Source organism: Salarias fasciatus, chromosome 18 (assembly GCF_902148845.1).
Source record: "Salarias fasciatus chromosome 18, fSalaFa1.1, whole genome shotgun sequence".
NCBI classification, from domain to species: domain Eukaryota; kingdom Metazoa; phylum Chordata; class Actinopteri; order Blenniiformes; family Blenniidae; genus Salarias; species Salarias fasciatus.
Genome location: NC_043762.1, coordinates 16,060,603 through 16,595,697, shown reverse-complemented (window position 1 = coordinate 16,595,697; position 535,095 = coordinate 16,060,603). Strand labels below are relative to the sequence as shown.

At 42.2% G+C, this 535,095-nt stretch overlaps 19 protein-coding genes and 2 long non-coding RNA genes across 34 annotated transcripts; 15 read left to right on the top strand and 6 right to left on the bottom strand.

Moving 5' to 3' along the window:
* Positions 1-6,465: 6,465 nt before the first annotated feature.
* On the top strand, positions 6,466-11,277 carry LOC115406166 (uncharacterized). The gene is made up of 3 exons (XR_003933496.1): positions 6,466-6,541; positions 10,004-10,007; positions 11,265-11,277. It is a non-coding gene; the product is annotated as an uncharacterized LOC115406166 (long non-coding RNA).
* Positions 11,278-29,545: 18,268 nt separating this feature from the next.
* Positions 29,546-75,261, top strand: LOC115405470 (SPRY domain-containing SOCS box protein 4-like). Of its 2 annotated transcripts, none has more exons than XM_030115058.1 (3): positions 29,546-29,812; positions 38,283-39,280; positions 72,512-75,261. In XM_030115058.1, the coding sequence occupies exons 2-3, from the start codon at positions 38,548-38,550 to the stop codon at positions 72,637-72,639; spliced, it is 861 nt and encodes a 286-aa protein (XP_029970918.1). In that variant the 5' UTR covers positions 29,546-29,812; positions 38,283-38,547; the 3' UTR covers positions 72,640-75,261. The 2 variants fall into 2 exon arrangements, with proteins under 2 accessions (XP_029970918.1, XP_029970917.1); XM_030115057.1 differs by lacking the exon at positions 29,546-29,812 and adding an exon at positions 30,001-30,153.
* Positions 75,262-82,557: 7,296 nt separating this feature from the next.
* Positions 82,558-84,454, top strand: LOC115405539 (tubulin beta chain). The gene is made up of 4 exons (XM_030115144.1): positions 82,558-82,685; positions 82,769-82,879; positions 83,227-83,471; positions 83,633-84,454. Exons 2-4 carry the CDS (start codon positions 82,819-82,821, stop codon positions 84,452-84,454), a joined length of 1,128 nt encoding a protein of 375 aa, XP_029971004.1. The 5' UTR covers positions 82,558-82,685; positions 82,769-82,818.
* An 8,398-nt stretch (positions 84,455-92,852) lies between these two features.
* On the bottom strand, positions 92,853-247,905 carry LOC115405538 (calsyntenin-2-like). The gene is made up of 18 exons (XM_030115143.1): positions 247,779-247,905; positions 171,262-171,384; positions 137,454-137,649; positions 135,190-135,301; positions 134,653-134,749; positions 129,484-129,633; positions 125,937-126,122; positions 124,845-125,102; positions 123,399-123,520; positions 109,126-109,288; positions 102,762-102,928; positions 102,298-102,446; positions 98,138-98,343; positions 97,823-97,990; positions 97,383-97,528; positions 96,821-96,941; positions 95,848-96,038; positions 92,853-95,211 (listed from the first exon to the last, which is right to left on the bottom strand). Exons 1-18 carry the CDS (start codon positions 247,849-247,851, stop codon positions 94,993-94,995), a joined length of 2,847 nt encoding a protein of 948 aa, XP_029971003.1. The 5' UTR covers positions 247,852-247,905; the 3' UTR covers positions 92,853-94,992.
* LOC115405541 (uncharacterized) lies at positions 226,797-237,787 on the top strand. Its single transcript, XR_003933436.1, has 3 exons — positions 226,797-226,816; positions 230,508-230,516; positions 237,538-237,787. It is a non-coding gene; the product is annotated as an uncharacterized LOC115405541 (long non-coding RNA).
* A 5,078-nt stretch (positions 247,906-252,983) lies between the features above and the next one.
* Positions 252,984-269,332, top strand: LOC115405484 (uncharacterized). Its single transcript, XM_030115071.1, has 12 exons — positions 252,984-253,077; positions 255,124-255,270; positions 256,283-256,466; positions 257,996-258,081; positions 261,053-261,466; positions 263,417-263,494; positions 264,070-264,248; positions 264,907-265,008; positions 267,942-268,086; positions 268,257-268,435; positions 269,069-269,170; positions 269,264-269,332. Exons 2-12 carry the CDS (start codon positions 255,159-255,161, stop codon positions 269,315-269,317), a joined length of 1,635 nt encoding a protein of 544 aa, XP_029970931.1. The 5' UTR covers positions 252,984-253,077; positions 255,124-255,158; the 3' UTR covers positions 269,318-269,332.
* Positions 263,358-266,319, top strand: rbp1.1 (retinol binding protein 1, cellular, tandem duplicate 1). Its single transcript, XM_030115145.1, has 4 exons — positions 263,358-263,494; positions 264,070-264,248; positions 264,907-265,008; positions 266,086-266,319. The coding sequence occupies exons 1-4, from the start codon at positions 263,422-263,424 to the stop codon at positions 266,134-266,136; spliced, it is 405 nt and encodes a 134-aa protein (XP_029971005.1). The 5' UTR covers positions 263,358-263,421; the 3' UTR covers positions 266,137-266,319.
* A 5,880-nt stretch (positions 269,333-275,212) lies between the features above and the next one.
* copb2 (COPI coat complex subunit beta 2) lies at positions 275,213-281,607 on the top strand. Its single transcript, XM_030115162.1, has 22 exons — positions 275,213-275,341; positions 275,753-275,890; positions 275,999-276,085; positions 276,285-276,411; positions 276,492-276,640; positions 276,792-276,938; positions 277,082-277,181; positions 277,295-277,437; positions 277,548-277,747; positions 277,842-277,952; positions 278,058-278,146; positions 278,239-278,345; positions 278,542-278,685; positions 278,881-279,011; positions 279,218-279,425; positions 279,511-279,621; positions 279,706-279,920; positions 280,009-280,147; positions 280,343-280,480; positions 280,574-280,651; positions 280,814-280,975; positions 281,165-281,607. The coding sequence occupies exons 1-22, from the start codon at positions 275,339-275,341 to the stop codon at positions 281,258-281,260; spliced, it is 2,823 nt and encodes a 940-aa protein (XP_029971022.1). The 5' UTR covers positions 275,213-275,338; the 3' UTR covers positions 281,261-281,607.
* A 1,541-nt stretch (positions 281,608-283,148) lies between these two features.
* On the top strand, positions 283,149-295,198 carry LOC115405458 (segment polarity protein dishevelled homolog DVL-3). The gene is made up of 15 exons (XM_030115042.1): positions 283,149-283,309; positions 284,665-284,734; positions 287,206-287,321; positions 287,965-288,077; positions 288,223-288,358; positions 288,942-289,032; positions 289,155-289,224; positions 289,367-289,506; positions 289,879-289,955; positions 290,058-290,125; positions 290,267-290,416; positions 291,610-291,741; positions 292,488-292,655; positions 292,850-293,053; positions 294,320-295,198. The coding sequence occupies exons 1-15, from the start codon at positions 283,149-283,151 to the stop codon at positions 294,676-294,678; spliced, it is 2,055 nt and encodes a 684-aa protein (XP_029970902.1). The 3' UTR covers positions 294,679-295,198.
* Positions 295,199-296,200: 1,002 nt separating this feature from the next.
* Positions 296,201-307,718, top strand: LOC115405287 (AP-2 complex subunit mu-A). Of its 2 annotated transcripts, XM_030114820.1 has the most exons (13): positions 296,201-296,365; positions 297,743-297,864; positions 301,657-301,922; positions 302,155-302,237; positions 302,451-302,456; positions 302,641-302,776; positions 304,274-304,418; positions 304,666-304,683; positions 305,174-305,293; positions 305,960-306,095; positions 306,215-306,312; positions 306,496-306,607; positions 306,848-307,718. In XM_030114820.1, the coding sequence occupies exons 2-13, from the start codon at positions 297,791-297,793 to the stop codon at positions 306,980-306,982; spliced, it is 1,329 nt and encodes a 442-aa protein (XP_029970680.1). In that variant the 5' UTR covers positions 296,201-296,365; positions 297,743-297,790; the 3' UTR covers positions 306,983-307,718. The 2 variants fall into 2 exon arrangements, with proteins under 2 accessions (XP_029970680.1, XP_029970681.1); XM_030114821.1 differs by lacking the exon at positions 304,666-304,683 and having other exon boundaries at positions 296,202-296,365.
* Positions 307,719-310,110: 2,392 nt separating this feature from the next.
* On the bottom strand, positions 310,111-317,168 carry pcyt1aa (phosphate cytidylyltransferase 1A, choline a). 2 transcript variants are annotated; one of them, XM_030114822.1, is made up of 9 exons: positions 316,858-317,168; positions 314,630-314,743; positions 314,251-314,350; positions 313,540-313,656; positions 313,085-313,236; positions 312,887-312,965; positions 312,617-312,759; positions 311,958-312,146; positions 310,111-310,940 (listed from the first exon to the last, which is right to left on the bottom strand). In XM_030114822.1, exons 2-9 carry the CDS (start codon positions 314,741-314,743, stop codon positions 310,701-310,703), a joined length of 1,134 nt encoding a protein of 377 aa, XP_029970682.1. In that variant the 5' UTR covers positions 316,858-317,168; the 3' UTR covers positions 310,111-310,700. The 2 variants fall into 2 exon arrangements, with proteins under 2 accessions (XP_029970682.1, XP_029970683.1); XM_030114823.1 differs by having other exon boundaries at positions 317,071-317,159.
* A 1,679-nt stretch (positions 317,169-318,847) lies between these two features.
* LOC115405286 (tubulin beta chain-like) lies at positions 318,848-326,736 on the bottom strand. 2 transcript variants are annotated; one of them, XM_030114819.1, is made up of 6 exons: positions 326,576-326,736; positions 325,118-325,226; positions 324,924-325,034; positions 324,332-324,576; positions 323,345-324,170; positions 318,848-318,859 (listed from the first exon to the last, which is right to left on the bottom strand). In XM_030114819.1, exons 1-5 carry the CDS (start codon positions 326,630-326,632, stop codon positions 323,355-323,357), a joined length of 1,338 nt encoding a protein of 445 aa, XP_029970679.1. In that variant the 5' UTR covers positions 326,633-326,736; the 3' UTR covers positions 318,848-318,859; positions 323,345-323,354. The 2 variants fall into 2 exon arrangements, with proteins under 2 accessions (XP_029970679.1, XP_029970677.1); XM_030114817.1 differs by lacking the exon at positions 318,848-318,859 and having other exon boundaries at positions 323,272-324,170.
* Positions 319,564-321,657, top strand: LOC115405290 (leucine-rich repeat extensin-like protein 3). Its single transcript, XM_030114824.1, has 5 exons — positions 319,564-319,704; positions 320,075-320,135; positions 320,305-320,349; positions 320,441-320,589; positions 320,763-321,657. Exons 1-5 carry the CDS (start codon positions 319,693-319,695, stop codon positions 321,453-321,455), a joined length of 960 nt encoding a protein of 319 aa, XP_029970684.1. The 5' UTR covers positions 319,564-319,692; the 3' UTR covers positions 321,456-321,657.
* A 318-nt stretch (positions 326,737-327,054) lies between the features above and the next one.
* Positions 327,055-334,054, top strand: LOC115405284 (cytoplasmic dynein 1 intermediate chain 2-like). Of its 4 annotated transcripts, none has more exons than XM_030114814.1 (17): positions 327,055-327,186; positions 328,572-328,680; positions 328,801-328,927; positions 329,412-329,496; positions 329,863-329,925; positions 330,130-330,257; positions 330,350-330,439; positions 330,599-330,761; positions 330,847-330,946; positions 331,024-331,149; positions 331,233-331,379; positions 331,505-331,618; positions 331,927-332,060; positions 332,214-332,358; positions 332,446-332,586; positions 332,833-332,958; positions 333,054-334,054. In XM_030114814.1, exons 2-17 carry the CDS (start codon positions 328,573-328,575, stop codon positions 333,153-333,155), a joined length of 1,899 nt encoding a protein of 632 aa, XP_029970674.1. In that variant the 5' UTR covers positions 327,055-327,186; position 328,572; the 3' UTR covers positions 333,156-334,054. The 4 variants fall into 4 exon arrangements, with proteins under 4 accessions (XP_029970674.1, XP_029970673.1, XP_029970676.1 ...); XM_030114813.1 differs by having other exon boundaries at positions 329,361-329,496; XM_030114816.1 differs by lacking the exon at positions 329,863-329,925.
* Positions 334,055-334,277: 223 nt separating this feature from the next.
* Positions 334,278-345,825, bottom strand: LOC115405283 (calcium-binding mitochondrial carrier protein Aralar1-like). 2 transcript variants are annotated; one of them, XM_030114811.1, is made up of 18 exons: positions 345,777-345,825; positions 345,019-345,072; positions 342,978-343,123; positions 342,149-342,264; positions 341,684-341,823; positions 341,413-341,559; positions 339,548-339,686; positions 339,358-339,451; positions 339,189-339,273; positions 338,964-339,045; positions 338,702-338,860; positions 337,620-337,672; positions 337,423-337,503; positions 336,806-336,946; positions 336,469-336,607; positions 336,174-336,332; positions 335,999-336,089; positions 334,278-335,319 (listed from the first exon to the last, which is right to left on the bottom strand). In XM_030114811.1, the coding sequence occupies exons 1-18, from the start codon at positions 345,786-345,788 to the stop codon at positions 335,100-335,102; spliced, it is 2,058 nt and encodes a 685-aa protein (XP_029970671.1). In that variant the 5' UTR covers positions 345,789-345,825; the 3' UTR covers positions 334,278-335,099. The 2 variants fall into 2 exon arrangements, with proteins under 2 accessions (XP_029970671.1, XP_029970672.1); XM_030114812.1 differs by lacking the exon at positions 345,777-345,825 and adding an exon at positions 345,344-345,457.
* A 3,353-nt stretch (positions 345,826-349,178) lies between these two features.
* metap1d (methionyl aminopeptidase type 1D (mitochondrial)) lies at positions 349,179-354,646 on the top strand. 2 transcript variants are annotated; one of them, XM_030114976.1, is made up of 10 exons: positions 349,179-349,227; positions 350,083-350,243; positions 350,498-350,622; positions 350,712-350,860; positions 351,760-351,802; positions 351,910-352,073; positions 352,189-352,286; positions 352,941-352,988; positions 353,057-353,135; positions 353,379-354,646. In XM_030114976.1, exons 2-10 carry the CDS (start codon positions 350,180-350,182, stop codon positions 353,461-353,463), a joined length of 855 nt encoding a protein of 284 aa, XP_029970836.1. In that variant the 5' UTR covers positions 349,179-349,227; positions 350,083-350,179; the 3' UTR covers positions 353,464-354,646. The 2 variants fall into 2 exon arrangements, with proteins under 2 accessions (XP_029970836.1, XP_029970835.1); XM_030114975.1 differs by having other exon boundaries at positions 350,473-350,622.
* A 6,497-nt stretch (positions 354,647-361,143) lies between these two features.
* Positions 361,144-373,857, top strand: LOC115405394 (integrin alpha-6-like). 2 transcript variants are annotated; one of them, XM_030114960.1, is made up of 26 exons: positions 361,144-361,392; positions 365,581-365,708; positions 365,816-365,895; positions 366,022-366,283; positions 366,426-366,557; positions 366,648-366,861; positions 366,951-367,144; positions 367,233-367,330; positions 367,946-368,073; positions 368,162-368,251; positions 368,392-368,453; positions 368,554-368,723; positions 368,817-368,957; positions 369,076-369,191; positions 369,292-369,448; positions 369,642-369,725; positions 369,893-369,972; positions 370,314-370,391; positions 370,481-370,583; positions 370,692-370,862; positions 371,002-371,103; positions 371,210-371,320; positions 371,828-371,926; positions 372,063-372,188; positions 372,369-372,446; positions 373,004-373,144. In XM_030114960.1, exons 1-25 carry the CDS (start codon positions 361,217-361,219, stop codon positions 372,435-372,437), a joined length of 3,171 nt encoding a protein of 1,056 aa, XP_029970820.1. In that variant the 5' UTR covers positions 361,144-361,216; the 3' UTR covers positions 372,438-372,446; positions 373,004-373,144. The 2 variants fall into 2 exon arrangements, with proteins under 2 accessions (XP_029970820.1, XP_029970819.1); XM_030114959.1 differs by lacking the exon at positions 372,369-372,446 and having other exon boundaries at positions 373,004-373,857.
* Positions 373,858-373,915: 58 nt separating this feature from the next.
* LOC115405393 (neurabin-1-like) lies at positions 373,916-383,365 on the bottom strand. The gene is made up of 18 exons (XM_030114957.1): positions 381,426-383,365; positions 380,665-380,797; positions 380,038-380,158; positions 379,797-379,901; positions 379,153-379,246; positions 378,894-379,058; positions 378,665-378,718; positions 378,188-378,288; positions 377,882-378,010; positions 377,663-377,759; positions 377,515-377,578; positions 375,971-376,101; positions 375,656-375,882; positions 375,483-375,548; positions 375,153-375,360; positions 374,899-374,997; positions 374,595-374,783; positions 373,916-374,447 (listed from the first exon to the last, which is right to left on the bottom strand). Exons 1-18 carry the CDS (start codon positions 383,250-383,252, stop codon positions 374,226-374,228), a joined length of 4,032 nt encoding a protein of 1,343 aa, XP_029970817.1. The 5' UTR covers positions 383,253-383,365; the 3' UTR covers positions 373,916-374,225.
* A 6,187-nt stretch (positions 383,366-389,552) lies between these two features.
* LOC115404945 (rap guanine nucleotide exchange factor 4-like) lies at positions 389,553-411,327 on the top strand. Of its 2 annotated transcripts, none has more exons than XM_030114299.1 (30): positions 389,553-389,676; positions 393,223-393,365; positions 393,458-393,546; positions 394,464-394,610; positions 400,554-400,626; positions 400,757-400,807; positions 402,392-402,500; positions 402,750-402,871; positions 403,731-403,914; positions 404,090-404,174; positions 404,635-404,695; positions 405,354-405,430; positions 405,886-406,032; positions 406,944-407,038; positions 407,148-407,233; positions 407,576-407,654; positions 407,948-408,098; positions 408,170-408,258; positions 408,349-408,376; positions 408,471-408,546; positions 408,891-409,037; positions 409,146-409,243; positions 409,334-409,459; positions 409,591-409,769; positions 409,879-409,969; positions 410,067-410,117; positions 410,201-410,288; positions 410,500-410,564; positions 410,682-410,736; positions 410,813-411,327. In XM_030114299.1, the coding sequence occupies exons 1-30, from the start codon at positions 389,609-389,611 to the stop codon at positions 410,938-410,940; spliced, it is 2,988 nt and encodes a 995-aa protein (XP_029970159.1). In that variant the 5' UTR covers positions 389,553-389,608; the 3' UTR covers positions 410,941-411,327. The 2 variants fall into 2 exon arrangements, with proteins under 2 accessions (XP_029970159.1, XP_029970158.1); XM_030114298.1 differs by having other exon boundaries at positions 389,554-389,676; positions 400,757-400,812; positions 402,394-402,500.
* LOC115404946 (mitogen-activated protein kinase kinase kinase 20-like) lies at positions 409,525-423,201 on the top strand. Of its 3 annotated transcripts, none has more exons than XM_030114301.1 (12): positions 409,525-409,538; positions 413,056-413,496; positions 414,453-414,540; positions 415,792-415,893; positions 416,365-416,430; positions 416,572-416,600; positions 416,685-416,822; positions 417,464-417,550; positions 420,090-420,164; positions 420,284-420,390; positions 421,474-421,654; positions 421,749-423,201. In XM_030114301.1, the coding sequence occupies exons 2-12, from the start codon at positions 413,338-413,340 to the stop codon at positions 422,697-422,699; spliced, it is 1,983 nt and encodes a 660-aa protein (XP_029970161.1). In that variant the 5' UTR covers positions 409,525-409,538; positions 413,056-413,337; the 3' UTR covers positions 422,700-423,201. The 3 variants fall into 3 exon arrangements, with proteins under 3 accessions (XP_029970161.1, XP_029970162.1, XP_029970160.1); XM_030114302.1 differs by lacking the exon at positions 409,525-409,538 and adding an exon at positions 412,725-413,000 and having other exon boundaries at positions 413,087-413,496; XM_030114300.1 differs by lacking the exon at positions 409,525-409,538 and having other exon boundaries at positions 412,931-413,496.
* A 184-nt stretch (positions 423,202-423,385) lies between these two features.
* On the bottom strand, positions 423,386-461,183 carry dnah9l (dynein, axonemal, heavy polypeptide 9 like). The gene is made up of 92 exons (XM_030115066.1): positions 460,884-461,183; positions 460,233-460,376; positions 454,885-455,075; positions 453,573-453,768; positions 452,621-452,720; positions 452,049-452,260; positions 451,738-451,971; positions 451,436-451,603; positions 450,817-450,933; positions 450,557-450,694; positions 450,357-450,475; positions 449,893-450,088; positions 449,613-449,717; positions 449,322-449,513; positions 448,748-448,948; positions 448,064-448,396; positions 447,871-447,948; positions 447,802-447,808; positions 447,718-447,766; positions 447,495-447,615; positions 447,218-447,387; positions 446,895-447,117; positions 446,693-446,809; positions 446,411-446,497; positions 446,105-446,263; positions 445,781-445,864; positions 445,550-445,708; positions 445,222-445,344; positions 444,830-444,952; positions 444,398-444,622; positions 444,099-444,317; positions 443,824-443,991; positions 443,511-443,636; positions 443,317-443,424; positions 443,098-443,229; positions 442,844-443,004; positions 442,323-442,479; positions 442,060-442,205; positions 441,862-441,978; positions 441,644-441,782; positions 441,294-441,386; positions 440,959-441,153; positions 440,785-440,871; positions 440,448-440,571; positions 439,956-440,083; positions 439,660-439,808; positions 439,430-439,580; positions 439,213-439,344; positions 438,952-439,125; positions 438,656-438,860; positions 438,118-438,283; positions 437,878-437,980; positions 436,986-437,123; positions 436,727-436,828; positions 436,212-436,373; positions 435,858-435,941; positions 435,320-435,429; positions 435,028-435,190; positions 434,714-434,837; positions 434,419-434,561; positions 434,134-434,295; positions 433,731-433,790; positions 433,460-433,633; positions 433,237-433,383; positions 432,929-433,042; positions 432,553-432,696; positions 431,668-431,850; positions 431,368-431,469; positions 430,813-430,947; positions 430,538-430,711; positions 430,272-430,404; positions 430,014-430,116; positions 429,692-429,814; positions 429,373-429,577; positions 429,105-429,269; positions 428,846-428,986; positions 428,487-428,657; positions 428,293-428,415; positions 428,000-428,193; positions 427,673-427,821; positions 427,250-427,377; positions 426,897-427,034; positions 426,657-426,746; positions 426,371-426,562; positions 426,137-426,256; positions 425,753-425,812; positions 425,473-425,655; positions 425,040-425,222; positions 424,717-424,832; positions 423,987-424,099; positions 423,756-423,896; positions 423,386-423,633 (listed from the first exon to the last, which is right to left on the bottom strand). The coding sequence occupies exons 1-92, from the start codon at positions 461,181-461,183 to the stop codon at positions 423,386-423,388; spliced, it is 13,491 nt and encodes a 4,496-aa protein (XP_029970926.1).
* Between the last annotated feature and the right edge of the window lie 73,912 nt (positions 461,184-535,095).

Genomic DNA, 535,095 nt, shown 5'->3' with positions numbered 1-535,095 from the left:
AGGTGATGTTACATACTAGAATAATCCGTAATTATATTTTTGGAATTAATTTTTTAGACACTGCATAGTGTTGGCCTGCAGATATTCCTTTTTTTTTTTTTTTTGGTCAAACAGATCATATTGTCTTGAAAGTGGATTTTAGAAACGTCTGGCTGGCTCTCCTCCGGCAGTCATTCTGAAAATAACGCACAGCTCTGTGAGTACAGTGTTATCCTAGGAAGTGTTATTTTCTGCCACTTCATGAGTCTCCAATGCATGACGTTCTTGAACAATAGGATTTCTTCCTGTTGCAAAAACATTTTAGTAGCAAGCCCAATCATATCTTTAATAGTTTTTTCTCTTTCCAACATGTTACAGACTAGTTCCACGAAAAATTGTTCACTTTTTAATAGAAATTTCTAAACACTAATTCCCTTCAGCAGGGCAATCTACCACCCTCTGAGCACTGTTGCAGTTTTTACTGAGGTCAAATCACCAAAATTTGATGAGAGCAGACAATTGGGCAAACCCTGCACACATTTCACTTCTTTTATTTCTTTAAGACTTCTCATTTCAGTGTCTGTATGCAATTCAGTGTATTTGCCCTGTATGCAGCCTCAAGCAGGGTGCAGTGAAACTCGGAAAAGCTCAGATGTTTTGTTTTTTTTGATACAAAAGTCAATAAAAACATTTGAAACAACGGGTGCGTCATGTGTTTGTAGTGACATTTGAATAATGCAGAAATATTTGCTGTTTTCAGCAGCTTGATGAGAAAAAAGGTTGTTAGAATATTACAATAAGATGAGCCATTAAAAATCAGCAACACCTCAAACTGAACTGACATATGTACACCACTGGGTGGCGCCAATTCACTTCTGAAATCATTAAAGTTTAACGCTCCAATTTTGTATTCATTTATTGTCATCTATTTAGAAAATAAGGTTCAAATGTAGCTCTCTGACAGCGTAAACACACTCAGGAGAAATGATCTATGTCTGTGTGCGGAATAATCCATGAAACTGTGAAAATGACCACGCCACAAGAGTTTGTATTGATCCGTCGTGCAGTAGAAAAAATAAAAAAGCGCACACAGCGCACATTGGTCCCCAAAACCCGATGCTGATCAATGACACAAACACCGAGAGACGCACGTAGCACGGCCGCCGATCCATCGACCTGCCCAGTGTGTTTGTTTTCTGGTCTCCTCCGTCAGAGATGTTCGCTACAGAGCAGCAGCTACACAACATCACACGGATGGCGGCGCATTCACGTGCTTCCGGAAATCTGGGAACTATTGGTTTCAGACGCAAACATCAGAAATGACCTCAGATGTGTCTTTTCAATCAATTTCTTAAAAAAATAATGTACAATTCAAAAGTTTCCGAAGTTGTATGCATGGCTTTTTCCTACTCGTACAATACTACATTTTTAAGTTGCATTGAAGTTTCATTATTACAGTAAATGATATATGATTTTATATTTATTTCATCCTATTTGAGCAGAATGAAACCAAAGCAGAAGACAGCCTGTAGGTGACATGGTTGGATGTCACACAGATTTTAGTTATGCAACTGATCTTTCAGTATAAAGTTGAGTATATGAGTTCAGTATAAGCTAAGCTACTCGACTGATGTCAGTTTGAAAGAAATATTGGTGTGTAAAATTGAGTCAAATGTTTGGAAGCTGCAAGGAGCCACTACAGAGGGGTTGTGTGGCTGCAGTGGTATATTATTTAAACTTAAAAGTTTTGTGACGCAGAATTTACATACATGATGAAGAGGTCTTTTGGCAAAAGCCAACATATAATTATGTATAAGCAAGCATATGATTATCTCAACATAAAAAAGATTTTTAAAGATATATCTTTTGGTGGGGGCAAAATACAGTGAACGTCAAGAAAACGTCTTGTAAAGCTGTTGAACTATGCATGTTTTTACAAAATCACCCTGACAGCATGGCTTTGAAGCTAATACTCATTTTCACTATCTGCTACTTGTTAAAATGTGTGAAAAAAGAAAATACATATCAATGTTTCATTGGAATTTTTACAATCTGTGTGGTGTGGTGGTTTGGTGTCACACATTTGTGAGATGGTTTTGGCCCATGTGCCTTGTGATTGATACCCCTGTCATGAATAAATAATTAAACTAGGGCTGTCAGTTTTAATTGCATTAATCATGATAATTAATGGGGGGGGGGGGGGGGGGGGGGGGGGTGTCAATGATGAACTTTTTTTTAATCAAAATTAATCTCAGAATTAGGGTTCAAAGAAAAAAAGAAATCGGAGAGAAAACTAATTTCACTGTCATTGAGACATCGTTTCTTTTTTTTTTCTTTTTTTTTATCCCTGTGCAGTACAGGTGAATTGTGAGGATTACATTCTTCATTTGAATATTGAAAATGTTACACATATCCTACTGTGTTTTGGACTGTTCAACAACAAAAAAAAATGAACTCCTTCCAAAAAACAATTGATTAACGCCACTAATTTAATCAGAAAGGTTCTGTCAATTTGATATTTACGAGCAGCCCTTGAATGCAGCGTTAGAGCAAGAGCCAATCAGGTGAGAGCACATCATTGCGTCACCGGGTGAGCAGCCAATCACCGCCGGCTCTGCGGACTAAACGGACAGCCGCCTGAATGTGTCGATCCGCTGTTTGCTGCAACAAAGAAAGCCCCGCTGCGCCGAGGACACATCTGCATGTAACATCTGCACGAAACAACTGCAACAGCGTCGGAATTAACCTCGTAGTTGTCTTCAGCAGAAGGGGACAAGGCGTCGCAGAGAAATCTGAGGACAGGCGCGCGGTTTGCAGCCGAGTTGTGTCTCTTGTTGGGTGAGTGTCTCTGTGTTTACTACCTGCTGGGTTTCTGGAGTTTAGTTGCAGAGAGGCGAGCAGCGTGTTGTATCCTCTCTCTCTGAAAACAAAGGAATAATATTCATCCCACTTTTTCAAGGGTAGGTTGAATGTTTGGGTGTTGAAATGTGTGTTGACTTTTCTTGACTTTTTCTTCACTTGATTAGGTTTTATTTGCAGTTTGCTCTTTGTTGTGAACTGTATGTACAAGAGTTACTTATATTAATGTCATTATTAAATGAGTTTTCTATTGCAGTGTATTTACATCATTGTTTGGATGTCTAAAAATGAGTGTATGCTGTTTCAAAACAGTGCAGTTGTAAATATAAAATAAGAGCATCTTCTATGTGGATGTATTGATGGATGACACAGGGGTGTTGGGTGCGAGAGGGAATCCTGGCTAGAGGTCAGGACAGGCCACCAGTCCATCAAGACAAACAGAGAGGCAGACAACCACACACACCCATATTCACACGTATAGGGTCAGTTTGGGGTCACAAGTTAACCTGCATGTTTTTTCCTGGGAGGAAACCAGAGTGCTTCAGAGAAACCCACATACACACAGAGGGAGAACATGCAAACTGTACACAGAAAGGCCCAGCCGGTATTTGAACCCACGACCTCTTCACTGTGAGGAGAGTGTTTCTACACTTTTGACATTTCCTGAGCCAAGATGGGAAATATGGCAAGGACACGGATAATTTGGGGCAGTTGATGTGTCCAGGTAGGGAAGGGGAGGAGAAAAAAGGAGTGGATAGGGATGGACAGAGGCGACGGATCTATAAACAAGAGACAAAGGTCACACATGTGCTTTGAAATGACTCATTTACCAAGAACTTGTCGGCAAAATCGACACGTGCGTGTTTGTAGAAGTCCAATCTGTTGATGAATGGCTTGTCAGCTGTAGGAATGAGGGTGAGGTGTGAGGGGAGACATGAGGAATAGAGATGGAGGAGGAGGGCACAGAGTATTGTAGTAGCTGACAGGGGGTCATTTATCTGTCTGCTGGACCTGACCAGCCGGTCACTACGGGAGATCGGGCCGTTCACCAGCCTCTCCTCACACTGTCCTGTTTCTCCTCTCTCTCTCCCTCCTCTCATCCTTCTTCTGAACTCTTCTTTTAGTTTCACTTTCTCGGATCTGAAGCTCCAACTTTCCTGTTAGGCTCTCTCCAGGTTTTGTTCCTCAGCTCTGAAACTTGAACCCACAGAGTTTCATTTTGGATCAAACATTAACTGTTATTAAAGAAGAATATGAATGTGGCATCTTTTAATAACATATTGATTATTATGGGGCTGACATTTAGAAAGAGAAGTGGACGAGAGCACTTTTTGAAGAAGATGACTAAACTTCAATTACATTTGAAAAATAATGAAGTTAATGTTTAGACTAAATAAAATGCAAAGCGATCAATCTTGTAAGAAAAAAAGGTAAACTGAAAGTAAGATCATAATATAAAATGAACTAAAAGATGGGAATGGTTTGTTGTGTTGGGGATATGTGTGAGCTGAGTGGTGTCGAAGGGTGAGTAATGGCGTGAAATACGTTTGCAGTGTTCACAGGCTCAAAACCCAGTAAACGTCAGCATTATTCAGTTTCTCTGCTTCTCACCAGGAGAACCAATTTACAGAATATCCGAGGTCAGCTAATTTACTGCAAATTACCTTGAAGCTAATATCTTCTACTAGAATCATCTTGATACTGCATCTAAATAATTGTTGCCTTGGCTCTGTGTGGCAGTTTGATTGAAATTTCTCTAAATAGTTCAAAATATTGAACTATTTTTATTAATTCCATTCATTTCATGTTCACACCTTATGTGTGAATATGCTGCTATATAAAGAAACATGCCTCATCTGATGAAGGACCATATGCAATCCAATAACTGGTTACTCCTCTCTTCTAATGCGTAATATGTTTCAACGCTCAATTATCGTTTCATTATCCAAGAGCAAGCAATATTGGAATTTCTGCAGATAGCTGACATTTGCAGGTAATTAAGGCTGATTTCAGACGCCGATACTGTTATGTGCACTCATGTGTTCCCACCGATGACAAAATAAGTGCAGTGGGAGGAACATATTATCAATACATGCATTGTTACAGCCCGACTTCGAGTTTAGTTTAATAAAGTACTTGGAAATTGAGCATTTTTTTCTTAGTGCAGAGGATTTTAATTTGGTCTAAATAACTTTTTATATATTATTTAGAGCTGATTAAATGTAATTCCTCCCTGCTACATAAATAAGGTGTGTTTTTAAAGCTTATTCTTATCATCCTCACACAACATTATTAGCATTATCATTAATAAGTCGCATTTTTATATTGATGCTGTAAGCCGTCTGATATTTGTTTGTTTTCAGATCTTGCATCCTCGTTCCACACTTTGCACTGCTATGAACTCTGGGTTTTTCCCCTCAGGCAAAGTCTGTAGCGATGCAGATGTATGGAAAGTGTGCATAATGGGCACAAAACGGTCTGCAAGAGGCCGCTGAGCGCTTGGTAATCCGACAGTGGCACAGCCCTGAGCGTCTGCAGGCTGGAGCAGAGAGTGCGGACATTGGGGCTTGGCCTCTGTCTCACTTCATTTCTTGCCACAATTTCCTCTTTTCCTGCCTTGACCCTCACTCTACATGTTTTGTCCTTGTTTTTCTACTCAGAGACTCAGTTTTCATCCTCGACACGCCGACTGGCGCTGGATCCGTGAGCTGTTGTTCAAACACTCGTATAGATAAATGGTGACGGAGAGGCGGCTGTAACCAGGTGTGTCACCATATGCCTCAGTGCACTATACTTTGAACGATTTACATTTTCAGATTTTTTTTTTTTTATTTACGGGAGTATCTTCAAAGTGAAAACAGGGCCTTAAAAAGTCTCCTCCTTTACTTTCAGTTAAAATCACTGTCAGTTTTGTGTTATATGCTGTGTTGGGAAAGTCCTACTTAATATTAATGCAGCTATAGCAGATAAGCAGCATGGCCGCCTCCTGCAGTGCTGCTTTATTGTAGCCTCCAGAGTTCAGAAAAGAGGCAAACAAGCACTTAGCATCACTTACATCAACCTAAAGGAGGTGTAATTTATGATCACACTACATTAATGCGCATTCGCTGTTCAGCTGTTACTCATATTTCTGCCGTTAACATTTCTAGCGGTCTCGATAACGTTGCTGGAAGGCTTTGTCGTTATATAGGTCGCACAATGTGAAAGTGTGAAAACTCATGCATATGAGCACAATAAAGAAATGCTGGAGCTGATCCCAGCAGACTTTGGGTGAAGGCGCTGTGCATTCTCAGCGGGCTGCCAGCAACGAGTGAGAATATATTTTTCAAGTTTCAGACAAACCTTTGCCGTGCGGAGTGACACCAGACCTGTTTCTTGGAGAGTTTGAAAGCCACCCACTTTCCCAGCTTGCTCTCAGGTTGACTGTGTTCAGATGCATTTCACCCATCGGAAAGTGACACCTTTGCATCTATATTTGCATTTTGCTTTAATAAACCATATCATCTGCACACGCTCCTTGTGTGAGTGTGGATTTTTATTCTCCAACAGTCCGAAACTTCATGAAAAAATAGTTTTAATGTTTCACTCTCAATTCCAGTTACTTAAACATGAAATACCGACGTGAATCCAAGTCCCAGGAGGATATAGACTGGGGGTCATGTCACTCTGGAGGCTGCCATTGTTGTTATTGTCCATCTACTCTGTACCATGGTCTTGGTACACGGTAATCGATTGACTCATCCATGGCAACGGAACTCCTACGTTTTCAAAACATTCCACCTTGGAGGCTGTTTTCAAAATTCCGAGCAGTTCTGATCACACCATGTTTGTTTAAAAATAGTACCTGGAATGTAAATGTCCATATTTTAGCACGAGATCTGATCTAAAAACAGACACGTGTCGTTGGAAGTATGGATCTTTTGCATCGGTCTGTACATCAGTCGCTCCAGCTGACGTTTCATCATCTATTCCAACAAACATGTGCTGCACTGGCTGCGGCTGAAATCTTCAACGCGTTTGCGAGATGCGCTTCAACTCGCGTTTCAGCCGTGTGTATTTCTTACTTTCCCACAGACGCCGTGCTTCTAATGTTTGTTCAGCGTCTTGCAGCGCTTGTGTGAAAACTGACACGTAAAGTGCCTGTGGGGCTCAGACTTGCATCTTGAATTCTGAAAGCTTTGAGCGGGTGTGCTTCCCGGCTCTGCGCGCATCAAACGGCCTTTCAAAGATTGAAGAATATTTTTACCTGTTTACACCCACAGTTCTCTGCATACACCAGGACACCTGCATTTTCCCAGAAACCGTCGGCTTGTTGTGCATCCTGTGTATATATATTTCTTCCTCCACTCCCCCATGCTAATCTGTTTTATTTTGTGTCTTAACTTTCTGCTTTCCCTTCCATTTCTAAAAAATCTCCCCTTAATAAGCTGCGTGATGAGTCAGTGTGAGGGAAGAGGCAGATGGGATTCGGCTTTGGAGGCAAGATAAAGATTTTTTTGACTCTGCTGTGTCTTATCACGCCGTGTCACGGCTCTTTAAAATGAACGGATACTGGCATTGTGTGCGTGTGTGTGTGAGGACTGGTAAAAAAAAAACAAAAAAAACCCCAGATTGAGATAGAGGAAATTCTGTCTGCATAACCCTTCTGGGCGCTGATGACGTTGCTGCAGCAATGTAAATGCCAAATCATCATAAAAGCTGAACCTGAGTTGACTCGGCATGATTTTCACTTCAGTTCTTCAAGATTTTGGTTTCTGAATTGACTTTTCAGTCAAATTTTAGGCCGTTTTTTTGTGACTGTCGCTTAATATTTCCCTCAGACAAGACGGGCAGCTGTTACTGGTCACGGTCGGTACAAGTTGCTTTCCACTGGCCGCCCTTATTTTTAATTATTTCCCCTCCTACTACGCCTCCCGCCATGTTCGCTGTGCAGCGCAGCAGAGTACCACAGGAAACCGGCTCCAACAGGAAGCAGACTCTTAAGATGTGAACCCGTGAAGATCACAGCATAAAACCAAAGTGTTGTGTTTCTCAGAGTCATACTGAGAGTCATGTTTTAACAAGTATGAGCAAAGTGTGAAAAGGAGGCTTTGAAATTACTCTGACCTGGCTGTCTATGCATCGCAGGGTGCAAAATTTGGAAACTTTAGGAACAAATGATCCGTTCAGCGGTTTATTTTTCACATGATGAAAAGACGTAAATACAAGTGCGGCGTCAAATAGAATGTTTTTTTTTTTTTTTAACCCTAACATTACACACATACATAGAAAAATATGACATACCGATCACATACATAGAATCTGTTCCTCACGGTTTCACCTGATGGTGGCTGTTTGGCCTGTAGGGGGTCAGAGAGGCCGAATCTGTGACAGGACGGTTCAAGTAATGATCTAACGGTCGTCTCCAAGCAGCTGCTGGCGGCTCTCCTCTGAATGCTTAACTGGCAAAGATGAATTCAGAAGCTCCTGAGAAACAGCCGCAGCGCGCAGCTTTTCCGGCGCGCCTCGTCACGTTCTCGCTTGCTCATCAGTTCATCCGGGCTGAGGTTGATGCGCGCTGTCTCGGTGTTGTTTCCCGGCATGTTCCGCGTCAGTCTGTCGAGGAGGCATTGCGGCGGTGACTCGTTAATCAAAGTCCTCCTCACGGGGAATCTGGCCTGACAGGCCCGCAGTAAGAGCCCTTGGGGAGACGACGGGGAACATGAAATCATTACTGTTGTGACAAACAGACCTTGGTTCCAGCTAAAGCCCGCCGCCCGTAAACGCGTCATCTTTAGCTCATTTCACCTCGCCGCGTCCCGTCGTGTCGCGCGTCGTTTGGCTTCCCGTCGCTCACAATCATCTCGCCTGCCATCTTGTCTGCCCTGATCGGAAGTTTGCTCTATCTTTGGGTTTCTGGAGAGTGAGGAGGGCCGAGCAGAGGACAGTCGCTCCGCGCTCATTTACATATAGATGACGGGGGGCGTCCGAGATCCCACGCCCGCGCTCGTTTGTCATTCTGTTGTTGTGTCTGTGTCCGTTCGGCCCAGTTGTGTGTCAGCGCCGGGGACAATCGGCTCTGAATCAGCAGCCCCGTGCCGCAGTCTGCCTGCGATTCCGTGGCTTCCGTGACGCTATCTGATGGCTTTTCCTGCAGGATAAAATCGATTGACTCATCCTGGAATGTAAAACAGGCGTGTGATCGTTTTGTCTCCAGCAGGAAACTTCAGAGAGCGGGCGCAGTGGAAGAATACGGTGGAAGTTGTACTTACTCAGGTCTGCTGGGATGTCAGGCGATACTCCTGTTTGACTAAAAGGAGAAACAAAGAGTTTCCTGTCAGACGTTCTTTAAAAGCCTGGAAGTGCTCTCGCCGATCATGTCTGAGAATGTTTTGTAACAGGAATCCGTGCCGGCTTCTCCTACTGTTTACTTAATAAGCCAAATATAGACGAGACTTCCCTGTGAAGGCCTGCTTATCACACATCATATTTGCACTAATTTTAGATGTGCTATTGGATTTCTCCTCAGGCTTTAAAGGGGATAGGGTGAACCCAGTGGAGGGACTCTTGGGGGAAACGGGCAGAGGAACAAAAAGAAACTATCTGCAGCAAAGTGAACACTTTCTAAATGTTAATGAGTCTGGGTAATAAAACTGACATTAGCCTGTTTTTGGAAGTGATATTTACATCACTGCGAAGTTTTACTGTTCGTTTAGCCTGGAAAATGTGCCAGCAAAACAAGAAGTTGTTGAAATAAATCAATAATAAATTCAGCACCGAATTTTACATGTTTATCAGGAAAGTGAGGCACATCACTCCTTTCTTTTCTTACTCTGTTCAGAGTCGTACACGGGAGTAGCGGGTATATCACTATTTATCTACGCATCCATTTCTTTCACCAGATTGATGTAACACAGATAGATTATAATCCATCGTGGGAAATTGCATTGTTATAGCATGTTATCCAACACATGAAGATTGCAAGAGTAGTGGAAACAAATCATAGAGCTAAATACTAAAAGACCAGCAATTAAAAAAAAAAAAAACTTGGAAAATTGCAATTGTGGATGATACTGTGGAGAATGCAGCTAATTTCAACTGACAAAGACATTTTACACTTTAGAAGTCACTCAGAGTTGATGTGAATTAGGACACAGAGAAAGAGCAAAAAGACATAAGTTCACAGTTTAGTGCTTTTATTTATCGCAAATAATTATTGGAAATTTATACAACTTTTACTCACATGCTGGATGTTCACCTGACATCCTGCAGCCATTCTGGATCTCTAATTAGTTTTTTTTTCCCCACTGTGATAAAGAATATTATTAATATTTATTTTGTTTTAGTCTTTTTTTAAAATTTCTTTTCATGCCACATATGTGCATTTCCTTGTTTAACAGAACTGAACCTATGCTGCAGTTAAAAACACAGTGGCTGTATTTTAAAGCAAGTAGGACAATATTATTTAGCTTTTTGGATCAATACTGGCAGAATTAAACATCCATATTCATATCACTACTATCTTTATCAAATCCAAAGTGTGCGCTGTTATCTCAGTTTCATCGACTGAATCTCCATGATATGTTAAACTGCCATACAGACATTTATTGTTAGGAGTACTGAGCTGCAATGCTGCACAACACTGTGTGCTTGTAGAATAATAAGCCTCAGGCCTACGATCATGCATGTTACATTCTTTTGGTTAAATATGTGAAATGAAAACAGCAACAGAGTCTTGTGTTCAATCAGCAGACTCTTCACTGATTACAAACACAGACGGAAAAACTTGTACCAAACGCATTTGCTTCAAATTAATTGTATGAAACTCTTCTCTGATGTCAGCCTCAACACATTTTTTTTTATTTTGGTTATTTATGTATTTTTAGATATGCTTTAGTGATTTTGTAATCCAAGTAGGAATGTATTTAGAATCTTGTCTTTCACTAAAATAAGTACAGCCATAACTGATTATTGATTTTGACTCCTGGGAAGCTTGAGACAGAAAAAAAATTTCCCACTTCAGCGAGAAGAGGAAACAGCTGCTGCTGCCGCATCGTAACCTCCCATCAGCTGTAATTTACCAGCTTATCATTTAGATAATAACTAGATACATCAGATACAACAGAACCGAGTCCCTAAGATCAAATGGAGAAACTGTTACTGCAGTAGATGTCCACAAATGGGAGATATGGAAATGATCACCTAGTAAAACAATAATAATAAAAAAACAGAGTCTCTCATTTCTACGGCAGAACTACTGTGCTGATGTTACCTGTTCACAGTGCGGGACTGTTTCTGAAAAGTGTGAAGGCATTTCTTGATTTTTTTTAAAAATTTTTTTTAACTTTCTTTTCCTATCTGTTTTTGTCTCTCTCCATCTATTTTCTGTCCATAATTACGGAGCTCATGAAAGCATTTAGAGTTTCATGAATATTTAGATCTTCGAGGGGAAGTGTCAGGGGAGACCCGTGTGTGGCTGGCCTGCCCTAATTATGGAGATACGCACGCACGCACGCACGCACGCACGCACGCACGCACCCACGCTCGCGCGCACGCACTTTTATAAGTATTAAATATGAAGAAGGATGAGCAGAGAAAAATGATCAAAGGCTCTAAAAGTTGATACAGGCTTAAGCAAAGCCTGTTTTATATGTTAAACAAAGAAATAAGCGTTAAAAAAAGGGGCACGTGATAAAGACACACACACACACACACACACACGCGCACACACACACACGTGCAGACACAGCAGGGTGATAATAACTGCACAGCTGGTTGTGGCGTGCAGCTGGCTCTTTTCTGCTCTCTGTATTGTTTAATGGCGAGCTAATGACGGGCCGGAGTCTGGCAGAGCGGCCGGTGGGACAGGCTGCGGGTTCGGGTCAGCCACGAACAGAAGTGTGACTCATTTGCTGTGTGATGGAGTGATGGACACACTGGATCGGGGGTGGGGGGAGTCATTTTTTTATTTGTTTTTACCATGTTGATGGAGGAAGCTTCAGAGATGCACAAACAAAAGAGCTTAATTGGAGCAATATAGAAAGAACAAGCAGTTGGACGTTGGGGAAGGTCAAAACTTAAAGAGAGGCACTTAGATAGGGAACAAGGCCAATATGTTGTAGTGATAAACAAAAGGATTAAAGAAGGGAGTGGTTTAAGTGGACCTAGAGAGAATGGAGGAAATGGGAAAACGGTGTGTGAGGAAAAAGGTGGGATGGAAGCAAAGCAGAGGAGCTGCATGTGGAGCTGAGGAGGAAAGAGACTGGTATTGTGAGTTATTCTAGAATAGGAGGCTATTGAGCAACTGGTGAGAATGGAGGTGTAAAGAAATGAGTCTGAGAGAGGAGGGAGCTCGCCGCAGTTTATCACTGCAGATGTTTCTTTAAAGGTGAGAAGCGAGGGAGGCGGGTTGAAACCCAAGTGCCGGTTTCAGTCCCCGAATAGGAAACGGCAGGATGATAGAAATGAGTCACTGCTCCAGTCAGATATTCATACACTGCGGCCCGCATTCAGAAAGCTCAGATATTGTAGCGGAGCTGAGATCAAGAGTTCAAAGCGGTCCCTCAGGCCGCTCTTCACATTAGCGTCATGGCTTCACAGCGAACCCCGCTGCGAGATAACCTCAGACACAAGACCAGTGAATTACTCGAATTTACTGATGGGTGACAAATCAAAGGACACGTCGGCATTAAGTGTGACAGTGAAGTGTTGTCCTTCCACCAGCCTCTGGTTCAGCTCCAGTGCCCTCTGACATGTACGACCCTGGAGCAGTGCTTTTCAAAGACTGGCGACGTCTTTTCCCAGCACGAGTTTCCCTTTTATTTTCTGAGATTACGCCACGATGAAAGGAAAGAGGAGGGCGAAACTGTATTTCATTTTTTTTTTTTTTTTTCAGTAGGACTGTAACCGGAGCGGCAGGCGGCGTGGCGCTCTTTAATCTGAATAGGCTGCATGGTGGTAAAGTGGTTAGTGCTCCTGCCGTACGCTGAGTAAATCTCTGGTCCGAGTGCAGAGGAGGCTGCATATTTCTTCCCATACATCTCTCTGGATAATCCGGTTTCCTTGGTGGCTCTGAATTGCCCGTATGGTCCTTGTGGTTTCTAACTCTGGAGGGCTCGTTCTCCCTCTCCTCCACACTTGTTTCAGGAATTCCTTCTGTATTTCAGCTATGTGCAGCTCCTCTTCCACTAAATTAATCTCAAGGTGAAAATCAACACTTATCAAAATATGCAGAAATGTCATTTGTAAAAAAAAAAAAAAAAAATCAGGCTACAGTGTTTCTAATAGACAATTATGTGTTTTTAAGATTGCTTTGCCACATAGCTACGTTTGGAATTTGTTTCCATTATAGTTGGTGTGTTCGTAGCAGAAAGGCGAGTTCATTTTTCATATCTTATCTTGAGACGGGAAGGGCTTGATGATCAAAAATGTTCCTCTGCCCAGTAAGTGGATAAAATATAAAAGGCAGAAAAACAACCTTGGGTTTTTCACAGAGTGAAATCGTTTGCAGCTTTTGCCTCAAGTTCAAGTGATGTCCCTCAAACATCCATTCCTTTGAAGTGCTAAAAAATTATGCGGCGGGTAATGTGGCCTCTCCCCATCTTGACACGAGCATTTTTAGAGGAGTGGTTGGTGGGAAGAGAGAAGTGGATTGGATCTGCGCCTTGTAGGACTCAGCAGACGAAACCCGCGGATGCTGCGTCTGATGAAACTGCAGGTAAATGGAGTGTGAAGCATCGATCTGACTAAAACAGCAGCTGACAGCAGGGATTCAACAATTGACAGACGCATGATCATTGACTCACAAGCCCGAGCAAAAAAAAAAAAAAAAAAAAAAAAATCTGATTTGATGAAGTGAGAAGGTCTTTAGTCAGCAGGTCGAACTGACACGGTCTTGTGTTTTTAAAGGAGAAACCTTCCTCTCTGCGAAGGCATCCTGACCAGTTCGCCTCACCGCTAGATGTCTGCCGTTCAGCCCTGTTTTGTGGCGTGCGGCGGGGGACCGGGCTGGCCTCCCCGTCACCATGTGTGAGCTTTCATCAGGCCACTTCACAGCCCTGTGAGCGGAAACCAGACGACCGCCCGCACGCTGTGAGGGCGCACCGCCGCCGCCGCGCAGACGGTGACGCACACGCGGGCCTGATTATGAACACACGTGCCAGCGCCTCTTACCATGGTTTGATGAGGTGTGTCACTCGTCTGAGAGGAGTCGGGCCCACTCGGCATATTTCCGCGCGAGCGAGACAGAAGAGGTTAGCCGCTGTAATCACTTTATCACATAATACCGATCGCTGATCTTCAGCCAAAATCCAGATATTCACTGCAAGTGGAGGGATCTCTAATGTCATTCAGCAGCTCTGTCTTTCTGGATATTTATGCGTTTATATGTGCAGCTCCCAGTGGAAGGCAGGAAAAGGTGAAAGAAAAAATAATGTATTTATTTTTTCTTTAACTTATGTTTGCGGTATATTAGCTGAGCCGTTCCACTGTGGCCTGAAGTCTGCCGGAGTCCTCAGTGCTCATCCTGAGCGAGTGTCATGTTTTGATTTGCTGTTTCGGAACGTGACAGAGAAGGTTTTTTTTTTTTTTTTTTCTCCCCCCCTACTTGTTTCCATTTTTGAATCTGAGCAGGTGAACGTACGTGAACCCAGAGAGACGAGAAATGGTTGTTATAGTGAAACTGTCAAGTAGTACATGTCAAGTATTCACCTCCCATTTTCCCTCACATCAATTTCTGTGCTAAGTACAGTGTGTGCAGGACTGAAGTCAACACTTTGGTGTGTGATGTGTGTGAATGAATGTGATTTCCCAGATCAAGCTGTTTTCAAAGTGCAAATTGCGCTGAACTTGTTTATGAATACTTTTAAATTACATCAATTAGACTAAATTAAGCCTGAATAATGTGTGTTTTATTTTATTGATAGAAGCATTAAGCTCCACTTATTTCTTCTCAATATTATTTGTTCTTAAATAAAATGAAAGCATCACACTGTGAGATCTATGGAATGTGTTTTTTTTTTCTGCTGAACCACCCGGGAAACTTTCTGCCGCTCCTCGAAGTTCATCCCATCACCGAACTTTGACAGTATGATGAATGCACCTTTATATTCACGTCAAGCCAATTGATTTTAAGTCCAGATCGTTTTGAGACTTGGTGACTTTGGTTTATTATCCCACCCAACATCAATAGATGACTGATGGAAAGACTTAAACTCTTTTCTCTTGTGAATTATAATACGGACTCCGAGAACTGATCATTGTCTGAGAACCGCCAACGTGACCATGAAACTATCCAGATAATCACTTTTTTATGCACCTTCCATCACAGAGAGCTCATCACAGGACAAGAATGGACGAACCTGATTATGCTTTGCGTGTCGCTGACGGCTCCTCTCCACCCTTGGTGTTAAGCGAGTCGTTGAGCTGCGCTCTGTGTTTGGACGCCAGTTTGATCAGGCGTTTGGCGAGCGGTTCCTGGCCTTCCATCACTGTGACTCATGTTGAGATTAATGTAAATTGAATTAGTTTTTCACTTTTCTTATGGGATATTTTCACACTCTGGATCAAAATGGGTTTTTTTCCCCCAAATGTTTTACAGAGTTTGAACCAAAACAGAATCCAAACAATCGCCGCTCCACATATTGTTGCTCAGACGCCAATTTGTCATTTTTTGGCTGAAAGATGTTTTTCAAATTGGGAGATATTTTTAACAGCTGCTGGGATCCATATGCCATAACAAGCACGCCTATAAATACCCTGCGAATGTCATGATTGAACTACGGCTGTGAACAACAGCTAGAATTCTATTGGGCATCTGTTTCATACGCAACGGATTCAGTGTTGATTCACAGCCGCTTCACACAGTTTCTCCACAGTTTCTTCTAATGGGAATAACCTGGCAGGAGAGAACGCACCTGGAGTCCAGCCTCCAACAGTGCCATGATATAAAAGATACATTTTTAATATAAATTTTGAAATTAATGATTATTCAGCTGTGTATTCTTTATATATTTATATTTTTGACTACATCTTGTGAATACACCAATTCCAACACACTTGAGACAGCAAATCTCCAGCTGGTGTATCAATCTGGCTCTTCTGAATCATCTCGTCTACTGTAGATTTTTTTTTTTTTTTTTTTTCTATGACAGTCCATGAGCAGCAGGTATCACATTTAGGCTGAGTCATGAATACCGGAAACGTGTTCCTACATCACAAAATTGGTTGAAACGCTGTCGAAAGATGGAAATGTTTTAATGAAAGTCATCACTTGTGTGTAATGAGATCAGCTCGCTCACATTTACATCCTCGTCCTTCATCCTTATCTAATGCCGAAGACGAGCGGCCTCACTCCAGGATGCCTTTTAGTTCCATTACAGGGATGAAAACACAATTTCCTTGTCTGGTGTTTTCATTGTTACAAAAATTACATTAGATTTGGGTCTCAATTATTTTTTTTTTCCTGGAATGTTATTAGATTATTAGGTGCGACTGTCATGCAGCTCATTTTCTTTTATTTCTGGTTTCAGCTTCCTTTTTGCACAGAGACAAAACAGGTTTGCAGTCTGGTGTCTTCAGCTATTTTTTTTTTTTTCCTTTTACCCCCACCAACATCTCTGGAGCACGCACCAATCTCAATTTCAAAATGAGTGTACTGGAGCTTTTAGAGAACGCTCAGAGCTGAAGCACTATGTCATCCTGTCAGCGCTTTGTGCCGTGCCGCTGAGATTATTCTGCGTGGAACAAAGTTGTTTGGGGGGAAAAAAAAAAAGAAAAAAGCAGCAGAGAGAATAGTGAAGTGAAAGGAGAGGGAGGAAAAAAAAGGTCATAAAATATAAAAAGAGATAACGGAGGGTTGATGAGAAGGTGTTTGAAGGAGGGCTGAAGTGGTGAGCAGACGTACAGTGAAGCAGGTACGGAGATATAAAGACACGCCAGCGTTCAAGGAAACGGATACTTGTGAACTCAGTATCTGCCGTCGATGTTTTCATGGTACCCAACAGGTGCTGGCATTTATTTGTGTGGCGTGAATGGGTAATTTAGAGCGACTGTTTATCGGCATCTGTTTTTTTTTTTTTTTTTTTTTTTTTTTAAAGCTTTTATTATTTTTGACTGGAAGTTGTCATTTACCTAACGTCATCTGAGATATTACACCTGATGAATTCACTGTGTGGAGACAGAAATAACTGTAACACACCGCAAAACAGTTCGCAAATATTTCGCACATAACATAGGAGAAAATAAAACGTTCTTCAATCTGCGCGACATTGAAGTCAAAAGCTGCAGATTTCTGCTCTGAACAGCCAATTTTCCACCACAAAGCAGCAGATAATTGTCTCGTTGCTTCAGCTCCAACACTTAAACAAGGACAAGCGCCTTTCACCAAAGCTGTGTTTTATTGCGTTTACATTTGTCGTGGCTCTCGCAGTTTTTGTTTTTGTCGACACGCTGAGAAAAGAGAGAGTTACTGAAGCACCAAGGGCATTACAGGATGTTTGGATGACAACTCGATAAAACCAAACAGGATAACACATTTATAGTTATTTTTATTGGTCCTGTTAGTGCTGCGGTTAAAAGATCAGAACAAAGAGTCATATTTATGACGCACCACACTAAGAATAACAATTAAATATCGGCTAAATTCCAGTAATAAGGCCTTTTTTTTTTTTTTTTAGTAAAAGTGAGTTTTTGCTAGTTGCTATACCAGTTCAGGTGGTTGCAATCCTATTCTGTTTTACTGCCACATGTTTAAGTTGATACAATCTAGTTCAGTTATGCATTCGACAATGCTGATTATCCTAAAACCATAACGAAACAAATTCACAGTGAAATGCTCGGTGCAAGGTGGTGCAAACTGAATGCAAGGTCAGAAAAGTCTACCAGGGGGGACGAGGAAATTTAATTGTGGCCTCAGTGTCATTTTGTTTTCCCCTTGACAGTCAGTTTAACATGATATTGATTGTAGGAATCGGTCAATCAAATGCTTGCCTGCTCTGGACACTGTCCTGTCTCTGACTGGAGGAAGTTTACTCTTCAGCAAACTTTTTTTCTTTTCGCGTCGGGTCCAATATGCTGGTTTGTTGTGCACGTGTGTGGTAACTGGTTCAGTCGGGAGCTTACCTGCCAGCCGACCCTCTGACCGGTCGCCAATCGTCACGCTGGGAAATTCAGTCCTTGAGGTGAGGAAATTGTTGGATATTTGGGGAAAAAACACCTTTTCTCTGCTACATAATCGAAAATTCCTGGTGAGATATATATTTTTTTTTTATACGGAAGAGTTGCCCCGGGGAAATATTTGGTCCTGTCAAGGCTGAAGGAGACTGGGAAAAAAAAATGACAGGGAGATGGAGCGATGAGGAGAGCAGGGGAGATATGGAAACGATGGTGCAAATGATAAGAAGCTCATTATTCTGTTCCTATATTTGGCTCTCCATATCATGCTCTCTCATTGTAACGCTCGCCGTGGAGGCTTCCTCTGTGTAAGCCTACGTCCTACTGAAATCTGTCGCCTGCATGCTTGTCTATGTATGTGCACCTCCTTGGTACTTGTGTAGTTGTCATGGCAACATTAGATCGGCTGGCATATAAGGGCGTTTTCAGTAGGGTTGATGTATAATGAGCCAAAGTCCTTTTGTTGTCAGAGGGAGATATTCATCAGTTTGACCTTTCCCCTCAGCAGATCAACAGTTTCAATGAACGAGTCTCCTTTTTTTTTTTTTTTTTAACCCCTCCACGTTAAGTTTACCTAATTTCATCGTCTGTAACGGATCTCATCTCATTACGGTGGGGTTCGGGTGCGTCTCACTTGCCAGCACGACACAGTCGCTTGGCGCTGGTGTAGCTTGAAACGTTCGCTGACACTGTCATCCACCACTGCCAGTCTTTTTTTTTGTTTGTGTTTCACTTTGCCTGCGGCGGAGAGAATCTATTACATGGACTCAATCATCTGATTAAGGGTCATCACTCAGGTTCTAATAGCATCCTCACATTCTCTCGTTTATACGGTCAAGACCTCTGAGTGATTTTCATCACAACATCTTCCAAACCACTAAAACGTGATCTGTAAACACATACACGATGTCAAGGCGACCTGCTTGTTTTTGTCTTTTTTAGACAGAAATCAGTTCACAAGATACTTTTCATGTGAAGAAAAAAAAAAGAGAATGAGTAAAAGTGGCTGACTGTGTAAAGGATAAAGTAAATGTCTTATGAAGTTCACATTCAGACTCGCAGTACAAGCGAGAGTCTCAAGGTTGTTTGAGTGGAAGGTTTTATATTTGCAGTCAACTGTTTATGCAACCATGCAAGAATATATAATAACTAACTCACTAACTTTGTGTTTTTTCAGTTGTCATGCTGCGCAGAGCAATTTCTAAAAATAGAACTTAACTCTGTCACGTCAATATGTTTGCAAGAGTGTGAATTTTACTGATCTTTCTGAGTCATTAACTACAACAGATGCATCGTTGCCACCTTGTAGCTTGCACTAGATTGCCAAACAGAAACTAAGCACAGTTCCGGTTTTCATTAAGGAAGTAATTTCATGCTGTGAGTTTCAAGGGTGGTTTTAAAGGAACTTTCCTTCTTATAAATACTGTGTCTATATATAAAGAATGAAGGCCGAAACATAGAACTGCATCTAGGTCAAATGAAACCTGTTTTTTTCTTCTTTTTTTGTGCTTCTAAATGTGAAATTTTGTCAACCAGCTGTGACTTTTCAGGATTTGAGCAGTCTAAAGGTTCTACATGCAGTTTTGCTAAACCTTAAAAGATACATCAAGATTTAAGAACAGCCAGGTGTGTCCCTGTCTGCTTTCCCTATTTAATCTATTTTATAAAGACTCTTCAAAATCACATCTCTTTGAAATTGTGCATATATCAGCAATTATTAGTTTCCTTGTATAAAGTTCCTTTGTACTGTACTATAAGGAAAAATAAAGAGCAAATGTATTATTCATAACTTAGAAATGAAAATTAATACATCGAAACAAAATTAAAAGATGTAGTAGTAGTGAATAATGGCTTCTCCACAAAGCCACAGCAAACGGAAGAGTTTTCGGTGCATTCAAACTAAATTCAGATTCAGAGGATTGAAACAACAGGATTTTGAACCAGCTTCTGTTGTCAGATTATTAAAGTACCAGTATCGACAGTATTACAGTAATCCATTGAAGATTACTGTATGAATTAACTTCAGCTAATCCTGCTGAGACATCAGCTTCTATTATCCATCCAAAGGTTGACCTCTTTAAGACATCCAATTATAGTATCACCACGGAACTCTGTTGTTAAACTTAGCATCTGCATAGTTATAATACATTTTTGATTTACCCAGTGTCTTAATAGGCGAAACAGATGAAAGTAGATGTTAAACAGAGGTGGCCCTTGGATACAGCCCTGGAGAACTCGACATGCAATTTTGCTCACGTCAGACCTGAAAATACTGACTGACACAAATAAGAGCCTTTCAATATTAATATATACTGCTGGACAGTGAAAAGCATGTGAATGAACACTGTTTCTTGAGGGATTCAGTCAGAAATGTGAAAAAATGAGTATTTCTGAATTATCACCCAGTGTGCCTCAACTTGAAGAAAACCAAGCTGTGGTTTTCCTAAAGTTGAGTTTGTGATTTTAGTTGGTTTTTCCTAAATTCACCGCATCCACTGGGTGAATTGAATGGTCAGTACAATCCCCCTCCAAAATTGTGAAGAGTTCATCGGAGATGTCAAGACGGAGATTGAGAGACAGACAGACAGACGAGCAGAGAGTGAGGCCTGAAGAGAACTGCTAATCCCACGGTAAAGTAGATTACTGTAGCAGCCTGGCACTTCCTCCCAGTCTGTCTGGAGGAAATGGAGCCGCTATAAGCTGCTAAGTTGCTGAGACACTGCTGGCTGTGCTGCTGTGTTGACCGGAACGCCGCTCAGTATCACTCAGCTCCTCAATTCCTCTTTATCCAGTCTGTCGTCACTTATGTGTCACTCCAGCCGCCCGGCTGACGGCGCTCCGCTCCGTACTGAGCATGTGTGGCGTCGAGTGCCTCGGCGGAGAGCCCTCCAGTTATTGAAGAGCTTGTTATTTATGTAAGCTAATGATATACTCACATTACTGTTGTTTTTGTTCAAATACATGTGCTATTATTCAGAAGGAGTCTAAATTGATAGCTTTGATAAGAAGGTGTGTGTATCTACTGTGTGCCCAGGGTGTATCAGCCCTTAGCGAGGATACCTGGGATAGGATACACCCCTCAGGATCTTAATCTGGATAAAGCAGGTACGTAGTTGTAATTTCTGCTTAAACATCACTTCAAAAAAGTGACTGAATCCTCTCCTAGATTCTGTCTCGGTGAACCATCAGGCAGAGCTTTGATGAGTAGCTCGTCGTTGCGTGCATGCCCACACAGCAGTGACTGACAGTTGGCGTTGATGTTGCACCAAGAAACAGAGCAACAAAGCAACATGAACAAAGCATGGAAGAAGAACAAGAAAAAGATAATGAAGGCTGCCCAGCTGGAAAACCCTAATGCGAGCTGTGCAGGTTTTTCTTTGTCTTTAAAAAAATAATAATTAAAAAAAAACATAAGTGGAGCTGTTTTGCAGGAGTAAAATGATAATCAACCTCTGAAAACGAGTTGAAGTGGCTCACAGAGAAATAGCAGTAGTATCCTTGAAAATGATCAAATGAACGATAATACATATGCCGCAGCTGAACAAGGTTCACTAAAAAAGTTAATTAAAGACTTGAGGAAAATAATAAATAGAAAAAAATGAAAATTATAACAGTGCAAAGATAGACTTAAACCGAGTGGAAGTCTGCCAGCTGTGTGAGTAGTTATTTGTTTACTTAAGAAGCAAAAGAATCGTGCAAATTTTCTTTAAATGAGTTTTACTCCTCAAAGCTGAGACTGAATTTTGTAGCATTACCAGCTTTCATTGACAAATACCTTTTTAATTATGCTGTTTTTGTTTAGTTCCCTGCTTGGCAAATTCGTTTTCTTGTCGATGGATAAATCCAGGAATTTTGTTTTTGGTCAGACCTTTGATTCAATCAATAACGGACAAACATGCAGAGAAAAAAAGCTGCAATACACCTTTGCTGTTCTTTTAGTATGATGATGTTGTGTCCTTCTTATCACGCTCTGTGATAATAGAATAAAAAACCTTGCAGCAAGACTGAAATCATATTTTATAACTGAGAAGAAAAAGGCTAAAGGTTTGCTGAAATGCACAAAACGAGGAGAGGTGTGGCGTAATACACCGCAGTGTGTGCATGTAGATGAATGTCACATTTTGCTGAGTGCAACCCTGATAATTTAGTATCTGTGTGGTTTATTGATACTGTCAATACTGCTGTCCACATGCTGTATTTCATCAGCCGTTCACCTTTGCTCTGGACTGAAGCAGGATGGATAAAGACATATCGACGTCAACTCAAGATTAAATGAGGAGCACTGTTGAGTTGATCTCTGCAGCATTTCCCCGATATCTGAAAACCTCTGAACATTATCTAATAAACCAATGTTATCTGATTAAGCCAAGAGTGAAGTAATTAAATCTTGTGGTGAACTTAAGCATAATAACTCTGAGCGGGAACATTTTTTTTCCAATAACTTTGTGGTTGTAGTTTGAAATATATTAACCTAATATGTGTAATTATTCCAGTTCTAAACTAAGTTTTATTGCTGGCTTTTAATTCTGCTTGTTCTCTGCTTATTCACGATTCCTGGATGAACAAAACAGTTGCTCCAAACAGACGTTGGGCTTCCGGCACACTCCTACAGGTACTTTCCTACACCTGACAAGTTTCGACCTGTAAACCTTTTTTTTTTTTTATTTTGTAAGACCCCATTGTAGTATCTTTAAACTTGCCAGACCTTGATGTTAAGAGAAAGATTATCCAATTTCACTCAGAATGACATGACTATCTGATGTAGGTGTATCATCTTGATGATAACAAGTAAGCCAGAGTGTAATCAAGCATGAAAACACAACAAGTTTGGGCTTATCTTCGAGGAAACAACAGTGAGCTCAGCAGTTTGGGATTGTGGACGCAGCGCTGTTGTTTTTCTCTTGCCTGCTGTGTGCTGCAATAGAGCACCAGTGTTCTTACTGTTGCTGCTTTAGAACAGGCTAAATATACAATATAGCTTAAAAAAAAAAAAAAAAAAAAAACATCAGTGGCCTCCCAGTTTGGCAATTTGAAGTGATTGTAGTCAGTCTTTAACTCTTGGCCCATTTGTCATTGTACTTGATCCTAACGTTTGACTGAATGGCGCACACTGAGATGTTTTTTGGCACGGCGTTATCCCCAAGCCCAGTCGCCGTGGTCAGTGCCGACTTGTCTGCAGCTGTAATGTAATCACTGCTTTAGAGTGATTGCCTTAAATCCGTTGAGACGCTGCACATGTTGTCTCGGGCCATTTAATTGAAGGATGCGGCCTTTATAAGACATTTAATTGACAAATGATACGGCAGTGTAATAAGAGTCTGTAATCAGGGGTTGAGTTTGTGTGCTTTTCTTGCTCTTTGTGGGCGGCAGACAGCCACCTATCACCAATCCATCTGTGTGTGTGCGTATGTTAATGATTTAGGGTCTCTGTGGGACTCTAAAGGGAGGCCTTGGCACGTGGCGACGAGGGGTCAGCGGCGACAGACGCCGGCCAGCAGCTGTTACAGAAAATGAAGGAGGGCGTGAACATAAGGGAGGAATATAGAGAGAATATAAAAAGAAGGGTGGCGAGGGAGGTGCAGGATTGATGAGTGGCTGGTCGGAGATAGAGGAGCACAGAGGGAGGAGGGGGTGAAGGTTAAAAGTTTGAAGGGGGGGGGGAATTGAGAGCAAAGAAGAGAAAGAGAAGAAGGTTGAAAGGAGGTGACTGAGTTGGCATAGAGAGAGTTAAGTGAGATTTAAAACTTCTCTGAAAGACATCTTTAAATGCACTGGATACACCTGAGAAATGCTGACGGGAATGGCTGCATGGACTGACGCTTGATTTCAAGCCCCTAATGGTAAAGTGAAGAATTTTTCAGACTGTTTTGCCGCTGATGCAAGCCACACTGTCGGCTTTGAAACAGCAGGAGCAATTCTTATAAATGCATGAAATGCGACCCGCGAACACGCTGGAGTGTGAGCTGCAGACATGATCACAACAGTCAGGGACGGCCTCAGAAACGGAGCTAAACACTGGACAGAAGTGTGAATTACAGACGCGGTACCTGGCACCGGCTGCGTGGGGAGAGAGAAAACTGCAGGAGCGTCGTACAAAGTGAGATTGTGACTCATAAAGTGAGTTTTCCTACGGTGAAACGAGACGCGGAAAGGTTGTGTTTTAATGGAGAGAGGGAGAGAGACAAGGGAGGGAATGAAAGCAGCGGATTGCTTGTCTGTCCCTCCCGCTGCCTCCATTTACCATCATTGATTGTGCAGCCAGGCTGAATTAAAGCCTACCTGCTGTACTCAGACGGTCCGTATCTGTATTGATGTGTGTAAGAGGGAAAGCAGCCGAGTGCCTGCATGTTCCACCGGGCCCTTCTTTTGTGTTCACACAGTGCGACAGTTGAATGTTGGCATTCTCACATTTCTCTTGTTTGGAAAAAATGTCCCTGAAGGCAGAGAAAAATGGGCGTGACCTTCCGACATTAGGGCATTTTACTATTTATTACACCTTTTAAGGAACTTGTAAGGTGAAGCACGGGTTAAAATCAGATGTTTTTCCTCTCTCTCTCCTGCAGTTAAGAAAGTGTATTTGTGCAGACTTTAAGACCAGAGCAGTATATTCAAGAGTTTTTCATGTTTATTTGCAAATAGATACAGTTGAAAGATTTTAAGAGGTTCACGTGCATGACTGGTGATGACTCAGAACCTGGTCTTGACGATGTTCAGCCATTGTCTCGGTATAAGGTGAAGCTAAAATATGACGCTATTTGAACTAGATGCTGTGGTGAAGTAACTGAGAAGTCAAGCCCCCGTGTCAAGTTACTGTCAATTCGCCTGACCCGATCATAACTTATTAAAACTAAACCCTGAGGAAGAAACACACAGGTTCATAGTATGAAATGTGTAGAATAGTAGGATCCACTTCTAGCACAAATTAAGATTTCTTTTCATATTTGTTTTCCCCAAGTTCTATTTGTTGCCTTGGCCGTTCACGGCACATGAGCCAAGCAGAGAATGAGCAGGGTTTCTTAACTTTACAGCAAAGATCAGGCAGTTTAAATCAAGAAAATTAGTGTCTCATCATAGATAGTCTATGAATAAAACATGAAACTAGGGTTACTGGGTTGTCAATTTGGGCTTTTGTTAAAAAAAGAAGAAGAAAAAAGAGTTACTTGCAAAGACTGGTTAAGTTTTAAGATTACGGGAAGGCTTTGGCATTAACTGGTGTTATTGTGGTATCATTAAAGATTGTAGAACTTTGTGTAAATAAGCAGGGCCACTTAAAACAACACGTTCCATTTGAAAAACTACAGATTGTGCAGATTGTTTCCCATTATTTTGGCATAAAGCCACGACTCAATGGCCCAAAACCCATTAATCAACATGCATTTTGTGAAAACCAAACAAAAAACAGAACAACGGTGCTTCAGGCTCTCCTGAGGGGTGTGTTTTTGGGCAACGCCTTTCTTTCTTAACCATCTGCAGTCATCTACCGGCTACGCCTTTTTTTTTTTTTTTTTTTTTAACTGTACCTCCCTGTCCCTTTAACCTCACCCTTCGCCCTGAGGCTGCACGCTTCAGAACCTTGTCACTCTGATTGCCTTTTTTTCTTATTTCCCCACTTTTCATCCATACATTCAGCCCGCCGCCCCGCCCTGTCGCTCCCCTGGGCAATGACTACTGTTGGATGGCTTTGTGTTTGACGTGTGTGCTTGCAAGGCACACACACAAATGCATATGCACACTGGCTTCCAGTTCCTATTGTCAGTAAAATGCTCAGCTGTGAGGCCCGTAGCTCTAATTCCCCGTGTGTGGGGCGAGGACAGGACCCCCATTGTTCTGCAGATTAACTCCCACACACACACACAAACTCACATTCAGAGGCGCACATGTGTCCCCGGGCCCCATGGGGTCCCTTAAGTGTGGATGTGCCTTGAGGCAGAAAATCAGGGGGCAATTTACGGCGGGGTCCAGTTGAGAAGGTGGGGGATGCTCTGCGATGCTCAGTTAGAAGCTTTCATGTCCAACTGTGTCTTTCACGGCTTATTCTGCATGATAAAAGTGAACCTGAAGGCCTCGTAATATTCCTGAAAAACTGAAACCATGCAGGAACTTTAAATGACAATTTACACTGAGACAAAAGCAGTGAAAAGGTTAAAGTTCAAATAGAGAGTACAGAAATTTCTTTCATGATTACTTCTGGTACAAAACCTATGAGTAAAATAAGGCAATATTTAAACTAAAGTTTATATATTATCATTACTCCAGCTTAGTTAATGTAACAAATTAATATATACTGTAATAGATTGCTGATTTAATCTTTCCCTTCGATGTTGCTTTATCAGCTAACATGCACACTCATACAGCTTACTGCTGCTTGAAAACTGGACAGCCTAATCAATTTTGGTGATCACTGGTTTGAAGCAAATCCCCCTGAAACTAAAACCCGGAAAAGCCTCTAAATCCAGCAGAATTAGGGGGCCGAGTTTGTGGGTTTGGGGTTTATATGCAAATTAAACTGCAAAGTAGTGGCGGTAAAATAATGAAGTAAACATTTAGTTATCCGTGAACATTTACTCTGCCCTGCGGCACCCCAGACTGTAAACACACCATCGTTTGTGTACAGCATCTTGCGTTGTGTTTCTTGGTCCATTTACAAATTTAGAATTAGATTTTTCTCTTCCTGGACTTAAATGGCATAAACTACATTGTTGTTTGAAGTGCTGGATTTTTATACCAATCACGCTGATCAAATAAAAGTCACTGGATGATATTAAATAAGAAACCCAGTTATAGACTCTTTTGGGGCTGCACGCCGGTGTAGTGCAGTTTCCACTTTTTTTGTGTGTGTGTGTGTGTGGATGGATTTTCTCTGGTTTCCTCCCACCACGGTTGATTGATGAATCTGAAATTGTGAGTAGGTTTTAAACGTGAGTGTGTCTGCCTGTCCCTCTCTGCGTTTGCCCTGTGATGGACTGGTGACCTTTGCAGGGTGTGCTCCGCCGTCCTTCACCCAGTGTCAACAAGGATCTGCTCCAGCGCCCCATGACCCCGTGTTGGATAAGGTGGCAAGAAGATGGAAAATGATCTATTTTACAAGGAGTATTACCCGACCCTGGTAGCATCATCGTGTTTAATCCTATTTTATTAGAAATTTGGCCTTTTTTTTTTTTTCAGACTTTCAAAAACTTGCCTCCTCCTTCCCTGTGTGAGTTACCTTCAGCCTACAGTGACTGCTTACATTCAAAACCACTGACCTACGTTGACTGGTGTCTGGAATAACAGCGGCTGTTAGTCTGCTGAGGTGTGTGTGTGTATGTGTATGAGTTCAACGGTGTGTCAGTGCCCACATGTGTGAACTCCATGTGTGTGTGGGCCAAAGGTAATGCACGTAACCTATAATTCTCCTTCAGGTGACCTGCAGCCATGAGCGTGTGTTTGCTCAGATCTGTACATTTCCTCTTTACCAGTTCTCTGTGTGAATGGGGCCACTTGACCGACTTTAGTGTGTGTGTGTGTGTGTGTGTGCGTGCGCCCATTTGTGCTATTTGGTCTTTAAAATTTGAGGTTTATGACTGTTAAACGTACACATTTCTGGAATCACCCACTTTGTTTCCCTGAATTAATTGTAAAGAAACACAGATTATTTCCATGATTGTATGAACAATAGACACATTGTTTTATTGTTAAAATAAACCCTATCTGGGAATGAGTCCTTTTTAAAAACTCAGTTATGTTGTTAAATGAATCCCCAGACTGGTTTCTTTGTTTGGCTTTTTTGGCCACCAGAAGTTCTGTTCTGTCCTGGGTCTGCTCCGGTAGAACGTCCTCACCACTAGATGCCACTCAATCCCATACACTGCACCTTTAAAGACAGGACTTCAACCAATTACTGCAGCTTAATACAAGACCGGAGACGGCTAACCTGCTGACTCTGGCAAATGACATAATCTACCTACCAGCCTCTGTAGAGCTCCGTCATCCTGTCGTGTTTAATCTGACTGTTTCAAGACACATTTTGTGGTTTCACTGGGGATTCTTTGGTTATTTGTTGCTTCAGAATTTTTGTAGACTCAATATTTACTAGTCCTGAGGTGAAATAGTTGAAATCATTTTTTTGGGGCTTCTTTATCACTGGTAACGAACTTCTCCTTTGAACTTCTGCTTTGAATGCCCACAAAATGAAACATGCATTTACCCAGTTTTTATGCCGTCGTGAAGTGGTTGTTATTCGTTTATCTGTTGATCGGTGCAAAAATGTCACCCAAAAAAAAATGTCCTTTCAGTATTTTCTGTTTTCACATCAAAATGTGTGACTCATGCTGCACTCAGAGACTGAGCTGTGAATACGGTAGAAATGCTGATTCAGTTGCGAGGTGCCTCCTCTTGGCCAGTGTCTCCTCAGGATATCAACTTCAATTCGTTGGGGTGTGTAACACAATTGGACGTGATTGTCCACAATAAGGCTGCTCAGTGATGCAGTGGTGGACGCTCTTTCCTCCTATACCCCACGTTTGAATCACGGTTGAGCCGTGTGTGTACACTGTAGATCGGCAAAGACGGATCTTTTGTCTGTTCCAGCCACTAACTAAATCTGTCCACACAGTTGTGGACTGAAAATAAAAGTTTGGACAAAGTACAGTTTCCCGTCCCCTGAGCTCTCCTTGCTGCGTGTCGTATTGGAAGCCTGTGCCGTAGCGCGATGGAACGACTCGGTGCTGCTGTAGTGGGAGATGTGGGTTTGTTTGGAAATCGGTTCCCTGGTGGTCACGGCAGTCCTGGGAAAAGGAAGTCCATACAGGAAAACAGCTGCCTGGGCCTCAGTGCTGCATGACTGCGGAGACTTCAGCAAATTTCCATTTCTAACTGTGAGCGTGCGTGTGACATGTTTTTAAAGGCCACATGGGGATAAAAGTGCTCAAAGACAGGCAAGGACAGTTTCTTGTGTGTGTGTATGTGTGTGTGTGTGTGTGTGTGTGTGGCTGACTTCTTTTAGAGCATTGCCCGTGCTTTTCCGAATGCTGTCTTCACTTCCCCTGCTTTGTGAATGACTGATGTAGCTGCAGGAAAAGGCTGATAAATGAACTTAGTCATCGCTTCACCTCAGAGCCAAGTTATGCAGTAATGTGCAGTTGCGGGCAGACGTTCGACATGACAACAGGGAAGAAGAGACGGCAAAGGGAGCTCGTCATCGCCCGGCATTATGTGCTTTTTTTTTTTTTTTTTTTGTAACGTTTGGTCGTGAGTACTGGTCATTTTCAGCCTCCATGGAATGCTTTTATCGTGTTTGGTTTTTGGTAACCTTGTTTACTCGGATTGCGCACGTGACGTGACACAGGGTGGCCTCTTTCACCTTGATGCCAAAAAGGTGCACATGCTCCACTCGTGCAGTGTGTGTGTGTGTGTGTGTGTGTGTGTGGCACGTGTAGCGGTGTGTGTGTCGGTGAACATGTGTGTCGGTGTGTGGCTCCAGCCAGCAGGGGGGTGGGGTGGGGGGGTGGGGTGGGTTGGCTCTGTGTGAGCTCTTTGTAAGAAGGGGGGAGTCGGGGAGGGGAGGGAGGGAGGCGAAGCGGGTGTTTCTCTCAGCTGCCTGCTGGTCTGGTTGCTGTTGGTAACTTTGCTTGATGAGATCAGAGGGGATCGGCTTTCAGGCCTCTGTGTCTCTCTCTCTCTCTCGCTCTCCCTCCTGCTCTCTCGTCCTCCCTCTGGAAGAGCGAAGTGGAACTGAAACTGGAGTCGGGCTGAAAGTCTGTTCTCCGTGCTGCTGGTTGTCAGCGGAGAACGTCGTGATGGTGCTGCCTTGGAAACACTCGCCGTCGCTGGAGTTGGAGTGCAAGTGAGTCGGGGGAAGGGGAGGGGGTTGGGGGGGGGGGGTGAGTAAGAAGTGATAGCCTCAGGACAGATAAGCTCAAGGGAGGGAACGAGGGAGGGAAGAGGCGGAGGGAGAGGTGGGCAGCTGAGTGAGGAAAGAGGGAGTCTCTCTCTCTTTCTGTTTCAGACTTGCCGACTGCTGCCGGTCTCTTCCTCCTCTGCCCGTCGCCTCGGATTTTCTGACTGCCGGCAGCTGGGTTTGAGGAGTTGAGCTGTGTGTTTCGGCCGGCGTCGGTGTTGAACATGGACCTGGGCTGAGGGGGGACACATGCAGCCAGACTTCAGCGGTGCCGCCGGAGACGCGTTGTAAGCAGCTTGATCTGTTGTCTTGTCCACAAGGTGTAGTGTGTGAGTGCTGAAATATCTCACTGAAAGAGAGAGTTGCTATTTCAGGAGCTCGTGTACTTGTGTGGAAGAAACAGAGTAACCGCGCATCTGTGTGTGAATGACGGCGCATACCTGGGAGTTAAAAGTAGCTTGATGATTTGTTTTCCATTATTTCATTGTGTTGATATGAGCCCACGTGTTCCTGCTGTCGCTGACGCTTTCAGGCTGTGCGCTTCTCTTCTAGAGGACACCTTATACCCCTCTCCGCTCGTTTCTCCCCTTTCTTAATTCTCTTAATGGTTGTAAGGCCTCAGCTGGCCAGCTGGGATACTGTGTGCGTGCGCGTGTGTGTGTGTGCTTTTGTTTAGGGAGTTTTGGGATAAGCTACCCCTGGATTTCCCCTGCGCTCACACAATGATAGGATAGGTCCTGCTTTCTATTTTTAAACACTGTTTGTCTATATGTTACACACACCTCTAATCTGGCTTCTTTCTCCTCACTGTCTGCAGGAGCTTTTCTCACAGCGTCGTGTTTAGTCTAAGGATTGGGGTGTGAGGGAGTATTTGTGTGGTCCATCCTGGGATAGAGAGATAGCCGCTCTCCTTTCTGACTTTATCCTATTGTTTTGTCAGCTGCTGACCTCTGTTTCTCTCCCTCTCTCTCCATCACTTCCATTGTTAGTGTTCCCTTTCGCGCTCTCTATTTTCTTCCGATCCATACAACCTTCCTCCATTTGACTCTCGGCTGCTTGCTTCATACTTGCCCTCTCCTGTTTATCACCTTTTCAGCTTTCTTTCTAAATTAGTTTTCCTTTCATTTTCTTTCCCCGGTTGCAGTTTGAGAACAGTGGGCAGGATTCTCAGCGTCGTGCTGTTTGTTTGTTTGTTTGTGTCCGGGTGCGTGCAGGCGTGTGCGGATGAGCGTTTTTGTGTCAGATGTCCCGACACAGCGCTGCATGTTTTTCTTTGGACAGAGCAACGCTGTTTAACGCCACGAGATGAGAGAGAAAGAAAAGTGCCTCAGTCCCAAAACTTGTGCGGTTGTGCCTCAGCTGGTTGTGAAGCTCATTTTCTCTCCGCAGGATTTCGTTTGATCCTCTTGTCTCCTTCAGCTAAAGAATCCGTGGGCAACACAGTGAACCTTAAGGAGAGCATCGTGTTTGGCAGCTTTGTTTCCATAGGTTTATCTGAACCAGAGGCAAATACTGCAAGTCTCCTTCTCACTACTGAACCATGCAATCTATGCTAAATCCAGGTTTTCTTTAAAATCAATACACACATTTGTGTATCTCATTGAATTTTTCTTCTATTTATTTTCAATATTACCTTATTCAGGCTTCATTTAAACAATGGAGCATTTTTGTGTTTCCATTTCAGAAAAACTTTTACATTTTCACGATAATGTTTTGAAAACAGTCTGAGTTTTCTCTGAAACGGCAGAAATGCTGAAAGTGATGCATTCAGCATGCCAGGCCACGAGTTGGTGTTGTTGGTTGTTTTAGTAATGAAACCACACACTCATGCACTCAGAGGACAATCCACCATAGACATTAACAATGGCAAGTAGACAGGCAGACAACGAAGTTGGATTGCTGTTATGGGTGACTCTCGACTATAAAACTACCAAGTTCCAGGAGAATATGGACTTGGAGTCATGTCCCTCTGGAGGGATCTTCTCACATGTGCAGAAGAACTTGGTCATGGTGCAGCATTTCATGCAACAGTTCAGTTTTTCCATCTTGGGATCCATTTCCAAAAAGTTTTCAGTGGCTCTAAACACTGTTGTTGTTTAAATAGACTCCTAAAATTCAACAAAAGTTTTCTTTTTTCAGTTGAAACAGCTGTCGTGTAAACGGGGCCCACATTCAGGGGTCGTTGTTGTTGTTGTTGATATGAAATCTAACTGCACTGTTTAAGCACATGATTTTCCAGTACAAAATGAAGCAACATTGCCTCATAGTGTTGAGAATATTGCCACACTTTTAATTGTGATTTCTGTAGAACAGAATAATGGAAGTATTGTTCTCCCAAGTGACTCAATTGAGCAAGACTAATCCTTGACTTTTACAGAAATCTCTTCATCAACTGTTTTAGGGATTTGAAACTATCCTTTTGAGACAATCTGCGACATTACTGCAGTTGCAGACGTCACTCTTCGAAGGGAGGAAAAAAGAAAAGAAATCCTGGTTTCTGCTTGACTCATGTAGGTGTGACGCGTTTCATCACACTCGTGCGGATGGTTGAGATGGTAGATGAGCGAGGCACCGGCCGTGCGTCATACTCGGCCAGACTTTGATTCAGTTTCATTACTGCTGGGGTTGTGAATCTGCCACCTGAATATACTGCTACCCCCCCCGAGAGCATTATGGATGGCATCGCCAAGGCCTTCCTTGTGTGTGTGTGTGTGTGTGTGTGTATATGTGTGTGTATATGTGGGTGTGTGTATCCATATACGTGCGAGGGGGAAGATGAATAGGTTTTGCGTGGCTGTCCGTAAAGGAGTGCTCAATCACTGGAGCACTAATGGTCTCCCCTTAGGGCACCATGGATTTTAAGGTGTCACGACCGGGAAGTGTAGGAACTTTGGAGCAGACATTGTGTGTGTGTGTGTGTGTGTGTGTGTGTGTGTGTGTGTGTGTGTGTGTGTGTGTGTGTGTGTGTGTGTGTGTGTGTGTGTGTGTGTGTGTGTGTGTGTGTGTGTGTGTGCACAGATATTCTCTGTTCATCCAAATTGATCCACCTTGTTTTAGTTTTTAGACAATGTTTCGGTTTCAAGATTGACATTGTTTCGGTTCAGCTTATGAGTGGAAGTGTGAGGGAGTTTCAGGACTGAAGGGGTGATTTCCAGAAAGGAGCAGATTGTTGGGAATACAGAAAGGAGATGTGAGAGAGGGAACATGATTCATTAGAAACACAAGTTGCGAACTGTTTTGTAAAAAGTTCCGGCTGAGATTCTGCTTCATTTATTTATTTATTGTGTGAATGTATTAAAAGTAATACATCAGGGAAATTTCACCAGAAAACAATCTCTAACCTCCACAGCACATGCATAATTTCATCCCTGCGGGGGGGCCGACTGTCAGGGAGCATGTGGGTTAGTGTGTGAATCTGCTTGTGTCCAGTGTTTTGCAGGCCGTGCTTGCTGAGCTTGCACCAATTGCGGCGCGGCCGGTCGACGCCTGGGCATTCTGGTGGCAGGACCGAGATAAGTTGAGCCAATTCGTGGAGTGTCAGCCCCGCGGAAGTCTCTACAGATTTACTGGTAGAGAGGCAGAGACTAATGGGTGATGGAAGAGGAAATAAAATTGAGGGGGAATTTGTCTAAAGTAATTTGAAGGCAGAGTTGTGTTGTTGCTGGAAATGGTTCTGTTAGGAGTTTTTCAAAACTATTTGATAAAAGTGGTGATATCTCCTTCCACAACTGCCTATAATAAGTCTTGAGATGTCTTTATGAGTGCACTGCTGGTACTCATCAGCTGTAGAATAAGTTTAAAGTACCAGTCCAGAATCTCTATCTCGCAGTTTGACATCCTGTTAGGAGCCAGACGGTACCGTTTATGTCTGGCTCTGGCATCTTCTGCTACCCAGGGATTCCCTCAGTAGGAATGAATGTCAGCAATGCAGAGAGGATGGTAGTTTGTTTAATCTGCTGGGTACAGCTGTTGCTGTGAAGAAATGCTGGATGATACGAAGGCGTACTTGGTGTTTTGGATTCCACGTGAGCTCTGTTTTTGTGCACTGTTGTGCCCAGCTGCTCAACGAGCGGAAAATGGAAGAAGTGACCGCTCTGTGATTCATTTTTTACACTTTGCGTTTCATAGGAAAACTTAGGGTGAGTCAGAATTACACTTAAGGGTCGGAGGATGCTTGAGTGCTTTAAAAAGGAGTCTTTCAATGGCGGCCTGAAGTGATATAACCTCATTTTAATAAAGGTCTGAAAGTTAAAAGTATGAGGTTGAGCAAAACTGAGTTGTCTGGTATAATGAGGCTCATGAAATTAGTTTGACCTTTGCCATCAAGCAAACTGTGATGTTTCCCAATAAATAGAGCTGTGCTGCTTTCTTTTCATCATGAATTTCAGACTCCAGCAAGATATCACGAAGCAAGCGGTTTCTTAAAATTACACAAGACTAATTCTGCTCTTAAAACATATTTTAACAACTGCAAGAATTTGAGGTCACCTGCCCTTAACAGATGGGTCAAGAAGTTAATTTTGCACACTGATGGCTTCTTTGAATGCAATTTTATTGCCTTTCCTTTGGGGGAAAAACAGCAACAACTGAAGCTCTGTTCGAACAAAAGTGATCATCTGGAAATGGTAATGCTTCAGGACCCTTTCAGATAAAGACGGCATGTTTTTGGTTATGATCGCTGCACACGCAACGTGAGAATCATTGAAAACCGTTTAGAATACACGCCGAGCTGCTTGTTTGTGGTGTGCATGAGTGGAGAGAACACTACGATGTAAACACTCAGCCGTCTTTTGTCATACAGGCCGAGCCAGGTTCTGTCACACGTAAGAAACATGTCTCGCTGAACTGAGCACAAACAGCCACTTTCCAGTGAAAGTCTTCTGTTTTCACTTTAAAGCTTTTTCTAGGACACAGATTCAGCGTCTCAAACAGAATCTGTCAAATCCCTTTGTGCGATGACTGTATTAGAGAGGCATGAACCTACTGGTTGCTGCTCATTTTGTTCCTAAATTGAATCTGCTTGGTGTTTCAATGCTAAGTCTTTCTAAGTAAGTCATTTCTCTTGACTGGAATGGAGTTTGGTTTTGTTGAGTTACAGTCCTTTTTCCCCCCTCTATGAATGATAATTTTTCTGCACTGTGCTCACGATTCCTGCGACCCTTGGTTGGATACAGCGGGATAGGAGATGGATGGATTTGCTGACGGTTGCTGACAGAAAGACACTTGAGACACAGCGCCAGCGTCTGAACTTCAACTACATGCAGAAACAGTGTGAGCTTCATGTCATTTCAAAGCACTAAATTACTCTCCGTAATGAATTTCATCACCACCAAGAAATTACTATCAAATTTGAAATGTAATTTCACTGAGGATGCTCAGCCAGATAGTGACAGATTGGAAAAGATAACTGATATCATTGTGACTTTGAATCATTTTTTTGTAAATAGTTCTACTTCCCAATCATCAAGTGCCCGTTGACATGAAAATAACTGAACAAAGTTTAGGTCCTTCATGCCCGTTATCAGCACAACAGCTGTTTCTTCTGCCGTCACCGTCTGTCTGCAGGTAGCGGGGATATAAGAGTAGGCGAGATGATCTGGGATGAAAGGCATGTGCGCTTACACGTGCGCACTCTCAAGCCAGACGTTCATGAATGAACCAGGAAACGGGAAGCTTGAATGGCCGTCATGCTATTAGTCCTCATCCTCTGTGGTCTTACAGGTCGCAGGTCGTCCTTGACTGACCCCTTTTGCACACAAACACCAGACGACACTACGCGAAAGGGAACACCACTGTATTCGGTATAAGTGTGGGAAATCCTGCAATTTGCACTTTTCCAAGAAACGGCTTCTTCTTAGAGATTGGTGAAATGGCCAATCCCTACTCTATTAATAATTACTGTCATGTTAATAAATGAATGGAGTTTTCCATTTTTGTGTTTTATGGGTGTGGCGCCACGTCGGCTGCTGTTTACCTCAGACGTGTTTAACCCATCTGAACGCACAGATAAGGAAAGAGGGGGAAGGAGTGCAAAATCTGACGGAGCGATTCACAGAAGAGCAAGATGGAGGAAGGGAGGGAAAGTAAACAACAGATGGCAGAAACATGTTGCCGCTATCCGCAGCAGCAGACGCTGCGCCAGCCCACCACCAGCCTCTTGTGAGGTTACTACGCAACGGTGACCGTGACGACACGGGGTCAGGGGTCAAGTGTCTCCTTGATGACAGCCCGTAATGCCAGATTGTCGTCCACATGCTGTGCCAGACCGAGCTCACGGGGACTCCCGTGCACACACAGGGAGAGTTTTGTGAAGTGGTAAACAGTGTTGTGTTTGGCTGCAGTTTGGCAGCGACGGCTGAGGCTTCTTCCACCATGCAGTGTCCACCCCTTACCCCCCCGACGAGCTGTGATGACACACACTGAGGCAGTTGTCTGCACGGCGTGTGTGTGTGTGTGTGTGTGTGTTTCATGTCTCACAAGGAGGAGTGAACTGACGTGATAGAACACATTGGCCAACATATCTCCGAGCTGCAATACTCAGAGACAGTTCAAAAGGGATATTTGCGTTTGCACTATGACTGACTTTCCTGTTGTAGCGATTGCAATGAACTTCAGACTGAACTACATTCATTCTCACGCACACACCTCACAGATACTGTAGAAGCAGAGATTACCAGCCATGTTGGTAGTTTTTTTTTTTTTTTATTTTGTCAAATCCTTGACAGCAGGAGATACAGCGAGTGTCTAGTTAGAAAAAGGGAGTAAGAAGATTTCTCAAAGCAGAGCTCGGGGGATTGAGGAGGTTCATACTTTTCCCTTGTTTCAACATGTACTATTAAAGCCTCTAGCCTAAAGTTCAAGAACAAAAAAGCATCCGTCCATAACTACCTATTGTGCTGCATGAAATACGTTTGGTTTATCAGAACAGGCTGTTTGCGATATTTTGGCTGCGTGGTTAAGAAATGTTGTGTGTGTGTGTGTAACATAGATATTTATAAAAATTACACCATGACCTCAGCCGGTGGTGTGATGTCTGTCTGGCTGAGAGGGAATATTTGTGCTTGTGTCATTGTTCAGCTAAAACAGAACAGAACATATTTTTAACCTTAACAGGCCTCCATAGACCATTCAGCGTGCTATATTAAGGCAAAAAAACTGAATAGAAACAGCAACCTGCCAATTGTATAATGTCTTTTTTTATGCTTTAGTTGTCTATATATTGTTTAAGTTCACTGTGTCAAACAGATTTTTACAACTCATCCAATTCAGCAGCATTTTGTTTTACAAATACGAAACGAGTGTATTGTGACTAATGAAGGGTGAGGTCAACACGAGTTGTGTCGTCCACGTCTCCGTCTGTCTGAGGTATGACTGACTCTTTTCCTGTGACCGGGAAGCAACAGCTGCTGTTCCCTGGAAGAGATTACTACGTCAGTGTAACTTCACAAAGCTGTCCTGTGCCTGTGTGTCAGATTGTGTTTCTCGTCGCTTCATAAGCCAAAAAAGGCTCTCATGGATTATTGATGATAAAAATCATATTGGTAATTGCAAAGGGAGTATGTAACTGTGTGCTGGGACTTTGAGCAAACCCAAGCGCTCTCAGTTTGGATTAAAAAAAAAAAAAAAAAAAAAAAAAAGAGTTTAACTCTGTGGGATTTCAGATTTGTTAAAAGTCAGCTTCATTTAAAGAAACATTGAAGTCCATTTTTTATATTAACTTGAAGATCAATACAAGTGTAACATGATTTTGTTCATGATTTCCCTCCAGTGCAAAGCAGAATATTATACAGCAGACGGCTAAATTTCTTTCTAAAAATGAAACCACAGTATATCCTCTGTCTACTACAGAGTAAGATTACACCCACAGTCTCACCACACATCCTTCATGCTCAGTATAACAATCATCGCATATCCAGCAGACATTTTCAACTCTGTTACACAAAGGATTCTAGACAGATTATTACCTGGTGTTTTTTTGTTTTCCCTCTGCACATAGATTTTTTTTGCAGACTCAGGCAAGACTCATTAAATTTACATTACCTAAATGAGAGTGTGCCGGCCTCAGATCGGGGCTGCGCTGCACAGCTGGGGAACGTTTGGAGGGTTGCATGCATATTGGTGCTGGAAGGGTGCAGGATGAGTCAGGGCGCATGTATGTGTATTTTCACTACTTCTGGTTCTTTGTTCATTGTTTATTCCACTGAAAACAAAGTCACACACAATGTCTGAAACACGTCGATTTACCAACACTTGCTATCAGTGTTCTTCCTTCAGTAAGTTGTTTTTTCTTGGTGTAATTTCTATCAGTGTCTCTTTGCTTCAGTTGGCAGTGGTTTACCTGAAATTTGTCAATTCAGATTTATTTGATAACCTGCTGAAGTTTTTAATTGATTGTGTCTGTTTCCTCTCTCCTCAGGAATGGCAGCTGCTGCGTCTTACTGAAGACATTTGTGGCATGAAACCAGATCGCATACATCTTTCACTCACCATCTCCTCCTCCTCCTCCTCCTCCTCCTTCATCTCCCTCCATCACTCTCCAGTTAGGAACGCTCCCTTCAGCTTTACCGCATTGATGAGGTAACGCCAAGCATCCGCGCAGCGCAGCACCCACCTGCATTAATACCACCCCTCCCACCCCCTCCCCCCCCTCTACCATCCCTCCCATCCCTCCCATCGCCGCCATGGGCCAGAAGATCTCTGGCGGCATCAAGTCCGTAGATGGCCGCGGGGAAAGTGGGGGCTCCCCGTCCTACCGGCCCACTGCTCACCGTAGGCAGCACCCGGAGCTCAGGGGTCCAGATTTTGCCAAACCCCCGAGGCTGGATCTACTGCTGGACATGCCGTGCGCGGGACTGGAAACCCAGCTCCGTCACGCGTGGAACCCAGACGACCGTTCCCTCAACATCTTCATCAAAGACGACGATAAGTTGACTTTTCACCGCCACCCGGTCGCTCAGAGCACGGATTGCATCCGGGGGCGGGTCGGCTACACGCGGGGTCTCCACGTGTGGAGAATCCACTGGCCCGCCCGGCAGCGAGGCACCCACGCCGTGGTGGGCGTGGCGACCGCCGAGGCTCCTCTACATTCTGTTGGGTACACGGCGCTCGTCGGGGCGGACTGTGAGTCCTGGGGCTGGGATCTGGGACGGAACAGACTCTACCACAACAGTAAGAACCGGGCCCACAGCTTGCTGCCCTTTTACCCCTGTTTCCTGGAGCCCGAGGAGTCGTTCAGTCTACCGGACTCTCTGCTAGTCATTCTGGACATGGACGAAGGGACGCTAAGCTTCATGGTGGACGGACAGTATCTAGGAGTGGCATTTCGAGGGTTAAAAGGAAAGAAGCTGTACCCCATCGTCAGCGCTGTGTGGGGACATTGTGAGATATCTATGAAGTACATCAATGGCTTGGATCGTAAGTAATCCTTTTTTCATATCTGATTACACCTGATTAGCCGCTGAGATAATTTTCACAATGCAACTTCTTCTTTAAGTAGAACTTTCAAAGAAAAACCCAAATGTGGTCTTTCTGTAACTTTTTAGCAGGAAACAAAGCTTCTCTGATTGTGACAAGTTGCCACACTTGCGAGCTTGTGACATTTTCACATTGTTGCACAACTCTGTACAGTCAGAGTTTTTCCATCGACACACTTTCTTTTGCCGTAAGTCTGAAAATCAGAAAATTTATGTCAAGCTCAACACCCCATAATGCTTTTAGCATGGAAAGCACCATTGTTATGAGAGGAAATTTAGGCGGTGCCGGGCAGTTTACCAGCTTGCTCTGATTTTATTGTGCTTTTCGTGTAAAATTTTATATGATCATTTATTTTTCAGCTTTCAAGTAAAGCTGAGTGCATGTTCCTTCATAAGCATTAAAATCTCGAACATGGGCTGTTTCAAACAAAGAGACGATAGTTTCCTATGGTGAACTCTGTTTTAGGTAAAGCGCCTTTCTCTCTGGTATTAATGCTGTAAGAATTATAATTTTTTTGTTTTTTCCTGTACACGGTGATAGTTTGGACTTTTCCCGAGTGCCGAAAGCCAACATCCCACCCTGCTGACAGACTCTATCGCTAGACTGTCGTCTCTGTAAATTATCCGTGCGCTGCTGCTGCTGCACCGAGGCTCGAGAGGAGTTGAGAGATCAGTTGCTGTTCTGCATATTTGTGGGCTTCGCTATGTAAATAAGGCCATGTTTTTGTTCTCCCCGGACTCCCAGCATAACTCGACATGCTCGTGTTATGAGAAAGGTTCCTTCTCCACTCATAGTCTAAACACTGTCGCTTTGAACAGCTTGTTAAACACAGGCTTAGACACACATATCACCATCACTTACACAGATGAGCATACACCTGCCAGGGAGGGAAAGTGTGTGTTATGAAAACATGTGTATGATCGGGCTCTGGCTTCCTTCGTCCCTTCGAGTTTGCTCAACCTCAGGGGTCTTATTTGATATCACAACAGGGTGTGTTTTTGCCTGTGTCCCCGATAGAAAGTTGAAAGGAATCCCATCTCCCTCTCTGAAGATGGCCACGTCTCATTTCTCTTTGCCCAATTATCTCAAATTTCTATTTCAACATTTTCTTAGAAGTACTCGGCTCTCAAGGGCCGCTGTGACATCAAGAGCCTGTTTTCTAGCCTTAAAAACAGGTCACGAGCCTCATCTCGGCTTTAAATTGGATCTGTTTGCTTGAGAATTGCAACTGGGCAGCTAGAGTGGGAATCCAGATGAAAACAAAAAAAAAAAAAAAATACACTTGGCTGAATTTAAAGAATTTCTTATCCTCCTATTCAAGTCTTGCCTGAATGCATGTTTGATGTATGTTAATCTTCCACTCTCAGGATTAGTTCAAAGTACGTAGTTTGGCTGGTGAAAACACGTCACCTCATTCAGTTTCCATTTATAGAGCCACCTGCTCGATTTCACGGAGACTCTGCGTGATCGGCCGTCCCGGGGAATATGGAGAATATTGAGTCTGCTCAAAGCCCTCGCCTCGACACCCATACAGGCTTCACGCTGTGAAATGAGGTTTGACTGTTGAAAATGTGCAAAGCTTCACGCGGGGAGGACAGTGAAGGTTGAAACGCCCATCCTGATGGGCAAGTGGGGATGGCAAGATGACAGCGGCGATGCATGGAAGGAAATTTTGGAAATGCACATTTAAGAGCCAGAAACAGAATGAAAAAGATTGAACTCCCAAAAGTGTAGCGTTCGTTCACACAAACACATGATTAGTGTTAACATGCTAACACACTCGTTGGCTATTTATATGCAAGCTCAAGCCAGTTGTAATGGCTCTATTGCCACGCTCATTTCCTTTTTTTCGCTAATCTCCTGTATAGTATGGCAGGAAAAAACTCACAGATTGTTTTTCGTTGCTTTTTAGCTGGACGGCCGTGTTCGAAATAGAACTTTTTGACCCACACAGTTTATATATCAATATCTAACAATTTATTTTCTTTGTATTAACTGGGAAAGTAATTTCATTGCTTTTCAAAAAAGCTACCTGTAAGTGGAATCAGTTTCAGTTGTTTATTATTCCACAAACTCAGAAATTCATGAACAAAGTAAATGAAACCAGTTTTTTCTGCCAAAAAAAAAAAAAAAAAAAAGGCAGCAAAGACCGTATTGAGAGCAGCCTCGGTGAGGGAAAGTCCACTTCATCCACCAAATCTCAAACACTGCTTTCGCTTTCTTATTCCATTCAAACATTCGTGGCAGGGGGGATATTAGTTGTTCATCTATGGAACAAAGCCTGTGAAAAGAGTTGCATTCTGGGATTTTAGTCAGTGGTGGAGTAAGTAGTGTGTTGTTGCAGAGTGGGCAGACAGGGTGTGATCACTATCTGCATCAGGGCTCTGTTTGCTATCAGTTTTGGATTGAATCAGCCCGTCTGTCCGGCAGATGACTCGCATCGGGGGAATGAAGTCATAATTGCAGTCTGCCTGTGAAACTATGAGTGTGCGTTTCAGCGGCAAACTGTGATCATGTGGTCAGCCGTAGAGAAGACACTCTGTCATAGTTTTTTTCTTATTTTTATGTTGCTAATTCTGTGCGAGTTTAGATTTCAACAAGTGTAACATAAATCAGCTCAGTGCGTTTATGAGTGTCTGGTCTCGAAAGTAAAAAAATCCACTGGGTACTTTGGTAATGATTATTGGATTGTTTGTAAATTATCGTTGTAAAGGGAAACAACATGACTGCAGGGTATTAAAAAGAGATTTACAGAGGTGCCGTCTCCTCGTCATAGTGTTTGTTTCTCTCATCACTCCAGCGCAGGCTACCGTAGCACCGCTATCATCATTTGGCTGCAGCTTAGATCAGTACTCCCATTCCTGCAGTAGCAAAATGCACAAGAGTGAGACATAAAGCCAACGGCACTTCAGCCTTTTCATAAGAACGCACAAAGCAATCAGGGACAGATAAGGATATACAATCAGCACTAATGCAAAATAATATTCAAAAAAATGCTGAGAGAGCTTTGAACTGCATTATCTTTTAAATGTGCTTTAAATTATTCATCCTAACAGTGCACGTACTTCAAAGGATTTCTCCACCTTCATCTGCTGCTGAACTGGTCTCTATTTGCCCGATGGAGTATTTTTCGCTTAATTGATGCTACATTACAGAAATATTATGTCTGTAGCTGTTACAGTTTGTTCCCTTGAAGCTTGACGGATGCTTAAAGTCTTTCTCCTTTTCACACTTAGTTCTGTATTTTCTCATGTCCTGTCTATAATTGTGCCAATTAACATCACTCTGATACCCTACAATTCTTCCTTTTTTTTTTTTGTCCGTCCTTTCACATCCGTACACATCATTACCAAGCACCGCAAAACCTGACAGTTTAACTTTGCCGTTCTTATCAGCTAATATGCGAGCCCCCCCCAGAATATAATTACTTTTTCCAAATAATTAGACAGCACTGCTGGCACATATCATTCTTATCAGGTGAAAAACCTTGCGAGCCCAATTTCTGGGATTGGTTTTAACTTCAGTTACATAATCAGTTTCTTTCCTTTTTTTTGCGAGGCCGTCGTCTGCGTGCTTTTTCCTCTGCCGTTGGGAACTTCCTCGCCCAACAGCTGCAATATGATTCACCGGTACAAAACCGAGCCTCAGACACTTTAACTGACCAGACGACAGGACCAGTCATTACTGCCTCAGAGGCTGTGAAGGAAGCGAAGAAAGGAGAAAACGGAGTGGAACAGCGAAGTGAGGCTGAAAATAAGAAAAGGCAAGCAAGAAAGATGAGGTTGGGGGGGAAGTGACAGACTGGAAGAAAAATCGGCTGCTGAGAGAATTGGGAAAAGAAGGATAAGATCTGCAAGTAGCGCGGAACACGCTCAGGTTTTATCAGGAGAGGCATGAGAGCTAAATGTAAAGAAAAAGTGAGGATTTGAACAAGAATAAGTTGAGAGCTGAAGGAGACGTGCTGTTGTGTGGGATGATGAAAGAAGCAATGTTTCTAACAGTCAGCTGATCGGCTTCCTGAGCTGGCATATGGAGGGGGGAAAAAATGTCATAATCTTCAAAGAAGTTTCAGAACTGCGCTGGAGCTCAGAGCGCTCTGCTCTGTCTCTCGGTGATGATTTGGAAAAGTGGCGTGAAACCGCTGGACTTTCAGCTGCTGGACCGTCCAGACAAATGCCAGCGCCTTGTTTTCTCTGGCCGGGATTAAATCGTACTTCATAGCTAAAATCACAAATGCGGGTTTATTCGGGCGTCACATTCCAACAGACCTGTCAACGAGAAGTGACCCAATTCTTTTTCCCTCTTGTAAGCGGCCTGAGTCCTGAACACCCCCCCCCCCTCCGTCTCCCCTACTGTTTAGTCTGCATCATATGAGCTGACACACTCCAGGTCGAACTTAACCAGCTGCTGCTGCCGCCGCCACATGGAGACACCTATTTACTGAAACTACAGAGCAGAGATCCAGTCGAGGCTCGCTTGTTTACACGAAGGCCACGGCACCCGTGAGAAATGCTCTTTCCGAGCAGACGATGGTCTTTTCATTGATGCCTTTATCACTATACCAACAAAAAACTCAGGTGATGAGAATCATCGCTGTTACTTAGGAGCATTTGAGAACCTGTAGTTTTTAACATTGAGACACAGCATATTTCCAGATTCACAGCTGAGTTTGTATCATATCTGTGAGTCAAAATTGAAATTATGATCTAAACAGAAAAGACAAACAGTAGTCTGCATGTTGTCTGTATAAATCATAGATATGATTTCAAGCATTCATTTTGAGATGTTTTGTTTATTTCGCTACTATATTTTATAAAATTCTAAATGTTATGAGTACAAGTTAAACTCTAAAGCACAGAATATGAGGTAAACTGTCAGTGTTAAAAGGTTTGAGAGTACCTTGCATGACCCCCAAAACTGAAACCTCAAAATTTTAAGAGCAGTTTAGATCAACACCTTTTAGTGTGAAGCATGGAAAGTTATTTCGTCCACTTCTGTGCAAATTTGACCTTCCTCTGTCTTGTTACTACGTAGGTCATAGTATCATCTGTAGAGTTTAAATCCAGCAGAAATGACAGATATTTGTGTTTGAATGTCTGCCGAATGAGGCCACATATATAAGCACTGTGAGAAAAAAAGCATTGCTTTGTTGCTTCCCACCTCTGAGATGCATCCAATAAATGTGTTAACGCGAGCCTATAATAAAAAACTTATGAAGTCTTGCACTCATGTGTTATTCAGGCGTTTGCAGCAGTTTTGTCTGTGCAGCCCGAGTGTTTAAAAACCCCCTGGTTTTCTAAATGATTTGTTTGCCCACTCCACTGTCTTTACGTTTTGGTTCCAGGTGTGTTTTGTTTCGGTGCTTCTGTTCGACGCAGTGAGTCAGCGTCCTTGTGGCAGACCGGCACTGAGCTGAAGCGCCGTGTTTTACTCGAACTGCTGGCTGCCTGCTATCTGGGTCAGTGGGTTAGCTCTTTAGCTCAACTTAGCTTCAAGCGTCAGGCGCGGAGACGGCTTTCCGATTTATCTCTCTTCTTTTTGCTGTCACGTGTGCGTGATTTCTTTTTCTTCGTCGCTCGCTCTTAGTAGTATTGATTTCGCTTGCTCGTTTAGAAAAGCCTCAAGGAGCTTTACGTTTTAATGTTTCGTACAGCAATATAATAAAATTTTTTTTTACTTTGTCTTCGTGTTCCAAACACTAGTTTTCAATTTATCAAGCGTACACGTTCCAAATTTAATAAGCCGATCTTTCTTCACCCGCACTTTGAATTATGAAAAACACATTGCAAATTCTCACTGAGTTACTTTTTATGGCCCCCAATTTACAGCTCACTTAATAACGCCTGCATCACATCTTCATTAAAATTTCCTTAAGCGCTTCACTGAAAAAAATATAATATCCCTGTCGGCCAGAAGAAACTGTCTCCATGATCCCTCGTGTCTGAGATGGGAAGTGTGACGTTACACAACAAAAGGTCAAATTTTGGCTTGAAATGGTCTTCTTCATCCTCCGCTTTGAGATCTAAACATCGGCTGCAGCGGGTAACAGTGGTGTCGTGTCAGTGAGCAAACAATCAAATATTTAACAGGAGAGATGAGGAGGGGAGCGAGGAGAAAAGAGGCAAAGGAAAACATAAAAAATACAACAGGACAAAAAAAAAGAAAAGAAAAGAATAGAGTGGGGGAAAATGGTGACATGCTGGATCAGAGAACAAAGGCAAAGGAAGATGTATTGAACACCTTCTGATAAGTTAAGGTGGGGATTTTTTTCACATGATCTTGAGGATCAGAGTCAAAGAATCTGAAAAAAACCTAAATATACAGTGAGATGTGAGGAAAATCAACAGTCGTGGCTAAAGCGAAGTAAGGCGGAGGCTGATAGAAGAGAAACGGGGAGAGGAGAAGATGAGAAATACATATGTGGAAGAGTGAAGGGTCAATTTAAAGTCTTGTCAAGCCACTGGTGTCAGCTGTGTGCAGGTCACATCGTGTGAGTAATGATGAAGGAACGAAGAAGAAGAAGTGCTAATGAAGGGCCTCGGGACAAAAGTTAGGCTGATAAGTGAAGGAGCTGGAATATGGATCAGTGTTTTAGGCTCATACTCAAACACTTGGCGTCACAAAGAGACACACACACACGCACACACATCTAATGTAAACGCAGACTCACCAAACCACCTCAAACATGTTTTTGGACTTTGAGAGAAAACAGAAATACCACAAAAACACCCACGCACACAAACACGGTGTATATATCTCTACAGTCAGAGGAACAGCTCTTTGAGGCTATATTTCATCATTTTCAGCAGAGCGGTGACGTCGGGGAGAGTTTAACACCTCTGTCTCAACAGTTTCAGAGAAAGAGCAGAGTAACCTTTTCCCGGCTTTAAGGAAGTCGATTTAAAACAGCCAGTGACCTTAGAAGAGCGGCTGGCTCTGGTTCTTTCAGAGCCGCTGTGAGTCAGTGCATTTGCTGAAGTCGCTCATACAACTTTAATGAAAGGTTTGAGGTCCTGGGTCGGCGTTTCAGGTACTAAGCTCGTGTAGTCTCTCTCTTGAACTTTACGCCAGATTCTTGAACCGCTGCTAAACAAAGCTGCAGGTGACATGGACACAGAGTTTTCAAACTAGATTAATGTGCTCAATACATTTTATGTAGTTTATGTAACATCAGCGACTTCACTCTTTAACAGTTTACAGTTCAAGATCCATCACATCAAGCATTTTACATAAACACTGTTCACTGAGTTCACTCAACAGAAAAGCTCCTGAAACTGACTTTATATGTGTCACACACGTTTGTTTCCTTGTCTAAGCCTGTTAAAATCCTCTGAGGAGTCCATGTGCAACACAAAATCTACTATTACTGCCAACCTCTAACAACCAGATATTGCCAAGGATGCGGGCTCTTTTCACCAGCTGTCAAGTGAAAAATATTTCCACCTTTAATTTGTTGAATTAAAAAGATGAGGATTTGAAAAACGCACCCACAGGGTTAAAAATTGGGGGAAAAAAAAAAAAAAAGTTTGTAGGTTGCATCATTTGTTGTTGACATTGTAATTTCCATTTTGCATCTGAATGTGACACCATAGAATTCTCATTAACATAATTGTGGAAAAAGCCCGAGTTACTGAGAGGCTTAGCATGAGGAATGCATGGCAGGAGACGGTGCAGAGCTGGCTAAAAGGGAGGAAATGACTGAGGAGGAAATAATAGGTTGCTCAGGTGAAGACAATGAAGGGATAAAATGGACTACAAGTCCGCAGAGGGAGAAGCGTGAACCTGTTAGTGGTGGTGCTTTCCTGGGAGCAGTCATATGCAATGAAGCTGACATGTGAACATTCCCCAACTGCTCAGCTGGGTGTGGGCGTTAAAAACCCTGCCATTAGTTGCTTTAGGTTTTTAGAAAAGAGGAACGGCAAAGAAAAAAAAAAATTATAGACATACTGAATTACTGTAGAAAGAAAACCACAGTGATTTCACACCTGATTATCCTCCCATTCATCCTGCTTCCCTGTGTGAGGGCTGATCCATTTCCCCTCATCCGTTCAGTCCAATGTGTGTGTGTGTGTGTGTGTATGTGTGTGTCTTATACAGAGCTATTTACTGTATTAGAGCTGCACCTCTCTGTCTTTTCCTCTGCAAGCAGATCGATCCTTGAGAGACTCAATTAGTCCCTGTCAAATTACAAAAAAAAAAATCACTCTTAACAGCAACCTTTTCGATGGACCAGTTTTCCTTTTTGCAGTCGGTTAAACTGCACGAGCCGTGGGATATTTAAAGAAATATATGCAGGCGAGAAAAGCTCAGGAGCTGAATTCAGTCTCGAAAGCTCAGCGGCTGCTTTTACAAACTCATAAATCCCACATTTAACGCTACAAGACTTGAACTGAAAGCAACGTTTTTCCCAGACTCGTGTGCCTTTTTTTTTTGGAGGAGGGTTTTATCTTTCTGGCATGCGTGGGGGGGTTTACTCTGCAATCACTTATATTTAATAATAGAGGAGTTTTATTGTTTTCCAGGTATTAAATCTGCCACCAACACACCCACAGGTCCGGTCTTATTAACAGGCCGATTCAGTCGCTCTCTGACTTTGTAATGAATGAAACCAAGATAATCCTTCCGAATCTTCATCTCCTGCACCCTTTGTTCACGAGGATGTCGACTCGGCCTCTAATCAACGCTTCAATTTGGCCTCCTGATATTACCAATTTGCTGAAAGACTGGATCTTTTGTGAGTACTTCTGGATTTAGTTCTATTTAAAGGTCTCTGTCCCCCTCGCCTCCTCTCTCAAGGCATCTCCTTCCCCTGTAAATGAATCTCCGGCTGTTTATTCAGCTGTTTATCAGTTTATTCGCTCCACTTATTTCTGCGGCGCAGACAAATTAGCTGTATATTTTCAGTCCGGAGTTGAGTTTAAAGCAACCTGAAGGTGCTGAGATCTTTTTTTTTTTCTTTACTTGATTTTTTTCTTGCAACATTTACAAATGACCCAAGAACAGCAAAGCACCGTTTCTATGACAAACTGTTGACGTGTTTCCTGCCTGCACATCGGATATGGTGAATACAGACATGATGTAATGGATTGAATTTCCTGAAAAGCCTTATTTTCTGCGCAACTTTTAATCATGGAAAGTTGACAGAGCTTCTCGTTCGCGGTCATGCAGTTTTCCCACCTTCACGGATGGGTAGTCCCCTTTTCTTTGCCACAGAGCAGCTTCGCCGGAGCTGTTTGGGGTGGAGCACAGCCCTTAAATCTGCTCTCCTTTTCCTGCCATTACTCACTTTTTCATATTTTCCTCCCTGTCTGTGATTCACTGAGACTGCCGGCACTCGAGAAACGACTGCACTTATAAAATTATAAATACATTTTGCAGACAATGTAGCTGTCACAGTGGCTTAAGACACTTTACGTTTCATCCGGTTACATTGCTGTCACAGCATTTTTTTGTTTTCTTGCACAGATGCATTGCAGGTGCAAGCAGCTCATTAGAAACAGGTTTTGGTTTAGTTTGGCATCACAGTCAAAATCAATTTTCTCTATTGCATTCCTGGAATTTAAAAAAAAAATAAAAAGGTGCTTCATGAAAGCAGGTTACTGCTGTGAGTGCATTTAGAAAGTATCATGTAAACTGCTAATTATACTCGGACTCATGTTTTCTCTTTCATTCTCACGAACGAACATATGTCACGTTCCTATTTCAGCTCTTATCAGGTTGATAAATCAACCTGATCAGCATCAGCATGTCGCCTTGCTGTGTTAATGTCGCAGCTCTCAAGGAGCCAAGCCGCCGCACGCACAGTCACTCGCAATACTATTTATGCAAATGGAGGAATGTAATTAGAAGCACCTGTGCCTCAGTGTGCAGCTGGCACGCAGTCTTCATTTGTTAAAGACTGAGTGCACAAACACCTCGCCAATGTCTACAATTATTGTTGATATCGCAAGAAATTTTACATCGGTTGGACTTGAATGTCACAAATGAGACACGCAACGCATGAATTTATCTTTGTGGCACAGGTTTTTTTTAATGAAAAGTCTGCACTGGTCTTTTGCTGCAATGCAACTGACAGAAGAAGGCAAATTAAAAAAATTACTCAAAGTTCATGTTCAGAGTTTTTTTTTTTTTTTTTTAATAAATAGATTTTCAGCATTGCAACATGTTCTGTATACAGATATAATCTCAGTGACCCAGTTTGGAACTAGATCCACGTTTTCAGACTGATGGTAAACTCTGATTTTGTGCAATTTCGCAATTATTTGAAACAGCCTGGTTCATTCTCCTGAAAATCAAGAGTTCAACTGGTTCATTTTTCAATTCCCCTCACTGTGGATCAGTTGAGATGTGTTTAATTAAAATCGATTCCCCTTCTCAACCAGTAAAGCAGACCATCAGGTATGTTACTTTAGGCTCCACTTATACAGTATTTCAGGTGAAAAAGCATTGTTTTGTATTTTCATTTCAGAAAACCTTTGCATTTACATGACAACATTTTGAAAAACAGTGTCTATTTTGCTAAAGCAATTAGTGATTAGCATGTCAGGTCACAAGTTGGTACAATTGGGTGTTTTTTTTGCAATGAAACCATCATGTAGGTGGACATTCATATGGCGACGTCGAAGTTAGATTGATATTCTGGGCGACTCTCACCAATAAAATTACCAAATTCCCAGTGGATAATGCCAACCTAGAACCTGCCATTTTTGTTACTGTACATCTACTCACGGATATGCAGAAGAAGTATTTGCTAAAGTGCTGCACATGCGCAGCAACATTGATTCAAATAGGTGCAGTTTCAGATTTGAGGCCAGAGTGTTTTTGAAAAGTTGTGTTTTCCCCGTTTACATGCAGACAGCGTCTGAGCATTTTTGTCAAGTAGTGTTTTAAATTATTCCAGGCACCAACCGTTGTTGTGTAAACACCCAAAATGTTTTTTTTTTTTTTTTGAAAATGTTTAATCTTTGTTGCGTCTTCAGTTTTGTGTTTTCACTTGAAAATGTCACATAAACAGGGCTTTGGTTTGCTTGCTCAAACCCAGTGGTTTAAAAATATTAGAATCCCTACTCAATCCCGACTCCTTTTGTAAACAACTATTAATTTGCTGCCAGTAGTTCACATCTGAGCAAAGCATATCAAAACATATGATAATATGATTAAAGACTTAATGTTCTGGGAGCGATTTGAATAGAAGATTACTTTGAATTTTTAAACTGTGTAAAGTGAGTGCTGAGCAGCAGAGGGCGTTGCTAATATTTTTCTGGACTGACAGGAGATGTCTTATGACTATTTCACTCTTTGTAGCAGTGCTGAATTCGGTGATTCTGGTGCTGTTGGTGCCATACTTTGCGTTTTCTGACAATGAGTGAAGCCACTGCTGACAATGAAAATAACACACCGCCTGATGTTGTTAAAAATTGTATTATTTTATTATTTTTTTATTATTACTTGAAGATGATGACTTGATGACTGGAAAGTTAATAGAAATTGTAAAATGGGACTCTTTTTTCAGCTGAATTGTAGCACAGTGCTGTCTGGTTGTCTGGAAATGTTATTACATTTGAAGTTACAACCTGAAACCTTTTGAATTCTTCGCTTGAGTGAGTCGTGAAAGTGTTCGTTTGTCCTCGTTACATAAATCGGAGGGCATCGTTGGCAGAACTCATTGATGTCTTTCCACATGGATTATTTTAGGTCAGACGGTACACATGAGAAACGGTTTGTGATTTAGGTCGTAGCCTTAATCTGAGTTTTTCTAGTAAAGTAAATATAGCCAGTAGAGTGAATCTAATACAATACAGAAATGGCTCACTTACAGGAAACGTGAACTGTTTCAATCATCTTCGCACGGGATATCTGGGTCTGTTTTACTTATATGAAGACTGTTGTTTACAATCTTTCCAGCTTTGTATGAATATGTTATTTCAATTGGAGGAAATTAATGAAGAGATGCTGTTTGCACGTTTAATCTGGTTTAAATAGTTTACCTCCGCCAGAGGTGAATAACATTGCAGAGACGGCTACAGTGGAGCAAATTTGAGATGAAGATGAAAATGTTTTTGGCTTGGTCCTTAGTAGAGGCAGTGTGCTGTATATGGATGTTGGAGACGGAGCTGTCAGCCAGGGAGAGCAGAGGAAGGCTTCTGAGGTGGCTCATGGATCTGGTGAAGGAGGAGCTGGAGATGCTGGCGTGACAGTGGAGGAGGCAGCGGCTGGGGGAGATGGACGGAGACGGACAGTTTTGACGATCTCTGAAGGGAGCGACCTCGGAAAGAAGAAGACTTACATAATACAGTAGCCGAGAGGAGCTCGGGGTAATTCAAAAACATGAACTCCCTCATTGAGGATATATATATATATTTTTTTTACAATCCTTATTGATGCCCTGTCTTTCCCTGCAGATGTGATCTGTATCGTTTCATTTCCTTTTCCCGTGTGTTTCTTTTCTCTCCAGTTCCTTCTTTTCTCATGTCGTTCTCTTCATGCTTTCTTTCTGACGCGTGTCCTTTATCGCACTTCTGGTATCCAGCGCTATCTATCTTTTTTTCGTTGCATTTTGGTTCCCTCACCCTCAGCTGGGCTCAGTGCCCGGTCAGCTGTACAGCCTGTCTTCTCCTGGCCTGTGTGGCTGTGGTCCAGTTCCACACCACGCTGCTGCCCTTCAGTCTATTATAGTTCCAACTGTCACAGCTACTTCATCAAAAAGATCGCCAAGGTCAGATTGTTAAAAAGTTACATTACATTATACTTTAGAAGTGGCTATTACAGATGTTTTGATCAACTTTAAGGCGATGCTGTACAAACTAGTTTTTCATCTCCGTCAGTATCTGTTTGCTTTCATTTTTATCATCTTCAGTTTTCACAGTGACTCTCTTCCAGCTTCTGGAAGAAGTGACCGAGACAAAAACTTTATCTGTATCCGGCGCAGGTGTGTGGGTGTGTGATGGATGTCTGTGATGTGGTAGGAATAACTATTGTGTCATGCACCGGAACAAAGTAAAGAAACTGACCTTGCGTTGAATCATCGTGGACAGAGGACCAAGGATGTTGCACTTCATGGGTTTTAAAGTCGCGCTTGACTTGTTTATGAGCCTGACCGTTAAGGAATTGTAGCGAGGAAAAAAAAAAACAAAAAAAAACACCCGAGTTGTCTGTCTTGTCTCATGTAAGCTGTTTCCATACCTGCGTCGGAATTAAAAATGGGAAAGGAGCAATTTATTTTCCTCTTCTCCTTCCTGGTCACCTCACATGTCGACGAAATGACTCTGTTTATCATATACGGAGAGAGAGAAAAAAGTGGATGAGTTTCCCCTTTCATTGGCCCTGTGGATGTGCACAAGGCCACCCGTGCACGTGGTTGATGTGATATACTGTTTGTCCAGTTGCACTAGGAAATGCATGTGTCTGAAAAAGGCAGAAAGGCTGCAGAAGCCTCAAATTCAACGCTAAATGCAAATACTTTTCTTTCCTTTCCTGCTGCCACCCGGTGACCGTTTCATCTAAAGATACTCATTTAAACTCACTCGGAAAAATAAAGATGTCAGTGATTCTTAGACAAAAGGTTTTGCTGAAGACCTGGGATGTGGTTTATTACAGATTCTAGGGTTTACTGCAGTTTCAGGTCATGTCTTGCAAAAAAGTGTTTTCTCAGAAGCATCTTGAGATTGCTCCATGTTTTCAACATGAAAACAAGTAGAAATTAGATTTCACAGTTAATTGTGAGGTTTTTGCTGCTTTGCCCTGTGAGCGCCCGTAGCCACGCTACAGGAAATACGCCGGCTTCACGCTGAGTGTGACATTATACACTGATGCACTAGACAACAGCGAGCAGTGCCAACATTTGACAATGATTGAAGGGTTCGGTCAGAGTTCCAGCTGTTATGAGTGTTCGGACTCCTCCCGTTGGTTTGTGTTGATCATTTTATGACCGCCAAGAGAATGCGATAAGCCAAACTAGCGGCACTGCACGTTGTGATTCAGAGGTTATGGACCGGTTTGAAATGAAAGACAGAAATTACAGTTGTTTGTCAGCTACGAGCCTTTTTTTTTTTTGCCATATTGTCAAATAGAGAGAGAGAGAGAGAGAGAGCTGTGTGTTCTGTTACCACTCAGAGCACAGAGCGCTTTTTGCTCTCAGAAACCGTTTAGCTGTTGAAGTTAAAAATATTCCAGCTTTTAGCTCAAGAAAGCCGCACATCAAACGGGTTGTCAGTTGTTTCGTAGCAACGGCAGCAGCTGTGACGAGTGTTTTCCTCCAAGCAGCTGTTTCAATACCAAACAAATAAGAGGAGCCTCTTTATCCAGAAGCCAAAGTTTGTTTTTAGCCCTTTGTGGAGAACACTTTGTTACTATAAGCCTGTTTGAGCAGCGGATACAATTAAACTGATGGATGGAAAATCAGTTGAATACTATTACACATCGATGAATATGTGTTCTTCAGTGTTACACAAGGCATTTTTTTCATTCTCTGGCTGTCATATGAGCTCAGATGAAAGCCATAAATATTGTGTAATGGACACGTATAGAACAGCTTGACCCCAGACGTTTAAAGCAGGTGTTTTAAAGAGGATATAAAAATGATAATGTGGCCTGAATGCGTGACCTGCCCATGCTCTCATATAACATCTTGTGCAATGAAACGCAGCAAAATTGTTAATGTCGTATCAAATTCCATCTGATGTCGGCACAAGGACCTTGGGGGGAGAAACTCTACAGCTCTGTAGTTCTCTATAAAGAGGCATTTACACGAGTTATTTGCTCATAAATGTTTGTCAGCTTTACTAAAAGCTCGATCAGCAGAGGCAAGTTTGCAGATGGATTGGAAAAGGCTGAGGTCAACTCTTTGCAGAGTGGTCAAGGCAATAAAAAATACTTTCCGTACTCTTTTAAAACCAATAAAAGAAGCATGACGGAGTAATTTACTCTGTGAACTTAGCCAGATTTTTTTTTTTTTTTTTTAACCTTCGGTAGATGATTTGGTGTCATAAACCTCTTCAAGCATTAACTGGGCACTGACTTTAAACGGCTTCAAAATATTACCGTGCCCGTAGATGCTAATCCCCACCAAACACACTGACAAATAAATTCACTGGCAACGAACCGCAGTCTGCCCGGGAGGAAGCGACTGCCGAAAGCATCTGGCGTCGCGTTTGGTTCCAATAAAACCCTGTAAACACAACCCTCGGCGGCACATGTCCGGAGACAGAGGAGCGCTTGAACCAAATTAGTGTCACATCCGCGGTGCACATCTAATTGAGAGAAGCTGCTATGAAAACAAAACAAATGCCTGCGCGCTGTGTTCACTGACGGCTCGCTGAATTAGAAATATGAGCGTGGCTTGAAAAATGAGGATTCGCCTGACCTGCACGTCTGAACGAGCTGGAGGAATTCCAGCGTGAGGCTCGGAGAAATTTTTCTGATTACGTGCAACTTGAAATGGGCTTTTCTCAGCCTGTCCGGACGTCCCCGGCCCAGAGCGATGGGGCTGCTAACAACGTCAGCGACCTTGTGTGGCGTCATGACTGAGAGCCTGAGTAGAGGATTAACAGTTAGTGTCAGTTGAGGGGAGACAGATTTCCTGAAACCAATTGACAATTTGCTCAAATGTCATAGAAGCAGTAAAAACAGCTAAGGGTGAAAGAAAGAATTCCTCCTTATTTACACCCTGAACACAAAATGCATTAAAAAATGTTAATAAGTGACAACCTCAGAGAGAGCTTCTTGAACACCACATTATTCTTTACATGGAAAAGGTTTTATTCGGTACCCAGGGTAAAAACTGTACTCCTGTACTTTGTACCTTACATAATCACAATTTGACACGATTTTAGGGGTCAGAAATACACTATACAAAACACAATAGCAGCAAATGTACATAGGCACCAAATATAAACAACAATCAAAGCAAATAGTTTTACATTTATTGACATTTCCGTTCACTTGGTCCATTCGAGTATAATAATACTTTTTGGAAAAAGAGATGCCTGTTTCTTCTGTGACTGAGAGTTGCATGAGAGGGTCGATATTGCTGTTTGACCCACTCAACAACTCTCATCAATATAAAGAGTTGGCAGTCCTGTTTGTGCAGCATCTCCAATAAATACAATAAATTCCTGAAGCTCTGGATTACAAGACAAACGATTAAAGGTTCAGTGGCACAACATTAATGATGAAATGTGGGACTTTATGACAGAATCGGGGTCAGGTGTGATTATGCAACAAGCAAAGCTGCACTGAAATGATGTTTGTGATTAAGTCAACTCCAGGAAAGTCCCCTTGATTAGGCTGAACGCCGACCTTTGGCCCCCATTAGGACGACCCACCATCAATAAACTGCTTCCTGCTTGTCTTGAATCCCCCCCCCCCTCCCCAGCTGCTCCCTCTCCTGGTCTCCTGAGCTCCACCCTGACTTAACACCTCTTCAAGCCTTCCCATGATTTATCTTCCTCTCCTCACGGTCCTCCTTTCACCCTTTCTGCAGGTTTTGTTTCTGTTGTGCTTTCTGTAACTTCTGCTCTGGCTCTGCTTGTACCTTTGCCTCCTCTCTCTTTTGCTTCCCCCTCTCATTCCCCACGTCTGCTTTCAGCCAGGCTCTCAGCTCCTGCTCTCTGCGAATCCACTCCTCCTCCATCCGTTGGTACATATGAAGGGAGAAAGGCCACCCGCCATTTTCATCCAGCATGTCCTCGATTTTACTCAGCATCTCTCCCACCTGCTTGTTTTCCAGCTCTGTTTTTTCTCTGTTCTCACCTTTTCTGCTCGCCTTTCCTAACTCCATCACGTTTTTTTTGCGCCAAATCCCTCCGAGTTTCCTCCCGCTCCTGTTCGCCTCCTGCTTCAGTCCTCGCTTGTCAGTGACAGCCGTCTTGTTATCCAAGACGTGGTATCGATAGCGACACTTCTCCATCAGCCACTGCAGGGCGGGGCCTCCCGATGCGATATGCTCCTGCACGCTGCACGCCCTTCGTTTCAGGCAGTCCCCGAACGTGAACGCCACCATCGTGTGTCTCCAGACGGCGGAGCCGTAGACCTCCATTCTCCTCTCCACTGCCTTCCTCTCCTGCTCGGTGAAATCCAGGAGAGGGATGACTAGCAGAACGATGTGGGGTCCCTCAATCCCACAGAGAGACAGCGCTCTCAGCTGCTCAATCTTTTCCAATTTAGGGACGAACTCCTCCGACGAGCCCCAGCCTTGCGAGTCCACAACAGTCACATGTCGCCCCGCCGTGAAGGCGCTCGCAGCGGTGCTCGCTCCGCCGCCTCTGGTGTCAAAAACCTGCGGTTTGCCAAGCAGGGTGTTACCGGTGGAGCTCTTGCCTGTTCGTTTGGGCCCAACCAGCAAAATCTTAAGTGACCTTGTAGCTGTAGAAACAAGGAAAAAAAAAACAAGTTGTCCTTGAATTAGAAAGCTTTCTCTGGCTTGATGATTTGCTTACTTGTTATCTAATATTTCCTTGTACATTAAAAGATCCAACAGATTATTCAGCCATAAACTGTGGAGGATTTATGAGTGCATTGATTAGATGGCGTGAATCATACCCACCCACATCAATCATATCTGTAGCTCTCATAAGTGGTGTTCATCTGTTTCTCCTGTTACGCTTGTAAATGCAAATTTTAGACTCGCTTTTATTTTTCTTTCCGCCTTTGCACAAAAGTTGAGTCAGTGTTGTGTTAATGAGTCTCACTTTAGTAAGAATCGGTTTATTTATAGCATACTTCTGCTAGTATCTCTAACTACAGGTTAGTCGTCGGCGATCCACTGCATATTGCTTGTCAGATTTTTTTTTAAAAACTCAGTCGCTTGTACCACATGCTGAAGTATTCATGAATTTGAAGTCCATTTACCTGAATTGCCATGTAGTACGTTGCTTTCCATTTTGACTCTCTTCTGGTAGACCTCTTCACACTGCAAGTATCCGTCGAGCAAGCAGCCTCCAACACGAAGCCTCAGTCCGAGCGTCGTCTCTTTTGCTATATCGCAATGAATGCTGGGACCATGTACTTTATCCAGATTTAATAAAGCCACCTCCCAGTTTTTATTGCTGCCTTGATGTTGTGAAGCTATAAAGCTATCACACACTTTGATTCCTGCAACCAGATTGTTTTGTGGTCTTCAACCACTGTTAATTTTTAACTAGTGTGCCAGGAAGTTGATTTGAAGCAGGCTGGTCCGAGGTGGTAGCTCGGCTGAGCGGTAAACTCTCCGACACAGACGCATCGTCCGTCTCCACCTGCTGTCCACCTTACACTGGCTTCTCATTTCACTGGATTAACTTTCTTGCTTTGATGCATCATGTTATATTAGGATGTTTTACTCTGTAATCCACATTATTGAACCACATCTCAGGCCAATTGTTTAATGATTAAATGTCATGTTTTGTGTTTGTATATTTTAGTCTAATCTTGAGCATATGTTTTATATGAATATGTTTTAACCTGGATTATGTAAAGCGTGTGAAAGTTGCTACATTTTGTGTCCCTGTTACACCTGTAACTTCAGCAAATTGCACAACAGCAGCGGTCATCTGACCTGATGCTTCAGCCCTTGACTTAGTGAATTTTTTCTCATCTCTTTCGTGCTTCCGTCCAATAATTATTGTTTCACAGCCTCATTACATATGAAAAGCTACCTATCAAAGCATATCTCAAACTCATTTGCGTCACGGTTCACGTTTGCTTTCTCTTAAACTGGGTCTCCACACCTGACACATTATAGTGTACTCGGGTCAGGTGTTTGCCTTTTGACGTTGTGTGGGGTTAGCATTTGGGTTAATGACCCCGTGTGTTATTTTTGTAGGTCATTTAAGAACATTGCATCCTTTGGGGATGTTTGCATGCATCCCTTTATGGAGAGTTTCTAAAACTCTAAACTTGGCAGCTGTTTTTGCAGCAGTACTTGAATTGGTTTATTTTTAAAATGATGGCTACCATAGCAGATTGTTGCACAGTAGCAGGTCATCCAAAGGCAATTTGGAAAGTTCTTCAGACTTGAGATTTAGTTTTAGATTTTAAATCTATGAAGAAAAGCTTGGATGGTCATAATGAAGAATTTAAACATTTTCAAAAAATGAATGTATAAACCAGGTATATAATAATGAGACCTAATGTAATTCTGCATTATTTTCTATTAATCTGTAGGTTTCTAATTCATAACCACTTTGCAGAGGTTTCACACATCAGTGTAAAGTTACACCGATCTCTTGCCCCTGTCTGTTGTCACCCTCTCTTCCTCTGGCTCCAGCGTGAGTGAGTGGGCAGACATGCACGCCGACAGACTGCTGCTCTGACCTGACAGGTAAAGCCGTGGAGGGATCAGCCGTGTTTTTAAGTCCGTCTCAATCAGATCGGTGACAGAGGCCCGCCCTCCGCATGTGTGCACGTGCGGCAGCTCGTGCCTGCATACGTGTTAATGCACGTGCGTGAGCCCTAAAGACTTCTTCTACTCTTAATCCGTGAAGCTCTGTTTCTCTGTTTCTGTTTGGAACTTTCGCCGCCCCCCCCCCCCATGCAGAGTTAATGCACAATGACCTTTTGTGGTTGCTCAGATAATTAGTTTGCTTTGTCTAATGAGACTGGCCATCCCTCAAATTATGGGATAGTGTTTACGCAGCGTTTGTGTGGACATTGCATTCATTAGAATGCCAAAAGTAAGCTCTCTCCAGTGTCTCTGTTTAGGAATTCAGCCATAAACAATCATCTGCTGTATGCAAAAACCCTTTACTCCATGTATCTTTGCAATTTCTTAAGTCTTCGCCTGACTCTGTTTGGTAACATATTCATTTTTTTTACAATGTCAGTTTTGACTCATTATGTAGATTAGCATGACTTTTATGTGATTTATTAAAAATTCATGAGACAACATAATTCCATAGTCAATGCAGCGGATACAGAGAGAAGCTGCATAGTGTGTAAGTTTAATAACTTTTACACTAAGTGCCATGTTAAATGATAATAATGGCGTGACTGGGGTCAGGCCAGGCTTACCTAACGTCATTTATGTTTTTCCGTTAACCTTTATTTGAAAGGTCGGTCTCACCGAGATTTAATTTGCAAGGAAAACTGGGTTAGTGGAACATCAAGTTCAAAATTACAGTCAAAAGAGAAAGTGCAGCCCACGAAATGTGTGTAAAAGTTACCATAATGGTGAACTGTACAATAAAACTGCACACTAATAAAAGCGGAAGTGCTCCCGCTTCAGTTCATAACCTTTTGCTTTGTCCATCCATCCCTTAATCTGGTGCTGCTGGAGCCAATCCCAGCTGACTGTGGGCGAGGGCAGGGCAAACCCTGGGCAGGTCGGCAGTTCATCAGAGGACAGACAACCACAGAAGTTCACATTCACGGCTCGGGGCAATTCAGGGTCACAGATTAACCTCACATGCATGTTTTTGGATCTTGAGAGTATCTGCAGGAAACTCCCGACACAGAGAGAGAGAGAGAGAGAGAGAGAGCATGTAAATTCCACAGAAAGGCCCAGTCGGCATTTAAACCCATTATCCTCTCAATGTCAATGGAGAGCACTAACAGAAGCTATTGGAGTGCATGTTGTACATGTTGGAGAGAGTACTGCTAATACTGATTTTCACTTCTCCTCTGAGAGGCCAAAAACACACAACCTCCTAAATGCACCAAAAATGCGCGGCAGTGCTTTGAAGGACGTCTCTGCTGCATGTTTTCTTTTAAGCCCACGACTTCAAACATTCCTCTTAAAAAGAGCTGAAGGGAATTTGTTTCTTCTCTAAATGTGCTACATCTCCAGCGTTATCTGATCCACCTTCAGCCGAATCGCTGCTAAATTTCTCTCTGTCAAAGACAAATGAATAAATATGTAGCTTTTCTCTGCAGTGAAGGCAGACTAGAACCTTTTCACTCCTGCTGATTATTCTTCATGATTACTTTGTGGCGAAACTGTTGAACTGCTTTTTGCATACTTCAGTTTTAAGGATCAGCTGATCTGTGCAAGCGATCCAGTGTCATGAGGTTTGTCAGCATCATCCCAGGTTTTTATCTCAAATATTTCGGATTCATTTGAAGGCGTGTTGACAGCCAGTGGTGATTGGTTAAACATTGGCTCGCCTTTATGAAGCGTATAAAGTGGCTCTTTAACTGCTACTCTCCTCTTAAGTGCACCTCCCCACCTGCTGACTGTGAATGAGTCCAGCGAGAGTGACGAGAATAAATGAAGATTATAAACATGCAAGTCATAAAACTGAAAGAACGAGCTAAAAGTTTCTAAAACGTAGTGCTGAGTCAGATTAAGCTTCGATTAATTTCTGTATGATTCTTTTTCTGTGTGTCCACCATTTGACTCTGTCAATAAGACTTATCGTCTCTTGAGACGGGGTCTTTTCTTTTAAAGACACTGATAAAATGTCACTCTTGAGGCATTTGTTGAAAAGCCTACGCACGGGGAAGAAGGACAATTAATTTATGGCGTGTTTAATAAATTATGCCGACAGATTTCCTCCAATATTGACACTCTAATGAAAAATCCACACATTGCTGCGGTTTGTAACTGTCAAGGATATCTGAGGGTCAGGCAGACCAGCTGGGCGCTCTCCTGTCTTATTTATCACCCTCTCTTCTTCACGTCCGTCTTCCTTTCTCGTCCCGCGACCTCGTCACATCTTTCCGTGCTTGATCTCTGTTGCTCTTTTCTCCTCTTCCTCACCCCCCGTTCTCCTCCTCTTTCTCTTTATCTCCTCGCCTCTCATCCCAGAGGAGACTGTGGACTGTGGATTTACAGTAAAGCAGGACGGTAAAGAGAGAACCGGGCTTTAAAAAGAAACACTGCCATGGCTTTTATTACCAGCTCCCCTCGACCAGCCAGCTCTGCCCACAATGCCTCTGCGTTTCTGTGTGACACTAATGTGCCTGATAAGATATGAGTCATACCATGGCATCTGCACAGATAAATTTAATCACCGAATTTAGCTTCAGCCCAAAAATCTGAAGGTGGAGTTTGCTTAAAAAACAACAAGTGATATTTACATCCTCTTTCCCCAAATCTGTGTGGGACGAGCTTAGTACAACTTTCTTTGCAGCCATTAGTCCTCCCACCCCATGGCTGCTTCTTTTTTTAGTTCAAAAGGGTTTTCTAACAATGCCGCCGTGGATTGTGGCAAAATGACTGCGTAAGTTGTGCACAATGGCTTCCTGAGCGTGTCTTAAAGTGCGATTGTGTGAAGAAACTGGCGGCGTTAGACAATGAACCGCAGAGGAGCAGAGAGGACGCCGCCGGAGGTACATTTGTTGTGGATAATGCCGGCTCTCCTCGGCGGTTGTTGAAGGACGCCGGTGTGTGTCGGGAGTTTGGCTACTTGTGTGTTTTGAAAAAGGAAAGACACTGTGCTCAAAGATTAAAGATGCACCTCGGTTCCCAATCCTGCCTTTGTTGTGTTGTTTTCTGTTGCCAGTGAGGTTTGAATGTTGTTTTTATTTTTATTTTTTGGGAGCCTCTCATTTTGTTGTGGCTTGGAGGAATACCTCAAGCGGCCTATTCCATTACCATTTATGCTGTTCATTAAAAACATTATAATGCAATTTGTACTGCACTCCTGGCCTCTCGGTGGCCCCGTAATCCAGCCCTCGTATTTATTACTCAGCGCTGGCTTGTTCAGGATCGTGAATGCCGGATTCAAGCGTTGAGGATGCAGTGAGAGCTCTGGATGGTGCTTCAGGAGGGTCAACATTCAGCGCAGCAGGCCTCATATTGTACACTGAAGTGCAATCTGATATTTAAAATGCCTCATTTTATTAAGGATTTAACGCCTTCGCTATCAGCTCCTTTTGTTTTTTAGTTTGAAGCGACTGCACATCCAATGAGATTTGAAGCCTCTGCTCGTTTCTTCCCCTGAGCTCCTCATGTTTCCATTTGATATCGCCAGAGAGCGAGCAGACTCTGTTTTTAAGTCGGTGTGACAATTAAAGCACAACAGAAACTTTTAAAGCAGCTTCCCAATTAGCTCACGTCTTTGTCTTTGTTGCGCAGAGGAGTTTTTACTTTCTTCAAGTCGAGCCGACCTGCCAGAGACGAGCTTCACATGGACGATAATACAAGTTAAAAGCAATCTTTTCTCCAAAAAAAAAAAAAAAAACTTTAAATTGGCAAAGGGAGTGATTTAAACCAGACAGCTTCTTGTGCTTTGACAGATTTGAATATTTGATGCGACAGAAACACTGGTTTCTAATATTCAGCCTCACATGCGACTGTTTGCTACAGATACCCTTGCCCAAGATCAATCTGGACAGTAGGATGGTCTGGGTACTTTGCGTGTTTGTTTACTTGATGCATTCTGAGTTTCTCTGATCATTCCTGATTCGGAGAGGTGTTAGCCGCTTTGATTTACCATACGCGTGACTCTACATTTGTCCCTTCTGCTTTCTGCGTTCGACCCGTCGACCTGTTTATTGTAGATTTCCTGTGAGTAAATGTTTGTTCTTTCGTGTGTGTCATGTTGACAGAAAAACACACTGCTGTGGGCTCGATAATTTACCATTAGATTAGGAAAAACGGAAGAGGGCCTTCAAAATCTGTGGTGACATTATTGAGCTGTGTGAATGGATACATGGTTTTTAGGGTTGTGGATTTGTCCGGACATCCTCCCTGTTGTCGTGTGAAAGCCTCACAACTGCAGTTTTGATCGTTTTCACATTGTATTGACTTTAATTAAAGGATTAACGGATTACACGCTCCTTCAAATTCTTCAACCTCTTGGGCTTCGAAACCACTTTTGAAACTAACTGGATAATGACAGAAAATGCCTTGTCATCATCAAGCAAAGGCAGTTTTTTTTATTGACGTGTTGAGAAAATGCGGCTTTCAGTCGACAGTGATGGTTTCTTGTGAGGCAGGATGTTTGAAACACTGTGACCTTGGACGGAATAAAGGCAGAAAGAGGGCTGAAAATGTAGAGAGGAGGAGGAGGAGGAGGAAGGAGGCAGAGTGGGGTTCCTCTTTGCTGATGGACGAGCTTTGCTGGACGAAAGCTGAGAGAGAGGGATACAGTTACACAGGAGATAAAGCTATGGTAATAAGAGGGGGGGAGGCTTGAGAAGGAAAAGGATCGTGTTTTTCTCAGAAGTCACTCCTGTCTGCTCTGCATCTTTGATTCATGCGGTTTCAGACATTAAACAGCTCATTTGAATTCATTCACTTCTGCGTGTTTATTGTCTGCTTTTTAATTAGTGAATCCAGTTAATCCAAACTGATCTACATTGATAGCGATCCCTGTGGTTCCATTATTCACAAAGTGGGGCTTTTTTTTTAAGTCCTTTATTTTTAAAGGTATAACTGTGTGACTAAGCGTTCACTTAGATTAACTCTGCTTTTAATTGCCTCCAGTAGTGTACTGTAATAGATGAATACTGAATTAATTAACACGGTATGTAACAAACACAGCTAACTGGGATGGAAAATTGACAAAAGATAAGTGATTGTCAGTAATTTAAAAGGCAACAAAACAAGTAGCCAATAAAGAACTCCGTCTTTTTACCTATAAAGTCACATGACATATACTCCAGCCCTCAGGACCCGAACTGGGATAGAGCAGTAGAGGAGACAGATGGATGACTGAAGTTGGACTAACCTCTTCATTTTACAGCCTTTTTTAAGAGGAAACATTTCTTTCGTCTAACGAGGGGTGTGTAAATATCAAGGGCTCATTCTCAGGTAATGAAAAACCCGCTGCTCCTTAGTCTCAGCTGGATAAATAATTAGGGACCGAGCCCGGAGGGCATGGTGGCCGCAGGCCACCATGCCCGGAGGGCAAGGTCTCTATTATTATTCGTTCGTTTATTATTATTATTATACTAACGCCCAAATAAACGCGAATTTGACCCCCTAAACATGCACGAAAACTCACCAAATTTGGCACGCACATCATGACCGGCGAAAAATTTTATAAAATACAAAAACGAACACCATCGGCTCTCTAGCGCCACCTATATCCCAAAAAACGTCTAAAACAGTCGCCACGGCCCACAGGAATGTCGTACAGAGATCAAACCAACACTCACGCGTTCATCTCATCATGATCTACATTTCACGCGCTGACACCCCTGACCTAAATCCAACAGGAAGTCCACTATTTCCCTTTCAAAGTAAAATTTTGATCAAAATCACACCTCACGAAAAAATTATCTCCTCCGAGACCGTTTGTCGTACAGACATAAGGGTCACGCGACGTGAAAGAGGACAAATTTCTCTACAAAAGTTGTGAACAACTTTGTAAAAAGTCCCACGGTGTGAATTTTATTAGCGTTCAAAGTTGGAAGTCTGAAATCCTGCCTTTCTCCGGCCCTCATCCGTTATAATGGGGAAAAAAGGAAAAAAGTCGCCTTTTTTCAGCACCTCGAACAAGTGGCGACTGCGGCTAAACCGTAACTCCTATCAACAAACCGAGCACACGCAAAGTTCCAGCAGGTTCTCCCGAACAAGATGATGTAACATAAGTGGGGAAAATATCATGTATCTGTAAGTTTTCACAGGTATAAGTGGGTGTGCGCTCTGCATTTTTTTGCCTCTCAGTTATAATGGAGCCGGATGGGGAAAAATCTCGCACTTCTCACAAGCTGAGGCCTCTACGGTCCAAACTAAAAGTCTGACTGCTCTGAAAGCCTCACCAACTGAAAGAGAACACATTTTCCTGTCAAACGTGATATTTTTTGTTCAGTTATGCCAAACAGCAAAGGAACAAGGAGCAGTTGTTTCCCCAAAAAAGACTTTTATTTTCTCCTCTCTCCACTCTAACTCACATTACCATATATGGGCATGCAGAGCAGTTACACAGCTGACAGCAGCTGTCAATCAAACTCTGTCACTCAGTGCCTTCATTCAGTGACTCTCAAAAGCAGATGGGAGAAGCTAACAACTCCATGTTTGTGGATGACTGATGCCACCAGCTCCATGTTAATGGATGGAACATGCTAAGAACTCCATGTTAGTGGATGGGAGACGCTAACTACTCCATGTTAGTGGATGGGAGATGCTAACTACTCCATGTTAGTGGATGGGAGATGCTAACTACTCCATGTTAGTGGATGGGAGATGCTAGCTACTCCATGTTAGTGGATGGGAGATGCTACCTACTCCATGTTAGTGGATGGGAGATGCTAACTACTCCATGTTAGTGGATGGGAGATGCTAACTACTCCATGTTAGTGGATGGGAGATGCTAACAGCTCCATGTTAGTGGATGGGAGATGCTAACAGCTCCATGTTAGTGGATGGGAGATGCTAACTACTCCATGTTAGTGGATGGGAGATGCTAACTACTCCATGTTAGCGGATGGGAGATGCTAACTACTCCATGTTAGTGGATGGGAGATGCTAACTACTCCATGTTAGTGGATGGGAGATGCTAACTACTCCATGTTAGTGGATGGGAGATGCTAACAACTCTGTGTTAATGGAAGACAGATTCTAAAAGCTTCATGTTAGTGGGTGGACGTCTCAGTCGCTGGCCGGCGGGGAGGCTCGGTCCCGACCAATGCCGCTTGCGGCTTTTTATTATACTGACCTACCAAGTAAACGCAAATTTGACCCCCTAAACATCCACGAAAACTCACCAAATTTGGCACGCACATCATGACCGGCGAAAAATTTTATAAAATGGAAAAAAAACCAACATCTGCTCTCTAGCGCCACCTAGATCCCAAAAAACGTCTAAAACAGTCGCTACGGCCCGCAGGAATGTCGTAGCGAGATCAAACCAACACTCACGCGTTCGTCTCATCGAGATCTACATTTCACGCGCTGACACCCCGGACCTAAATCCAACAGGAAGTCCGCTATTTCCCTTTCAAAGTAAAATTTTGCTCAAAATCACTCCTCACGAAAAAATTATCTCCTCCGAGACCGTTTGTCGTACAGACATAAGAGTCACGCGACGTGAAAGAGGACAATTTTCTCTACAAAAGTTGTGAACAACTTTGTCAAAAGTCTAACGGTGTGGATTTTATTAGCGTTCAAAGTTGGAAGTCTGAAATCCTGCCTTGCTCCGGCCCTAATCCGTTATAATGGGGAAAAAAGGAAAAAAGTCGCCTTTTTTCAGCACCTCGAACAAGTGGCGACTGCGGCTAAACCGTGACTCCTATCAACAAACCCAGCACACGTAAAGTCTCACCAGATTCTCCCAAACAAGATGATGTAACATAAGTGGGGAAAATATCATGATTTATGTACATTTTCACAGGTATAAGTTGGTGTGCGCTCTGCATTTTTTTCCCTCTCAGTTATAATGGCGCCGGATGGGGAAAAATCTCGCGCTTCTCACAAACTGAGGCCTCTACAGTCCAAACTAAACGTCTGACTTCTCTGAAAGCCTCACCAACTGAAAGACAACAAATTTTCCTTTCAAACGTGATATTTTTTGTTCAGTTTCGCCAAACAGCAAAGGAACAAGGAGCAGTTGTTTCCCCAAAAAACACTTTAATTTTCTCCTCTCTCCACTCTAACTGAAATGACCATATATGGGCATACAGTGCAGTTACACAGCTGACTGCAGCTGTCAATCAAACTCTGACACTCAGTGCCTTCATTCAGTGACTGTCAAAAGCAGATGGCAAAAGCTAACTACTCCTTGTTAATGGATGGGAGATGCTAACTACTCCATGTTAGTGGATGGGACATGCTAACTACTCCATGTTAATGGATGGGAGATGCTAACTACTCCATGTTAGTGGATGGGAGATGCTAACTACTCCATGTTAATGGATGGGAGATGCTAACAACTCCATGTTAGTGGATGGGAGATGCTAACTACTCCATGTTAGTGGATGGGAGATGCTAACAGCTCCATGTTAGTGGATGGGAGATGCTAACTACTCCATGTTAGTGGATAGGAGATGCTAACTACTCCATGTTAGTGGATAGGAGATGCTAACTACTCCATGTTAGTGGATGACAGATGCTAACAACTCCATGTTAGTGGATGGGACATGCTAACTACTCCATGTTAGTGGATGGGACATGCTAACTACTCCATGTTAGTGGATGGGAGATGCTAACTACTCCATGTTAGTGGATGGAAGATGCTAACTACTCCTTGTTATGAATGCGATGTTGAATATTTTTGCAAATAGGTCCCCTTCAATCCGACAGACCAGCTCTTTGAGCTAATTCATCTGTCTGTCAGGCTTTATTTAGCTTCAGCGCGTCCCCTCAGGTCAGTTTTTACATCCATCATGAAAGTGATGCTGCTGTTGCCATTTTCACCCTCTCTCCCATTATCATTTTCTACAGACAATAAATTCCGCTCTGTACTGCTGTTTGCTGCATCTCATTACAGGCGGCATGTCACACTGCGTGCCCCTATTACTTCTTGTTCCCATCACAGCAAACCTGGGGTCTCGATTCATATCCATATAAAATGTCTAATCAGGGAAGAAGTTCCTCTCCGGCTGGGATCACTTCACACGTCGTATCAATCAGGCACTGCATCAGTTGCCTTCAACAGTGTGCTATCTTTGAGAATTTATAGACATCGGCCACTTTAGTATAAATAAATCAATCACTGCAGATTGTAGAGGAATAAGAATTGCAGTGACGAGTTTGATTTCCAGTGCTGCCAACATGCTTGAACAAGTGGGAAAGATCTTTACATTCATCCTCTGGATTAATTAATTTTGCCAAATGCCTCTTTCAGGATATTTTATGTATGAAATATGAAGGATGGATAGTTCCCCAGTGTAAACATGATAATGAAAATCCTGATTAAAACCTCTTAAACCTGAAAAAATAAATCACTATTACCTAAAATTATGACAGCAGAGGTCTTGGTACCATATAAAAAAATTGAAATCTCTACACTAAATAACATTAAATGTTAAAGATTCCACACCGATTAAACTGCAACTGATGTAGGAGACATGTAGATATTTGGAGATGTTCCTAACTCTTGCTGCATTTTAAAGCCTGATTCTCCCTCCTGCTCCAAATGTGTAATGATGCAGAGGCAAATGACCTACTGCTGATTATCCACAGCAAATCTCTTCATTAGCTTCTCTCAGCACTGGAGGAGATACTTATAGGATAAAACATGATGGAAAATGTGTCGCGAAGAATTAAATCCGAGCGTTAATACAGTGAGGATTCCTATGGAGGATATTAAGCCCAGCTGATTACTGCTGTAAAGCCTTAATGTAAATCTGGGGAGAAGCCGATGGATGCAAACTTCGCAAACTTATAGTAAACAACAGCAATTGTGTCACATAAAACAAGAATAATATCAATATATACTTGAATAATATCTCTTTTTGGACCCTGAACATTGATGAATCCCAATGTGTATACCGGCTTTTTATAGATTTGGTTTTAAGACATCTTAGTGCATTGCATTGAAGCTATTGCGTTCACTGGGAAATCATTAGGCTCCATCATCAAGGCATTAATGCAGTGTAAACATGAGATCAGCAATGTTATGGGGCAGACTAAGCACTTCTGTTTTAGTACTGCAAGTCTTGTAAAACTGACTCCTCCTTGAGGCAATTTCATTCCTGCGCATTATTTCCAAAACAGAGGCTAATTAAGAATCTATTTTGGCCATAAAGGAATAATATTACAGCTCGTGAATGTTTACTTCTTCCGTCTACTTTTTGTTGTTGTGGAACTTCAAAGTTTTGGGGGGTTTTAGGGAAGAGAGAGGAGAAAGAGCTTCGACAGTGACTCATTGCTTTCTCCATCCACAGTGATGTCTGCGGAAATCGTCTTTGCATAACTGCTACTGCACTTAAGAGCCTACAAGCGTGCTGAAATGAATTAGATTTGGTCTGAAATTGCTCCTCTTGATAGATGCACAGCACACACACACACACACACACACACCAGCAGCTTTGCCCTGCTGCGATTCAAGAATGTTTGTAGCCACAGTAACCTTCAACTGACATTTTCAGATCCAGTCTGATGGCGTTTCAGATGACTCGAATGGCTTTTCCCTGTAAATCAACTGAGCAAACAATCTTCTGTTCTGCAGAAGAAGCAATGAGTCAATTGCTTATGACCATAAACCAGGGCTCTGTGTGTTTGTGTGTTTCTACACAGCACAGATCGCCATGTCGAGCAGTCGATGTCAGGTTTTTTTTCCGTTCTCCACCTTGTGTTTTGCTTGACATTTTCTCAACTTTTGTGCGAGATAACTTTTGGTTTCATGGAGATTTGCTGCGAAATGAGCTCATTATCGTATCCCTGCAACAAAGAAGGGCATTAACCAATCACACAGAGGTGTCTGCAAACACTCCGTGTCTCTGGTCATCAGCCAGCGAGGCGGCAAAGCCAGCTTAGCGTCAATGTTTATTTCTGTTGGCTCTATATTTAGAGCTATTAATGAGAGCCTGCTATGTTGTTTATAAGCTTTCAAACTAAATAATTTACAGTCCAACAGTTATATAGCACAACAACTACAAGTTGCTGTTTACTAGTCATTTTGTGATCATTAATGATGTGCAATGTTTTATAAGTCAGTTAATCTATTAAGCAAATAGTGATCTTATCAATTTGTTGTGTTAACTTCTTAAGCAGCAATAGAGTGTAACTCTGTGGAGGATTTCAGATGTGTCACTGTTGGGTTGCATAGACAAATCCGTCTGTTTTGGCCTTAGATTTTATAGGTGAATCTGCTTTTATGTGTGGTAATATTTTCACCTTTAAATATCAGAGGTGATGGGAATTGTAGTATTAAGATGAAGTGAATTTAAAAAAAAAAAACAAGCTCTTTTTATGACATTGATGTTTTTGAATGTCTTCTTGTGATTTTGAAGAGTCGTGTTATTCGGTCCTTTAGGCTGGCTCAGTTATTGGAGGCCTTGTGAGACTCGTGAGCGATTTAGATTTTTTTCAGACTTGAATGAAAAAAGATCTTGAAAATAACAAGATGAAAAACCTAACTTCAAACTGTCGACCCGCGCTGAGCCATTCTGAAGCACTCATAGCGTTGCATAAACATACCTCGGAATTTGCTTTGCTTTATGCTTTTACACATATTAAAAGAAAAGTCCGTGCAACTTTTCCTTTGCATCCATTTAGAATTGAATGAATTATTAATGGAAATATCAATATGGCTGTGTCCTAGCCAGACAAAAGAGTTTTAGAGAACCAGTCACGGCTCACTGTATCAGATGTTGATGCCTCTCAGCCTCCATTCATCGACGCTGGAGTCTATAAATGTGATGAGAACAGCCCCTTTAATGGCTGCGTAATTGAGAGTCAAACAGAGGTGAAAGCAGAGACCAGCGCTGCTGTCATGTCGTTGTGAGTGTGCGCGAGTGGCGAAAAAAAAGAAAAAAGTGTCTGTCGGTATGGATGGGCATTAATGTGACAGTTACACTGCAAGGGCACACACACGGGGAGGGAATGGAGGTGTTTCGAGTGTTGAGATAACCTTGAAAACACACACACACACACTCTATTCCAACAGAAACAGCAGGGACAGAGTGACTGGATGTGCTTTAATGTCACTCTGGATTCACACGAAGCACTTCACACCTTTAAACCATTGTTTGTTTTTCCAATACAGTGATAATATCTCAGAAGGTATCTGCATTTAAGAAAATAATATAAAAATAAAAACCACCTACAGATTAGAATCTTTCTTTGGTATTTTTTTTCCTTCCTCATAATAAGCTAATTCTCCAGCGTTCATCCTCTCCCCCTTTTCTCTATCCGGATGACTTCCACTGTTGTTGTTCTGCCCCATTTCACAGCGTTCTCCTTCCGTCGGAGTGCCAGCGGTTTGGTGCCGTTGTGCTTTTGAGGGGCCACTAGGTTCAGATTCTGCTGCTGCATGTATGATGTGATGCAATAAACCATGTGTGTGCACAGCGTGAGCCAGACTGTGCGAGTGCCTCCTCAGGTGGAAGAGTATGAGGAAGGGTTATAGCTTTGTCAGATTGGGGAGTTCATTTCGATAATGGGTCCCTGCACATCCCTGTTCCCTCCCTCGTGCTCTGCTGCGGTCTGTAATTAAACCAATGAATCGGCTGTTGTTAGAGGAAACTGAAACTGGCGATACTATAAAATCCAAGTGGTGGAAGGTAAAACGTAAAGCTGTTAACGCGCAATAAAGGAAGATAAACAAAAAAATCTGAGAAGAACAGCTGTTTATTTGTTGTTGTTGTTTTTTTACTTGCATTTATAGTCACAGCAATTACCGACTAATTACAATTAATATCTGGTTAAAATGCCGTTAAAACGGTCTTCCTCCTCCACTCACCTGGGAAACTACTCAGTTATTGGTTTTTATAATTTGATGCAAAACTATGGGAACGGCCACAGCTTACCTGTTTGTCTTTTATCTCAAAAAGTAATCAAATAGTAGCTTTTGGAAAAACAAACTTCCAGAACTGACAGAATTATGAGAAACTGGGATCTAGAGTGACCCACTACAGCTGCCTAATGCACAAAACTAGTAATGGATAATAAGTCCACTAACTGACAAACAGTTAGAAATACAGAAAAAGTTGAACCATTAACTTCTCAGCCATAGAAGATCAATGGAACAAGAATTTACAAAACTTGATTCCAATAAATCATGATGATTTTATGCCTAAATATGATTTCTTATTAATCAACTAATAAGTAATTCACATGTCAATAAAACAGCCTGATCCACAAAGGTTTCCACTCAGGAAGCCTCCTCTTTTCAGCACCCTGTGCGTCTTGCAGCTCAGGCAGCAGCAGTCTTCAGTATCTGTTACCTTCGTAATCCTGAGCTGAAGATCAAGGTTAGAAAATAGGTAGATCCTCAGTGACAGGAGAGAAGTAACAATGCTACATAAATAACAGCAATCTGCACCGACCTTCCACTCTCGCTGCGAGGCACATGATGTAAATTCAAGAACTTTGCATAAATCGGCTCTGACTGTGGAAGTTAGTGGCCATATGTGTGACTGCTGGTTGGTGTGTGCAAAGACGTGTTAATATTTAAAGATGGGCATTGTCGCTCTACTTATTGCTTTCATTCATTCATGCATATCGAATATGAAGATTAATTATGCATGCACAGAAAGGATAGGTGTTAGTGTAAACATACATGCACAAAAATCATGCATAATCGATCACAGGCCACAGTGGTCACATTTATAAACAGCGTATGGTTGTTTCCTGGACTGTTCCAGGCATCTGCTGTTCTCCTGTAGCTTTCTAAAAACACGGTCTTTCTCCTCTCTTTGCAGCTGAGCCTCTTCCTCTGATGGACCTGTGTCGGCGTGCGGCCCGCCTGGCGCTGGGTCGGGACCGGCTGCAGGAGATCGAGACCCTCCCGCTGCCCCAGTCCCTCAAAAATTACCTCCAGTACCAGTGACAGTGACCAGCAGGGCAAACTGGACACAAAGCAAACCACCAAGAGGACGTCTGCTGATGGTTGACAGGACGGGATAACAGATGACTGATGGAGACAGTGCGCCCATACGGGGAGCACTGCGGCTCGGAGTGATTTACAAAAGGATGCATACGAGGATGGTGGATGAACCGACATGAGTTCTGTAGTTTTTTTTTTTTCTTTTTCTTTTTTCGTTTTAGACTTGAAATAAATTATTGATGGTGGAATCCCATCAGAGTCTCACTCATCCAGAATGAAAGTCCAGGCTGTGATGGCACAGTGTGGTTCAGTGGTGAATAAAGACAGAGGTAACCACCGCCACCTAGTGTCCGGGATGAAAACTGGCGCGTAGAAAGCACACTATTCCCATCCATGGAGGCCTTTCTGACATGCCGTCAGTGACCATATCATTGCTTTTGGAAACCGTCGTATGTATTCATGATCTCCACTGGCACAGGTGACAGGATGCGGAGTCTTGATGTCCAAGAGGATTTTAGCTCTAATGTGGTTTTTATCTGATTGACTCGGGGCCCAGCTGAAAGCTCACGCCGCATACAGAGTAGATTAAACACGGCTCGGAGGTGAATGTAAAGTTCAGCACAGGAAATCAGTATGCCAAACTTATCTCAAGGCTTTATGCAAACATTTGCAGAAAGCCGAGCCCTTTTCAGACATGTAACATTACCAATCTGGCTACTCGAATATTGGCTTTTTGACATTTGTACTGGGGATCTTCAGGATGGATACAGATGCTCACAGTCCTGTCATGGTGTTCTGGTACCTGGTGCAGCACTGAATAATGCAGTCGCATAGGCAAAATAAAAATCACAACAGCAGTGATTGAAGTTTGCTGCAATTTAAGTCTTAATTAATTAGCATTGTCAGAATGACAATTTTAAAGTGTCTTAGAGCATCATACCTTTCAATTACTCTTGTATAATATCTGAAGAATGCGCAGGCACATGCATCAGGAGCAGCAGGATTGTATAGCAGGACCCTGGTTTATGTGCAATATGAAAAACATTTTATATGCATGTTGCCGGGCCGCACAGTGGAGCGGCGGGTTCAAATCCCAGCTCTCTGTGTGGAGTCTGCATGTTCTCCCCATGTGTGATTGAGTTTTGGTTTGCGTTTGTGTGTGTTTGCCCTGTGACTACCCAGGATGTATCCTGGGATACATATCTCAGGGGCCCTCTGGCCCCGAACAGAACGAGCGTTTAGGAGCTGAATAAATCTGCAAAAATTAAGAACATTCCAATAACTAGGGTTGATTTTTAGAACAGATTTAAACTTCAAATTTCTCTTTAATTGTGTCTTTAAAAAAAATGTCACATTTCCTTTGCTCTTACACCTCCTAAAGATCAATCACATCAATCTGAAGATCATCAGGAACAGGAAGAGGATGTTAGAACCAGAGAGATTTGCTCATCTGCTCCAGCAGAACGGTGTGGGCGCAGCTTCGTCAGACGTCACTGACAATAACTGAACGACCCACGGACTGTCGCCTCATTTTAACGCCAGTCAGGACCAAAGCATCACCAAATGTTACACATTTCACAGCGAGAGTAAATCCTCAGAAGAGGAAATACAAAGTAATTCAGACTGTTTTATTTTTTCAGAATAGTAGTGTGAGAGAAATGAGGTGCGAAGGCAAGCATGCTGTGGTTAATGTGTTTCTGATGTGCGGGCATTAAAATAAGTTTTCAGCTAAATGAGTTTCATGTCAGAGGGGGGCTTCGTTGAAGAACTGCACCGGAAGAATCTGCTTGTCGTGTTTCATTAGATCTCAGAGTATTTTTCACAGTAAACCGGAGTATTTCAAACCGAGCCATGGAGTGTGTGTGAGAGCTGTAGGTTGAGGCCCGGCGCTTAAATAGTGCTAACATGCTGTTACAAGTTCGAGACCCCTGCTGTTGTTTGTAGCGCCCCGCTGTAGCTCACTGATAGCAAGCAGCATCTGTCTGCTCTCTGCACATCTGTCTTAATGACCACACGCCACAAACCCAGCGGGACCAGAGCAGATCGAAACACTGGATCCAGGACGAAGACTAGCGCTGCAGGGTGACATTACAGCCGCTGAGCAGCGTGGCGGAGATGACCAGGACACACACACACAAGACCAATCACGCTTTTTTTACCTAAACAAAAGCTTGACTCACTTTTTTCCTTTTTTTTTTTCTTTTTTTTTCTTTTTTTACTTCTGAGTTTGTATCATTCATTACTAATATTGTCATGATTGTGAGCGTGGGCTCTGACTCTGATGGCGGTCAGATGATGACAGCGACCGTGTTTATTTATCACATCAAGTTTTGTTTGTTCTGTTAAACTGATCATTGACGGTTACATTCAGGTAAAGTTAAGACAAAGATGCTGGTGATGAAGGGAGAGGAAAAAACAAAACTTGTTTCTTCAATGCTGCTTTTATTTTTGTTATTACTATTGTTGTACTTATTATTATTATTATTATTAATATTATTTGGCGGCGGTCTTACCTGCTGTTTAGGTTGGTGAGAAAAGGACCATTTGAAGTGAGTGTGGGAATGTATGGACAGGCGGTGCAGTTGATATGTCAACAGTTATGAAATGTGAATAAAAGCCAAGTGAATTTGAGAGGGATTCCTTGTATTTTTTTGTGTTTGATAAAATGCATTTCAAACAAACAAACAAACAAACCTACAAACAGCACAACGTGATTTTCAAGGAAGACTCCAGTGAGATGCTGTGAAGAGCTTGATGCTTCTTTTGGGGCTCCGACAGTTTCAGCATCTTTAATTGCGTCTCAGGGAGCTTTTAATCTACCTCGGGAGGCTTTGGCAGGCAGAACCGGGCTGTAAACTATTTGGCCGTAAGTTCTTACAATTGTCAGGAGTGCAGTTTCCACTTCAGAAAGTAAACAGCCGATACTACACTCATCAGCTTGTGCAGCTGTAAATACGGATCAGGAGCGTCCAGGGACGAGCTGAGGCCTCGAATGCTGCAAAGTTCAGGTCAGATTGAAAACACAGACATCATCAGGTCCACTTCAGCGAATGTCAGCTGCAGGGACTGCTGTTGGGTGGATCAGTAGCAGGCAGACAGCGTAATGATGCTTTTGCATTATAATACACACACAAACACACACACACACACGCTCTTTATGTCTAAGTGCAGTAAGTTCAACCGATCAATATAAGTATATACATATTTATGAGGGTTGGAAGGCATTCTGGTTTCATTTACATTTCACACGGGACAGATGACATTCAACCCCCTTTCCTCATGATCACTGATATACTGGGATATAGTGTAATAGGTTCCACAGATTCCTGGACAAAATCAAAGTAGATGCTGCTTCTGTGCAAACGTGACCAAAAGTCTTTGAAAAAGGTTAACTACAGTTTCAACACTAGAGCGTTATAAGTATATATAACCTTGCTCGTTGATCTGATCGAGGTCTGACTTCACCCATAATCAGCTGGGTTGGATGGACTGATTAACATTCATAGTCACTGTGTAGACCTTAGAAAGGCACTTCTTCAATTTTTCTCTAACTGAAGGAGCACGGGGGTCTGTTTTGCTCTACTACACAGCCTTTTACCCCAAACGCTTCACCTTTTTTTCCTCCATGTTAATGATGTTTAGAGTGCAGGGACACGCAGATCCTTCAGTACATTAAAGTGCTCGTCAAAACAGACGACTACTGAAGTGAAGACCAAAGTGTTGGACTGGAAAACTGTGTTCTGATCAAAAAACAAACTTTAATACTTGCCGTGATGTGTTTTTACCAGGTAATACTTTTTATTCAATCATCTTTTTAACACTATACTTATAAAATTAAAACTTTAATTAATTTAATTAAAATTAAAATTATTTCTGCTTTTTCGGATTGTTTTACTTGAAAACCAATATTATCATTGATGTGGTTTGAAGACATTTCCTTTGTTTTATTTGCATTTTTATCTGAATATTATTCTTTTTTAATTGAAAAGGATTCCGTTCCTCAACCAAAAATAAAAATACTACAACAGAGCCATGTTTGATCAAACTGTTTGGTTTTCATATGTTGTCTCACGATGTTTGTGCTGCATGTGACAGTTAACATCCCCGAGGCGATCCAATCTGAAATGATCAGTAAAACAATATAGAGATGATCATTTGTGGAAAAGGTTTTGATACTGATCATGCTGTCAAACGTGATGGTCGGGTAAATTACCGACTGGAGGTGTAGATCTAAGTATGTTTTTTTCCATGTGAACCTGTATTGGACAGGTGAGGTGTGTAAAGTGTAAAGATACATGAACTGTCACTAAGGTAGAAATATGACTGCAAAGCTGCTACTATTTTCTGTTCTTTTTTTCTGTTTTTGCAGTGGTATACACTACACATTTCTTCCCTGATGAGAGGTAGTTTGCCCTCACAGTGGGCGTAAAGGTCATGAAATGAAAGTACTTTTTTTAAAATCAGAATGTTTTTGAGGAACATCAGAATAAACAGCAGTAACATCCTTCAATATTTTGCTTTTCTGACATCAGTTTCATCGCGAAACGTGACTCAGTGAACTAATGTGCTGAGAAGAACAAACACGGTCTGTTGCCAATGCAGCTGAGTGGGCCAACACACTCGTCAGATAAAACTGTTATGACTGTGACCATCTGGGACTGCATGGGCTGTTTTGGTTGGAGCGTTTCAGTACGAACACAAACTCTGAGTAAATAACATGGAGGGGAAAAGAGAGCTCAGATCTAAGAAATGAGGACAATGCTTGTTTTTTGGCACACACACACACACACACACACACACACACACACACACACACACACACACACAAATGAAGAAAATTAAAAAGCGACATTAATATTGTAGTTACATTGAGATTTGGAACTGATGTGTTAGATAAAGCAGAGCTGTGAGCTTTTGCATTCTGAATATAAAGATGCATGATTGTGTGCAGAATCTGGTTAGCAGAATAATCATAACACACAAATTATCATTATTACTTCTGATCTGTGGTCAAACTGTCATGAGTGTTCAGATTAATACAGTGAGGAGCATAAATATTAGCACCCCCTGCGATTTTGCAAGTTCTCCCACTTAGAAAATAGGGAGAGGTCTGAAATATTTATCATAGACTCATTTACACTGTTAGAGACATATTAATCTAAAAAAATAAATAAATCCAGAAATCACATTGCATGATTTTTGAATTATTCATTTGTATGTTACTGGGGTTCATAAGTACTGTATTTGCACCCATGAGACTCAGCAATAATTATGACTGTCAAAGAGCTGTCATACTACCTTAAAAAAAAGTCCACCTTTACCCCACAAATAACCACCCATCCACCACCCCTTTGAGCTCATTAATGTCACCCGTGCACCCCACAATCACTCATAATCCAACTGCTACCATGAGCATGACCAGAGAGCTTTCTGAAGACACCCGAGACAAAATAGTAGAACTCCACAAAGCTGGAAAAGGCTATGGGGCATTTGGGAAGCAGCTTTGTGAGAATAAATCAACTGTTGCAGCAACTGTTCGAAAATGGAAAAGGCTAAACATGACTGCTAATCTACCTGGGACTGGGGCTCCATGTAAGATCTCTCCTGGTGGGGCATCACTCATGATGAGAAAAGTGAGGAATCAGCCCAGAACTACACAGCGGGCTGGTCGATGACCTGAAGAGAGCTGGAAACACAGTTTCAAAGGCTATAACACGACAGTGTAATGGTTTAAAATCATGCATTGCACAGAAGGTTCCCCTGCTGAAGTCAGCACATGTGCAGGCTCGTCTAACATTTTCCAGGGACCATCTGAATGATCCAGACGGGTCATGGGAAAAAGTCACGAGGTCAGATGAGACCAAAATTGAACTTTTTGGTGTAAACTCCACTCGTCGTGTGTGGAGGAAAAAGAAGGATGAGTACAATCCCAAGAACACCATCCCTACTGTGAAGTATGGGGGTGGAAACATCATGCTTTGGGAGTGCTTTTCGGCAAAGGGGACAGGACGACTGTACTGTGTTAAGCAGAGGATGGATGGGGCCACGGATCGTCAGACTATGAGCAACAACCTCCCTCCCTCAGTCAGAGCATTGAAGATGAGTCGTGGCTGGGTGACAATGACAATGATCCGAAGCACACAGCCAGGATGATCAAGTAGTGGCTGTGTAAGAAGCATATCAAGGTTCTGGAGTGGCCGAGCCAGTCTCCAGACCTAAATCCAATAGAAAATCTTTGGAGGAAGCTGAAACTTGGTGTTGCTCAGCGACAGCCCCCGAAACCTGGCAGATCTAGAGAAGATTTGTGTGGAGGAGTGGGCCAAAATCCCTGTTGCCATACAATATGTGCAAACCTGGTGAAGAACGACAGGAAACGTTTTTTTTTTTTTGTATATTTTATTTTCATTTTTCACTTTTCAAACAACAAAAACAAGGCTCAGATGCATTGAGTGCAACCTGTTAGGTACAATTCAGTGTAAAATACAGAAAAAGAGGCAGAAAAATAAAACAAGAAGTCAACAGTTACTGTATCTTGGTGTTCTCAAAATGAGCAAGAAACTGATTCCACATGTTGGTAAAAGTGTTCATTGAACCATGACGAAGTCTTTCTGTATTATATATAGCATATCACTGATCCTCAGCTGGAAAGGAGGAGGAATGGAAGACTTCCATTCCTTCAAAATTAGTTTCTTTGCAACAATCAGACCCAGTTCCAGTGGTTGCTGCATTGCTGCGGGGATAGTCTTTTTTGATTGAGAGCAGCCGAAGATGGCAAGTCCAGGGTCAGGCTGGAGAGGTGTTTTATATGCTTTGGAGTAAAAGTAGAACATTTTTGACCAGAAACCTCTTAATGTATCACAGGCCCAGAAAGCATGAGACAAGGTACCTTCAGACACATTGCACCTGCCACAAAAATTCAGGTAGGCCTCTCTGAGGTTGATGAACATGCTTTATCATGCTTCAATGATGTGAAATTAACTTCTTTAACAAAATAAAATGAAATGTCAAAATTTGTAACAATGTAATAGCTCTCTTAGAGTCTTTACAAATATTAAATAATGTACAAAATATGAACTCTTCTGTCAGAAAATCCAGCTTCAACCAGACGAGTCTCACCAAAATACTAACTTAACAAACAAAAATGATATATACTTTTAATCTTTAATTGTTTTCTTCATCCTGCTTTTCTTCTACATTCCATTTTTCATCTCGGTATGTTGGAAATTTTTTTGCAGTTCATCTGAGAAGGTGCTCTTAAGCTTAGGCATTTTCCGTGCTCCGCTGTCGAATTAAGTAGAGAAGGAATTCATCAGTTCTCCAAAAATAGTGTTGTAAACAGTTGGAATGCATTTATCTCGTACCTTCTATTAACGGGGTTAATAAATAGAATTTAGATGGTTCTCTGATCCCACTCTATAGCGATAGGAGGCGGTAATGCGCCTGTTGAAATGGTGCCATCCGCCGGTAAACAACACAGAAGAAGAAGAAGCGCCCCGCTGTCTGAGCAGCACCGTCGACTCCGCTCCGTCTGTGTGCACGCGCGCGGCGCAGATCGGCTCACAAGACCGCCTCTCGGTTATTACGTCGCGCAACAAAGTATCATAGTATTGTGTGCAAAGCGCTGGTCAATTTACGTTCACGTGCTATGAGAAAGGAGAAAGAGTAAACCTCGGACATTTCCTTGAATTTAAAAAAACCGCCCGGACGCCCCTGCCTCGTAAACCAGACCCGCCCACTCCTCATCCGTTTGGATTTTGGAGATGAGCTCAAATCCAAATCCAAATGTGGTTGAGGAGTGAGTGGGTCTGGTTTACGAGGCTCCGGACGCCCCGGACAGGACGTAAAAAGAGGACATGTCCGGGTAAAAGAGGACGTATGGTCACCCTAAATCTTTAGCCACAAAGGGGTTGAAGGTGTCTGTCCAGAGTACCTTGCTGCCAAAACATCAGAGCCCTGACATTGGCGGCCCAGTAATAATGTTTAAATACCGGCAGACCGAACCCTCCCTATGCTTCAGATTTCTGTAAGTGCATCTTTGAATGTTTGGCATTCTTGCCATTCCAAACGTAGGAAAGAATAATTGAATCCAAGTCTTTAAAAAACGCTGATGTGAGATAAATTGGGAGGTTTTGACACAAATACAGAAATCTGGGAAGGGAGATCATTTTAATGGAATTTATGCGTCCAACCATTGATAAAGGCAATAATTACCAACATTCTGTTTCAATCCTGACATGAATTCTGCGAAATTTAATTTGAAAATCAATTTTGAACTACAGGAAACGTTTGATCCCTGCGATTGCAAACAATAGCTTCAGGTCTCTGGACAATGTTGATTCTTTTAAAAAGCAGCTAAAGACCTTTTTCTTTGAACAAGCCTTTTAGCCTGTATGGTACTGTTTTTATCTTGTATATCTATTTGTTTTCTGGCCTGCATGGTACTGTTTTACCTTGCATATTTGTTATTTTAGTGATTGTATTTTGTATTTTCTATTTTGTACAGATTATTTTTATGTGAAGCACTTTGTGACCCTGGTCTGGGAAAAGTGCTATACAAATAAAGCTTACTTACTTACTTACTTCTGCAATAAATATTAGCGCTGATTTCCTAACGAGTACAAATACTTTTCAATACTTCAGGAAACAACCAAAGTGCGGTGTGACCGGTGGCTCACACAGGCGGAAGGAAAAGTAGTCCCCGGTGGTTTCCACAACTGTCGTGCTCCTTTTGCTAATATTTTTCACTTTTACTCCAGTTTGTGTCCCTCCTTGAATGAATTTGAAGTACTGACTCTATCATGGATCAGATATGCGGGATTGTGTAGCATCGTTATTTCAGTATCCATGCGCGCAGCTGTGAAACCGTTGTCAGCAGCTCGTCATCATTAGTCAGAAGCTCCGAGGACCTCCTGGTGACAGGTCGCATCTCCACACCCAAAGTCGTCGACAGGCTCCATTGACAAACCCCTCAGCTCTCCGGGACTCGGCTAAAACATTCACAAAATGCGTGAAATCGTGCACCTGCAGGCCGGACAATGTGGAAACCAGATTGGCGCTAAGGTATGGAGACCCTGTGATTTTTAATGAAACCTGTAACGGTTGTTTGGTTAAAGACTTGAACCAAACAACCGTTACAGGTACTTTACCTTAAAGTCAACACAAGTGACCGCCTGTGGCGTGTGAAGACAGTCCTTCTAGAAAATGCAGAGTTTTGTGACTGTTGCGGGAAAAAAAATCCTTTGTTTCCAAAAAAAAAAAAAAAAATGCAACGGATTATGCCAGATATTCAAGCAATGGAACTGCGGGAACTTGCAAAACACCCTTGTTCTCACTAGGCTACTATGATAATGTAAAGAATCATGACTTATAGTGCAGCAGATAAATGATTTTTTTTCAGGTGAATCGTTCAAATTGTGATACAAGCGCCAAACTTGACAAAAAAAAATACTCCATAACGGTTACTTTTTTGGAAAAAATATACTGGCCACCTGAAAATCAAGATGGCTGCCATTTTTCAAGATGCCCGCCATTCTGGCTCACTTTACCACAGAATCTCATGGCAGTAACAGAAGGCGGGAAGCAGGTCAGTAGTGGCGGGGCACAAAATCATCCTTCAGCTGGGCGTGGCAGGCGGAGACGTCCCGCCGGGTCACACTGGACGCTGCTCCACCCGAAAGAGTCCCATAACATAGTTCATCTCATAGTCTCTCAACGGCTTGTTCGGCTGCCTTCATGTGATAATATTGAATTATTATATATTTTCACTATGAAGCCAAAATGTACACAAGGATGTGCTGATATTGTCTATTTAGAGTGACACATGAGAAATCATGAAGATTCTAATGGATTGACAGCTTTTCTCTTATTCAGAAGAAGAAATTTCAAGCCACAAACAGTTTAACATGTACTTCAGTGTTGAAGATGAGTTTCTTTCTTGTAGTTCTGGGAGGTGATCAGTGATGAGCACGGCATCGACCCAACAGGATCGTACCACGGAGACAGCGACCTGCAGCTGGACCGCATCAGCGTCTACTACAATGAGGCTTCTGGTGGGCTTTCTTCACCTTAGATGAGTTTCTGCTTTTTCTTGAAGACTTGGTAAATGCTCATATCAGCATGTCTCATGTTTCAGGTGGAAAGTACGTGCCACGGGCCATCTTGGTGGATCTGGAGCCCGGCACCATGGACTCTGTCCGCTCTGGCCCCTTCGGACAAATCTTCAGACCAGACAACTTTGTCTTCGGTAGGTAACAAAGACACACATTATTAAACAGGAATAAAGCCATGACATGCAAAGATTTTATTATTTCAGTTCAACTATCATCTCTTTTATAGAGGATAGCAACAGAACATGAAGGGAATGAATAAATAACAGACTGTAACAGACCTCAGTGCTCCGTCTTTAACTCAGTGTGCAAATACATCCCTCAGATCATTTTAGAGGAAACATTCATAAAGTCACACTTAAGTGTTTGAAAACACTTTTTCATTGAGAAAATGGAAATGGAACCACTACAGAACCGGCCAAATCTAGTTCTATTATTAGACCAACTGCTCAAGATCCAGCTGGAATTAACCCTTTCCTCCCAGGTCAGAGCGGAGCTGGAAACAACTGGGCCAAGGGTCACTACACGGAGGGAGCTGAGCTGGTGGACTCGGTCCTGGATGTAGCGAGGAAGGAGACCGAGAGCTGCGACTGCCTGCAGGGCTTCCAGCTCACACACTCCCTGGGAGGTGGCACCGGCTCCGGCATGGGCACGCTGCTCATCAGCAAGATCCGCGAGGAGTACCCCGACCGCATCATGAACACCTTCAGCGTGGTGCCGTCTCCCAAGGTGAAACTTCTGAAAACACTCAGGCTCTCTGTAGACAAGAGAAATGCTGCCAAAATAGTTGTTTTACCCAGGAAGTTTTCTGGGGCAAAAATGCAAAAAACAGTGTGTTTTCACTGGAAGCGCTGTGTAAACGGCGTCTGGTCTGTCCCTCGTTTGTCCAGGTGTCGGACACCGTGGTGGAGCCCTACAACGCCACCCTGTCCGTCCACCAGCTGGTGGAGAACACGGACGAGACGTACTGCATCGACAACGAGGCTCTGTACGACATCTGCTTCCGAACCCTGAAGCTGACCACGCCCACTTACGGAGACCTCAACCACCTGGTCTCCGCCACCATGAGCGGCGTCACCACCTGCCTGCGCTTCCCCGGCCAGCTCAACGCCGACCTCCGCAAGCTGGCCGTCAACATGGTGCCCTTCCCCCGCCTCCACTTCTTCATGCCCGGGTTCGCCCCCCTCACCAGCCGCGGCAGCCAGCAGTACCGCGCCCTCACCGTCCCCGAACTCACGCAGCAGATGTTCGACGCCAAGAACATGATGGCGGCCTGCGACCCTCGCCACGGCCGCTACCTGACCGTGGCGGCCGTGTTCCGCGGGCGGATGTCCATGAAGGAGGTGGACGAGCAGATGCTCAACGTGCAGAACAAGAACAGCAGCTACTTCGTGGAGTGGATCCCCAACAACGTGAAGACGGCCGTGTGCGACATCCCGCCGCGCGGCCTCAAGATGTCCGCCACCTTCATCGGAAACAGCACGGCCATCCAGGAGCTGTTCAAGCGCATCTCGGAGCAGTTCACCGCCATGTTCCGCCGCAAGGCCTTCCTGCACTGGTACACCGGCGAGGGGATGGATGAGATGGAGTTCACCGAGGCCGAGAGCAACATGAACGACCTGGTGTCCGAGTACCAGCAGTACCAGGACGCCACCGCCGAGGAGGACGAGTTCGAGGAGGAGGAGGGGGAGGAGGAGGAGGAGGTGGCCTGAGGCGGCTGAAGTCTCATTCATCGTTCACAGCTTTATCAGTCCCGTTCTCATTTTTTGCTGTTCTCCCACTGTTCTGGTTCCAGAGAGGGATTCATGTGTAACACAGAGAGCTAACCTGGTGCGTCATGTTTTTTTTTTTTTTATGTTCATTAAACATGACGGTTTCATAAGTCTGCCACTTCACATAAAAAGGAGGAAGAGGTGGCCTGAGGCGGCTGAAGTCTCATTCATTGTTCACAACTTTATCAGTCCGCATATTTTCCTGTTCTCCGACTGTTCTGATCTGCGTAAGATGATGATTTCAGAGCTCTGGCACTTCATATGAAAAGGAGGAGGTGGCCTGAGGCGACTGAAGTCTCATTCATCGTCTCATTCATTGTTCACAGCTTTATCAGTCCTGTTCTCATTTTTTCCTTTTCTCCGACTGTTCTGATCTGCGTATCCAGAGTTGGATTCATCTGTAACACAGAGAGCTAATGCATTGCGTCATGTTTTATGCTCAAGTTCATTAAAGATGACAGTTTGATAACTCTGGTACTGCATATGAAAATGTTACGACTGGTTTCGTTTGGCATCAATTCCAATAAATTTTGTTTGTGAAAAATACCATCTTGTGTGACGTTTGTTGAAAAAGGAGAACACTGAATCTGGGAAGGAAGCGTTACAGACATAGCTGTAGAGCTGTATAGACACAGCTTACAGTGGGCGAGGGCAGGACACACCTGGACACACATTCACACCAAGGAGCACATTATGGACACGTGGGAGGAAGCCAGAGAACTCCAAGGAAACGTGTGCATGGACAGAGAGAACTCCCGGCAAACTCCTGTGTTTGACAGGTGAAAACAGAGAAGAAGCTTTTTTGGTGTTGTCTTTCTTTCAGTTCTGCATCATCGTGCTTACTTCTGAGAGTTTAAATTTCGTGAATTAATTAGGTGTTGTCTAGCCAATGCAATGTTCACATTTATGAGGATTTTATGTGAGAAAGACAAGCAGGGAAGTGAGAATTTGAAGAACTGGTCTCATCACATGTAAGTCACACATGTTGATGCAGATTAGGAAGGGACTTATCTGCTGACTGCAGGCGGAAAAGTTTGAGCTTCACCTTATATTGGATCGTACCAACAAAATACTTGGAGATGCAAATGTTCGTCAAAATTTCCTTATGTGCAATTCAAATATATTAAAGTCATTTCAAAATTGTGAAACTCTCCAAAATCATTCAGGTTTCTCTGTATTTCCATAGAAAATTCTCTAAATTTGACAAACCTCTCTCTGACTTGTAAAAGATCATTTGAAGTTTAAATGTACAAAATCTATTTATCTGCCCAAAATAATGTATCAGAAGCATTAGATGTACTGTGCTGATTAAACTTGGCAATTTGTGGTTCTGGGAGGACCAGGAGCAAATGCGGTAATTTTCTAATGTAATGACTTTTCCAATACCACCTTATAGCACATCCTGTAGTACACCCGATCACTGAGACTGACAGCCAGCAAAAAGGCTTATACGTAGCAAGAGATATTCTTAAATACATCACTTTGCTGTTTTGGCTGATGTTCATTGAAGTGACTGCAAATCCAACAAACTGTGTGTAACTTTATAAAACTGAGTTTATTTCAATCATTATTCTGCTGCAAATGCTTGCATGTGTTCGACCATCACTAAGAGTCAAGAGTGGCATGATGACAAGTGAACATTTCCAGAGTTTAACAAGAAGAAAGTATAAAAGGATTAGTAAGACACAGAAAATATATTCTCCTGAATCTTTTGTTAGATGTTGCTCTGCCTAAAATTAAAAACTTATGTCTATGTCAAATTGTTTCGGAGAGCCAGAGGACACTTGTGTGCATTAAGCTTGTTTTCACTTTGCTCTAAAAGTTGCACTTATGATCCACTTCATTAATATGCAAGCTGCAACATGAAAAGTGACGCTTCAGTGAAATTACAGCATCTGTGAAGTTCTCAAGCAAAACTGAACATAATTGTAGTTGTCACCTCAGATTGTCTGTAATGAACCGTGGAGGTGATCTTGATCATTTTCTGAACACAGCGGTACATAGTACTGTCCCTGGATGCATCTTATATGCAAAGTGATAATCACTGAAACTTATCAGCAAGAAGGAGCTACTTTGAAAAGAAACTTTGCCTTCAGATACTAAACTTCTCCTTCCTTATTGTGCACATTTTGCTGTTTATACTGATATTTTAACAGAATAAGATGATGGTTGACAGTTCAAAAGGTTCTGTGCGGCATTGACTGATCAACATTAACTTTTAGTTCAGTCTGTATTTGATAAGCAGCAGAAAAAGCAACTTCAGCCAACTTCTGTCAAATAATTTTTCTTTTATTTAGGATTAAACAGACGAAAGAAAAAAGACAACACAATCCAAATGAGAGGGAAAAAAAGAAAAACAGAAAGTAAAAAAAATCTACAACTTGAATTTAACACATGTTGTCATCTGAGAAGCTGAAAAGCTGAAGAAAAGTCAATAGGAATTAATCGCTCTCCTGCTCCTCAGAGTTCCATTACAGGATTATTGAACATGTGGTGCCCATCAGTTAAAACGCACATTAAGCTACTAATTAGCTGATTGTATTTCTTCATCCTCGGGGGAGCCTGAGAGTCCACAAATGAACACTCAGCACTATTGTGAGCAAGAAGCAAAAGCAGAGCCGCAGCTCTTCATCTCAGCTTTGAATAGATTAACTTAATGAAGGCCGGTCGTTTAAAAGCTCTTCGAGATCGACCCAGGAGCTCCACAGTGAAGTGTGAAATACCTCTGGACTTCTTTTCTTTTCCAGCCTTAAACTACAGCATCATTAGGATGCCTCAGACTTCAAGATGGGAAAGAAATTATCCCTCATCAGTAGTGAAATGTGCAATTATTACTTCACCATTGTACTTAAGAGAGGCTGTGTGGCGTAGTGGAGAAAATTATTGACACTCATTTGCCTCTGCAGTGTGTGTGTGTGTATGTCTGTCCTATCTATTTAGTTAATTAGACTTTTTTCATGTTTCTACACTCATTTTTCTCACAACTTTTTGCTTTTACTCCCTTGAATGGGTGATCACGCTGTTGAAGGATAATTTAAAGTCTTAGCAAATCTGTGTTTGCTTATACTTGTCCTAGCTATATTGTTGATTTTATAGCTTTAACGTGTCTTTCCTACATATCACATTGCACTTTTGATTAAAGCAAAATGACTTGAAATGATAGCGTTGAATGATATCATTGAACAGAATGCGTGCCTTTACATGTCTACTGTGAGTCCAGATTTACACTACATGTACATTCTGAACACGTCGCTGTTTGATTGGTTGGTTTTTGATACAGTTACTTTAATCTACAGACATGGAAAACTTTCAACTGGATAAATACATGAATTTAATTGCTGAAAGCATTAAAGTTTACACTTGACCATTACAGGTTCCAGGTGTGAACCCTCTCTGCATGTGGGATTGGAGTTGTGTGTTTCCTCTCGGTACACCAGCATTATCCCGTCACCCAATTTATTTTATCTCGTCACTCTAATTTAAACTCGTATGGTTGATGGATTTGCAGCATCTCCAGGGTTCGGCTTTGTGCTCACTCTGATACTCTGGAGCCGCTACAAAGCTGGGAAAACAAGTAAAGAAGAATATTCAATTTGGATTATTTCAATTGCACTTAATAACAAATTATTTTATATTCTTAATAAAATTACATGCAAATTTTGCCAGTAATGCCACAACTATGACTCCGTCGCTCTTCTATACTATTTTAATCAATCCAAACTTGAGCTTTACCTGAATGCTTTGAGGGTCGCCTCGTTTCATCAATGAACAGACAGTGTGGCTCAACTCTGCACGAGCAGATATGTTGACATTACAACAACTTCCTGAAGACAGATAAATGCCTACAAGATGCTCAGGAGTGCTGCAAGAGCATGGGCAAAGTAACTTATGTCCTCGGCCTCCGAGCTGGAATCTGGCTGAGGAGAGGGCTGAAATAAATGAGATCAGTGAAAATTTGATGGAACCACATCGCTTAGATAATGTCAGCCACAATAACAACACATCACCTCTTTCTTTGTAGTTTCGGTGTACTGGCTGGACCGAGTTGTGAGTCTGTGTTTCCTCTTGTACATGAGGTCAAACATGAGGCAGAAGAGTCTCAGAGGACTGACACTGACTTCTCCAGATTCTGAGGATTCCTCTAAATTTGCTGTTGCTTCCACCAGCAGGGGGCAGTGATGCTCTATACCTGTCAGGTGAATTGGCTCTTTCAAGACTTTCTTCAGGTACAGCCAGGGCATTTCACCTAGTGACAGGGTTTTTTTTGGGATTCCTGTGAGAACAAACTGGAGTGACACTGAAAAACCAGGCAGACAGGGAGAACATGCAGACTACAGGCTGGAAAGTGTCAAACAAGGATGCCAACTAAAACACCACCAAATGACTCAAAACCAAACATATTCCCTGATTTAAAAAACAAACAAACACGTCTTTGAAATACTCCTTCCTGTGTTCAAATGATCAAATGCTTTTCTGCGTAGGAGAAAAGCAGCAATGATGAAGCTTGATCGATCCGTCTGTGCCCAAACTACATGCATAGAAGACATTTCTTCAATGACATTCACTGCTTTTTATAAGCTCAAAACCGCCCTGCTTCTGCCTAAACACACATTTCCCTACAATTTAATCCAATTTGCTAAATAGCAGCATCCTAAGAAAACACAATTACTTTGAGTTCTTCTTGTTACAATGTGCAGCAGCTCAACACAGCGGCATCGAAACACTACGGCAAATATTTTAATGGTGAAATGGAAAAATTCTCGCATTTGCAGTATTGCACATTTTAATGAACAACGTGCTGTGCACTTTTGTTAGTTCTTCCTGTTTTATTTCATCCACTTATTCAAGTTTAACAGCATGTCCCAGCTTTGTGCGGCATGAGCGTCTTCTGTCTTTATTGAATCACAGCAAAACAAAACGCGGTGAGTGTACAAAGAGTACAGCGTGAAAGCACACCAACACATTCTGCTGCAGCTACACTAATACATATTGAGAAGCTCTACATGGCAAACTGAAAAGAAAAGAATGGGGGAAAAAGACACTGCTATTATGTGTGTGTGTCATACATAAAAATGACATAACGAGTGAATCATGGTCACGGCGTTGTCAGTTGTCCGGAGTATAAAAATATAAGGAGATAAAAATAGTTGATGTATGGTATCATATACATCAGCATATGTCCATATTGAACATACTGTTTGTGCTTAAGCTCAATAAAAGAAAGAATATACATCATATAGCATACATATTAACGTAGAGAAGATACATATTGCTTCGAGCAGCACAGTGTTGTTCATATACCGAAGCTGTTGTTTGTTTCTTGTGCTCAAGAACCTCATGGATGTGTTCATGGTTTAATGGGTCTCCCTTTTGTTTGTGAGTTATAGAAGTTTTTTCTTTTCTTTCTGATGATAAAAGAAAATCTCATTTATCCCTGAGCTGTTGTGCGCCTCCACTCTTTGTTGCATAATCCTGTCTGTCTAACAGATTGCGTCCTTCTCCCAACACGTTTTGCTTTGTTTGGCAGAGTCATCCTGTCTTTCAGATTATTTTTTGTATCTTGACAAGTATGGTAGCTTTATCACAACAAACGCTTTGGACACACACGATGCTTTAAATTTGCTTGTTTTTAGGGGCCTGCTCACCATATTGTTGCAAATCGTTGCATCACTGAATGCATTAAGTCGTTGCATCAGAGTGCAGCTGCATCACAACATGCAGTGCTTTGTAATCCTATGAAGAAAAATAGATATTAAATATTGTTCTTCCTGTTTTTGTGTGGATTTTTTTCCCCCAGAGACACTCTGTTTTCAACCAACAGTCCAAAAACATGCTTTTGAGGTCACTTAGTGATTGTGAAATTTTCCAATGTGAGTGTATATGACTGACTTCCTCGCTGTTTATCTTTAGTCCAGGGTGTACGCTGCCCCTGACCTTCATCTGTTGGGATGAGCACCTGCTCCTCGACACCTTGAGTTGGATAAAGCAAGTGTAGAAGTTGAATTATTTTCAGTAGTTTTCAACGTGCGTTTGTTTTGTTTTTTCCTGCAAATGTATTGATGCGGTCAGTCTCCTGTTAAAACAGGGCTTCTCACATTACATGTGCTTTAACACTGTATTCGTTTTACCCTTCACTTGTTTCTTTGAACCATGATTTCTTATTAAAAATCAGAAGCTCAAAGAACCATTGTATTTGATACAGTTGATCCACTCACTTATGAATTGCAGGTCCTGTAATCAATTCACTGATCGAAGGTCATTTCATTGGATAATAGGATTTTAAGCGCTTGCATGTTTACCAAAACAGTTTTTTATACATGCAAGTGCATGTCCAAAAGTTTATGTACATTAAAAAAAGTTGATTTTACCCAAAATTTCTTCCAAACATTCATACCTGCAAGGTAATGCTCCCCCTGGTTAGGTCACCGGTCCAAATTAACCCCAAATGCATTGAATAGTCAGAGGAATTTAGACTCTGGAGACTCATGCAGACTCAGGGAAAACATGCAAACTCCATAAGCAACAAGGGGGATCGTGCTGATCAGTGCCACACACTCAAACATCCATCCGTTCAGATACGTACAGCTATGAGTGACACAATAATACACTTTTTTAATAATCTTATTTTTTGAGATGTAACCAAGAATTGCATGTTGTTTGTGTTAAATCACAATAAGAGATGCACATCACCAACACACTCATTTTTTTCTCTGAATGTTATCAATAAACTTTCTTTACAAAACGGTTGATGTGAAGCATTTTTATGTCCAGTAATACTATAAAACTATTAACAATGGACTCTCTCTTGAAATACAAAAGAGAAAAGTCATTTAATTAAATGTCACTGGGGATTGAACAACTGCTACTTCAGAGATTTGTTTATTTCTCCAGAAAGAAAAAACAATGAAGCTCTCTTGTCGAGCTACAATTAAGTTTTCCAAAGAACGGAGGACAATGTGAATTTTTTTCATAAGAAGCTGAGTGGACTGACAATGACGGAGGATGTGTGACGTTACCAGACTGTTGATGTGAGAAGAACCTATGAATGTGTTTATTTGTGACCCATGAGAGAACAGAGACACGATTCTGTCCTACCAGTAGGTGATACTCTGACTACAGTGTGTGGATAAATAAGATACATAAGATAAGACATACAGTGAGTGCATGATACCCATCCATCATCAAACTACTGTATACAGGCTGAAATAACCAATACCTGGCTTAATGATAATGGAATAACTGTGTGGTTGACCAGCAAACTCACCAGCAGTTCAACATTGTTATGATGCAGTATTCTATATTCCTGAGATACTGGATTTTGGAAACAGTAAATAATCATTAAGATTTAGAAGAAATAACTGAAATGCATTGCCCCTTGTGGAATGAATCTATATATCAAGTTTCCTCTTTTGATTTGAATCATTGAAATAAATGAACTTTTAACTGATATTCTAAGAAAGTCATTGAGATCCACCTGCAGAGCTTATTAAAATAATTTGTCTCAGTGTTTTGGTGAGAATCTATTAAGATGTAAATAAACAGATAAGTGTATTACAGATTTTTTTAAAATATAAATATTATTTAATTTCAGGTTCTTTTATTAATAAACTCCCAGTTTACACTACACATTTTCTCCCTGTGCGTGGGTTTTCTTTGGATACGTTCTCCTTCCACCTTCCAAAAACATGTCCAGAAGTTTAATTAGTTGCTTTCAACTATCTGTCGTCCAGCACCCTGCAGCGCTGGTTTGCAATATAGGAAATGAATGTGTACTGACTGGCAGCACTGACTGATGGTTATTATATAACACCTTGCATGTTGAAGCATTTTTCTCTTCAGAGGCTTTTTTTTTTCTTCTTCTAATTTATGCCATAAGTCATGCTAAGCTCTGAAAGATAAACACTTAAGCATATGCTTGGAATGAAATCTTGCTTTGGATATGCTCTCCTCCTACATCGTAACAGAAAAACATACATACGTCGGCACCCTCTTGGCCCAGAAATACTTTGAAAAAAATGTTGCGGTGCTGCTTGAACGATACAGTGTCTGCGTAAGCTTATTAAGTGAACAAATGAAGCACCCGGGCATGCAGCTCCAACCTGTGATGAATTCAGGCGGCTCACCAAAATCTACGACAGCTTATTAATTATGCAATTTGCAAGCCTCCCGACTCACGCAAGTGCACAAAAAACAGGAAGGAGAGCGCCACAGAGTCTAAAACAAGTCTTTATTGGTCAATATACAGAAGTGGGGATGACCACTAAAGAGAGAGAAATCCCAACCATTTTGTTTACAAAAAAAAAAAAGAAACTGATATATAAAATAACTGTCTTGAACATTTTTACAGGGTTTGTTTTTTTTTTTCTTTATATATGTAAAAGAATCTGTTGTTTTCTCTTTAATCCATCAGAAGCATTAATATGACAAAGGGAGACGAAGGAAACAAGGCAGTTGCTTCACAAGGATGACATCACAATCACGGGTGCCTAAAGGCCGAGAGGTCAGGCAGGTGAACAGAGACAGCAGACGTGAAGAGGTGAGAGGCGCCGTCTCCGAGTACTAACGGGAATGCAGGGTTCTCTTTTAGCTCATTCCAACGTAAACGTTACCCTGAAGATCAGTTTCGACTTAGCCGATATTATTATTTTTTTTTTTTTCAAATATTAGAAACAATCATAGTACGGATGTACATAAACATCAGGAAGAGTTCCACTGCTTGTCATGTGAACTCTGCTTCTTTGCCTCGACATTTAGGTTTCACTGGGTAACATTACTGGACTTTAGAGGGGTACTCCACCATTTTCACATGAGAAGACTTTCGTTTGCACGTTGGACAGTCAATCGTCTTTCTTTACCATCTTTTTTTTTTTTTCATAAATTCTGTAAAATTTTGTGCAACAACATTTAGTGCAGCTTTCACTGTTGACTAAAAGAAAATAAAAGTAAAATCCTGACTCATGACACAGCGACGGAGGACACTCCCCCAACACTGATGTTCGATTACAGTTATTATACCAGTGGAGATGCTATACTTCTAACCAGCGGATGAATCCTGCATCCTGCAGCTGAACAGGTGCTTGGGAAATCTTAGACGAAAATCCGACAGATCTCATTTTTCGGTGACTGAACTATAAGAGACCTCAGTGACAATATAACTCAGCTTCTGCAGCATCAACCTCTTCAAACCTCTCTTTTTTAATTCCTCGGTCTCTCTCTGTAAATATATTCCAAATCGCTGGAGTACCCCTATTTTCTGTGCACCGCTCTTTTATACTGAGCCCATAATTGCATAGCAGGGCTCCCTTTTTTATAGATATGAAAAGGAAAAAAGAAACACACTTCCAGTGGCACACAGCAACATCTCTGTATCTTTTCATCTGCTGCTAAACGGAAACAGAAGTGGTCTACCTCTAAACAGCAAAGGTTACGTCAGTCCACAGTATGGATAGATATGGTTCACAGACAGATGCAAACAATCAGGCTTTTAAATAAATTGATCAGCTCCTTCGCTTCAAACCGTATTTCAACTTCAATCTTTTTCAGTCACAAGACAGAAAAGCATTCATGTCAGATTCCAAATACTTTCGAGTCACCGAAGCTGGAAGATATTCAACGGGTCACACTTCTGCTGTGTTTTGTGTGCGAATCGGGAGAAATGTGGAACGTTTGTGGTGAGAGATAACCTGCTTCTCTTTATTGTCAAAGCCAAAGAACCACAGCACTGCAACTGAATAGGAGGAACCCAGCACTGATCACACAGACTTCAAACATGTTGGATTCGAGTTGATCATGAGAACAAATAATATAATAACGATGAGTGACAGTACAGCTATCATACCTACAAGTCAAGCTATGGGATTAACACCAAAAAGGGTTCTGGATAAATGGACTAGTGGTTATGTCTATGGATATATCTTGCTTTTAAACTTCTTAATAAATCAACATTTGTAGACAATCTCTCTAAAAAATAAACCATACAAAAGTAATCTGAGGACACATGTATAAAATATTGGGGGAAAAGTACATTTTATCCTTGTATTTGTAATAATTTCACTGCTTTTAAGATTGGGGTCATGGTTGTTTTAAAGTTCTTTATTTGATTTTATCTGGAGACAAATCTATTTAGATAATGAGATGAGTGTGCTCATTTGATATATTCTGGCCTTCTTTACAGGTTGTGATATGAATAATAATGTGCATCCAGACTGTGTTCTCCAGCACTGTGATGGTGCTTTTTTGACTTTGTCCAGCAGAGGGAGATGTTTCATTAAAAATGACAACACGGGACGATTAAAAGTGTATTTTCCAGCCATGGATTGTAAATTCTTTTTTTTATTATTATTGGAGATTTTATTTGTGTGTGTCTCTGTATGTGTACGGTTGTGAAATGATGCATGCGTGTATGTGTGTGTGTGGTTGAGCTAGACATGTGGAGAGTGTGTGTTTGTGGATTTGTTGATCCCTGTGTGTGTCTGTGGTTAATATGCCATCGAGGAACTGTCCCACTCAAGTTTTCCCTTCTGCTTTCTCTCCTCCACATCTTTTCTCCCTCCGCTGTCATCCTCTCTTTCCTCTTCATCACTGTTATCTGACTCAGCACTCGTCCCGCCTCCCACCAGCTCTTCATCCTCCTCCTCCTCCTCGTGCTCTTCCGCTCTGACTTCTTCACCCGCCGCCGCCTGGGGTCCTCTTACGTTCTGAGGAGAACAAAACCAGAATCAGCTTGCAGTGGCATGAGAGCTACCAGCAAATCAGGAGCAAACAACAGCAGGTTCGTAAACAACCAGAGTAATTATCATTAGATGAAGCCCTACTTAAAGTCGCTCAAAAGGTTACCAGCATTGCAAAAAGTCACAGTACAAATGGGAAAAAAAAAAAAAAACCCACAAAAAAAGCTACGAACAAATGCAGGAGACACCGTCACATAAATCCATAAATGGTGTCCATACACAAACCCAAAAGCCACAACGAAAAAAAAAAAAACTTCCACATCCAAATGCAAACACCACAACATGAATGTTTAAGCCCAAACCATTTATCGCAAAACCAACAACACGAATCCAAAAGCCACAGCAGAAGAGAGGGAGCGCTTCCAGAAGACCGTGTTGCTGTGGGATTTGTGAGGACTTATCTTACTTATGAAGTAATGCCTGTAAGGATGTTTACTTCTCAAACTTGTCTTCATGATTTTGTTTTCATGCTGTGGCTTTTATTTTTATGCTGCTCCTTTGTGATGAACCATCTGGGCCACCGTACCTTTGAGTAATCACGTTTTGAAATCTCAACTACTGCAGACAATAAACGGATTATAAAGGGATTATTGCCAGAGTTACCTCCATGGGGTTGACGGTGATGGTGAGCGCCGAGTTGTCCCATTCCGCCTCAGGCTCTTTGACCTCATCTTCATCCTCTCTGGAGCCTTCCTGGTGTGTGGCGTGGATCCTGTAGACGCCGATCACCACGATCACCACCAGGGCGGCGATACAAACCACGATAACTACCGTGGCTGCAGGCGGCGCCCCCGCTGGAGGGGAAAAAAATAAATCAATGGCTTTGTGTACATTTTTATGGGCGTACAGATGTGAAACTGTACATTTAGTCAGTCATGGTGACCATTGTTTTGTCTGAGCTAAAATGAATAAATATTGCTCAGTTTGTACGTTTTGTAAACACACAACCACAAGGTCATGGTGACCTTGACTGTTGACCATCAAATCCAGATCAGTGTGGAAAATAGAAAATACCATGAATTTACCAAATAAAGAACATCTGAAGTGAAACTCTGACTTTTACCCACTGGCCAACAAAATGCAATCACTTCAGCTTTCAGTGATCAACAGTGGTAAATTCGAAGCAATACTGCACATTCCCATGTTTTGAATAGCTTTTCCAATAAGTCCATTTATGGAAACATTATATTTGAATGTTGGAGTTGAGTAACCCAGAAGTGCTCCACAAAAGACAAATCTGCTTAATTTATGTTTAAGCGATTTTAGTACATTCATACATTTTATCGTGAAAGTTCCACCAATGATGAGTACAAAGAAAAGATGTACATTTTACAAAAAACTTTTAAAAGGTCTTGACTGTTAGGAAAACAGTTAAAGTTCTGATTTTTATTTTGTAAATGATGTAATGATTGAAAAAAATAATCAAATAAAATCCACTTATTTCTAAACTAGTGAATTTGCCTTGAGCAGAAAAAGTCTCATTTAGGTTTCAGAGAAGTTTCCCGTGAACTCTCAAATTGTCATTATAAAGCGATTAAATGATAGTTTGCCCATTTCCCTTCAAGTTGCGACTTACCCGACATGTGCGAGTTGATAGTGTGAATCATGAGTGGGTGGTGGACCGGTCTCATGTACTGCGGCTGTGCGGCCATGTGGTTGACGTGCTCCACGGGCGCCGAGTGGTGAAGAACGCTGACCTACAGAGGAGGAGCGGTGCAGAGAAAAGAGGCTGTAGAAACTGTGTGATCGAACAGATTGTTACATTTTGAGCTGAGGTGAAAAAAAGAAGACATATAATTTCACTGTGATGGTGTCGCTACGACATTTCTCCAAGACCTGCTATCATTTCCCTCTGAAAGCGGACCGACTGACTTCATACTTAACCTAGCATTGCTCAATTTATGAAAGGAAAAAAAGCTGTCTGTATTTTAGGGGCGGCAGTGGCTCAGATGGCGAGAGTGGGCTGCCTTTTGATTACAGGGCGGCTCTCGCTCTGTCCATGTACCCACATGCACCCTAAATCTCTCTCGGTATTGTGCAGCACCTTACCGAGCAGCTGTGTGAGCGCCTGTGTGTTTAAACTTCTGATCATGTTATGCACTGCAAATCACCGGTGATACTTTAAATGTAAAGCTTACCTCCAAATTAAATTCATTGCTCGTGTAACGTCCGTTGAGTTCGGAGCAGGTGAGTCTGAACCTTCTCTCGCTCAGAGCGGCGGGCCGCCAGTTCCTGTAGCGCACCTGTCTCAGCGCCTGCTCATAGTGGGCCATGGAGTCCACGCCTTGCAACACACAAACACTTGTGTTAGTCTCCGGTTTGAGCGCATGTTGTGAGGTGGAAACACATGTTCGTGTCAAAAATAAACCTGTAAAGATTTCAGGTTTCGGTTTCGCCATCAGCTACGCCTTCCTAACCGTGCAGACAGAGCATGCGCCTGCTACTCCAGATCAAAAGCAACCCTATTTCCACAGATCTCACTTGACATTCGCAGTGGTAAATAATGCGTTTCCCGATGTACAGAGCACCAGTGGTACTTCCTGATCATTCCTTTCACCAGAGAGTTAGCCTTGCCTACCATATATTGATATTCCAGAAGTGGAGTTGGTGGCATCAAGGTGTTTTCCCAGCAGAGCGCTGTGATGAATCTCCAGACTCTCCCTCTCAGGATTGAGTTCGTCCCCAATTACAAGCACGTCGCAGTAGTCCAGGTTGTGCATTAGCTCCATCACACCTGGCCTCCGGGCTGAAGTGCAGAATTACATGAGTGTAAAAAAATCTTTGAAATGCTAATATGCACCAACCAGAAATGTACTTAAAAATGCCTTTGATCAGATGAAACAATATCAACAAACAGGCATGGTGTGAAATGATCAGAGATTCTGCTACTCACGTCCACCGAAGCCATCTCCCTTCATGACTGTGCTGGTAATGTAAAGCTCTTTGAAGGGTGCCACGCCCAGCGGGCCCCGCAGGTCTCCAGCCGGCCTGACCAGTCGATTCGATCCTGTAATCGTGATTTGTGGTTCACTCGGCTGCAGGACCATAACTACGGCCTTGATATCTGGGATGGAAAGACACGTGTCCTCTCCGAAACACCTGAGACACACACACACACACACACACACACACACACACACACACACACACACACACACACACAGAACAGGAGACAGAGGTTACAGGATCGGACAGAACCAGTGTTTCACTACTTTCTTGAAGACTTTTAAATCACTCGTTTAACGTTAAAAGAAAATTTATATTAATAAAAAGGCAACAGCTTATGTAAAAAAATCTTCCCACCCAACAGTGTGAGCGCATACTTCAGTAAAAAAGACAGCAAGCCTTCGAAGAAAACACCGCACCTCAGTAACAGCATGAAAGTGTGTTGTCGGTGTAATAGAGGCTTTCAGAATGGAGTGAAATTATGTCAAACTTCAGCTTTATTCCCAATGATTGACTTAACAGATGAAGTCTGGATACAGGAGTTACGTTGTTTGTTGATGGCAAAGTGATCTGTAATGAGAGTGAGGAGAACCCCAAGAAGTGAAGGTCGAATTTGTTGGAATAGATGAATTACAGTGAGTAAGAGTAAAGGATACAGAGGTCTGACGGAGCAGAGAGACACAAGTTTGACCAGTGGAAAGCGTGAAAGAAGAAAATGAGTTCAGAGTAGACTGACAGAAGAGTCTGAGACAGGTTGGAGGTGAAAGTCTACAGAATGATCGTGAGTTTAGGTGAGAGATGACCTAACGTCAGGCTAAATCTGAGGTGACAAAGCTGAGGAGGTTGAAACTTTCACTGAGGTGAAATGAGTATATTAGAGGAAGAGTTCAGGTTGGAAAGTTTGTTGAAACGGTGATGGGATGCTGAGGATGGAGTTCGGATATGCAGATGACTGGTGTGAGGAAGAAAACAGAGACGGTATTCAAAGAAGAACATTTTCTAGGGCAAACCTCAACGGGAACGACTGAACGAAGTGACACTAAAGCAGTGGAAATTAAATCCGGGTGGCAAAAAAAACTGTTAAAACTTTGCAGAAATGTAGTAAATTAATGATCCATCATTTTTTACTAAGAGGCTCATAGAGAAAATCCATTTCGAGGCTGTTTAAGTTTCAGAGAGGGTGCTTTGTTTGTCAATCAGTTTCTCATAAGTGATAATAATTAATTAATGGTAATAATTAATTACCACTCCTGAGGTTTGTTAGAATTCCAGAACAAGTCGGTGATAAACACTGAAAACTGGCAAAGCTGATGTTCCCCATCAAAACAAACCCGATGATTTTAAAACACTTAGAAAAGGTTTTGTGGAATGTTTTCTTCCAGTTGGGGATCATTATTTAGATCCTGGAGAATTTAGTACATGCATGTATTTCAGACAAAAAAAAAAAAAGCAACAATCGTCATCAACAGAATATGTGATTAAATCTCCCTCCTAAACCTAAAAATTATCCTAAATTCTACACAAGAATTTGTTAGCGTAATAAAATTTAGGATTGAATGTCTTGATGGACTTTTTCAAACCAGCTCATAGTTACAAGAATCTCCTTTTTGCAGTCTGAAAAAAAAAAAAAAAAGTTGGGACCTCTTTGGATTTGTTTAATTCATACAATTTAGGATCAACAACTGCAGTCGTAACAGTAACAACTGGATCCGAAGTTATTCTGTTGATAAAATGACGCTGTGCTGGAACGAGCAAGTCTGAGCCTCCGTGCAATTAACCGTGACCTCTTCCACCCACACAAACACATTTCTTCAAGGATAAAAAAAAAAAACCTGTCTGCAAATGAACAAAGTACACAAAAAGAGCTGTTTGCTTTTAAGATTCACGATTACCTTAAGCTTATTTTATAAATGCCAAAACCAGCGAACCAGTAATCAGTGAACCAGCGGTTATCGCTCAGCTACTCCTGCTACAAGTCAGAGAAAGCCAGAAACAGCTGCACAACAAAACAACACTTTTAATAGGACGGCATATCTTTTATACTTCAGTCACTGCCGACAAATTCAACACATCTGCCGTGCGCACGGAGGCAGATCTATCTGCCTTTATCTCGAGGGAAGCTGGGAAGTGCTGCTCAGAGTCAGACAGCCTTTATTGTTGCTCCTCCAGCTTGCCTCTCTTTATCGACCGGTGCTCCGCTAAGCTGATTTGACCTGCCCGCTTCTGCTGCTCAACAAATGAACAGGTGCTGGATGGGTGAAGAGACAAGAGAAGAACATGTGAACAAGTGCCACCAACTCACACTGCGCACACACATACACACACACTCGGTGTACAATCAAGTGTGTTACGTTCTGTGAGTGCTCAGTAAATTTAGAAGGACCAGGTCAGACTCGTGTCCAAGATGGAATGGAATAACTGCTACTGAGCAATTTAGCCATACGTAAGACTTTAAGTAGGTATTTACACCGTCAGTATCACTCAAAGTCACTTCACCAGACGCCCATCAAGGTACTGCACATAATATTTTGAATTTTGAAGAGAAAAAGGTTTCAGTTCAGTGATGATAACTGTAAAATATCAGATAAAATTGTGGAAGTTAGTTCGAAAGGGACAGGAAGCTCAACAAGTGACTGCACTAAAAACTGTGCCAGTCCAACTGTTATCAGTCCTGGGAAAAAAAACAAAAGCCATCAAACATATTCGATTACAGTGGCAAGCACTGTCAGAGCTGTTTAGCTGTGTTCGGGCGCTGGGAGGAAAAGCAGGCTGAATGACTGACTTCGCCATCCAGAGGATGTGCTGTTAGGAGAGCACAGCCAATTCAATCAAGTCAAATCAAATCAAATCAAATCAAATCCAAAACCAGACACACAACAGAAAAACAGAGAGCAAAAAAGGAAAGAAAAACAAAAAGACAAACGCAATGAAAATGCAGACTGTAATGCAGTGTGGCTCTCGTATCAATAACAGACCGAAGTTTAAAATGAACAGCTGGTCCATTTAGAGAGCTTAATTGTTTTTACACTAATGATCTTTTGCCATCCCTGCGAGTGTTCTGTGGTTTAAAGGAAAATTCAATATGTCTTTCCCTTTCCAGATCTGTTTGCAGCCTCTAGATTTAACTGCAGGGATTTTTCTTGACCACTCTGTCTTCAGATTACCAGCACATATGTCCCTCTTCATATCCGTTGTTCAAGCATAGTGAGATCAAACAGATCGCCTGCATGCTGAGATGTCTGCAATAAAGACTTAAAATGCTAATGTCTGAATATATAATGTCTGATGTCACTGCAGTGCTCTGTTTCTTCAACCCTCCACAAAAAAAAGGAAGAATTCAAACAACAATGAACTCAGTGACACATTAAATTTGCAGGAGCTCTGCACATCAAACAATTTCCTATATGAACCCATGACTCAATAGATCCATGAACCTACTGAGAAGCTTTCCTCTATAATATCAGCTAATCCACGTGTCACATAGCTTTACAGCCTGTGTGATGGTAAATGTGCATTCACTCAGGATAAATATGCAGATCAAGCCTCGTGTTCAGCAACCGCAAACATGCAGTCACGAATAATACCTGCTTTTAATGTATGTTCGAAATCTACAAGCTTACCACTGAAAACAAAAAGAATATTCTCAAATGAAATGCTGCAGTCTTCCTGATAAGGTGGTCCATCGGTTAAAGCAATATGCATAATAATCAGCAAAAGTAAAGTCCGACAGAAATGTAGGTTGCTCCTCAGATCAAAGTCTTACATTGACCATAATCTCGAGTGCCATGGCAACAAAGTGTCTGCCTGGGTGAGGTTACTCTTGAGTGGCCGGCTCATTTGGTGGGTGAAATGTAATGTCTCCATCTGATATAAATAAGAAACATAACAGAAGAGTGTACCAAAGAAACATAAAAACAAAAACAAAGGAGAAAAGTTGACTCAAAGGTTTCAAATGACCCAAATGAGTCCAATTCTGAATTGAAAGCTCCCACAATAGTACTGGTTTATAACCATAAACTGGCAGATGGGAATAGTTCCAACTACAGTAAACTTAATGCTAAAAAGAAAAAGTGTTTTCCATCGTATACATCCAAAATGTGCACTTACTGCACTGTGGTGGTGATGTGCAGCCGGCGGAGCCCCGGCGTGGGGAACTGTCGGGAGTTGATGTAGGAGACCTTGGTCATGGCTGTGTTGATGCTGTCCACATCCTCCCCTTCCACCACCAGCACAGACTGGGCTGGGTTAAAGTGGAACTGGAAGGACACACAAATACAGTTCATCATAGAAAATGAAAAGAAAAAAAAAAAAAAAAGTCACGGTCACTGTTTATTTTGGAAAAAAAAAAAATTGAGACATATAACAACTAAATGCATGTCTGTGCATGCTTCGCTGGGCTCCAATTAATTTCACGGAAGGAGAATAAAAGAATGGCATTTAAAGAAGTGTTCAGACAGCGTTTTGCTTTCCTTTTTACAGTAGAGCAAAGGTGGCTAGCGGGTTTTTATCCGACCAACCAAAGACTGAAACGTGTTGCAAAATGTTAATTGTGTCTCCATTATTCCACACACCTTTATGTCCTTAGCGAGGCTTTCAAGGGAGTTTATATCAAGGCCTTCTTTGCAGGCCTGCAAACAGGAGATAACCTTCTGGGTTTCAATGCGGCCTGGTCGGATTGTCAGACCTGACAGGCTGCCATGGAAATACTGAGTGAACCGTGGGGTTGCTATCTCACCACCTAATGGGGAGGAGAGGAGATAGAGGGTGCAGGAGAGAGAGAGAGAGAGAGCGAGAGAGAGAGGGGAAAAAAGGAGTTTAAATACAGAGGAGGACAGCGTGAAGTTGGACAAAAAAAACAGTCTGATTAAAGATAACTGAAATGAAAGAACATTTCTTCTGCGTGTTACCAAGGAATTCACCAAGGCTCACACTGTCAGAAACAATAAATAAAAAGCATTTGTGTCTGGGAACAGGTGTGTAAAAAAAAAAAAAAAAAGAAGAAGAAGAAAATATCCAATAGAAATACCAGCATTATCTTGAAATGATTTACAGTGGTGCTTAACTAAATGCTTGGGTGGAATTGTATTTTCTATATGACTGCTGTATATCCAAATCCCCAGTGAAAACAGAGTGAAAAATATACGCAGCACCACAGGAAAACACTCTAACCTGTAGACTGAGGTTCACAATACTGAACCACACGTCACATGACACACGACAACACACGACTGACAGTTGATTTTGACATTTCTTGTCAGGATGTCACACTGAATTTGATTCATGGCTTTGAGAGTTGGCGATGCACAGTTGACCCCAGAGGTCATCCAGTGGGAAATACATCCATTCACACACACACACACACACACACACACACTGGAAAAACCTGGAGCCTTTCAACCTTGACTCTGTTTCCATACAGAGCAGCAGATTTCTCTGCATCACATGCATGCTCTGCCCTGCAATACAATTTCCCCACATTTGATTAAGTGTGTCATATTCATGAAATCATGCCGGGCGAGTGCACTTAAAGTAAATTACTTCGTGTGCGAGTCTTTCAGGTTCGCTATGTTCTATGCATTTCGAAAAGAAACTTAGCAAAGGATGATAACTTCTCCCATCCTAATGGAAATAATTATATACCAAAGCCGATTTTTATACTTTAAACCACGTTCTGTGCCGAATATGAGTATGTTAGAGGAGTGCAATGTGAGTGCCTAAAGAAAAATATGGAAACAACACTTAAAGAAATACTTTAAAAAAAAATGACTTTGTATTTCAGATTTGTGGTAGAATTCTTCGCTGGTATAAGTTTACAATTTTCAAAACCAGTAAACTAATTTAACATTATACATTTGTAATAATAAACAGTTTTTATTGACAGTTTGCACTGACATTCATCCTGAAGGTGTCTGTTTAAATGAAAAGAAACTGATTTTGTTGAATAAATACAAGTTCAGGATTTTTGAAGTATGACTCAGCAATTTTGTTCCTGAAGGTCATCCAGTCATTTAACACAGGCTGCGAGTTCTTATCAAGCACCGCTATTCTGTACAGAAAGGCTCAGGGAAATGGTAAGCACAACCTGCAGATAGCTCGCACAGGGCTGCAGGCATCGCCTCCCTCAGCTCTGTCAATCCGAGCCACACGCGGCAAAGAGGAGATCCTGTTACAGCAATACCACCTGCAGCATGTTAAGCATTCACATGAAGACTTCATGTCAAACTGACAGCCAGACTGGACTCTTAAAATCTAGATAATTAACTGTCAGCATGGGCAACAGGAAAAGAGAAAAGCCTAATATATCTAATTTGGAGCTGATCCGATGGTAAAGATCCGAGCAGAGTCCGAATAAGACAAGAATAATCTTCATTCTTTACTCAACAAACCTGATGAAACCAACTCAAGAGGAACTTGTTTCTACTGATTCATCACCTAAGTCCAAAGACTATCAATATATTTGAGTGTTAAAGCGATACTTCCAATATTTTGGCAAATTGGCCCATTTAGCGCAATTCCTTAGTCATTTGGAACAGCATACTTACTTTTTTTGTGAGGGCGAGCTGTTGTTTATTCAGAGGCGAGTCGTGGAAGGTTTCGGGACGGACACAATGGAAGTGGATGGTATTTTTGTTCCCCCTTGTCAAATTCATCAAATACAAAATCCAGCAACCCCAAAACACTTTGGTGGACACGTTATAATCCGCACATTCACTACGCTGTGGAACACCAACAAATAATACTGTAGCGTTATGACACTGAAGCAAATACTGGGAACTACTTTTTCTTTTGAAATCACTACGCCCAGACGCCATGTTTAGTAAGTAGTTCCATCTTGGCAATCTTCACATAAACAACTCAATCTGGTAATTTTGCATTAATATTTCACAGCGTAGTGAATGTGCGGATTATAACGTGTCCACCAAAGTTTTTTGGGGTTGTTGGATTGTGTATTTGATGAGTTTGACGAGGGGGAACAAAAATACCATTCACTTCCATTGTGTCCGTCCCGAAAACCTTCCCCGACTCACCTCTGAATAAACAACAGCTCACCCTCACAAAAAAAGTAAGTATGCTGTTCGAAATGACTAAGGAATTGTGCTCAATGGGCCAATTTGCCAAAATGTTGACGTATCGCTTTAAGTACAATTTCCAGCTCATCCTTTCAAAACAAAGAGGTGGAGTACCTTTAATGGTTATAGCAAATAAAAATGTATTTATAATGTGGAAAAATATTTCTTGTGTTACTTTCATTTGTGTCCCTCGAATAGTCTGGTCTGACTAATGGGCACATAGCCGTCTCACTGTAGTGTTTTTGTGAGGCATTAGCCGGGCTCTCAGCACCGCGCGGGTCCATCGATTGTCTGATTCACTCATTAAGCTCAAGTGAAGTTACATCAGTCAGTTAGAGGTAGATGCTCTATAATCGAGATGTAATTGATTCTTGAAATGAACTATTTGTTGAGGCTTTTGAAAAAGGACCCATGATGCAGACAGGGAATCAAAGCAATCTTTTAGGACGCTGTGCAAATTCAAAAAACCAGAAAAAGCTTCCCATAAAGAGGAAACAAAATCAAAGTCCAAAGTGTTCCACAAGGGGAAGCTAAAAATTCAGGGGGAGCAAGAGAGAGGGGAATCACGACAAAAAGCAGAAGACAAATTTCCAACTGACAGCCTTGTGATGCTTCATCCACAGACACTGGGGACAAAGACGCACATCTGATAAGAATCTTGCGTAATCAGTGGAGGACACTTGAGATGAGGTGAGAAAGGCCACACAAGAACACAGAGAGGACATGAAACCAAATCATTAGCGGGAAACTAAAACAACCTGAAAACCAGGAAATAGTAATAAAATAGTAAATATAACAAACGCCAACAGCTTCACCTGATGATAACTTTCAGGTGTGGAGTGAAGCCAGCTCTGCAGCTTGTGTATTTTTTTCACAACTGGGAAAACTGATGAATAACAAAACAACTGAAAATTCACCAGTATTATGTATTTCATTAAGTAATTGCTGACTAAAAAGCAAAAAGTGGTGCTACAGTAGCGTGTTACTTCGATACGGCGACTGGTGTCTGTTGTCCTCCACATAAACAGTGAAACACGAAGAGGATGCTTGAAACAAAGGACCTCTTCATGCAGTTCTTTGGATTGTGAACCTTTTTTAAAGTAAAATGATCCCTCTATTGGTTCCGACTGTTCTTTTCTGTGTCCACTCAGACACAATGTACTTTTACATAATCACAATCCGAGGTGAGTCCTTCCAAGTGTCATTCATCCCTCTTGTCCGTCCACTCAGACTGGACATTACGAGAACTGCACATTAAAGATGACAAGTGTCAGTGGGAGCACAGGGAGAGGCCGCTCTAATTTGCTCTCTTATTCTCTCTCCACATGCAGAAATACCAATCTCTTCTCCATCTTCATCTCTTACAAATACATAGTTAGAAGGTTTTCATCAATGCGAGGCCTTCGTGATTTAGTGAGTATGAATTGGCATTGCTTGATTGTCTGCATCCAGACATGAAATTCTAATTTTGTAGATATAGTAGAAGTAGTGATTTTTGTGCAATTTGCCTTTGTATTGAGTCGGTCTGTTTAGAGTTTGCCATTGAGGATCTCTCCTACTACACACATGCACAACTTAAAGAAGTCATCCACTGTCAGTTTCAAAGAAATAGATAGACTTGTATTTGTGTATCGACATTTGAAAGTTTGCTGTTTTTCAGAAAATAACCAAGGTCTCTCAAGAGTTTTTTTTTTTTCCTACAATTGGTGCTTGTTAAAAGTAAAAGTTAAAAGTCTGGACACACATTTGTTCCCAAGAACGTCAATAACAACTACATTTCATTCAGCGTCTTGATTTGTTCACGCTGCCTCACTGGCACTGCAGTTGCATTTCAAATTTAAAAAAAAAAAAAAAAAATTCATTATTACTATTATTAGTCACAACAATGTGCGTGTGCCCTGCAGTTTTTTTTTTTTTTTTTTTTTTTTTTTTTTTACTTGCTACATCATGGTCCTTTGTTCATGACTGCCGCCTTCCCTCTATAAATGCAGGAAGCCACCCTCTGCTGCTGTGCTGAGGTGTCAGAGTGATCGCCCCCACTGTCCTGTTGCAGACACACATCTGTGGCAAATGATTTGCCATTCAAAGTCAAGAACCGCTCATTGCGCGCAGGAAACTGCTTAAAAACCAGCAACAATGAAACCTATTTGCTTGTTATCCTTGTAAAGGGAAAACACGCGTCTTGCTGTTGCTCTCAGGGCGATGGAAGTACAGTCTGAATGCTTTTTATTCTACATGTCTCATCATTATGTTGTTGATTGTGAGGAAAAGAGGATGGAGAAATGAGAGACTCTGAAAGGCAATCTTGCTCGCTAATGGCCTGCAAAGTTATCAGTTGCGGCTTAGTGAAGCTTAAAGCGGCTTCATTGGGATGTAATAGCTGGCAAAGTTGTCCTCCATTCACTCAAGCTAATCCTTCCTTCAGGGCTTTCTCTCACAATCAGAGATTCATGGAAAGAGGCAGCAAGAGAGGGCTGCACGAGGCAAGAAAGAAAATGATGACGACAAAAAAGAAAATTGCAATCAGGCACAGGATGAAAAGAAATCTAAACAGCTACCAAAACGCCATCAGGATGGAAGCGCTGGATGATGCAGGCGAGTGTCACGAGCGCCATGATTTAGGCGGGCTGCTGAACAGATCGCTGCCGTCTCACTCTGCCCTCCTGAGAAACACTTTTGTGTAATTATTCAAGTAATAAACATGGCAGCAAGGGTAGCACTTATTCATTCCAATCCGATCACCACTCGGTCTTATTCCCTGCCGCTGGAACTGACACAGAATTTGCTGTTTGATACCCACTCAGCTCGCGCCTCTACATTTCAAAGAAGAAACATTCACTGCCCCGGGGCATAAATCTTAATCTCTTTATTTATTTTTACAGTGGGTCTCTTGCTTCTTCTCTCCGTCTCTCTCGTTTGTTATTCAAATGAAATTTCCAACATCTTTTGGCTGCTTGACATTTTTTGTCGGTGCAGTTTCTCTGTGTTTATCCAGAGCCGTCACCAGTTTCCCAGCTAAATCACAGTATGGTTAAGATTGCGTACACCTGGAAATCGCAGACAGATTTTGGCCTCGTGGAGCTCTGTTAGTTGCCCTACTTCGAGAAAATCACAATGTAGTTCCACACTCATTTCATAGAACTGAAAAGTGTATGGAAATTGCTCACTGTTGCATTTATCTGCAAGGTAATCATCTCCTGTGGTGAGTGTAACAGACTTATAGATCAAAATATTTGAGCGTGTTTTGTTATGAATGGATTACAGTGATGTGTTCAGTGTAACAAATGTAATTTATTCCGCAACATTCAATCAAAGCAATTTAATATTTCATTAAAACTGCTGTTGACAATGAAAAAAATGGAAAACAGATGAAGGAAGGACCCCATGCTGTGTGCTCATATTTGATCATAACAAAAGAGAAAAACAACTTAATAGTGAATTTTAGCCGAGGAGCCATGTATTCCTGCTCTGTTTCTGTCTCATTATTAAACATTTTTCTTATTTGTTTTATAATAAAAATGTACAATGCTAACTAAAGTGGCTGTTACTGTCGATATTCAGCCGTGTACCAATTAAATAGCTAAAACAGTTTTTTTTTTTAAATGAAGTACTAAACATGATGCCTCTTTTACACTGATGTGGCTCCTGATTTTCAAATTTTATGAGTTGAAAATAGCACCAGAACACCAAGTGGGAAAGGCTGCTGCATATAAAACGACCATCAGATTATAGTATGGCTGTAAAGTATTCTAACTACATGGTGTGAAGGCTTTTCCCTGTCTGGCTTTAGTGGGGAAACGTCTGTATGACGGAACATGTCCAGACGGACGTGTACGCATGCTCGCTCGCTCGCTCGCACTCTGACCTTGCCAGCAGGCGCCCACGGTCAGCTGTGTGTCAATCTTCGAGGCGTGGATCGGCCAGTCGTCCGTCACCAGGTAGGGCTCGTAGGTCACCCCGTCCACAAACAGCGTCACGGCAGGAAACTCCACGTTGATCACATAATAATGCCATTCCTTATCGCAGATCTGCAAAGCAAAGTGTAGAATATCCCCTCATTGCTTAGCCGCAGTCCCATCAAGCCATGTGTCCACTTATTATGCATTTAATTCAAACAATATTCCTGATGTGCACAAACACAAATAGGTTGGCTTTAAAAAATGAATTTCTCAGGCTAGTACGCATCTTTTTCAGGGGTCCTATTTAGGTTAGAAGCGCTTTTCCGCGGAGGATTATGTTTATGGAGCTGCTTTTATGAACATGATGATGTTTACTCCAATCATGCAGTCAGAACCGGAGGCACATCCTTGAGTGTTCCCTGGCTTTTTACCTTCAATAAATGAGACGCAACAAATTCCTCTCTTCTTCCCTGCATCATTTGCTCCCTGTCGTCAGATAGCTAATGAGGTTTCCGTCTAATGAGCTGTTCATTAAAGGCACACGATGAGTGACAAACACAGCTGTGGAGACTTGTGTGCCACGCAAACTTTTATCAGCCATCACAAACACTCCTTGATTATTTGAAAAAGCTGCTTGCTTCCCTTCACCACCGCACCCGCCACTATCTGCACACCACCGTCATAAAACATTTATTGTGTTGCTAACATGCCGTCAGGTTCATTAGCCCACAGATTATTATTTTCATTCGGAAACTCATTGTTGCATCGATAAAATAACAGAAAACAGCAAAAGAAACTCTGTAAAGATGATAGTCTGAGTGTCACAAAATACCAAATATATTACATTATTACGTGAAACTGCCACATTTGGGAAGCTTAACTGAATGTTTGCTTGAAAAAAAGCTGCTTGTGAATGATTGTACATAAAAATGACTGTAACACCACTCATCCTGGTTGGGCGAGAATAATGGTGTGGTGTTACTACTAATATTTATGAGCCTGCATTGGATGAAACCCTGCATAAAACAATGGGAATGACATTATGAATAAGATGGTCGCGTGAGAGAGTTTTTATCAAGAATCAAAACATGCTGAATTGTGCATGTTGTAAGTTTATTGAATATGTTGATCTGTTTACCTGAAGACTTTAGTTTAAACTATGGATTAATGATGTGGCCAAGATGATCATGTTCTCCTTCATTTTGTCAGTTTTGCCATCAGCAGAACTGGAGGTGGCAATGATTACAGAAATGACGATTAGACCTGAAACCTGCACTTCGAAGTCCAGTTAACATATCCAGGATATCTCGACGTTACCTGGGCTGACTTAACCAGACAGTCACAATCTCACAATCCTCATAAGTGGTACTACGAAGCAGGTTATCAACTCGGTATTTCAACCCTGGCTTTTCCCACTTTGGTCAGGGCATGCTCCCATAAAAGGGGAGTTGTTTGCGGCATCTGACCAATCACAAACCCCACACAGTGGCTGTCCTTACCATGGAGAAGCAACTGTTCTTCAAAAACCGTGAAGAATTCAAACACATCATCCAGGAAAAAAAGCGACACTTTTATCCGCAGTGAAAGTTAGGAAAAAACAACTGCAGAATGCAAAATGGTCAACTTTGTTAATGCGTAACTTTGTGAGATTATAATGTAAACGACTGAGACAATATCAATGGACGGCACACTTTCTTATGGCACAGACAATTTGGGCAGTACTTCCTCAGTGTCCTTCCTTTAGTTTATATTTTCCATGAAGTACTTGTGACACTCGGCTCCCCTGTGTGCGCCTGTTTTTTGTTGAAATATTAATTCCTCAAAGTGATGCCACAAGTCGTTGTACACTCTAGAAATTCATGTTTCTGCCATTATGCCATGTGTGACCAACATTATTGACCTCATTATTTCAGATGCAGCCCTGGTGGAATTTGAACGGATTTGGGAACAAGTCAAGAACAAGCACAAACACATGCTTCGAAGCCTTCATTGACAAAGCTTTAGTTCTTTACAGTCTGTTGTATGGCTGAAATTAACATAATTTAGTCAACAGGATCCACTAAAAAAAAGAAATTGTCTTTCATTCGAAGCTTTTGTTTATTTAAGACACAACTCAAAAATATTCTGATAATACTTTAAGTTCTCCTGTTAAGGCCGAAGCATCTTTATTTTATTAACAGGACAAAGATTATTTATGCAGAAGGAAATGTGGAATTAGAAACATGCATATTCACACATGCGCACACAGAAAATAGCACTTTTAATAAGGACTGTTTGATCTGAAATCTGTTACATCTATCAAACCAGAATGGACTTTCACTGTATGCAAAGAAATACAGAACCCCAGACACATACACACCCCACACACACACACACACAGAATATTATTCCTCTGTGTTTTTCTTTGCATCGTCACTTTTTGTGACCAAGTGCAGGAGTGAACTGAATGAATCAGTCCATCGTAGTTTGCTGCTCATCAGAACTGCGTTCTGCTGTGACACCATGGCATTGTTGTCCCTTTTTTAAGCCTTCCATACAGTACATAAATTGAAATATCCTGAGAAGCCAGGGATGTGTTATTAACATTGACAGTGGGTTTATTTTCATCATCTCACTTCCAGGATTTGTGGGGGTACTTGACTTGACAGGCAGAATGAATTGCCACTTCCATTTAGTCTCTGGCCGCCTGACTGCCTGTGGAGGTGAGAACAAAGTTACATGTCTATACAATTATCTCCACTGCCTGTGCAGGTGGCTGTCCCCCTCATACTGCACTTAATATTACCATGGTTGAGATTTTGAGGAATTTATAAAAGCACAACCAGATAATAGATCAGCAGGGGTGTATAAATGAAATGAACAGAGGATCAATCTATGCTCCTCTGGGCTGAATGCTAACTCCATCAGCAACATCCCAACAATACCAGAGCAAACATGTACATCCAGCAGGTCGGGAATGGCAATATTTGTTAATTAGCAGGGACACAAACTGAAGCTGGGGGCAATGGGATGGTCTTTTAATTTGGCAGGTGTTTGGTCACAAATGACCTATTAAAATTCTGATCACATGTCGAAGTTATTGCAGTTTGTTGCGGCGTAGACGGGAATGACTGCCCTAAATTACATAGAAAGCCATCGAGTAGCATGACTGTAATTAGGCGTCATCATTTGAGAACGTGAATACCTGCATTAACTTTTACGGGACCCATTCGGTAGTTATTGGACGTATATTTCTATTCTGGTAAAATGACAAGCAGACACTGTCATTTATTAAAAAAACACTGGAAAATGTTAGACAATCTCCCAACATTCCACTTCCCGTAAAACGATGAGAAAAGGTTTTATGACTCCTGGCAGTGAGAAAATATGACGGAAACAAATTGAGTTACAATATTTCTCTCACACTGCGAAGCTGACTGTTCCTCCTCTAATCTATTATGTCATGCGCGACTATTATTTCTCTGTCTTTCAGTATAATAATTGAGCAGGAGCAGGGAGACAAATCACATCTTCAATTTATGCCTGAATTTTTAGGAACATCCACAGTCACTGCATGAGTGAAAATCTTTACAGAAGCCTTCAGCACACTGTAATTTGTTGCATTTTAGGAACACACTGAGGGATAACTCAAAATGCCATTTTGATAGGCTCTGAGGGACAAACAATCATTATCAAAGACAAAAATGCTTTGCACACCGTCTCGAGTCATTTCGTTCAAAATCAGCTTCATTGAGTCATTGTAGAAAAGATATTTAACAGAAAATAGTGGCACCTGAGTGCGCCACACAATCGAATGGCGGTTAGCACGATCACTTATGGCGAGATAGTCACTGTCACAATCCCATTTGGGACTGAGGGTCTTTAAACGTGGAGCTTGCGGGTGCTCCCCGCGTGCCTGCATCAAAGACTAATCTATGACTCTAAAGCTGCGCAGAGGTGTGGATGTCTGAGTGTGTCTGTATAGGAGAGCGAACAGTGCGGGTAAAGAAGAGTGATTCATCCTCCAGCCCATTGCTAAAGTCTCTTTGTATTTGCCCTGTGACCCCAGGTTGACACTGACATCAACCATAGTCTGCTGAAATCAGCTCCAACGCCTTGCAACCCTGAGCTGGAAGAAGAGACGAGTGGATGTATATTCCAGAGTCTAGTCCAACACTGCATTCGTTCATCGAGTAATCACACTTAAATACAGACGCACACACTTTGTGCACACAGACGTTAACAGTCTATTCGGCCAGCTATCCTCTTTCTGCTGAGGTATGTTTATATTCACATCACTGGTTTGGAGACACAGTCAGACAGAGCTTGAAAGTGTTTCTCCTCTCCAAAAGTGTAACAAGACAATGAATGCTGAAACGCAGTAATGAGCTGGTCCCCAGGCAGGTTGCAGACCTGCTTAGAGAACACAAAAACCAGAGCAGTCCCTAACCAAATAGAGACTGAGGCAAACAGAGGCAGAGGTAAAGTGGAACGGAGTGCCACTTCAGACACACATATGGAGTTTTGTTGCTGGACTTTCATTTAACATAATTCCTGTTTTCATAACATCAAAAAACTGAAAAATCTGCAAATAAATGTTTTTTCGGATGCACTCAGAGTGAGCAGACTGATCATTTTTACTAATCTCATGCATCTGTCTCCATTTTCAAAATGGACTATTTCTGTCTTTTTGAATAAAACATATCAACAAGCTAAAACGGGAAACATGCCAGCTATGGGAAATAACAACCGTATTTCCTCACACGACTGAGTGTCAGTTAACTACAGCATGTCCTAATATTGTCTTCAACTGAACAACATGAAGCACATTGCTGAATTTTAGCAAAAAAACACTAAAATCTTTGGTTGGATAAACAGAAGGTACTAGAAACGTAGCAGAAACTGGATTTGAAGATGGCACAGAGGAGAAATGTGTGACGGTTTTCATGCTTGCATTCATAAGAGCCTTTTGAGTTCACACGCACTGCTACTTGCACAGAGGCCGCGTTTAACGGGGGACGACTCCTTTTTATGTGTGATTTAATGTGAAGGATATTTCATGATCAAACCTCAGAATATTCTGTCACGACTAAAGAAAAGGCAGCTTCGCTTTGACTCAAAGCTTATTAGCATCCGCAACACACTCACACAGGTGCTTTCAATTATTTAGACTGATCCGATGTCTTTTGCCTCAGTTTCAATCCTCTACACGGAAAGCATTTTAGCCTGGTTTTGAAGGAAAGCTACAAATATATTGGATAATGACCGTCACAAATGCAGACTGTTTAAGTGTGTCAGTTCAGGGTTTTTCCTGCATTTTACTTTACTGTCAGTTGATGCAACAGGAGTATCAGTAAAAACATCAGTATTCTGCTTTTTGAAGTCACTCTGTGAGAGGTGAAGGTTGAGAAGTAAAGACATCTCCATGTTCTCCTTCACTACATCCATAAAGTTTTTTATCTGAGGTCCCCATCCTGCTGCCTGGTAGTTCCATCTCCAACGTCCTGTATCCAATATTTCCACTATTTCCCCCTCAGCACGTCTCCAAAACATCTCAAGCTGGCCTCTTTAAACTGCTCAGCCTTTGCGGTCTCTCTGATCTGTCTGTTTTGATCCTGCCTATCCCGGTGAGTCTCAATGAAAATCTCGAACTCATCTATGGCCACCTCTCACTCAGCCTCCTGTCTTTCAGACGGTCTGAAACGCACATCGTATTTACAGTTTCTTCAGACTTCATTTTCGCAAAGATTGCTCTCAGGGTTTACAACAATGATCTGTACCAACATGGAGAGGTGACACTGTATTTGTGGCCTTAATACTTTTTTCCTGAAGTGTATATTCATATTTCATGGCCCAGCTCCATTCAAATGTCCTTTATTTAGTGTTTTGATACACAAATTACAAAACCTACAGTCTCTTTCTTCAAGTACCGCAAAGACGATAGTTTTTTCCTTCTTTCAGAATGAAATTAACGTGTGTCCAGATAAATTCCACTTGTCTCTCCATGATTTTAACCATCTCTCCTCTCTCTTTCGCCAACTCTAAACACTAAACCTCGCTTTGCTGAGCAAGGCTCCTCTTCTTCAGTATATTATCATGCAACAGTGGTGTTTTATTGCTGAGAATAAAACACCTGAGATAAGCCCGTCTATCTTGTGGAAATCTGCCACTGCGTATTTACGGGAAGCTATTACATGCTATACATGGGAAGAAGGGAAGGAAGCAGAAAGAGCCACTTGGGCGAAGAGAAGATTACACAGTCTGGGTACTGAATTTAGGTTTTCACCCAAAGGGTTTCTGCTTAAAACAATTAGATGCCGCCTACTCTGAGTCAACCTACCTCCTAACAAGAAGAGCAGAGGCCCAGATCTTTTGCCTGTGTGCCAAACATAGGTCATGTGGCCAGTAAACCAGAATGGATTTCTGTGCACCTTGCTCAGGAGCAATACAAACCAAGCATAAACTGTTCTTCACAACCAGCGTGTGTGCATTTTAAATCTGCTGATGTAAACAGAATAATGAGGGCATTGTGCTGGCTGCAGAGAAGGCTAGTAATAAGGTCAGGTTTACTATGATTCACTAGCGAGGCTTTGGAGGCACGGAGTATTTTTTCAATTGGGTGCAAAACAGACAGTGAATGTAATTGTATTCAGATACCTTTTTGTGACAAAAATAATCAGGCAAGAACGTTACTTAGAACCACATGTCCCCACATAGCGTTTTTCTTTTTGATCATGAATGATACAACATATGTACAGTGGTCAGCACTGTATCCTCACTGGATCTGAATCCAGGCCATGCTTCATGTGCACGGTGGGTACTCTGGCATAACTCCCACAATCCAACGACAGACTTTTTGATTGCATAACGGCGACGCCATTCTGCCCTGGTTAGCTCTGTTTCCTCACAATAAGCAAGTTCTTTGGTCTCACCTCCATCATGTGTGCCAGAATGAACCAGGAGCCAGGGCAGTGGTTAGAACCATCGCCTCAAAGCTGAAAGATGGAGTTTAGCTGAAAGCTGCATGACTCACTGTGCCTGTGTGAGCAGAGCTCGGCCTCCTCACACAATTCAAAGATATCCTTTTCAGGCACATCGGTGACTCTAAATTGTCTGTGCATGCATGCATGAGTGGGCATCAGCCCTGTTTTGAGAACCATCCACACTGAGCTCCTACAGCACATAGATGAGTGGGAATGTTTGTGTGAATGTGTGTGCACATGACTGTGCGTCTTCCTATGTTAACCCCCAGGTTTTACAATGCTTCTTCTCCATTGTCAGCTCTAAATACAGCTCAGTGCAGCTACAGTCAGAATAAATGCTTGAAAGATGGATTTGTGTTGGCACCACTGTGCTGTTTAAATCACTGATTGCTTACTTTTACAAAATAGGACATCACAACTTAGTCTCTTCACATCTGATTTGTTCTCTGACTTGACATCCAAACTGATTTATTCTGTTTAGTACTTCTCCAGTTAGCTACCAGCACCTTTCCATCTGCTCTGTACTTCCAACTTTCTCTTTTTTTTCCCTTTTCATCTCCTTTGTTGTGCTTTGCGCTCCCTGCCTTGCCTCACCTCTGATCTTCTCTCTCTGCCGCGGCTGGGGCATAAGATTTTGAGGACAGCTCTGTATGTGTGAGTAAGGGAACGTTAGAGATAATGAATGAAAGGAAGAAAAATAGTTTTGCTGACATTTTCAGCAACCTATGTAAAATTAAAAACTCCATGTTCTCTCTTTGGGGGAGAGTATAAACCGACTCGTGCTGAAGGGTCACAAACCTTGCAAAAATAAAATAAAATAGAGGATTACCAAGTCTCACTAAAAGGGTAAAGTCATCTTATCATAAAATTGCATCATTGTCTACTTTGATAAAGTTTGGTCAAAGTGTATTATTCCAGGAAAACTATCTTCAAGATCTGTTTTATGTCACTTACACAACACCCCCAAACGCTTCGCAAAAAGATGTGAAGCTTAAGATTCAAAAAGATCAATGCCAAAAACTTTCACCCCTACAGGTGAAAAGCTTCCTTTAATTTTTTGTTCTGCTTTAAAATTCTTACTTCTATTTCCCTCAGTTGTGAGTGTTTATCTGCTCTTCCTGTATCGTCACAGATGAGATTACCTGTGCATGTAACAGCGATGGATTATTTAGGGTCTATCTTATGGCCAGTGTGAAAAAAACTATCATAATGGTGGGGGAAAAAAAAGGCTAATTGAGAATTGGAAGAATCCAGTTACCAGTACATTATTATTCCAACGAAATGCTTGTGTAGTGCACTCAGCGTGTATGCTAAGTGCACAGTAAGAAGCACTAAGTACCCCTCCTCTCGCATGCACACGCTACTGCCATCCCTCACCCTCGGGTCTCAGCACACACACAGTGCAGAGACATTTACATTTAGTGAGAGGCTGCTGATCCAAATGGGAGACACTCAGGAAGCACCTAAAGCAGACCCATAGTCCAGCAGAGCTTTCAAATGAAGGCCATCGGGAAATAGAGAGCAGAAATGAAATAGACACAGAGAACATTTACATGCCAGAGGCGACACTTTCTGTCGTCACGGAAAATTAAAACTGTGTTTCCCTGCCAACGTGGTCTTACGCATTTCTTTTCTTCACCTATTTATTTCTACATCTTTACTGGCTACCACATACTGTGCCCTTGCAATGGAACGACTAAAGAAATCAGAGTGATTCATAGCAAATAACGGCAACACTGAAAAGCAAAGAATCAAAACGAAGAAAAAAAACAAAAAAAAAATGCAAGAAGTTACTCATAAAAACACAAGAAGCATGTAACGTCAAGGCGACTGCTTGAAAGGAACTGAACTGACAAGATGTACTCAATATATTCATTTCTGTGGTAAACAACCACGCTGATCGGGTATTAGAAATGTTTTTGTTGCCTGAGAAATGCAAATTCTGTAGCAAAAATATTGTAGAATTGCATTAAAGGTAAATAAAAGTGTAGAGTATAAAATAACGCTCGTTCATAAAACGAGTTCACTTGAGTTCCTGAAGATCAATGCGTCTCCTGTGTGTGAGATTAAATGAAATTACTCATTGCATAGACACAAGCAGCCTGGTATCTGTTCAAAGCAGGAAGTGAGGCGGTGCACTCACACACAAACACCGCAGCCAACATCGTCCAATTAATCTTCTGAGAGACAAAAGGAAGCCCTCTAATCAACATGGGGCAGAAAACAAGCCATTCGCAACTGGCCATGGTCTCGGCAGCCAGATAAGGCAGATAATTGAAGATGTTTTACAGACAAGCAATAAGAGCAGTTTAGTTCTCCTCCAGCACACATGCCCACAGTCAAAGGCAGACATTAATGATAAATAGCAGGGGGTCTGTATAAGTTTTAAACAGTGTAATTGATGAAAGGGAAAAGTTGGTTTATTATTCACAACACAGCGTGTGGCAACACCATCCTGTTATTTGTACAGTTATCTCAAATTGATGTTGAACTATGTTTCATGCATCTTTTATTGCACTTTATTGAACTTGGGGCTGCAGGAGGCTGGAGCAGATTCCCGCCGTCTACGTGCAAAGGCAGAAAACAGCCTGGTCGGGCTGCCAGTTTATGTCAGAGCCACACATCAGACTGAGAAATTAATCTAATGCGCACATTTTTCAGATTGAGAGAGGTAAACTAGAAAATCCACGCACCCACAGTAAGATCATGCAAACTCCTCAGAGAAAGGCTCCGAAGCCCTTGACTTGAACGTCACTTGCTGTGAGGAGTGAGTGCCGACCACTACACATTGATATCAGAAGCTAAATGTTCTTGGTATTTTGGACTCTGCTGATCAAGTGTGAAGCCACTCAAGGCACCAGTGAAAATGAACATCTTGACAAAGAAAGTAACTTCCTCCTTGTGTCCCTTTTGTCTTGTGACTGAGCAATTCTTCTTTTTATTCATTGCCTCCATCATTTTTGGTGCCTTTGATTACATGTCTCACACATTCCTATCATCTTAGCTTACAGGACGTTTGAAGAATGATTTCTATAGGGCTTTGTGACTGTGAGTGAATATCTGTAGGACAGCTGGATTGTACTGATAGGCCCAGTGGACTGAGAGAGAGTGAATAATGTGTGTAAAGAGGAGTGATTCATCCTCTAGCCCATTACTAAGAGCGAAGGAAGGAAAATAGATTGTGTGTGTGCATGTGTGTTCACACGTAGGTTCACAAATAAGTTAGTGCTCGGGGGTGTGTGTATGAAGGTTGCCGTCAGATGTGACATTCCTTCAGATGCTTCGATCAACATAGAAAATGGAGCTTGGTTTTCTCTCTCTCTCTCTCTCACTCTCTCTTTGCCAGCTTTCTTTCATCTCACTCTACCCCCTCCTCTCCCTGGCTGAGAATTGCAAAATCAATACAGCTAAATGGAGTTGCCGCGGAAGCCATTGAGTGCCCTTTCTAAGTGCTGGAGGAACAAGGACAGTAAGAAGCAGCTGTGACACCCCACAGTCACCTCTTCTCCTTACTGCACTTCTTTCTCAACAGTCTCTGCTCTACTTGTCCTCATTATTTATCACACGGCCCAGCAGCATCTTCTATTCTTAACTTATCCTCTGTAGTCTGGAAACACCCTGATATATTAATGAAACTGAGACAAATAACGGCAACATGTAGACCTATGTCAGGGGTTAAAGCAAAAAAAAAAAAAAAAGGATTTTTCTATTTCCCACAAAATTCAATGAAGTCGTGGGGGATAATTGAAAGCTGAGGTGAGGTTCGAAGATCCTCTGAGAAAATTTTAAGAATTTAGATGTCATTTCCTGCATCCTGGTTGATTTTAAATGAAGAGAAATATTTTTGACTGAGCCTTTTGTTGTCCAAAATGAGTTTATTGTTTCTGTTTTCATGGCATATCTAATGTATTTTTATGTCTGCTGTTCAGATGTATTAAGATCATTAAGTTATTATTTTACATTTACAGTTACATTTATCGAGTGTGGGTGAAATCAGAAAGTAAAATGTGGAGATGATGAATAAAACTAGGTGTTTCAGCCGTCACTAGGTTGTCTGTTCTGAGTAAAAAACACTTTCAAGTTCAAATTTGGACATTTTGGCACAATGTCCTCTAGAACAAGGCAAAATACTGATACTAGAATGTGCGTTTGTTGGTATGAAGCATTTCAAGAACATTAGAAGTAAAACATTGAATTCTTTTATTTAGTAATTTCAGAAACCTATTAAAAATGAAAGAACATCAACAGTTCAGTAATAGTGGAAAGAAATTGCATTGGTTAGGCGAATGTTTCTATGACACTTGATCTTCTTTTGCTTTTTAGTACTGAAGCCAAAAGCTTCAATCATGGCCACTGCAGGCCCACACTGATGTTATTCTCCCTGAAACACAAGGCGATTGAGTAGAGTCACTCTTGCTAAAATAGTTGGAGCCTCTGGAATGACGGAAATCCGTTGTGGTGACTGAGTTCTTGAAGGCCTGATCTGTGTTGACAGTGGTGTCGGTACGGTGGTCACGCAGCAAGAACATCCCCAGTTTGATTCTGGGCTGGTGTGAGGCTTGCAGTTTCTCCCGGTCTGATTCGTCCAAGGACATGCACATTAGGTAAAAGTCGGTGTCTCTAAATTGACTGAAACGTTGGAAAGCGTGTGTGTCTCTTTGATGGTAATGTAGACCTGCGACCTTTGACCCGCCCTTGACTTAAGTCCCCCACAACCCTGATTTGCATAAAATGGGAACAGATGGATGGATAATGTGCTTGAGCTGTTGAAATGTTTGCACAACATACAGAGTCTATGCATTTTTTCCACTGAACCACTGCAACAAATAAAGGAAAAACAGCCCTCTTTACTGCTCTTTCAGGTCCTTTTCCTTTCAAAGAGATTGAAGAGTGTTTGCAGCAGGCAGAAGGCTTTTAGCTGTTTCAGTTACTCTCTACTCGCTCTTTGTTGACGTGAAACACTGTGCACTGCTTGAGGGCACAGGTCAGTTTTTGGCATCGGTTCTTCAAATTCATAAGAAAACGATAGATTCCTCCGAAAGACACCTTTTTGTGAGTGGGCAACAATAAAAATCTGAATCAAACAGAGGGAGGAGCTGTGAGACTCCACTTCTTTTCTGTCAGAATACTTTTGCTAGAAATAATATGCACCGTGTTATTCTTTCAAGCAGTTTCACAGCCTACAGGTAAATACATACAATACGTTTACTGTATTGTTGGAGAGCAGATGAGTTCAAAAGAAGAGTTATATTTAATTACAATCTCTACACAAGTGATTTGTACTGCTGGTAACATCATGAATTCTCTGAGTGTATTGCACACTTTTACTGTTATTTCACAAGATCCAACCAAACCAGTAAAAGATGCATTATTATAAATGAGAAAGTGAGACAATGAGACAAAAAAAATTATATATATGTATATAAATAAAATATGTATAATATCTAATATATATATATTCATTCATTCATTCATTCAATCAATGAATCTAATATATATAAATAAAATAAAATCATAGCAGAGGAGATCACACAACACTGAGGTTGTTCGTTTAAACAATGCTAGTCTTTTCCTGGGAAGCTCTTCTCATAATCAGATCCACCTCTGTGGGCGCCAGGTAGAGAAGGACAGTCAACTGAGGAAAAACACTTTAATCTACCTTTGACCCGAACAAACAGCCACTTGGTGGGAAGGTACATGAGAAAAATACATTTTGGTGTAACTGTGACTTTACAGAAAACAACCCACTTGGCAAGAAGGTGCACACAGGGAGTACAAGAGATAGTTCCAAGAAAACACGTGCGCGCACACGCCCAAGCGTTTAGATCTACAGTCATTTAAATTTAGAAGCTTTATTTCCCCTTTAACATCAAGTGAGTCACCAGAAAATTTTGCAAGAAACACTTTGTCTAATTTCTAGATGGTTTTTTTTGATCGCAACACTGTGGTGTTCTTAACACTTTCAGTTACAGCCTGTGCTTTTCATGATACGCCGGTTTCTCCCACTGTTCAAAATGCATCTGAGGTTAATGTGCGACTCTTTAACAGCCCCTTAGTGTAAATGTGAGGCTGTGATTTCCTCTCTTCGTCTTTGTCCTGTGATGACCCTGTGACAGTAAGCTGTTATTGATGGAAGAAAACAACTACGGTTTAGTGCAAAGTTGCAAATTAACATTAATTCAGAAAGTCTTTTTTCAAACAAAGGGCCACACATGCAATAACACATGCTAAAAGCCCGAATACGCATCTCTCATAAGCTGCTTAGTGAGCAGAAACACTTGAGCTTGCAGTAATTATAAGACTTTTTTTTTATCACTTCAAAACGAGGTAGATATATGCCGTGTCCCTGGGGTGAACAATTAGATTAGATTTACATCTCCTATCCATTATTACAGTGGTGAGAGCTGGGAAGAATCAGTAGAAAGAGTTCACTCCCTTACAAGAGTGCTCACTAGACAATCATCAAAAATCATTTAGACTTAGGGGAGTTTATATTCTTCAATAGTTAGGGAGTTTTTTTTTTTTTAATCTCATCATCTCCAAGGAGAGCTAAAGAGTCTAGATGCCTTTTAGTCAGAGGATTGTTGTTTGAGCTCTCATCAGAAGAGTGTCTGACAAAGACCTTTAGACCCGCCACTAATCCTGACCCTGCACTGAACTGTTCTCAGGAGTCAGGTCAAAACGGTCTTCGGGGGAATAAAACTAGATTTTTATCTTGAGCAAAACACCTGCCTGCAGTGTGTCTTATGCAGTGTCACTGTCCACGTCAGTGAGATTTCAAATAGAGAGAGCACAACACACTGTTCAGTGAAGGAGAAATCTTTTCATTGACATTCCTCAGGCCGGGAGAACATCGTGTGAAGCAGGTCTTTGTCTTTCAAAGGCTCGCTGCATGACTGCAACACAAAGCTTCACCGTAAATTAGTTCAACAGCTCTCCAGAAGCATGACAGATAGCTGAGATGTGCTGCTGGGCGAGCTATTACCCATAACTCAACACTTTCCACTTTGGATCTGTGCTCCTTTGTGTGTATTACAGTGTGCACAGGATGGCAGCGTCTTGGACTCCTTCATATCCCGCGGCGAGCAAAAGAAAGTGACAGAGGCTTTCAGGTAATTAGAACGGAGCGCCTCTCCCTTCACTATCCAAATAACCACAGCCCCTCACCGGCTGTGGAAAACCACCCTCTGTTTACACTAAAATGGGACAGAGATAAGTTCGTGCACACACACACACACACACACACACACACATGCAATCCATCCCTCACTCCTCACCTGCTCCAGTTTCCAGTGGAACTCAGCGGGCCTGAAAGTGTCGACCTGAGTGAAATCCCTCCTGAGCAGGAACACCAGGCGGCAGTTGTGAACGTACAGGGAGTAATGGTGGCGGTTCATCTCTGCGAGAAGATCAGAAACACTGAGAATCACACCGAAACGCATGCATATAATTAAATGTATAATTTCGTCTTGTAAGTCACACAATTCCTTCAAAAGGTATGGCTGCTGCACAAACTCATTATGTTCCTTTATGGTAAGTGGCAATTTGATGTTTGTTAGTTTTTTTTTGTTGAGGATCTATGACTTGTTGATGATAGCTGTTTGTAAAAACTAGAGTGATTCTGGCTGCTTCAGATGGGTTTTCCAGAATGTGTTGTTACTACAGAAGGGTCGGGGCATGCTGCTTGTGTATGTGAAGGTTTCTCACTGATGCTGCAGGGAACAACAAGAGCTAGTCTTAATGAGCTGCTTGATTTGCAGTAGTTAAATTAAAAGATCTTTGGCAACGGCAGAGAAGATGACCCTCTCTTCAAAGCATGCTGCTTACACATGTATTTAAAATGGAAATAAACAATCTTTCCAGTGGTGTAAAACTAATTACCAAATCCACAACTCTGTACTTTCTGTGTGTAGTTTGTATCATTTGATAAAAATAAATATTTTTCCAGTAAAATAGAACACCCACATACACATAGTGTGATAACAGTAATAGACATGATAATGATAATAGAATAAATAAGTATCTTAAATGCTAGCTGACACAAATTCTGGAGATATTACCAATTAATTTATTCCTGCAGTGATCTGGATTCAACATGTACAACCCTCCATCAATCAGTGGGATTCCAAACACAGACATCTTCTTTTTTTTTTTGCACAGTATTGCTACGACGCCCCTCATGTCGAGTCTTTTAATATCAATCACATCTTTGAGCCAGAACATTACAAATAATACGGCGTTCAAAAGATTCTGGTGATCTAAAATGAACTAAACTGCAGTTCTGCATTACAAGACCAGACTACACATTTCCTGAGCTAATAAGCCATCTGTGCGGCCATTGTGAGAGCGTGCAATGTGCAGATGGCTTGTTTAATTACACAGTTCAGGCAGCTCAGTTCAGACATGCAGCAGGAAAAAAAAGAGGTTTGAAGAGCATTTGCCAGTGTGGATTTCAGTCACAGCCTAATTATCTTGTTTTGTTTTTTTTTTTTAAAAAGTGGGGTTTTTGATCATGTTACACTTATGGTAGGTTCAGTGAAGCGGAGGACAAAACGCTAAAGTATCTGCTGAAGAACTTCAAACATCAGATGCTTTCAATCCCACTTAATTGAGAGCAAAAATACTGAAATGTAAGCAAATTTAAGATCTAACGTGAAAGTCAATGACAACTTCTCTCGAGTTTAAACGCCGCGTTTTTGCAGTTTGATGATTAATTGTCTCACCGGTCTTGTCAGAGTTACACAGTAAGGTTTCCTTTTCGGCCCGGAGCCCCGGCGTGGGCCCGTGCTTCATCCAGGTTGCCAGGGTGAACTGATCTGTCAGGTTTTGGGGAACGACGTGATCCGGAACATTTGCCGCCTGTCGCCCGTCAAATCTGTAAATGAGGTCGCTGTCTCGGCCGCTGTCCGTCAGCAGAGACGCCGTCCAGTTTGTGGAAGGGCTGGGGGCGGGAAGCAGGTCGGTGCTGCCCGATGCTGCACCTGGATGTGCCAATCATAGAGAAAAAGACCGTCAGCGTGGCCCATCGGTTACATCAAAGAGGAAAAAGGCTTCCAGACACCAACATACTATACTCTTATACATTATATAAATCAATCATTTGCTCCAATTTGTGCCACTTTTTACTCTCATCGTTATAAAACAAATGCATTGCTGGGACTTGCACACAAAGTGATGTTATTTAGACGGAAGTATCTGGTGAAAAACCTCTAAGTTTCATGTGTTCTTTTTATTTCCAATCAGATTCCAACTTGAGGAAAAAGATACAAGAGTACAGTGACATTTAAAATGGATTTTCTTGTGAAATGCACCAATAGTTATATTATTCACACTTCTTAAAAGAAAAACATTTTTTTTTCTCAGAGAGAAATAAATCATCCTTTTTCTATTTGCACATTAATTGCAAATTATAGTATCACATTTCAGGGCACATCATTATGAGTTTCACCTGTGCTGTGATTCCCATGTTTCAGGAGATAAGTGGGACAAATTAATCTTCCACAGTACGAAAGGTTTCAAGTGGAATCTTGGAATTTAATTTTGAATTTTAGAAAACCTTTAATTGTCTTCAGGAAAAAAAAAAAAAAAGGAAAATTGACTTATTAATATACTGAGAGGGCAAAGACGTCAAGAGCTAATTTCTTCTTTAGATTAAAATTTTCCTTGACTCTCATTATTAAAACTACCCCTTGCACTTTCATAGTCCTCTACTCTTAAATTGCTCTGCGCAATTTCAACCGGCCGCCGTTATTTCACACCCCTTTTTATACTGATTTCTCACCTCGCTCTGAATTTTTTTTTTCCACATTACTTACCGCAGAGTTTTTGCAGAGACTTTTCAGAGTAGGTTTCACGGTCACAGCCTTTCCCGATGTGATTCGTCTGCAGCTCCACCATCGCCTTCACACCAGACAGGGGACCCCCACATGTTTCCAAGTGCATTTTGGGGAAAAGCTGCTTGCTCCCAGTGCCTGGCTCATAGTCCACGCGCTTGTTCCAGCCTTAAATGTTCAAAATAGTTAAAAGAAAAATTGTTTCGATTTCACATATCATACAGGAAGTAAATTGCACAGTTTTTAAAACTGAATGTATAACATTTCACTCACTTGCTCATGCAGAAACACTGACATTCAGTGACACACAGCCATAGAATTGAGCATTTTTACCCATCAAGCAGTCGTGTTTGACCTAGCTGTCTGCTGCACATCATTTTCTACACAGAATAAAACGTCACGCTCCACTGTAGGTGGTTTCACAATGAGCATCCGGATGGAAAGCAATGACAGGTGACTGCACAGGGCGGCAACTTGGGAGAAACCTTGTCTTCTGTTAAGTCACAAGGAAAGTGAAACGACCCAGTCACACGTCAGGCCTGCCGAAGAAAGAAACGGCTAGCCCTGCTGCAAAACGTTACAATCCCAGTAACCAGTGTCACACAGGTCCTCGATATGAACGACAAGCGTCGAATCTTCGAGTGATGCCACTCACAGCCCAGATTATGAATATGAATGTAAATATGTGTGTGTCTTTTGTGCCGGTGGACACCTGGTACATCTCGCCAGTATCTACACAATAAGGTATAAAGTCTCCTGAGAGGAGCCATGAAAAGAAACAGGCTGCGATTAGGTTAGTGATGACAGGTGAAAGGTGAGGTTTGGGATCTCCGGTCATGCCGGGTAGAATTCTGCCTCTTCTTCTTGGGAAGTAGCAGCCGCAAAAGCAGGTCTGACCTTTACCCACAGATGATAAATAAGGTTACGTGAGCGCCTAGCTTTGGATGCGCCACAGCATCATGTTTATTTACAGCTTCGGTCTCTTATGAGTTAGGAAGCTCTCCGAGAAGGCAAATAACAATGACGCTGTTAGCAGGATATGACAACGAGTGAGACTTCACTGTAGGGCGCTGATAACACTTCAAGGTTATCTTGGATCTAAATAAGGCTGTTATTAGTTTCTATTCATCCACTTTTGTGGGAGAAGCAGGAGTGCATTCATATGGGCAGTACTTTAATTTGCCTTTTTTTAATGTATTGTGTAAAAATATTGGACTTGAAGATGAGGATTTTATAATATACAAGCATCTGTATAGATTGTTTTGATCTGTTTTCTGAACACTCATACATGTTGTGTGTATTGTGATTTATAGAAAGGGTTGTCTGTACATTATATCCTCCTGTCAGGTATCTAAACGATGCCATTAATTACAGCACTGGATATCACATGTTTAACTTTACATCAGTATGTTGGAGACCTGAAAGTAAGTCCAACTCTTATCTAAATCAGTAGTTCTTGCATTAAAAAAAATCCTTGGTAAATGCAAACACTGCAAATCTAGATAGTACGTACACATATGTATAAAATAGTACTTCTCTCCAACTCCACAACACACCATATTTCTTGATGTGTTGGAGTAATACTTGGGGCAATATTGCTGGAAATTGGATGTGGTGCCATCGCTGCATCAGGAAACTTCTCCAGGTTCGACTGAATTGCATTTCTAATGACTAGCTGAGGAAATCCCCAGGTCAGTTTTTCAGCATATGGGCCAAGGGCCTGATTTCCACAGGGAATCAGACAGTTCCAGTTTGATTTGCTCACTGAAATCTTCCCATTATCCAGCTGCCATTTTACAGACGAATGTGGAGAACAGCTGATAAAAATGTTCATATGCTCATTGGGGCTGCTTCCAGTTATTTTTGTACTCCCAGCGATAAAGCTTTGCCTACAGTAGTTAGAGATTTGCTTATTTGCTTTGCCCCGTCTCTCTCGGCTTAAAAAAAGGACCTCTACCCTGTTCTCTGCTTTGTGGATGTTTATACCTGCTGGAAATTTAGCTTAGCTCTTTTGAAGATAATCTATTTATTTACATTTTTGTTCATATAAAGACTAAAGTCGGAGGAGGCTGTTGAGTCGATCCCGGGCATCAAAGAGCAAAAGACGGGGTTCATCACAGGTCGACCATAAACAGACAAGCAATCAGCCAGGCTCAGATTTACACCGTGGGACTCATTCGGCTGATTTCATATTTGAAATGATGTTTTTAAAAAAAAAAAAAAAAAAAAAAAAAGACTTTATAAGGACTGGGGAAAGAATCTAGAAGCAGGACACACATTCAGATCAATATTTGTCATGAAATGCTCTGCCTCTTTGATCAATGTTTGCTTGTTTTCTGTGTGATTTCATAAATTGCTCTTAAAATATGTTCCTAAAGTATTTTGTGGAGACATATGAGTCGAGGTGATGAACGGTTATTAAAATGCATAAACCACAACACTGATGCCACTGTGCCTTCAACATTTACTGGGCGTAATGTCGCGATTTTTCCATTCTTACAGCAGCTTCTGCATTGTGATTCCAGGCCAGTTTAGATATGCAACTGTTGGATTCTGGTGGCTCGTCTTCCATTCACAAGGTCTGCGATTCAATCTCCTATCTCAAAGTGTCCTGGGGCAAGACGGTGCGCATAAAATTGCTCCATGGCAGCTATCACCATTAGTGTGTCTGTGTGAAACTGTGCGCTGATCATGTACAGCACACTGAGACTGATAAAGCTATTTAAAAATATATATATATATATTGAACATGATTTGCATTGAGTTTTAACATGATATAATTATCTTTGTGCTTTTCTTTCGTCCAAAAGTCTGCAGTGTAACTGTGCACAGCTCTAAAAACAACAGAAGAAGCTTACATTGCTTTCAGAGCAGGTTTGACTCAAAGATAACCCCCAGAATTTCCGCAAGATTAGGGGTTTATAACAAACAACAATACAAAGAAATATACAGAAGCCACATAATTATCCCTCCCTGGACCTGTATATATTTTTTTTAAAGCCATAAGAACAACCATCACCCCTCTCCTTCACTGTAACTTTGTTTCTCCTGAGTCGCCTGCTCATTCAGCCTCTTTCTTTATCTCTCCCTTCCCCCCATCGCCCCTCTTCTCTTATCTTTGTCAGTCTTCCTCTTTCATTGCTGTGTGAACTTGACTCCTGAGATGCTGTCAGCGCTGACAGGTGGAGCAGCAGGGGAGACGGGCTGACTCGAATGCCAAGCTGCTGGCATGTTAAAGGAGGAATAAGAGAGGGGGGAAAAAAACAGACAATCCAGTCAACTTTCCCTCTGGAGGTTTTTGTCAGGTCTTCTGATTTCCTCGAGAGACGCTCATTCTAAAATGAGAAAGAATTCCCTCAAGGGAAAGGATGTGGCACAAAAATGCACCAAATTGCCTGCCTGAGACTTCGAGACAAGAGCGAGTGAAGGAAATACTAACTTGGCAAAAAAAAGTAAACTTCTGCTAATTATTGCATTGGAAATTATAACATTATGCAAATACTTTCAGGGCTGTTCCTTCATCACTAACCTTGCCATCCAGGCTTGCAGACAGGCTTGACTTCAATATGCACGGGCACATCCTCCTTGGCTCTCTTCTGGCCGCAGTCGAAGGCTGTCACCATAATCTCGTAGCTCTGCTGTTTGTCGTAACTCAGACGCTCCGTGTTTCTGATGTTACCTGAAGGAATAACAAACAAAAGCAACATTATTATGATTACTCTCCAGCAGACAAAAGTAAACCAAAGTGCATGTCTGGCAGTAATAAAGCAAGAAATACTTCCGCTGAGCAAGAATTGAAACCGACTTTGTATTGAAGAAACTACTTTTTGAAAACAACGAACAAACAATTATAAAATGGAAAGTGAAACTATTTCTATTGATTGAAGCACTTTACAGAAAACTGTCAAGGTCAAATGCATATTGCATTTTGCAATAACAATGCCTTTCTGTACATTTAGTGAAAGAATACAACAATGGATGATATTCATCTGTTATAATGGAAACAGTGTGAGAACAGTGAAAGATGAAAAAGGTGTTACATTCATGTTACAACTAAGAATGCTATATGGGTTTACAATGTAATAAATTCCAATGAAGGAACAATCACAGCCATTCTGAATTTAATAAAGCCAAACAAAAGTCAATAATGTAATAAAATAGTAAAAAAAAAAAAAAAAAATTCAACAATGATTGAGAGTACTACATTGCATATATAATATATTAACAAATGAGGCTACTATTCTGTCCACTATACCTATTTTGCATAAACAACCTGCACAAAAACCTGCCAAAAAATACTTTACTCTCAAGAAATGTAGCCCTATTTCTGCATTGTGACATTATTGGCTGCAGTCATTAAATTCCACAAGCATTTTTAATGCTCCTTCATTTGTCCAATACGTTCTTACATGATTGGCAAAATGTTATTACAACGATGAATAAATACATAATGACACTACTGTTAAGCTATCGTTAACACTTCAATACTGCGAAAATGTCCAAATGATTGCATCAGTGGTCATTACTGTATTACTCGTCATAACGAGGTCTCAGAGTTTTCATGAAGGTGCCCTGGATGACACCACCACGCCGGGCTAAAATACTCAGGAAATTCATAGTGCTGTAATTTCCCATCACCTGTCATTATGAGACACTTAAAGGCATGTAATGCTGTAAATCCATTATGCTTTAAATTCCACACTTTCAAACCTTTATGACATAATATCCATGCTCCAGCTATTGACTGACTCCTGCTCTCTAGTAAATTGCTGTAATTACTGTAGTGATTCATACATTTTCCAGCCACTGTTGCAGAAATCACAACTTTCTTTTTTTGTTGCTTAAGGTGATTCAATCTTCACTTGGTCGATTATTTGCCCCACTACTCAGCCCAGATTTGTTTTTCTCCCACTAGTGTTAGATCTCCTTTATCTTTTGAAAAATCCACGACCCTCAACTCTTTCTCAACTAAAGGAAAAAGCTTTTCAGAAATGTATATCTGGTTTTTTTCCCCCTTTCTGTTACATTTTTCTATTTGCCTTTATCTTTGCTCTCCTGTGACTTTCTGCTTTATCATATTTTCATCTATGACCAAAGTTGACTGTTTTGTATTACAGCTGGCCAAAAGGCCTCAAGAGGGTTACATGGAAAACGGTGGGAATTACATGAAACCAGGAATAAATGCCTTAGCTGACTCTTAATTGCAACTGAAATGCTGGTCGGATTGAGGGCTCCTCGTATAAGTTTTGTCGCATTTTCTTGGGTCCACATTTATGGTGAGAAGTAAAACATCTTAGCTGCATGTATATTTGGATGCATTTGCTTTGCGGTATGAAAGGTTGTCCCTCTGCCGAGGGAGAGGGGAAGAGAGGAGACTGGAGGTCAGAGGAGGTGAGCAGAGGAGACATAAATCAGTTCAGAGCTCACAGCAGTGCAGTTAAAAAAAAAGGGGGGGGGAGAGGGGGGACTGAGCTGAAATGTCAGAGGAAAAAAGTGTGAGGAGGTCAGAAACTGGCAGTTCCGACAAAAAAAAAAAAAATTCCTTCAGTGACTGTCTGATCTGCAGCTGGCGTGAAGAGCAACAGGAAAGGTACTGGATCTCAACCATTTGCTAGATTTTCCAAAGGTGCAACCCGAGGTTACGTTTAATTCTGACAGGACATTTTCAGTTTGTGGTTTATTTAGCGGGTGACCTCTGACCTCATCGTCTTTACCCATCAAAGGCACCTGTCTGATGTAGAGCGTTAACTTTGAAATCTCACCAGTTTCAAACGACTTTACTATGAATTTATCTAAGAGCTTCTTATCAGTATGTGAAGGTAGTTAATGGACTCAGGGCTGCATCAAAACTTGAATATCTTCACAGAGCCAGTGTAAAAAAAGTTACAAATTAGGATTTTTGGAAAGGTGAAAGAACTGATAGTGTCCCATTTTTCAGACATGCTGTTCAGGATGCTTGAGCCGCTGTATAAAGAGTATAAAGAGTGACAGTCCGCCTGGAACAAGGTCAAGATGTCTGCTGGTGGCATACAGAGTCAGGCAATGAAGAAATTTTTTTTAAATGTCCTGAAGTACTTTGAGAAATTAGGATCCAGTATTGTAAATGGAGTTACTCCAAAAATGCACAATTTCACATTTTTAAATCAGACTCGAAGAGACTTAATAAAATCATTAAATACTGGAACAAAGGACTCTCGTTTGCCATCTAATAGCTCTGCTATGCTACTGAAAACAATGCAAATAAAGACTAAGCACAAATTCATTCATTTGTGGAACAGAGTATTGTCATTTAACTGTTTTTTTCTTGTTAATAATTAAAATTTGAGCAGCTTTTTGTTTACATTTTTCCTATAGATTTGCTTGTAAGTTGATTAGAATTAGCTTATAGGATAGTTTTTGGACACAGACAAAATCACCCTCACTGTGAGCCAGAATCTTTGTGTGTGTGTGTGTGCGTGTGTGTGCATTTAATGAAGTTTGTCTAGGTCATTGTATTTATTTGGTTATTTCACAAAAATATGAGCCGCTCAGGGGAAACCTGGTGTTACTTGTGGTAAATGTCTCGTTTTGAATTTCAAATTTGTCTCCAGACAAACACAAACAAATGCAATACTGTTTTGTCTGGGGAGGTTTTAATTTAGCTTTATGTTAATTTTCGGAGTGCAGTTTGCAGCGTTGTTGAGCTGCACAGTATAATTTTGAGAAGTGCTTGTAATACAGTACTTTGGCATCCCAAAGTGTACTGATAAGCGTGCAGGTCTGACATTGGGTGCCAAACTAATTCTCACAAATGTATATATTACTGGTTTCAAAGTGTGATCAGCAAAGGAAATTCATGTTACCACAATTAGATGTGATGTCAATTGAAAGTATTTGAAAATGAAAATGATCTAAGTCACCCATCCCCGGGGCGGAGGATTTTCTACTCACTTAAATTAAGCTGCGTGTGGCTGTCAGCCACCTAAGTGAAATCACAGAAATATAATATTCAGTTCGAAGGAACAACGTTTGACGTTGGCAATTTCGCTTGAACTTAATGTTGATTGAGGGACAATTTATGATTATTACTCCACACGGAGATATTTCAGAATCGAATTAACCTTCATTGCCAGGTTCCTGTCAGTGATAATGTGACCATTATCTATCCAACAGTTTGCTGACATCTATATCTTATCTTGCACAGTTAACAAATCTGCCTCGGCTCTATAAAGCAGTTCCTGTGTTTCCCAGTTCCTTCTAAGCAATATTTGTGTGCCTGGAAGAAGTTCTCATAAAATGAGGCAAATTATTGTAAAAATACAGCGACAGAAGACAACTCAAAAAACATAAAATATCAGGATAAAAGTGGGAATACAGTAAGAAAAGCGATGTGTGATCCGATCCAACCAATACAGACATCGAAGCAAAGGCTGTCAGTCTCCTTTCACTTTGGATTATGCAGCACTCAGATCACAGCGAGGATATTGAGGCTCAGGGAGAAGACGGTGCAAATCCCACCGCTGAAATTTTATATAGGTAGATATGCTCAGAATAACATTTAATCAAATATAAACTACACCTCCCCAGTCAACTGCGTCTGGCATAAAGCCCCAAATGAGCAAGAGCAGATGGGAAAAAAAAAATTGAAGGAGAAACTGCAAAGCTGAAGGTGGATCTTTGTCAAGTTAACTTTTGAGCTGTGGATGGATATAAAGCTACTTCAGGGATCAAAACATTATTGCGAGAAAAAGGCGTCATTCACACTTGTCTGCCTGATTCCTCCTGCATTTCATACCTGTCTTCACAATATTCTCCTGTTCAGTGTACATTCGTGAAAAGTCTCGCTGTTTCGCTGGAACAGAGAGCGACTGTTGCGTCAAGCTCATCCCCAGACAGCGTTTACATGAGTCTACTTTCCATTGAATGTCGCATGTTTCATTTCATTTGTCTGTGTTATCTCCAGCTCTCTACATCTCTCTTTTGTTCAAACTTTCTGTGCCTCGCATGCAGGTTTAAGTGGCTGCAATCACAGAAAGAACATGTGCAGCCCAAGAATTCCTGCTCCTGCCGTCACAACATTATCCTTTCTCTCTATGTACGAAGTCAGACGGGTACGTCTATTAAAGAGCTCAGTGTACTATAAATGTACTACAGATCCTCGGCAAGACTCAAAATGTCCGTGGTTTTCTGATTCGGCTTTTTATTGTGCTGCAAGTACAATCCATAGCACAGATTTAACAATCAATTTTGAAAGATGTAAAAATACATTTGCAGGTTTAACTTTCAAAAATGCATTTGCTTTTGTTAGTTTCACTTCAGAAAAAACAAAACAAAACAGATAATATATTTTCTTAGATATTTGTCAGTTGTACTCTAATTCCTTCATGGTGGAAACACCCAGCAGCAATCTCCCACTGAGCTGCATCAGGTAGCAGAACAAATTAACAAAAGGTGGACTGACAGTTGTTATTTGTCTTTCATTCCATGTCTTCGCTATAAAAGATGTGTTTAATTAACGACTGCACCTAATTTGTGTCACGCAAATAATGACCCATCAGTATAATTACTTTAAATGAAAATTTCACATGAATACCGCCTCGAGCGCGCAAAGGCCTCCTCGCTCTGTCGGCCCAGTGTCTCTCTCAGACATACACTTCGCTCCTCATCACGTCACTGTCCAGACCAACTAAGGCCTGCGCACGTGCGTGAACTAACTTACCATTGCGGTCGATCGCAAACGGAGTCCCTGCTGTGACAATTTCATAGTTGCAGATCTGGCTGTACTGCGGTGAACAGTCCTGGTCCCAAGCTTCCACCTGCAAAAACCAACATCTATTTTACCTTTTATTTCCAATGAACAGCCCAAAAAAAGTCCTCTTCCACACCCAGTGCCAGTTTTTTTTTTTTTTTTTATATGTAATGTTGCTTTTCATGGATCAAATTTCATCAGATATATTGGAAATTGGAAATCTTGATTCCTGGTTTGTGGAGTTTGCATGTTCTTCTCATTTTGATTGTGTGGGCTTCTCCGGCTTCCAAACACAAACTCAAGCATGTCGGGTTAATTGGTGACTCAGAATACGTACATCTGTGTGTTTGTCTGCGTTAGCTATATTTCGGATTGGTGACTAATCCGAGTTCTATCCAGCCTTTCCTCCGTTGCCAGCTGGGATTAGCTCCTGCTTTCTGCAACGATCATTCGTATGAATCAAGAATCGGAGACGGACGGATCCATATTAACATAAACATGAAAAACCTGCAGAATACTGTCGTAGATCTTCCCTTCTGTTACTGACGCCTTGTACAGTGGCTCCCGAAACAACGGGCTGAACTCGTTGACGTCGTCCACCTGGATGTGAACCACCGCCCTGGATATGAGAGAGAGAGAGAGAGAGAGAGAGAGAGAGAGAGAGAGAGAGAGAGCAGTGATTAAAAAGGGCACAATGATGCACAGACAGTGGAGTGGAAATGACTGATGGGGAGAAGGGAACGTCAGGACACAGGAAAAGGCGAGATGGATGGCGGAAGGGAGAGAGGAGAGAGCGAGAGATCTTTTTAAGTCATTAGTGACGATTGAAATTGATTAGGACCTTTCTCACTGTCAATCTGGCGGAATACACTAGTTAGCGAAAAGCTGAGGGTGGTTATAGGTAAAACATTTATTTCAGAAACAAAAGAGTTAGTGAGGCAACTGAAACATTCTGGTGATTTCTGATTGTATTTATCTGGCAAATTGGTTGTCACGAACATATAATTTTAAGGCAACTGACAACTCGATAACCAACAGGCACATGTTTGACCGAAAGAAATTATGATTTCAATCTTTAACAAAAATACTTTATTTTCTCTCACATTTTCCAGTCAGATTCAAGGACACACACAGGCACACAACTGCATCTGCTGGAAGGTATTAGGCAGGCTGTAGGATAACATTTGTGCACGTCAGTATACAAATGGAGCAGTAACGTAGATGTATCATGGAGTTTTCTCCATCGGTGACCTTCTCTGACAACGAGTCGCAGTGTACGTGAGGAAGCACATCTGGCTAATTAATGGCATTAGCTTAATGAGGCCTATTTAGAATGTCACGCCGTGATAACATCTCACACACACATGCACATACACACGTGCGTGTATTCAGTGTGTCATTCATCTTCCATGAAAAAAAAAAAAATCATCACAGATCCCTGAGCTGATGAAGCCCTCGCTTCTTCTTATTCTTCCTCTCTTTCGGTAAAAACATATCCGCTTTTATTTTAGTGGGTTCTAGTCTCTGACTGAAGGGCCGAACATTCGATTTGCTGCTGTCCATGCCGATCCGCCCATCTGTCAGTCTCGTTCACATGTCGCCGCTGCACAGCCATACAGGCACACGTTCTACTGATAGGCCGTTAGGAGGACGCACCCTCAGACCAATCTGCATGTCTCTGCTGCCGCCGCCTCAACTTCCGAGGGATGAGCGAAAATACAAAAAGACGGCAGAAAATGGAAACAGCAAAACGCTAGATCTAATGAGGGCATTTTTCTCTATAGCTCTGAACTCCAAGTGAAACCACTGAAGGCGATTTTATAATAAACTCTGAGAACCTTGGAGCATGTCAGTATTTTCAACCACATATTGATTTAAAGTTAGCAAGAACTTTATTAATTGAAAACAAGTCACCAACACTTACAGTACAGTCAATACAATTTCACTTATCTTTCTAGATGTACAAACCCCGTGTGTCCTTATCTGCTTTTCTGTTAATTAAGAATAGGATTGTTTCATCTTTTTGCACAATCTGTACGCACATTCATGACCGGTCTATTTATTTTGGTACAATTCAGTTCAGTCATTCAAGACATCTACTCCTTTTTACTGTAGTTTTACTCTGTTAGTCAAACACAATCATTATTTTTGAGATTACATTAAAATGACTCACATTGGCAGGTGCTTTTATTTGAGTTTTTCTTTTTATTTATTTTTTTTTTTTTTTTGTCCACCCAGTTTCTCAGTTTGAGAGCCTCCAAAAAAATCCCAGTAACAAAGGCTCCCATACAAATGAATGACATGATGAATAGCAAGCAGCAGTACCGATTCTGAACTACTGGGACAGCATAAAGACGCTTTCATAGTTCTGAACAGACTCCAGCAGGGGTGCTGGATCCTGGTCCCGGAGGGCACCTGTTTCGCTTTTGTGTGTAGTTTGTGCTCCAGCACACCTGTATCTCATGAAAGTGCTTTGCAGAAATCCTCACAATGAACCAGTGAATACATTCAGGTGCGCTGGAGCAAAGAGAGGGTGCAGGACCACGGCCGTTCAGGACCGGGATCAGACAGGGCTGGCTTGAAATGTTGACATAGTCACAAAACCTGCAAACTCCATGGGACATTTTTTTTTTAATGCTGTCTAGAATACCATATAGTCTGCAAATTATGACCAATTACTGGAAATCAATATTAGTCATAGCAACAGAGAAAACCAGAGCCATTAACCAGGGAGGAGTGCAATACAGACAAAAACACACTGCTTGACTTACTTGTGAGATTTCTTCCAGTCGGCGCCGCTGGGCCCGGCCCCGCAGTCATAGGCCTGGATGATGAAGGTGTACTCTTTTTGGATCTCACAGTCCACGGGGGTACTGGCCCTCAGGACTCCTTCTCCTGATGTGCGATTCAGCACCACAGCCTCAAAAGGAGCATCCTGGCCGTAGATGTTAAAGGCACAAATCTCCCCTAAAAAAGACAGAGAAGGAGAAACAAGAGGCAACTTTTAAAGTCAATAACAATTAAGTATTGATGCTGCTGTGTTTCTCGGAGTCATTCATGTTTGGGAGGGTTCATGCACAGGAATTTAAAATTCTCTTTCTGTGAGTTTTTGATCATGACGGGAAGATCTGTGTGGAAAAAGTAAATTAAAGCCGAGGAAGACAAAACAGAAACAGTGTGACGGTGGTAAATGAGAAAGATTGTGATAAACATCAAGCGAAAATTAAAAAGAGATGCTTCTAAACAACAATTTTTAGACAATTTTGAACAAGAAAGTAATTTATCAGTCGGGTGGCTAACGCTAATCTTCCCCCTTGTGAAAAAGAGAAATGAACCGTGTGAGTTCAAAAAAGATGAAATTACAGAGAGACAGAAAACCCTGGAGAAATAATGGGACTCTGTGTGTCTGTTCCACAACAGAAAGGGAAAATTTTGCGCAGCATGCGCCTCATCAGTGGGCAGACATTGGGGACTCAGGACTTTTAGAACCAAAAGAAAAAAGAAACCAGGACAATTAGACCTTAGAAGTTTGAACAATCACTTAATATCAGTCCAACACTGTGTGCGTGAACCAAACAACCTCAAGCATGTGCAAACATACATAATGAATTGATTTTTTCCATTAATTTAATTTTCTCTTATGACACTGCTGGGAAAATCTCATTATTTGCTTCAATTGTTTCTGCATTGTTTTGTGCCCTTAGTCATTTTCTTAAACCCAGCAGTCGCTCCCGCGCAGCTCAGACGACTAGGGATGAATCCGACTGTGGGTAATGAAGTAAAAACCAACAATAAACACGAGCGGCATTTTCTTTACAGCATCACTTCAAATTTCAGTCTCTGTCCTTTTTCTGGACACAGAGGCCTTTGTTGCACACACACACAGCTCCTGGGGTATAGTTAAGAGAAAAAATAATTTCTGAAGTGTGTCAAACTGTGCCAGCTCAACAAAAAAATGACATTTGTCTCTTCCACAGAGCGTCTTACCAGGCTCGGCCTGTGTATTGTGTTTGTGTGTCTCTGTGTGTTTGTGTTTGCGACTCTGGAATCATCTGAGGAGTTCATCCTCTGCACAAGTGTTCATTTCAGGGATTTGGGAAATCTTCTTGCAAAGGGAAGAAAGAGCTGCAGTGCGCTGACCCTGTGCCGGCTGATATCTCTCCCAGCACAAGGGGGGCACAGCGGAAACAAACAGCCTGGTAGCTTTGGGAATTCAGCTCATGGGCTCAAACCCTGCAGACAAAACCATGAGTTCCCTCACACCACTGGCTGCTTCTCACTTTTGAGTACATCTTCCGATTTGCATCTCAGATTTTTCCTTAATTTCCTTCTCAGACATCCTTATAATGTGACATAAAATTTATCTTTGTTTCAATGAGGCACAAACATCGATACAGTGTGCGCCGAGGTTCGCCTCTGACAGATGGGAAAAACAACACGCACGATTCATTTCACACATTTGCCTTCCAGAATATGCCATGTCGGGCGGTTGACAGGAAAATACAGACATAACATGCTTTACAATCCCTGAAAGCTTTTGAGTTATTTATGATTCCCCCTGTATTCAATGTATTGAAAAGAAAGGTGCAAATCAGGTCACTGTTTTGTTTCGCAGAAATAGCTGCTGTTATCCTCCTTCCCACTTTGATATGCTGAGGTTTTATTACAAGAGGTTTTCCCTATTGTTTTTCTTCAACAGTCTTGCTGTGTTTTCATGATTTCCGCTGTTGTTCTTATTGTTTTTATCAACATACTGACCCTCTAATATTCAAGTATCCACATGTTGTAAAACTGGCTATTATATTTAATCACCCTGCAAATTGCACATGAACCACAAAGGCTCTCAGCGTGCACAAACAAATCAAGATTCTTTCAGTAAATCATGCATATACTGACAAAATGTTCAATGAGGCTGTCAAAACAAGTGGAGCTGAGGAATTTATTGAAAAAACGTTGTCTTTAAATCTTCCCTCATAAAATGTCAATGGAGTAGAAGAGCCTGCAATATGATGGTGTGATATAATATGCATGTATTTTTTTTAAATGTATATTTACACAGCGAGTGATGTGCATGACCAACAGGCTTGGTGTTTCCTGTGTGCACTCGGTAAGTACAGTCTTGGATGGGCCTAAAGAGTGGTTATAGAGCAATTTGCCAGTGCAGCCTTTATGCATAAACCTTGACTTCATGGTTTGCTGCAGGAAAAAGGTGCTTCAACTCTGAGGTTGGATGCAAATCCATTTCCCGCTCCATCTGTCGTGGTGAATTTATTTTTCCGAGACACGTTTTTACATGCAAACATTAAAGAGTTTAGGTAAGAGGAAAGTTTAGGGGAGCAACAGAGGAGAAGGGAGAGTGGAAAAGGGGGATAAGGAGGAATATGATGTGGCAATGTATATGGAAATGGTAAATACACAGATTTCAGACGGGTTCCTGCCATGTCAGCAAACTCCTCACCAGCAGCCTCACCACAGGGAACGCTATAATTTCACCCCAGTGAGGTGCACAGGGAAAATGAAGTCTAATCTTCTGGCCGATACGTCATGGGGGAAAACTGTCGCTTTTCAAAGCAAATATCAAAATACATAGATTTTTTTTTCCCCCCTTCGAGGAGTTGGCATGTTGCCACGGCAGATTGAGAGCAAAGTGCAAGAGTCAGCACAAAAAAAAAAAATAGCAAGATAATAGCAATCATCTGAAATAGATGGTACTCCACGGAAAGCTTGAGCGGCATAAACTGCATCGACGGGAAATGTCAAGCTGTCAGGGAACATGTACATCACAGGATGTTAAATTACCGATGTAATGGAAAAAGACAACATGGATACAATTAATGTGAAAATGATTCTCCTCAAATGAACATGCTGTCACAAAGAGCCAGAACAAATCTGTGAGTTCCTACTGTAAGTAACGGGGCTTGACAGCACATCTCATTTCATATTAGTTTCATTTCAATTTGCTGGACTTAACAAACGCTCACTCAGAGTTTCTAATCTTTGTGAGTGCTGCACTGAGCAAAACAGCATTTTAATCTGAAGTCTGTTCTGGCCGTTTAATAATATACTGATGCTTCCTTCCAAATCATTTCTCTACATTTGTGTTATTGAGAAGGAAAGAGAGTTTGTGAATGTGTTATTGCAAATGGGAGCTTATGCATTTCTTTGAATTGTTGACAGTTTTACATCCTTGGATTGTAGAAAGAAACTTTTAAACAACACAAAAAGGAAGAATATGCAACCTTTGCACAGAAATGCCTCCAAATAGACATGAGCCAGACATATTTTCTCACTGCGAGGCAGGAGCGCTGACCGCCACACCACAGAATGGCTCTGATGACACCGAGATGACAGAAAGTTGGCTTCTGTTCTGATCTTTCTTCTAACCTGTCTGCCTCAGCTGCAAAGAAGGAGATACCAGTTCTAAGTAAACACAGACCTCTGCCTTTCCTGTGATTGTAATTCTTTGATGATTACCATCTGCGGGGTACCGGGTCAGGATGACCAGTCAATACATGGCAAACACAGACTCTTAATTCTAAATCACCAATGAACTTATTATGATAGCATTTAGACAGTGAGAGAAAACAAGCAAACTCCACATTCGATGGTCCAGATTAAAACAAAAATGAATGAAAGTCACAATGCATGTGTGAACGAGAGGGAGAGTGGTGAAACGACAAGGATGCAAGGAGTAGAAGTAATGAAGTTTGATGAGTTCAAAGACCTGAAGTCAAACACCTGGAACAATGTGCGGAGCGCAAAAGAGGTGAAAAACAGTGTGCGGGCTTGACGGAGTGGTTTGGAGACAGCGGCGGTGTCTCAAAGACAGGAAGCGCAGAGGTGGCAGAGATGAAGACGCTGGGGTTTGAATGAAAAGATCAGAGGGATACGATAGAGCAGTTTAGAGATAAAGTAAGATGGTTTGAAAATGTGCTGAGAAGAGATAGTGGATATGGCGAATGATGTTGGAGTTTCCTGGCAGGAGAAGACGAGGAAGATCTCCGAGAGGATGTACTGAAGTAGGACATGAAAACTGTTGGAGCGAACGTAAAGGAGGCCAGTGACGGGGTGAGCTGGAGGAAGATGATCTGCTGATCATGTCGGTACAGATGGAAAGTAGAAATCACAGAGCCAACCTGCAGAATAACAAAATGATTGCACTGGAGTGTACTGGTAAATATATTGTAAATCGATGAGAAATTGTGATTCCAGACCTGAAGGTACAGTTGTGTATGAATGTTATAAAAGCACACAAAAACCTGACTAGGAATAAAAAAGCTTGGTCACTTGAACATGATTGAAAAAGGTGAATACTTTATTCTAAAATGTTCGGTCCATGCAAGAATAAATCAGCATATGAAAACCGCTGTGACAAACCAGAATTACATGAAAGTCAGTGCAGAATTCAGTCAGGAGCGGTGATTTTAAATGCCTTTCTTCTCTTTCTGGTGAGGGCTTGTGGCTGATTCAACCTCTGACACCCAGGAGGCAATTATCTGAGAGGGGTGGGTTGTTCAAGTGTCCATGTCATGCTGTCCAACAATGTGAGCCGCAGGAAACAGAAGTGGAAACAGGGAAGTCGTACGAACGATCCCCTGTATGTCACGAGTGGACTGACGTTGTGAGTGATCACCAATCATGCACTTGTAAAAATCTCCCGATGGTTTTATCTGCTCACAACGTGGTGTATATCACTTCACATGAGGATTAGTCAAAAATGCAGAAAGTGACTCCTGAAAGACAAAAAAAAAACCTCAGATGAACCCGCTTTTTTTTTTTTAAAGCTTTTTTTCTGCGAAGCCTCAATAGCAAAAAAGATTCAATCACGTTAATTCCTTTTCTTAATCAAACTCTGTCGAGGCACCATCTGGTGAGTCTGTGCCCGTTTGTCTGTCTTTGTGTGGCGCCGACGACAAAAACGCTTCAGTGTTAAGATGTGAGTGTGTGTGTGTGTGTGTGTGTGTGTGTGCGTGCGTGCATGGTGGCAGGGAGCTGTAAGACCTTGATTAAAGTGCGCTCCTAAGCAGACCCGGTGTCAGGCAGCTTTAAGCCCTGATTCCTTCTGCCTCCTGCTTTCAGTGCGGCGCTCACAGTCGCCCTCGCTCCTCTCGTTTAATTAATGACTGGATTACGCCTGATCCCCCTACTGACCCACAGATAAACTCCAACTACACCCCGACACACACAAATATATGTGCATGACATAAGGACACTTATTCGGTGCAGCGCCTTTCACAAAGCAACATCATGAGACGATTCACAGGATTAACTGACATTAATGTAAAAAAAAAAAATGCATATAGATACACTGAGATATATAACCTGCTACTCTTGCCTCACACAGAGAGTAGAATGTCTCTTGCTTCAGTCTAGTTGTGAACCTTTTGCTGCAAAATTTGCATGTTCTCCCTCTGTGTGAGTGAGCTTTCCCACCACAGTTCAAAAAATGATTAACGGATTGGTAAATGTAAACTGCTTGCAGGCATAAATGTGGGTAAGGCTGACTGTCAGTGTTTGCTCTGTGAAGGACATTCAACCTGCCCGGGGTGAACATTCATGCCTTCAGCTAGTTGGAGAAGCGTCATAGAAGACGAATGGATAAACAGTCCATCGTGCACTCAGACACACAACGCGGACAAACGTGAAATTGAGGTATTCATCGCCTTGTCAGTGTCAGGCAGCATTACATTTTCAAGATAAGCAAAAATCACATCACGAAAAATGGAGTTTCTGTAGTTTACATTCAGAAATTTCTGATTTGCGGGTTGGAGTTCAACAGTGCCACCAGCTTCAAGGTGACAGGTTTGTTTACGCCAGCCTTTGTGTGTTCGTCGGAGACATAACATAGAAGGGGCACGCAGTCGCATAACTCTAGAAACAAGGCTGTACGGCGCGAGGCTGCTGTGCTCCGGCTGTCACCACTGAAATCGCTGCAGAAATTTAGACGAACTTGGAAATAATTTTTAAAGTCTTTTTTCCCAAACCGACTGTAGAGGAGTTTTACAGTCGTGTTCACCTCAGAGTACAAGACTTGTGTTTTCACAGATGAGTTTAAAGTGCCTACAGTTGTTCAGGCTAATGCAGTTTACGCGATGGCAGGATTGACCACATGAAGGTTATTTCTGTTTTATCAAATGCTTCTGTCTGCAGTGTTTTGAAGAAATGTAATGCCTGTAAAATGTAGTTTGATGAGAATACGGGTTGAGGAGAAGAAGAATAAAACCGAAAGAGGGAGGATAAAACAAAGTAAGGTACATGGCCTTTCAATAAGCCTTTCCCCTGTTGGCTTTAAAAGGATTTTCATCCTGCTGTCTCTGAGGTTCTTTGTGAGAGCAAGACGAGGACGCCACGCAGCAGGTAGCTAACTCGAGTGTATGTTGTCAAATATAAGTAGTGGCTCTGAAGTTTTCTGCCACTGCCTGACGTACGTTTCTTTGAATATTCACTCAAAGCTGAATCCTGCTATTCGAGAACAAGAATAAGAGACCGTGCTATGAAGAAAACTTCACACGATGGAAACAACCCAAGGCTTGGTAAACAAGCACATCACCAGTAATATGCCTGCTCCTCGATGATCAAAGGCTTCTTTACCATCCATCCATCTTTCGTACCCACCCAACTTCACTTGGTGAGCTGATTACAGTTGACACTGGACAATCAAACAGCTATCAGCAATTTAGAGACAACAGAGTGAACCTTCTCACAGTGAGTCAAGAGCACCAGCAACAACACCACTAAACCGCTCCGAAATCCTCCATTTGAATCATAAATACAGTTTAGGTTTTGTGCTTCTATCCAGGCCATCAAGCATTGGTAGTAAATCCAAGTTTATACAGTATATATCAACTGAAGGACCTATTCACACATGGGGCTCTAACTTCGCTGACTGCGCCGAATCCGCCCGCTGTCAGCGGAGGGCAGAGTGCGCCGTCGGCGGATAAAGTCAACGGGGCGTGTCCAGAAAATTGTCCCAATTTCGTGAACCAGGCGCAGTCACGCCTCCATCCCGCCCACCGGCGCAGGTGGCGCAAGAGAGAGGAGAGAAAGTGGGTTTAACCCAGCTGAGCACAATTTGACCAATCAAATGAACACCTCTCCTTTTTTTCAAAGAAGGACACTGCTACATTAACATGATGAAATACATTTTATTTCCTGGCCTCAATACTAAACCATAGTGAAGCAACAATGTATATGACTGCATTTTGAAATAAATAATCTCTTGTAGAGCTTGGGGAGCCAGACAAATGAAATAAAAATGCAGACACCCTGCATTTAGCGGCTACATACAGACTTTGTAGGGAAAGGGAAAATCTGTTTTTATTTGTGTGCATCATAACTCTTAAAGATACATTTGGGAAAGCACAAAGAATTACAGGTGCCAATCACTCAGCGCAGCTGCACAGCGGAGCTGGGTGAGTCTACTTAGGACTGCTGGTTCAGTTGTCATCAGATCGATGTCCTCTGAAATGATTCCCTGTAATTCCTATCACACACATGGCATTCCGGCCATCCCAGACAAAGGATAATCATTTATGAGAGAATGGTGGCGACATCTGCTATCTGCTCCGTCCTCCACTCTGCTTCACGTGTTGCCAGCATTCTTACCCCCCTCCAAAGGCCACTATGGTCAGCCAGGCTGTCATATGCAGTGTTTTTGCGCAGGAGCACACCAACAGGTTGCTTTTCTGTAATCTAATGCATTAGAAATTAAGGTAAAGAAACAAAATATTAAATCAAGTGGATCAGCAAAACGTCTGCCTCATATCTGCTTTATTAATGCCTAAAATCAGGTTTTAAAATGTATTGAACTTTTTACAGTGCGCATTTGCGCAGCGTACCTCTCATTCACACTCCGCGCACTCGTTTCCCTGATACACACGCACACACACGCCAACACACACAAAATAGTTGTATTATTAACTGTCAATAATAATCAAGAACATATTAAAATTAGTAAAATAAGTCTCCCCGGTTGCGCACCAGGACGGACACCTTCCCACACCGACCCGTCCTCACCCTGCTCATTTTATTCTGGGACTGCAGGCTCAACAGGACAAAGGTATTTATTCAGAAAATATGTTCGTTCTAAAATTAATTTTTGGAAACGAAAAATACATGGTTTGCTGTACTTTAATGGAGGATATAATATTTTACCTGAATCTGTAACTGGCACATCTGGAGACGCTGCAGTGCCCCTGCTGTCAATACCGTGTTCACTGTTGTGCTCAGATTTATTACATTAGTTTAAATAATAATAATAATAATAATAATAATTTTACACCATTTTATGTTATTATTATTTAGTTGTAAACTGACAGCAGCCTACAGTAATTCTCTACCTGGAGGTGACGCGTGAGCGCTTCCATGCGCCACTGCAGGTTCTACGCTGGACTGTACAGCAGCTGGAGGTCGGTCAGGTATTTTTGGGGCAGCAGCATTATATTTGTTTCGCTGTTTGTCCCGCGACTGTTCTGACTCTGATTCAGAACATTCCTCCTCTTCACTCCAGTCAAGATCGCTGATGTCCGACACGTCTCCGCCATCCGATTCCCCCTCACTGACCTCCTGTATCATTGCTAAAGCTTCTTCCACCTTATATCTCTTATTTATGCCTGTTTTTACTATCTTTCTTTTGGGATTTGCTTGATATTTTTGGTCATCTGTCTGATTGTCTGCTGTCAGAGCTAGCCCCCTGTTCAGATGCGCGCATGAACCAAAACAAATCAATCACAGAAGAAAAAAAAGCCCCGTGAAGTGCATCATTTTAATCAGTCTAATAATAATAATAATAATAATAATAATAATAATAATAATAAATAAATAAATAAATAAATAAATAATAAGTCTCACAGACCACTGTTGGCCTTTGGAGGTATAAATGCTTTGTAATATTATCTGTGTTATTGTTAGGACCTTATTTGCTTCAGAAAAACATACAAGACACATATTTAGGAAAAGTCAAAGAATTAGAGGACAGGGGAATTATTTTTAACAGATTTATTTGAATTCTAAAAACCCAAATGGTCTGTCAGATTGTCTTGGATGTTCTAGTGCTAAAGAAGATAATAAAAACAATTATGTGGTTCATGAGTGATTGTGTGTATCTTTCATGACACTGACAAGCTGTCAGGGTCATTAGATCCTCCGCTCCCCAGCCTGCTCACACCTTCTGCACGAAACTATCACTGCGCCCAGCTGATTCTGTCGACCCCTCCCCCTGGTGCGCCGCCACGCCCATCTCGGCGCAAGTGCAGCGGACCTGCCAGACACCCTCTTCTGCGCCTGTCGAAAATAGGAATGCGCTGCCTCCGCCGCTGATCATCGCCAAGTTGCGCCGTCAATTTAGAGCCCATGGTGTCGTCATTCTCACAGAAATATGCCAAAAAAAAAAAAAAAGGAAAGAAAGAAAGAAAAAGAATCAGAGGCAATTTTGATTTTGGCGATGTTGAGCAATCACAGGACAAAATTCCTTGTCTCCTAATGTGAAAACATTGGAATTGATTTTCTCACCTCGTTGGCCACCAAAGTGAAAAATCTCATTGCAATGAAATAATAACGCCAGCTGCGTTCTTTAGACCCTATTCTGAAATAATAATTATAAAAAAAAGGGGTAGAATTCAACCCGTGTGCAGTTTGTCTGAATTCATTTGTTGCAGTCACTTTAAATATGAGTCAGTTAAAGAAAGTCATGCAGGAGCAATTCATCAGAGTCTCCTTTAGATAGCCGGCCACTTTCTAATTGCATTTGGGAGATTGTCGCACCAACCACTTGACCTCGGGGTGACAAACCAATGGCTCACGCAGATGGCGAGCACGTACACACACGCAGCCAAACCCGCGTAAATGCACGCACACACACTTTTAGGTTATCTATTCACCCAGGACTGCTTTCGGACAACACAATATAGGAACGGCGAGAATTCATTATCGCAGACAATACACTCTCATTCCGCAGGGGGCTTTGGCGGTCTGTGATGCAATTAGTGTTAATTGTAGCCTGTGAAGTTGTGGGATTGGAATTCATCAGATGAACTGTGACTGTCAGTGTTGCTTGTTAATTGAACTTCGTGGAGATGTATCCGCGTGACTTTAAATCCTGAAAAGGACGGAGTCGAAAAGCATTCTGGCCAAAGCACTTTGACTGGAAGCTGTGAAAAAGAATGACCAGCTCACGCTAAAGCTGCAGCTGTGAGTGAAAGGTGATGGGTCTGACCGCGAAATAACCAGGCCAACTCCCCCCCCCCGAAATATCTCAATAGTATGTAAAAAAGAAAAAGTAAATGAAGTAGAAGGGTGTTCATCACGTTAAGCAGAAAACTGTGCAAATGTAATGAGGCTTCGGCAGAGTTGGATTAAAAGTTGGAACCAAAGAGGGACAGTTTTCTATTTTCAGAGCCAATAAGGACCCATTGTTAGAAAAATGGAACGACAGGATGAAGAACAACCGGAACACAAAGAAACTAGAGGTGTGAGCACAAAAGAGGTCAAAGAGACACCAAAGAAGTGGATTAAAAAGTGAGCGAGAGGGGAGGAGAACCTGCAGGTGGGGAAAAGATATACGGAGATAACTACACGGCGTGAGATAACTAATTCAGGTATAAATAGCACGACCGACCTCTCGAGTATCTCGGTGTGCTTCTCCTCCCCCTCCTCCTGCTCACCTTCTCCTCCCCATGCTCCTTCTCCCTTCCTCTGCAGCAGATTTCACAGCGGTAAGCAATTATTTAGCTCTTAACATCAGCGCCACAGATGCACCACTCAACCTTGCCCTCCTTTAGCCCCGACACACCTCACACTCTCTTATTTCTGCACTCCCTCTCACCTTCTCCGCCCACTCCTCTGTTTCTCGGTGAGCTGCTGGCCGCTGTGGCTTGAAGGGGTCACGGTCTGACAGTTACGACTCGATGCAGTGCGGTGATGCACGTGTGTGCAGGTGTTCGCTCACAAAGACACACTCAACATATGGACACATATAAAATATGCAGGCGTATATAAAACACAGAATACGAATGACAATTCCACAGTAAGAACTGCAGGCGCCTCCATTGTGTAGCCCGCCATTGATGTAAGAAAAGTAGGACAAAAGGTTACAGGAACAAATGGTTTGTGCAAGTTTCTAGTTTAGTAATAATTTGACCAACGGACATTGCCACTTCCAACTTGAAAGAGAATAGGTATTTTTTCAAATACTGTCAAAATATTGAGATTACAAAAGAAGCAAACATGTTTTTTTTTTTTTTTTTTTTTTTTTTATAAATCAGCACTGAATGCAGCGTAAAGTACAAGAGAGCTCCAAAGCTTTGCATGCTGAAGAAAATACATTAAAAATAAAAACAGATGGTTATCTGTAAAATAAGGTTAAACAGCCTATATTTGCTTAATGCAGATATTGTCAGTTAGATAAGTAAAGGCTGACGTTTCCCTCCATGAAATAATAAAACAGAGAATCTGTCTGTTCTATAATGGATCTCATTAAACAACTCATTAAAATGTACCGATGCTGTAAAGTCTGACTGCCACTCCGAACCTCGCCGAGCCTTTCAGTGAAATCACTCCTCTCCAGATTAGAGCAACACTCTGGTGTGTGTTTCTCTTTCTTCCAACATCTTGGACGCCGTTCAGCTGGACTGCTGGTACAGCTTGAGATAATCACAGACTTCCAGGTACAGCGGGGAGTCTCCACAGCCCTCCGAGCTGTAAATGTCACGGTGGCTCCGACGACGACCTCTGTCAGCTCAGACTATCACTGAGACGGGAATCACACGGCCCAATAGTTCACATCAGAAACACAGACACACACATCATTTCTTTCTGATATCCACGCCCTACTGCACACACACGCACGAACACGCATATGTACATACATTTTCAGGGAAATCACATTGAAGCAGACAAATTTATTACAAACACTACGAGATCCTCTGTAGTCACAGCAGGAAGAAACACAATGCTAATATTTCATCAAACACAAAACCCACTCAGATAAAAATGGATTACTAAAATAACCCTGTGAAACTCAAAATATAAACTTAGTGGAAAGCTAGCTGTCGTCGGCTCAAGAGGACTCCACAGACAACACACTCACGTATCAAGCTGGCTAATATCTCACAGTTATTTGCGAGGGACCTTGACAGATAACACACTCAGGTATCAGTACTCCTATTAAGTGCTCTTGCCTCGATGGCTGGATGGCAATTGCTGGACAACAATCGATGCAAGAGCACTTAATGCTCTTAAGATGTTTAGAAGCAGCTCAACCTCTGTCAACTAACTCTGCAAGGACAAAAAAAAAAAAAAAAAAGAAAGAAAAAACAAAGCCTGGCTGGTTCAGCAGCATGAGCGTGTGCTGTCTTCATTTTGCAAAGGTCTTACAAACAACTAAAAATCTATCAACTGTTTGTTTTGCTCCTCTCTGTCAAAACAGCCATGATGTCTATACTAATGATGTGTGAGTAAACAGTCGATGGTTGGGAAAGGTATCGCTTCACAGTGGGGAAAAGTATCCATCAAACTGCTAGCAACCAACTGGAAAAGTGGGAATTTTACAAAACATTAAAAAAAAAACCCCAAAAAAACAGTGTCACTCAAAATGGAAGCAGTGGTGATACACATAACAGTATTTCTTTTATTTTTACTGTTACTCCAACTCATAGACAAGAAATACAGCACTCCTGCCGCTTTAGTGAGGCACACTTGAGGTTCATAACTATAAGACAATGGTCATGGCGATAAGAAGATATGTTAGCGGCAGAAATCAAGTGTGTTTGTCTCTGTTTTGGCCTCTGACAGCAGCAATAAAGCAGCACTACGGGAGGCAGCTATGCTGCTTGTTTATTATCGTCAAATGAACTTTATTAACTGGAAAATGAGACTTCCCAATTCGCAGCTGCATGAAGGCGGCATCCAACAACAAACAAGCCATTTCCTTCAGCTCGCTGATGGCCCAGCCGGCAGTGCTTCAGCTAACAGCATATTCTGACAACTGAGTTCACACAACACAAGAGCAGACATTCAGAACCTGGATGTTTAAGGGCCTCAAAAATATCATCCTCACTGCCAGAGGGCTAAAATGTGGCCGAGCAACAAATCACACAATGTATGCGAAATACAGAAAAATCTACAGCAAAGTGGAGAAGCCAATAATCTTATAATTTTTGGAAATGGTCTCAAAGACCGTAAAGTCCGGGGAAAAGGGGCTAAAAGTGGACCATGGAGTGCAGTTGACCATGGTGTAATTTTTCTTATCATTTCACCAGTTATTTTAAGGTAAAACAGGTGTTCAGTGAACTGAGTATTATTTGAAGGCTGTATTTTGAAAGATTGTGTTGATCAAACGGTCTAATCTTTTAAAGAATACAATTTTGATAGTCCCAAAAAAAAATATCCTTAGTTTGAAAGTTTTCAAGTTTTTTGTTGCAAAAACTGTGAAGAAAAAGCTTTGATTAAACCCTGACAGCAGCGAGACGATTCTTGTGTCGTGACGTCATGAATGTTTTACAAAATATAACTGAACAGCAAGTTTATTGATTCTGAGGACAAAATATAGTCATCGGATATGTTGTGCAGATTAAAAATTTTAAAACAGTCACGCCGGCCTATATTTATTAAGATTGACTTACATTCATTAGGTAGGTTATTTTAAAAACTCAGATGTGTGTCCCTGCATTTTGAACGTGTGTGTGTTGGAGCCGCTGTGAAGCTGAGAGGTGCAGAGCAACGCCAGCTCCACTCGAACGCACATGCTGCAGTTATTGTTTAAAATAAAATAGCTGTCTCATTTATTTTAAATATTTCCTGTTGGCCAGGCTTAAAAAAAAAATCTAATTGTTAAAACCTGCAAAAGATATTACAATCCACTATAAAGCGAGTGTCTACCTGCATTGTGGGTTTATTTCTGCTGCTGTTGCAGATATGCAGAGCGCTTGTAAATTCATTGGATTTCAAAGTAGAGCTTCAGTGAGTCATCAAGAGTAACTAGCAAGGGAGCCATCTAATAAAATTGTAAATTACAATAAATTGTCCCACATGTGACTCACCGTTGCCAGACTCTGCAGGCTCCCTTTAGTGCATTTTGAAAATAACAGCTTTTAAAGCCATCCTGCGATTTTTGACCACGAGCGAAGCTTTAGCTCGAACTGTAAATCTTTTTGAGCCACGCATAAAATGTGTATGAGTTCACATAGTACTGTTGTGTATCTCGTCCACATCAGCATTGATCTTAAACAGTGAAAAGAAGGAAAAAATTCTCTGAAATGTTACTCAAGTAAACACGCTGAATCAAACTGCCTTAATGCACGTGGATACTGATCAGACTTTTATGACTAAAGTCTAACTCCTATTTAAAAATTTAGTCCATCTCCACTTTCTGCAAGCAAATCCAATATTAACTGTCCATTTAGCTGCACTTGAGAGCATTAAAACAAATCAGGGACTGTCTGCCTTGCTTCACATTTGACATCGATCAGATTGTTTGTTGCGACTGGCAGAAAGAGCTTTTGCGGGCTTAAGGTACCCGCCGCCAAAACAATAAGATCAATTGTAAGACGTACAGCAGAAGAAAAAAAAACAGCCTGTCAATCTCATCACCAGCAACTCGTATACGCCACTGGGAATCATTTATTGATGTAAAAGAAATAGCTTAACTGAGTTTTAAGGCAATTTTGTGTTGCTTTCGTTTTTACTCCACGTGTTTGCAGCCATATATAAACAAGGCCATTTCTTACCTTCTTCTGAAATGTGTGCACAGTGCACCGAGCAAAACTCAGCAGTTATAGATTCATCCATCTCATTTGTAGTATTGGATTTTTTTCCCTGTTCTCCTCTCATCCGGGCTTATGTTTTTTTCCCCCCGCTTGGTATGAACACTTAGACACACAATCATTTTTATATTATCTGTTATAGATGTTTAACCATAGCATGAGTTAACGCAAACATAACATCAATGAAGTCTGACAGGTGGTATTTCAGAACCCCGGGAGACCTTTTGCATGCTAATGCACACTTATTAAAACAACGTTACAAAACCATCAGTCAGGCGGGCCAGCAGGAGGGTGGGCCACGGAGTGAGAAGGCACGATGCATTCATCAGGAAGGTAAATTCAGGGAAAGAAAAAAAAAAAAAAAAAAAAAAATCTTGTGAGGAGGTAATGAGCAGTGTAGTTTTGATATGCTGGGGAGGTTAAGATAACCTAATCTGTCATCTTTCATTGATCTCTGCATGCTAGTTATGTTTGTCATAGCAGTCAGTGGGCAATAGCTCATGCATGCGTTTCTGTCATGTTTGATCATTTGTCAGTTCCTCAGTTGAAGTAAATGTGTGAGTGTCTTGGTGTTTTCAGGGAGAACGGCTTCATTCATTTATACATATTTGCTCCTGAGAATCACGCTGTTAAAATGGAAATGAACAGCGGTAGGAACAGATTCCAGCTTTGGCACACATAACTGTCATATCTGTTTTGTCTCTTATGAATACTGTAACAGCATTCACAAGGTTAGGCAAGAGCGCAATGTTTTCTACAGGAAACATAATGTAGGCAGAAGGAATGTGAGCGCATCTCCTGATTATGGAACAAGGATTCATCTGTGCAGCATGTTATGAAATACTGAGCAGGATTGATTGAGGGCCGCATGTTGTGGTGGTGGTTATAGCGCTCTTGCTGCACGGCAAGGATATAACCCCAGTTTGAATCTGTGCTTGGAGGCTTTTCTGTGTGGAGTTTGCATGGTTTCCCTCAAATAGTCAAAAAAAAAAAAAAAAATCTAAATTGTCCATAGATGTGTTGCTTAGTGAGAGGCTTTGTGCATGCTTGGATTAGCTCCAGGCCCCATGCCTTTTAAACAGATGAAACAATATAGATGATGAATTGATGCTTAATTTGCCATCCACATGTTCAACAACACAGAATTGTTTTCATGAACCTCTTTGACTTAAATGTCAGGTGCAGGTCCTATTTTAGTGTAGTGGTTAAGACTTTTAGAGATCTGAGTTCAACTGCAGGTCTTTCTGTGGAGAGTCTGCATGGTCTTCCATTGCCTGCATGGATTTCCCTCAGGTATAGTAGTTATAGTAGCTTCATCCCACAACCCAAAGAGATATGACATGTGTATGTGTGTGTTCTTCGAGAGGTCCTGTTCTTTACTAAACACAGATAATAGATAAGGGCATTGAACTACATGAAAGATAATAACCAGACTCTGTCAAATGTAAGGTGTTTAAAGTAAAATGCAAATTTAGGTTTGTTATTACTTTGTTTGTAGAGACAGTAAAGCTTAATCTTGAAATCCAACAAAAAACATTCCTAATAAATTGGCCAACTGACTAAATGAAACATTTATATTAGTTAATTTGATTAAATAACCATACTTCATTTTTATTTGCATACACCCACAGTGATAAATTGTGGTTATGTTAATAATGCAGTAAAACGCCTCACTCACCATCTCGGAAGTTGCACTCTCTGATTACTTTTTCAAAATTTATGATTTTTGTTCCACCAAGCCGGAATCATAACACAACGCTGAACCCATACAGACTATGAGCAGACCAAGTTATCACCTCACAGCGACAGCCCCACGTGTGACAGAGTTAAATGACACAAAAAGGCCAACCAAAGGTCTTAGAAGGGCAGAGGAGGGGTTGATATTAGACTGTCTTCATCTGTTTGTGCCAAGGGAGGCAGAGGAACATAGATAAGGGAGATTTCCTGAGTCCCCCTCCCCCCCTCCTCTTTTCACTTTGGCTTTATTCTCACACGCTCACACAATTAGCAGCAACAAAGAAATCCTCAAGGGTGTAACGCCCGATAAAAGGCAAAGAACGAATAATAACTGACAGGAAATCAGAAATGAGCTTAGCAGGCTGAGTGCTGAAGAGCTTCAGGTGTTAAAAGTAGCAACAGAGCTTGATGGTGAATGGCCTTGAGGACAGCAGGTTGGATTTCAGGTTGTTCAAAATGTTTATGCACAGCAAGATTTAATGGTTTTGAAGCAATCTTGCTAAGTGATAAATGTCTGAAAATAACCATATGCCACTCTGTTCAAAGTACAATAAGACCAATTTAAATGATTGTTGTGTCCTTCAACACAGAAGAGCATTAGGTCTGTATTTACTTTGGATATAAACACAGATCTAATGCCTAAAAGATGCCTCTAGTCTGAATCAAGCAAAAAGATGTATAGCTATTGAGCTATATATATATATATATATATATATATATAAAAAAGAAAGAAATGCAGAGACTTGTATTGCTAGACCTCCTTCATGGCTGTCAGCTTTCTAACATACATGACCAAACCATCCCAGCTTCTTCTCTCTCACTTTCCCACCAAGCTGCTTGACGTGACCTTTCCCTCTAACACCCTCCTGGTTATCCCTGCCCATTCTTCTCACCTCAGCATCCCCGGCCATGCCAGCCAATCTGTGCCACCACCGTTTCTAAACCACACACCACCGCTGGTCTAGCACCCTGTAGAAGTCAATACATGGTGTAAATCTTTTCCTCCATTCGTCTCCAAATCAACACGATGGAGGTAAAAAAAATAAATAAAAATGACTGAAAAACACATTACGTGTAAATGCAGACGGTTGACAGATTTGGCATGAAATTTGACCCCCCAAAAAAAAGAACCTTTTAAAGCTGTAAAAGCTTGAACATGCTCTATGCTAAATACGTAGACGGATGGAGACGAAGCATTCTGTCCGTCTTCTGCATTCATGTGTTAAATTGCTACGTTTCCAGGAAGCTTATAGATGCAGAGTAAATGGAGTAAAACCACTGATTACATGTGCGGGCAGTGCTGTGGAGCGTGGCTTTTGTGCCACCACTGAAAAGTACAGAGAAGACAACGGGAATGACAGTTCAAGGAAAGATTGCGAATGTGCACATGGATACGAGCAGATCTACGTCATTCCTTTGCCTTGACATCAAGACAAAGAAGCTTCAGAGGAACGTGAGAACAGTTTATAAAGATCTGCAAAAGCATAGCTGAAAACATATTGCAAGCAAAAAATTATCCCCTGAGACAAAAATGTAAATACTGCTAAGGAAACAAATCAGCAGCATTGAACCTGTTTTGTAGCTCTTTGAATGAGAAACATCCCATATGGCGAGCACTCTGGGATGTATTTCTAAAAACCATATCACTGTAAGGGGCACGCAGGAGGATTAAGGCAGTGAGGCATGACAGTGTTAAAAATTATATGTCAATTTACATGTACAAGGGAGCATATTTGAGCCTAAAGAATAAATATCGTAGGGCCTATCTAAATCATCGACTCACAATTGGAGGAAATAAAAATCCAGTACTTCAGTATAATTTAATTGTCACATTTCTTTTGTCAAAATAGTTCATCAATTGCATTTTAAAAGCCCTTTATCTCCACCTCCCTTGTACAGTATGACTGGATTGTGAATTTTCTGCTGCAGTATTCTGTCAGGGAGGGAAATGGAGTCATTTGCAGCTGATGCACAGGCAGGAGAGGGGTGGCTATAAGTATATGTTAGCGAGAACTCTGACTTAGTTCTGCTCGGCTCTTGACTGATGGCCCTCGCTGCCCTCATCCATTACTCTGTCACTCGATTGAAATTGCCTTTCAAACGTTCTGGCACTTCTGGAAAAGTGAGCACTCCTTCTTTTTTGTCCAGAGAGAAGAAGAAGGCACAGTGGCAGGTGAAGACGCACAGAAATCTTATTTCACTTGCACAGCTGTCAGATCCTGTGGGACCACTTCAGATGTGTTCTCGGCCGGCGCTGTGGAGGGAATGCCAAATCGTGAGCAAAACACACTGGGCGGAGGAATTAGGGAGGACAGTGGAGGGGAAAAAAAAAAAAAAAAAAAAACCTGAGAACCATGCTGAAAGAAATATAACTGAGGGATCCAACTGACATTCCCCGAGAGAAAATTTGGACAACTGGCAGGGTCTTATAATAACCGCTTTCGACTAGACGCTGCAAATTATAGTGATCTGATAGGCGTTCGGCGCATGAAATTCAGGTATTTGTGTGTAACTTTTGAGTTCATTCACATGTCGACAAAATACAGTAACAACTCAGAAAACCTTCACTTTGCAGTAAGGACATCTCTCCTGCCACCGGTGCCTTGCTCCTTCCCCGTGCGTGGGCCTGCTGGTGACATGACAGCTCATTCCTGGACACTATTAATGACCACGCTCTCCTTCTCTGCCGCTGACTATCATCTATCAACCCACAGCCAGAACAGCCATCACTCCTTTACTAAATTACAGCCCACTGCATGGGACATTAAATAGGATAATGGCTTGAAAATTAGAAAATTACAATCATTACACTACAATAATTGACCCCTGGGACCCACGTCCAGCAGTACACATGGTGCTATAAGGTTGAGCGTGATTGTGTGTTTGCAGCTCTTAATCGGGAGTATATTGGACCATGAGGATGAAATTCAATTTATTGTCCTGCTGCAGTGTAAGAGCTGACCAGCAGTGAACAGGGACGATTTTAAATTGGTGATATTTTGGGATGCTCCTGACACTAAGTACAGGGAAAGAATATAAACTGTGAAAGCGGAGAAAATGGACAATCAGAAGTGGAGATACACAATGAACTGGGAAAAAAAAGAAGATGATAATGAGAGAGGACAGATTTGTTTATGCATATTTAGAAGAAAAGAATAAGGGAAATCGCCCTCGCTTAATCTAATTCAGGGTTGCAGACAATCCTGGCTGATGGGCAGGTTACACTCTGGGCAGATGACCCGTCCAGCTGAAGGCAAACAAAAACAAAGACAGCAAAACACTCTCTCTTTCACACCTACGGGCAATTTTTTAAACAATGGATGAAAAATGGAGAACCTGGAGGAAACCCACATAAAGAGAACATGCAAAAGCCAATAGTGGACAAAAAAAAAAGTATGTATGAAATCAAGAAATGAAATGAGTGTTAAAGTGTTGCAACAAAAAAGTTTGGAGCAAATTTACTGGAATATTATTGGGCAGAGCAATTTGTGAAAAAAATAGCTGAGATTGATTCGGAAGCCAAAGGGAAACAGTGAGCTTAGACAGTTTACTGTTCTTTCTGATTTCTATAGTTATATGGCTTATTATTGAGTATACAACAATCCAGAAAGTGTTAATATATACTGTAGAAACTCAGGTTCTTCAAGGACAACATAATTAAAACAAATACAAACATCATGTTTATCTGGACAAAGGTTTTTACTCTGAAATAGGTTTTGTATTTTGTATCACTTTGTATTATTCCAGGTATAATTCAGGTAGTCCAGCTTCCTCAGTGCCTCTATATTGTTTAATTGTTGAATAGATGAAGAGATGATAAGATGGAGCTGTTACTGCAGCTGCACTGTAACTCTCATGGGTCTTTACTAATAAATAAGCCTATAATTGCTATCAGTTCATGGTTCAAGTGAAGATTTCCTGTGGTATTTTAGGTCTCAGAGGTCTCTTAAAATTACATCTTGGCATTATCACTACACCTACAAAGTGCTGAGCTATGCAAAACATGGTCTCGCCAATGTGGGAGTTTTGTACATTTTTCAGAGAATGATACATTTTCTATGAATAAAACAAGAATGAAAAGAATTCCAAGGAAGCAGCGAAAGAGTCACCTGACAGAGGACCATGAAAGGGACGCCGTTTTGAAGGAATATGAAGCAGCTGCTGCACAGATGGAAGAAAAAGCAAATGCAGTGACAGTCTCGGCTTCATATGTGTGAAAACTGTTGGAAATTTTAAAGTGTGGAAACTGGGAGATTTGAAAGTGAGAGCATAACTGAAAAAAACATAAGGAAAAAAAAAAAAAAAAGTGCTGATGTTATGCTGCTGCCACATTGCTGAACGGCCTCTACCTGCATCTTATCATGTTTGAAGCATTTCACACAAACAATTAGACACTTGAAAGTGTTAAAAAAAAATCTCAAAATGTAAAACCTCAAAACTGGTATTTAGTTCACAACTATATTACTCAAAAATGCTATCTTTTTAAAAGAAAAATCTTTTCAGTGTTGTCGATACCAAGTACCGAAAGGAGTTCTTATTGAATTCCAGATAACCTAATTCATACTGCATAGAGTGTCACAGTCATATTTTAATCATCATGTGTAGGATGTAGCATCACTGGTGTGTGAGTCCCGAAGCACGTAGCATGGCTGGGTTTTATCTGCTGAGAAGTTAAACTAATGAGCGATACTGGACTAACTCTGCTGACACAAATGTCTCTGGTGATTAATTTGCTGGCATTGTACAAACTATCTTTCACCCCCTTTGTAATTCCCATTAATATTAAAGACACTCCAAACTGCTAACATTGCTGATCTTCTTCCAAGTACCAGTACTCTGAGCAGCTTTGGACCCAATACCTGATACTGGTGTCGGTATCGGTGTATCCCAAATGAAGTCCTTGATAATAAAAACACTTTAACTAGTTCAAGCAGTGACGATTGGTTTATTCAGCTCTCTGCCACCAAACAAGTTGAACTTTGGGGATCATCAGCTCAGACAACACAATTCATCCAGCAAATATAGGAACAATATGATACACGATAACCCAGACCAGGAATAAATCAAGCATCAAGATCTCCCAATGTTTGATTTTACTTTGAAGTTCACTCACACAACATATCTTATGAGTCTATCAGTCTGTTTTCGATGAGTCATATACCCCATTTTCACGCTACTGGTGGCCCTGTGAGATGCACACACACCATTGGGATTCAGTGTCTTGCTCAAGGACATGTGGATGCATGAACAGAAAGATGACACGCTCTACCAACTGAGCTCCAGCTGCACTCACAAAGAAGGATACTTGTCAGGCAATCAGCCTCCTTTTTAAAGATTTCTTCCAGAGAGCCACCAGCCTGCTAAAAACCAGGGGGCAGTACTAAGGGAAGGGAACAGGAATTGGTTTTTACTCTCAAGGTCTCTCAGATGGAAAAGTCACTGAATACAAAGGTTGTCTTGAAACTTGCCACACAAGAGAAAGACTGCCAGATTCATCCAAAAATGCTCATAGCTCTTTTATCTGTATGTGGTATGCACATGTAGAGCAAATGCTCCTTTTAAACTTTTTTCATATATATATATATATATATATATATATATATATATATATATATATATATATATATATATATATAATGAAAAACGTTGACAATTGCTTAATTAAGTGATACACAAAAGTTGATTACTGCTTTTGGTTGTCTTGGAGGAAAAAGCTATCAACATATTGGATTAACCGCAGTCAAATATCTCTGCCCTGTTTATTTTTTATTACGTGGATGATGATCATAATGAGAAAGCGGAGGGAGATGAAAGCAAAGGGTAGAGGCTGCAGTAAACGGAAATTGGAAAGGATGAAATGAGGGTGACAGAACAACAAAGGTCAAAGCTGTTTACAATGTATGAGAGATGGGGTGAGGTTAACAGGGTGGAGGGGGTCACGGATGATGGAGGACAAAGTTAGTCTGACTGACTCTGATATCATACACAGGCCCAAAAGCCAGATTATCCTATTTTATGCTCGCGTGGACAAGGCAAATGGAGTGAGGAAGATATGCAAATTGCTGTCTAATTGGCCTGTCAGAATAGTGACGCCCTGTCAAACCACTGTCAGAGACAGAGAGAGCCCAAGCTGGAGAACACAGAGAATTACTGGATTAGTTTCAGCTGCTATTCACCGCATATTTCATTAAGTAATTTCAGCTCATGCCAGCCTCGTGGGTCAGCACTCTATCCTTGAAGAGCAGGTTCTTTCAGCTGTCAGCTCAGGAAACGGGCGGCAGCGCATCAGCGCTCTACCTTCCACCTCCTGTCTGTCTCTCTCGACCAAAAACACAGATCCTGCCAGTAAACAAGCTTTCACTGGCTTCACTCCTCTGCAGATGGCACGGGGAAGTCAGATTTGAATACAGAAAAGGTGGCAAGAAAATATGACACGACAAAATATTGAAACTGAAATGAATCTGTGACCAAAGCACGGGTTTGTTTTCATGGGTGAATCAACTCAAAATTGCGTAGGTGAATCAAACAAAACACATCTTGTCTGGTAAAGTATTTATTGAACTACAAGTGCCCACCACAAGTGCTTGTGACTTTTACAAAGCAGGTTAGAGAATAATTTTTTGAACAAGTTTGATAAGAACTTCTGTGCCTGAAGTTATCTCCTGGTTTATGTGCAGGTCACAGAATGTACATGCAAGGTTGTTTAAAAAACTGCTGCAAACTTCATTTATGAATACATAAAGGAAACCAGACTTACTATTTATGTTCAGATTGCCAGTCTGTCTTTGTCATGTTACAATAATGTATGCACGGGATCAAACACCTGATCCTGTGAATTCTAAGTTTAGAACTCTAACACTCCCACAGTGGGAATATGTCATCTGTCCTCTGTTGAAACTGAAGATTAAGATTCTGAATAATAAAACCTCCATATGAATACTTGCTGCTTCTCATTTCCAGCAGATATCCTGAAGTAAGTTTAATCAGCTGATGCTAACTTACAACTGGACGTATCCATCCATTTGTCCATCCACCCATGGATGCATTCTGAAGTTCATTCATTCATTCATTTTCCACCGCTTTATCCCTTTCGGGGTCGCGGGTGGCTGGAGCCGATCCCAGCTGCTGTGGGCGAAGGCGGGGTACACCCTGGACAGTTCGCCAGTCTGTCGCAGGGCTGACCTAGGGGCAATTTAGGGTGATCAATTAACCTACCATGCATGTTTTTGGACCGTGGGAGGAAGCCGGAGTACCCGGAGGGAACCCACGCACACACAGGGAGAACATGCAAACTCCACACAGAAAGGCCCCAAGCCCCGGCCGGTATTTGAACCCAGGACCTTCTTGCTGTGAGGCAAGAGCGCTAACCACCGCGCCACCGTGCGGCCTTCTGAAGTATTCATCGATACTCTTGCCTCATAGCAAGAGCGTCACAGGTTCGAGTCCAGGTTTCTGAGCAGACCTCACATTGTCTCCATGTGTGAGCTTTCTCCGATTGCTTTGGTTTTCCTCCCACACTCCTAAAACATGCGTTTGAGGTTAACTGCTCGTTCTAAGCTGCCTGTGGGTGTAAATGTGTTTGTGTAAAACTGTCTGTGGCCTATTGTCCTATGATGGACGAGCGACCTGTCTGGGTGCACCCTGCCTTCACAAGGCTCCAGAAATCTCACACAGAAAAGATGTCAGCTATAAATTGAAATATTGAGATATCTGGTTTGTGGTGCACATTAACAGGGTCAAACTAGATTTCAAAAGGTTTGTTTCGGGTTGTGAGGTCCCTGTGGAGATTTTGCTTTGTTTATAATGGTTTGTTTGCAATTTTTTAAAGGTTAATTAAATTGGAATTTTTTGTCTTCTGTTTGAAAAGAAAAGTGGGATACTGAGCATAATAGATCCATATTATGCTATATAGGCAAAACAAAACAATAAAAAAAAAACCCAATATATTGAAGTAGTTTTGAATGTTTTATTGACACACTGTGTGTAAAGTGAATGTAATCGCTCGACAAAATGTTAATAATCCCTGAAAATGGAGATCTGTTCTGAAAAATTAATAAAGACAACATTTATATTTGAAAGAAAGGACTGTTTAATAGTGTAAACAGAAATAATATGTGTCAATGCATCTACAATCATCCATATACGAACATGCATTTCTAAGTAAGTAGCTAAATGATTAAAAAAAAAACAAAATACTGAAGCTCGATTTTAGTTCTTAACATAGGTGGACTGTGAGAAACTGTCCTCAGCCTTTGTGAAAATATCAGCAGCATCAGTTAGAAAATGCACTTAACAGACATGGACAAAAGCTCCTTTGTTTACCAAGAAGCTGCCACAGCTTGCTGACCATATTTTCATATTCTGCTACCACACACACACACACACACACTGACATGGAAAAGCACACAAGAAAAAAAATAAATCACTCACACCCTCAATCCATTATGACTGGTCACACATAAAGAAGAAATAGAGAGCAATCAAGAAATTGAAAATCAACCCCTGGTGTCAAGAAATGAGAGACAGATCCATTGCAAAAGAGAAAAAAATGGGGTAATGGGGTGATAATGGTAGGGACCGGTCCTTTGTAAAATCCATCAGAGGCTAAGAGGCTGTTTGACGCTGCAAGCAATTTGACAATACATTGATGACAGAGCTCCAGTGGAGCATTACTGGATGTGTAATTACTCTGACCGTCTTATATAGATCCAATTAGTTTGCCTCAACAGCAAAGAAGCATGGTGATTCCTGACGTATAAAAGGATCGTGTTTCACCGCTTGGTACTGTGTTCCAGAAAACATGTGATACCAGCTTGGAAATACATCCGCATTTCCTCGTTTCGTACATTTCTGGCTGCAGACATGCTCACATACGTAATTTTATTGAACACCATCGACTCTGTTAAGCACTGTTCAGCTAAGATATCGTAACATAATTTGCCGGCACACAAGCGGGAGCAGGAAATGCATAAGTCAGACGCAGGGTAAAGTGGGAGTAGAATCAATATAAAGTGACAAACACAATATCACTCCAGGTCATAATTGAAAGGATGCCACTGTCAAAAGCAAGAAATAACAGGAGACAGAGGGAGAGACAATTTGGCAAAAACAGTGAAGGATGAGCGCGGCTGTGAAAAAAGAGAAGCTTGAGCAGAAAGGGCTGCAGGGACAAAGCTACATTACATCCTGACACTTGTCTGATGTCTGAAAGTATTATTCTCGTTATTACTGAGAACTTTTTTTTTTGATAAACCCAACTGAGAGACAGACATTAATCAGTCAAGTTGAGTTAAGTTCTAGTACTTTTCTGAAAAAACTGTGATTTGGAATTCACTCACCTGTATAAAAATGAGGCGTTAACAGATAAAAGCACTGAGCAAAGTTTATATGACACTGAAATAAAAATTGCTGCATGTTTGCTGAGGACAGCTTCGAGGTGAGGGGATCTGCCCAGCAGGAAGGTTTCTGTTTCTGGGCCAGGACCTCGGTCCTTTCCTGGCACAGCGTGTTAGATTGATCAGTGTCTTTAGTTTGGCTCTTAATGTGTTTCTGGCCTCTTGCTTCTGTGTGTAAAGTTTGTGACGGACAGACAACAGGTCCAAGATACACTCAGCTTTTCACCAACAGAAAGGTTGGACTCATCTCAGCTCCTGCAATGGATGGATGGTTGGATGGTAGTTTTTTCTTTTTGCAGCTTCCTCACTGTGAGTTACCCTGAAAATGGTCCAGAGGAATTTACAGACTTTACGAGTCTGTATTTGGCAAGCGTCTTTTCATTAAAGAAGATGAGATTTGCTCATTTAGGGACTATCAGATAAGACACTGTCAGAATAGAAGCATTAGAAATTATCTGCTATCTTAAGGTTGCAGAAGAATGAAATGTGGCTCGTGGTTCGGTGTCAGGGCTCTAAAGAGCATACAGAACCTTTGATAACCTGCATGTGTTTCATGTCACAGCGTTGCCTCACTATTATCGCCACACCACTAAGCACCCGCTGCAGAAATTTAACTGCTGCATAAAGGCAAAGAGGACGGAGTGAAGGACAGATAGAAAGACAGCGAGACAGGCCCTCCTCCTCTCCTCAGGGCAGGGAAACAGACACCTGCCTGGTTTGATCAGACCATCCTTTCAATATCCTCACTTATCCTTTGATGATCCATCATATCATCTCTTTCTGTTCTGTCTCTCATTCACACAAACACACACACACACACACACACCTCGCAGCACAGAGTTTTTTTTTCCTGGTTCTCCCTTTGTTTCTCTCTTTCATCTCCTCCTCTCACATCACCTGCCTTATTCCAAACAATTTTTTTTGGTTTCTCTCTCTCTTTCGCTTGCGCTCTTGCCCCATCACCTTTGAAGTGTGTCATAGCTTCTGGTTCGCTGGGTCCTGTGGTTTAATTAGCGCCTCTGCTTTTGTCACTTTGGTGCAGTTTCACTCTCGCACAGTCGCTGTAGGTAAAATAGCATTTGGCAAGCGGAAAGTGACTATGAGCCGACTGTGAAGCTGTTTGACAACAACAAAGACAAAGCTATGGACATGATCGGTGGTAAAATTGCTCCTCGTTGCAATCATGCCATTAGGGTTTTTTTTTCTATATTTACTCCAATTTTCAATTCTCTGCCTAATGCTTTATTTCTCTTTCCAGATCTGTGATAATATGCCTGTTTCTAAGCAGATGGATGCACATTTACAGCCCATCAAAGGCCGTTAAAGCTGTTATTGTCATGGTGGCATTGTTTCTACCATGAAATTGGCAGGAAAAGAAGTATGAAGCAGTGATTAGAGCCACTTTTTGTTCAAGATTATTAGCTGAGAGAGCAAAGGGAACAACAGGAGTACCTTCGCATTGGGATCCAAGCTGGAAGGAGAGTGCTGGTTTGTCAGTGAGATTGATTAACAAGTCAGGTATTGCAAATAATACCTGCTCACCTAGATCAAAGTTGTGTACACAAAAGCTTTTTTTCCCCCCGTTTTGAAATGTCCCACTCACAGCTTTCAACATAAGACGATACATCCGCAATTTTGAAGTCACTTCAATAAAGGATAGATTTTGACAGAAGGCAGAGCAACATACTGTACATTGGATTGCAATTATTTTAAAAAAAGTAAGAGAAGCATGTCTGCGTTAATATTGTCAAATAGCGAAAATAAAATTTCAATTTTAATTCATTTTTCAGCAGTTTTGTTTTTCAGTCCTGCCTTTGAAATTCTGATCAGTGAGGCTGTGAGCACCTGTCCATGTCCTTGTTTATGCTGTTCTTGTCCTCTGGTTTGGTCCTGGCTATTGAAGGATTGTTTGTTTGTAATGCAGATGGCCTTTTCCGCCACCGCAGAACAAATCTACCGGTGGTGTAAAAATAAAGTCACCTTGGACCTTGAACACGCAAACTTCATGAAAAGTAGCAGAATGGAAAAGTTGACATTAATAATAAAAGAGCCGCAGGTAACCGATGAACAAACATATTTAATCTGTAGTTACGATTTTGCTAAAAGTATTCATGCGCATCTTTAAACTCATATTGTTAATTATTTTGTGGTAAAACAATTGACAATGCATGATCTTATCTTTACTACATGTAGCCTGGATGGGTCTCTTTGCTGAGCATTGCAGGGCGATGAATTCCTCCTGTTGACCAGAGCAACAGCAGAAAACTGATGATGAGGATGCAGATGGCATTTTAATAGCAACAGAGCGAATGCTGCGACTCTTTAAATTCTTGAAAACAAAACGAGCAAAAAAAAAAAAAAACCTTTGCAATAACCTGGACTGTTATAGGTTTGTACCGAAAGAGAAGTTTAATGATAGCCAGAGGAGGAATTGTGGAGGAACAAATCACTTTATGTATTTTTGTTTCTTCTACCAGATGAGCAGACATCATTAATATGGATATTGATGTCTGTTGAGAACACTCAGTCAAAATCATAAACTCATTTGAAAGGTTGTGAAAATGAGTAAAGGTTAGATAAATGGTTTGAACTGAATAAAAAACAACTCGGGATAGTTGAAGCGGAACGCCTTTGCACATATGAGCTCAGCAAATTCTTTAAAAATGACACCCACCCTCAGTGCATGATGATAAGTCTGACCTGGAATGGTTTAAGTATTCTATATGTATTAAGTATTAAAACGCAACACTGCAGCAAATAAAGTGCAGATAGATTCAGGAACTAATTAATATGAAGCACTGAAGCCACTTACCTGGCATCAGATTTAAGTTTGGATTAAAAAAATACACTTTTATGGATTAAATAGTTGTAAAAGTGTCTGTGTATTGAATTTAATTGGCGTCTTTGCTGGTGTGATTATTTAAAGCTATTTGCATAGTACAACATGTGCAACATTTCCTTTTGTTATTCTCTGACAGGGATTTTACACCTGAATAAATAAATGGACTAAATGACTATAAACACAATTTCCCTCAATTGCCTAAAATTACATGCCACATCTTCAGATGAAAGCTGGGATAAAGCAAAGTAACTGCGTAATTATTTTAGTTGTAATTCAGGAAAACTCTGTAATTGATGTCCATCCTTTCAAGTCTGGAAATTATACCACAGACTTTCAGACGCGACAAATAATCAACGATAAAATGTACCATCATTTCATAACTTTATGTGATCCAATCAGATATAAACAGGTGTCTACTGTGATCCAAATATGTCTCATGTTTAAAGTCCACAAAAACAAAATAGGATTAAAGTTTGGAAAATTGCGGTCCACTAAAAATGACACAAGTTATTAATTTATAAGGAACGAGTGAATGACGGTAAACAAGTGTATCCACAGAAACATATGGGCTGACAGATTAGCATCATAACTGACAGTATAATGCTCAGCTTAATGTGATGTGTGTAGAGAATCGCAAGATTTGTGGTGCACACAAACCCATCAACACGCGCTGAGACACACACACGACCAACCAATGGGAATAATCAAACAGCTGCTTGTGATGACCTGCTCTCATTTTCATTGTCCATCTGCCTCCTCCGTTTTCTCACAGCTATCCATTCTTTCTTCCCCTCCTATTCTCCAACTACTTTTGTTCCTTTACCCAGTGTGAGTTCTGTGGTGGAAACAATGCGCCACAGTACATTATTCTGCTAACACGATGAATGGGAGGAATCCGTGCCTGTTGACTGTGGCCCTGAGATAAAGAATAAGCAAATGAAACTGCCTGCTTGCCTTGCAGCACCCCAGAGTCCACTGCCACCATCCCTCATGCTAATTTGATTGAGAACGCTCCATCAGCACATACTTCTCGACCCACACACCTTCGCTCAGGGGAGGTGTTGCAGGGGGGTGGTGGGGGTTTCGGGGGGGGCAGACGATAGAGCATACCATCAAGGCACATAGTAATAACAAATTTATCTCCAGGATGCCTGTCTCAGCGTATAATGTTCAAGTTAGGCCCACTGTGGGTAGTTTACATCAAAGTGAAATGTGGCGCCGCAGGAGAGGGCAGGAGAGAATCAGAGACAGGAAGGAAAGAAGGGAGACATACATAAAAAGGTGAAGTGGGGTAAGAAGTGAAGATGAGGCATTTAGAGGGGAAGGCCAGCAGAGGAGAGGGGTGGGGTGTGGGGGGTGGGGGGAAAATAATGACTATAGAAAAGTAGGAGAGCTGAGAAAATGGGCAAGCACTTAGCAGTCTTGGTCAACTTTCTCACTCTGCAATTAATGTGGAGCCAGAAGGATAGCCCACTCCTTTCTGCAGTAAAACAAAACCAGGATTGATGAGAGAGTCGAGATCGTATAAGTGACTGGCTGTGCATGGGCTGGCTGGAAGCAAAGTGTTGAGATAGGGAAGAAGACGGAGAGCCGGGTGGAGACAGAAGGAATGTGGCGTTAAGATGGATTTAAACATGCAAATAAAGGCTGACAAAAATAAGAAGACACAATAAGTTACAGTTCTTAAGGGAGGTAAAAAACAAAAAAAAAGGGTTTCAAAACGTCGAGTGAACCGCAATGGTGGACAGTTGCCAGGGGAGACAGACTGGGATGGAGCTGCTCTTTTACAACCATTTTTTAAGTCTCCTTGGTAGCTTTTGTATGTGTTTCATTCATTAGACTGCTCACAATGGAGAACACTCAAGGAGAGAAATATCACCAGTCAGCAGCTAGTGCAGGGCTCCGCTTTGTTCTCCCGGGTGATATTTCACCAGGCTTGACCTTCTCAAGTAAACAAACCACATGTTAATCATGGAGAGAAACAATCAAAATTAATTTCCCCTTTTGTCTGTCTACTTGTCTTGGTGTCTTCAACCCTTTGGTTCGGTTACCAGGGAGAGCTGTGGAGTGTAAAATACTGTAAGGGCGCTCGGTTGGACTGGAACAATGTCTGTAAGCAACAACTCCAACGGTAATGAATAAAATATGGCGTAGTTGCTATTTTTGCTAAATATATTCTAGATCTTTTTTTGAAGCTAAACTAAATCCTCCTCACCCCTCCAAAGGATAATTAAATCTTCATGTACAGTGCATTTCCATATTCTACTGTATTTGGGTTACACTCTGTAATGCTGTACAGCGCCAGTACGATCCAGACTGAATCAACCCCTCAACGTGAATTCAGCTGAGGCTCGTTCACAGTCCTCAAGGTCAGACACATTTATTCATTACCAGCAGAGCAGAGCTGCTCGCAAGACACTCTGAAGAAGACATTACGGCTGTGGCATGAAAGCAGGAACACACACTCCCCCCCAAAAAAAAGGTAAACAAAGAAGAAAAATAGCTGAGTATCTGTTTTCCATGGCTGTCAGCTCTGGGATTAATAGGAGCCATTTTGCCATAATGAGCTGTTAAGCGTGAGCTGCCAAAAGCCTCTGGGTTTGCCTTTGAGTCTGAGAATACTTTGTCTAATTATACCAGCTCTCCGTCCTTCTTCTTCCCGTCACTGTCGGCACGGCCGTACCTGCGTGACGCCTGTCTGATTCCAGCTCTTGTTAGACAACATAATCAGCGGCTCAAACGATCATCTGGAGACGAGGTTTCTAATGATGTTGCGCTGTCATTATTACACGTGTCACATGTCAGCGCGAACAGCCCCAACACCCAGTTTAACAGCAGCGATTACGGGTTGCGTGGCAGCTTCCCTTCAAACGAAAGCACAATAAAGCCAGACCGAACGGAGGCTGTCCCCGGGTTATTTTTCATAGACGGCTGAGGGAATAGTTAGTTGCTTGTGACTGACTGGAAATTTTTAAAAGAGATGCAGAGCGTACTTATTCATTTAAGTTTTCTTTGAATAGACATATAAAAAAAGGGGGCATTAATGGAAAGAAGGAGAAAAACAATTCATTAATGACTAGATTAATCAATAGAATGTAATTATAAAAAGGGTAATGCATTATGAGTAAGGTTAAAGTGGGGAAATCTATTACTGAAATGCATGAGGGTGGAATACAAGAAAGTGCACCGCAATATTAAGTCAAAATATCAAAACAAAATATCCTATTTTCTGCATAATCCAAGTGAAACCCTTTTTCCTGGTCTGCACAAAATGTCACAATTTTAGACTGATAATGCAGGTTAACTTGATGATACCCTACAAACACATTAATCCAACGTAATATATTAACAGTGCTCATGCAAAAAAACTAGCTAAACCCTGCATTTATTACCTTGTTAAAACAACTTTACCTTAAATTACCTCAACTGAAAGTTTCTGACAGCAGCTGATCAGAACTGCCCCAAGTTCAGGAAGGATTCAGGAGCTTTCCTTTTTTAAAAAAGAATCTTGTTAAGGAGCTTTCCTTACATCTTAATCCTGCCTTACTTTTCCTTCTTCCTGCTCAGCTCCGTTTTCGGGATTTCTGTGGATGTCGACAATTCCCAATCAAAGGCATCAGGGATCTGTTGTGTGTGAGGCAAAGTTCACATCTAATTATACTTCCTGTGTAAAAGTACACCTGACTAAGCTTTGTTTTATTCATTTGAAGGCATGCTATAAGACCCCAGTAAGCTCTGTTTGGAATGACTCATGCACTTATTATGAGTTCTAAGGCTTATTGGCTGTGTTAACTAAACACGAGGATCTGATAGTTATGACCAATCCATACAGACAACTCAGAAAGTTGACCATTTCTTGGAATTATTAATCTCAAAGTGCCAAGTCAACTCCTGAAAATGCTTTCAGGTGAAAATGAGAGGACATTGTCTTCCCCGTGAAATGAGAATACTCATCATTTAATGCTGACAAAGCTTGGGGAAAAAAAAAAAGTATATTCTGCCATTTTTAAAGCAACCCCTAGGCAAGATTAATGAGACACATCAGGTAAAGTGAAAGACAAAAAGATTAGTCTACAATTCCCCAAAGTGATATTTCACCAGCAGTAAGAATGAAAAACATACTTAACCTAACACTCAAAAACTGAACATGAAACCCAAGGCAAATGAGACCAGAAAAGTATTTTCTTCAAGTCCTATAAGCTTTAACGAGTCAGTGCTCTTTCTTAATTCTACTTAAAACCTAATTCAAACTCAGTTATGGAAGAAAGGTTGTAAAAAAAAAAGTCAAGTTTACAATTGGCAAAGTATTTATTTATATGTGCCTAATTTGTGCTTCAGTTTTGTGTGACATAACTGGACAGGTGTACCCATTCTAACCTAAGTGCGTTCAAATGTAGATAAAGGAATTTCATGTCCAGGTCTTTTATGTCTGTTTTTCATGATATTCATGTCTGCATTTTATTATCATCATCAATGAGTACCTGTGCCCTCATGCTCGGTCTTTAAAAGGTAGTTTTACATGTACAGAGGGCTGTTATTGTGTATGTGTGTGGAAAATTTTACACACCCTTGAGAAGGGTGATAAATGGAATTCAGCCTCCATGACAAACAGTGAGTACAGAGAATCGCTGGATCATCTGTTTTCGTGCTGTGATGGGTAAGTTGCCGCAGTTGCCTGCACACAGTGCTCAAGCACCTGATCAAGTGTGTGTAAGACAATCAAAGTGTGTGTGCAGAGTTGTGCACCCTGAATGTATGTGTAAAGTATGTGTTCTGTTGGGTAGAGCTGTCATACGCTGTGCAGTAAACGGAACTGTGTTCATCGCTGTGTATTCTCATCTCCTACCAGCATAGGGCACCGGGGCATCCTTGTCGAGAGCCACCAGCGGAGGGTCCAGCAGCACCGTGTCCATGTTCTCTGTGATCACACCGTGGTAAGAGGTTTCGATCCATGGCTTGTGCTTGTTGACTGAAAAGAAAATAGAAAAATGTTTCATTATATTTGTACAATTGAAGTCAATGTTACATTAAACCGAGTTTTATCAAATTTAATTAATTTAGTTGACAACAGCACCAGTGACAAAACCGTTACGTTGTAAACGACAGTGTTTTGACCAATTTGGTTCATATGAGTGATGAGCGACTTCAGGGACTTCAAGGACGAAGACAGAGAAAACAGAAATGAAACAGTCCTCCACCTCTGTGTTGTGGCTTTCATAGACAGACGAAGGACTGATGGCATTTAGAGGAAGAACAGTCTGAAAAGAATATTGACGTTTGTTGTAAAGCAGTCATAATTGTCTTTCTGGAGAAAAAAGCTTTGTGTTCTCTGACAAAGCTCTGCAGAAAAGCGCTAAATACACTTTGACACTGTACAGAAAAGCAACAGCTTTTCAACAGTGGAGAAAATCTGTAGAAGTAAACACTTTCTTCTTGGTCAAAGGTCTAATCTGTGATGTTAACACACACTCGACAGTGCAGTGACCAGCAAAAACACATCCAAATCTGTGCTTTAACCTCTGGAGCTATACTCTTCCTCCAGCATCACTCCACTTTTCTACAGTGAATCCTCACAGCTCGTTTTTCTCACTCTCCCTGTCCGGCTGCCTATTCGCTGAGAACGAATAATCCAACTACCACACTGCAAGTGTGATTGAAAGTCAGGAGGATAAACCGCAGATTAACACAGATCAGCATCACAAGCAATTACTGATACTGTAAATTAAACTCCGCTGCCTGCAAGGTACGACGGAAACCCTTTTGTGCTTGTGCACTGTTTCATACACAAACACACACACGTGGTGTACAAGTGTCACTCTCTGCAGGGAGCTGGGATGTTAACCTGACCTTTCAATCCACTGAAGGGGAACGCTTTGTCTCATGCCAATGAGCAGACGACATGTCCAGCTGGCAGTGATTTAAAATGCATCAAACTGCTCCTCGAGTCTCCGTGCAGCTTTTCATCTGTCTGGACAAATTTCAGTAGTTTTGCCCTACTATCCTATTTCCTCACACACTGATCACGACACTGAAGTTAAGAGAACAGAGTCAAACTGGGAAAAAGGTCTGAAAATGAAAACACCCTACTTTAAAAGATTAGCAGTGGGGGAAAAAAAGTTGGAGTTAGGTAAGGGAAAACAAGCGATAACTGAGAAATTGTAAAAAAGGTCATCATTAGGATCAATTGCATAAAGCACAATAAATTATTTAAAAAAGCACATTTTTGTGTGTTTCTGCTGCATCTTTTTAACATTAACTGTCTCTTCCTTCAGCTCACTGCTGAGATCCCGAGATGGGTTTGTTGCCATGCTGAGATACTGCACCGCGCGGATCACAGGGAGTCAAATAAAACCACGAGGGAAGACATTATTCATACGAGCGATGTCATCTAACGCTCATGCAGCAGACAGCAAGCGCTGCAGCACACAGCATGACTCTTCTCTGCTGGGAAGTGGACAGGGGAGAGTGCAGGTCTGTCTCCAGTTAGGATTTAGGTGCCTTTACTACTGAACTGTTTTACTCGTAATGGGAGATTCAATGACGCATTCACGAGTAGATTAAGGCACACGCTTCATGCGCTATTGTGTACACAGCCACATATGTATTTTCCTGGGTTTACACTTCTGTTTTAAATTACACAAAATGCACTAAAACAATTTTATATAGAGACTCTTCTATACAGCAGGACAACATTAGAGACTGAGGTGCTCAGGTGGGGATAAAAAAACAGCTATAAAAATGGGCATTATTGAGGTCATTCTTCATCCCTGTACGCTCGCAGTTACCATTGTGAATACATAATAATCCATCACGCTCACATAGCATTTCATTTACATCTGAAGATGTCTTCAGTAAGTCTAATAGCGGCCCACAGCCAGAGCAGTTTACTCATGGATGGCAGGTTCAATTTCTAGCTCAAGGTCTTACATTTATCCCAAACAAATTGGGTGGCGGTTGACGTGGCGGAGCTGCGACTCTTTAAAGAGAGTCTAATGTAAGAGCCTTTCTGTGAAAAGAGCACGCCGTAAAAACGAGATATTTCCAAAATGGCTTTCCTGACACGCAGTACTGTAAAGCCTTTCATGATGCAGTTTAGGTGTTTATCCTTGACTTTCTTGTATTGAGACGCAGTGACGAAACAAACACCGTGGTGAACGTGCCTTCAAACTGAGAAAAGGCTCAACTTAAAGCTGCTGTTTGGAAAAAAATCAATACTTCAATAGAAGTGGTTTTCCATGCATTCGTCTCACAATTTTAAACAAAACTAAGCGTCGTATCCCCAAACAGAGTAAAAATATCTTTGTTACTCTGAGAACGGCACAGCTGTTGTTTTCTCGTCCAGCGCCAACGCTTTTTAAATAGCACATGCACTTGCACACATCTGTGCTCTCATGGGCGTGTCGGTCTTCAAACTGTCAGACTCCGGGGGTGATACGAGGAAGACGATCCAATCTGACAACGCTGTGACAAAGTCTGCAGCTGTACGCTGGATCTTTAATCCAGGCGAGAGAGTACAATAAGGTAATCAAGCAGGACAAGAGAAAAAAACAAAACAAAACCTGGAACAAAGGCAAAAATGGATACAGACTCACTCCACTTGTGAAACTTGCCAGCTATGCTTGAAGGACAAAATCAAACAGGCAACAAGAAATGTGCAGACTCAAGAATTGAGGCTACAGGACAGAAAACACAAAGAACAAGACCAGTACAGGAACATGAAAGGGGAAAAGAGAGAGTTTACATTATTGACCAGCTAAATGTGAGTCTTATGGTTACAGTCCACTGTTTCCTCTTGTTTTATCAAATGTGCAAACCCTAACATACACCCACACACACGTGAAGCAAAACACATTTACACAATGCTAGTTACAAACAGAATTGTGATCATGAGCTGCAGTTGTGTTTGTTGCTTCCAGCTGTAGCAGGATTTATGCTTACTTATAGACGCTACAGTGGCATCCCTTTATGACTGCCTTTAAGGCATCAATAGATGCTTTTCCTTTGCAGAAAATCATTACCTTCAACACCTGGGGAGCCCAGCACACCTGGCAGCATCTTTCACTGTTGAACAGTGGCTAGCAGCCTTTTGCCCCCGGAGAAAAGCTGCGTATCCGCCTCTGATCTCTGATCTATCAAAACATTTCAGTCACACACTGCTGGACACACCCACTCTCGCCAACATACAAAGGCAGGAGTCCTAATAAGCACTGTCTTTGACATGTACAAATCTAATTTTGACTCCCACAGAGCAGGTGAAGCCTCGAAGCCATCAAAGAAGGTCTAAGACTCAGGGAAATGAGAGCCGTGTTTCTGTACGTATGCACTGCTGTCGTTGCCATGTTGTCATGCTCCAACGCTGTTATTAGGTACACAGGCCAGTAACTGTATCACCATCTCTTCTGTTTAGCATGTTTCAGTTTTAATATGTGATATTTAGTGACGACACTGTGAGCAGTTACAGACAGGAAAGTTGCAAGACTTGACTATGGGATTAATTTAAAGTTCAAACTGATGAAACCAGAAGCACAGACTTTTATAATTTATTCCCAGGGGAATATGAATGTCACAAAATGTCACAGCAGTCAGAACATAAATCCAAAAATGTCAACCTCATAGTGAGGCAAGGATTCATCTTCTAAGAAATCTCCATGTCTCTATGAAATGTAATGACAGCCCATAGTTGTTAAGATTTTTTCAATCCAAGCCACTAGAAATGCAAGAGTCGGCAAATGTGGAGCCAGACGCTGCGATCCATACATCCAGACTGTTAATATGATTAATAATTACCATTTTATTAGCAATTGTGATTTTAATATGGTTAAAAGTCTGGCCTCGGGATGGTTTGCATCTTCGGCCTTTTTCTCATGAAACATCTGCAGCTATTAAAGCGTGACATGCATCACATTGTACATTAGGGAGGCGTAATTCACTTACAGGAAGAAACAGTCTAAAAGCAGATCTAATATAGCCCCGTATATAAAATCTAATATGACAGTAATATGGACACAGAAATCCAGTAACAAGATAGCACTTTCCTGTAAACAGCATTAGTTCTGAGGATTGTTAACTTGTCCATCCCCGGAACTGTAAAAAAAATCTCCCTTATATTGTCTTCCCCTGGTACTCAGGCACACATGATATACTGTATATATATTCCGAATTACTGTAGGGACACAAGTGGTTGATAATCTATATTTAATTAAGGTTCCAGCTCGTGTTCTGGGACACAGTGCATTATTGTACTCTGTATTGATTTGTTTGAATCCCGTCAAATGCATTACTTTTTAGTATTAAATTGCTTAAAGTGATGTTGGGGAATAGAGTTAGTTTTACACAACAATAGCAAACTGCAATATCGCAAGAAAGTATGCAAAAAAAATAAATGAATAAGAAAAGAGAAAATCTATTTGATGAATATGTTTCTCATATGAACATAGCGAAGGTGTACATCCTGTCAAGGGCACCGAAAGGACTCAAGGTCATTATGTCAAAATGCATTTCGTCAGCAATATCAAAATGTGGATGTAAAAAAAACATCAATTGCCTCTTAGATTAAAAAAGATATAAGAAAAGAGGGTTCAAGAAACTAAGGAGATCAGTAACCAGAAGACAATAACAGAAGTATAGAAGAACAGCCAATCCCGCAGGGTGCATCTGCATTTCAAAATTTTGAACGGATAATGACAAAAATTCGGGGCAAGAGAAAGGTGAGGTAGCAAACCGAGCCTGTGCAAATCTACAGTGACCTCTTCAAACCTTCACAGAGTGAGCTGCAATCAGGCTGAGACGAATGTACGAACTCACACGTTCGCATCTTCTCACCTGCAGTAACGTCGGCGAACACAGATGAGAAAGAGCCAGATGTGATAACATGGGGTGAGAAGTGAATTGTTGGGGAGAAAGGGGTTAAACAGGAGGCTCAGGAAACAGAGGAGAAGATAAGAAGCAGCTTTACTGGAGGCGGCGGGGTGAGGAACAGGAGAGAAGATGGTGTAATCAAGAGTTAGAAGCGAGGACAGGCATAGCTGGACCTTCCTGTGTGAAGAATGGGCGGCTGCCGATAGGGCCCCGCAAATACCTTTCCAATTAAGACATTGGATTAAACTCCTATAGGATACATTACATGCCAGAGATCATACATCAACAAATAATGGAAATGACTCTGTGGGGACACATGTATGGAAACCAAATTATGCCTCTGCATAGACTTTTAGCTGTGGACAGCTTTATGGTGATGCTGTCCTGACGCCACCGAAATGAAATAAAATAATATATTGTTGGTTTAAAAAGCTGCCGCTATTTGTGTAACTCAGTCTATTCTTTCATTTTTTTCCGACTCTCCCTAATTACCGTACCTCAATTGAGGTCATTACCTCACAACTAAAAACTTAAATTTTACCACGGTTAACTGACTGCATGTTAATCTTAAACAAAGTCAGAGGTATTTCAGTTTTATTTTATGTCTCTAACAGAGAGGACATTAATTATCTACTACTGAGAAAGGGGGACATTCAGATTCTCCCCTAATAGCATAACACAATAAAAACTTTGTGTTTTATTCTTAGTGTGTCTAATGAGGCCATTAAAACAAATCATCTCATCCTAGCCTCTTATAGTGATGTGTCCATGTGGGAAAGTGTTTATGATGCTGTTAGTTTAACATTAAAAGTGGTCAGAGAATTAGAAGTGCAGATTCAGAGGCTTTCGGCTCAGTTAGGAGGTGATAATTGCTTCAGTGGTGAACCGAGAATCTCATTATATCACACTTCTAACAGTAATTGATGGGAGCGTAATCGCTAATATATATAGGAGTTTATGTTTAGGGTTTTCAACGCCGCACGAGCAGGCTTGACGGACAATTTCAGCCCGAGCCATTAGTGCGTCTGAATATATTCGCAAAACAAGTCTTTTAAGAGCAACGTAAACGGCTACAGCATCTTTATGGAGATGATGAGATGTTTAACAAGGGGACGCAGGTCATTAGTATGAAAGAACGTTTTTTGATCTTATGCTAATGTGCGTGTGGGGGGAACATCAGTGAGTTAAAATAAGACTTCAAGCTGTGAAATAAAACCATTACATGACTGATTCTTAGCATAAAAGCGATGCATGATGTCAGACATATTTAATTCCCTATTTTTGGAATCTGACACATGTATACAACCCTCACTTATTTTCTTCTAGATGCATTTAATGTTTCATGATGATTGAATGATTCATAATTGTATTTTTGATTGACAGGGAATCAATGAAGTTATAGTTGCAGCAAAAAAAAAAAAAAAAAAATGTTCTCATCACTCAGCTCATTATTTTAGTGATAACAGTCCCAAGCTTCATTTTTGATCTTTCGCTTTGGTCCAGTCAGAATGCTCTTATCCTTCCTGTTTCCCGTCCCAGCTGGCACCTAGTCTTTTAAAAAAAAAGTACAGAGAACCAAATCAGCTCAGGACTGAGCATCACACACAGTTCACTTCTATCTGACGAGGGCAGCCGAGGGAAGAGAGAGTAATCAGACGGCCACGTGTGTTAGTTGGCAACAGTTTGCCAACATGCTCAGCAAAACAACTGCACGAGGTTTGTTACGTCGATTCTGAATCACACGTTGTTGAATGTGAATGTGGCCCCCCTGCTGTTTCTCAGCATATACGCATTGATTTTGACTGAGGTATTCTGGGACAAAAAGATTAGATGAATTCTCAGCTATCTTTAAGTTTCATGCACATTTTGTCATTTTGCAAAGAAGTTCACAGTCCTGATGGTGTGAATGTGCACTTCTGCAACTCGGAGGAAAATTAGGCAGTTTTAAAGTCATCTAACAGTTACTTCTGGTAATAAAGAGTGGTAATAGAAGAAAAGATCTTTTCTCAGACAGGTGACCTTTTATTTTTCACATATTTCTTTTTTTTATTATTATCACACTGGAACTTATTTTCTTTTCATGTGCTGCATATTCCTAAGTTAATATAAAATATACCAGCTTCAATTTATGTTGAAATGCATGCAATGGTATAAAACAATCAGTAATTATATATAGCTTTGGCCTTGCTTTTATTAGTTAGAAGAAGATCTCATGCTCTTATCCTTTTTATTCAATAAATATAAATTATTACTGGCTGGACAAACAGTAAGTATAAAAAGCACAATGCTCAAGTAATGATTAACCACGCCAAAAATATTGCCAGTGCGATAACAGAAATCCCGTCATGCTATATACTGCAACACTGGAATTAGAAGCACTCAACAAAATGACAAAGATTCAAATACAACCGCATTAGATTAGCCATAAGGAGATCCAAGTCTCAGTAGATGAAGGCGACAAATCATTGCATTAGGTCCATAAGTAGCACGAGCATCGACCGAGACTTTACAGTCTCAATGCTCAAGTGCAAAAAGCAGTTAGCAAGAACGAAGTAATTAGATAATATTGACTGCTGGATATAAGTCCTGCACTTACAGCAGAAGTAGAGTGGAGCTGACGAGTGGTTCATTTTCAGGACATTAATTCTTCCCAATCTCTCTCTCTCTTGTTCAATTAGATTTGCAGGCATCACTATTGTCTTTTTAGTGCTGTTTTTTTTTTTTTTTGTACCTCATTAAAGGGGCCATAAACTCTGATCTCTGCCAACCACTGGAGATATAACCCCCCCTAGTTGTGAAGACAATTAGTTTGCAGAGGTTTTGATTTAATTTAGTGTTGCCCACAATCCCATCAAGACAGTCCAGGGTTGCTTTTCCAAATGGAACAACAGTATCTGCAAGACAGATGTGCCATAATTGCTCCACGATGCAACCCTTTACTTCCAAATGAACTGCTATCTGTATCAAAACACACTGAGCCACGATGTCCGTGTGGCATTAAGGCATTAGATGTTGCATGTAGCAGGATAACGTCTTTAGGCACAAATGGGAAGCATCTGCCAAGTCACCGCATTTAGAAGCGCCTGAAGATGCAAGTGCATGTTTGGTGTGGAAATGACCATGAGAGCATACAAAAACATTAGACGAAGGACAAGCAGTGCAATCACACTGTGAGTAAGAAGCTGGAAGAGATTTACCTACTGCTGTTGAAATAAAAAAAGGAGCATGTACAGTAGAGTGGGTGGTTAATTGTCTGTGGTGGGATGTATCTCCTTGTGAGTGTGAGATGAAACTCAGCAGGTTTTCTAATTCTGGTGCCTCTGATGAGTCTGCAGAATCATACGAAGACTATACGGGGTAAGCAGATGCAATTGTCCTGGCATGCAACACCTTTGAACTGAGAAAAGCTGATCATCTGCAATTAAAATAAGAGATGATGGAGATTCATGGGTTGTTTTTTTAGTAATTTATGAAATATGAGATTCACCAGTCTGAAGTCAAGAGAGAGAAAAGCTGCACTGCATCACGGATTGAAAGTTAACCTTGAGGCCCAAGGCACAAGGCATAAAACAACTATAAAAGGCAGGACACATAACAGACGAGATATTACCATCATTCAAACATCAGAGTAGGTAACCTTCAACTTATGAAAGCAAGGCATTCATCTCAGAGAGTTATGGCAAGTCTGAAGTCGTTCAAAGCGTATGACAACTTCTTAAGAAAATAGTCACTACTACAGTTATGAGCAAAAAGCAACTTGTTTAACATCCTGGTTACTTTTTTTTTTTCTCCCCTTCAGCGGCGGCATTTTTTGACATCCGAGCTGAAGCGATGCCGAGGGAGCCTCAAAATGTCAACTGTTTGCCATCAGAGCACTTGGCATTCACTAGAAGAAAAGAAACTCAGTCTTCCTGCCTTCCAGTGTCACACTTAATAATAAACCTTGTTTGTTTCCGTTCCGATATGCCTTTCCTGCTTCATTCCAGGCTATGAGTCATTTGCTGATTTAAAGTACAATAAGAGGAAGACGGCGTATGTGTTGGATAATCAACAATGGCGACTGGCTGATTAGTTTCTGCGGGATGAAAAGATGCAGAGTGGAGTGAGTGACGGCTTACCGTCGATGAGCCACACCGAGCGGGCCAATGAAGAGGCACAACAGTGGGATTTGAAAGAAGTCAAGAGAAAGTGGAATGGAGGGAGAAGGACAACAAAGAGACAACAGAGAAATAGATGGGGAGGGAGGGGGAGGGGGAGGAGGAGAAAAGAGGTGATATCTCCATTAACAGAAAGCAGCAGGAGGTGTGAGGAGCCATGGTGAGGAGAAGTGGATGGCAGTGTGACTGACTGGATTGCATTAGAAACAGTTCCACTCTGCAGCCTTCGGATTCATGTGACGGTCGGCAAACGTAAACAGTCGACAATTTGCAGTCATTTCAACACTGCTCAAATATAACAGTCCGTGAACACACACACACACACACAAAAAAAAAAAAACCTGTAAATGAAAATTCCTCACCTTGACGGCTGAAAACGAACGATACCTCAATCTGTTCAGGCCTGCTTTTGTATTTCCAGAGACTTTTTTTCTTAAGTCCAGTTTGCACTCAAGGTGAAAAACTGATTTAAAAAATTAACAGTCTAAACATGTATAGGGTTGTGGACATGTTACATCATCTACCATAAAAACACAAGCGACAACTGTACAAATCAGGAGCATGGAAGAGCGGACAGTCTGATTTCAGAAAATGTCAGCATCATTTAAACTGCTGTCAGTGCGTAATGTGCATTGCAAAAAATAATCTATAATGCATGTAATTCTGTCTTTTGAGATCATTTGCTTTTGCTTTGTGTGGGCAATTTGCGTTGTCAATCAAACCATTTCAGCGGGGAAATTTCGTAGCTCTGAGTTTGTTTTATAAAGAAAAATGAATGACAGCAGATTGCCTTTTCTTGGAGGTTAAAAAGAAGCAGCTGACGTCTTCAAATAGACTGACTGATACCTGGTGGGAATAACCTTTCCTCTCCGCTCTATTTTGTCAGGACCAACTTCAGCGAATGCTTCACAATCCAAATTGACTTATGTAAGCTTTAAATGATTTTTAATAGAACATTCTGGAATCCATCACATTTTTTGAGAAATCTTCCATCAACAGTGAAATGTCCAAGCTGTGGCAGGTAACCAGTCTCATGTTAACGCGACTAACAGTTGGACATTGCTGTCACTGCTAATGAAGCACTCCCTCTCTTCTAAACAGAAGTTTAGTGAAATATTAACAGCTGCTTTTTAATAGAAAACAGCTTCAGATTAAGATAATGCTCCGGCTAACAGTCTGCTCAGTGAGCAGGATGGGGAGACGCAGCAGTTCTGCAACAGTCATTAAAAAAACAACAAAAAAAAAAAAAACAGTCAACGGACCACAGACATTGTAACTGCAACAGTAATTCCATAATAGAGATTAGTTACAAATGCTTTGCTGGCGGTGCTAAAGAAATAATTCACTTTGTGAAATATTAGGCTCAACCAGACAAAGGTCTTGCGGCCCATCACTGAATTTCTGATGAACACGTTATGAGAACGTGTTGCAGTAACGCGAGGTGAGCTCTGAAGAGGACAACAACACCCTCATTTAATTTGAGGCCGATGAACACACAGTTCCTTACTGTCAAGCAATTATACACTGCACAAAAGATAACCGTGAACAAACAGATTTGACTTCTGGCCCTAAATTTCTTACAATGGTCACATTTTTAACAGGTAATTATTTGTCAAGTGTGTGCCTGCTCTTTGAGTTTTTCCACAAGTATAATAATAAATCAGCTACGCTCATTTACAAGCAGTTTTCAATCATGGATGCATTTTTTTTTTTAACAATGGAAACAACTAAAACACTTACAACACAAGGATTTTTCAACACGTGTGATTACAAATGATCTCCTTTGGCTCATCTGTTTACCCAGTTGCGGGTGCGCACGCTGCTTCACCGGGCAGTTGACAGACGTAAAAATGAAAGCTTGAACGAAGATGTATTCTGTGTTCATACACCTGCTTTAATCCAGTATTTGACACCGCTGTTTCCATTCTGCCACATGAGCTCACAGATCAGGAGATGAGAGAGGACAAATCTCCCCGGTCTGCCACAGTGGTTGTTTTGACATCCGATCGGCAGGGTGAGAGACACATCACTCAATCCGCTCCAGTCATGAAAGTTGTACTCTGGCAGACATCTGTTTGGATCCTGCTCCTCTCATCCAGTTCGTTGCTGATTTACATCTCGGCTGCATCCACCGCGAGCCTGACTCCCTCTAACCCGTCAGCCTCTGATCCTCTGCCTGTCACCGCCTGCCAGGCTAAAATCTGCCATAGATTAGAATAGAATAGAAAAGAATGGAGATACTTTATTAATCCCAGAAGGAAATTCTTGAAATCATCTGAACCCACTTAGCCATGTCTTTCTTTGACTTGCCGCCTTACCCTCTGTACCCGTCGGTGGTGTCAGGTGACAGGTACAAACTACCAGGCTGACAGTTTGCTGGATTTCTATGTTGAGGGGTGAAGTGAGGACATATTTAAAAGTTGCTCTAATTAAAGAGACATTCAACTTTTTTTTTTCCAAATCAAGGAGTACATCAACGCCTGAACTATGTGCTCTGTTTCTTCCTGGCACATAAGTTCACTTTCCTTTAGACAATCTCTTGCATCTAGGAGCCCACCAGCAGGATAATGGATTGAAAAGTGCAGGAAGTGTGTTACGTCTGTCCAAGCTGCAAGATGTCTGATTCAATTACAGCACAAAATCTGTTCCAATAGTGCTCTAACAAGATGGGAGCAGGAAATTACTTCCACTGTGGTGTCCTTAATAGAACTCATAGAGTACCACAGACAGTACATCAGAAAGTGGCCAGGCTGTTCACTTCACAAAGGAAACCAAGTCCAAAAAAATACATCAGAAAATGGCTTTTTTTTCCATCTTTGTGAAGACAAACATGTTGATATTATTTTTAAGTTACAAAGTGCAAAGAACATGACATAGATTTATTTTTTGTAAATGTTACAGTTTTTCAGAGCTTTAAACATAAAATCGGACTTGTGAATGTCACAGTGACAAATAAACCTTCGTTCACAAATTTCTATATATTTCAAAACATCACCACCTTATAAAATATCTAAAAGGCTTGAAATACTTTATATGTTATGATTCTAAATAAAAGACAAACTGGCAAAACAATCACATTTTCATTCTTTAGATTTTTATTAGTTACACCTATACCAGTGGACTGATTCACTATTCACTCTCCCTTTGTTCTGCTGAGCTGCAGCTTCCGGTGACCACATCTCATATTCAGCCAGTATAGAAGAAAAACTTCTTGTCCTCACTTAGCAACAGAGCGAAAAGTTTCCCTCAACAAAACTTAAAACCCACAGAGAAATTTCTCTTCTTTAGCAGATCTAATCAGAACATTCTGTTTTTCCATTCCTGTGAGCAATAATACTCAAGAGAGTTCATTCAGAAGCTAAACACAGACTTAAAGAACTTTAATATATAAGAGAATAACATGTGAGTGAAAAATAGTTAGCAAATCCCTGCATGGTACAGTGGATAAAGACTGAGAATTTACCCCAGGGGAGGTTAAGGTTGCTGGGAGAAGCACTTTTAAAGCATGAGAAAAACCTTTAGTCATGGCTGAAGGGGCCTCGAAGCCCCACTAGAAAAGCCTGAGTATGAAAAACAGTTGCTTTTCCACAGTGGACTCATTTAGTGCACACGAATGCAAACTCCCCAACACACAGTAACCCAACAACGCTGACGGAATTAGCGAGTACTGCACCACTGGGAACGGAGGCTTTAGAGCTTTTAAGTACCATTTTAGTACTCGTTCTCAACAAGCTTTTGCTCACAATGGTGTGCACAGTGGTGTGTGTCTTTTCTTAAAAACAAAGCTCTAAAAGCTGCATTTAATTGAAAATTCCCCCCCCCCGTTCCCGAGGAATGAGCCAAATGCAGTCAAAAGGACATGAACAGTGATTAAAATGAGTTTTTGGGGGACGTTTTGTTTCTGTGCGCTTTGTAATGAGAGAAACGTGTGCCACCTAAATCCTGGAAATGCAGATGCTAATCAGTCTTCTAACTGAAAACCTATGATGAAAATTAAATCAGTATTTTATTATTAATAAATGGAGTCTCTTTTTTTGTATGAACAAAGCAAATTAAATCCTTCATTTGGAACTGTTAGTGTGGCATTGTATGCTTTTATTTTGAAGAGTTGCTTAATTTGGGTTACACGGTGGAGTATTGGTCCATTTTTGGAGTGAGATTACTCACAATATAAGCACTCATGATAAATCCCCCCCAGTTCGATTCCAGGCTGAAAAGCCTGTGTGTAACTTGTATATTTTATTTGTGCACACATGGGTTTTCTTCAGCTGCTGCAATGCTCTAGCTTTCTGTCATTATCAAAAGACATGACTGTTGCACTGTGTGAATGTATGTGACTGCATGTGTGTGTGCGTGTGTGTGTGCGTGCCTTTGTCTGTCTCTGTGATGGACTGTCGACCTGTCCTGAGTGCATCCTGGCTTTCCGCTGGGATTGACTTGATCTTCCTGCAGCCCTGAGCTTGATAGGGCGGACGTAGAGGTGATTTATGACCATAATTATCAACAGAGCTTTGGCCCTAATTACTTAGACAACAAAGATTTCAGCACTTTATGAGCATCACAAATCCTCACTAAATCACATGTTATTTAGGTACGCACACTAAACTGAGCCTTATTTCACACACAGTTGATTTATATTTGAAGTTTTCTCAGTCATATCGTAACCCTGGTTCTGGGGGACTGACAGACTGTGTATTTTACAGGTCTGCCTGCTTTGGCACACCTGATCCAGATGAATGGGTTGTTATCTGACTTCCGCAGCCTGTTGGCATCACGTTCATTTCGCGCTGGAGCAGGGAGACACTTAAAACATGCAGTGCAGTGGCATATGGACCAGGATGAAGAAACACCGGGCACTATTTCCAGTTCGGACTAATTTATCTCTTCCTGTTTATGATCGTTTTGGCCAATAATCTTCCTACACACTTGACCCTCGTTGCTGGTAGCCCCTAATGTATTTTATAAACAGCATAATTGCTTTTAAAACTGACTGCAAAGAGTGGGTGTAAAATCACCCAGAGCAATATGAAAATAAGGTTCCTTTTCTGAGCTTTACGGCAAAGTCAGCGGAGCGGCTGTTAACTGCCTCATTGCTGATGTCTGTACAGCGTCCGTGCAGTGGTTAGCCTGACCTCCCAGTGAGAATCTCCCAGATTGAAATATGAGTTTGCAGGACCTTTCATACGGGGGTTGCATGTTCTCCCTGAAGGTATGTGGGTTTTCTTTGCGGGACTCTGGTTTCCCCCAGTTGTTCCAAAACATGCATTAGAGGTCAACTCTTTATTCTAAGGACCCCCCTCAGGTGTCAAAGTGAGTGTGTGTGGTTGTCTCAATGTGTTTCCTTGTGATAAACTGCCGTATTGTGCAGGGTGCACCCTGCTGTCACCCGTGATCCTGAATTGAATACAGACATTAAAGATGTGGTGCACATTAGCTATTTGATAAAGGCCATATGCATATATTTTGGAATAAATGCTTCCATGTTTGTGCAAAATAAGATTTGCGGCTGTCATGATTAAATAGCCAAGTTGGATTAAATGACGGCTCACGGCTTATTGATGGTATATGGATGTTAATCAAGCAGTCGCTGCACACAGACGTTTATCACATTCCACTTTGTTGCAGGTTTGAAGAAAACGTATTACAGTGTAATCGTGGAAATATTTCATCTTCTCCTAAGCTTCGCTTGTTGTCTTCATTGCTCCTCACAGCACTGGTCTCAAGATAAGCATTGTTGATGCCGTTCAGGAGCCGAACCATTGGGGCTGGAGTGAGGCGCTCACTATCGGAAAACAATTTTCTTAATCTCTTAATGAATATTTTAGTGTTTCCTCCACTCTGTGTCTCCCTGTCTCAGTCTGTCTGTCTCCTACTCTCTCTATCTTGATACCTGGATTTTTTTTTTTTTTTTTTTTGCCTCCAGAATCACAAACTCGCAGACTCACACACAGCCCGGGGCGATATCCACACCACCATGGTAGAAAGAACCAGGGGTGATGGACTATTGACTGATAGAGTTCAAGCAGTCCATGTAACTCTTGGAGGTTAGCCAGTCATTTCAGCAACTGCCTTGGGCAACCTGTTACTCCTGACTGTGTGTGTGCGTGTGTGCGTGTGTGCGTGCGTGTGTGTGTGTGTGTGTGTGTGTGTGTGTGTGTGTGTGTGTGTGTGTGTGTGTGTGTTGGAAGGGAGCTGTAAGACCTTGATTAAAGTGTGTTTCTAAGTGTGCGTGTGTGGGTGTCTGCCGTGTGTCTGCGTATCTGGATTCGAATGTTTGTTTCTAGTGACTGACTGAAAGGCCAGAAGATTGTTCGAGCGTCCGATATGATGTATGACGAGTCAAGATAAGGTGGACCGCCAGACCATCCTGATGGAGGAAGGGGAGATTCAAGCACAGGTCATGCAAAGCGGATCAACAATTCTGCATAAATGTTGACTATGGTCACACATTTGGGGCAATACAGCCGGCAAAGCTGAGGAGTTGCAGAGGTGTGTGTATGTGTGTGTGTGTGTGTGTGTGTGTGTGTGTGTGTGTGTGTGTGTGTGTGTGTGTGTGTGTGTGTGTGTGTGTGTGTGTGTGTGCTGTGTGTGTCTGTGTGTGTGTGTATGCTTGAGGGTACGGTGTAATAAGGCTTGCTGGAAACAAAAATAGGAACAAAAAAAAAAAAGAAGGCGAATGTAACTGCAACGAGACAGATAGATGGGGGACTGTTGCAGGGATTTTGCAGGGAAAGCCATAGATAAATCAACAGCATATCAGGGCAGTGGGGGGGTGTAGGAGGATTCACGTTATCCATCACGCTTTTAGATTCTATCAAGAAAAAAGGGTGAAATTTAATTTCTAACACAAAAATTGGCTTTGGAAAACTGACAATGGTGCAGCATCCCAGTGACACCTCTGCCCTTCCAACCTGAGACTCCGGCTGATCCAGCTATTATACATTGACAAGCAGCCACATGGAAGAAGTGAAAAAAGTAGGATTACAAAAAGTCGAGGCAGCCCAGCTTTAAGCTGCTACTGTCATACCGGAAAGAGGCTCTCGTCTTTTTTTTTTTTACACTATCTTAAGTAGTGCACTGATACATTTAATCCATACGACCACATGCTGCTCCTCTGACACGTCTCCCTTCCGCTTAAAGCACCAACGCTGATAAGAACATATACAGTTTGGACTTTCACCTCAACAGAAGAGGACACACACAAAACAGAGGAAGAGCCCAATAAGCTGGCGATTGCACCCCGCTGTGTTAGACTCTGTGACGTACATGTGACAGTTTTTTTTTCTATCCTCTTTCTCAGCAGGTTTGGCTCTTGAAGTCTGGATAATACACTTAGGGCTTTGTGGGTCCCTGTGGGGATCATAGAGGGGATGTGGCTAATTGACGGAGTCCTGCTGGTCTGCCCGCGAAATAATGGAAACAAACACAAACCCTCACAATTAGATGGTCATATTCTTTACATCAAATCACAGTTTGAGACAAGAATGGGGATCCAATTCTCCCCTTTCCTTATTATTTCAAACTAGTGAAGAAAGTTGCAGCCATCCAGTGCAGAGCCCTACAGCAGAGCCAGAACAAGTGCTTTTACAGTCTTTGAACATCATGTTTTCGTGCATGTACTTGTAGAGCCAGGTATAATGAGGCTGGTTCCAGTGCAGGGGTCTGTCTCCTCTCCAATATCTAATGACTGAAAAAAAGTTCTGCTAAAATAAAGGAAGTCCACTTCTTCAAAAAAAAAAAATAAAACGATCTGGTTGACGGTTGTTTCTCTGTATCCACTCCAGCTTCATGCTTCTGGATTGTAGTATTAAACTAATACGCATCAAAGAAGGATCAGAGGAAGGCCTACTTTGAACAATTGCCTAAAAGATTAAGTATTAACTGTTCAAAACAACAAATAATATTTAATAACTTGAACTCAATTCCCCCCTTCTTTATATTATTGAGCAAGTGCTGAGATTTCACTAAGCTTCAGAAATAGCTTTGATGGATCTCGAGTTAGGATGTGTTTGATGAAAAACCCTCCTGGGTAAAAACATCTGAACAACTTTCAATTCCAGGTATTTGTCAATTTTTAATAAAATTCTTCAGGAGCTTGCAGATACGCCGACTGGGTGCGTGTGTACGGGAGAGATAGTAGAGGAAACAAAAGGAGGAGCTGGGAGGTTGGGGATGGGGATGAGCCAGCTAAGATCTATGAGCTGTCAGTAACACTAATCAGGCTTTTCCCAGCAGTATTCATCTCTGGAGCAGCACCAAAAAGTGGGCACTGACCAGCAGTCGGTCAGGCGGCTAAAGAGGCTGCCATGGCTACAGCGCTCCTTCAAATGGCCTGTCATGGAGGCGGTGAAGGCAGATTCTTCAAAATGGATCATATTGCATTGAGTGGATAAAGCTTCCAACTTTTGGAGTTGTCTTGTCTTTGCCTTTCTTTTAAAACTGTTTTCAAAGTGTTTTCTTGGAATCTATTACATTTTCTGTCAATTTTTTTCCAGCTGAAAGTGTAAATTTTTTGGATTTTCATGTAGATTTGATGCGTCCTTCTACACTTTGGTGAAGAACAAAAACAAAAAAACTATGATACCAAAGTTTATTATGACCAAGTGAGACCGGAAACAGTCGTCATGGGAGAAGCTCCTTGTGTGCTCGCATCTCAATAAAACAGAAAAGCAGAAGGTTTGATAATCAGATGTGGCTCAGTCGAAGGGATCTGTGATCTGTTTTTTGCGGTGCAGGACCCTGATTCAGTCTGGTTTGTTCTTCAAACTCAGATCCTGGAGGGCTGCAGACCTGCATGATTTCCATGTCTAAATATTACAAATATTAATGATTGTGACAGATGCAGAAGTGTTTCTGGATCCTTTTTACTGCGGTTTACGACAGATGCTCACTCGAGTCGAAGGATTCAGAATAAACACAATTTCTGTGAGTTAAATTGGTTATTTTGTGTGTTCCTTACAAGTTCACAAATTGCGTGATTAATCATGATTAATTACTGTCAGAGTTATGAATAATTAGTTCATCTTTGGGGGGGGTGATTTGCACTCCTAGTTTTTTCCTTTTCAATACGGAGAAATTGCCAAGTCAAATCACTGCTTTCTTGGAAAATACAAAAACCAAGAAACCAAGTGTACCTTGCAATTTTGATGATAAGGAGGACTGAAGAATCAATGCATTGTACAAGTATAATAAAATAGCATCTTTAGTTAAAATGTGGATTTTACATCTACGATACCATTAGAAGGAAATACAGTCAGTGGTCCCAAATCATCAGAGCCGTTTCCATTCCCGCTATCTTTAAGATTGAACCGTTTGAGGGTCTGTCAGCCTTATGCTCACTTTCAGTCCTCTGCAGTTTAGATATGACTTTGTCAAAGTTGTCCGGATTACATTTGAAAGAATATGTCATTGGAATAAAAAGGCACAAGGGAGGAGGAGTGGGGGCCAAAGTAATCAAGGGAGCTGAAAACCGTGAAAGTACCATTACTCATAATGCCATATACACATAGGAAAGATAAATGACTGCAGTCCAGTGGCAGTCTTCGAATACCAGATCTATTTGGGTGGAAAAGGAAAAGGAAAACCTTCCTCTTGCTTACCATTTCAACATTGTTTTAAATAATGGTTGCACTCTGTGTGGCTCAGATGAGAACACACACTTTCCAGAGGAAGTGCTGGAGCTCACACTCTCGTGTCATGTACATTGACCTAGTTGTGAAAATGCCCATGTCCGATGTTATGAATGTTCGCTCTTGCTGTGTCACAGAGTTGTGATTCTCAAGATGAGGGCAGCAGCCCAAACGCAGGAGAGATGCCAGTTATCTCTGCCTCGGGCTACATGTTACAGTAGCTGAAGCTGGACTACCGGGAAAGGCAACATATGCCGAGGGAAGTCAAGCAGCTGAATGAGAGGAGAGCAAACCTAACAACACAACACGCTGCCCCAAGGCCTGAAGTTACATACTGTAGGAATCTGATTTAGAAAAATAACACATCTGATTTTGACAACTCTGTCAAATCATTTTTTTTTTTCTATGTGTTGAAGAACATTGGTTAAACCACACATACAGTATGCTGCAATGTATTGACAGAAGCTCAACACATTGGACTATATGTTATTTTAATATAAAGCAGCTGCTTGTCAAAGTGAATAGCTTTTCAAAAAAAGGAGAGTGACAAGGCCGAAAGTGTATATTTGATGCCATAACTGAAAGAGTGGGTGGATAAGTTTGATATGAGAGAAAGGAAACAGTATTTTAAATAACTAGATGTGAAGATGCAGAAAATCTGAATGCACAACACGCAGAATCATGAAGCAGATACGTTACATCAGAGGACCACACCGGATCTCACTCCTGTCAGCTGCACAACCGAACTCTATAAATAGCATTAGAAATTCAACAAAAGCAGACAGTGGAAAATTATAAAAACATTGGCTGGTCTGTTGAATCTCCCTTTCTGTTCCCACATTCAGAAAGTGAGGTCAATATGTGACAAGCAGCAAGGATCCGTCCTTCCTCATGTCAGAAATTCCAGTAGCTGGCACTGATTTTATATTATAGAGATTATTTTCTGGGCTTTATCGCTGAATGTTTAAACACCACAGCGTGTTGTGGCACTAATGCTGTTATTTTTCTCTTGAACACAGTGCACCATCTTCTGTCGGCTGTTTGCAGCATAACAACTTCACAGAGCTCAAATCATCTCAAACTCTTTTTTTTGGTATATGACGACAACATTGACCACATTTCAATATAATAGAGCACCATTTGGGCCTGGTCGAGCGTAGAATTCCAGCTAGAGCTGTGCGTTTGACATATTGGAGTAAAACAAATTTGCTTTCGTTTGGAATAAGGAAAAAAAAAAATCTGATGATTGTTTTCACAGACTTGTTTAAACAATGTCCTTAAGCACAAAAGCTTGGAGCCAAAGCAGGCCCGAACAATAGAAAGCAAAGGTAAATTCACTTCATCACAAGCATGAAATGGAGGCCTAATTGTTGTGTTCTCAGGAAATTGATTGCAACAATATTGATTTATGTACACATACAGCAAAACACAAAAACCTGAAAAAATAAATGGATGCTGGGCATACGCACCGACAGTAAATGGAGTCCACGATGAAAACCTATTTGGCAGGCTGGCGAACTCAGATACCGTCCTTCCGTCATGTTGTGCTGTGTTCACTCAGACTGCACTGACATTTTTCACCGCTGCGCCTGAAAGCACCATCTGATTCAGCGTGCCGGCGTGGCACGGCGCCATCATTGTTCCGATAAAAACGGAGTGTACCACGTTTTCAAAATGGCAATAAAAGTAAAAATGTGAAGAGGGAAAAAAAAAAGATATTAGTCCCTCGATTCAATCCCTGGGAGAAGTCTGAGAGTTTCAGAGGCAGTAACCAACTGCTCATTATCTACCTCTGTGAGACGGCACAACAATGAAACTGATTAACTTAATTAATAATTGCACGTCTCTTCATTCTTAACACATCAATACCGACTGATAGTGAGTGAAGCATTATTCAACCGCTCCTTTCTAATTATTATATCTAATTTATGTACATTGTGTGGATGTACACTTCGTCTTTTCGCTGTTGTTGTTTTAATTATTAAAACATGTCCTATATTATAGCTGGTAATTTTATCTGTGTGGATCCAAGTGCCGTACTGATTAGCAATTAACACAATCTGCAAAAACGTGAACCTTCCTCTTCCTTCGGTTTGCATAACATACTAATAATGTGTTTAGACTCCTACATCCATCTGCTATGAGCCATTTAATTGGCGGCTACAGGACATGCCACAGCGGATACTCTTTGACATTTTGAAAGGTATTCCTACCTTTTTTTATGAAAGTAATATTCTACTGAATTTTTAATTCTTACAAACATCAGTTGCTTTTTTTTTTGTCATCTTTCCTACATCAATGGCTAAAAACTGCAGGTTCTCTTGACATTGGCGCATGATACTTTCACACAGCTCCTGGTGTGACGTCACTCTTATGCTTTCCTTTTTGGAAAAGTTATTAAAGTTAGTTAGTTGTTCATGTGAGACACGTAGGAGTCGAGGGAAAATCTCACAACTGCCAAAAGCAAGAATCTTAGACACAAAAGAGAAGGAGTCGAGCAAATTACAGATGGAAAACAAACAGAGAGAAGTCAAATCAACCCTTCTACATACTGAAACCATGAGATGCAGAAGTATCAGCAGTGTGGATTAAAATCAACGGAGCTAATGTCATATAGCCAAAACAGCTCGCAGTAACCCTGAGACACAGTCATGCGGCGTTACATCACGCCTCCCTCTGGGCTCAAACACATTGATTTCCACTGCACCACAGCAACGCCTGGGTCAGGGCGGCAAATAAGATTCTACCCATGAAATTATATTAGTGGCTTCAAAGTATTAAGTTTCCTACCTGAAGAATTTTATATTATAGAAAAATAGATTATTGGCTTTGTTCTGTGGCCCTCCTGCTTAGCGTAAATACAGATCTGGCTAAACGCCAGCATGGGGAGCATGAATTAAAAATAACTTTGAGGTGTTTTATTGAAGTGGGTCCCACAATAGCCTGAGGTATTAAAAAGCTGCTTTGTCATTGGATTAAAACTATTTTTTCTGGAAAAGATCCACGTCCGAGTGTTGCACGGTGGTGTAAATCTCTAGTGAAGTACATAGACATGTGAACATGTGGTTGAGTCAGCGGCTGGGATCAAAGGATTATCTTGTTTTTGGAGACATGCTAATAATTAAACTAATGCTCGGAAATCTAAAACTTTGTGATGTTAACAACTGTGATAACCACATCAGTAAGATGGCGGAAGCATTACAAAGCACTAGAAAGACACGACCAAACATTTTCTTTAATTACAAAGGGTCCAACGCAATTAAGATTAAGATGAATCCATGAGACATCAAAGAAAGGACTAACTTTGGTGTGCTTGGGAGATCACACCAAAGCCAACGTGATTTATGTCCACGAACTCAAAGAGCATCAAATGCTTCACTTAGTCATTTTGCTTTTAAACTTTCCCTGACAAACACTGAATGGTGCTCCCATGAACAATTGAATGCAGCAAAAAGAAAAACCCTGAACTTCATGCAAATGAAGAGCGGTACAGTGCAAACACATTTTTACAATGTAGATTTGCACACTACCGCCCCTCTTCTCTGCCAATCCAAAAGAAAATATCAGACGGACCAGCGTCTTGAAATGCCGCCCGTCGGCAGAAGACGCCTCGCTTTTCAGCCACAAATCTTTGGACATGTTTTTCTGGGAGGAAAAACAAAGCTAAGTGACCCATATGTGCTTATAGCTGTGGTCCAGCCGGGCAGTCAGTTACATTACAGCCAGATACTGAGACTTGATTCATCATCAGTAAAGGAAGTATCGCTGTGAGTGCTTACTGTTAACCACAGAGGGTATGAAAGTCATTTTTCTGAACAAGACAAGATAGGCAAAATTGCTCTTTCCTTCATTAATCTGAGGCCTGTATCACCTCATTTGTTGACAGTTAACAATGCTGAAAACTAAAAATGTAACTACCACGTTTACTGCTACATTTTGGCAAAGTCACGAATACAGGATTACACCACACAACAGCTGGAGGGCTGATACATTTTTCATGTGTTCCTTTCACCTTTACTCACCTGCTCGTTCGATACACTTAAGTAACACAGCACAACTGTGTTACTCGCAAGTTTTTACAACTTCCTCTCTCAACATAAGCACATCCAGTGCAACTGTGCCGGAGTCAAGCGGTGTTTACAGTACATACAATTCAATACAACACATCGTTTTTAGACACTTTTACAGAGAAAACCCAACAGATCCACATGAGCAAGCAAAAGCAGTTGTGGAAAGGAAAAAGTCCCTTTAAAAGGAAGAAACCTTTGCAGAACAAGGCTCAGAGGAGGCACCTTTCACCGTTCACTGTTTATTTTTTCATGATTACTGTACTAAAGGTTTATCTTGTTGTAAATAACCCACATTCATGACATACTTTATTTTTTCCAACAAAGTAATTCACTGCTAGTTCAATCAGGAAAACTGGATTTGATTGACGGTTTGGATCGCGCTTCTTCAAGTGAGAGTTTAGGGTTTATTCTGAGCTACAGTATTGGGTTAAATGATTCTGTTTTTACAATAGAATAAAATAGCAATGGTGACCTAGAACTCACAGTGAGCTTTTTGCTTGAACTTTATTGTTAGAAACTACGATTTTCAATAAGCTTGTGCAAAGTGAAATCTGTTCATCACAATTTTCTGTAAGGCTGACTCCAAATTAACATAAAACAGAGAGAGTATGGGCCGGCTACTGGCTCCTTGGGGGGGAACTATTATTTAGCTTTATTTGGTCAGGTTATGAAAACTCTTCTTTGAGTCAGAATTGAGACCTGTGATGTTCGGGGTGGTTCGTTTTTTCATTTAATCCCAGTATCTGATCCCCACGTTGTTTCCTGCTGTTTTTATTATTCTTTTACATACTTGACTTAGAGTTGTCTTAATGTTTTTCCATTCATTCTCTGTCGGCTCTCATCTTGTCACACCTATCTCTTTCTCTCTTTCCACACCTTCCAAAGTGTGCATACTACTTGTGTGATTGCGCTCCTCCATTGTGGCCATAGAAGTCTGACTCTGCCCTGTCCCATTTGGAAGTTTGTATGTTTTGGCTTTGAGGTTGTTTTCATGCCTGGTTTTACTTGGTGAGTTCCTGGCATCAGTTGCTACTTTGGTCTAGTTGACCTGGTTCCTTAATACATCTTTGGAGATTTTTTTTTTATTCATCAATAAACATAACTTAAAAATAACTCTGTGATAAGAGTTAAAACATCTTCAAAACATCAGGAAGATCCACCTGCTGTCAGGATTTATTTTTGTGATATTGTATCATCTGGAAAACAGTTTGATGTTTCCCAGATTTTCAATTCCTCAAGCTTGATTTTCCAAAGAGAACATGGTGAGGAAGGCATCATATAGTTCACTAAAGGTAACATGGCGCATTACATTGCACTGCTTTGATGATATTTGCTCCACTGCTAAACTTAGGCTATTTATAAATTCAGCAATCTCGAAACCACCAAAGGAGACTGTAGACAGAATTGCTCAGTAGTTTGCCGATGGATTTTAGATATTACTCTGTGGAAAGTTCAATAGTAAGAAACTCTCTCAAATATTTCCCCTTTGCTGTCTCCTTTTTATGGTTTCTTCCCGTCCTATCAAACATACAAAAATCTAATCTAGAGTTTCTGTCTGGCTGTGTGCCCTACAGCTGAAGGTGTGCGATAGGCTCTGACTTAAAAAAAGGAAAAAAAAAAAAAGAAAACCGAAATAAGGTAGCAGTTACAAGGCCAAATGAAGACATTAACTATACAAAGGGGTTAAATTATTTCTTTATAAGAGATCAGGTGAGAATTTATCTTCTTGAATTATATTATTGAGCGGAAAATGGAAATGAACATGTAATATAAATCCATGGACACGACCTTGATGTCCTCAGTAGTAGCTGTGGCCTTGGTACAATGTGTGAGAGCAAAAAGGGGCCACAGCACAGTGTGAAGACCAGTCAATAATCCGATAAGCAGAAGGACAGACGAGACAAAGTCAGAGGCGAGTGCGCCGCTTGTACAGATGCGGCGTTCATCACCAGAGAGTGCTTTATCCAGAGGAGGTACAGCACCGAGGGGAACAGAAGTGTTTTGAAGTGATTGTACTTTTCTCTGGAGCGCCGCACTCTCGGCTCACACTGTGGCGGTTGGCCGGCTCTCAGCTTGCAGCCGCTGGTCACCGACTCTCTCTCCGTCTCTACAAATTCCAGTCCTCTGTGCTCCGACTGAGAGCAACAGAGTCAGGCGGGCGGATGAATGAGGATGTTACAGTGAGCAGGAGAGCCTGTTGTCCCAGACACTCCCCCACTCATCACAACTCTCACGAAAAGTCCTAAAACTCATCAGCAAATTGTAAAAAGAACTGAATGAAAATGGCAAAAATCTGCACGATAATATATCCATGTACACAGATTTTTTTATGTAGCTTTTAAAAACTGTGTGGTTGTCCTTTTTTCTTTTCCTTTTTTTTTTTAATTTATTTGTATCTCTTTAGCATGTAAATTGGGTGACATTTTATCTTACAAATTAATGGTAAAAACAATGCTGTTCAATTTATTTAGTAACCATATGTAAATTGCAAATGTAGGGGGGCGGCATATAAAATCCTGCCTGGGGCGTTACAGGGTCTGCTTTGGTCACATGTATATTCACTGTTTCAATTGCAGGAGCAGCTATAGCTGCAGCAGAAATGCAGATGGGGGTCTACACTTTGCCTTGGTTGGTGCATCCCTTCCTCTACTGAGTTCTTTTTTCTTGCCAGAGGCGAAACAAATCTCTCTTACATGTATATGATCAACACTACATCGCCAGCAGAATATATTGTACAAAACACACCAATTAATTTTGTTTTAAAATCCAGGTAAAAGGTTGTCACAGCATTAGCTGTAAATTCACAAGCAGCATTTATAGCCTTATATCATAAGATTTTGGAATTAGCAGCTGTCGGTTATTACAAACAATAAAAGAATATAATCGGAGGCGTGCTAGTTTGATAACTCGTCCATCTGGTATCTTCACCCCGACTACGATGTAACACATCAAGAACAAAGTAAAAGTTGCCACTGTTGTTTTCACCAGCTGGAATCTAAACCCTCACATTGCATTTGAAATGAGCTGAAAAAGCTTCAACATTTAAGACACTGGGTGTGTTTTAATGTGAACGGGCATTTGGATGGATTAGCAAAGCATTGCATCCTGTTTTATTGGAAAATAAAGTTAACTTGTGCAACTACACACAATTTTTCATTATTAGAAATTTATCAGCGGTACATACATTCTACAACTTTGTGAATATAAAAAATACTAGCTGAGCTTGACTTTGCAGGAGACAGCCTTCTCAGCAGTGGCTGATTTAAGATGGTCTAATTACCTAAAATAAAATCATGCTACAGCAAAGCCTTTGCATAGCTCCAGTAAGAATATCTGTTCATTAATGACCTGTCTATATGCAAATTTCTGCTTTATTATTTTCTTCATTACTGCCGCCTTCCCAGGCTGTCAAAATCACCTTCAATGTTGACGTCACGGCTTCAGTCCAATTATCTTCCCAATTCTCTCCTGCTTTTCCACACCTCCTACCCTCAGTCGAGTTGCGAAGTCCCCTCAACAATCAGTGACTTCTCTTCACCACAGCATGTTTCAACATTGCATTTTAGATTCTCTTCTGCCTGGGCCATTTCCTCATGATGTTGCTTCATTTCTTAATTGAGAAACATTTTTATTTTGTTGTATTATTCATTATAAACTGTCCTGGATCACCTTTTAGATTAGTCTGCGCTCCTTATTTAAAATCTGAGAGCTGACTGTGATTTTCGGTCAAAATCTGCAACTTTTTAACACTTTAAAATAGGAAAATTTTTATGCTTCTGCTTGAAAATGAGAGTGACAACGGTCAGGTCAGGGCCTTTCTCTATGAAGTTTGCAAGTTTCTCTTGCTCCAGTTTCTTCCAACAAAAACATGTTTTGGAAAAAAATTGCCATTTTAAATGTGAGTGTGCCTGTCAGTCTGTTTCTGCCCTGTGATGATCTGCTGATCTGTCCATATTCTCTCCTGCCTTCACCCACAGCGAGTTGGGATCAGCTCCCAGTGATCGTAACTTCAAAGTGGAATAAAAGTTTTCTGGTGGAAGATAAAGCGGCACAGTGCTAAACACTGCAATCTGGAAAGAGGAATGATAAAATGAGCAGCATGAATTTGGTATTTTGGTAATTCATTGGGTAGGTGTAGAGTGTGTTTGGAGTGTGTCGCTGAGGCTGAAGCTGTTTAATGTTCTTTTGTTTACATTCTACTTTAAGGTGTTTGTGGAAGAGCTATCCACTTGCCCCACAATTTAAGGATTTTTTTTTTTGAGTAATTAATTCAAAAAAGTAGATTCAGAATTGACTTTTTCCAAACAGCGGTCTGTTCAGTTTCACAGTGACAGTCTGCTCAAGGTTGTGCAGGGGTGTTGATGAAGCCAATTTCATATGCGGTGAGACGAGGTAGAAACTACAGAAAATTACACGGAGAAAAAAAAAAAAAAGAGGGGGAAGCATAACAGAGTAATTTACTTTCCATTTTTAGAGGCTGCCACTGCACACAAGCACGCCATGATTGTGTGCCTGAAAACAAAGTTATTTGCTGCTATTCATGCCGCCGCAGCTGCTACCTTTGCATCGTTCTGGAGTGATATTTAGCCCTCTGCGCTCCTGACACAGCAGCGCAGTGGCTGAGCAGCAGTCATTAGGCCTTTGTGTTGGTAGACACTACACCGCATCACTGCGTGGCAATTGCTTCACAGCCACTTGATAAAGGCATCTGGTCCAGAATGCAAAGGAGTTAAGAACAGAGGCGGGAATTTCCTGCAGTCATATTTTCAGCGGTGGTGTGGAGACACTTAAAGCTGAACGTAATCGCTGAATGTAATCGTAGTCTGCTGAAGCTGAAAAACTGCAGAAATAACTCAGAAAAGTGTAATGAGGGAGGACTTGTATTTTTTTGGGTGGGTATGGGTTTACAGAGCATGACTGTGTGTTTTGGTGTCTGATATGAGGTCAGATCAGGTCGTTTAAATAAGATGATTTCCTCATTGTGGAACCGCATCTCAAATAAGCCCAGAGACATAGTTATTCCACAGCCATACTTATTCCATCACTCCAGCTTTTAAGTCTGACATCTGTGTTTGTTTTAGTCTCACAGCACAGAGGTCTTTAAATCCATCTCGGGCTGACTTCAGTTTATGCTAACTAAACCGCCGTGAAGAGTCTAAAAAAGCAGGCTTGTCTTAGAAGAAAATTTCAATAAGATAGACGCGATCCAGGGGTTGTATCACATCATTCACTCTGCTGATTTTTCATATATCAAAAAAAAAAAAAAAACATATCTACATATCAGAAAGACACAGGCTATTATTAACAGGGGAGCAAATAAAATGGTTTTCTTATTGCAAACAAATTAAAACTGTGGATCCATGTGACTCTAGGCCAAAGAAGAATAAATTCATTTGTAATAAAGCTTTTACCGGTGGTGGATGGAAATATATCCAACAGTGTGATGAAACTGCATGATACATATGAGGAGTACAAGAGTGTGTGTGTGTGTGTGTGTGTGTGTGTGTGTGTGTGTGTGTGTGTGTGTGTGTGCAAAGAACCAGAAACTAAAACCAGTCGAATAAAAGAATAAAGGAAGAAAAACCAGAGTAAAAACATGAAGAAGTCATTTCTCTCTCTCTCTTTTTTTGTTTCCTGCACATGAAACTTCTCTCGTCCTTCTCTGACTACCCTCTTTACCTTTCCCACCTGCCTTGCCCCATCACATTTTCCTTTTGGCTCTTGATTTAAATTTAGCCAGGGAGCAGTGAGCACGGCTGAGGTTTACTGCAGGTGATTTGTCCTCGCTACCCTTGGAGACAGCCGGCAAGAGAAAATTTGGGTTTTTTTTTTTTTGTGTTGTTTTCTTTGCAGACAGGCTTGGAAACAGGCAGAGTGGTAATAGAGAGGAGGATACAGGTGAGAGATGTGTGTGCTCAGGTAGCCAGGAGCATCGCAATTCGGGTTCCTTCAGGGCATGATGGGAGGGGGGGTATCACAAGAGGGATGCAAGTCTCTGCACAAGTCCAAAAGGCAGCTTTAAAACTGAGCTTTAAAGCATTATATTGAAGGTCTATGCTTTTGCATGTTTATGGAAACGTGTGTGCACCCCTGAATCTGGCTTTATTGTAATATTTTGGTGAAATGGAGGCAGGCTGTGTGAGTTCCAGATAAAAAGGGGATGGGAAATCAAAGGATTATGCCAACATTTCACTCCATAAACCAGGCCAACTGCTGCATGAAGTGGACACGAGGGGTGCAGGAATGGTTGCACACGGACAATCCAATTCAGTCCAATCCTATATCATCCCTGTTACCTTGTTATTCACTAACAGACTGCATGAGACTAGAGTGATGTCCGAGTATTTTCTAACCTGTGATACCCAGTTTAACTACGCATTGCAGTGCATGTATCTGTATAGCCTGAAAGCACAATTGTGCACAAGTTGATATTTCTGAGAGAGACTCCATTTCTACAAGAGAAATATACCTCTCAAAAAGAGGGGATCCATCCATCTTTTATATGCTTTAAACAACCTAGGGTCAGTGGCGGCTGGATTTGATCCCAGCTGAAAATGGGCGAAGGCAAAGTGGAAATAACACGAGTAAAAAATGGATCAAAATATTGCACTAAAACAAGGCCAGAGTGGAATATTGGCAAACGCCAACAAGCAATCTTCCTCCAAATGTCCAACTAACTCAGGCAATCGCCAGCAGTCGGTATTCATCCAATAATCCAACTTACTTCCAACAATAATCTTGAACCAAAACGTAGGTACTCCTCGCGCGTTTTCCCAAAAATGGCTGCCTTAGAATTTTAATTTTGCTGTGTATACCTAGAAACCTCTACAAAATGAAATGTAGAGCACAGAGTTTGGAGAACAAAATAGCTGCATGTATGGATTTTTGGGGGACGATCGTCTCATGGAAATTATCCACAGTGCAAAAAAAAAAAGTTGATTCCAAAGGAGAAAATTGAATCAGAGACAGACACTGTGGAAACTGCAAAGGGAAAATGCATTAAGAAAAGCGTATTGAACTGGATTGCATCCTCTGACAACTTGTAACAGTTGCTTAAGCATGTTAAGCCAGTCAGACAAAGAATAGTCTGTCCACGAACCAAAGCTTTTATAATTGAAGGTAAAATAAGATGTTTGTTCTTCAGTGCCTTGGCGACAGAACAAGGAATAAAACGTTTTGTTGTCTGTTTGATAGATTACCATCTGTCCACTATTCCCACAGCATGATTCTTCAATCAGACACAACCATAGATCTTTTCAGATAAATCCCCCTCCGTAATACTGTAAGGGGTGGAAGAGAGAGACAGAGAAAACAAATCTAAAATCTAATTTAACTCACAAACAGTAGAATGTGTACATCAGATTACAATCAAATTGAATTTCCTACTCCCTGTCTCCCAAGTTGCCTTTTTTCTACATCCACTCGTACACAAGCTGCCTTCAGTTTCTGTGTTTCCTTTGATATTACAAGACACCAGTTTGGGTCCAGCCATTGTGTTCGGCCACAAAAAGCCTTTCTGAGTGTCCTCTGAAATGTTTATCTTCAAACAGATGAAGGAAAAAAAAAAGTGAATATGTTGTTGTATTACTTTTCATTCATATAACAGACAGTAATCATCTGGCGGTCCCAACATCGAGTGCTAAATTGAGATTTACTGACAGATGTCAAGAAATTGTTGTGTTGTGTGTTTGTTTAGTGTGTGTGTGTGTGTGTGTGTGTGTGTGTGTGTGGGGGGGGGGGGGGGTACTGTTTTAGAGAAAGTTTCTTCATACGGAGTTGGATTAAGGGAATTACACTAAGTGTGTAATAATCACTGAAACAAGCCAATTTCAAACTCACGCTGCGCATTTTCTATGGAGACACACAGGAAACACTTTGTACATTAAAGTTTCCATCAGGTCACAGTTGTTAAGTTGAAGCCGTCAACTTTTCAATCAATTGATTTGTGATATCTTAGAAGAAATCTGCAAACTTGAATTTTCTACTGACAATCATTTAGTTTCACAGTTTGTTTTTTATAAATCTAAACATTTTAAAGTCCATGCATCTAAAATCACGTAAAACATCATTGCTTGGCAAAATATCATTTTTTCTCTTCAACACATAAAACAAAATGAGAAGATCCACACTTCTTGATTTTGTTGTAGTTTGCATCCATTGCTTTCCTCTTTTCCTCCTACCTTCCAAAAAAATGTGTTTTTGTTTAATTGGTGACTATAAATAGACAGTAGGTCTGCATGTGTGTGTAATTGCAACTCTCTGTGTTTGCCCTGTAATGGACCGGTGACCTTCTCTGAGCTGTACCCTGAATTTTGTTCACAGACAACTGTAATCTAGTTCCATCCCCCGCAAATCTAATTAGGATAAAGCAGTTTGCTCTTTAAGAACATAAAAATACTCATGTTGAAAAACACTGTTTCTGACACTGGATTTAATTTAAGCTTTTGCAAAATAGTCTCCAACATTTGTGTTTCTCCTCTGGTGAGATATGCATTGGCACGTTGCAAACTCTCCGAGCTTTAAAACGAAAAACCAAAATAAGGTTTTCTGGTGTTTCTGTGAAAAACTTGCTTTAACATCCTCAAGGTGGATAATGTGCAGCGAAACCTTCAGAGCCAGTGCAAAATCAAAGCCACTTTGCAAGAAAAAGTTTCTTCTGCAAGGACTGAAGCCATGCTGTTTGGAGTGCGGTGCTGATGCACAACTTCAATCACTGGATTTTTTACATTTTTCTGTTTTTTTTGAAGTGCCATTCTGGAAAATAAATTAGATTACAGAGCAACAAAGAAAACCCCTCACCCTGCTATTCCTCAGTGGGATGTTGGTTTAGGTCATGACATTAATTAAATCTCATCCAATCGAACCTGAGAATCTCACCTTATATTGCTTGTGCAGGTCCTGTGGAGTGATAATGAGTCACTAAGGTCGTAAGCTTTATGAAAGAGCCACAAGGTTGCAACCTAATCGCAGAATAGGCCATGTCGTGGAGTGTACGTTCGTGCATGTGTATGCGAGCTTTGAAAAAATGAAAAAGGACAGTGTATGACAATAGTGTGGCCATGAACCCTCACGCTCATAATAAGCAATTAAAATAAGCTATGGGATCATAAACCTAAACTCTGAATGTCTACAGTCTGCTTCTGCGCCTGTGAATTGAGGAAGGAGTCGAGTCATGACCTTACATTACTTAGAACTACAGAGCTGGTTCAGTCTATTAGAGCACTTGTATTGTTAAATTAGGCAGAGAATTGGAGACAGCTGCATGCTTTATTTTTAGGGGTTTGTTTTTTTTCTGAAAGTGTATTTAAAAATAGCATTAACTTTCAAGATGTAGTCAAAAGTGTCATCTCTCAGTCAGCAATCATCTTGTTTTGCACAGCAGCAATCCCCCCAGCCTCGCTTCTCTTTCTGTCTGTTGCTTTTACACCATCACTCTCTCTCTCTCTCTCTCTCTCGCTCTCTCTCTCTCTCCTGGTGAGATCACATGAGAAGATCCATTAAGTACGAGAAAAAGCAGCTAGCGGACAAACTGTTAACACGGCAAGGTCAGCAGATAGCCATCTGACTGTTATCATTAAAGGTCACAGCCATAATGCTAATGTGTATCTGTGTGCGTGAGTGCGGGGGTTTATGCATCCAGTAAAATGTGGATAGATGAACCATTTTCTGCAATGTAGCCTTTAGAAGTAAAGGGCAAATTACACATATATTTCTTACAGCATCTTTTACCAAAGTGCATTTCTCTGACAAAACTCCGTGTTTCCCAGCAGTGACCAAATGAAGTCGCACAAACCAAGCTGTTCATGTTACCAGGGCAGAAGTCCATAAACAGTCTGTGCAACATATCCAGAGGCCTGAAACAGACCAGCAGTTTCTCCCTGACGTCGTTGTTAAAGTTAGATAGGCGAAAACAGGAGCTTAGCATGTGGATAATTAAGCTGGGCAAAAATTTGATTTGAAAGTGCTGTTTCTTCGGAATACATGCTCATTTGATGGATTAGAAACTTTGGTGCCTCACTGAGCAAATTTCCCATTAAAACCTGAAAAGCTGAAATGATGGTGCTTTTTGGTCGCACTTCAAGAAAGTGTTTCTATTTAGGCTGACAGTGGTCACGAAGCAGCGCAGAAGTAAAGTTGCTCTGAAGAGCTTCCAACACCAAAAGTCTGTTTGTGCAAATCTGGATTATGTGGCGCTGCAGGCAGCACATCTGCTGCCCCTCCCCGTACTCCGAAGACGTGCTACACGTAGGAGTTCGCGTCGCACCGGGAGCCTCATTTTATGAGCAGCTGCGGCGCGATAAGGCTACAGAGGACTGTGCACGAGCAGTTTGCGCGTCCCTAAGCTAAGACCCTGCTGCTGACTGACAGTCAACATCAAACCGATCAGCTTTCAGATCGAACACAAGGTCAGGATGACCAAAACAAGTTAGAAAAAAACACACTACAGCTTCACTTGAGCCTATAATTTTGAAAGTAAGCATGTAAAGGTTGTTCCCATCATCTGCACTTATTGACAAAAGTCTGCTTGCTGCAGCCTGTGAATTCTCCTGAAAGAATGTTATTTCGAGCAGCAGTGCCTTCTATCTGTCAACGTGTCAATGGCGAGTCTGTGTCCTCGCAGCTGACGCTTTTGAAGAGGCAGCACAGAGAAGTATTATTAGCAAAGTGTGCAGCTAACACTGTCGAGAGGGAGCCATATTCAATAGCAGCTTCTGAAATATCAGCCCGTTTCATCCTGTATTGGCAAGTGTTCTGAGGACTGAACCCACAATAACAACAATTAGGAAATACTGTCCTGTACGGATTCTTTTCCTGAAAGAATAATATTTGTCTTTCACTTAGGATGCCCATTTGGCCAGAGGTGGATATGCTGCCGTGCTACTGTGCCCAAGGTTTAGTTTGCTTTCATTCCTTTGCACCGATGCTTTCTTTTCAGCCTCCTTCAGTCTTTTTATTGATCTATTTTCAGTCTCTTCTTCACTCTCATGCTTGTACAGCATGGGTGGCAACCCCACCATCTGTCCTCTTCACCCTTTCTCTCTGTCTGCTGCTTGCTAATGTGCTGGTTAATTATAGAAATGCAGGGGATCAGTGCAGCCTCCTCATAACACAGGCTGTGTTTATTATCTTTGGGAAAAGCTGATTCTATTAGAGTGAGGAAACATTTGCCCTATCTGGCAGTCAGTCAGCCAGATAGTCAGGCAACAGATCAAAGTAAGTACACATTTATAAGTACCTGTGCTGCAGGTTCATCACTGTCAGCCAAACAGGACTCAGCTGGAGAAGATGAGACACTCCTGCAAAAATTGCTTGGGCAGCTAAACTCCAAATTGGTGCAGTGAAGCTCGTTAGCAAGTTTGTGGAGCTGTACAAAAACAGGCAGTCACACAACTGATGCTTATTTGCTAGTGCCATTAGTCCTGTTTGTCAAATGCTTATTTTAGACAAAAACAGCCAATTTAATTAAATGATTTCATTAGGAACAGCTGACTTTAACATCCAGAGCAGATGCCTTGTAAGTTTCTTTCTTTAAAGTCCACAGATAAACCATCTCATGTTGACATTGAATCCAAAAAGAAACATTGAGCCTCATGTGAAGGAAACATCAAGGTTGCGCGGCTGACTTGAAGGAATGAAACAAACCACCCTTTAAAAAAGCAGACAAAGTCACTCTGCATACACCTTCTAGTAACAACAGTAAGGATCGACCAATTATCGGCCTGGCCGATAATATCCGCCGATATTGGGCATTTTTCTAATAATTGGCATCGGCCTTTTTTTTCCCATCAGTATCCGATAAAAAAATTTTTTTTTACCATATTTTCCGCACTATAAGGCGCACCTGAAAGCCTCTACTTTTCTCAAAGCCCAGCGGTCTGCCTTATATTTCGGTGCGCCTTTTTTGTAGAAAATACGGTAATAAAGACCGCTCGGTTGTCAGTCCGTTGTCTTGACTACGGTTCCCATAATGCACTGTGACGTGATCACATGAGCGAACAACGTCTGCTTGCTCGTAGCTAAGCTAGCCAGTTCAAACAGAACGGCAAACATGAAGCTTCAGGCACATTCTCCACCTCTAACCTGTCAGTCACCAGAATCACACAGTCTGTCCTCCAGTCTCCCAACCGGAGAGCACGGCGCGCGACTCCGACCAACTCGGCCCCACGCGTCTTCTGTCACGCACTCACGCCACACATTGAAAACTGAAAAAAAAAAATAGCGGTAAATTTGTTTGGTGCGCCGCTGCCATGGAACCGGGAGTAATCAAACACAAGCCTGTCACATACCTACCGGTAATTTTTTTTTTTTTTTCAGTGGCGTCAGTGCGTGACAATAGACGCGTGGGGCCGAGTTGGTCGGGGCCGACTGGGGGTTGACTGGTTACCTTGCCGAAAACAGACTGCCTGCCGAAAAATGACTGCACCCGACGGGGACGCGCATCGATTAGTGATAACATTGATTTTAACGTATTTTTTTGCGTTACAGTAGCCTACAACTTTAGTTCAACCAGAATTCTCCATTGTTTTTTTATTCTTTTTTTTTTATTCCGACAGTACACGGACATACAAGGGGACAAAATACAAGAAAATAAGGACAGAGTTGTGTTATCAGCAGCGACAGATAGTTGAATATTGGGAGTTTTGGGGAAGTTATGGATGAGATAAGACTGCATTATTGTGAGTGAGTGTGCATGTGTGTGTGTGTGAGTGTGAAAAATATAAGTACATGTATCAGATAGTAATAATAATAATAACAATAACAATAATAAAGTAATCACAAAATTACAAACTGAACAAAAACAAAAGGCCTGAGTATAATGAATGTAGAAGAAGTGTTTTCCACTGAGCACATCACATCTCTCTTCACTAGTCACTTCACTACTAAGTCACTACTCTGGGCTGTGGGACAATGTCCCACCCACAGCTAAATTTTGACGCCAAAATGTTCATTTTTACTGCAAATGAATATCGGTTCGACATATCGGTTATCGGTTTCCATAAGTACCAATAATCGGCATCGGCCCTAAAAAAGCCACATCGGTCGATCCTTAAACAGCAGCTCCCCGCACTGACAGTTTATAGATGGTAAGATATTAAAACTTATTTTTCAGTCCATCCACTGTGTAAAATCAATGCCAAGGATCAACTGAGCTGAGAAAACTGCACTGTGTTGTTTGAAGATATTGAAATTATTCATAATACAAAGTAGATCCTCAAGTAGATCTCATCTTTTTTGACCCATAAACATCTATAAAGTTTACGTTTTTTTTTTTTAAAGAATTGTTTAGTTCAAACGTCTTGGGTTGATACTGTGTTCTGATTGCAAACACACAGCTCTGCTGATCTGCACCAGAGTTCCTGTGGGAGCACACTAACACTTGCTTTTCAAAGTCAATAATCTTGTTTGAGGCTCACCAGGGTTCAGATGGCAGGATTTTCACTTTCACACATGGATCAACTAACCAAGCAGCCACGACTGGTTTTCTTTTATTAAAACCAAAGGTGACAATCACTCACGAAAGCAACCAAAACAAACACAGCTTGAAATTTTGATTATAAACCAAAGATTTTAACCAAATATTGAACTTTTTAGCAGGAAAAACTTCAGCATAAAACAATCGACGGAGGAATAACTCCACTCTCTCTTGCGCCAGCTAATGAAAATCCTTAAATAAATTGAGGGAAGTTCGAGGTCTCTGGGATTAGTGTAGAAGCCGAGGTTATTTGGACCTCGGGCTGCAGGTGGGACGGCAGATGTCTGACAACGAAGCTAATCAGACTTCCTGTTTGGTCTAATGGCTGAATAATTGTCCCGGGCTGAGCTGCGGCCTGATAAGGCCCTATCAGGCCAGAGTTGTCTTACAGAGCAGACCGGAAAGGAAAGTAATGCAATAGCAAGAGCAGGCAAATTTTATTAGAGATGATAAAGAATGGATTCATAAGTCTGGATGGAAATACAGAGACGCAGACTGCTGCAGAGCTCATTGCTGTGAAAGAATGGTTTTCATCCTGTGACCTTTCAGACACAGAGTGAGGGAGAAAGAGGATCTCATTGGGGGTGAGAAAATGTTCCCTTGTGCCAGAAATTACTGTCTCACCCTCCGTCACATATAGACTATTGTATTTCTCTATAATAAAAGTCGAGCAAGCGGATCTTTGGTGCACAGCAGATAAAAATACAACAATGATTCTGCATGAAGAAAAAAAAAACTGAGTAACTGGCAAGTTTGTGTAGTTAATAAAATTTGTGTTAATTAAAAACTACTGCTGTAATTCTGCTTCTGATTAGTGCGCACAGGGCCGCCTCAAGATAATCCGGTAAAAGACTAATTCATTTAACTGCAAGCAACATAAATGGAAACAGTTCACTCCTGACATGACATGTAGTGTGGACTCTCGACTCGGAGAATAAACCATGAAACAACTTTTTAACCAAAAGCAATAAAAAGACGAGTTATCAGTGGTATCTGATTTATTTTTTAACGAAACAGTCTTCTTGTACATACTGACCACACTTAGCACAAAAAAAAACCCCAAAAAGGACAAATCTTGTAGCTTCAGTCACCTGAAAAAGGCAGATATGCACCTTCATTTTACACTGATAAAAGCAAATTAAACTCCTCTCGCATGCTGGCACTATGCCACTGGCTCCTTGATTCAACAAGACGCCTGGAATCAGCTTAAAAGCATCTTGTCGAGTTCCGAGTGTTTGTGTTTGGCACTAAATATTAGATCGCGTCAAGTTGTGCTTTTTTTTTTTCCTCTTGTGAAAAAAAGCACATTAACAGAAGAATTTGACAGCAGCCTTGGTGCATAATAAATCAGAAATCAACCCAATTGTCTTTTTCTTCGTGGCATCCAATACACCCACTGGAAGGGGTGCATTCTTCATAGCCATGAGCAGCGATTTGTGCAACAGCACGATGTGTTTTATCCTCCTCCTCTCAACTAGATGCCAATTTTTCCCGTTTCTTCAAGCGCTCAGCTTTCCCAGCCTTTGTGCGTGGAATTTTTTTTACAGTGCATTTTGTCTCCTTTTCAGTGATTTGCTGCGTGACTGCGAGTGTTTCTGCCACGCGGCTGGAGTGAAAATTCATGCACAGCCTTATCGCCAACTCACACAGTTCCCCTAAAGTGTCCACACTGCATGAGGAAGGACAGATGCTGGATATGCAGTGTTTCAGTGTCTCTTCTTTACATTTGTTGTAACTACTTTGAGTCATATCTGCAAGAAACCAATGTCCTTTTTCTTTTTTTTTTTATCTCACTGACATTTAAATGAGCAGACACGACAGTTATCCTGCATTTAAGCAGCAGTCAGGCTTTCATCCAAGTGGAATGATGAAACTAAATTATCTATTTACGCTTTAAAAAAATCAGTATGCAAGTCAGACTTCTTTAAAGAAAACAAATATTGTTTATTAGATTTTTGTTTTTTAATTCTTATCATCAATTCATGAACCACTTCAGTTCATTTCAACCATTCCATTAGTCGGAAAATGAGCAGTGCCGAACAAGAATTAGATACCGCTTGAAACCAAAGTATTTAAATGTAATATTTGTCAGAAGATTATTGAGTTCACGCTTTCTTGCATCTCATCAATGGTATAAAGTAGCTTTAAAGTTTTGTAGCCGGTGGTGAGTCACGCTTCGGCAGAGTTCAGGCCGTGGCTTATTGATGCGCTAAGGCTGTCAGCGTTGCTCGCTGACTTTGAGGGCCACAGGGGGAGAGCAATGATGCAAGATCAAAAGAGGACAAACCACGCTAAACTCCCCATTTCAAATATAATGGGGAGCCCATGGGTGCAGGTAAGCAGGCACTTTCTTGTCAAGCAGGACATGCAAATGGAATTATGATTTATTTTCCCCTGTTGAGCATAATTCATTTTAGGGTTTTCATCTCATTACACGTTTTCAAACCAATTTATTCTCATTTAGTTATGACCCTTGCTCTATCCTTAACTATATTAATCTGATTTATCACTGCAGAAAGTTGGCAGTAGTGAGCCTGTGCATCCCAAGCAGCACATTTCAACACGATATGTCTGCTTCTGTCAGAGAATACTGTGAGCATGCCAGAGACTCTGCCTCTGTCTGTCACTTCATTGGCATCGTAACAGATCCCAGCACCTTGCCTTGCAGGTGGCGTGCCCATATGGCAGCAGCTTTACGGAGCTCCTTTGGCCTGCAGCACAGTCCCAAGCTCTCACACTCGTAAGCCGCCCGGTTGAGACAGGCTCCAGCAGAGGGTCCTGTTGATCACTCCAAAGGTTGCAGTTAATTAGGGGTTTTGAAATCGTTTTTGTCTGCATGCCTCCTGGGACCAATTTGCCTTGGAGACCTTGGCAAAAGCTGTTGCTACAGTGACAACAGCCACCAGGGTCATGTGAGCGTCCCATCTCTCAGAGGTATCTGCTACAAGACAGAGCTGTCGTGCCCACAATACTACCGCAGCTACCCCAGACCTGAGCCGCTGCAGGAGAGGTTTGCGTCGATCAGTTTTCCTGCGGCATTTTTACAGTGGAAATATCTCGCAAAATAGAAAAAAAATAAATGAAGAACCCTTTCAATAAGGTCAAAAGAAATTACAGCGTTTTTATATAATCTCACAATAGATTTGTCAAGCTTCAAGGGAAACAAGCAGGAATAAAAATATCATGCAGTAAAGGCCAGTGATTTAAAAATGTGGGAAATTGTGAACATGTCTACTGCAGAAAACATACGCTTCATCTGTCATAAGTGTGGCAGTATCAATAAAAGAAAAATGCTGCAGCTCCGTTGCGAGATATTTTGCCATATCACGGTTGTTATTACCAGCACTGGAAACTATTATGACTGCTATGACAACAAATAGTTCTAAGCTATTTAATGTGCGGCCATTTCTGAGTTCTAAAATAAATGTTTAAAAAAAAAAAAAACAACCTTGGAGCAATCTGGCTCGGATGCTACTGGTAATACCAGTGTAGATAAAGTGTGGAAAAACATAAAACTAAAACATTGCGTTTTTTGTTTTTTTGCTGGGTTTTTTATTTCAGATTGAGGAAATATTCATGTGTCTTTATGTTGTTTTTCGTCTCAATAAAATTATCTGCAGCTGTAGATATAAAAGTATTATGAAAGTAATGATATAGCATTGAGGATTTATCTAGCAGGGTAATATAGGTTGCTTTGGCTGCAGAGAAGTGTCGAGATCCTCCGATCTGCTGTTGTAAAAAAAAAAAAAAAAAAAAAAAAGAGAAGAAAATGTTATTAAACTCCAGAAGCACAATTTTCATGGAGAATGAGAATTTTAATGCTGCATCTCTCCACCTGCCCTCGCAGCTCTTCTCTTCTATGCAATGATGTTTCTCATAAAGACTAATGTTCCAAGACATTATCTGAAAAGTTAAACCATCAAATTTAGTCTATGGCTGCCTCGAGGGCTCGCTGTGGTCAACGCAGTGTGTGCACAGAGTGTTTAAGAGAGTGTGTTTGTGCATGAAGATGTGAGCGCTCTATAATTGTCCAAGAAAAACAGGCCTTTCTGAATGTTCCCTAAGTTTACTTTTTTAAAATGGTTTTCAGCAAATTAAACTCTCAATATTTACAAGACATCTGACACTGTGTGACTGAGAGGATATAACTGAATTGAACTGAGCTTTTTTTTTTCTCTCAAGGTTTTTGCTTAGTCCCAGAGTTTGAATTGTGTCATTTTGGGTGCCTCTGAGTAATGCACCCACAGGAACTCTCCAGGGGCCTCACCTATAAAACTCTGCGGGAAAATCTGACAATAATCGTGCGTGGGAATACAACGCAAACTTATGTCCGAAAAAAAAAATTCGGGAGCTAAAAAACTGTTCACAGCACAGCTGTACGCAATTGCCAAGTAACGGATCCCAATCCTGTGCAGAACATGACGGTGGTCGATCCCACCCACAATCCCACCCCAACTCTACCCCTTGGCACCATATATGCAAATGAACTCATGGATGAAATTTGGGTATATTAGAGGGTGTGGCGCATAGCACTGTTACATGCTAGAGATGCGCGGATTGCAGTTGCACCCGCGGAGCCCGCGGATAGCTGCGGATCGGGCGGATGAAGTGTCAAAAACTTAAGATTTTAATTGCATTCGGGCGGGTTGCGGTTGAAGCACTCAAATAAAAAAAAAAAAAAAGCAAAATTTTAAATATTATTCCAAACGTAAAAAAACGAACGAAAACGATAGAAAAACACTTTTTGATCAGCCAAACGAGCAAAAGTGTACACAATCATGGCATTTACAATTTAATCGCACATTCAGCATGCTCAGAGTACAACGCAGCTTTTCCTTTTCGAGGGCGATAAGCATCTCGCTGCAGGCGCATCACACAAGTGTCGGCCGGCAGGTGAGACGCGCCGCATGCAGGCGGTGGATCTGCCACTGTGTGGAGGTTTGAGGTAATGCTGCGGGTCTCTCTCTGGCTGCTGGATGTTGGGACTCTCGACAGACACTCATCTGCCATCAGCTCGAGCCCGCCTTCCCCGCTCGTCAGGCCGGTGCGCGCTTCCTCCATGTTTCTCCATGCTTTGCTGCACGCCTGCTCCCTTTCTGTGACCTGGCCAATACCAATAGCCGGGGCATCTTCCTAAAAACTATTCTGCGGATGGCGGGCGGGTTCGGTTTTGAAAATCGATAAAAAAAATCGTTCGTGCGGGCGGATAGCAGGTGGACGGAGATTTGGAGAAGTGGTTGCAGTTGGAAAAATAAGCCATCCGCGTATCTCTATTACATGCAATTTTGAAATCAAAATTTTGGTCACGACAAAATATCGCAAACAGGCCGTGAACTATGCGCCAACTGTCCGTGAACTGAACTCGTCGGGACAATGCGGCAGGATGCGTGCCAGTCGTGGCCACCGGCGAGTACCCGGAAAAGGGCCCCATGCGGGGGATTTTTGACACACTGTCAAAAATCATCAAAGCATCAAGTGTATCACCTTTAATTTGTCATTGAAATTGACCGATGTCAGCCGTCCGTCGGGGCCACCTTCAGCTCGGGGCCCTAGGCAGCGCCTTTTCTGCTGCTCTTCAACACAGAGCAGCTGCAGGTACAGGCAGTGATGGTGTCTCTGGCATTCAGCATGTTGTCTGTTCCACAGCAAAACCAAAATGACCCGGGGTTGGGGAAGCCCCCTTTTTATATGACGTGCGTAATTGCACGCGCAACCACGTCATGCCAATGCGGGAAGCTCGTAAACTATTCGCAAACTATGCGTGAATGCCTCGTGAATGCGTCGTGCCAGTTCGCGACACTGACGGGCGCATTCGTGAAGTATTCATGAACTGGTCGTGAACAGTGCGTGAACTAGTCGTGAACTGTGCGGGAGCCTGCCAGTTCGTGACTCCAGATTGGCACGCCTTGCCACGACAACATCGTGGCAAAAAGTCGTGAAAGTGTAAACCTAGCTTAAGTTTGGACAAATGTAACCCTTTACAAGAAAAAGCCTCAGAGTGACGGACTTGTCAAAGAAACACCACTGATTAGCCGAATTCTCCAACTTTAAGAAAAAGCTTTCCTTTGAAATGAAAAGCGGCATAATGTTTCCTCCAGAGTCAAGTCTTATACTTGGTTTTGATCCAGTCATGGATTTATTAAAGATCAATATCTCTTCAGTATGCACTTGAACTTTAAACTCGAGCACCGACTTTTAGAACCTTCTTTTATCTTAAGCACATTTTGCCAATAAGCTTAATTATGAACATGAGAAAATGGAGTAAGACTTGCCTAAAGATGTTAATTTTGGAAGACTCTGGGAGATTCTTTTAGACTAAAATTTGATTAGTTTAAATAACTTGTTTTATCATTTTATAATGTCTTTTTTTAAAAGTGACTAGAGGCAATTTCTGAAAATTGAGAAGCTCTGTTTTCCTAATTAAACAGCAGTTTATAAAAATGCTATTCTGAGTGGCTGAATGACCGCCCAAATTATAGTCACACGCGTTGTCTCATCCAGCCTTAATAAGTTATGTTTTTGAACAGCATACTAATTCCAATACACGTCATGCTTATGTCAAAAGGTGACATCTAATGTTGAGACACATGCAAACAGAGAGCAATGAAAATACAACATTTCCCCACCACATGCACGTCTAAGCATTCATGCATGGTACATAACTTAACTGCAGATTAACTGACAGGAAAAGAGCGAGTGGCGACACTGTGCAATCATTCACAAACAGTCTATCAGCGCAGGGACGCACGGCCAAAGCAGCCACACACGACTGACCACATTGTTTTCTACACTGGTAAATCTTCTGCATGCATATGGTCTTTATCGTCCCCATGCACCATTGCCAAACTCATTTTGTCTTGTCAAGCAGCATGCTTGCTATTGTCGGGGCTACGTTTAAGCGAATGTGACAGTGTGGCAGATAAAATTCATCGGAGAAGAGGGATGAGGAAATAATGCCTCATGTTCCCGCAATAGCAACACTTTGTGTGTGTTTGCCAGTGATTACACCTGCAGTCCTGAGGGCAAAAACGGATTGAGAACCTCTGAGACGAAAATATGAGGTTTGGGATCCAGTGAAACCAGTAGTGCATTTCAGTAACTAAATCTGTCTCCAAAACAGAGGAAATACTGGACCTGAACAACTTCTACTGATTTTTTAATTAGCTTGAAATATAAGTAAAGACTGAAACATTCTAGTGTCGTACAAAGTTCCTTTCTGACGAATGGTGTAAACGTCATACACTACACTGGTGTCAGGTAAATTAATTTGTCTCTGAATGAAAGAAATAACCTTGAATCACACTAATTTCCACTCATTCAACTTCTCAACTGCTCCAGCCGATTCAGGGTCCCCGGGATCGAGAGGATTATGGGTGAAAGAAGAGTCCAGGCTGGAAAAGTCACCACAGGACAGAGAGACATGCACACACATTCACATTCACATTCACTCCTCCAGGCAATCGAACCAATAAACTAACCTCAAATGCATGTTTTTGGACTGTGGGAGGAAAGCTGATTACACACAGCGAGAACATGCAGACTCTCTGTAAAAAAGACCCTCAAGCCAGGAGTATTGACAGAAATTAATCATACATCAGCCGTAAAAGTTGACCTGACACTGAGCCGAAGCACCTCAATGCCTGGAACATTTACGACTGCATATCTGTTGCTACATGTGCAAACTAGCACAAAATGCTGGATTCAAAAATACACGACTGGGGGGGAAAAAAAAAAAAAAGCATGACTGGCTCAGCTTCATCACAAATGAACTGAGTAGATATGCAGGTGCACTGCCACCGCAATTATGATGGATATTTGAGGAGGCTGCACCTGCTTGGTATGCTGGTGATCCTCGTCGTGGGAGGGGAATCTCTCTTTTATGTGGTGTCACTCGGCACCTTCGCACAATTATCACACAAAAAAAAAAAAAAAAAAAAAAAACCTGAAAATGGAAGTGTCCCTTCGCAGACTCTCACCTGATTGTCTCGCAAAGCACTGGCCGCTGTAATTCAGAGGCAGGAGCAATTTGAATCATTGAGAAATCGACTTGTTTTCAAAGCCACTTCAGACATATTGGTATTTGCCCTTTGCAGTGGTGTGCGGACGTTCAGCGGACATGGCTGAAAATTGGCAAAACAATTTTTTTGTTAGTGGGCGAGTTTTTTAAAAAGAAAGAAACCCTATCGGATATATTCAGGAAAATATAACGCAGGGGATTAAAATATTGGTGTGTCAGATATGCTGCCATGCATTCATTTTTATTGGACTACCCTGTGTGTTGTTATAGTCCAGCGTGATGTATTACGGATTCTGGGAGACTAATGGAGTGTATGGGCAACTGTGAGTAAACATCCTGCAGATGATAAAGCTCCTGCATCCAGTGGTGATCTATTTCTGGAGAGGAACACATTCTGTTTCTACCGGGACAATGCGCACACAATCATTTACAAACACACCATCATACACACCCAGTATTCCTGGACACACAGACAGGGCCAGCCGCTCTGTCTGGCGCAACTGGAAGCACTGCTGACGCTGCAAGAGGTGTGTGTGTGTGTGTGTGTGTGTGTGTGCTGAATGTTCTTAAAGGGAATTTCTTATTTAGGAAATAAATACTTTGGGATATTTTGGCTACTCCATACAACAAGGATAACAATTTGGTTTTTACTGAGAGTGGGGATTAACAGCAAGGCTAATACAATGAGCACCAGAAAAAAAAAAAAATCACAGAAATGTATGTGTGTGTGGAGACAGAAGGGTGCGTTTGAGCATTTGTTATCCTCTTATATCGCAAACGCAGTAACTCCATGGCCAGGGGGTGCAATGGCCTACTTAGTGAAGGTGTTCGCATAGTGGAGGAAAAAGTAAAAATGGAGCACGGGTTTCTGGGGAAAAATAATTTAAATTTTAATGAAGTCAGAAACTTTACACTCAAATGAGCAATGACTCCATGCAGTCGTGAAATATGTTCAGCACACCCCCCTCGGCGCCCAGTCCAGACATATATTTGAAGACTTGTTCCCAACACCGTTTATCAATGAACTGTGATTTACCACAAAACATTTAGAAGACAATCCAGAGCAAACAACCACAACCTGGGTTTTTTTTGTTTTGTTTTTTGGGGGGGGTTTTTTTTGAGTAAAACTTGATGTCTGGTGCCTTCACTTTGTCAAACATGTTCTCCATGTCTTCTCTGTCGTCAAGTTTTTACTCTGGAAAACTAAAAAAAAAAGAAAACACACACAGTCACACAAAAAAATATCCTTGAGCTCTCAGTGGATTAATGTGCTTTTAAGTGAAAATCAGAGAGGCATTATTAGTTTTAGGGCAGACAGATTTTCACGGGGGTGATGTGGTAAAGTTCAGATAAACACTCCTCTCCTTCTATTATTTGGTGTCACTGGAGCAGCACCAAGGATTATCTCATTATTTTCTGCGAGAGACTGCAAGGAGAGCGAGTATGAAGGCATGCAAATGAAAAGTTTGTTGATACTACATCGCAGAAGTGTCAGTGTCAGTGAAGCAGACTGTAAAGGTGCTCAAAAATAGGAATAAATGGGTTATCCCGATGGCTGGAAGTTTGAAATGCCGACTGCGAAAAGCAGCGAGTGCGACTGGGAGTTATTGGTAGAACCTTCTGCCCATTGTTTCTTTTTTTCTTCTTTCTTTCTTTTCTGCTGGTTCTGTCTAATTAAAGCATCACATTATTGGAAAAATGTAAAACGGCTCAGGTGAATGCAAATGCCCTCAGATTTACTATGAACCTCTGTCCTCAGTGTGTAATGCATAAAAAGGAAAATATTTTCGGATTTAAATTGTTAATTGGTTACATTAAATTGCTCATAGGTATGAAAGTGAATGTGTGTGTGTGTGTGTGTAGCGACCAGTCCAGAGTGTAGCCTGCTTTCACGCACGTCAGCTGACGCCAAATTTGACAAAGCAAAGGGCAGGGCACTCTGGTAAACAAACTGTCACAGTCACGCCGAACGGGATTTACAGTCTGCGCTGCGTTCCTCAGCTCCTAACCTTGAAACGCACTTTACATGCCCCTTTGAAGAGGAGGCACTCGGTGCGTGTGGTGCACATATTATCGGACTAAATATATCGTTAAAGGAGAGGAGAAAAGAGGAGATTTGCGAAGGTGTTGTGAGGTAACGTCGGGTGGTCCTCATGTAACCCCTCCACGCACTCATCGGCCGAGGTTCTGGTGTACTCACGACGACTGTAACTTTAAGAGTGGGCAAATGGCCGCCGTGACACCTCATGAGCTGAAACAGATGTAAAACCGTAGAGGTGAAAGCGGCGACGGAACAAGAAGACGGGAAACTGAAGCCGAGGCAAGAAGATTAGTTCACATCAAAGTCGTACGGAGGGAAAAAGGGTGACTAAGCAGGAGGGCGGGTTGATTAAAGCAAAGATCCAAATGTGCTCATGTGTTAAACTTTTTCAATCGCAAGGGCATCCAAGCATTCAGGAAGACATAAAAGTAGCGTGAAGGCTAGCGGGTGACCTTACTGACATTTCCAAGGCGAGCCATTCCTTTGGGTGCATTTCCCTTCAAAAATTTGGAGTTTTAAATAGTAATAATGACTCAAGACGCTTCATAGATAATATAAACATCTAATATAAAAGAAAATATGGCCTAGGTACTATGTTTGGCAAGAAAAAAATGATTACAAATTTCTAAAAGATGATTTTCCATCAATAATGACAACACTTCCGGATGAGAAATAACCAAAGTAAGCAAGAAAAGTGAGTGGAAACCTCATAAAGCAGAAATAATGAAAAATTCCCTTTACGTAACAGCTGCAGCCACACTGGAAAAAAAAAAAAGTGAGAACATAAAAATTGAGACTCAATCCATGTCTCCAGACATGCAATTATATTATCCTTGTACATGTTGTATTTTTTATAGGCTATAGATCATTTATTTATGCGTAGGGTGTTTGTTCTGTAAACTGCCAACAATGAGCAATGGCTCTCCTCTGCGCTCCTGCAGTTCATGTTATTCAATTCTCCTCTCTCTCTCTCCTCAACCTTTCACTTCTTCTAATTTTGGAAAGCTCTCGATGAGACAAACCCGGGTTTTTAGACATTATCTCTGTGATGAAGAAATGTCCGCAGACAAAGGACAAGGGGGAGTTTTTATCGGGGTGACTCCTACAAATAAGCTCCTGTATAACACACCTCTGGCAGGCTAAACTGTCTAATGCTCCATTACTCCTGTCCATTTGTTGAATAATGAATAAATGGACTATATTAGGTGATTGGATCTAACAACTAGAGAGCATGAAGCACCCATTTCAAAAAGGGTTATTATCACAGGGAGTGACATTTAAAAAATGGAAAGACAATAAGGAGTATCAAGAAGACAAAATAGACTATCGTCACTGAATTCATTGTTAGTGTGTGTGCAATATAGCAAGTATTTAAAGCTTAAATAAAGACAAAGTGTACACATGTACTCATAAAAAATACACTGCAGCACAATCATATTATATTATATTATATTATATTATATTATATTATATTATATTATATTCAGTGGCTGCTTTTTATATCTTCAATTGCAGATTATAGATAAAAATTTGCAGCCAATAGTAAAGCCAAGCACTGAGATTTTCCACTTTTATAGCTCCAGAATGAAATATAAGAAACCATCTGCCATGCTAAGGCAGATCTAATCATTGTTTCAATGTTTTTAATGCTACAGAGTCTGATCCATAAACCAAGCAGCCGTCGGAACGCTTCACTCCAGGTAAGCTCAGACCGCAGGTGAGCGACGGAGGAGTGGAAGGATATTGAGGCGGGAGCGATTTGCATATTCAGCATCCCATGTGCATTAAATGAGGCTGCAGAACACCATTAAAGCCACTTTAAAGCATCAGGGTTTTTTTTTTATTATATTTACTTTTGGGGGAAAAAAAATTTGAATATTCCAATGAGGAGAGATCCCTGTAGAGGAATTTTAAATGACTGCAGCATCACATATTGACTTTGTTGTTTACCGTCTGCTGTTTTCATTCCTCTACCCAGACAGCCATCTGTCTGTACGGATGCACGTACATCTCACTCCCATTATCTCCTGGAAGTCTTTGGGGAATTTCTTCAATGTTTGTTCTGGTTGACTCTCACTCAAAGAGGAAATGATTAGATTTTGACGGTCAAAAGTCACAATAACTTCAATAAATTCAAGTCCTTTTGTGCAAGTTATGGAAGCATCTCTTAACCTCCTTTACTGAAAATTGAAGTAAAAGCAAAGTGTGAGAGCGTGTAGTTTTGTTCTTCCCCATTATTGAACAACGTTAACATATTTCTAGGTGATTGTGAAAACAATGAATGTGAGACTGACGATGATACAGACGGTGCCAGACACACTCGAGGAAATCCACTTCAAACTCCCCGGCATTTCCCCACAGCAGGATCAGGCTTTGTGAGGTGGGCGACTCCAAATCCAGAAATCCAGAAAGACACGTCTCTCATCGCAAAGTTAACCGAGAGCGCCTGTCACTCGCATCCATAAGCGCATTCAGACTCACGCACAGGCCGATATTTCAATGTCATTCTGTCACAGTTGAAACTGCCCTTTTTAACAAGAGTCACTCCAAGATAAGTGCACATAAAAATACACACGCTTCATCTAAACTACATGTTGCAGAGAAGGACAGCTTAAGCTCTATAACAACGTTTGTTGGGGGGTGCCAGCAGACAATAAATGTACCTGACATTAAATTTCCTGGAGTAAGAAGAGAAGCAAATACATTGATTTGCAGCTTTCTGAAGTGATGAGAAGATGAAAAGGTTAAGTGTTGAAGAGGAGCATGAGAGGGAGAAAAACGAAAAAACAAGACACCTGATGTTTTTGTTCTTTCACAAACAAATATGACAAGAAGGTGCTAAAATGTACCTACAATAGGTTCACAAACCAGGGATTCATCAGATTATCCCAACCCTTTATGTACCACAAAGGCCGCCATTGTTGTTGTTGTCCATCAACTCGTGCATGTGTAGTTTCACTTTGGGAGTCATTTTCAATTTTGAATTCATTGCAGTGTAAACAGGTTCTGTGGTGAAGCGAAAAGGAAGATTTGCTTTTTTTAATCTGCATGTTCTCTTTTTTTTAACATAAGTAAGAGAACTTTAATTGATATAAAGAATGAGAATTCTCCTTCTAATTGTCAGACAACTTATCAAGAGACTTTCTCTCCCCTGGAAACTCACACCAACACACACTGTATAATAATCCATGCTCATAATACACTCCCATTAACTTTGTCACTTTAATTTCATTCCTCTTTGGCATGATTAATACATTTTGGGGGGACTGCTACAAATTTGCCTATGATGGGAACAATAAACAGTATCCTATGGCAATATCACAAAACAATAACCAATTCGCAAATATTCAATCATGCAAACATTTTCTTTAAAGTTGCCCGACCGGTGAAATGAGGTTAAAAAGTTAAAAATAAACTCTACGCCGTGTATGCCAGCCACTAAAAATATCCAATTAAAAAAGTTACACAGGCAGTAGTAACACTCTGAAGCCCCCAAAAAAAGAGTTTTACTTTTCACAATATTTCACTTGAATGATGAGCAGTATAAACAGAGTGACTGCAAATTCTACAACAGAGAGGCATCCATCACCAAAATACTAAATGTGACAACCCACCCCCATTTCTCAGCCACAAAGTTATTCCGGGTGAAGGAAGAAACAAGAGAGACGAAGGGGGGAAAGAATTTCACGAGGAAGGAGGAGAAATAAGGAGACGGAGGAAAGGATTATTTCTCCTTCTCTCCAAGAATGTTTGGGTCTCCCTAACTCGTTCTTCTAGGAAGTGAAATCAAATCAAAAATCATTCAGTTGTTCAATAATGTGTTTTGCTCTTATCTGGTTTTCAGTGCAGAGAAGTATCACAAGACAAAGAGAGAGAGGTTTCTCGAATGCATGCACACACAACGACACACACTCTTTTGTTCTCATTCCGCCGTCCACAGAGCATCTTACTGCACAGATCAAACAAATGTTTTCATGCATGGTGAGTTTCACCTCTAACCTCGTCGGAGACAATCTTCTTAAACGCCCAGATGATAGACGACGAGGGTTACGCTGCTATGAAATTTAATTACTCTGTCAAACACATCAACCCCTGTATTAACCTTAAAGCCAATTATACATCTATCCACTGCGTTTTTCTGGAACGAGAGAAAAAAAAAATTCTACTTTCTGTACTGTATAAACGACTACATTTGTTTACTCGCCCACACAGTCCAAAAAAACCAACCAGGAAATGTTTGAAACATGCAGCCTTTCAGTGTGATCCACCTTTAGAATAATAAAGAATTACCTGTGGCTTCTCAAGGTAATCAGACATGTATGTATGTCATGAAATCAATGCATTAAGTTTTTACAGTAAACATGCTTGTATTGTTCACAGCTGGATAAACATCAGTGATAACACAGGTATAAAGCTGATTCAACGCAAGGGGGGGCAAATGAATTCTGAGATGACCCAACCTGTGTTCCACGCTTGGCTTTTGAGCTCCAAAACTTTCTTCCAGCAAATTCGGAGCGTCAGAGAGCTGTGTCCATTGTTTTGCATCAGTCCTTCCCCTGTTTTACGTTTCATTCTGTACTAATTAACTGCTGCACATTATATTACATAAAGTATGTGGTCGCCGTTTGCTGAACAATATGTCTTGTTTTAATGTTGTCTAATGTTTATTGCGGTTTTTTTATTGCGCGAAATGCAGTATTCCTTCTGTGCAGCTGCACTTCCAGAGAAAGCAATATATTTATATTGCGTTAGTATTTTTTTTGCTGTCGTTGTATACGGGCTCTCTACTTGGGTCTTAGGATTTATTTCTTGTAATTTGGTTTCACAGGAAATCATGGCAAAAATGAATAATGTCAAATTATAAAATGTATAGAAAAACAAGTGAAAATATGAATCAATGCACATATAAAGAATATATTATAATAATTATACGAAATAAAGGTGAATGAAATCATGAAATAGGCTGAAGTGTGAAACTGCAAGGCCTGCATGCACACATCAATCTCTAAATAAAGGTCTTATCAATGCTAAGAGTTGTATTCTTTAGTCCTGTGTTCTTCATTTTTTTGGTTTGTTTAGCTTCTATAACAACGACAGAGTTTTAATGAAAGCAGCTTGAGCATTGCTTCAAAGATACTGTCTTTTTAAGCAATAATAACCAGGTTTTCTTTTTTCAGCATTTATATTTAATGTAGGATAAAAAGACAAATCAGTATTAATACCCATCTTCCGCTAACAATATGATCTAATTAATTTCACTTCCCATTACCTCTGACAACTAGAAGCAACTGCTATTCCGAAACGACTCTGTTGGGAATATTTATCCTTGAAATATGCTGATCTGTGTGTATGTGTGTGTCTGTCTGTGTGTGTGTGCCTGTTTTTCTGTCCTTCCCACAGTTTGAAAGTCAAACACCGGCCGCCCTCCCCTCCCCTCCCCTCCCTCGGCGTCTGTGCTGTCTGTCTTCCCGCCACCTGCTGGTCCGCCTGTGTCTCGCTCACCCTGTCAGCCTGCCTTTGTAGTTTGGTCACTGTTGCTCCGGTTTTGATTCTAAATACATGCGTACAGTCTGTGTGTGTGTGTGTGTGTGTGTGTGTGTGTGTGTGTGTGTGTGTGTGTGTGTGTGTGTGTGTGTGTGTGTGTGTGTGCACGCGCGCGAGTGTGCAGTTTGCACAGTGGAAGCGGTGTTTGTAGCGACGGCAAACTCGTCCAACAGAGTCACCAAACACAATCACTCATGGGAGGATTTCTGAAAGCTCAATGTCAACGTTGCTCCTTCCTCTTCTGCCACCTATCAACATTTAATTTAATACTGTGGGGACAGCAGTGTAATCTCGCTCAATGAAAAAAGACCGCCGCGATCAGAAGGTCAACAAACTGTGTGGGAAACTGTCCATGTAATAAAATGATATTAAAAGCAAACAGGGAACCGCCCGGCTATTAAAGCAGTCGGCAATCGTTTTTTCAGTCACGAGTTCACGCGCAGACGTCTGAATCAGGCAATCATGCAACGATCTTGATTAGAAAAGAATGTTTTTCCTGAATTCAGCGGTCATATACGTTTGACTCAGTCTGAGCCCAACTGTCTGTATTAGATCACACTTCAAAATGAGCTCATCAAATCACCACAGAGTTAAGCTCTCTGTAATTCCCTTTTAATTAACTTAAAGAATCAACACAAGACAGTTGATGGACCTGGTATTAATGTTTGGGAAGTTAAGAGAAAGTCACACTAGCACGCTGTTTGTCTGGTCAGACTAATAAAAAGTTGGGCTGCAAACGACTGATCAACAACAGTTTCAAGCAATTGACGACAACTGACTGATTCAGTTGCTTTTTGACACTCTTAAGACTGGAGTTATATCATTTTACGGCTGTAGAATTGTCAATACATGAGTAAATGCTTCTTCAATATCTTCACTAAAAGTGTGTGTTTTTGACAGAACTGTGAAAACTAAAACAAAAAAACTAAAAAGAAGAAAAGGTTGCTTGTGAGTTCTGAAAGTCTGACAATGTGAGACAGCATGTTGGTGTGAGTCCTTAAATCACAGAATAAATATATGAAAGCTTTTAGGTGTTTTTACAAGAATTCTTATGGGCTAATCGCTGTCCGCAGTTTAGAATGGGACACTTTCTCTTCACTTTTTCCACCATATATCAGCAACAGAATTGATTAAAAGATACGTTTCCATCTTCTGCATCGTCATAACTAATTAGCACATCAGTTTAATAATCCATCCGAAACTTCAAAAGTGATCACAAAAAACATCCATTTAGCATTTGTGTGATTCATTTGTGGATATGTCAACTAATAATTTCAGTTCTTGATGATCACACTCTTCAAAGTGAGCGATAGTCTGAGAAGCAGCAGATTGAATCGACTATACTTTGTACCTCTTTCTGATAATAACTCAGGCAGAAGAGAGAAGAATATTTACGAGATTGTGAGCCATTCATCTGGAAGCTGTCATCTCCTTCACCCCGAGCGTTAGAGGAGACAGGCTCCATTACTGCTGACCAGATACTCCCAGACAAACAAACATACTGTTATTGTTCAGTTAAATGACTATGATCAAGGTAATCACAGCTGCTTCCTCCTAATGCTCCACAGCAGCTTCCACGTCCAAATAGCCCATTAACTCTTCCAAATGAAATGTTGCCATTATCAGTGAAAGGAGCGAGGCCCCAACTCCCTCTCCCTTTTTAAAGCATGTTTATGGAAATAATGGCATTGGTGTGACAATATATATATATTTGTTTTAATTCAGCATCTGCTCAAATTATGACTTGAAAGGTATTTTCAATTTTTGCGGGGCTGGATTTAATCTCTGGAAAAGTGTTTTGCATTGGTGAAATGTGGCTCGGTGTTTGAAGCCTAAACAAGGGTGAAGCACGATGAATAGCTAATCAGTTTTTAGACACTTAAGGCAAATGCGCTTCATCTAATGAAAACTGTGAAAAGCTGAGACCTTTTCATGGTCTTAGCTTGAAGAGAAGGGTATATGGCTGACTTCCAATCTTCTGATGAGCTGAAGTGTGCACAGGGTCTCAAATGACTATAATTTAGTTGTGTAATTATTCACTATCTCGTAGCCCTGGCTTCATGCCATTCGTATTTTGAGGCCGAAGAGTCTTCCTACACATTTTTTTTTAAACTATACAACACCAGAAAATTTTTCTCCTTCAAATCAAGCAACATAACGTACAATTTTGAGATAAACTGCATTGATATTTCATGTTTAATTTCATTCATTTCAATGACATCCATCCAGTCTGTATGTTGCCTGTACTCCTTTCTTCACTTCTCTCTCTCACAAACACAGATTGTGATACTTTTATAAATTACATTAAATTTTATTACTACTTTATGGTGAAGATTTGATTTGAACACTGGATTTGCAGATAAAATCATTCTAATCCTGCTTTTTTGTTTTTTTTTTTATATTAGTCATCCTCGATTTGATACACTGTTAATTTGAATTCAGATTTTGAGTTTAATACTAATCCCGATCTCAGTCAAAACAACATATTTCCAAAGCTCCAGCACGCAAAAATGAATACAAGGATTTTCGGCTTTTTACTGGCAACACCCGTCGCCAGCAGTTGTCAGTAATTAGGCTATTAAAGAAGGCATTATTCTCAGTTCCTTGGCAATTAAATGATGCTTTTGCTACTGTAATTTCTAAACACAACACATACCTTTGAAAATGTGTCTGCATCCTATCAGATACAGTCAACACAGTCTGAGAAATCTGCCTTTCTGACGGCTTTTGACCTGTAAATTCAACAGCGTCAAAATTAATACTGATCTGTCTCAATAGATCTCCGACAAAAACTCTGTAACAGATGCAGAAAGTCCTGTTTCCTGAAGTGAAGAAACATTAAAAACTGTAGGAAACTCTGTGTGAAAACCAAAGAAGCTATAAATAAGATCACAGACCTAGTTACAGAAATAAATAAAAGTTTTCTCAAGTTGCAAATAATGTAAACTAGGTCATTTGATTTATTTCAGGGGAAATGTAAAGGGTATAAAACAGTCAATATCACTTTTTTTCCCCTTTGCGGAAATGTATTTGATGTTAAAACATTTGTAATTATCTGATGCGAGTGAAGCTTCACTCGGCATCCCGATGATTGACTCCGCTGGCAAACGTGCGCTTTAAGAAACGAGAATGTAAAACCAGGAACATTTATAATGTCAGTCATGTTCAGTGTGTTGTCGGAATTCAATCTTCATCTAAGATAAATAAATGTCATTACACATTTATTATAGAGAGCTTTATTCAGAAGACTTCATACTTTTTAATTTTCTCATCTAAATTTATCTTGGCTTACTGAGAGGAAAAAAAAACAAAAACTGTGAAAAGTCAGTCCAAGACTCTCCCGTAGCCTACTCTACCTGTTCCTTTAAATAAGATATTTTGGCCTGTAGATGTTGTATATACCTATAACTTTTTTAATTGCTCCCCTGGGTATGGTTCGATGTTTCATGGGCAAAAAAAATGTAATTTTATTTTTCATTTATGAGAAGATGAGTTCATTTTGTAGATGCCCCAATTTTCCAAACATCTATTTTAGGTGTTGGACACACACACACACACACACACACACACACACACACACACACACACACACACACACACACACACACAGAGTACAGTTGGGCTGGTAAAATAATAAAATAAAGAATGCTACTTCATTATTTAGGAACATATTTTCTTCATTTAAGGTGTATATCACTTATAAACAACATTGAACTAGAAACAGTAATATTAGTATGCCCCATTGTGCCTCCTAATTGTTTGGAAAAAAAAAAAAACTCATGTTAAATACTTGATAAGAAGTAGCAATAATGTTCTTAAATTAATCATACTGTTTGGAAGTCAAATTAATAAAAGTAAGACGGATACATTATAAAGTAAAATCCATAAAAGCGATGCGGCTTGCTTTAAAACCAAGAGTGTATCAGGTCAGACAGTTCTGGGTGATGCATCGTGTCAAGTCTCCATTTTTGACTTTGTCCAGTCTGCAGCTCTTACCTGTTTGTACCATCCTGTTTTATTTTGATACTGACCTGTCTCGTCTCCGTTGCTGTGTACTGGTCCTTCCTGTCCATCCTCCTGTCTGATGTCTGATCATGTGTGTATAGAAGCCCCTTTTCCTTCATGCAATAGTTGCCAGGTCATCATCGTACCTTCCCACAACTACCTTGTGTTCTCTCGTGTTTTCGACTCTTCTGGGTTTGGCCTTTCGCTCGTGTTTTGGACTTTGTTTAGGATTACGCTCTAGATCAGGGGTGAGGACTCCCGATCCTCGAAGGCCACATTCCTGCAACGTGCCCTCGCTTCAGCACACCTGACAGTAATGATTGGCTCGTTAAGGCTTTCTGCAGAGCTGCATCGTGATACATTCATTAGACTCAGGTGTGTTGGAGCAGAGCGGCATTGAAAACATGCAGCGCTGCAGCCCTCGAGGACCAGGAAAGCCCGCCTACTTTTGCCCTCGGATCTTCAATAAACTCTCTGAACTATATTCCTCGCATGAGCCTGCTTTTGGGTTCCGCCTTGAAATGTGACACATCGTGACTGTGTGGCATGGGAGGGTGACTTTAAAGTCAAAAGTGTGAGTGTCACGTTGACAGCTCTGGCACAGCTGATAGATGAGTGACATTCGACAGTGAAAATGATGTGCTATATGCCCCGTGACGCAAGGAAAAGATTCAAGTGAGAGAAGCAAAAAAGAAGTACCGTAAGCGCAGTGTAGGTGTTGATGATGGTGCAGGGATGTGCTACAAGATGCTGATTGCTGCTGCTATGTGTATTTGAAACGTAGAGTAAGCAGTACTGTGAAAATCACCACGATCCAAAGCTATTATTCCTGCATCCCAGGGTCACAATTTCAGATGTCCGAATTCAAAGAAGCCGTAAACAGCTTCTCCTGATAACAGGAACACATCACAGATCTGGATACATTTACAATACAGTATTTTTAGCGGCGGATAATATCATGGAGAGAAGCAGGCGGTAAACAAATTCTGTTAAACAGCTGTCCAAGCACACTGTGTCCGGGTAACAAAAAAATAAAAATCTAAATGGCGTTCTGCTCTGTTTGCCTCCAAGATTGTGCTGACAGAGCAACACTGCAGACGGGTAATCATATTCCAGAGCACCTAAGGGCACGCAGCACCACACTAACACAATAATACTTTTTAGTAATGAAAACTGTCAAGTAAGTGATTATAGCGGATGATGACTGCAATAGGCTTCTCCTGTTAGATGAAACTAACACTGTTTGTGTTTGTGTCCTCTTTTCCCATTTCTGGTCTTAAAATATTTATCATTATATTAAGGACTTAACTGGTCCTCGAGAACCATTCCATCAGTTTAACGCTGCAACATCTGCTCAGTGTAGCTGAGGGGCTACTGGAAAATGTACATTGAGGACACTAATGTGAGGAGTTTAATGAAAGGAAACATTATGAGAACTGGAGTCCGGTGTGTTCTGAGCTCAACCCATCCAGAGGCAGGATATCTCGGCCTCTGGCATCTTGATTGAAAGCATATTTCTCCGATTCATAAAGTACGTCTCTTGTGATACCATTAACCGCACGGAAATGTAGCATTTAATCATTTGAGAACATGGTTGATGTCTTTGACTGTCTCATTCTAATTTGAATGCATATTTAAAAACCTTCAAACTCCCCAGCCCTGATGTGTTATCATCACCTTACGGGAACTTTCTGGAGATGGAACAAACTTTGAGAAGCAGAATTACCTGAGTTCCGCCCTGTCGAGCCCACCACGGAGCCAGTCCCAGCTGACCTTGGGTGACGTATCCAGCCCGTCACAGTCACACATATGGTCAATTTAAAGTCACTAATTATCTTTTAACTTAAGTGTTTTTAGATAGTGTGAGGAATCCAGAGTATCTATTGGAAACAAGGGGAGAAAAACATGCAAACTCCACTCTGAAACACCACAATACTATTTTACCATATTTTACCATGTGTTGAAGAGATTCAGGAGGTCAGCAATACTAAACGCCGGACACTTCTCACACTCACCAGCTGAGACGTGGGCTACATAATAAGCAGATGCTGTAATTACCTTCAAAATAAACACACAGGACCTTTCATATTCTGACATACACATTACACATTTGCTTTTATGAAAATGAACTGATCAAATCAGTAAATGGTTCAGTCCAACATTGAAATTGGCCTTTCCCATATAGCTTTTAATTAGACAACACTAAAACATTATGCACCCAGGTGCATTGCTATATGTGTGCCGTAATGTAGTTGGGACACAAACAGGGTGAAAATGAAATATAAAAGACTGCAAGAACATAAGTGGTTGATCAACAATGAAATTCAGCTTTCCTAAAAACAGGAAAAAATGCTGCGGGACCTTGATATGTATTTGCAAGTGATCTTCCGACAAATTCGTTGTTTCAGTTTCAGTACAGCAATTCAGAATTGAACTAAAAGTGAAAAGTCAACTGAATGATTCTTTTTCCAGCCACTTCATATAAACCCAGTTGGAAATTGTGCATTTGCTTCAGTGAGACGTCACAGCTTGACTGACTCAAAACAAACACTGTGACTGCAGATTATAATCCGTGTGTTGGATGTGTTGGCAATAAGAAGTACACTAAATATAACTTTAACTTTTTAGTCGGCACCATTATGTTCATCATTACTCTGGCTAAGTGTGCTCTGCTGCTGGGCAGTTCATTCTTGGAAAAGCGAAATGCAAGACTTACAACAAATGTAAATGGATTTTATGGTGAGGCCACAGCTCGAGCTGAGATCGCACTGCATATCTTGGCAGCAGACAGTTAGATGGAGCATCACTTCCATTAAAATGGTTTAGTGTCTCATGGCTGTTATACATTAAATAAGTAAACAACTAAAAAGACAATTAAAAGAATTAAACCATGGCAGACGGGTGATAAAAACACAGATATTTACGTATTTCTGAGGCAAGCAAGACTATAACGTATGCAATATTCATGGAGTGACAGCAGTATGAGAGAATGACACTGGTTTTAGCTGCAGCCTTGGCAGACACACCACAGAGGCGATCATTAATCATTTAGACTTCCCCACCACCACACTGTGAGTTGTGGAGACTTAGTCTACTGGAAATGTACATAGCATTAGGCTGTGCTTGTGAATGTGTGTAAGTGTGTTTATGTCTGCATTTGGCTCATCCGGAAAAAAAAAAAAAAAAACACCACCCACAGCTATGTGACGAGCACAAGCGGGTAAAACCGTGCACATCAAAGTTAAAGGAACTAGATTTGTGGTCAATACATTAAAGTGGTGAATCTTGGACAAGCAGGAAACAGAGGTTTGAGGGTGAAAGGTGGTGAGAGGTGAAAATTAAGCAAATGCCACAGATGAAGTCAAGCTTAAAGCACGGGTTTACAGAGTAAGACTGAGAGGGGGGGGGGGGGGGGGGGGGGGAAGGGAGGTAACAGCCAAACACATGCAGACAAAGCCTGACATTTGACATTTAGCAAATCTTTAATCAGCCCCTGAAGCTTCGCGGTACACACCAGGCAGGAGTGGCGAGCCAAATCCAAAGATATTAACACTCAGTAGGTAGACTCCAGCATCCATTTGTAACACTGAGCGCAGCACACGATGTGGCCCCGCAGAACAGCTATCACAATCCACACATCGAGCCAAACAGAAATCAGGAAAACACTAAACGGGAGGGAGAAAAAAAAAAGAAAAAAAGAAGTAAAGAACAGGCATCCAGAGGGCACAGCGGAGACACGGGCTGATACGGACGAGCAGACTCTGGCTGGCAGAGACAGATGCTCCGAAACAGCGGCAGCCTCCACCTCGGATGTGCCCAGCCCTGCCTGCTGTGACATTACCTGCCTACCACCACATAATCATGATGAATCGCTCTGGGGCTCGCGACCGACCACAGCCTGCTCACACCGCCAAACAATGAGTGGCGATGGCAAACATCACCACACCAAGGGCCCTCTACCCCTTTATCTTCCTGCTTTTTCTGTCATGATTTCTCTCATTTTCCTCCCATTCATTTTCCTTATCTCTGCCTTTTTTCTTCTTTCTCTCTGAAGATCTCGCTTCACTTCTGCTCTTGCCTCCTGCAATCTTCGCTATTTCTCTCCCTCAACATCAAGGTGGAAGATGAAGGATAAGCTGTTTTGTTGATTATGTTTAGTAATTTAGTAGTTTTTTTTTTAAGCACAGTTTTTTTCTTGACGTCTCATTTTTTTATAAGATCAAAAATGTCAGTCAAGCTTTGACAAAGTATGTCAGGCCATCATTATTTCACTTTGAAAATCTGGAAATAATAAACAACTCAATACTTCCCTCTGCAGAGGTTGGAGGCACTGTTTGTCCAAGAGAAGCTGGATTTATTTATGTAAAATTTCATACTGTCACAAGTATTATCCTCATGTCATTTGTTTCCCACACAATCTCCGAGCATTAAAACGTGGGTGTTGAGGTTGTTTCAGGGTAGAAATTGACATATATTTACAGCATTAGACTTCCGCGGTGTCATAAGTTAGAAGACCACGGAGGCCATTTTCAGAATTTAATACTAAGTCAGGCCATATTACTCTCAGCGGTTTGTTTTAATCTACCACGGGGAACAGGGTGGTAGAGAAAACATTGTTTATCATCACTTTTCTCCTGAAATCAATATCTGACAACAGGGATGAATTACATATTCTGCAATAACAAAGAGGACAGCATCACTGCCTCACTTTTTCACATCGCACCATGGCTACAAAATTGCCCCAATTTCTCAAAGAAAAAAAAAAAAAATCCAAAAAGAACAGATTTTCCAAAAGACAATAGTAAGTCAGCAGAGTGTCTATAAGAGCCGGTAAACTCTGAGAAGGTGAATCTCTGTCATGCTTTCCCAAACAATTACCAGCTATCTCCCTTCACTTTGCTCCTCTAGGCTCCTGTCTAAATAAAGAAATGATGCTGGAGAGGCAAACAGCACCTTGAGAGGTAAACAGGGTAGCTCTTTAATATTGTATGACAACTCAGTCTTGTTGCTACCAATGCGAGCGATCCTACAGTATCACCTTTTGCAAGGTGGCAGAAATTTGGAAAAGCCACAGAGGTCAGCAGGTTAACAAGACAAGTAAGCTGGCCTTCTTCTCCTTGATTTGTCTCATTCCGGAGCATCTGTCGGAGTCTTTGCGGAGCTGCCATCTTGGACCACTCCACTCCCAGCTGATCCCTATTACTGAGGAAAGGGGGCAGTCCTATTACTGAGGCTGAGGAGCTGCTAAGAGAATGTGTATGTGTGTGTGCTAAATTGTGCATGAGGAGAGGAAGGAGGGAAGCGATGCGAAAGCTGCGGAGGGAAAGAACAGCTGTGTGAAGGTGTGAGGAGATAGATGGATGGATGGATGGATAGATTGATAAAAACAAGATAAACAATTAAGAAAGTAACACCATGCTTTCACTCTAATTGTGCATTCAAATTCTGAAACGGCAAGGTCACGAAGAGGATACATCGTGCCTCCCTGCAAAGAAGGGAGTCATTACATCGTGTTATTGTAGTGGGCAGGAATGACTTCCTGTAGCAGTCCTTATTACAGCAGAGCTGAAGTAGCCTTCAAATGAAAGCACTCCGCTGTCTGTCCGGCAGGCCGTGCAGAGGATGTGAAGTGGTGTCTATTATGTTGAGCGCTATGAGCAACATCCATCTCTCCACAACCAACTGCAGGGTCCCCGCTTCCCAACATAGAGACAACGCTTCTTTATCACTTTGTCGAGTTTTTGCTGTATCCCAAGTGCCGGTGCTACAGTACAAACAGATAGCTAAAAAGAAAATTGCACTTGCAACAACAAGCCGGCACAGGATGTACTACATCTAGTTTCCCATATTAGAGGACGGTAGGTCCGCATCGAGCGGTGAAATTCACTCTGTACCTTCCTCAGCAGACCTCAGCAGGCCAGTGCCTAGAAGGATGACAACACAACAGATTAAAGCAGACAAAAGGATCGACGCCACAAAGAAATTCAACAAATGTTTTGACACCCTGAGTTTCAGGTTCATTTAAACTCCCAAGGAGTGTGATTGTGAAACATATTATATCCAGTGTGTTGTGCAGGTTTGTGTAAATCAGACGCAACCTGATAATCCCAGAACAACAAAGACAATCTAAGAAGCACATTTGCCTTTACCTGGAATAACAAGTGTGTGTATCAGATCTTGCAAAATACTGGCTAATGGGTGAATTTATAACACACACAATGCCATAAGTAACATCTGAAAAAAAAAATTACTCTGTCCATGGATGCATCGGTTTTGAGAGTATTTGAGAAGGATATGCAAATCAATTCATGCTTTAGCAGAGACTCTGTGCTGTGGTGGTGAGAAGTCATTTCTCACCACCACAGCACATCATAAACTGCAACACAACAGGTATTCGCACAATCAAGTTAGGAAATGATTACCAGCGTGAAAATAGTACATTTCCATTCTGTATTTCTAGCTGGTGGGTATGGTTACTTCTACTTGTTCTTAATAACACTAATAATGCTGTATAAATGTCACACACATGCCGACACTCATGATTTTTATGCCAGAGGCAGCGATGTGTTGATGAAAATGATCATGGCTGACCATTAACAAAGCTGTAATCCAGCAAAGAGTTAAAGAAAAAATACTGTCTGCTCTGGTAGAGGACAAAAATGAATGGTTCAAACGGACTCAGTATTCATGTCAATATTTTTACAAATCAGTCACAATACCAGGACCACTGCATATGTTTCTTTTTTTTTTTTTTTAGTTGAAGGCAAACTGAATATCAACACAATCTTAGATAATGCTGTGCTTGAACCACAACTATTCATTTTTGAACATTGTTTTTGTCCAATGAATTGTATTTTAAACGATAATAAGTGTCAGTGTATGAGAGGTGCTGCAGCACAGTTCGGTATTCTAAGGCCGTGACCACGGCACCCACAATTGCCCAGAAAAAAGATCTGAGAGATTTCTGCAGGTGACAGCACTATGACTCAGAGTTACAGAGCATGAAGAGGTGAGGTGAGAATGAAGTCCCCTGCAGTGCCCTTGCGCCGCTAACCAATAACACATGCCCCCAAGTTGCACAACCTGTGGTCTGTCTATCAGGCGGTTGATAATGCGGGAGGCCTCTACCTGTAACTTCTGCTGCGTCTCCTGCAGCAGCAAGTATGAGAATGATTGTGTTAAAGGCACCGAGTACAGCAAAGAACACAAACCACAAAGGGCTGCCAGCTCTTTCCAGGTAAGAGAGAACAAACTGAAGGTATAAGACCGCAATCTCAACTCTTTTCATCCAAACTCGTGTAAACAGCTATTACATTCCGAAATTGCAAGCCCGATGCACTTTCACTACTAATAACCATTCAGATCCACTATTAGGCCAGTTAATTTAAATTAAGTATAATGGGTGAGTGGTCAGTGAGGAGAGCGGGGAAAAACAAAGGTGATTGCGTTTCGTAATACTAATAAACATAAAGCCAACGCAACAACAGCTGGATCTGGGTAGTCTGGTTCTTTCATCGGTGCCCGTAGGGGGATTGGATTAGCCTTACAAAGCCACTCTGTCTTCCCTCACTAAAAATATCTATCTCCTGTGACATGTAATGAAAAGTAATCACAGGTTCAAAACACCAGCAATTGAAGCTTTAAAGATGAGTGATAACTGGTATTCAACACAATATACTGACTTATAAGTGACACATTCATCATTGCAATGGGCTCCAATCCAACCCACTGCTTAATAAAGGTGAAACATATTTCACCGACGGAGCTGATGTTGCCAGTGGATCACATAAATGGTGAAATGAAAGCTGTAAAGTTTTTATTACCTGTGGAGCTGAATTTACTCGTCCAATAATCTGGAAGAGAAAAGCACATTTCTGACTACAGTGTTTTGTTGTAAAGTGCATTATTTAATCTCTGGGGCTTATACATGTTGTCATAGCAATGAGGCTGATTGTTTCAAACGTTTCCCACTTTTTAACCAATAAAACTATTTTTCGCAGACTCCACTGTAACATGACAGCACTGTCTTTTCAGCTGAGTACAATCAAGTCATTGTCTACTTGTGAAGAAAACTGACTATAATTGCGGAGGGAAAAGTGCCTCAGAGATACGGGGGTGAGCAACGCGCGCACAAAGCCTTGGCATTTTAATAGAAATCCAACCGTTCAGTCCTGGTTTAATTGTGACAGGTAAGGTGGGGAAGACATTCTTACATTAGATATCTCTTAATTTCAGAATTTTATGTCTGGAGAGACAGTCGTTTCTTTTGATCTGACTGCCGTTGTCGCTCAAACTAAATGCAGACAAGTTTATCGAACACCAAAGGGGGGGGGGGGGGGGGGGGTTATTTTTCCGTCTCATGAAATCGTAATCCAAATGTATTTATGCGAAGAAACTGTCTGTGTTTGAGAGGAGGGAAAACTGAATTACAGAAGAAGTGAAGTTTGCATTTCTCAACACTCATTTACTCTTTTTTGCTCAACAAAACTCTGGCACGAAATGACGGTGATCGTTAAAATAAAATAAATAAAATAAAATGCAAATGCCAGGAAGTGCATAGACAAGAAAAAAAGATTGTTTGATGTGTTAAGAGAGTGGTTGTATCAACACCTCATCTTAGAACCAATCAGTAGAGAGACTTTATACGTTTTGAAGTGTATAAGTTTCAATCAAAATATTACCAATGCAGCACAGTAGGTCACCGACAGAAACACCCTGATCTCCATCTTTCTGAGTCACACTGAGGAAGGAAGTATCACCTCAGAAAAGTGTCAGAGTTGTCCTGGAAGGTGACGACGGCCTGAGTTTTGCCACATTACAATGTGCAGACGCCCAGCACAGCTCTTGACACAAAAAGGATGTTTCCTTTTTGCATTTAGGATGAAGAACAGCAATCAATAAACAATAACCGGCGCCGAAAGAAAACATATGTAAGCAGCATATTCAGAGTGTGTTAAAGGCAACGCTGAATCTGCAGAAAAGCAGAATGAGATTGCTGACAAAGAACAGAGTTGTATTAGAGAAAGCTGTGAAGCATGAACAAAAATAAACAGGAAATGTCATTACTGGAGAGTAAGTAAAAATTAAAGCTTGATGGGAAATGTTGCAATGCTGTCACCGGAGTGGTGGGCGGTGAAACGCTGCGCATTCTGTCAGGACAAAGAGGAAATAAGACACAAAGGAAAAAAAGAGATGAAGCCAAGAGGAAAGCTGGGAGTTTCGGTGTGTGTGTGTGCATTCTAATGGATGTCAAGTTTAATCTTACACAGATAACAGCAGTAGTCTTATATAGTTAGATATAGTTGCACAGATAACTTTATACTTTTTTTATTAAGACTTACATATTATTACGTATTAATACCTCAGATATTCATGAGACTGAGAAGAGCCAAAAGCAAAACAGGTCAAAACCCTTAAAATGTTTACTCACAAACGCAGAAGACACAGAAGAAAATGTTGATTTATTTACCTATGTTGTAAGTGAACTGTAAATGCAAACGTATTGAAGCTGTACAACTAAATACAGCAAATATTTCAATATTGTGGTTAAAAATACTTTTATTGTATCTGTAGTTTAATTAAGTACTAATTTTAACAACAGCATTTTACTTTTGCACGTTCACCATGAATATGTTCGCTTTCTGCTCATTAGTCGTACAAATGGCTGGTTATTAGCTTTGAAATTTATCTGTAACATTCAGAGTTTAAGTTACATTAATAATGGCTGAATGCCAAGACTTTCTGTTTCCATTTCAAAAGTAAATTCAAGGTGTTTCATATAAAAGCCAGCCAGGTTATCACCAGTTTTTCAATTTGGAAAAAAAAAAATCCGTCTGGCTTGAAACTGTGAAAACAGTCTGTTAGCTGGAAACACTGTCAGAGCAATTTATTAACAACAGTCATAATGTGAGTGGAAAAAAAACATGCATGTACATTTGACATATTTTAAATGATATATTATGAAATGTGCACGCTACTGCATCTTGTTGCTGGGAGTGTTATTTATCCGACGGATGAACTCTGCGGTTGTGTTTAGCTGAAAGGTTGGATGATCCGACTGGACGAACACGCGGAAAAAGGGCGAGCGGATGACTCTAATACGACAGACCATAGATCAAAAACTCTGCAAATAGAAAAAGCAAAGCGAGGAAGCAAATTGCAAACGAGAAACTGACGTTCTGCTGCAGCATGAAGCACATAGAGCAAGGACACATATATAGCAAACTAACTCACAATCAGGCCATTCTTATCAAAGGGATACAATGCAAATAGCCTAATTAGCTCTATTCCCATAGTTCACCCTTCATGTGAACACACACACACAGAGGATACAGGTGTGTCAGCAATTTATGCTCAAATCTATTGAAGCAAAACTGTGGGTAACACAAATAAGGTCATTCTGTCTCTGAAGAACAATCCCTATTTAAGTAACTTCAATCCATCTTCTGCACCTGCTAATTTTAGGGCTGCAGGGGCAGCGGCGTGTCCCAGCGGGCATCAGGTGAAAGGCAGGTTACACCCCGGACGGGGCAACAGTCCATCACAGAGATAACGCTGAGACAATTCCCCAGACTCGTATTCACAGTTTCACTAACAGGCGCAACTGCAGAAAGCCGGAGTACTGGAAGGAAAGCCGTGCACAGGAAGAAAATGCAAACCTTACAATTTCTAAAATTGTACCTGGTCACAGAAAAATGTTGCTGCTGAAGACGGAAAGCAGCAAATATAACCAGTAAATGGAGAAAATTGGAGTTACATACTTCACACCGACTGAGTGGTTCTGCCATTTGTTACTTTTCTGCATTTGGTTCAAAAAGATTGAACACCCCTGTCTAATTACAGCTGAAAATAATTACAGCTGAAAATAATTACAGCTGAAAAAAATCAAATCACTAAACCCCAGCAACTTTGTCCAGATAATTATTACATTAGAGAGGAACACTCAGAAGAATGACTGGGGGGGGGGGGGGGGGGGGGGGGGGGGGGGGATGAACAATCACATACGGTATTAAAGTGAATAAAAGTGATGTCTCCTGAAAATATGAATCTTTAAATTAAAACTAAAGTTTCTCTTAGTCGGGCATTAGGGAAACGCATATAATAAACACATGAAGGAACGGCTCTATATTTTCTCCGAGCTAAAACACTGAAATGGTGATTGGCAAGATATCATTACTACTGCTGGCAGTGCATTTGTGTGTGTTTGTGTGTGTGTGTGTGTGTGTGTGTGTGTGTGTGTGCGTGTGTGTGTGTGTGTGTGCGTGTGTTTGTACTGTGTGCCTGCGTGAACCTGCCAAGTGATTGTAACACATAAACAGTGTGTGAGAAAATAAGTTATTTCATTTTAGTAAGAAGGGAAACAAAAAGTATTTTGTCTTTGGGCTGAAAGATTTAGATTAAAAATTCTAAATACCATTGGTTTTAATCAATATTTTTCAGCACATTTTGAGAGAACCTTAAATATTAATGTTAAAGGTAAAAATGTTCCAAATGTGTTTAAAAAGAAAGGGAGAATGAACCATTCCTTTCTGAGAAGATTAAGAGCTGTGTGTGTTAAGTGTTGTTGTTTTTCCTAAAAAAAAAAAAAAAGTAACGTAGATAATTATAGCAACAAACTTTCTATTTTGGCAGCACCTCTTTGAGCATTTTCTACTGAGGTTTGTGGAGGGTTTTTTCTTGTATTTTTTTCAGAGTTTTTTTTATTCAAGTGTCATTACCATTTTCTCTGTTCTGTTAACCTGTCTCGCCCCGGCTGTCGGTGCGGCGTCAGTCAGGCGATTCAATGAAGCGCTAACCTCTGGCTCGCCCCCTCGGCGCTTCGCTGACTGTCGCGCTAACAGACTGTTTCATTTGTTATGCGGCAAAGGCCACCTTTTATATCTTCAAATTAGCAGTGATCATGTTGATTCAATCGAGGCAGCCGAAATTGTGATCAAGAAAAAAGTTTGATTCATTGTGCAACCCCATCCTGTTCCTGATAATTATGAGAATGATGAGCACTAACGAAAATCTTGCAGATCAATATTACATTTACATGTATTAAATTCGTTTTATAGTATTTCCTTCAAAATAACACGCCTGGTATAATGTAGCATTATCAGCACAATAACAAAATACACACGGACTTTAATTAAACCTCAGAAACAGTGACCTCTACAGGTGGGTAGGTAATCCAAACTAATTCTACTCAAGCCAGAGTCTCCAGTGACTAAAACCCAGATACGAGTAAAACTCTATCCATAAATAAAAAACATAATTAAACTTAGCGCAGAGCAGCAAAGCAATAATAATTTTACATGTGTATTAATCTAGAACTTATTTTTATTGCGCTATTAATCAGTGCAACACATAATAATAACAGTGTGCAATTTATTGAGCCACACACCAGTCCAAACTTATTTAAAGATTCAGGGATTTGCCTCTGAGCCTCTCTTACGAAGCATCGTTATTATTAAACAGGAACCATCTCCCCACAAGAATATTTCAGAGAAGAATAATACTTCTTCCTCATTATTTCTCTCTTATAAAATATATATAAATATATATTCTTACTACATAAATGTGGCTTCATTAAATGTGGCAGCACACTGTTTTGTGTCCAACAAGACTGTAACCAATAAAAGGAATTCGTTTGCAATCTCACTAAAGACATCACAGTTTGTTTGGTTTTCTCCCAGTATTTATTTGGGGAATATTGTGGGTCTGTATGATAAGGGTGTGAGAGTCGGTTTAGCTTAGGGGCCACACAAAAAAAGAAGAAAAACAAGAGTATATAATAACTTCTAAATGACAAAAACTCAAATGCTTTCCTTTGATTCAGTGCAACAAGTTAGACATCCATTATGAAAAAGTCATCATTTCATAACGTTGTCATTCATAGATCTGAACAAGCTTGAACTTGAAAAAAATTGACATTCTTTTCCAAAAAAAAAAAACATACTCAATACAAATTTTAGAGATTAACTTCTTCCTTTTCAGACAAAAAAAAAAGAAAAGAAAGTCCTTTAATGTGCTAAATGTTTATTTCTTTTTATGCAACATAGAAACAAATCAAAAATATAATTTAAGTGGAACATGCATGAAGCATCTCATTAAACGGTCTCCAGAGTGGAGTTCACAGTTCGCAATCAGTCTGCTCCAATGGCTTCGGCGTAAACAATCCATGAAACACACAAAGAGACGAGAGATGTGGGCAAACCTATGCCACCTGTGACGGATGCATTTTGCACCGACATCTCCTCGATGGTTTACAAATGCAAGACTGGAAGGCGCTGAACACAAGGCGAGGGGACAGAGCGCGGGCGAGACAGAGGACAAAAGAGGAGGCGCTGACAGGTGAACACAAACCCTCTTCACCGAGGTGAGGCTCAGAACTGGCAGCTTTACAAAGGAAGGAGAAAATGGAATTTGAAAGTGATCTGAGAGGTGAAACAGGGATATTTGCAGCGACACATGCACATCCAAAGCTCGCAACCGAGGCGCTGCTGGCAGGAGTGGAAAGGAATACGAAGCAAAGTCAATGGCTCAGAGACACGTGGCTGCAGGAAGGTAGTCAAAGAAGTAGACAAAAGAAAGGCAAACAGAGAAACAGAGAGAACTCCTCTGACTGATGACTCATGAAGATTCAAAGCTCGTCTTCCTGGATGCATGCTTTCATTTACCTCCCCGCTGTGACCTCCTTCTTGAGGAGCAATTGTAGCTGCAGGTGCATGCGTCTGCGCACGGGGACGCGACGAAAGGTGTGAGCCTTCCTTTTCCTCCAAAGACACACAAACACGCACAGTCCTGTTCGCTCTCAAGGTATTTTCTGTTTTCTAAAATTATTTGCTTTGCTGTCACACATTTAGTTTGCCTTGTAGGTGAAACATTAAAAGAAGAGGAATTCTCTGCAGTACGGCTTGCCACTGCACCTGTGCAGCTTCACGTTGAGCCTACACACCAATATCCCACGATCACGTCTCCAGATGAGAAACACATGCCTCTGTCATTGTCTCGACGAGAAGGAATCAGATGCAATCATAAAACCAAATGAAAAGCCATTTTAAAGCGCACGGTGACGCTTCAGTCGGCGGTACAACAGACCCACACAAGGCAACTTGAAAGGGAGATGAAGGAGATGACTCAATCGAGTTCGGGGTAACATGAAAAGAGCTTTGTGTGTGTGTGTGTGTGTGTGTGTGTGTGTGTGTGTGTGTGTGTGTGTGTGTGTGTGTGTGTGTGTGTGTGTGTGTGTGTGTGTGTGTGTGTGTGAGGGAGAGAGAGAGAGAGAGAGAGAGAGAGAGAGAGAGAGAGAGAGAGAGAGAGAGAGAGAGAGAGAGAGCACAAGAGTGGGAGTGCATCCTTTTTATTTATATTGTATTTGGTGATAACAGAGCAACAACAATGTTAACACAGCTTCATCCAGAGTACAAATACACTGCAGGTTAATAGGTTTGTATTAGAATTAGAATTGAAGGAGTGCGCAGTGGTGCACATCTTCGTCGTGACTTCAGGCTTCATCACAAGTCAGAACGGACCAAAGCCTTCGGTTTAATAAAGGATTGTTAGGCCCGACATAAAGACAATAGATCACACTTCGCAGACACTGGCTCATGGGACACAGCAAGATCGAGAGCGCCTCAGTTCAGACTCGAACTCACTGTTCTACACATTCAGTCGCCCTCTCACTGAGGACAAGCTCAAAACTGCTAGATCTGCATAATTATCTGAAAGCCACAGCAGCAAGTTAATCTTTTTACAAATTAAGCTTCATGTAATTCAGTTGTAGATGGGGTGAAATAAATACATTCGGCTGAATTAACGAAGAGCCTACGTTCATTTTTATACTGCTGTTTGCTGCTTTAAAGAATAAAACTCACAGACATGACAGCAAGAGAGCTATTCTAATGACTTCTATCATAAGATTCATAAATTCTGATTTCACTTTTTTATTCTGTTCCACTGCACTTTTGTCTAAAAGATGAATATTCGTCTGTTCTCATTATTTTCAAAGAAGCAGCTTAATGATGTGAAGGAAGTAAGTCACTTGTAAGTGTGAAGAAATGTGTGTATTTATGGTCATTTCATACAAATGTTTTTAAAAAAAAAACATATTTGAAAACTTAAACTGATGCATGAGTCTTTTGGCCATGTTCTACTCCAGGTTTGGGCATTTGCAGCTAATTGGTGAATCTACATTTTCTGTAAATGTCAGTGTGTGTTAGACCATCTGCCTTTCTGTGTGTGTGTGATGGACTGGCAGCCTGTCCAGCGCGTATCCATCCTCCGCCTATATGTGGTCGTCTAGGATCGGCTCCAGCATCCCGCAACTCGATGTTGAATCAAGCGGTTTGAAACATAGATGCCTGGACATTTGAGTTTGTCTTCATTTACATTCACATCCTATGTGCGCTTCCTCCAGCTACAGAACAGAAATACTGTGATTTACTCCAGCTGAGCTGACCTTTTTCAAGAAAATCAGGTACATAATGTAACTGAAACGTGCAAACTCCATAGAAAAACACCCTTAAGCCCCGAACCAAACCGGTGATACTCCCACTGAGAAGTGAGCGCTAGCCGCCACACCGCCACGCAAGTTTCAGGCGAGCAGTTTCCCAAATAACTTTAAATACTTTCAGCAACCCGAAACTGAACAACAGTGTTTGAAGATGCTCCACTTCTGAAAGACTTCCAGCAGATACTTTAATCCCAGCAGAGGTGCGGCGGGGCTGTTCTGCAGCCAGATTGCAACACAGCTGCTTTCACTTGGTAAACTTGGCTCCTTGAGATGAATTAAAAAATGCCTCCCACTGGCCTCCCAATATATTCTTAAGTGAGTCTGACTGGCTCACTTAGCCAATCTTTTGCTGTTGCAAGTCCTAATTTAAATAGTTTAACTAGATATTTAAAGTATTCTGTATTCTGTAATGCAGACATGGAGGAAAACCAAAACATTCAAACAAATGTATTCATCATGCTGGGAATTTCTTATGTGGCTTAAAAGCATGTTTCTTTACTTTTCTTTCCTTTTAATCCCCTTTCAGTCTTTTCTCTCTCACTTTCCATCAAATCCACTGCACAACTGAAATTAATTGAGTGTTAATTTAAAAACGGTTCCTTCACAATAGAGGAGTCTCGCAGCGTGCGTGTTTCAATGCATTTGAGAAATAACAGGGGAGGAGAGCATGAGGCTGTCTCTCAGAAGTCAGCACCGCATGAAGTGTTTATCCACCACATATTGAGCCCTGTTGACCAGAAAGCTCCACCGGGGCCAGTGGAGCAGCTGGTGTGATTCTGGCAGACACATCAACCCTCAGCACCAACATCTTTCTACCTCACACACAGACAAACACACTCATTCTCTCACTATCACACATACATCATCCTATGGCGGCTCCACCATTTCACTCCTACCCTCCACCTTACGCCTCATCAGACATATTATAATTAGCTGTGCTGAGTAATTAACATCCAAATTAGGACATTCATTTGCATATCTGCCCTCATTTGCATATACTTCCAGCGGCTCACGGACCAAGCATTCCTCCAAATAATCGCCAGAACAAAGCGAAGTGGTACTCAGTGCTTTTCAATACAGCTTCCTCACATCACAACTCGTCCACACACTTCATACACACAACAAATGCACCGGGCCAAAAACACAATCATGAACAAGAAAGACGGGTAGAGGTGAAAAGGTGAGGGAAAATGTGGAGCTGGGAATAAAAGAGAGGAAGCCTAAACAGCCTATAGCAAGAAGAGGGAACATTGATGGGACTAAGGAGGGAGTCGATAATAGAGGTACCCAGGATGGAGCGAAAACGCGACGCTCTCCAAATGAGAAAAGGCGAAGTAAGACAGAAAGAAGACTGCCTCTCCATTTATACATCTCACTTAAGCCCATAAACCTTTGGAATTGAATTCATGGCTGTGAAGAGAGGCAGAGCGCAGCAGCTCTGAAAATCAGAACGAACACTGTTCAAGCATGGCAGAAGAAGTGAGAAGGAGAATGACGAAACACTTCTCTCTCTCGCTGACATTTGCCCTCTGAATAGCATCAGCGCAACGGAGCAGAACAGCAAAGAGTGATGCAGAGTCAAGGGAAGAAAGAGAGAAAGACAGGCCAAGAAAAAAAAAAACACACACACAACAGGGAAAGCAGATTTGAAGGAAACGAATAAAACGGGGATGAGTGACAGTGAAGAGGAAAAGAGGGACCGGATGGGCAAAGCGCTTCCCGGCAGACATTGTTTCACCAGTCATTGCACAGAAGAGAAAAGCCTAAGTTATGGTTCTGTGTTCCAGTTTGCTTTCAAGATTTATGTTCCAGCGAGGATAATGCAGCTGGACGGCTGTGTTGAAAAGACACCCATAAATCTGATCTTGTTTTCGTGTTTTTCATCCCTCACTTTCTCTTTCTGCACCTCAGATCGTCACACTCTGCGTTCTCGTCTGCTCCAGTCTATTTCCTGAATTCTTATACAAAGGTATTGAACTGAGAGCCTTTGTTTCACGTACATAACGTATTCTGCTGAGCTTGTAAAGCTTGTAAATACAAAGTCTACACACACACACACACACACACACACACACACACACACACACACACACACACACACACACAAACACACACACCCATACACACCACTCACTGTCTGCTGTAAACAAAAAGCAAACGTCCACCCAGGGTTCAGAGGCCTTGACCTGATCCTCTTCAAATGATAATATAAAATGGCTCGTCTCGTACAATACCGAGCCATGTCACATCGTAACAGATTACAGCAAGTAAAAAGAAATTCATTCACTTGATTGGCCTCCAGGGTAGATTACGGCAACTTTTTTCTGGGATGTATGAAAGTGTTTCCACACCATATGCTGCCTCAGCTAATGAACTGATAAGAAGAAGCTCGATCAACAGCCATGCTTTCATTCAAACTGGTAAAATCAAACAGTGTTTAGAGTTTTTGTTTTTGTTTCAACCAAAAGTGTAAAGTGTGAATAAACATATAATAAATAGCAAACAAGTAGCAACAAATTAATGAGTACTAAAAGTAAAAAATGACTTTGTAGAAGCATGCCATTAAAAAGAACACATGTTAAACACAATTCTTTAGCAAAGGCCAAACAAAACAGAATGTAAAAGCCTTTTATACATATATTATATACATACATTTTTAAACATCTATTTCCTATGATTGTAATGCACTTTAAGATTTATCTGGAAGAAGAAAGGCTGAATACGCTCATGTGCTCAATAAAAGGTTTAAAAAAAGATTTTGCAGATGTGAAGAAAAAGGAAATTGGTTTTAAAACTATGGTTTAAAAGGCTGCTGTGTGAACACAAAGTCAAAGTATGATCCATTGCCCTTGACTTACTTCTCTAGGCTCAATTTACAGTGTTGACTAACATATGGCTGATCTATTATACATATCAAACTGTTTTTATCATTCCCGTGAAGCTCACGTCAATTTATTTTTCTTCAATTTACAACTTCCATTGCTTTACTGAAGGATAATATAGATGTGAATAATCATCCAATAGATTAATAACCTAAAGTGAGACTTGAACTTAGCAAGACCTTCCCCGTAGGAGTGTCTCTATCTTCAGCATTTAAGTGGTGTCATGTTTGATGTTATACAGAAATTACTTGTAAGAATTAAGCTATAGATTACAAAAGGTGGCTCAAGTAAAATAAGGCATAGTGGAAGGTGGAGGTAATTAGCAGTCTGGTCATTTTGCACCATCAGACTGGTATAAGACAGCACTCTGAGGTACTAAAGTAGCCAACAATCAAGTCTCCTTTTGACCTTTTTTAATTCACAATGCTGCGATGAATCCTAATGAAATTTAGAAAAGAGATTAACCTATGAAAAAATCAGATACTGGCCAAGTCAATGCTGCATAATCACTGTCAATTGTGGACAACAAAGCCGACTTCAAACATCAGTGTTCAGCTGTGAAGCTCTCTGCAGAAAACAGCCGTCTCACTGAACTTCATCTAAACCTAGTTAGCCTACCCTCTGGCTCCTGGCCATATGGAGGTCTTTCATAAACAGGAAAAATAATGATAATGTTTGTTTGAGCGCAGACAGGCAGTCAGGCGAGCACCGCCACTCCAGAGACCCAATTAATACCTCTGTAAACCACTACTGCCCTTCATAGTTTCATAGGCAACAGCATTCAGACCTGTGTGTGTGAGTCTGTGTATCTGTGTGTGTGTGTGTGTGTGTGTGTGTGTGTGTGTGTGTGTGTGAGAGAGAGAGAGAGAGAGAGAGAGAGAGAGAGAGAGAGAGAGAGGTAGAAGGAAGATGTCAGAGTCTCACAGTGTGAAGATATGATTAAATACAGCAGAACAACCATGGCTGCCCTCCCTGAGCACTAATCGATTACAATGGAAAGAAATCCCCTCCAAACACCGGCCGACCAACCAACCAGGACCAACAACATGATACAAATAAATGGCACATTTATGGTGTTAATAATTTCAAAGAGGACCGAGAAATGAAAGATGAAAACACTATGTGGCGAAAAGTTCCCCGGTATGTGAAATCCAATAATATTTTAAATGACAAGCAACTGCTCCAGAAACATCACTGAGCCTTGTTTCTCATTTATCTAGTTCTTTCTTTTCTTTTCTTTTGTAATTCACACATTCAGTATTTGTATTTATAATCCAAATGTCTGAAGAGTTACTTCAGCTTTCAGGAAAATCCAGACCTCATTTTCAGCTTCGGTCATTACATACAGAAAAGTAAATATATAAATCAATGAAAAATGCAAATAATAATATTTTCATCCTTGATGCTTATATTAGCATTTTAAAAGATAGCCTTTTTCAGCAAGCATGTGGCAATCAGTTTATGATAACACCCAATAAACTGCACACCTGTCCTATTTCCCCTGCTTCATTACATTGAACCATGCAAATCCTTTAAGACAGTAAACATATATTATTCTCTTGGACATTCAGCAGAACCATAGCTGTTCTCCATCAAATGCAATCAATAGAGTCTAATAAAGACAGAAACCATCTCTGATTCACTGGCCAATAGGGACCAACAACATAACTGCAGTAAACATCCTTTTTATCCCGATAAAAAAAGAGCCATGGAGATCACACTGGCAAGAAATGTCCAAAAGTTAACTTATTAACTTCTATTGGTATTAAATAGAACGGAAACAACTCCACCAGCTGACCCGTATTATACTATTTAAATAACAAAAGGTCCTAAAGTTATAAGCTTCTTAATTGTCCACTGTCTTTGGTAAACACATCTGAAGAGTTATCTTCGGTTTTAGTTTTAGTTTTAAGCAATAATTCCAGGTGTTAAACAAGCCAGATCAATTAATTCGAGTTGTAAATTGGATTAAGATGCTGTCCTGATGTTGGTCGACCGCATTTTAATGGACTAAATTCCTTCTGTTTGCACTTAAAGTGACATATATACGTGAGCTTTATCTCAAAATACAGAAAATTAAACATGGACAGACTATAAACGCTCAACTTGTACAACTCACAGTAAAAAAAAAAAAAAATTGCGCAGTCAAGTTCTATATTTTTCTGATATTTTTCTTGAAGGTGCTCCTACCTTTCCCTCCCAGAGCGCAGGACTGGCCCCAGACCAGCCAAAACAAGACAAACTGGCCCCCGAGAGTCGGCATGTCTGCAGCGTGGTGAAGTCTCTCCTCCGTCCGCTCCTCTTCTCAAAGCCCGAGCCCGGCTCTGGAGCTCCTCTCCTCTCCTCTCCTCTCCGGAGCGGAGCCGAGCGGCGGGGCGGGGTGGTCCTCCGGCCGCGGCGGGCGGAGGGTCGAGAGACGCTCACCGCCGCTGCAAGGAGAGAGAGAGAGGAGAGAGAGAGAGAGAGAGAGAGAGAGAGAGAGAGAGAGAGAGAGAGAGAGAGAGAGAGAGAGAGAGAGAGAGAGAGAGCGTTTCCGGCTGTGCGGTTTCAAAATAAAACACCACCCACTCTTAGTGTCGGAGGAAAACGCCACAATAAGGCTGTACCTAGAAGCAGGAAAAATATATGTACTGCGTCTTTCTATTCCCAGATGTCGACAATAACTTTCAGCAAAATCATTTTAAATAGGACAAAAAAAAATTTATTAATCATTTTGAAAGGACCAAACATTACTTTTAGTATATTCTGGTTTGAAATTAGATAAGACTCTGTATGAAAGCATTGATAGGGTGAATTAGAGGGAGACAGGATTGATGATGGCGGTCTGCCACTGAGGAATATTTTCCTAAATATTCTTTTAAAATGTGCAACAGCCTGCCAGACTACATGTTTGACCATCCAAGTTTCAGTTTTAGAGATCCATGAGCATGATTTAGTTTTAGTTTTGGATTCTAATCTTTGTAAAGCTGTGGAAATAACAATAGTTTTTCAAAAAATGACTATTACATTCTGCGATCGTACTTCTTGACAGAAGAAAAGGAGCTGTCAATCCATCCATCTGTCCATGTGTCTGCCTGTCACGTCACTCTTTTCAACACAGCTCTCATGCTGTTTGCTACAATGCTTCAGATCCGAATTTAACGCAGACCCTTTACCGAGATACAAAGGTTCAGGACGAGACATCATAGACACACACACACACACACACACACACACACACACACACACACACACAGAGGAAGAGAGAGAGAGCCTGAGCACAGGCAAACCACAGGTGTGTGTACTCAGCCCCCTTCACTATCTATCCATTTATTTTCTATCCCGCTGTGTCCTATTCAAGGTCGCAGGGCGCTAACATCCCAGCTAACAGAGTGTGAGGGCAGGGTCCATCCTGGACCGGTCGCCAGTCCATCACAGGGCAAATGCAGAGAGACTGACAACCTCACATTCCACCGATTACCAATCGCTAATTGACCTCACAAGTTTTTGGACCTTATAGGAAACCTGCAGGAAACCCAAAAGCACAAGGGGAGAAATCTCAACACAGAGAGGCCCAGCCAATATGAGAACCCAATTACGTTCAATTATACAATATAATCAGTCATGGTGGCAACAAAAATGTGTTTATTTCATGTTCTTTTATGTTAAGATTACACAAAAAAATGGTTTACCTTTACATGATAAACTTTGGTGTCGATAGCATACAAGAAGTGCATGCATTAATTTTTTTTTAGGAAGACCGTCCTCTTTCTTCATGCCTCCCATCTTCTCTCTCCTGTTTTTCTGACTGCAGCATTGACTGTTTCCCAGCATCATGGACTTGTGTTCATATGCTTACTTTCCATGCTACATGGTAATGTATCTCCGTATTATTTCATTTCTGTGAGAGTTCAAGGTGATGTTTGATACTCATCATATTTGGTTTTTCATTCATATTGCCAGAATAAATGGAAACGGTCTAAACAGACTGTATTCCTGATGCATACTGAACTGGTGCATGTTTCATTTTCTGCTTTGTTTTGTTTTCTTCTTTTGTATTCCCAAATTATAGTGTTGAATTTATTTTGTTCTGGTTTTGGCTCCTAGTTTTTAGTCTGTGTATTTTTAATTTGCCATTTTTGTGATTTATTGGATATTTTATTGGACTGAATATTTCTCCAGTCTCTGTCTTCGGCCCTTTTCACGCAAACCCTGACAAACTTCACGAGAAAACATCAATAAGACTGAAACCCTCCTCGCTGTTGACTGTTCAGTCATCTACAATATAATTCAATTGGCTGATGGAAGCAAAACATTAGAACATATGGCAAACAAACAATGGAAGGACCAACAAAGAAATAATTCAACAAAGTACAAGATAGTGAGGTGACAATAACCTGGACACAAACCACAAAGGAAGAGATAGTAAAGCTAGATGCTAGAATTTTTCATTTGTTAGTACAGACATCAAGCATGACCCACGAGATGAAGAAGACCCAGAAGAAACCGTTCTTCCTCAGGATGTTGTGACAAGCTTGCCTTATTCAGTCTGTCGATTCATGTCTATCGTTAAACCACGGAGAGCCTCCTGATCTGCCTCTGCTGTTGCTCTGTGTGGTTCTCTGGTCTCACCGAGGAGAACAGGAGGGATCTGCAGATAAACAGACCACAATTATGAAGAATCCCACCCACCCTGGGTCCTGGGTATCAGCTGTTCGCCCTCTGGAAGGAGATAGAAACTCCTAGAAACCTCAGCAAAAGACTTAAGCACACAAACACAGACACACAATTCTTTTTACTGAAGTAATGGCAATACGTTCCACTCTATTCAAATAAAAGCAGCAGACAACAAAGAGAAAACAACAAAACACCAGTGCAGCTGCCAAAAAAGTAGCTGATGCTTGTGCAAAAGTCACTCTGACAGACACCCCCACAGTGCAAGCAAAGCTCTGAAATTGCAGCATACATTAATCTGCTTTTCCCCCAGGCCAGAGGGGCAGAATCATGAGGTAGCTCACAGTCCAGAAAAAGAAGCTACTGTATATTTAAAGAGAAAGCCACAAACAGTGAAGTCCCTCCGTGGTCTTAAAGGGTGGGTGAGTTTGTGAATGCATGATTTAGCTTTTTAGTCCTGCATTAACACCTCCACATCCGCTGCTCCTCCAGCCTCTGCCATGTTCACAGCATTTCCTCACACTGGCTGTGAATGCAGACCATGCCGAAGTTTCCAGATCTGCTTGACGCTGCAGCTAAGTTAGTGTAACTTTTAATGGGGTGCTCCTCTTGGGTGGGTGATCTCTCCCTATATGCATGCATATTTATCGAGTTTATGAGCCTATCTAACAGACTTCAGAATTAAACTTCAACAAATGTCTGTATTTAACATTTGCCCAGCAGAGCACAGGTCTGCTTTTTCTACCTCCGTTGTTGCATTTAAGCCACATAAGAAGAGAAAAAATAAATGGACACATTTATTGCCCACCTTATTAAGTGTTCTCAATAGATCGGATGTGCCTTAAATATAGTAAGATCTGGCTAATAGGGTGGTCCAAATAAAAATTCAAAACAGATCAATTCTACACAGATATGAATGAAAACTGCAGAAATGGACATACGGGAGAATTACAGTCTCTTTTCTAATTTCAAGCAAAACTAAACATCACTACCTTTTAAAGGGAACATTTATGGCAGATCAGTTTTACTGGATCACACCGGATTGCACAAGTGTTCCTAATGAAGTGGCTGGGGAGCGTATTATGTCACTTTAATTGAGTGGTAATCTGAACTGTGTGGTTTTGTGTTTCCTTGGAGCTACACTCCTTTTATAATCTAACGTAGCAGCTGCTCCACTGTGATATTTTTCGAGCTGCATCCTCCCAACAAGAGCCTCTGAACACTGTGGCTGCACTCCCCCTCACAGATTTGAGTCTTTCAGTTCTCACCCTGTGGCAGAATCACTGTTTTTTTTTTCCTGACTGCCACATGTTCTTCGATTATTCCCCTGTGCTTCTTCTTCTGTTGGGTGTGGGTGTGTGTTTTGGGGATTAGAGAGAAGGGCAGACCTCAAGTGAGTTAAGAGGATAACAACGATAGAAGACACACACAGAAGCGTACAAACAGACACTCACATCCAGGCAAGGAGAACCACATTTACATGCACATGCAGTTACTTACACATTCACTCCCGACTGGCTGTTTCCATGAGTAATGGCGCTAAGTTACAAATGAAAAGTGCCAAGAGGAGGAAAGTGGTGTGGTGAGCAGACTGTGCTTCTAACTGTGGTCAGACCATCAGGCTAGCAATTACTCAATAGAAATTCACCATGGTCTCTCTCAAATACTGCTTGTTTTGGGATTGATGAATCAACTTTTAGTTATAATGTTTCCCGGAGAATGTTAGAGAGTTGTTCAACTTCTTTTTTAATATGTTCGACTTCTTTAATCTCTTCTAGCCTCTGGAGTATGGCTCAGAAAACCTAAACAAGTTATCACTCTTGAATAACTCCCCCATTTAAATCATAATATATAGGAAAAAATGTTTCACTCATAAAACTGCTTAAATCTCAGTATGACAACAATATGGCAGTAATTTTGCATCACTTGAAGGATCTTTTGTTGTGATGATTATGATAAGTTCAGTTCCTTCACTGTGAATTTGAGCACACTGCTGCTGGTATTAAGAATAGTTGTTGATTTTTGCCTGAAAAGTCAATCGGTGACTCATGCTTTAAAGCTAGGATCTGCAGAAAGAAAATCTGGAGAGGAGCAGGAATAAATTCACTAGTTTGGAGGATGATGCAGAATTTATTGCTGTCTTTTATGTAATAGCTAAGTAGCAAGTAATGTAAGCTGTTTTTTGTGTGTGTGTGTGTGTGTGTGTGTGTGTGTGTGTGTGTGTGTGTGTGTGTGTGTGTGTGTGTGTGTGTGTGTGTGTGTGTGTGTGTGTTTATTGCATTTGCAATACCTGTAGGTAATACCTGCCCAAGTTTGTTTTTTCTTTTCTTTTTTTACACTATACCGGTGGTTTTAAAGTTCCCACAATAAAACACTTACTTGAATGTTTCCTCCTGTGATGAAAAAGTTATTAGAAAAGTTATTTGAAGCTCAGCAAATTCTTGAAATAATTTGCCAGTTGTTCAATAGGTAGTAAATTATTAGTGGGTAATATTTCATTTCCATTCTCAGACAAGCACTTTACAAAAAGGAGTGAAAGGTTACCAGAAACAAAAAAAAATTGTGTTTAATGCTGCATCATTGTGAAAGGTCAGGTTATCAAATCAATGAAATGTCATCAGAGGTTTCTACTTTCAGAAGTAGTCATTCGTTGAATTTTATGTGTTTCAGCACCACGGAGAGCGCCGCAGCTTTACCTTTCCCTTTCCATCCAGCAGGGAGCGCACATCCGCCGGAATCTCTCTCCGGAACCATGGAGCTGCAGCTCCTCGGGGCGAGGGGACTGGAGTAGATGTGACACACTGAGCGAATACAAACCAAACCATGTGAAAATAAGGTAATTCAATAATTCTTACTTTTAACCACTGTGTGTTTTGACATCAGCGTCCGGATGCAAAATTATTTTCTTTCATGCCAGTACTAATCAAGTTCCCCGACTGTCGCGACGCCGCTAAGCTAACTCTGATATCTGCCACCTCAATGTCATAACAGAGCTCCTGCTCCTCTGCTTTATTTAACATTCTGCGTCTGACTTTATCCACCGCTCACGTTTTGTAGACCTAGAGAGTAGTAAGAAATAAGCAGTCTGTAACTGATAACTGCTTTCCGGGCATTGTCCGGAATTATCAAGGTCCCTGAAAACTTACATAAGGATTGTGCATCACCTGCCATTGTGTAAATACTGTACAAGCTGAGAACAAACCGCACGGTGGCGCAGTGGTTAGTGCGGTTTATATACCGACTGGGGCCGTTCTGTGTTGGAGTTTGCATGTGCTGTGAGTGGATTTCTGCCCACAGCCAAAAAACAATGACGTGAGATTAATTGGTGATTGTGAATTTGAGTGTTGCTGTCAATCAGAATAGTTTTATTGTCATCAAACAATGTATTACCCATGATTTCCTCTCCTTAAATACAGATATTCATCCATTTAATCAGAAAAATATATGTACAGTATTAATAATAATAAATAAAGCATTTGTTTCAATGTTAAGTCTTCACTCAGACCGTGCGATAACATATTAATATATAATCATAAAGTAATGTAAAAATCTGAGATACTTTAATTATATGATTTATGTACCAACATTATACAAATGAAACAATTTCATTTATTTATTTAAATGTTGTGAATATTAAACACATGACATTTTACAGTTTGGATGAAATTTTAACATTTAAAAAATTATATAATTATAGAATGAAATGATATTCAGAGAAGAGGATATAGTCCAAACTGCGGTCCATCTTGAGCAATGTTTCTCGGCCCATGTATGACCTCCTGCTCAGACTCATTCCACCAAAATACACTTGGTAACTCCACAGGAAATCCTTCCTTTCTTCGCATGGATTTCAAATTTTATAGATACTTTTTTTCTCTCAATCTCCTCTCTGTATGCATTCCATTTTTATTCCTGCTTTCAAGCTTCAACATGTAAATACTGAACTGAACTAAGGATCAGCTGTCGTTCTATGACCACATATTTTAGACACATGACAAACAAAACAGTACACTTCAGCACACTAAACCGCTTACAACAACATTATAGTTTTTATATATATGCATAGTATGCTGGAAAAATTGTGACCTTGGTTTTACTAGAAATGAGATGTTAGCAGGATGTATTCTGAGTGGGCGGTTGAATCAAGCTGAACCATGGCTGGTGTTAATTTCCCTCAAGGCTGTGTGCACACACAAACGTGGACATGAAAACAAACCATTGTTGCAGCTGATCCCCTCCTAGAGTGTCCTGCGCCTGCACAATGGTGCCAGCTTGGTTTTTGCCAGCATTTCTCAGTGCTTTTTGGTGTCCAGGTTCTAAATGAGTGGTCTCACTGCGGTTTTGTCTCTCCGGGGTCATGGACACCGCTGCTGCACTCAAACACCTCCAGACACACAGAGTTAATTTAATCAGAGCAAGGCTGCAAAGACAGCAGAAGTTGTTCTCTTTCTCACTTCGTAGAGCTAAGAAAAGAAGACAGAGGACTCTCTGTTTGAGATATATAACACAATAAACGAGGCATTTTATTGTTATTATGTTGTTAGTCCTGGCCGGTTGGTTCACTGGTGTTCGGAGGTGATTTCTCTCGGCGGTAATCGATTATTGCTCAGAGAGGGCAGCCCTGGTTGTACTGCTGTATTTAATCATATCCTCATCCTGTGGTAGTCTTATATCTTCCCCCCTCTCACATGCACTCTTTCCCCCTTTCTTTTTATTTATTTATTTATTCCCTCACTATCTTTTCTTTAACTCTCTCTCTTTCTTATTTCTTTACCTTTATCTGCCTCTCTCTCTCTTTCTGTTCAGTAGCATCTCTTTATGTCCGACTGTCTGATTGAATGATGTGAGCTAATTAATGCTCATCTCCACTTTTCACTTCAAGGTCTCTTCGACCACGGTCTGAGGAAGTAAACCAAGATGGCCAAACACCGGGTTCCGCTCGTCTTGTTAGCCTGCGGCTCTTTTAATCCGATCACCAACCAGCACTTGAGGCTGTTTGAGCTGGCCAGAGACCACATGCACAGCACAGGTCAGAACCAGTTACAGATCCCATTTGTTCAATTTGACGTTCCAGCAAACCACCAATTTAAGATAATGTTAATATTAACAGGAATTCAACAGAGGATTTTTTTAATACTCTTTTCATTTACATACCAATAAAGGTTTTCTATGGCAGCAGATGAAGCTTCCTGTGAACTGTTCTACAGAGTTAAACTACTGGCATAGTCACTGCAACGGCTTGAATAACCACTTTACCATGCTAAATAATCTCATAAAATGTCAAATAATGCTTTTTCTATGACCACAGGCTCTCTGTGTCATTGTTATGGAAGTAAACTGTTGTCTAACAGGTTCCAGCGTCACTAAACCATTGGCTGTACAGCAACAAAAGGACATTTACATACTAAATCTGCTCTAAATAGGGGCACCAACCCAGTCACATGGCCAAAAGGACATCGTTAGAACATGAGAATTACACTGAATTACACTGAGTCAGCTCTCTCAGTCTAAGATGCTTTGTAAATCTCCACACAGTGCAGCATTTCAGTGTGCAGCAACATTAATGCTCTTAAAGTTTCCCTTTGACCCCTTACCTATAAGACATCAGCTGACTGGCTTGAGATCAACCATCAGAAACGACTGTGATGTATTGTTATTCATTCCCAGCTGAAACGTTTGCATAAATAACCTGTAATAACCAGTTTGAACACAGAAATTAACACCGTTCCAGTTTTCCCTGACCGGATTCAGATGGTTTGCATCTTCCGCAGTTTAAATCTTTTCTGAGCGGTTTAGATTGATTACAGAGAGTATGAGCTGTAAGTCAGAGAATTGTTTGATACATTTTGTCAAGCGTCCTCATTATCCCATCATAAAAAAAAGATTAATTACAGCATTTGTACTCAAATGTGCTATCTGGTGAAGCATTAACGGTATTAACATCAGTATCTCTTCGAGATTACTTTATCTGCTGAGTTATATTCCCTTTCTTTATCAGCTGTCACGACCCAGAAAACTGTATTAATCTTCCCTTCCTTCAGGCCAGTACCAGGTGGTGGGAGGTATTGTGTCGCCCGTGAGTGACGGCTATGGAAAACAAGGTCTGGTGCTGGCTGAGCATCGCATCGCTATGGCGAGGCTGGCACTGCAGAGCTCCAGCTGGGTCAGCGTTGATGAATGGGAGAGCCAGCAGCCAGACTGGACGGAGACAGTGGTCACCATGAGGTATAAATCATGTTTCATGGAAGATTAGCTTTGAAATATTCATGTGTGAAATTCAAGTTTCTGACTCATGCGCGATGGGAAGCACGCGGGAGGATGTTTCGCCCCTTTTTCGCTCTTTTCTTCCATTTTCCGTGACCCGTCGTCGTCAAAGAACCTCACTGATAATTACATCCACTATTACTCAAGGTGAATTTAATAACTGCAGTCAGGAACTCCCCAGCCATTCACTGTTTAATAGAGTGCATCAGTGGTTAATCAGTGAGGAGATTTACTTCACAAAAGTGTCATTTGTGCAGAATACAGAGAAGAAGATGTTCCTTTGAGCATATTGTCAGTTTTGTGTGTTGCAAGACAAAGTATTTCAACCTAATTTACTTTTTTCTTAATATAGGTGTGTTTCACTTAAGGATTTCCCCTCAGAGCTCCTACTTCAACCAAACCTTAAATCACTGCATTATGAATCATTACTGGGTTTTTTTTTTTTTTCATGTCATATCTTGAAAGGTCTTTTATTGTGCAGAAAGATACGATTGTCCTAGTTTTACCTCAAAAGCATCACTTCTAACATCGTCTGCTCTCCTCTGCTGCTCCTCTGCCAGCCCTTCATTATGCCACATCAAGTGTTTATGTAACAGAGTGTTACCAACTTCCTTGTGCCTAATTTATTGGTGTCAGTGTCCCAGGGGGACCCGCCAGGCTCGGCTGGACCCATATCAGGTCTGGGTTTTTCATGGAGTGAAATTAGGGGCACAGACTGTTAAATTCATTGGCCAAGTGGGAGCGGTGCCCCGGTAAAAGGCTGTCTGGCACATGAATGTGTTTGAAGAGACGCAGCCAGAGGTGCTGCGAGAAGAAACGAGAGCGAGGATGACTGAGTGTCGGCTCTCTCATTATCACAGAAGTTTGCCAGCGAGATTTATGACATTTCTTTGACCTGAGGTGAGTATCTAGCGGGGGGGGGGGGGGGGGGGGGGGGGGATGTGTCTCACACTTGACGCACACATGGTATAAAGGCTCAGCATCGTCTTTCACTCTCCTCTTCCCACTTTATTTACTCTCCCCCTATTTTTTTTTTTTTTTTTTTTTGCTTCCTATTTCTCGTAAATCCCCTCACGAGTAAATCCCGCACTCCTCTCAGCTGGGTGCTTGTAAGCCGTGTTTGCGCAACGCGGGTGCTGATCAAGGCATGAAGTGGTACCGTTGTGTCCCTGAGGCTGCCGGCAGGCCAGTTCCCACATCCTTTACCTCCACACAACACATCCGCGTTTGAAACCGGGGATGTCTATTTTGCGACTCGCTCCGCGAGTGATTCAATTTTTTTTTGTAATTGAGTCAGTTTTGATTGCAGCGTTCAAATTGAAAATTGTTGCCTCAGTACTTGTGCAAGCAGCGTGATTAATACACACCACGGTGAGGAAGCACGGCTCATGGATGAAACAAAAAAACTCTCACCAAACTTTGGCGAAATTCTGTGTATTTATACATAAATTAATAAAATGATGCCTTTTTCGTCTGTGGTTGTTTGACAGATATCACTATGGGCGCATTCTGAAAGAGTTTGAGCGGAGCGTGGGAACACACGCTGACTCCAGAGGAAATGGTACCCCACTCTCAGGTAACAAACATTCATTGATTGGTCCATATTTCTGCTTGAAGCATAAAGTACAGAGTAGTAACAAAAACAAAGAGCCATTTTTAGTATGAAAGTCTTGTGTATAAATGCAAACTCAAATGATTCAGAAAAAGAAAACCTTATCGTCCGACCCTTGTTCTATTAGTGATCAATGAAAATAATCGTCTTCCTTTAATTATATTGCCATTCATTATCAATGACAAATTGAGTTATAATATACAGCTACAACACTCTGTATTACATTTTTCCATATTTACTATAATATTTAAAAACACACAACAGTGATTGTCGTACTGTTTTCTCTTTGTCACCTATTTAAATGCTGTCAGGAATGAAAAGCAGTGCTTACTTAACCAAGGAAAAATAAATAAGGACTCATCACAAACAGGTGAAACAGATAATAGACCTGGGGAGAATAAACAGAGTTGGGATGCACCGAGTTAAGCATAACAGACAGACTGACAAGCTTCGGGACGCCACACGTGCACAGCAGGTAACAATAAAGGGTGATCAGGGACAGAGAGCGAGCCCTGAGGACAACGCTATAAAGCACAGCACCGGCAGAAAACATGAAGCCACACGGATTAAACGCTAGAAGCTGAAACAACACAAAGTACAAGAACACCGGGAAGCAGGACGGGGACGCAACACATGAAAACAGAGCAAAGCACCAAACCAAAATCTGACATTTCGACATTTTCACAGATTGAACCATCGTGAATTTATGAAAACAAGAAAAAAGGTGATCACTGCCATTCAATCTGCAAATGATCGTGTATTGTTCAGTTTTTGATGGATGTTTTCAGGAAGTGCATTTCTGCTTTGCTTCATTTCTACCAGAGGATGAACTCCGGGCTCTAAGCTGCTGCTGCAGAGCATCACACAGCAGAATGCATGTGTCTTCGCTTGTGGCTCCTCTCATTTTCCCATCCAGCTCCCATGTTGTTAAAACAGCAAACGCACCCAGCAGCGCACCCTTGGGCATGTTGGTCCTCAAACGAGACGTGGTTATTTCCATTGTTGGGCTTTGTTTGTTTTGAGAGAGAGAGAGAGAGAGAAACAAGTGCTCTAAACCAGGTTTTAATTCAACGTTGCTGTGTTTTCTTCCCATTTTAAGGAGTCGTGCGCAGATATCCGACAGCGCCCATTCACTCTGCTTGTCACACATGAAGCTGTCGTTTTATTTATTTATTTCACACGGCTGTGTGTAGGAGTCTTCTCTTTGACTTGAGTAAATACTCGCTGCGGGATCTTATCTGCATCTGTAAAGTGGGACAGTGCACATTTATTTTCAAATTACATCCCAAAGACGCTCAGGCTGAGTCGAGATCAAACGGCAGATATTGTTGTGTGCTCCACTGCAGACAGGTGAGCTGTCAGAAAAGATTATTTGTTACACAGAAGCTATCCTGAAGCCTGAGTTCTATCACCGAGCATGAAAAGATCACTTTCCTCTGCAGAAAAAGGTTTCTTTTCTATTTGCAAATCTGCCAGCATCGAGGCAGCGCAGCACCCCTCTCTGAAAGCGAGACGCCACTTTGTCAGCACAGCTTCTTTGAATAAGTATATTCCGATCTGAATAAAGATTATCCATAGTTGAACCGCAAAAGCAGACATGGACACGGCTAAATACACCAGCACAATAGTGGTGTGTTCGAGATCATTAATGTCTTTAGTGACCTTTAGACTTTTCTTTCAGTGAAATTCTTGATCTTTAACTGATCAAACATGGCTGATAAGAGACCACACTGTCGTTCTGAGCATGCTAATATTACCACGGCTGCCAGAAAAGCTGCGAACTCTTCTTTATATTAGTTTAATTTTCAATTTTTAACAAGCTCCGTTACAAGGGGGGGATTTGTGTCAATCCCAGATAATGTGCCTGTGCTTAACGCATGCAAAGTACAGGCCCAGCGGTACTCAGTGACCCTGAATAGCAGGAGTTAAAGAGTATTAGGGATAGTTTTGATGCTTATGTATGTGGGTGTTAGTGTGTAAATGCTCCATAAACAGAAGAACCCATAAATACATAACTGTAGCATGCGTCAGACTGGTGATTGTGATATAAGTTAAAACCAACCAATCAGTTCTCTCAACATTTTCATCGATGTTGATTCATTTAGATAGTTCACAGAGGAATGATTTGCACATACATTATTTTATTTCTTTTGCAGTACTTTAAGGAAAGAGGACAGTTTTCATGAAAAAAGAGTAAAATAATGTCGTAAATAGGCAAAATGCCCCGAGACCCAATCAGATATGAGACAGAATTTGTTTGCGTTAATCGAAAGTCTAAATGAGTTGTTTTTTTTTACTTCCAGTTGTGTGGGTTACATCTGCTTCCTAAGCAGAAGTCCACAAAGTTCACTTTAACTTTTTATGAAACTGATAAAGCCTAAGAAAGCATGATTTGTTTTGGCCTCAAGCGCAGTCAGTAATTTGTAAAAATGGATTTTGGTTGCATTGCACCTGCTAATAGCGCCATGATGCAGTTTCTTTCTTTCTTCTTCACAAACACCATTTCTAACAGTATACTATTTTTTTGCTCTTTATTAGTTTGAGCACAGTTCTACATTGCACATTGAACTGATATTATTCTTCACTGTAGCTGGGAAGACATTTCTCATACCATTGGATTGATTCTAAAGCAATTGACTTAACCAGATTTGGTCATATGGCTTGTAAGACATTTATCCACGAGTGTGTATAGAGCCGTGATAGATGCATTTCAACATTAAGAAACGGTAGAAAATATTTTCAGTCTAGAGAATTATCAGTGTAGAATCATTTCTACAGTCTAAATGCATCATGTTGTGATCTGGCCTCACTTATATGATCTTTTCTCTAAGTTTCAGAATCTCCAAAACAACCCATTTACCATAGTTTGCGGTGTATTAAGATGTATTGTTTTGTGTAACGGCGTGTTCGCCCTCACTCCTTCTCCTCCCTTCAGGTCGGGCTCCTCGGCTGAAGCTTCTGTGCGGAGCTGACTTCCTGGACTCCTTCAAGGTCCCGGGTCTGTGGCGGGACGACCATGTGGAGGAGCTGGTGGGGGATTTTGGCCTCGTGTGCGTCAGCAGAGGGGAGCTGCAGCCCGAGCGGGCGGTGCACGAGTCGGACTTGCTGTCCCTCCACAGACGGAACGTTTTCCTGGTGAGGGAGTGGGTGAGGAACGAGACGAGCGCCACAGAGGTCCGCCGGGCGCTGAGACGGGGCCTGAGCGTGAAATACCTGATCCCAGACCCGGTGATAGAATACATCCGCCGGCATGACCTTTACACAGAGAGCAGCGAGAGGAAAAACGAGGGCACGGTGCTGAGACCGCTCGTCAAACAGGCGCAGCAGCCAGTGAAGAGTCTGGACGACTGATCGACGCTTCGCCCACAGATCCCGGGTTGCTGGCCCTGTTTGCCTCCGCAGTTTGCACAAACGTGTTCACGTTGATGTGAGAAAGCATTTATCCTGGTGTTGTGATGTCTTTTACATCGTACAACCTGTTGCACATGCTGAGTTTTGTTTAATAACAGTTTTTCATCTTTTTGTAGTTTTTTCCACATCACACTTCATTGCAGTTATATAAATCAGAAATAAAATCGTCTCTATTTGAAGTATTTCTGCCTGACTGGTGTGTTTTATTTACTTTTTGTTTTTTTCTTTGAATCTGTCAACTTAAATTCCACCAGGCACCGATCCCCTCTGAAATCACAACATCACACACAGCCAACAGCCATTCAGACCGTCCATCTTCTATGCCGCTTTATCCTGTGCAGACAACCACAATAAAACACACTCACACAGGCATTCAGAAGCCTCAATTAGACCGAGGGAGAAGCCAGACTACCCAGAGAAAGTCTGCAGAAGCACAAGAAAATAATGCCGAGAATTCAGTGACATTAACAAAAAAATGAAGATATGAAACGATAAAAGTGCTGAATTATCTGACAAGCAGATACAAGCATCCGTCCATCCTTCTTTCAGGGTTGCAGGCCACTGGAGCCGACCCCAGCTGCAGGCCGCGGTCCAAAATCAGGGTACCTCTCGGACAAGTGGGCACAACATGACAGAATAAATCCTCAAAGACACATTTACCAGCAATTTAGAGTGACCGGATCGCCTGAAAGGCAGGATTTTGGACTCAAACCAGGAACACTTTGCTGTGGGACGAGAGTGCTAACCACTACACTACTCTATGACCCTTATAAAACTACAGTCTCATTAAAAATAAAGGTGAAAACCATCAACATACACTACATTTTCTCTCAGTTATCACAATGAATGTCCGAAAGTCGCTATAGGGCCTGTTTCACACTGCCTAGAATAAACTGGATGTTGTCGATATTGATTAAGCTGAACAAGTTTATTGTCGCTGGTGACCTCCATGAAAATGCGCGCATTGTAAGCATCTGAACTATTGGATGACAGGGGTTTTAAGCTGTAAACTGTATCAAAAAACACGGTGGGTGTCTCTATTCTGTGCGGCTTCAACACCAATCCTCCATCTATTCAGTCGCTCTATTATCATCCCCACAGTGTGTCTGTGAGACGTGTATTTTTTTTTTTTTTTTCCCACCAGAGGATTTAAACTAATCCTGACAGTTGCTCGGCTACAGGAGGTGTTTTCTCGCCGAGACCAGTGGCTGGAAGCGCAACTGTGTCCACCGATACTGAATGGCATCCTTTGAGAGACGATGATGCGCCTGGGCTCCAGTCTGTGAAGGATTTAGGCAGCGGATTGGACGCGTCAGGCTCAAAAAAGAGATTAATTTAATTGAGTTATTGAGCCCAGACAAAAAGATGGGAAGGGAATATTGTGCAAGATGTCTTTTTTTATATAATCTGGATCATTTTAAACTCAGGTGATTATACTGTTATACTCTGAACATGATCCTCATTATGGGCCTCATCCAACTATTTGACATCTAAGTGATTTTTTTTTTTTTTTTTACTTTATTGAAGGTTTTCATTTAAACACTCTATACAATAAAATCACTTTACAGGCCAAACCTGCCACACGTGAACGACTGAGCCTGTGTAGATTAATAAAAAGGTGTATTGATCCTAATCCCACCTCAGCTGGTAAACACTCCCCTGTTGTGCGTGTGCACGCCACATGCTCCACGATGCATGTGCACGCTGCAGGATGTGGGAGGCGCGAGCGGCAATTTCCATAAAATAAATGAGACCCGCAAGGTAATCGGATTAACGCGAGTTTGGTTCAAATGGAGGCTTTTGACGGAGTTGTGTGCACTGTTCCTCCGGCAGCCATCCACTGCACGCCTCTCCATTCAGCGGACCTAAAGGAAACCTGCACCAACAGACACCATGCCTGCCGATCTGAACGGATACTGGAAGATGATTTCCAACGACAACTTTGAAGAGTACCTCAAGGCTCTGGGTGAGTTTGGAGCAGGGAGGAAATTCAGTTTCAAACTTCTTTACATGTACAATGAGACTTGCATGAAATACTAGTTGTAGCTGTGAAATTTCTTTTAATGAAAATATTGATTGCATTCAGTATTTGAAAGCAATACTAAATTCTGATGTGTAGTCTTTTTCTCTCAGGTGTAAATTCTACCTGAGGTGTTGAATTGTGTTGAAATCAAACCACTGAACAGGTATTGAGTGTGAATAATCTCAGTTTAGTGGAACTATTAGTAACTCAGACACTAGAAATGTCTTTTTTCAGATGACTCTAAAGTTTAGCAGTAACAGTTTTGATCTGAAGCATATCAGGCATATAATAGAACTCTTGTCATCTCACTAAAAGTGTATTGATGTAGGCTACCTAAAAATGGAAATTGAAGTGGCACTGTTTTAAAATAAAGTCCTTATACTTGATCTAGTCACCATAAAAATTCATTCAGTGAAATCAAATGTTTACATTGTGACTTTCTTGACATTCTTTCAACACTCTGCTTCTCTCACTTTCCCATTCATTTGTTTTCCATCTTGCTCTGCTGCCTGTTGCAGATGTGAACGTTGCCATCAGGAAAATCGCCACCTTGCTGAAGCCCGACAAGGACATCGTCCACGACGGGGACCACATAATCATCAAGACCCTCAGTACCTTCAAAAACTACAACATGGACTTTTACGTGGGCAAAGAGTTTGAGGAGGATCTGTCTGGAGTGGATGACAGGAAATGCATGGTGAGTGTGGAAGCAGAGGCTCTGGTAGACGTATAGCTGGTTAGAAACCTATGTGGACCTGCAGCATCAACACACACTCTTGGAGTGTGAATTCTGTGGGCGTATGAACTGACTTTTCTCAGCGGAGCTATTCCAGACTACATACAGTAGAATGAGAAACTATTTGTGGTGAAATCTGTTCTTCATATATATATATATATATATATATATATATATATATATATATATATATATATATATATATATATGTGTGTGTGTGTGTGTGTGTGTGTGTGTGTGTGTGTATATGTAGAACTTTCCTCCTACTCAGAAAACTTTGTTTAAACTTTTCACACCCTTGCCAGTGAATTGACATAATGAAGAGCAACACGCAGGTCAAGATCTGGAAGTCAAGACTCATGATAATCAGATTGTGTCACTGAATACTGAACAGGATCGAAGATTATCTGTGGTCCCCCTTGAAAAAAAAAAAGCCCCTTTTGTATGCTGATAGGCTGATTATAGATAAGCTATAAGCTGTTTGGAGGGTCACCCTGAGGGAAAGTCACATGTGAATGTATGTTATGTACGTAGTTAATTCAAGCAGAAACAAAGCTGTTTTTCATTCTGTATGTTTAAATCGACGTGTTACATCTTGCCTCTTTGTCTTCCCATGCAGACCACCATCACCTGGGATGGAGACAAGCTGGTGTGTGTGCAGAAGGGGGAGATTGAAGGAAGAGGCTGGACCCACTGGGTGGATGGAGATGAGCTTCATCTGGTAAGAAAACATCAGTCCGCCATGAATATTAATAAGAATTCAATTTGGACACTTTAATAATCCGAATCCAAAATGCCTCTCAGCACTGTACATGCAGTGCATATATTGAGCATGTGACTGTGAAATGGTCCAGTGGCTCATTCCTGAAAGTGGCAAATGGCTGGATATGACTTATTTACAGCGAAGGTAATTGTGTTATTTCCAGGAGGAATTTTCCGGTTCTATATCAATTCTTTATAAGCCTCACTGATCCTAGTCCAGAGACGTTTGAGTGCAGAGTTTGAATGTTTTCCCGTGTATGTGGAAAGTCTGCTTTCCTCGCAGTGTGGAAACAGCGTTTATGTTGATCACTAAAGTTTACATCTCCATATAAAAAAAAAAATCTTTGGCTGCAAATTTTTTAAACATACACATTTATATTGTTTAAAAATTTTTTTAAAGTTTTTCTGGACGTTAACTGGACTCCTCTGTCAACCTGACTTTTTCCACTTTCCCAGCATGCTTCTCTCCCAGTCATGGTATTATCCTGACTTTGCAGATCTAATTTCTGTTGGAAAGGTGCTTCAGTCACATCCCCCCCCCCCATCAGCTCCCTGGTGAAATCTGCAGCCTGGCCCAGTGTGGCCTGTAATGAAAGCATTTCCATCTGAAAACACTCTAAAGTAATGACTTGCACATTACCATTTTCATTAGCTCAGCATTATCAGATTTCCCTCTGTATGATTACTCCTATCAAAGCTAAGTAAAAATAATCTGCCAGATTATTTGGTTTAAGCGATGCCAACAGATGTTTTCAATCAGCAGCCATGAAATTAGTTATTAGTGGGAAGATCCCAGGAGCTCCAGGACGGATCGAATGTGAGGCAACAGTGGCCTCTTGTGGCAAAAGAATGATGAATATTGGTTTCAGACTATAAGTAACTTATTTGGTAAAAGAAGAATTTAAAGAAGAAGTGAAAATGTTCCATGATAATAGTAAAATCATGACTTGTCCCATTACCTGTTTAGTGACTTCCATTTCTGGCTCTTTTAGACAGTAAACCTAAAACTGTGCACTTGTCTTTTTGTTTCTTGCAGGAGCTGAGAGCTGCTGGAGTTGTCTCCAAGCAGGTCTTCAAGAAGAGCTAAACGGGCTCTCATTAAACCGCACAAAGCCCCCGGCACACACTGGCTGACACATCCGACGCGACCCAAGCCTCTGGCGTACCATCCCACTTCCCCTGTGGTCCCTTTAGATCTCCATATGGCCCCGTTCCTGCTCAGATTATTATTTCTCATTAAACAACCCGTTTATGTCCACCAGGATTGGTGCATTACATTGCTAAAGGCAAGTCACACAAAGTACCAGGGGGGCAGGTTGGCATGAAACATCGTGAAATACATCACAGTGTATTTTCCTCAGGGTGGGTGCTTTGCTTAGGTAGTTTAGATGTGCTGGACGCATGCATAACTCTAGGTGTTCCTGATCAGATATGTGAGCCACACTGATAAAGCAACATGCTGAAGTGACCAATGGGAAAGTTATGAATGCTTTGGGGAGAGAGGAATTATTTCTCTGCAGGACTGATCCAAATGTGGGCTCGGTGTGTAAAGCACTGAGGTGTGAACGTGGATGACGGCTGCAAACGTCTGTTACTAAAGCTTAGTCTCCAGAATAAATATCAGAAATGATGTATGTATATATCCCTCCCAGTTCCTTTGGGAATGTACCACTAGTAGGATGACTCAATCAAAAAATAAATCAGTTCTCAACAATCTCTCTTGTTGTTTGTTTTTGTTTTTTCCTTTATAAAGTAATTTTGCAATGTATTTCTGTTATAAATAAGTAGCTCTTCAGGCCTGAAGTTTAATGGTAGCTCCTATAATTTGAAAAAAGCTTCTGCAGCCTTGCAAGAGAAATCTAAAGGCCTCCGCTTGTGCATCAACCACACAAGTGAATTCACACCATACTCTGAATCACTTAATCTGTCAGCTCGTTTTTCGCATCGCCATTCCAGATTGAACGGTCTGTATAAGCTGTCCAACCCACTTGATCATTCTTCGCTGCTCTTCTGTCTCCTGCTGCATTCACTTCGCAGCCGTCGCCCCTGCGTCGACCTGCGGGCTCCGTTTATTTATGATTCCCTGGGGTGTTGGTGGTATTGATTCCTACCCTGCTGTTGCTTTGGGTGGTTATAAAATGAAGCTCTTAGAAAGGGTTCAAAACAAGAGTCTAACACCAAAAAGAAACTTTTACGGCGACCATCTTCTCCACAAAAATTATGTTTTTAAAGAAAATTATTTACTCAGCTTTCCTTTTTTCCTTTCTGGTCCTCTTTTTGCCCTAAATTGTCCTGATTGCTTGATTGCTTTTCAGCAGATGTTTGTATTTCTTCTCATTAAATTCACAAAGCTTGCCTACACTCCATCTTCAGATTTTGATCCCAATGCGATCACGGCCCGGACATTGAGAGAGGGGTTCAGTAAAACAAGTTTATCAATTGTTTTACAGCCAAATGTCTTTTTTTTTCCTTTAACCTCATATAGATCTTTTGCTGCTTAACAAGATGAACTTAAATAACCCTTGTGCTCAAAGGTCAAATGTTGCAGTTTAGTATTTGAGTTTGCTGCAGGAGAAGAACAAATAAAGAAAAAAAAAACACTGTTGGCACATGTTACAAAATACACTGTCTGTACACTGTACACCGACCCATCACTGCACTGTGTGCATGTGTGTTTGCTCACAAAGTAAAAGGGAAAATGAGCACAATGGCACATGTTTTTGGATTTCCAGGACTTGTGACTTCATCCAAACCCTACAAAAAATCTGAAATAAATAAACAAGTCCCAAAACCTTTGAAACAAAGCAGCTGCTCCTGTTATCAGTCTTCAAGCAATAATCTGACCTATCAATAGTTCTTTGCCCTTGTGCCCCCTGACTTGTATAAAAGCAGGAGGACATCCTGCCCCTTCCCCCTTCCTGCACTGTCCAAAGTCTGCTCACCATCACGTCACCAGCTGCCACCATGCCTGCAGACCTCAGTGGAAAATGGATTCTTGAAACCAATGACAAATTTGAGGAGTACTTGAAGGCATTGGGTAGGAAATGTTTCATTCTAAACAGCCTGATTCTGGAATGATTGCCTTGTCTTACCTGACACTTCAGTCTTGTGTGACCTATTGCAGAAACGCTGAGAGGTCAATTTAAATAAGATGCTTTAGAATCAAGTCTCTCTATCTCCCGCTCTCTCTCTCTCTCTCGATCTCAGATGTTGACTTCGCAACGAGGAAAATCGCTATCTCCCTGTCTCAGACCAAAGTGGTGAAACAAGATGGAGACAAATTTGAGTTTAAGACACTCAGCACCTTCAGGAATTATGAGCTGAGCTTCACTGTCGGAGTGGAGTTTGATGAACACACCAAGGGGCTCGACAACAGGAACATCAAGGTGGGTCAAACTTATGAAATGTGAGCGAAAACAAAGGGGTTTTATATGTGCTTTACAACCGTTATGATCAGTGCTACAAGCCTTTAAAAAACAGGCAGATATCTGATACATGTAGAGCTAAATTTACAGGTTTACTGTGTGCAGTAAGGAAACGTATAATTTTTTGCCGAATTTTGTAAAACATCCATGTGTCACATATCAAAAAAAGGATTGCAAAAGATAAAGCATGACAAGCCTAGAAGGTGTTTCATGTTTTATTTGTTTTAGGTTTCATTATATTTCATTGAAGCTCTCAGCTTCATTAGGAAATGTCTTCAGATTTCTTCAGAACCCAATGTGTCATTATTATACTGTCTCTTATTGTATCCTTTTGATATTTCAGATTTCAGTGCACAGACTAACACAAATAACAGGCATAAAAGATGAGCAAATGCCTCCCTAATGACAATATAAAAGCAAGAATAAATTGGTTATTGTTTATAGATGCATTAGACTAAGAGAGCACCCAGGGGGAGCAGTAATAATAACAAATCTTTACGGCAAATTACTTCTTCGGCTCTAAGATCTAAAAAGCACACAGGAGTAACGACACAGGTTAATTGTTCAGTGGGTGAAGAACATGCTGTCTTGTAGAGTCTGGTGACGTGGGAGGGAGACAAGCTGGTGTGCACTCAGAAAGGGGAGAAGGCCAACCGCGCCTGGAAACACTGGATAGAAGGAGGCAAACTCTACCTGGTGAGATTCTGAATGTTAGATAAAAGATGGTGTTTGACACTCACGTCGCATGTTCCTTCTTCCGAATAACACCAGATTATTTCTCTTCTGCAGGAGCTGACGTGTGAGGATGTAGTTTGTATTCAGGTGTTCAAGAGGAAGGAGTAGCATCCATTTTTGATTTCATGTATTCAGTTTACAAGGACAATAATAACTTTGCCACATGCTGACAGATGAATGAATAAAGGCATTTTAAGCTGGTATGAAAAATTGCTGGTGTTTTTTGTGTACATTTTCATTTTCAAGGAAAAGTGTGAGGTTGTATTTTTATTGTTACAACTTTCAGCAAAAATTGGCAAAAATTCTCAATCCTTGTGTGAAATTTTTTTTTCTGTGTTTAAACGCATTTTAAAACCTTCCTTATTTTTACAGAATGCTCATCGATGTGAGTTTCAACCATTCTCACAAATCATGTAGCCAATACACTAACAAATAGATTACACATTTTGAAAAGCAGAGACTTTAGGGATAAGTCATGGATTGTGTGACGGAGGACAGAGTGTTGGAGACACAGCAGGAGGAAGAAGAAGGAGGGAGTGAGTTGGAGGCAGACGAACCACTGTGGAGACCCCTGAATGCACAACACAGAAGAGGAAGAAGACTTCATCTATATACAGTAATAAAGATGTGACATTAACAGCCTTAACTTTTTTAATCAGTTTTGGGTGATCCCCTGTGCAGCCCAGTATCAATTTTTGGATCCACCGTTGGGATTTGAACCTGTTGACACCTTTGCTTTCAGTCACACTGACAGACAGGAGGAAGAAATTGTCACCACATTCATGTTTCCCATGGTGAATCATTTCTAAATGTGACATTATGCAATTACAAAAGACTGCTCATTAGTCTCACAGACAACAAGCTTTTTCAAACAGAAACTGCTTTCATTAGTGTCTTAATAATGAAAATGTTCTCCACTCTGATTCAGTCACATTAAACTGTAGAAGGGCAGTCAGTCTAAAATCTAAAACAAGGTGCATTATGAAATATCCAATTCAAATTGAAGCCCTGCCTCCAGATTAAACACTGGTAGCAGTTGACTAAATCACGATGCAACACAAAATCATCCTCAGGAAAGATATATACTGGGTGCTGAATGAAGTTATTTGTTATCTGTTTTGGAGAGCAAAATGACAAAACCACAGCCTGAAGATGCATCTGACCCCCATGATGACAGTTACTATCCTACCGAGTCATTCTGAAGGCAACTGAATTTTGTGATAGAAAATATCCGTTTTGTTTAATTTTTAAATAAGTCACACAAGGACTGAGAGGAAAAAGAAAATCGTGACGAGTAAACACTGTTGTGATCCCATGACTTAAATTAGCACCAGAGCTCTGCCTCCATGGTCCTCTTTTGTTTTAGAACCCCAAAAGTCATCAGCTATTTGATACAGATGCAACTACCCACATAGCAGAGACACTTGGGCCACATCTGGCTGGAAGCTGGCACAGGTGGCATTCAGTCGGCACTGGCATACAGCATGTGAACCAAACGTGGCCCAGATGTGGCGGAGGTGGTGCCGTCTTTAAGGTGGCAAACCGAATGTGGGCCAGATGTTGAGTTTAATATGTGGCCCACGTGTCAAAAAAGAGCGGTGGGCCACAGGTGGCATTCAGTTGGTATCACTTTAAGGTGGAAAAAAAGATGTGGGCCAGATGTTAAGTTTAGTATGTGGCCCACATATCAAATTTGAACTGTGGGCCACATGTGGCCCGGGTCTGTTCTTCATGTAAAGATAAGCTCACAATGACCGATATTATTGTTTGTACCAAATGCAATAAAACTTAAATTTCAGGTGTGAAATACCATTAACTTTAATTGGCCTCTTTTAATGCACAATATTTTTGGCCTATTTCTAGAGGCTGATCAATTTATTTGTGCTCTCATTCATGTCGTTCATTCTGTGAAATCTGACAAAGATTTTAATTTTTTTTAATGTATGTTGACATTTCAATAACATCAGTAGACAAATAAAAATCACAGTTATTCCTGGAGAAGATTTTGGGCCCATTTACTATCATTAAAACCACTTATTTTCATTCTAGCATATAGCATACATAATATGTATAACTTCAAAATTACAGTTTTGTTACTGCTGTAGCCTACTATTTGCTTATAATACATTTTTTGCTATTCAAACTTAAATCTGAAAAAAAGTACAAAAGTCATGACTATTTTATAAAGTGAAGCATTAGCCACAGCATCATTGAAAATGAAGAATACTTAAATCAAAAGCAGAGGGAGTCTCTAGACTCACCTACGCAGTCGTTTTTTTATATGTTGATAATAAAACCATCTAGTGCATGGATAAGATGCTTTTTAAATATTTTTGGAAAAAACCTGTTGTCGTGAATACATATGAGAATGAAGGACTTAACTTCATAGACTTCGATACTCTAAACAAAAAATTTAAGACTAAATGTGTCAAACTGTTGTGAAAAAAATGTGGATTTTTATGTCTAGCCATGCTATCTGGTTGGAGGCCTAAAATTTCCTCTAGAGTGTTACTATAACATTGAAAAAACATCCTGTTCATCTTTCAAACTTCCATAAACAAGTTTTACTTGCTTGGTCCTTATAAAAATTTCTTCTTTTAAAATTGTACACCGTTAAAAATAATTCTACCAATTATTCATGATAAATTAAGAATTTTAGTCAGCAGGACTTCAAATTATTGAAACAGTTGTGATAACTCAAGATGTTATGTTTCTGTTGTGTTCACTAAAGAAAACTTTCCAAACTTATTAAAATGATTCCAGTGGAATTAGGAATTTGAACCGATGATACTTTTCCTCATTGGACATTTCTGATGACGTCAGCACGTTGAACGTGCATTCAAACAGCCCGGCGGTTCTGCTGTCCGCCAGTTTCTGCAGCTGCACGCGACGTATTTCTTCAGTCTGGGCTCAGTCACGCTCACATATTCAGAAAAGGTAAGTCACCGAGTGATATGAATACTACCCAGAGGTTTTTTCTTGCCTTTAAATTGTTAAGTTATTAGAAGGCTAAACGTGAGACTTTTAGCTAACTTTTAGCTATGCTAACTGGATCGTCTCAAGACAACGAGCGGGACACTCTTTGCGTTTTTAAACATGTCAATTCACAACTTGTCCCAGTGAATGACATGAATCCAGCCTGCTCTGTGCAGACTGCACCATGAAAACGCCAGTTGAATTAAAGCAGACAACGTTTGACGACGTTTGTGGGTGCGGGGGAGATGGCGTGGCAGACGGTCGGTTTGTGTGCTTGGGGTGTGCACGGAGAGGAGTGCGCGGATGGGGGGGTCACGTGGGGCACGCGGGTGGGGGTGCAGGAGCAGAGTGCGTGCGGGCGGGAGGATTAAATCTGTCAATCTGGTAAATCTGTCAGTACAGATTCCATGCATGTTTCTGACATTAAAAGGCTAATTCAAAAACAAGCATTTTTCAGAATGGTGTTCACTATTTTTATTAAATTAAAGGTCCAAGTCTTCAATTTAGTTGAGGAATATACAGCACAATGCTGCTGCCCTCAGCCCACCTAAAATATTTTTCAGCTTTTAAATTCTGCAAATTGTTGAATTTGACACAAAAACTATATTATCAGTGCATTAGTATTAGTGTATGTGCACGCCTCTAGAAAATCAAAACAGTTATGACTGTTGAGTGTGTTGTAACCATTGTCACTATACTAATATGGGATTTTATGTTGTAGGTCATCGTATTTGCTCCACCTGGCTGCGGATGAGATGGACAGGTAAGTTTTGCACTTCTGTCACGGGAAACCCAGAAGAACACTTGAACACTACAGAACCAGCCATGGTCATGATGGAAGAAGTTTAGCTCTCCTTTGCATTTACAGTGATTGTGTTTTTTCAAGTCTCAAAAGTCTCTCCAAACCCATGTGAGACAACATGGATTTAGGAGAAGCAAACCAGTGGACTTTAGATTTAAATGTCTTTTTTGGAACTTGCAGACAAGTAAAAACTCTAACAGTGCTTTTTTTGTTTTTCTTTTTATCTTTGAGGAGCCGCCCACAGATATGGAGAACAACATGACGAGGGGACTGAACGTGGGAATCCTCAGAATACCAGAAGGGGAGGATCTGACGGACCTGGCTGTGGTGCAGGAGGATCAGATCATCCTGCATGGCATCAAGGACTACTCACTGCTATGCTGTTTGGACTTCTGTATGTGCTCAACATCCACTTTACTCTATACTACCACTATACACTATACTACATCGAATTGTTCTGTTGTATTCATTTCAGTAAGAGTAACTTCTGCTTTGTCCAGTCCTTCACAAGTTTTCCACTTACCCCAAACTTTATTTCTGCTGCTTCATTACTGTTTTCAACTACATATCTCACTTTTGGGGGTTATTTGTATTCAGTGTGGTATATATGTTGTATAAAACTTTTGCTTTGCTTTTAAAAATGTATAGTATTAAACTTGTTAATTTTATATACTGTTTTAAGATGATATTGTAATTGTATCAATAAATAAATATTTGAAACTGTCATTGTTGGAGCATTTTGTTTTCTGGGCCAAATACGGCAAGTGAGTGTATTAAAGAAGTGGCCCGGTTACGGTTTAGTTGAGGCTGACATCTGGAACCAGTTCTGAAACTTGTCTGGTCCTACTTCGGGCCAGTTGTGGTCATACAGGTGGTTGACATCTGGGAGAAAAACTAAAACTTACCTCGCCCAACACTGGGCCAGGACAGGGCCACATATGGCTAAATAGGTGGCTGAGACATGGCACAATCATGGGCAATATGTGGCAACCAGAGGTGGCCCTCCCAAGTGCCGTAATTCATTGCGGTATGTGGGCCAAGTGTGAGTGAGAAGTGTGGGCCACTACTGGGCCATACTAATTTTGCTATGTGGGTAGTTATCATCAAAATAAAAAATAAAAATGTGCCTAGTGTTTATGAGCTTCACAGAAATTGCTTGTTGTTACAAGTGAAGACAATAGCCAGTCAATTTACTTCACTAGTGTTTGCCTCTGCCTGTGAGTCTATTTCCCTGATTTTATGAAAACACAGCTTTAAAAAATCAAATGAATCACTCAAACCCCCATCTAAGTGGAGTGTGATAATTCTTTTTAAAGATTTGTCAGGTGTCCTAAAGAAATTATTAACCTAATGAGATGCAGAGTATTCATGTTGGGGTTATTGATTACAGTCAATGATGAGAACAGGTCAGATGACAACTCTGACTGTGACCAGTGCTTTCAAACCACTGTCACCCACACATTCTGGTCAAGCCCTTCATTACACTCTTATTGGTCAGAAAAATTTACCGCAGTAACATTCAAATTCAGGGTCTTACCTATCATTCTATCACACACACACACACACACACACACACACACACACACACACACACACACACACACACACACACCACCACCACCAAAAAGAGAAACAAAAGTTTTTCAAATTTTTTGTCAACATATTAGCACGATGTGGACAAAATATATGTATTTTTATTATGATGGAGACAATCAGGTGCATATTAAACAGTTCAATAAAGAAATTCATTATACATTTTACTTGTATTGCATCTGTATTTTTCTGAAATTTATTAAAGTTTACTCTGCATTAGATAGCTTTTCCAATTTGTTACGCATCACAATGTATTTGTTTCTAGGAGATGTAATATTTTATGCACCTATCTATGTCTTGTTTTTATTTATTTTGATTGTTTTTGGCTTATAGTTCAGCTGTTTGCTTTTGAGTTATCTTGTATTCATTTGTGATCTGTGAAAAACTTCATTTAAACAAAGAAATGTTAAAAAAAAAAAAAAATAGCCTGTTGTCTTGCCCTAGGTTGAGGTGTATAAAGTGAGAATACATGTTTAACAGTAAAGCTAAATCCAGGTGAATACTGGAGTCACAATAATAACCATGTTTCCCGCATTTCAAAGGCGTGTCAAAGGCGTTCCATGTCCTCGTGGCAGTGCGTCCTCTGCCGACGGACTTTCTGCTCACGTCATCACTTTCAGAGCGCAACTCTCGCGAGATGATGTTCCAGGAAGTTCCACGTCAGTGAAGTGATCGCAGAAATCGCAACATTTCAACCCCGATTACACCCATTCAGAACTCATTTATCCGATCTTATTGAGACAACACCGGAATAAAACATGGTAAGATAAATTTCTAATCATTTTTTGTCCAGAAAACTATTCTAGTTGTTCTGTTTGCTTTAAATTCTTCTTTAACCGATGTCAATATTGCTCTTATCAATAGCTTAGCAGCTAACTAGCTTGAAGCTAAGGGCCTTTTGATTCTCTACTCTTGCGAATTCCAAATTGATTTCGCATCTGTCTTTATTGTGAGTTACTTGTATAGGTAATTGTGGTAGGGCTTTTATGTGTAGTGTTGTTTCAACCTTATAAGATGCAACTGTCCCCCGTGTTAGCTGCTAACCGGTCTTGTTCCGGATATTTACGTGGACACTACATTGTTTACTCTTTGTTAATGTTCCTATCGAGCCATCAGAAGCAGTAAATTTGAGCTCAATTAGAAAGCACAGCAATGTCCTCTGCTTCTTTTAGCCTCTCAGGCTGGACATCAAGCGGAGGCTGACAGCCAGGTCTGACCGGGTGAAGAGTGTGGACCTTCACCCCACTGAGCCGTGGATGCTGGCCAGTTTGTACAACGGGAGTGTCTGTGTGTGGAACCACGAAACCCAGGTATTAAAAAAGGTTTCAGTGCATAATGCTAACTAAACACATATATATTTGAATGTTTGGAAATCAGTTAAGAAGTTGTGACTCATAACTTCGCCTTTTTCTCCAAAGACTCTGGTCAAGACTTTTGAAGTGTGTGACCTCCCTGTCAGAGCTTCCAAATTTGTGGCAAGAAAGAACTGGGTCATAACTGGAGCAGTGAGTAACGTTTTAGAAATGTTTTTATCTCTATGCCTGCAGCATGTAAAGACAGAACACATATCTGTTCCTGTATTTTTTTCTGTAGTTGTGTTTGCATGCAGGTCTCAAATGAAAGTAATTATTGTAGTTTCTTCTAAATGTGGTTAAAATAAATGCCTATTAAGCTAACATTCAAACATCTTGCATCCCTGCTCAGGATGACATGCAGATCCGTGTGTTCAACTACAACACCTTGGAGCGAGTTCACATGTTTGAGGCCCACTCTGACTACATTCGTTGTATTGCTGTTCATCCAACTCAGCCATACATCCTCACCAGCAGCGGTATGCAACCCACATCATACAGATGTTGTCAAAGTGTTTTTCATTTTGCTTGTAATTATTATACCTATTCATCTTTGCAGATGACATGTTGATCAAGCTGTGGGACTGGGAGAAGAAATGGTCGTGCAGCCAGGTGTTTGAAGGTCACACTCATTACGTTATGCAGATTGTCATCAACCCAAAGGACAACAACCAGTTTGCCAGTGCATCCCTGGATAGAACCATTAAGGTAGTAACTGTTTGTTGTTGCTGTTGTCACTTCAGTTGCTTTGCACACTCAGCGCACATTGTCTGTTAGAGGAAATAAGTCCTACATGCAACAAAAATCTTTAACGTATTTAGATCTCTGTTAAGCTGTATATGTTTGTGGCTTGATACAGGTTTGGCAGCTTGGCTCTTCATCCCCCAACTTCACTTTGGAGGGTCATGAGAAAGGAGTAAATTGCATTGACTACTACAGTGGAGGCGACAAGCCCTACCTGATATCTGGGGCTGATGATCGTCAAGTCAAAATCTGGGACTACCAGGTGAGAAGCAATACAAGATTATAACTGGACAGTTAGAAGACTTTGTTTGCTCATTGTACTGTCTTGTCTTCACTGTGTTTATCTTTGAGCATTGTTTCTACATATGACAATTTCAATTTTGCAACTCTTTCCATGTGTTGCAGAACAAAACTTGTGTTCAGACTTTAGAGGGTCACGCACAGAATGTCTCCTGTGTCAGCTTCCACCCAGAGCTGCCCATCATCATCACTGGATCAGAGGATGGTCAGCGACTGTCACAGTCATCCTCATTCATCTTTACAAATATATCCAGAATGCATCGACTCATTCCTTCTATGAAAATGGGTTCAGGCTTATGATTTAATCTCCTTTTGTAGGTACTGTGCGTATCTGGCACTCGAGCACTTACCGCCTAGAGAGCACACTGAACTATGGCATGGAGCGAGTGTGGTGTGTGTGCGGCCTCAGAGGATCCAACAATGTGGCACTCGGCTACGATGAAGGCAGCATCATCATCAAGGTGAGTAATTCTCTTGAGTAATTCTCCCTCTGAAAATATGAAAGTAAAATGCATCCTTGAATGAATGACGGGTCAGTAAATTCTCATCCATCCTTTTATCTGCTGTGTAGGTTGGTCGGGAGGAACCAGCCATGTCTATGGACACCAATGGCAAAATCATCTGGGCCAAACACAGCGAAATTCAGCAGGCCAACCTGAAGGCCATGGGCGACGCTGAAATAAAGGATGGTGAAAGACTCCCACTGGCTGTCAAAGACATGGGCAGCTGTGAGATTTACCCTCAAACCATACAGCATAACCCAAATGGAAGGTAATGTTGCCCTAACTACTTTTCACCCGCTCACAAATGAAGAAGCCCTATCATAGGGGCTTAGATACTAACTTGTGTTGCTCTTTTTGATAAGGTTTGTTGTGGTGTGCGGAGATGGAGAGTATATCATCTACACTGCCATGGCTTTGAGGAACAAGAGTTTTGGTTCAGCGCAGGAGTTTGTCTGGGCGCACGACTCCTCTGAGTAAGTTTAAATGTACCGAAATTTTACTACCTGATGAATTAGCCTGTTCGTTCTCAGTTATTACCACTTAATTGATTAACTATCTTTATCATTTCTCTTTAACAGGTATGCCATCAGAGAAAGCAACAGCATTGTCAAAATCTTCAAAAATTTCAAAGAGAAGAAGTCGTTCAAGCCTGACTTTGGAGCAGAAGGTTACAAGCTCACTCTTGGATTAGACATTTTTAGTGTTTTGATGTGAATTGTCACCTTGTTTATGATGTGCGTTTTCAATTTGTTTCTTCAGGGATCTATGGAGGGTTTTTGCTCGGGGTGAGGTCAGTGAACGGCCTGGCCTTTTATGACTGGGAGAACACTGAGCTGATTCGCCGCATCGAGATCCAGCCGAAGCATGTGAGAATCAGTTACAAATAGTGTCACAACTAAATTACTGTTCCTTCTATTTCCTGGCATTTAGAACAAATGTATATAAGTGATGTTTTTGAAGCTATTACAGTTGGTCTCAAGTCATTTTAATAACATTTTTTGGTGTGTGTGTGTGTTTCCTCTTTGTGTACTTTCTTTCTCTCCTTTATCGATATTTTTCCAGATCTTCTGGTCAGACTCTGGTGAACTGGTCTGCATTGCTACAGAGGAATCCTTCTTCATCCTGCGTTACCTGGCAGATAAAGTAGCTGCGTCCCAAGAGAACAATGAAGGAGTGACGGAGGATGGTATTGAAGATGCCTTTGAGGTAAGCACTTCCTTCTTCAGAGCCATCAATTGTCATTATTTTTTTAACCTAAAAGTGCAAAAGCTTCAGGTTTTAACTTATTACTAACGCAGATTCTGTTGATAATCACAGGATGAATTAGTGTCAGTGGTACTTTACGAAAATGTCCTATGTCCCTCACTCGTCTCAAACATGTCTCAACATCATGACATCCAGGTCCAGGGAGAGATCCAGGAGATTGTGAAGACTGGACTTTGGGTTGGAGACTGCTTCATCTACACCAGTTCTGTAAACAGACTCAACTACTATGTCGGTGGAGAGATTGTCACTATTGCACACCTGGACAGGTAGGAATCAACACTTTTTTAACACACACACACACACACACACACACACACACACACACACACACACACACATATATATATATATATATATATATATATATATATATATATATATATATATATATAATGTTTGTGTTGATGGATGTTGAAAGATAAACACCTAGACAGATAATCATCTGAACACTTCGTGTCTTCCTCCCCTGCAGGACCATGTACCTTTTGGGCTACATACCGAAGGATGACCGTCTGTACCTGGGAGACAAGGAGCTCAACATCGTCAGCTACTCCCTGCTGGTCTCTGTGTTGGAGTACCAGACTGCTGTGATGAGGAGGGACTTTGGGATGGCGGACAAAGTGCTACCCACTATTCCTAAAGAGCAGCGGACCAGAGTGGCACATTTCCTCGAGAAACAGGTAAGTAAAACAGGTGGAATTCTCTTGATTTATTTGTTGGCATTTTTACAGAAAGGTTTTGAATAAACACGTTTCATTTGTTCAGGGTTTCAAGCAGCAGGCTCTGGCAGTGTCCACGGATCCAGAACACAGGTTTGAGTTGGCCTTGCAGCTCGGAGAGTTGAAGATTGCCTACCAGCTGGCTGTGGAGGCAGAGGTAAGCCCATGTCAGCCATCTATCTTATCACTGATAAGATGCTCTGTTAAGTATGAAGCTGATTTTTACCATTTTCATTTGCAGTCGGAACAGAAGTGGAAGCAGCTCGCAGAACTGGCGATCAGCAAGTGCCAGTTCGGTTTGGCTCAAGAGTGTCTGCACCACGCCCAGGACTATGGTGGTCTGCTGCTCCTCGCCACAGCCTCTGGTAATGCCACCATGGTGGGCAAGCTGGCCGAGGGGGCAGAGAGGGACGGCAAGAACAATGTGGCCTTCATGACATATTTCCTGCAGGGGAAGTGAGTATTGAGAACAGACTCGTCTAACTCACGTTGAATATACCACTTTCATTGTACATATTCTGTCAATATCATCGTCTCTCCACAGACTGGATCAATGCTTGGAGCTTCTGATTCGGACAAACAGACTACCGGAAGCTGCCTTTCTGGCCCGCACCTACTTGCCCAGCCAGGTGTCTCGTGTGGTCAAACTATGGCGGGAGAACCTCTCGAAAGTCAACCAAAAGGTCCGATCTGTCGTCAGAACTTTAAAGCAGTTACAATGTTGTCAATAAATGTGAATATTGGTAGGAAAACAAGCTTGTTGTAAGTTAGATTGATTGTTTTTATCTTGTTAGGTTTGAACAAAACCAAATACATTACCAGACTGAGCATTTCTTTCTTCAATTGTGATTTTTTTTCTCTCTTCTTTTTAAATCCAGGCAGCTGATTCCCTCGCAGACCCCACAGAGTATGAGAACCTCTTCCCTGGACTCAAAGAAGCCTTTGCAGCTGAATATTACCTGAGAGAGACCTGCCTGGGCACCTCCAGGCCTGCTAAAGACTATCCTCTGGTCACAGTAAGTTGAATGAATGGTGTCAGAAGTTATCTACTACTAAAGGTTGCACTCCCACATTGCATTATTTCTGACCTTATTTCTTCTGTTTTGCAGCTGAATGAAGACAGAAACATTCTGGAGGAGGCTCAGGGATATGAGCCCAAAGGAACCTTCATCCCTCTGGTCTCACAGGTTTGTCTCCACTGTAATTTTCTGTAAATATGATTATGTACCGTTTATAATTGCGTGCACAAGCCCTCACACGTATTCCTAACCGCTATAATCTGAAAAAATAAGATTTTTCTAAATGGTTGCTGAAAAACTAGACTGATTAGTCAACTCATCGTTTTGCAGACAAAAGATAGCGAGGAATCGACTTTGGTGCCAGAAGCCGCCGTTGCGGCCGTGACGCCCTCACAGCCAGAGCCTGTTGCTACAAAAGCAGAGGTTAAAGAAGAAGAGGCGGAGGAGGAAGATGAAGAACTCCCTGAATTCTCACAGTCACAAAAAGATAAGGTAGGGCTTCCTTTGGATCATTGATAATAAACTGTTAGTATGCTGTTTTCTTTCTTTCTTTTTTTTAGTGTCTTACATTGAGAAGATATAATATAGCTAATGAAAAACAGCCTTGCGAACGATTGTGACATTTCAGAAAAGAATTGTTTTCATGTGTGTGTTTGTATCTGTGTGTGTGTCTCTTGGAAGTCTCTGGACGAGCTGGAGGTGGACCTCGACAACATGGAGCTGGACGACATCGACACCACAGACGTTAACCTTGACGATGACTTCTTAGACGATTGAGACCTTCCAACACTCTTCAGAGCATATTTAAAAAAGATTCCAGAGACCAAACTCCCCTTCCCTCGTTCTTGTTTTTTTTGTATTTGCACTGTAACGTTATGTTGTCATGTCAGCCTACTGCAGTGTCGGTTTAACTTTGAAATGATAGTAGAAATGTTTTCTTCTCAAATGACAGATGGAAAGACCTGATCTATTTCAAACTCTTTATTTTGTACTCCATTTGATTGTCTCAGAATTGCTAACTGTCCAGGGTTCACTGGGCAGTATGTTATATACTCTGCTTTGCATTGTCTGGGATGGCAGATTATTGAATAAAGTCCAATAAATTGAAGGTTGCTGTACATATTAACATTTGACTTGGGAGTTTTCAATGCTTGTGTTTCAACATAAAATCTTTTCAGACATGCAGGAAGGAAGAAACCAAATATTACTTTTGCTCCACAAAACTTCTGGGAAAGTGAAACTCTTTAGTTCAGGGTTCACTGAGTTTATTGGGGTTGAAACACTGAAAAAGATCATCTTAACCTAAAGGAGTAGTGGTTCATGCAGTTTGAAATCCAATTCCACAGTAATTTTCTCCAGACAGGTATTGGAAAAAGTTTCTTTGACCTTTTAATTTCTGCAGTCGCCACGTTTTCACAATCTCAGCTACACCTGAATGATGAATCATGCATTACCGCAGGCATTGCTTACATCTATCAGAGTTATCCATCAGTCCATCCCATATTTATTTAACTCAGGGTCACAAGGTGCCACAAAAAAAAAAAAAAAAAAACTGGTGGTGTATTCTATATCATGACCTTTTGGAAGGTTAGTTTTGGGGAATGTTTCACATTTCTGATCAAAGGGGACCGAATTCTCTCAAACGAGGAGGTTTCCTGTTTCTGACACCATGATGGCTGTATCCTCCATCCATCCACAAGCATGTCTTTGGATAGTGGTTGGAAATCATTTTAAACTGAGAAAATCCCTGCAAACATAGGGAGCACATGCAAATTCTATAGAAACTAACAAATACCCTTGTATTACAGGGTAGTTTTGCTGCCTCTGACCTTGTAATTACAATATTAATAAAATATCCATCCCTGCATTCATCTCCTATGCTGTTTCATCCAGTTCAAGGACATGGGATGCTGGAGCTGCTCTCATACGCCATAGGTGAATGCAGGGTACACTTTCACATAGCCACAGGCAAAGAAATGGGCTTACCCTGTGCAGGAAGAACATGCAAACCCGACACAGAAAGATCCTACAAGCTCTGATCAGATCTAGATATCCTTGCTGTGAGGGGAGAGTGCTGAATAATACACCACCGTGAAGCCGCTTAACAAAATGTATGATGAAATATTTATTTCCCAAAGGGACGCAGTGCCCTCAGCAGCGTGAGCGCCAGGAGGCCTGCGCCTCTCCTCCTCTCCTGCAGGGGGCGCCCCTCCGGGACAGGCGCGGACAGTTTTCTGCAGCTCCGTGTGCAACAAAGTACCGAGCCTGGCAGCAGCTAGCGAGGGGCGAAAGCAGACGCTTCTGAGATTGTTTATTTTGCTGAGATTTTTGAACGTTTTTTTTTTATTATTATTATTCCTCGCTTATACTAAAGCTTTTAGTGCGAGGTGAAAGTTTAACAGAAACTATCGCTTGTCGGTCTGCGGGCAGTGTTGGGGAAGCTTAGTGGCTGGAAGCACGGAGGCTGTTTTAATAGAAAGCCAGGCGGACGTGAGCGAGGAGTCAGAACCAGGACGACTGCAACGAGTCGGTCGGCCGGAGGAAGCCGGGAGGACCTCGGTACAGCTGCCGCCAGCGCCACGGGGAGTCGGGGCCCGAGAGGGAGCCTGCCAGGCCCTCGGCTTGATGCACCCAGGCTGCTGCCTTGCATTAGCCGCAGTCCGAGATGGGGGAGACCAAGATTATCTACCACCTCGACGACCAGGAGACGCCGTATCTGGTGAAGCTGTCGGTGCCGGCGGACAAAGTCACTCTGGCAGACTTCAAAAATGTCCTAAAGAAGCCAAATTACAAATTCTTCTTCAAATCTATGGACGATGACTTCGGGTAACTGTGACTGGGTTTATTATGTTTAACTCGGCGCGGCTCTGCTCGCTTCTCGCCTGGTTATTGCAGCTGGAGTAACACGAATTTAATAGTCCCATCTGCCAGCCGGCCTGTCATCAGTTTAATGTTACCTGGCTGTCGATCCACTGCTAGCTGCCTTCATTGGCTTTCCTTTGTTAGCTGCTAGCGACAGGCTGTTAGCAGGTCTGTTAAGCGTCGCGACCCCCGTTTGTTTACATTGCATGTGTGGCTAGCGTCCTGCGCCGGGCATTCGTCTGACCAAGTTTGGTATTTTTCAGCTTTGTGAACAACGGAGAAACAACCGGGTGCGTTTCGGTAGTCGGAATGAGGATGACAGCGGTTGACAGCGCCGGGGATATCTAGTTACTGACCTTACTTCTGTCAGGTGCGGGCTAATGCACACAGCGGTGATGCTAGCAGGCTAATGTCAGAATGTAAACGGCCGGCCGGAGTCAGTCAGGAGGCCCCTGCTGCTGTTGTTGTCTATTAGCCAGAGGAATGCAGAGTTGGACACAGGAATGCCCTGTTCATCACCGTGGCAGCTTTATGAGCATGTCCTTTTGTGTTTAAACATGGCCCGGAACGTAGACATTTTCTGTCTGTTTCAGACAGTACCTTTCGCAGAGTCAAAAGAGGGGAATCGTACTATTTCTGAACACTTGAGCCAGGTTTCCAAAGTTGTTTCTGGCTGAAGTCAAACAAGGGTGGGGCAAACAACTTAATAGCATTTGGAAGTAAGGAGGGCATATCTTCAAATGATCCACAGTCTTTCATGCTGTAAATAAAATCTTTAAATATTTACTCTCCGCTTCAAATAGTGATTAAGCTATTTTTCCAACTAATTTCCTGCTCAGATTTACCAACAATGCCTTCCTGGCGATCCCTGCCAATCACTGGTCGTCACTGTGTTGTTTGAGGGCTTGCATTTGAGTTATTGTATGCCATTCATGGCTATCAATGGACTGGAATGGCTTCTTTTTAGTGTATGTGTTTATTTACCTTTAATTTATTCCTGTTTAGCAGCCTTTGGTGTTTCTGCAGAGTACTTTGCAGGGTTTGGATGGCTTTCCATGTCTGTGGCTGCAGCCTCAGGCATGCAGTGATGTTGGCCTTTCCCATGATATTCTTGGATTTTGTTGCAGTTTGTTTGAGCCTTAATGTGTTCGGCACCGGTGTTGTTAGTATATTATTAAATGTTGTCCCGGTTGTCAGTGTGTGTCCTGGCTGATGAATCTATTCCCCCTCTCTGCAGCCGCCAAATGCGCCATGTGTTTTATTGCCGAAAGATTGCTTTTCTATTGGCTTACTGAAACAAAGCCTTGCTGTCTTTACAGGGTGGTAAAAGAAGAAATATCAGACGACAATGCTAAGCTGCCATGTTTCAACGGGCGTGTGGTGTCATGGGTGAGTTCAAAGCTGAATGATTTTGGTTTTTGTTTATTAATTTCGTCTCTTTACTCATATGAATACCGTGTGCATACATGTGTAGCCATCACTCTCAATTTGCTGGACAATGACCACATCACCACTCCATCTCAAGGGAGAGGCCTTCGACATCTGCTTAATTTTATCATTATCACATAATGATCCTCAGAGCAGCACACCCATATATGCTCTTTAGTCTTTTACCTTTCAGTGTACTTTAATGCACTTTGATGAAACATAGGCTACATTAGTTTTTTACTCCAATAACCTTATTCTTTTAAAAAGCCTGTTGTCGCACTCGGTGTGCACATGTACTTGTATTTTGTGTCTTATTTGAATGTTCCGAGCAGTAATAATTCTGTTGCTACAACACCAGAGACATCTGGTGCATGAGCAGAGCCTCCCTTCCTTTCTTCTCAACATTGAAATTGGATTAAGAGCAAGTGAAATCACAGGATAGGAAGAAAATACTCCATTACAAAAGGCCTCACAGCAGGTCATCTAACCAGAAGATTGAATCTTACAAGAAGGAGAGAATAAAGTTGAAAGAACGGCTCTTCTGTTTTGATGGAAAAGCCCGACGCGTTGGAAGAATTTCACACAGTGTGGTTTTAATTATAGAGCTCATTTGACAGTCATCAGCTCAGCGATATTGTTTGATATTTGAGTGTAAAATCCGGCAAGCTCATCCTCAATTGTCTCTTTGATGTGGTTTAGTTGGTGGTATTTAAAAAGCCAGCTCCCCGTTTTGTGTGGGTAATTTTTTTTCCCCCCTCGATCTCTTTTGGGTGGGGGCGGTTGTAACGTTCCCATACAATGAAATGTTATCCCAGTTCCTGTATGCCCATTTGTTTGTCTCCACCGTTCATCTGTTGTTTCAGTGACCTGATTGATTATCCTCTGGGGTCTAACGGCCTGGCCTCATGCTCAGCACATCATCACAACAGGCTCACAGCCCCAGTCCAGCATGAATTGCTTTATTTTCAGCACTCGAGTTTGACCTGTTCAATGATTGCTTTTCAGTTTGCTGTTGCGGAATTGAGCTTACTGTCAATTACACATCTCTCTACTGAAGTAGACTCCATGCACAGTTTACCTCAAATACAGACGCTCCTTGAGCAAATTAAGCAAACAGTGAAATAAAAATCCACATTCTTCAGACAGGAACAACGTTTGTCATCCCTGCGTCTCATCTGTCTGCATAGTTTCATGACTGTATAACTGTATCTGTGGAGGTGATTCAATTTGATGTTCTTCCTGTAATGTAACTGATGCTGTTTGTAGTCTTATTAAATAACCCTGCTCTATAATAGCACAGCTGTTTTATTCCTGGACTGCTGTTATGGCACCCGTTTCCTATTCTGTTTTAATTCAAACTCTGTGACTCTCTGTGGGCCTCAGTTGGATTGATTAAATCAAAAGCTTTTGACTTCTCTGTCATCTCTCCATAAAGACAGGACCTCCAGAATATTGCAGTTTTACAATCACAGTCATTTAGTGTGTTTAACAAAACCTTTGTTTTTCCCCTTTTTTGTTCAGAAGTTTGATTCCTTTCATTGTGGCTTAGAGGTTAGAGGAGTAAGATTCTGACTGGAGGGTTGAGGTTCAAATCGCACAGACTCTGAATCTTATTTAGTGTTGTGTCAGAAAGGGCATCCCACATAAAGCTAGTGCCAAATCAAACAGATTCCAATCCACTATGGCCACTCCAGAAGGGACCAGCTGCGATACGACCATCATGCTGACAAAATAATCACACTGAAATACTGCAAATAACTTCACGGTTCTTTGAGAAACCTTGGTAGGAACATTTTTGTTGCACAACAGAACCAAAGCTTGGCTTGTACATTGATAGAGTTCAAGGGTTGAATTTCCTCACCACCAGTACCTGCTCTCAGGTGCTGCAGTCTTGCATTGATTTGTTTTGTGCCTTTAAACTAGTTTTGGCATGTAAATACATGCTTCATTTCTTCTATGGACAACATTCACAGTGCTTCAGATCAACTGGAATGTGACAGAAGAGAAAGAAGGGAGAACACAAACAGCAGAATATACTATTGTTAAAACTTAACTGTGCTATAAATTCCTTACAAACTTGGTTACTGTCAATTGAAGCCCTTTTTTTCTTCTCACACTTTTGGTAACTTAGGCAACACCGTCAGGTCCACAAACCACTCTTGGCAAAGCTCCTTTCCTATTAACACTTTGTAATGTCTGCCTTTTTGAAGAGTTCCTGTTTTAGCGGGAAATCAGCAGATAGCAGATTAAATTCTGCTATTAAGGAGAAATGTTTGTGACGTGTTTGATTTCCCACCGAGGAAACAAATGATGTATATTGGCAATCAATTTTCTACTTGAAATTGTTAGCTGGCCTTCAAGCGCTGACAGTGAAAGACAGTGAATCACCCTTTTGCTTCACTTTTGACCGACGCGACTCTCTCTGTTGACAGTTGGTTTCTGGAGATGGCGCCCACACAGATGCCGGTTCAGTGGCAGAGAGTTTAGAGCCGGCGCCGCCTTTGGAGAGGACTGGTGGCATCGGAGACTCAAGACCACCTTCTTATCAGTCAGTATATTCAGAAAACAGTTTGTAGCTAAGATTGTGTGACTTTGTGTTTGCCAGCCAAGCCACTTAATTTGACAGAGTTTACCAGTTCTTCATGTGCATGACTTCTGAGTTAAAGACATAAATCGAATCATTAATATAAGTGTAGGATAGAAAAAAATCTGGACTTATTTACCTGCACTGATTGAATCTTTCTTAACTGACAACATGGAGGAAGAGAAAAAAGCAAGTGGAATGATAGAAGTGTGACACCTTGTGGCTGCTCCTGCAATTCGGCTTTGTTCATTCTGGAAAATATCAAGACATTTTCTTCGTCTAGAAAAGGAATTTTTTTTTTTTTTACTTTCACCCCTGTGGAGTTTGTAACGGTGTTAACAATTTTGCAGTCTGGTTTATTTGCATTTATAATGTGTAAGACCCATGATAGCATTATAATGAAATCGACACCAGACTGTAATAAATCATTCAACACAACATTAACCCTCATCAACGAGTTCAAGCCACACAGATTACAATTTGATTTGAACAAGAAGCTCATAATATAAACGTTTGTTTTAGTGGTGACCGAAGGAACTGAGCCGCTGAGATAATGACACTTTCATGCTCCGTTTAACGCTCCTTCTTTATCTGCTGTACGCTGCAGTGGGAAAGCAGCAAGTGGCCGGGACAGTTTGGACAACGACACAGAGACCGGCTCCATGGCGTCGCAGAGGAGGGAGCGGGAGAGACCACGACGGAAACACTCCAGCGACCACGGTGAGAGTGGCGTCTGCTGGATATTTTATTTTGTTTTATTTGATTGTTTTGCTGATAAGCCAACTTTGATTTCTGGGCAATTGTGTTCATGAACTTCTTCTAAATGCATCATTCGTTCTCTTGGTTTTGGTTCCTCCTGCTGCAGGCGGGAGGCAGAATGGGTACTCATCACGAGCAATGGGACGCGGCGGCGCCGAGTACGATAGCTGCTCGTCCTTCATGAGCAGCGAGCTGGAGTCCACTTCCTGCTTTGATTCAGAGGATGACGACGCGACCAGCAGGTCTGATGTTTATTACATGTGTCTGGCTTGTTCATAAGTGTGGTTGCCATTGAGAGACTGCATCTGGAATTTCAGTTAATGGTTTCTAGCAGATTAGTACAGCCTAATTGCGTGGTGGTTTTTGTGGTAACCGCACAGATTCCGCTTCAGGAGTTGTAGAAACCTCTGCAGTCTGCTTTAGAGACTGCTGCATTCAGTCTTCAGACATCTGGCAGGATGTGCTTTTTTCCTGTTCTAATAGCGCTCGTATGAGTTTACTTCCACCACATAGAGATTACTTCCCCTTCTTTCTGCTTTGTGGATGCTGGTGAAAGCTGATGACTTGTCATGTTATACTTTCTAAATTCTGTAGTTTGGATTCTTCCTCAAAAAAAATCAGTCCTGACCTCAGTTAACATCTTAAACAAAAAAATAGTTGGCAGCAGTATAGTTGAAAAGAATAGAAAAGGAACTTGTTGTTCCTGTCCGTGTGTCTTGGAAAAAAATCCCACAGAGACGACTTTTCATTCATCAGCTGATTTGTTGCTGGGTTTTTACATCTGTATGACTCTGTAAAAGTTACATCTGCTTTTTCCGTCTTCAGGTTCAGCAGCTCCACTGAGCAGAGCTCTTCTCGTTTAATGAGGCGACATCGCCGGCGCAGACGGAAACCTAAGGCCTCCAATATGGACAGGGTGAGATCCCATGCTCTTCGACTTTCAGGACAGGAAATAAATCAGCCAAGTTTCTTAAAACCATTGCACAGTTTTAAACTAATAATTCTGCTTCTCATATCACTTCGCCTCCTTCTCCTCAGTCGTCTTCATTCAGCAGCATCACAGATTCCACTATGTCTCTGAACATCATCACGGTCACTCTCAACATGGGTAAGTCACATTGATTGGATTTAATAATAAAGTCACACCCTGGGTGGATAGAATCAAAAACACATTACTGGAGATCTTATCTTATTTGGCTCTTATCTAAATCGCTTCTAATATTTCTTCTGTATTCTTTTCTTCCTCACAGAAAAGTACAACTTCTTGGGAATCAGCATTGTGGGTCAGAGTAATGAACGTGGAGATGGGGGAATCTACATCGGCTCGATCATGAAAGGAGGAGCTGTGGCTGCAGATGGACGCATAGAACCCGGAGACATGCTTTTGCAGGTGTGTGCCCGGGACAGACAGAGCCTTGAACGATGTGTATTGTTGCTAAAGCTGAACTTGGATCATTAAAGTACAGATGTTGAATCTAATGCAGGCAGCTTCAATAACAAAGTGAGATCAGGTTATGGTTTTCACATCCAGAAACCCACAAAAATCAATCACATATGCATTTGTTTTGTTTCATGCTATGTGATTGTTGAACAGAACTTGCTAAAATTTGACATCTGGAGTAAAGCTAGTGCCAAATCACATATGTGGATCACCAGGTCCATCGACCCCTGAATGACGCAGACGAAAGAAAAAAGTTTCAGTAAAAGACTAACAGCACAACTTATGAATAGAATGAAAATTCTGGCATTTTTGTCCGTTCAGGTGAATGATATCAACTTCGAGAACATGAGCAATGACGACGCAGTTCGAGTTTTGAGGGACATCGTGCACAAGCCGGGGTAAGTGTAATACAGCATGCGTTAAGAAAGCATGTGTTAAAACTGGCGTCTGAGCCCTGTGTCTGCTTTAGGCCAGATTTAACGTTCTTTACTTTGTTTCAGTCCTATTACTCTGACTGTGGCAAAGTGTTGGGACCCTAACCCTCGGAGCTGCTTTGCTTTACCGAGAAGTGAGTATTTATATCTTATTACTTTTTTTCTTTTAATAAAGTTCCAAGTATATGTTAATACATGTGTTCACATAGATTACTATTACTTGGGTTTTGCAGTAAGCTCACCAAATAGAAACTGTCCTTCATTTTATTTACCAGGCGAGCCAATCCGGCCCATCGATCCTGCTGCATGGGTGTCTCACACGGCAGCCATGACCGGGGTTTACCCTCCGTATGGCATGAGCCCTTCCATGAGCACCGTCACTTCCACCAGCTCCTCCATCAGCAGCTCCATCCCTGAGACCGAGCGTGAGTCACATCGCCTCCCGCAGCTGACTTCTGGAGCTTGTTGTCAAGGGATTTATTTTTTAAAAGCAGCTTTTGCCACACTTACCTATTAGTCACGTCTCTCTTAATGACTTCCTTTGTTTCCACGCAGCTCCTAATGCTCAGACATCATCCCATTGTTGTCTGATTTTACTGTCTACACTTGATCTGCAAAGGGTTGTTTCATTCACACTTACGGTATATTTTGGACTTATATAAATGTACCGTGAAATACTCCAGGCTGACTCATATTTGATTTTTTATTGAACATTAAACTCTAGAAGTGTTTTGGTCTCTCAGAGCTCTAAAAGTGCAGCATTAACAGTCTTCGTCTGAAGTGTTAGTAAGTTTGTCCAAAGTGTGGCCCAGCCCTTTTACTACATTCCTGTGACTGCTCTCTGTTCCAGCTTTTTACTATCTCACTCTCACAACTTCCATCTGTTCAATAACTCCAGACTCCACCGGGCCATAACTCACTACTGTCATCTTCCCCTGTAATCTTTGGAAGGTCTGTGAGGTGTTGTTCTTTTCTGGGAAGCACCTTTGCTACATGCCTTGAGAGGAGAAGCTCCTCAAAGTGCTTTAGGAGAGAAAGCAGTTGAGCAGCTTCTGAAATAAATAACAGTCCTTCAATAAAGGGACCATTTTCCATCAACACATGTTCATCACTTGTCATGAGTTGCTGGTCAATCTATGAAATAAAGGAATTAATAAGTTGCATAAATGAATAGAAAAGCATTATGCAAAAGTAAGAAAAGTAAGCATGACGCAGGTGGGAGTCAGCTGGAAGTACAACTAAATGTTAAATAAAATATAAAACTGGGGTTTGGAAACTCAGCCAAGTGGGATCTGTCTGATTTTAGCAGTTTATCAAGACAAGTTCAGCTGCAGTCCAGTTCAAGGAAAGCTTCAGCCAGCTCCAGTCTCTCAGGCATGATGAAGACAGCAGAGGTATCGAGTTATAGCCCAGACCACTGAAACTAAATCATTTTTGTGGGGAAAATTTTAACACAGCACCACATTTTTACAGTTGACCAGACAACTGACCCTGAGTCAACTGAGGGTGATTCGAAACCCAAGAATTATAGGAGTCAACAGTTTTTCACCTGATTGAAATCTTTCTTTCTAAAGTTCTCACTCAGCCCATGTTTAATCTGTTCTCTCGTCTTTATTAGGATTCGATGATTTCCACCTCTCGATCCATAGCGAAATGGCAACGGTTGCTAAGGCTATGGCTTGTCCAGAGTCTGGTCTGGAGGTACGGGACCGGATGTGGCTCAAGATAACCATCGCAAATGCTTTTATTGGTACGTCTTATCAAAGCAGAAGCCACGATGCGGCACTAGCTGTTCCACTGATTAACCTGTGCGCATATCTTTCTGTACATTTGTTCATTTTGTTTAGTGAAATGATCAATATTTCATTGTCGCTTGTTAGTGAGGTTCAGAGCCTCTGGATCAGTTTAGAATTTCTAATTGTCTAGCTTTTAATCAATTTTTTTAACAATAGGCACATTCAGCCAGGTATTCCATGAATGTTTGCCTTCATCATCCTTTAATGTTCCAGTGTGTGCAGACAGATCGCAGCAGTTCAGGCTTATGCACGTACTAAAAGAACGAGAAGACTGAAGCAACCACACACAGTGGGGAATTGGACACGGCTCTCTGTAATAAAATCTGACAACTGAATGAAGTGAAATCAAAGAAACCAAAGACTCGTGACTCAAATAGTGTTTGATAAAGCAAAATTTCCACAACAACACAGAAAAAGACTCTGTTGGTCAAAGAAGGGAGTGCCACTGTTTTTCCTCTGTCGTACACCCAGAAGGCCTCCTTACAACAAAAAAAGTCCACTGAAGCTTCCAAATAATTATTCTGTCATGAGGAAGGATGTGATTATAACTCTGAACACTGATTTCAGCTCAATCTCTGATATAAATGATATTGTTTTCAGTGATAACATTATGGAAGTGGTAATATTGTGCCATGCTGTCAAGTAATAATGAAAACTGATTAAAGTAATGAAGAAAACACTTCTTCATTGTGTGCTTCAGGCTCTGATGTGGTGGACTGGCTCTTCCATCATGTGGAAGGGTTCTCAGATCGCCGAGAAGCCCGTAAATATGCCAGCAACCTGCTGAAAGCCGGCTACATCCGACACACTGTCAACAAGATCACCTTCTCTGAACAGTGCTACTATGTGTTCGGAGACCTCTGCGGCAGTAAGTGGACTCTCAGATCCATTGGAGTATGGGAGCAGTAAAACAGCCATAAAATTTTATTTTTGAGCTGTACGGCCTCTGTCAGCTGTTATCGTCCAAGAAATGATGAGATTTATGCATTTTTATATACATACATTTCTTTTTTTTTATGTGCTTTTGACTGTCTAACCCAGTTTTCTTTCTGTGTCTCTCAGACATGACCCATCTCTCTCTTCATGACCACGATGGGTCCAGTGGGGGCGCTTCAGATCAGGACACGCTCCCCCCTCTCCCCCACCCTGGAGCAGCCCCCTGGCCCATGGCTCTGCCCTACCAGTTCCCGATTCCTCACCCTTATGACCTCCCGCAGCCCTTCCACGGCGGACCAGCTGTTGGCAGCGCAGGAAGCCAACACAGTGGTGGGTAGAGTGTGTGTATTCTGAATAAGCTCACACACCTCTGAAAAATTGTTATCCCATATTAGTGTGTAAAACTGCAGTTAGTTTTTTTTTTTAAATATCAAAGAGCCAATGAGGATCTGTGTGTTTTCAAGTATCAGAAACAGTGGAATATGACGATGTATAATTTTGTCACTGTTCATTTGTATACGACAAGGAAAACAGTACAAAACACACAGTGTTGCATACAGCTTTTCCAGAATACAAGTATTCTCTCCCCAGAGTAAAACCACACTGACAGCCAGTCTAACGATATTAAAATCAACTGCAGACAATGTTTTTTAACGTCATAAAAAAACCCCATCAATCTTAGCATTCTGAATGCAGCTCCACTGCACAACTACCTTCACTTCAAAGTCTTCAGAAATACAGCCCAACTCCTGTCTGGTGTGAAGAAAAAAACAAAAAAAAAAAAACTCCTTCCTTCCATCAACACCAAAACTGCCTTATTTACATGTCTGATTTAGTGTATTTAGCATGTGTGCAAATAGAAAGCCAGACATTGTGGTTTGAGGGGCAGTTTGCTTACGCAGCAGAGGTATTTACTGACCAACAACATCTGGGTCCACTGGCACAACAGCTCTGACGTCCTGTCTTGATTTGTGGCTGCATGCACATTGCAGAGAGCTAAATGAACTAGTAAATCATTTACAAGCTAACAAGACAAAACATCAAATTATATAAATTAGGAGTTTGTAAGGTTTTTAAAGGTTGTTGTCAACTGGGCTCAGTTACAGAACCCCACAACACTCCACATTGTGAAGTGATAGAAGATGGATAGACGGTTTCTTTTTTTTAGAGGCGAGATATTTAGCATCTACATATTTCCCTAACTGCAGAAGGTAGTTAAATTGATGTAAATGTTATTTTCTATAATTTTAATTTCCAAATTATTCCACGTTTCTTTTTTATCATAGAAATAGGTCTGATTTAAAACATTTTCAGTGTGAAGACAGAAAAGCAAGCAAGCAGGCAGGTTTTGATGGGAATAAAAGGAAACCTGTAATTGCGTTCAATAACTCTGAAGCTGTTGGGCTGCGTGACGATGTCTGCATTAGTCATGCAGCTCTCCTGCGTCTCCCACTAACTAGGTCAGTGCTGTCTGCGTCACGTCACTGGCACACAGATGGGCACGGCTGCCTCCGCTAGGGTTTAATGGAGAGGGGAAAAAACTGTACATCACGCTGATCTAATAATTATGTTTTTTAATTGTTGTTTTTCCAACAGGGAGCAGCGGATCGAACTGTAGCAAGAACGAGGGTCGGAAATCTGGAGGCAGCGGCAGCGAGTCTGAAGTCAGAAGCCACCGAGCTCCGAGCGAGCGCTCAGTGGCTCCCCCCAGTGAACGAAGCATCCGTAGCTCTGTCAGCCACCGCAGTGCCAACTCCCACTCCATAGCCTACGGGCCCGGCCTAGTTTATGGCCCCCCCGGTCTGCCCCCCCAGCCCCCACATCTGTCCACATCAGCGCCGGGGGCCCCGCCCGGTCGCGAGCTCTCCTCGGTTCCCCCCGAGCTCACTGCGTCACGCCAGTCCCTGCGCATGGCGGTGGGGAACGCCGGAGAGTTCTTCGTCGACGTGATGTGACCCAGGTCGCAGGTAGCAGATCGGACGCTCTCGTGTCACACGGCCAAGAAGGACGGCACGCAAGGACAGGAGGGAGGGAAAGATCGCAAAAGAGCTGTTAGACAAAACCTCAATCCCACGATTCTTCCAGTACCAGAACCGACCCAGCTGTGTATCCTGAGAGAAAAGCTTCCTCTCTGTGCTTCTCTTCCCAGTAGTGGCCATACTTTCTTCAGTGAAGAAACCTCCTCGCTCAAGATGGAACCAAAGCACCTTTCTCAGTTTCTGCTCCACAGTGGGGAAGAGTTTGTGCGAGGACAAAGAAAGTGAGGGAGGCAGTGGAAGCTGTCAGCTGGGGGCCATGACTCAGCGCTTTTCCACGTGGATGTTTTTCATTTGTTCTTCCTTTTTCCCCTCTCTCCTCTGCTTTCTTTATCTAACTCTGTCCTCCCACATTCCTATCCACATCATCAAAAACTCAGAGTGAAGTCTCTTCCCTCCTTCTGCTCTAGCAGTTCCTACTTGCTGACCTCTAACAAAACGACTGACAAAGCTGAAATGAACACTAACTGTTAACCTTATTCAGACCTTTAAAATATGTGCGTGACTTAAGAGAGAAAGAAGTGGGAAAATATGTATGTAGTGCAAGAGAATTGCAGTCCTTCTTACTGTAAGAATGCATTTGTTTTATTATATACGTAGCTGGCCACAACTAGATTCATTTTTTATTGCTTAACATGAGCATCCAGCTTGAAGAGTCATTTTTACACTACAGAACTACATTTTCATCTGCTAACCAGAGAATCTTCTGACTGTCTTGTGATAATGTATAGTGGAAACAAAATTTCTTACCATGTCTTTCACACTACTCTTTTATCAAGGAAAAAAATGTCTTTTTATTTATAAATATAGTTTTATGACTTAAATGTGCTACTTGTCTGTGTTTTTGTGTGTGTGAGAGAGATTGCCAACAAACTACAACACAGTACTTTTCCTTTTTGATACCTCAGGTCACATTTGCAGTGAAGAGAAGTAGATTCCAGACTGTCCAGAACAGGAATGTGAAGGTTAGGCTGTCTGGTGCACAGATGTGTGTGTGTGTGTGGGAATGTGTGCAAAAGATCAGCTTGTGTACATCTAGTTGCTTCGGAACTGAGAGACTCTTAATGCTAAATGTTCCCTGTGGTTTTAGACGGGAAAAAAAAAAAGCATTTCCACACTAGCTTGGTTTAGTTTGGCCAAAAAATAAGGTTGACTCTGCAGATCAAAGTGAAATAAGACCACCCACTGAAGACAAATACTCTTCCCTGGGAATTTCCGCTCTTCAAAGGTGGAGTGCAAAGGTGGAACATTGGTGATCCAATTATTCAAAGACAAGTAAGATACGCTCAACCATGATCCCAAATCCATTATTTAAAACAATTTAAAGTAGAAGTGTCATGAAAAATATTAATTGGGCAGTTGCAAGTACAGCTTATCATAACACGGCCTGGGTGCGGCTTCAGATCGCTCCAGCCGCGCCTTTTCCTGTCACAGCGGAACGGCCGTGCGTAAGGACGGCGGGTCAGCTGACAGGCATCCGCGCACCAGGAGGAAGGAGCGGAATTAGCGGCGGTGTGAACTGGAAAGCCAACTGGATCCGACACAGGCTAGATCCAAGGCCGAGCGGGGGGAGCGAAAGACCGGCGGCGTCCGCGAAAGAACTCGGGTGAGACCTTCGGAGCTGAGGCGGCGAGCCTTTCTCTCTCGGGCGAATCGCCGCCCGCGGCCCGCTTGCTGGTCGTTACGGCGGAGTGGAGACACGGTTTCATTCGCGGCGGGGATGCTAACGTTAGCCGCCGCTCCGCTAAGCTAACGTCAAGTTAGCGGCGATTATTAGCGCGATAGCGGAACAGACGCGGTTTTTGTCTTCAAACTAATATCACGTCCGAGTCATTGTGTGTCATTTGTGATTGATTTTACTCAACTATTACCGTTACGTTCCTCTTTTTCTTAAAGAGCACGCACGGTATGTAGTGTGTATGCACCACAGTTAATAGTGGATCCCGGTCTGAATGGCTTTCCTCTCGCCGGAAGGCCGGTGAGGATTCCGCTCCGCTCGAAGCCGCTTCACCGCCAGCTAGCCCGCTATCCCCAGCTAAATTAGCTAGCTACATCTCATTCGGCGTTTTCTCCATCACTTTGGTCCTAGCTGAAGGTCAACCTCCAGTCAGTAATCTAGCCACTAAAAATGGAATGAAACCCAAGATTTTCGAGGAACGAGTGAGTTAACGTGAAAGATATATTAACGTAAGGAAATGGCCTGTGTGAGCAGACATCTTGACTTCGCCAATAAAAAGGGCGATTAAACCCCCCCACCCCCCTCAGGTCCGGTGCACGGTTTATTCGGTCACGATTCAGCGGCGTTTTAACAGAGTCCCTTTATATGCATTGGTAAATAAAACGTGTTATGTCTTGGCCCCGTGTGCACCGTCAGGATTTAGTCTTCGAGGAATTTCAAGCATGTCCTTCATCCTCTGATTTCCAGAAGCTTCACTCCTAAACGAGGGCAGCATCCCGAGATTTGGATGTTAAATCTTTAAACAAATGTACGGCCAAACAATAGCAGCGGCTCTGTTTGGATTTTATAGTGTGTGCACTCGGGATTGCTCGTGTGGGCTGACCAGATTTAGACACCTGACAGTGAGAAGAGATTCCTGTCTTGACACCTTGTGGCATCCTGCTTCACAGTGGTGACTGCTAATCTGCACTTAATCTCACTATGGGAGAAAACACCATGTTTCCCTCCTGTGACGTGGTTAGTAGTAGAAGTAGAGGATTTGCAACCTATTTTGCATTGCACAGCGATGAATACATGTGCATGCATCCAAAAAATGAGTCACCACAGTGATGCAGCTGCAGGGTATATTCAGTGTGTGTGTGTGTGTGTGAGTGAGAGAGAGAGAGATTCTAAGAGGGACAGAAAAAGCGGATGTGAGGGACAAATGCCTCTCTGTGCTGTTGGTCACCCTCTCACTGCTTTCACTTCTCCATCTCCCCTTTTCTCCTCCTCTGCTTCCTTTCCTCTTTTCTGTCTTCTGGGCAGGAGGGGTTTGGGCTCACCATGGCAAGTTGGGATTGAGAAGCAGCCACAATGATTGGAGGACTGTTTATCTACAACCACAAGGGGGAGGTCCTCATCTCCCGTGTCTACCGAGATGACATAGGGTATGTTTCGCAGGAGCAAATACATTCTGGGGGAACCTCGGGCCAAATGAGAAGGCCTGATCTGATGGGGATGGACAGGTTGGAGCTGAGCATGGATTAGAGGATTGTTTCCCTTTCCAAACTAAATTTATGTTTTAGGTGTTTTTTTTTTTTTTTCAATAACAGAAGGAAAACAAAAGCTACATTTGCAGCACACTCATGATTTCTGATTTATAGTCGTATAAACGGTTATTGAGTCCCATGAATGTATGAGTTAATTTGTAGGGTTTATTCAAGCATTCCAAATCACTCCTTGTGGAAAAAAATGTAAATTAATTCTTGCATTGATACTGTTTTCAAATAAGTTCATTGTCAAACATGGGAGACTGATATTATCAGGAAGTAATGTCCTTTACATTTTACATTCCAACAACCTCAGTATTTCTTAGTTATGGAGTGTAAATAATAAAAACTGTCCATGTCAGGTTGGTCAAACAGCTGTAAGGACCCCTCAGTTCTCTTTGCAACAAGGCAATGTGACATGTTATTAGAGCAGTAGGGCGTTTCCTGACTATTTTAGGGACTCATACCTCAGTATTAACACTCCTGTGGGTATTATTAGGTGATGGTGTTGTGAATGAAATGCCATGTAATGTTTTTTACACTCAAAAAGAAGTCGCGTGAGAAATGGCTGCGTTGACGTGTCCGTATTGTTTTCCGGTCTGCAGAGTTGGCATCAAAATGAACTCCACAGTTCAGTGACCTCTGAGGCAGCAGAATCCAACATTGATATTAAGAGTGAGGAGTTCAATTCAAGGCATTTTCACATGATTCCCTCGGAGCAAAAGCACTGAATAAACACTCTTTCTCCTCTAGTCACTTGATGTTGAGCAGTTTTGCACTCACATTAAGTGTTTTCAGGACAAAGCAGATGAAGAGTAGAGGGGAATATGAATACAGATATGTAAAGTCAGAAAATGGAGCAACATCTTAAAGCAGGTATGTAAAAAGAGCATTTTCACAAATGAAACTTTGTAACAGCTGACAATTTTCTATTAAGTGTGATCAAACACAAACAGTACCTTATATACTTGCATCAGGAAGATTAGTCTTCGTTTCTTTCAGTTTGTTGTTGGTTTATGTCACGTTGATCCACTTGGGCTTTACAGTCAGGGTGTTTATAAGGACGGAGCCCAAAGGAAGCTGTTTACAACGACACCTGGCCAGTGTCTCAGTGTCTTGTAGACTTACACACAGTGTGTCGGAAAGGTACGGAGAGTGTATTACAGTAGAGATTGATTTCTCTCTACCTGCATAGTATTCATTTTGTGATTCCACAGCAGCAATGTTGAATCTTACCCTGAAATCAGCATTTTGTGGAAATTCTGAGACACACCTCCATCTTTAACAGATGTTGATGCATGTGAGGCTCACAGTGCCAACGAGGAAGAGCCGAAGCAGTTGATGCTGCATTGAAGAGCTGTTCAATGTGATTTGTTTCATTATCAGACTGAAGCTCTCAGACACCAATTAATGGTTTATTTGAAATCGACATGCAGAGACTTGTGTGTGTCAGTCTCTCTTCCGTGTGTAGCAGCAGTTGGTAAAGTTATTGGTTTTGTTTTGTTTTTTCCATCATTTGTCCTTCATTGTCCTTAAAAAGCACAGATGCTTGTCTCTGCAAACTGAAGTATGTATCACAATTGTCTTGCATAGAAACTAACTAGAAATTCCATCCAAGACTGTATTGCTACAGTCCAACAAATCATCACAAAGAATGTAGTTTGTAAATGGTCAGCAGAGAATTGAGAAAATCCAAGTGTAGTTTGCATTTTTATCCTTAAATATTCATTAAAACCGCAAGCATGGTGAAGCTTGCTGTTGTCCCCTGTATGACCGTAGCAATGCAGATAAACCTGACACAGGAAGTTGCTCTCAGGCCTGCTGTTCATGCGCTGCATTGTGGTTTTAGGAGCAACTGTACACTCTTGTTTTTTTGTTTTTTTTTTTTCTGCTCAGACCTGAAGTAGAACTTCCTTCTCTTCAAATAAACGCTGTGCTTCAAATGAATAGTTCCACATTTGCTATGCTGTTGTATTATGACAGAAGTAAAGCACAGCCGCATAGTGATGCAAACCTTTTCCCAACATATTCAGCAGCAAAGACAGCATCATTACAAACACCATGTTACTCACTCTGTCTACATGATGCACGAAAATGTCTCTTGTGCATTTTTGTCTCCTCCTTTACTTCATCCTTTTTTCCCTCTTTTATTCTCTGTATCACCATTTTCCTCCATCTGTTCATCTTGGCCCCTGTAGGAATAGGTAAGCGACGCTCTAACCTCGAAAGCATGACCCCTCCCCCTCATAGCCACCAATCAGTGACCCCCCCCCCCCCCCCCAACACCCTGAACTGCATGCCTGTCAACGCCACGGTCGAGTCCTTGATATGCTCTCCAAGCATGACTCACCTGTCTTGGTACTATAGTGATAAGTAAACTCGACTCAACGGCAGAAAAATCAAAAGAAACGGCACAGCCACTCTGAGTTCATTGTTTCAGCGTCAGCTCTTTCAATACTTGAGCATGCAGTCTGAGCATGTCATACGATGGTTAATTCAGTCCTCTCATCCTTTGTTCTTTTTTTTTCCTTTTTTACAAATTCAGACGGTTTGATGGAGAGTGTACTGTGAATGAAGCGTTAGTGGGGCTTACAGATGGCCGTTGCCAGAGTTGCGCGAGCACAGACACCCTGAGATATCCTGCCAACAGAGCAAGAAATATCTCGCCCGCTATCTCAGCACGCCGAACAGTGTGGCTGCTGCTACAAGCTCCGACAGATAAAAAAAAAATGCACGCCATCAGGAAATGGCGTGACGATCAACGACATTCACACTGCACCGAAACGATAGTTTGCAGATTCTCAAGTCGATGAACAGCTGGACAGTGTCGACACTGTTTGTCCGTGTAGAACTTTTTCCCTGTACATACAGTAAGTGCAGCATCAGCATTGCCTCCATTTTTATTTCTAGTGGCATTAACTTATGCCATCCCCAAGTTCATGAAGACTACACCGAAAACGCATTTCAGTAGATAACGGTTTATTTCTGGGCAGATTTCAATAATTTCCTCTATCAGAGCTGCCAATTAGACGTGTCTGGTCTCTTTTCTCTAGTGCTGTACACTCGGAATGGTTGGTACAGTAAACATATGGTATAACTGGCTGTTCTGTTCTGGGAATGGACCTGACAGGGGTTCTCATCCTTCTTGTCTGTAGGCTTTGATTTTCTTGTCAGAACGTGTTGCATCCTTCTCGCTAATCCCCGTTATCCAACAATCCATGTTAATTGAGGCTGAGTTTCCTAATAGCAGCTCTTGTGATAAGATGACTTACACTGTGACATTTCCATACAGTTCAGTTCAGCCGTTGTTCAAGTTGAATCCCAAGAAGGATCGGGTTTGTCCAGTGCATGGTTCTCATGTTCATATATGTGGAACTTTTTTTTTTTTTTTGTCTCATGAAGCTGTAATTATAATGTTATAACAAAGTTTGTTTTCTTTCTTCCTGTAATTATCGAAATTTACACTAAACAAAAGTCCCTTTTCTCCCTCATAACATTCCAACTGGAAGTGTCAATGTTTTCACAACTCCGGATTCTGTAAAATGGGTGTGTTCGCTCCCAAGGTCTGAAGGAGTTCATTAACGTCAACAGTATTTTCACATGATGTCACAGGGTGCGACATTACCAGCTGATTTCGTTGTTATATCGAACTCCAGAACATCTCAGATATTCTTCCTTTGCTTTCGCCAGGCGCAACGCGGTGGATGCGTTTCGTGTGAACGTGATCCACGCCCGGCAGCAGGTCCGATCGCCGGTGACCAACATCGCCCGCACCAGCTTCTTTCATGTCAAACGCTCCAACATCTGGCTGGCGGCGGTCACCAAGCAGAATGTCAACGCTGCCATGGTGTTCGAGTTCCTCTACAAGATGTGCGACGTCATGACGGCTTACTTCGGCAAGATCAGCGAGGAGAACATCAAGAACAACTTTGTGCTGATCTACGAGCTGCTGGATGGTACGTTGGAGAAAATAAGCACTACTTTTGACTTAGTAGTTGCTGATTCAGGCTGGACAAGGTGGCTTCATAAACTTGTGTATGTAGTTCTTTTACTGCTGTGCATTTAGGTTTTATTTGCATTCCACTGAAATGTTTTCCGTCTGATTCAGTCCACACTGGTTTTCTCCACCCGTGTGTGTTCTGGCTTCTTATCTGTGACCCAGAGCTAACTTTCTGTTTGCTCACGCAGAGATCCTGGACTTTGGTTACCCCCAGAACTCAGAGACTGGAGCGCTGAAGACCTTCATCACCCAGCAGGGCATTAAGGGACAGGTCAGCAGGACGACTGTCACCCTGGATCACACTTACACAAGTTTCATAAAGAATTCTGTCCTTTATAAATGTGTAACGATGAAGCCTTGATTCTGTTCTGAAGGACTTCTTAAGTGAGGTCTATGTACCATCTAACCATTTTCTCTGGTTTTCTTGTCTCTGCTGTACGTTTCCCTCACGATCTTCTCCCTCTGTGATCATTGGACACCTCAGCATCAGGTAATGGCTCGCTGAAATTCTAGTTTGGTAAAATGATTGTCATCCGCATATTGAACCACACTACATTTGTTTTCAGCCATCCGTGTAGCACCAGTGACCTGCTTTCACGGCCTTCCCCCTGCCGTCAGGCTGTCAGCCTCTTGCTTTTGTTAGCGGTGATACGGTTTCTCTCCCTGTCCCCCAGACAAAAGAGGAGCAGTCTCAGATCACCAGCCAGGTGACCGGGCAGATCGGCTGGCGTCGCGAAGGCATCAAGTATCGCCGCAACGAGCTCTTCCTGGACGTACTGGAAAGCGTCAACCTGCTCATGTCGCCACAAGGTCCGTTTAAACACAGGGTGAACCACTGAGGGAAATGTGTTTTAATATCCCCAAAAGAAACGGCCTCTTCACAAGTCAAAATCTGCTGAAGGGATCAGTTAAAACATACCAGATGGGTTTTTTTTTCTTCTTCTTCTTTTTGTCCTTTGCACAAGCTGGAGGTATGATGTCAAGCTCTCATTTTGTGAACACTATCTCCAAAACAGCCCGAAGGAATTCCTTCAAATGTGGAACAAATGTTAGCTCTCATTTGAAGATGAACTGATTAGATTTTAATCAGGTGAGCCTTAATGGGATTTTTAAATATCTGCAACAAAATGTGCAAAGATAATTACTCGACGCCTCGCACTTCAGATTTTGTGAGCAGATGTCTCCGTAAACCTTCAATTATCCCAGTTCTGTTAGCGCAGCGTCTCACGGGAGCCTCGACGGAATCGAGCTTTCTGGATGAAGCTGACAGCGGGGGCTCACTGGAAAAACCGAGGGCAGATCGAAGGTGGACTGAGCTGTGCAGTGGCTCTACCACACCAAAGCTCGACTATTACTGTCAGAACAGAAACATCTGACTTCATGTTTGTTACATAATTGATCTCTTTCAGAGCAGTCTTCATCTTTAACAGCCTTGCTGCTTTTTATTCTGAACATTCTGTAGTGGAAGTGAGACAGTATCACAATTCTGCACTGAAGGAGGCAAACGCAGCAGGATCAAGTCGAGAGGCTCCGTTAAGGATTTGTGGAAACTGTTGTATTAAAGCTTAATTTGAGGGATTGCTTCGTTATTCATGTTAGATTTTATGCAACTTAAAAATGTAATTCAATTGAAAACCAACTTTCTTCACTTAGTTTTTTTGGATCGGATTCATCACTTCTGACATTATTTCACTGAGAAGTCAGATGTGTAGAGGAAGTCTTAAACTCCTTGAAATGTGGCTTTTCACTGTGACTTTTGTGGCAGCAGAATGTGTTTGATCCCTCCATGAGACGCCCAAGCCCTTCCGAACTCAGCATTTACTTTTTTTGGTTGAGCTCTTAACTATTTTCAAGTGCTGCAAGTAGCCTACCTGGTGTTTACAGCCCTGTCTAAAAGACAACAATCATGTGGAACCTGCATCATTTGTGTACTAGGATAATGATCACAGTGCGGCGTGTTTCAGAAAACTTTCCTTTTCCCTGTTTACACGGAGAGGAAGAGTGGTGCAGTTTGAAAAACGCTGCTCCCTGCAATAATTCAGTGACTCTCAGTGATTGTCTGAACAAACAAGGTCATCATGCATATTTACGTTTCCTTGTTGCCAAACAGAGGGGAAAAAAGATATACTGTTAATCAGAGAATAAACAGAAGAATGCCAATTGGGATAACAGGAATCCATATTTTCTTGATGGAGACGGCGTGCTGTGTGGGACGCCACGTCGTCTTCTGCTGAAAAAAGACGACATTAGCCGAGAAAAATTCTACTCTGGCCAAAGGTGAACACATTTCTCTCTTTTCCATTCCAGGCCAGGTCCTGAGCGCCCACGTGTCGGGCCGAGTGGTGATGAAGAGCTACCTGAGCGGAATGCCTGAGTGTAAATTCGGCATGAACGACAAGATCGTCATCGACAAACAGGGCAAAGGAGGAGCGTCTGATGACGCGGGGAAGAGGTGAGCGGTCGTGACGACACGCTGGAGTTCCCTCAGTATTTGAGTTACTTGGCTGTGATCCTGACAATGAGCTTCATTGTTGAGTTTCGAGGCCGCTGTCTGTTAGCCCGATGTCTGTGTTTATCACTGTTGTCTTGTTGTTTTCAACAAGACAAGCTTTACAATTTATTTTCATTTTTTTTTTCTTTCCTTTGGATGCATCTCTCCTTTCTTTCCCTCTCTTTCTTTTCTATGTGCTGTACCTCAGTGATTTAGGGGGAGGAAGGTACTGTGCTGAAGTGTCCTCACCCCACCCACACACTGATACACACACACACACACACGCACACGCGTCAGCCCCTCGGTGTACATCTCATCCACTGTGGCTCCCCACACACTCAACACAAACGAAACATGCCTTGTTCCTTTCTTTGGTTGTTCTGCCTGGTGTTTCGTCTCCTTTTTCGTAGACTGGTTCATTTGTTTTATCAGCCCACACCCACCTGCTTGACCTTTAACCCCTCACCCAAACACCCTAACATGGAGTGTGATTTGTCGAGTACCGAATAGCAACATTAACCCCGACCAGGTGCACATGTCTTGGTACTAGCAGCCGTGTTTCTGTGTGTTCTCATGATTTGATGTTTCTTTCTTTGGTCGAAGGGAGAGTTGTAGTTTTGTGTAGTCGGGGGGGATGTATTCTGTCCACAAAAAATATTTCTGGGCTGTTCTCTTCATCTCCTGTGTATTTTTCTGCCGTTTCTTTCTGATGACAGCGGGAAGCAGTCCATAGCCATCGATGACTGCACTTTCCACCAGTGCGTGCGGCTCAGTAAGTTTGACTCTGAGCGCAGCATCAGCTTCATCCCTCCTGACGGAGAGTACGAGCTCATGAGGTCAGTAGAAACGGCCCGAACGGCTTGGTTTCAGAATTCATTCACTGTTAGAACTGATCATTCTCTCGCCGTTAGAAGCGCACACACATATTGAAAACGTTGTTTCAATAGTAACTGAATTAACTCCTCCTCTGGCACCGCAGGTTCTGTGCGTCGAACTATTTTGATCAAATAAAAGTCCTGTCCAACGTTTTCATCACAGAGCTTTTGTTTGTTCTCGACTAGACGCTTTTCTGTCTTGTTTGGAGTAATATAAAAAAAAAGGATTGCAAAGAAGTAAAAACTATTTTTTGTCATATTATAGAACAATAGTGGCTTCATAAATACCATAAATATAATTGGTAGGATGATAGTTTTTGCTGTTTGTCGTTTACTCTGTGAATGAAGGCCTGTCAAAGGGCGGTATTAAAAAGGGTTGGACTTTTCTTTCAAGGGCGATACAGAATTATCTCTCTTTTTTCCTCTCTGCTCCACTTTTAACTGACCTCTGGTTTGTTTGTGGAGCAGTTCAAGCCTGACCCAAAGGCCAGACAAGAGCCTTCAGTCTCTTAATAATTTACTCCGTTCAAAACTCCAAAAATGACCAGAAAATGTAGCTGCTGAGTTCATCTCAGCAGGTCAACAGTCTTGTCTCAGTTTTGTCGTCCGGTTTCCCCGTTTCTGCAGATATCGCACCACTAAGGACATCATCCTGCCGTTCCGGGTTATTCCTCTGGTCAGGGAGGTTGGCCGCACCAAACTGGAGGTTAAGGTGGTCATCAAGTCCAACTTCAAGCCCTCTCTGCTGGCTCAGAAGATAGAGGTCAGCTTTCTTTATATCGTTTTCTGTGTCTAAAATATATATGTAATATAATTTTTCTTTAAGACTTTTTTTTTTTTTTTTAAGAACATTTCAAGTTTGGTCCCTCTTCTTCTCTTCAGGTGCGCATCCCAACACCACTCAACACCAGTGGTGTGCAGGTGATTTGTATGAAGGGAAAAGCCAAATACAAGGCCAGTGAGAACGCCATCGTCTGGAAGTGAGTCGCGTCTGTTTGAACTGGAAACTCTGCTGTCCGTCCAGCCGGTGGCGAACAGCCTCCTGACTGTTTGCTTAACCTCGCGTCTGCAGTTCTGCTGCCTTTTGCAACACATTTATTTCTCAATGTGTCTTTGCAAGCGGTTTTGAAATGTTGTCTGTGTGTGTTTGTGTTTGTGTGTAGGATCAAACGCATGGCCGGGATGAAGGAGTCTCAGATCAGCGCTGAGATCGAGCTGCTGCCTACCAACGATAAGAAGAAATGGGCCAGGCCTCCCATCTCTATGAACTTTGAGGTACTGCACATCTGAAAACTGCCTCTAGACGAGCGTAGCTTCAAAACAGAACTCGACTTTCCTTCCCACTAAGACGGGTCGCCGTATTGTGATTGTGAAAACATCAGGAACAACAGCAGTGATTAACACGCTCCCCGGCTGAGGCCTTTTCATTTCCTCATCTCAGACGGTTCTGATCTGATCTCTGCGGCTCCCGACAGGCCCCCGCTCGCCCTCACCGTCCCGCTCTGCTCCCCACAGGTTCCTTTCGCCCCGTCTGGCCTGAAGGTGCGCTACTTGAAGGTGTTTGAGTCCAAGCTGAACTACAGTGACCACGACGTCATCAAATGGGTGCGGTACATCGGCCGCTCCGGCATCTACGAGACCCGCTGCTAAGGTCGAACCCCCATCAGGCAGCGAACAGACCACTCCCCCACCCCACTATCTATCCTGTTAAGATTTTTTTCTTCTGTCCCTCCCCCCTACTTTGTCCTCTCTTGTCCCCTCGATCCCGATCATCACTTCTCTCCCACCGCCCCCCCATCACCCCCCCCCCCCCCCCCCCCTCCTAACTAGGTGTTGGAGATTGAATTTACATTGTTTAAAATAAAAAAGGATTAAAAAAAAAAGAATAAATATGGTATAATGCACAGATATATGCAAAATGTGAACCCATTGTATCGTATATATCTCGTAGTGAGTCAAAATGTAAACTGGTGTCCGAAAGAAAAAGACAAGTGATGCGGGGGGGTCCTGGGGGGGGCTGGAGGCTTGAAGGGGCGCTCTGTTGCGTTTATTCAGTGTTATTGCTCCACGATCTGCTCTCCAGTCACTGTAGAGGTTCTACGTTGTCCTAAGAGTTTCTCACACAAGATGGTTTGTAGCTGTTGTGGTTTACAATGAATCCCGCTATCGTCCCTTCTTCTCAACCTCTGTCTCAGAGTCCGCCCTTTAAAACAATTGATATCTGATCTGTTTTTTTGGGAAAAGTTCATTTCAATCGCAATATTTTCCAGTCAACAGAGCAAGAAATAGTAAAGATCCTTGTATTTGTATTTTCTCCGGTATATTCTTCATTTTCTACCATTGTTCCACTCTGCTACTCAGTCAAAGAAACGGTCGAAGATCCAAACAAACGTCAACATTCCAGACAGTTGGAGGTTTTCGCGTCATCCCGATGAGCTTCTTGTGACCCAAATACCTGAAATGTTTCTTCTTCTTTCTTCTGAGTCAGATCAGGCCCCGGCAGTGTTTGCAGTGAGGTGAGGTCTCCCCCTGGCGTTTGCTTCGCCACTGTCTGCTTCTTCATGTTTGTAGCCCTGGTGACCGTTCTGTCCAATAAAATCTGACTATGTAACCAAGTCGTCCCCGCTCTGCGTGCGTTTGTTTTCGTTTGACTGTTATTTCAGGTGGTCTGGGTTGAACCGGACCACCGCTTCCTCTCGATACTGTTTCAAAAGAGTGGGTGTGCGGTGTCAAAGTCTGGGCTGTTTTTTTTCCCTCGACCTTTCGACACTAGTTAATGTTTCAAAGAGCTGCTATTAAATACAAACTAAGCTCTAAACATTGTCACCTTTGGATTCTGAAACTGTCATCTTTAATTGACTTCCTTTGTAAAACCAAAGGTCTTGGAATTAAACCATCCCTATCAAATTCTTATTTTTTAAAGATTCTCTTTGTGTGACAAAGCAAATACCTGAATATAAAATGTTTAAGTTTTTAAGCTGAAATACTAATGATTTGAATATCACTTTCAGCATGGAGGTAGTGTGCTGTTTTAAGTATCGTCAAGCTCATCAGTTTGCCATAAATTAACAGTTACTGAGGAAATAGTAGTTGGCGAAGGTCCATAGTTGGAGTTTACATGTTCTCCCTGAGCTTAGCTGGGTTTCTGCCTCCAGTCAAACATGTTTGACAGCAAGTAGTGACTCTAAATTAGAACTCGCATTACTCCTGAACTCATTCCACTGTAACATGAGCTTATATCTACTGTACCTGTGACCACTTAGCACCCTGAGAGTAACTTCAGCTCCTCTCCAATAAGACGGCGCTCTGATTGCTGGTAGTTTCATCTCTGCTGTTTTGACTCTGCCTCTTGGTAACATCCAGATTTCATCCATGAATATCTAAAATCATATTGAAAGGAAACAACGGGAATGGAAGTAAACTGCTTGAATCAGCTCTGATAATAAAACATAGAACCCAGAAAGATCTGCAGTGACATAAAACCACAGGACACAAAAGGTCAAAAAAAAGTACTTTGGCCAACATGTTTTAATACAATTTTTCTCGTCTTGCTTTCCTTCTACATCCAGAACGTAAAACAAACAAAAGATAACCCCAAACAGTAAAACTAGATATGACTAAAACAGTTGTTAAAAACATTTGTATGCCTCATTAGTTAGAAGTGGCCTTCGCTGGTTTCCCGCCTTGCTTCACTGAAACGTCCACATTGGCTTAAAAAGAAAAGACTCCTCAAGAATCAAGTCGAGGCTTCCTTTAGCTTTAGCACCAAAGTCTGGTCAGGAAACGACAACGGTTCTGCTTGGATCATGTCAAACACTGTGACTGAACAGCTGTGGGAGTTCCTCAACCTTGAAAATGAGATTAGATCCAGAGGAACAAGAAGCAGGAAAACGATTTGAACTTTTGAGAAGCCGAACCCTGAACGGATCGATCCGACTGTGTCAGGAGCTGCCCAACAGAGAAGCATTACATCTGGAAATCATCTGCGATTTTAGAGAGGAGATACAACACATGCTTTATCAGTGGAGATGCAGGACACACACTCAAACACTAAACACACACACACACACACACACACACAGTGCAGCAACAACAGCTCTGTTCAGAAAGTCTTGACATGAACCTCAGACTTCGCGTTCTGATCTCAGGAAGCCACTCTTGAGGAGTTGTCTGAATCGGATCCAAAGTTTAAAAAAAAAAAAAAAAAAAATCCAGTGGTAGAGTTGTCACTTTCAGGATGGCCTGGTTCACTTTGCCGTCTTAGTGTGCTGCCAGTGAGGAGGCTGTATTCATGAAAGAGAAACCAATATTGTGCTTCTAACCCGAACTGAACACTCCGTGGTGAGTTATTAAACCGATCTCTGACGTTTCAATACTTTCAGTTATTGTCACATGTGAACAGAAATTAGTATTGTCCCTACAGGCCCAGAGCTGCTTTACAAAAAAAAGAAAAAGGAAAAACTCTTGCTCGTGTTGATTCTCAGCTCAGACTGAAATAAAATCTACAAAAATAAGCATTTCTACATCAACATTTAAGTCTATGTTCTTTTGCACCAGTGACAGGCGTCTGATCTGAGACTTCTTGTCCGCAGACAAACATATCGAAAGCACATCTAATCGCCGCGCGCGGATGAGGAATCGAGACGACCGACGCATGCTGATGTAAGTGCTTGCTCACACAGACACTGCATGCACACACACACACACACTGAAACAGGCGGAGGGGGTCCCAGTGCAGGCGGGCCCGCGCACAAACGACAGGAAAGGCCGATTATTACTCCTTTAATGCATCTATAGTCAGACTCACACCAGATTTTCTCTCATCTGGAGTTTCCCTGCTCTTTTTTCCTTTTTTTTTTTCTTTTTTTTTTAAAAAAACGTTTTGATATTAGTGCCTGCAGAGTACGAGCAGACCGCTCCAAGAGTTCACTGTTCTGCCCTGCGCCGGCAGTCGTCCCTCTGATCTTCAGCGTCTCGGCTCAGCTCTCCTTCACCTGAACTACAGCTGCTGATCCACACATGAGCGAAAAACCTTCATGCCCCACCTCTAAAGCCACGGACGAAACCCCAACTCCGAACAAGGTCAACCGAGAAAGTGCAGTGAGAGTAACACCTGAAAATATTCCCAAGTGAGATGAGTAACAGAGATAAAAAGGAACTGACTTTTCAAACAAACTGAAATGAGCGGCGGGGAGGGTGAGGGCTGGGAGTTAAAAACAGAAGCAGCTGCTGTAGTGACCATGAAGTGCTGAACCTCAAAGTAAAAACCATCATTTAGGGGGGGAAAAAAAAATCATAATAATAATAATGAGACGGGGGCTGGATGAAACACGCTGCCTCACAGCTCTACTGACGTTTCGAAGCAGGTCTAGTTTTCGTCTTCTTCTTCGTCGTCGTTGTCGTCGTCGTCGTCGTCCTCGCTGATGAGGAAGCCGCGGGCGCCGCTGTGGTGGGGGGGAGGCGAGGGGGGCGGCGAGGTTTTGGAGAAGAACGGGAGGCGGAAGGTGGGGGAGGGGGAGCGCTCCTCGCGGGTGGGGCTGCTGTTGGGGCTCTGCCGGGGGCTGATGGCCTGCAGCATGCGGCCCTTCCCTTCCTTCAGCATGTGCTTCTGTGGCGGGAAGACACGAAGGAAGAATCACTCCAACAGAACGCAAAGAACGAAGCACGGCGGGAGGCTAGCGGGGCACAGAAAGTGTGCACGTCGTCGTCTTTTCATGTGGAAACAAACAAAAGAGGCTGTGAGGTGGAAAACAGCAAGTCCTGGGATTTAGTGGCAAAGAATTTTTAAAAGACACAAGCCCACATTCCTGAGGACATCTCCAGGACCAAACAGGCTGGATGGAGGCTGGAGAGACTGGGACAAGCTTCAGTTCTGTCATTAACACGTTATGTAACAGAGGCGTGGCGCGGTCAGGTGAGCACACTGGGAGTGTGGCTCGCACACACGCACACACCTTTTCCCTGACTGTCAGAGAGATTAACAATCAAACAGCCTACCGCATGATCCGGGTCGCTCTCCAGAGTAATTTCATTCTCCTCTAGGACAAAATGTTCATTCTGTGGAGTTGCTATTTTGAGAAGATCCAGCAGGAATCCCAAACAGTGCTGGATCGATTCAACATTCTGACTGTTGTAAAGGGACAGCAGATGAATTTTCACATCTTTCTGCCTCGTTCAGAAATGTTTTAATCCCTCTTTGAACTTCGACTCTGCTGAATGTTTCCTACACGACCAACATCAACAGATGATGATGCAATAATTTATATCTTGCATTGGCGTCTGGATATATTTGTTTTTAATAAAGTCGCATATTTGCAGTTTTAGTTGTATAAGAGTGCAAACAAGCCGGCTGTTTCAAAGAAAGCTCTCCTCTTGTGCGTCACTTTTTATGAGTTTCATTTCATTGTTGTTAATCTTGTACAGTTCTGCTTTTACAAAAAAAAAAAAAAAATCTGACTTGTGAGTTCAACGGCTTGAGGTCAGACCATGAAAACATGGAGCTAATAGTCGCACTGCAGCTTCTGTTGATAAACACCAGCCGGAGTGACGCCGATAATGCCAAACATTCATAATCTTCCTGATTAAAAAGCGATTGCAGCTCAAGCAGAGAAGAGCGTCTCCTCACCAGAGCTCCCTCGGGCCCAAACATCTGCAGGAAGTTGCCGATGAACTCCCGGGATTTCTCCTCCCACTTCTGGATCAGGTCGATGCTCTTCTCCTCCACTTTCTGGACGAACTCCTTGCTCTTCTCCTCCACGTCGCGCACCTTCTTCTTCACCTTGTCCACGCGTTCCTGCAGGTGGTACTTCTTCTCCTGGAAAAACAAAAACAAAACAAAAACAAAAAAAAACACAGTTACACTTCTTGCCCGCTGTGGGGGGGGGGTGCGGTTTCCCCAGCAACCGTGATCAGCTGTTCCACTGCGGTGCAGGCAGGCTGTGCACTGGTGTGACACAAGCAGTGGAAATGTAGAACATCACATTTTTTCACAGTCCGGGAACAGGGCAACTCAGGCTGGTGGAAAAATCCCCGAACACGCACAGCGTGACGTGACGTCGCACTCAAAGGTCCCATTTACAACAAAAGACTCCCTTCAACCAGACAGGACTGATTTTTATACCCAGACTTTAATCATCCCTCCAGTTTCTGCTCCTCTCTTGATTAGCTTTGTTGCTTCTGTTTAACACTTTAATCTCAATCCCAATTCATCGTCAGTGCGCTCAGGATGGTTAATTTACATCAAATCGTCCAAAATGCAGGAAAGCCAACACTTGAATTCCCTACGTTGATGTAGCTGACGTTGAGCTCCTTGGCTGTATATCCTCGCTGCAGGTTGCGTCTGACGTACACGTCGTAATCCCGGACGATGCGGGTGATGATATCGGAGGTGGAGATGCCCTCTGTCCGCTGCGTGGGAGCAAACATGCCTGAGAGAGACAGAAGGCAACGGGCGCCAAAAAAAAGACTTCAGTTCGATACAGATGTTTATTTAAATCGATGAGGAAATATTGACTGTTTCAGTCAAGGTGAAGAAGGTGTGAAAATCGCGCTCACCGGCTTCTTTAATGTGCTTGTACACGTCGTCGCTGCCCGCTGAGGAGTATGGGATGTCGTCATGGGCCACAAAGTCAATCTGCAAAGGTCACAACATGCGTCAACAGAGAAGCTTTCGATCGGAAAATACTACCGAAAAGAAGAACAAAAAGCTGCTTTGACTGTGAACTCTGGGATTTTTCTGCGCCATCCACTCACGCGATGCTTTGCGAGGAACTCCGGTGTTAACGTCCACGGCGCGTTCCGCACCACCTCATCCACGTAGCGGCAGTGTCTGACGGCATCGTACCGCTCGTCCTCGTTCATCACGGTGAAGCCCTTGTATTTGTGAGTCAGGGCATCGCTGCATACTGGGAAGACATGTTTACTGAAAGAGTTAAAACCAAGAATTTGCATGTTTTGATCGAAGTTTACAATCAAACTCCTGTTAGCATTGAAAAATATCGAGCTGTGTTTTTATAGAGCTGAGGGGAATTTCTGAAGCTTTTAACCCCACTAAACAACAGACACACAAAAAAAAAAACAAAAAAACAACTCATGCTTGCAATTGGATCATTTGGAAAAATGTCAGATCAGGCACAATGTGGTAGACAAACAGAAAGCGTAATATAGACCCACAAGAAAACAGTTAAATAGCACGCACACACACTTACCTCCAACAATGAGGTGTGTGTTTGGGAAGAGGCATTTGGCCTGCATGAGGGCTCTGGCGTGTCCTGAGTGGAAGACATCGAAGATGCCGTCTGCATAAACCCGCACTGGTCTGTCAGCTGAACACGCAGGAAAAAAAAAAGAAGTTTATTCTCCTTGTTTACACAAATGTGACTGAGCTTGACAGGAAATTTAAGTTTTGTTCGTTAGTGGAAAAGGATTATATCTGGGACGAAGTATTTCTATTCTACTCTAGAAGTGTGAATGTAAAAGGTGAACTTCTGAACTTCTGTCTGCTTCCAAACTGAAGAAGTTTGAATACACATCTGCATCTTTACCACCTTTCCTCACCCAACAAATAAGAGGACTGCTAGTTGATTTTCAAGCAGTTACATCATGGAAACTTGTTTAGGATGGAGCAGACATCCAGACTGCCATGTCTGTGTAATGGTGGAAACTCATATTTTTTGTACATTTCCTAAGTGATTGTGAGCTCTCAACAAGAAAAAAAATAATAAAAAAATGACCACAAAAGTACAAAATCACTGTGGTAGTTCAAACTGATGTTGATGATAAAAACAAGAACGAAAAGGGAACTGGTGTAAAGTGTGATCCGTTGTAAAGCTGAATCCAGTCCAGTGAATAAGACTCTCTCAGGTGTCAGACTATCTCCTGACACACTCATGTAACAAGGCAGAAGCAGTCAGACTCACGCGGTGTGCCCCTCTTGGCCTCCTCCATGCCGACTCTCTCATAAGGCTTGGCATCAGCTGGCATCAGCTCGTCTGCAAAGGGCGCCGGGTGCCTCAGTCCCTGAAACCCCCGGAAAAGACATCAGTGATCTCCTCATACACACACAGGAAGACTTCTTACACAGAGAGAATCATTTCATCTCCGTCATATTTCCCTGACTGTTAACAGTCATGGTCTGATGCAGAATACAGAGACGCTGTGACACTGGTGACATTTCAAAGTGGGAAATTGCACATAAATGCAAACAGCACAGAGGTGCATTTCCTCCACAATATAACTAAGAGAAAAAAAACAAAACATGAACCTGCTGGAATATCGTGAAGCTCAGAGCTGACTCACCACAGTACATCTGGGAACTTTCCCAAGTCGTTCTCCGTCCTCGGGCTCCCCGTTGGAGCCGTCTCGTCTTCTCTTTCGGGACACTAGCAGCCCGCTGGAGCTCTGGGCCTCCATCTGGGTCGAAACACAAAACAAATGTCACTGAAACATACGATGATTCACGCTGCAGCGTGTGGCTGCGCTCTCAGTGGGAACCTTATGTTACATAACTATAATATAGAGTCCAGACACACTGTAAGTCCAGACAGCTGGGAGGTTATGGCAGATGGCGTATGTACGGTCAACTTTCACCTATTAACAGTCGCAGGAAACAGCGTGACTCAATACCTTCCACAGGCCAGAAAATGGGATATAAAGCACACACTGCAAAAACAGGGATTTCTTAAGCATGTAGAAAAGTCAACCCTGTGCAAAGTTAGCTTTTTTTTATATATATATTTTGAATTTGATACTTTCAATGATGTATCTCCCAGTCTGTCTACTCAGAGTCAATGAGCCACCATGAGTTAGACATCTGTCATAGATGCTGACTAACTTTAGATGACTTTGTTATGTGCATAACAGTCACCTTTACAGCCTTCCACAACACGTTTACACAACCCGGTAGACTAAATGATCAAGTAAAGCAGTGTTTGCAAGGATGAAAAACTGCATTTGAATGATTTGAGCCATCACTGAATTTTAAATGTGTAGTTTGGATTACGTATAAATAACTTTCGTGACAAGTTTAATTGTGTATGTAACCTGTCTGAAAATAAGAAGCAAAACATTTGTAGTTTTTTTTAATAGTGACATCAAGACGTTTCCTTTATACAAAAAAAACTTGTTGAGACACCTCCAGAAACTCCAGTAACAAAGATGGCGCAACACCAATTCAAACAAAACAAAGCAGACTCGCACTTCTGTCTGATTACAGGGATTCCTGTGTTATGCGTCAAGGCTCTGCCCCATTCCACACATGCCACCGTACTACAACAAACATATGGAGCGTTCATTATGTGGAAATAAATGGTCTGCCGCATCATGGCCATATTCTCCCCAGGTCACAGCAACCTTGGCCAGATTTCTGCTTCTGTTGGACTTATGAGTGTGTGACTCAGCACAGTGAGAGGAGGACATGGCAGCACACGTTCCTGGTGGTGACAGCTACCTGATCCAACACTCGGCACTTGTACAAGTGGCCGACTTGCCTCTTTCTCTCGGGAGCAGCTGAGTACTGAGCCCCAGAAGCCTAGCAGGGCATGCATGTGTACACACACACATACACACACGCTGACAGAGAAGATTTACATGAACAGCACATGTCATCATTTCTGAAAGTGGTGGCTATAATAAGACGCAACAAAAGGACAGAGCCAAGTCGCTCATGACAGATGCTGGGACCTTATGTAATATCACAATGCATTTGAAAGAATCTATTTTAATGAGTAAAATTTGTAGCTGTTGCAATTTTTTTTGCACAATGCACTTAAAATGTTTAAAGGTTTTCTTTTTTTAAGTGATTGGGAGATAAATTCTTCAAAAATTGAAAAACAACAACTACCAAATCCCAAATATACATCACAAACAAGACCAAATGTTTACATACGTACTAAAAAAAAACCCTATTAAAAAAAAAAACAAATACTAATTGCAATTGTAAGGATTGTTCATTGGTAGAATTGTTGATTGTTTCAAGTCCAAACATACTTTTTTTTACTGTGTCCTTTGTTTTTTATAGTCTTTTACATGCAGCAAACTGGACTGGACTGAATTATGTTGATGGAATTAAGAATTTCGAAAACATTCTAAAAATCTAGGGGTGAAACATTCTGAAAACTGAAGTATTTTCAGACCAGGCGCTGTAAACTTTTGACCCCCGCAAAACGACGGGATTCGACAGACCTTCTTGTCATGACCCGACCGCGGTCCCCGGACCGTATATTGGAGATCCTCATGTACATTTCACACTATGTTCTCACGAACGGGTGTCTTAGCGGCTTCGTTGCGGAAACAGATTGATATGAGCCCGAGGTTAATCGGACTTGTGCGCATTAAAGCTGGACTGCAGACAGACACAGGATCAGAAACTAAAGCAGATGGAGTTCTACTCATTACACAGTTTAAAAAAAACAGCTCACTGGACACTGTCACCTCAGTCAAAAATACTCGGAACTGAAGCGCTCACGTTGATATGCCACACTCTGGGTTAACTTTGGGTATTTGCTGTAAGTTTTGAGCTGACTTACCGTGCACTCTTTTGTCCGAGACGCTGCAGAAGTGGGCGGCTTCCTGCCCTCCTACAGCAGCTAGCGGCTAGCAGCTAACCGCAGCTAACTGCTAACGCGACTACAACTTGTCTAGCCTGTTAGCTAACTTTAGCCCGCAGCGCGCTGGCCAGCTGACGACGGAATTAACATCAAGAAGGATCAATCCCGTGCGCCCGGTGTCCCGGTACTCACAGCAGGAGGGCTGAACACTGCGGTTGGCAGAAGGACAGGCAGGTATTGAGCTGTGACAGCTTAAACTACAACGCTGACAGGTCAACAATACAGGAACTACAAAACTAAGAGACCTTCAGAGGAAGTGACGTCATAGGGAACAGGTTGAGCTGTGCTGCCACCTGGAGGTCAAACTGGGTATCACTGAAATAATCTGCAGCCACACCCATCCACCCATTGATATTGTGACTTCCAATTTTGCAGTTAACTCTAATTTGCATGCATGTAGTTATTTTCTTTGATGAAAATATATTTGGAGGACAGCGAGGTCCACCTCTAGCCAGGTGTGGTAATATAATAATATTAGAAAAGGCATTGGAATAGTTCATACTGCAGGTTTTAGCTACTGACCTGAGTGGAGGTGGATTGCATACATCATTGGTGGATGAACAAATCTTATTTTCTTCAGTAAACTTTTTTTGTGTGTGTTTGTGTGTGTGTGTCTTTCTGATGACACAGATGTACCACACGCTTTGAGATGAAGAGTGCAGAGCTGAAAACAGCACTCTGAACCTGGGTCCTCTTGTGTCCTGCAGAGAGCTTCAGCACAAGGTGTAATTTCACTTGAAGATCAGAGGGGCCACGTTGTTATAATTGACACCCTGGAGGTGGTGATAAAGTGCAACTAAAGCTGCAGTAGAGGACACGCTAATACGCTCACCTTCCACACCATGAGGCACACTTGTAAGACCTCCTGAGAGCCAATGCAACAGTTCTGCAATCAGTCCTGTCTTGACAAAGCCAGTAATGGTGTTGAGTTTGACCAGAGATTGCCAAAGAGACTTTCATTTATTTTAACTAACTTATGACCACATGTACTAACTAGATAAGTCAACATATGGGAAAAACAAACAATCTGTCAAGAAAAATGCTGAAAAGGAATTTATTGGAGAACTTTTATACATTGAATTGTGCAAGCTCCATTCACAAATTGAATCGTGAACTGTATTTCATACTTTTAACCTGGATTTTACTAACAAATAAAGAATCTAGAAAAAACATGTGGTCGCACACATTGAGTTCAGGTGCTGATTAACAGTGTTTCAGGGTCAAATTCTTTATTGTGTCTGTGGGGTTTTTTTCTATGTATAATTGTTAAGATGTGGAAAAAGTACTCAGACATAAAAAGCCAACTTATGAGTTTTTATGACGATGTCGCTACTCATGAAAGAGTAAAGTGAACCTGAGACCTCAATGCATGTGATTTATTTTTTTCTTCTTTAAAACAGTCAGGTGCCTGGGGTCATGGCACTGTTTGTTTTTCTCACCACACTCATACCTGCTGTACGAGAGATTGATTTATTTCGTGAAGCTGTTCACGCGGAATAAATGTATATCATTTGAGAGTAACGCGCACCCTCAACCCCTCCATTTTTGTCATTGCCACTGAGCAATTACAGTATGATGCTCTCCATTAGCCACCTGGCGGCACCCTGCAGACTCCCTGTCTCTGTGTTTCGGTCTTTGATCGCAGCCTCACCTGCTGGTTTTCAGTGGCAGAATCTGCTTTACTGTTGAAATGACGAACACAGAGAAGAAAAGCTGACAAGTGAAAAAAACGAGGAGGAATGGAAGAGGCAATGCTGCAAATACCAGTCTCTTGAAAGACACACAAAAAAAACTTGTTGACCTGAAGTATTTCATACAAATGCAACAGCGATATGAAATGTGGTACTGCAGATTATTTTTCAGATTTGTCAAGAACAAAATCATCATGTTGTATAAAAATTCATCATCAGTGGTGAAGTTCCTTCTCATCAACTCTCCTTGTGTTGTGCTGTGTGCTTTCACTACACACAGGTGTTTAATAGTGTTCTCCTATTTATAATTATAAAGCTCAGGTTGGTTTTCTGGTTTACATTCATCCAAATATGTCCTTTTCATGCCGTGTTTCCTTTATAATCTGACCACGCTTTCTCAGAGATTATGCGTTTAAGTGACTTCTTGAAGTCACCAAACATTTCCCAGAATGTCCCACACGGACTTGGTGCTTGGAAGAGCAAGCCCATAATTCCGGCATATTTCTTGGGGACTTAATCAGCAGTTGACTCGGCTCCCCTCTATCTGCCGACTGGCCAACACCAAACTTAAAAGGACATATCCAGCTGTTTTGAGGCAGAGGGTTAATTTTTACCTGCCGGGCATGTTTTGTCAGGAATTAGTCGATGGTGACACGACACATAACGCCAGGTTTTGCATAAAAGAAGCAGAAAAAAAATCCCCAAATTTAGATAAAGATAAAAGAAAATATTTCGCAAGTTTGAATTCTATATTAGATGTGTCCTTTACTTGATACTACAACCCCAACACTACGAGCCGTGATAGTGGGCAGCCGTGCACCCACTGCTGTTACCGGACTGTACCTTGTGGCTTTATGAGAGGTCATATTTTGTTTGAAGTGGGCTTTTTTTTTTTAACTGCTTCTTCACGCTCACTTTACTAATGAGCTCTCTCTGCTCAGGATGCATGAGGGGAGGAGTCGCCCTGACGTGCGGTTCACCGGCCGATGGAAAGGCCTGCCTACTGACAGCAGGACCTACATGCAGTAAATGTTGAGCTGCATATGAGAGCAGGACTGAGAAGATGCAACAACAGGTGAGCAGATTCAAGATTCTTTACAAGGACGTCTTTGATCTTCATCCATACAGAACATGTATTATTATTGAATCACTGAGATTTTTTGAGTTGCTATGTTTCAAAATTATTATTCATAATAGGAAGACTACAGGCCTACACTTTAAAAAGATGCAGGATGCAGAAGTTCTTTGATAAATATTCATAAATGAAGGAAAATCTATGTGCAGGTGATTTTTATCCTATCAAAGAAATTTGTTTAGAGTAGAATGACTTTTTGTGTTCTCACTATATTCAGAATACTTCTTTAATGGCTTTTGTGGTTAACAACAATCCCATGAGGCAGAATAAATGATGAAATAATCTATTTCTTGTGATATTGCTGGTGCAGAAATCGGGTGTGATGCTGTGCTCACTGTTGAGAGCAGCTTACTTCCTGCTGCTCATGCCAGGTTTGTCTCAAGAGAAATGCATGGAAAATCTATCTAAAATTAACTGCATGCATCCTATTGCACAAGTGTTTTAAAGCCAGTAATCACTGTTTACTGAGTTATACATCTATAATGTCTTTCTGAAAGTATGGTCTTTGAGTGTGTCTCATACAGCATCTGTCTTCTTTAGGCTTATTTGATGCAACCTCTTTGGTGAAAGTAAAGAATTCTGAAGGTATTCAGTCATCCACAGTTTATCTGGTTCGATTAGAACTGCTAAGTGTTGGGAGATTTTTGTGCAGCTAATAAAACGTGTTGTTTCACAGGAAATAGAGTCGGCATCGACTCGGCTCAAGCACATGATTTCTTGACTAATTCTCGACCCAAAAGGAACATTGACCCAAAATGGCACAGAGGAAACCCCGATTTTCAGTCATATTACCGCTACTACAACAGCATTGGGCACATTGAGGGGGTAAGTTAAGGATGAGTACAACATTTCTTCATATCTGAAGTATTTATCATTTTATTTTTAGATGCAGATCTTGACGAGATCTTGATTTGAACATCAGAAGTAAAGAAATCAGCAGAGCTTCTTTAATTCATGCTGAATTTCCGTCCTGACGTGTCTCTGGGTGTCGTTTGCAGCTCTATGAGATTGACAGGATCAGGATGCTGTATCAGCAGATGCGTCACCTGGAGCTGACCTACGGCCCCGACGCCTCCAGTTACCAAAATGTCCTGGGCGTGCTACCTACCACTGCAGCACCAACTACCACCACGCAGCCTCCTCCACCACCTCCCACCACCCCTGCCCCTACACCGGACCCCCTGGAGAACGCTCAGAGGTTCTACCTGTGTCCCCCCAAGGATCCGCTCTGTAAGCCCCAGATTGTCTACCTGCCCACGGGGGGCGTCCCGGTGCTGTGTGACCCACGAGTCCACACCTGTGCTGTCAAAACGGAGGAGGAGATAAAGGCTGAGGCTCCCCCTGAAACGCCCCCACCCCCAGCCCCACCCGCCACCAAAAAGTCCGAGGAACCTCCCCCCCCTGCTGTTGCTTTCAAAGGTATGGAGTACGACTGTGACCCTTACTGGGATCCCGACTGCCTCATCGACCACCCTCCCCGTCCCATCCTGGAGGCCGTGGCTCCAGAGCCTCCGGCTGAGGACAAAGAGGTCAAAGAGGAAAAAGCCGAACCCGAAGAAAGTCTCCCTGCAGCGCCACCCTCCCAGAAAGCCCCTCAGCCTTACTTTGACCCCTACGACTTCAAGCGTGACCTGTACGACCCCTTCCGTTACACCGATCCAGATCCAGAACCAGAACCAGAGTCTGACTGACTGGAGTCACTTCAGCCGTCTGGGCCACAAGATCCAACTGAAGTCAGACTGTGAAAGAAATATTTGCAACACGCAAACATCACTGTTTGGAGGACGGACGCATAAGAAATGCTTTAATACTCATACATTTAAAAAAATGAGAAACTACACTATGTTTCTTCTACATGTACTGCATGTATGTATGAACGATGCCCAATTATATTTAGACAAGAACATGAATGAGAATAAAGTTTCTAGCAGCGGTAATAAAGCTGTTTTACTTCACAGTATATGTTTATATAATGTGCTACTAGCTTTTAAAAGAAACCTCATCATCTCATATTTGAAATAAATATTTATCTTTATTGTTCTCAGGTGTTTCAAGCTGTCAATTGTAATCATAAATAAAAAGAAAAAAAACACGTGATGTTAGAGTACGCTCATTTTGCCTGTTAATATCTGATGCTACTGTGTGTTAGCGCTCAATACATCCCACACTCAAGTGTAATTATTGTTATTCAGTAATTAGTAGTAAGTAATTAGTAATTATGTCTTCTTCTTTCAGTGTAAGTAAAGAAAAATGAAAATTGTAAAAAAAGCGTGAGGGCAGATGACTTAGTTCCTGAAATAAAAGCATCTGACTGCCATGCCTTTTGTTGGCTGTCAGTTTCAGTGATGGGGTGTACAGGATGTTCTATATAAGGTGATATTGGAAAATTCACTATATTTGGCAGTTTCAACACTTGTTGCCGATCCTCCCAAAACCAGTAATTGCCAAGTTTAATCAGCGTAGTACATCTCATGCTTGTGGTAAGTCATTTAGGGCAGATAATATATTTGATACATTTAAATAGTTTAATGATCTTTTACTGGTCAGAGAGAGGTTTGTCAAATTTAGAGAATTTACTATGTCAATACAGTGAAATCTGAGTGATTTTGGAGAATTTTACAGTTTTCAAATTACTTTATTATATTAAATTGTGCCTGAGGGAATTTTGACAAACATCTCCAAGCATTTTTTTTTTAATCCAATCCCTCTTACCCTGTTACAATCCAGGGTAAAGCTCATACTTTACCGCCTGCTCAGTCAGCTGTGAAGTCACTTCCTGATCTGATATGTGTGACTGACCTGTGATGAGAACACATATTCCAAATTCTCACATCCCTGCTTGTCTTTCTCATATAAATGTCTCACAAATGTAAATACTGTATTGTCTAGACATCAATTAAATGGTTCAATAAATTTAAAAAGTCACACGTGAGCACGATGATGCTATCCTGCCCTCCCCCACTGTAAGCTGGGATTGGCTTTGGTGACTCTGAACAGGATGAAGCCCTGCAGGAGATAGCTGGATATTATGTATTGAGATTGACACCTGAAAAGTAGGGGCGAGTGGAGTCACGTTGTTTCTACCAGGAAAAATCCATCCTCCAAAACCTACCATGAAGTTAACGTGGCACGTTTCTCTTTCGAGGCTCGACTTTACTTGGATGTCTCAATCTATTTATTTGATGTGTGACTGGTTTTGTGTCAAAAACGGTTGGTATGTTGGAAATCTGTTGTAGAAATGTTACTGTCAACAAGAAACAAATTAATCTCATGACACAGAGCGCATGAAACTGATAACTCCCAAAGTTAACAGAAACAAAGCAAATGGCACATGATGGTATTTTTCACAAACAAAATTTATTGTAATTGTTGCCAAACTAGACAAGTAGTAACATTTCCATATGACGTGGCAGAGTTATGAAACCATCATTTTTGATGAACATGAAGAAAAAACACATGACGCACCGTATTAGCTCTCTGTGTTACAGATGAATCCTGCTCTAGATACGAGGATCAGAACAGTGGGAGAACAGCAAAAAATGAGAACGGGACTGATAAAGCTGTGAACGATGAATGAGACTTCAGCCGCCTCAGGCCACTTCCTCCTCCTCCCCCTCCTCCTCGAACTCGCCCTCCTCGGCGGTGGCGTCCTGGTACTGCTGGTACTCGGACACCAGGTCGTTCATGTTGCTCTCGGCCTCGGTGAACTCCATCTCATCCATCCCCTCGCCGGTGTACCAGTGCAGGAAGGCCTTGCGGCGGAACATGGCGGTGAACTGCTCCGAGATGCGCTTGAACAGCTCCTGGATGGCCGTGCTGTTTCCGATGAAGGTGGCGGACATCTTGAGGCCGCGCGGCGGGATGTCGCACACGGCCGTCTTCACGTTGTTGGGGATCCACTCCACGAAGTAGCTGCTGTTCTTGTTCTGCACGTTGAGCATCTGCTCGTCCACCTCCTTCATGGACATCCGCCCGCGGAACACGGCCGCCACGGTCAGGTAGCGGCCGTGGCGAGGGTCGCAGGCCGCCATCATGTTCTTGGCGTCGAACATCTGCTGCGTGAGTTCGGGGACGGAGAGGGCGCGGTACTGCTGGCTGCCGCGGCTGGTGAGGGGGGCGAACCCGGGCATGAAGAAGTGGAGGCGGGGGAAGGGCACCATGTTGACGGCCAGCTTGCGGAGGTCGGCGTTGAGCTGGCCGGGGAAGCGCAGGCAGGTGGTGACGCCGCTCATGGTGGCGGAGACCAGGTGGTTGAGGTCTCCGTAAGTGGGCGTGGTCAGCTTCAGGGTTCGGAAGCAGATGTCGTACAGAGCCTCGTTGTCGATGCAGTACGTCTCGTCCGTGTTCTCCACCAGCTGGTGGACGGACAGGGTGGCGTTGTAGGGCTCCACCACGGTGTCCGACACCTGGACAAATGAGGGACAGACCAGACGCCGTTTACACAGCGCTTCCAGTGAAAACACACTGTTTTTTGAATTTTTGCCCCAGAAAACTTCCTGGGTAAAACAACTATTTTGGCAGCATTTCACTTGTCTACAGAGAGCCTGAGTGTTTTCAGAAGTTTCACCTTGGGAGACGGCACCACGCTGAAGGTGTTCATGATGCGGTCGGGGTACTCCTCGCGGATCTTGCTGATGAGCAGCGTGCCCATGCCGGAGCCGGTGCCACCTCCCAGGGAGTGTGTGAGCTGGAAGCCCTGCAGGCAGTCGCAGCTCTCGGCCTCCTTCCTCACCACGTCCAGGACCGAGTCCACCAGCTCAGCTCCCTCCGTGTAGTGACCCTTGGCCCAGTTGTTTCCAGCTCCGCTCTGACCTGGGAGGAAAGGGTTAATTCCAGCTGGATCTTAAGCAGTTGGTCTAATAATAGAACCAGATTAGGCCAGTTCTGTAGTGGTTCCATTTCCATTTTCTCAATGAAAAAGTGTTTTCAAACACTTAAGTGTGACTTTATGAATGTTTCCTCTAAAATGATCTGAGGGATGTTTTTGCACACTGAGTTAAAGACGGAGCACTGAGGTCTGTTACAGTCTGTTATTTATTCATTCCCTTCATGTTCTGTTGCTATCCTCTATAGAAGAGATGATAGTTGAACTGAAATAATAAAATCTTTGCATGTCATGGCTTTATTCCTGTTTAATAATGTGTGTCTTTGTTACCTACCGAAGACAAAGTTGTCTGGTCTGAAGATTTGTCCGAAGGGGCCGGAGCGGACAGAGTCCATGGTGCCGGGCTCCAGATCCACCAAGATGGCCCGTGGCACGTACTTTCCACCTGAAACATGAGACATGCTGATATGAGCATTTACCAAATCTTCAAGAAAAAGCAGAAACTCATCTAAGGTGAAGAAAGCCCACCAGAAGCCTCATTGTAGTAGACGCTGATGCGGTCCAGCTGCAGGTCGCTGTCTCCGTGGTACGATCCTGTTGGGTCGATGCCGTGCTCATCACTGATCACCTCCCAGAACTACAAGAAAGAAACTCATCTTCAACACTGAAGTACATGTTAAACTGTTTGTGGCTTGAGATTTCTTCTTCTGAATAAGAGAAAAGCTATCAATCCATTAGAATCTTCATTATTTCTCACGTGTCACTCTGAATAGACAATATCAGCACATCCGTGTGTAGGTAAATTTTGGCTTCATAGTGAAAATACATAATAATTCAATATTATCACATGAAGGCAGCTGAACAAGCCGTTGAGAGACTATGAGATGAACTATGTTATGGGACTCTTTCGGGTGGAGCAGCGTCCAGTGTGACCCGGCGGGACGTCTCCGCCTGCCACCGCCCAGCTGAAGGATGCTTTTGTGCCCCGCCACTACTGACCTACTTCCCGCCTTCTCTCAGTGCACAGCCTCCTCCAGAAACACGATTATGCGATCGCATAATTCAATGCATAATCAGCCATATTCATGCAGGGCACACATTTTTTCAAAGAAGTCACAGTTGTGCCGCATAAATCATTGATTTCTGCACAAAACCTGTGAAATAATCGGGGATTGTTTGATTTCACAATCCTCACATTTCTGTTACAAAAACTTCACAAATATCTCTGCAGAAAGTTGCAGAATGTTGCATTTACTTTACAAGGGAACAGCCATTTTGAACACGTTGCCTTAGAAAAATGATGAACAGTCTACCTCTCCTAATACACCCTACACCCGAAACTATATACATCTAAGCCCTACTGCACTACTATACCATTATGCAGGTTGAACATAATTATGTAATTTTGAATCAGCAAAGGTAAGGGGAAGGTTCTTAGCGATTCAGAATTTCAAAAATCAGATTCTTCATGGTGTAGAATGTATGATTTGGCAACACAATCGTCCATATTGGTTAAGTCTGTAAATCAAAAAGTAATATTCTGCTATTGATCAAGACGGCCATATTGAATTTCAGATGGCCATCATATAAAAAAAAAAAAAAATTAGACATTTTTGAGAAAAATAATATTTGTGCCAAGTTTAGCGCTTGTGTGACAATTTGAAGGATTAATCTGAAAAAAAAAAAAACCATTTATCTGCTGTACTATAAGTCACAATTCTTTACATTAGCTAAGATAGTAGCCTAGTGAGAACAGGGTGTTTTGCAAGTTCCCACAATTTCATTGCTTAATAAATAACCCACATATTCGTTTGCATTTTTTATTATGAAAACGTGCAGCACAATCGAGGATTTTTTTCCCACAACAGTCACAAAACTTCACATTGTTCTAGAAGGACAGTCTTTACACGCCACAGACGGTCGCTTGTGTTGATTTGAACCGAACAACCGTTACAGGTTTCATTAAAAATCACAGGGTCTCCATACCTTCGCGCCAATCTGGTTTCCGCACTGTCCGGCCTGCAGGTGAACGATTTCACGCATCTTGTGACTGTTTTGGCCGAGTCCCGGAGAGCTGAGGGGTTCGTCTGTTGTTCCTGTTGTGGATTTTGGGTGTGGTGATGCAGGCTATCAGCAGGGGATACTCGTAGCTTCTGAATAATGAGGAACTGGTGACAACGGCTTCACAGCCGCGCGCATCGATACTGAAATAACGATGCTACACAATCCCGCATATCTGATCCATGATAGAGTCAGTAATTCAAATTCATTGAAGGACAGACTCAAATTGGAGTAAAAGTGAAAACTATTAGCAAAAGGAGCACGACAGTTGCGTAAAGCAGTGGGGACTGCTTTTCCTTCCGCCTGCGCGAGCCACGGGTCACACTGCACTTCAGTGTTACCTGTTTGTGCCAGCAGGGGGCGGCCAACACTGCACGTCAGAGTTTTTTGTTGGCTCAATCCCTTGTAGAAGAAGGAGGCGCTGTCCTATTCCAGCATCATCAGTCTCTTTCCTCCATCATCCCCTCCACAAACAAAGCTCAATAAGCTGGATTCGTTTGCCGTCCGTGTGCTTCAAACTCAACTTCTGGCATCAGGTACTTTATTGCACCTTCACGCCGGTGTTATTTTGACGCTGGTTTGGGCGGAAAGCGGAGTAGGAGAGCCGGGGCGTTGGTCTGCGCTGTGACCCGTTATACGCAGCAGGCCTGCCGGTCCGGGCTGCCATGGCGACCATCATTAGCATGCTAGCACAACTAGCCGGTAAATACACTGTAAACATATTCGATAAATCCCGGGATTGATATAAAAACTCAAACCACTGACGCTTAAACGGAGGGGAGCGGAAATGCAAGTGAAAATGTGCACAGCTGCGAGTTTAATTGTTTCGATCCGCAGTCATTATGATGGTGGGTGGAGTGGCATCGGATGTGAATAAAGATAGAGGCAATGTTATTAAATAGGTTGATTATATTGACACGACACGCTGCACTGTTATATGAAACCTTCATATGTACAAAAATACGTTATTACATGCTTGTTTCCCCGATTAAAAAAATATTTGCACCAAAAATGTGAAAGCCTTTAGTGAAAAGCCTGGCTTTTAGTGTTCTGTCCATCGGATTATGTTTGTTTTCGTTTTTTATTTGTCATTTCTGTCATTTCTATCAGTTCTGTCGAGGCCTATATTTTGTTTTGTTAGTCCTTATTTTTAATATGCTCTTCTCATTTTTACAAAATACTACGAGTGTCCTAACTCAGTTTAGACATAATCCCACCAGTCTCATCAGATGACATTTTGATTTATCTTACATGACTGTCTTTCTTTGTACGGTTAATTGTAAACCCTTCATCTTCCAAATTACTGTCCTTTCAGTTATTTGCAGAACAGACTTCAAATATTAACCAACAGAAATGGTTGTAATGAAAAAAACCGAATGATTTAATTACTATAAAAACTCATGGAACAGATCCAGTAGTCCAATCCATCTTGAATACTTTTGAAAAACCACATTCCGGCTCAGCTGTGGTATCACGGGAAAATTAGATAAAGACAACATTGTGATCAACAGCTAGCTGGTGTTCACATGTCTCCAGTGTGACAGGCCCCAGGCTACTGTGTCCCTCTGCACTGACAAGACAAGCCTTTGCAGAAAGACCAAATCAGCAGTTTTTTAGGTCAGATGAAAAACAAAATTATTTATAGATTCATATTACACTCAAAGGGATGTTTTGATCCCCCAGTTGGTGTAAGAATACATTAGTCCCAGAAGGGGATTATATCCCAGCATCCCTTCCAATAAAGTGTGTTTTAAAGAAACCATGTATTTACGTCCAGTCACAGTCTTAGATCAGGGTCAGTGCTACTTCACATTGAAATAAGCCTGAAGATGAATTTTGAAGAAGTACAACTGGAGCCATTTACAAAGATGACTGAGGTTTTAGTGATGTTGTTTTCTCTGTAACTTTCCCACTCATACAGTATGTCTGACAAGAGTGAACTGAAGGCTGAGCTGGAAAGGAAGAAACAACGGATCGCTCAGATTCGAGAGGAGAAGAAGAGAAAAGAAGAGGAGAAGAAAAAGAAAGATGTATGTGATCGAAAATGCATCCTCCTGAATTGCTGAAACAGCTTGTGAAGCAGCTGAGTCGTCTTCATTCACAGTGTGAGAAGTTGTTGGCTGAGGTTGTCTTCGCTTTCTGCTCTTTAGGGAGACTCCAAACGTGGAGGTGAGGCAGGGGGCAGCTCCGGCCATGAAGACTCGGACTTGGAGAGGAAGAGGCGGGAGGCGGAGGCTCTCCTGCAAAGTGTTGGCATCACCCCTGACATACCGCACGGTAAAAACACAAAGCCAGCATGCTTCTGTTTTGATCTTTCACCTCCACTTACAGTACCTCCCATAATTTTCTGATCATTTGCCTAATAAATTTACAAAAATGTGTCCTAACTTTCTGGTCCAACTCTGTTTCACTCCCATTACTCCCCCCAAACACACACAGATAATATCTAAACATTTTATGTGTTTTCTGTGCATGACACCTAAGACCTGCCTGCCATTTATTTTCATTCTCTCTTCTCTCCCCCCTTGTCTGTCCGTTTGTGTTTCATTCTCTTGCCTGCATGCAAACTCATTCACCCACTTATTCACACACTGCATTTGTCCTCACTCTCTCCCTCACTGTCTCAATGACTGTCCCTCTCTCTCTCTCTCTCTCACTCACCCACCCACCCGCCACTCACGCACTGACAAACGCACACACCTGTTCATAGCTCAGCCCCTGCGGGTAGTAACAGAGGATACATGTCTGTTTCACTACCTAGTCCCTGCCCCCATGTCTCCCTCCAACAAATCAGTGGGCAGCGACGCAGGAAGCCAAGATTCTGGGGATGGAAACGCAGGACCAAGGTCTGTGTGTGTGTGAGCGAGACAGAGAGGGAGAGACACGCTGCACTGTTTTTATGTGACGTAGCCAAATACCTGCATGCTCACTGTGTGTGTGTATTAACATGGTTATTACACGATGATGCAATCTGACCGGTCTTTTCTTTGCCTTTTCACCGGCACGCTGATGTTTCTCAATTAACACACGCTCCGTTCTTCTCTCTGTGTCTTTTTTTTTTTTTTCGCTCTGTTTTTGCTGTATTTCCCACCTGTATCATCTCCTACCTGGCTCACCTTTTTCCTGTCTTTTGTGTTTTGGTTTTATCCTCTTTGTTTTTCTCTGTCCTGTCTTTCTCTTACTAACACCATCTGGTGGTTTGGCTGTATAAGGACATTGCATTGGGATCCTGACCCCTCTACTCTGCAACTCCACTCCGACTCTGAGCTGCTGGGGTACTGCTCCTCCTCTCTCCTTTAGCTCGCCTTTCAACTTTTATCAGCGTTTGTGTTTTCATCTTAGATTTGTCCTAGTGCGTTAATGATATGTCTGTACATCGTATTTTTATGTCTGTCTGTGCAAAATTGGCATTCACTGTTGTTTCATCCTGCAAACCTATGTATGCGTTTTCTTATTTTTACAATCGTATGTGTGTGTAGGCGCGGCGCTGTGAGGCTAGGCATGTCCAAAGTTACCCAGGTGGACTTTCTCCCGAGGGAAATGGTGTCGTACTCCAAAGAAACTCAGACTCCCACAGAGGCACTGTCACACACCGATCAAAAAGCAGGTAAACCAAACAGAAACACACTGTCCAAGACTTTCACGTTGGTTGAATCCAAACTAAGTGAAATAATGTGTTTGCGTGTGTGGGCCTCCTAGATGAAGAAGAGGATGAGGAGATAACTGCTCCTCCAGCAACAGATGACACTCAAGATGAGAGAGATGAACAGGGTGAACAACAGGATGAGGGTAAGAAGACAAGATTGGAAAAATGCAATTTTTATTGCTGCTTCATAGTTTCTGAAATAGATTAAAACAACAGCCATGTAAATATAGATTCTACAGTTTAGTCATTCCAGATTCTTTCTTGTGTTCTTCTGTTTTCAATGTCAAAAACTGTGAACGTAGACTCTCCCAAGGAGCTGACCGAGGAAGAGAAGCTGCAGGTCCTCCACTCTGACGAGTTCTTGTCGTTTTTCGAGCGTGGCAGCAGAATCGTGGAGAGGGCTCTGGCAGAGCATGTGGATGTCTGCTTTGATTACAGCGGGAGGGATCTGGAGGATAAGGAAGGGTGAGGCAAATGTCATTCAAAAAAAAAATAAAATAAAAAACAAAGTGTTCAGAAGAGACTCACATTTTTTTCCCATCTGGTCCAGTGATTTGCAGGCCGGAGCAAAGCTGGTGCTGAACAGGCAGTTTTCTGACGAGCGCTGGACTAAAAACAGAGTGGTGACCTGTCTCGACTGGTCTCCTCAGGTACGAGGCGCCACTGTTCCCAAAGTGCAGCTATTTTTACACTCGTGGCACATATGCTAAAAACGGTGTGTCCTCAGTATCCAGAACTGCTGGTGGCCTCATACAACAACAACGAGGATGCTCCACACGAGCCCGACGGTGTGGCCTTAGTCTGGAACTTGAAGTACAAGAAAGCCACACCTGAATATATCTTCCACTGCCAGGTGCGCCAGCTTCATATAGCTCTGATTACCTCTTTTGTATGGCGGTAAAATATATCTGAGGTTTGTTTTTCTTTGTTTTCTAGTCTGAGGTCATGTCAGCAGGCTTTGCGAAGTTTCATCCCAACCTGGTGGTGGGCGGGACGTACTCCGGACAGATTGTGTTGTGGGACAACCGCAGCAACAAGCGCACTCCCGTCCAGAGGACTCCGCTTTCAGCAGCTGCGCACACAGTAATGCCACCAGAGCTCACACAGCTTCGTGTCCACACACACTCTCACGTTTCTCTGTGGCTTTCCAATCTTTACGTGTTCGCCACTCTTGGACTCATTTCTTCACTGTGTTCTGTTGTGATCAGCACCCAGTCTACTGTGTGAACGTGGTGGGAACCCAAAACGCCAACAACTTAATCAGCATCTCCACCGATGGCAAGATGTGCTCCTGGAGCCTGGATATGCTCTCTCAGCCACAGGTTGGTAGCATTTCTACAGATTTATCCCTTTAAAGTGTGATCAGTTGGCAAAATCACACAGTAACACTCCAAAAAAAAGCCCCAAAAAGCAGTAATCTTTTCTGTTACAATGCCAATCGTCTCCATCCAGAGTTATGTAACAACCCTTCAATCATCTGGAGCTCTGATGTTTGCTCCATGTTACTACTGAGCCTCTTCTTCAAATATCAGACTTTCTGCAGACAGAATAACACCTTCCATAGATGACTGGTACAACCTTGACTGCTGTCATTAACCCTAACCCGTGTGTGTGTGTGTTTTCTGCGCAGGACAGTCTGGAGCTGGTGTTCAAGCAGAGCAAAGCAGTGGCTGTCACCTCCATGGCGTTTCCTTTGGGGGACGTGAACAACTTTGTGGTAGGAAGCGAAGACGGCTCCGTCTACACCGCCTGTCGCCACGGCAGGTGAGTCGTCCTCACTGTCTGTCCTCAAGAGCCGGAAATGTCTTTGTAAGAATGGACTTGAATGGAAGTAACTGCTAAAATCAAAGGTTTGATGATCATAAATGATATATTGGTTACGAACAAAGACCAACACAGTGGTTTTATGTATTACAGTAAGGCGGGCATCACTGAGGTGTTTGAAGGCCATCACGGGCCTGTGACCGGGCTGAGCTGCCACAGCGCAGGAGGGCCCGTCGATTTCTCTCACCTCTTCATCTCCTCCTCCTTCGACTGGACCGTCAAACTCTGGAGCACCAAGGTGAGACTTCAATAGACTCTTCAGCTGCCGAATGCCGTTTCATGTCATTTCTAAATGGGTCTCTCAATGTTTCCGTTGCCGCTGCAGAGTACTCGTCCTCTTTACTCCTTTGAGGACAGCTGTGACTACGTCTACGACACGATGTGGTCTCCGACACACCCAGCCCTGTTTGCTTGTGTGGACCTGTCGGGACGCCTGGACCTGTGGAACCTCAACAATGATACTGAAGTGCGTGAACACACACACACACTTTCGAACAGCACCACAAAACATATCGCTTTAGACCCGTATGTAATACTAACAACCAAAGCCTCGTCTGTAGCATTAATGTAACTGTAACTAAAGGCTCCAAAACATGTCTTATAGTTTGAAATGGGGGAAAACATTGTCAGATGTTCGTTTGTTATGTTTTCATCGAGAAATCCTTTGCTTTTGGTCATTTTCATGTTGAGCGAGCTCGTGTGTGTTGTTCAGGTTCCCACAGCCAGTGTCAGTGTTGATGGGGCTCCGGCACTGAACCGGGTCAGATGGTCTCACGCTGGGAAGGAGATCGCCACCGGGGACTCGGAGGGACACGTGCAGGTCTACGACGTGGGAGAGGTGAGATCCTAAAAAAGAACGTTTCTTTCTCTGTACGATTTCACTACTTTTTCCTCCGTGACTCGCGGTTCGAACTACTCGTTTCCACTCCGCAGCAAATCTGCGTGCCCAAGGCGGACGAGTGGACACGCTTCGTCCGGACGCTGGCCGAGATCAACGAGAACCGAGACGAAGCAGAGGAGCTGGCCAACGTCTGAAGCAGCAAAGCGCCCCCGCCCCCCGACAACAGCTCATTACATTTTTACCCGTTGCACGACACTCAGACAGCACATCTCATGGCAGCGGTGGAGGATCTGCTCTCTCCTCTCTGTGGCTTCCAGCTTTTCCGCCCTCTTTCCAACCGGCCTGAGGAGACGCGCAGAGCTAGAACGAATGGAAACGACAGCGCCAGACTGGGAACGGATGCTCTTTTGAATGCGAGTTTTAGAGTACAATTGTAGATACGAGTGGAACAACAAGCAGTGAAGTGGTCTGAAGGTCGACTGAAAAGGGAAACGCGTAGACGAGGCTGTCTGATCTGTACTTCTAGCTTTGATAACATCCTCAGGGCTCCAGAAACTGCTCCTCTCCTGAGGCCTCAACCAACTCAAACCTTTTTTTATATATGCAAACCTTTATACTTGCACCTTTTTAATCACCCTTTAAGTGTTTTTACATGTTCTAATGGTTCCCAGACACGCTCGTGCATGACTGACCTCTCACTATCATATCGTCCTTGCGGCACTTGAATCTGATGACGGAAAATGTAACACGCGCGATCCAGTGCGTCATTGCTTCGTTTTAACCACTACAATATTTATTATTTATACCAGTGGTTGCTTTAATTTAAAGATTTTGTGTATCGTTTCTGAAACATGCTGCTTTTTACTTAAAGCTCGATTCATTCCTGAAATTAGCACTACAAGCATTTTAACAAATTCCGTTTACCTGGCTTGACTTTTAACACTAGTACAAACAAAATGTTTGTAGTTTTTTTTTTGTACTAAAGGTTATTGCTTCATACTGTACACCTGTGTAATGAATAGTAGAAACAGTTTCCTGACTCGTCCTCTTAACAGGATCTGAATAAAGTAAATGAACTCTCATTGTTCACATAGCAGCTGTTCCCACATTCTCTTCCATCCAGTTTTCCCATTTCATACAAGATGTGGATTCAAGCTCAGTAGTAAAAACTTTTCCAGCTCAATGTTGAACATCAGCTAAAAACAGAGGAGCAACTGATTTTTAAGAATCACTGAGGTTAGTATTGAACTGTATTTCCTGTTGCTGTTTCTGATACGCCGCTCTTTCCCACTGAAATAAAACGCAACAGATATTGGTAAAATTAAAACCATATGGATGATTTATTTCTTTAAAATACAATGGCTGACTTGAGATACATTTAATTTATTAATATCTAATTCTCTGCTCATGAGTCTTTGTTTCAAATCAAGAAAACACTTCTCTGCATCGGTAGGAGTTGATTCTCGGAGCGGGACCGAAGGCCCCCCGTTTCCAAAACATTACAGTTACTGTGTGATGACGCCGCCTGATGTTGCCGAGCTTCGCCTTGTAACACGTTTTCAGTACAGTTATACAATATGTACAGCATGTAGCCTCCTGCATGAGGAGACAGAGTGAAAACCACACGCCCTGCACACCGATCTATTCTTTGTAAGCCCGCTGTCCAACGAGAGAAATCCCACTCGTACTGAGTATCAGACGGAAAACAGAAATTATATCAGCTACTCATGACAGAGAGAGGGAGAGGGAGAGAGAGAGAGAGAGAGAGAGAGAGAGAGAGAGGTGTGCCCGAGCCTCAGTTTGATACAAATGCTGGAGAGAAGAACAGAAAAGGATGGAGCTGCCAGGAGCGTGCAGCCTCTGAAGATGCGACACAGGAGGCGCTCTGGTCCCGTCGCCGTCCGCTCCGCTCGCAACACGGCGGCGGCCGGCCGTCCGCCTCCACGGCTGGCCGCTGGAGCTCGCCTTCGCCTCGCAGAGTGTGACCGGCCGGTGTTTGTTCATGTTGTCGATGGCCCCTGTTTGTTTAGAGTGTGTTGCTTTTTGTGCGTGTGTGTGTGTGTGTATATATATCTAAGTGTCAGGCTCCTGGTGATGGAGGAGAGAGATGGCGAAAACGACGCAGACCGCCGAGACGCCTACGGCTCCTGGGCGGGCGCGGGGGCGGGGGCGGCCGGCTCCGGTGGGTGTATGGACACCACTCCAGAGGACTTGAATTTAGGGAGGTGGAGGCCGAACTTGTTCTCCACCCCAGCGAAGGTAGCGGCGGCCAGGCGGTAGCCTCCGACGTGGTCGGCGTTGATGGGAGGAAGCTCAGAGATGCGAGACTTTGGCGTGGGCTCAGATCCCGCCGGGCGACTGGAAGGAAAGACAATCAAGTTACAACACAACAATCCGAATCCACAACACAAAGGGAAACGCAGTGAATGGAAGGCAGATCGTTTCCAGCGAGGAAATCATTTTTCCAGCTGTTTAACATGAGATATTTATTGTCACAGCTGTTTACGCTCTCGATGTCAATGTGAAGAAGAACATTTCTTCGAAAGGTTTTTTTTTTTATTATGAGGATCAACTCTTTAACCCTGGTGTAAAGTTTACCAAGAAAAAATTCCAACTTTGAGTAAAATAGAGTCTATTCTGGAGCTCTTCCTGCCCTCCGCTATTTCTAAACCCAGATAAAATATTTGAAGCACTCTTTAGATTTTATTGATAACCTCGGCCTCTTGTTAAAAAAAATATGGAAAAACATCTGATCTAAAGATATAGTGCAATATTTTTGGAACAAAGTTTTAATTTTTATTACTTATAAGCTAAAATATATATAAATAACGAAACAATATATGATGTGAAGTTTCACTGTGTTGAGCTGAATTACAGGAAAATTCAACACTACCTTTCTATAATAGATGTTTAACTGTTTCAGAAGCATCTACAGGATGTTAAACAGTGAAAAAGATTTAAGTGACATTCCTGGATCTTAAGTCGCACGCGTTTTGAAGTGTGGCTGAAATACCGAAACAACGAAAGATGCACTCACTGGCCTCCAAAGTCAACATAGAACCACTGCTGCAAGAGTTCGTAGGTCACCAGAGTCACGCCGAACTGCGGAGAGGACCGGCACATGCGAGCTGGGGAAACGGAAAGCGTCGTTTAATCTTATGAGAAGAAAGCCGGAGGTGTTTGTGTTGGTGGCAGAGTGTGCAGACACACACCTCCGGCCCCCTTCCACAGAGCCCGGAAGCCCTCCTCTCTCATGATCTTCCTGAAGCAGTCGATGACTCCCGTGTACGTGGTTTGTCCTGCTCTGGCCGCCACCTGCAGACGCGTCTTGATGACGTCGGCGGGCGTCACCAGAGACGCGGCGGGGATACCTGGCAACGCGGTGGCAAAGAAGCCGGATCAGACTCGCTGGCTCATACTTAACCAGTCACGTTTTGTAAAATACAGCACTGATAAAGTGTCTAAACTTAATGATAGTCTCCTGCTTTGTTGGCGACTGGACTTTACCTGCGATGGCTCCGGCAGTGAGAAGCTGCAGAGGTCCCAGTCGACCGTTTTCATCGGCCATGGCCATCTTAGTGTGGGCGTACACGGGGAAATAGATGGCTGAAAAGGGGATGTCCCTTAGGAAACAAGCCTTAGCACCCTGGTCAGATGCAACGGGAACAAAGACAATTATTACACTGTGAAACAACAAAGGCAACAAAACTGCACACACCAGACTGACAGTCACTTCTTTAGACTATTGCTCTCATGTAAACAGTGTAATCTCACTTCAATAGCAGGTGTGAGTGTGCCAAACGAGTGCAATGAGGCCATAAAAGCTCTCTGGTGTAACATTTACCTTGTAGAGGCCGAAGAAGCCCAGGTCACGGACCACACTGAGCGCACTGACTCGAGGCCCGGTGGTGATCTCTCCTGCCACCTGCAGGCGGATCTTCACAATCTCCAAGGGATTAGTGAAGATCACCTGAGAGCCTCCAGCCTGAGGACAGAAGGCACAGGATCAAACGCCTCGTCTATTGATAAAACCAAGAAAAGAAAAACTGCTCCTGCGTCTCACGTGTATGCGGCTGAGGGACGGGAGCCAAGCTCATAAAAGGTATCAAAAGGTAAAAAGTTAAATCCTGATCAATCATTTACTTTGCCATTCCAGCGGGCGGTAAGGAGCGCTGCGCCAATGTGTGTAAGGATGAACAACGCTATCGAAAACAAAAACACACAAAAAAAACAACGTTGCAATGGACATTAAAAGTTCTGCACTGGGTGCAGTTTAGCTTTGCATCTGCTGTTAGTCATGTCACGTGCAACTCTGCAAGCAGGTTAAAGCAACAATACAGCTGCATGCACAAGTTGTTCCTTATGCACAAAGAAAAACGAGTAAACACTTTTGAGCAACTGACTGTATTTTGCACATTCTCATTCACAAAAAAGAGAAAACGTCTGTTCGTCGATACTCACACAGCCACCAGCCATAATCTCGGCAAATAAAGGAATGGAGTTGTCCTTTTGGGTGAACTTATCTCTTACAAAGTCATTCACCTGACGGAGAGAACACAAGTACGCATGAGGAAGGAAATCTTCTGTTTTTTTAAGTCGTTCCGCTTAACTTCATAAGCGACTGCACAGGCGGGATGAAGAGGAGTCGATGTACTCACTGTAAGTTTGATAGCTTTCTCAGGAGCCACACCTATGAGCTGAGGAACCAAACCTGTGGAGCATCATGAGAACCATTTCATTTCACAAGAAATATATGGAAAATAGGCACATGAGAGGGGAAATCAAAAGACAGACTGATAAGAAGAGGGGAAAAAAAGGAAACAAACATGAAAACCACCGGTTATAGATGGGGCAAAAGCAAAACGCAAAGATGCAAAAAAGAGAAAGACTGAAGGAAACAGTAACAGAAGAGTTTTAACACTTCAACAGTGAAATAATTCTTTTTTTTTATTCTAGTTTTGGGGCAAATCGGATTATGGGAAAGGTTTTCTTGGTAAATGAGTTGCTTGTTCAAAAATTATAAAGACTTGCGATTATTGACAAGTATAGAATGAAAATGCAAATCGATGCCTGACGTTGTCTAGATTCATCAAAGTTTCTCTTCACCGATGTTCTGACTGAATTGAAGACAGGAATATTTATTTCTTGTTTGACTGTGAAGACAATCTGCGAGAAAACGGCACAAAAACGTATGAAAATGACATTTCTCAAATACTGTTGAAGGCAGCAGAGACGACACACTATGGAAGGAGCAGCGTGACTATAGCTGGAGGAAATCTGGAGATCTTTATTTTTCCAGCAAATGTTCTCCATAGAGATCAGCTGAAACGAGGCTGGGGACAGGGCGGGGTGGGTAATCTTACATCTGAACTGATGCCATAACTCTAAACACTGACGGGAATAGTGGCTTTGCTGAGATGCAGTATTCACAAAAATGGGACAAACTGGAGTGACAGGGACACTACCCTTTGACTTCTGACTGTAAAACCTAAATTAGATCATTCTTGGATGAGAACCAGAGTCCCTCGAGGTATTCTAGAGAGTTAACAAGAACCGCAGGAATCACTGTGACCTTGACCTTCAATAATCAAAACCATATTGGTTCATAATTGAGTCAGGGTGAAAGTCAGGAACACAGCGAGCTCAGTAGAGACCTGAGAATATAATTCTCCTGGCCAAAAGATATCAGTGCAAGTAAAAATGACAGACGGGTAAAATAAAAGACCAAACCACAAATCACCTCTGTAGAAACCGAAGAAGCCCTCGTAGCGGAGCACCTTCTTAGCACAGTCAAAGCTGTTCTTGTACATCAGCTCTCCCACGAAGGATCCTGTGGAGCGCTGGTTCTGCATCCGAGTCTTCACCAAGTCGATGGGATACACAGCGGTCGCTCCCGTGGCTACACGAACACACACACACACACTCAATCTGAGTACAACTCCATTATGGAAATAAGTAACTGAAAATGATCACGGCCTCAGCTGAGTGATGAGATATCTCACCTCCAGCGATTGATCCCAGGGTGAACCTGTAGGCTGACTCTGCCACCTGGAGCCACACGGGCCTGGAGCCGTCTCCATGGGTCTGATGAAGCCACACAAACATCGTGTTTCTGACAATATCATGTTTTTCATGCAATCGAGAATCTCTGATGATCTGAAAACACAGCTGAACTGGTTTCATGTCTTGTCGATCAGTCAGATGTCATGCGTCGACAGGAGTCTGACCTGCTTCTGGGTTTCAACCAGGTGGTAGGGCAGACATCCCTCCTCTAACGGGGCTATCCTTTCAATGTCAGCAAGGTTCAGGCGCCTGGAACACATTTGACGTATTATTCAGGTTAACTTTTATACATACAGATCGCTTCATTTACTGTTAGTAAGAGAAAACATTTACCCAGAAGGAGAGTGCAGGCCAGATAACTGGTACAGGATGTCAATTTCCATGGGTGTGATCTGCCCAAACTTGTTAGCAGCATGAACGAACTCCTCTACATAAGAGGGTGACAATGTCATGAAAACACTGGACACAAACACAGATGAAAAATCTTTATGGAATTACGGCAAAATAATATCAATAGCTGCACCTTTAGTCACGAGTGTGTCCTTCCGCGTGCCAGCAAGTGTGCTGTAGATCTTACGGATCAGCTCCATGTTGTTCAGGAGAGAGTTGAAGGCATTGAAATAGGAGAAGCTGACCAGGTGAGAAGTGCTGCCACCTGCAGCCTGGAGGGAAAAAAAGAAAAGAAAATGAGTGCGCTGTGAGAATATCAGATCGGATGTCTGAACAGAGTTTGCATGTTCTCTCTATGTGTGAAGATTTGTGCGTTTCCTCCACCAGTCAGAGTCACCAGCAAATCCCCCCTCACAGCACCACACCTCCTGCTCCATGTTTCACAGTGGAACCATGCATGTAGAAAACATCCGTTCAGCTGTTCTGCATCGATAAACACGGCGAGTGTAACCAAAGATCTCAAGTTTGGACTCATCAGACCGAAGCACAGATTTCCACTGGCCGAACATCCATTTCTTGTGTTTCTTTGCTCCAACAAATCTCTTCTACTTGTTGCTTTTCTGTGGCGGTGGTTTCTGAGCAGCAGGCCTGATTCGTGCCGTCACCTCTGAACAGCTGATATGTTTGCTATAGAACTCTGAGTGGTATTTATCTGGGCTCTGGTCTGAGGTGCTCTTAACTTGTGATTTCTGAGGCTGGTGACTCTGGTGAACTAATCCTCAGCAACTAGCAGTTTTGTCACAGTGCTTTTAGTTCCTAAAGTAATGATGGTGTGATGGAAATGTTTGTGTCTGTGTGTATAATACATGTGAAGGTTATCTGTTGTCAGTTGATTTAATCAGCAGACGGTCTCCTAGGCTCCTAACATCAAATAAACCCGTGAGGGGGGGTTTTCTTCATGTCACTTATATGTTAAACAGAAGTGCCTCCTGACTGGTAGTGATCTCTGTGGCTTCTTTGTTAATTCTTCTAAGATGCACCCCGAGCCACAGGGGGTTGAAGTGGGTGGAGTTGTTCACAGAATGGGTGTTATAAATGTTGGTCTGCTTTTGTTGGTGCATTTATTTACAAGAATTTACACGACAATGGACTGTTACTTCTCTTGAATTTGCCGACTGGTTCTTGCCATAATATGAATCCTAACAGTTGTCAAACCTGATTTCTGCACAACACAAATGATGCTCTCAACCCCAATAAGAAGGCATTAAATTCCAGGAATGAACCCTGACAGAGCATATCTGCGAAGTGAAACTATTTCAGGTCACAACCTCATGAAGCTGGTTGAGAGAAGGCCAACGGTTTGCAGAGCTGCCAACAGAATAAAAGGTGGCTACTAGGAGGAATATAAAATATAAACATGTTTTAAAAATAGCAATGTAGTAATGTTTTGGTATTTAGTAATTACACCTTCTTGTTTACTATATAATTCCATATGTGTTCATTCACAGTTCTGCCTCCAGAATCTACATTGTAAACAGTCAATAAAAAACACTGAATGAGAAAGTGTGTCCAAAACTTTGACTGCTAGTTTATCTATATTTGAGCTTTACTGTGCACAGGGCGTGGGCCAAAACAGCTCCAAGACAAAAGCAGCTGCATTCCTGAGATGCAACAAACTGTTTCTGTTTTCAGACAAGATATTCAGGTAAGCCATGTTTAGCTTTTCGCCACAAGGCCACCAACACAGTGAGGCAGTCTGACAGCGTGCTTACAGTAGTTTAAACGCAAGTTAATAATGTCCAACGATGGGAAACAAAAGAGGTTTTATCCCTGGTGAGGGAGTAACTCTTTACAACCTCATAATTCGGTCTACTAGTGAGCAATTAAAACACGGCTCTTTTAACACAACGATCCCCATCATGCTCTTAAAAATGACTTGTGCTTGTTAGACATGGATTGTAGCATCAGTGAGCTCTCTTTACTGATGGAAACACTCACTGAAACAAGGTTTTCCTCCACAAATGGCGTGAGCATGTGGTGCCTGATGGTGGCCATGATGTCGCTGAAGTCCATGGCAGATATGACACCATTCTTCCCTTTGTCCTTTTGGGCGAATGCCTGGCGTGCGTGCTCCAACTGCAGCTCCTAAACACGACACCACAAGGCCGGGTGTAAATTTAGATGTAGTCATACTTTCTATGTGAGAAAAGGGTGGCAGCGGCAGAGTGAAAAAGGAGAGAGACGCGGGCGCAGCGGCGGCGTGGAGCACCTGCAGGAACTGGGTGAACTCGAGGTAGCTGAGGAGTTTCTTGCGGTCGTGCCCGAAGTGCAGACGGATGAAGTCACAGTTCCAGTTGAAGGGGATATGGTGGTGCACGGTGGTCTGGCTGAAGATGTCCTGCACATTATCTGCAGGAAGACAAAGCATGAGCAATTCATTCAGTGGAAAATAATTTTCAAACATTATTTATAAATCTGACAGAAGACATTAAGTTGGATGCAGGAGGAACAAGACGAAGGTGATCGTGTAAGTCCAAACAAGTGTATAACTATGTCGAATGAGCAATCTGCTTAACAATGCCATAAAGAAGTTATTTCACTGCATTATGACAATTCTGAGAAACGGCCTCAACTATCAGCTGAAAAAAATGTGGGTGTAAAAAGATCACTTTTCTTTCTCTTTGAACTGAGATCAACTTGATCTCAGGCATGCTTCCACAAAACAGCTGCTTACCAAAGGAAATGGTTCCAGTTCCAGTCTTATCAAACAGCTGGAAGGCGACTATGAAGAGAGCATCAGGCGCACACAGCACCGATTCAAACGCAAGAAACTCCTGGAAAGAGATCAACCTGCAAATGTGCATGGAAAATAAGAAAAAAAGGTTAAATCGTGAAAAACATAACTAACTCATTTATTTGGATTTTATGGATCTAAGATTATCAAACAAATGTGATGAGTTGCTTCTCCTTGCTCCAAGATGACTTTCAAAATCTAGCAGCTACTCAGTATTACCATGGATTCTGATTTCAATCATAAACTCATGTTACAAATGTGTGACAAGTTGATGAATGTAGTCCGTGAATAGACCGATATAATGAAGAAATCCCGTAAGTGACTGAAATGACGAACATTTAGAGGCACAACTCAGCTTCACTGCTTAATGATAATGCTTCATTTTAAGAAGTACGTGAGCCAAATCCCGGCAAAGGATTACAGCCTCTGGAATGTAGCAAAGAGTATTTCATGCTGTGCTGGTTCAACAGTAAGTTCACACAAACAAAGCACAAAGCTGCCGCTGCTCCATGACAAGCCGCACAAACAAACAAATATATATTACATATTTGCGCGTTTGTTTTTTTTTATAAAGATCAACACATTATTCAGTCAGGATGTCTGTGTGTCAGAAGATTTTGAATGTAGGACAGAGTGGGAACTGGCAGTCTGACTGACTTTTTATCTTATCTATGGGTAGCAGTAATGGCAAGCATCAAGCAGACATAACCCCATATTTGATGATAAGCAGTGAATCTGTGTGTGTGAGTGGTTAAGTTTTGATACACACCCGTCCTTTGTGGTGTCAGCCACAGCAGAGATGAGCTGGACAGTTTTGGGGTTGTGGTGTATCTGTGTGTGTAGTCCAAGGTATTTCTGGACAAAATCTCCTGGGGTCATGAATTTCTCCCCATCCTTGTCCACTACGCTGGCATACTGACGAGAGAAAAAAAAAAAATAGAACATGAATACCTAAACATACATGAATGCCAACTTCTTCTCGCTCCAACCTAAAAAGAATGACAAATGTAAGCACTTAATACAATTATAAGTAAGTGGAAGGAGCAAATATTCCTATAAAGTGTCAAATTATGAGATCCCTGCAAGGAAGGCGAAATGTCTGGAGGAGAAACTTTATGGTCATTCAGCACAGCGCTGTTAATCCCATACATCCGAGCTGCTTCAATGCCCCATAACTTCTACAACAGACTTAATCTCAACAACATGAATTTACATCAGCTGTGATTACAGGCTTCAAAGCTTGCAGTGCCGCTGCCAGCGACCCATGTGCCAGTCTGCTGAGGTAGAACAGACCAAGGTGGATATTATCATTATGAACTCTGGTATGACTACAAAGCATTGTAATTCTGGCAGTTGCACTTTGCTACACAATTTCAGTGAAGATGCACTTTGGAGTATTGCTTGGCAAAACCAACCACGTGTATTTTGAGCATGCAGCTCCTGGGAGACAAAGGTCGCTGTATTTGCAGGTGCAAGATGACGCATCAAATTTACACCAGCTCTCTTTCATGCAGACGTTAACTGCCCTACTAATGTTTTGGGCATGAGCTTGCAAGCTATTTAACCTGTGTACTTGAGCACATAAAAAAACTGCAGACCCACATGACTACCATGCAGTAGGCCACACACACTGACCACAGAGGACGGAGGCACAAAATGAAGGTTAAGTAAGTCTTCTGCAGCAGGCTCTTGTTACATGAAAAGGTGATACGAAGACAAGACCTTTTTTTTTTTTTTTTTTTTTTACACCTGGCATCACTTTGTTTTCGGTGATCAGTTCACAATCAAATTGTGTAAGAAAAAAAATGTTTCACCATCCCAATGAGACATCTACACAATAATAAGTGACTACACAAACTAAACAAAGCTGTCAAGAGACAAAAATCTGGCTACATTTAAGACTAATGTGAACACACACAAACATAGCAATGGTCTCTGCATTTCTTGTAATTAACAACACACAAAGCCTTGAATGTAAACGTAACAACAGGAAAAACCTTAAGGTGCAATGGTGCATAAGCAGATGTGATACCTAATATTCATCTATGAACATCTTGTCACAAGCTAAATTAAATAGAAAAAATTAGGTTAGTATGCTGACACTTTTGGTGTCATGTAATAGTGTGAGCTGCATGTTGAGCACAGCAGCAGCGAGCGCTACGCTGCGTCTATAGGGGACGTGCTGCGTTCAGGGACAGGCTGAGTAGGTCACCCGTGTATTAGAAGTATTGAGAGCACAGAGTAAAATAAAAAAGGCCGATCGAGTACTTTAAACTGGAATCTTGCCGTATGGCTTCAGTCAAAAAAAAAAGAACAAAAAGGTTAGATTTCATTGTGGACAGTGAATGCCTCTGAGAAGAAATCTAGGCTGTCCATATCTTCCAGTGCAAAAGTTTACTTAGATTCAACAGCAGACAAGGACATGCAAGCGGCAATTTGACCCTGAAGCTTGAGCAAAAAGCTCTGCTGTCCTTTCCATTCAACGCTGCAGCCCGGCACATGTCAAGTAAGAGGCACATTACAGTTTGCCTCCATTGACAACAGCTGCTGCTGCTGCTGACTCCACAACTATGAACCTCAAATGTTTTCGTTTCAGCTTTTGTCAGAAGGAAAAAAACAGCAATGTTAGGCCAACTAATGAATTCACTCACAGAGGAGCCATTCAGTTATAGTTCTGGGAGCTTAGACCCAACAACACCAGCCTGTGCTGGACCTTCAGCTGTGGCTAATACTGTAATTTAAACCCCATGACACAATCCTACACTCTCATGACAAAACAAAGTGTTTTCATAAATAACAGCTGATCCTACCTTCTGGAAAATCGCTTTCAGCTCACTTGGGTCCCCACGTTTGGTAGATTGCACCTGGGAACAAGATGTAACAATGTTATGGCTTCTTAGGAAATGCTCAAACGCGCTCTGAAAACAGAGAAAGGCAACAAAAACAAAAGCTGCTGAGTGAAGCAGGTTTCACTGAGCGACACACAACACGAAGCAAAGCGGGAGGGCTGCTCGAAATGCTCACAGCTGTGAAGGAGAAACAAGCCACTGCAACAGCAATGACACGCAAAGTCAAACTACTACACTGAACAAGTTAGGCAGCTATTAAATCGACTGAGCAGCCAACGGGGCGAACCTGCACAGGAGCTGCGACTGCAGTGACCCGGGTAGCCTGCTAGCAAGCTCAGACAAGTCATCTGAGGAGGAAACGTTACACTCTAAAATGGCAAAACGCGAGGATGAGCGCAAACAGAGAGAAAACTTCCGTGAAAAAAAGACGCGACGTGAGCTCACGGGTAGCGGTTTTAATCACAGCCCGGGAGCTTGTGTAGCATTTTTCCCTTCGCTAACTTCCAGGTTGTGGATGCCTCATCAAGGCCAGTGGCCGCCGGGCGGCAGCTAGCTCAGGGATGCTACAGCGTCCGACGGCGCCGCATCCGAGACACCCGAGCCGGCCGGGAGGGGACGGTTTAGCCTCAGCAGCAGCCCGACAAGAAAACAGAACGGAGACATGCAGAAAACGCAAAGAAGAGGTTTGAAAATCGGTAAGAGAGCGATGCCCAAGTCACCTTGACCGCCATGCTGGTTTGACGTCACGTATAGTGCGCGAGCGAGGCGCCGCGCACGCCCTCATCCGCGCGATGCCTGCACGTTCCTCCGCGAGGAGACGACGCACACCCACACTCAGGAGACACTGCTCACAGTGGCATAGTTTACAATGGAAGAACAGCTTCATGATATTATATATTACCTTCACACCAACTGTTGGCTACTGTGTTGATACTTATGTAAGCTCTACTGTTGAGCCAACTTACTGCATTTAATACAAATCACTCTTGCCTCTTGTATTTTACTGACAGCCGATTCCAAAACCAGGAATAAATGCCACAGAATGGCACAAAGGAACCAAGAGGAGACTTAAAATTGGCCAGAAGAGACAATTATACCACAATTACCATTATTTGGCCATTATTACAAAATATGTCTAGCACCTTGTCTTGTTGTTGCACAAACTTGGTGTTTCACAGTGGGAAAACAAAACTGTTTTTTTTTTTAACTGAAAACTAAACTGGAATTTAGACCAATGTAATTATGAGTGAGTTCCAGACAAGGACTGGGAAAACTCTGAGAAAACATGTTGCGGAACAACATTTGCTCATAAAAATTGTGTTTAAAAAATGCTTTACATGGAGAGACAATTAAATTGAACATTTTTCAACTTATGTCCCGAGCCTCAATAAAGGTGTTTATTCCTTTAGGAAAATTAATTGTCATCCCCTGCACTAATATATTCCATCCATTTATTGATCTCCTCTGCCTCTATTGCCAATTCACGGTTGCAAGTTCACAAGGTGCTTGTTGTTTGTTGCCTTTAAGGATTAAATGTATGCTGGTTTCGTATATATACAATTCTTTAGACACTCATCTTCAGTCCAAATAGGCTTCACTTAAGATTAAATAAATGCAGTACATATTTTAAGGATTTTTTGGGCAATACTTTACTTTTTAATTGATTCAGTGCGAGTGAATGAGGGTTTTTCCTCACTGACCTTGGTGAGGTGTTCATATGAGATACCAGGGATATTTGTTTTCACTGATAAGACCGTGACCTACTAACAGGTCACAACCTAAAGTCAACACTTGTTTGTGTTATGTAACTGCACTCAACAATTATGGTAACGCCATCTGTTGCAAGCAAGAGCCTATCCAAAGGTGTTCAACGCTATGTTTGGTTATGAAGAGCTGTGTAGGCGTCAGATGGAATTTCTGGGATCAACAGGTTATCATTGTGCAGAATTCAGGTTTTTCTTCATTGCTTTTTTCATCATGTTATCTTAGAACAATAATAGTCCTCCTCGGTGTTAGTGTATGTAGTAAAGTAGATTAAAATGTAAAATATACAATAGAATACAAAAGTGAAACAGAAATGTATTTTGGTTTAGAATAGTACATATAAAAGGACATTACTTATGATTTAAGTAGGAAAATACAAAATGTCTCACTGAATGACTCAACTCTCTTTTGAACATTACTGACTACTCAGAATATGAAACAACACCAAGACAGATGCTTGAAATTTCACTTTTTAAAATTAGTTCATTTATGCTCTATGATGATATTTCTTGAAAAAAATGAGGTTCTGTAATTATTTTTTCAGCTGCAAAATTGATCTTCTACACACAGTAAAAAATGTTGGGTTATTTTGTTAACCCAATCGCTGGGTTATGAAATTGGTAACCCAATTAATTTGGGCTATTATGATACATTTGGAGTTATTTATTGCAACTCTTGTGTGGGGTCAGAGTCCATCAGACCCAACATAGATTTTTTTTAACCCAGCGCATGGGTTGTTTTGACCACTGTTGGATTGTCAACGGGTCTGTGTGTCACTTCCGTCTTCTCTCTCTGCAACACAGAAGAACAGAAGTGTTCCTCTGGCTCTCTGATGCAGTACAGGGTTGTGCTTATTTACATTACATAACTAACTCACACAACTGTGCAGCGTCATATCATCATGTAATGTCATCCACAGAAAAATATGCTTGAGCGAGCGCCCTCCATGTAGTTAGTGTTAACCAAATAGCTAGCTAATGTGTGTAGCTCGCTAGCTACACTATGTATAACGTTTGCAGTGCCAGCTGTTGGGACGGCTGTGGTTTAGTGGAGAGCGCAGTCGTCTTACAATTGGGAGGTTGTTGGTTCGACTTCTGTCTCTGCATGTCGTAACACCCCAGCTATGGGTAAAATAGCATGACTGCCTTGTGGTCGCCACAGGAGTGACAAAGGCTGAGGGAGACCCCCCCCCCCCCCCCCCCCCCCCCCCCCCCTTACAGAAAAATCTGGAGTGGAGCCCCGGAGGTAGTTGGTCCTCAAATTGTGGCACCTTCCAACAACTCCTATGGCCAAGCTGGTACCAACTATAAGAGCCTGTCCCTTCCGTTGGACACTACCAGCGAGGCTGAGAAGGGGGATCTGTTGGTTGAGTTATTTTAATTTATCTATGAATCCAAATTTTTGGAAGACTAAACCAATGTGTTTAGTTGAATTAACACGGAATTGTAGTTAATTTGACCCAGAATTTGGCCACATTCAACCAGTATATATGGTAAAATTGACCCAGGGCTGAAATTAATTTGATCCAACATTTGGCTTAAAAAATGAGCACAATATTCAACCCAATCATATGGTAGAATCGACCCGGACTAAAACTGATTTGACTCAATGATTGGATTAAATCTGTAGTGTAAACCCATCTGTTGGGTTAAAAAGACCAACTCATTTTGTTGGGTAAAAATAACTACTGTTGAGCTGGTCCAGTATTGATTAACTGTTGAGTTAAAAAATAAACCAATTTGGGTTGTTTTTTACCATTCATTTTTTTTAGGGTGCACACTTTAAAATGTTGTTTGGTTGTATTACTATTCATTTTTTATAAGTATATATATAGGTGAATTCTTGAGGTGGGGTTCAAAAATCTGAGCTTGCCTCACAATTTTGAGAAGAAAAAAAATCTCAATATCTTCAATATCTGAAAAATGTAATTTGGTCCTGCAAATTAATTGACATATGAATCATTTGTAAAAGAAATATGTTCCTCACCTGTAAACACTACAGAAGCCGTAAAACACAGAACAAACAAAACAAAACAAAAACAGAAAGCCAAACAAAAATACATTTGAATTAAAAATGAAACAATGATGGCACAGGGTCACACAACACTTAACCCTAAATATTTAGCAAGTACAGCAGCATGCAGTTAGCACAGAGACACGTTTTCACGTGTCTCTTTAATTTTCTGCATATTGTCAATAAAATCTCGTAGATATTGCAAACTTGAGCACTGGCGCAGTGCACGGTTGGTGTGTTTCTGAGGGTCTTGCTGCCCTGCGGGACTTTTCACGAGAACCTGGTGAACTGTGCGCGCGAGAGCCAGCCTGCACCACGTGACTCCACAAACACGTGACCGGCTGTCAATAATCATGGCGGCGCACTACGGTGCGGGACTGGCAGCCAGAGCAGGTACTACAATAAAGCTTTCTGTTTTACTGCGAAACACTGCTGTGAAAGAGTTTTCACTACCACATATATTGGGTAACGTGGAAGCGAAAGAGTAACCACACTTGAACGCACCGATATGTTTCAGTGAATGAACTGTTTTGTTAGCGTGAAGCTAACTTTGTACTGCATGACTTCCAGATGAGTCCTTTAAATAGATAAATGTTCTCTTTGAATTATGTCTTGAAACAGTTCTAATGATAGCATGCTGTCGTAACTCATTCAGTACACAAGTTGACTGCAATATAACTTAAACCACTTTTTTTTTTCTTCAAAACAAATAATTCACTATTGCCTCATGGTAGTACGCCTTCCTGTCTGTCTATCCAGAGGTTAATCAGTCTAACTTGACCGGTTTGTAGGTTATACCAGTAAGAATCATTTGCAAAATGAAAAAAAAAAATACTAATAAATCAAAACACGTGAGCTCGACAAATAACAACAACACTCTTCTTCTTAAAGTTCACTCAGTTTTATAAAAACTGGAATGATCAGCATCGGGTAGACAACTGGGTTAAAAAAACACTTAAAGTAGATAAAATATAAACAGAACTAATGGAAATGTGAACATGCTGAAAATGGTTAAATGTGATCAAATAAAATTGAATGCATAGGGATTAATGGGATTCATAAACTTGTGAACAACTCACTAAATAAAAGCCAAACTAGAATTTCAAAGTTACAAAATAAATCAAAGGGAGAGTTTATGTAGTAAGGAGACAACATGCAACAGGTAAAGTTTCCCTGGAGCAATTCAACTAATGCTTTGGGTGTTATTTGCAGTCATTTATGGAATATTTTTTCTTTCCTGTTCTCCAGGATTGAGCAGTTTTCTGCGAAGAGTTTGTTGTCTCGGAGGCGGCACGCCCCCCACAGTGCTGCTGTCTCAGCAACATCGACGATTCTTCTGGAGGAAATGGAAAAACTCCAACAAAGTAGTTCGACCCGCTACGGTTCGGCCTGCCTATGCAGTACCAAAGGTGCAGTATTTTGACAATATATCCCAAATCAGCTGATGTAAGATTTATTTTCTTGTCTTTATTTCTAGTATAATACTCTCTTTTAGATCAAATTTTCAGGAGAATTAGAGTGTAGACACTAATCTTAGTCTTTTGGTTTTAACGTAGTTGAGGGCGTAATCACTAAATTGTAACTTGAACTTTAAAGCTCTACTTTTAAAATCTTGTCTGTTTTATCTTGTGGCTGTAGCATATAATGCGACCTGACTATGTAGGTACTGGAGTAGTCCCAGAATGGCCAGACTACATCGAGATCAAGGACCAAGAGCAAATCGAAGGCCTGTCCAGAGCCTGTCAGCTGGCCCGGCATGTGCTGCTTCTAGCTGGCCGCAGCCTCAAAGTAAGCATGACAAAACCTCTCCAAGTCCACGTTGTGTTTGCGAAAATGTAATCAAACACAACTCGACTGTGATGACTTGTGTTTGCCAGGTTGGGATGACAACAGATGAGATCGACTTTATTGTGCACCAGGAAACAATCAAACACAACGCCTACCCTTCCCCTCTCCGATATGGAGGCTTCCCCAAGTCCGTTTGTACATCTGTGAACAACGTAGTGTGTCATGGCATACCCGACAGGTAAATGAACAAAATTTTCTCTTAAACACAAACATATTAATCTAGCCTCATCCTTAACAAGTGTTATGAAACTGTATTTCTTTTATTATTGTGTATTTGTTGTGTTTATTAACACCAGCACTTAAATTGCTTAAATCTTTCAATACTGCTTCATTTAACCGAGGCTCCTTCAGTTCGTCCCAGCTGACTGTGGGTAAAGACAGGATTCACCCTGATCAGGTCACCAGTTCACAGAGCACAAACAAACAGCTACACAAACTGATATTCACATCTACGGGCAATCTACAGAGACCACCTATCCACAGACACATGATTTATTTGTAGAGGGAAACCAGTTGCTTGCAGAAAACCTGGGAGCACGGCCACAGTCACATTTTGTGGCATCACTGCCAACCTCAGCAGGGCAGCAGAATGCAGGCACCATTCATTTCCATCACACTGGACTCAAACTGGGGACTTTTCCATTATAGGACGGGAATGCAAACCACTGCATCGTCATACAGTCCACCAGAACTTGTAAAAATAACAACAAATCATATGTATTTGGTATTTTGATGCATTTATTTTCCTCTCAGGTGATAGAATGAATTTTATAATGGAAAGAAGCAACATTTAAAATAATGTTAGTCGCTTAAATCTATAAATTCTTTTTTGTTGTTTTGTGTTTTTACTGAAATTGAGTGCAAGGGACTTTGAAATACATTTAATTTCAATCTCCTCTTTTCATGTCATGTCTTTTCATATCAATAAATAGATTGTACAATCGTGCACAGCACTGTATTTTTAAAATCTGGGCTGTAATCATGCTATGGACTGATGGTTGGTAGGTAAAGGCTTTACGTTTTTGACTGGGGGATTCTCTTCACGTCATTCGTTTTTAAAATGCCTGTTTCTTGCAGTCGTAAACTTGAAGACGGAGATATCATCAACGTGGACGTCACTGTAAGTTCAAGCCTCAGCACATGGGAAAAAAATCCTCACATTCGCACACGGACCATACTCTGCAGCTGTAATCAGTCACTATGACGCTGCTCCATTTTTCCTCATAGGTGTATTTGGACGGTTACCACGGAGACACCTCAGAAACATTCTTGATTGGTCAGGTGGATGAGGCAGGCCAGCGATTGGTGGAAACAGCCCGGCGTTGCAGAGACGAGGCCATCGCTGCCTGCAGACCAGGTGCACAGCTTTGTGTTATAGGAAACACTATCAGGTACAGAAACACTCAAACTACACACAATCGGTGCACACACACACACACACACACACTCTACATAATTACATTCTTTTTTTCAATTGCAAAGTAATACTTTCTCTACTGCTTGCAGTGAAATAGCTCATGCCAGTGGATTCAGAGTGAGCCCTTATTTCATAGGACATGGAATAGGCTCCTATTTTCACTGCCACCCTGAAATCTGGCACCACGGTAAGTCCGGGTCCCGTACGTCACAGTCCTATTTTACACTGTAAGAAGAATAAAGTGCAGCTTAATGATCTCCCTGCGGAAGTGATTTCTCTGCACTTTATCCTTCCTATTCGTAGTTCACCTCCACATATTAGAAGCAGTGGGCTGCCACAGTGTGGTGCCATCTGGAATCAGGGGATTTCCTCAAAGTTAACCTGTCAGCAGTGTGATGGATAAACCAATGAAGCCTAACTGAGTTCAGTTCATTTTTCCCTTTGAAAACACATCAGGAGTCCAATCCAGTGATGACGCATTCAGAGTTATGTTTGCTTTTTTTTAAGTAGATGTGTAATATGTTCTCCCAACAGATGAGCTGAAATATGTAAAATTATTATTGACAAAACCTATTAAATCGGAATACCTGTCTTGATATAATATATATGTTTGTATTTTACTCTGCAGTTCTAGATTTTTTAAATTGTACTTTAATTGATCTCAAGACTTTTAAAAATTCTTCATAATTTTTTTTATAGAGTAGCAACTTCCCATGTATGTTTTATTCATGCTTATTTTTGTTTTACATTTGTTTTATATGTTTCCAAACAAGGTACTTGTCAAAACAGAAAGCTTTCTATAATTGTCTGGGTTTGGCTCATGATAATTTTTTTCCCCCAGCGAATGACAACGACATGACGATGGATGAAGGGATGTCTTTCACAATAGGTAAGTGTGCATGAAGACGCCGCTGGGTGTGATCGTGGTTTGAGGGCTGATCATGTGTTGATTTGTAGAGCCCATACTGATGGAGGGATCCACAGAGTTCAGGATCATGAAGGACAAGTGGACCGCCGTGTCTGCCGATGATAAAAGGTACCAACATCACAGCTGTGGGTTTGTGAGTCACAATCCTCGCTCATGACTTTGCAACGTCACAAATCGACAGATTCACTTTTCTGTGTTTGGTTTTGTGATAAAGAGCTTCTGATTTCTGGTCAGACTGTTTTTAAACCTTTTAGGAGAGCTCGACTATTTTCCCTTCAGTTCCATAATATCAGAATATCTTCACTGATATTATCATTGTATTTATGTGTATTTGTGTATTTTGCCCTGCAGGTCAGCTCAGTTCGAGCACACGGTGGTCATCACGTCTGATGGAGTGGACATTCTCACCAAACTACCTGAAGAGAGCAATCTGTGACCTGAAGTTATCAGTTGTCACTGATCCAATGCTCCTAAAGCGCTTCCCGCGTCAGGAATTTCATTCATTTACCTCAAAATTCTACTTTTTAAGTGGACGGTGCTTTTGATACCAGACTAAGGATTACATCTCTGTATTTCCTCTCAGTTTGAGCTTGGAGTTTATGACTGAGTGGGTGATGCATTACCTAAGTTGTGTTTCATGCATGTGTGTGTGTGTGTGTGTGTGTACTGGCAGCATGAAGAGATGCTGACAGGTCTTATTATTTTATTTATTGGCCTCTGAAGAGTTTAGCTCTTGTTGTTTTTTTTGTTTTTTTTCGAAGTGTAGAAAGGAAGAAGGACATCCAGCTGTCCATGAAACTGCCCCCTCTTCCTAAAACAATAGAATATGCACAACCAGATGTGGAGTATTTAAATATTTCCAGGGTTTTCATGTCCAGCAAAGCACATAACTGTGTTTGAGAATGCTGCATCATTTTTTTTTAAATTTATTTGTTGTTTTTTTCTTTATGTTTTTGAAAATAACAAATGTAATTTACTTACTACCTATGCAGGAATTTGGTTGCTATTGCTCCTGGCAAATCTCCAAGTATAACCAGTAGAGGGCAGCACATACTGTCAAACCCTGGAACTGTGTGTGTGTGTGGCGTCCTTCACAGATGTCCTCACTCCTCTGGAGCAGTAAAACAACACACCACATCTAGCTTTACAGAGTCGGCCTGTTGCACCCTCAGCAGTGACGTGAGGGTCATGAGTTGTACATCTCAGTGTGTTTAACCTCGTTTCCTGTTCGGCACCAAGTGCCAATTATGAAACACTTTCAAAAAGTAGGTCCTAGGGTAACACGGGTCAGCCTTACTGGACGGAAATCACTAAGGTGATATTTGTTGACGTGGAAAAGCAGACTGACTTCATACAATCTGCTGAAGAGGAGAGTTCGAACAAGAGGTTAACGCTATTCTGGGGTATAAATTCCAAGCATAGCATCATCCTTTTGTTCTATTTTTTTTCCAATCCACAGTCTTTATCACTACTCAGCAGGTGGATTCAATAAAGACAAGCTGCGCACAAACAGGAGGCAGAGCTCTCAAGGTTTCAAGTTCAGAACACACATTTGTTACTTTCTCCAGTAGTTGGACTGCAGTGTGTTGTATGTGTGTGAATAAAAACTTCTGTTTCAAGCTGGAGTCATCAAAGAGTTCGTTTGTAGCAGTGGTAATAATGTTATTGTTACCATGACTGTAACCCAGAAGTAATGCAGTCAAGTGAGGATGCTTCCAAAGGAAAGTACAAGAGGTGAAATTGGATTGCAGCCCACCAGAGGGTGTGTTTTCACTTCCTGCCAGTGTGTTTGTGTGTGTGTGTGCGCGCGCGTGTGTTTTGAGCTCATGCCAGTGCCAGTTTGTGGGAGAGGCAGAAGGAATTAGACAAATAAAGGTTGGGTCAGCTAATCTGGTCATGTTCAGTCAGGAAGTGATTCACAGGGTTTTATTTGACGAGTGGCATAAGATGACAAGAACTTAGTGTGTGTGTGTGTGTGTGTGTGTGTGTGTGTGTGTGTGTGTGTGTGTGTGTGTGTGTGTGTGTGTGTGTGTGTGTTTAGCTTTTATCTCAAAGAATTGCATAATCTGCCAGACACTGAACCAATGCGCATTTTCTTTATTACATGAAACAACACCGTGTTCATAACTAAAGGCGTCGGCTTCCTGTGAATCAGACCTGGAGTCACATAAACAATTCTTAATGATCTACATCAGCATGTGATTCATGAAATATAAAACACGGCAGGAATGTGGAAAAAATATGCAGTAGATTTTTAAAAACATGTAAGTGAGTGAAGAGCTGTGGATTGACAGATGGCTGAGTGAGAGTGGGTAAGAGGAGACGTCTGAGGGAAGAACAGGGTGTGGCGCGGTGAGGTGTTGCATTGTGGATCTGAATTCTCCCTTTTTCTTCTCATTCTTCTCCGGCATGTTCAGACTCATTCCTCACATCTATGCACACTGCAGTTCTGCTCTGAATCCTCACCTGAGTATGCCGATGAGCTTTTTTTTTTTCCTGCATCTTTTTAAATCACCTAGAATACATATTCCGAGAATATACTTAATGAATCGTATTTAATTAGCTGAAACTTTGGAGGTTGTTTCCTGCGACAAAAGTTTTACGTAGCTTTATTCTTTTCTTTGTGGCTGTTTCTTTGCACGGTGTTGCGAAGGCATCCAGGCTTACAATGGTATTTCAAAATTCAAGATTCTTTCATTCTTGCCATGAAGATACAACTAAAGTCGAAGCAGACTTGAAGATAAGAACAATTCTCCATGTAACTGAATAACCTTCCATCGTACTTCTAAATGCACCTCGTGTGAAGACCAAATGTCATCTGCATTGTGTCTGTGTGTTTACACATTCGCTGTCTGTCATTTTGTGTTGTGTTTTTCACTTTGCAGGTGTGCATACCTACATCGCTGCATGTGTGTCGGAGTCAGACTGTGATTTATCACACTTGCTTGGGACTTTTTCTTCGAGAAGCGCCCAGAAATGCGTGGATTCCTCGGCCAGTCGTGAAAATGTTGCATTAACAAAGTGATCTCTCCTTCTCTCACACATACAGACACACACAAAACGGATATTTTTTTTTTTTTTTATTATTGGGAAATAACTGGCTCTTTGGGGTGTTAGTCAAAGCTCCCGAAGGCCAAACAAAAGCAGCTGACTGTATTAGCTGGAATTCAACACCCGCTGTCCTGGGACATGCAGACACAGGACGATGTCTGATTAATCTTCCTGACAGTCACAGGCAGATTTTCACATGAAGACGATCCATTCATCCAACAATCTTCGTTACCCTTTCATGCAGCTCTGGATCTTAAGCTGATTTCAGCCGACTGTGGTGAAAGGCAGGGAACACCCTGGACAGGTCACCAGTCCAACACATGCAAGCAAGAGACAGGCTCAAACTGAGGATCCTCAACGTAAGGTGACCGTGCAACCCACAAAGCAGATAAAAAGTATTTAGAAAACAGAAAACAAAAAAAGACTAATTGATACATAAACCCATTCTGTCAACCAGGTATAACATTGTTTCCTGACTTGTTTGTGTAAAAAGGATTAAGTTAAGCTGTGGAGTGAATTTCTCTTTGTGTTTCCTGCTTTCGGGTCGCTTCTGCTTTTCTTTATCGTGCAGCTCATCATTATAGTGTTTACTGTAGACATGAATGCCTGCACTGAATTTCATAGAAATCCATCCAGTTATTGTTCAGATATTTATTAGGCAACTACATAACCAACAGTAAAAAACTGTCCCCTTTGAAATGTGGCTTAAAACACACTTATTCACATATAGTATAAATATTTAATGATTATTAATGCCTGAACTCAGTTTGTCATGGGAACATTACCTGGAGTGCACTTGGTTGCTGACTAATAATGTGATTTTGATGAAGAAAGCACGTTTTCTTAAATATATTTTGTTGGCAAATGGCTGTATATGAAGCCTTCCTGCATCACAAGTAACCAACATAACACAATAATGCGTAGGCAGGAAAGCGCTTGTTAACTGGAGACCCAAGATTGACTCAGGGAGGGTTCCACTCAGATCAACACTTACAAGGTGGAAACTTTCTCTTTTGACCTCTTAGGTCTTTCATTGTGGGGAATGTGTTTTTTTTTAACACTGGAAACATTTCTGGAGGAGTGATCTCGTGCTACTGTGCAACCGATAAGCACACAGATCCATCCAGACAGTGGATCAGTGCCTAAAGAACCGACGCATGGGGCTGAAAATGACAGCCTGAGTGTATTGTTGCGTGTGCGGGTTTGTGGGTGTGTGTGGATGGTATGCATGGCCCGAGGCTGCTCGAAAAGGTCTCTGATAAATGGCTTCTGTCTGCCTTTGTTGTCTTCTCAGATTCGAACACACATGTAAACACACACTGGGGCTGCACAGTACTCCCTGTTACTGTTTGGACCCTCGACAAACCGGTTTTGGAGCTGGAGGCGCCCTCTCAGCTGTCAGTGTCTCGATGTGTAAAGGGCTCGCTGGGAGGTGCAGAGACACTCGGTTCGGATCAGATAAACTCAAAGGGCGACCGAGTTATTTATTTATTCATTCCTGAGAACAATTCATCAAATCAGTCACCCACGCTCTTATTTTTGTTGAAGCTGTTTAATTGATTTTTATCAACTTAAAACAAACATTGACTTTAAATATTGATATTTTTCCTAATATTACAACACTCTCACCTACATATTTCAATGGCATCGGCATTCTTTGTGTTACGTTATCAATGAATGGAATCAAATAGATCTTTGTGAGGCACAGTGCGGTTGTTACACTCTCCACAATGAGCGGAGCCAGAGGGAATGATGAAGCGGTGGAGGAGCACTGAAACAACAGTGGTTTGGAGGTCTCTGCCAGAATCCTGAATGTGCCATTAAAAAAGTCTCACTATTTATGTTTGTGTTGATGCCTGTGTGTGTACGTGTGCATGTGAGTTAACAATTAGTTCCACCCTTTAATGTATGGTCCTCTGCCAACAGAAGCCGTTCCAGGGGGAAACTCTTTTGTGGATCCTCGAGCTGTGGTTAATTCAGATGTACTGGTGTGTTAAGTGTGTGACGATTCAAGGATAACAGGGTAAATTTATTAGCAGAGACTTTTGAACTCACTTTTCCTTCCCTTCCGTGGGTGTATTTGCAACCTGTACCCAAATAGGAGTTTTAATAAGAAATGATCATCACAATCAGTTGTCAAGTCTTGATTTAAAATATTGTTTTTAGATTGATCTGCTGACTTGAATCTGTCAGGAGAAAATCAAAAGTGAACTTCCTCTGGGCTGAAAAACACTTTCCTTGAAGCACACCTGCTCAGTAGAGCCCATCCCAGCAACACCCCCATCTCATATTGCACACACACACACACACACACACACACACACACACACACACGCACACACACCGCGAGAACAGACCATAAAGGTGGAAAATAGGCTGGGGGTGGGTGCAATTGTCCAAAGGGTGTTACGGCACTACTGGAAACACACTGACACCAATAACCCCAAACGGTAATCAATACACTCATCAAAACCTGATGGGTTGATTCTACTTAAACCATGTGACAAAAAGAAGTTATTATAAATCATACAAATTTGTAAACTCTAGCACAACTGTTATTGATCATTTAAGACAAGCATTTACAAAGAAAAGTAGTAAAGTTCAAGATATCTATTCCATGTTAAAACATTTTCACATTATTGGAATACACTTGGAGACATTTAGAATTGTGAAACATCTTGGGTTGGTGTTCAGCGTGATTTAAACACTGTGTGTGTGTGTGTGTGTGTGTGTGTGTGTGTGTGTGTGTCCAGAGGCTACATATTTCTACAGCGTCATGAGCACACTCAGCACCCTCTGCCCCACCCTAAGGTGTGTGTTCGTTCCTTTTGGGTACCTGGAGCTGCTGCTTCACGAACAAATAGAGGTCTGCGGTTTGGGCGAGTCTGGGCGCCGCCTTTTCAGAGCGTATGAGCGTTTGTGTGTGTGTGTCTGTGTTTATGCGTTTACTTCTGAATATTGCCTTCACTGTTGTTTCTTTGCTTTTGCACCCAAAGGAACTTTTTTTTTTCTTCTCAGTTGTCATAATAATGGACATGCAACAAGCTGTATAGGCTACATTTCTGATAGTTTTAACATATATGCTCTTTTTAGGAGCATTTGTAGAATAGAGGTTTTGGAAACAGACGTTTGGTGGTTTGAATCCCACTTTCACCTGGTTACTACTGAGGTTTCCTGAGCTATATGTATCTGATTGTTGATGAATTATTCTGAAATATAAGAAAAATCAAGCAATAAATAAGCTTGTTCTTTACTAAATGCTGAGGATTTGTGAAACTTTAATGTCTTGAACTCCAGACTCAGTGTGAAGAGACTGTCGCTGGGTTGGCCTTTCAGTGTGTTTACGTGTAGACAAGACGAGTGACATTTTCCTCCCTCAGGGAGAAAAGAAGAGATCCATCTGTTGGATGACTGTGATGTGTAAAGTTAGACAATTGAGACACAATTAAATGAATGATAGCAGAAAAAACAGCTGTGAAACAGAAACCACTGAGGTTGGAGGAAAACCGATTACAGGAACTGTCATGTTTATAGTAACAGTGGTCCTGATGTGGACACATTCAGAGACACATGTTGGACATGGAGATTAACTCTGGAAAAATATTCACAAGTCAAGGGCAAAGCTAACCTGCCACACCTTGACCTACTTCAAACACAGCCGTTCTTATCAGCGATAAGCCTAATTCCTGTTTCTGACCCTCTGCAGATTCATAAATCACTGATGACTGCTCAGCTGGTAGCTGCTCTCCCTTCAAAAACACCAGACGAACTGGACAGGGGAAAAAACACACAGATGCAAAAATACAGTTAACAGGCAGAGAGGGGAGTGATTCTGGTTCTCCACTCAAAGATACAGTACTACTACCCAGAAACATGTGACAACGCGAAATTTAAATAAAGGTTTTAATTTTAAAAGCACCTTGTTTTCCCATCTGATCATTAAAGATCATGTGGTTTTCAGTTGCAAAGAGTTCTCACATCAGCTGATCTGCACTAGATTCTTCCAGAGCCTGATGAAGACTTAAGTAGATAACGGACCTGTAAAGGAACCACATTCTTCCCTTGCCCTTTTCCCTTTCTGCTCTCCCCTCTTCCACCATTATTTGTGCCTTTTATAGTTCTGTATGTGGGCAGTTTCTTTCTCCCTCTCCCCTTCTGTCTGCCCTCTTTCTCTGTGAGCAGACAAAGCCGGCGTTGTCCGCTGAAATGCTGTGCTGCGAGGACAAGCTTTGGGTCAGCGTCTCATGGAATGCCTTGAAAATCTTCTGGTGACGGAGCCTGTTAGCGTGGCCCTCGGTGCTTCGCCCAGTCTCACACTTCTTTGGCTTCTTGACTCATCTCATGAGTCATTACAGGAGACACATGTGCATAAATTGCATAAATGCAATAAGTTTCAGAGACAATTAGAAGGGATTGTCCCTTAAAATGTTTAAGTAACATCCAGCTTTATGGATGTCTGGGTGTGGCTGTGGAGGAAGCAGCCATTGCAATTATACACCAGTTGCTGTATTTCTAGTCTTCCCTCCTGTTGTTTGCGGTTGCATGTCAGTTTTCTAATTTCAGTTATTCCAACTGAGGAAACTGATCTAAGAAATAGCATTTTTTGAAAATATATTGTAAAAGCACGTTTTCCCCTTTCTTTTTTGTTAAGTTTATAAAGAAATGATGTCAATAAACACAATTTACTGCAAAGTTATAGTAGTAGCACACTGCTTTCTTGGTTGTTCCTCCAGTATTTTCACCTCCATGAAAAGGAGGTGTTTTATTTAATCATTTTACCAATTGAGTTTAGGAGTACTTTATATTACCTATGAAGGGTTTTGATGCCAGAACCCTCTCAAGCAGAGTTTCTGCACCACTGACCCAAACGGATTACACAGCACTGACCTGCTGTGCGCTCCCTACAGATTAAAACAAGGCATTAATGGTTTCCTACTGAAATATGAGTTCCGTGAGCCGGGTTGCAGCGAGGTGTGGCGGGACCGAGCGAGCCAGGAGAGGCCGGTGGGAGGGGCCGCTGCCAGAGGTTGATCCACATCCAACCCTCCACTAAAAAGTCCCACTCACAGTAGCACCCAGCACCTCCTGCTGCCGGGAGTTTCTTCCTCCGCCCGTTCGCCGGAGCTTTTGCCTTTCCCATGGAGCGAAGGGTCACCTGCGGACTGTGGCTGGCCGCCCTCCTGTCGGGATGCGCGCGGCTGTCGGCCTTCAACCTGGACACCGAGAATGTGTTGAAGAAGACCGGAGACCCGGGCAGCCTGTTCGGCTTCTCTCTCGCCCTGCACCAGCAGCTCCAGCCGGAGGATAAACGCATGTAAGAGTTCGCTTTCGAAAGGGGAAGGGAAGTATCGTTTGGAAGGTGATTTTAGGTCTATTCTGAGCTGTAAGTGCTGGAAAAGGGGAGAAAAATAACACTTTAGGAGCGTCAGTCATCATTAAACTGTTAAATAATCATGTGAGCTCAGGTATGGCGCAGGTAGTTTCCACCTGTTTATTAAAAGTCTCCTCTCAACCGTAGGCCTTTCTGTTAATCTTTCTCCACAGGTAACTTATTATTTGCGCGCTTTTACGCGCGCGTCTCACGCTGCAGCTCTGGATTTCTATGCTTTCACTCGAAACGTGTTAGTGTAGCTGAGACTGAGAGCCCCTCTGGCTTTTAGAACCAAAACACCTCCCTGAATCACTGCTGGCATGTTTATGGGCATTGTTTCAGAGGGATTTGTCTTTCTGCGTAAAGGCCAGCTGCCATCCAGTGGTCACTGATTTGAATAGACTGATTAGAGCTTCATCAGAGCAGATGTCAGGTCAGATTCTTTCAACCATTGACCTTTTTCCAAGTTTGTTTTAGGTAGAGTGACATATTTACTTGTTTATCACAGTTTGTAACTAAGTGTCTTCAATATTTTGTGTGGCAATAATCAGAGACCAGAAAATGTCTTGAAAAGGGTGTGATTTGTTATTACTAACTGTTTCAGTTTATTTCACAGTTTGCATATACAACTTTTGCTCAATATTAAGACACTACAGATAGTACAAGTGATCCAAGAACTTCCATGAGCACGGATCGGATGATTGTTGGCACACCTTCACTCATCTTTACTGTTGAAAGATTACATTTTTATTTATGATCAGATAAAACAAACAGAAATGCAGAGGGGGAAAAAAAGCTCATAAAAAACATTTAGTAGACTGATAGAGGATATTTATTTGCCATCTATGCTCCTGAGATTGGATATCTGTAAAGGGCTTCCAGAATCTGGCTCTTTTAACAAACAGTGATCAATTTTCAGGATTTAGTATCTTGTACAAATTTATTTGTGCACCTGAGGGTCACACAAGACCTTGACCTTATATGACTCTTTATAATTGAATTATTGAGGCTAAATGTTCAATGTGGTTGTTATATTGACACATTTTAGCTGCTGCTCCCCACTGACAGTTTGTCCCAGTTCTGGGCTGTGTCTAAATGGAAGGCACGTGGTGGTCAGCATGAGACCAATGCTAACACAGTCCCTCTGCTTCAGGTTAAGTCCAATTAAATACAAGGAAAACTGAAAAACAAGTGACACCAGTATTTCCATTAATACACCTTAAAGACTTGAGACTCTTCTCGCTGTTGTGGACTGGAGCTTCCTAATCACTTGTCACAATACAGTGATTCTCATTCAAAGCTGGGTAGTTTGTCAAACAAGTCCTTTGTGATAATGTCAGCTGATCTTGAACCACTGGGAGTGTGCTACTTTGTAATTAAAGTTTGGATGTGTACGTGCATGTCGGGACAGTCAGCCTTGTTTGTTTTTCTAGTGACGGTGCTGTTATAGAGGTGGAATGTGCTCTGGCTGCGGACACTGTGTGTGTGCGTGTGTGTGTTTTAATGGTGCTGATGCGTGCTGCGGCTGAGTACTGAGACATTGCCTTGTTGTCAGTCATTTGGAAGAGTGTCAGAGCTCAGTGAGCTGCCTGATCCTTTCCTAACCCGGGGCTAACAAGAGGAGATAGGCAGATGAGTTTCTCCTTCGCTGTGATTTGATTATCCTGTAAGAGTTTACTAATGTCTATTGCAACAACTTGAGCGCTGAATTAAATGTCAGCGTGTGCTTACTTGTGCCCCCCCCCCCCCCCCCCCCCCCCCCCAGTGTGTTCATGTCCTCTCGGCTGTGTGTGCACTCTGAGTCACAGTCCTGTGCCAGCTATGCATGCCAGCTTTTGTTCAGTCTCCACAGTCTCTTGTGCCCTGCAGGGATGAGTTTTACATGTACCTGCAGGAGAGCGCAGGACAAATACGTGCATGTGTGTACATATCTGTGTGTGTGCATGTGTTTAATGGTGTTTGTGTGTGTTTGTAGTTTTCACAAAACCTTAATAATTGCTAGATGGATGTGTTTGTATAATGAAATAGAAAGTAAAAGTGTAAAATGAACTTGAGAAGAGGGCGAAGGAGACCTCATGAGGGGATTTAAAGAGATTTGACTATGTGAGAGAAAATGTGCGGAATAAATCAAATATGTATCTTTTTTCTTTTGTGAAACTGGTGAAATGAATACATGTAGCAAGAAGAGTAAAGGATACAGAGTCAGGCTGAGAGGGCGCGGTGAGCACAACATCTCAGCAGGTTTATTAATAATGTCAGTATCACTCTTAGTCTGAATACCAGGAGGGATAGAGGAGACACGATGAGTGCGGCCTTGTCCGTGAGTGTGTAAGAGGACTGGGAATCTGATATAATCACAACCATGAGAGTGAAATGAGTTCCACCTCACTCCTTTCCTTCTTAGTTATGGTGATCCAACATCAAAGAGAAATGAAGAGGAGATCGAGAGAAGAAGAAAAAAAACGTGACGTCTGAAAGAATCCTGAGAGCACCGTAAATCATTTATACATCTGGGCACCAAATACAAGCTTGACTCAACTGGTCAGAATCAGGAGGCTCGAATGAAGAGGGATAACATGTCACGAACCTCTGGATCTGTAACTCCTTTGAAAGCTGACGCCTCTATTTGATGGAGTGCCATTTTCTGTGTCTCAGGAACAGACTATGACCTGTAATATGCACAATTATTATCACCTAATGACTGACATATCAAATCACTGCTTCATTTCTTGCCATAAAGCACAAATAAATCATGTAGTCGTCTAGATAAATTGTGCCACTTGCAATAAAGATAGCTGCATTTACCCCAGGTGAATGAAGCACACTTTTACATTGTGACTTTATTCATTCATATAACGTTGGGACTCAGTACTCTAAACTTTAATCAACAAACCTGACCGGAGTCACGCCTCACTAGAGTTTTGTCCTACATTTTCTCCTGACTTGCTCAGTCTGACAGAATAATACCACTGGAGATGTGTCCCACCTGGGATCCACTGTGGGTCATAAATCCTTGAAAGGACGACTCATTCAAATCAGGCTCATTTTTGATGGTGTGTAAAGAAAAAAAAAACAAAGATACGATTTTGTGCAGTTGCAAGGTGCAGGTGGAGGTGTCTCCATGCTGTGTAGTGTCAAATGTCAAGTGTAAATTACGAATCTTGTAATTAAAAACAAGATTGGATTGTTTGTTTTTATTGTGAAGAGACATCTTATCCCATTATAGAGAGCAATATTTTCTGATTTCTTTTCAGACATGCACGTAAGCACGCCTGCAGAAGTCAAAATGATTTATTCTACCTCAGAAATACAGTTTTACATTTTCACAAATATGCAGTGGTGACTAGTGAGGTTTACACTGCTGATCGCATTATGCCTCAGCTCCTTACTGTGCCATACATCTCAGCATGTTTCCTTCCAGATGGTGTGCACATCTAAGACTGCTTTGTATTCCAGCTAAAAATGGCTTCGCTTCATCTCCTCTGCTGAAGACAGAGCGCCATACAACTTTAACTCAAAAGGTCATCAAGCAGCCAAAGAGTCTGCCTGTCAGTGGAATCTCCTGCGAGATCACTGTAAACGTGCACAAAGCCTCATTGCAGTGCAGGACGTCACTGACTGGTTTGATTTACTCTCCGGGGAACCCTGGGAACCGTGTCCCCATCATCAGGGCTCGGGTGGAGCATTTATCCTGGGCTTACAACGGCTGTGCGTGTGCGTGTGTGTGTGTGTGTGTGTGTGTGTGCGTGTGTGTGTGTGTGTGTGTGTGTGTGTGTGTGTGTGTGTGTGTGTGGAAAGAGAGATAGGCAGCCTGGTTCAGTGGTTCAATCATCCACAGCAACCGACTGAAAGACGTCTTTGACTCAGTTGGGATGTGGTGACATGGAACATCAGTATGGTGGCAAGTGTGCATGTATGATTGTGTGTGTGTGTGTGTGTGTGTGTGTGTGTGTGAGAGAGAGAGACTGGAATGTGTGATAATATAAGTTGCAACTGGATGAAATGCCTCAGTGTTTCTCATGCAAGTTCCTGGACATTTAAGTGACGAGAATAATATGTTATGAAGGAGATTTTTTTTTATTTTGTTTTATATTTTGTTGAGCTGCATTCTTGTGTGTGCGTCTGCTGCAGGTTACTGGTTGGAGCTCCAAGAGCAAAATCCCTGAGTGGGCAACAATCTAAAGTGACAGGAGGACTCTACAGCTGTGATATGTCCACTCCCTCTGGTCCCTGTTCCAGAATTGACTTTGATAACGACGGTAAAATGTTTTCTCTCATCTCTGGATTCCTTCAGTGCCAGCGTATGTCCTGTTTGTCGAATGTTTGTTATATTTGAGTCTCTTTTTTTCTCTGTTGCTCCATGTAGAGGATTTGAGTAAAGAAAGCAAAGAAAACCAGTGGATGGGAGTGACAGTGAACAGTCAGGGACCAGGCGGCAAGATTGTGGTAAGTACTAAGCAGCCAAAACTGTTTTACCATACCAGACCAGGATGTGACTCCCGGACAGATTCACTGTGACATTTCCGCTTTTTGGCATTTTGCTGAACCCGCCCGTGTGTCTCTACCTTCAAGACCTGCGCCCACCGCTACCAGCGTCGCAACAACGTCAACACACCCCTCGAGTCCCGCGACATCATCGGCCGCTGCTACACGCTGAGTCAGGACTTAACGATCAACTACGGATTTGATGGAGACGGAGGTGACTGGCACTTCTGTGACAACCGTCCCAGAGGCCATGAGATGTTCGGTTCGTGCCAGCAGGGCCTCTCGGCAACATTTGATAAAGACTACCACTACGTCATCTTTGGCGCTCCTGGAGCTTACAACTGGAAAGGTAACAGCATCGATTAGCCTTTGACATTCTTTTCATCACCATTTAATATTCGGATAAGATGATTGTTTTGTTGAGTTTGAATCAATTTAAGTATAGGCTAGACTTATCTAATCTGGCATCATCCTGTCTTCCTCTCTTTCAGGCGTGGTGCGTCTGGAACAGAAGAATGACTCATTCATAGAAATGGGAATTTACGATGATGGTCCATTTGAGGCGGGAGATGAACGTGAAAAAAAGCCTGAGCTGGTCCCTGCTGCTCCCAACAGCTATATGGGTACAACATAAAATCTTCTCCACGACCATCGTCGTATCCACAAAACTCTATCAAACACTCATCAGTCTTTCTTGTGTAACTTTCTCTCAGGATTTTCTCTGGACTCAGGAAAAGATCTGACCACGAAGGGCCAGCTGACGGTGGTGGCCGGCGCTCCGAGAGCTAACCACAGCGGATCGGTGGTGCTGCTGAAGACAGGCGGCGACACGAGCAACATCATGGTGGCAGAGTACACCCTGGACGGAGAGGGACTGGCCTCATCGTTTGGCTACGATCTGGCCGTGCTGGACCTGAACAAGGACGGGTGAGTGAAGCCAAGAACACACGCGGTGCTCTAGCCGTTGCAGTGGCGATCTGCGACTGTGTACGTCACGCTGTGCTTTTGTCCGTCAGCTGGCAGGACATCGTCGTGGGAGCGCCTCAGTACTTTGAGAAAGACGGCACGATCGGAGGAGCTGTGTATGTCTACCTCAACAAAGGCGGAAAGTGGAACAAAGTCACGCCCACCAGAATCAACGGACCCCAGGACTCCATGTTTGGCCTGTCCGTGGAAAACCTGGGAGACATCAATCAGGACGGTTATCACGGTATGCAGAAGTGTGATTACTTCCTGCTGGTCACTCGTTGTGTCTCCTTGTGAACAAAATATCATCTTATCGCTGTTGCTCGTGGCAGATTTTGCTGTGGGCGCTCCATATGACGACGACGGCGCAGGGACGGTTTTCATCTACCATGGATCAGACACAGGAGTCTCGTCTAAAAAGGCTGCGCAGGTAATGAAGCTTAATGACCGGGCTGTACAACCAACATCACTTAGCTTGATGCCATCAAGTTATTGCGAAGTTGCTTAAGTTAACACTACTGCTGTGTTATTATCTCATATGATATTAATTATTTTTACTGATGATAATGTAACCAAGATCTATTTCACATTTGGAAATATGACGAAACAGACTTGGACAGGCTTGTTCCAGGCGCAGTATACGCATGCCAAGTTATTGCCAGTATTCAGAAGAGCATAAACATTTTAGCAAATGAATCTCTTTTATGTTTGGAAAAGTATTCGTAAATCCTGATGCTTTAACAGCTCAAGTTGAATTCTGAAAATTATTATAAGATAATAAACCATGTAGATGTCTCATAGTACATTACTTTACACATTACAATAAAACACTTTAAAAATTACAGAAATTATTTACAGTGAGGTGACTTTCTAAGGACAAACAGCTGGAAAAATATGTGTAAATGTGTTTATCTTTTCACTGTTCAAAATACATAAAACTTTTTTTCAATCATAAAAAAATGTAAGAAATGTTCCCAGCTTACTCTTCTAGATCATTTTTGTGCTGTAAATTGTTGTCATCAAAGGATGTGTTTGTCTTCAACAGGAGATTTCTGGTCGGCCCTTGAACGTGAAACTGTTTGGTTACTCGCTCGCAGGCAACATGGACCTGGATAAAAACTCTTACCCGGACCTGGCGATCGGATCGCTCTCTGACGCGGTCTTTGTCTTTAAGTGAGTGTGCTGTTGTTCACGACAGTGTGTGGTGACACAAATGATTCAGCACGATTTGGGGTTTTCACACTGAGCTCCGTCCTTCCAGGTCACGCCCAGTTATTAACATCAAGAAGGAAATCAAGTTCATACCACCAGAAATCGACCTTACCAAGAAGAATTGTGGCAACACCTTCTGGTATGTGTCCTGATGATCAGTAGCACGTCCGATATGTTGTTAAATCCATTTTTTTTTTTTTTTTTGACAATAATCAATCTAATGTGCAAAAAATAACAAACAACCTTTCTTACTGTGTGTAAACTCTGCTGTGCCTGCAGTTTAGAGGTCCAGGCATGCTTCACCTACAGTGCCAACCCCGACAACTATGCACCCAGACTGAGTGAGCCGAAACTCTTTTTTTTTTTTTTTCTTCAGTTTAATCAGCAAAACAAATTGCTTGAAGTTGCCTGGTACTAAAGCGCTTCTTGTGTCCCATCCAGCGGTGGCGTATTCCCTCGAAGCAGACGCCGACCAAGTAAAGAAAGGACTCAGTCCCAGAGCCACCTTCACTGGCGTCTCTGGATCTGATCCCAGCCATAAAGCCAAGGGGACTCTCGTCATTGACGGCAAAGGAAAAAAAAAGTGTATCAACCCAAAGCTTGCCATACAGGTAAAAATAAATAAATAATAATAAAAAATCCACTCACTTGTGATCAAAGTGCATTTTGGGTTTGGGGTCAGGTCTGACGTTGTAATCCTGCAGGAAAATATTCGGGACAAACTCCGTGGCATCCCCATCGACGTGTCTGTGGAAATCCAGGACTCGAAGCGTAAACGCAGGCAGAGTTCAGGCTCGCCGGGGCCGGTCCTGGATGCCAACGAGCCTTCGCTGACGCGATCAGAGGTGCGTGTGCACGATTATCAATGTGCACCCTATGGGAAGAGGGGGTTTTTTTTAATTGTGGAAGCATTTTTTGCGGTTGTCTATGTAATTTTCAGCGTGTGGAAACATTATTTTGCAGGTGGATTTCCTGAAGGAAGGGTGCGGCACTGACAACGTTTGCCAAAGCAACTTGCAGATCACATATCGCTACGGCCACAGGACACCGGATGAAAAATCATTCACTCCTTTGGACCTGTAAGAATATGTGATATAAAAACTGGTTAAGTGTAACCACAGGGTCTTTATGGGAAAAAGTTGTCATCCTACACTTCACACAGTTCCTGTCTGTTTACAGCGAGAACGGAGTGCCGGTGATCTCACTCAGCGACCAAAAAGACGTCGCCCTGGAGGTCAAAGTGACCAATCTGAATGGAGATGATGCGCATGAGGCTTCGGTGATCGCTTCCTTTCCTCGTTCTCTGACTTACTCTACTTACCGCAGCGCACCTGGAGTGAGTTTCTTTTTCTGTGATACGGAAACCACACACGTTTTGTGTATTTATTACCTTTAAGTGATTGTGCAGTGTCTCGCATTCATTTCCTGCAGACTGACCTCCATATAATCTAAACATAAAACATTCTTCAAGATAAAACTATATTATTCATGTGGGGATTTCTTTTTTGTGGGGCTTTCTTGGTTTGCAGGGGTTGCCAGTAACCTGCATTGCCAATAGAAATGGATCCATGGCTGACTGTGAACTCGGAAATCCCTTCAAGCGTGATGCAGAGGTGAGAGAAAGGAAAATCTGACTGATTTGTGGAACTGTGTGTGTGTATAGAGAAGATTTATGGCTGCGTTGAAGGACGACCTGGAAGTGGTTGTTGTAACTGTTGAGGAGAGAGACCCCTGGTCAGAAGAATGAAATATCAAACTGTACATGTTTTTGTATTTATAGGCAACTTTCTACATTATTTTGGGTACATCCGGCATCTCCCCCAGCACTTCTGAACTGGAGATTGATCTTCAGCTTGAAACGTAAGGATCTATGATTCTCACAATCAACTAACCCACTTATGATAGTTTCATGCAAAAATACAAAGGAAATCTCAGAAATATACCCCAAACATGTATATGTATGGCATTTACATCCATATAAATCCAGTCTTGAAGTGTTGGTATTTATTGGAAATCAAATGTTATCGTAATACAACAACAACATTATGGTATATCGTGTGTTTGAGTGATATCGTGCAGCGATAGTGTGATAGTGCATTTGTGAAAAACATACAAACTGAGTGCAGCAAAATGCTGGAAATGGCAGATATTGTTTTGGGATATTCACCTGTACTATTTTAATAATATCTTTGTCTCAACAGAACAAGCAACCAGCAGAAAATACCTCCGATTAAAGCGAAGGCAAAGGTGGCCATCATGTTGCAGCTCTCTGTATCAGGGTAAGAAACACAGATATGCGCTACATATGCAAAATACACACAAGTAGGCTCTGCTGCCTGCTGCTAACTGTGCACGTCTGTCTCTCCAGGAAAGCACAGCCTTCACAGGTCTACTTCACCGGAGACGTCAAAGGCGAGACGGCCATGAAAACCGAAGCTGACATCGGCAGCGCCCTCATACACCAGTTCAGAGTGAGTGCACGGAAAACACAGCATCTTTCAATTATTTACAGTTCTCAAGACCTTTGTGAGGCATCACGTACAGCAGGTGGGATGATTGAGATGTTAATATTTGAACAGATAATCAACCTTGCAAAGCGCTTGGCCGACTTCGGCACTCCCACCCTCAACATTGACTGGCCAAAGGAGACGGAGGATGGAAAATGGCTCCTCTACCTGATGAAGATCAGCTCCACGGGCATCGAGCAGATGGAATGTACTCCTAAAGCGGAGGTCAACCCCCTCAACAAGGTCACAATCTTTTCAAATACCAGAGTATGTGATAGAAAAGGAAAGATTAACCTGCTTTTGATTCATAAATTGGATGTTTCTTGCAATGTAAGGTTCAGAATTTTTACTGACGTTTGAACATATTCTTCTTTACCTTTAGGAACCGGTTAACAGCAGATCGAGAAGAGCAGCAAAAAACAGCCAGAAAGAAGAGGGAGGCACTATTTCTCGTTTAATGGAGGGCAGGAACTCAAAGACTCTGGTAACACCACCAACTCAAGTTCTATTCTGTTGTTTCTGGCTTAATTTTTACTCATATTTTCAACCAGAAAGCAGGAGATGAGTGACTGTGCTTCACTTGTTGACAGGCCTGTGGCAGTGGGGCAAAGTGTGTGAGAATAAAATGCCCCCTGCGGGGCATGGACAGTACTGCAGTCATCACTCTGAAATCTCGCCTGTGGAACAGCACCTTCATAGAGGTAACAAAACTTTTTCACTCAGCTGTTGTGAATGGATTTTATTTGTGTGGAAACATCTGTATTGGCAGTTTGAGTTGGCATGGATGCTGTTTGTAGGTGTGTTAACTTAATATCTAAAATTCTAACAAAAATCTTTGTTATTAAAGTCTTATTTTTTATTTCATACTTCTAACTTTTGTTGGTGAGCCCAACTTTGAATGTGTACAAAAAAAAATATTAATATTCATTTAAGTCCAAGGTATAATAAATGATCAAAAATCAATTCAAAACATTTGTTTTGAATATGAAATCCTCTTCAATGTGACAGATTTGTGACAGGACTGTCCAGGCTTTACTCTGTCTTTAGCTCCAGTCGAGATAAACTTATCTATTTCTGGATTTTCTGTTGACGGCGATCTGCTTTACTTTGACTCTACCAGTCGATCGAACGATCGATATATTGCGGAAACAAAATGTACTTCTTGTTTAATCCCGTACGTTCAATTTTCTTCTTTGTCCTTCAAACAGGATTTTTCCAAGATACATCACACAGAGGTGATCGTGAACGCTTCTATACACTTTGACAAGGCAGCAAAGAACATCGTGCTGCGTAACGATGAATCGCAGGTAAACAAACAGAAAAAAAACAACAATTATTTAACAAGAGTCAAGAAGAAACTTGGGTGACCTTTGGATGTGTAAAATATTAAAACATATGTGACACTTTGATGAACGGGTGTTGATGTTCTGTCCATGTGTTCAGGTGACGCTGACAGTGTTTCCAGAGAGGCGCGAGGCTCAGTATGGAGGCGTGCCGTGGTGGATCATCGTGCTGTCCGTCCTGCTCGGCCTGCTGCTGTTGGGCCTGTTGGCTTTCCTTCTGTGGAAGGTAGGACCGAAAGACTCTGATCATCCAGCACGTCTAATAAAAAGCAGAAATACTGTACATTTTCAATGACGCTCTTCATCTTGAATAAACAGCCTTCGAAGCTGTACTTGCAGAAGAGCAGTAGGTTTACAGTGTTTCTAGTGTTTTCTACACATCTTCTATTAATTTGCCTCTCCTCAGTGTGGACTCTTTGGGAAAAAGAAAAATGCCGACCCGTCAGAAAAAGAGAAACTGGCACGAAATGCATAAAAAAAGAGGGTAAAATTACATTGTCTGCCATGACTGAGTGAAACTCTTCCCCTTGCTCCGTTTTGCTACAAAAGCTCTGCTTTCTGGTATTAAGCGGGCACTGGGCGTTCCTCACACTGCGAAATGAATGCTTTTCAAAAAGCTGACTGATTATTTCTGCAGAGACCTAATGCTTGTAAGATTTTCACACACGAATGTGTGCATATCACTGGTTTACCTGCATGGCCAGGGGAGGTGACGGCTCATAACGTACGACTGTGTTCCCTGAAGCTCTGCAGAGGACCGTCGGGGCTGTTCTGTGTCTTTCTGATTTTGACTTTTCTTCTAACTCGGGTTTATTTTGTTGCTTTTGCATCTGAAGCCTCCCTTTTCTCTTCATTTTAAAATGGGACATTCAACCAATTGTTCCCCGTATAAAGAACTACAGAAAGGCTTATCTGCGCAGCTGACAAAACAAAACTGATGACAGCTACCTCATCAAGCCTGCTTTGCTTTTTCCTGAAAGCCTCCAAACAGCCTTTCTTCTCACAAAATATCAAATTCACCTCTCCTTTCCGTCCCTGCAGTGTGGCTTTTTTAAGCGTGCCAGATATGAAGAAAAGGTTCCCAGTTACAGCGCGGTTCGGATCAGACGGGAGGAGAGAGCGACAAACCCCGGAAACGGTAACTGGGAAAACGTAGAAAAGAAGCCCTGGATGACAACCTGGCACGACAACGAACACTACTCTTAACATCCCATCAGATCTAAGTCCACAGGAATTCACCGTCACACACTGACAAACTTCAGTTTCACTAACGTTTGCTGCCCCGCCTTTTGCACAGTGAGAACTGTAAATATAAAAAAATATTTGATTATTGAATTTTTTTTTAGGGCGATTACTGGATCAACATTTTGCATGAGGGGCTTTTTGTTTTCTTGCTTGAACCAAGTCTGTATGAATCACTGGGAGGACAGTGGCAGGGTGTGGAGACAGTCATACACGGCTTCTGTCAGAACTTTTCGGTTTGTTTTGTACATTCAGCGTTGCTTCGGGGAGGTATGGAAAAGAATTCCTCTATGTTTTGTACATTTTTTTTTTTTTAAATGTTTTGCTGAATTGTTTGTATTTATTCTTGCGAGGAGGACGTTGTTACGTGCTCTACAGGCCAAAGACTCGAGCAATGCATCAACAGGTGATGTTTTAACTACAGTGTGCAAATGTTCACCCATTCCCAAGAGCCTTTTTTAATCATTTCAATGGTGTATCTGCTTGAAAAGTTGATGCATTTTCCCCCACATTCAAGTTGTCTGACTGTACAGATACTGTAACTTATGCTCAGTTGTTCAGCATTGGGGTTGTAAATACGCCAACAAGCCACTTCATCAAGAAAAGAGTGCAAAAGAACAAAGTGTTTCTTAAATACATTTTTTAAAAACTTGTCCTGTGTGTCATTTGTGTCATTAAGAGAAAGAAAAGCAAAAAGTATGTTTAAAGCAATATTTATTAAGACATAAAAAAGCACTTACAGTACACACCCAAGGGTCTAAATCAGCTCATTTTGAATAAAATCATTTACAGTATAATTTATGGTTTAAAAAAAAAAAAGTGGGAGTTTTTCCACGTACCTTATAACTGAAATACACAAAAGAATTGCTGTGAGTTTGATTTTTGGTGCAGGAGTCGACCTTTGATGATATGGACAGTGGAGAATGAGCGTCAAGTCATTTCTATCAGCATCATGACAGGAAAGTCTCTCGGTGTGCAAACACTTCCTCCGCTGGTTCATCTCCCCACTTCTGCCCGTCCTTTATAAGAGCGACTCGGTTCTCACAGTTTTTCCGCCACAGCTGACGTCTTTCATGGACTTCTCTTCGCCCAACACCCTCGCCTTCTCCAGAGCTGCGTTTGCTTTCTCCTTTTCCTCTTGTAGCCGCTTTTCCTCCTTCCTCTGCTCCTTCTCCTCCCTCTTCATCTCCTTCAGCCGCTTCTTCATGGCGGAGCGATCGCGTTGACTCCACACACCCAGAGCCTGTCAACAGAGGAGGGCGGCTGTGAAGATGTTCTCATTTATGACAATTAGGAGGAAAGGAAAGGAAAGGGATCAGCCGTCAACAACTTGAAACCCAGCCTGGACGTCTTCAGTATTACCCATCCCATTTCATTCATCTCTGCTCACCTTGAGTTTATCGCTGTCCAAGCTGAGCAGCTGTGTCCCATCAACTCCTCTGGCAGCGAACTGGGACGTGTATTGATCCATGTTCATCGCAATCAGCCACAGACAGACCTGTTGGTTGGTCCACTCCAAAATGGGGCGAGTTTGCCATTGATTGTTGTTGTTGTTGGGAACTGGGTCGTCGTCCAGAGTCTGACAGAGCAAGACACCGGAGGGAAGAGGAGTCAAGAAGCCAGAGCAAGCTGTGACTAAAGAGTAGGCGTGAGAAAATTATGAAAAGAGGAAGGAAAAGGAAGGATAGACTCACCTCAGTGGAGGAAAAGGTAAACGTGTGAGAGTGCCCTGAGAGAGAGTGATCAGAGACATGACCCACCATGCTGCAGCTTTCTGCTGGAGAACCAATACCCTGCAAGCGACAGAAACAATCCTGCAAAACTGCTGCAGGCTCACCCGTGCATGTGTTCTCAAACCCCAAAATGATTCTACCAGATCTCAGTGTTTAAGACCAGAGAAAGGAGGGTGACATGCTGAGTTTTTTTTCCTTTAACTTGAGTTTCTCACCTGATCTCTTCTGCCCGAGGTTGTCAGATATGGCAAACTGCTGCTGGACACGGACCGAAGCCTCTCCCTGCTGCACTCTGCTTCCTCCGCCTTTTCCTTTCCTCGCTCTCCGAACCAGGGAAACGGCAGACAAGATGGCATCGAAGTGACTGAACTTGTAGGAGAGATTCCAGCGGGTTCGTCTACCAGGTCGCCGCACGACCCTCCACTGAATGACAAGAAGCTACATGTTCATAAAAATGCTTAAGCAGAGCGAGCTTTAAAGTAACCGTCAAGAAACCCAATGCGACAGAAACCCGGTGAAATGAGTTTGCTTCAGTATCATAGCACCTGCTGCTTATTGACTTTCTATTGTGTTTGTCGCTTCTTCTTTTGATGAGAGACTTGCGAAGGCCACTAAAAAAAAACAAAACAAAAAAGATTAATTGCAGCCATTCCAACATTAGAAAATAAATGACCTGCTGGGGCCTAAAGGTATAACAGAAAAGAAAAACAATCAGCACCTGAAGTGAGGGAACTTTCTTCTGGATCTCTTGGATGCTGAGGATTTGCACGGTGAGGGACTGCCAGTGTCGGGGGTGTGGATGGGAGGGGTGAGGATGGAGCCTGTGGCGGGTTGAGGACTGAGGGTTGAGAAAGAGGAGCAGCTGGAGAGGTCACTTCTGCCATTTTGGGCCATTGTGGGAAGACACAGTGATTGGCTCTCCTGTGATGACTGCACGACTTCTTCCTGCAGCTGAGAAAGAAAAAAAAAAACTGCATCAGAAAAGCCAAATGCAGTGTAAACCATGTTGTGTTCTTCATTTTCTGGACCTTACCTCTTTTCTGAAGCTCTCTCGGAGTTTGTCTCGTGAGGGCGGGTGGCGCTTAGATTTCTGGGCTAACTGGGCTCTGGCTATGTGAGCGCTGGAGTCTAGGCGTCCTGTGTCAGGAACCGGAATAAACCAGTCTGGACCTGAGACACGGGCACAGTCGCTTTAGTGCAGTAAAAAAACAAAACAAACAAACCTGTCGTTGGCTTATATTTGAGTTCTTAGCAATCCAGTTTAGCAATCCAGTTTTTTTTTTTTTTAGCAAAAAAAAAAAAAAAAAAAATCTGAACATATCTGAATATAGCAGGATCAGTTCATATTTTCAAATCTCATTTTATTCTCCTCAGGTTCCTTTGGGAATAAGTCAATGTTTCCATTATGAATATAGATCACAGAGAGCTGCATGACCCCATTCTTCTACAGAGGGTGGAGCTTCAGTCTAAAAACGTGGCTGTGGTTCAGCGGTCGTCTCACGATCGGGTGGTTGTTAGTATGATTCCTGTCTCCCCCTGTCTGCATGTCGAAGTGTCCTTGGGCAAGACACTGAACCCTAAACTGCGGCCAGTGAATGGACTGAGCGCCTTGCATGGCAGCCGCCTCCAGTGGTGTGTGAATGGGTGAATGTGATAATGCTGTTTTAAAGCGCTTTGGGCTCTGTTAATGTAGGGTAAAAAAGCGCTATATATATTTACCAAACCATGAAAACACTGAAGAATCACTTACTCTCAAGGATTTCATGATCTTAACCAGAAGAGGCACCGACGCACATCGAGGTCAAACCAAACTATGTCCCAGTCGCAACCTCATGTCATCATGGCCTCGTCTCAAGCCAAAAGGAAATGTTTAATGTTTGGTTGCATGCCATACTTCCTGATGCTTTTCATGCTACAGGATATTTCAGCCAATAACTGTTTAGCCCTCTAGGCAATGAGAAGCTTGACACTTTTCGCTTTTGATAAGGAATCTCATGTATGTACAAACATATCTATATATATATATCTCTCTCTCTATATATATATATATATAAACTGTTTTCTATGTCTTGTTAAATTACTCTATGTTCAAAGGCCTTGAGTGACTTGAATCCATTTGCAGTTTTGCCCATGAATTGTATGCGTTTATTTCACTTACAGATGTAAAAACTTGTGCTCAGGAAACGACTCAACATTAATAATGAGTCAACCAAATATTTACAGTCCCTCAGCAACATAAAGTCAAACACATATGCAGGTACCTGAGCAGTAACACTCCGCTGTCATCCAGAGCAACGTTTTGCTGGGACCCAGTGACTTATGGACTGGTTTTAATTTTTAGGGAAAATTTACAAAATTGTTTAGAATTTTAATTTGGTAACCAAAGTAAATTATAATCTTAAGTGTTTTAATTTTTAATTGTGCTTTTGGAACACCTTAAATCACCTTTTGACTCAGATGTTTTGGTTTGCTTTGTTCTTCTTTCCCCCAAAACAGTTTTGTTGTGTGTTTGTGTACGAACAGTAAGCAAAGTTTTGTTTTGAGTGTTGAGCTGAACAAGTATTTACAGAATCCTACCTGTGACTGAGGAGTCTACGGCGTGGTTCTTTCCCTCTGTGTCTTTTCTCTCCGGCTGTGCCATCTACGATAAACAGTGAAGAACACTGACCACAAAGAAACGCCAGTTTCCCTGCAATCCATAGACGGATGAAAATTCCTCTCTCACCTGGTTTTGCAGCCTTTGAACAATCCCTCTGTGCTGCTTATCTCTCTCCTCCATTTCTCTCACCATTTCTGCTTCCCTTTTCTCCCAGTCTTCCTCTCTGAAAGCACATGATGTGGAAAGCTTAACTCCAAATGTGTGCAGTAAAGACTCTTTCCCAAAAACACTCCTAGTAATTTATGAGTGATTCTCCACACAAAGAGGGATGAACAGATGAAATACCTGCTCTGGTATTCTCTGACCAGTCTCTTGGCCTTGCTGTATTTAATCTCCAGGCTTTCTGATTGGCTCTGGGCATCCGCCAGTCGCTTGCTCACAACTCTGCAGAGCGTCTGGGCCTCTTGCCAGTACCTGATAAACAAAGTAAGTTTCATTTCTACCTCCTCAGCCAACATGATCACTTTCATTATATTTAATGACACAATCATCTCTTGCAGCCACTGGGGCTCCACACATGTCTCGTCTTCTATAAAATATCGTGCAAAATACACACGAGGGCCACAAACAGAGGAAAGGATTTCACTATACTTGTCAAGTTTTTCTGCTTTCTCGTCTCCATCTTGCACTCTTTGCTCCAATTCAACTCTCTGGCTTTCCCAGCAGGCACGCCGCTCCTCCCATGCTTTAATCTAGGACGGAAAAAAGAAAAAAAGAAGTTCTCCATTTTCTACTATCCAAAGTTTTGACACACTTTAGGATTCATGGATTTCACACAGTTGGGTAAAAGAAAGCCTCTTTCTTCTGAATGGTCTTGACCAACCCCCGTTATGTCACAGCGGTGATTACTTCAAGGCAAAGGAGAACGAGGAGTGTTGGAAGGAGGCCCGTGTCCCAATAGCCACGCCGAGCCATCTCATACGCAGCGAAGTGGGTCAGAGCGTTTCCAAATTTGGACGCAAAGGTAGTGTGTCAAACTGGGCACAATTATTGGTTTGTGTGTCTGAGAGGGAGAGAGAGAGAAAGAGAGAGAGAGAGAGAGATCTCAATCTCAAATGAGTGACCTACCTTTTCTTTTGCAAGCCGGAGCTGAGCTGTTCTGGTCTGTAGCTTAGTCTGAAGCTGTGAAGAAAGCACGGGTGGAAAACTAACATCAGACAGAAATACACTTTGGATTGTTTAACGTTTCGACAGTTCCAATTGTCAGAAAAACAAAATTAATATATGCATTTTTTCAAACTTAGTAAAATCTCACATTGTGTTTGAGTGTCATGCATTCAAAGTGAAAATCAAGTACCTGCTGGTATTTCAGGCAGAGCTGGTGATTGTCCAGACTGGATAGCGCAGACACATCTTCCACTTCATCCTCCTCCTCCTCCTCCTCCTCCTCCTCCTCAACCACAGAGCCCTTCTCTGACATGCTGCTGTCCATTTCCTCATCTCCACTGCTTCCCCTCTCTCTCTTCATTTTTACAGACATGTTTAAAAGAAGAAAAAAAAAAAACAATCATCAGAAACTGTTGAAAACGTTTCATTTGACACTTGAGAAAACACACCTTTGTGGTTTTTGTTTTATCCATCTCCAAGCTTTCATTGATGAGTCGAGCCACCTCGCTTTCTACTCCCTCCTTCTCTCGACCAATCAGAAACCTGCATCAGAACAAAGAAAAAAAAAAACAGTCATAGAATTTAGACTCATTTTATTATTTGTACTGGGCTTTTTTTTTCGATAAACATGTGCATCATTCAGATTTAAAGTCTAGGTGCTCATCTTGTTACCAGAACTAGAGATTAGTTCCTAAATAAACAATTTGGGATTTCAGAGTATTGTTTAAAGTGGAAAAAAAATACTTTCTCCCCTTTCGAAAGATGCTGACAGATCATGAAAAGACTATACTTAGGAAAATACCTGGTACCACTAAAATATATGGGACGCGTTGGCTGATTGATGAAAAGGTGAAGAAACGAGTACAGTCATAAAAACATCTACCAAACGTATCACTTTGCTCCCGTTTCATCTTTAAATAGCATCACTTCTGCGAGCTGCCGCTCTTCACTTAGATGTATTTTAAGGTGATACATCAAATACAGGGCTAAAAATGAAAAGTGATGCAGTTTCTAAATAAAACTGAATTTGAATCTACCGTTACTGAACGGGTGAAAAACAGGACGACCAAGCAAACTGCAAACATGCACTTACTTCACAAGGCCTGTTGTGTTCTTGAGCACTGTGGCTGCAAACAGCTGGGAGACTCCAACTAAACTCACTCCATCCACCTCCACTATCTGGTCGTTCACCTGAATCCTAAAGCAGATCAGACAGACGTTAGAAGTTTAAACTACTGGAGGATTTTGTTCAGTGCAATAAGCATGGCATGTAATGCTTTCTCCTGGTCATTTTGTTTTTTTTAGCTGTTCACTAGACCACTGTGAAAATTCACCTTCCATCTTTCTGCGTTGCTCCTCCTTCAGTAATTGTCTTGACAAAGATCCCCAGTTTCTCCAGACCCTGATCGGCCCCGACACCCATTCCAATGATGCTGATGCCCAGGCCATCATCTCCTGGACAGAGCAGGGAAAACAAAAACAAAACAAAGGGAGACTAGGATAAGACCATTTTATTTCCAAACTTACTTTCAAAGTGTGAAATCTCTCAGTCCCATCAAGGACTAATTTCTTTATGGACATGCTAATGTTTTTCCAAATCAGATATTTTTTCGAGACTTAATTTTTAAATTATGTGATAAATGTCTATATACGGTCTGAGATGGTCATAGCAGTTACATCAGTAGCTTTGTATTAAAACTCATTTAAGATTTGAATTTATCTCCATTAAGCTCGTGATCACTTCTCCTCTGTAATTGTGTATTTCTATGAATACGTTTTGCCTTCACTTATGTTTTTTTACTTTTGGAAAATTGACTTTCTGAAGGAAATTGACTTAAAAATGGTATGTGGTATTTTCACAGTGAGGAGAGAGTGCTAACCACTACATCTTTGTGGCTGTGCAGCTTTAGACGTCCTCTGAAAGGTATATTAAAACCAAAACAGACAAAATGGATACAAACCTTTTTCTATCTCCACGGGGAAAACATTCATCCTGTCCACTCTCTTCTCCAGCTCAAACTCTGCTGATGCAGAAACTGGATCGATATCCTCATTGTGCCTGTCATATTCAGCATTAGAATAAGTGCTGAACACCTGAAAAACAAGAATATACAGCAGAAGTGGTTGGAATGGCTTCTCAGGTTACCACAGACATCTCTCACTTTCAGCTGACAGAAATATCTGTATGTTGTCACGTTGAGCGTATGTGTTCGCCATGAGCAGACTGTGAAGAGAACCATCTGCAGTTATTGACACAACAAGTCACTGTCACTCTCCGACTGTCACACTCATTCACAGATCTCCCTACATAAACAGACTCAAAGTGAACAGAACAGTGCAAGCAGAAAAACCTTTATATACACACTTCTCATGATGAAGTTACTATGACTATTTTTTTTTTTACAAACTGATCCACAATAATAGAAAATATAACTACAGGATTTTTTTTTTTCCCCTGTGAATTTATGTGAAGGCAGCTCAGAGCGGGGTGGTGACAGAGCGAAGCGTGTGTGATCTTGCCTTTCCTCCTCCCCAATTGGATTAGAAACATAGCTTTGGGCTAACACTTCCCTTACATGTATTCAAAACGGCAGCTAGAAGTGACAGCCACGCAAATTTATAACTAAAAGCTTCCATGAACTTGCAGACAAGTACAGACAAAAATGAGAAGCATGCATTAAAAGGTTATTATTTTTCTTATTTCTTTCAAGATTTTGCATACCTTGATCGGGGCAGAGGAGAATTTCACCTTCCTCTCTGCAGCGTCTGATGCTTCCTCTGTCTCTTCATCAGTCAGTTCAGGCAAACCAGGAATTTCCTCATATTTCAGTAAATGCTGGTCGTCTTTTCCCGGGGAGTTTTCGCTGTCCTCTTGTGAAGACGCTGACAACTTTGAATGGGACTGAGATTCCCGACCATAAACTAAAGATTCATTTTCAGTCCCAGAGATGACTCCAGCTTCTGTTTCCTCCTCTCTTCCTGCTGGTGCTTCATCCTTTCCATCTCTACCTTCTTTGCATGCTGTATGTTTGGTCTCCTCAGTGACAGGCTCCTCCTGCAGTTTTGATGTTTCACCATCTCTCTCACTGTTCTCTGGTCTTGGACCACATACCTCTTCTTTATCTTCCCTCTTTTCCTCAACTTCCTGGTGAACATCCTCCTCATGCATGCCAGCTCTATTTTCACTCCCAGCACTTTCCAGCACTCTTGAATCCATCTTTTTTGAACTGATTTCTTCTTGTGTTGATTTCGTCTCCTCAGCCCGTGCAGGAAAATATCTGTTCTGCTCCGCCCTTTCACCCTCCCATTGTTGATTCACCTGCTGATACTTGTCTTTTATAACTTCCCTGTCGCTCTCGGTTACTCTTCTCCACTGCGTGCCCTCTAAAAAATCCTCCTGGTGTTCTCTTGAAGATTTCATCACTCCATCTTCTCCTGCTTTAAGCTCCACGCCGGTTTCCTCCGTGTACAGTCCCAGAGTTTTATCTACAGCATGCATCTCAAAATCAACATCCACCTGGGAGTTCCCACAGTCTTCTGCACTATTGTTCAAACACTTATCCTCATTATATGAAGACAATACCTTTTCCTCTTTCCACTGCTTGTCTTCTTCAGCGCCATCACTTTCTGACGATTCGTTATTGATGTCGACCAGTTCGGCCCTCAATGTCTTCTCGGGGGTCATGCAAGGATCACCAGTTGACCTCATTTCTTCCGTTCCTGACACATTAGTTTGATCGGGTTTGTCAAAACAGCAGGAGGATTCATTGGACGTCTCGCTGAGGCTGTCCAATAAAAGAGATTTAAGGTGACTGGTCAGTGCGGGAGGCTTCACAGGAGAGATATTTACGATATGGTTTATGGGTTTGTCTTCATGCGAGCCGTCTTCCTCCTCATCCGTGTGCAAGTTATTCTCACTTGCATCCTCTTCTTCTCCAGCTTGGTTGACTTCTCCTTTCCACTCTGCCATCCCCCTGTCTGCTCTGCTGATCGTGGGTTTTAAAACCGGTTCTGTCCCACCTCCGACCCCCGTCATCTTGGTCTCAAACAGCTTGCGGGTTACAGAGAATTTCTGAGCCAGGGCAGCTCTGTCAATGTCTGTGATTTCCTCTCCTCTGGCCCGTTTCTTGTGGAGAGATGATTCCAGGGAAGGAGAATTGGTGACAGAGCTCAGAACTGACAACGAGCTGATGGTTGAATGTCTGGAAACAGCGAGAGGTGAGGGCTGGAGCTGAAAGGTGGGAATCTGGGAAGAAACAAAAGCCGTGGAGCCACAGCACAAATCTTGTTTGGAGTGCTGGCTATCCATTTGAAGGAAAATATTATCTCTGATCTTATTCCCTCTGGTGTTGATGATCCTGCCTCTGCTACCTACGGTGCTGATACTGCTGGTGTGAGACATCATCGGATCAGACATGCTGGATGGCAGCTTGTTTGGGTTTACAGGATTGGTCCCTGCATCAAATGAGCACTTGATGGCGTGGAAGTCTGATTTGTAGGTTATCCTGTGAGGGGAGGCACTCCTGCCTTTGCTGTCTGACCGCATCATCTGGGAATGGATCCTTCTTCTGAAGTGGAGAAGTTGGGGAAGAAGTGCTTCAGGTTTAAGGAGAGCACCTGGGTCAATTTAGAGCAGGTAGATATCTGACATGTGCTGGTACAGGTGGTTCAATTAAGGCAATAAATTATTGATGATAGAGCTGGTATTTAGGAGTTTACTGCATTTCTCTTGCCAGAGAAGGTATCAAAGGCAGTTGTTTGGTCTGGAAACTTTGTTGCCATTAGGTAGTCTTAAAATGTTCTTCACCTCTGAATATCCTAGAAGTGAGGATTAAGAAAAAGCCAGTAAAACACAAAGCAGCATTTCAGGTAAAATCACACACTTGAAACATTCCCATAGGCTACAAGTGCGCTTTCAATCTGTCTAGCCAACAGTCTGTCGATAAAAAAGTTATCAATTCAGATTAGAAACTTCAAAACTTCAAAAGCCCAAGACAGACCCCAGACGAGCATTTCGGCAGCTCTCAACTCACTGTGAAGATTGTCATGAAAAGTACCGTCAATGCATTCAGATCGAGACCGACAGAGGTCTGAGCTGCGCAGCTTTTTGACACAGGTATCCACAATTAACCTCTGTGACGATCCTGCAAGTGCGCGTTCAAGAGCGTCGGGAAAAAGCGCAACTCTTTCCTAACTACTGAATATACACATACACTCTGTAAAGCTCTGTGAAGAATATTTTCATATTACGTTTGGACACTGTTTGTGCGATAACCATCCTACAAAAAAGATCTCTTAAGTCAAGCATTTTAATTTTTGCTCAATATTTATCAATTTCACACAACTGAGCCACAACGCTTTGGTTTGTTTTTAACCTCATTGTACACTTCACGCATCGAACAGAGGACATCTGAAACGTCTCTACAGTGATCTCGCAGCAGCAGCAAACTAAAACTACCGCTAAACCTTAAAGGTCAAACAGGAGTTTACGACGACACGTGAAGGCAGCAAATCTCACCGTGGCTGTCTGCGGCGCGCGCGCGGTTTAAAGGTCCTGCCCACACGAGCGGTCAGTCAGCGGCCCCCAAACACCGAACAGTACATCATATCGCCGTTTCCTTCCAATAAGTCAGACAATTTGCTCGCGGAGCCGCGGCGTTTGTTTGCTGTCAGGCGGATCTGACGGCTCCCTCACTGGGATAAATACAGACAGATGGCGACTCATGTCTCTAAATACTGTAAATGGATTATCCCCCTCTAATCCTGTGTAAACTACTCCGGTAACTGTGAAACACTGACGGTGAGCGGGGGACCAGCAAAGGGTCAAATTAACCTACATTTGCAGAGCCAATAGTTACATCTGCATCCTGTAATTCGTTTACATTCAGGAGGGAAATCTTGACAACTTGGACACTATTGCAGCCTGTTACAGTCCAGTGATTCCCTTAGTGTGGGAATTACACACACACACACACACACACACACACACACACACACACACACACACACACACACACACACACACACGTATATATATATATATATATATATATATATATATATATATATATATATATATATATATATATATATATATATATAAGCTACACATTTTATTGTATTGTAAACTTCTAACAGGCATGCAAGACAGTAGATACAGTCACTTACCTTTACCTGTCTCTAGGCGTCATTGCCAGTGTTGGTTTTCTGCTTCAAACATCATTTTCCCTCCAACAGAGCCTCTTCCCAGCTCAGAGGCAAGCTTTGTGCTCATTTGCGTCTCTGTACATGATGCCGGCTAATGCAGTGTGCCAGGTTTCCCACTAGCTACCTGTGTGTGTGAGGCAAATGGTAGCAGTGATGCAGCACCTGCTGATTTATGTGTGCTTGCCTACCTGTGTGTGTGTGTATGTGTGTGTATGTGTGTGTGATGCCAGTGGGTGCAGTTCCTCTGTCTGTCTGTGAGGCTGGCTGGTTTGGCTGATGGACCGGACTCCACTGGACTGGAGTGATCCAAGCAGAGCCTCAGAATGGTTCTGGTTGCTGTGACCTGGATCTGACTGGAGACCATTGTCCCAGGTGGCACTGGGACCTAGTTGATATAAATACCATCCAATCACAAAAGTGTTCTTTCTGAATGAGGCTAACCAAGTAGGGGAGGGAGGGAATGTAGTGATGAAAATTGAGGGAGTGATGTCAGGGTGGGTGGCGAGGTGCATTTAGGGAGGTAAGAAAGCAAGTGAGGGAGATGAAGACAAAGAAATTCAAACTATAAGGGGAAAACACTAACAATCATAGACAACAGTATAGAAAAACTGTAATTCTAATGGTGTGGCGAAAGTGTTAAAATAACAGCAACTCCTTTCTGTTACACTCAGCAGGTGTTCCCGTTGACGGTTAGAGAAATGAGAAATCCAGACAGCTGTCTGCTGATACAGCTCTGAACTCCCAGTTCTCTCACTGCAGCAGGTCACCTTGACTTACGCCGAAGTTTCTCTTCTCTCTTCTGCCTCCTCTTCCTGAGTTTGTCCACATTTTGCACACTGAAATAGTGATGTCATCCTGCTTGTACGCACACACACACAGACACACACACACACACACACACACACACACACACACACACACACATACACACACACACACACATACTGGGTTGTGGGAACTGGTTGTTGCAGGAATCCTGCGGGAGTGAATCTGCTCTAATGAAAGCTACTAAAAATGCATCTGAAACACATTGTTTGGGGCCATTTTTACCTATCTGTTGTTTTAAATAATAATAATCCTGAGAGTTTTTGTTTGTTTCTCAGAAGCTGAACATCCAGACGGCGTATGTCTGAGCTTTGAGGAACTCTGGAGGTCGGTGGAGTTGTTCCACAGTTGTTCCACCAGAATGCACTGACTGCTATTTGTTTTTCACTTGATATACACACCTTGATCACACTTCTGTAAGAACAAAACCTAATTAAACCCTCATACGTCTTTGTGTTTAATATACATCAGTGCAGAAAAAAAAAACTCAGCAACTTTGAAAAAGGGATATTTGTGTTTCTGACCGGACTGCTTACTCAATAAAGTGATTTGAATCAATATTAAAGAAGATGGGCAGCTGTTGTCCTCAGTGTCTCATATTTGATAATGTTATCTGTGTGTATTTGTATGTGTGCCACAGTGTGTTTTCAGGCTTCCTGCGTTTGGCAGACAGTCGTGCCCCATATGGTCATCTGTTCAGTCAACCGTATTTAGAGTTTCCCAGTGCCATGAGGGGATCGCATCCAACCCTCTGAACATTTAAATGCAGACACACACTCACACACACTCTCTGCTCAGGGTGAACACATAAGTTGGCTGTTTAAATGAGCTAAGCACAATGTAGCAGTCCTGCTGCTCTGCAAGCTTAGTTTATGAGTTGCTGTGAAGGCCTCTAGAGCGTGTCCCTGGAGTGCTGCTTTTTATTGCTCAAGCAGCGGTTCATCTATAAATCTGAAAACCACCATACTGCCACTTCGTCACTGGAAATGTGTGTACGGGAACATTTTTACATCATTATTAAAGATTTAATCCTGAGCAAATGAATGCATACTAATAGAGCTGGGGATTGAGTTTCTCATGTAGACGCCGATCATTTGGGATCCTGGAGCTGATCCCAGAAACACAGGGTGAGAGGCAGAGTTCATTCTGGACAGGTTTCCAGTCTGTCACTGGGCAGACACACAGACAGACATTGGCATATTCATACCTACAGGCCTTTTTTTTTCACCAATTAACCCAACGAGCATGTCTTTGGATTGTGGTATATCACACACAGACACAAGAAATCTCCAGACACACAGAGGCAGACAACCACATACATTCATACCAAGGGGCAAATTAAGGTCAGCAACCCTAACTCCACTGAACATGTGTTGTTGCAATAGTGATCCAAGCTATGCACATGAGGAGAACAAGAAAACTCCACACAGAAAGACTGGCTGGTATTTAATCATGTGCATAACATTTTGTGATGTATTGCACAAAAAACTATAGTTTACCAATTTTTGTATTACCATGAACTTCATTTGTGTCTTAACAGCATCCTATCGTTTTCTTCATTGATGACTGTCTTTCAGCAAAGCTGTGAAAATATACTGAATGAGTCAAAGCTGTTTACCTTCCTGATGCAACCCTGAGTGGGATTCATGGCCCACTGCTACAAGCTCGCTGCACTCATCTCGAGGCCACCACCACTTTTGTAGAATCATTTCCTAATTATCTTAATGTTAGGTTTGTTAAATCTTTCAGTTTTTTTTTTAATTATACAATTTATTACTTTCTTTTAAAAAATTGGTTGTTATAGTTTTGACCTTAAAATTCAAGCTTTTTACCCTTTCTGAAACAGCTGACTCTGACACACACACACACACACACACACACACACACACACGCATTTAGCAGTCTGGTGAAAACTTGCTCAATCACCCTCCGGCCTTACAGTCATGCGTGCTGATGTGCCATTTCAAACAGATGTGGCAAACATCCACACCCACATGCACACACGATAAATTACAACAGGTTCACATCCTGTCATTCACCTGCTGGAGTAAAAGAGGGAAAAAGAGGCCAAAATCTGATTGGCTTGAGATAGAACACTAATACTCAGCACTCATCGTGTTAGAAATAATTGTTGTTCCCCTCTTTCTGCATAACCTGATGTGGTTTTCCAGTAGACTACACCAAATCTCCCTCTCTCTTCTGCTCTCCCTCCTCTGTTTCTTTTTTCTCTTTGTTTTTGTGCTATGCTATGGTTTTCAGCAGTGTTAAATGTTCAAAATCTCCCCAGTCTGAATCACCCACCCTCCCTCTCCTCCCTCTCCTCCCTCCCTCACATCCTTCCTCCCGTTGCTGCGGTGTCTGCGGTCATCATGATGACAGCCAGCATCTCCGCTGCCGCCGTCCCTCTCATCACTCGGGTTGGAACGAAACAAGTGAAACTAACGCTGCTTTGTTGCCATTTCACACCGTTTCACACTAGTCCTTCTTCGAGGCTACTGCAGCTGTATTTTACATTGAACATTATTTAAGCACACCAGAGGCACCAAACACAGATTTAAATGGCTGGCTTATGATCTGGCTCTTTGCCTGTTTTCTCTCAGTGATCGTGGTCATCTCACTTTAGTCAATAATATGATGCAGCCCTTTGCACACCTGCTTCAATAGGCTCATTACTGGGCTTTGGTCGGCGCTTGAAGAGTGTTGAAGCAGAGAGAGAGCTACAACATGCTGGGGTTCTCCAGGAACAGGGTTATGTATACTGAGGAATAGCTGTAGCGTACCTTGTTTAAAAGTATAGCCACTAAAAAGTGAGGTGAAAAAAGGTGCATCAAAAATCGTGATAATCGTTGAATAATGTAATTATAGCACCCTGAATCCAAATTGAATCAAATCGTTATTTTAAACCATAAACAAAATATCTCTTATAATTTGTTTTCCTGACTGGAATTATGATCCACTAAAAATAGGTATAGAGTATTTCTGGTGCTGCATACTGAGCAGATTTTCTCTGTTGGTAACCATGGAAAAATATGTCTCAAAAAACAAAAGAAAGAAAAATCGATTGTTAAAGTGGCCTACATAGCCCGACTGTGGAGTTCTGTTAAAACAGACATGATCTGCTAGATATTGTGAAACTCAGATCTGCTCTCAGGATCTGGGAAGTCAATGCAATCTAGTCTGACTCCTGATGGTTTTAACCATTACATCCCACTGATGTTTTGTTCTTGTTAAGAAAAATCCCTATTATGTACAATATCCAATATTCTCTTTTAACTATAGCAACAGAAAAATACTGATTATTGTGTTATAACAGCAAAATGAAACCATCAAGGCAATAGTGAGAAAAGGGTTGTTTGTATTGTGATGTAGCTCAGCAGGGAGGCTCATCCTATCCCGGTATCTTATAGCTGAGTCAAGCTCCCATTTTTCATTTTGAATAGATGAAATAGATAGAAGATGTGTTCATCTCACTTTATAGCTGATACAGCAAATCTTTACTCTATTTTCCATAGATCCCCTGGCCCCCGAAATATCTCCATCCTCCACCCTGTCTCAGATTTATTGTGTGTTCTCGCAGTCATCAGTGTAATGTTTGTCTCCATAAGCATTTGTTTGTTACTGCTGCTGTTTGTCATCCCTTCAGTGGCCTTCAGAAAGCCCATTAAAGCAGCCTGTCATCTGTGTGGCATAATGAAGGCTTCAGCAGCAGCAGCAGCAGCAGCAGCAGAGGGGCGGGGAGCGGAGGGGAGCGGAGGGGGCGCAGCCGGAGCGCACTATCATTAACGACCACCGACAACCGGGAAGCCTCCTCCGGTAGCACCGACCGCACGGAGGAGGAGGAGGAGGAGGAGGAGGAGAAGAGCCGGGGGAAAGATGGTCGCGGTGCAGGCGTCCCCGAACCTGTCTCCCTCCGCGGAGTGGATCTGCTGCCTGGATAAAAGGTGGGTGAGGACCACGCCGTGCACGCCGACCCCAGCCACACCGGCTCCGCTCATTCATCCGCGTCAACGTGATTAATCCGAAGCGGCGATCGCTGCGTGTGCATGTGTGAGTGTGCAAAAAAAAAAAAAAGAAAAAAAAAAAAAGGAAGAAAGAAAGAAAAAACATGATTCGCTTCACGTTTTCTGCAGAACACAGCCGCCTGTCGCATCAGGGGAGACATCCTGATATTGCTGCAGTGCATAACAACACACACCCTGGCTTTTCTCTTTTAAACGCTCTGGAAGGCGTTGGTGGCTTCGAGCTTCACTGCATGGGCTGAGAGAGACAGGGAGGGAGGGATGGATGGATGGCAGAGGAGACGCACATGGTTTATGTCTGACGGCTTAAATCACACACAGCCATGCATTTTTAAAATACAACCGTGGCGCGTGTGTTCGTGTTTTACTCCAGATAGACGTCAGTCTCAGGTCATTGCTTTTTTTTTTTTTTTTTTTTTTTCTACTGTGTATGTGTTACACGCCTGGCTGCATTTGTTTCATCTGACTGGGCATGTTAGAAATAGCTGGATCAATTTACAATGTGTCTGCTCAAAGCATGCATTTGACAGCAAAATCCTATTAATTCTACAGTATGGGTGTTAAATAAATGAGCATGCCATACGTTAATTACAGAAGATCATATTTCAAACTGTGATTTATATATTTATATAAGGGATGCACCCCACCGCTCACACACCCACACTTACTCTACACACCTCTGTGACACATCCTCATGTTACCATTGGCAACCTGAAGCTACCATCTTGTCTCCTCATCTTCACCTGCAATAAGACACACGCGATGCATGGATTAAATACGGTGCACACTTAGATCTCCCATCAACATAGGCATACAGATGTGCGTAGAATAATTTGTGAGGGAATGAAAGCATTTTATAAAGCCAAGAGGGAATTTTTGTGCATTCTGTTGAATAACTGCATTACACAATGGTTTGCAATCACGGTAGACAGAACAAATCCTCACCCTCATCCAACATTTTGGCATAAAACCTTTAACAAAATGTGTTGGATTAATGATGTGCAGTATATATGCACTTGAACTAAATTCAGCCAATATGTACCAGGAGGCGGGTGTCAATAAAGAGCGGACAGACTGGACAGCATCTTACTGTGAGGCACTCAGCGCTCCTAAGCTGTCCACCTCTTATTCAATCAATATCCAGCAGTGCGTGTGCTGGGGAGCTCCCATCTGCAGTGACTGTTGACGTGAGCACGTGAAGAGACAGAGGTGGGGACAGAGCGAAGGCGAAAGAAGGACAGAGGTTAAGACGTTGCAGTCTCTAATAATACACGTGTCCGAAGACATTCATGGCCAGTGAGTGTGAAACATGCGAGATGGGATCTGATTTGTCTGATTATCTGTTTGCCGAAGCAAAAGATGGGCCAGTCCATGCATATAGAGCATATGTGCAATCGTGACTTTCGTTGGAGCATTCTCCACACATGAGCAGGTCTCAGTAGAGACAGAACTTAGTTTGGACGCCGTTCACGTCTTCAATAAGTGCAATTATAAGCAAAATGAGCTGTGTGCATTCTGAAAATGATTCATTGTTTATAACGAGATCTCAGGTGTTGCGATGGGTGTCAAATTTATGTCATACACACAATTCAAGACTCTCTCTCACAGTGAATTCTTAATCTGCCAACTCAAGAGTCTGTTTATTTAGTGGCTGTCTGACGTTTTCATTGGCTTCCACAGATTAACCTATGATTTATTTGTCTGATAACATTGGACTTTTCCAGATGGATGTTTCCTAAGACAATCTGCAAAACCTTCTGGTGTCTGTCGATGTTCTCTTCAGTGTGTCATGCTGGTCGATTTGTAAATCTTGTGTGTGTGTGTGTGTGTGTGTGTGTGTGTGTGTGTGTGTGTGTGTGTGTGTTCCTTGCCATATATTTGTGTCTGAAAGCTGAGATCTTTGCTGACGTGAGCAGTGGAGGGAAAAGGCTGTGGAAGGAGAAGTCAAGGAAGAGCATGAAGAGAGATTAGAAGGGAGCGTGATACAAGGTGAACAACTCTCAGGTCACATTCGTCTCACGCCGACGGGGGAGGCAGATTCCTCTGGACAGGCAGGCTATTTAAGAGGGAGAGAGTTAGGGTTAAACCGGGGGGATTATGACTGACAGATCCCAACAGTTTCGCTGCGACCCAATAGGTGAAGGGTGACGCTGGTAACACCCATTAAACCGAGCAGAGTCGACCTCCTTGTCTCTTTAGATTGTCGTGTGTGGGAGTCCACCTGTCTGAACCATTAACCCAGCCTGCTCCGGGATATGATGCTCTCTCGAAAACCCAAGGGCCAGTACGCATGTAGTAGGTGGGTGATGGGAGGATGAGTCAGAGACAAAAAAAAAGTGGAAGGAAAAGAGAAGCTGCCATGAGCTTGTGGCAGATGTTGTGTTGCTGAAAGACGTGTTGTAATGTTGCCCTTGAGGTGCAGCCTGTGTTTATCACGTATTGTTCCAAGTACAGACACAATCCACTGCTTTGGGACGCAAATATATCTTTGTTTAATTCTGTATGTGCATGTGCATTTGAGTAAAAGTGGAGTCATTGCTGCCTTTGAGCTTGTAAAGTAGAAATAAAACAATAGAACTGTGGATAGAGGGCACTGTGTGAGCGTAATGGATAGAGCAAATCCATACCCGTAATGGAGAGGAGAAAATGGATAGCGCAAAGAAGAAGATCTTTATGTGGTCTTTTCTAACCTCCCTTTTAAGAAAAAGAGGCATTTGTTGAGAGAGAAAGGGAAAGATGGAGATGAAAGTGCTCGTTTGAGGACTAAGGGAAAGCTTGGAGCAAAGAGAGGAGGAAGGAAGGAAGCATCGTCAGTGCATTAGCTATTCTGTATGAACACACACACACACACGTGCAAGGATGAGTCACGAGCAAAGAGAAAATAAGTGAATGAATGACGCGAGCTGCAGTGTGCCTGTCTCTGAGGCGTTTCAGCTCTGTAGTTTTTTCAGCAGTGCGGAGCGGAGTGTTTAAGCTCCAGATCAAACTTCTGTGTGTTCTCGCGTCTGTGCGTTTGTGCAAATGTCCAACAATGACTTGCTTTGTGTGTGTGTGTGTGTGTGTGTGTGTGTGTGTGTGTGTGTGTGTGTGTGTGTGTGTGAGTGTGTGCTGAGATTTAAGCGTATTAGAACGAGCCGTAGTACAAATGAGATCTTACATCAACGCCCAGTGGGGGACCTGAGCCAAAAGAAGCTGAGCCTGCAGCCTTCCTCTATTATTGCTAAAACGCCAGACAGGACAATGCTGAAACACACGCTTTAAAATATAACTGTTTCACCTCAATCAACTACACCACATCTTTCTTATTTTCATTTCAGTTCTTTGACATTACTGTTGATTGTGATTAATTCCTTCACCTTTACTTTTGGAACAGATAAATAGTGTGAGTGTTACGTCTCACAGGAAATGTCGTTATGTGAACCATCTGCACGCGTTTCTGTTTGATGCCGAGTCGTTTTCCTTACCCAGGCCTGCTGAGCGCTCGGGAGAGGATGTGGACATTATTCTGACCAGACTGAGAGAGGTGAAAGCTTTCCAGAGGTTTCCGCCTCCGCTCTTACTGCAGATCTGTGCCTGTGCCTTCTACGAATGTCTGGAAAAAGGCATCACACGTATGGACACACACACACAAACACACACCGCTGACTGAAAAGCTTGTTTTTCCATCAGATGGCTCCTGTTTAATGGCTTTTTCTGTCTGCAGTGTTTCGACAGGGAGACATAGGCACCAGCTGGTACGCTGTCCTTTCAGGCTCCCTGGATGTCAAAGTGTCAGAAACCGCCAACCACCAGGTACGAGTCAGACTGGGCCTGCACTGTTTTTCATTTGTGTAATTCAGGCTGTGCATTCAGGCTAGTATCTAATATCAGTGAACCTACAGGATTGTTAAATATAGATTTTCGAAAATAATCAGAATTTCTCCCACACTGGTTGAAATTTTACTTTTCCGTCTTGTTCTCTTCCTCTTGCAAACCCGCGTTTGACTTTGCATGTCAGACGGCTCACCACTTTCCTCAATGCTGACATTGTTCTCGTATGTTAGCTTATGTCGGGCTGTTTAAATATGCCAGAGCGAAGCTGTCGCGGCACAGCAAGCAGTTCCGGTCTGAATAACGTTTTCCAGCTACACTTTACGCCTCTTAAGCGAGTGTGGAAAACGGGTTAGAGTGTACGTAAAGAGGGAGAGAGTGACGTGGGAGACGAGGGAGAGGGGATTTGTCTCCAGTGAAAGACGGAGATAAGAAGCTCCTCTATTGTGAAACGTCCTTTTCATGTATGGAGCCCTAAAGTGCCATTGGTGGCCTAGTTTCTGGGGCTATATTTGAAATGTCACATTGGGCAGCTGAAAACGTTTCCGTAATATGCAGAATATTTGTATAAACCAGTGTGTGTGTGCATATGTGTGTGTGTGTCTCCCTCTAGCCTGTCCAATTATGCCCGGCACCAGAGGAATTTTCTTCTCTCAAGACCACACTCACCAGTACATCATATTTGAATATATTAGCATAAATTATCACATATTAATCTGTCTGCTCTCAGTGTCTGTCAAAGTTCAAAGAGGAAATTCCGCACATGTTGGCTGCAGCTTCTTCTTTGCAGGCTCACAGTTTAGAGTTCAGTGAACTGTGAGGACGCGCGGCCGTTATCGCTGACCATCACTCATCGGCCTGAGGGGAGCTTTCAGGGAATATATCATGTCTGTCTGCAGGATGCAGTCGCTATCTGCACGCTGGGGATCGGCACGGCCTTCGGAGAGTCCATCTTGGACAACACGCCTCGGCACGCGACCATCGTCAGCAGAGAAACCAGCGAGCTGCTGCGGATCGAACAGCGGGAGTTCAAGACCCTATGGGAGGTGAGAAAACCAGAGTCGCCTGAGCCGGAACCTCATGATTCAGCAGGAACTCGACAGTGTAGCTTCTCCTGTGCGACTACAACTCTCGGGTGTTATTGTAATTTCAACCACTAGAGGGCTGTCCTCTTATAGTGTCTCTTATTCCTCCCAGCAGATCCACACCTCAGGTGTTTAAACAGAAAACTATTTCAAGTGCATGCATGAGAAAGGCAGAGCAGTGTCTATGTTAGTGATACCTGCTGTTGTTTCAGAGCAGGCTGTGAATTACTGCTGCATTTCTGTATAAAAAGTAATGCATCAACCCAGTGCTGCATAATATTTTGCGGGCTGCGACAGAACATCTGCTCAGAATGAAAGAAAAAGTATTTCTTCAATATTTTTGAATCATCTGAATAAGACAGTATAGTAATTGAAGGAAACCGTGCTTATAGATCACAATATAATTTTAAGTATCTGGGACCATTTCACAATTTTTATGTAAGTCATCACATCAGAAGTTGTGTTCTTGAGAAATGGCAGCACATTTCTGTTACATATTGTCAAAAGAAAATCTTGACAGGTCTGTCTAATGCTTCAAACACACTTTTCCTAAACGTGGTTATATCAATAACATGATAAGCAGGTTTGATGCATGCATATTTTAATTCAGACGATAGATTGTCAGCTTTTGTCGCAGTACACTGAAGACCTGGTACTCCTGCTTCATACTTGTATTTCAAAGATGTGATTCATCAACTGGTGCTGATGGACACAACCACTGTTTTCCAGTGTATGAAAGATTACAGTGCGTCGAAATCCTCGTAGAAGCAGCATCGACATGACATTTTCCCGGACTCTTGGGTCTACCTTGTGGCCTGTTGTTGCAGCAGCTGCCACCTTGTTGAGGTTTCTGCCTCCAAAATTTTTAAAGAAAGGAAAATATCATTTCTACTCGATTACAACTGTACTGCAAATTGATAATCTGTAGTAAAAAGTATATGGGTATTCCTAGAACAATCAGGATTATTAATCATTAAGGTATGATGTAGGATGTGATTGCCATGCAATGCAGTTATTGATTTGGAATAAACAGAACATCTTCCCAACTCACTGATAATAGTCATTTACTAGATAAAAGGTTACGGGGTTACCAGATAACATAACCAGTTTGTGTAATTATTGTGTACTAATTTTGATGTATAATTTGTTAAAATTGAGCCAGAAATGTTTCTGTGGGGATGAGAATAAGCTTTTTTTTTTGTTGTTTAAATGAAGAGTCTCTCCCAATCTCGCCCTCTCCAATCCACTCCCATTATAAACTCCAAAAATGGCTGAAATTCATACCAAACTTACAAGCTCACAGTTTCAGTTTGGTAGAAGATACTGAAATAAGGTCTTCACATCCGAATGGAGGGCAAATACGGTAACGTTTTAAAAGTTTAATGACGTCTCTACGCGAAAGCATGGCGAGGGACGGTGGACTTGTTCGGGGATTCATTTTTTTCATCTTTTTCAGTCAACTTCCTTCCACTTACATGGGAAAAGAAATGCTGTTGCCATGGTAACCAATACCAGCATCATTACATTCCATCTGATGTAATGTAATGTCTGATGGATGCAGACAGAAATGACTGAACAAGAGAGCTATTGGAAGAAGAAATATGAAGACCTGAAGATGGAGCTGGAAAGTGAAACCAGGGCCAAGAAAATGTTGCAGCAGCAGGGTCACTTTGCTATATGTAAGACAATCACTGAGAACCTGGAGGAAGAAGTGCATTTTCTCAGAGGTGCCTTAAAAACAGAGAAGGCACTTTCAGAAGCTCTGACAAAGCAACTCGCGGAACAGATGGACAAAGTCACAGCCATCATCGAAGAAAAGGACAGTCTGATTATCAGTCTGAGTCTCCAGGTCACAGATCTGACCTCTGAGCTCCGAGGCAAAGACCAGAACCTGAGACACATGGAGAACCAAGTTCAGGACTTGACAGGAAAAATTGAGGAGCTGTCTGTGGAGAGAGACCAGGTGGCTGCAGCGATAAGAACTCGGGATGAGGGGACCCGAAACAAGTTCAGTGTCCTAATTGACAAGATCGCCACCATGACAGAAAATAACATTGATCATGTGGCAAAGCTCAAAAGGTTCAGGGCCAAAATGAGCCAAAATGAGGCCAAGTGGGCAAGAAAATGTGAAGTCCTGGAAGAACGACTCCAGACTGAGACCAGGGCCAAAGAGCAGCTGCTGAAACAGTCCAGAGAGGTAGAAGAGGCCTGGTTCACTCAGGAGGAGAAATGGATGGACGAGTCCAACAACAGCACTCTAGAAATCCAGCATCTTCTCCAGAGGATTGCTGAACTGGACCGGCTGGCCTCCATGACGGACAAACAGAAGGCCATGATGATAAAAGCAGAGAAGAAAGCCAGAAAAGAGGCTGCCAAAAAAGAGGAGAAAGACAGGAAGAAGAGGAAGAAAGAGAGCAAATGGGCTGAGGACCTTCAGAATGGGGGGATAGGGGGTGTGAGAAGAGGTGCGGACAGTGCCACCAGGGCAATTTAGAACCAGAAAATAGTTGAAGGCGCGCTACATGCTGTTATTCAAAAAAGTCATAGAAACGGGGGGGAAGAAAGAGAAGAAAAAGTTCAGAAACACAACTGCCCCACCCCACCCCCTCCAATTGGGGCCATCGTTGTGACTGCAAAATGAATGCAGCCAACATTAAGGAGCCCGCCGCGGTGCATTGTGGTCCGCCATCACCACACTTTATGCTGAATGAGTTTACCGGGCGGATCTGAGGCTCAGGAGCAGAAAGCAGCCGATTCAATATCATTGAGATGATGAGGCATGAAAAACAGTGATGGACGGAAATATCATTTCCTTCTCTGCACACAAGAAAAAGAAAGAGTTTTCAAGAACTTCAGAGTGAAAACAGAGAATTAAATAGTTACAGAAAGCCTCAGGAGCTTATGCTAAAGGAAGAAGAAAAACTAAACTTCAGCTGAATAAAGTTATAGATAGAACCAAAGAATTCCAGAGAAAACTTAACTTTGTGCCTGCCAGCTGCTGTAGATTTTGTGTGTGTGTGTGTGTGTGTGTGTGTGTGTGTGTGTGTGTGTGTGTGTGTGTGTGTGTGTGTGTGTGTGTGTGTTCTTGTATTTCTATCCTTGTTGGGGCCAAATGTCCCCACAAGGATAGCAAAACGTGAAACGACGTGCCTTGTGGGGACCTTTTTCCGGTCCTAAGTAGGAGAAACAGTGTTTTCTTGACCATGTTGTTGTTACTGAAAAAAGTAAAAGTGCAAAAACATTTCTTTAGGGTTAGGCTTTGTTGTGGTGTGGGTTAGGGTTAGGGTAAGGGTCAGGGTTAGGGGCTAGACATGAATGGGAGTCAATGGACGGTCCCCACAAGGATAGAAATACAAGACTGCGTGTGTGTGTGTGTGTGTGTGTGTGCGTGCGTGCGCGCAACTCCTCCATATTCACTGTAACCTCTGACCTGAGATCAGCCATGACAGAGAATCAGCAAATGTGTGTGTTGCCATGGAAACGAGCCGCACTCAGCAGCCATGACAGTAAATCTTCAGGTTTTCATAGTTTTCATCCAGTTTGTATATATGAAGAAATGTCAATGTGAAGTTATCGAGAACCGAGAGATGAAAATAAAATGTTTTTTTTTTTCACTGTCAGAGTTAGAAGCTTTTCATAGAATTATCCTGAAATTTTCATGTCTACAGGATCATCCATTTAGCCACAGTGACTTTGTAAATATGTGTGAACTTACAGATTTCAGTGAGAAAGTCTCTCTCCAAAATGCATTGGAGAAATGCCTTTCACAAGGAAAATACCAACATTTTGATGGATAATTTGTTAAAATTGAGCCAGCAATGTGACTGTGGGGACGAAAGAAAAAAAACTTTGTTATTGGTTTAAATAGAGAGATCTCTGTCTCAGAACAACCAAAATTAAAAACCAAGAAAGGTTTAAAAATATAAAATGAATAAATAAAAATAAATAAAGTCTCTGTTAAGAATATGTGTGTATATTTTTATTAACTTTGACATAAAAATTTATTGACTGAGCCATTTATATATCTCTGGATCCATTTGTCATCATGGCAGTTTTGACTCTCCATAGCCATGCACCTTCACCTATATTAAACACACAATGTAATGAATCAAATGAATAAATCTTACTCTCTTCTGTGGAGACTCTGGACAGACGACTTCATGTCTTCAGCCTGACCTGCCGTCGGGCTGGAGCTGGGTGACTGTAGTCATGCTGCTTTGTACAGTATTTGAGATTTAGAGTATTGACGATGTTGAAAAGTAGTAACAAAAGTTGAGGGCCGAGAGATCAGGCATCCACGTCAACAGCCATTTACAGTACTGTTTACTGGTAAAAATCCCTCTTTTCATGCAGTGGAACTGCACTCTGTCTCCATCCTATCCGTCTATATTCAGACTGTAAACACAAAACACAGCCTGAGGCTCAAACCTTGTCCTGCTCGTGGTGAGAAAGGCTCTCTGTGCTTCACATGCGTGTCAGCGGACTGATTTGTGTGCATGTGTCTGTGTGTGTGTGGCGAGGACTAGAAAGCTACAGGATGAATACACTCATGTGTTTGATGACGGGATGAAAGAAATGTCTAATGTCAGAAGAAAATTGAGATGAATAAACAGGATGTAAATGTGACAACAGCTTCTGGCTCAGATACAGCAGCACATTAGTGTGTGTTAGATGATTTGTTGACCTCGTATTGTGAGTCTTTCCTACTTTATTTCTCTGTCCTTAATTGCACTTCTGTCTTTTTCCACCTGCTCCACAATCCCCACTTCCTCTCTCTTCTGTTGGTTGTGTTTCCTCTGCCAGCCTCTTTCTCTCCTCCTGCCCTCCTCCTCCCCCACCACTCCTGTCTTCCCCTCTTCCCCTGCTTCCTCCACTGGAGTAGCTTTAGTAATACAGGCGCCGGGATCACCGTGGTAACCTGTGAGGGAAAGTGGATTGGTCCTTGGCTCGGTCGAGGCGAGAGAGGGCGAGTGAGAGCCGGAGACGGACACTGGGGGGACTGTGTGTGTGTGTGGACGAGAGAGGGAGAAAGGGGGGTGCAGAAAGAAAAGGAAGAGAGCAGCTTGTTTTGTGCAGGATGCTATCCGGTGGCGTGTGTGAGTTGTAAAGGAGCAGAGGGCAGCAGCTCTCGGAGGTTTTGGTTCCTCCAGCGTTAGGAAAGCTGAGTGTGTAACCCCAGGTGAGTCTGACTCCTCCACTGTTATCATGTGTTTCTCATGTGGGCCGGACGCCGTTAGTCAGTGAGGACTGAACGTGTTTATTTTCATGGTCTTTTCACAGAATGAAACTCTTCCTCCCTAGAATGGCTTTTGCAGTTTGTCTTTAATATTGTGTTGTTTATTTTTTTGTTGGGTTGTTTGTGTGACGGGGGAAAACTGAGCGTTTGTGTCTTTAGGTCAAACAGATGCTCTCTCTGTTTCCCTGTCTGTTACTCTGTGTATGTGTGTGTGTGTGTGTGTGTGTCTCCTCAGGGCACGGATTTCTCAATAAAAAGAGAAAGTGGAATATTTTGGTTTAATTTTGCCTTCTGTGTGTGTTTTTTTGTGTATTCAGTCTAGTTTTCCCAACAGCTTCTGGACACTTTCAGTAGTGTGGCACTTGTAGAGAAGTTGCTGCTGATTCATTTGCGCGCGCGTGTGTGTGTGTGTGTGTGTGTGTGTGTGTGTGTGTGTGTGTGTTTCTATTATAAAACCTTAGTTGTTCTGCATGTCAATGATCTTGGTTGTACAAAGGGCTTTGTTTTGAGGAACACTTGCAGTGTGTGTGTGTGTGTGTGTGATTCAGAGGAAGCAGCTGTGGGTTTCTGATGTTTTAATGATGACAGTGATTTTTAAATGATATATCATGATAGGAGAGGTGTCAGTGTTTTCAGGACTGATGTTTTCTCTCACATTGGCCTTGCAGAAGTATCGCCAGAGCCTGGCTGGACTGTTGGCACCTCCTTATGGAGCTATGGAAAGTGGATCCAACAATGACAGTGAGTAGATGCAGAAATACACCAAGAATGGAAAAACACAGCATTTGCTGGTGGGGTTAAACAGGCAACTACTTTAATTGTAAGTTATAAATGAAACAAACCAACCCTGATGACGGTTTTTCCTCCTCAGGACTCACAGACAAAGACAACATGAACTCAGACTCTGCAAACAAAGCCCACAACAAGGTAAAGGCCGCCTGCAGGTTGAAGTTCAGCATTCAGGACTGAGGCAAACTCATATGTCTGAAGCATGTGCGTCAAGGCGGTTATCCTCTTTTTGTGTGTTTGCAAATATGCCTTGTTTGTTTGAAGCTGAAACCCGCCAACGCCGCGCGCTGATATAATACCGCGGACTGGTTTAGTATGTCTGTGAGCCGCATACTTTCATGTCTGTGAATGAACCTGAACGCTCAGATGGATACGAATTCAGAGCGGAGGCCAGCGATGACTCACAGCTGGGATGCTCTGTAGTTATGCTAATGCCGCCTAATGCATGCACGCAGAAGAAAGATCCCATCTGCCCAATTAGCATGACTCCCTTTGTTGTTTTCAACTGCAGCTGTGTGCGTATACACATCTGTCTCCCCCCCGTGTCCGATGCAGGTGTGGTCTCTATGTGTCTGCTCATGAGGGCTGTGTGATTTTTTTAGTATAGTGTCAGGACTGATTTGAATGCTGGGTAGCGATGCATTAGGTCTTGCAGGACTTAATGACATTATTCCGTGAACGCAGCTTTTTGAGGCAAGTTGAATCGGGTCAGCGGGACTTGGACCAAGTGGCTTCAGCAGGTCAAGGCTCTTCTGAGACCGCTGGAGTCCAGCTGACCTGATTCACATTGCTTTGAGATGCCTCCTGCTGGGACGGATAAGAATGTACACCCGACACAAATCTTCAATTTGAAATTTTATTTTAATCGACATGTATTTCAGACAGAAATCCAGTAGAAAGTGTGTCAATGATAATAACACCAGTACATCCATATGTTTTATTGATTTTTTTTTTTTTTCAATCTGTCATGACCAACCTGAAATAATTTCTTGAGAAAAAAAAAAAAATCTGTAATCCAACCTGCCATAATTTCTCTTTAAGCTGATTTTGCTTGTCATTTCTGGAAACAGGATTTCTTTTACAAACTCATCCTCGCAGTAACATCTGAGCCCAAACATTACGACGGCTCGCGCTCTCTGCAGCGTCACTGAGATCACATTACTGTAATTCCCTTTGCTCTCGCTGAAACAGTTGCGACCCTGAGCGGATAAATTAGGAAGAGCTGTGACTTTTATCAGAAAATTGCACTTGAGGTCCTTCCTTGTTATTTTACACTTCACAAGGTCACCCCGCAACCTGAGCTGACCTCTCTGTTTCATCCCTGCATCACACTATCTTCAGATGCTTTTAGTTTATCAGCCTCCTCAGATCCCTGCCTGGTTTTTTTTGTTTTTTTTTTTTTTCGCAAAAGCGGAGCTAAGACATTTAGTTGTACTCAGCCATTACGCTCCACTGGAACAGCCTCCCAGAGGATTATAGATGATGTAGATGTCTTTAAAAGAAAACCCGCAACCCCTTTCACTCTCTATTTTATAAATTTGTGGTGCTATGGCTTCATGGTTTGAAGACAGTGGTGCTTATTTAAAAGACTAGGAGATGGATTTTCACTGAGAGGGACAGCTAAGGTCGAGTAGTTTAGTGATAAAGCTGCAGAATTCAGGTTCCAAGAAATAAAACTGAGCTGTGGTTATTGCAGAGTGATGTTTCTGTGCGTTGTAGATTCCCTCGGAGAAGCTGCAGAGAGCCGGGAAGGTCCTCCGCAACGCAATCCTGTCCAGAGCCCCTCACATGATCCGAGACAGGAAATATCACCTCAAAACATACAGGTACTGCAGACTGCTTCTCCTTTCTGAAAACCTGAGTGCGTTTGTGCAAATTCATGAGCGTGGAAGGCCCTGAGGAAATCATCTGTGGACTTAGTGATGATGCTAAAATAAAACACACCAAAGCCCACTGGGGCTGCGTCAATTTGCATTTAATATCTTACACATGTGTGTATTGTGTGTGTGTGTGTGTGTGTGTGTGTGTGTGTGTGTGTGTGTGTGTGTGTGTGTGTGTGTGTGTGTGTGTTGCAGACAGTGCTGTGTGGGCACAGAGCTGGTGGACTGGCTGGTGCTGCAGAGCGCCTGTGTGCTCACTCGCTCACATGCTGTGGGGATGTGGCAGGCACTACTGGAAGAAGGAGTTCTAAACCACGGTGAGCAAAGCTTCATTTCTACTTTATTGAGTTTAATTCTATCTTTTTCAGAGAGCGCTGCTCTTACACACCCACCGAAAATCCTTTAAATGTGAACTTTGTCGGGATGTACTTATATTTTGTTAGTTGTGCCCACTTGAGATCATGTTTGGTTTCATGTGCCCACTGAACTAAAATGAGTTTGATACAGCTGCTTTACATTATTGTATTTATAAATGAAGGTCTTGCAAACAATATGATTTGCCTGAATATAAATTCAACAAACATTTAATTATGCCATGTTTTGCACAAAACTTGAAAATTTACAGTGTATGTTCCAAGACCAGCAGACAAAGTAGCTGTTCAAAGACATTGAAGGAATAAGAGAAAGAAATTAAATGTTTCAGGCTGAAGACTTTCCCTGGAAAGTAATTTTGGAATAATTTATGATGGACCAAAGTTGGTGTCAAGGAAGGGAAATCATGCACGGATTCGCTTGGATCGTGGTCATGTCCTCACATTAACCACTCCTTAGTGAAGATTCACTGCTGTATCATCGCTGTCATAAAACAGCCATCTGTGCTCCCTCCTCAAACAAGACCTGACGAGTCCGACCGTCGGATGACTGTGATCATGCAATGAGCATTTCTTTTACGTAGCTCAGAAAAAGCGAGTTTTACAGATCCTATCTTGATTTTATTAAGACCTGCACTTCCATACGAACTGACTGCCATATGGAAACACAGATGTGAATAAACATATCCATGTGTACACACTGTATGTAAGGTCTCTATAGGTTCAGCTTGTGTGGTATAATTCTTTTTATAATGTGTGTTAAGCTGTGTGTGCCTTTGGCCGTGTGTGTCTTCCGGCTCTTCAGTGGATCAGGAGCTGGGCTTTCAGGACAAGTACCTGTTCTACCGTTTTCTTGACGATGAGGAGGAGGACACGCCGTTGCCGAGCGAGGAGGAGAAGCGGGAGAGCGAGGAGGAGCTGCCGGAGACCATCCTCTTCCTCGCTCAGATCGGCCCCGATGCACTGCTGCGAATGATCCTCAGGAAATCGTGAGTTTAAACACCAGCGATCTACCTCCTGCTGAAGTGGCACATAATCACTCGTACCAGATTGCATTTAGACTTGAATCTGCTTTCACTATCCACCGCTGCTGATGTTATTTATGTCCACGTATGAAGTGTTCATGGTGAGTTAGCGCTGACCGACCTCTCTGTGTGTCTCCAGGCCTGGTCAGAGGACGGGGGATGACCTGGAGATCATCTATGATGAGCTGCTTCACATTAAGGCCTTAGCTCACCTCTCCAACACTGTGAGTCAGCCCATGTCCGTCTCTTTTAAAGTAGCAGTGCAGGTCACCGGGAAGTTTTGTCATTTGTCAGAAGTAGCTGTTGTAGTCTCAAAAAGACGAGTGATGAAAGTTGTTATTGTTGCATTTCTTTTATTAGTGTGTCCAAATGCATTTGTGCAAGAAGTGGAAGAGTGATATCCTTTTGTTATTTTAAAAGGGTCTTATGTTCCTCTCGTTTTTTTTTTTTTTTTTTTTTTTTTTAATATGCAATATTTTCCTACTAAATTCGATTTATATGCAGTTGCTAGATGCAGTCATGTTTTTTGCCTTTTGCTGAGAAAAATGCAGAAAATGGCGAGAACCCTGCAAGTTTCAGGTTGTGATCTAAAAGCCCTGGTCTCTGCAGCTTCGTGTTCTGATGTATTTTGTGCAGTGAAGCTGAATTATTAAGAGTTTTGAAACTGTACTTTGTGTTTTGCAGGTGAAGAGGGAACTGGCTAGTGTTTTGATCTTCGAGTCACATGCAAAAGCTGGAACCGTGTGTGAGTATTTTTTTATTTTTTTTTTAGTTCCATGTAGTTTAGATAATTCAGTAGAGTACGTAAGGCTAACATTGTGCATCCTTCATCAGATGAAGGAGACAAAGACCTTTGTCGATTTTTCAGTTATTGTCAGTTTTTCCACCATTGATTTGATGCATAATTGCATTTGATGTGTGGAACTGCAGTTGCTGTAACTCAGAGGTACTGGGAGATTTATCACATAGAACAAGAGTGTTGTCAGCGACTGTTAACACCTGCCAAATTAACACCATTAAAAGTGAAGCAAATGATCCTTCAGCCGCTGCTGCCTGCACGCAGATGAACAGACTAATCAGAGGATTGCTGCAGATGCAGGGAAGTGAGGATGAGGGCTTTCATTGTTAAATATCCAGAAGTACTTCTGTTGACTGATTTGTGATGGACGTCGGAGACAATGACGACCTTGGGGAGTACAAGCCACACTCAATCTAAAAATACCCGCCTCATGTCTTTGTGCTTTGATTTGATCTGTTTTGATTCCATGAAATCGCAGCTCCTCCTTTGACGCTCCGCCTCCGGGGAGTCACGCCTCGCAGCTTGATAATCCTCTATTGAATTGATCGCCCGTGCCAGTCATGACTTCAGGGCTAACGTGTGTTTGTTTTCTCTTATCTTTCAGTGTTCAACCAGGGAGAGGAGGGCACGTCTTGGTACATCATCCAGAAGGGTTCTGTTAATGTGGTTATCTATGGCAAGGTGTGTGAGTGTGCTGCTTTGCATTCACCCGCCTACGCGCTTCAGCGTTATTGTTCTGGTTTTCTGCTCCATTTGGTGATATTTCACGTGTGTGTAATGGATTGGTACATGTAGCTCTTTAACGTGTGTGTGTGTTTGGTGGCGGACCAGCAGTGTGTGCCCTGCGGAGCTGGAAAACACCAGCAGTGGAGTTTGGCAGTCTCAGCTCAGTTCATCATGACTCACCACAATGATTAAATGGCTTAAGGGATTATACACAACGACATGTTCACACCACACAGCTGCAGTACACACACACACACACACACACACACACACACACACTGATCATATGTACAAATACACACCAGATGTACACAGCAGGCACACACACATGATTCATCTCCATCCTGAGCGTTCTGCCATCTTTCTTGTTTTTCTACATGTGCACTGATGCGTGTGTGCATGTGTCTCAGGGTGTGGTGTGCACGCTTCACGAGGGCGATGACTTTGGGAAGCTGGCCTTGGTCACAGATTCGCCTCGCGCAGCCTCCATCGTCCTGAGAGAGGACAACTGTCACTTCCTGCGCGTGGACAAGGAAGACTTTAACCGGATACTCAGGGTGGGCTGACTGTGGCGTCTCGAGTCTCAATGTGTCCATTGAGATTCAACATTTGATTAAAGTTTTTATATTGTGCTTTACAATATATGTATTTTGTGAACAATTATTTTTTTTAAAAGCTACTTGTTTACCTCCAGTTCTCACAATTTCAGATTGGACTAAACCAGGGGTCTGCAACCTGTGGCTCTTTAGTCCCTCTGTAGCCGCTCCATAAATCTTTCACTACATGAATAAAATGAATAAAAATTAAAGTTTTTATTACAGTGACGCACCACAGTACTATTCGGAATGGTTTGATGCTCTTGGTTCTAAAGGGATTCAAAGAAGCTTCCAGGTGAAGTTGGGAGAAACCAAAAGAAACGGGGGGGAAAAATGGTAGAATGGCTTAAGATTTCTAAAATATCTACAATTTCAAAAGGAAGAATATTAAATATGGTCGTAAAAAGAATGCAAAACCGCACAAAAAAGAGGTAAAAATGTTAAAACAGCTAAAATAAAAATATGAAAAGCTTGAAAATATGAGCAAAACTTTTAAAATCAGGTACAAAAATAGGTTAAATGTAATAAAATTCATAAGATACAGATTTTGTATGTGCATCAAAACTATATATGAAATTCCATGAACTGCATTAGTCTCATTTTAAAGGTTAAATATGCTTTGTATCTCCAGACCAACTTGACTTGGCAGAAAGTCACAAAAATGCCTCTTCTGGTCATAAAGGTTGCAGACCCCTGGACTAAACACTGACCTTGAAATCGAGGTGATTGTAGCTCATTTTCTAACTTTGGTCAGCCCTGCAGGGAGCTGCTGTGATGTTTGTCTCCCTCCTCTGACAGACGAGCTGTATTGCACCTTAAAAAGTTTTGTGGTTGCTGATCTCTTTATTTATTATTTTCTCTTCTGTTTTTAGGATGTGGAAGCCAACACGGTGCGCTTGAAAGAGCACGATCAACCTGTGCTGGTGTTAGAAAAGAGTCCGCGAGCCACGACACTGGGAAGCATCAAGTATGTGTCTGTTTTTCCTCCACACAACTTCACAAACTCGCCAAAAGTACTTACAAACAAACTTATACATCTTCGGTTTGTCTTGATTGCTGCACCTGAAATTTTGCAGATACACTGTGATATCAGGAACACCAGAGAAGATTCTTGAGCACTTCTTGGAAACTATGAGGATGGACATACACCACAGTGAACCAGGTGGAATTATATATCAAATAACAGTCAAAGCCACTATTATCTTCATTAAATCCTTTTCTGGAAAAGAGCACATGCAATTACAGGGTGCAAATTACTATTTTGTCCTCCTATCATAAAAATATTAAAACATGATCTGCAGTGACTGTGCACACTTGTAAAAACCCCCCCGATAATTTAGTATTTTCCCATTGAAAACCAAGAAGCATATATTCAGGAAGAATATATTCTGAATGTGCTGAAATGAAATGAAACAAAATGAATTTGTTAATGTTGAAAGTTTACTGTGTCAGTATTTTCTTTGTACTCACTGACTCCTTGCTGTCTGTCTGTTCTCCCTGTTAGACCCGGCCGTGGATGACTTTGTCCTCATGCACTGTGTCTTCATGCCCAACAGCCAGCTGTGCCCTCTACTCATGGCACAATATCTTTTCTTGACTGTTTCCCCTCCTGCTCTTTGCTTTCGTAGGAACCGTTTCCTTCCAGTTATCTGATAAAACCCACATACGTTTCAGACCTTTGCTTGCGTCTGTTTTGTTATGTGTGGTTATGTAACTCCACTCCAGACGCATTTCCACTCACAATAACCGTGTTGCTGACGTCAATTCAGCCTGAAAAACGTCGCAGTTCTGCTCGCTGAAGCAGCAGGCCATAATGGACAGATAGTGTCGTCAGCTGGAACCATGTCTTCATGTTTTCCTTTACCCTCCGTTGCACCTACCATGCAGCATCTCCACCGGGCCCCGAACAGGATCGGCTGGAGTATGCGCTCAACAGCAAAAGGCGGGTCGTCATCCTGGCCCTGCGGTGGGCAAACACACACACGTATCTGCTGCAGGAGGAGCCTGCCGCCATCTCCTTTCTGGAGGTGAACGCAAACTGCATTAAATGACACGACTCAGGACTCCTCCGGCACGGCCTGACTGTCTGTCTCCTCAGGAGCTCTACGGAAGTTTATCGAATGACTCCCGGATGCTGAGAGCTTTGAAGGACTTGGTGCCCGACCTGGAGAAAGTGGTCAAACTACAGTATGTTTATCGGTTTTCACACTGTAAAAGTTTGGTGCTGTTTATTCATGCACGGGCCGCATTTCACACACGTTTGTTCGTATTTTGCAGTTCAGAAGAGGCAAAGTCCATGAAAAAGGTAAGCCAGGTGGATGTTTACTGCGACGTTTCATTGCGCTGAACGAGTTCTATAAACTTCTCAGTGATGTGGATTCTGTCACGTTATCCAACAGAAGACTCTGATACGACAGTTCAGCAACGGAGAAGAGAGGCTGCAGAAGAAACAGCCCATTAAAAATCAAGACGACAGTAAGTTTTCCTTTTATTTTTTTTTTTCCCCCCAAGATGATTTAAAAATGGCCGCATGACTATTAAATGTGGCATTCGGTTCCACTCACACGTAACATTGCCGCTTCAGCATTGTTGAATTACGTTACACAACTGGCCCATTCACACGCGCGTGGTGACAGCTGCCATGCAGCGTTGCCACCACTGTGAGAATTGTGGCATTATGTATCGGCCAAAGGGCATTTATAGTGTATACATGGAGAGGCGGCGGTGAGGTTTGAGCTTGAATTGAAGCGTTATTAACACTGGAAACATCTCTCATGTTTGTGCACATTTTTTGACATGATCTCTGCTTGTTGTTGCAGTCCTGTTGAAGGTTTACTGCAGCGATCGCACCTACAACACAATCAGGATCCCAGTGGCGGCGACGGGGAAGGAGGTGACCAGTGCTCTGAATGACAAACTGGGCAGCAGTGATGAGCTCCTGCTGGTTCACCTCAACTCTGCTGGAGGCAAGGAAGCAAATCTGAATGAGGAAGCGACGATATTGATAGATGAGCAGTTGATCATTTTTAATGATGTGGTCAATTGATTCAAACAAGTTTCTGTTTTTGTTGCAGAAAAAATAATCTTGAAGCCCAATGATGTGTCAGTGTTTTCCACGTTGAGCATCAATGGACGGCTGTTTGCTTGTCCCAGAGATCAGCTGAACAGCTTGGTAGGACACCAATATGTCTAGTTTGCAGTTTGTTTGAGTTGGATTTCCTTCTAGAAACATGTTTGTTTCTTGTCATTTCTGTTTGTTTAGACTCCTCTTCCAGATCAGGAAGGCCCGTCTGCAGGCTCCATGTCGACTTTTGAGCTGATGAGCTCCAAGGACCTGGCTTATCAAATGACCATGTTCGACTGGGAACTCTTCAGCTGTGTGCATGAGGTGTCTTCTTCATCCGTGTCAGGGAATGGAGAGCGTTCGAATACAGAATCCAGCATAAAAACTAGCTCGCTCTCTCACTGTTGCCTGGATTATGTTTGAATCAGCTCATTTTGTTTTTCCTGCTCCCGCAGCACGAGCTGCTCTACCACACGTTTGGCCGCCCCAGCTTCCGGCGCACCACGGCGAACCTGGACCTGTTCCTGAGGAGGTTCAACCAGGTCCAGCTGTGGGTGGTCACTGAGGTCTGCCTGTGCGCACAGCTCAGCAAGCGCGTCCAGCTCCTCAAGAAGTTCATCAAGATAGCCGCGCAGTGAGTAGGGCCGGCTGCCGAGCGTGACACGCCTCGCCATATGAGGAGGTTTCGGTTAACGGAGTCTCAATCCCATCCTCTTGGCTTGACTCGAGCGTTTTGTCTGCAGCTGTCGAGAATTCAAGAATCTGAACTCCTTCTTTGCCATCATCATGGGGATGAGCAACCCGGCTGTCAGCAGACTGAGCCAGACGTGGGAGGTACGGCCCACCGTGAGAACAGCTGATCCACAGATCAATACGGCCGATGTTACCACAATGCTTCAATCTTGTCTGTTGGCTGTGTGTTCTCTGGCAGAAACTCCCCACCAAGTTTAAGAAGTTTTATGCCGAATTTGAGAACATGATGGTGAGTCTGTTTCACTGTGAGTTTTATAACGAATAGGTGGATTTCATATCAACGCATTAAAAACGGATCTTTCTTTGTAACAGGACCCATCGAGAAACCACCGGTCCTACCGGCTCACTGTCACCAAACTGGAGCCGCCAATCATCCCCTTCATGCCGCTGCTCCTCAAAGGTACAGTGAAGCCACAGCACGCATCATTAAAGGCGCACAATTTATGTTCCAGAAGAGTGCTTTGTGGGTAAAGTCATGTTTTGGTTCATTCTGCTCCGTGTGGAGTGTTTTCGTGTGTTTTGTACGGTTACTCCAACCTGTTAGGTAATTGTTTTCATTGGAATAAAAGGCATTTGTCTGTAATATCTTTATCTATTTTTTTTTTTTATAGATATGACATTTACACATGAAGGCAACAAGACATTCATTGATAACATGGTGAATTTTGAGAAAATGGTGAGTTTAATTCCTGATAAGACAGCACAGAATGTAATTTTTGTCCTGGTCTTGGTGGTTTTCAGCCTTTTCTTGACTCTCATATAATCTAAAATCATTTGATTCTCGTTCCATCAGCGCATTATTGCCAACACGATTCGACAAGTGAGGCACTGTAGAAGCCAACCATTCAGTAAGTCTGCTTCGGCGCGCTTCCATCACGTCCAGAAACAACCGCGTTTAATCACGTTTTCTGTTCTCTGTGTCAGATCCCGATATATGCCAACCAAACAAGAACCAGGCGGAGGTTCGGGGCTACGTTAGGAATCTGTGTGTGATCGACAACCAGAGGGCGCTGACCCAGCTCTCGTACCGGCTGGAGCCTCGGCGGACATGAGCGTCCAATCTTCCACCGTCATCGCCTTCTCTGTGATGTTAGCATAAACACACACACACACACGCACACACTTCTTGTAGCAGATCTCAACAGTCGAGGACTTTAACCCGATTACGGACTCCTCTGGATGAAGGACTCATACTGTGCCGTTAAAACCTCCTTTTCCCGGACGTCGATCAGCTGCTCTCATGTCGCCGTGTCTCAGCTGCCAGACTGAGGGATTATTATTGTGCTAGTTGTTACTGTTGGGGACCTGTTGGATAGAACTGTAATGTATAGAACTTGAATCAATATCCTGCATGACTGAACTTCATAGGCTCTGTGTTCTATACAGTGTATTTCTATCGGAGTGTCCTGTGATGTTGTGCGACCCTCAAAAGATCCCTGGTCTACCCGCCCAGCGAGCAAACATGACCATCCTCCTCATACACACACCAACCTGCAAACCGTAGTAAATCTAGACTCTTTATTGTGGAATATACAGATGAATAGAAAGTCTTAAGACTGCATATTTACATCGTAAAAACAAATATATCAGAGTATTTGGAAAATCTTAAGGATTTGATTATCTTTAGTCAGAGACTTTAATACTACTTAACAGTATTAGCTGGATTAAAGGCCTAATGGTATTATTAAAAGCAGTGTTCAACTCTGTCGCTGTAGCATTATCTTTTGTTTTGCATCAGAGTGCAACAGACAGTATGAATCGTACTGAAGAAGTTCAAATTGCACTTCACTAATTCGGACTGACAGTAGATGTAGAGTCTAAATGCAACTTATACTCCGAGGGAAAAAAAAGCTTGTCATTTTTATCAGTTGTGTTTGAGTCCGTGTAATTTTATTTTTGTATACGTGGGTGTAGGTTTTCGAGCGTGTTCTTGACCATTGTCATTGATTTTCCTTTGATCTCAGGAGCTTTTTGCTGTGACGGTGTGTGTGTGTGTGTCGAGAGCTGCCGTGAGGCCGGCTGTCCCAGAGCAGCCTGTAACTGTATTGTATGTGTAGTCTGCCTTGTATATAAAAATAAAAACAAAATAGCTAATTTAACAGTGCAATCGCTTTGATGATGTTTCTCAGGCTGGGATTTTGCTTCCTGTGTGATTTAAAGGTGACGTCGCTGGTAGGTCTGCAATTTGGTCACATGGATGCACGTATGAAATGGCAGGAAGTGTCCATACTACACTGAAATGCAAAATGAAAGAAATGCAATCTTTGATTGACGTTGATTCCCTTTTTTATTGCTTTCAGCTGATGTGCTGTGATTTATATTTACAAACACGTGAGTGAAGAGCCTGTTCTGTACTGTTGCGTCACTTCTTGTCAGCTTTAACAGCCCGATTGATGTTTTTTATGAGGCATCTCTCCCGTCTGTCCGGTGGTGGTCCTCCGGTTTCACCCGCCACATTCGTCCCGTGAGGCCGTCGTCATTCGTTCCAGCTTGCGGGAGCTGCTCGCAGACCCCGTCGTGTTTTATTTATCCCGTGAATCACTGTGAAGTCTACATTTATACCAGGTCGCCGTCGACATGTGGGGAGTGTCCCGTCCTGCCAGGGCTGAGCTCACCTGTCCCTGCGCCGCCATGGCCGGATGAAGTCAGTGGGTCATTCCTGTCCGCTTGAGTAACACGCTGTCCCCGCCCGGCTCCTCCGCCAAGTGTGTGTGTTTTTAGCCGCCGAGTGCGTGGAAGATGGATTTCGTGGACTGATTTACTATGTCAGACACACTATAGTCCTGATAGTCCTGAGCTGGACTGTGTGTGTGTGTGTGTAGTGTGTGTGTGTGTGTGTGTGTGTGTGTGTGTGTGTGTGTGTGTGTGTGTGTGTGTGTGGTGTGTGACAGGCTTTATATAGCTGCAGTTATCCAGGAAGAAGGAATGCCCTGCATGCCAGTGACCATATTTGAAGCTTGTGTCTGCTCCCGGCAGACTGCAGACCGTAACTTACGCGCACTCAAACACTCACTTCTCCTTCATGCTGAACTCTGCGTGTGTGTGTGTGCGTGTGTGTATGCAAGCTCATACTCGGCCTTGTAGTTACACCGGATCACCACCATCAGGCAATGTAACACCTCCTCTTGCAGTGACAGCCGACGTTTCCCTGACTCACTCGCAGGGAGCAAACTTCTCCCCCGCTCTCTGTCTTTCCAGCACTTTCTGGCTTCTTCTCCCTGACAATCTGTTCTGCTGACTGACAACATCCACTCCGACCCCGTGGAGGGAACCGCTGCCTCTCCTTAGATCTTATCCTCCAGTCGCTCCTGCTGATCCAAGACTTGTATACATCTGGGATAACGGGTCGGCGGATTGAGAGTTTCAACTTTTAGGGATTTGTGTGTGTGTGTGTGTGTGTGTTCGTGTGTGTGTATGAGTGCGTCTGAGTGTGTGTGAGTCAGTATGCCATGTCGTCCCCTGGCTCGTCGTTTGTGCAGATAAAGCACGAGGACTTGCTCTACTATGAGAACTGTGGCGGCGGCAGCTTCGGGAGCGTCTACAGAGCCCTCTGGATTTCCCAGGACAAGGAAGTAGCTGTGAAGAAGCTTCTAAAGATCGACAAGGAGGTAAAAGATGAGACACATACACACACACACACACACACACACACACACACACACACACACACACATGCACTCACAGAACAATTATACACTTCTGCAGTCATGACACATATGAGTGTATCCATTATTTATAGCCTGTCCTCTGTGGCACATTACTGCTGAAGACTTGTAACAAGAATCAATCTCTACTTAATTTCCCAAATCCTCCAAAGCCCCCTCCCTCTTCCTTCTCCTCTTCCTCCCCCTCCTCTTCCTCCCCCTTGTTCTCCTCTTCCCCTGTTGTCTGCCATTCAACATGTGTTTATCTTAAACATACTTCTCATGGCCCCCTCCTTCTCCCAGTCTCTGTAGACGGAGCAGTCTCAGTGCTGTCGTGCTGCTTTTGTGATGCCGGTTTAACAGAAGTGTGCACTGATGATTAACATGCACTGTCGCGCACATGCAATCTATGCGAACCTGCAGAGGGCTGACATTCTCAGATCCACCTACAAACACATGCCGGGTGGGCAGACATGCGTACAGATGTGTGTATACTTCATGTGTATATACACCTTGATGAATTACAAGGGAAACACTGCAACACTCAGAACATTCACATGCACATGCAAAGGCATTTTGCACGCACGAATAAGATCCCATGCAGAAAAAAAAAAATATTTTTGGTTCTATTTCATGTTGCAAAGAGCTGATTATTATGTTGCTTTGCAAATGTTCACGTATGCAAAGGTTGCGCTCCATGTGTCAGTTGAGATTTTTGACATGTTTGCCACTGCCGTGCGGAAAGTCTTTGTTTGGAGACTTGTGGAATGAAAGAGGCGAAGCCCTCAGCTCAGGCATCCTGCACACACCGTTAGGAACAACTGTGAAGGGACACCTTTTCACTTTCTCCCAGCTCTGCTGGACGTTTCTGCTCTTGGCGTTGCTCATGTCCTCCCCGTTTTCCCCTCTTCTGTCTCCAGGCTGAGATTCTCAGCGTACTGAGTCATAAGAACATCATTCAGTTTTATGGAGCCGTGCTGGAATCTCCCAACTATGGCATTGTCACAGGTCAGACCCCACATGTGAGTGTGTGAGTGACTGTCTAAGTGTGTGTCTGTGTGTGTGTGTGTGTGTGTGTGTGTGAGATCCATGAATCCTTTCTCATGTCCCTACATTCGCACAAGATCAAAACATGGGTTTGTCAGTATTTTTTAATTCTATGACATGAAATCAGGGCTGTTCTGTGAAAAAGAGCATAATTTATTTAAAATAACAATCACTGTACAGATGGTCGAGTCTGATGGGGCATTAAGTAACGTTGCGGTCAGTCAGAGTCCGAGATGAGGAGTGAAGGGGTTAAGATCAGGGCACGGCGGTCCCAGCTCCTCCAGTGTGGGTGTGTACATTAGTTTTATTGGTGTGTATTTAATCCCGCAGAGAGAAGGTTTCCACATCCAGTGTTTATACGTGCGTTCTGTAGCACGGGCGCGAAGTGGCTCACAACGCTTGTTCTTGCGGCATTTCCTGGCAGGACGTTTGTAACTGAGAGCAGCATGTTTGGAAGTGGTTGTAATCTGAGATAAAGTTAAAGAGTTGAGATAAAGCACTGAGCCGCGACCGCGGGCTGATGCAGCAGCAATTCTCCCTCCAGCCGCGTCCATCACCCGCTCAGAATAACAACACCGCACAGGAGACATTAAAAAGATTTGCGTCGGGAGAGTGGTTTGGCTTTTCATAAATATTTGACATTGAGGCGCTTATTTTGGTTTTTGCCCGGCTACAAATACTTCCCTTGATGGACGGACGACCTCTTGTCCGTTACGCGCCTCTTCAAACTGTCAGACATTACAGGAAAACGGGTTAAAGGTTCACTCATAAGCTGGATTAGAGAGTCAGGGAGTGAAGGTTAAGAGGTTTTTTCCGCTGATTTGAGACACTGGTTTTCTGTGTCGGTGTGGTGCGGAGCTTTTTCCAGGTAGTTTAACATAATCAAGTAAACTTCAACCCTTTTCTAAGAAGCACCCAAGCGAATGTGAAAAAGGCTTTGAGGCTATTGTATTAGAAAATTGACGGCACGATCTATTGTGCTGTAATATCTGCTGTAATTGCAAGAAAAATGAGGATCTGGAGCATTTAACACAGTGGTTTCATACATTTGAATAATGTGCTTATTCAATAGAGCCAGTGTGTTGCTGGGTTCATAGAATGTTTTCCTATAGTTACGCCTGTGTGTGTTTGTGTGTGTGTGTGTGTGTGTGTGTGTGTGTGTGTGTGTGTGTGTGTGTGTGTGTGTGTGTGTGTGTGTGTGTTACCTTCCAGAATATGCCAGTGGAGGGTCTCTGTATGAGTACCTCTCCAGTGAGCAGAGTGAAGAGATGGACATGGAGCAGATCATGACGTGGGCCATACAAATAGCCAAAGGTACAGCTTCAAGAAAATAAGAAAATATCGATTTAATAATGATGGGAAGCAAGGCAGGATTTACAGGACATGTATAGCTTTAAAGATAAGAAAGCAGTGTTTACAGTAGAATGTAGAGTTCTCGCAATAAAACTAATTAAAAATAGCATTCACTGGGCTGGGCTGAAGCCAGTGTACGTTTTTATTGCAGCAGGCATAAATGACAGGTGGAGTTTCCTCTTGGATGGAGGCTGCGGCTGAAGCTAGTCCTTCAGTGAAATGCTTCCTCAACAGGTGCACACTTAAGGATATGCAATATAATAAATGACCCCAAAAAAAAAAGAAGAACTATAAATGGACTGAAAGAGACCATGTGGTAATGTGTTTGATAAACAAATAGTGGCAATGACACTCCAGCTCACCTCAGACCTTGTATATTATTGAAGACGCATTGTTTTCCTTGAAAGCTGTCTTTGCTGGACTTCCCCACAGGAATGCATTACCTCCACGCAGAAGCTCCGGTCAAAGTGATTCACAGAGACCTCAAGTCACGAAACGGTAACTGAAGCTTATTGTGATATGAGCTACGAAGATCTTCTTACTTGTTTTCTATATTTATGCACATGAGCCAGACGTGCCAGTTAATTACCGACATAAAATTATTTAGTAACCGTCCACTGGTCTTTTTTTGTTTCACAGTGGTTATGACGGCAGATAAAGTGCTGAAGGTTTGTAACGACGCTCTCATGACTTATGGAGTAAATAAAAACAGATACAAAGTTTATTGCAGTGGTTTCGACTTGTGATTCCAGATCTGTGACTTTGGAGCGTCAAAGTTTTTGTCTCACACCACTCACATGACGGTGGTGGGCACTTTTCCCTGGATGGCTCCAGAAGTCATCCAGAGCCTGCCCGTCTCGGAGACCTGCGACACATATTCCTACGGCGTGGTGAGTTCATTACTGGATATGAAAAATATGGAGCGACATGCATACAATTTAGTTTGTTTTGTTGAGTTTTACACCATTTGTAGACGGTACAGACAGCACTGTAGACATGATTTGATAAGTTGAAATGAGTGAAACCTCCGTAGCCAACACGAATGACTATAATGAGAAAGAACAATTGATGTGATTTTGTGACTCTGAAGAAGGGAAGATCACAAAGAAGAAAGCAAACGAGCATTAAACTTCAGATTTGATAAACTCATGCAGCAGGAAGGCAACATATTTCTGTACTGGAGATTCATTTTCTCATCATTTATTAATGGATATGCGCTGTATGCGTTTCCCTGCAAAATATGTTCTCAACATACACTCCTACCGGTTTATTACTCAAACAATTCAGCCATTTTTCACATTTTCCTTGTATGCAATTTATATTTCTAAACTATATTCAGCAAATACATTTGTGGTATATTTTACAGATGCAGTTTGTTAAGTTAAAATATGAATTTACCAGGTTAAAATGTTTTATTTTCTTCATATATTTTAGAGCATTTTCATCCTGTAAGAGCTGCTTCTTTTTGCATGAGTGCTGGTTTGGTGTTCCTCCTTGTCTGCTCTCTTAACGCCGCCTGTCCCCCGCCCAGGTGCTCTGGGAGATGCTGACTCGGGAGGTTCCCTTCAAGGGGTTCGAAGGGCTCCAGGTTGCGTGGCTGGTGGTGGAAAAACAAGAGGTAGCCTGCACTCATTCACACACACACACACACACACACACACACACACGCAGAGCCAGACGCACCTCGCTGGGAACACGGTCCACATGCAGGCCCACCAGAGTCTGAGACGGCCGGAGGCAGGACGTGATGCTCTCATGGTTTCCACTGCGAGCTGGTGAGGCTGAGGCCGGGTATTTTTAGGCCTGATGTCAGTTCTCTGCTCTTGTAAGGCCTGGATACACAGCGGTGGAGCCTGGCCAGACCCCCCCCCCCCCCCCCCCCCCCCCCCCCCCCCCCCCCGTCCTCCCCGGCTGAAGCCTTTACGAGCGAGAGAGAGAGAGAGAGCGAAAAACAGACAGAGGGAGAGAGTGGAAAAAAAAAGATAGACAGAGAGAGAGGGATTGCAGCCATAGGAGGGTTGATTTTAAAGGTTTATAGCTGGTAGGAGATGATGGTTAAACCAGGTCTGGGTTTCACTCACTGACGTGCTTGAATCTTTTTCAACAACCGCACGCACACACACACACACACACACACACACACACACACACACACACACACACACACACGCGGGGCCAACAAACAACCCGGAGAACATGATTCCTCTGTAGCTGTTGGCTAATGTCCAAATACTCTCCCTAAATAACTCACTCTCTCTCTTCCTATTTCCCAGTCTCCCTCTGATTTCACCCTCCATTGCTACACCTCTCCTCCTGACCCTTCACCTCTCCCCCCTCTCCACTCGGAGTCGGTGGTATTTTGGGATTAATCCCCAGGGAAAACTCTTTCCATTTACCGTACTCTGGGGCGATCCGGACTCATTCAGAGCTCTCTGATGGTTACCGGGGATCCACGGCGCAGAGACATTATCCGAGCGGCGCGCTGCGCTCTGCCGCTGCAGTTTCTGCATCACTGAATATAAACACACCCCCACATCGCCATTTTGTGGTAGAGTAAACTCACACCGAGGGCTAATTCTGAAGCATTAACTGAACACTAATATGCATGAGACTTTTTATTTTTATGTGTTTGTGTTAGAGTCCACATAAGGTTACTATTATGAGTCCATAATAGTAAAAATGTTACTGACGTTGATAGAGGAGGAAGATGTTTTGTTTCTTTCTATGTGTTTGAACTAAAAGGAAAGGCATAACTACTCAAATATGCTTAGAATGGTGTTGGTTAAAGGCTTTCCTTTAAATTGTATTATCGTTTCATTTGTTCTCATCTGGCTGTAGGAAGGTTGTAGCCACTCAGGTTGGAAGTCTGGAGGAGGTCGGCGAGTTCATGTTGTCAGTTTGGTTCAGACGGAGACTGAACTGTGCTGGAGTTGAGTATTAACTCAGGAGGAGGCTGATGGAGAGAACAGAAATGGTTTTATTTAGGAATGAGGTGGTGTGCAGTGGCAAGATGATACAGCTGTCTTTGCATCGGTAGCAAAAAGGGAAGTTAGTATGAGTTAGTCATGCTCGAGGAAAGTCAATTTTTTCCCTGTGTATCCTGCACGTTTAGCAAATAATGCATGTGGCAAAAGAACTAAAATGTATTGATATCAGTTCTGCTGGTTGTTTAGTCCCTATGCTTTCATACATGTTGAGACATTGACAAACAAATTTATAATCTTACAAAAAACAAACCCGTAAAAGTGTCTTTTTTCAAACGTAAGCCTACTTCTTGTAGGAAGTTATATGTAGGTTTAGTTTAGCTAATTGGTAATTGTACTGGTAGACAAACTACATTGGTAGAACAGTACAAACAGTGGTTTGCAATGTTGTGTCTCAAAAGGAACAAAAAACCCAATTCAAAGCATCTTTAAGCTAAAATGGAATAATGTGCGTCATACAGCTCAATGCCTTTCAGTCTATTTAATTTTATATTTTAAAGTTTGAAATGTCCTTTGATTGATAGTCTGGGATTTAACATTTTAATTAGCAAGTATTAAAATGACTGACCTTAAAAGGATGAGAGATTTTACTGTAGAGCTTTCAGAAGAATGGATTAAATAATCCTGAGGCCAAAGTACTTGACTCCGCTGTCAAGTACTGTGACTTCAACAATAATAATATCCATATTTTTTAAGAGGACTCTGTGCATGACTGGAGGTCAGGAGAATAAATTTCAGCACATCAGAAACTGTAATTTCTTTTCTGGCAAGAACAGACCAGTAAAATATCGTACTCTGGCATTTTCTGAGTTTGAATTTAATAAAACAAAAAAAATGTTGTGATCATCCATTTTCTACATGGTTGTGCTCGATAATAAAAACGTATACGCTATTTAGCAAAATAAAACTAATTAGTGCGATTATGCCTTATGTAAGCCTTGTTTTAAATATGTTGTGACATTTTGACTACAAACTAAAGATAGATTTTGACCTTCAGCGATGTAGTTTCACTTTAACTTTGAGTCTGTCTCATTTTTCCTTGAATATTTAATGGATGAAAGAAGACAACATGTTTTTCAGTATTTCAGCTGCTTGTTGATTTAATTAAACTGTTTTTCTTTGAAAAGCAAATGCTTGTGAACACGGCGCGTGTGTTTGTGTTTGTGTATCCAGCGGCTGACCATCCCCACCAGCTGTCCGGCAAGTTTCGCGGAGCTGATGAGGAAATGTTGGCAAGCGGATCCAAAGGTGAGCCGACCCGAGCAGAGACGCCGCCAATAACGCCCCCGCGGTGCTGTGTTTGTCGTTCACTGAAAACGCAATTCCAAAGACGAATCAAAGCGCTCCGTTCGTGCGCGTCTCCACAGGAGCGTCCGCAGTTCAAGCAGGTGCTCGTGACCCTGGAGACGATGGCGAATGACAGCAGGCTGCCGGACCAGTGCAACTCCTTCCTGCATCACAAGGACCAGTGGAGGTAAAGGGGTTGCACGGCCGCGTGAGAGGCTTCTGTCGTGCGTTTAAGTGTTTACAGTGAAGTGTTGTTCTCCTGTCAGACTGATAAATGCAGTCTGGGGATTAGTGCATGTGCACATTCAACATATCCACACACACACAAACACACACACATGCATAAACAGTCGGGTGGACTCCGAAGTTGAGAGGAGAAGTTGAACGTGTGACCCTGTACTCTACTTCAGTCTATATTAAGCTCTCTGGAAAGTGTCCATGGAAGAGATTCCTCCACTCCTCCACTCTGCCCTCTCTCCACCACAGAGAGAAAGAGAGAGAGAGAGAGAGAGAGAGAGAGAGAGAGAGAGAGACAGAGCGAGAGGGGTGGGGTTAGAGGAGGAGGAGGAGGAGGAAGGGGGGGGGGGCAGTTCAGGAGAAATCAGCTGAAGAAGAGAAGTTCAGGGTGGAACCGAAATGTATTGTGTGAGTGTGAAATCTGAAACACCGAGCGAGACAGAAACATCGCGGATCGCGGGGGGAAACGAGAGAGCGCCGGCGGCACGGGGCGGGAGGGAGGTGGGCAAGGGACCAGGGGAGAGAAGGTGCAAGATTCTGTGCATATTTGACATGAGTGCAGCGAGGCAATCAATTCTGGGTGAAGTTTTAGCTTCGGGTGGAAAAACATGGGCGAGGAAGAGAGGGGTGGCTCCGAGCGAAGGAGGTGAAGGGGCGGGATGAATGAACAGTTCGGTATGGAAGGAACACGGGAGGAGGTATGGCTGTGCGTCAGATCTCCCTCTATATTTAGATGCTCCGAGTGTTAATTGTGTTTCTCAATGCAGGTTCATAAACACTTGGTCACAGGCTCACAGTGCCCTCTTGTGGACATGTGCAATAATGCATTAAAAGGCAGATTTAGTTTGTGCATTAAAAGCAGATTTGTGATATTAGGTCTTTCTTTTGGATGCACTCTATGATATTAAAACAAGTCTTTAAAGGTTGATTTTATTTAAAAAAACATGTATACGGGCATTTTGTCCCCTGAATTTGCTACCTTTTGCTGAGTCCTTTATTTTTTTCTCGCTGATATTTCGAATCAATACCTCAGGTGTGAAATCGAGTCGACCCTGGAGCGCCTCCGGAAGCTGGAGAGGGAGCTTTACTCCAAAGAGAAGGAGCTGGAGGAGAGGGAGAGGAGGCTCAGACTGTGGGAGGAGAGGCTGATGGAGCGGTCCAACATGACTCCCAGTCCGACGTCTCTACTGATGGAGCGCTCCAACATCTCACCTGTGAGCAGAAACACCAGTCGTTCACAGCGTTGAAGCGTGAAACCACGAGTTGTTCATTTCTGCTCTTAATCCGTCCATCTCCTCCCTCTCTCAGTTCTTCACTCCGATGTCCATCGGCTCCTCCGGCTCGTTCTTCCGCTCACACTCTCAGGACTCCAACAGCGCGGCGGTCAGCAGCGCCGGTGTCAGCTGCCTCCTGCGCACACTCAGCAACGGAGACACCGAGAGGGGGGGCGGCGGCGCCGGCCTGGAGAGGGGGGTGGGCTCACTCGAAGGCGGGAGGTTCCACGCCATGCTCCGAGGGCTGCAGGGCAGGTTCGGAGAGGAGGACGAGGAGGAGGAAGGCACCGTGGAGGAGAAGGGCTGGGGGCAGAGGGACAGGGACGACAGCGGGAGTCTGGAGGGGGGGCGGGTGCAGGTGACGCTCAGGAGCTTCCCGGGAGGCGTGGTGGAGCGGGAGGAGAGGACCTGGGAGGAGGGGGACAGGGAGAGGGGGGGCATGCAGAGGAGCAGGGTGACCACTATAGTGCGAGGGTTCTCCGGCGGGTTTGGAGAGACAGAGGGGGAGAGGGACAAAGAGGGGGGGTGGGAGATAGAAAAACTAGAGGACAAGAGCCTGGAGGGAAGTCTTGAGGGTGGGAGACTCCCGGCCATGTTTAAGGGTCTCCAGGGCAGCATGGGGGGCTTGGGGGACATGCTGTCTCTAGATATGGATGAAATGGGTGAGGACATAGACATGAACATGGGCGACATGGGAGTGATGAAAGTTATGGGTCACGGCGTCCGGAGCGAGCTGGGGGTCAGGGGTCGCAGGGGGGACATGGGGGTTGTGGTGCAGGGGGTGCGAGGCGACCTCAGCGAGGCCATCAGCCAGAAAATCCGAGGCGAGGTGGGCGTACTGGGCCACTCCGGGGTGCAGGTGAGCATGCGGGCGTCGTCCAATCAGAACTCTGTGAAGAGCTGCAGCGTGCGACACGGAACCAAGATCAACATGGCCACCGCGGCCATGGACATGATGGAGCTCGACTGGTCCGACAGTGACTAGGAAACACTTTAGCAGACTCACACATAGAAATCCACACAGAGGCCAAAAAAACCCAGAAAAGATTCAGACTCGGCACATTTAGTGTCGTTACGTGTAGAACAACCTCCGGTTGAAAAACAGCTGGCAATCATTTTGATTTTTTTAATTAAAAGGAAACAACTTCACCAGTGGGTTACGTTGAAGTAGGAAGGAGCAAACAGACTTAGAGGTTGTCTAGCAAAAGTTGTCAGAATGACTTCACCTGTGTAATTTAATGTGCTATTAAAACCGCTGCATAACATACTGTAAGAGGTACAAGTGTTACAGAACGACACACTTGAACGCCGCTCTAATGAGGCAGCACTGTCTATTGTTTTCCTCCTGCTTATCCTGTAGTTTGTAGATTTGGTTGGTTCAAAAACGTGCTTTGACTTTTATCAGTTCTAACTGTGACCCTAGTGTGTGAATTTTTGGCATTTCTCTGTATATTTTATCATTTTTCAATAAAAAGACGAAAATCTGTTTCCATCCCAGTGATTCGGCTCCGAGTTTAGGCCTCAATCTCCCAGTAGGTGAAGCGTTTTTATTGTATGCAAATTACAATAAAATGAAGAGTATGCACCACACAAAAGCATAAAACAAGCATCCTCTCCCCTTTGAACACCTGGTTCAGTGGAGTGTGTTTGTCTTGAAGTTAAAGCTCCGCCTCACACACTGAGCAGCAGAGCCACTCCAGCCAGAACCCACTTGGCGGGCCGCTCTCGGGTCTTCAGGCTCAAAGTCCACACATACGTGGGTCCTCGGATCTTGGTCTTGTAGAGTGGACACTCATAAATGTTCCTGGTCTCCTGGCGGTCGTTGGGCACCGCTCGGACGGACATGACGGGCATCGCCGGGGTCAGGTCTTTCAGACGGGCCTCCGTGATGACCCCGGTCTGAGTGTCCCACCTCGCACCTTTAACGTGGGAAAAGGTTTTGCTGCTTTACATATTAAAACTCTTTTTTTAACATGTTGAGCTGAAGGGGGCTCTGTACCTTTAAAGTTGTCATAAAGCATAGATGGTTTGTTTTTCTTACCTTCCATATAAAGTCCATACACGTAGGCTCCCTCCCTCGCCGGCTGGTTGAACTCCTCCTTGAATTTCTTGGTCACGTCCACCGTGAGATTCACTTTATCGAGGGGCCACTCATTCTTTCGTGCCAGGGTTTGCATCACGGCTGCAAAAGAAGGAGCAGGGTGGGAAAAAGAAGAGAAAAAAACAGGAGTGCAGGAGTTTGGGAACTGTGCGTTCCTTGTTTTTGTGTTACCTGTGAGGAAAGACTGAGGGTTGAACAACCCAGAGAGCCACACGACGCTGGGCAGAGACAAGTCCTGCGTCCAACTGTCCAGCTCTTTACAGCGCTGCATCACGTCATTATACCTGACAAGAACAAAACCACTGACGGCTAATTCGGATAATAAAAAAATACCAACTGTACTTCCCACCACAGATCATGTTGTGCTGTGGGACTAAATGCCCTTCCCAAGAACACGTTCAATAAAACATTAACATATTTATGTTATAAATGTAAAGACAAGAAGATAAACTAAGTTACAGAACACCTTAAGTGTAATAGCCGAAGGTACTGTATGAAAGTGTCATTTGAGGCAACAGCCTCTGCACACGTCAGCAAGTGCTTTTTATTACCCACGGATCGCAGCAGCCATTAACAATAATCTCATTTAATGTGAAAAACATTAGGGAGGCTGGCACTCAACTTAATGTTTTTTACTGAGCACGGCAAAAAAAAAAGTGCGAGGAGTCAAAGTGTGAATTTAGACGGCCCTGCTGTACTCAGATAATGGCGAAGCAGCATTAATCATTATGAGGGAATGGAAGCTCCCCCCCCACCTCCCCTGGTAGATCTCACTCTGCCTGTTTGTAATGTATTGTACAGTATCCCACACAGCACACAAAGTAAAACTAAATCTCAGTTTATAAAATGTTTTTTTTTTCTTTTTTGGACTTTTTAAAATTGGCCAAAATGGCACACAAACCATATAGCCAGGCTGTATGTGGAGGGATAGGCCAGCTTGGTCCAGGTATCCGGGACGTTGTCAAAGAACAATGCCGTCTGGAGCTTCTCCATCTCAGACGACATGGCCAGTTCACCCTTTGACAAAAAAAAGTTGAGCTGTTAAAGCTTGAAAGAGTTTATGCAACATATAGAAGAGCCTCTGTTCTGTGTGCTTATTTTAAAAAATCTTATGAGTTACAGTATTATCTTCTTTCTTCCTCCTATAGATTTGTTCACTCAGGTAAACTCAGAATTAATGCTTCGAGTGCTGCTCTCAACAAACGCAAGTGATCATAAACCAACCTTGAGCCCAAGGTCGAGCTCCTTCAGGGAGCGGCGTATCTCAAAGATGAGCGTGTTCATGCGCTCACACTCCTGGAAGCAGACCAGGATGTACGGCGATCGCTCAGCTGTCTTGGAAGTGATGTCGGACATATTGTACTCCTCAGGCAGTTTTTCCAGCACTTCATCCAGAATCGTTTTCACCTGAGGCGAGTGGAGTGAGATGTTATCCAGAGCATGAAAAATGAATTTGTCTTCCCAGTCCTGATTTGCTGATGCCTTCGCCTCCATAATGATGGAGAGGGCTACTTTTGTGAGCTGGGATAAGCACTGTATGTAAGTTTTTGGAAAGTATGGTGGTGCTAAAGTCATAAATTAATGTTTTTCAACCCCTTTTATGGAAAAAAGGTTGATAAATAATCACATGAAGGCATTAGTGAACACATGCAGCCACCTTCTCCTCAAGCGTCTGCGAGGCTCCCTCCCCCATCACTGCGTCGGGAGACTGCAGCTCCAGCAAAGTGCGAAAGAGGTTATCCGACGTCACCGTCAGGAATTCGATTTCTGCGTTGGGGTGCAGCCCATAATGCACTGGGCTCTCGTGGGGTAGCATCTCATCGATGAAGTCGTGGTAGCCCTGCAGGTTCACCATAGCACGTGTGAACAGTCAACTCGATTTGACATGTTAAATAGAAAGATTCCGGCTTTCTCACACAATATCAGACTCAGCTTACCTGGTAGTCCAGGTTGGAGGGAACAACAAATCCAGGTGCCAGTGAGAGCTTCCTATCAAACTGCATAAAAATATAGATCGACAAATTTAAGCTCTAAATTTCAAGCCAGTATCATTAAGCAAATTATTCAACCGCAGTCGGTGAGAGAAAAGCAACCAGGTGCTCTGGCACACCTGGTTGCCAGAAACTTGAGCCAATATATTCTGCTTTCATGTGCGAAAACTCGCCAAACAGCTTCTACCTGAAGTTGAATTGCATCCCAAAGCGGCACACGCTTGTATCACAGAAGAAATAAAATGTGGCTATGAGCGAATGTTTGCACAGAGGCCCTGTTCACCTGAGAGCACTGTTTCTCTGTATCACCTGAAACAAACAAACACGGACCTGGTTGGGCTGCATGTACTCCTCCAGGTACGTCCTGCAGAGCCGACGGTCCCAGTCGTCGGTGATGTGTCCTCCATACATGATCTCCCCAAACAGGTACCTCAGGTCCTCCCAGGGCACCTGCATCATTACCACAATCTGAACAACATCCTGCCAGAACAACCAGCTCTTCGTCATCCACGCAGGAATCAGTCGGAACACCACCTCCTCCATTCACAGCGCAACACATCCCACCTGTGCGTTCGCCTCAAGGTAGTTGTAGAGGACGTTAACTGATATAGTCAGATCCCCCGTGTTGAACGGATATTTTCTGTTCCACCCCTGAGGACCGAACTTCCTCCTCTCTGCCACACAGGCGTGGAAGTAACACAGGGAGAAGAGGATGGTCTTGAACTCCTGCTCGCGGCTGCACTGGTCCAGGATGTCCTGAAGGGGTCGGCCAGCAAATGAACAGACTAACTGGTGAAACAGCAGACGCACTGCATAAGACGCTGCACTGACAGGAAGCAGAGAAACTCACCTGGTCAAAATTGTCAAGAGCAGCATGTAAATTGGCGTGCATGCCAGTCGGGGGCTCATTGGTGATTTTAATCGCATTTTCCAAAATGCCCTAAATGTTTACAATAAAAAGAACTGTTATGAACAAAGTACCTTCAATTCAATTGGGTTGTAAAACAGATACTGTGTGCATAAATTCATTATATGCCAGAATCTATATTCTAAAGATGAAAGAAAATAACTGAATTGCTTGCGTCTCTACCTGCGGGATGATGTGCTCCTGGGGCGTGGATGCCGGCTCGGCGCTCATAAACACCCTGTAGTCTGGATGGCTGTTTTCACAGCAGCGCTCCAGAAGCTTCTCCAGTGAACCCAGCCAACGAGCAACCAGATGGATGTTCTGCAGGAAAGACAAACACAAGCAATCAAGAAACATCATTAAATCTATAAGACCTCTGCATAAGTCAGGATGACAGCAAGATAAAAATGGTGAAAGGGCTGATCACTGCACCACCGCCACTCATTTCCAAAATATAAAACCATATGAAAACATACACTGGATCGTCTTTCAATGAAATGTCTAAAACAAGAAAAGCATCTTTCACACAACCAGACCTGCAGTATCACCCAGTGACCCTCCTGCGCAGCGTTTTCCATGGCGATTTCAGCCACCGTTTCCTGTCCCTGACCCAAAGAGACGTTGTGGAGTTTTCCAAGGTCAATAGTGAATCCCAACTTCCTTCCTGGAAACAAACAAGACTGAATAGTTTGTGCTGAGATAAAGTGAACAAACATCCTATAACATTCTTCTTTCTTCATGCTCATTGTTTCTAATATGGAGTGTCTGCTTCTCAGCAGGAATTTTGCATTACTGCTACACCATCTGCATTCTTGGACATGTTATACTGCAGTCATTACATTTCACATTTACTGTCACTGCATTGTAAAACAATGACTGGTGCATTTCTTTAATGAGTTATTGTGAATAATGAATGAGGACAGTATGCATAAGTATAGGTAATGCATTTGTGTGCGTACCCAGTGATTCCACATCTTTAAGTGGGTCCACTCCAGGGGAGAGAATAAAAAACACGGGGGAGGCTGGTCCGCTTTCTCTGAACGACTTTGCAAACTCAACCTTTCGTCCCTCTGTATACTTCACTCCAAGCTTCTCTTCCACAAAGTTCCTTCAGTATGCAAACAGGAAGAACAAAAATAGAAATGAGTGTCATGTGACACAAATAAAATAATGTACACAGTTCTCGTACTAACATTAATTTGTTTTCAAGGCGAACACAGTGCACAGGATAAATAAACAAAAAAAAAAACAAACAAGTTACGCAAGCAGGGAGAAACTTGAATCACCTCAGAGCATAAGTCATGCGGTCGGGCCTCAGGGCTCTCATCATGATCAGCTTCTGCAGGGAACTTTTCCCTTTCCACTCCTGAGGGAATTTCTCCTTCTCCGGACACTCAGACTCCACCAGCTTCTTCCAGCGCTTGGGCGAGCCTTCGATGTCCCGGTCCAGACCGCGGAACTCATCAGTAAAACTCATCACCTGTGCAGAAATCAAGGCGCGGCAGGAGGTGCTTTATAGCGTAATTTGCGCGCGGGTCGCAAAAACAAATCTTGCATATGTGCGCGTGTGACGGCGAACCTTGATGGCGCTCCACGCTGTGTTGGGGAGAAAGTCAAGGGGGCTGGCGTAACTGTGGTCAATGTTAAAACGCAGCAGGAAGTCCAGCTCGCGCACATCTATCTCCTTGCTCATCAGGAGCAACTAAAAGTGGGAGAACACAGTTAGGGACAAAACTCTCCCTAACAGCAACACAGACGCGCACACACACACACCTGGAAGGCCAGCTGTGCGGTAAAGGTGAGCTTGTCTCTTTCAAATAGTCCCCTGCTGATGTAGTTGAAGGTGGAGTACGTAACACAGTCTATGAGTGTGTTTACTCTGCTTTTTACATCCTCAGACGCCTCTGCCAACTCCACCGCCTTGTGGAAAACAACATTAAAGGCCTGGGAACAAAAGGAAGAATCGCTTTAAGGACATTTATTTGCGTAGTGACACATTACACCTTTGTATTTCATATGTTTCCTGGCAAATTAAGTTAAAAAAGAGAGTTAATATACCCTTCCTGTGCATTAAGCTGTAATTTCTTAGCTCCTAAGCTGCAGAGTCAGCTCTTATATTCTGCTCCAGTTACCTTGAGGCTGAATTGGTACATTGGGTTGATCTTGTTGAGATCATTCATGATGAAGTAGAGCAGAGAGGCTCTGACAGCGACCGGGCGATAATGTTCTCTTGCTTCATTTATTTTTACTTCATTAACTTTAGCTTCCAGTACCTAAATTGTGGAATAAAAAGGGCACAAAAAAGACACAGATTTACGAATATCAGGACCCCCCCCCAACAAAATTTAAATATAAAGGTCCAAAAATACAAAATAACATTTAAACGATTACTTTGATCTCGATCTCAGCGGCGGTGTGCTTTGTGGTCTCCAGCTTCTCTACCAGCACGTTGTCGCCGAGGAAGTTGCTCTCTGCAGCAGACAGTCGGGTGAGCAGCTCGTCCTCCAGCAGCTTCAGCTCAATCTTAAACATATTCTGCTGCTTCGTCAGATCACTCTGTACAAAAGGAAAAGATTTCATGAGAAACGCTGTGGTGTAAACAAAGAGACTACTAAGCTTTTACAGTCACTATTATAAAGAAAACACCAATCGGGCCGACCTTCAGGAGCTCCAGGTCCGGTCTCTCCTGATTCACCACCTGGGCCAGCAGCTGATCCTCCAGTCCGTCCCTCGTCACTGTGAAGTTGATGAGCGTGGTCTGGGCTTGAATCTCCGGCTTGTAGTGAGGATTGGCCAACTTAGTGTGGAGGATCAGTCTGAAGCCCGGGTGGAAGAAACACTCCTTGTCCCCAACCTTAATGCAGCTGTTGGGATGAAGCATGAAAGATAGAGGAAAAAGGAAAAAGGTCAAACTTAGGGTATTGTGTTTTTTAAAGCAACTGCTCACTTGTGAGTGCGTGTGCTTGCGTGTGTGTTACCTGCCCTTCTTGATCGTGTGCCGCCCCAGCAGGGGGTCGATAACAGGGTCAATGGTCTCCTCAAGGTTCTCAATCAGGACAGTGTCCCCCGCAACAACAGCCTGTTCGATAACGTCGACGTAACTGAAGCAACAGTTCACAGTCACGGGGGAAAAAACAAATAATGACGTGTTATATTCTACAAAACAAGTTCTGTGAAGAGTTTTCAAATATGAAAGACGTGATTTAAACATATATTGTGACACACGTGCAGCAGCATTTCGGTATTTTCTTCTTGAAACCCAACGTTAACACTGAAGGATGCTAAAAAAGGAACACTCACCCTCTCTGCCCTAGACTGACAACCTTGAGGCTGTTTCCATGGCGACTCTTGATCCACTTGATGCCCTGCAGCTGAGGGTCAATGAGGAGAGGCCAGCGCTCGCCTGCAGCAGAACACACACACACGCACGCACGCACGCACACGCGCGCGCGCACACACACACACACACGGAAATGAGGCAGCATTACAAAACAAACCCTGCTCGTTATAAAAAACACCATCAGTGTGTTAAAGCGAACATCCATTCCCTGTACTCACAGTTAGTGAGGATGGTGGCGTTCTGCGTGGACATTTTATCACCTGGCAAACCCTCATTGTTCCACTGGGCCACCATTGCTCCATCAGTCAACATTGACACTGGATCTAAGCCCCCGGTCATGGGAATAGGTGCCTGATTAAGAGGAAAACAATAGAAAATCTGTGTTTGTGTAAAAATAGGACACAATAAACAGACAAACCAGAGAAAACATGTTATGGAAAAAAGTGAAAAGAATATCTTTAGGAGACATTACTAAAACTGTAACCTTCTGGGTGCGCAGGAAGGGCATCCAGAGGTTATCCAGCAGCTCTCCTCTGTACTTCTTGGAGAAGGAGCCAGCATAAGAGATGAAAGCTGCAGTCAGCAGCACGTCTCCGCAGAGGGTTTCCTCCTGCTGGTGATACTGAGCCACTGAGTGAGCCCAGCGCACGTTCTCACTCTGGAACACACACGAGTACAGACACTCAAAGTACGGCACCGGACTCAATTCCACCTGACTGGGTCACGACTAAAATGTGAGCCGGTCACCGGCTGCTGTACCTCCAGTCCTTTGACGAGCCGATTGGCCAGCTCAATTGTCTTGTTGGTGTGGTTGACCTCCTCCTGAAAGCGGAGTTTCTCTGACATGGCAGTCTCGTAGGCTGTCGTCAGAGTTTCCAAACTGCTATCCAGCTCCTGGGAAATAGAAGAGGAGGAACAGCTGGGAAAATGAAGACTGGTGGCTGTTCAAGTGTCCCAAAACTCTTCTTACTGTGTCAATCAATGCTAAGTGTGACGTGCGCTATACTTACTGTATCAAAAAAAATCATTGACTTGTATATGAAACTCAAAATACAATAAAGAGACTGTCTAATTATCTTTAACTCAAATAACTGCAGTGCCTAAAGAAGTAATTCAAAATGGTGAAAAATGCTGCAGCAGCACCAATTAAAACACTTCAAAAGTAGTTTTTTTTTTTTACCATTTGCTATTTTTTAAACACATATTTGACCCAGTAAATAATCAAAATCTTACCTCAGACATCATATAATCATTATAGGGCAAATCATTTTTGCAGAAATAATAAATTATAGACACTGATCTAAACAAACTTACTGCAAGTTTCTTCCTTATAACCTCCAGCTTCTCTGCAGCTTCCGCCAAATCGGCGTTTGCCTGAGACAGACACATCCTCTTCATCTCTACTTCACAGAAAACCTGGAGACGCAGACACAGATTTTTGTGAACGCATTCATAAAATTAACCACATCACATAAATTATCATGTGTGTTACTTACAAAAATCTGTCCAAGACAGCACGAGTGTTGAGGAGAAAGAAAAGAATATTGATTAAACTGTAAACCGACAAACATCACACATGTGGCTGCATGTGACGGTCTGAGTGCACGTCTGTACCTCGTGGAAGCGTATGATGTTGATCACCCAGGCACAGAGGCCTGCAGCCGCTGAGGATTTCTGCCGCACGAAGTCCGGGTTGAACTCCGGATCACTGAGGTAATCGTCCCTCACACACTTCACCGTGGCCTCGGGGATGTGCTCTTTGTCAAAGTTCACCAGAGCCTGCAGGAAGTCGTCCACCTGGACATGGATTTAGTGCATGCGTGCGTGAGGAGCGCAAGAAGATGGTGCTATGGTGCAGAAATAAAAAAAACACATACACCCCTAAAAGAGTGAAAATGATCCCTGCAGAAAATTAAATCCTTCTACCCTCTTGCAGTGTTTTGGTGTTTTAAATCACATCCTGTCTCTATAAACAGCTTAGAACATTCTTTCAATGAAGAGCAGGAACAGAAAAATAAAATATCAAGAACAGTCGGTACACACAATGTGCTGGGAGCTGCCTGATGTAACACAGCAGCACGAAAAGCAGTTTTTCAGTTTTACGTATGATTTCTTTCAACCACAAGATTGCCTCGGTGAGATGAAACATCTCTTTAACAAGAGTGCCGTGGCCAAGGTAGCAGCAAAACATAAAATACAGAGGTCGTAAAACATGCGTCAGAGGCTCATGGAAAAATAGATGAAACAGGACAGAAAAAAAAAAAAAAAAAATCAAGGATCAGGAAGGCGGATTCACAATGGAAGAACTCACTGCAGTCCACACACACTTAGGAAGTATGAATGAAGTCAATAATAATTACATTTTCAAACGTGAAATCTGAGACATGTTCTTTCAGCAGTTAATCGAATTTACTTGGAATTTATGATGTACTTTTTGGCTGCGCTGTATTGAGCCATAAACCTAAAAAGCCACTGCAAAACATCACTGTAAAATATCACCTTGCTCATAACCATCTTGGACGCCTTCCAGCTGCGGTCTTTAGGGATTCGGCCTTGGGGGGAGAGCAGCACCAGAACAGCTGCTGAGACGTTGGTGACAATAGCTGGAGGGTTGGGAAACGTCCTCAGCTCTGTCAGATTCAGCTGGATCACACAGACACACACACACACACACACACACACACACACACACACACACACACACACACGCTTTCATCTCTCGCCGCCTCGTAACGCGATTTTGTTTTACTGACATCGCAATGATAAACTAAAGTGCCTGAAACAAAATAAAACAATAAAAAAAACTGGAATGTTTCAAAACTAGTCAGACTCTCTCTCTCGCGCGCGTGTGTGTGTGTGTGTGTAAATATCGTACCCTGTTAAGAGTATTGAGGGCTGTGTTGGCTGCCTGCAGGGCAGGTTCAGCCTTGGCCAAGTCGTCTTCGGTTTCCTGTTGCTGTTTGGTGACTTTAGCTTGAATCGCTGCCACCTGAAGGATCACAATGTGACAGAAAATGTGTGAAATCATCCGTGTGCTTCATCCAGTGTTATTGCTCCTCTTTAGTTTCTTTTCCAGTGACCCACCCCCCCCTTCAAAGAAGTGGCACTAAATGAACCTCGAAGGCTAATGTACTGTAATTTCAATAACACTCGCAGTCTGAAAGCCTCTCGGTTCTTCCTCACCCTTTGCTCCTCTGCGTCAGCGACAGCCCTCTCTTGGTTCAGTTTGTCCGTCTGCTGTCCGATCTTAGCGATGAGAGCTTCGATATCCGTGTTCCTCTGCCACAGCTCCACTTCCTGCACTGCTAACTTGGCTTTTAAGTCCTCCACCTGATGAAAATTGAAAAAAAAAAGTGTTTTAATATCCTAACAGTGTGTTGGGATATCACAGTGTGTGTTCTCTGGCCTGTGAAGCCGTCGTCTGCAGCTTCTGAAGCCCGTTCTCTAATCTTTCCATCTTCTGCGTCAACTCGGTGCGCTTCTTCCCCAGCAGGTTGTCGTACAGCTTCATAAACTCAAGAAAGCTCTTGGGAGTGGTGTAGTTGAAGTGCTTCTCGTTCTGCTGGTACTTGACGCTCACCTGCGGGGCGGTGGGAAAGTAAGGGAGGCCGACACATCATGTCAGAGAGGACCGTCAAGAGTGTTTATTGCTCGCGTTGCTCCGCCGCGGCTCTCACCTCGTTGACACTTGTGTGGGCAAAGGAGATGAACTCGCTGATGGATGCCCTCACATTCGGCTGTGCGGAACGAACCGGGAAAAAAGGTTCAGCGAGCGAGCGAGCGAGCACACTCACCTACCGCAGTGACTTAACACTCTTCTCAGTCCATTTCTTTTTTAACACATTAAGCAACACTTTCTTTCTTTTTATGAACATTTAAGACATTCATTTTCTTTTCTGTTCATAGCTGCTGCGTCATAATTTCACCTTTCCAAGCATTTTAGTATCTCTGTCACATGGTGAGGAGCTGTTGCCTCCACCAAAATAAAACAGAAATAAATTCATCTGATTTCCTCAGCTCTTCAAAGACTAGACAGGTGCTTCATCCAGTCCAGTTCTAATGAAGTGAGTGAGCCGTTACCTCCAGGCCGGGTATCTTCTCTATGAAGGTGGAGCTGACGGACTGCAGAGCAAGCTGAGGCCAGGGGTGGAACCAGTCGATGGCGGTGCAGTTTACCAGAGCTGGAAACTTTCGAGCACGAGTACGCAGCGTGAATCCGACTGGAGAGAAGCACAAGACAACCTGGAGGAGAGAAAAGGTGGTGGAAGGATAGTTAAAAAAAAAAAAAGACAGTACTGAAATTGTAAAACGTGTCTTCACAAATGAATCTAATCAATCACACTAAACAAGAGTGTTGCTTCAGACCTTCAGCTGTCTTCGTATTCTTTCAATGAAAAAGCTCCAGCAGTTGTCCCTCGTGTCGATCAGTCCCAACCCCCTCAGCTCCATGCGGATGGACGTTACTATCATATCCACCTCTTCATCACTGAACAGGTCTGGAATATCCCCTGAAAAATATCAGAGATGCTCTGAAATCTCTCTCATTTGTGACGAGGCTGTTGCGCTACATAAACGAAACAAACAGCCGGCGAATTTGAGTCCTCGTGCAATCATTAAACTTGAAGGAAGAGACAGTCTTCTGAAGCGACTGTGGTCAAACCTGAAGCCAGCATGTCGTTGATGAGCACCAGGAAGCGTTCGTCAGGAATCTGCGCGTCTGTATGAAGGAACACTGTCCCGATGTTTTTCACTCCCACCTTTATGTACAAGGCGGCTATATCACTCTGTGGATAAGGATGACATGGAAATGAGGAAAGAAGAGAATCTACCAAACATTTGATGAAATCTATGGAGAAAACAAAAGAGAGACATTCCTAAAAGGAATATTTGCCTTGATATACAACTGATTTACACCTTGTTTGTAGAACAAAAGAGAGAGCATTTTGTTTTTCACAAGCGTAAAAGCGTGTTTACCTTGAGGTCATTGATGCCATAGCCTTTACGCAGAGTGATCTGGAAAACCTCCAGCACGCCGAGGAATGCAGCCAGTCGACACAGACTCTGCTTCCCGCTGCCCCCGACTCCAACCAGCAGGGCATTACCATAGGGGGCTTCCAGGATACGACTGATGCGACATCTGAATGCAAACACTGGGCTTAACGTCGTGTTTGCCGTCTGAGGTTTACATTTGCGCTCATCTCTATAAATCCTTCTGTGTGCTTATGTCTGCGCTCTGTATACGCGTGTCTGCGTGAGTGTTTCTTACACATGCTGGATGGCTTCTTCAAACAGGACCAGGTCCATGACAGCGTGCAGCTCATTATAATGCTCCAGAGCGTCAGCTAATGTCTTCTGGAGCTTCTCCCAGTCTGAGGCCTGACAAATGAACAAATTATCTCGGCTCCTTTTGCGTACGGCCTGCAGTGTCCGAGACAGTACGCAGCCACTTCCAGACACGTAATGAAATTAAGTTACTTCATATAGAAAAGAAAGGCAATCAGTTTGCTAATGACTCCGCATTCATCCTCATTTAGTTCCTGACAGATCAGACACGACAGCAGAACGTGTGCCATAAGGTCTCTGAATATGGAAATTACAGTTAATTTACATTTTAAATTGATTAAAGTCAAAAACAATTAATCTCACCTCCATTTTTTTTGTTTTTTGTTTGATCACAACTGTTAATAAGGATAAATTAATCCTTGAAAGAAGCATCACGGAGTATAGTAAGGAAAAATCTGACGAGACTGTGTGTGAGTGTGTGTGTGTGTGTGTGTGTCTGTGTGTGTGTGAACGTCTCAGACCTGGTGATAGCGAGGCTCTCCCACTCCCTGGGCAAAGTGACAGTACACCAACGGCTGGTGGATAAAAATAGACTCATCTATTCCCTGGAGACACAGACAGCAAGAATATCGACAACCAACACAAAATACTGATTATCTCATACTTAAAGAAGGAAATAAACATTTTCAGAGTATAAACTGTATTTTTTTTTTTAGATTATTCTGCCACAAGGGGATGCTGCATCACTTGAAAACGATTGTTGCTGAATGGCTTGCTCTTCCATCCGTCCATCGTCTCTCTCGCCGTGCCACCGCGCGAGTCTCCGTTTGCTCTTACGCTATTCAAATTTCTATTTTTTTTTTCTCTTTTCTTACTTCGAAGTATCTCTTGCCGGTGTCCAGCAGGATCTTATTGAACAGCTCCACATCCTTCTCCTCCATCAGTTTGTCGGAGTAGACCCGCGAGCTCTCATGGAGCCAAAGGTGAACCAGGTCCATGGGGTAGCGGACACTCTCCGGCAGCGCAAACAGGATTCCCTACAGAGTACAACAGAGACGTCCGAACAAGCGAATCAGCTTTCAGTACTGTTGTATTTAACATTTTCATTAGAATGTTGACCTCACAAATCATGAACATTAAGGACCGATCATGTAAGCTGCCCACAAACTGAACTTCCCTTTAAAAAGATATTATTATATGCTATTTTTAGCAAACTCTTCATGAAAAAAGGCCATAATTATCTTTGTTTATTAACAGCTACAGTGAATGATTGGTCCATGCGCATTTTTTAAAATTACATTGTTAATGATGAGATAATTTCACTAAATCAACACTAAAATTAAAAGCTGTTTCCTGTTTTATTTGATTATGTTTCACTCCAATGACGTACCTGAAATATGTTGGAGAGGTCTCGCAGGTTGAAGATGTAATGGAAGCGGATGGCTGTGGGCAGGAAGTTCTGGCTGATTTTCTGGTGCAGACAAATAGCTGCCTGGATGAGGAGAACCAGAAGACATTGATCCACACACACACACACACACACACACACACACACACACACACACACACACACACACACACACACACATAAACACACCTAACCAAGGAACTAACGTCTAATGAATCACAAACTGATGCTTCTGTTGTACCTGTATGAGAGTTCCGACTGAGCGAGAAACCCCGAAGCTGAATCCTCCCTGAAGGAAGTGTGCCGACAAGATGCTGGTGAAGATGGTAGCTAATGCGTCAGCACCGGGGAAATGTACTGCAAACACTGAGAAATGCCTCTGAAATGAGAAGAGAAATGCGGAATTTCTGCGTGCCTATTGGGATAACAGAGCATGAGGGTTCCTGGTTTCAACCTAAATGGCAAAAGAGCCTTTCTGAGTGGAGTTTGCAGATTGTGCCAATGCCGCTGGGAGTTTTATCTGCACTTTATTGATGTTTTCTCCCAATGCAATGATTGATACTCTTGTCAAAATGGTAAATAGTGACTCTGAATTAGTCGCAGATATAAGTGTGAACATGAGAGATTTTTTTTTTTCATTTTTTAATCAATATATGTGAATTTAAGCCACTGTGTGACATGACCAATTCTGCCCTCTAACTGGGATGTGTTGCCTGGGATAGGATACGGTTTTCATTGGAGAAACAGCAGATGTAGAAAATGAATGGATCCAGAATGACTTGAGAACTGAAACTCATCACATTACTTTCTGAACTACTTCATGAAAGCAGATTCAAGGGTATTTTCTATTAAAGAAAACAATGAAATGACTTAATTTATGTCTTTATTCCTATGCGGTAACAGATTTCTGTTATCATTCAATCATCCATCTTCTGTAACATTTTATTAAACTCAGGTAGACGAGGTACTGCAGTCATTCTCAGCTGACAATGAGTGGCCTTATCTATTTTCACATAACATTCTTTTTTACTAACATCATTTAAATAGCTACCGACAATTATGATTAATGTCACAGTGATAAAAGCATTGTTGAAAATAGTCGTCTTGTAATTGCTGTTTGTGTCTGGGTGTACTTGTAGTCGAGGGTTGATGGAGAAGCTTCCAGATGTTGGGTTCATACAGGTGATATACTGGCAATTATGAATTTCTTTCAGTACTAAGCGTTGTCTGTCATACCTAAAAAAAACACATTTAATCAGATTCAATCATCACAGCATAATAAATGTACATAGTATGTGTATAATTGCGTTTTTATGCAGCATGAAAATTTAGGAAGCTTTGACAATGTGTCTCTCTAATGCATTTCATCTCACCAGTGGCTGTAGTCGAGATGCTGGCGTATGAGTGTGTGTGGCTGGACGGTCCCATAAACATCCACCTCAGGCATGTTGAGGTCATCTATGAAGTAGATGAGTCGCTTTGCCGAAGGAGGAGCAAATTTACGACCGGCTTTCTTCTCCAGAGGTTTTTCCAGGACACCTGAGGTCCGCGCAGCGCAGGAAACAATTTGAGAAAATGACAGACTGCGGATAATGTTTGCAGGAAATTATTCACCTCAGACAGAAATGACTAAAAAGTGAGGAATCATTTAAGGCCTGCTGCAGAGAATGGCGAATAAGGGAGAAAAGATTTAATCTATTTCACTGTTTGCAATGAAACTGCAAGAGAGCAGGAAGGTTCTGATCCTGATTTTTCTATTTACCATGACAAAAGCATCTGTTGAAATTTGATGTACAGAACTATAAAGGTAGTTTAGAACACAATTTGCCTCACTTCTACTGACTGTTCCCTCTATTACAAGTGTAAATACACCTTTTTTTGGAGTGCTGAACACACTCAGTTTTTCCTTACGCTGGAGCATGGCGGATGTAGTGTAGTAGTTGAAAGGGACTTTGGTCACCATGTAGTCTTCCTTCAGCTTGGCGACTTTATCGGACACCAGGATGGTCTTTCCCACTCCAGCGTTTCCCACTAACATAATAGGCTTGCCTCTCTGGAGCAGCAGGTCCATAAAGTAGGTAAGACAGATGGTCTCTGGCGTATGGACCAGGACAGTCTGACAATAAAAAACAAAACAAAACGTCATCTGAGTGGAAAAGTTGAGTCAGTGTGTCCATGATGTACGATAACCCTGGCAGCAGTCACACCTGCAGTGGCACATCGGGCTCCAGCTCAAACTGCACCATCTTCTCACTCCAAGGAGTGAACTTCTTAGTCTCAGAGTCGATGAAGTAGTCAAAGACAGTCCCCTGCGATGGAAACTTCACAGCCCTCATCTCCTTCGACCACCAGCGGCTGAATTCTGCGCGGTAGTCATTAAGCTGGAAACAGACAAATATAACTATCTGAATTTCAAGGCTTTTCACTGTAAAATACTGAAGTTGATGAAACATGAGATGACTACACACATGATCCTGGAAGAGAGCGCCACCAAAGGCCCAGACACAGGCGAAGACGAAGTAGATCTCATACAGTTCTCGAGGAGAGTCGGCTGGAGTGTTGTCCTCTGTCAACAGGCAGTCCAGCAAGGAGCACAATGTCTGATCCGGTGAAAGACATCGCATAAACGAAAGGACAACAGCCAGCAAAAGCACATCCCCGACGTGCAACCACTCACAAGCATACCTGCACCATGCTGTTCTCTGGAATCGGGGTGATGGTTTTCAGATTGCACCGAACTTGTTCCAGGCAGTATGGCACGTACTTATCAAACAGAATGGTCAGGTTGGCTCGCTCCGATTGGGCCTGCCGGGTGTCTATCCAGCTTGTCACATAGCTGAGAAGTCAGCAGAGCCAAACCGCAATTTCAGAGGCAGAAGGACACGGTGTGTTTGTTGTGTTCGTGTCTGACTTACGAGCTCCAGCCGAGGTCCTGCGGGTTGACGTACAGGATTCCTGCTCTGGACACCGTTGCGGGTGTAGCGGCTCTAAGGTGCGAGATCTCAAAGAGCAAACGCATCGAGGACGACAAACTAATCCTCTCGTTACTAGCAAGAGTCAGAACCTGAACAGAAGAGGGAGAATCACACTGAAGGGATCATTCAGGAAAATTGCATCCAATTTAAAACTGACGCAGATGAAGAACAAAAAACAAAAAAGCAATATGTATAATTGTTTTACTTTAAAGTGTCGAACACGGATAAGCTTTCACCTTATTGTCATCCATAACTGTGTTCAGGGATTCAATCCACATTGGATCAATATCCCCATCCAAAACAATCCATTTGGGTCCGTCATGGCCGACTGATGTCAGCTCTCTCATGGTGGAGGAAAACAGACCTGAGGTAAATTAAAAGATCACACAATAAATAATATACCGTGATATCAATAGGATTCTTTCACTTCTGCCACAACCAGACTAATAACACAGCAAAAAAAAACATACCTACAGCTAAAATATTGCTGTAGTAAAGCAAAGCGGCACAAGCAGAGATTCTGCAAAATATGAAAACTACTTCAACAGGAGGTGGCTGTGAACCAGAAAAGTACTTCAACTTTCCAATTAATGCTGAGAGCAGGCTTTGGAATAAATTATCCAAAATAGCTCCCACCTGACAGTGACCCAAATCTGGAGGGAACACTTGTTTTCCTGATCATTATTTATTGCTCATTAAATCTCTTGGATAATCTTTAAGCTTCTAACCGTCTTTCCACTCTCTGGTAGCAGGATGTAAATATCCAAAAAGCTCATCCGTGGTGACAGCTTTGGGGTTAATATCATTCCAGACGGGTTTCATCTTCATGTTTGCATAGGTCCTGTGGAGGGTCTTCAGGATCTAGTGAACAAACACCATACATCTCACATTTCAGACACAGAACTCTGTTTTCATTGCCACTCACGGGAATCCCAAAAGATGGGATTAGTAAATAGGTCAGGCATGAGGAGGAGGAAGTTAAATGTACATAAACAATTTTTTTCAAACAAAGAGCACAAACAATTTTTTTGCATGCCTTGCATATTTAATTTGAAAGCCATAAACGGAGTTAACCTGACTCTTTCCAGTCCCTGGGCCACCGACAACAAACACAGAGTGTCTGACAGCCAGCAGCTCCTCTAACTGGGTCACCTGTAAGCACATTCGACAGTGTTCATCACCATCTCTCCCCAGCTGAAACATTTTAATATTAAGCATGTGCGATAGGAGAAGAGGAACCTTGAGTATGAAGTTCTCCTCTGGCTGCAGGCGCATCTCAGCGACTGACTGCCGGACGGCATTTTCCAGCTTCGGGTCTCTCTTCCTTGGGACGTCCAGCTGAGGGAACAGGTCGCTGATGAGTCCAAGGAATATGGGAACATCATTGGTCACGATCTTCGGCAGGTTGAAGTCCCTCAGAGCACGCATCAACACCTGGAGAGACAATGAGGCTGTCGGTGATGAACTAACATGGTGGCAAAAACTAAATTTTCTTCAAATTTCTTCACACACACACAAAAAGACAATGAATTTTTGTGTGTGTGTAAAGAATGGTTTCAGTCTGTGACACACACCTGTTCCTCAGGTCTACTGCGGTCCTCTCTTTTCAGGGATCCAGCGACCACCAGGACAGATTTAATCGCCCGTAAACCCCAATCATAGTGATCCTGACAGTTAAAACAAAATTAGCACATTTAACTCAATGGAGAATTAAGATGTAAGATATTTATCAACAAAGTGTTTTTTTTTTTAACTTCAAAACGTGAACGACCATAAAAAAGCAGATAACCCCCAAGTTTTTTTGTTTTTTTTTTATTACAGCTTTCCTTCAACATTCCCCTTGGAGGTTGCATTCACCTTGATATCACACAAGAAATAGATATTGAATATTTTATGTCTTGGCAAATTGCTTTTAGGTGTGTACCTGTTTGGATAACAGCTCCTTGCACAGAGTGTAGAGGCTGATGAATTTGCGTGCCAGAAGACGAGCATCTATGAATCCTTCAGCCACCAACATGATCTCACAGATGAGCTCAAAATCTGGGATCACCATTGCACAGGGCCTGAACATTTCGCAAATAAACAGAAGACTAATTTCAAGCATCTTTTAGGCATACGAGTCTGTTTGTGATCATATCGAACCTGAACAGGGCCTTGAGGTTCTCTGGGAGCTCAGCCCTGCCGGCATAACCGGGGTTGAGAGTGATGAAGATTCCCACTGTGGACTTGAGCTCAATCTCCTCCCCAAGGAAATGAAACCTACAGATTTGCCATTATTAAAGATGGTTGTAAATAAAGTTGGTAGACAGCACATAAAACAGGTCATTTTGCAGCATCTACCTTTGTTTTTTATTGCGTACAGCATCCTGAATAGTTTTAACCTGGACCGCCACCACAGACAGAACGTCCACTGAGATCCTGTTAAATTCGTCGAAGCAGCCCCACACTCCAGTCTGCGCCAGGCCCTTATAAATATTACCAATGGACTGAAAGAATAATACAGAACGTGAAGGGCGGATGGAATACGCACAGAATAAAAAAACGAGCAGGTGACATTTCCCTTTAATGGACACCAGGAGGAACATCTGCTCGGCCCACTCTACCTTGTAGTCCATCTGCTCAGAGCAGTTGAAGACATATACCATGATGCCCAGGGAGCGCCCCAGGTCCTTCGTAGTTTCTGTTTTACCAGTGCCAGCTGGGCCTGATGGGGCGCCACTCATCGTCAGATGGAGAGACTGAGTCAAGGTTATGTAACACCTGCATGAGAATGAAATGTCAATGAAAAAAACGTCATAAAGCTTTCTTATTCCTTATTAAACAAACAACAGATGTGAGGGAGCCATTGTCGTCCCTTTATAACTAACCCTTTTGTGTATATGAGTTCATGCCTTCTACTACTCTGGGCTCTGCTTAGCCCAAATTCAGTGAAGAATTTATTTATTTATTTTTTTTTAGAATAAAATTTAGTAAAATAAATGTCTAAATCTTGACTCAACTCAGCAGATGTTCCACAAGTCAAATGCTTTAAATAGTTATTAGTTGCTTCACCCAATTCTGAGGTGTTTCTTTATAAAATTGGACATCTTTAATCATGTGTACTTTTTAAGAACTGAGCGCAGACCTGTCAGTGAGCGGGGTGATGACCAGTCTGTTAGTATTCCCCAGGTATTCGTAGCTGAACTGGAACTGGGCGTCGCAGATATTAACGCAGCAGTGTCTGCTTTCTTCATCCCAGCGATGGCGTAACTGGGACAGCCATGCGAACGCCTGTCCTGTCGTCACCTGAAAGAAACAGAGTAACACCAACGGGAAGGTTTAGATGAAGGTTTATTACATGACTAATTTCAGAATGATTTTGTCTAAATTTAGGACGACCTTTTGAGAAATGAGATTGGCAACAACATCTCGAGCGTGGACATCAATGGTGCAAATGGTCATAATTTTCTGGCGCTCTCCAGGAGTTAAATCTCCTAACAGCATGTGGATCAGCGAGTTGAGTTGCGTGATCTAGGGAAATCAGAATGCAACAAAACTGAGAAAAACAAAAACAACTCTTTGGTTGTCCAGCAACCTGTCCTTACCCTACAGGACTACCTGTTTTTTATTGTAGTCTTTTAGAGCAGTCTCGAATCCTTCCTCCACCCTCTCAAATGCAATGCCCACATCTGTGGCCCACCACACCTGACTTCCAGTCAACCCCACCTGTGAAAAAATAAGGGAAATGATAGATATTTTGTGTTTTAAGAAGGTGAAGTTGCTGCGTTAGAGATGATATGAGATTTAGATGCCTGTGCAGGGTAGTCAAAGAGCCACTGGTCTCGGGGTTTGTCTTCATAAGCAGCCACAGCCTCCTGGATCTCTTTACGGACTGTGCAACGCATAGTGCTCTCTAATGCGCTCAACCAACACTCCGCCTGAAGAAAGACACCAAAATAAAGAAATACGATGGATGGTGAAAGTATCACGCAGACGAAACATCTGCATGGAAATGAAATTATGTAAAGTTATGTCACAGCTGTACCGCATGATTTGGAAATACATCAGTAACTGAGAGCAACTCTGCAACTGCACACAGAGAAATCAGATTTTGTATTTCAATACCTGTCCTTCACAAGGGCATGGCTCAGAGAATGAAACATATTCTCCCTCACGACTGTACATCCCTATAGCAACTGCCACCCCGTCCTCTTCACGTCCTGCATCTCGGCTTGAGTCCTTGAAGCGAAGATCTGCTATATTGTCAAACAGCTTCAACAAGTGTCTGGTCACCTGGGAACACACACACATGCACATGCGTACACTGTTACACCATTTACTCTCACATGTACTGTATCTTTTTGGAGTTTGGGAAACATGACCGGATTATAATCCATCACCTGTTTGGGCTGTGTTCCCTTGGAGACAATCTCCAATAGATCTGAGGCAGAGACGAAATAAAATCTGGGGAATGTGAGTCTCTTGGTCTCCAGGTACTCAGCCAGGGCCTTTTCGCACACCGACAGCCGCTGCTGTAAAGTTTCCAGGCTCTCCAGGAAACCAGGCTGGTTTGTGACGTCTACAACGTTACTGTTTTTCACCACCTCAGTCATTAAGCTCTGGATAAAAGACAAGCGAACAAAGACAAAAGATAAGTAAACACTTGCAAAAGGCAGAGCGCCGGACGTCGTGTGTGTACCTGAAAGTCAGTGTGGATGCCTTTAAATCGCTCGGCGTCATTGGCCAGCTGGCACCGGATGTCGTGGCTGTTGGTGAAGATGCTGTTGAGGTGAGCCCAGGTCCTCTGGACCGACATCCAGGATGAGATGACGAGGTCGGCCACCATTAGCTTCCTCTGCCATCCGCTCACTTCCGCCTGGAAATACTCCACGTACTTACTCATCAGGATGTTCTGCAGCTGCACCTGAAGAGTTTGAGACACACAACATGAGGAAATCTTCAATTTCTATTCTGCAAAGGTATGATTTAGAAGGTATAGATATGACAAGTATGCATGCAAAATCCAGTCAGCAAGGAATAAAAAGGTTATGGGAGTCAATATGTTTTTAACAAGCTTCACAAGAAACTAACAGAATGAAGCACATATGAAGATTCTGCGTCAAAGGGTCACCTGGTTGTCCTCTAGAGTCTCTATTAGATTCTCATCTGCTTTCAGCAGAGGGGTTCCTGTGCTGGTATGAGTCTCATATGACAGCGACATAATACTCCATGTCTGGGTTATCTCTGCCAATACCTAGAAAGTTGAGGATGAGCAGAGCATGTCAGTTACCCATATGGCACTGGACCCAAGGGAGAAAATACAACAAGAAAAACAACAGTGGAATGTTTTTTAAAATGTTATGTTACGCCTAATTTGATCTTAAGTGGATTAGAATAGTCAAATCTTCACACAAAAACTTAAGACATTTTTTGCACAACTCCAAACGATTGTGTTTGTTTTTACTGCAGAGATGTGCAAATTAAAATTATCTAATGATTTATACAAGTGATCTGAACTTCTACCTTCTCGATGGCCATTTCTTTCACAGCCTTGTCCACAATGTTCTTAACCTCATCCTCCACACGATGAAGCTGTAATTCTAGCAGGTCCCCCAGGGTGGTGCCCTCCCCCATCACAAACCTGACCTGAGGTCCAGAAACCACACAGAGGAGACGATGTGGCTCAAGATTCAGGCCTGGATAATCGGGTTCGGTGAACCTGGTCTGGACTTTGCTCAATAGATTAACTTAGCCACAGTGCATGAAGAGAAGACAAGACCCTTGATAAAAGTCATATATTGAGCTGGATAGTTTGTGACACAGAGGAGCAGCAGTCAAGATGTCTTCATACCCCTGTGCTGTTCATGAGCTGTTGCCAGTGTCTCTCCCTGACAGCAGAGTTTTGTAGCTCGTTGACGGCTCTCAGGGAGGTCAAAAGGTTTTTAACAGTGGATTCCAGGCCCAGATAGACATCCCACACTCGCACCTCCTTATCCAGCATCTTCATCTCCTATAAAATACAGCAGAGATTCTAGTGAAGTGTCTGAACTAACAGCTTATTTTCCACTCTAGTTTGTCATACTTTAGCAAAACGCCGCAGCTCCATGTCCATCTGCTCAACATTGATCTCTTTCCATGGAGTTTTGGTCCAGTCCTCTATACTGGTCTGTAATTCAAAGGAGATTGGGAGCGTTATATCAGCACTTGTTTACCAAAAAGGGATTTTTTCCCTCGTCGTTTGCAGTCACTAAGGAAATGGAATTGCTTTGTAAAGCACATCAACAGGATTCATCCAAAAACTAGAGCATACTTGCAGTGTGGAAACTATACAGACACTGCTTCGGGCAATATTTTCACTACAGAGATCAAACCACAAGAATATTTGCATTGTGATTGCTGTGCGCACCTTCACAAAGATGACCATGTCCCAGACTGCTTTGACGAGGATAATGTCGGAGCGACACTGACGCAGCTGCTTGTAATCCGGAAAGCTGACCTCAAACAAATCAGCCGTGTCCTGCAATTTCTTCATTTCCATCTCCATCACTGCCACTGCTCGATTAGACTACAGACAGACATTTTAATAGGCTATTAATCCAAACTGCACTGTTTGATGGATTCTGTTCGATCATAAGCTCTGTATTATTTTTGATACAATGACTGGCAAGGTTTTCTTTTTTTAAGGCAGTAAAAGAAAAGCCTCATTGCTCACCTTATCAATTAGTTTGTATGCGTCATCTACATCGATCTTGAAGATCGATTCAGTTTGAAATTTTTCTCTGAACTCATACTGCTTGACCTAAAGTGTTAAAACACGACAAGTTTAGTATTCGTGCAGAGCTGCCTCCATTTCTTCACCCATCCCTGCATTCATGAGGCGATGTGGTGTCATATATAATGCAGGGTAGAAGGTAAGATGGCCTGTATATCAGATACTGAGCTCTTTGTGAGAGGTTGCCACACGACATCCTATCCCACTCACACACAGACTCACCTCGAACCGCACGCATTTCCTGCGGATTACTGAAACTTCGTTTGACTGCAGGGGCGCCACTTCGTGTTTGACTGTAAAAGCTATTTTTCTGAGACTCTTCCACTTCTCAGGCAGCTCCTGCGTTCGAGGCAGAGCGACAGAGACTTCATTACACTGATAACCCAACATAAGCATTATTCTTTACGGAAATCTGTGTAAACACCTCAAGCTGTGTGTAGACGCTCTCTGGGAGTTGCTGGCCATAGGTTTTGAGAAGTTCAGCAGTAGATTTGAGCGGTTTGAAGTGTTGTTCATTGCTGATTTGTCTGTCTCTGATGGCCATGAGGTGTCCCATTATGGCCACCAAACCTGCATAGTCACCATCTGACACCTTGGTAGAAAGACCCCGAGCTGTATCCTGGACAAAAAGGGAAAGTTCCCTCACACTGCAGAGTACAAAAGATGAAGCCAGTTAAGGGGGTGATATCATTTCTCTGTCATTCCTCAAAATTAGTGTGTCAAGCATGGCTTTCAAGTGCATCTGACCTCTGGTTTACATGGTTGAGGAGGTGCTCTTTAAACATCCAGCTCCACCTCTTGATAACATTCATCAGTGTGTGTTTGAAGGGTCTGATGTCGAGCTGCAGCCAGCCACAAAACACCCTCTTGTCCTCCATTTTGCTCACTCGCACATACAGAGACTCAAAGAGATTTATCTAGATGAACAAAATTATTCAAATTAGCGTGATTATTGAGCTTTTCGAACACAAGTTTAATTAATTATGGCTAAAGGACCCATTTAAAATCCAAATGTGTGACATACTTGCTCTTTAAAGTTGTCCAGGGTGGGTGGGTTCTTCTTTAATTCGTAGTCTGCATACAGCTCAGCTTCCTCTGTGCTTAACACATGGCCGTAGAGCAGAAACTGTCGCATAAACTCAGTTCTGAAGATGATGAAAAGAAAATACCACACACTTAAAATCCAAATGTATGTATTAAACAAAATTTATCATGTAAAATAAAACACACACACACAAACATCCGACCTGTCATCAGTCCAGAGGTAGCGGTAGCTGGAAAAGGATGCCTGGTATTCTTTGACCTGACAATCAACACAATCTTTTTTCAACCACACGCCTGTAAATGTGATTAAAAAAAAATTTAAAGAAAGCTCACGTTACAAGAAATCAGAGACTCACCTTAGCAACAGCGGCACGTGCACGTGAGCGGATTATGTGGCACATTTCAGACAAATCCTCCATTTCATTTATGTCACACTAAGAGGAGGAAAGAAATCAAGGCCGCATAAGAAATGGGCGCCGCACATGCAAATATAAACATCTGTATGCACGACGTGTACGACGCAAATCTATGATGCAGTCTGCACAGCACCTGGTAGTTATTCTGCTGCTTGTGCTTTGCCACTCTGGAAATAAAAGATGCCATGTTTGTGATGTTGGTCACCATTTCATCCACAATATCATAGAAGTTTCCACTGTGGCTCAAGTCTAATGAAGGTCGAAACGTCATCTCGTTGCTGTTGAGTACCAGCTGCACTTCAAACAGCGGCGTAATACGCTGAGCCGCATCAGTGTTGTCCATTAAGTACTGCAGGGAGCAGCGGACGGCGCTCGAGAAGCCAGAGAGGATCACTCGGTCCACGTATTCCGTGTAAGCCTGCCATTCACTGCTGTCCAGATCCTTAACGCCGAGCAGAGACTGACTCTCCTGGAGTGCAATTGAAAATGGAAACATGTTCAAGTGTCTTTCTCTCCATTTACATTGTTATATTTATATAGGGCACTTCCAATACCAATGAACATATAAATATGCAAGATGCAATAGTGCTAATCTTCATCTTCGGTCCTAACATAAAAAAACACAATGCAATAATTAATAGCAGCAGGATGAGGCCGAAGGTCAAAATAATACGATGAAAAATTGTTGATTTTAGACCAGAAAAGGTACATCTAGTGCATAAATGAGATGGCACAGTGCCCAACACTTTCATTCTGTTTCACGGTATTTTGCTTGGTGAACTGAGCGACGCGTAATGAGAGGGAGACGTGACAATACCTGCAGCAGTTTGTGTATCTGCTCCCCTGTGCTGCTGATGAGAGAATGCTGTTTGGAAACACTCTCCTCAATATCGGAGAAGATGAGGAGAGTGGAATCACGACCCTTTCTAGTGATGAAAGCCCGGTTGCTGAATTTACCCATGAGGGCCTGGATGGCTTCCACGTTAGTTTTACTCTTCTGGACACGACTAGAGATGCTCTGGAAATAGTAAAAAAAAAGAAAAGAGCATCTATTACAACCGATAATTGCGTTTCCTGGTCAGCATCATCATGCTGCTCTCTGTTTTTCAAGTGCTTGCTATAAAGAGGAAGTGCTGTGGGATGGAGCCGCGACCATAATTACAGAAAATTGGCTTCGACCACATAAAGACTACGCCAGATTTCATGCTACACAATCAAGCAACCGCCAGCCTTTTTATATATCAGCTCACATTATAGCTGAAACAAGATGTCAGGCAAATTAATCACAATGGTGCAAAAATGCTGTCAATACACGCACTAAAAAAAACCTTTTTGTTTGCTTCTGGCGATGTGAAAGCATTTCCCTGAAATGGATGGGAAATCATCAGTACCTTGACCAGGTCTCGTGTGTTTTGAATGTAGTCCCACAGGTCGTCGTCGGCCCACGTCAGCTCCCGCACCGCCGGGTCCAGCTGCCGCTTCATGCCGGCCATCTCTTCCTTCACCAGCCCCAGCTCAACAGCCAGGATGGTGCTGTGGAGCTTGTTGTACCACTGGGTCACTAAAGTCAGCGTTTGTGTGTACTGCATGATAAAATGCAAAGTCAACACGAGCTGATGCTTTCGAACACATTGAACAGATCATAAGATCAACATTTCAGGACTAGAAAGTGAGCCACCCACCACATAAAGTCTGTCTCGCTTAGAATATAGATGGAGAGCAGCTTTAGGAATGTTTTCGTTCTTCATAATTCCCAGATACTTAACTTCTCTGAGCACTGACGCGAGCTGGGGAGAGCAGGAGAGGAAGACAATACAATAACCATGGAAAGTAGCTCTTTTGGAGTTGTAAATATTAATCAAGTTTCATGGATGGCCCGTTTTCATCTTTTGTCTAAATTGTTAGCTACGGCATTTTCATTCGGACTAAATTGCCATATATTACGATCTTCGCTGGTCTTACAGCTGGACTGAAGTTGACCTGGAACAGGCCTGTCTCCTTGTCCAGAGTCAACAGTGGTTCCTTGAGGTGTGTCTGACAGATTTCTCCCAGTCCCGCAGTCCAATCTGAGAACAGCTCCTCATCATGCTGGTCTAAAACCTCCAGGACCCTTTCGCACTTCTGGAGAACACTGTCTGCCTCAGCACAGCCCAGAGGCCTGCAGAGGAGAGAGAAAACCAACATTAGCTTCAGGAGCAAAGTGTGTGTAGTTTGTTTAATTGTCTTAATTAACAAGTAAACTAACTTCAGTGTGAATGATTCAGCTTCCAAAATGACAAACCGGTTAAGTGCTTCAGATGTTAAATTATTATTGCTTTTTTTTAAACCATTCATGTGCATAATAAAATCATTAGATCTGTTGGATGTGAAACCTCACTCTGTATAATTGCATTAGTCTGTGCTTGTGGAATGGGATTGATCCATACATATGGGCCAGCTGGCAGAGGTTACTCCGATTAGTAAGGATGCGACTCCTAAGCTCCTGTGACCATTTGAGGTTTCCGGCCACCAAAGGCATGTTTTTTCCCAGAATTGCACAACCTGACTGCAGCTGAAAGACAGGTGTAAATGAATGAGACTTCTCCTCCATGAACACAGAGTCGAGCGTGTTAATTAGCTCTCTCACCTCATCTCTGTGTTGATCTAAGATTAACTGGCAGAGGTCTATCTCCTGGCTGAACATGCTCAGCAACACGTTGTAGTTAGGGGAAAACAGCTGGTGAATTCTGGGTCTCTCAAGAAGGGTCCCAAAAATTTGTAACAGCTAGATGGGAAAAAAGTACAAAAATGAAAGTGTGCATTTTACATGAATAATTTACACAAATTGTTTTTTTTCTGCTGAAAAAAAAATTGAGATTTTCAAATGTAAATTTGTAACAAACACACCTTAAAGGCCGACTCCAGGTTTTTTGAGTGCTGAAAGGCCAAATTGAGGAGCGTCCCCAGCCTCTGGTCAAAGTCTCTGTTCTGCTCCACAAACCGTCTGTAGTGACGTACAAACTCCTAGAGGTATTAGAGGGGAAATGATGGATGTCTTAGTCACTTTGTGATGAGAAAGATATCATTCTTTTTAAATTACCAGTCAATTTTTATTCCATTAAATTTTCAGACCAGACCTTCAAGTTCTCTTTAGCTCTGTTGATAAGTATTGGCTGGAGTAATACACACACTCTTGAGAAAAATGTAATTCAACTCTGATCAATTTGTGATTGAGTTCCTCATCTAAGACGCACTAGAAGCTGTTGTAAAATATCAGGGAAAATTAAATATTGATGCTCGGTCTAATAATGACTCCTGTCACTGATTCTTGTGTGTTGCTTAGCAACTACTTTGCTTTGCTACCTTTCAATTACTGCACTGCTGCGCAGGAAAATAACATCTAATTATTATTTTTTATTAGTTTGCTGTGCCTGTCAATGCCAGTTACAAATCATTGCGAAGAACAACCCATTGGGGCTTATTAAAAAGCAGTGTGATACCGAGGACGGCTGCAACAAGGTCTCACATCATTAGTATAGTCCAAGGGGTCATATTTGCTTTCTCTAAGTGTCCGCCAGCAGTCATGAAACTCCTCGCTCATGCTGAAGACCATCTCACTAAGGATTTTCCCTCGGGATCCGCCAAGTTCAATCTTCTCCAATTTCAGAAAGTCTAATGCTGCGGCGAAAAGCTCCTTTAAATGAGACGGGAGAAACAAATTTAGAATTAGATTGATTGGTCGGAGGTATGCACATTTAAAAATACTGTGGGTCAGACGGCAGTATGCAACAGTACATCGAGAAGTGTGAGCTACTGTAGTGCACAGACCTCAATCATAAGGAGCCTTTCCATGATGTGGTCTGATCGGCTGAACACAAGCGTGGCAGGAAAATCCCACAGCTTGATGTCCTGACCATGTTGGTAGTACGTCGGGATCCTCTGGCGGTAAGTGTGAAACAACTGCTTGAAGCTGCGCAGAACTGAGATGCTTATCTGTAGTCTCTCCATCCCTTCCTCAAGCTCCATCTTGAACAGTTCTTCAGGAATGAGGTAGGCAAAGGCCTGAGAAACACAGACGCAACCTTTATGGAAATCTGTCTTGTTTTCTTCATTTCCTTATGGACATCTTATGATTGTACCTTGTCGATGATCAGGTTGCAGAACTCCTGCAAAAGGACCACCATGCACTGTGGAGTGCAGTAGTACTTGGAGCGACTCCAGATGAGGCAGAGGGTGTGAAAAAGCGGTGGTAGCAGTGTGTCCACCTGTGGGAAACTCCTTTCTTCTAAATTGCTGATCTGTCTCCTCAGAGGACGCAGATACAGATCTATATCCTCTGCTTCCAGCACAGCTGCAATAATTACATCCAGCAATGTTTTGTGGATAACACAGTCATAACAGAAGCCTGCTGCTGCCCCGAGAGCTGTTTTCTGCTCTTAAAATAGATCAGCAACAATGTCAATATAATTGCCACACTACAAAAAAAACCTGAATTTATCACTAATAATGCAGAATTATCTATATTCAACTAGTTATCTTGGCAAATAAATAATCTATGCTGGGAGAGGATTGTTGTAGTACATAGACAATGAATGCTTAATTTGTTTCTCAAGCAAAACTAAATGGAAAGAAGTTAGGCTGTGAGAGATAACAGAATTGGAAAATTAATTAGTTCATTAGCGCAGACAAATAACAGGTAGCGCTGATTTACCCTCATTGACTTTGAGGCAGACGCTCTTAAAGGCAGCGTGGTAACTGCTCTTGACTCGTCGAAGGATTTCCATGATTTGTTTCACTTTGGAGCTCTGGATCTGAAAACAGCAAACATACGGGCTCCCTGAGGAATACTAATGAAGAATTATTCAAGGAATTTACACAGCTAATATTGATCAAATGCTGAGATTATCTTTGATTCTGATAGATTTTTTTAGCTTGTCTTTCAGACTGCGTGAAATTAGTATCATGTCTAAATATATTGCAGTCCATACTATCACTAATAATGATGCTTGTGCTGAAACCTGAAAAAGAGACGGGTACCACAGTCAAATGACCGCTTGATATTGGAGAAAGGAAAGAAGATAATAGCTGAAGTTACATGGATCACAAATAATCTGACAATCTCATGAAAACTGTACTATGTAAACCGTTTTGTCTGATCAGCCGGCGGCGCCTGGCTGAAATTCAGACATTTGGTGTGACCCTGTTTGAGATCCAATCAGAGCCATGTAAATGCCACATCACACCATACTTCATACTGTCACATGTCTGTTTTGTAACATCACCATGTGATGCTTCACAAGTGGTGTTTTGAGAAAAATGGCAGGACTGGTTGATGCAGAAGGGAACACTAACCCTAAACATACTTGGAGAATCTGAAATAGTCAACTGACATCAAGTTCAGCAAGCTGACTAAGTCCGACTAAGAAATCCATTTTTAATACTTAAAAGTGTGGATGGAAACATGCTGTGAGTAATTCATTGGTTGCATAAGATGATATTCTTGGAGCATATACACCTACACATTAGTCTGTCCACGATATTAAGTGATGATTTAGTTCTTTGATATAATAAACCTGGCTCTATAAAAACAGAGGGAGCTTGCTTTCCTCACTTCACATTATGCACTGGCAGCACTTCCAATCTCCACGCAGTCAGTAGCATACTTGTGACTGGATGCCCAGCAGGTTTTCCCTCTGAGTGGTCCAGAACTGGAGCTCGACGTTGGGGCCTGGGTGATCTCCCTGGAGCAGTGCCATACCGGAGTCTTTCTTCAGCACATTCCAAATCTGTCCAGACCATTGAACTATCAGAGTTTCGATGGAGTATAACAAGCCATGGTCCAGTGGCCACCCAGTTGGGCTGAGGGGGAAATCAGCAATATGAGCATGAATGTTCAGTAGAAAAATCCCCCATAAATTTACAGTTAATCACTTCCCATGAAGTGTAAGGCTACGAGATAACGTTTACTGTAATAAGGTATTCAAATACAAAACTGAGACTTGAAAAAGATGCTGGTACTCTAGAATGGAATGAGGATGCATACTTTGCAACTGTGCTTACTTCAGTTTTCATCAAACGTTTAACTTTAGATTTGTACATACCGGTAGATGCCTGTAGTTTCTACTCCTTCATGTCATATATCAAACTAGTGTGGACAATTTAGAGTTAGACTGAAGCATGCAGATGACACATTTAAGCATACTTACTTCCTTAAAGATTTCAATGCCATGACTTCCTATGTTTGATTTCAAACGAAAGCCCTTGCATAATAAAAGTTGTAAACCCATTGCATTGTATTACCAACTGTTTTCATTGAGGAAGCAATTTAGTTTATGTCACAAAATTATAGAGTTGATTCCATTGGTGTAAGCAAGCTGAACAACAGTACTACAATATCATGCACAAGTACATATGATTACAGCACCTCCACTGCCAAAAAAAGGTATGTATAAAAGTTAAAAATGAATTTTTACTTTTGTAAGTTTCAGAACTTGAACATTCTTACTTTTAGCTAAGAATAGCATCTATGCTATTATTTAAATAATGGGAAGTCAGTGCCTTTGGCACATAATTTACTATGCAGAAACAACCACTCATCACTGAAAATTATGACTTTACAGCGCAGCATTATTTGACAGCATTGCTGTCTACTTCAAATAGGAAGAAACTATTTTACCTTATGCTCTTGAGTAATTGTATTTATTTGTTTATTTTTACATGATTACAGTCTTGTATTTCACATAATTACCTTGCTTCAAACAATGCACGTGAGAATGAAGTGTTTTTTAATTGCGCAGGTGTGTCAACGTCACTTCCGCTCATGCTCGGACTGTATTGTCGCTGAGGAGGTAAGAAAATTGTTCACTACATGATATTATCCCCGTATGCTACGTCCACTCTGTTGTTTTCTGCTGGAATAAGTCAAGTTTAATGGGTTACTTTTTCTCAATTAATTGATAAGTGCTGCAAACCAACCTGAGAACAATGTCCTGGGCCTGCGCCCTCTCCAGGCACAGCGGTAGAGGCAGCAGCGTCCGTCCCTCAGCGCGGCCTCGCAGGGTCACGACTCTGCTCCGGAGTTTCTCCAGGTGCCTGTGGATGTCGTCCGACACCACCCGGGGCCAGTCCTCGTGGTTCAGACCGTTAGAGAGTACACACACCAACACCTGGAAGACACGTGTGCTGGTTACGCCCACACGCAGCAAACATGGCACAACTGCCAATGCTGTGATACTGAGGAGAGTTAGCATAATGCTATTAGGTATGATATAATTAAATTGCACAAATGGACATGTGATTTTCTACATTATTGATAAACTCTATAAATATTGTCAATATAGATATACAAGCTTAATTAATAACAGACCATAATTTGACTTAAAAAAATCAAACAGTCAGAAAAAAAGACTGCGGTAAAGCCATCCCTCTGTGAAAAAAACGAAGTGCCGCGGTGCGCGCTTACACTAGGCATTACGGTAACAGCGCAGGCAGGCACATGTCACTGCACAGCTGGATTTACAAATATAAAAAATCCCTCTGATATCCACAAAGCATTTCACCTCAGGCTGACAGTAGACCTTCCCACGATGTAACTTACCAAACTTCAGAGCAATCTGATGTTGCATTTCAAAGTAAGAGCCCTCCAAAAACATCAATTCTGCGATTTTTTCTTACTAACTTCAAAAAATCATATAAAAAGATCCCTCTGATATCCACAAACCATTTCACCTCAGGCTGACAGTAGGCCACCCCAGGATGTCACTCAGCTAATCTCAGAGCAATCCCATGTAGTATATCAAAATAAGAGCCCTCCAAAAATGTCATATCTGGGATTATACTTATCCTGAATGTAAAAAATCACATAAAAAACTCCCTCTGATATCCACAAACCATTTCACCTCAGGATGATACTAGACCATCCCATGATGTCACTTACCAAACTTCAGAGCAATCTGATGTGGTATTTCAAAATAAGAGCCCTCCAAAACATCAATTCTGTGATTTTTTCCCCCACTACTTTAAAAAAAAATCACATAAAAAATCCCTCTGATATCCACAAACTATTTCACCTCAGGATGACAGCAGACCTTCCCACGATGTCACTCACCAAACTTCAGAGCAATCTGATGTGGTATTTCAAAGTAAGAGCCCTCCAAAAACATCACTTCTGGGATTATACTTACCCTCATTTTAAAAAAATCACATAAAAAACTCCCTCTGATATCCACAAACCATTTCACCTCAGGATGATACTAGACCATCCCATGATGTCACTTACCAAACTTCAGAGCAATCTGATGTGGTATTTCAAAATAAGAGCCCTCCAAAACATCAATTCTGCGATTTTTTTCCCCATTACTTTAAAAAGAAAACTCATATAAAAAGATCCCTCTGATATCCACAAACCATTTCACCGCAGGATCACAGTAGACCTTCCCATGATGTCAGTCCACAAATTTCAGAGCAATCTGATGTTGCATTTCAAAGTAAGAGCCCTCCAAAAATAGAACTTCTTGGATTAAATTTACCCTAAAATAAAAAAATTTATATAAAAAAATCCTTTTGATATCCACAAACAATTTCACCTCAGGCTGACAGTAGGCCACCCCAGGATGTCACGCACCTAAATCCAGAGTAATCTGGTATGGTATTTCAAAATAAGAGCCCTCCAAAAATATCATACCTGGGATTAAATTTACCCTAAATTAAAAAAATGTATATACAAAAATTATTTTGATATCCATAAACAATTTTACCTCAGGCTGACAGTAAGCCATCCCAGGATGTCACTCAGCTAATTCCAGAGTAATCTGATGTGGCATTTCAAAATAAGAGCCCTCCAAAAATGTCATACCTGGGATTAAATTTACCCTAAATTAAAAAAATTCATATAAAAAAATCCTTCTGATATCCACAAACCATTTCACCTCAGGCTGACAGTAGGCCACCCCAGGATGTCACTCAGCTAGTCTCAGAGCAATCCCATGTAGTATTTCAAAATAAGAGCCCTCCAAAAATGTCATATCTGGAATTATACTTATCCTGAATGTAAAAAATCATCTAAAAAAAATTCCTCTGATATCCACAAACCATTTCACTTCAGGCTGAGAGTAGGCATTCCCAGGATGTCACTCGACTAATTTCAGAGCAATCTGATGTGGAATTTCAAAATAAGAGCCCCTCAAAAATAGAACTTCTTGGATTAAATTTACCCTAAAAAAAAACAAAAAAATCATATAAAAAAATCCTTTTGATATCCACAAACAATTTCACCTCAGGCTGACAGTAGGCCACCCCAGGATGTCACTCACCTAATTCCAGAGTAATCTGATGTGGCATTTCAAAATAAGAGCCCTCCAAAAATATCATACCTGGGAATAAATTTACCCTAAATTAAAAAAAAAATATATAAAAAAATCCTTCTGATATCCACAAACCATTTCATCTCAGGCTGACAGTAGGCCATCCCAGGATGTCACTCAGCTAATCTCAGAGCAAACCGATGTAGTATTACAAAATAAGGGCCCTCCAAAAATGAAATTCCTTGAATTATATTTACCCTAAATTAAAAAAAAAATACAAAAAATTCCTCTGATATCCACAAACCATTTCACTTCAGGCTGAGAGTTGACCTTCCCAGCATGTCACCCACCTAATATCAGAGTAATCTGATGTGGCATTTCAAAATAAGAGGCCTTCTAAAATAGCTATTCCGGGATTATACTTACCCTCATTTGAAAAATTATGAAAAAAAATCCCTGTGATATCCACAAACCATTTCACTTTCAGTTGATGGTAGGCCAGCCCAGGATGTCACTCACAAATTTTCAGAACAGTCTGATGTGGCACTTCAAAATAAGAGCCCCATAAATAACACAACTTTTCATGTGTTGTCAACACAACTTCAATTTTTTAACATGTGTCAAACACAAAACCGATTACAAAAGTAATCATAAAAATTGTAGCGGAACCATCTGTCACAGGTGTCCCATTAGATCTGTATGGCAAAAGAAAGAAAATACACTCAGCCTTAGCTGCAGTACAAAATATTTTGTGGTGGTACTCCATCCATCCATCCTATCTCTCCAGCTTATGTGTAATTGCTGCTTGACGTGCCTGAAGGACCTCCAAAGGATGTGGTCCTGTACTGTAAAATCAGTTTTGTGTTTGACACATGTTAAAAATAAAAGCTGTGTTGACAACACATTTAATTTAAATGTCACATCAGACTGTTCTGAAAATTTGTGAGAGACATCCTGAACTGGCCTACCATCAACTGAAAGTGAAATGGTTTGTGGATATCACAGGGATTTTTTTTTCATAATTTTTCAGATTACTCTGATATTAGGTGGGTGACATGCTGGGAAGGTCTACTGTCATCCTGAGGTGAAATGGTTTGTGGATATCAAAAGGATTTTTTTATATGAATTTTTAATTTAGGGTAAATTTAATCCAAGATGTTCTATTTTTGGAGGGCTCTTATTTTGAAATTCCACATCAGATTGCTCTGAAATTAGTCGAGTGACATCCTGGGAATGCCTACTCTCAGCCTGAAGTGAAATGGTTTGTGGATATCAGAGGAATTTTTTTAGATGATTTTTTACATTCAGGATAAGTATAATTCCAGATATGACATTTTTGGAGGGCTCTTATTTTGAAATACTACATGGGATTGCTCTGAGATTAGCTGAGTGACATCCTGGGGTGGCCTACTGTCAGCCTGAGGTGAAATTGTTTGTGGATATCAAAAGGATTTTTTTGTATGATTTTTTGTTTTTTTTAGGGTAAATTTAATCCAAGAAGTTCTATTTTTGAGGTGCTCTTATTTTGAAATTCCACATCAGATTGCTCTGAAATTAGTCGAGTGACATCCTGGGAATGCCTACTCTCAGCCTGAAGTGAAATGGTTTGTGGATATCAGAGGAATGTTTTTTTTTTTTTTTTTTTTTTAATTTAGGGTAAATATAATTCAAGGAATTCTATTTTTGGAGGGCTCTTATTTTGAAATACTACATGGGATTGCTCTGAGATTAGCTGAGTCACATCCTGGGGTGGAATACTGTCAGCCTGAGGTAAAATGATTTGTGGATATCAGAAGGATTTTTTTATATGAATTTTTTAACTTAGGGTAAATTTAATCCCAGGTATGACATTTTTGGAGGGCTCTTATTTTGAAATGCCACATCAGATTGTTTTGAAAATAGGTGAGTGACCTCCAGGGATGGTCTGCTGTCAGCCTGAGGTGAAAAGGTTTGTGGATATCAGAGGAATTTTTTTAGATGATTTTTTTTACATTCAGGATAAGTATAATCCCAGATATGACATTTTTGGAGGGCTCTTATTTTGAAATACTACATGGGATTGCTCTGAGATTAGCTGAGTGACATCCTGGGGTGGCCTACTGTCAGCCTGAGGTGAAATGATTTGTGGATATCAGAAGGATTTTTTTATATGAATTTTTTAACTTAGGGTAAATTTAATCCCAGGTATGACATTTTTGGAGGACTCTTATTTTGAAATGCCACATCAGATTGTTTTGAAAATAGGTGAGTGACCTCCAGGGATGGTCTGCTGTCAGCCTGAGGTGAAAAGGTTTGTGGATATCAGAGGAATTTTTTTAGATGATTTTTTACATTCAGGATAAGTATAATCCCAGATATGACATTTTTGGAGGGCTCTTATTTTGAAATACTACATGGGATTGCTCTGAGATTAGCTGAGTGACATCCTGGGGTGGCCTACTGTCAGCCTGAGGTGAAATGGTTTGTGGATATCAGAAGGATTTTTTTATGTGAATTTTTTAACTTAGGGTAAATTTAATCCCAGGTATGACATTTTTGGAGGGCTCTTATTTTGAAATGCCACATCAGATTACTCTGACATTGGCTGAGTGCCCTCCTGGGATGGTCTACTGTCAGCCTGAGGTGAAATGGCTTGTGGATATCAGAGGATTTTTTTTGTCCCTGATACAGTGATATGAGCTCGTCTGCGCTGTTACCATAATGCCTAGAATAAGTGCGCACCGCAGCACTTAGTTTTTTTCACAGAGGGATAGCTTTACCGCAGTAAAAAACTGTACAGATGCTTGTGACTTGCCATGCCTGAACTAGTACTTAGACTGAACTGCTGAATGGTGGGTGCCTGATTAGGCCTGAAAGAACTGAGTCCTTCTTGATAGCAGCATGAAAAATCTCCAACTCAATTTAATGCTAACATAGGGCTTCAATCAAATCAGTTTCGGAGTAGACATGAAATAAAAATGCTTTGTTACCTGCCACCTTTGATACCAAATTGAGGATGCACACATGCTCATACTGCCTAACCTCAGAGATGACAACAGGTAGGTGCTCCATTGGGTATCCGGGAACCTCTCCCAACCAGAATTGATGTCTGAATCCTTGGCGGGCGATTCGCTTCACGCCTTTCTTGAGCACACACAGAAGCTTGGTCTTCCATGGTGGAGACGTCTTCACAGATGAGAAAACAGTAGGAACGCTTTCAACAGCATTGAAAGCACCAGAAATAAGTAGTGACTTATTTCAGTGAGATGTGCGTGTTAGATGGAGTGGAGAGACAGCAAACGCCTACAAAGCTGGCAAACACTTAATTACCGAGATGTCAGCTCATTTGTCTTGCTTAAAAGCTAAATTTGTTTATTATGTAATTGTTTGTGCCTGACTGTCTTTTCATAAAAAAAAAAAAAAAAAAAAAAAAAAAAAGGTCTGGTTATGGAGAAATAACAACTTTCTGTTTTTTGGTTTTGTTTACAGAATTTCATACAGAGTGCACACAGTAAACAATAGTTCAGCTCTTCTGTCAGATATTTATGCAATAATATTACCATAATTGAATTTGCCAAATAAATTGACTTTCGCCAATGTGTGAAGATGAGAAAGAAATTACATTTGTAAAAGCACAGCCATGAACCTTTCATGCACTGACTTTATGTCCACTGTGTGTGCTTTATTTCTTACTTGAGCGTCTCCTGCATGCAGTGTCCCTCCAGGCCCTGTGAAGAGCAGCAGTCTGTTGGTCCAGATGTGGTCCAGAAAGTCCAGTATTATCTTCTGGTTCTCGTCTGCACCGATGAACCGGTTCCACTTATCCGTTTTCACCCGGAGCACACAGAAGGCCTGCTCCCGGAGGAAGTCGACCCTTTCATCTGACAACACCACCCCGACTTTGAGAGAGGGTTCCTGGGGCACCCGCACTCCCCCGGTCCCTCCGCTGGCTAAACCGCCGCCGTTACTCCTCGTGCTGGTGGCCTCAGACATGAGGACTCAGCTGGCAAGAAAAAGATGTAAGAAAAGCAATTTCACTCAGTGAGCAAAGGAATATGAAATTTGAAAAGTATTTTATAGCATGAGATAACAGTTACAGACCTAATTCAATCCTTCCCCCAAGATCAGAAGCCAGAGATGGATGTCATCCCCAGAAGTCTTGGCTTTATTGTTCTGTTCTGTCCTTTAGTTCTGGGAGCTGCCTGCTGGAAAAGTGATACATGCCTTGATGGACAGGTGCTCTTGTCACTGGAACAACGCCTTGTGGCCTGGCTTCATTACCCCAGACTGCGGTGCTATTTGTGCATCCTGAATAACCTGCAACCTTATCCTGTAAACTGAGCCTGGAGGATGCCCGCAGTATCTACAGCGACTCCTCCTGGACAGGTAATGGCTGCATCTAATAATTCTGTGGCATTTCCTGCTGTGTATCATAAACATCACAATTATTTCAAACCAAATAAGCATTGACATTTCTATGTATAATATTGGGCTTCGTCTAGCTGCATGATTGTGCAGTGCTAACTCTCTCCTGACAGGGAAACTATCCCTATTCAGAGTCTGGACACATTTGAGGTTAATGTGCATCGGCGTGAATGTGACTGTCTTCTCTCTCTGTGTTTCTGTTGTGATGGACTAATGACCTTTCCTTGGTGTGTGCTGCCTCTGCTCAGTCAACTGGGATTGGTTTGTGAGCAGGATTAAGCAATATGGAAGATATATGTTACAGTATGTGCGGATGAATGGATGAAAATCTATATTTTATTGCTGCTGCAAATCTACGCAATGTGTGTTGCCACCACATGGGGGCAGTTTTGTACAGTATTTTCTAAAGGCATTATTCAACTGTAATCCAAAGTGACCCTAACCATGACATCCTATTACATATGTTATGCCATTTATGTAAAACATGGAAAAATTGGCCGTTTCTCTAACTGTGTTTCATAGAATACCAGAGCAATGTTTGCCCTTATTAAATATCTTGAAGTATCTGAGTTCAGGGATAATACATAATACAGATGTAATCATATCCGGATTTAAAATATGCTCACTTGAAAAGGCTTAAGCCTTTCTGGGATATCTGATATTTGAGTTTATTGCTAACCTCCAAGCTGTGAATTGTATCCATGTTTACGACTATAGAATATTCTAAAATTACTATTAAAAGCATTCCCTCTGCTTATTAATGCAAAGAATTTCATGCCTGCAAATGTCTAGCATGGTGTATAAATACACGCAATCATTCAAATTCTCTCTCAGGATTTAATTTTTTATATTCCCACTGCATTCACTGCCCTCACCTCCTTTTGTGCTTTTGTCAGTGTTATGTGCAGTGGTTGGAAGTGCAGTCTCACTTACATGATGTGAATGTCTCTTTTTAATGGCTGTGTATGACCTTATATCTCTGTTTTTAATGTCACTGCTGTAAATTCATCAGCAGTGGATATTCCCATTGTTCACAAACACGGAGTACAGCAGCCAGTAATCCATGGCAGTGCTCCAAAGGAATTTGTTCTTTCTGAAATCTGTAATTCCATTTCTCGCTGCATTTGTCTCCATGTGTATTTTCATGTTTTTCACACATTCACTAGGCATGTGCCATTTATTTAGCAGTGAAGGTTCATTTTTTTCTTTCTAAATGTGCGTGTCTCTATTTTGCGCCTACAAAAGTGTGTGATTGAGGACCTTGTGGAGCTTGTGTGCTGCCTATCGACAACCTAAGGCAAGTGAGGGTGTCCCTTGGGTGTCTCCACACTCTGTATTTAAGCCCATTTGAGCCAGCTGACAGCAGGAGCATGACTGCCCATCTCTCTGACCTCATGCCCAATGTCAGCTATGCTCTGCAGGGATGGAGGGATGGAGGCCAGAAAGAGAGATCTTAGGACGTTGGGGAGGAGGTGGAGGGGCGGGTGGGCAGGAGAAGCTGTTGAGAGAACCAATGGAAAGACAAGGATGGTGGGGGGGGATGTCAGCATGGAGAACGAGGAGAGGCAGTGAGCCCACAGAATACAAATGGAGAGAATGGAGGAATGAAGGAGCAGTGAGAGAAGAGATACATGCACTTTGTGATTATATATAGTCAAGTGTACTGCTGAACAGTGCTGAGTAATCTACACACAAAGAGTGAGAACACATGGAGGGAGGTATCCCCGGGCAGCATTTAATCTCCCAGCTCCTGACTGGAGCTGAAATATCACCTGTAAGTGGATGTAATATTCTTCTCTAATGTAGCATAGCAAAGCACCTCTTCAACTTCTTTTTTTTTTTCTAAATTTTTCAGCAGTGTGGTTTTAACCTGAAGCCCCTCCGCTCATTTCTTCACTCATTCTCTGTTTCCGTCCCTCTCCTCCCATGCTCTCTCTATTTGCCGTTGCCATGACTACATGTTGCTTGACAATCAGGCCGCCGTTCTTGAGTTTGGAGCTTCATCCTTGCGCACTCTCTGGCTCGCTCTCCAGCCACTCCTCTACTTCTGTCTTCATCACCCTCTCCCTGGTCCTCAGTCGAGAGGAAATTACATGTAGATGAGCCCGAGGTCTCTGTATCTTCCAGTTCAGGCGCGCACGCAATCGCCACCACCTCCTCAGGCTCTGGGAGTCTAGAGCAAGTCCTCGCTTTGGTACCGCTCACCATAGCCTTTTTTCATTTCGTCTTGTAGTCTCAAGGGAAGCGGGTAGATTCATGTATTTCAGAAGCAGTTGGACTCGGGGGAGACGGTGGAGTAGAAGAAAAAGAGGGATGGAGGGGAGAAAAATGTCAGCTGGGAAACTGAGACAAAGATGGCAAATGCGTACACAGTCGTAGACGCGAACATGTATTTCTATGCACACGCAATAATGATGATTTCAAAGCTCCCCCCTCCTGTTGCTGGCTGACGACCCGTGAATCCCCACTATGGCTGGCGATTGCCATGTATGTGTTGTGTGTCCAGATGGCGATGACCAGCCCTCCCTCCCAGGGTAGATGAAGTAAATGGAGCGATTACAGTAATGACCGACACACACATCTGTCTCATACCTCTGCATGGCTGCCAGGGCTTTTTGGACAGTCCCCCTCTCTCTCTCTCTCGCTCAGCTATATGGCGATTGGCAGAGGCAGTAAACCTGAAGATATTTTGCATACACTGTATTGGATGTTTGTACAGTTTCCTATTTTATCGTGACAAACTGATATGTGACATTTCAAGCAGCCGGTCAACACGACGACCACCCAGAAAGAGAGTAATTGCGGGTTAAAATGTGAGGGCTTTTTTCAAGGTTACTCTGCTTAATACCCAGATCTCCTCAATCTAACCCTGCTACTCTTCTTTATTATCTCTTCACATCCACTGTATTATATATCTTTGCTCTTCTACCTTTCATCACTCCAGTCTGACCCTCTTCAAAAACCTTCTATTTCCTCATCCTGTTGCCCTGTTCAGTATCTTTTGGTGTTTTTCTCCAGCCTGAAATGAGTCAAGAGGTTGACAATTCGGATGAGCCAGCAGGGGCAGGTGGTGTCTTTGTAGTTGGCGGAAAAGGCAAAGTGTCACCAGCTTGCTCTTCCTTATCAGACCTCTCCTTTGTTCTACAAAGGTCTTTCTCCTCTGTCTGGACTCAGTGATATTTGAGAGGCATACACAGGAAGAGGTTAGAGAGCACGGCCAATCTCGCAGGATGAGTGTGTGTTTGTGTATTTAAGCCCTGAGCTTGCTGTCCTCTCAGTATATCAAGTGTGCACCTGTGCACATGTGCGTATTTGTGCTTCTGCAGTTGAGGGGACCCCAGCAACTTATGCTTGGAAATGCTGAGCCCATGCTGACCACTTCCAGGATATTGTTCCCTAAGTCAACACTGTGTAAGAGAACACCCTTATTTCACTGGCAAAGTACTGCAGCGTCCCCTCCAAAATCTGCAGATGCTGTCTTTTGTTGAAGGAAAAAAAAAAACAAAACAGCGTTGTTCTGTGCTGTGGTAGACACAGGTAGTTTCCTCTTTCAGCAAGTTCACCTGGGCTGGCTCTCCAGAGACTCATTAAGCTATGCTGAGACAAAGAGATGCACTGGAATTCAAAGTTGGGTAGTTTCACTACCTGAAGGAGGGGCTTTTGTTGGTTTGGAGTGACACTCAGATCCTGCAGATGGGGCTGTTTCTCCATCAGGTTCCACAGAAAGTTCCCTGGATGGTAGAATGTAACATTCCTCCCTTCTTCGAGTTGCATGTGAATACCCGTGTAAGCTCTCGATATGTGCTTCACGTGTGATCCTGGTCAAAGTGTGTTTACAGAAATGTAGTTGACAGATGTTACTAAAGGTGTCTAGCCATTAATAAAAGTTCACACAAACCAGAAGGAGCATATTTTTTGAGGCTCAGGCCAGACACACACAGAGTGTTCCCCTGGTCTTTTGACATCGCGAGAAAGTATTGTTTGTATTGATTTATCATCATCTGTTCACCTCAGAGATATTAAGACCATAAAACAATAAAACGGAATGAAATACACCTGGGCAACCTCTCGGCAAATAAAAATTACACACCTCTAGTGTCTGTCTCTACTACTGAGGATAGAGTTTTAGGAGCATTGAGAGCTGAAAAGTTTATAGAGAAAAAAGAGGGAAATTTACATTTCTTATTATGTTTCTTTAACTTTTACCAGAGTGACTAAGATGAAGCTCTTGAACAGAGTTATTCCTCCCTGCAAGACATTTACCTTGTTTTAGGAGCTCCCTCACAGTATGATTAGATCAAGAGTAATACCAACTTATATCTCTTTTACGTGCAGTGGTTTAGGCAAATGAGGTGAAAAAAGGACAGCCTTTCTGTGGTTTCATTGAAATATGTCCAAGAGACATGGAAGTGAATTAGCCCCTCTAACTCACTTACTCTACCTCTTTTTCAAATGACTATGCTACTTTGTGCAATTGCCTGCCGCCGTGCTTGGACATTTCATGTGAAGATGTGCTAATGAAGGTAGACAGAGAGGAAATAATAGGGTGAAGTTTTACCCTGATGAATAAAATTGTCGGGCAAAGAGTCTGATTGTCTGTCATTTTGGTGCCATTCACTCACAATCATTGCAGCGGCCAGCAATTAGGGTAATGTTGCATGTAGGTTAACTGTAGTGGCAACCAGAGTCCACATTATGGAAAAGGACACTCGACTTCCATTGTTATCCAAAGAATTCTGAAAGTTTTATCTTGAAACGCTTTGGGATACTGAGTAATTGTTTGCTGAGCGCAGAGTTTTGGCCACAGGCAAGGTTGACTGATCAGAGGAGCGGGCTTCGGCAGTTATGGTTTAGTGTGTGTGTTGTACTGCGGGGACCATTTGGATGTTTTTGTTGTTTTTTTTGACTAGCATAGATTTATTAACCACACAGGGAGCTTTGCTTTAGGGCACGCCAGAACAACAGATACCAGTTGTAACACAGACTCGACCCCCTTTAGAGTGAAAGAAACTGATTCTCCTTTGTAAACCAACCTGCTAATCACACTTTTGGGCACAGCAGGAAGCTCCATCCCTTCATCTCCTCAACCACGGGGGTTGCGTTAGCAGGACGTAAAGCAGCAGAACCCAGCAGTTCATCTTCCTTCAGTTTATCCCATGGGATCCCAAGACACTCCCATCTGGGACACGATATCTCTCCAGTAGGTCGTTGGGTGACCTCAGGGTCTGGTCCCAGTTGGCTGTGCTTGGGTAGACACCCTGCAGACGGTGAGCAGTGAGCATCCTAATCAGTGTGTCCAAACCAGCTCAAGAGCTTCCTCTCACTTACTTTCAGTTGACTGAACTCCTTCACCTGCCTCTGTGAAGAGAACTCATTTCAGCCTCTTGTGTCTGCAGTCTCATTATTTTGGTCATTACTCAGAGTTCAGGACCATAGGTGAAGGCAGGGATATAACCCAACCAGTAAAAACACAGCAGAGCATCATTTTCATCCCTGTGGTCCAATGCAGCCGACTGCACTACTGCTGCTATTTACCCCAGTCTGCATCCAATCTCTCAATTCCCTTTCCCATTGTCCGTGAATAAGACCCTGGGGTATTTTTTCACCTCTGACCTGGAGGGGAGGGAAGTTGTCTTCATTTTTTGTTGAGAAAAATTGCTCATGAAGATCACAAGCAGGACTCCGAGCGAAAGACACCAGGACGCGAGTAATCTTGGTTCACTTAGCTGGTTTTGGCTGGATGATTTTCACTGCTCCTCAGTCTCTCTAGGTGATACATTCTGATAGTATTGGACAGTGACTTGAATTCTCTTCTGTTAGTATCATGACTGTCGTGATTCTGACTCACCATATTCCATAGATATGCGATGTATCTCATGAATAATAATACTAAATTTGGTGATTCATCAAAGGCATGGCATTTTTAAAAGCCACACTATGGACACTCCAAGAAGAATTAGATCAGGTAATTATGTCCATGTTCCCTGCATGGAAGCATATTAGCCTGCTGGTTTTAGTATTTAGCCTGAAGGCCGTTACTTCTTACAGCAGAACTTCATGTGAAGATGGACCCACGTTATGGAAACATGTGGAGTGTGGAAATTAATAAAATAGCTGTCTAGAAAGATGGAAATTGAGATGATCCATAAAAACACACGGACTCACAAACAAACAAATAGATTAATCATTGATCAGGGTTAAGCTTTGATCTCTGTGTAAGAGCATGCCACGGACGATCGATAACTTTAATTCAGACTCAAGTGTGTGTTTGCACGATTCCGTTTGCCACATCTCTCACGCCCGTACACTTCATGACACACACAAACACACACGCTTTTCTCAGACCTGCACAAAATTAAACACACATACACAGCAACCTGATTAGGTGAGCCACAGGGGTTAGGCCTAATGACAAACAAACTCAGCATGTGCACAAACACTACAGCTTCTCAGATGAAATATAGATTTTCTCCTGTCCCAAAAGCTGATGGGTATTAGGTGAGGACATGTGTGTGTGTGTGTGTGTGTGTGTGTGTGTGTGTGTGTGTGTGTGTGTGTGTGTGTGTGTGTGTGTGTGTATGCATGCATGTGTGTGAAATCTTGTTCCTCAGATTGTATTGTATGGGAAGAGGAGGCACCTGGGAAAGCGTGTAAGTGATTGCATAGTGCTTTGTTTCTACTGTTAAAGACCCTCTCCCCGGGGACACGGTGGGCTAAAAACTGCCTTTCTGCCCCTGCGCATAGATGTGTGCATGCTCAAAGACCTGTTTGTAGGGTAGATTAATAGGATTACCGTCTGCCATTTCATCCCATGGGACGTACATTGGTAATGTTTTTACTGATGACAAGTCTTTTAGAATTACTCAAAATGTGCCTAATGAGTGTATGTCTCTTTAGTGTGTGTGTGTGTGTGTGTGTGTGTGTGTGTGTGTGAGATACATTATTTTAAATTAATAGACATCTTAATTGCTCCCACCAGATTTAAAATTTGCTCATTTCTTCCTTAAAAGACTGGATGCGCGAACTGGACGTATTGTAAACACACTGTCATTTTGGAAAAAAAGAAAAAAAAATCTAGCCAAACTAAACGTTAAGTGAGTACTCCCAATTCTCGGCAAAACATTTTCTTCAAGGAACAGATCCAACTTTTCCAAAAAAATAAAAGCAAAACCTCACAGAAAGCATCAGAGACAAGAGATGAACCATGACACAAAATGTGTTGAGATAATGAAGGAAAGCTTCATCCAGCTGATGACGACTCTCAGCTGATCCTCTTTCCGGCAGGAGACTGTTGCAGCGATACAGTACTGACTGTAAATTATACATGCTCGGCGCGAGTTGTGTTGATACTCATTTTATCATCTGCTTTGATTTTGTATTTTTCTGTGACTGTATCTTTCTCAGCATGTTTTTACTGGAACCATAAAAACAGATTTTCTACTATTCTTTTATTGTTATTATAGTAACAAACCATCAGGGATTCATCCCATGGGGGAGTCAGTTGTCAAGTCTGAGCGCAGTAGGTCTGATTTAGCTAGTTAACCTGTCATTTCCAGCAGCAGAAAGTACTTATTTCAGTAAAAATGCTTTTTAGCATGGCACGCATTAAGGCAGGACTAGCAGCTATAGTTAACAGTGAGTTAAGGCAGTTAAGGCCGGTGGACACAAAAGTATGGATTGCATTGATTACAGAGATTAGAATTAATCCCTGAGTACACAGACTGAATGGGATCTTAGTAACATCAAAATAGGACTTATGATTAAATTGACTTGTTTGCCAATATTAGCACTTTATTCGCTTTGTGAGCTGATGCCGTTGCAGTTTTTTGTTTCAGAGACTCGTTTGGCCAAGATTTAGATATTCTTAAAGCATTTTATGAAATGAGAAGTAACATTGAATCATCACCAGATGATTTCATTCACAACACAATGAAACATAGGTACACACAACTGATGCAAATATTGCAGGGTCTGTCTGAACATGCACGCATTTGACACTGATTTATTTTTCAGTATTTTGGGCAATATAAGCACATTCAATCCTGTAGATAAAAAGGAAAATAAACAAAAAGTGAAGACCTGGTCGTGATCAATGAATGAAAAATGTCAGTGTTTATGTCTTTATTTGAATGTTATAGATCAGCTGTCGTTCTCAATTGTATATGTAATTTGACAAAGCAACTTCTGCAAAGCACTGCTTTAGAGTGCAATGACTTTCTTTCGTGCTATTTCATTTCAATTTTGTGCTATCTAAGCTCCATCACTTCACATTTCAATGACCCAAATGATTGTATCATCAAAACCTATTTTGCAAGCAAAAGGATTAAGATGAGTTATAACTTTAATTATAACCTATAATCGGCTTTACTTTAATGTTGTTGTAGCCTTTCAGGATTTTTTAATGCTTGATGCCTCATTTTAATATTTAGCAGTTGAAATTGTTCCACGTCCTGTGGTGTCGGTGTTGTGAGGTGTGTAATGTCTTGTAGCCATGCGTAGGACCGTGCGCCCGTGTCTGAATGTGCTCGACTCACTCTGGGTTAAGCTAAGTGGCTGTTTGGCACAGGCATCCTTTGATTATCTTTATTTATCCTCCCACCCCCTGATTCTCCGCTCACACGCACACGCGCCTCCTGCTAAAAAGCTAATCTTTTTGTGCTAATGAAAGGTATTGGGTTTCCTAACAGGCTTTTAAAGGAAAGTGATGGATTGAGCGATGGAGGGAGGGGAAAAACGGGACATGTGGACAGGAAGAAGTGAGAGGGAGGTGAGGTGTCAATAAGCACATCAACCCGATCCCTTTCAGACTGCGAGGTGTGCACATGCTGCTAATGCTTCATTCATGCACGCACACACACACAAGCGCGTTCTTTAGTTGCCCATAAATCTCTGAGCAAAGCATAAAAGCGGGTCTTTTGGTGCCAATAAGCTGGGAGATGGATTGCAGGAGATGTCTCCACCTTGACCAGCGCTGTGATAAATGCCTCAAGGTCCATATTCATGCACTCTAGTGTATTACATCAGTTCAGAGCTTTAGGTCTGTGCAGATCGGCGCAGAATTAGTGTAAGTAAATGCATTTTGTCGTGCAAAGACCAATACATTATGCAATACTTGCCATTTTCATCCCAGAAAGAAATATATGTCATCAGTATAAACCCAACCTGCATATTAAACAGTCCAAATATGTTAATTAAGAGTGACTTTTGTTATGACGGTAACTTATGCGTCGTCGCACTTTCTCTGTCTCCAAGGCTTGATTTAGGAACATGTTTGAATAATGTTTATAATAGAAATGATGAATAAAAAGAAACATTTTAGTACTTTGGACTATTTCCAAAGTCTTAAAATGATTATTTCGCTCTTTCACATTATTCCACCTCATCTCTCTCTCTCCGGTGAAACGGTCACGGGGTGTCCTGGGGATCTTGAGCCCTCGCTCTCTTGCTCTTTTCCCCTTTCTAATAAAGCTGATAATCATTTGTTTCCCAATCACATTAGCATGCCAGTAATGAGAGGGGTAAGCCAACCATTAGAATATGATCCATAATTCATTGTTGACTCCCGTTCATTACCCCAAACTCACTCCGATGAATCTTTAATAAGTGTGTGTGCATGTGTGCGTGTGTGCGTGTGTGTGTGAGTGTAACTTTGCATCTCTGTTTGTCATCCGGGGTGCAGAGCAGTGTCAGGCTCAGATGAATTGTTTGTGTTGATGGAAATTTACATGATGGACTCTGTACTCTAATTTTTTTCATTTATATTGCGTAACTCGTGAATGACGCAACCGACGCATTTAATCAGCAATATATGCAAGGATACGTTACGGTGCATACGTTTCGATGTGTATGCATCTCATACTCTCTCTTTTTCCGTCTTTCACTTCGTCTGTCTCTCTTGTGAGTGGAGCAGACAGCTGTTATCAGTCGCTGACAGAATCCTCCCATCTACCCCCTCCTTCTGCTGTCAGTCACTTCACATTGTCACCAAGTCACCATTTAAATGGCCCATTCTCCTCTGTTTACTCAAGAAATGTGCTGCGCGAGTGCACATGCATATATGTGTACACGAGTGAATAATCTCCTTTTCGTCTCCCCTGCTCTTGTCTGGTCTCTTCTCACTGGAAAAAGACACACACCGCAGGCTGATTAATACAGAAGAATTCCCCAAACACCTTCATTAGGTTCCCTGCACTGCAAAATTACTCCCTCAATAAATAAATAGTTGTTAAAACCAGCTGGAGCATCATTAATGTCCGGCTCCAAGCCAGAAGAAAGTTGCTTCAACTCCTGTGTGTTTGTGAGTGTGTGTTCATTTATGTGTGTGTGTGTGTGTGTCTGCCTTTGGCAGCAGCCTAATGAGATGCCCATGTTTCCCTCCATTAGTAGTTTATTAGATAGCATGGGTCGCTGAGGTTTGTAAAATACAGTAAGCTTAATTTAGCACATTTGGCACTACTGGGGCAGAGGGCACTTAAGGCAGTATCAAGGGCGAGAACAACTGGCACAGCTGAGGATGTAAATTAGCTGACCACGGCTATCATGCCGTTCACAAAAAGCATTTACTTATTATGCTGTCTTAGAGGTGCTAATGTATAATTATGTGTAACCGGGCTTTGAACCGCTCCTTTATGATGTGGCTGCAGCGGTGAATGCGGAAGCCTTTTTTTTCTGATGTTTTATTGCTTCTGGTCATTACGCTTATGTGAAACTTCCCCACCGTCACGTCGCTGTTAAACAGGGTCACGAGCATTGAGATGCTTTTCTTTATGTCATATTTTATTCATAATGTGGAAACTGAGTGTGTGGTTGTTGTTTACTTTGAACCAAAATCGCTGTTTGTGTAAATTCATCGAATTAGTCACTTTCTCAGTACAGGAGTGTTTCCCCGTAGGAAACACCCACCTGATACTGGACGCTTAAACAGTGAGCGCAGCAGAGACTTTGATATATTGTTTAAACAGTGTTATATATTTACAATGTGTTGTAAGATGAGACAAAGCCAAAGTGGATATTCATATATTTGACGGTGATTCATGTCTTGCCTTTTCGAATAGTGTATAACCTATTTCTGTACTATTTACTTATTTCTCTCTGACTGTCTGCACATTACAGATGTGTTTTTGGTCATTTTCACCTGGATTCGCCATACTTGTGAGTAAATGGGATATGTATATATATATATATTTATTTTTTCTAGCAGAGTGGAGTTTATTATTATTCTATGGATGAAAAGGATGGAAAAAAAAATAGATGCATTCATCTACGCACACACAAACACACACCTCGACACACACCTCTACACACACGCAACATCATTTATAGCTAGGCTAGTAAATGACAGATAGACCCATTTTCTCCACTGTTCATGTAACCTTTTCTGTCTGGGGCTATCAAAGGTCACTCCGTCAGGCCTGATTTACTGTAGGAGCACAGTGCGCTCGTCCCCTCCCTTCTCTGCTAGTATCCCCTTCTCTTTGTATTAGTCTGTCTCTCTATCTCGGGCCTCCTTTAGAAATGCAGTTACCAATATGCTGGTGTGAAGTAAGAAAAGAAAAAGTGTTTTCTAGGGGGTAGAAATTCAGCCTTCCATCCTGCGTACTCAAAAGCTCATAACACTTTAGTGCTATTTCATATACAAGTCATTGTAAATAATGAGTGCTTTTGGCTACACACCATGAGAGTTTTATTGCATGTGACATTTTAAAACGCTGCCCTGTATGACATTGGAAAAAAAAATCACAATTTCATTAGATAGACAATCCTGAGCATCTGGGTTAACAGGGTAGTATTGAGATATTTCATTCTTAACTCAAAATCTCTCAACATTTCAGTAGCATGTAAGTGTAACTCAGTATGCGTATTGAAGTGAATTGTGCCACAAAGCAGAATTAACATACCCAGGATATGTCGCCATTATCTTAACCATCTGCAGTTCAGCTAAACAGTAATACAAAGGCTTTTTCAATCTATTGTTTACATGGAGAAATCAGCTGGATAATAATAATTTCCCAAGGCATACAGGAACACCGCTGCAGCTTGCCAAAAGATCCAAACAATGCTGGCAAAAGAAAGTGAATAAAAAAATTGCTTGACTATGTAAATTTCTGGGATTACAATACAAATTTGGCAGCACAAGTAGATCTATGGTGATAGAAATAAGAGAGTGAGTGAGACAAAACACACTTCTGTGTGTTCATTGGGTTTTCTTCAATACATAAATGCTCATGTTCATGATTTTATCCCCTCAGATGTGTTTTTTTTTCACATCTGTGAGACTGTGATACATTGATAAGAAAGGATGAAAAAACAACACATTTATGGGCCCCAAATAAATATTAATACTAAAAAATTGTCGGTTGTTTCACCATGAACAACTCCATCTTGCAGATCACAATTATTATGCCTTTTTAAAGTGCATAATACTGATCTGTGTGTCGTCCCAAAAAACAACTTCACTAGAATTGACAGATAGGCTTGATGTCTGTTTAAATGTGTTTGTGCTAACAATGTATTTGCAGCGTTTCTGAAAGACATATTTTCACAACCTCCGAATCTTTAATGACACTTTAATTGTGTTTCATAAACAACTGATTGAAAAGTGTGTCATGGTTTAGGCATACAGTGTGATTACTCTATCACCACGGGAAACTTTTCCAACTTGCACAGTAGGTAGGTTATTTATTTATTTATTTATTTATTTATTTATTTATTAAAGTAGATGCCCTTCCTGGATATGACTAATATCATGCTTTCAAGTTCCCTGCTGAAGCATTTATGTTTACTGAAATGGCCTGTTCTTCAACTTTTGGTAAATGTCACTGTTTTTTTTGTCTCTGTTGTTCTTGTCTGATCTTTTTCTCTCACCTTCTTTCGCCATTCTGTGTGCACATGAAGGTTTTGGAAAGGGGACGAGACAATGTCTTATTTTCTTCAGGAGGACTTGACAGGGAGAGTGATGGGTTAGATGCTGAACACTATAAAATAAAGAAACCACAGAAGCAGGATTTCAAAAGCTGGTCCTTAATCATTGTAATAGATGCATTTACGAAGTGTGAGCTGGTTTGACAAACGCCATCGTAGCACAAAACCATAATTGACACATCATTGTGTTGTTAATGAGAAGGCTTACACTTGAGCTCAGGAAAAAGTGCAAAGCTCATTCGTGCACAAAGATTTACAGTGATTTTTGCCACACATGATGTCTGGATTTGAAAGAATGAAGGTGGGTACCACAGTGGTTATTGAGGTGAGAAAGATAAAAGAGACAGTTGGGCCTTCTTTTCTTCTCCACTGGTGTATGAAACATTGTATTGTATCCTTGCATCATGTTGGGAGGGTTGGTGGACGTCGTCGTTGCTCTTATTCCTGGTCGGTTTTCGCCTCTGTTTAATAAATATTTCATCAACGTCAGTCAACCCAAAGCTGAAGAAACGTTACTCTGGTGTTGAGAGAAAAGGAGGGCCGCTCTCTGTTACACCATGAAACAATGACCGCGCTTGACAAACATGAAACGAGTCATGTTCTCGTTTGATCGAAATACCTTTTTGCTATTGACAAAGCTATAACACTATATCTGTTTTAAGTGACCAGAGGAAAATGCACAAAACCTCATTTTATGTTGATGGAGTGCTGCTTGCACTCTCGGAGGATGGAGAGAAGTTAGATGGACCGGATGGAGGACAGGAATAAATTTAGCATCACTCATCCTTTGATGCCTTTGTCTCTCCGAGCCTCTATTGCGTTTGCTTTCTCTGATGTCATGCTTCTTTGCATCTCATCTGCATCCATTCAGGTCCCATTTGTCTCCTTTGACTCTTCTTTCAGCTTTCTTGGCTCCTTATACTTGCCTTTTCTTCTTTATTACCTCATCTCATCATTTTTCCTTTCCTTGCTCTTCCACTGCCGCCTTCTTTTGTTTCCCCCGCCCTTAAGAGCTTGCAAATGCAGATGTGCCAATATATTTCAAATTAACTAAGTGACAGAATATATTCATTTTGTTTTTTTTTATTATTTTCGATATATGTCAACAGAGTCATATTAAAACACTTTCTTTGGGCTTTATTGGGAAAACAGTGTTCACTTAGCATATTGATTCATCAGTTGGACCTTTACACAGCCAGCCTGCTCCTTTTGTTTGCAGGGATATGCGAACATGTAGGCAGTTCTCTTTGTGGAAGCGTCAGGCGTGGTTGGTGTTCGGGGGTGTGGGTGTGTGCACACCGTAGTTGAACTGTGCGGCGCAGAACTGTCAGGAGCTAAGTGCTTTGAAGTTCATCATGCTGTGTGGCGTCTGAGGAGAACAATAAGTATTAGATTCTCTTGTTGAGGCGTTCCGGGAACAAACAAAAGAACAAATAAAGCACTTGTTGAGTCTTTTCAGCTCTGAAATTCATAAAATTACACACTGCTCTTTTCTTTGTGTGCGTGTTTCCTCTGCAGTGGTGTCCAAAGATATGAAGGGACTGCATGTGTATCTTTCATACGGGTGTGCTATTTGTTGCATGTGCATGTCCAGGTGCTTCAGATTTAACCCCTTTTGTTCATTAAAAGAGGATGCATGTGACATTTATAAAGAGCTCAACTACTTAACAAGCAGCTGTACTCACAGTGCCTCCCTCCATCCCAGTGAATTATTATCCCTGGTGGGTTGAAGTAAGTCTGTGAAAAAGCAATACAGCAGAAATGCTTCATTACGCCATTTAGCCTTCATACGTTTTATGCCTAATCTTTGAGACTGCTTAATGTGAGAACTGTCCCATAAATAACTATCAATACTTCTCCTCATTGTGATTATTATTACTGTAAGCATTTTTTGGCAGATGGCTACCTTCGCCAAAGCAATTCACAAGGCAGAAAAGGACAATTTGCCTTCCATTTCAAAGCCTGAACTCCAGAGAGTTTGACAAATGGGCAATATGTCCTTAAATGCTAGTGAGTATTCCATGTAAAAAAAAAAGAAAAGAGGAACACATTTTGCCCTTCCTAAAAGTATGAAATGGAGGACAGTCAATTATTTTCTAAGGTGCAGTTTGACATTGCAACAGTGCTGTATAACCCTGTCTCCCAGAATTAATGTTTCTACACACATAAATTGCTTTCACCATTGCATTTAGATGCAATTCAATCAGTGGCTCGACTGAAGTTTTCCTTAAATCAAGTGGAATTATTTTTTGAATTGCATTAGAGTCCGCAGAGGAAGGTTTGGGCTATGTGGCGTGTTTCGTTTGTGGCTCAACAGCAGTGGGCCAAAAATCAGCAAAATATCAGTAAAATATAATAGTTAAGTACAAATACAAGTATTGTGTCACAAATCACTGTGGACATTTCCTGTGTTCAACTGCAATTTCAGTCTGTTTCACAATACAGACATGGGCAGTGAGAAACATCCTCACTGTAGAGGGTGGACTGCATGGTGGTGCAGTGGTTAGACCTCTCACTTCACACTCAGGATGCTCCCTGTTCAAGTCACTGCTTTGTTTTTGGACTAGACTTCACGTATTTAGCACAGTTTTTCCACTGCTTGTGCAGTGCCCTCTGCTATGTAAGGCACTCAGTCCATCCACTGGAGCAGCTTGGGTTACAGTTGCCCCGTTTTCCCAGTCCATTTGGTTGGAGTTTGCCTGTTCTCCCTTTGCATGAGTGTGTTTGCCCAAGGCACTGTTTCCTAAGATTTAAAAAATCTCATATCTGGTTAGGCGTAAGTGTGAATATTTGCCTTGATATACAGTCAGCTGTTGTTGGCTCCAGTTCGTCACAACAGTCGGTTAAAGCGGTATGGAAGATGAATGTACCATAGATGACTCTTTTTTCAATGGTCTTAATCAACCATTTTGAAGCTCCTAGTATTACTGGCCAATGAAACTGGTCATTTTCACATGTTTCAAAGTGATAAAGCCACGAATGACAGTGGCTCAAAGTGGACTAATTAATTACTAATTCATATTTTACTTAATATTCCTGCACTCTCTGAATATCACAGAGCTTCATTTATGCTTCTATTCTATTGTATTGATTTTACACAGCCTAGTTTGTTTCTTCTGTGGAATTTAATCTTTGTCCATCCAGAAAGCATAAAGGAAACAGTATGTTGAGCAAGATGCTTTGTTTTAAGTTAAACAAGAGGAAGCCTTGAAGTACTTTTTGAATTTTAGTCTCCGATAATTTGGAGGTCCTCTGATTACAATATGCAGAAACGGTGTAAACTAAAAGACTTGAATCCTAAAAATATGCCCCAGGTTACTTATAAGGTGAACCTCCCTTCACTTCGATAATACATATTACTGCAGGACCAGGTTATTTTTTAGTAGCACTCGGTTCAGTATTCCTCATATTGTGATGGTACATTTTTTTTATCAATTAAAATGACTGTTCGTAACAAAGTGAGTAATTGGAAAAGGTGATTTCTGAAATTGAAACTAATAGAATTTGGGTTGGCAGCTGGGAAAACTGTTAGTTAAAAGAAATGGCCTTACTTGATTTACACACACACGGCTGATGGAGAGCTAATGTGAAGCCTTGCCTCACTAAAAAGGGTACATCAGAAGGCAGACGTTAGAAATAATTCCATGCCATCTTTTTTCGGTCTCTGCCTATCATTTGAGAGAGAGTCTATCTGTAATCATGCATTCTTTTAATTCACTTTATATGTTGTTTTCTCTCATTGACATGGCATTAATTTAGTGAGCTCAATAGCAGTCTTATTTCACGGTGGGTCATCATTATTATATCCATATTAGTTAAAGTAGTCACTGTTTTTGACAGATGGTTCCTCTCAGAATTAGGAGGTATTCATTGCCGTGAATTGACATTAAATATTGCCCCAGTGTCTGAGGAGCTAACACAGTGCCTAAGGTGACTTCACCCTCTCCATCTCATATTTACACTGTAGCTTCAAGGTTAATCTCTGTGTCAACAACTTTCTGTCTCTGCACTCGTATTTTTCTCTCAGGCTGTCTCTCTCGCTTCTCTCCTTTCTCTGTTTCTTGACTCAGATCAATTGTCTGAGTGACTTGAGTAAATCTTAATGGTCAGAGCGTGAGTGACAAAGTTTAGATGTGCGTGTGTGTGTGTGTGTGCTCGCACGTGCGTGTCTCTGTGCACGAGTGTTTGTGTGTGTGGTGCTGGTGAAGTATTGCTCACTCAGCACTGTCCTGCCCCTTGGGCACTACCACACGCCTGCCTGCCTGCCTCCTGTCCAGCCACAATCAATTTCACAGTCCCACACACACACACACACACACACACACACACACACACACACACACACTTTCCCGTATGTGTATGCATGATGACACCAAGATGTCACCAGATGCATCTATAAAAAGAAGCAGTTTTACAGAAATACAGATTTGAAATTATATAAACATAACACTGATAATGTGCTTTTTTTTTTTTTTTTTTTTCAAAAAATGCAGCTTGAAAGAATTCCACAAAATTTATTGCAATTGATAAAACAAAATGCCTGAATAACATCTGAGATGTTTTTCTAATACAGCCAAATGCCTTCATCAGTTGTCTTTAAAGTCCATACATTAAACAAATAAAGGTATCCTACAGTGCTGACTATTTACAATGTGAAGTCATGCAACCGGTGCAAATAGTTCATTTTCTTTCAAATCTCTATGGCACACACGAGCTGTTGTGTATTTTAAGGGGTTCTGAAGATGAACACCTGGCCTGGCATGATGGTTTTATGTCAACAAAGTTTTTAATAAGCATTTTTAAATTAGATTTTTCTTTCATCTTATGTAATAATTGCAAATCTTGTCACATTTACAACTTGGTAATCACATGTGTCTTCTGTGGTTGACTGGTGACCTCTTGCAGTTTCTACTAACGATAACATTTAGCTGTCCGTGTCAGTGTTTGTCCACATGGGTGTGTACCAAGGCAGCTGCAGCGTCGTGTGCTCGGCTGTGTGATCACCACATTTCATGTTTCCTTCCGATAATTGGAGGCTAGGTCTTTGCGCGTCTATATCAGTCTGTGAGTCTACTCAGCGTGGGCTCTCGCCCCAATCAGTCCACGATTCTGATCGTCTTCGTGTCTGTAAGTGAAAGAGCGCCTGATGAACTGTAAATCCAACTCATCTTCAGGAAGATAGGGGGAAGGACCCCACTGTGAGTGGATGGAATGAGGCCAGGTGGTGTTAGAGAGTGGAAAGGGAGATGAGTCAAAAGTGGGTGTATGTGTGAGTGTGTGTGTGTGTGGGGTGGGGTGGGGGCGGCATTCAGCAAGCACCTGGTGCTGACAGGCTCTCATTGAAAGTGAGATCCAATTCAGATTCAACCCCCCCATGCTGCTTTGAAGAGGCTTGTGACAGCTCATTTCCTCTCCTCTCTCCTCTCCTCTCTCCTCGCTCCTCTCCTCTCCTCTCCTCTCCTCTCTCCTCTCCTCCTTCCCTGCCTTTCAGCTCTCTATGGGGGTCCCATCATTACCTGCTGATTACAGAGCTGTCATTCCTGACAAGCTCACTGATTGGAATGAGTGTGTTGGTGTATGTGTGTGCGCGGGCAGTCGCCCTGTGCCCATGTGTACTGCCTTCTTTTTTCGCGAGCACTCTTTCTGGAGTCCGTGCAAGTGGGTTTACCCATCTGTGTTGGCACCTGTGCGTGCATGAGCGTCTATGAGAGTGTACCTGTCCCCTGCACTGATTGTGATTGCAGTGTGAATTTGTGCTGGTGCTGCAAGGGAAGGCCAAAGAAGAATGAAGTGAGGTTTTTGTTCTAATGAGAGCAGCCCTGAGAAATTGTGCCACAAGAGCTTTGCACTAAGATTTTTAAAGTTCTTTTATTCACACAAGCCTTTCAGACCGCTCGTTTGGTGATCTGTTATTCTAGAGGAATGAGGAACCAACATGTTGTGAATATCGTCGCTTGCTTCTGCAGATGTTGGAAAACTGCCCATCTCCACCAGCAATTGTGACCAACAATAGAACAAGTCACGATGGCTGTACTGCTTTTCTCTGCCAGCATCCACAGCTGGTTGGAGAAGGCACTGTAAATCATGTGAAAGTGGCTGGAAACAGTAAATGTATTTCTGTTGTGCTAAAATGTCCCACAGTCTGATAACATGTTGTTGAATGGCAGAGCTTGGTTGCAAAATGGCAAAGCGTATTAATTGGAAATATGGAGTGCAGCCGAGTGCGCCCTATAGACTCTTTTATTACTTCATTTCAGTTCAGACAACTTTATATGTCCCTTCTGGCAATTCCTTTCTGGCTTTCCAGTTTACACAACCCTGACAAACAAGAACCAAATGATGCAGTTAATGCCAGAGGAAGTTTTTACATGAACAGGAAGAGATAGCAATCCATTTTACCCCAAACAATTAGGAAATTAACCTTAGTTTGAATCATACTGCCTCAAAATGAGGTAAAGTAATCAGGTGTACATGTGTTCATACTTTTTGAATTCAGTTTGCCTGCAGGAATAATCTGCCTGCTTTTTTTTTTTTCTTTTTGCTTGCACTTGTCTGTTGTTTCTTGTTTATGTTGTTGGTTTAGCTTGTTTCAAGTAATTTTTGCTTTAAATTGCAGGATAGTGGAGAACCTTTACTAGTTTCCATGAACACTAACATGCACACCTGTGCATGTCCCAGGTGCGACATGAAGTGCTACATTAATCTGAATTGTAGCCCTGTCCCATTAGAGGTCTCTCAGACACTTTCCACTTCAATCAATCAATCAATCTCTCAATCAATCAATCTCTTTATTTGAGCAACAATAAAAGCATCAATTGTCCATTTATAATTGTAGTAGTACAGTAATATTTGAACTGTGCTCAAAAAGGAGAAGAACTTATTAAATCTACCCCTTCACATTTAAGAATCGCACAAATTGAATCCCACATCCATTAGAAAAAAAGGGAAAAAAAGAGAAGAAAAGGAAAGAAAAAAGCAAACCAAAAAAATCTTACAAACCTTGCATACAAACTCACACATCAGACAATTTATAATTACAATTAATGTATATTCTTTTCAGTATTCCTTAAATTTACAATATTATATTTACAATATTAAGACAGCATCTCAATAAACACATTATTATAGGGCTTTAGACAGTATAATGAAGTTCATCAGCCATCTGGAGTTTGGATCACACATATTTCTGAAGTAATTCTGCTTTTAGTTTCTTTTTAAATACATGTAGACTTGTGGACTCTTGGATGGATTTATCAAGCTCATTCCAGATTTCAGGACCCTTACATGTAACAGTGAAGCTGGTACACTTCAGCTTTCGCTTTTTCCCTCTTATAAGCTGTTTTCTCCTCGTATGATGTTCATGACTGAGAGGGGTCAGAGGAATGAGTTGACAAAATCTAAGGTTTAGTTTATATACCACAGTATACATGAGCGTAGCATTGTGAAGAGTGTTGATCTCTGAGGGTTTCAGAAGCTTAAACCTATAGAAGAGAGGATCAGAGGGAGCATTAAACTCTGCCCATGATAGAACACGTATAGCCTTCTTTTGTATAACTTGTAATTTCTGTAAGTAGGTAGGATACGTGTTGCACCATATGACATTGCAATACTTCAAGGATGCAGAGGACCTGGTACTTTTATATCTTTATAGTTGGTCTGGGAGTGACTTAAAATCCCTTCAACCCCCCAAAAAACTGGAGAAAGTTGCAGGGGAATGTCTGGACTTCTTTGCTCTTCATACTACTACTGTGATCTCATGTGGACTGATTGAGAACGAGGGTGATGGAGTGACGAACATCCCGCTGGTGTTGAATATGCAAGAACTCCCTTTGAAAATGCATGCCATATTCCCACAAGTTGATTACATATTTCATTTCAGACGAGCATTGATTAATCCTAAAATGGTGAGATCGAAAACTTGGAGTGGGATTTTTTTTTTTTTCCCTTTTCATCAGTCCATCGATTTATCGATGAGGACTAGCCCGTCGATCTCGAGAGAGATCATGGACAAGCCGGGGCGAAGTTTATGGAGGAACTGAGGTGCACAGTTGACAGATCACCCTTCTCAGCCTCGCTGGTAGTGTCCAACCGAAGGGACAGGCCCTTACAGTTGGTACCAGCTTGGTTAAAATAGCACCACTGCCACAAGGCAGGGGGGGTTGTGACATGCAGGAGACAGGAGTTGAACCGGCAACCTTCCGATTGTAAGACAACTGCGCTCCCCACTAGACCACAGCCATCCGCATATAGGAGTGGGATTACTGTATCTGTGTATATTAGTACTAGAAGAATGAACAAGGTGACCAGTAGGTGGGACTACAAAGGATAAATGTGGATGCAGCCCTGAGTATCTCTGACTGGGATTCTGTACATATCCAGGTCCGTCATGTGTGCCACAGCTCGGTCATTAAAAAGCACCAGTGAGGGGAAGTGGCCTGTTTGGCTGTTTGACCTTTAAAGGGTAATCGCCACTTTTAAAATCTAATAAAGAGTCTTAAAAGCTGAATTGAAGCCAGACCCATTTTACTGGGAACAATAACATCCAAACAATAAAAAGTATCTTTCTCCATAAAAATATGTGAGAAGTTATTGGAACATATGGCTTTTTAAATGGAATGAAAGTTAAAAAATATATTTTTTGAATCCCTTACTGTGCTTTCCCAATATCACCTGTTTAAAATTTCAATTATATGAAGTAATCCTCTTGCATGTTGCAATATGCCATGCTTACTATTAGTAGAGATTTCAGAATTTGTGAAAGTTAGCTCTTGAAAGCTCTCCACTGTTAAAGAGCCTGTTCGTCAAAATGTAATATTTATTTTATCTTTTAAAGGCGAGTTGGATGTTAAAGCAAAAAAGAAACTTTGACGGTTTTGCAGGCTCTTATTTAAAAGGGACCCTCTTATTCAGCTGGCATGAAAGTCCAGCTTTGCACAGCAACATTTTGGAATATAGATTGCTTTCAGCAAGCAGAATCTTGTCACTTCAAAGCTGCTCTTTGCCTCTCAAGTCTTAATAGTGGGTCTTTGCAAGAGAAGAATAAAAAAAAAAAATGGACAGATATGAAGCAGGGATGAGGGTTGCCTGTGACTAGAAGACAAGAGGAAAGCGACAATATGGAAAGCGAAAGAGAAGGTAGGTTTGTGTGGCGACAGCTGAACGAGGAATCTCAGTGGAAATGGACAAATGACCAAATCTAAAAACACAACGAAGCACAGAAAATGTAAAAAGAAGACGAAATGAAATATAGAGAGGAACACATCAATGGATGGCAAATTTGCTTCAGTGAACAAGGATAGATAGGAGAAAAGAAAGGCAAGAATAATAAAGACTGACAATGAATGTATCTGCAGAGCAAAACAAAACAAAAAACCCCAAACCTTGTAAATATATGGACATTGGGAAGGAAGAGAAAACGAATGGCTGAGTTCCAGATAAAATGCCACATTTACAGAATTGTGTTCTCCATGGCTGGTATAACCTCTCAACGACGGCACGGTGCCAGCACAGTAATTACCATCTTAGTGCTTCCCCTTAAATGTGCCCATGACAAACATCATGACGATCCACTGACACCAGCATCACCAGAGTGAGGAGCAGGCACCCTGTGGTGGTGATTCAAAGTCATTAGTGAACATGACTGGCTGCGGGCATTAGAGACGCAACATTACACCACACCCTGCCTGGTACTAATGATCTGGAAAACTAGATACCATCTCCTCTGCTGCCATCCTTCACTCATAAATCCTTTCGGTAAAAAAAAAAAAAAAAAAGAGTCGAAACTGTACAGTTAAAGAGTGGACAAATGGGAAATAAGTGTGTTCAGAGTTTATTTTGAGTAAACCGCACACGCTTTTAGATAATCTAGTTTCCCACAGGGCTTTGTGAGACTATGATGTGTTGCCTCGAGAGTCTTGGGGAACGTTGTATTCCTCAAAAAAAGCGTGGATGTTAAAATGTAATTCATCAATCTGATATGCTGACTGGGAGTAAAAGATTTGGACTAGATGGGCCAACGGAGTTCATGGTGATAAAAGCACTGTAATTAAAAAACTGATGGGACACATTCGGCTACAGTGGATCACCACAATCAACGTAATTAATGGGAGACCCCGGATTAATTCACTCTTGGTTGTTTGTTTTTTGCTGAACAGTTATTCCATTAGCGCATATTTTAAAAATCTTTTGCTCCTCACTTATAATACATCACACACCGGAGGCCCCCCATAGAGGTTTTGCGAGCTCCACAGGAAAAGTTGGCTTTTTATCTGCTACATCTGTCTTTAATGTTGCTCCTCGCTGCTACTAGGCGTAACGTGTGTGAAATAGGGGAAATAGTGGAAAATCCCATTTTTGAAAAGACATCACAGCACGGCTAACTTATCTGCGAGTACTGATACAGAAAATGCATTCAAAGGTGTGTGTGTGTGTGTGTGTTCATGCGGATGTGTCGGTGTGAGTTTGGGGAGCATTTCACAATATTCCAACTCAAAGACAACTTGCCTCTGAGTGTGTGTGAATGTGCGAGTGTGTGTGCACAGGAGCGTGCCGCAACAGCCCACAGTAAGCACTCCTACTTCAAGGCTATCATCATCTCACCTCCTGCTATTATCACCACTTCTGACAGCCCACTCCTGACTAAATTAATTTCCCCCTCGTTCAAAGAGCTCGCCCCCCCGATCAAATCTCCGCCGCCTGCCATCACTACCCTGACCAACACATTTTCTGGCATTTGTCCTTGTCTGCTTTTCCTTTTTTTGTAGTTCTCCCTGTATCTGACAATGCAAGGAAAAGCTAGTTTTCCAGTCTATTTTTTCCTCTTTTTGTACCTCTTAGGAGTTTGCCATGCCTCGCCAAGATGTGTCTGTAGCCAACTCTGCAAGACATCCGTGTCATCCTCGAAGAAAAATAGAAAAAATAAGAAGAAGCTTGAAGTAGAGGGGAAGGATTGAGAGGATGACGGTGATTGTTTAGTAACCAATTGGTTATAGTGGCGTTGCAGAGCCCATTCGCACATTATTTCCATTATAAAGCAATAGACAAAGACATCAGTGGTGGCTACACAGTGGATAGAGTTCCTATAATTTACATGTTTTTTTAGCGTCTCTCTGGAAAAGCTTTTCATGTCGGCCACACACTTATTCCGCTCTTATGACTCAAGAAAATGAATTCTGTCAGTTAAGAAACTGAACTCAGTTCAGATAATTAGATGCCCCATCTGCCTTGCCTTCTTCCAAGTCTCCTATGTGGAAATGTGCAAATACCAGCCTAGTTAAGTAAATGCCACCAGCCCACCGGTTTGTGTTTGGAATGATCAGACAGTCATTATTATTACGGTTGTAGTTGCAAGTATGTGCGCGTGTGATGGAGGGCTTCATTTGGAGATGTTTAACGAGAGGGGCAGAGGGGATCGTTAGCTTGATTAAGCAGGGCCATATGTTCCAGTCACAGTGGAGAACCCAAAAACTACAGAAAGCGCAACAACAGCCCTGAATCACAATGAAGATGCACTCGTTTGCCTTCTGCTCACAGTGGGATCACTGGACCACACAGGATCCGTCTCTCTCCGTCTCTGTGTGCAGGCACATGTTGTTCTGGCGTGCATCTTCCACACACAACTTTATACCAGCAAAGTAATGTTTTCCTGAGGCAATGCAACACTTGTCTCTGTTTGTGTTCCTCTCATATTTTGGTGTGCCAAATTTGGAGAAGCATTTTAGAGGGCATGCCAGAGGCTCACTGCTTTTTGTTTGTCAAGGTAGATCAAGACGCGGGCAGACAGTGCGCCGGGCAAAGTGAAATAATGCTTTATGCCTCTTTTTGGTTGTGAGCCATATTTTGATGAAAATGTCAACGGATTTGTGGCAGACATTGCTCAAATGAGGAATCGTGTGATGTTGGACTAAATTCATGTTTCTGAACACAAACCTGAAGTGTCCCGACACATGGGCTCATGGGTAGCAAAGAGTTAGGTCGATAGGCTCCGCTGCTGAGAAAGGAAAAGGCGGTATCATAGCACTATACGCTGTAACAAATGATCAACACCGGGGAACCATGTAACTGCAAGGCGACACGACACCTAAGCAGAGAGAGTTAAACCTTTTCTCATCTTAAAACAGCCCAAATTGGATTTATCCACTCTGTAGGCTAGGCTAGATTAAAACACATACACACACACACACACACACACTCACTCACGGATATACACACAGATTAGGAAACAATTGAAATACAAAATAAATAAATAGGTTCAAGATTTAAAATTCACATGTTGGAATTCATAGAAGAAAAGGACTGCTCTGGGGCAACAAATCACAAAGAAGATAAGTTTATCAGCAGAAACGTTAAGCCCACAAACCCTGCTTTTTTTCAATTTGACCTCTATAAAGATGCTTTAAATGCAGAATATCGTTTGATTCCGACTTGACCGCACCTGAATGACAAGATACCCTGGAATAATGTATCGCTCCCACTCCGGCTTACGTGCAGTGCAGATAAACTGTGCATGAGTTAAGAAAATGTCAAATAACTCAGAACGCGTATGTACTGTTTTTCTTCTTTATGTCCCGTGATTTGCACTAAAAGGTACTATGTCTTTGTCTACCCCCGCGTTCTATGCCGCTCAGTAAATTTATTGGCTTCTAACCACCTTCTTTATCCATCACTTTCCTCTTGCCTCCATTCAATACACTGATAATCCCACCTTCAGATCCTGTGCGTTTCTCAGCTCCCATCTGGATTTTTTTCTCTTGCTCTGGCACTCCTCATCTCTCTTTCACCTCTTTTCCTCCCTCCGACCATCACAGCATGCTGAACTAGGATGAATTAACCTTTCTGAAGAACAATGCCATTACAAGCATGGTTGCATCCCTGTGTGTGTGTGTGTGTGTGTGTGTGTGTGTGTGTGTGTGTGTGTGTGTGTGTGTGTGCGTGCGTGTGTGTGTGTGTACACAGTGCACACAGGCTCTTCCTGAGGGAGAACACGGATGTAGCCTTTTGTTTTTTGCTCGTTTCAGATTACAGTTTGTTTTATTAATGCTATGGTAATCTGGTTTCCTCTCCCTCTCTGCTTGGTGCGCTTCGCGAAATGGAGAAAAGCTCAAAGGACGCGCATTGATCTCGGCGGCTCCAGGGACGGCGTGCCAGTCAGCCCGTCTTTCATAAGCGCTGGTGGAGGAAAGTGGCCGCTGGGGAAACTCAGCAGACAATAGGTTTAAAACAAAGGGGTGTAATATAGCGCAGCCACCGGTAGGATATGGCCAAGTCCTTGTGTGGCTTCATGGCCAACTTGTTTTTCATTATACGCTTATTTACGCTGCTGTGTTTCCCTGGAATAAATGACTGAGAAAATGCCTCCAGCTAAACATGTGGCAGAGTCAGCTCGGGAAAAAATACAGTCGTTCTGTTCGCATCCTCATCATAAAGTAATTTATAACATCCATTTTGAAGATATTTCATGCTGTTCTTGTGAAGGAAGTTGTTCACACCAGGCAGTAATGGGTTTAACTTCAAGGCTATTTTAAACAGTTTTGGTCAGAGTTATCTTATTAAAGAATTGTCTCTGGTATTTTTGAGGTGAAAACCGCCAGTGGTCTGATCAGCATTACTGACGCGGTCATGTCACACAGATATTCACATATAGATAATATTGCTCTCATTTGTGTCTTTTTCTTTGCTTTTATCATTTTCTCCACGCATCTCCATCGTGTCTCATTCCCCTTCACCTGCAGCAGCCAGCTTATGAAATATTAATTACGATGCACTATCAAGACTGTGTGCCCGGCCTACTGAGGAGCCCTGCATGTGTGTGTGCACGAGTGTCTTTTCCTGGCGCTTGTGTTCTGCCTGCTAATGACCACTGTTTCTGAGACCTCTTGGCCTTTTCCTCTTGACTCTTGTCTGTCTCTCCTCTTTCTGCCCCTTTCACCTCTAATTTGGCGCTGATCCTCTTGTCTTGTCTCCCCCCCTCCTCCACTCCCTTTCTCTTCTCCCCCGCCTGCTAACGCTACAACCCCGGATCAAAAAAGGCAATTTTGAGTTCTGCTGACACTTCGTCAGTGCAAACTGAATCTCCTTCAACTGCCATTTCCTAGTCGTCTTACTACTCTCGCTTCGTTTCAGAGATTACGTGGTAATGAGGGTGTCTCGCTTGTGCAGCCAGACCCTTCTAACCCCGCTTCTTTTGCTCTCACGTTTGCTTTCTCTCCTCCGTGCTGTCGTATGTTCCCACTCTGTCATGCTGCCCCCACCATCTGCCCTCCTGCTTCATCAATCACAAGTATTTGCGTGTGTGTGTGTGTGTGTGTCAGGGATGAACAGTAATGCCTTGAGACCTGGATGCCTGCTGTGGCTGGTTAAGTTTATTTCTAAGTAGATTTCTGCGTGACTCAGAATGTGGGAAACAGAGTGATATTAGACTCAAATTGATAATGTGCACGTATCAGAATGTGATTGACGGCTAACTTTGGCTGGGTCTGTAAAAGTCACTTTGTAAGAACTGGCTGGCAGAAACTAGAAGCGGGATGGAGCATAAATCATGTATAATAGAAACATTTCTGCTCATTTCAGTTTGGTTTGTGTTAATAGTACAGACACTGGGTGAAAATACCTTTTTCTGGGGGTGTTTTTCAATGTGCCAAAACGGAATCTTTATAGGAGGGTTGGATCTCATCTGAAACCTTTTTAAAATCACCTCCTTCAAATCCGTGTAGCACTGTGTTTTTGCTGCGTAACCCTGCTTCCCTTTACCCCCCCCCTCTCAGTATAAATATACGTGGCATTCACCGAGCCAGCGGAACGGTGTCCACATGTAATGTGTTTTTGAGTGCAGACAGAAATAAATGGTCTTTTTCAGTTACACTCTATTATCATGCATTTGAATCCTCTACGAGAGGCTGGCTCAGCGTGGTAGAAAATGTCACCTGTCACATTAGATGATAATTGTACCAAGATGAAGGCAGCAGAGACAGAGGCACTGCTAAGCTATTTAGTTCTTATCTGCAATGTGGCTGCATGGGAAATGCACTTATCGGATGAAGCTTTTTGCGGACGGCTCCCCACATAGAAGATGTACAAATAATTTAGTGTTCTCTGTTAGGTCAGAAACCCCGAGTGCCAATATGTCCTAAAGATCTATACCCTGTGGTGTGCATGTAATGTCATCACTCACTTTTGACACAAGGATTTGCTTTTTTCATGTGTGTTAATTTGCGATGAGACATGAACCTAAAATGCCTTTGCACGTAAGCATGCATCTCTGTACTAGAATGTACACATAAAGTCTTCTCATTTTCAACATAAGAGATGCAAAATGCAAAATAAATATTGTATTCATCAGGCTGATATGATAGCAAGTCTGTCCCTGGCTTACTTCCTCGAGGATTGTTGCTTGAATCTGGAACTGGGTGTGTGTCTGCAGGGGGAGTATTGCCGTATGTTTTTTGTGGATTTCTGGGAAGGCTATCACAGCTAACCCAGTCTTCATTAAACAGTTCCGCTGAGAGCCGTTGACTTGTTGTCTTTTAGCACTCACGCAGATTCAACAGTTTAAATAGTGTATTGTGGTGTAATTATAACAATCAGCTTGTTCAGTTTCTTCACGGTTATGGCACAGAAACGCAGTGAGCGATTCCACAGCGAATTTTAAAAAGTGAAGCTTATCCTTATACGTATATAGATTTCTTTTTTTTTTTTTTTTTAAACTGTGCCACCTTTCGGCTGTGAAACCTTGATGCTGGAATGCTTTCTCAGACTGGACTTTCATCAGTCGTGGTTTAAACACAGCGAGCGGGTTGTTGCGCTGTTACAGAGCTGCCCTCGTGATGGGCAGCTCAGCTGCTTCTCGCTGCTATTACCACTGTACTGAGAGAGAATTGGACATGTGGTTGTTAGGATGTGAAGGCAACGTCCAGGGAGGGCCGTGTTGTTTCAGTTTGCACTTGAAACCAGCAGTTGAGGAAAGTGAAGTCTGCTACTGACCCAGTTAGGCAGTGCAAGATAGAGGTAGATCTCTTAGGGGCGAGCTGTTTGTTGTAATGGGTTTTGGTACGGTTCCTTACTCAGCTCAAAATGAAAAGCGCTGAAACAGACTCTCACACACACCAAAATGTGCACACTTATTACAATCTTAGTTCATATTTGACTTGTGGGACTCTCCAACTCTTTCGCCAACTTCAATAAACTTGTTGTTGCAAAACACTCTTAACCTCGACTCTGAGCTACGGCCACATCTGTCTTTTTCGCCTCGACACAAGCTGCAGAACAAAGCACGTTTAATTGCTGCCGCTTTGTCTTTATTGATTAGTTGGAAATACTCATTACACACTGTTAAACATTGTGATCAAGCTCAAAAACATCAGAATTCTATCATAGGACGTTTAGTTTGCAATCCTCAAGCACAGTTTCAACAAGAAATAGGTTTCACTGCATTGATATGTACTCAGTCTTACTCTCTTTTTCATTTATTTATCAATGTACTTATTCATTCATTTGTTTGTATTTTTAAGGGAAGAAAAGGGCAATGTCTAATAAAGTTGTAGAAATTGCAGTTTGCCTTTTGGCATTCCCTCTTCTGCAGGCATCTTTATGTTTATTGGCTCTCATGCAATATCAAAAGATGGGGCTGTTTATGGGGACCCAAATGGACAGTTTGTAGCGATTTGCTGTTCATACTCATACTAAATGGTTTACCTGCTTGTATTGAGGAGATGGATTTCCCACAAGCCTGGGGAAATATTGCCTGGCTCCAAAGCAATATTAAATACGGTGTGCTCTGTATGAAATTGGCTTTTGCAGATTATGGGAAGCTGAGTGTGTCGCAGGTAAACTTTTAGACATAATGCTAAACACACATGGTCAGAAATGGCTATTTTAAAGATATTTCTAGAGATTGTAGTTTTTTTTTTTTTTTTTTTTTTTTTTTTTACAAATCATGTGAAATCTGTTTACACTAATTTAAATTTCATTTTTAACCTTTTATTCAGGGTATTTTGGTATTTGTACACTGCTATCAGTGGTCAAGTGAAAAACAAAAACAAAAATTGTGACCCTGAAGAGCTTTTTTTTTTTTTTTTTTTTTTTTTTATCATTTTGACAATGACTAGCACAAAAACATAATTTCAAATCATTAAACCTCAACCCAGAATCCACAAAACTAAATCATCTATCAGCTGGACTTGGATTATTCTCAGATATTCAATCTACGACCAACCATCACTGTTTGCTCCACTGTCTAACTCCCACCTTATCAATTACTGTTTTCTTCATTCGAGCCTTTCTATTCAAGCCAAAACAGAGAAAAAAAAATCCCTACAATTGACTACTTAGTGTGCAGATAGATTTATGTCCTCGCGGGATAAGTAATTCAACTACACACACAAACAAAATACACTCTGTAGCTGGGTTTATGGAGAGCCAGATAAGCACAATCAATGCCGGCCAATTATTCTTGCTGCTCTAAGTGATTAGCTGCACATCTGAGCGCTCGTCTCTGCATTTGTTTACGTGATGTGCTTTTTTGGATAGCTTAATTCTGAACTGTGGATAAAGTGACCATCAATGCCGCTCCTCATTCTCCTCTGAGACTTGATGAGGAAATCTTGTGGTGTTTTTCTGCCTGCTTGATCAAGTGTCTTGTGGTTGTTTTGTTAATGCCCATACGCTGACATGCAATCAGAGTAATGAGTCCTCTGATGGGGAACTATCAATGCTTAATACTCACGCTGTGTTACAGGAAGGTTTTTTTTTTTTTCTTTTAAGGCCTTGAGGAAAGTGCCTTTGCCATTTTTTTTTTTCAGGGTAAGTATCCATTTGCACTCATGTCATGTCCTCATAGAGGAACTGAAGAAGATAAGGTCAAAGGGCTGCCAGTGCAGCCTTATGGTGGTTTAACACAATAACCAGGCTGTGAACCCAGTGTAATGGGGGTCAGTTCAACATTCTTAACAATGAAAGCCAAGTGTGTGTGTGAGAGAACTGCAGCACAAGTATATTTGATATTTGCAGCAGTTTTTTTGTGGGAAAGAATGAGAAGAAAACCATCAAATGAATCAGGGTCACTCCTGTTCTGCTCTCCTTGCTCCGGGTGGTTCACGAGTCAAAGACCTGAAATCAGAGCTACATATTTAATACCCCTGAACGTCTCTCCCACCCTTCCTCCCTCCCTTCCTGGCATTAGCCTGCATCCAGTCCCTGCTGTATATTGTTGAGTGAATAACTGTTTTACGCCTCGTCCAGGTGAGATGCCGTGTAGGAGGCGGAAAAGGCGAGACCAGGATGAGGGAAGCGGGCTGACAGCAGAAAGACTCATGAATAATGGATGGTAACAGAGGTGCCATGTTAGGCTTGAATAAGAATGGCCTCCCCTGCAGTCAGCTGACTTGATCAGCGCTCTTGCTAACACTCCAGTAAAACGGTCTGAATGTCAACCCACACTCTAGCAGGAGGTCGATTTTGTGCCTCTAAAAACACATTACAGGTCAATTACTGGTGTTGAATACAGTGGAGAAACAGTGGACATTTAGAAAGGATGTAATATATGAAGTATATTGCAATATATTGAGATGTCAGGTTTTTTCCCCATGTATAGCAGCACTTTGGAAGTGCACATCTTTTGACTTTTTTTTTTTTAACGGAGCCTATGCCAACAAATAAAACAACTGGCAGCGTAGCAGAGAGACTGCCGGCCGCTTCATGAAGCTATGAACCACAGACTGACTGTGTGAAGCTACAGCATCCACCAATATCTCACCCTTTAAAATCTTTAAGACCCAATCCAAACTCCCGTACCCTGAATCCTGCAGATTGCCATCTATTTTTAGGCTGTGAGCAGAGTCGTCCTCCATCTGACAGTGTCCGATTGACTTTCACACCGTGAGGGACAGCTGTTGAACCTCCGTACAGCTTATTGCTCGGCAGAGATCCCAGTGGGATGTGTTGGGTTAAACCGAGGAAGAGTAACCGAACGGCTGAATGTAGCTGTGAATATTTCACGACCTTGCTGAGATTTCAGTGTTCCACATTTATTTGAACTCGATTTGTCTTTTTGATCACCAATTACCTTTTTTTTATCTGAAGCCTAACGTAATAAATAATTGACAAGCAATGAACAGTTGTTGCTTGAAAAAATATTGAGCGATTTTCTTAATGTCACAACAAACAAATACATTGATTAAATGTTTCAGTTCTGAATTTCCTCTGTATGAAACTTTTTCTGCACTGTCATACTGGAGGCTGCATCTTTTTTTTTACTGTAATTAACATATTTCTCTTTTAATTTTCACACTAATCTTACGTAAACAAATGACGTTACTCTGTGAATCCATCCTCCCAGTAGGTGTAGATAATAGTACAAACACCAGTAGACACGTTCAGACACAGGGATTAACGTTTTGGTCAGAATCCATTGATTACAATATGTTTATTACTCTGCAAGCCAAATGCACAGGCCTTATCAAACACTCACGCACACATACACACACGGTTTTTGCGCTGCTTGTGAACTGCGGAGTTCTTATTAAAAATTGATCTGCAAGCTGTTGTGTGTCGCTGCTTCGCTGAGGAATTCATTACCTCCTTGCTATGCACCACTGTATCTCACACACACACACACACACACACACACACAATGTAGGCACGCAGAATGCCCGCAAGCAATCTCGACCTGTCGTATAAAACAACACCCTTTCATTTAGAATATTTGAGATGCAAACAAACAAATGCCTCTGTGGGAGACAGGCAGAAGTGGAATGAGAAAGACAGACTGGAACAGAAACGGGTGGGAAGGTGGGAAAGAGGCCATGGAGCTGGGGTGTGGTTGCAGATGAGGAAGGAGGGATGACAGGGCCACAGTGAGGGAGTACGGAGCTTCCCCTGGTGTTATAGTATTGTTTGATGGCAGCCATTCAAATGATGCAATGTCGTGCACCCCTTCTTTGTATTTTAGCCCCTCCTCATTTTTCTGTTGCACCCCCCCTCCCCATTTTTATATTCCTGCTCTTTCATCTTATCAACCGTGCTCCTTTGACAAATCATTACTCTATTTTCTTCCATCATTTTCTTCTTTCTGTCGCACTCACCCTGTCTCAATCCATTCTCTCTCCGATGTGATGGTCCCCACTCCCCCCCACTCCCCTCACCCTTTTTATATGTATATATGTATATATATATATATATATATATACCTTCAAAGCTGTGATTGTGAGCAAACAAGGCTCAAGCAGTAGAAATTGAATTCTGGTTGAGTGATTTACTCAATCTTTACCGTCAGTTCTTGCGTATTAACTAAGACGCTGCTGATTGAAATTCAGCCCCACGCTTTGCAACCTGCCAAGTGTCCCTGAAACCCTTGTTCAGAGCGGAGTGCAAAACACACACACACACACACACACACACATAGAAAGAAAGACAGACCGATAAGGAAAACACAGAAAATAAGCAGATAGGCCGATAGGTTTGTCTGTCTGTCAGACGGTCACCGATGGCCATAATCACCTCTTGACAAGATCAGAAAGCCTCTGAGACTATCTGTTCACCCTCTCTCCTCCCCCCCATTTCTTAATCACTATCTCTTTTTACATACAGTATATCTGCTCAGTCTGTATTCCCTTCTCTGATTTTCCATTTCTTTTCAAAACCTTCTGTCTTTCAACAAGCCACCTTTTGATTTTTTTTTAGTCCCTGAGCAACATCACCTGTGAGTATCTTTGTGTTTTTTATTTTTTTGATACTGTTGTGGTTGACATCTTTTTAGGTCTGTCTTTATCTTTGTTAAACTCGATTCAAGATGTTTTAGGTTTCTGAAAGCTTTGCTAAACTGATAAGGATTTGACAAGTTGGGAAATAATGCCTGTTCACTCGCTTCTCAAATGTTCCAAGAAAATGTATCCGACAGGAAAATCTGAAGTTTGTTCAAAGTGGATAATGCGAAGGAAAACGGCTACTCTGTATCGGTTGAAATGTAGCTTAAATATTGTTCAGAGCACAATAAGACAAGAGTGACAGATCTCATTTTGGCGTGGATGAATTTGCGTGCACACACGTCTTTAAACCACATCATGTAAGCAGTCGACACACCTTTACAACCAGTATTATGCAATAGTGCGTCATACCTTCTACAACATGGCCGTGCTCTATGTTCCATGCATTCCTTAGATTACTGCGGTTTTTAACAAGTAAGAGATCAATTTATGTTCTCAGAAGAGCAAAGCCAAATTCTCCTGTTGCAGCTGTGAAACAAGCACCGGTGTGGCTCCTTTCAGCAATATCACTTAAAAGATTCTTTTATCTTTAAGGAGAATTTGAAAACACATACGTGACAAAACCACTTTTGAAGAGCAAGAGAGGCTGAGGATGTGTTGCTCAAGGACAAGACCCAGAAAATCTCATGACAGTCAGAGAGGTAAACCCTGCTGCACCCAGTGTGTTCCAGGTGTGTTGGTTTGGCCACTTCACTACAACATGACTGGATCAAGGACTAAAAATATTCTAACCACTTATGTCAAACCCTTGTTGTCTCTTAGTGCTTAGTGTCGTAATACAAGAGTGAGTTTGGTTTCTTTTCACTTTCGGAAAGGTTATGACAACTTCATGGTGAGTGCCAACGTTTGGGAAAGTTATAAAAACCTTGAAAAAAAAATTGAGAGCACTACAGAGAGCCATGATGCTGTTTACTGGTAACTTCGAGGAAAAAACCCCCCAGTTTTTACTGTTTTTGTTGTGTTTGCAAAAAAAGAAAATCCACTGGAGTGTTTTTCAAACATCTGAAGTACTGTGGATGAAGAAACACTGCTCTCTAAACCACAACTCAGATGACATATTGAAACCCTTCATGACTAAACTGCTCTGACAGAGCACTTGTAAACGAGTTCGCTGTAGTTAAATCAAACCTGCCAAGTCTTGAAATGCCCTAAATTTGCTTGCCAGCATTTCTATAACTGGTCCATTAATTAAGAGACTGAAAACTGTGTAATGAACTTTTTTTTTTTTTTTTTTGAAAACGTGGCACTTGTGATTGATCCGTTTTTATGTGGGTGGGGATCTAAAGTACAACTGCGGATATTTTTCTTATAGTATTGACTCAGCTCTGAGCCACCTAAACTGCCCCTTTGTTAAAGGATTACAAATGGGTCACACAGCAACGACTGATCTCAGCTTTGGTTCTGCCACAAAACTCCTTTGTAAATGTATTTTTCACACAATAAGCAAAGTAATCTTTATCACAAGCATATTCCATGCTTTTGATTTAGAGCTGATTACGAGATTATGAAATGGATGTTAAAGCCCTTTTCTGTGTATTATTAATATTATTACGCATTGATCTCGGCTGCATGCTGCATTAGAGCCGCTGCTTATCTGGAAAGCCGGGGGCGTGGGAAAATCTACCCAGTCAACCTCCAGCTGAAGAGGAGCTCGGAGTACTGCCGCTGCTCGCTCGGAGTGGTCACTCCAACCTGAAATAGAGTACACAGACTCAAAGTATAGTAGTAGTAAATCATCTCGCCGAGTACATTGGCCGTCGGCTGTGTGCATAAATCATCCGTGTCTTGTACCACATTTAACTGTTTCCGGAAAAACCACACACTCCTAAAGTTTTCCAACAAAAACTTAACTCTGAATTCTTTTTTTGCAAGGATTGTGCCTTTGCTACTTTCTAGAACAAATGTTCGTATACAAGCATTATGGCAATGAATTTACCCGACTTGTGATGCAGCGCACTCATAAATATTCTACTGTCAGTGATTTTAATTTCGGAGTGCGAAGTACCATTTAGTGTTTTCCTACACAGATGAGGAAGCACATTTCTAATGTTTCGGAGACTTGCTTTCTTCAGTAAACAAAGTATTTCCAAGCCCCTTTTTTCTCTGTTAAAGGGAGATGAAAATCACCACCCTGAAAGGAGGCCCGGCATGCTAAGATAATAGAATATCTTCTCGTTTCTGTGTTGATTTTTGGTCTCCACAAGAGCCAAACCTGCCGCACTAAACACTTCTGCCTCGCTCCCTCATGAAATATGGATTTGTGTACAGGCAGGCGCAAATGCTAATCATTGTGCAAGTGTGTTAATGTGTGTGTATCGAGCGTAAATTGTCGTGACTTTGTGCTAAGTGTGTGTATGTGTTGGGTTTTGCGCATGTACGTGTGTATTCCGCCCAGGCCGAATTAGATTTAGGTTCCGAGGCGAGAAAAGGGAAGAGACGCATGGAGGAATTTAGCTATGAGGCTCATAAATAGTTTAGCCACCCAGAGCAGATTCATCAAGTAGCGTGAGGGATAAATCATATTTCTCCCCTCCTCCTTTTACTCCTCCACCCTCATCCCTGGCTGCTCTCGCACCCCGAAGAGAGGGCTGGAATAAAAGATGCTGGATGGTAATCCTGAGACTTCAGAGCATCCAATACCTCCCGGCAATCGAGCTTTTATGTTTAAAGACACTTCTAATCGCAACCTCTGACCTGAATAAGTCACATGTTTACAAGAACACATGCTCATGCTGTATATACCACGCAGACGCAGGAAACTGCACATTCACACACCTACACACCCAAATGGGATTAGCAGCTTCTCTAACTTGTGTATCAGCAAATAGGATCAAGCATAGTGGAGTGTCATGAAGAGCCCATCAGCATGTAGGTTAAATTATCCCAAACTTTGCCCCTCGCTCCAACGTTTGAGCTTCCTGTCACATAAAACCCAAACGTTTCAATCGATAGTGATCTGTTGCTGTGGATTGTCCAGTGACGTGACAAATATCCTCGTAGGCTGCTGCGAGCAACAATTTCCCCCAAATTGAAAGACCCCGAGGCCCTTTAGGCACTGGCGTTATTTGGCTCCTGTTTTCTCCCTCATGGCCATCCATGAAGGATGAGCCTCTCTATATATCATCTCTGTCTCTTTGGATGGAGCCTGAGCTCCATCACTATAGCGATGGGTGTTTAGCCTATACCCCAAGAGACACAGTCATTCCACAGATTGCTTTGGGAAGGATGAAGTGTGTGTGCGCGCGCCGGCGTGCGTGCGTGTGTCTCAGTGGATTTTAAGGGTTTTTAAAGTGTCTGTGTGTAGACGTGGACCTGTGTTCTCTCTGGTGTCGCCTCCATTTGTTGGTATGAATTATAGATCAGTGTTGCCACAGGATTTATGATAAAGGCTGAGGAGTCTCCCACTCACGCACCTGAGCCCCCTTTGTCTATTTTGAAGCAAGTAGAAACAACTTTGAAACAAACTGTTCCATCAGCCTGTTTAAATAGCCTCATGCTATGGCTGGAAAAGATGTATTAGTTTCCTTAGTTGTGACCATGCTTTGAGCATGCGGCTGCATTTCTAGTGACTCCTTCCTGCAGGGCTTCCAAAGCCTCAACCTCTCTGCTCTGTCGTCGGTTCCCTGTTCTGTGTATCCTCTCGAGGCATATGGCCTTTCTCCACAAGCTGCGAGCCGTTTGCTCCCTCATTACTTCATTACTTTATTCTCTCGATCCTCTCCCACACTGCCCCCCAAAGGACGCCTACAGTGGGTTTTCATTACTCAACAAGTCAATCTTCATCACGGTGTCCGCTGAGTGTTCTCATTGGTATACAGACAGTCACATGGAGACACACACTAATAGGTACACTGTGCTGTCAAGACAGTCGTGGGTAGAGGGGCCTAAAGGTTTAGGAAAAAAAAAAAAAAGGAAGGAACTGCCTAGTTTGGGGCTGAACTATTTACACACAGTAAGACGTGACATTCTATCTTATGATATATGTGATGTGCTAATGTGGACCTTGTTTTTCTTTTCCCCAAACCCTGTCATAACTTGTCGTTTCTTATCTGCAGAGTGCTCATGGGAATGAAAAGCTGCTACAGAATATCAAGTGAGACACATGCATGTATACACTTGATCCCTTTTCTCTGCTTGCAAAGCAGCCTCATCACACAGGCTTACTGTTGAATCAGGAGATTATTTCAAAGGCTGTATTATCATACACATATTGTTTTGAGACTGAGTTACCTGCAGCAAAGTGTCTTTTTTTTTTAACACAACTGTGTGTTTTGTGTTCTTCTAGCCTTTGTGTGTTGGTTTGCATTGTTTTTCTCTTCCCTACCTACCAATTACTGGTGGAAGAAAAAAAATATTTCTTCCCTCAGAATCATCTCGGTGTGACTGAGGGCCTGGGGTCCTGAAAATGAGAGCAGACTCAACTCAGTAGCACGCTGAAATAAATACACACCCGTGCACGCACGCACATCAATTTCATGTCCGCTTTTTCTGAGTACCTCGAGAGAATAGACAGTCTGCAGCCAGCCAGTAGTTTACTCCTGAGACAGACTCTTGTTTAGCATTTAGATTGGCTTGATCAACCACCAGTTAGCAAATATATGCACTTATGTGCTGGCAGCTACAGATGTGAGCGAATATACCAGCTTGTGCATGTATGTGCATACTCGCCTGGGGTCCGCATGCAGTGTATGCGCAGCTCCGTGTGTCCGCTGCTGCTTGTACTAGCTCAGTGGACGTCTGGCGCTTGGTATTTGTCCACATGTGTGTGTGTGTCTGATGAACCGTGGCTAACAGCTCCTGGGGAACACTCCAGGCCAAGGTTGCCAATGAGACTTAGTGAGGCAGTGAGCCAGGGTCACACAAAGTTACACATTAATCTTTTAGAGGAAACCCTGTCGTAACCATCACCGTTACCACAGTGGACCAGATTTCACTGCACAAAAGGATTCCTCCCATCATCCAGCGTTGTTGTCCAAATCATGTGTACCAAAAAAAATTTAAAAAATCCTTGCAATTTTAAAAAAATCTTTCTTTTTTTTCTTCTATTCTTTCTTTGCCAGATAATTGTTTGTTTTGGCTGGGTCTTCCATATCTAACATGTAATTGGGATATGGTGGCGCCTTGTTCTGTTCAATAATTGATAAGGGATTTCAGAAACACTCAATCAGCCAAACTGTATTTAAAGAAAGAGGTCTGAGAAGGTTAATGGGACTGTAAGAACTGACATTGCATTTGTGTAGATTCAGTCAAACTGTGTGTGTGTGTGTGTGTGTGTGTGTGTGTGTGTGTGTGTGTGTGTGTGTGTGTGTGTGTGTGTTTTCATCTCAAGATTCACTGGAAGTACATTTCATTCAAAATTACATAATTTAATGTCATATTTTTAAAACACCAAACAATATATTCAAACAAAATTATACATATTTGTAGTTGGTCACACAGACTCCTGGTGTTTGGTGTGTGTGTGTGTGTGTGCTTGCATCCGTCTGTGCATGTGAGTGGCACTGTCTCTCACCTCTCTGCTACCCCGAGTTCAGCCAGAGTTCAGTCTCCCCTACGCCACTTAATGTGTGTACTGGGGAACGGAAAGACTGTGTGTGTGTGTGTGTGTGTGTGTGTGTGTGTGTGTGTGTGTGTGTGTGTGTGTGTGTGTGTGTGTGTGTGTGTGTGTGTGTGTGTGTGTGTGTGTGTGTGTGTGTGTGTGTGTGTGTGTGTGTGTGTGTGTGTGTGTGTGTGTTCACTTCTCTGCCTCAAGTCTCCCCAAAAGCCACTTATGTGCTCACAAACTTATAACTGTGTGGAGAGAGATAATTAGTTTGTGTGTGTGTGTGTGTGCGCGCTCAGATGTGTGTCTGTGTATCGTTCAAGTGTTCCAAGCGCGCGGGTCCGTTTGTGACAGATGTCCGGCGTCTGATGACTCGGGGGTTCTGTGGCGTTGTTGCCCCTGAGCGTGTGTTTTATAGCCCACCGTGACATTATTATTTCAGCTCTATTTCACGCTATTACACCACTGAAGGATGTGTGCTCTTTGACAAACTGCATTAGCCTCTTCCTCTACCACCACCACGGCGTTCAACCTGCTAATTATAAAGACATTACCACCTCCACTTCCTGCCTTTTTAAGGGTTTTTGCTGCTCGGTTTGTGGCGGGCGACACAGAAAAAGGTGACAACGCACTAACGCCGTGTGCCCATGTTTGTGTGTCAGGCTTAAATAATTCAGCCCAGAGGTGATGTGCTGGTAATCCTGCACCAAAGAGTGCACCGCGTTTTTTTTCTTTCTTTCTGGCGAAAGCACACATCGCCACAGTCGCACAGACGCACACCTGTTGTGGTCTGCAGGGAAGCTGACAGTGTGTGTTGATGTGAGTCTGATAGCAGCGATGTGCAGACAGGACAGAGAGCTAAAGCAGATTTGACAAGCTGTCCCAGGCACTAACACTACAAATGGCTGCCTGGATGGAAATATCTTCATCATCCCAAACAAATAGGCTGTCATTCAGCAATCCAAAACTCCTGCTGACGAAGAACCATCACTCCTCTCCTGCTCTCTCTCTCTCTCTCTCTGTCTCTGTCTCTCACAGACACATTCTTTTTGTTTAGGCCATCGCCTCTTTTCTTTCCGCTGTGATGCTATTCTCCTTTTCATCCCTCTGGTGTGAGAGCGAACTGTTTTCTGTATACGAGTGTGTCTGTGTGAGGGGGATCATAAATGAGGCTGACACGTGGCCTTTGTTTGAAATATGAAACCGCTCTCAGCTGTATAATATTACAGCAATAGAACAGCAATCACACGTTAATTGAATCTGGGTTATGACTTTTCTGTGTTCTTGCTCAGCTGAGTGTCTCTCCCATTTCCCCTCGATGTCGCCCGCCCGCCCTCCCTTTCCCCTTTTTCCCTCGCTGACTCTCATTTTCTTATTCCTCCTATATCCCTAACTAACCCACTTTCCTCTGCCTTCTGCATGTCTGTGCAGCCTTTTCCCGTGCCAGTAGCGTGGTTCTTGTTGCGGGTTTCACCTCCTGCAGCCTACCAGCCCCCTCCGAGCCCCCTCCATCCCCTTCTCCGCTCTAATGTCAACGGATTCCACAGCGTGCTTCAGTTATACCACTCACATCTCATTAAAAGACCCTCTTGTGAAATGTCACCGTCTTTAACCACCCTTGGACATGGGACACTGGCTTTCAAATCCGGAATGATGGGTCTTTGTGCGTGTGAGTGTTCCCTCATGTGTGTCATTGAATCTACACACTCGGTTATTGTCTGTTCCTCCATTCCTGCACACACACGTGTCATTTTCTTTATGCATTTTTATGAGACGCAAACTAATGCTACTTGTTACATGGACGTAGGTTGGTGTGTGTGTGTGTGTGTGCGCGTGCCTGCGTGCATGCATCCACCTTCACTCCTACATGAAATAGGAACCATCTATTCAGTCTGACCTTTCCCTTAATTGCTTGGTTTGGGTCCTGTCTCTGCTCATTTCAGGAACTGCAGTCTCCCTGAAATGACTGCTGACTCCCAATTGTCTCCGAGCCTCACTTTACCTGTCGCAGCAGACAACCCACACACCCACTTTGGAAAATGCACATTTAACCAGATCCCTAATGACACACATGTTGCAGAAAGAAAATCAGTTTGTTTATCAATGTCGCTCAAGGTCATACTGAAGTACACACATTACAAAATGTAACCTCTGGTTACACCGATGAGCGAGCTTGTTCAAGTTAGATATATTATAATGTGAAAAACTTGCTAAAATTGAACCGACGATGACACATTCTTTCCTTTACAGTGAAAATGTGACATTACAAAAGTGTAAGTATGATTTTCTGAGGTGTTGACTGGCAGTTTATGATGCCAGTTTAAGAAATTATTCCCTCCAAAAAAAATTATAAAAAGAAATTTAAGATGGATCTTTTGTGAGTTTGTGAGTTTCTGAACTCTTAACACTCATTCTAGGTATTTTTCATCTTTGTGCTAAACTATTTGATTTAGTATTTATATGGTGACTAAAAATCAGCAAAATTGCATGTTGAAAAGCATAATGTAGAATAATGAATAAATATTGAATGCAAGAGTGCAAAATTGTTGTAATTTCTATTCTTCTCCCTCCAGTTAGGTGCCTGTGGTTGATAAAATTTAGGATTAATTTCATGTAGCATACATGAATCACATTGCAGTGCTATCACCTAATTCTAAAGCAACTACTTTTTGTTTCTGTTCTTTTCCGTTGACACCAAAGTTGAAAATCAAACTGAAATTGAGCAATGCCTTATTTAACAACACCAAAACGTGAGATGTGAAATCCTTAGTGTAACAAATATGCAATGTAAAGAAAACACCTGCAGGTTATTAGCAGACTATAGTTTTACCATGATTTTTTTCCTTCTTATTGAGGTTAGTGTTCTGCTGAATCTGAGTTTTTGAAGGGATATTAGGGGAAGCATTTCTCGACTTGTGCTGGCAGGAGCAAGTTGTAATCTTTTTAGCTGCACTGTTGCTACCAGGAATGTATGCGCTGTGGCAAAAGATTGAATGAAATTAGAAGACTGGCAGATAGGATCACAGTGAGGCCACCGGGAGACTGTGAGAATCACAGACCGATGAGTTGCAAGTAATACCGGCGGTCCAATCAGCTGTAAAGAGGGAAAAAAAAGTGAGATTGGTTCATTCTTTAATTCTCTCTTCTCTGCTCCTTCATTCATTATTCCGTGCCTTTTGGCTCGTATCAAGTCTTATCTTGTCTTCTCTCTCTATTATCCAGCAAGTTTCAAACGGAACAGACAGCCGCTTCTTCCCGTTCTCGTCATCTAATGAAGTGAGCCTAAATCTCCCGCCCCCTCCTCTCGCTCTTAAACCACACGGGAGGCAGACGCTAATCAACTTGCACTTTATTAACCTTATTAGATGCACCTGTAGCGTGCCGCCTTCAGCTCCTGGCAGCGATGCCAGCGTTGAAGTGGTAGCGCCCCCACAACGCTGTGGTGTGATGTTGCGTGTTGTTAATGAGATTACGGGCATTAATCACTTGGAGCCTATGCCAAATTTATAATCTGGCTATTATCAACATTGTTTCATATGTAGAAATTACTCTCTCCCAGCTGGGAGAATTGGTTGACTGCAAATATTGGAATTTGACCTTAAGTCCACTGATAGTCTGAGCAGAATTGGATCTTGTCTTGGGCATATTGCCTCAGCTTTGGTTCACATCTCTAAATGAGCATTTCAGCACTGCCAACTTTACCTGGGTTGTCTTCACTATCTCGTCTTTCCCTCTTTCTCTGTCTAGCTGACAGTCTAATTGTCATGTGGGCAGCCTCTGCTGCATGGATTTAGTGTCGCGCTTGCCTTAATTTAATTGAAAAGCTGCGGAAAGGAAGGAGGAGGGAAAGGAGGGAGGGGATGAAAAACAGATAAATAAAAAGTGGAACCAATCTTTGCCGGGTGCGCTGGGCGGTAAAATGGCTGTGTGCGGTGAATAATGCATGGGGGAGATGGATAGGTCTGTGTGGTTAGAGCCCAGGACTGCTGGCGCTTCATTACTGAGGTGTTTGTATGCTGATGCTGTGATGCAGCCTTCCTTCACTCTGTGACAGAGAAGTGGTTGCAGAGGTGGCACCTCCCTAAGCAATTGCATATTTTCATTCATTTGCTCTTTAAAGCCCTTTCTCCCATTCTCCTCGGTAAATTTCAACACCTCATCCCCGGCGCACTTTTTCTCTGATGTAGGTGTGCGCTTATGCGACTTAATCATCATTTCTCCTGTGCTCGGAGAGCAAAGCACAAAGGCAGATGGTATTTAAACCCCTCTTGTCGCTCAGACTCATGCACGCGTGCACGTGCACGTGCGCGCGCAGCAATCAGCAATCAACATTGCTCCTCACAATAACAGACAATGAAAGACGTTTTCTGTTTCTGTGCTTGACCTTTGACCTTTTCTGCCCCTGTCAGTCCTGCAGCCTATCTTCTCATTACGATGGTTGGGAATGTTTTCACCGGGCTTTACACCTTCTGATTGAATTGTCCTCGGCTCACTGCGAGACTTGAACGCGTTGATTAGGTTTGTATAGACTGAGTAGCAGAGGAAAGTTACCGGCTACTTTACCTTATTCATTGTCCTAAATTGAAAGAGTTCTCTACGAAATTAGTTTATGTGAAATACTACATACCGTGTATTGAATTGCCCTCTTGTAATTTCCTCACTCTCAGCGAGAGAGCCACGCTGCCTGATTCTATTCGATTTCAGTTCATCACAGATGTTCTGGTGTATATCATCAGGGCCATATCGCCTCTGCAGTAGCAAAAGTAAATCAGCACAGACAGACTTGCAATATCTTTCAGGAATTAAACTTTTTTTTTTTTTTTTAAACCTCCAGTATTACCATATTAACATTAAAACATAAATATATCACAGTTTCAAATAGCTGGTTTGTTCAACACATGCATGCGATTATAGCTCCAGTCACACTTTTTTCTGAGCTGTAAAGCTGTGAAAAATAATTGCAGCCAGAGCCGGTGTTCCGCGCGTACTTTTTCTGTTTTCAGTAGTGTGACTGCTAAATATCAGCAGGGATTGCTGCCTGTTAGTCAGACAAACTAGGTAAACAACTCCAAACACTCCTGAGATCTTCTGATTTTGAAAACACAGGAGTGGGATGAGGTTTAAGATCTCCTGTCTTATTTGCTTATTCCTACATGAAATGAAAGCAGGGAGGTAAATGCAAATTTCGTCGCGAATGTCACTTTTTGTCAGACTCTGATTGCAAAAAAAAAAAAAAAAAAAAAGTGGATTTTAATCATCTTGGGTACTGCATCAGATTATGTCGCCGTCAATAGCTGAAATAAACATTCTGAAGTTTTCCCCAGCAGCTGCCCCTGGGAGCGGAAACAACAGCCCAATAAGATTCAATGTCACGCCTCAGGTAACGTCGGCCAAAGAGAAGTAAAGGAAGATGTAAATTCTGTCCTTTGTAGCGGCAGAGTTTTGTATGTTGCTCCTGGTATGCGACGCTGGAGCAGCAGGTCTCTGGAAGGCCAGGCTCGTGGCACGCTGGCTTCCTGTAATATATTCCATTTCATTATATTCCACCTCCCAGCCTGCTCTCATCAGTGCATCAGGAGGAGCGCTCGGTCTTGCAGGCATACTGAGATATAATTACTTTCGAAGTTGCGAAGAGCATCGAAAGAGAGCGGCAAAGAAGACGGCAAGAGAGGATGAAGGAATGAACAGTGAAGCTTAATTATGCTTTATGGCAACAATTACTGAAAGAAAACAGAAAGTCAATAGGCAGAAACATCGTCTCATTTTCTCTGCTGAGGTGGACGGGGCCTGAGGCAAACCAAAATAAGAAATAGTCAAAAGGAAACAAAGAAACAGGAGAATGTGCCCGATTGCATTTATTAAGGAAGTAAGCAACTCTACCTTCAGAATCCTTCTGCAGCTTTTCCCCCCCTCCTCTCATATTTCTCATGCAAACTCAACACGCTGCTTTTGCTAATTGCTGCCTTACAAGTAATTAGGAGGCTGTAATAGACTCCACTTGCACTCTCTCCACCTTGATAATTGTAGATATGTAGTTTTGCCCCGGAGGTCAGTCAGAACCGTGCAAATCAAGCATCTCCGCGCGATTCGTCGAAATCAGCCCGGCATTTTGTTTTGCCACTCAGTCAGGATCAGTGGGATACAATGGCAGTTCTGCCTGCCCGCAAACACACACAAAAACACACTAGCGACCACGTGCTCGCACACACTCACACAAACAAACACTCGCTCAATCAAGGACGGATTAATTAAAGGGAACAGTCTAATTAGTGTCATTAAGGAAGGAATAATAGAGAGGCTTGTACATTCGAATCAGAACTGAAGCAAGCTGTCACTGTGTTTACACACACACACACACACACACGCACACACACACAGACACACACACTTGCAGACGTGCTTCACACAACTCCTCACTTTCCCAACGTATGTGACCTGTCATTATCCATCACAATAGATAAATCATCTATTTGTTTGGGAGATTTTAAAGACACTAAATAGTTTACTATCTAACACGTTTTAACCAACACGTTATTTCCTCTTCTCACTCTGTTGCCTGCGATCCAGCTTTTTTAGCGTGAACGTGAGCGCACAGAGGCAGCCACGGCTGAATTTCTATGAGCAACAAGCCTTCAGGCTAACCCTATTGAACATGGAAGCCAAAGAAACAGTCAGTAATTGGTTTAAATGCGCACAGGTGAAGAAATCTAATCGCGATTGCACGGGAATACACACGGAAACATGAATGCGCGCCACGGCCGAGGTTACATGACTCAGAATTTACACGAAAGCAAGATGCCCTGTAGCTGAACACCTCCGAACACCCTCCTCGCTTTCTTTTTGCCCTTGTACTTTCCCTCACAGAGCCGGGCACACACAAGGTCCCGAGCTCACACACACATACACACCTGATTTTATGCTAGAGGCTGCATAAATATGAATCAGGGGTGACAATGGCGTGCAGAGTGGAGCCCTGTGCATCCTATTTTCATCATTTACCTTAGGCTAAATGGATTTGGAACACTGCTGGATAGCTCACCTCTCACATGGGTTTGCCTACTTAAATGTGAAAAATGGTACAGTTCTGAACTCGACCTTACTTTCTCTCATTTTTTTTCCCCTCATCCTCTCACTCGCCTCTGCTCCAGCTCTCACTACTACTGATTCAAGGACTCTTTGGGGAAAAAACGTACAGGTGTTATCACCACAATAATATGCATTCACATTGATGGAGGTGGCTGGTGTGCATGAAGTCTTTGTCCAAATGGGAGCCGAAACAACATCAGGAGTTGCAGGGGAAAAACAAGGTAATATGAAATGTGTTTGCGGCTTGCCTCAAGGTTGCCTGGAAGACAAAAATGTATTTGCAGTCGCTTCTTTTATTAGTTGTCAAATTTGCAAGAACATATGAAGCAAACTTGCACCTGCTGATTAAATTTCTGGCCTCCATCTAATCGCAGTGCAGTTGAATGCAATTTAAACATTTAATTGTCCCAAATTAAATGTGCATTATTTACTCCTCTGTTTATTTCCCCTCACCGTCTTCCCACCCTCCTCTTTCTGTTCTTTTATTCTATGTCCTAACTCTTTAGCCTTTCTCCCCAAGTGCCCCCACCCTCCCTCCACATCTCCTTCCCCTTCAGTCCCAGCTGATGACAACATGTTTATCCATTATTGATATTCTGACTGGGCTCGCTTCCCGCCCCCCTGTCGCCCCACTTTCCTCCAGGCTGCCCTACTTCACCAGAGTCCTCATGAGACACGTACGTAGATGCACAAGTTTGCGGATGTCTGTGCGAGACCAAAGTTTTGATAACCTTGAGTGTTTATTGAGATATGTGTGTGTATGTGTGTGTTCAAGCCAGTGAGACAGAAAGAGAGAGAGAGAGAGAGAGAGAGAGAGAGAGAGAGACTAAGTGAGATTCCACAAACGGCAAGAGGAGAATGCCTATATTTAGATCCATATAAGAGACTGTTCCCAGCATCCGACTGTGCATACACACGTCTCAGTAATACACTGCAGTCTCTCAGGCATTCAGTCACCGACCCATACACCTCAGTGGGCGACCCAGCCTCACTGCAAATCATCTTCGTTGCGGTGGAACCGTCCCCCGCCAGCGTTTGCGCGTGTGCTGAAGAGCAACAACTTTTCAACAAGCTTTTGATTGTTGTTGTTATCATTTAGTCTGCTTCCCTTTTTAAGGCTCGCAGACTGTCTTTCATTTGACTTTGCGGGACAGAAACGTTTCCTCTGTGTTTGCTTTGAACATCAAGTAAATTCACTCGCTGCTTCACCGCAATTAACATTTGCAGCGTTGCATCTAAAGCCTCCTTCCATTTAATCCTCAAGAGTCATACATACATGTACACACAGAAACAACAGATATGGACAAACCCTCGCACAATCGCAACATGTGAGCACAGAATACACAAATACTGACCCCCATACACACACACACACAAACACACACACACACACACACACACACACACAGAGCTTTGATCAAGCAGATTGCGGGGTGTATTACTGTGTGATCCTTTGAAGAGAAAACATGAAAATGTTTGTTGTGCTTGGAGCAAAGGTTTGTTTGGTGCTGTCGCTCGATTTGGCTCCATGGGGCCCTCCCCGTGGTAAACTGCTCTGAAGCTGTTAACAAATAACATTTCTCATATTCTACTTTCTTTTTCAGCACCAGATTGGCTTTCAGCTCTATTGAAGCATCTTTGGCTTTTATGTACACAGTTCGCAGTCACTCTTGGGGATACGTCTTCGTCTTTCTCCTTGAACGTCCCGTGTCTGAGCTCATTTGTGCGTATACGATCGCCGAAAGTGTCCATTTGTACAGTTTACGTATTTCTGCACTCATGCCCAAGCCTGCCAGATCCTTCTCGGTTCTTCCATCATGTGTGTGAGCATGTGCATACGTGTGTCCGTGTGTGTGTGAGAATTTTCCCCCGTGTTGACTTTTTAATTGTTCTGTGCTTCTGAGAGTGTGTGTTCAGTTTAGTTTCTCAGCAATTGATCTGGAGAGTAATGATTGGAGTAGAGTCTCAGGTCTCTAGAACCGCCGTCTGAAACTCCTCGTAATTACCGTCGGGAACACGGCGATGATGAAGGGAGAGAGAGAAAGACGGGGAGAAAGGGCAAGTGGTGGATGGGACGGAAAAGATGAAACTGACAAAGATGGCAATTACATGAGAGCAAAATGCACAAGCTTCAGGGTTCTCGCTTGAATCTGGGCAATTTCAGTAATTCTTAGATCAGCCCAGATTTTTTAAAAAAATGTATAGGCTGTTTTCGTTTCTTTCTTTCTTTCTTTTTTTTTTTAAATCAATAATTGGTAGTTTAATGGAGGGTTTTACCTATTGTCAGTAGATCAACGACACTCCTCGTGTTGGTTAACACTGGCCACTCCGGCCTCGCAGTGAGATGATCTGTTTTCTGAGTCTGGCTTTTTCCTTTGAGTTTGCTCGCTCTCACCATACATGTTTGGTTTCCTCTGGGTTCTCCAGATGCCTCCCACTTCCTAAAAACATATGCCTGAGGTTAATTGGTCCCTCTCCTTTGCCTGCAGGTGTGAGCGTTAGTGTGAGTGTGTGATTGTCTGTGAAGAACTCGCGACCTGTCCACGCTGCACGCTCCCTTCCCCCCAAACCCAGCTGGAACCAGATCCAGCTCCCTGCGACCCGTAATTGGATAAAGTGATATGTAAGACGGGCGGTCGGATAAATGGATGGATAAAATATTTAACAATATTTTGCAGCACTTGTTTATGAGGTCGGTCTCTTCGCAGACTCGGTTAACTGTAACTTCTCTCTCTGTGATGGAGCACACACACAGGGCTTGGTTCTGAAGTCCAGTTATAAGACGCGCCGATGTTCCAAGAAGTTGTAAAGCCTTTAACAGCGGCTCAGCCCAGCTGGTGCGTGTTTGTGCGCTGATTCAATCAACAGGAGACATGCGCTTGGAGAGCAAAGGCCAGACACAAACACACACACTTCATAGTTATCGTTGCTAACAAGTACAAGACTGCAGTGAGCTCCCAGCAGACTCGCACCGGCTGGAAAATCACTTAATGTCATTGTTATTTTTTTCTTTTTAAATGTTCTTTTTTTTTTTTTAAATCTTGCAATGTAGGATGAATATCTGAGATAGATAAAGAACAGAACTGATTGAGTGTTTCTTGCGAAGCGGTGACGGCGCTCTCTGGTCGACACAATAGTTGCCTCGGCTCGTATGAACGCGCATACACACACAAACACACAGTCAGACATCTTCACTCGCAAATACAGGCGGATGAGCGTCATCGGCAACTCCAGCAGCAGAGCAAATGGTTTTGTGTCGTAGTTAAGGTATCATCATCTTTCTTTCTCTCTGGTTCCATATCCACATAAAGATTACATCAGAAAGAGCGTGCAGATGGAACCGGGGAGCAAGAGAGCAGGGGAATAAGGGGATGGAGAAACCGACAGTGCCGAAATGAAAACCGGAGATTACTGATCAACGGGTAACACAGGATGAATATTTGATTCAGCCTTTTGTGATGTTTTCTTATCTGAAAACACATAATGCGGTTATATTGGTGTGTTAAGAACGTGCGGGGCAGGAGTTCAGTGCAGGTGCGAAAGATTATTGTGAGACGGAACATAAAAACCCGGCAATTCTCCATCTCACTGTGCCGTTGGAGGGGATCTATCGGCGGTATCACGGTGAAATTGTCTTTCATCAAACAGAGATCTGAGTTGGTGCTTTGTTCCCTTCTGAATGAAAGAAAGCCTTTGGGGTGTTTGAGTAACCTGACGTTGAATCCGCTAAACTGTCGCCGGGGCTTCTCGCAATGAACGGCTCGTATCACTGTCAGAATATTCAGGAATTGAAAAGATAATGCTAATGAGAACTATGACACTACTTCATCGGAAATGTGGGTTACAGCGTTTGGATTAAATTGGCTGCTGGGTAAGGATTATGTCCTTGTACTGGGGATCATCAGTAAGCACCGGTGCATGTCCAAGGGCTGATTACATTTTAAACATTGATGCGACTTTGAAAATAACACATTAGAAGTTTATTGGTTTTGAGAGGTAAATGCTGGCAGGTGTGTTCGTGTGCGTTCACACACACACACACATATGGGCACAGACACACACACACACACACACACTAGACATCCCTGTCCTTGTAATTGCTCTTCTCATTGCCCCAAGGCGCCGTGAGCTGGCATATAAGCTATATAATAAAGCATATTATCCTGGCCTGCGATGCATTTCTGCCTCCTCCAGCCTGATGACAGCTGGAATTGAGCTCCGCGTGTTGCAGAAGGTGATCCATACTAAATTCCTTCAGGCAACTTGCAGCTCTGTGTCATCGTGCTGACCTTCTCCTGACAAATAGCATAATGAGCTTTGGAATAGCAACGTCTTCCATGAATGAACAAGGTTGCTGTTTAGGTTTTGCTTTGAAGTCCGCTCGCCCAGGACTTTGATTTCAAGGTAACAGTCTAACCGCTTCAATTTTTTTTTTTCTTAGTATTCTTGAGAGCAGAGGGATCCAACATGCCGCCTCAAGGCTCCTGGTAGCCTGCAGGAGCGGTGTGAGTAACCCTCAGGGCATGTTCTTCAGCTGGTCAGTGCAAACAACTTGATTTAGAAATTTGAGAGTTATTGACCTAAAAAAAAAAAAAGCCACATAATTGATTTCTTCAAAATCTAGCGAGTGTTATTTTGAAATAAATTCTGTAAATGTGCATGTTCAAACTATTATGGAATTTCATAAATATGCAAAGATACCAGTGATAAGATGTCTAAACTTCCATTTTGCATTAATACAAATTTAGAATAAAATAAATTACATTTCATGTTTAAATATATCTGTTTCCCTACTACGATGAATAAGTTCTAGTAATTTTCAGAGCCAGAGAGACATTGTGTTGGAAGTGAAATTGGAGAAGCTAACTTCTGCCTTCCTGAAAACGACTTCCTGCTTGTCTGTCCAGCCTCAGCACATCATACCACAGGTATCACTGACTGCAGGGATCAAGCCTAACTATTGATGTAGGCTAAGCTGTGTCCAGTTGGAGAACCTGTTCGCTGGTGTGTGATGGTAGAGACCACTCATAGATTATTCCTTCAGCTTTAATAACACAAGTTTTTTACTGTAAGTAATCAGTAACAAGTGGGTTCTAACTCCGGCAGAGCCAGAAAATCTCCTACAAAGACCCACTGAATCCTTGATAACTACATTATTCTATTATCGTCTTCCACTAAGGTGTTGGCTTCTGTGTCAGTGTGTCAAGTCACTGCCATCACACATGCAGTGTGAGTGTGTCTGTGTATGTGTGTGTGTGAACCTGTGAAGATCAGGTGAAACGGCATTAGATGGAGCAGCTCATGAAGGGAATGATTGGGAGTGATCTACACGTCTTCGTATCAACTCGATACAAGCTTATCTACTAATGCGACATACTGAACAAAGGCACAAATGAGCGCACACTGCTTGTAGTGTGTGTGTGTGTGTGTCTTAATGAAAATGGAATATTGAACATGTGCACCAGATTGTGGAAAATACTGTGAGGCGTATATTCTAATTGATCGAGCACAGTGCACATCTTCACGGACTACATCTGTTTGAAAAGGTGGTGCGAATCAACTCAGCATCTAATGGAGACGCTTCTGTCAGTGCGATGAATCGCATTTTGTCACCATGACTCCTGTTTGCAGATTTTAATAAAAAAACATTTTTAGTATTGTACCTCAAACTTTGGCTTGGTGACTTTTAATCTCCCAAATTGCTTTTCTTCTGCCAAATCGATGTTTATTTTGCAATAATGCTCAGATATGTTTGCGAACTTCCCCCAGCAACAAATCCATCTCTGTGATACCTCGTTATTCAGTGATTGTGGGGACTTGATGCCTCACCTGATCACTCCGTGGTGAATGCAGTCGAATAAGTTGTACTGAAATCCACATTTGCATACCGCTGTTTGTACATGATATCCCTTCTGTTAATCATTAAAATGCATGCATACAATTAAAAACACTTCATGCAGAATGTAAATAAAGGATCCACTGTGTTTAAGTAGCGCTGGTTCATTGACACAGTATTATTATGCATAATCTTTAACATAAAACATTTTTAAATACCGCTATTATAATCAACGCAGGTCTATTTCTGCAGCCGTATTTCACACACATGAATATCTCTTGTGAATCAGAAAGGGTTGTAATAAGTAGCACTTTGTATTATACAATACCCTTGAAGTAGTTCTCACTTTCAAACACATGAATGACCCTTTCTATAGAGCTACATCCAGCCTTGGTGGTCAGAAATCATAATCAAAAGCACAAGTTGTGGGAGATCAAAGACTCTTTGTAATGCATGTTAACAACAGTAGCAGCAGGTGGATGAAGTGTTTCCCACTCTGATCTGATCTACTTAATGCACCAAATCAGCACCGATCCTTCTGTCAAGTTGTGATGGGAGCTGCAAATAAAGTATCTGTGTCAGTCATGGCAAAACTCACCCGTACTTCACTAAACAGCTGTGCCTTGGGACAATAAAGTGCTTTTCCGTTGGAGCAAAATGCACGTCATTTGTTCCGTCTTTGATCTAAATGAGGCAACCTGGTAGCTGTGCCTGTTTTTTTTTTTTTTTTTTGTGTTACAACTGTGAGATGGGTGAAAACAGTCGAAGGCTATTTTAATCACACTTTTGCTGTCTCCCATGTATTCTAAAGCCTTCAGAAGGTGTTCCTCCATGCAGCATTTGAAATGCCAGGCTTACTTCTCAGGGAATGATAAAAGGGGACACTACTGCAGGCAGCATCGCCCCGACACGCCAATCACAGACAATTAAGCCTTGATTAAGCCTTAAGTGTTTAAATGCACAGTGTCTTTTTTTTCGGGGGTCACTTTAAGCAGGTGTACAATATTGAACCAATATCATAAACCTTCACGAGACATAGATATGTATATTTTAAATTGATGGTAATCACATAATGGTGCTGATTGTTCATTGTCCATCTCCGGCAGCCTGGCCAGGGTAAACCATGCCTTCGTTTAGAATCAGCTGGATTGACTCCAGCACCGTATGGCTCTTTAGGCTCTGATTTACTCTGGTGCTTTGCCAAAGATCAATTTGGAATAACACAATGAGGGACATAACTCGCAAATACGCATATTCAGATTAGGGTCTTGTGTGCATTAGGCCTTCTTTATTATCTGCTGGAGAATGTATTGGCACTAGAAATATTTAAACAATATTATCAATAAATGCTAATTGATCAAACAGAATATAATACAAAGTTTTAGATCGTTTGTGAAAAAGTTGAAGTTTAAGGTACAAAAAAGAAAATATCTTATAAAGTCTCCAAACAAATGTCGTGGAAAGCCGGTGAAGGAAATAAATCATCTAATTTACAGCAGTATTTCTGCTAAAGGCTGACATGATCTAATGTGCACCGTGTTTTCTGATGCATTAGAAACCGACACAATAAGGAATGTGAGCATTATCAGACATTTAACCTCAAGTTGTGTCGTACAGTCAACTTGCATCTACTTCTCTCAGTATTTCCGCAACACAAAGTCAATATTCCACTTTGAATAAGGCAAAAGTTCTAAGTCAATAGTGTTTTTTATGTGTCCTCAGTGTGTCCTGTTGGATCAACACACAATGTCGTGTTTCTGCCACTTATTAAACATGCAAAGCTTTAGTCGATCAGGCTGGATAAAGCACATAGATTATGGATGCGTTGATGGATATCTATGTTCAACAAAGTCACAATGTTTTCATTTGACCAGAGATCTTTCTGTCGTGCTGTCATATTTACTCTGTCTGAAATTAATTCAGCACTGTTCTGTGCTGAATTCTGTTCCGTTTCTTTTTTGGGAATAAGGTAAAGAACAGATAAACAGCTGACAGAAACCCAACAGTCTCCACGTCCCTGCAGGATCATGTTGTTTTAGTGGAGCCATCCCATAGAAACCTGAATGTCTGCAGCTGACTGAAAGAGAAATCAATTCAATTAAAAAGTTTCAGAGGTATTGTTGAATTTTCACATGATGAGGTGTTATTTCAAATTAAGAGATCTAGAAAGGCCTTATGAAACGGTTTCACCCAAACTTAAACCCTGATTCTTGATGCTAATTAAATAATTGATCTTGTTTTCGTACATGCTTCTTTCCGTTGTCTTTGTTGTCCATGTCCATCGGACTCATTGATTTTCTTTCACTCCCAGTTTAATTTTGGACTTTGGTTTTTGTTTCCATTTTTTTTTTTTCATTAAAGAATGCTGTTGATTTCTACGCCTTTCCCCACACCCTGACACAGTCTGCAGTAATCTATAGCTAGATGAGAAATACATACATTTTGTCAACAGCATTGGAAATAGTGTTGAAATGTGATTCAACGATGAGGTCGACTTGTGAGCAGTTTGGTCAAATGTAGTGTTGCACTATTGAACAGATATTTTTCTGCATACCACAGCATACAGGGAATAACCTTATAGAAGGGGAATATGGTTGATAACATGCTGTTTGTGTTTAATATTGCTTTGTGTGAGTTTTTATTGTGTTACATGCTACATGTGTTAATATTAAAGATGGTGGAAAAACAGAGTGGAAGTGTGTAACAAATGGCTTTATAAATGACAGGAAGGCTGAGGCCGTACTCTGAAAATGGTGTGAAGGTGTCCGGCTTGTGTGCGATCATGGATTTGTGTCGGTGCGGGCTGCTGTTTGTGGGTGCAAACAGCTGCCTGTGAAAACAGCGTATGTGTCCCAGTGGTGTATTTTCAGTGTGTATAGAATAAGACTTGGGGCTTTGCAGAGATGGCCGTTGTGTGTGTGAGTGAGGGAAAGAGAGAGAAAGAGAACAGGGGTTATTTAATGATCAGAGCAGTGTAATTACCTCCCTGTGAGGTTCAGCCTTTTAGACAGATGATTATTCAAGGGGAGTAATCTCATTTGCATCTTGTACAGTAATATGTAAAAGTGTTCAGTCTACACTAAATTAAATTGCCGCGTTGATTTTTTTTTTTTCCTTTCTCCTCACTAAAAGTACATTTTGGTCCTTTTTCAGCAGAATTATGGTTTTATATGTAGATTAATTTGTCTGTGAGCACAAAAGAGCGAGTGCTCTTTCTACTGTATGTCCGGCAGGCCTTACATCTTTTCGTGTCTCCGGGGTTCAACTTGCAAATAATTAACAAGGTGTTAGACATTATTCCCCTGCACTTCATCATATCGAGCTGAGAGAAGACGACGCCATGCAGCGGACCTTTTAAAGTAATATCAGAGTAACTGAACATATGTGTGATTATCCAAACATCTACAACACTTAAATCTGCATGCTGTCCTCCCCCTTTTTATAAAAAGTTAAAAAGATTTTGGTCAAACACAGATACATGTATGCATATGCACATGCACACCGACATACAAACACACACACACACAATCCCAGCCCCCCATCTTTGCAAGCACACTGCTGGCTATCAGTATCTTCAAAGTATGGAATTAAGGACTCTACTTTCATTCACAGCACCTCCAATTACAGTGGGAGTGAAATAGCATGGAGTGAGTGTAATGACAGCAATCTGTGTGGGGGGAGAGAGGAGCGAGGAGCGGAGCACCTAGCCGAGCTCCTGCCACATCGGCGGCTGCACCACCTGGGGACAAATGGAGAGACGGAGAAAAAGGGAAGGATTTGCGAGCGAAGATCTGAGACTGTAGCATTAGGCTGTAGTAGACTGTCTCGATAAGATAAGAGTGTGCAAATGAAGGTGGAGAACACAGAGGAGACATTCGAGAGGTGAGATTCAAAAAAAAAAAAAATGGGAAGATGATTGACAGAGAGCCATCTGTTGATCTTCATGCTTGTTTGTGTTGCTTTGAGGCTTTTCCCCTCCCATCCAGCTCCTTGCGCGGCCGACCGGGGGTCAGCTGTGACTGATAGTCTGCGCTCCTGTTTTCGTCTGACAGATGGGGTGCACGGGCCGACTCCGGTGCAGCCTGGAAAAGGATTCTCCATGCCTCTGTGTGCTGCCACGGCCATTTTACCCAGCTGTCAGTCACGGACAGCATGGTTGACGTTATCAGTTGTACCGCGCTTGACGTTGGAGGTCTGCTCAAAACTGCTGCTGGGTAGGCGTCAGATGGCAAGAGAGGAAGGAAAGGGAGGGGCTGGAAAGGACGGAGGCTAGAAAGAAATTGATGGAAGTAGGGGGAAAAAAAAAAAAGCAGGAAAATGGATTCAGGGATGTTTTAGAATCCGAAGTCTGATGGGAATAATGCAAGGCATGAAAAAAGTACGCTACGGCATGCCTGATGTGAGTGCAAAGTAATTAAAATGACATCAGATGGCTTTGGCCACGAACATTGTCTCCTCTTGCAGACGCACACATAATGAAGATGGCCTCCAAGGCCTTTGGCGCTGCACCAGGAGCAGAAGGGCCAAAGATGAACTGCAACAGGAGAATCAATTCTCTCCTCCCTCCCCGCTCATTCCGCTGAGGGAGAGATTTACAAGCCAAGTTATGACAGCGCACAATAATGGCGGCCATATTTTACCCCCGCCGTCAGACAACGGAATCCGTGCCCAATCAAATCACCACAGAAACAAAGTTGTTATCTACTGTGTGTGTGTGTGTGTGTGTGTGTGTGTGTGTGTTCTTGAGTGTCGAAAACTGCTTGTCATTGCTAAATGTGATTGTGCTACACGGAGTTGATGTGCTGAATTTATTGCTGTCAGAGATAAAGGGACTGTGAGGATAAGGAGACTTTTATGGGAAACACATTAGAAAAATAAACACCCATAAAGGAACCAGTTTCAATCACTCAGGGATGAATTGCATGGAAACATGATGCGGAAATATGGTATGCTCTTAAAAGTTTGCCGGAGTCCAAAACAGGAAGCAAGAGAAATGGAGGGAAAAAAAAAAGGAAATGTGAGAGCTAAAGGATACTTGGAGCTTAAAGCAGAACGATGAGAAAATAGAAAATGAGAAGAGGAGGATGCAGAGAAGGGGAGGAAAAAAAACAAGTCGAGTCACTTAAAGCTGGATGAAAGTGTGCATGGATCGATAGATATGGATGTGAATAAGGAGACTTTTAAATAAGGCACTCGCTTGTGTCCTCAGATCCTGTTTCACAAAGAAACTGAAACTACAGATCAATACCTGGCTCGCCTCTTTGCCCTGACTCCTGCTCAGCCCGTAGCCGCTGGCTCCTGTTGTGTTCCGGCGTCTGTGTTCCCGTTTGGCTCTGGCACAACCTGAAGCTCCCTGAAACCGTCTCTCCATCCCACAGAGCATCCACGCCACCCAGGCTCCAGAAGTGCCAGTTCGTCTGTTTTGCCAACACAATAACCATCTTTCAAATCGCTGCTGCCGTGCCACAGTCTGTCCGATTTTCATTTCCATTTGAAAAATAGCATTTTTTTAATTAATTATTTTGATTTAATTATAACAAATACACGTAAGGAAACCATATGCAAGAAGGACAACCTTTCCGTGTTTGTTTTTAATATTTAGGTGTTTTTGCATCAGTTATGAATTTTCTCTGAGCTTTTGGTCGGTGTTGCTTACTTGGGAGCATTTTAATTGCCTCCAAATTTGACACATAAATTTGTACAACCCCCAGGATAAACTATCCTAATTTCAAGCTGAAGTTATAATTCAGGGTCTTTATCGGGTCAAAACTTTTGATTTTTCAAACGCTGACCACACGCCCATTCGCCGGCGGGCTACTTCAGAACTAATTAGTTTGAAAGCCTAAAAATTTGAAAAGTAAATTATTATATCATCCAGGATGAGATGCTAGAAGTTTGGGCATGCTGATGTTTGATACAGATACAGCAGCATAACAATGGGCCGACGTGCCTTTAGTGTCATCAAGAGGGAAATTTAAGAAAGACGTAAAGAACACAGTCTGATTGCTGACACACACACACACACACACACGCACACACATAATTAATTCCTGACCAGCTAGTGTGAGTCATCATCAGCCCAGGGACAGCTGTTATTGAGATGCAGAGAGACTGCTGATGGTTCGTCTAAACCGAACTTCTGCTCCACTGCTTCACTGCAGCCTCTGGTCAAATGTGTGCCAATACTCTGAGAGCGCACGTGTCGAGTCTTTGAGTCCGTATCTTGCAGACAAAGGCAGGGCGTATACTTCGATAAGTGCGAGCACGCACAGAGTATCTCTCCTTTGTGCTTTTCTCATTAGTAAAAGTGGACCCTTGTCGTCATTATGCCGCCATGGCCGGTTCCAACTGTGCAAATGTCACCAGAGTCCTCTCCCTGTGTCACCGCTCTCTGCTCCCTGCCGTCCCCCCTGACACCTCTGGGACCCTCCGTGCCCTTTGTCTGACAAGTAACCCTGGTGATCACAGAACACACACACACACACACCGCACACAGAAACAAAGGACCAAACGTGTGTGCTCAGATAAAAACATCCACATATGAAGACACTGGCATTATCATAATAAATGACACACATTTTAAATGCGGAGCATTGTTCTTGTTGTTCTGCTCTTGATTCAGTGTGAAACACCGCTGCTGATTACAATGTTTGGCTCGATATCCTCCAGTGAGAATGTTGATACGCAACAGCAGGACCATCAGAACCTTTTCTTAAACAATGCAGTGCACATGTTGGAAAACTGAATGTGATACTGGCCAACTGATACATTTAATATGTAATGGCATTGAAAATGCATGTTCATATCCAAATTATTTTTTGATGATGATAATGATGAGTTTTAAATTAATTTTTTGATAGCTCTAAGCCATTTTATCCTTTACCATGTGCATCAACTCTTTTTTTTTTTTTTTAATTTCAAAGCATAAGTCAGTAGCTAAAAAGAAATGATTGAAAAAGCCTCTGAAGGGAAGCATTATTAAACTGTTAGTAAACACACCCTCCAGGTACAGTAAGCACAATCAATGCAATGTATAATATATTGTCGGAAAATGCAGATGCAGTTTCCTTTACTCACTCTAATGTGTTTTCTTTGAATGCCAAGTTTGTTTGCGCAGCCCTTTAGTGTGCTTACAGACTCTAAGAGCATGGCAACAACTCCCACAGTCTGACAACAGTAAATGAAAATGGCACTACGGATGTTAGCCCGGCAACGACAAGGAGGAAAAAAAACTCCCACGATGGCCTCATTCGGAAATAAACGATCCAGTACTGCGATCTTAATGTGGAGTGGGAGACGAAACAGACGGCTGTTCTCCTGTGGTTTGTTTAGAAAGAAAACAATGCATTTGTGGGTTGAAGTTGTGATTTTAGGTTTGAAATTATTGGAAGATTTATCTCCGAACTGAGCACAAAGCATGATGGAAATTTGGTAGAATTAGATGGACCAGACTCAAGAACAATTTTGAGGAAAAAAAGGAGATAATATATATATTTTTTGCACATTTTCCTTTTGGGGTTGTTCGTATTTCAGCAGCTGCTGAAGGTAATCAAGGAGAAGGAGTGTATACCTGGTCCGACCCCCACTGCTTGCTGAAGGGGTGTTGTTTGACTCAAGAGGTCTGATCAAAGCCTTGCCGCTGAGCAGCATGCCCTCACACTCGTCTGGCTTCTGCCTTCCATCTTGTTCATCGCAGTAGTAAAGCTACCGCTCAGAGCGAAGTACAGAAGACAAGAGAGCTGTGGGGGAAGTCTCGCTGAGCGGCAGTACACTACGTTCAGGGAGCCAGAAGATTTAGACGTCAGTTGCTCAAGAGTGGAGGGCGAGGAGACTTATCGGATCGAAGTGATCGCAATGCCACATTTTGTCAAGGAACAACACGGTCAATAGTCATTCGGATGGTTTGTAAACCCTCCTTTGTGGTGGTAATTCTGTGTTAGATTTTTCTCTTTATTTAAAACAAAAAAAAAAAAAATCTATTGTCCCATCTCTCTGCTGATTCAGCTGCTTTTTAAATTAACTGTTCAGCATTAAGTAACAGACGAATACAACTCGCTACTAATCATTTGATTAAAACCAAGCTCCATGTTCAATGCAGACTTAAGGTGGCCAGGGAATAAACAGCTCCTTTGCAGCAAACAACCAATGGATATTGGCCACACAAAATGTATTATTCACCTAAATCCCCATTTTACGTCTCATAGACTGCATCTCATTGTTCCAAATAATCAGATCAGAATATCATGTGTCACAAGTCCAAACATGAGCATTGCATCTGTAGCAACCAGCAATTATGACAAAATGAAATCTTAATTTGGGACAAAATGACACAGAACAGAATTAAAGCAAGCCACCAGTGTAAACATATTGCAAGTCTTAAGATTCCTTCAGTCCAGTGAAATGAGTTTGTCATATTCCAGATTTGGGGTCACAATCAAAACTTTCCTTTGTCACATTTAAAAAGAAAAAAAGAGTCCAATTTTTTTATTCACTGTTTTGGTGGGGGATCACCAATCTTTCATTAGCGATTGTGTTTAAGATAATTGAGTTGGATAATGTTGAAGATTGGTGTATTTCTATTGAAATTTGTATTAAACACAGACTGTGATGCACCAGTATTTGAATGAATTAATGAATGAACAACTGAATGAATGAATTGATGAATGATATTTTCAGTCTCAGAATGATGTGTCTGCTTCCTGTCAGCATGTTTTCACTCAGTCTTTCTTGCATAATGTTCTTGCATTCGCCAACATTGTGTTTCATTGTAAACAAAAGGTCTTTACTGGGGGGAAAAAAACACCTTCAATCCATTCATAAAGACATCCTCTAGCAAGGCAGCTGGCCATGTGCAAACATAAACACTCAGCTATTTATTGATTCCATTCAGGAGGAGCCTTTGTATTGTATCATTAGCCTTTGCAGTTTGTATTGAGTGTTACCTATGGCATCAGTCGTCATTAACTCCAACAACAAAAGAGCGAATGCAGTCATTGCAGGTGTGTTAAGAGTCCATTATGACTCCAACGGTGAACATAAAGATCAGCAACGAAAGAATGAGACTCACTAACGTTTAACGGTGTATTAAGATTTTGTATAAGTCATTTAACCTTTGACCTGCAGGCAATTATGAATTGCCCGTCCATGTTTAGTCAATGCTATCGACTGCTGTTGTGAGGTCTGTATTAATTGAACTTGTCAAAAGCTATAATCCTGGTCGCTGGGAGGCTGCGTGTGCCCGAGAGAGGTTATCATCAGGGATCAGAGCTGAATGGTAATGAGGGTGTGTGGGCACAAGAGATAGTACCAGAAGTGTGTGTGTGTGTGTGTGTGTGTGTGTGAGCGAGCACACAGACGGTTTTGTCTTTTTGGGTGCATGTGTGCTCCAGAGGTGTGCTGGGGGTTGTCTGTGTGTTCAGAATTTTAATGACGACACCACCTACAGCACGGTGCACTATTGTTCACAAGCACAATACATTCGCTTCACGTTTTCCTGCCTGCTTCTCCTCTTTGTGAGAGTCTGTGTACTGATAAGAACACCGTGAGGACAAAAATCCAGTCGCATTAAGGATCATTACCTCCAATTTGGGGACAAAAAGCTTTCCAGCGAAATAAACCATTAGGTTTTATGGGTAACACATGGCATTTAGTTATAATCAATATTTTTAAATTAACAATGGGGTGTATGACTACTTATACTTGAAAGAGGCTGCTACTTGTTCATGGCCACTTTATCGGTTTGATTAATTTGCACTGCTTTCATTGGTGTCGTTGGCAACATCGGCCAGCTGTTCTCAGTGAAAAAAAACCCCCCGATAAACCCGGCGTATAAAACCCGCGCGGCACCAGACGGCACATAGTTAACGTCCCACCGGCGAACACACCGTAGCGGTGCATTTAGCAGGCAAGGTACCGAGGAGTTCCTTCAGGAGCCGTTGGAGACTAAAGCAGCCCTGAAAGGAAGGTGGATATTGTTATAAGTTGACTTTCACAAAGTGGAGCCAACTAGTGTGGAAATGGAAAAGCTGTCAGCCAAACCCTGATACACACCAAATAAACGGACCGTGTGAAAAGCAGCGTTTGGCCCTGCTCCAAAGACACGGCGATACAGTTCGATTTCATTTTGATATAAAGTCTGAGGGCGGCACAGACGGAGATGTAAGTGATGAAGACACCGGGTGGGACTTCGGCGGTGCTGAAAACAAGCAACTTTTTCCTGAAATTGAATGTAAAATGAAATGCGAACAAATACAAAAAAAGACCTCAATGACAGCATTAAGTCATTAAAATGTTTAACATTTATTGAGCAGCATTAAAGTGTATGAGATGACTCTCAGAAGGCATTTCATTCCAAATAAACCTCTGATATTTACACTTTATTGTTGTTTTTATGCTTATGTCTTGGTTTTTATTTCACTCCCAGGACTCCAAACTAATATTTTCCCACTTTCAGTTTCCTTTTTTAGTCTTTCAGAAAAATGCACAGCATAAAGTGCCGACAGAAGATTCCTTTTTAAAATAACTAAACTGCAGAAACTGCACAAATAATCTTGATCAAGAAGAAGTGGCTCCTGGAATGAAAAACAAATCATTGAATGAGAACAGTCCCAAATAAATCAAAATGCTTGACTAATCAGATTAGAACAAGATCAAAGAGCAAACTAGCAAAGCTAAAAAAAAAAAAAAAAAAAAAATATGATCCTTGCAAGCCATTTTCCAGAAAAACAAATCGGAAGTGGCCTATGATAAACAGACTTGATAACTCTGGAGAAATTCCCATCTATATGCCTTCATTCATGTCAAATCTGTTGGTGTGTTTTTGGCATAACGAGCAAATTCAGTCGCACAAGTGCAAACTCTTTAAAGGTGCATTAAGGAGTTTTACAACCTTAAAAATACTTATTTTCCACCATAAATATGTTACACATTTTTAATGATGTGTACAATGTGCCCTGACATATTCATTGCAAGTACCTCTAACAGCGCTAAATTGTCACTTAAAAGTTGCAGTGCCGGTCTGGCACCAGCATTTTTTGGGGAGAATTTGAAAGGAATGACGTAATGCTCGCTCCGGCTGGTTAGGTTTCGTTATGTCCGCCATTACTCCGCCAGATGCTTAGTGAGCAACAACTGAGCAGGATCTTCCTGAAAGTAAGAACAGACTGGCTTCTAGCACTGCCACAGCTCCAGCACAGACTCCACCAGGTAAAAGAAACTTAAATCTTACTTGAGCGCTTCTAAACGAGCGAAGACGGAGTCCTCCTCTTCCGTGCACGCGAGCCGCAGGGACGTGTTTTTCACTAAGCTGCGTTACGCCCAAGGCCTGCAGGGGGCGCTGTTTCGCATAAAACGTGCAAACTCCTTAAGGCGCCTTTAAAGTTCACCATCATATTTTGTACTTTTGCATTTTATGGTTCTTTTCAATTAACGTTGAAGTTCCATAAACTGTGTAAATAAGCACTAAAAGCTATGGTAAAGTAGATGTCTGATAATGACGGTGTACTAATAGTCCAATGTAAGCATACCTACAAACTTGGCTGAACAGGAAGGCATTCAGTCCGTCATGATAGAATGAACTTATACCAGCTACTCTCTTAGTGTGAAACAGTTTGCTGAATAACATTCAGGTGACTGTGTGTAAGAGAAAAAATAAATCTGATAATATGAGAGAAAAAACACTTTGCTTCAACGGTGATTCTCAGCAGCAGGGTCAGCGAGACCAGTCAGATGTGAGGGACAGACGAAGGTATTCAAACTCTGAGAGAAAACCTGCTCCTCTGTACAACGACCAGAGACTGAGACGACAGGTCAGCTGTCAGCTCGACAATGGCCAGAAGCAAACAGTCCAGACAACACAGGAGTGACTTTGAGAGGACCAGACTCCGTCCAACAACTGAACCACAAAGAACATCCCGAGGACAACAGTTCAGACATCAGTCTCTATTCAGTCTGGCTCAGCTTGAGACTTTTCAAATCAAGATATTCAAAGCAGCTAAGGACATAAAAGACTGCAGCTTGTAACTGCTGCCACATATTTAAAAAATAAAATAAAATGGATAAAGTATGCTAAAGAAAGTCTTCCACATTACAAGCTCTATTAGCTTTTGAGAGTGTGGAGGTATGTATGTATTGAACATATGTAGGTGTAGACACACACACACACACACACACAGTTCTTAGCTGATTGTGTCTCACATTAAAAGTAGGAGAAATATTTTGTCTTTTAGAGATAAAAATTGGCCAAAACTTTAGCAGTTTTGGGTTAAACACCTTTTTATTTTGAATGCCTCCAGAATCCTGGTTCCTACTGCTCAGGTCGCATCTTCCCATCCATAATGAACACCCCTCATTCTACCACATCCCAAAGGAACTCAGACTGATCTGACGACTGTGGGTCACCATGGAGACCACTGAAGCCATTTTCATGTTGGAAAAAAAATCATTTTTGGATGATTCAAGCTTTGTTGCATGAGGAGGTATTCTGCTGGAAGCGCCGATCAAATGACGACTGCTTTGTGGCCTCAGAGGGCAATCATGGTGAGTGTCGACGCTCAAGTAGGTTTTGATAACATAAATGATGCTCCGTTTGTACTAAAGCGGCCAAAATGTGCCAAGAAGACCTCCTCCACACCATTACATCACCATTTCAAGGAAGCAGTTTATATTCATGTGGTTTACATAGAATACTACGGTCTGAAATTAGATGAAGAAATTGAGCCTGGGACATTACTTTTACATTTTCTCTATTGTCTATTTCGGTGGTTTCATGCCAATCACGCTCTCCGTTTCTTTATCTCAGCTGATAGTTGAGGCCCCTCATGTGGTCTTCTGCTGTCGCTTCACCGTTCAGAGTGTTGACATTACACAGAAGGTTTTCTACGCTCATTAGTTCAGATGATTGCTGCTTTTCTGTCATCTCCAGCCATTTTTTCCCATTTTCCTCTGACCTCTGGCATCAACAAGCCCTCGCCGTGATCAGAACTCGTGCTTTTTTCCACTCTTCTCTGGAAACCAGAGAGACTTTGTTAAAAACAACACTAGATTTCGCTTATAATGGATGTAGCAGCATTGACTAACATCTAACATCTGTTTTTTTAATCTGTTGAGCAACTGGAGAGTGTGGGTGGATTATTCACCGTCCCAAACACGCACAGTGAATACGGAGTGCCCAAGAAACGTGCACACTACCAACACACACAAACACACACATCAATTTTCTTTTCAATCACTGCTAGTTATGGATTGACACACCACAACGAGCCACACTGTTTCCTCCTGTCATTAGATAAGAGATGTTTTATAAGATCAAAATTCATATAATTGCCTGCTATGACAAAGCAGGTAATTATAAGAATTTTGTCAAAGAGAACATTGCTGCTTTTTTGTAGATATTAGTCATTACATTGGTTCCCAGGAAGTCTTTATACACTTGTTGTTGCCACTTAGCTAATTTTCCCTCAGGTTGTGTTGTCTGATCAAATCTGCGTTTCATTCAAACCACCGTCTCGCCCTCCTTTCTTCCCCCTGCAGTTATCTCACACACATCTACAGTACGTGCATGACAAACTAGTACATATATGACTGAAATATGGTCAAGTGCCGACTGCTGCACGGCCCTAAAACCAGCTCCTCCCATCCATCAAGCTTTACAGCACATCATATACTGCAGTCTGACAAGAAAGACAGGAAAATGTGGAAACGGCTATGGTGGGAGGGAACGCATTAAAAGGGGCAAAACTCCAAGGGGATGTGTTGGAGGGAGAGAGAGAGTGCAAGAAAAAAAAATAGGGTGGAGAAAAAAAAGCATCAACCTTTTCTAATCAATATCCATTTCCCCGGGCTGTCATGTTGTTGTGAGAGTGGCTGTTGCATTACCAAACAGAAAGCGTCTGATCCTAAATAAAATATCACCTTCAATCCAAACCATCCCATTCATCTTCATTTAATAAATGCTCAGCTTTTGGCAATACCTTTTATGCACCGTCTCTGCCATAGTCGGAATGAATATGTCAGGCTGACAGAGCCTGGCACCTGCATGCAGCAGCGTTTCTCCACTGAAAAACACCCGGCTGTGATTGCCATTGTCGCATGGCACAGTTTGGACAAGCGCCTGTACGGCCACTGATCGCAACATGCAGTTTTTTTTTTTTTTTTTAGTTTATGACATCTGAGTATATGCTTTGTTAATTGGGGGTTAAAATATGAAACTATGGAATCTAAAGAGACGAGGAAAAAACCGAAACTTCTTAATACAATGTTCATTAAAGCAGAAATAGGTGTAAGACACAGTTTATGTGCAGATGTACTGTGAGTGTCGTGATGCTGTAGAATCAGCTCAGAAATCAGTTTGCTGTGTCTGTTTGTGTTCAACTCCTTTAAATAAGTCCAGACTGACAGCTGACCTTATCAGCCGAAAGCAGGACCTAATTTGCACGATGATAAGTCTGAGAGAAAATATGTGAATTCACAAATTGGCTTTCCTCCCCTTCACTCTGCTTTTCTCCCCTTTGCGCTTCTTTTCTCGCTCCTCTCTCTGTCTTGACTCTATGGACGGCATTAAGTGGATCATCTGGCCGTGTATCACATCGGAAAATGCTCCGCAGTGTCATTAGTGATGTTTGTTTTCCTGATTTTCACCACTGTCTTCCAGGAGACTCCGAGGGCAGCATTTTCCACACTATATTTCAGCAGTTGCTTTCTGACAACAACACAACAAATAAAAACCCAGTTCCATTTTCAATCCAATTCAGTTTCACTTCTCTGATGCCACTTACAGCGTAGTCACTACACGGCACTTTTACAGAGAGAGAGAAAAGAACAATCTCACATGAGCAAACACAGCTGACAGTAAAGAGGAAAATCCCTCTCGGAATACCTGCAAACCAGGTTTTTGTTGACAAAATGATGATTTATAAAGCTACCGCGGGAGGAATTCCCTCTTACTATGGACTGGAGTCTGTGCGGAGTTTGCATGTTCTCCCTCTGCATGGATTTGCAAGGTATTCTGTCCTACGCTCTACACTGAATAGATCTATAACTTATGTGTGAAGGATTGTCTGTTTGTGTTTTAATGGATTGATGTCCATTGTATGATTGGATTGCCTCCAGTAACAAGTGACTTTGGGATGGATGGATGGATGTAGTGCATAATATTCTTTTAAATATCCTTGACAATACACAGATTACACAAACCATTGAAATAAAAAATAATCCACCCACCCACATCGGGACAAAAATAGAAGAAAATAAAACCGTAGCGCAATATACTGTGTCAGCGTAGTTTCTCTAATCACCTGAATGTTCACAGAATGCAAATAAGGGTGCTCCATTTTTAAGAAAGTAGCTTTTCTAAAATAATACAACAATGCAACTCTGGAGAGTCAGATATCCAAGTAGTTGCCAAGTATTCCCTGGCAACACATAAAGACCTTTCAGTGGCTGTTTGGAGCGAGGTTTATTCAGAAATACAGAGAACATTTCTGAGTGAAAACAGTCCTTAATCTAATGGGATAACCATTTCCATAATGTCAATTTTGTCAGAATATTGCAAAGGTCATGTCAACAGGAACTCACCTTTGCACAGAGTTAAATACAATAAAAGAAAGAGTCTTTAAAGCAGCCAGTGCAGCTGTAGATGTTAGTCGGATGTGAAGTGTGACAGGTCATATTGACTCGCCACAGATGAAATTTTATTCATAATTGTCGTTTTTAATGGGCCTTTTCTGGAGTTTATCTTATACAGTGCAGACGTGGAAATGAAGGAAAAGAAGAAAAGAGAAGAGAGCTGCTTGTGTGGTAAAGGTCTCGTGTCATCTCATTTGTCTGTCTTTGCCCTCGCCACCTCTCTCACGGCGTCCCGCCGCTCGGTGCTCTGATCTGCGGAGCAGTGACAGGAGCCTGATCCTCAGAGCCGCATCTCCACTTCAAGAGCCCAGCCAAATGACCCGCTTCAGCACGGGGAGGGGAGCGCACAGGATTATATGCATGCAGGCACATGCACACTCACTCACACACACACACACACGCAAGGCTTCACTCGGGCTTGGGATATCTTAACTCGTCCTTTGGGGTCCGCCTGAGATGTCATCTCCTCTAGCAGCTGCTAACAGTCCATTTCAGCCTCTAACCCTGCCCGGGGCCAACACCTTACAGCAGAGTACTAATGATCTCCCTCCCTCAGCCTCCCTCTCCATCCGTCTCTCACGTTTCAGACCGCTCCCACATTTACTGTGCCGCTTCTCCTTTCCGTCGCGTCCCTTTATGAACGCCTCCACCTCTTCAGCGTTCTCGTTTGCTAGTACATCTGTAATTGTGCACACGGCTTTGCGTCTGCTGCCGAACGCATCTTTATAAACCCAGTGTCCATTAACATTGTATTTACTGTCTCCGTATCATTAAGGACAGACATGTGTCCTAGTAAAAAGACTAGGACATAAACTGAAGTGATGCAGCTACGGTCAGGCTCACATTATTCTCTGTTCTATTTCTATGGCTGCCTGCGAGCCTAAAAGCCTTCATAAATTACGCTGTTATTTGGGTCAAACCTCTGTTAGTAAGCACGTGGCTGATTTAGAGCCCCAACCGCCTGCCTTTAGCTCCGAATTTGTGCTGCGTTTGCGTATAACTGCACACAAATGCACTTCTGTGATGATTTAGACAACAAGCGCTCGTTCATGTCACAGATAAAAAACACAGAGTGAAAAAAAATCTGAAATGTTTTTCATTTTTTGGGGGAGAACAGACCACAAGTGGAGCTTGAGTCAGTGCTCACACACTCTTTGGGTAACCCGTCTTGTGTGGTCAGACATCATCTCCAACGGTATGTGAGCTCACTGCATGTGGTTTGGGATTGTGTGTGAGTGTGTGTGTGTGTGTTGGTGGGCCTCCAGTGTTGCTGTTAGTTTTCCATGACATGATGCAAACCATATCATTGTGGTTTTACACAACAAAAACCCACAGCTGCTTTTTTTTTTCTCTTCTGAACTTAGTTTTACTGTCCTCTTTTCTTTTTTCAAACCGCCAGTGTTTATTTTCCTCAGTTCTCTCAATGCGGGTGTGAGCGATGTTTGTATACATTTGCTGAACGAAGGCGTTGTTGATCGGAACCGATCGGAAAGTATGAACAATGAAAAGTTTAGAGTTTGAAAAGTTTGAGTCGAATTCGCTGTGACTGTTCCTCAGAAGGTGATTTTATTGTTTTAAGCTGTTGTATTTATTCATGTTGAAAAGTATGAAAACATGGTTAAGAGCCTGCAGCTGTTTGGGTGTTAAACATTTAGAAATGTCACACATTTAGTTATGTCCTGGCTTTGATACACATATTGAATGACTTTTATTTCTTTCTTTCTTTATTTTTTTATTTTTTGGCAATTCTTTGAATCAGCATCATAATTACAAAAAAGCAAAACAAGCTGGCACGACTTTACTGGAATAAATCTCCAAACGTTTAATTTAAAATGAGCATTTTTAATCTAAAACAGATGCAACAGGTTTCACCCACCAGCTCTCTCTTACATCTGACCGTAGCTTTGCTGTGCAGAAATACTGACATATGAACAATTACCTGGTATGTCTTTAATTGGAAATAATACTGTTGACTAAAAACAATGGTGAATTGATGTTTCATTCGGAACTGTGCCATTTTAATTGCATTGATCACGAGTGCAGTCCGTGACTCTACAAGCATCTTTCGTTCGAGCATCTAGTACTGTTGAGATTTGGACACTGACGGCACTAAATGAGAAGCATGATTGCCACAGTTGTTCTAAAAAGTAGCAAAACTGTAAAAACCAATCTGTCGACTGTTCATTTAATTGAATCTAGCAGAGGAGCAACAGAAATAAAGAAAATTTATAAAAATGAAAAATATAAAAACTGAAGATGCTAATCCAAGGAGTGACTGCTTTTATGCAGGTAAAACCAAACTATATTCATGTAAGAGAGCTCTGTGGGAGCAACAGGTGCATGAGTGCAGGATAGAATTATGAATCTCTTGGTAAAATTGGTCGTCTTCTTCGATCCATGCGTCAACCCTCAATTGAAAACGCCCTGCTCGGCAGTCGATGCAGTTTTGGTGTGTGTATTTCTCACCATATGTGCTGAAATGAGGTCTGCAGTAGCAAGGGAAACGTAAGTAAAACCTCTGACGTTTTCTACATCAAAGTCACAAGTAAAAACACCAAGTACGAATAACACACGAATAGTTATATTTTTTCATGTCTTTGTGTAATATGTTTATTAAATATTCCCAGCAGTGGTGTCCATTCACTGTTTATCATCTGTATTTGTCGTTTCCATCACAACACACATTACAATAGAACTAGAATAAACACTGGCGCAAGTGTTGCATGAACCATCTGTGCTTAATTCAGCTCGCCGCTCTCATCAGTCTTGTCTCAGCATGTTTCCACTTTTCCATCAACATTATGCACACATATCATGGCACATCGCTAACTTACAACAATGGATATGGGTTGAAGGGACTGCTGTTGGCCTGGCAGGTATTTAGATCTGATGACGCTTTAAATATATGCAGCGCTCTCGGCCTCAGAACTTTCTCAAAACTTCTTGACACGACACTGCATAATGCATGATTGCCACGTTGAAACAGCAGTTTTTTATCCTCTTTCATTATTTATATGACAATCCGCCGTAAAACTTTCATATGTTGGGATTCTGAAGTGAATAATGAAAGAGGGTTTATCCTTACAGAAAGACAAGTGTGTTTTTGTTATCGTTGAATTCCAAAATTCAATGGAGCTGATTTGCTGAGATGAAATTAGTAATTTTGAGTGCCTTAAAGAATGTAGGGGGAAAAAATGCTAAATTAGCCTCATTTGCCCTTTGAGATGTTATTGACTGGAATCCCCTCATCAACCTCAACTCATCGACTTGAATATCTGACATGTCGGTCGATCCTTCATTTAGTCCTCTAATTCTTTTTCACGGGGAGGTTCGTGGGACTTATGACAGAAATACTCCATCACACATGCCGAGTGTGACTTTGATATACTCTGCTCTGTTTCCAATCTAACACGAACCATGCTACACCCTGTAATTTTTTAAGTGCACCTACACACAGATATGCAGCCAGCGCCTTTCGCCCATGCTTTGTTTTCTCTTATGCCACCAGCCAACACCCCCCCGAGACCACCACCGATCAATGCCAAGTAGACATGCCCACTTGTCAATGGAGGCCATTATGTAGATGACAGACTGGCTGGAGAGAAAGGAGGCGGAGATCTGAGAGAGGAAAGGCACTGTAATTAAAGAAGCAGGTAGTATTTCACAGGTGAAAGGAAAACCAGTGTGCGTATGATTTTCAATAGAAACACGTTTACTTAAGATCCACTCAGCCTTTGTGAATATTTCATGTATCAGCAATCAAATTCCAGACAAAACCAGAATAATACCACAATGTGGAGATATTTCTAAATCTAACCGAGTGTCAGTTTTTCTGAGACTAAAAATGCTCTGGTAAAACATTAACTTTCAAGTCTTTCCAACCCACAGTGAAAGTAGTTCATGCTTTCCATTGAAAACTCTGGAAAAATGTTTTTCTGTGAAATCTGATGATTTACACCATCTTCAGAACGTGTAATTGTTTAGTCTATATCATTGTGGTGCATTTTAGAGAATTCGAAAGTCATGATTTAGCTTGGAAATATTTATCAGAAAGTAGAGGTGGCGTCGTGAGGCGATCTCGTGAACAGTAATTGTGGTATTGAAGTCAGTGTTGTAAACGCAACAGTACTGAATAAATGAAGACAACACAAGATAAAGGCACTGCAGCAAATGATGGAGAGAAACAACAGGGAGATGAAAGAGCACCGATACACGGACTGGCGCACAAAATATAACCTCAGTGATGCTTAGATGTTGCAGAAAGCTGCAGATTAAAACCACAGAAGTGTGTATTTTCTTGACGTTACAGGGAAACCACATATCTGATAGTCTCCCGATTGTAAACTGTTATTTGTCGACCTCTGCGCTTCGATATTAGCAGTTAATTTAGAAAGCAATCGTTACAGATCCACAAACACAGCAGCCTCCTCTGAGATAGCCCTGGTGCATTGGGGGGGGTTTGATTGATGGCATTTGAATACCTGTTTGATTATACAGGATAGGAGGGATAAATATGTGGGGTATACAAAGGAACACCCATGTCTCTTCATCACACGTACACATGTATACAGGCAAGCAGCAGGCGCAGGAAATTATGCAACGCCGTGCAATCAGCTGCCACGCAGAGGGTTCAGAAAGAACTCCACTGCAGGCCTTAACCTGCATCAAACAGAGTAGAATACATTATCTGTGTGTTTGTACCTGGATGAATGGGGCTTGTACGATACCGACACCACAGATGAGACAATGAAACCTGGAGATCTGATCACAGTGTGCGTGCATGTTTGTTTACCTTATAAACCACAAAATGTGTTATTGTTATGCTGGCCCTAAATTTAGAATTTCATCCGCTCTGCTCCGCCGGTGTAGATCGCGGTCTGAGAGCGAGTTTGCCTTTGGTCCGAGTCCCACTTCAGTCAGCCAATAGCGGTTCGGCATGTCATGTCTGCCACGCATTAAACGATGATTTCCACATCTGTGAGGGATTATGTGGTCAATATTATCGCAGTCCCTTCAAACCCCTCCAAGTTCTTTTTTTTTTTTCCCCACCTCATTTTTTTTTCTCAACTCAAACACAATTTATTCTCCTCTTTCCTTTTTTGTTTATCCCCCATCTGCCGCAGCTCCATTACTAAATGTGTTACTGATTTTGGGTGGTGACAGCAATCCAGTGTGGCACAATTGTAGCTGATCATCTTTTTCTGGTTACCTATTTGACTTAGGTCACACTCAATAGCAGTTGAAACAACTGCAGTTTTTCACATTGTGCCTGCAGTTATGGATCAAAGAAACAATATGGGGCACAGCTGCTGGGAGGTTTGGTATCTTTTTTTAATTTTGTATATATTTTTTTCTCTTTTTCTTTGCTGTGTGTGTGTTAATCGTCATTTTCCACCTTTAATTTGCATCTTTTATGTATTTGTTGTTCTTTTGCTGATTCTTTTCAGATGTTTCTGCCTATTATATAGTAATCATTTTGCAATGGATTCCTGGTGTTTACGCTAAAGATGTTCCAGGTGACTCATTCCTCTGCTGACTAAATGTACATTTTGATGACGGCTAATCTGAAAAAAGGGAAAACGTATTTCAAACATTGCTCCAAAAGTGCGCCATGCAATCCTTTGGAAGTTGCGATTTTGTGTTTTCAGGCTTAGTATGTTTTAGTTTAAACTGGAAACAGATCTTGCACTGTCATTATCACTGCCTCTTCAGACT

Bases quoted from the DNA above. Each gene is read 5' to 3' on its own strand.
- LOC115405284 (XM_030114813.1), top strand. From the start codon at position 328,573: ATGTCTGACAAGAGTGAACTGAAGGCTGAGCTGGAAAGGAAGAAACAA. The intron at 330,947-331,023 runs GTACGAGGCGCC...GTGTGTCCTCAG, and splicing joins GTCTCGACTGGTCTCCTCAG to TATCCAGAACTGCTGGTGGC. The intron at 332,061-332,213 runs GTGAGTCGTCCT...TATGTATTACAG, and splicing joins ACCGCCTGTCGCCACGGCAG to TAAGGCGGGCATCACTGAGG.
- LOC115405470 (XM_030115058.1), top strand. From the start codon at position 38,548: ATGGGCCAGAAGATCTCTGGCGGCATCAAGTCCGTAGATGGCCGCGGG. The intron at 39,281-72,511 runs GTAAGTAATCCT...CTCTCTTTGCAG, and splicing joins GTACATCAATGGCTTGGATC to CTGAGCCTCTTCCTCTGATG.
- LOC115405286 (XM_030114819.1), bottom strand. From the start codon at position 326,632: ATGCGTGAAATCGTTCACCTGCAGGCCGGACAGTGCGGAAACCAGATT. The intron at 325,227-326,575 runs GTATGGAGACCC...TCTTTCTTGTAG, and splicing joins GAAACCAGATTGGCGCGAAG to TTCTGGGAGGTGATCAGTGA. The intron at 325,035-325,117 runs GTGGGCTTTCTT...CTCATGTTTCAG, and splicing joins CTACTACAATGAGGCTTCTG to GTGGAAAGTACGTGCCACGG.
- copb2 (XM_030115162.1), top strand. The intron at 277,182-277,294 runs GTCAGCGACTGT...CTCCTTTTGTAG, and splicing joins CATCACTGGATCAGAGGATG to GTACTGTGCGTATCTGGCAC. The intron at 280,148-280,342 runs GTCCGATCTGTC...TTTTAAATCCAG, and splicing joins TCTCGAAAGTCAACCAAAAG to GCAGCTGATTCCCTCGCAGA.
- LOC115404946 (XM_030114301.1), top strand. From the start codon at position 413,338: ATGTCGTCCCCTGGCTCGTCGTTTGTGCAGATAAAGCACGAGGACTTG. The intron at 417,551-420,089 runs GTAGCCTGCACT...TTGTGTATCCAG, and splicing joins TGGTGGTGGAAAAACAAGAG to CGGCTGACCATCCCCACCAG. The intron at 420,165-420,283 runs GTGAGCCGACCC...GCGTCTCCACAG, and splicing joins GTTGGCAAGCGGATCCAAAG to GAGCGTCCGCAGTTCAAGCA.
- LOC115405287 (XM_030114820.1), top strand. From the start codon at position 297,791: ATGATTGGAGGACTGTTTATCTACAACCACAAGGGGGAGGTCCTCATC. The intron at 306,096-306,214 runs GTCAGCTTTCTT...TCTTCTCTTCAG, and splicing joins TGCTGGCTCAGAAGATAGAG to GTGCGCATCCCAACACCACT. The intron at 306,608-306,847 runs GTACTGCACATC...TGCTCCCCACAG, and splicing joins CCATCTCTATGAACTTTGAG to GTTCCTTTCGCCCCGTCTGG.
- LOC115404945 (XM_030114298.1), top strand. From the start codon at position 389,609: ATGGTCGCGGTGCAGGCGTCCCCGAACCTGTCTCCCTCCGCGGAGTGG. The intron at 393,547-394,463 runs GTACGAGTCAGA...GTCTGTCTGCAG, and splicing joins CAGAAACCGCCAACCACCAG to GATGCAGTCGCTATCTGCAC. The intron at 407,039-407,147 runs GTATGTGTCTGT...GAAATTTTGCAG, and splicing joins ACGACACTGGGAAGCATCAA to ATACACTGTGATATCAGGAA.
- pcyt1aa (XM_030114822.1), bottom strand. From the start codon at position 314,743: ATGGAGGCCCAGAGCTCCAGCGGGCTGCTAGTGTCCCGAAAGAGAAGA. The intron at 314,351-314,629 runs GTGAGTCAGCTC...CGGGGGTTTCAG, and splicing joins AAGTTCCCAGATGTACTGTG to GGACTGAGGCACCCGGCGCC. The intron at 312,147-312,616 runs GTAGGGAATTCA...TTGTTTTTCCAG, and splicing joins TCAACGTCAGCTACATCAAC to GAGAAGAAGTACCACCTGCA.
- LOC115405394 (XM_030114959.1), top strand. From the start codon at position 361,217: ATGGAGCGAAGGGTCACCTGCGGACTGTGGCTGGCCGCCCTCCTGTCG. The intron at 366,284-366,425 runs GTAACAGCATCG...CCTCTCTTTCAG, and splicing joins TGGAGCTTACAACTGGAAAG to GCGTGGTGCGTCTGGAACAG. The intron at 368,252-368,391 runs GTATGTGTCCTG...CTGTGCCTGCAG, and splicing joins AATTGTGGCAACACCTTCTG to TTTAGAGGTCCAGGCATGCT.
- LOC115405290 (XM_030114824.1), top strand. The intron at 320,350-320,440 runs GTATTCAGTCAT...GTTGTTTCACAG, and splicing joins GAAAGTAAAGAATTCTGAAG to GAAATAGAGTCGGCATCGAC. The intron at 320,590-320,762 runs GTAAGTTAAGGA...TGTCGTTTGCAG, and splicing joins GCATTGGGCACATTGAGGGG to CTCTATGAGATTGACAGGAT.
- LOC115405458 (XM_030115042.1), top strand. From the start codon at position 283,149: ATGGGGGAGACCAAGATTATCTACCACCTCGACGACCAGGAGACGCCG. The intron at 288,078-288,222 runs GTGAGAGTGGCG...CTCCTGCTGCAG, and splicing joins GAAACACTCCAGCGACCACG to GCGGGAGGCAGAATGGGTAC. The intron at 289,033-289,154 runs GTGAGATCCCAT...CCTTCTCCTCAG, and splicing joins AGGCCTCCAATATGGACAGG to TCGTCTTCATTCAGCAGCAT.
- dnah9l (XM_030115066.1), bottom strand. From the start codon at position 461,183: ATGTCTGAGGCCACCAGCACGAGGAGTAACGGCGGCGGTTTAGCCAGC. The intron at 431,851-432,552 runs GTGATATTTTAC...ATCCATGTCCAG, and splicing joins CCAAGATGGTTATGAGCAAG to GTGGACGACTTCCTGCAGGC. The intron at 424,833-425,039 runs GTTGGTTTATGA...TTTTTGTCAAAG, and splicing joins AGCTCGACCTTGGGCTCAAG to GGTGAACTGGCCATGTCGTC.
- LOC115405538 (XM_030115143.1), bottom strand. From the start codon at position 247,851: ATGCCGACTCTCGGGGGCCAGTTTGTCTTGTTTTGGCTGGTCTGGGGC. The intron at 135,302-137,453 runs GTAAGTCAAGCA...TCTCATATCCAG, and splicing joins GACTGGAAGAAATCTCACAA to GGCGGTGGTTCACATCCAGG. The intron at 97,991-98,137 runs GTGAGTAGCAGA...TCTGCACTTCAG, and splicing joins GGGAGATGGCTTCGGTGGAC to CCCGGAGGCCAGGTGTGATG.
- LOC115405484 (XM_030115071.1), top strand. From the start codon at position 255,159: ATGGCCAAACACCGGGTTCCGCTCGTCTTGTTAGCCTGCGGCTCTTTT. The intron at 263,495-264,069 runs GTGAGTTTGGAG...TGCCTGTTGCAG, and splicing joins AGAGTACCTCAAGGCTCTGG to ATGTGAACGTTGCCATCAGG. The intron at 264,249-264,906 runs GTGAGTGTGGAA...CTTCCCATGCAG, and splicing joins TGGATGACAGGAAATGCATG to ACCACCATCACCTGGGATGG.
- metap1d (XM_030114975.1), top strand. From the start codon at position 349,188: ATGGCGGCGCACTACGGTGCGGGACTGGCAGCCAGAGCAG. The intron at 350,861-351,759 runs GTAAATGAACAA...TGTTTCTTGCAG, and splicing joins TGTCATGGCATACCCGACAG to TCGTAAACTTGAAGACGGAG. The intron at 351,803-351,909 runs GTAAGTTCAAGC...TTTTCCTCATAG, and splicing joins TCATCAACGTGGACGTCACT to GTGTATTTGGACGGTTACCA.
- LOC115405539 (XM_030115144.1), top strand. From the start codon at position 82,819: ATGGACTCTGTCCGCTCTGGCCCCTTCGGACAAATCTTCAGACCAGAC. The intron at 82,880-83,226 runs GTAGGTAACAAA...CTTTCCTCCCAG, and splicing joins ACCAGACAACTTTGTCTTCG to GTCAGAGCGGAGCTGGAAAC. The intron at 83,472-83,632 runs GTGAAACTTCTG...TCGTTTGTCCAG, and splicing joins GCGTGGTGCCGTCTCCCAAG to GTGTCGGACACCGTGGTGGA.
- LOC115405283 (XM_030114811.1), bottom strand. The intron at 336,608-336,805 runs GTAAATGTTACA...GCATCTGACCAG, and splicing joins GCTTCTTCGGCCTCTACAAG to GGTGCTAAGGCTTGTTTCCT. The intron at 336,333-336,468 runs GTAAAGTCCAGT...CCGCGTTGCCAG, and splicing joins CACTGCCGGAGCCATCGCAG to GTATCCCCGCCGCGTCTCTG.
- LOC115405393 (XM_030114957.1), bottom strand. From the start codon at position 383,252: ATGATGCGGTCAGACAGCAAAGGCAGGAGTGCCTCCCCTCACAGGATA. The intron at 377,760-377,881 runs GTATTTCATCTG...ATGTGCTTTCAG, and splicing joins GTCAGAGAATACCAGAGCAG to AGAGGAAGACTGGGAGAAAA. The intron at 375,549-375,655 runs GTGCTGATTGTT...GTTTTTTTTTAG, and splicing joins AGAAAGTTCCCTCACTTCAG to TGGCCTTCGCAAGTCTCTCA.
- rbp1.1 (XM_030115145.1), top strand. From the start codon at position 263,422: ATGCCTGCCGATCTGAACGGATACTGGAAGATGATTTCCAACGACAAC. The intron at 264,249-264,906 runs GTGAGTGTGGAA...CTTCCCATGCAG, and splicing joins TGGATGACAGGAAATGCATG to ACCACCATCACCTGGGATGG. The intron at 265,009-266,085 runs GTAAGAAAACAT...TGTTTCTTGCAG, and splicing joins ATGGAGATGAGCTTCATCTG to GAGCTGAGAGCTGCTGGAGT.